The 550,093-nt window shown below is 40.2% G+C and overlaps 3 protein-coding genes, 1 long non-coding RNA gene and 2 other non-coding genes across 11 annotated transcripts; 4 read left to right on the plus strand and 2 right to left on the minus strand.

Annotated features, from left to right (window-relative positions):
* Positions 1-29,927: 29,927 nt before the first annotated feature.
* LOC140491969 (uncharacterized) lies at positions 29,928-35,102 on the minus strand. Its single transcript, XR_011963460.1, has 3 exons — positions 35,001-35,102; positions 34,126-34,279; positions 29,928-31,730 (listed from the first exon to the last, which is right to left on the minus strand). It is a non-coding gene; the product is annotated as an uncharacterized lncRNA (long non-coding RNA).
* Positions 35,103-35,465: 363 nt separating this feature from the next.
* On the plus strand, positions 35,466-189,928 carry LOC140491968 (protein KIBRA-like). Of its 2 annotated transcripts, XM_072590508.1 has the most exons (23): positions 35,466-35,604; positions 78,072-78,181; positions 78,433-78,636; positions 83,072-83,148; positions 89,050-89,129; positions 107,363-107,492; positions 109,616-109,762; positions 112,216-112,289; positions 115,084-115,326; positions 116,295-116,384; positions 116,663-117,345; positions 129,188-129,308; positions 129,395-129,472; positions 129,859-129,945; positions 143,992-144,184; positions 146,404-146,571; positions 150,522-150,622; positions 152,734-152,944; positions 153,792-153,956; positions 163,301-163,393; positions 174,916-175,146; positions 179,420-179,547; positions 180,199-189,928. In XM_072590508.1, the coding sequence occupies exons 1-23, from the start codon at positions 35,471-35,473 to the stop codon at positions 180,263-180,265; spliced, it is 3,615 nt and encodes a 1,204-aa protein (XP_072446609.1). In that variant the 5' UTR covers positions 35,466-35,470; the 3' UTR covers positions 180,266-189,928. The 2 variants fall into 2 exon arrangements, with proteins under 2 accessions (XP_072446609.1, XP_072446610.1); XM_072590509.1 differs by lacking the exons at positions 35,466-35,604; positions 78,072-78,181; positions 78,433-78,636 and adding an exon at positions 79,602-79,799.
* LOC140492330 (U6 spliceosomal RNA) lies at positions 63,780-63,886 on the plus strand. The gene has a single exon (XR_011963532.1). It is a non-coding gene; the product is annotated as a U6 spliceosomal RNA (small nuclear RNA).
* LOC140492333 (U6 spliceosomal RNA) lies at positions 102,000-102,105 on the plus strand. Its single transcript, XR_011963535.1, has one exon. It is a non-coding gene; the product is annotated as a U6 spliceosomal RNA (small nuclear RNA).
* Positions 189,929-201,568: 11,640 nt separating the features above from the next.
* rars1 (arginyl-tRNA synthetase 1) lies at positions 201,569-254,382 on the plus strand. 2 transcript variants are annotated; one of them, XM_072590515.1, is made up of 15 exons: positions 201,588-201,714; positions 207,194-207,328; positions 207,863-208,051; positions 209,528-209,636; positions 216,945-217,045; positions 222,291-222,412; positions 229,105-229,225; positions 233,531-233,660; positions 244,537-244,641; positions 245,031-245,209; positions 247,593-247,702; positions 248,263-248,368; positions 251,555-251,727; positions 252,975-253,222; positions 254,195-254,382. In XM_072590515.1, the coding sequence occupies exons 1-15, from the start codon at positions 201,670-201,672 to the stop codon at positions 254,302-254,304; spliced, it is 1,983 nt and encodes a 660-aa protein (XP_072446616.1). In that variant the 5' UTR covers positions 201,588-201,669; the 3' UTR covers positions 254,305-254,382. The 2 variants fall into 2 exon arrangements, with proteins under 2 accessions (XP_072446618.1, XP_072446616.1); XM_072590517.1 differs by lacking the exon at positions 207,194-207,328 and having other exon boundaries at positions 201,569-201,714.
* A 1,308-nt stretch (positions 254,383-255,690) lies between these two features.
* Positions 255,691-442,127, minus strand: LOC140491970 (rho GTPase-activating protein 7). Of its 4 annotated transcripts, none has more exons than XM_072590511.1 (14): positions 441,860-442,127; positions 298,795-298,866; positions 297,312-297,393; positions 293,719-293,782; positions 289,644-291,055; positions 286,885-287,055; positions 283,572-283,731; positions 282,320-282,518; positions 275,319-275,532; positions 274,458-274,572; positions 270,443-270,658; positions 265,599-265,816; positions 264,475-264,648; positions 255,691-258,694 (listed from the first exon to the last, which is right to left on the minus strand). In XM_072590511.1, the coding sequence occupies exons 1-14, from the start codon at positions 441,972-441,974 to the stop codon at positions 258,577-258,579; spliced, it is 3,330 nt and encodes a 1,109-aa protein (XP_072446612.1). In that variant the 5' UTR covers positions 441,975-442,127; the 3' UTR covers positions 255,691-258,576. The 4 variants fall into 4 exon arrangements, with proteins under 4 accessions (XP_072446612.1, XP_072446613.1, XP_072446615.1 ...); XM_072590512.1 differs by lacking the exon at positions 441,860-442,127 and adding an exon at positions 310,631-310,903; XM_072590514.1 differs by lacking the exon at positions 297,312-297,393 and having other exon boundaries at positions 441,860-441,879.
* Between the last annotated feature and the right edge of the window lie 107,966 nt (positions 442,128-550,093).

Below are 550,093 nucleotides of genomic sequence, written 5' to 3' on the forward strand. Positions count from 1 at the left end.
TGCAACGACAGATATGAGTGCATGTTTCTGTGTTTGCTTTTTACAAGGGCCATTAACATCCAAACCGTAACACCTCATCTGATTCACAATGAAACATGCAAAAACTTTTGAAGGGTGATGATATACAAATAGCCATCCAAATTAATAGTAATAACTTATTAAAAGAATGCCAGTCCATCTAAAATATCTGTTAAAATATATGTTAAATATTACAAAAACATTGCAAGAGAGGGAACTTGGATGTATAATTGCTCCAATGGTCTTACATGTATTGGGGAGCCATCTAGTGTTTAGATTACAATATACAACTTTTAAACATATCAGGTATGAATTTCTCAAATGACCAATTTTGCTCAAATTATTATTATCTGTTTTGTTCAAATTATTTCAATAATAATTCCCAGATTTAATTGGAATATACAGAATCACAACTCTATGAAAGAATAGCACAATCGGTAACATGGTCGAGGAGTTCAGACAGAGTTTAATTTCAAAAATCTATTCCTTTTGTTTAATTCTCATCCTTTATTTTCTTTGTCCCTTGCGTCACATTTTCAAGGAAAGGACAGGCAGGCAATGTACTTCAAGACTATTATCAATGCCTAGCATATTCAGACAACGAACTGCCAAACAATTGGGCCACAAGATAGTAAAACATTGGTTTAGGGTCACAATTCTTGATGCTGTCAGTTACTGGTCAGAGATGGAGAAGTGCAGATTGAGACTGGGGATTTTCCCCAATGAAGACAAAAATGGTGAGTCACTCATAGCTCACATTTTGTAGCCCTTTTAATTCCCAGATAAAGTTTGATATTAGTGATGACTTGGATTATTAGGTTCTCTAAACTTCTAAAACATCCTGAGGTATACAAGGCTATGGCCAAGTGCTGGAAAGTGAGATGACAATAATTTGGTGGTTGTTTTTGACTAATGCAGAGGGGCCACAGTCTCAATGACTACCAATGGGCCATGAGTATTATGGCCTATAGGGTGATTCACCAGCAAAAATAAATAAAATCATCTAACAGTTGAGTTACTCATTGATATCATTTGGTGCTATTTGATGTATGCTCAGGATAACAAACATGCAGTTCACTGTAAAAAATAAAATGATAGTTTATTTTGTGTAGTAGCCTCTACAAGAGTGACATTACTCTGGTCTAGGACAAATAAGTTTATATTACCGTAGGTTTGTAATAACAAAGCTTGTGATAATGACACTCCATTGTATTAACAGAGAAGTTAAAATGTCAGCCTGAATATAAACTAAATGTATCCTTAAACTAGCAATTTGTGCACATCAGGTTTTCTGAACATATAATTATTTGGTATTAGTCTGTCATTGTCAGGTAAGAAGCTATAATTTCCTGAACTAGGATAGTGGTTGTTATTAGTAGTATAAACAGATAATTTTAAGGACAGAACAAAAGAATAGTTAAGAACAGTTAATGAATTCTCAAAGGTAATTATGACATTATAATTTCCATAATTAGTAGAACTTTATTATCTGTGTAATATTTGGTGATCTCTCATTCAATGAGTATTATACAGAATACTTGTATTACCACTTTAATGCTATAAAACTGTTTTGAGGTTTTGTGATGCATAACCACTTTTGTTTCAACTAATATTCGCAAAACATCTCTAAATTTCTTGCAAGCAGTAAAACTAGAATAATTGATATTGTACAGTTTGATGTCCATAGTACCTGTATAATTGTAAAACTTTTCAATGCCCTTCCCAGAAAAGTTATCAAACAACATTTTAAATCTAACCATGCAAAGTGATAGTGGAGGTATCCTGGTCAATGGTTTGAAGGAGGATCTGAAGGGAAGAAGCAGAAGGATTGAAAGCTAGTGGAGAGAAATCTTGAACTTAAAGCATAGAACAGCTATAGGCATGAATGCTAATCAAGGTGCAATTAATCATGACGCACAATTGAACAATTTTAGAGATCTTGGATGATTATATGGTTGGAAGAAGTTGTAGAGATAGAGAAAGTCATGACTCCAAAGATAAAGAGGTCTTTAAAATTGAGACCACAATGAATAGACAATTGGATATTGCATATTTCATACAATGTATAGTATATCTCATGCCATTTCTGACCACTTATCATAATTTCATGATGCCAGCTAGTTTTCAGGCCAAAGAGTTATTCATACATGTATTGGGGTGGCCTCCCTCACCTCCAGGGAGATACCATGACACACTGGTGCATTCCTGGTCAGCTCTAAGCTGTGTTTCCAAGCTTATTTCATCTTACTCCTGCCTCTTTTTGACTATATACATATGACAACTTATTTGGTCTGTAAGTTTCATGCCTTTGTTATCTGCAAATTCAATTGATTTCCTGACCAATTTCCAATCCTTCACTCTTTGTAGATCAAGGGTTCACGGTAGATTGGTGGAAATTCCGAGAACAACAGCTTGGAACTGGGAAAATAAACTATTGCCAAAGATGCTGGATTAGTGGTGCTAGAAGAGCACAGCAGTTCAGGCAGCATCCAAAATCGACGTTTCGGGCAAAAGCCCTTCATCAGGAATAAAGGCAGTGAGCCTGAAGCGTGGAGAGATAAGCTAGAGGAGGATGGGGGTGGGGAGAAAGTAGCATAGAGTACAATGGGTGAGTGGGGGAGAGGATGAAGGTGATAGGTCAAGGAGAAGAGGGTGGAGAGGATAGGTGGAAAAGAAGATAGGCAGGTAGGACAAGTCCGGACAAGTCATGGAGACAGTTACTGAGCTGGAAGTTTAGAAATAGGGTGAGGTGGGGGAAGGGGAAATGAGGAAACTGTTGAAGTCCACATTGATGCCTTGGGGTTGAAGTGTTCCGAGGGGGAAGATGAGGCATTCTTCCTCCAGGCGTCTGGTGGTGAGGGAGCGGCGGTGAAGGAGGCCCAGGACCTCCATGTCCTCGGCAGAGTGGGAGGGGGAGTTGAAATGTTGGGCCACGGGGCGGTGTGGTTGATTGGTGCGGGTGTCCCGGAGATGTTCCCTAAAGCGCTCTGCTAGGAGGTGCCCAGCCTCCCCAATGTAGAGGAGACCGCATCGGGAGCAACGGATACAATAAATGATATTAGTGGATGTGCAAGTAAAACTTTGACAAAGATGTTCTTGATACAATAAGTAAAAATAGAAATGAGTGGTAACAATTAAGCTAAGACATTTGTGGAATGTGGTCATATCTTTTATGAAGAAAGCTGCAGATAAGTTGAGAAGAATGAGTGCAGAGAATGTTCTAGTCACGGCCACATAGAAAGACATTTGTGAGGCTATGATTATGCTCTTACTAGTGCTGTGGGTGGTAAAAACCTGCTGGATGGACTCTGGGATAACGTGTGTGGATCTGGAAGCAACAAACTATTTGTGCACCTTAGAAAGGAAAAGTAAGATTGAAATGTGTGTAAATCCAGACAATGGTTCCTGTGTGAGTCTTTTTGAACAGAGGCTGATGATTATAGTGCTGAAATGTGGTAGAATAGTAACATAGGAAAGAAAAACATAGATCATGCCAGCTAGCATATAAAGCTTAATGTTCACCATTCATTAATTTCCTTAAGTTTAGAATGTGGAACTGTTCTGCATTCTTGAAATTAACATTTTGGTTATTTTTAATCATTTGTGGAATATGGGTATTTGAACATCATCAAGTATAAGATAATAATTTAAAGAATTATATGGATTGTGGTTGTTAAAATCAATTTTAATTGGAATCAGTTTAATTTTAGTTGGAACTGCATCTCTAAAATCCATCTCCTCTCATTGATTTTGAAAGCAATCTTGGATGCAACCCCATTAAATCCTCAGATTTTTCTAAACCCTTGCACAAAAATTCAAAGTTTGGTTCTTTCTTCCTCATTAAATCTTCTTTTCTTTGTAGCACCAAATATTATATTGAAGTTATTCTTATTATTATAACATTACCATTGTTTTAAGCTTAAGTATTGTTTATATGAAAAATAAAACAAATCCAGAAATTTCAAGACACCACTAGGTGGTAATATTGTTTCTAGCTATCAAAGAATATCAGTGGAAACTTAGTTACTCGTTTTGTTTTTGGACATAATTTAAAATTGGAATGCATACAAAATTATGAATTAGGAGCAGGAGTGGGCACTTAGTCCTTTGATCTTGTTCTGTCATTTATACTCTGGCTTCTACTCCATTTTCCGGGTTAACCCTTTGTCAAGAATCTATCTATCTCTACCTTAAAAGTATTTAATGATCTGGCCTGCACTGGTCTCTGGAGAAAAGAAGTTTACAGATTCTCATCTCTGGGAGAAAACAATTTCACCTCATCGCTGTCTTAAAAGGTGATCCCTTAATTTTAAGCTTGTTGCCTCATCCTCAGTCTTTCCAATAAAGTGAAACGTTCTTTCAGCATCCACCCTATACAGTGAACCTTCTCTGGATGCTTCTAATGCAAATAAGTCATTTCTTAAGCAAAAATACCAAAATTATACATAATATACCAGATACAATATCACCAATGCCCTATACAAATAGAGGAAAACATAACCTACTTTTGTGTCCCATTTCCCTTCCAAAAAACATTCCATTTACCTTCCTAATCATTTGTAGTACCTGCATATTAACTTTTTGAGATTCCTGTACCGGGACACCCAGAGTTCTGTCAACTGTCTCCAATTATATAATATGCTGCTTTTCTATTCTTCCTGTCAAAGTGGATAAATTGACACATTTCCAGATTATACTCCAGCTGTTGTGTTATTGCATCAATATTTGTGTGACATGATGATGTGATGTTTTGCATGATGGTACACACCTCATTTTCAGCCAGACTATGAGTACAGTAGAGTCTTCAGTCAATCACTTGGAGTGTATGATAACATCAGTGAACGTAGAATGCAGACTAAGTGTGAGTCCAGAATATAATAGCAATGTAAATAGTTAATGCTGTTCATAAACTCCAAGATATCTGTTTCAACAAGAATTTATTCCTTTTGGTTTATGTAAGCCAATGTAAAAGACAGCACAGTCCAGGCATAGTGGCAACTTTATTTGACCTAAGAAGCCACATCAACATTTCTATGTATATATTGTGATGATGCTGTCACTTTAATAAGGTTATTTTGTCCTTGGGTTTTTTGAGAGAGGTTACAAAGGCAGAGGTTCTCTCAGGTCTAGAAAGAGTCTAGTTTAACATTGGCAGGGGAGTAGCCAATTCTCCCAGTTCAGGGTTTTTCTAATTTGGTTCTAGAATCCAGAAAAGGTTCCAAACTTCAGCAGATGATTCCTGAGTGACTTTTCTCTCTGAAATGAATTTGTTCCCTCCTGCCCGGAAAAATCTGCGTCACAATTTACTTTTTTGCCCACGGGTGTGCTGATGGGATGTTACTGGATTGGAATTTAATTAAGTTGCTGTATTGGGTCAGTTAAGTTTTCCAATAGTGAATTTATTCTAAATACCATTTTCTTTTATTTGTGCTTCAACCATCGTGTTTAAATAAATTATGTTTCTCTTAAAGCTGAATGGTTTGACCAGCTGCATCACCTGGAATATCTACCTCACATCTACCTTTAAAAGAAGAAAAAGTTCAGGCCTAGGCTACCTTCCTAAAATGTTTTGAGGGGGTCTGACCTGGTCTGTAACAGACTGGGGGCTCTTGTTGGGATTGATTCGGTAATTCCAATTTGGGTTTCGGGTTGTTGGACTCAAAGGCTGCAAGTGTATTTTGTTAATGTATTTTGTTCTGGGTGTTGGATTTGGTTGGTTTAGCAAGTGCTTGGTGTCGTAATGACTTTTTCAGTCACTAAGAGTGTTCTGGGGGTGGAAGAAGTTACTTTGGGGGTTTTGCAAAAGGTGAGCAAGGTAAAGCTGCTTGAATTGGTGGACTAGCTGAAGTTGGGGTTACCTTCACCTGTAAGAAAAGGAGAGGAAATTACAGCAATAGTTCAACATTTAAATTTGCTGGAAATGCCATTAGAATCTTTGTAAATGGCTCGAATTGAATTGCAGATGAGGCAGCCTGAACATGAAAACGAATTGAAACAGTTCGAATTATGATTAAAACCTGAGAAAAGTGAAAAAGAACAAATCGCCCTAGCAGAACAAAAAGAAAAGGAGAGGAAGCAGAAGAAAGAGAGAAAGAGAGAGAAGAAAAGGAGGAAGAGAGAGAGGAAAGGGAGAAAGAGAGTTAGTTTGAACTCAGAAATTGGCACTTAGACAGGAAAGTCAGCTTAAAAGGATGGAGGTGAAAGTAGAAGGTAGGCTTAGTGAGGATGAGCAAATCCATTTTAGCTAAAGATCTGGTAGGGATCTGTTTAAATATATCCAATCATTGGTGAAATTTGATGAGAAATATGTAGAAGCCTTTTTCATCTCATTTGAGAAAGGGTTAAACAAATGCAATGGCCAGTAACCATGTGGGATTTGTTGATCCAAACCAAGCTGACAGGTAGAGCTAGTGAGACTTTTGCATCACTATCAGAGGAGGTATCTTGAGAGTATGAGGCGGTGAAGAAAGCCATCTTAAGTCCATATGAGCTTGTGACATAAGCCTACAGACAATGTTTCAGGAATCAAAGGAGGGACCCTGGTCAAACCTACATTGAGTTTGAAAGGATCAAACAAATTAATTTTGATAGGTGAAAAAGGGCATTAAAAATAGAGCAAACTTATGACACTCTTAAAGATGCGATTATTTTGGAGGCGTTCAAAAATTCACTTTCTGAGGTAGTGAGAACTCATGTGGAAGAGCAGAAAGTTAAAACTGCAAGATTAGCAGCTAAAATGGCTGATGATTATGAATTGGTTCATAAATCAAAGTTTGGCTTCTAATATCAATTTCAATCCTGGAGGGATAGAAATTGGGGAAAAGAGAAATCCTCACTGGTAAGGGAAAAGTAGATCTTGGTGAAGATATTAAAAATAGCTTACCACAGAGTAAAAGGAAAACCTATGAAGGGGAAAGAGGAGTGTTTTCATTGCAATAAAGTAGGTCACATGAAGTCACAGTGTTGGTGGTTTAGAAAAAGCACTGAGAAGACGGATGTAGGAACACAGGATAAGCCAGTGAATTTTGTTGGAGTGGAAATGAAGAGCCCAGTGGAGGCTAAAAAGCTACATTAGAATGTACCACCTGGTTGAGGTTGGTTGAGGAGGAAGTACCAGATCTTCTCAAACCATTTACTTGCGAAGGTAATGTTTACTCACATAGATCAGGAGCAGCAGGTAAAGAGGTTGCAGTATTAAGAGATATGGGATCATGTCAATCTTTGATGTTGAGAGTTGAGGATATATGTAACTCAAAAGGACTATTGCCAGAAAAAGTGCCAGTACGTGGAATTCATGGTGAGACAAGAAGGGCTCAATTATGTAGAGTGAGGTTGGAGTGTCCAGTGAAAAGTGAAGAAGTCATGGTAGCAATACTGGAAGAACTCTTGGCTCCAGGATTATAATCTGTCCTTGGTAATGATAGCTAGGAGTGATGCCTAGTGTGGTTAAAAAAACCAGTGAAAATCAGGCAACTGAGGTTTTACAGCAAGTATATCCTGGGAATTTTCTTGGCAGTATGGCAACACGATCACGAAGATACCTATTGAAACGAGAGCAGAAGTCACAGAATACAGTTACGGAAGTTGAGGTGGAATTATCTGAGACCATGTTTGATTGAATGATTGAGATAAGACGGGAAGCAGACAAGAAATCAAAAACTCTCAACTTTGCTAATGGAGATAAAGTGTTAGTGTTACTTCCAGTGATAAGTGAACCTTTAAAAGAAAGGTTTAGTGGACTTTATCAAGTCAAAAGGAGGTTGAGTGAGGTGAACTATTTGAGAAGGACTTAAGACAGAAATAAATCTTAAAGACTGTGTCACGTGAATATGCTCAAAAGGTATTTTGATAGGAAGGAAAGCAAAAGGAAAATGTGTTACTGGTTACAACGTAGAGCCAAATTCAGTGGATTCTGAATTGGACATTCATTAAATTAATTTGAACAATAAGGAAGTTGTCAAAAATTAAAATAAATATTGAGTTACCTTCCGGAGCAAAATCGCAATGACCAGAAAGAGTTATTGCTATCACATGGGGAGATACATGGAAAATAGCTGGGAAGTACTAATCGAATTATGCATGATGAAGACATAGGAAATGCTGTTTCAATTAAGCAACATCCTTATAGACTTAACTCTCTAATGTTAGCACATGTTCAGAAAGTGATTGAACGCATGGCCCAAGACAACATAATCAAAGTGAGTTGCAGTGGCTGGAGCTCACCCATAGTAATGGTGCCAAAACCAGATAGTTTCCATCAGTTATATGTAGACTATTGCAAAGTCACTGCAGTTACAAAGTCTGATTCATATCCAATTCCATGAATGGGACAAGCAACAGATATTTCTAACTTGGACTTACTCAGAGGATACTTGCAGGTACCTTTATCTGAAAGAACAAAGACAATTTCAGTTTTCATAACATCAAATTACCTGTATGAATTTAAACTTATGCCATTTGGTATGAAACATGCACTAGTTACATTTCAAAGATTAACTAATAAAGTCACTTCTGGCTTATCCAATTGTGTGGTATACATTGACGACCTGGTGGTTTTTAGTCACACATAGAAGGAACATTTGCAGAATTTATCGGAATTATTCAATTGACTTCAGGAGGCAGGCTTGGTGATAAACCTGGCTAAGAGTGAATTCAACAAAGGCCAAATCACGTTATTGAACATGGACAGATAGCCCCATGGAATGTGAAAACAAAGGTTATGGGGCAGTTTCCCATACCATCAACAAAGAAAGCAGTACTATGATTCCTTGCATTGCACAGTTTTTATCAGAAATTCGTACTAAGTTTTAGCAGTGCGACTGCTTCACTCACTGAATTACTAAAGAAATGCAGAAAGTTTGAGTGGACTGTCAGAAAGCATTTGACAGTTGTGTTCACTACTGCCCCAATATTAGCCACACCTAAATATGCAAAGCTAATCAGGGTGTTAATCAATGTGAGTGATGTGGGTGTTGGTGCTGTACTCTTACTAGAAGACGAGAAAATACAAAGATCCATCAGATATTTCTCCAGGAAAGTGAACATTCATCAACAGAAATATTCGATAATTGAGAAGGATGTGTTGAGTTTAGTATTGGCATTACAGCATTTCAATGTTTATGTTACCAGTAATGTTTCTGAGACTAATATACTGATCGTAACCCATTAAAGTTTTTGGAGAAATCTAAGGACAAAAATTCCAGGTTGTTTAGATGGAGCTTATTATTGCAGCCATTTAATTTGAAAATTATACATCTGGCAGGACGCGAAAACATAATTGCTGACACATTGTCGAGACTTGGATGATAAAATAGAGGCGTTCATTGGCAGGAGTAAATGGACTGAAATACAATGTAGCAGTAAATGTTTGCCTGGTTATAGTCAATGTAATGTATACGTATTGTAGTATCCTAACAGAGTCAGACTAAGGGGTTTAAAATGAAGCCAGCTTTGTATATTGATGGTTCATTTGATTTAAGGGGGGAGATTAGATTAGATTACTTACAGTGTGGAAACAGGCTCTTCAGCCCAACAAGTCCACACCGACCCGCCAAAGCGCAACCCACCCAGACCCATTCCCCTACATTTACCCAATTTACCATGGCCAATTCACCTAACATGCACATTTTTGGACTGTGGGAGGAAACCGGAGCGCCTGGAGGAAACCCATGCAGACACGGGGAGAATGTGCAAACTCCACACAGTCAATCGCCTGAGGTGGGAATTGAACCCGGGTCTCTGGCGCTGTGAGGCAGCAGTGCTAACCACTGTGCCACCGTGCCACCCACTGTGCCACTGTGCTGGTGCTGTCACTTTAACAAGATTTTTTTGTCCTTGTTTTTTTTAAAGAGAGTTTATAAAGGCAGAGGTACCGTAGGGTCGAGAAAGAGCCTAGTTTAACATTAGCAGGGGAGTAGCCAGTTCTCCCAGTTCAGGGTTTTTCTAGTTTGGTTTAGATGTAGCGGTCAGAAGATGCTAGAGTCCAGAAAAGGTTCCAAGCTTCAGCAGATGATTCCTAAATGATGTTTCTCTCTGAAACCTCTTTTAAACTTGTTCACTCCTGCCTCTCAGAATCTGTGTTGCAATTTCCTTTTTTGCCAAGGGTGTGTGCTTATGGGATGTCACTGGATTGGAACGCCTCCTTAATTACTTGCTGTATCAAGTCAGTTAGGTTTTCTAATAGTCAAGTTATTCTAAATTCTATATTCTTTTATTTGTGTTTCAACTGTAGTTTTTAAAATAAATTCTGTTTTGCTTAAAGCCGAATGGTTTGACCAGCTGCATCACACTTGGAATATCCATTTCTCATCTGCCTTTAAAATAAGAAAAGTTTAGGGTTTAGGCTGCCTTCTTCAAATATTTGGAGGGGGTCTGGCCTGGTCCATAACAATGTATGCTGTGTTTATGTGAAGCTATGCATATCTCTTTGCAGACTCCTTGTGTCTTCTTCAAAACTTATTTTCCTATCTATGTTTGTGTCGTCAGCAAATTTAGCAATGATTCATTTAATCAATTCATCCAAGTCATCGAGATAAATTGTAAATAGTTGAAGCTCCAGCACTTATCTTTATGGCATCTCACTTGTTACATCTTGCAAATTCAAAAATGTCCCTTTTACCTCCTCTCTTCTTCCTGTTAGCTAAACAATCTGGTAAGGATGCTAATATGTCAACTCTAAACAACTTTGATGCAGAAAAGAAATAATTAAAAGAATAAATGGAAAGAATTCTGCAAACCCCTCTGCTCTATAATTAGAATCTCTGGTTCAATTAATAATGAATAACACTGTCTTTTGCCTTTGTTCCATTGATTTCTTTATTTTTTTCACAGTCATAACTTGACATAACCCAAGCAACCTGATACCTCTCCCAACATCGAGAGGGTGGTGCTAGAAAAGAACAGCAGGTCAGGAAGCATTGGAAGAGCAGGAGAATCGACATTTCGAGCTTAAGCCCTTCTGTGCTAGTTTAATGGGAGATTAAGATTAGAAACTCAGTATGCTTGTTCTTATGGTTATATCAGAAGAGAGGTGCTCACATCTTATTACTATGTATTTTCTTCACATTTGACATAGTTTACACAATTCTGATTAAATGCTGTTTTTGGTTCCTTTGAACATTGATTTTTGGACAAAAATGGTTGGTTTAAGTGCCACAATTATGTATCATAGGATAAAGTGGAAATCACAATACAGGTATTCCGAAAAACAAAGGATACAATCAATGAGTATAAAATGAAGTATGTTTTCAACTAATTACTCAGTATGCAATTAATTTAGTGTAGTTTAAATATAACAAAGTCATGTTTATATTCCATCTTTGCTGATTAAAAAGTAATAAGTTAGCTCAGAAAGTGGCGACTACATTGCCCTAAAAAGCATCTTCTTCTATTTGTGCCACACATGGTTTGAGAAACAACAGTAATTGTAACAGGCCAAAAGTTAAACGGTTCACATGACTGTATATCTATTAAGTACTGTTATTCTGGCTGAGATAGCTGGAGACCAAATGGTGGTTATTTTCAGTTTATTATTTTTTCGCTTATGGTTTTTGATGAAGTATACCTTTTATTAAAATAATATTATACTTTATATGAAACTGAAAATGAAATTAATTTAGAACAAGGCTAAAACCCCATTTGATTTACTTATAATTTACAGTAAACAAGTTGGAAAACTTTAGCCAATCATCAGAACTTGTAATATGTAAATGTTGCAAATGTACACAAATTTTATTTATATCCTTTACATAGTACAAGAGCCATAAACCATTATTCAGAACACCTACTTTTTTATATACGAGAGTTATGTTTACTTGCAAAGTTGTACAATAATTGCACTAGAGGCATTCTGGGAATGCTAACATGTTCATCATTGCATGCTGTGAAATGCTGAGCACAAGGGTAAAAGATTTGCAAACTTATACAACAGCTGCTTCAAATTAAAATTCTAGTTCACCACTGAAATAGAATCTGACAAAGAAGCAAGTCATGTCATATTCTTCCCAAGCATGCAATATCAAGATCACTTGAAGAACCCATGAACTGTGAAAGATTTGACTTAAGGCAGTAAAAGATAACTAAACTTTATGATAACTCACTGCAAGGACCTCAGAGTGTAGCCTAGGCAGAGGAATATAAAACCACCCGGGGCAATACCTATCACAACAATGGAGGTTCTATATCTTCAAAAGCATAGCCTTAATACTGGAATTCATCAGTGATGTGTTGAAAACAGATTATAAGCCAAAACTTCCGAAGCCATACAATAATCTTGGACATTGCTCTTAAATTATTACTATGAAAAATTCAAGTGGAACTGAGATCTTACTTATTGTTAAGTCTGTAATGAAATAGATCATGCCAATCAATGTTAAACATCCGATTCCAATGAATGATTTTGGGATTATGTTAATTATATTAACCAGAAGTATTAGTTATAACCAGAAGTATTAGTTAATACATCAGTTTTGGTTTTTAAAGATGTTTAAATGTGAGTTAATTTACAATCAACTCACTCAGGTTGTAAGTTTGCTCACTGAGCTGGTGGATTTGTTCTCAGACGTTCCATCACCGCGCTATGTAACATAATCACTGAGCCTCTGGTGAAGCATTGTTGTTCTGTCCTGCTTGCTATTTATCTGTCTTGTTGTAATGGGTGATATCACTTCCAGTTCTGTTTCTAAGAGGTTGGTAAATGGGATCCAAATCTATATGTTTGTTAATAGAGTCATAGAATCATAGAGCACAAAAACAGACCCTACGATCCAACCAGTCCATGCCGAACAAAAGCCCAAATTAAACTAGTCCCACCTGCCTGCCCTCGACCCATATCCCTCCAAACGTTTCCCATTCATGTATCCATCCAAATATTTTCTAAATGCTGTAATTGTACCTACATCCAATACTTCCTGAGGAAGTCCATCCCACACACAAGCCAACCTCTGTGTAAAAAAAAATTGCCTCTAAGTTCCGGTTTGAATGCCAGGACTCTAGGCATTCCCGTGCATATCTTTGTTTAGCGTGTTCGAGGATAGGTGCATTGTCCCAGTTGAACTGGTGTTCTTCATACAGATTTGGACCCCATTTACCAACCTCTCAGAAACAGAACCCGAGGTGATATCACCTACCACAACAAATCGAGACAGACAAAATAGCAAGCGGGACAGAACACAAATACTTCACGAGAGGCTCACTGATGATGTTACCTAACATGGTGACGAAACATCTGAGAACAAATCCACCAGCTCAGTGAGCAAACTTACATCCTCATCCAAAACCTGAGCTACAGACCTTCTCCCTCACTATTGTGCTGAAATAAATTTGACTTAGTTAACTACTGATATGGTTTGTACCAGGAAAAATCATTGCCATCCAAGGGCAAGCTGGCTCAGGAATTATATGTGAATTTCTTTTTTAACAGATCTGAGTCAAATTTTCTCCCATCTGTCTTGAGAAAAAGTGAAGAGCTGATTGGTACTCCAAATGTAAACTATATATTTGAATTAATATTTTCCTATGAGTTGTGTAGGATTAAACACCTATTTTCTGTGGTAGGTAATACAGCTTTCCATGTTTACAAATATCTGCAATTATAATGACTCTCGTCCATGCAATCATCAAGTCTTCTAACACAGAGGAAGCATATAGTCCAAGATGTCTTTGTGGGCTCCTTGAAAGAACTGTTCAAGTAATCAGACTCCTCCAATCTTGTCCCATAGCCCCACAGCATTTTTTATTTTGTCATTTAGAGAATGTGCACAGCAATTTATTCCAATGGTACCAGCAATGCTTGACTCGTGTAGAGAAAGGAAGACTTGCATTTACATAGTACCTCCAAAGTCATTAGGCATCACAAAATATTGTCACTATTGGTAATGAAGGTAATGTGACAGCACACAGCCAGATCCCACAAACAACAATGTCAATTATGACCATATAATCCACATTTGTGATATTGATTAAGTGAAAAATTGACCAGGACTTTGGGGATAGATAACTGCCCTGATCCTGTAGAGACATTGGATAGTTTACAGCTAAATCAGGTCACAGTTTATTATTTCATCTGAAAGATAACACCCACACTACTGCATTACACCTGCAGTATTACATTTGAGCAGAGGCTAAATTTTATGCTCAAGTCCTGTGGTGGAACTTGAACCAATAGAAAAAAAATCAGCAATCAGATTTCTACTGACTGAACCACAACAGCAGAGGTAAGAGAAGCAGGAGTTGTTCAAAAAGAGAGAATGTGAATGGGACAATTACAAAGAATCACAAGGGGGTGTAATTTTAAATAGGGGTGTTTATCATTGTAGAATGTTTGTTTTTATTCATTCATGGGATTTGGGCAGCATTAAGAGGGCTAGCTCATCCTAATTGCCTTTGGGATAGTGCTGATGAGCAGCCTTTTGAACCACTGCAGTCCAGTAATTTAAGTATACCCACAATGCAAATAAGAAAGGAATGATTTTTATTTAATCATGGAAGTAAGCATCACTAGCAAAGTATGTATTTGTGCACATCCTGAATTGACATGAAAAGGAGGTGGTGAGTTCCTGGGTTTTGGCCATACAGCACTGAAGGAATGGTAGTACAGTTCCAAATCAGGATTTGGAAGATAATTGCAGGACTTATGACTTGGAAGAGAATTTGCAGGTGCTCCTGTTCCAATGAACCTGTTGTCTTTATGTTTCTAAGCAAGAAAAGGTCAGGAATTTTAAATGTACTTTCAAAGAAACCTGCATCTATAGTAACCAGGAAATGAAGATGTAACGCAATCGGAAAAGATCCTGAGGTGATATGAGGAGAATATTTTTATGTGGTGAGTTGTTATGCTCTGGAATACATGGCCTAAATGGATGTAGAAGCAAATTCAAAATATCTTTCAAAGGGAAATTAGATAAATAATCAAAGAGGAAATGTTTGGTGGTTAAATAATCAGAGCAATGGTGTGGAACTGTTAAGACCAGTTTAGGAGCAGTGATCAGATCCGCTCTTCATAACCCATTTCAGCCAGTCACAACAAATATTTTTATTTCTTTTCTTAGCATGTAGCTCTCAAACTTTAATTAAAAAGCAATATAAACACTGCAGAAAAAAGGGACTTGAAGTCAAAGCATTTTGTTGTATGCTCATCAGAACTAGGACACAAGAAAAAAGACTTGAAAAAAAGGCACAGTTTTGTACCAATTGAGAAGAGAGTGCTAAATGATTGGGTCATAATTGGCACCGTGATGTGGCTAGAACAGTTAACTGTCAATCTTCATTCTCAGACCAGGCAAGTAGATTCTGATTGGTCAGCGCATTGTCATGTGGTGCATCAAAATTTGACTGTCTCCCTGACCACATTCTTGCTTAAACAATGGTGCAACGTATGTAAAACAGGATCTTGAGTACTTACGTATGTAGCTTCTCACCTACATGAACGTATCTGACCTGTAGTCCTGGCTGCAGAACTAAAATTGGTTTCTGGTGTAACTTGTACCAAGCCCTAAATTACTTAATAAATGATTTCCAACAGCAGAACTGAACTAATGATGGATATACTTTACTGAGGCTTACAAGCACAAGCAGGCTCCTGCCAACTGCAAATGGGCAACAGGTTGTAAAGCTTGATATGTTCCACAAGTCTTTGGGATGTAGGCCTACATACATGGACGAGAGGACAATAATGGAGAACGGCTGAGGAATAATAATGCATTGAAGGGTGCGGGTTACTGTGGGAGGGATTGACATTGACAGTCACAATCTCCCTGACTTTGATGGGGAGACAATGTAACATGTTGATTGGCATGGCTAAGCTGTAGGTCCAGAGTTCAGTGTGTAATGTTGAGGGATGAAGTCATAATTCAAAGAGGTGTGACAGAATGTGTGGAAGCTCAGTGCTGCTGGTCTGGACAGAGAGTGCAGAGAACAAAGGAGTGGTTCCCTTGATTATGAGACTAAGCCAATAACTTTTTGGGCCAAGCATGACCTGCATTGTCTTCCATATGCACGCGAATAATAATTGTGCAATGGAAATGGACAATGGCTGCATCAACATCTAGACAAGGAGGAATATTTAATTTGGTCTATTTTATTTTATATTATGAGCAACGTGAAGTCCTTCAAGGTGTAATTATAATAATCAGGCATTTACCCAATACAGATTGAAGATAATAAAACAAAGAACTGCAGATTCTGGAGATCTGAAATTTGTATCAGATCACATCCACTTCATCTCAACTCCCCATGGTAAAGTCAGTGCTGTAACCTGGGCAGTAGCCTTTGCCAACATAACTGAACTTCTCTCAGGTTGGCTATTGGGTGGCAATGGCTGCCCTCTGCAATCATGGCTGATGATTCCAATACAATGACTGAGCCTCAGAGGCGAGCATTTCTGCCTCACTGTGTCAAGGACCTGGGTTTGATTGCATCCTCAGGCAATTGTGCGAACTCCACATTGACATTCTCACTTTGTCGGTATGGGTTTCCTCTGGGTGCTCCAGTTTCCTCCCACAGTCCAAATATGTGTAGGTTAAATGGGTTGGCCATAGTAAATTGCCCATAGTGTCCAGGGCTGTGCAGGCTAAGACAATTATCTATGGGAAATGCAGGGCTACAGGGATGGGGTAGGAGTTAGGTCTGAGTGGGATGCTCTTTGGAGAATTGGTGTGGGCTGAATAGCCTGTTTCCACACTGTAGGGATGATTTTATAAAAACAATGCAATATGTTCTTCACCACCTCCATCATGGAGCAAATGATAACCTGAAAACGGGGCTCCAATGTTTGGATTAGTCTAAATAGGCCTTGCAGAAAGTGAGACCTGCAGATGCTGCAGAGTCAGAGTCAATAAAGTATGGCTCTGGAAAAAGCACAACAGGTCAGGTAACATCTGAGGAGCAGGAGAGTTGATGTTTCAGGCAGGACACTTCAACAGGACTTCTGCTTGAAACATCGACTCTCCTGCTCTTGAGATGCTGGCCTGACCTGCTGTGATTTTTCCAGCGCTTTACTGGATAGGCTTTGCAGTATAGTACGGGCAGAGTGTGCCACATAATCCCAACATGTTGTGCATTGTGCAACTGAAGCAGGAGGGGATGTGACAGACTCTGAAGATATCGGAGAGCAACAGCAGATAAGGAAGATTGAGCAGGAAGACAATTGCCTTCTGCATGATAGAGCACTGCATGACAAGAAGCCAGACCTGACACCCAGTTCCAACAGATGTGAGCAATCCAATCTTGTGATCAATCATTGATTGTACGTTTCTTGGTATGCGAAAGGCAAGCAGTCCCTCGCTATTGCTAGGCAAATGTAGCTTCTGTTTGGTTATTGCTTACTTTTGTTGTTGCTAAATGAAATTTAATGTTTGCAAACAGTTTATGGTTTTCCAGTATGTGATGCTTCCACAATAACCAGTGAGAAGATAAAGAAGATAATATGCTACCGTGTGGGTTAGAGAAAGAGTAGCACTCCCTTGGACAAGGTTCTAAAATGAGATGATACCCCCAGAACTGTTTCTTTTTTGACACTTACCTCCACTCTCCCCCCCCCCCAGCTCAAACTATGTGGACTGTGAGCTCAACTCCTGACTGGCAGCATTTAACCTGGTGTATGACAGAGTTTTAAAAATGATGTCACATCAGGAATTCCGAGAGGTCCTGGCAGTGCCAAATACTTGTATCATTACTGAGCAGAAAATAGCTGAAGTGGGGCACCGTAGAAGCATGATATGTAGCTACTGAGGCAAGCTGCATCAAATAGATTGAGAAAACGCATCTGGGCTCATGGAGTGAAACCCACTGAAATTGATACTTTCCAGTGAAATTCAGCCAGTGTCTTTCAATTCTTGCTCACGAATCCATTTCTCCTAGCCTTTGCTTTTCTGTCCTACCCACCTGTTATTATGGGGCTACTTGTACATTCCTGAGTCTGCTCAATGTTTTTCCAAGTCAGCTAACTTATCAACAAACCTTTCATATCCCCAGTATGTGTAATGATCATATTCATGTGAATTAAACAGGACACAAATTTCTTGATGCTGACTAATTTTCTGGTTTCGTTGCCTTTGGATAAAATGGTAATTTCAGTGTCGGAATATTTTGTACATATCACAATAATTTTACAACGTTTGCCTCAATCTGTGATCTGGTGATCACAGCAACCACTTTACATCAGTATATGTCTTTATTAAATGTAATTTTAATCGATTAAGATTTCTGATGTACAAATCAGATGATGGAAGTTGAATATCAATAGCCCATGTTTACCTTTATTATAACAGGAGCAAATTAAATAGCCCTTCAAGGAGACAATGCCAGGCATAATGAATCAAATGTCTTTCTTCTACATTTGAACAATCGTTCAGTTGGCTGGCTAGCTGGTTAGTAATGGTTCAATTCCTGCACTATCTGAGGTTTCCAATGAAGGTCCAGCCTTCTCGACTTCATCCCTTACCAAAAATGTTCTACCACGAGTTGTCCCTCTCTTTCTTTTTCTCTCTCTCTCTAACGAGAGGGCAGTTCTACGGACCTCTGAGACTATGGTGATTTTACAGTACCTTTCTATGATTCACATTTTGCCCACAGTGTTTATGTACTCAAGGTAATGCATAAAGCATGATGTGCATAATCCCAAGAGAAATTGTCATCTTGGTCCTGGGCACAATTCATAAATATAAGAGTTGACACAATACCTGATGACTGAACTGCCAGGTATATATAGAAGAGGCGAGTAAGCTGTCATTTTGTTAGTGTGTGCGTTTGGTGAGGGGACAAGTGAACACTGTAAAGCTAATTTCCTGGGTCCTTCTGTGTTTTCAGTAAACTACCAAGACATTTTTCCAAGAAATCTATCCTCATTATATTTGCCTCTGACTTAACTTATTTGTTATTCTATTTTTTCATAAAGGAGAAAGGCAAACAAAAGCAGTAGTATTTGTTCAAGGAATACATTGTGCATTCCCCTCTCTGCATTTTGTCACACTTCAGAATACCAATTGGTTCTCAGTTATCACCTTTGGAGCGTAAGGCCTCGCTGTCTAAATAGTATGCGCTTACAACCATTTTACATACTGACGCTAGTTTCTACATACTACAAAGGAACAATGCACTACCCCATAACATTTCCCAGCTGCCAAGTCTAGTGTTTTTTCATTTCAAGTATCAGAATGGTCTCATTAAGAAAATGCTCTATTCAATGTGAAATGTGTCACATGATGCACAGTCAGACACAAGGGCTTTCTGTTTAATCCATGATGTATGCAAAGTGCACAACAACATGAGAAGAGGGGCACCCTCTGGGTCACTGACTCTTTAGTCTACTTTCAATTCTTGATAGAATGTGATGCCTTTTGTACATAGCTGACCTCCTGCAGATTCATTACACATCTTATTTTAGCATGTTTGAAAACTGTCACCAGGATGTTCATTAATGGTGACTGCCATAAATTCTGCTACATATAAAGCGGTCCTATTTCAAGGTGTCATCATTTCTGGTGGTATATGGTTGGAAAAGTAAAAGGACAAAGATGAATTAAAATGGTTGGTTATAATGATCAAAGGAATGATAATTAAAACCCAAATGATCATGGGTTAATTCCTGTGATTTGCTATATAGTAAGTTATTGATCTCACACAACATGGCAAGTTCTAAGCCAAATAAATAATTTCTCTTTTTTTTCCTCATCTCGATTCTTTCTCTTTCTGTTTTGCTTCAAATTTCCCTTCCCTTACATTTCTACTTTCTCCCTCCAGTTTTTTATATTGCCTCATCTTCCTTTCCTCATTCTTTTCCTTCTCTCAGCCATTTCACTCCTTCCTTTACGCTTCTCTGAATGGCACCTTTCTCTTTTTGCCCCTCTCTTCTTGCTGGTCCTCCCCCTGCAGTGAGAGTTGACACAGGGCATGCTGACACAGGGCACACACATACAGCATGGCCGCTGAGCCATAAGTTGGTCACTTAGCACACAAGATGATAGCTGAGCCATTACATGGAAAAGTATGGTGAAGCATACACAAGTACTGCTTGAGGCCAACAGGATACTAGCACAATAGACACAGAACACATAATTAGTTTAAAGCAAGCAGGGGAGACAATATACATCAGTAACGTCTAGTGCCTGCCAAAGTGTCTGAGTCCAGACACCACCTTCAATAGAAATGTTAACTACCTTAGACTGCTTGTATAGAAGTGTTAATACCTTAGATTTGCAGTAATGGAAAACGATCTTCCTTCTCAAGAAGAACAATCACGACCAATTACTGCAGCAATGGACTTCTGTGTAGCTGCTGAAACTGACAATGACTTTGTAATATTCTTCTGAAACTGACAATTACGCTGTAATGTTTTCTGTAAACAAACCATGCTTCACAAAGACTCGATATCTGAACCATCATACTATGAAATGCATAGTAGTCATGATTTGGAGATGCCGGTGTTAGACTGGGGTGTACAAAGTTACAAACCACACAACACCAGGTTATAGTCCAACAATTAAACCTGTTGGACTATAACCTGGTATTGTGTGATTTGTAACTATGAAATGTATAAAATATCATGGCATGTGTTCTGAGGGTGAGAGAAGGCTCGCAGCTGTCAGCCATGCTGCTGGACGTCTCTCTCTCTCTCTCTCCCCCCGGAGCTCTGGTTTCTTTGTACAATAAATGCTGTTGTTGAGTCCCAATTCTGAATCCAAGATGGCGATTTTCCCCACAAGAATTGGCGTAGTTGGCAGGATCGCTTATTCCTGATGCTCTGGTCAAAGGCCATGATCGGGGAGCCGAGGTAAGAGACAGATAGAATGGGCAAATGGGAAGAGACAGACTGGGCTAAAGACACAGTTTAAAAGGGTATACCATTATAACATGTAACTTGCACGATAGTACTGGGCTGTGCATAAGTGCTTGCCTGTGGAGTGTAAATGGGAAAGTGTACTAACTCGCATGATAACCAGCTGCTTGTGCTGAAGCAACCAGTAGACAAGGTGGTATCTGCCTCAAAAACCCTGCCCTAAACCAGTTGTTAAGAGGTGTATTCCCCCCCCCCACACACACAATGGTTGGGAATTGAAGTGGGAATTGAGGCACCAAGGGCACTCAGAGTTGTGAAGCACAAGTGGCAAAGTCAGGTAACGTCGGACTCTAGGGGCGAACAACGTGGAGTCCAGTTAGAGCCGAGTCAAAGATTGGGTGCTGTCCGTTATTGTGTTTTAAATTGAAGTGGTGAGGAAAAGGACCTGATCACTCTGACCAAGAGCCAAACTCCAGTAGAGCAGCACGTTACTGAGGTGGTTAGCATGGACACTGTGAGTAACCGTGATACTCGATCAGTCTGTAGTACAACAACAGAGCTTGAATAGTGGCGGTGACCGGAACAGTAAAAAGTCCCTCTGGAAGAGAGCACACCAGGCTAGAGGTAGGTTTCTGAGCATATTGAGCGGTGTTGGAACAGTGGAGATGGCTGAGAGGGTAGAGGAGTTTCGGAAGAGAGCACACCCTACTGAGCCAGCATTTCTAGCCGACTGGTAGGTACCGACTAGTCGTGGTGGTTGAGAGTGTAGAGAAGTCCCACTGGTAGAGAGCACACCTTGCTAGGAGCCTGCGCTACAGCCTTACGGACGGTACTGGGACAGTATTAGTGGCTAGGGTTGGAGAAGCCCCACTGTTAAAAGGACACTTTACAATTGGTGGTATCCGGGGGTACACCATCTGCGAGATGGCAGATCAGGATTTTAAAGAGGATACTGCAGGTTCCTTTATTGAGAAATACAAGTCGGACAGACTAACGTTGACAGAACAGATGAAGAAAGGTGGTTGGGATCCATCCTAGACATTAGTACAGCAGTGGAATTGGATTGACAAAGAAAAACAAAATAAAACTAAAAAGATAGGGGCAATATTATTGTGTACCACTTAGCAGGCCTAATTGAATAAGTAGGTGCCTCCACGAGCAGGTGGAGAAAAGATCAAGAATGAATTGAGAAGTTGGAGGATAGGGTAAAGGAGCTCGAGCAAAGATTAGAAAATGTAGAGGAGGAAAGGAAGACTGACTCTCTCCCCTCCTAAGAAACTGTTCAGCAGGGACCAATTACTCCCTCAGCAGAGCAGGAAGTGCAAGATTGTAATCTAGCGCCAGTCACTAGAGGAGGGACAGAGTTACAGCCAAAAGCAAACTATAAACCCTTTACCCCGGGGGAAAGGCAACAGATCATGGCCTCCCTGGGCAAATTACAGCCCCGAAGTGCAAACGTGAGGTTCTGGGAATAGCTACACAGTATATGGGTAGGGCACCAACTGCACTTGAGGGATATACACCAGCTGGTCTGGGCAGCCTGTCCAGCAGACAAATGGAGACATGGAGCTGGCAGACCCAAAGCCACAGCAGCCTGAGACAATAGGGGAGGATGGTGGATACATCTGTTGCCCTTACAGCTGAGATAGATGCCCAGCAGGCCCCCTTCGCCCATTTTAAAGAAGAGATCCAGCAGGTATTAGGAACTGGAGCAAAATCACGATCACTAAATTACTGAAGGGGAAGGAGTCTCCGAGTATGGAGAATGATTATTTAGAGTATACCAGGAGTGTTCAGGACAAGCAAACCCAGATCATGGGGACTGGGCATTCATTCAGGCTTTTCCAAATGGGAAATCCTGAAAATGGGAGTGATAATGTCCGAAAATTATGATGACCTGGTAGATTGGGCTAGTAGGGTGCAGGAGGCAGAAGCTCCCACAATAAAAACAAAGCCCGACAGAACAACCTACCAGAACAGAGGTGAAGGCAGAACCAAACTATCCTGCCAGAACTGTGGCTAACAGGAACACTTTGCCAGAGACTGTAGGGCCCCACAGGCAGGGAATAGGACAAGGAACAGCGTAAAGTACTGCAGCCACTGCAATGGAGCAGGTCATACAGAGGCAGTGTGCTGGGAAAAGCATGGCGGACCCCCAAACAATACCCGGAACTCCATGGAACAGCTGGATTCCTGAGGTCCACAGAGCCAACAACCAGCTGCCCCTATTCATAAGTGTAAGCGAGAGGGGAGAAGTTACGTGCCCACAGTAGTTGGAGGTAGAACGTGTGAGATGTTGGTAGACACAGGAGTGATTGTATATATCACCAACTTACCCCTACCCCACACAAATAAAATGATCACCTTACCCGGGTAGGATGGAATAAGACATCCACTTGCTTAAGTGAGACTACCCTTGTGGAATTCATATGAGATTTTAAGTGTGCCAAATTAATGAAGGCACATTAATGGGTAACGATCTCATGAAGGAAATGACTGTGCAAAAGGAAAACTGATCTGCCCAAAACAGGACAGTTGAAAGACTGAGATTAGGAAACTTACAAGTCACCTTGAGACTATTAAAGTAACTACAGCCACCAAACTAGAGCCTTCGAAAAAGGGGGATCTGGAGCCATCTGCACTTCTATCCTTGAGGCATGGGCAGAGACAAAGCTAGATACAGGTTTAGTCAGGATAGACCCTAAAATGGTGCCCAGACCAGAGCATAAGCCCCACTGGCAGTACCCAATCAAGCCTGAAGCAGAGAAAGCAGTCGTGGAGTTAGTTAAAGGAACTAGTAAAACAGGGAATCCTGAGAGAAACCATTAGTACAACCAATTCCCCAACATGGTTAGTAATAAAGCCTGATGGGAGCTACAGACTCACCATTGAGTATATGGGGCTGAACAAGGTCACCCCAAATTGCATCCCATTGTAGCAGACCCCTCCACAATTCTAAACAGATTGGCCCCCAAACACAAAATTTTCACAGTATTAGACATAGCCAATGGATTCTCATCCATTCAACTATACCTTGGGTCCCAGAATAAATTCGCCTTCACAGTAAGAGACAGGCAGTACATGTGGCACTGCCATGGGGTTCCACAACAGCCCCACTATTTTTCACAGACTGATGAGCGACATCTTCAACAAAATAGATTTACCAGAAGGAAACACTGCCCAACAATATGTGGACGATATTCCAATTGCTTCGGAGTCCGAATCAGGACATAAGGAAGTTTTATAACTCGTGTTGCACAAGCTGGCAGTCCAGCAAAAGCACAAATTGGACCAGCACAAGTCATATACCTTGGACACCTTATATCCCAGGGACTCAAGGAAATGCCAAGCTACTGAAAGAAGACAACTCAGCAAATGCCACAGCCCGCTGCTGTAAGGGGAATCAGAAAGGTCTTTGGGGCTATTTAACTATAGCCAGAGCTTTATACCAGAGTTCATAAAATTGGCTGAACTGATTCAAAAACGAATCAAAGAGGACAAGCCCTCCTTGGAACCTGTGACCTAGGGATCAGAACAGGAAGAGGCTTACAGTGAGCTAAAAACTCGGTTAATATTGGCCCTCAGGCTAGGGCTGCCAGATCCCAGTAAAGACTTCCACATATAGCGTAATAATGAGGGAGGATTTTACTCCACAGTGGTCACACAGGACCACAGTGGCAAGAGAAGACCCATAAGGTATTACTCTACCATGGAAGAGCCAGTAGTCACCGGACTGCCCAGATGCATAGTGGCCTTAGACTGTGCTGCTTGGGCCGTGAGGGTTAGCGAACCCATAGTAATGGCAGGGAATGTCTTCCTCCGCACCAAAAACACCCTAGTGGAAATGTTAAACACCAGGAAGCTGAGGGCTGTTCCAATATGACAAGGGCAAAGCGGGAGGCAGTTCTCCTACCACCAAGTTAGTCCGTGGGAATAGTTAGGGAGATGGGAGAAAATCCGGCTGAGGGAATTCTGGACACAGGGGAACTGCACGATTGCGGAGACATAGATAGGGATGAAGATAGGGGTAGGGTAAAAGATAGCCCCTAGACACAGCCAAGGAGACCCTCGTTGTGGATGGGTCACGGAAGTATATAGTGGGGTCGTCCCGCACAGGATGGCCTGTGGTAAAAAATAAACTAGAGACCGTTATGACAGAAAGGATTGATGGAAGTCAGTCCGCACAAATAGAGATAGTAACACTAACCAAAGGATTTGAGCTGTCAAATGGGAGAATTGTGAACATTTATGCAGATAACCAATATGCCTTCAGTACATGACTACATGGTTGCATGGGGGAGAAGAGAGTTCACTCCCGCTGGGGGAAACCCACCATTAAGAATCTAAGCACTCCTGAGCATGAGCGAACAGCCAATAGAGGCAGCAGGAATAAAAGTCAAAGCGCACTAAAAGGGGCCAGGGGAGGATCATCCAAGGTAGCTGAAATTTAAAGGGAACCAAGTCGCAGACCAAGTAGCCCAGCAAGCCTTAGAGCAGGAAACCGTTGAGGAGGTTCCAATAGCAACAATTGAACTAGCGGAAGATGCCATTCACATACAGCAGCTGCAGGAGGACACCCCACAGGAAGAGAGAGAGAGAGATGGAAAATGCAGGGAGCACTTACAGGGGAGGACTATGTGTGGAGGCAAGTAGACAAACACCAGTGTGCATACAAAACACCTTTCTCAAGCTGAACCATTGGCTCTCACATACAGACAGGGAAGCTAGGATAGCAAGTCTAAAGAAAGAGTGGTGGTGGAAGGGAATGGGAAGAGATATAGCCAAACACTGTCGCAAATGCGTGGTTTGCACCCACCACAACCCAGGTGGACCCATAAAAGTTAGGATGGGACACCAACCAAGACCAAGGGGACCCCGGGAACACCTCCAAATGGACTTCACAGGGCCACTACCACCTACCTGTGGGAAAGTGTACTGCCTGGTCATCACAGACCAGTTCACCCAGTGGGTAGAGGTATTCCCCACCAAAACCTGTACCGCTACCACTGTAGCCAGGATTCTAGCAGAGGAAGCAATCCCGAGGTGGGGAATTATAGATCGACTCCAATCAAGGGGCACATTTCACAGGCAAAGTTATAAAAACGGTATGCCAGCTACTCGGGGTAAAACAAAAAAATCATATCTCCTATCACCCCCAGAACTCAGAGATAGTAGAATGAACAGAACCCTTAAAAATGTTTTAGCTAAGCCCATACAGACATCAGGGAGGATATGGGCCGAAGTGCTACCAGCCATACTAATGAAATTAAGGGCCACCACAAATCAGACAACTGGACGAACACCCTACGAGTTATTGACCGGGCGAGCAATACAATTGCCAGAGACCATTATAACAGGTGGGGCCGATGTAGGTCCGCTAAAAGAGCTATGTACTGGAATTAAGCACCCGAGTAAAAGGGATGCGTTAATTGGTAACTGTGAGACAAGAGCAAAAGGACAAGGCAGGTGAACTTGAAACCGCCCCTGAGGTCCCAGCAGCTGGGTTAGAGTGGTGCTGGAAAAGCACAGCAGTTCAGGCAGCATCCAAAATCGACGTTTCGGGCAAAAGCCCTTCATCAGGAATACAGGCAGAGTGCCTGAAGGGTGGAGAGATAAATGTTTTGTCCCAGCAGCTGGGAATTACGTCCTCATATGAACCCTGCCTGATAAATCAGCTTTGCCCCAAAATGGAATGGGCAGTACGAAGTTATAATCAGTGGTGACAGACACCTGCGCCTGTATAGACAGAAGGGGAAAAGGCATGTGGAAGCACTGGACCCAACTCAAACTGTATAAGGACTCCTATGAACGAACTAATATGATTGACCATCCCCCAGGCATAGTCAGGAACTGCGAGCAAGACAGTGACTAAGGGAAGAGCATTGATACCGCAACCAAGCAAACCATCCAGCGGCACAGATAAAACTGCTGACATGACACAGAAATCACCTACTGTTGCTGGCTTCTGGGTACCATTGTTAAAAAGAAGTGACACTGACTATTAGACCTAATTTCACTTTAATCATGTACATACTCGAGTATGTATTACTGTTTCTAAATGTTGCAATAGCTGGAAACTGTTGGGTTTTGAGGATAACCTCTTTTACGAAACCCACCTAAATTTACATGGGAACCAAACTGTCTGTTACCCATTGGCACGATCAGTTGAATCTGTATTTGTGGCCATCCTTGTGTGGACCCCTCGTGACTCATACACAATAGATACCTCAGGTGTGCCACCATGGTAGCCCACAAACCCACCAAAACACTAAAACTGCAGCTAATGAACGTGAAAGACCCTATACAGGCAACAAGCAAAACTAATGTCATTTACAAAATATCTTGCAAGAACTGTACCAAACACTACATTGGACAAACAGGCAGAAAGTTAGCCACCAGGATACATGAACATCAACTAGCCACAAAACGACATGACCCACTCTCACTGGTATCCGTACATACAGATGAGGAAGGACATCACTTCAACTGGGACAACACATCCATCCTAGGTCAAGCAAACAGAGACATGCATGAGAATTCCTAGAAGCATGGCATTCCAACCGGAACTCTACCAACAAATACATTGACTTGGATCCCATTTACCACCCTCTGAGAAAAAGAACAGGAAATTACAGCACCATAGGACATAATGTCACCACAGGAAATGACATCACCAACCCTAGGAAACTCAAACATAAAAATAGAAAGCAGGCTACACTATGAGTGCTTCATTTGGTGACAAAACGTCTGAAAACTAACCTTCCAGCTCAATGAGCACACCTATATCCAGAACCTCAACCTGAGCTACAAATGTTTATCCTTTATCTTTAGAGTTTTCTCAAAAGCAGATTCAAATGAACTAATGAGTTCCCTTTAAAATTGCTTTTTGTGTTATTTCAGTTTATCCTTTGACTGATCTCCAAGAGCCTTGGATGTTGTTCAGGAATGAAGAACAATTAGAATAGGCCTATAAAGTCTGGCCATTTGCAACTTTAATTGCATCAAGTATAGTTTTTTTTTGGATACACATGACATTCCCATTAGACATGCCAACTAGCCCTCATAAAGTCTGTCAGTGGAATTATGATTGAGTTACATCACACCACTCAATTTTACTCCACCCACTACCATTGCCACCCCAGCTGAGGTCCAAGGCTATCTGCAAAGTTGCCAGTGAATCCTGGCAATTATGAAATAATATTGAATTTTGTTCATAACAATTTTATGATACAAAAAATACCTAATTTACTTAAATATTTTTAGCTTAGTATTGTATCACATTATACATATCATTGTTATGATCTTTGATTAGCTTCGATTTTTGTTTTGTATTCCAAAGAAGAGCTAAAATTATACTCTTCTGTTTGGCTAATATTGGTCTCATTTACCATAATTTACAACAAACCTTGTCACAATATTATGGTTGCTTAAGACATTTGTTACTTAACCATCTTACTTCCTTTTCCACACCATCTGAGGCTACCATGAAAGAAACTTTTTCTAAACCTCTCCTCTCGCCTGTGGCATGATGACCCTCAGGTTAAGCTACCACCAGATGTATCTCCCTTTAATGAGAGAGCAACCTATTATCCAGTAAGGCGATGGCAACCTTGCCTTTTACCCTTACTTTCTTACAGTTTGTAACAGATGGAAATGGTTGAAAGATTTTTAACAAATTTGATTTGAGAGTCTGCTGATGCACCTAACCGTACCTCCTTCATATAAAACATTCCAGAGGACAGTCATGGATCCATAAAACTGTAATGCGCAAAGATTGTTCTGCTTTTCAAAACTGATTCCATGCTTGCCAGCCATAAATGTAAATCAATTTAATCTTATCAGTACTTTCTATAGTACTGCAATAAATGGTTTATGGTGCAGTCAGACCTTAAACCCAACATAGCTTTTACTTTCAACTGATTCACATTATCCACCTTGCTGGAATTCACAGATTTACAATGGTATTGATAGACTTTTAAACATGAGTGAATTTCATTCCAAGTTTGGTGAACAATAAATTCCTTGAATCATGTGATTGAGAGAACTAGCACTTACATCCTTTCAGAAGTCATCAGTCGAGGTTCCAGGCCCTAGACTAAGCTAGCACACCTAATCTAAATCTCCCTGGACACTATAGTAATTTAGCATGGCCAATCCACCTATCCTGCACGTTTATGGACCAGGGGAGGAAAGTCATGCAAACACAGAGAGAATGTGCAACCCCCACACAGTCACCTGAATGGAATCAAACCTGGGTCCCTGGTGCTGTGAGGTAGCAGTGCTAACCATAGAGCCACCATACCACTCCTATAACAACTGATGTGACTTGGCAGTAGAAGTCATCAATCAGAAAACAAATTCAAACCTCTCTCAAGGATTTCAGCATGATAACCTAAGCTGATCTTCTAATGTCATTTTGAAAAAAACTCTAATTGTTAGAGTCCTGCTTCTTGTTGATATTTAATCATCTCTGTTGCACTGCATATTTTGTGTGGACTAAAACTGGGCTCAAATATGGTACATTCTATAGCAAGAGAGTTTGCTGATGATCATTGATGTGCTCCATATCTTTGTATCACACACATACTGGAACATTGTTAGCATATGTAAACTGTACCACTGTAATGGTCATTTGAGGAATGGGAAATTTATATTTTAATACTTTAACATGTTAACTTTCATGTTCAATACAATGTTTTTTCTCTGAAATTTATGCCTTCATTTTAATAATCCATTTTTCTACATATTCTTCCTTTCTCTTGTGCAAACTTTGATTCTGTGCTGCGATAATTTCTTTTTCTGGGATTTGATGTCATAGGCACTTTCTGTATCAAATGCAACTAGGCTTTCTTCATATGAGTGACTCCACCATCATGGTCATTGCATGACTGATATTTTGGTATTTGACATTGACTTGTAGATAAGTCAGTTACCTCTGTGTATGTATTAGTATTACAATCAGATGAGGGATCCAATAGCTCACCTCTTTTCTCAATACTTTTTTGACTGTAACAGTTTTTTTTTAAAGAATGTACTTGCCAATATGGTGCTTAACTGGTTACAAGCTGTGACTGTAGTAGTCACAGACAAAAATGATCTGTTGATTTTTTTTTAAATGATAGATTTTATTGTATTTAACCTAATCTATGAAAAATAATGAAAAAGCTCCAACTTTAATTCATACACATAGATTATAATGTAGGAAGATATTTTAAGGGAGAACGTTAAAGTCCAATAAAGATTAAAGTGGTACAGTTCTTGCAGGCTGATAACTTTGGTGGATCCAGACTAAATTCAGTTATCCTTCAGGTTTCAGCATCAAGATGTTTGAAAGATCCAGGCAGATGATATATGATCTTCTGAAGACAGCAGTAGCTGGGTTAAATTCTTTAAAATATATTTCTGACAGACTGATTGTAAAATCAGATGGAAAGTAAGGCAGAATCATTCAGAGTTCTTCCATGCTGTTTGTTTCCAGACTGACCTATTTCTCCTCGTGAAACAAAAACATAAATTGCTGGAGAAACTGTTAATATTTCAAGTCCTGTGAGTTTTTTTTTCTCCCTTGTGTTTGGAATAAGTAAATTTGGTTAACTGAAGTCAATTTTGATAATTGAATCACAGATGATTCAGAGTTAGAAGCTATAAGGAATGGATATTGAATTGAATTGAATTTATTGTTACATGCACCGAGGCACAGTGAAAAGCTTTGTCTTGTGAGCAATACAGGCAGATCACAGACTTAAGTAGCATAGTTAGTAAATAATAGGTAAACAGCAGCAAAAACAAAAGCACAGGTACAGGCAAATGTTAAGAATTTGTGAGTCCATTCAGCATTCTAACAACAGTAGGGTAAAAACGATTACGAAACCGGCTGGTGCTTGTGTTCATGCTTCTGCACCTTCTCCCCAATGGTACAGGTTGTAGAAAAACATTGCCATGGTGGGATGGATCTTTAAGAATGCTGCTGGCCTTTCTTTGACAGCAGGCCTGGTAGATGGATTCTATAGATGGGAGGTTGGCCTTTGTGATTGTCCAGACCAAGTTCACCACTCTCTGTATCATCTCTGATCTAGAATGGTACAGTTGCCATACCAGGTAGTGATACATCCAGACAGAATGCTCAATGGCGCATCTATAAAAATTGGCAAGAGTATTTGCCGTCATGCCATATTTCCTCAGCTGCCTGAGAAAGAAGAGACGTTGTTGGGCCTTTGTAACCAGTGCATCCACGTGAAGAGTCCAAGAAAGCTTGTTGTTGATGACCACTCCCAGGAGTTTGACACTCTCCACTTGTACCACCTCTGTGCTGTTAATTTGTAGGGGGCATGAGTAACATCCCACTGAAAGTCAATAATGAGTTCCTTAGTTTTGCCGGCATTGAGAGCTAGGTTGTTCTCAGTGCACTATTTTTCCAGGTCTTCCACCTCCCATCTGTAGTCTGTTTCATCGCCATCTGAGATTTGACCAACTATGGTGGTGTCATCAGCAAACTTGAAAATGGCATTAGTCGGGTATTTGGCGATGCAGTCATGGGTATATAGCTAGTACAGCAGGGGGTTGAGTACGCACCCCTGGGGGGGTTCCAGTACTGAGTGTTAGTGACGATTAAATATTGTCCCCAATATTCACTGATTGTGGCCTGTGGGTCAGGAAACTGAGGATCCAGTTGCAGAGAGTGGGCTTAGTCCGAGATCACTAAGCTGAGTAATCAGTCTGGAGGGGATAATAATGCTAAAGGCTGAACTGGCAATAAGGATATTGGCAATTCACACTTATAGTAATGAACTGGCTTCTTTACCGTTCTCTTTTTTAAGTTTCAAATTCGGACAGTGTGCCTATATCCAGAATTTGTAAATTCAGTCTTTAAAAATGGCTGTTGGCACATCTTATTTCTAGTCGAGGAGGATTAGCAGGACTGCAAGTCTGGCCAGGTAACCTGGGAAAAAATTGAGCAAGTTTTCAATTGCCAAGGCAATCTGGGTAGCACTGCAGCCAAAAATTTGAATAAAATAATAAAATTTTCCTCCAATCCTTACGGTCATTACAGTCCTTTACTGCCCCTCATCTAATCCCCATGTATCATCACATCCAACCCACGCTACCAAAAATCCAGCCCTCATGGTTCTTCAAATGTCCCACACCATTCAATTATTATTCACCCATTCCCATGATCCCTCGCAATTCCATGTCAATTTATGTCTACTTCTATCCATATGTGTTTCCCTTCACCTGTGCCAAATTGAGTTAGTATCCATAAGGACCCATGCAGAGGACCCTCTTGTGACACAGTGGTTGTGTCCTTACCCCGTACTAGGAGGTCTAGGATCAAGTCCTACCTACTTCAGAAGTGTGTAATAACATCTCTGAAAATGGTTAGAAAAAAATAGGTTAAATAAAAAAAGGACCCATGCACACTGGAGAATAAAAGCTCTTTCATGTAGCTTACACTCTATTGAGGGAAGATGTTGTCATTGTGCAAATACATTTTGATTGGTATTATCTATTCTTGACAGGCCAACACTTCTTCCCAAGTCAATACTTCTTGATAGATTGATACTTCTCAATATATCTTCCAAGTTGCACAGTTCCAAGGTGTTCATGCAGCAATTAACAATCATAAAGGATACCTGAGACTCTCACAAAAGGTTCCTGACCTCACTCCATATTCACAGGGAGGTACCTCAGCTGTCCAAAGACATACCCTGGTTCCAGACATCAGGGACTTGAAAAACAGATCGGAGTGTAGGCAGCTAACCAATTAAATGGCCGGCTGCCTCTGTGAAATGTACATGCACAAATGATAGGTTACCATCAATAACACCCCATGAAAGTTAAGAGCTATTATTTCCAATGTTTTTCAATATTTTCACTGTAATGAAAATAAATCACAGCAAAAGTGTGGGCTAGTGATCCTGGGAGTCTATAAATCTTGAGTTATAGTAAGTCCATTGACAAAAAAGGTGTAAATTCCACAGATAGGTTTAATCAGCATATTCATTCAAAGGATGGCACCCCAAGCAGTGTCATTTATTCTTAAACTTCCTGGAGACTTGAGGTAATTGTGTCAGAAGTTGTTTGATTCTTGGGGTCCATCTTAAATGTTTGCTGCTTTAATCTCTTTAAAATTTAGTGAATTCCACCAATCAATACATAAAGTTATTTTTTATGAAGTCTCTTTGTGAGATATGTGGAACATTCAATCCCACAGCTGTTTCTCCAGTACATCAATGACATCATTGGTGCTGCTTCTCGCTCATCCAGAATTGGAAACAAGCATCTTTTTCACTTCTAATTTCCACTCTGCTCTAACCTTCATCTGGTCCTTAACTGACTCCTCCATTCCCTTCCTTGACATCTATGTTTCCATTTGTGGGGATAGGCTGGCCATCAATATCCACTACAACCCAATGACTCCCACATTTGCCTTGACTATACATTCTCACAACTTGCTTCATGTATTCGCTGCTAACAATGTGGTCTCCTCTACAGTGGGGAGATGAAACACAAACTGGACGACTGCTTTGCAAAACACTTACATGCTGAGGTTACCATGAAGGTCCTGCCTTCTCAACCTTGCCTCTTACCTGAGGTGTGGCAACCCTCAGGTTAAACTACCACTAACAAGGCCATAGCATCATCAGAAAGAGAAGCCATTCAGCTCAAAGAGACAGCTCCACCATTTGATCATGGCTGATATGTGTCACAATCCCATTCTGCTGCATTCTACCTGTAATCCTAGACCCCCTTACCAATCAGGAACCTATCACTGTCTTAAATACACTCAATGGTTTGACCTCCACAGACCTCTGCAACAATGAGTTCCAGAGATTATCCACTCTCTAGCTGAAGAAATTCCTCTCATCTCAGTTCTAAAGAGTCATCTCTTCACTCCGAGGCTGTGCTCTCATGTCCTAGTCTCTCCTACTAGTGGGAACATCTCCTTCCCACTCACTCTATCCAGGCCTCTCAGTATTCTGTAAGTTTCAATCAGATCCCCTCATTCTTCTAAACTGCATTGAGTACAGACCCAGAGTTCTCAACCGCTTCTCATGTAACAAGGCCAAAATCCCCAGGATCATTCTTGTAAACCTTGACTGACCCCCTCCAATGCCAGTGCATCCTTCCTTTGATAGAACCCCAAAAATGCAGTTGAACATGTATTTGACAGGAAAAATTTATAGGGTTATGGGGAAAGGAGTAAGGGTGGAAGACCACATTGGAGAACTCTCTCATCAAGAAAGAACAGGGACAATAACTTGAATGTCTCCATTTGGCTGCAAGATTGCATACACCTCTGCATAAACATGAAATGCAGCACATGTTATACTCACGAAGTTCCAATGTACTTTGCAGTCAGTTATGTACTGTTGAAATTTAGTCACTCTTATAACGTAGGAAACATCATTGACAATTTAATTTTCTCTCCACTCCCACTTTTCCATCTTTCAAGCTCCGATAAACAGCCATTTAACAATGACCAATAATCTGTTTGTGAATAAAGGCAAAATACTATGAATACTGGAAAACTGAATTGAACACAGATGCTGGAAATATTCAGTAGGTCTGGCAGCAATGGAGAGATAAAGAGTTTACATTTCACATTCGAAAAAAAGTAATAAGTGAATTGAAATATTAACTCTGTTTTCCGTTCCAGAAATACTGCCAGACTCCAGCATTCTCTATGTTTGTCTTTCTGGCGTGGATTGAGGGATATCAGCCAGGCGGGGTGGGGGGAAGGGATCTTAAAATAGGATGGTTTTAGCCCATGAGCGACAACTCAGGGCATCTATTTCAAACCTGATCCAAAATATGGCATGCCAAGGAGTCCGCATTACCGCACCAAAATGGGACTCGAACCCCTAACCTTTTAGAATCGGGGAATAAGCGCAGTGCTAAGTGAAACAAAGCGAGCATCTGCGTACGGTCACAGTAATTCAATTCCAACCCACCCTTTAACTCAATTTTTAAAGTGGTGGTGGGGAGAGAAGTTTCGAAGAAGGGAACAATAATTTTAAGGACGTGAAAACAGTCAAGACTGCAGATGCTGAAGTCAGAGTCAATTGATGTGGGGCTGGGAAAACACAGCAGGTCAAGCAGCATCCGAGGAGCAGGAGTCACCGTTTCGAGCCGAGAGCCTTCGCCAGGTTTAAGGACATTACGGTGCCAGTGCAGCGCTCCTTTTAGTGTAATTATGGCAGAAAGGTACCTGACTGACAACCTGGATGACGTCATGCAGTAAGCGGAGAGCATTCGGAAGCGGTGCCGCTCAGCCGCCGGGGCAAAGGAATAGGCCAGCGGTTCATCAGCGGGAGGACAACGAGAGATAAACCTTCGCTCTCAAGGCAGGAGTCGGGTCAGAGCGGCAGAGTCTGCAAGCCCGACAGAGTGGAGTAGAACGGCGGCATTTTGGATGGTCGTGCGCGCGTTTCGGTTGGGAGCGCGAGCGGAATCCAAACGGCCGCTCGAGCTTCTCCCTCCAATAAACATGGAGGCGTGAGGAAGAGAGGGGAGGACAGACAATCATCATTTGTTTATCACGGACTTGAAGGGAGAAAAAAAAGAGAGGAATGTTTCAAGGCGAAGCGCCGCCGGCGCGGTGCAGCTACTCGGCGTTTCTCCTTCATCGTTACACTTTCCTATGGAGGAGCTGGAGTTTCTAACAACCTGCCGCTCGCTATGCCCAAGCCCAGCAAAGGCAATGGAGAACTGCCCCTGCCACCCGGTTGGGAAGAGGCGACCGACTACGATGGGAAGCTGTACTACATTGACCATAACACCAAGCAGACGAGCTGGGTCGATCCCCGCGACAGGTGGGTAGGCCCCGGGTAGCAACCCAAACACAGCAGCCACTTGCCAAATAAGGTGCTGTCGTTTGGTGTACTGCGCGTGCGTTATCTCGATCGACTGAGGGAGTTCCCGTTACTGCGCATGTCTGATATTGGGAATGATGGACGGAATAAACCTGGGTCTGTAATGCGCACGCGCGACATTCTAAGGTCCTTCACCTCATTCCTTTTTGCAGAATTCTGAGGTCATTCCAGTTTGATTGCTTTATGTTCCTGGCTTGCTTACCGAGAAAAAAAGCATTGCAACTTAAAGGGCTCATCAAATTTGCAAGCGCTTAAACCTGAGACATTGTAGGCAATCTTTATGAAACGCTGGATCAATTTTAAGCTCCAAAAATTTCTTGTTAACTCTTTTTCAAATGAATGAAACACAATCGGTGTTTGAAGTTGCAATGGGGAGGCAATGGCATTAATCGCATTATTGCTAGACTGTTAATCCAGAGACCCAGGTAATGTTCTGCAGACCAAATCTGGCCAAGGCAGATTGGAGAATTTGAATTCACTAAAAATCTAGACTTAAGAGTCTGATGATAACCATGATATCATTGTCTGGGAAAATAAATCCAGGTCATTTTGTCCTTTATAGGTAGGTTGAGGGTCAGATAGTGTTGAAGAAGTGGGGAGACTGTAGGAGAACCTGGACTGGCTAGGAGAATGGACATGGCAACAATGTTTCCAGTATTGGAAAGATTAGGACTCAAGGGCCCAGCCTCAGAGTGAAGGGAGAAGGGATGACTCTTTAGAATTGAGATGGGGGGGAATTTCTTCAGTGACAAGGTGGTGAATCTGTAGCAGCCATTGCTGCGGAGGACTGGAGGCCAAATCATTGAGTGCATTCAAGACCGAGGTTCTTAATGGTAAGAGGATCAAGGGATATGGGAAGAAGGCAGGAGCTTGGGGTTGAGAAATGTAAAAGCCATGATTGCATAGCAGAGCAGACTCAGTAGGCTGAATGATGTAATTCTTATCCTCTGCGTTGTCATCTTAGGGAAGGAAACTGCTGCCATTACCTTTCTAGCATGTGATTCCAGAGCCACAGCAATGTGGTTGACTCATTGCCTTCTGGGCAAGTAGAAATGGGTGATAAATACTGGTTAGCCAATGATGCCCACATTCATGAATGAATTTGAAAAGAAGGCAACTCACCCACATGAGCAGACCTCAAAAGCCATGTGGAGATGAAGTAATAGTAGACTGAAAACCACAGCTTTCACTTTATACACATTTGGTAATAGGGGAGATAAGGCACCATTTTATAAAATTAATTCAAAGATTTTTAATTTTCTTGAATTCTTATAAAAATAAAGTGCTAAACCTTTAAATGTCTTTAAATTTTAAAGTCAGATGTAGCTTTTGAAATTTAGCTAATTATTCATATTGACGTATAACCCTTGAGGAAACGTCAACAAAGAACTCATTTTGGAATTGCAAGCATCCTGGCTACATTTTTGTTTACTAATCTGAGAAAAATGGCTTGTCAATCAAAGCCATCTAGTGGCTCATCAGAAATCATGAGGACTGGTGCCATATAATTGTTTCCCCAATAATTTTCCCCGCCATCCATAATAACTAATTTTTTTTTGTCTGTCAGTATGTGTATGAAGGGGGTTAATGTTTGAACTAATAGAGTTAAATATCAGCAGTTTGCACTAGTTTACTTGTGGTTAGAGTCTTTTTATTTATAACAAATAGTAGCTCTTGTTTAGTACAGAACCTGGTTTGTGTTTTTGGTTAACCTGAATCTATTAGACAATTAAATTGAAGATTTTGTACTCTTGGACAAAATTTTAAATTTTCGTGACGATTTCAGGAATATTGGGACTTGATTTCAGCATGCTTCACCAGTGAGGCATAGAATAATGTCAATGCTAGGTACAATTGAAATTATATTTGGAGTGTAAAGTAAGCCATTGTGAAGTGGAAATGTATTGTGAACTATTCCAGCAAGCAATTCCATGGATGCTATTCTAAGTTTCTGAAATATACTACACTCAGTATAATTGGTTGAAACATCTCTATGAATGATATCTGGATTTTGACATAGCCTGGTGAGTTATAAGGTGTAGGCTAAGTAATTTTTGGAAATATGCTTTCCATTTTTTTCTGAACTTCCTCTGATGTAAGCATTCTAATTTCTGTCATTCACTGGCATAACTTTTACTTTATTATTTTATTATAGATCTTTTCAGATTTTCATTGGCTCACTGTATTCTATTGTCTCTTTCTCATGTAGTTGTTAAGTCATTTTTCCTGGAACTTTGATGTGCTATGTGATCTGTTTTATTCACTTTTTTTAGGATCAGTATGTTGAAAAAGCATTTGTGATTATTTGTTTTAGTTTTTTTTGACTGACATCTAGATATTGTCATTAAACCATTTGTTTTTGTATGTCTTTTCTATGCTTGGTTCTCACCAATTATTTTGCATAAATGAACAGTTATTTTCTTAGACCCTTTCGGGGAGCCATTGCGTCAAACAAATTTCTTAACTATATTTGGAATTTAGTTTCCTTTCTGTAGCCTCAAGTAAATACTAACAAAGCCATGCAATCAAACTGGGTGAATAGTTTGAGATTTCAATTGTAATCTTATTTTATATGAAGTACATTGTGCTTTTGGGGATATAACAGTCTCTGTCAGAATCACAAAATTTCTTAGTGCTTATTATTCTGCACAATGTGAATTTTATTGCATTATTTGATGTGCAGAATTTAGATATGGTTTTGGTTTCTTGTGTGATAAGGTTAGTAATTCAGATTAACACCAGAAGACTTTGTTCTCAGACCTGATCAAGGTTTGTCCGTGGGCCTCATTTGGAAGAAATCAGTGAGCTGCAGATGTCAGTTTTGAATCCTGGATCAGTGTGCTAATTTATGAATTTTCTCTGCCTCCAATGAGTTACTGACTGTAATAAAAACAAAAACACAATTTCTCGAAATTCTCAACATGTCAGTCAGTATCTGTGGTGAGAAACTGAGTTAATGTTTGATTACGTAGTATCAAAACTGAAGAAAAGTAGAACCAAAACCTTTTAAGCCAGAGGTAAGTGCCAGGTGAAACAAAATGAAGGTCTCTGATAGGATTATGGACAGGATGGATAAGTAACAAAAGATTAAGTGATGCAGAAGCCAAATACAGTAGTAGTGGATATTGTAAAGAGAAATGAAATGAGTCAAGATAGATGTGGTGGTCAGGGCATGCAAACTACACTTCTGTTCTTTGTGGCTGCACAGAAATTAAATTTTAAATGTTCCTTCTCTTTTGTGGTGGGTGACCTTCAATATTTCTTTTAAGGACCACCTGTTAAGCTAAATGAATAATTTGTATCAGTGTCCACTAGTGAGAGGGATGAAGTAGGTATAGAAAACAAGTAAAAGGAGTGTTATAAACTTAATGAAAAATAATATAGACAGAGGTAAGTTTCTGATGAGGTCTGGTGGGCTTAAAAGTATTTAAATCTCCAGGGCCAGATGAAATGTATCCCATGTTGAGTGAAGCAAGGGGTGGAAATAGCAGATTCCTCCCTGGCCACAGGAGTAATGCCAGAGGATAAGAGACGGAAAGATGTTGTGAAACGTGAAAGGGTTCCAAAACGATTTACAAGGGTGTTGCCGGGGTTGGAGGATCTGAGTTACAGGGAGAGGCTGAACAGGCTGGGGCTGTTTTCCCTGGAGCGTCGGAGGCTGAGGGGTGACCTTATAGAGGTTTACAAAATTATGAGGGGCATGGATAGGATAAATAGGCAAAGTCTTTCCCTGGGGTGGGGGAGTCTAGAAGTAGAGGGCATAGGTTTAGGGTGAGAGGGAAAGATATAAAAGAGACCTAAGGGGCAACTTTTTCACGCAGAGGGTGGTACGTGTATGGAATGAGCTGCCAGAGGATGTGGTGGAGGCTGGTACAATTGCAACATTTAAGAGGCATTTGGATGGGTATATGAATAGGAAGGGTTTGGAGGGATATGGGCCGGGTGCTGGCAGGTGGGACTAGATTGGGTTGGGATATCTGGTCGGCATGGACCGGTTGGACCGAAGGGTCTGTTTCCATGCTGTACATCTCTATGACTCTATAACAGCCAGTGTAGAATTGTTATTCAAGAAGGGAGCAAATAAACCACAAATCTGCAGGCCAGTCAGCCAGGTAGGGAAACTATTGGAAACAATTCTGACTAACAGAATTAATCTGTACTTGGAGAGGGAGGGAAAGGAGGGTAGGTATGGACTTGTTGGATCAAATGGCCTATTTCCACACTGTATGGATTCTATTCTATATTCTATTCTATAACAGTCAGTATGGTTATGTCATGTCTGGACAACTTAGTTGAATTTTTCAAAGAGATACCAGGTGTATAGGTGAGGGAAATGTATTTGACATTGTTTTCTTATCTTCAGAAAGCTTTTTGATAAAGTCCCACATGGGAAACTGATACTGAAGTTAAGAGTTCATGTGGTCTGTGGAAGCTTGCCAGATTGGTTCAGAATTTGCTGAGGGCAGGAAGCAGAGAGGAGTGTTGATGTAACTGGAAGCTTTTGTCCAGTGGGGTTCATGGAATAGAATCCTTACAGTGTGGAAGTAGGCCATTCAGCCCATCGAGTCCACACCAACCCTCCATAGAGCATCCCACCCAGATCCACTCTTGTACCCTACCCCTGTAACCCTGCATTTCCCATGGCTAATCTGTCTACCTTGTACGTTGCTGGACATTATGGGCAACTTGGCATGGCCAATTCACCTATGCTGCCCATCTTTTTTGGAAGTTGGAGGAAACTGGAGCACCGGAGGAAACCTACACAAATATCGGGAGAATGTGCAAACTCCACACAGGCAGTTGCCTGAGAGTGGAATTGAACCCAGGTCCCTGGTGCTGTGAGGCAGTAGTGCTAACCACGGAGCCACTGTAAGGATAAGTGTTGGGGCCCTTACTGTTTGTGGTATGCATAAATGATTTATACTTGAATGTACAGGGGTTGATCAGTAAGTTTGTGGATGATACACAGATTGCTGGGATGGTAAATAGTGAGGACCATCTTAGATTACAGGAAAGTACAGATGAGCTGATCAATAGTGAGTGCAATTCAGTTGTGGTCAGGTAAGTGTCAGGTGGTGCACTTGGCTGGGAACAGCAGTTAAAATTGTTCAGAAGGCATTTGGAATACTGCCTTTATTAACTGAGGAATGCAGTTTTAGTGTAGGGAGGTTAGGTAGGAACTGTAAAAGTTAGGCAAGCCACAGCTAATGCATTTTGTGCAGTACTGGAATCCATATTATAAGTGCTTGTAATTACAATAGCAGGGGGTGGGGGAGGGGGGGCAGTGGTTGTAATCTTAGCTCACTGCTTGTCAGGCAGAAGTCCTCACAACATTTAAGTATTTAGATGTACATTTGTGAAGTCGAGGCATACAAGGCTTTTTTCTAGTGCTGGAAAATGAGATTAGAATAGCTGGTTGTTTTTGACTGGTGCAAATTTGACAGGCTGAAGGAATTTTTTCGACGCTGTGTACTATGACTCTGACTCACCTTGCAGTTTTGCAGATGACTTGCTTCTGAAGGACATCAGCAACTGGAAATCTTGTTTTATACTACATTTATTTTTTTCATCTAAATTTTAGGTGGAATGGACAGTCTCTTCCCTTAATATGTCTATGGGTATTAATGCTTTTTTCAGATTGTGTTTTCAGTGTTACTTATTGGTACAGTCACTGAAGCAGAAGGGAAATACCTGTACATTGGAAGTATTGCAACAAAAAGCGACAGATCTGATTCCTTACTGTAAAAGAAAGGATTAGAAAAACTTATACTTGAAGGAAGGCTGATAATGTGAAATTTTGTGGAGGAAAATCAAATATAAAAATAAAAGTAGATGTTTTATTTGTAAGTTTTTTTTAATAAATACACTTGTAAGTAAATGATAAGCCATTTAAGACCTATTGATTTAAATTCCAAAGCCGTGTGGGAATGCCAGTGGAGATTAGATTAGATTACTTACAGTGTGGAAACAGGCCCTTCGGCCCAGCATGTCCACACCGACCCGCCACCCACCTAGACCCATTCCTCTACATTTACCCCTTCACCTAACACTACGGGCAATTTAGCATGGCCAATTCACCTAACCTGCACATTTTTGGATTGTGGGAGGAAACCGGAGCACCCGGAGGAAACCCACGCAGACACTGGAAGAATGTGCAAACTCCACACACAGTCGTCTGAGGCGGGAATTGAACCCGGGTCTCTGGTGCTGTGAGGCAGCAGTGCTAACCACTGTGCCACCAGGCTTTTCTTAACTATTTGATCTCTGGATTTTAGAGCTGAGGCATGTTTGGAAATAATGCAGGAAATAAGAGGAGATGAAAACTTCCTAGATTGCACATTGCAGGATGTGGTTGCTCCATAGAAAGTTTGAGAGGATAGTGAGTGAGTGGCCATCCAGCAAGATAGCATAGAGGAAGACAGTGCAAGAGTCTTGCGGGAGTTTTCATTGTTTAATACTTATGAGAATGACCTCACTGTAAACGTATGCAGTGCAGAAAGTTTACAACACTGTGGGACAGTTTACACTACATTTTGAATCTAAGTATTTTTAACTTAAAAATAGTGGTGTTCTCAATACTCATCTCTCTGAGTCCATGCTCAGCATTTCTCCCAGACTCCTCAGTTGTTGACAGTTCTTCTAACTTGTACTCATTATTTTCTGAAATCTGAAAAGAAAATGGTTGAAATGTTCAGCTGCTCATTCAGTATCTGTGGCAAAAACCTAGATGTTAATGTTCCAGATCAATTATTTTTGTTAGAACTGAAAAAAGTTAAAAAGATATAATCAAGTTTAAGCATGCACTGAGACGAGGACGCTGGGGAGATGGTGAAAGAACAAAATAATTCTGGGACAAGGTGGATGGGGGAAATATTAGATAATGAAAAGATGATGGTGGAATGCAACAACTGATGTTAGTGAAATAAAGAACAAAATATACATCTACAAAAGATCTAAATGTGAGTAGTAGGGTTGCTGCAAAAAATGGGGCTGGGGTTAAAATCTGAAATTGTTCTATTCAGCCCAGAAGGCTACATGTAAAGTGTCTAATGGAAAGACAAGATGCTGTACCTTGAGTGTGCGTTGAACTTCCTTGGAACAGTGTAGAAGGCCAAGTTCACAGTGGGAGGTGAATAAAAAAAATGGACAGGAAGCTCCAAGTTACATTTGCGAATGTAACTGTGGTGTTCTTCTAAGCAGTTGTGTAATCCTCACCAGTCGAGAAGACACTACCTCTTGAACAGAAAGTTCAGGCTACAGTCACTGGGTTGTGAACAGCAAGTCAATTCATACAATGCAGGACAACTTAGACCCCCCCTCACTCCCCCCATGTGAGTAAATCATTATTTCACCTGGAAAGCTCTGACTGATGGGAAGGCAGGAGCTGGAGGTAAAGGAGGGGTATTGCATCTCCTACACTTGTATGGAAAGTTTATGAGTGAAGCCAGGAAGGTGTTAGGGATGATTGGGGTGGACATGGATGCCAAAGAGGGAACTGTCCCTTTGGAATGCTGGGAGGGAAAGGGAAGATTTGACAGGCACCATGCTGGAGGTGACTGAAATGGGCGGTATGGTGACTGAGTGGTTAGGACTGCTGCCTTACAGTGCTCGATTCTAGCCTTGGGTGACTCTCTGTGGAGTTTGCACATTCTCTGTGTCTGTGTGGATTTCTACCGGATATTCAGGGTTCTTCCCACAGTCTAAAGATGTTAAGGTTAGGTGGATTGGCCATGCTAAATTGCCCCAAAGTGTCCAGGGATGTGCAGGCTAGGTGGATTAGTGTAAATGCAGGGATATGAGAAATTTGGTGGGGGGGGCTGGGTCTGGGCTGAGATGGACTTTGGAGAGTCGATGGGCTGAATGGTCTCTTTCTGCACTATAAGGATTCTGTGAGTCTAAGAACTGGTGAAGGATGATCAATTGTGGGGCTTTCTGTGTTTGAAAGTGAGAATGAAGGCAACCATATTGTGGTTCTGATAGAGCAAGAGAGAGAAAAATAGGTGAGAATAGGAGTGTGAAATGGAACTGACATGGGTGTTCAACCAATTATTTCCCTCCACTCTGGTTGATGGACCTGTGATCAATAGACTGTTCCCTTAAGTACCATTAACCTTTTATAATTCTGTGCTGGTTGTCAATTAACATGTATTCTTGAGTGAATATTAACTTTACTCCATTAATGGCATCTAAAAATTTACCTGTTGTAAACATAGCTTTATTAAGTATGAATGTTTTGCCTTGCGGGTTCTTTTTTATTTCACAATTTGCTTTATAAAATACAATCTTTTCTGTAAAAATGAAGCTAGTTACATTTCCTTTCAGAAGAGTTTCCTGAAGTCACCATCAAAAAATATTAGTTAGCAGTATTTTTTGCTGATGGAGATCAAAATAATTGGGAATCAAGAAATTTTAACAAATAACTGGCATAAATGGAAATAGTAAAAAATCTTAACAAACAAATCAAAAGTAAAAGAATAGTTCATGGCCAAGACTAATAGCAAAGAAGAAAACCTTATGGAGATTGAAGGGCTTAGTGGCTACATTAAATGGAAAATTAATCTTTGCATTCACAAAGAAATGATCGAGAAATCTAAGAACACAGGAGGAGGAAGCGGAGCAGACAGATATGATAATTATAGAGAAGGAACTAGTTCTGAAAACAGTATAATGTGAATATGCAAAATATTTGAGTTCTAATGACCTACATCCTAGAATACCGAAGGAAGTCAAGCAAAGAATCACAGAATTGTTGTGGTTTAAAAGTAGGCCAGTCATCCCATTGTGTCTGCACTGGCCTTCTGAGTGTTTTAACTTTGTGCCAATCCCCTGCCATTTCCTGTAACCTTGCACATTGTTTTAATTTAAATAACCATGCAATGCCCTTTTGAATACCTCAATTGAATCTGTCTCCACCATACCACCAGACAGTATATTCTAAATCTTAACTACTCAATGTCACAACATTTTTTCTCACTTCGCATTTACTTCTTTTGCGAAATAAATTAAAACTGGTCCTTAATTCATTTGAGAGTGGGAACAGTTCTCTCTACCCACTCTGTCCAGACTCCACATGGTTTTGTAAACTATCACATCTCCTCTTGACCTTGTCCTTTCCAAGGAAAATAGTCCCAACTTCTTCAGTCTTTCCTCAAAATTTAAGTGTCTGGAGCTATTCTCATAATGCATTCAAGTCATTTCTATATTGTGATACAAGAACTGTACACCGTACTCCAGCTGCAGTCTAACCAATATCTTATCTAAGTTTATCATCATCTCCCTGCACTTGAACTCTCTGCCCTTGTTCAGGAAGCCTAAAATACAGTTTGCTTTATTAACAGCTCTCCACCTGTGCTGTCACTGAACTCTAGCTACAGTATTTCAAATCTCATTGTTGAATCTAGCAGTGTTACAGGGGAAGGAAGAAATAAAATATGTTTAGAAAATCTATTGATTAATAGCACATTGAATATCATACACATCAAATATGTCCTTTATATTGGATGACGTTTCTGAGCAAATGATTATTTTTGACGGAGTCAGTTCATTTTGTATTACTGTTAATAATGATTTGTCTTAAAATATATTTATTGCTAAATATAAGGAATTGTGATAACTAAATAACCTGTTGACACTCCTTTCCGATTATCTAAGTGAGAGTCAGAAATGTGTCTCTGTATGAACAAAGTAATAAACTAGGCATGCAATGCAAGTATGCTTGGAATGCAGAACACCCAAAATGATCTTATGATTAGTATAAGCATATTTGCAGAGCTAGGACAATATAAATAATAGGCTTCATGTTTGTTAAAGCAGTGGAATGCGACGAATGTTGTGTTCCTCTTAAGAGGGTGCCAAAAGTTGAAATTTCAGTGGTGTATTAGTTAACACTTCAGCAATTCATGTTATCTTAGATTATGTATTGTAATTTAAAAGATTACACAACACCAGGTTATAGTCCAACAGGTTTATTTGGAAGCACTGGCTTTCGGAGCACTGCTCCTTCATCAGGTGATTGTGGAGAATACACAAGGCAATAATGGCTGTGGAAGAGGTTTGACCAATTTATTACAGCTATATTCTTTCTCAAACAGCAGCAGCAACACACACACTCCCATCCATCTCCCACAGATCTCACTGAGGGAATGCAATAATTTTCAACCCTCAAAATGAGGTCACAGCAGGAAAACGTTTAGAAAGCACTTCCATAATTGAACTGCAAGGCCTGATAAATGCTTTCTGGTTTCGGCTAATCTGTGGAGGAGGCAATGAACATATACTCTGATGTAATTGGAAATATCAGAATAGGCAGAGAGTGCCAGATGTTTGAAACAAGAGAAAACGAGGAAGGTTCTGAATTGTCATTGTGCTTTTGAAAGTGTAGCTTGAGGATGGGAAAAATTGTGGCTGTAAGAGCTGTTCTCTTTTTGAGGTGTTTTCAGTGTTGGAGCTCATTTCCTCAAGTTCTAGCAGCAGTAATTACTGTTCGAGAAGGTGTTGCATTGTTTTGGAATTTTGGGGAGAAAGAAAGTTAAAACAAGGCACTTTAAAAAAGGAGGAAGACTGACAAAGGTATTGACCACATTGGAAGTTATTCAAATGGAGAAAGAAACCTACACTGATGTCTCATCCAACAATGAATCTGCATAGCTATTGCTTCTGCTGTTCGCTTTCAAGAATGTCTGGACTTTGGAGTTTGACTAAGAAAAATTAACAAACAGCCAAGTTCACAGTTGAACTTGGAGTAGTAACCTGTGGGGAGGAGTTCACAGCAGGGGAGCAGCTAAGTGGCTTTTTAAAGTGTAATTTTACTGTTTATTTTGTAAAGCAACAATAGTGAATAGAGTGGATTCTTTTTTTGATTATAGGTTTTATTGAGATCTATCTCTTAAATAAACTTTACAAATCTAAAGCATAAATACTAAGTTGACCTGGAGGGCTGTTTTTTTAGAGTAGTAAGACTGTGCTGTTTTCTGCATCTGTAGATAGTTAAGGTGCAAAGATGGCCTTCAGTAGAGTGATGTGCTCTTCCTGTCGGGTGTGGGAGATTAGGGAGAATTTCTATGTTACTGATGGTTTCATCTGCAGGAAGTGTGTTTGGTTGTGAATCCTATCGGATTGCAAGGATTGATGTTGAGTGGCAATGAGGAATTTACAGAAGCTAGGAGATTTGATGGATATCTGCTGTAGGAAGGGAGAAAAACAACAGATATAGTTGGATAATGGCAATTCACGAGCGGAGATGGTTACAGAGTGGTGAACTCGGCCTGGACAATCATAAAAGCCAACCTTCCACTTGTAGAATCCATTTAACAGGCCCGCTGTTAAGGAAAGGCTGCCAGCATTCTCAAAGATCCATCTCACCCTAGCAATGTTTTTCTAAAACCTCTACCATCGGGGAGAAGGTACAGAAGCCTGAACACACGCACCAGCGGGTTTTGAAATAGTTTCTACCTTACTATTGTTAGAATGCTGAATGGACTCTCAAACTCTTAACATTCGCGTGTACCGGTGTTTTTGTTTTTTGCTGCTGTTTACCTATTATTTATTTATTTATGCTACTTAACTCTGACCTGCCTGTATTGCTTGCAAGACAAAGCATTTCACTGTGCCTCAGTACACGTGACAATAAATTCAATTCAATTCAGGAAAGATAGGTTACTGCCAGGCAAGATAGGAGAGGGAGGCAGGTCATGCAGGAGTCTCCATTGGCTGTCTCCATCTCAAACATGTATGCCAATTTGGAAAAATGGGGAGTGGGGGAGGGGGGGAGCTGTTAGGTGATGTGCTCTCAGAGGAATGCAGCACAAATAGCCAGGTTTCTAGTATTGAGACTGGCCGTAATGTAATGAAGGGTATGTCAGGTTCTAAGCAGTTGATACTGATAGAGGATTGCCCAGTCAGAGGCACAGAGAGACATTTCTGATCCTGACAGCAAGACATCAGAAACTTGAAAGGGTTCCGAAAAGATCTACAAGGGTGTTGCCAGGGTTGGAGGATCTGAGCTACAGGGAGAGGCTGAACAGGCTGGGGCTGTTTTCCCTGGAGCGTCGGAGGCTGAGGGGTGACCATATAGAGGTTTACAAAATGATGAGGGGCATGGATAGGATAAATAGACAAAGTCTTTTCCTTGGGGTGGGGGAGTCTAGAACTAGAGGGCATAGGTTTAGGGTGAGGGGAAAGATATAAAAGAGACCTAAGGGGCAACGTTTTCATACAGAGGGTGGTACGTGTATGGAATGAGCTGCCAGAGGATGTAGTGGAGGCTGGTACAATTGCAACATTTAAGAGGCATTTGGATGGGTATATGAATAGGAAGGGTTTGGAGGGATATGGGCCGGGTGCTGGCAGGTGGGACTAGATTGGGTTGGGATATCTGGTCGGCATGGATGGGTTGGACCGAAGGGTCTGTTTCCATGCTGTACATCTCTATGATGTGTTGCCTTCCTGGTGCCAGGATCAAGGATATCTTGAAGGAGGTGCAGAATATTCACAAAGGGGAGAGGGACTAGCAGGAGGTGGTTGTACATATCGGAGCTAACAACTTAGAAAGAGAAAAGGATAAGATTCTGAGGAGAGCATATAGTAATTTAGGCAGGAATTTACAAAGGAGGTCCTGAAGGGCATCTGGGTTACTTCCAGTGCCACGAGCTAGTGCGGATAGGAATAGAAGGATGAAGCAGATGAATGTATGGCTGAGGAGCTGGTACAGGGGAAAAGGCTTCACACTTTTGGATCATTGGAATCTCTTCTGGAGTAGAAGTAACCTGTATAGGAAGGACGGAATGCACCTGAATTGGAAAGTGACTAATATACTGGCAGGGAGATTTGCGAGAGCTACTTGGGATGATTTAAATTAGTAAGGAGGGGATGGGACCCAGGAAGATAGTGAAGAAAGAGATCAATCTGAGACTGGTACAGTTGGGAAAGGAGCAAGTCAAACAGTCGGGGCAGGCAGAACAAAGCAGAGACCTAGGTAGGACTGATAAGTTAATCTGCATTTATTTTCAATGCAAGAGGCCTAACAGGTAAAGCAGATGAATTCAGGGCATGGCTGGAAACATGGGACTGAGATATCTTAGCAATTACAGAGACGTGGCTCAGGGATGGACAGGAGTGGCAGCTTAATGTTCCAGGGTACAAATGCTATAGGAAGAATAGAAAGGGGTGGTGCGGCAAGAGAGGAGAGAGAGTAGCATCTTTGAGTGTTAACATTACAGCTGTAATTAGGGAGGATATTCTTGAGAATATGTCCAGGGAAGTTATTTGGGTGAAACTGAGAAATAAGAAAGGGATGATCACCTTTTTGGGATTGTACTGTCGACTCCCCAGTAGTCAGCAGGAAATTGAGAAACAAATTTGTAAGGAGATCTCAGTTATGTGTAAGAATAAAACGGTAGTTACGGTAAGGGATTTTAACTTCCCAAATATAGACTAGGTCAGCTGTGATGAAGAGGAATTTAAGTGTGGACAAGAAAATCTTCTGATTCATTATGTGGATGTACCTACCAGAGAAGGTGCAAAGCCTGACCTATTCTTGGGAAATAAGGCAGGCAGGTGACTGAGGTGTTAGTGGGGTAGCACTTTGGGGCCAGCGACCATTATTCTATTAGTTTTATAATAATGATGGAAAAGAATAGATTCAATCTAAAAGTTAAATTTCTAAATTGGATGAAGGCCAGTTTTGACAGTATTAGGCAAGAACTTTGAAAAATTGATTGGGGTGGATGTTTGTTGGTAAAACGATAGCAGGAAAATGGGAAGTCTTCAAAAATGAGATAGCAAGAGTCCAGGGACAGTATGTTCCTGTTAGGGTGGAAGTGCAAGACTGGTAGATGTAGGGAATGCTGGATGATTAGAACAATTGAGGTTTTGATCAAGAAAAAGAAGGAAGCATATGTCAGGTACAGACAGCAGAGATCAAGTGAATGCATCGAAGAGTATAAAGGCAGTAGGAGAATACTTAAGAGGGAAATCAGAAGGGCAAAAAAGGGACATAAGATAGCTTTGGTAAATAGGATTAAGGAAAATCCACAAGGATTTTATCAATACATTAGGAACAAAAGGGTTACCACTGAGAGAATGGAGCCCCTTAAATATCAACAAGGCCACCTATGTGTGGATCCTCAGAAGATGGGGAAGATACTAAATGAGTATTTTGCATCAGTATTTACTGTGGAGAAGAATATGGAAGATAGAGAATGTGGGAAAATAGATAGCAACATCAACAGAGAGTGGTGGTGGAGGGTTGTTTTTCAGATTGGAGGCCTGTGATCAGTGGAGTGCCACAAGGATCGGTGCTGGGTCAACTACTTTTCATCATTTATATAAATGATTTGGATGGGAACATAAGAGATATAGTTAGTAAGTTTGCAGATGACGCCAAAATTGGAGGTGTAGTGGACAGCAAAGAAGGTTACCTCAGATTACAACGGGATCTTGATCAGATAGGCCAATGGGCTGACAAGTGAAAGATGGATTTAGATAAATGTGAGGTGTTGCATTTTGACAAAGCAAATCTGAGCAGCACTTAAATACTTAATGGTAAGGTCCTTAGGCGTGTTGTTGAAAAAAGAGACCTTGGAGTGCAGGTTCTTAGCTCCTTGAAAGTGGAGTCGCAGGTAGATAGGACAGTGAAGAAAGCGTTTGGTACGCTTTCCTTTATTGGTCAGAATATTGAGTATAGGAGTTGGGAGGTCATGTTGCGACTGTACAGGACATTGGTGACGCCACTGTTGGAATATTGCATGCAATTTTGGTCTCCTTCCTATCGGAAAAATGTTGTGAAACTTGAAAAGGTTCAAGGTTGGAGGAATTTGAGATATAGGGAGAGGTTGAATAGGCTAGGGCTGTTTTCCCTGGAGTGTCGGAGGCTGAGGGATGGCCTTATAGAGGTTTACAAACTCATGGGGGGCATGGATAGAATAAATAGACAAAGCCTTTTCCCTGGATTGGGGGAGTCCAGAACTAGAGGGCATAGGTTTAGGGTTAGAGGGGAAAGATATAAAAGAGACCTACGGGGCAACATTTTCATGCAGAGGGTAATAAGTGTATGGAATGAGCTACCAGAGGAAGTGGTGGAGGCTAGTACAAATGTAACATTTAAAAGGCATCTGGATAGGTATATGAATAGGAAGGGTTTGGAGGGATATGGGCCAGGTGCTGGCAAGTGGGACTAGATTGCGTTGGGATATCTAGTCAGCTTGGACAAGTTGGACCGAAGGGTCTACTTCCGTGCTGTACATCTCTATGACTCTATCTGGAAAAGTGTTCATATTTGGCGTTTGGTATGCTTTCCTTTATTGTTCAGAGTATTGATTATAGAAGTTGGGAGGTCATGTTGTGGCTGTACCGGGTGTTGTTTAAGCCTCTTTTGGAATATTGCGTGCAATTCTGGTCTCCTTCCTATCGGAAGGATGTTGTGAAGCTTGAAAGGGTTCAGAAAAGATTTACAAAGATGCTGACAGACTGAGAATTTGAGCTGTCGGGAAAGGCTGAATAGGCTGGGGTTGTTTTCCCTGGAGTGTCGGAGGCTGAGGGGTGACCTTATAGAATTTTATAAAATCATGAGAGGCATGGATAGAATAAATAGACAAAGTCTTTTCCCTGGGATGGGGGAGTCCAGAACTAGAGGGCATAGGTTTGGGGTGAGGGGAAAGATATAAAAGGGACCTAAGGGGCAACCTTTTCGGGCAGAGTGTAGTGTGTGTAGGTAATGAGATGCCTGAGGAAGTGGTGGAGGCTGGAACAATGACAACATTTAAAAGGCATCTGGATGGGTATGTGATTAGGAAGGGTTTGGAGAGATATGGGCTGGGTGTTGGCAAATGGAGCTAGATTTACTTTGGATATCTCGGCATGGTCAAGTTGGACCAAAAGATCTGTTTCCGTGCTATACATCTCTATGACTGCATATAAAGTGTATATTTTACTTGACAGGTTACTGTTGAATTAATTTTGTTTATACCAGTTGACACCATTTTGGAAAGGTTGAGATAGAAATTATATCTGATGTTTTCTTGCAAAACAGAGGGCACACCTGATTTTCAAAACAAACATTTCCAGCAATCTGACGTGTGACCTCTGGCCAATTTTACTTTCTTATCTGTAAACACCAAGATTAATGAAATGGCCTTGTCACTCTGTTAGATTAATTCTTTCAACACTGATCAAAAATTGAATCTAAAACTTCTATTTAGTGATGTATTATTGTGATGAACTGATATGTTCTAAATATTTTTTAACTATTTTGTGAGCCCATATAAATATATTTAAGTAAAGGACACTTTGCTGTCATACTCCGCTTTTTTTTAGCAACAATATTGCATCTGCATGGAGCAGGGAGTGTGGATGGAATAATTCAGTCTGGCAAATTTGGAGGGAGAGGTAATGTGGCCTATTTTTAATGCTCTCTAAAATCATTGCATTTTTGACCTCCTGATTTGACCTCGTGAAGAGCAACAGCCGATTGCTATCCCATTCTTTGCAATTCTCAGCCAAGTTTGTGAGCTAAACACCTATTGAAAGTTATCTGCTCCAGAAAACACAATTCTGCAGGCTACAGTTGTCCCATGAAGGTACCCCATTGCCAGTAGCTTGTTTGCACAAGAATACCTTTGGAATTAGAATACCATTTGGGACATAATTTAACTTATGATTTTTTATGAATTAATTATTACTTGGCCAAAATACCTTAGAGTTAACATTCTGCAGCATTTTCATTTTTTAAAAATTTCTCCTCAGACTTGCTTGTGTATATAAGTTAGCTTTGTGTATATATGTTTATATAAATGTTAATTATCTTTGCATCTTTACTTGAATAAGTTTGTTTTTGGTAATAAAACAGCTGTTCATTGACTAAAGCTGACTGACTTGTTCTTTGTTAACTTGACAGCCTGAGACAAAGAATTGGCCATATCACTAACTGAGTTAAATTTAAAATTTGTTGTGACCAGTGGAGGAGTGGGACTAGAAATAAAACAGAGCACATCTCCAACTTTGGTGTAACAAAATATCAATGTACTGATCTGTTGATAGAGTATTAAACAAAGTTTTAAATATCATTCTTCCTTCAAATTAGACCAGTTCAAAAGAGATGAGAAAAGTGAACAAAGACAAGATCTTATTGCAGTCATAGTGTTGGGAGGAGATGCAAGTTGGAGCCATTTATGAATTTACAAATAATAAATATGTTCATACAGGAAGTAAAGCTGCCAGTGGACAAAGAACTTCAATGTTCAGCAGGTTTATCGAGAAAATAATTACAACACTTTGGATCAGCATCGAGGTGTTCAATTACTTCCAGACAATGCTGTACAGTTCAATTCTGAGTTTAAGCCAATTGCTTCGCATTCATTAAGCTGACTTAATATTTTAAATTTATGTTTGGAGAAGAATGTGGGAGGCTTGTGTGTGCATAAAAATATAATTTTCTGATGCAACATTTGACTGCTGATGCTCCCTCTAGAATTTATATAGAGTTGACTACTACTGATGTGGCTGTGAAAGTAATTTTGCTGAAGAGATTTCAGATTTTAATGCCATGAAATGAAGCATGTCTGATCTGTCTTAAGAGAACCATGTGAGATTTATTGACTGTATAATGCTGTTCCAATCACCTCTGAGAATCCTATTAATCATACTTTTCTGAGATTGTTCTGTGTTTGTGTGATAGGATAAGCAATCACTTAACCTCCAGGGCTAATAACTCCATTACTATTCATTAAAGTAGATCATTAGAATGCACTTTTATCCATTACAATTAATTTTGAACAGCATGATACTAACATTGAAATGTTAAAACACAAAATGCTTCAAAGTTGTACCATAGATTCAATTTTTTTAATGCTTTTGGATATGGTACTAATATTTCCACTTGTGCATTCGTTTTTATTGAACTATACAAATGGACAAATTTCTTGTTCTAAATTCATTTTGTGAAAAACCATGCATTGTGCACACAAGTTGAATGATAATGAAGAAGATTGTAATGTGCTGAACATTAATTGTTTTTATTTTGTATTTCATCTTCCCTTTTATACAGTGATGCCAAAACTCAGAACTATTATTATTTAAGCAGCTAGTAGTCAAGATGATTGTCTTCATGGATGCTATCTGACCCGCTGTGATTTCCAGCATTTTTTGTTTTCAGTTTAGTTTTTACAGCTTTGATGAAGTATGTTAGTCAGTTGACTTTAATTCTACTGGGGGTTCTCACTTAATAACATCTGAGATGCAAGAGACGCCGGGAGAAGTACTTGTCAGGAACAAGTTGAAGCTTTTGGAAACAGTAGAGTTTGATGACACTGCCAGTTCGCAAGGCGGCCATGTTTGTCAATCAAAAGTTGCCGCAGAAGCAGAGCGGAAGAGTCGGACATCGCACAGAGCCGTGGTAATAGGGGACTCCATCGTGAGAGGAACTGACCGGGCTTTTTGTGGCAGCAGACGGGATTTAAGGATGGTGTGTTGCCTTCCTGGTGCTAGAGTGAAAGACATCGCGGACAGAGTGCAGGACATCCTCAAGGACGAGGGTGAAGAGCCCGAGGTGGTGGTACACGTCGGCACAAATGATGTTGGGAAGAAGAGGAGGAACATACTACAGCGAGACTTCGGAGAACTAGGAAGAAGGCTAAAAAGCAGGACGTCCAAGGTGGTTATCTCCAGTTTGCTTCCAGTTCCTCGGGCTAGTGTGGCCAGAAACCGGGAGATAATGGACTTGAACGTGTGGTTGGGGAACTGGTGCAGGAAGCAAGGTTTCAAGTTCTTGGATCACTGGGGTATATTTTATGGTAACCATAAATTCTACAAGAGAGACGGCTTGCACCTTAATAGAACAGGGATCAGCATTCTGGCAGGCAGGTTTTCTGCTGCAACACCGCTACATTTAAACTAAGTAGCGGGGGGGAGGGGACAAGCTGGATGTTTAAAAAGGAAATTGAAGGGGTAGTTAGAACAAGAGAAGTCAAGAAAGACAACTGTATCAAGGAGGCAGAAAACTGGAAAAGGCATCATGCTGTAAAGTTGAGTGAAATAAGGGTTGAGAGGAAGGGTGAGAGCAGTAACAAATTAAAAATTCTATATATGAATGCACGAAGCATTAGACACAAGGTGGATGAGCTTGAGGCTCTTTTGGAAATTGGCAGATACGATATTGTGGGGATAACTGAGACGTGGCTTCATGGGGACAGGGCCTGGGAAATGAATATTCAAGGCTACACGTGCTATCGTAAGGACAGACTGACGGGCAGAGGGGGTGGGGTGGCCTTGTTGGTTAGGGAGGATATTCAGTCCCTTGCGCGGGGGGACCTAGAGTCAGGGGATGTAGAGTCAGTGTGGATAGAGCTTCGAAACACTAAGGGTAAAAAGACCTTCATGGGAGTCATCTACAGGCCCCCAAACAGTAGTCTGGATGTCGGATGTAAGTTGAATCAGGAGCTGAAATTGGCTTGTCGCAAAGATGTTACTACAGTTGTTATGGGGGATTTTAACATGCAGGTAGACTGGGAGAATCAGGATGGTATCGGGCCTCAAGAAAGAGACTTTGTGGAGTGCCTCAGAGATGGATTTTTAGAGCAGCTGGTGCTAGAGCCGACCAGGGATAAGGCAATTCTGGATCTGGTATTGTGTAACGAACCAGAATTGGTCAGTGACCTCGAAGTGAAGGAGCCATTGGGAAGTAGTGACCATAATACAATAAGCTTCAATCTGCAATTTGAGAGGGAGTGGGTACAATCGGAAGTGACAATATTTCAGTTGAATAAAGGGAAATATGGAGCTATGAGGGAGCAACTGGCCAAAGTTCAATGGTGCAATACCTTAACAGGGAAGACCGTGGAGGAACAATGGCGGATATTTCTGTGTATAATGCAGAAGTTGCAGAATCAGTTCATTCCTAAAAGGAAGAAAGATCCCAGGAGGAGACATGGGCGGCCATGGCTGACGAGGGAAGTAAAGAAACATATAAAGTTAAAAGAGAAAAAGTATAACTTAGCGAAGATAAGTGGGAAAACTGAGGACTGGGAAGCTTTTAAAGAACAACAGAGGATTAGTAAGAAGGAAATACGCAGAGAAAAAATGAGGTACGAAGGTAAACTGGCCAAGAATATAAAGGAGGATAGTAAAAGCTTTTTTTAGGTATGTCCAAGGCAAAAAAATGGTTAGGACAAAAATTGGGCACTTGAAGACAGAAACAGGGGAATATATTACTGGGAACAAAGAAATGGCAGAGGAATTAAATGTGTACTTCAGATTTGTGTTCACTGGGGAAAGCACAAGCAATCTCCCTGAGGTAACAGTGGCTGAAGGACCTGAACTTAAGGGAATTTATATTTGCCAGGATTTGGTGTTGGAGAGACTGTTAGGTCTGAAGGTTGATAAGTCTCCGGGACCTGATGGCTTGCATCCCAGGGTACTGAAGGAGGTGGCTCGGGAAATCGTGGATGCGCTGGTGATTATTTTCCAGCGTTCAAGAGAATCGGGGTCGGTTCCTGAGGATTGGAGGGCAGCAAATGTTGTGCCACTTTTTAAGAAGGGTGGGCGGGAGAAAGCAGGAAATTATAGACCAGTTAGTCTGACCTCAGTGGTGGGAAAGATGCTGGAGTCTATTATAAAGGATGAAATTACGGCACATCTGGATAATAGTAACAGGATAGGACAGAGTCAGCATGGATTTATGAAGGGGAAATCATGCTTGACTAATCTTCTTGAATTTTTTGAGGATGTAACTCGGAAGATGGACGAGGGAGATCCAGTGGATGTAGTGTACCTGGACTTTCAGAAAGCTTTTGATAAAGTTCCACACAAGAGGTTAGTGAGTAAAATTAGGGCGCACGGTATTGGGGGCAAAGTACTAGATTGGATAGAGAATTGGTTGGCTAATAGGAAACAAAAGGTAGTGATTAACGGCTCCATTTTGGAATGGCAGGCAGTGACCAGTGGGGTACCGCAGGCATCCGTGCTGGGACCGCAGCTTTTTACAATATATGTAAATGATATAGAAGATGGTATCAGCAATAACATTAGCAAATTTGCTGATGATACAAAGCTGGGTGGTAGGGTGAAATGTGATGAGGATGTTTGGAGATTACAGGGTGACCTGGACAAGTTAGGTGAGTGGGCAGATGCATGGCAGATGCAGTTTAATGTGGATAAATGTCTGGTTATCCACTTTTGTGGCAAGAACAGGAAGGCAGATTACTACCTCAATGGTATCAAATTAGGTAAAGGGGCTGTTCAGAGAGATCTGGGTGTTCTTGTCCACCAGTCAATGAAGGCAAGCATGAAGGTACAGCAGGTCGTGAAGAAGGCTAATAGCATGCTGGCCTTCATAACAAGAAGAATTGAGTATAGAAGCAAAGAGGTGCTTCTGCAGCTGTACAGGGCCCTGGTGAGACCACACCTGGAGTACTGTGTACAGTTCTGGTCTCCAAATTTGAGGAAAGACATTCTGGCTATTGAGGGAGTGCAGCGTAGGTTCACAAGGTCAATTCCTGGAATGGCAGGATTGCCTTACACGGAAAGACTGAAGCGACTGGGCTTGTATACCCTTGAGTTTAGAAGACTGAGAGGGGTAGACGTTTCTGATTGAAACGTATAGGATTATGAAAGGATTGGACACTCTGGCAGGAGGAAACATATTTCCGCTGATGAGGGAGTGCTGAACCAGAGGACACAACTTAAAAATACGGGGTAGACCATTTAGGACAGAGATGAGGAGAAACTACTTCACCCAGAGAGTGGTGGCTGTGTGGAATGCTCTGCCCCAGAGGGCAGTGGAGGCCCAGTCTCTGGATTCATTTAAGAAAGAATTGGATAGAGCTCTTAAAGATAGTGGAGTCATGGGTTATGGAGATAAGGCTGGAACAGGATACTGATCGGGAATGATCAGCCATGATCATATTGAATGGCGGTGCAGGCTCGAAGGGCTGAATGGCCTACTCCTGCATCTATTGTCTATTGTCGATTGAGATTGGGTGTTTATTTTACATTTTAATTTGCTGTACATATTAGTGCTACTTATAGGTCTACAAGACCCTGGCGAGACCACATTTGGAATATTGTGTCCTGTTCTGGTCACCCTATTATAGGAAAGATACAGTGGCTTTGGACAGGTTGCAAAGAAGGTTTACCAGGATACTGCCTGGACTGGAGGGCTTGTCTTACGAACAGAAGTTGACTAAGCTCAGACTTTTCTTGCTGGAGAGAAGGAGGAAGAGAGGTGACCTGATCGAGGTATACAAGGTAATGAGAGGCATGGATAGAGTAAATGGCCAGAGACTTTTTCCCAGGGCAGGATTGACTGGCATGAGGGGTCATAGCTTTAAGATATTAGGAAGAAGGTATAGAGGAGACGTCAGAGGTAGGTTCTTTACACAGAGTTATGAATGCATGGAATGTGTTGCCAGCGGTGGTGGTAGAAACAGTTATTAGGGACATTTAAGCGACTGCTGGACGTGCACATGAACAGCAATGAATTGAGGGGTGTGTAGGTTAGGTTATTTTATTTCAGATTAGGAATAATCCTCGGGCCGAAGGGCCTGTTCTGTGCTGTACTTTTCTATGTTCTATGTGCTGATCATACAAAAAATGAAATTTTGTACACAGTGGTGCTATTGAAGTGAACTAGAACATTTTACTCATTCTCCTAAAATTGTTTCAGGCAATTAATGAGTCTAACATATTGACATAGTGATGACCTTTTTTAAACATTTTTACAGGATACTATACAAATTTATTGAGGATTTATTTAATTTATGCACTATTGCTAATTTCTCAGTTATTTGAAATTGGAGTTAAAGAACTAGGATGATTAGTAAGGCTAAAGGAAGAACCAAGTGGAAGCAGGCTAAATTACATTGTCAGAAACTTTGAGTGAAAATTGCATCATATATGTGTAGTAAAGACTTTGTTTCTAAGCACTGGATGGAGCAAAGATTACATAGATACAAAGAGAGTATGGCCTGGAACATGAGGGACAGATCATCAGAACTTATACAACTGGCAGAGTTTTAGTACCACTGACATGTTAAGTACATTAATTGAAGAACAATACATGTACAGATTTTGCATTGTTAAGTAAATGTTCTCTGATTTGTCCTGGCTCCTACAAGATTTGCAGCAAAGGAGAAACATCCAGCGAACCTGAAAGAATAAAAGGACAAATGCCCGCTGTACTGATTCTATACACTACACTGCTGGTTGTGTTTTCTCTTTCTTTTTAAAATCAATGATTCCTTGTTCACTCTGACTAATACAGAATATTGAGCCTTATGTGATGATTGGAGATCTCATATCATGTTTGATAGCGCTCCTTTTTCTGAGTCAGAAGCTCTGAGTTTGAGACCCATGTTGGGACTAGTGTCCATGGAAGGTGTGCTTACAATGTGATCAAACAGATTTATTGTCAATGTGTATATCCTTCCAATATGTCTAGCAGGCTGGAAGAATGGAGTTTCTTGGGCAGCCATCCTGAAAGAGATGATGGCAGAGCTCTATATTTACAAATTTTTGGCCAATGTTTTGCAAATCACTAGTGATTTTGTCCTAAATTATGGTCTTTAGAAGTTTCCTTATCAATGACATTAAGTCACTGACTCCCACAAACATAGATCAATCTAATGAATGATTATGACCTAACTTTTGGAAATGTGATGGTCTTCTTTTGAGGGTTACATTGCCTTTCTGTAAAACAGCTGAAGGACTAGGATATATGCAAGGATAATGCAGAATTGTGGCTCAGGTAGTAATCCAGAGATTACCTATGAATTTTTTTCCCTTTTTAGCTCCTAGCTGCTTATACTTTTTCAGAACTTCCTTTCTGGGCCTAGCAATGTTCTTGATAACTATGTAGACCGTTAGAAATGGTTCTTCACCAGTCCAGAGCTGATGTCCTAAACTGTCGCACAGGGCAAGTAACAAGCTTCAGGAATGCTTCAAAATGAACAACCTCAGAAGTCTGATGGCCTCCCTCCTACACTAGTTCTCCAGCCACACATTCAATTGATCAATCCACCTGTTCTTGTGTTCACTCACATGTAATCTCACTTGGAATAATCCCAAGATTACCACTGTTGAGGTCTTGCTTTTTAATTTTCTTTCTAACATCTGAAATCTACTTTCAGGACCTCATCCGTCCTCTTACCTACATTGATAACAATGTGGATCATGACTTCTGGTTAATTGCCTTCTCCGCTAGAAAGATAGCGACATGGTGGCTCAGTGGTTAACACTGTTGCCTCACAGTGCCAGAGACCCAGCTTCAATTCCAGCCTCAGACGACTGTCTGCGTGGAATTTGCATATTCTCCCTATGTTTGTGTGGGTTTCATCTGTGTGCTCCAGTTTCTTCCCGTGGTCCAAAGATGTGCAGGTTAGGTGGATTGGCCATGCTAAGTTGCCCATGGTGTCAAGGGATGTGCAGGTTAGGTGGGTTAACCACGGGAAAATGCAGGGATAGGGTAGGGGATGCATCTGGATGCGATACTGTTTGGTGGGTCGGTATGGACTCATTTGGCTGAATGGCCTGTTTCCATAGTATAGGGATTCTGCACTTCAAAGAATTTCCTGCAGTCCATGGCATCCTTGACAATGGGACCAGGGAGCAACACGTCATCCTGGGGTCATGTTGACTGCCACAGAAATGCTTCCCTTACTATGGAATCCCCTATAGCGAATACTTTCATTTTCTTTCTTTCTTTCTTCCATGTACAGCTGAGTTTCCCACGGTGCAGCGGGCTTGGCTGTGGCTCCACTCTCCTGAGGAACCAGCGCCCTCAGCAATATAGATTAGCAAACATGACAGACTCCGGTAGCTCCTGCACTATCTGTCTAGTTTTCTTAAACTTCATAGTAGCCACCCATACTTATCTGCCTGCATGCTTTTCATTTATTGTGTGACCGCGTACATATACGTGCTGTGCAAGTAGCCCTTTGCCTTTCAGATGCACAACGGTGACTCTGGCCACTGCTCAAGATCCAAAAGTCAGAATTATTATTCATAATGAGCTTGGAACAGATTATTACTTCATTTATGATCCTGGATCAGACTGCCAAATTTGTTATGATCTGGAAAGGGACTAGTCGGCACAGTGGTTAGCACAACTGCCTCACAGCGCCAGAGACCTGGGTTCAATTCCCGCCTCAGGCGACTGACTGTGTGGAGTTTGCACGTTCTCCCCGTGTCTGCGTGGGTTTCCTCCGGGTGCTCCGGTTTCCTCCCACAGTCCAAAGATGTGCAGGTCAGGTGAATTGGCCATGCTAAATTACCCGTAGTGTTAGGTAAGGGGTAGATGTAGCGGTATGGGTGGGTTGCGCTTCGGCGGGTCGGTGTGGACTTGTTGGGCCGAAGGGCCTGTTTCCACACTGTAAAGTAATCTAAAGTAATCAAATCTAATCTAGTCACACTTCCTAAAATTTAAAGTAGACAAAATTTCAAATCCTAAATCCTTGGAATAAAACCACAAGATTCCATGATTTTAAAATGAAAAAAATAAACTTTGTTTACTACACAAAGTCAGAAAACTGTCTTAAAAATATATATCTTATACTTCAATGTCTAGAATTAACAAAAGCAGATTGTGAATTAAGTAAACAAACTGTAGTCAAACATACTGTATTGCATGTTGAATGACAGATGTGCTCAACTCACAGATTTGTCAGCAACCCACAGAGTTGTAAATAATCACCCACTCTTAAAATCTCATTAACATTCTCTTTCCCATTTCAGTTCTTTACAACTGAAGATCCAGTCTCTGACGTTCCCTCAGTAGCTGCTCTGACACAGACGACCTCATCTTCCACTTGTTCAGTCTCTTCACCTGAGACTGTTTTTTCCTGGAATCCAAGGCTGCACTTTGTCACTGATTCTGGGCACACTCCAGGTCTTTAGCCACGTTGAACAGACCACTACCTTTAAAAAGAGTTACCTTTGTCCCAAAGTCCAGTTGCAGAGTCAATGCCTTCCACTTTCTAAGATCCTAAAAATGTCTTCTGAGCCTCAACAGCACCGAATGGTTCCCTGGGCTTTCCTTGAGCCTTGGCTGCACCTGGTATTTTCCAAGCCTTCTCTGAAACCTGACTGTCTAGTGGTGCTGATAGTAGCTGTATTCATTATGGGGATTCTTTGACTAATCGCTTTCATCGTGGTCTTTGTCCTTCTGTGGCACAGGTCTCTCCTTTTTGTAGTGCTATAGTAGGTCCTGTGGTGTTAGTTTACTTAGAGTCAAGCAGGCGTGCACTTTTCCCTTTTAAATGGCCACCTCCTTCAACTATGAATGGAAGCTCAAATGGAGCAAGTCTTTGAATCTTTATTCTACAAGGTGCATACACTTGTATGATTCATCATTAGATTGATTGGCTTTACACTAGTTTTTATAACCTTGCATATTACACGAAAAATTTTATTTCTGTACCTGTGTGTATGAGGGAATCCAGTTTATATTGCAAACTAGCAAAATGCTACAGTACATACTTTCAAAAAGTCAATGATTTTAAAAAAAACTCTACTTCTGAGACAATCTACTTTGATCAAAGGTTTAATGAAGATATGTGTCCATAGCCCATAACAATAATCCAGGACTTGGTACAGAATATTTCCCAGTCTCTATACAGTATCTAGTCTGTTGTTTGTACAGTTAACTTCAGATGCTTTTTAAAAAAAATCATTTCATGCTAGTTTCTTGTCTGAAGCTGAGAGTTTGCAATCTGCCAAGATCCATCATCAACAATAAATTATCTTAGAACATGCCTGATTTTACAATGTATGAGCTTAAATGGAAATGCAAGATTAAATGCAGCATACCTAAGTGGTAGATTGAAACTTTGGGTTTCGATACCTATCCAGATCAACAAGTGTTTTTAATACGATCAGTAGGCTGGGTAACTTGAGGAAGCCTCTTTAGTTTAGGTTCACATACCGTTTATTTGCTGTATTCGTTTGTCAGATACATCTGCTGGCCTGGCCTCGATCGTCCTTATTAACTAACTTTTTTAACAATGTTGATTTCTGTTGATGCAAAAAAAAGACTTTATTTTTTTCTGCTCTGATTTGGGGTAGAATGAAAGTTTGACAGCAATATACAATGGTGCTGGAGCCTGTGTACTGGCTGTTGCCTCTGGTCTGAACTCTGGTGGGAGTTTCAAGGGCAGGGAAAGAGCAGAATGCAGTTGGGAAAATAAAAGCCACCTCATTAATTGGATATATTGAAGTCATTACAAGGTTGTTTCTAACCATTTGAGATCTCCATTTGCGTGGGTGAATGTTAATGGTCTTCAACACATTGCGATTGACAGGTTGATCTTACCAGAAGCTATAGAGCTGGAGAAGACTACATATTCTTAACAAGCTTTGACAGCTTGTTGAACAATGTTTCAGTTTGGTCCAGATGGCCTATTATTGCAGGGTTAAGTAAGTTTTTTTTATGCCAAAAAGTGAGAAATATATTTGGAACTTTGTGTGAAGCCAGCATATTACAATATTGGAAACGTAAGTTATTCTTCATGTCCATGCACATTCTCTGAAAGAGCCGCTTAGCTAGATCTGCTCCTCTGCGCATTTTCTATGGACCTGTAGTTTTTCTTTCTCAGCTGTTTATCTAATCGGTCTGTGCAGGGCGTGGGAAAAGTTACAGGAAAGCTGCTGCACCCCACAACCAATATCTAAGCAACGCAAACTGACAAGAGACCCCAGGGAAAAAAATTAACCACAGACCATGTGACCTCTTTATGTCTCCCCATGTGAAAACAGGCAGCAACATTCTGGATCTTCCAGAGACCGGATCAAGATGTTGACCAGTGCGAATTTACGTCAAGGCCAGAGTGATGCCAAAAACTACAAGGTGAAGCAACAATAATGAGTGATGAACCTGGACCACCTAAAAAGAAAGCAAAAATGTAAAACTTCCTTGGAATGAAGAAATAAATTTCTGCTCACAATTTTAAACAATGACTGTTTGTCTTGTATGTCACAAAAGTATTTTGATAAGCAAGATGAAGAATTTGCAATGGCACCACAGTGTTGCACAGTGAATTCAAAGATGTTATTCAAGAGAAGACTATATTTCAGAGAAAGAGAGCTGACAAGATGAAGGCTATTTTCAAAGCTCAGTAAACAGGCAGCAGGCTGCGCTCGCTTCAGCAGCACATATACTAAAATTGGAACGATACAGAGAAGATTAGCATGGTCCCTGCACAAGGCTGACATGCAAATTCATGAATTGTATTCATTTTTTTTGTCTATTTTTTTCTAAACCAACAGCAAAAGGGAAAGCCAATACTAAAACATCATTTCACCTTTGCCATCTTCTGGTGAAATACAAATCATTCACAGATGGTGAAGTAATTTGAGAAGCAGTGACTCTGTTTAAAGAATTTAAGAACAAAGAAAAGATAATGGCAATTCAGAGCATCTCACTTGTTATTCCACAGTGCGACACAAGTGAATCTTTGTCCAAAGACATCTTTCAACAACAACAGCAGGATCTGAAGGACGACTTTGCACTACAATTCGACGAACCTATTGATTTGGTTGACACAATCCAGCTCATTGCTTTTGTGCGAATGGGTTTCAAGGATGTAACAACTAAAGAAAATCTTCTAACCCTTTTGCCCCTTAATGAGAGAGCAGGGGATGTGGAGATCTATAGCAAATTCAAATGGTACTTGCAAAAAAATTCCAGTGAAGAGATTGGTTTCCATCACAACTTATGGTGCACCAACCATGCTACTTGCAAATGAGAGCTTCGTTACATTTTGCAGAAATGATCCTGATTTCCCCTTTTTGTTTCAACTATCATGGTGTAGTTCCCCAAAAAGCACTAGCGAGTAGAATTGTTGACTTTCTAATGGAATTAAAGTTGTCGCTAAAAATGTAAATTTGATTCAGGCAAGAGCCCTTCAGCACCACTTGTTTAAAGGTTTATTCGATGAACTCACTGCTACCTGTGGTGAACTAATACTCCATGCTGATGTGACGTGCTTGAGCCGAGGGAAGTCCTGCAGAGATTTTAGATATGCCTGAAACCATTACTTTTCTTTAATCGAGGAATGAAGTGTGCACTGAACTGTCACATAATGCATGGTTGTTTGACTTTAGGTTTCTCACAGACATAATGTCAAAACAGATGAATTGTGAACTTCAAAGAAAGGACATATACTTGGCACAAATGATCAGTGCTGTGAATATATTCAAACTGTAACTGTGTCTGTGGTCCTCCCAATTTAAAAAAAAGTGCTGCTTCACCTCCCAAGTCTGAAGGAAATACCTGCGGGGGAAAACAATGAGCAATTAAATGGTTTCACCCAGAAAACCTCTGTGTATACCTGAGGAAGTCAGCAGAGGAATTCAACAGACAATATCAAGAATTGGTTAGAATGGAACAAATCATCACATTTGTCTCCAGTCCATTTCTTCAAGTAGAAATGTGGGTTGGCTACTGAGTTCCATCAGGTGTTTAATTTACAAAACAGTGGAGTTGATGTAGAGATGATTACTACGCACAATAGTACTGAACTGAAAGTCAATCAAAGGACAGCGATTCTGTGGACTCTTAAATAGAGAAAAATATCCATTTCTGCCATCCTATGCTACTGAAGTAAAAGCTCACTTTAGCTCCACACACTTCAGCAAGACAGCACTCTCCCAAATTAAGGTAATCAGCTCCTCTAAGTATGGCAGCTGTTTCAAAGTTACCTATTTGCTGATTATATATGACGAGCAGGTCTCATACCAAACTCTCACTTTAAGGCCTTGGCAGAAAATGTGTTGTCACAGGTGTCACACTTCAACTGTTTTTTCTATATTTTCTTCAGAATAAATCCTGCATTGCACTTAAATTTAAAAATTGATCCTGTGCTTAAAAAAGGGTGGACCACTTATCTAGATGGTAATGGTTCCACATTTGAAAGATGGTGCCTGAGGTGAGTTGTTGCAGTGCATCTTATAGATGATGTAATGCTGCTACTCTGCATTGGTGGTGGAGAGAGTTCAGTGTTTGTGGTTTTGATGTCAATTAAGCTTTACCCTGAATGGTGTCAAAAATGTAGAGTGTTGTTGGAGTTGCACACTTCCAGTCATGTGGGCAGTATTTCTTCACAATCCTGACTTGAGCCTTGTAGATGGTAGGCAGGTCTCGTCGACCCAAACCTGATTAGTGCCCAGATCTTTTTGCAGTTGGACATGGACTGCTTTAGTATCTGAAGAGTTGTGAACAGTGCTGAACATTGGCAATCATTAGCGAACATTCCCATTTCTGACTTTATCATGGAGGGTTGTCCATTGACAACAAAGCAGCTGAAGATGATTGGGCTACGACAGTACCCTAAGAAATTCTCACATTGATGTCCTGGAGCTGCAATGGCTGACCTGCTACAGCCGCATTCACTTTCCTTTGTACTAGGTATGACTTCAACCAGGAAAGATTTCACCCCCTTTGATTCTAATTTTGCTTAGATTTGTTGTTATCACACTCGGTCAAATGTGGCCTTGATGTCAAGGGCAATTGTTCTCACTCCCCTCTGTAGTTCAGACTGAAGCTATCATTTTAAGTTTATTTAATCCATGGAATTAAATATCTTGAGCATTTTTAACTGTTCTCTCTGAAGTACCTCATTTTAGGTTGGAGATGGTTGAATTATTTCCATCTCCCTTGAAACTGACAATCAACCTCACTGCTGCATTATGCTTTGGCGTTCAGATGGTCCATTTCTATGTGCATTATTCCCAGTGTAATTTAATCATTTCCCTTCAAATTGATCCATGAGCATTGCTTTGTTCACTAATACCTCACACTTTTTAACATTGAACAATATAGGTTAGTATGTTTCTGACTCCGAGCAGAGATATCAGATGCATAGATTGTAGTCCTTCAAAGTTCTCTAGGCTCTGGAAAGTCCCATTTGGTTTGGAAATTGTGAATATACTGCTTCCTGTTTCAAGAAAGGAGAGAGAAATAAGGAAACCCCAAGCCCATTAGCCTTGCATATTGTCATCGAGAGAATGCTAGAATCCATTATTTGGAAATAGTAATTAGACATTTAGCATATTTTAATATAATTAAGCAGTCAGTACAGTTCTGTGAAAGGGAAATTATATTTGACATGTATTTAAGGGGATAATAATTAAGATGGATAAAGAGGGGACCGTTTATATATATTTTAATTCATTAAGAAGCCATTTCACAAAGATAGGATGTTGTTGGGTGTATTGTTAGCATAGATGGAAGATTGGTTAATGATCAGGAATCAAGCTCTGTCATTTTCAGATTGGCAAACTCTACCTAGTGAAGTTCCATAGGGATCAACCTTGCGACTTCAACTATTTACTATCTAAGTTAATTACTTGGATGAAGGGACTGTATTGTCAACAAACTTGGCTGCAATATAAAGTTAAGAAGGGTAACAAGTTGTGTGGAGGAACAAAATGCGAAGTGGTATGGATAGTTTCTGAGTTGGCAAAAATTTGGTAGCTGGAATACAGTCGGGGTGGGAGGGAGAGAATGGAAAGTTATCCACTTCAGCAAGAAGTCTAGGAAAACTGGTATTATTTAAATGGTATGACAGTACTGTGTCTTTTATGAGCTGTGTTCTGTCCTATCTCTCTTTTAGAGGGGTTTTATCAGCATTATGCTGAAATGTCTCCTTCAAAAGGCAGGTGGGAAACAGCTTTCGCCATTTCCCTAGGTGTTTATTTTAAAATGAGACAAAAGAATTGTGAGTGGGCAAGATCTGGGCTCATTTAGATGCAGGAAGTCTTTTGGTTTTGCTTTCAGTTAGTTGAGATGGTTTCTGCTTGCTGCTGAAGCCAAAAGCTTGAATCCTCTGCTGCTAGACAACGAGGCCCCCTCTTAAAAAATCAACAGGGGCAGATTGTTTCTTTGTCTTTGGGCTGGAGAGAGACAGCACATGAGAATCATAACTGTTTGCCGTATTGCATTTTTACCAAAGCATGCGTTTACGGAATGCTGCCTATATTGAAACAGTTGATGATTAGTAGTTGAATAATATATAACCTTTTTAAGTACTTCCAACAGAATACAATTATGCCGCTTCTTCTTTTGTATTTTAGCTATGTGGTAAGAATAAAGTCTGTTTTGATTAAAGCTTAATGGTGCACCAATCGAATCATATCTGGAACACAGAGCTTATACTTGCCTTTAAAAATATAGAACAGTTAGGATCTAGGCTATCTCCATAATATTCTTTAGGGATCTGGTCTAGTCCATAACAATGAAGAGAGATTGCAGCATGATCCAGTCCAGAGTAAATCTTCATGTTCTTGCATGTGAATCTCAAACAGTATGCAGGTACAATAATTAATTAGGAAGGCAAATGGATGTAGGCTTTTATTGCAAGGTAAATGTTATTTTAAAGATATCAACTCTTGCTCCAACTGTACAAGGAATTGGTAAGATCACATCTAGTGTTGTGTTTACATTTTAATCCTCTTTATTAAATGAAGAAATGTGGATTTTGAAGGCAGTTCAGAAAGGCTTACTAGGTTGATAATTCTGGGATGAAGGTATTGCCTTTTAGAGTCATAGAGATGTACAACATGGAAACAGACCCTTAGATGCAACTTGTCCATGCTGACCAGGTATCCTAACCTAATCTAGTCCCATTTGCCAGCACTTGGCCCATATCCCTGTAAACCCTTCCTATTGCTATACCCATCCAGAATGCCTTTTAAATGCTGTAATTGTACCACCACTTCCTCTGGCAGCTCATTTCATACATGCACCACCCTCTGTGTAGAAAGGTTGCCCCTTAGGTCCCTTTTATATCTTTCCCCACTTCACCTGAAACCTATGCCCTCTAGTTCTGGACTCTCCCACCCCAGAGAAAATACTTGTTCAATTTATCCTTTCCATGCTCCTTGTGATTTTATAAACCTCTATAAGATCACCCCTCAGCCTCTGACACTCCAGGAATTATAGTCGTGGTCTGTTGAGCCTCTCTCTATAGCTCAAATCCTTCAATCCTGTCAACATCCTTGTAACTCTTTTCTGACCCCTTTCAAGTTTCACAACATGCTTCCAATAGGAAGGAGACCAGAATTGTGCACAATATTTCAAAAGTGGCCTAACCAATGTCCTGTACAGCCCCAACATGACCTCCCAATTCCTATATTCAGTACTCTGACCAATAAAGGATAGCATACCAAACACCATCTTCTCTTTCCTATCTACCTGCAACTTACTTTCAAGGAATTATGAACCTGCACTCCAAGATCTCTTTGTTCAGCAACAATCCCCAGGATCTTACCATTAAGTGTATAAGCCCTGCTCTGATTTTCTTTTCCAAAATGCAGCACTTCTAAATTAAACTCTATCTGCCATTCCTCAACCCATTGACCCATCTGATCAAGATCCCATTGTGCTCTGAGGTAACTTTCTTCGCTGTCCACAACACCTCCAATTTTGGTGTCATCTGCAGACTTACTAACTATACCTCCTATGTTCACTTCCAAATCATTTATATAAATGACAAAAAGTCATGACTCAGCACCGATCCTTGTGGCACACCACTGGTCACAGACGTCCAGTCTGAAAAGCAACCCTTCGCCACCACCCTTTGTCTTCTACCTTTGAGCCAGTTCTGTATCCAAACGCCTGGTTCTCCCTGTATTCCATGAGAACTAACCTTGCTAACCAGTCTACCATTGTCGAATGCCTTACTGAAGTCCATATAGATCATGTTTACCGCTCTGCTGTCATCAATCCTCTTTGTTCCTTAAAAAAACTCAATTAAGTTTGTGAGACATGATTTCTCATGCACAAAGCCATGCTGGCTCTCCCTAATCAGTCCTTGCCTTTCCAAATACATGTAAGTCTTGCCCCTCAGGATTCCCTCCAACAACTTGCCCACCACTGATGTCAAGCTCACCAGTCTTATGAGGAAAGGATGAGCCTGTTTTTATTAGCGTTGAGGGGAATGAGATTACTTCAGCATTTAAGAGTCTTAGGAGCTTAACGGGTTAGATGTTGGGAGGATGTTTCCTCTCATGGAGGAATCTTGAACTTGAGAACTAAGTTTCACAATAAGGGGTCTCTCTTTAAGACTGAGATGTTGAGGAAATTGGTTCCTCTGAGAGGGTTGTTACTCTTTAAAGTTCTCTTTCCTAGATGACATTGAAGGCATTGTGTACATTTATTGCTGAGTTAAATAGTTTTTTGATCTATATAAGGGAGTCAAGTCAAGTATTATGGGAGATGGCATTGAAATGGAGTTAAGATCCAAAATCTTATTAAATTGGCTTAGCAGTCTCAAGGAGCCAAATGATCTACTCTGTTTTTATTTCTTATTTTCTAGATGCGATTTCCTTTAATATCATCTTCTGTTGTACAGCTGTGGTTTCTCTTATTTGGTATCTACAGCTAAACATAACCAGACAATCTGGTAATGCCAACCTTTTCTGTACCCATTTGGCTAATTGAGAGAAGCCTTAAAGGCAAAACACTGGCTGTCCCAGTAACAGGAACAAAATAGCGCAGAAAGTATTTTGTATTAATTTCCTCATCTCAGTATTCAAGTGACATCATCCTCAGGCCATCTGTCATTGACTTGTTAATACCATCAAGTTCTTCCTATTCTACTCTTCCACAAGCTCCTTGTTGTTAGACTATGTTAATTGTTGAGAAGATTGATCTTTGGTTTCCCACTTTATCCTTGTTTGCTTTCCATTTCCCTCTGCTCAGCATCAACTATTTTCCTTCCCTAACACAAGATGTGTTGGAATGACTTTGTCATATGTGCTGAAGAAAGGTAGTTGTTGCTTCTTTTATTCATATTAATCTAGGTTAGTCATGAAACCCTTGCAAATAAAAACTTTTATCACTCTTGCCCCACCATATACCATGTGCAGTGCAACCCCTTTTAATTCATAATTTCTTGTCCTTTAATTCAAATTATCTAGAAAGTCAAATTTGTTTTGAGCACAAAGTGCCTTCTGTGCTTTCTATTACTTCATTCAAATTGCCATAAAAGCTTAAAAAAAGACATTAAAATATGTTTGTCTTAATCTGTTTTACTCAAGTACTTCAAGTCAAATTGCATGAATGTTGTGTTTTTTTTTCAGAAGAAATGTATTTTTTTCAGAAGAAAATATTGTTTTTACTCATCTTATGCTATTTTCGATGCAAATTGCATTCTCAATTCTTGTTCTATGATTGAGTGTGACTCATCCTCTATAACTTCTAGATTAACCACATGTCTACCTGAAATTAAATGGTGATGGTTAAGTGTTATAAAGACACACATCTGAATATTTCTGTGTCAACATATCTTCATATCTGTCTGTCTCTCTGTCCCACCTCCTAAGATTATCAGAATGAAATTCTGTGCTGACACAACTTGAAGTTAGAATGCACTTTTTAATTGTTTTATGGCTTTTTAATGGTTTATCTGTGCTTTAAGTGCTCTTTAAAACTTATTTTGTGTACTCCAGACAAATAGAAGTTATTTCTTAATTAATCATTTCTTTACTAACAGTGTTTAAACCTCTTTTTGAAATCATTTTGCATTAATGCACATGGTAGTAACATTCTCCAGTTTAATGAAACTATTTGTAGTAAATAACTGTGCTTTCCTGAACTGTTTGCACTTACTCATGTTCTACTGTAATAGGATTGATTGGCATCTCTGCACCTTGGCTACCTCTAGCTACCTAAAGCTCTTGAATTTTGCCTTTTTAAGAAATAATAGAGATGTACAGTAACAAAACAGAATGATGATGATGCAGAGATATTTATAAAAGTAATAAATGCTTTACTGAGGATTTAGTGCTATAACTGCTTAACATAGCACCCAATATAAGATGGTGCAATGCCCAAAATGTATTCTACAATTGCCAAGCAATTTTTGTCAAATGAAGAACTTTTTGTTATTAGAAATAACATTTAAATTACATAATTTCTTTTTTTCTGGTTATGTATCTGTCTTTGATGCCTTAAAACAAATGTTTGGCTGGTTCCTTCATGCCTTTATCTGGGTTCATTCTTGAAGGAGCTTGACTAAAATTTAGTTAAATGGTGTACATGTTTGATGTGAGTGTAAATTTATTAATCTAACACCTGAGCCAGATAAATTTGCAGTATTCCAGGGGACTGGCTCATGATGGAAATTTGTAATTGGTAGCCAGGTTTCTTATCCAATTGACTCCAGTTAACCTTGAAGGCCGTATTTCATTAGATTTTATATCAGCAAGAAGTAGAGAACTCTGAAATCTCTTTGATTTTAGCTGGTTAAATTGAATTCATACAATCAGTTTGACTTTTAATAACTTGCATTCAAGCTGTCTGGACTTAAACAAATGAAACATGTGTGTCCTTGGAGAAATAATGCAGTTTATTTTCAGGCAAACAGAAATGCTACCTTAAATTAAAACAGGAATGCTGGTCAGCAGGTCTGGCAACGTCTTGTGGAGAGAGAAGAATAATGCTTCAAGTTTGTGACATTTCATCAGAACTGGAAAAAAATTAGAGCTGTAACAGCTTTTTAAGATACAATGGGCAGGTCAGCAATTGGGAATTCTGTGGTGTTCGGTTCTTTTCCAGGGGTTTCACACACGAGATGCAATTCGTGCACACCAACTTCTGCAAACAGTTAAAGTTTATTAAAGCTTGTCCAAGCTAGGTGACCCCCTTTGATACTCTTCACATGCAAAGTCTAGTCAGAAGAGAGGCCCCGAACAAAGAAAAAACATCCCCTTCATTCAGGTCAGTTGGCAATGCTTTCAGATGCTCTGGCCACTCCCCCACAGTCACATCCCACTCAAGACAACCCCCAGTCACTCCCTCACATGTTACACCAGGTTCAATGGTAGAATGAACATAGAACAATACAGCACAGAACACCTAGCTTAAGCACCTATCCATGTACCTATCCAATTGCCACTTAAAGGTCACCAATGATTCTGACTCTGCCACTCCCACAGGCAGCGCATTCCATGCCCCCACCACTCTCTGGGTAAAGAACCTACCCCTGACATCCCCCTATACCTTCCACCCTTCACCTTAAATTTATGTCCCCTTGTAACACTCTGTTGTACCCGGGGAAAAAGTCTCTTACTGCCTACTCTATCTATTCCCCTGATCATCTTATAAACCTCTATCAAGTCACTCCTCTTCCTTCACCTTTCCAATGAGAAAAGGCGTAGCACTCTCAACCTATCCTCGTACGACCTATTCTCCATTCCAGGCAACATCTTGGTAAATCTCCTCTACACCCTCTCCAAAGCTTCCACATCTTTCCTAAAGCGAGGCAACCAGAACTGCACACAGTACTCCAAATGTGGCCTTACCAAGGTCCTGTACAGCTGCAACATCACCTCACGACTCTTGAATTCAATCCCTCTGCTAATGAATGCTAATACACCATAGGCCTTCTTACAAGCTCTATCCACCTGAGTGGCAACTTTCAAAGAGCTATGAACATAGACCCCAAGATCCCTCTGCTCCTCCACCTTACTAAGAACCCTACTGTTAACCCTGTACTCCGCATTCTTATTTGTCCTTCCAAAATGGACAACCTCAGACTTGACAGGGTTGAACTCCATCTGCCACTCCTCAGCCCAGCTCTGCATCATATCTAAGTCCCTTTGCAGCCGACAACAGCCCTCCTCACTATCCACAACTCCACCAATCTTCGTATCGTCTGCAAATTTACTGACCCCACCCTTCGACTCCCTTTTCCAAGTCATTAATAAAAATTACAAACAGCAGAGGACCCAGAACTGATCCCTGCGGAACTCCACTTGTAACTGGTCTCCAGGCTGAATATTTACCATCTACCACCACTCTCTGACTTCAACCGGTTAGCCAGTTCTCTATCCCACTGGCCAAATTTCCCACTCTTCCCATGCCTTCTGACTTTCCGCATAAGCCTACCATGGGGAACCGTATCAAATGCCTTACTAAAAGCCATGTATACTACATCCACTGCTCTACCCTCATCCACATGCTTAGTCACCTCCTCAAAGAATTCAATAAGACTTGTAAGGCAAGACCTACCCCTCTCAAATCCGATGCTGGCTGTCCCTAATCAAACAGTGTCTTTCCAGATACTCATAAATCCTATCCCTCAGTACCCTTTCCATTACTTTGCCTACCACTGAAGTAAGACTAACTGGCCTGTAATTCCCGGGGTTATCCCTATTCCCTTTTTTGAACAGGGGCACAACATTCGCCACTCTCCAGTGCCCCGGTACCACCCCCATTGACTGTGAAGACGAAAAGATCATTGCCAATGGCTCTGCAATTTCCCCTCTCGCTTCCCACATAATCCTTGGATATATCCCATCAGGCCCGGGGGACTTGTCTATCCTCAAGTTTTTCAAAATGTCCAATACATCTTCCTTCCTAACAAATATCTCCTCTAGCTTACCAGTCCGTTTCATACTCTTCTCTTCAACAATACGGTCCCTCTCATTTGTAAATACTGAAGAAAAGTACTTATTCAAGACCTCTCCTATCTCTTCCGACTCAATACACTGTCTCCTCCTACTGCCCTTGATCAGACCTACCCTTGTTCTTGTCATTCTCATGTTTCTCACATACGCATAAAAGGCCTTGGGGTTATCCTTGATCCTACCCGCCAAAGATTTTTCATGCCCTCTCTTAGCTCTCCTAATCCCTTTCTTCAGCTCCCTCCTGGCTATCCTGTGTCCCTCCAACGCTCAGCCTTATGTAAGTCTCCTTCTTCTTTACTAGATATTCAACCTCCCTCGTCAACCAAGGTTCCCTCACACGACCATATCTTTCCTGCCTGACAGGTACATACATATCAAGGACATCCTATGCTCCCAACTTATGCTCCTCAGATCCTGTCTTGCAGCATCGTATTTACCCTTCCCCCAATTGTAAAACCTACCCTGTTGCATGCACCTATCTCTCTCCATAACCAAGGTGAAAGTCACAGAATTGTGGTCACCATCACCAAAATGCTCACCCACTAACAAGCCTATCACTTGTCCTGGTTCGTTACCGAATACCAAATCCAATATGGCCTCCCCTCTGGTCGGACAATCTACATACTGAGATAGAAAAGCTTCCTGGACACACTGCACAAACACTGCCCCGTCCAATCTACTTGATCTAAAGAGCTTCCAATCTATATTTAGTAAGTTGAAATCGCCCATGACTACTACCCTGTGGCTTCTGCACCTTTCCAAAAACTGTTTCCCAATCTGTTTCTCCACATCTCTGCTGCTATTGGGGGGCCTATAGTAAACACCCAACAAGGTGACTGCTCCTTTCCTGTTTCTGACTTCAGCCCATACTACCTCCAAAGGCAGATCCCTCTCGAACTTCCTTTCTGCAGCCATTATACCATTTCTAATTAGCAACGCCACACCCCCTCCTTTTTTTACCACCCTCCCTAATTTTACTGAAACATCTGTAACCAGGAACCTCCAACAACCATTCCTGTCACTCTTCTATCCACGTTTCCGTGATGGCCACAACATCGTAGTCCCAAGTACCAATCCACGCCTTAAGTTCACCCACCTTATTTCTGATACTCCTTGCGTTGAAGTATACACACTTGAACCCATCTCTGTGTCTGCAAGTATTCCCTGTCAGTGCTACCTTCTCCACAGCCTCCCTACCTTCTTGGACGTCCTGAAAAATAGCTAACCTACTTGCTGGACTACAAGTCCGGATCCCATCCCCCTGCCAAATTAGTTTAAACCCCCCCCGAAGAGTGCTAGCAAACCTACTTCCCAGGATATTGGTGCTCCTCTGGTTCAGGTGCAACCCGTCCTGCTTGTACAGATCCCACCTTCCCCAGAATGCAGTCCAATTGTCCAAATACTGAAGCCCTCCCTCCTACACCATCCTTGCAGCCGCGTGTTCAACTGCACTCTCTCCCTGTTCCTTGCCTCACTGTCACGTGGCACCGGCAACAACCCAGAGATGACGACTCTGTCCGTCTTAGCTTTTAGCTTCCAGCCTAACTTCCTGAGCTCCTGAATGACCTCCCCACCTCTCTTCCTACCTATGTCGTTGGTGCCAATGTGCACTACGACTTCTGGCTGCACACCCTCCCCCTTAAGGATTCTGAAGACACGGTCCGAGACGTCTCAGACCCTGGCACCCGGGAGGCAACAAACCAACCGAGAGTCTCGCCCATGTCCACAGAACTGCCTGTCTGTCCCTCTAACTGTAGAGTCTTCTATAACTAGCGCTCTCCTCTCCCCCTTTCCCTTCTGAGCCTCAGAGCCGGACCTCGTGCCAGAGACCCGGTCACTGCAGCTTACCCCTGCTAGGCCGTTCCCCCCCAACAGTATCCAAAGCGGTATACTTATTGTTGAGGGGAACGACCACAGGGAATCCCTGCACTGCCGGCTTCCTCCCCTTCCCACTTCTAACTGTTACCCAGCTACCTCTGTTCTCTGGCGTAACTATGTCCCTGTAGCTTCCATCTGTCACCCTCTCAGCCTCTTGAATAATTCTCAGTTCATTCAACTCCAGCTCCAGTTCCCTAACGCTGTCTGTGAGGAGCTGGAGCTGGCTGCACTTCCTGCAGGTGAAGTCAGCAGGAGCATCGGTGGTCACCCCTACCTCAAACATCCTGCAGGAGGAACATTCCACTGCCTGCACTGCCATAACTCTACACTTAGTCTCCAAAACAAGAACACCAAATAGCTTACTTTTTTTAGTTTAGAGGAGGAGGGAGGGTGGGAGACATTACACGTGTAATGTCTCTGGTTCCTTCACAATTACTTACCTTCCCGACCACCTTTGCGCTCCGACTTCACTTCCGCCCAGCTGCTGCCGCTCTCTGCTGCAAAAAGACCGTTGGCGTCGAGGTAAGTTCTTAAATAACAATTACTTACCTTCCCGACTGGCTTTGTGCTCCGACTTCACTTCCACCCAGCTGCTGCCGCTCTCTGCTGCAAAAATGAGATCATCCTCAGAGCTAATGTAAATGTAAATGCCTTAATCCTGGGGAGTTGATATAGAAACGATTTCCTGACTTAGTGATTCCCCAAGACAATGCAGGTGTGACATACCTAGCTTCAGGGAATGGCTAGAAAGCATTTCTGAATGGAAGAGATTGAATTATAGTTTAATTTGATAATAGTAGGAGGAGTAGTAGCAAATAACTGTCGAATTAGAGTGAGGGTCATTCGCATTCTTGCCTGACTGTCATCTTCACCTACTTCCAGAATGTCCACTTAGTGTAGTTTGATCCTATATTATTACATTAATGTCCAGAGAAATATTCCCAATTAATCTTTTAACATTACATTGGCAGGTACCTCACCACTTCACTCCCCAAAGCCTGTCCACCATCTACAAGACACAGGTCTGGAGTGATAGAATATTCTTCACTTGCTTGGATGTGTGCATCTCTATTTGAAGTTTGTGGCCATCCAGTTCACTTGCTTGGTATCTCATCCATTACCCTAAATATCAACTCTACCACTAACAGACATCGGTATGAAGTGTGTACCATCAACAGGATGCATTGCAGAGACTCATTAAGGCTTTGATGACAGGATGTTCTGAACCTTCAATCTCTCCACCGAGAAGCACAAGGGTAGTAGATGAACGGGAGCACTGCTCCTTGCAACATTCCTCTCCAAAATTCCACATCATGCTAAGTCAGACCTATATAACTGCTTCTTAACTGTTACTGGTTTAAAATCCTTGAACTTAGATTATGGCAGGTACTTCATTAGATTGTGGCAGGTACCTACCCCATGGACCATAACACTTCAGGAAAGTAGCTCACCACCACTTCCTGAGAACAGCTAGGAATGGACAATAAATGCTGACATTACCAGTGATGCTATGTCCTGAGAACATTTTTTCTTTAAGAAGCCACCAAGAAGGTCCTGCTGCAAGCAAGACAAAATACCACAGAGTTTTGAATGACCCATTGGTTCAGGTTTTCCTCTCACTGGGTTTTTTGTCTGCATCCAATATTTACTTGCTTTTGATGGAAGCCAAACCTTTTTCAATAGGCTGCACCAGGTACAGCATTCCTGGGTGAATTTCTACCAGGACTTGGGCATGATATCAGTCTCCCAAGCAAAGCCTTTTAGCACTTGTGCCTTTGTTGCACTTTGAGGTCTTTACTGTTTGACTTTCATTTTGTGTGCCAGACCTACTCCTTTTGTTTCTAGACTGATGTTGGAACCTAACTGAGGCTATCCTTCTCTTGCTGATTCTTACATGTGTCGTCATCAACACAGACAATCTCTTGAAATTATAGCCTAAGAATAGCCATAGAATTTTGGGCTTCCGACCTGAAATTGTAACTCTGTATAAATACATGTTATTATTCTTCAAGTCGTCCTTAGCTTTTTTGCGTGCATTTCATAAATTTCACAGAAATTGTTATTGTAAGAGGCTGCTCTAAAACTAATGTTAATTAACTGTTGGTAACTCGGAAGCTTTTTTTTCTGTTTTGTAGATGGACCAAACCCCTCTCCTTTGGTGATTGCGTAGGAGATGAGTTGCCTTTGGGTTGGGAAGAAGCATTTGATGCACAAGTCGGAATCTATTACATTGATCACAATACACGTAAGCATTCCAATTACTTAATTATATTACTTCATGTCTAAATGTTCAGTCAATTGAAAACTGAAGATTAAGATTTATTTGTAACTTCAAGAAAACTGAGTTGTGAATTGTTTTATATTACTTCATCAAATTCCATCAGCAGATTGTGGCATAATCAAGTTGCTGAACCATTGAAAACCTTAAACAGATTATCTTCATTTTTGTTTTTAAAAATGGATGTAAATACAATTTTGTGGATTACTACATTTCAGAGACAACACAGGTAGAAGATCCTCGAGCTCAGTGGCGTAGAGAACAGGAGCGCATGTTGAAAGACTATCTAATCATAGCGCAAGATGCACTAACTGCACAGAAGGAAATTTACCAAGTAAAACAACAGAGATTAAAATTGGCCCAACATAAATACAGGCAACTAAACGATGTCTGGAAGGATAAGTCAAGTTCTCAGACCAGCTGTGAGTACTGATAAACTATTGTCTTCGGCTTAGAGAAACATTTGTTAATTTTTAATTGTAGTGTTGTATTAATTGAGAATTTATTTTGCTTTCCTAATTAAAGTATTTATTTTAAAATTTAGGATATAGATGTTCTCTGCTGTGGAACTCATAATTTTCATGGAATTGACCTGCTGTCATTGGTGTGTCTGGCAGGCATGGCATGGGAAACTTGATCATTGCAGCAGTGGGTTTTGCTTTGACTGTTTAGCTCAGCCAGGTATTAGCATCTGCCTTAAAACTTTCTAACCAATTTCAAAATTTGGGTGTGACCACTCACATTTGGCAATGCAAAGGGCTTTATTTAGTGGGATATCACAGGGGATCAGAGTGATTGCATTCTACATTAGCTCTGTCACCTCTGAATGGAAGTATCAACTTGACTTGCTCTTCTTTCACGAGGGTTTTTGGAGGCTGAAAAGATTTGCAAAGAGGTGTTGTTTTTGGTAGAAAGTCTGTAGCCTCGCAGAAAAAACAGTTGATTGGAAATTGCAGATGCAGGAGTGTGGTCCCCAAAACCAGGATTCAATACTGCAACCGGTTCAATTGTATCATAATGGCAGGAAGGTTGAGAGGCATAAAATAGTTTTAGATATCAACCTCTAACTGGCACACTAACTTCTCCAGCATTTTCTTGAGCAGGGGTCATTAGAATATCACATCTGTAAGGTTTCACTCATTCCTTGTTAGTTTTGAGGCCATGACCTGACTGCTATTTCAGAACAGTTCCTTACAACCTTTACAAATGTTATCTTGTCATCCTGTCTAACTATTCTACTTTTTTTCCTCATTTAAGGAGAAGAATGTGTTTAACCTGAAGGAGGAGCAGAGAATTGTTGGTTACCCACAACTTATAACCAGTCAGAGGAAGAGGCTTTTGAGATTGGCAGGGTTTATGAACATGGTGAATGGCTTGGGGTGGGGAAGGTGGAAGATCTTCCACGTATCTGGTGACAGATTTAGATATCCCACTTCTATTTGGTATACAACATTGATTTCTGAGAAATGCTGTCACCACCAGCTGTCATCTTGACTTTGAACCCTTACCTCATTTCAGTTCCAATTCATGTCATAGATCCATCCAGGATGATGTTGGAGTTGAACAGAAGGAAACCAATGAACTGGTGAGAAAAATTATAAAGAAGGCTAAGAGAATGTTAGCCTTTATATCTAAAGGACTGGAGTATAGGGATTCAAACATTATGTTGCAGCTATACAAAACCCTGGTTAGATTCCACCTGGAGTGCTGTGAGCATATCTGGGCAATGTATCTTAGGAAGGATATATTGGAGTACAATGTAAGTTTACAAGAATGATAACTTACCTGGACTTCAGGGCTTATGAGGAGAGATTATACAAATTTGGAAGGTTGAGGGTGTTCTGATTGAAGTCTTTGAGATAGTAACAGGAAAGACAAAAGATAAAGATAAACTATTTCCACGGGTTGGGAAGTCTAGAACTAGGGGGCATAATCTAAAAATTAGGTTCAGACCATTCAGGAGAGTTATTAGGAAGCACCTTACACACAAAAGGGTGGTAGAAGTTTGGAACCCTCTCCCTCAAACGACAAATGGTGTTAGGTCATTTGTTAGTTTTAAATCGGAGAGATTTTTGCAAAGCAAAGGTATTAAGGGATATGGGCTAAGGCAGGTAAAAGGAGCTAGGCGACAGGTCAATCACAATCTCATTAAATTTTCTGGTGGTAACATATTAGTTGTGGCTATCCCTCAAGGTTGAGGATGATGGTCTTCATTCCGTTGGTCTATTTATGGGCTCTCAAGTGGCTTCTGAGTCCAATCTTGACTTTGAAAGTTCTTCTGCATTCAAAACAAGTAGTTCCAGATGGCAGATCGGGCTTTGATTGTTGCTGCCTCGCTTTCCGTTTTCTTCTCTTCGAATTCTGCACATCTGTTGGCTTCGAAAGTTGCTGTTCCTTCTTTAATGATGGTTTACCAGAGTTTCCTGTCCTTGGCATTGGTTTCCCAATTGTTGATGTCGATGCTACAATTTCTTCATGTTGGCTTTTAAAACGTCTTTGAATCTCTTATGTTGTCTGCCTCTTTTACATTTGCCTTCCTTAAGCTAGTAGATGTTGATTCAATTGATAAATATCTAGATAGTCAAATAAGCATGCTATACTCTTGAGGACATTTCAGTAATTAGCTGAATCAGGTGGGATTTCATTACAACCATTATTCTGTACCACCAATATTACAGGTTGAGTTGAGGGCATCTTGACTTTTACATGTGCAGTCTGTGGGAATCCAGCCATTGCATTAAATGCAGGCACCCTCTGGCCTGACTAGACTCAGTAGTATTGATGTCGATATAAATGGCAGAATTGATCTCCATTGGGGAGAGAATTGCGGGCAACAAATTTTAATGTTCTACAGATGTCACTAGCAGATTCCTGGCAGGAACAAAAGTTGAAGAAATTGAAGATGGTCATTGGTAATGCTCACTCAGCCCTCTTCCCAAAGAAACATTAACCTCCTTCCTAAAGGCTGCAGGTGTCAGCAAAGACCTGCTGTGAAAGCAGCTGCAGAGTTGGCAGTTGTTCTTGTTGCTCCTCCTGCTGATGTTTTGGCTATTGGTGCTGCTCTTGTGATGTTGATGTTGATAATTCTGTTCATCTTGTTCCTCATTTAAGGTCTGTGTAATGGCTGCAATGCTTCAATGGTGTGGTGAAGGCTGACAGGAGGGAACTGAGGGATCAAGTTTAAGTTGGACAGTATTCAGGATAGATGAAATGACTTCCAAAATCTGTAAAGCTATGAAGTCATCTTCAAACTCTGTGCGCACCAAACTTTTTACAAAGGCAGGGAAGTTGCTTTGCTGCTTTACTTATTTTAAAGGCTTTCCGGCTGGCAATGTCAATTGAGCAATAAATTAAGTAACAAATCCCCATCCAGGCAGTGAAGCCCACATCACCTGATAAAAGAGAAGTCTCCCTGTTGGGTTTTAGCTTTGTTGACTCGAAGTTAAATTCAGCTTTGGAAACTCTTAATTACTTTAAATAATCTGCTGTGAAATATGTCAGGGGGCGGTGGCACTGGTATCTGGATCTTCTTAATTAGAGATAGGTACACTACCACGTCAACACAAAACTCTCTGGATACTCAAAATTATTTTAATCAACCTGATCAGGTGTTCTTTGACATTCCTCTGGGGCAGGTGAAATGTAAACTTTCTGGCCCAGAAATAGTGACATTATCGCTGTGCAACTAGATCCTCTAGAAACTCAGTATGATATTTTAAATTAAATGTGTTATGGTGAACATTTGGGGCAGGAGAGACTTTAATCTGGACCTTCTCACACAGAGGAAGAGACGCTACCATTGTACCAGAAGGGTCTTCTGGAAACTCAAACACTGGTAAAGCTGCTATGATGGGATAAAAACAGAGCGAAATGGGAAGTTACATGTTTGAATTATGGACTTAACTCCATATGAATTTTCTTCACACCTCGCAAAGCAAACTGCTGGAAGCATTTAAGATCATGTTAGGATTCTGATATATGGAATTTTCAGGTTTTTAACATCCCTAACTCATGCCTCCTTGGCAGTTGAAATTCTTCCCTTACTCTTTGAAGCCAATTTCTGTTTGGTTAATTATTTTGAAGAATTAGAGTCATAGAGTTTTATAACATGGAAACAGCCCCTTTGGTCCAACTTGTTCATGCCAGCCAGATATCCTAAATTTATCTAGTCCCATTTCCCAGCACTTGGTCCATTTCCCTCTAAACCCTTCCTATTCATATCCCCATTCAGATGCCTTTTAAATGTTGTAATTCACCACTGCCTCTGGCAGTTAATTTCCAGACACGCACCACTCTTTGCATGAAACGGTTTCCCCTTAGTTCCCTTTTATATCTTTACCGTCTCACCTTAAACCCGTGCGCTCAAGCTTTGGACTCCCCTACTCTTGGAAAAAGACCTTGTCCATTCACCCTATTCATGCTCCTCATGAATTTATAAACCTCGATAAGGTCACCCCTCAAGTGTCCGATGTTCCAACAAGCCCTAGCCTATTCAGCCTCTCCCTGTAGCTCACACCCTCCAACCCCAGCAATATCCTTGATAATCTTTTCTGCTGTTCCCTGATTCTACTTAATAAACTCCCTCATTGATAATCAGTTCATTTGATCATTTGGAACAAATTCTAACTTTTTAGACACCGATTAATTAAATTATACCATGTTTTAAAACCAAAATTGGTAACTTTTTGTTGAATAATGTTCTGCAGTCTGGAAAGGAACTGATTGCTAGTTTGTACTAACTTAAGCTTCCATGTGTGTTAGTTTGCACATGCATTTATTATTCTATTTATTTGTTTGTTTATGCTGCTTCTAAGAGCCAAACTCTGCATGTTTGAATACTTTTGTGATTCTTTACAGTGTTTTCTGGATCTTCATCTAGTACTAAGTATGACCCTGACATTCTCAAGGCGGAGATTTCAACAACAAAATCTAGGGTAAGAACACGTGCAAGTGTAATTCATAAAATTGTGAATATCAGTTTCTAGGAATCTCTAAAATGATCATAAAGATCTCTTAGAATTTTTGTAGTTTGTAGGTCTGAAATGTTTGTTTATGTTACAAACATTCAAGAGACACCTGGATGAATACACAGATAGGAAGGGAATGGACGATATGGATCCTGCAGGTGAAAGCGGTTTTAGTATGGAAGGACAAAATGCCTCAACATGGGCTTAGAGGGCTAGAGGGCCTGTTCCTGTGTTGTATTGTTCTTTGCTCTTTATTACAGAACTTAAAAGTTTAACTGAAGAATTTAATGAGAACTGGCACTTATAAACTTTGATGGGATGTGGGCATTGCTGGCAAGGGCAGCATTTGTTGCCCATCCCTAATTTCTTTTGAGTTGACTGGCTTGCCAAGTCATTGCAGCGGGCAGTGAAGAGTCAACCAAATTGCTATTGTCTGGAGGTGCATATAGGTCATATTAGGTGGAAATGGTAGATATTAATCAAGTCAGATGGATTTTTACAACAGTCCATGATAGTCATTGTCAATATTAAAGACTAGCTTTTAATTCCATATTTTATTAATTGAATGTAAATTATACCAGCTGCTGTGATTGAAATTGAACCTATGACACAAAAGCATTAGCTGGACCTCTGGATTATTAGTCCAGTGACATTATTGTTACACCACCATCAACCCCCTACTTTGTGGATCATATAATGTGATATGGCCACCTAAAATAAGAATCAGCATTACAACTTGGGTAGTGTGTTGGAAAAAGGAAAGAAAAAGGTCCACACAAATGATAATGTAGAAAGCAATTAGTAAATAGAGTGGAAAATCATGGTCTTAATTCCCCAAGTACAGAGCTTTTGGCAGACTAGTATATTTTAAAAGGTTGTGCATGTTGCCAGTGCCACCACTAGGTGGAGCAATTCATACAGAAACTTGGAATGTTGCTTTGGGTTTGATGTGCAAGTAATGACAATCAATACCTTACAGAATAAAATAGAATCTGGTGAGGTCTGTTATGTACCAGACCAAACCCCCTCAAAACATATTAGGAAGATAGCCTAGATTTACTTATGATGCAATTTGATTAGCAGGATAGATCGTGTGAATCCATAGAAGAGTATAAAGGAAATAGGAGTCTACTTAAGAGGGAAATCAGAAGGGCAAAAAGGGGACATGAGATAGCTTTGGCAAATAGAATTAAGGAGAATCCAAAGAGTTTTTACAAATACATTAAGGACAAAAGGGTAATTTGGGAGAGAATAGGGCCCATCAAAGATCAGCAAGGTGGCCTTTGTGTGGAGCCGCAGAAAATGGGGAAGATACTAAATGAGTATTTTGCATCATTATTTACTGTGGAAAAGGGTATGGAAGATATAGACTGTAGGGAAATAGATGGTGACATCTTACAAAATATCCATATTACAGAGGAGGAAGTGCCTGGATGTCTTGAAATGGTTAAAAGTGGATAAATCCCCAGGACCCGATCAAGTGTACCCTAGAACTCTGTGGGAAGCTAGAGAAATAATTGCTGGGCCTCTTGCTGAGATATTTGTATCATCGATAGTCACAGGTGAGGTGCCGGAAGACTGGAGGTTGTCTAATGTGGTGCCACTGTTTAAGAAGGGTGGTAAGGACAAGCCAGGGAACTGTAGACCAGTGAGCCTGATGTTGATGGTGGGCAAGTTGTTGGAGGGAATCCTGAGAGACTGGATGTACATGTATTTGGAAAGGCAAGGACTGATTAGGGATAGTCATCATGGCTTTGTGCATGGGAAATCCTGTCTCACAAACTTGATTGAGTTTTTTGAAGAAGTAACAAAGAGAATTGATGAGGACAGAGCAGTAGATCTGATCTGTATGGACTTCAGTAAGGCGTTCGACAAGGTTCCCCATGGGAGACTGATTAGCAAGGTTAGATCTCATGGAATACAGGGAGAACAAGCCGTTTGGATACAGAACTGGCTCAAAGGTAGAATACAGAGGGTGGTAGTGGAGGGTTGTTTTTCAGACTGGAGGCCTGTGACCAGCAGAGTGCCACAAGGATCGGTGCTGGGTCCTCTACGTTATGTCATTTATATAAATGATTTGGATGCGAGCATAAGAGGTACAGTTAGTAAGTTTGCAGATGACACCAAAATTGGAGGTGTAGTGGACAGCGAAGAGGATTACCTCAGATTACAACAGGATCTGGACCAGATGAGCCAATGGGCTGAAAAGTGGCAGAAGAAGTTTAATTCAGATAAATGCGAGGTGCTGCATTTTGGGAAAGCAAGTCTTAGCAGGACTTGTACACTTAATGGTAAGATCCTAGGGAGTGTTGCTGAACTAGGAGACCTCGGAGTGCAGGTTCATAGCTTCTTGAAAGTGGAGTCGCAGGTAGATAGGATAGTGAAGAAGGCATTTGGTATGCTTTTGTTTATTTGTCAGAGTATTGAGTACAGGAGTTGGGAGGTCATGTTGCGGCTGTACAGGACATTGGTTAGGCCACTGTTGGAATATTGCGTGTAATTCTGGTCTCCTTCCTATTGGAAAGATGTTGTGAAACTTGAAAGAGTTCAGAAAAGAGTTACAAGGATGTTGCCAGGCTTTGAGAATTTGAGCTATATGGATAGGCTGACCAGGCTGGGGCTGTTTTCCCTGGAGCATCAGAGGCTGAGGGGTGACCTTATTGAGGTTTACAAAACTATGAGGGGCATGGATAGGATAAATAGGCAAAGTCTTTTCCCTGGTGTTGGGGAGTCCAGAACTAGAGGGCAAAGGTTTAGGGTGAGAGGGGAAAGGTATAAATGAGACCTACGGGGCAACTTTTTCACATAGACGTTCGTACATGTATGGATGAGCTGTCAGAGGAAGTGGTGGAGGCTGGTACAATTGCAACATTTAAGAGGCATTTGGATGGGTGTATGAATAAGCAGGGTTTGGAGGGATATGGGCCGGGTACTGGCAGGTGAGACTAGATTGGGTTGGGATATCTGGTCGGCATGGACCGGTTGGACCCTTGGGTCTGTTTCCATGCTGTACATCTCTATGACTCTGAGTCAAACTATCGACTTTAAGCAAAACATGCTTGATTTTTTTACAGTACAATTAAACTGCAGACAAAATAAAATGACAAGAATTGCCTTACCTGTAACTCTATCGAAATGGTTAACAAAATAATAATATATATTAACTACTACTAATTAACTCTTCCAATGTAGTAATCTGTGCTGGGTCCACTGCTTTTCATCATTTATATAAATGATTTGAATGTGAACATAGGAGAATTAGTAAGTTTGAAGATGACACCAAAATTGGAGGTATTGTGGACAGCAAAGAAAGTTACCTCAGAGTACAGTGTGATGTTGATCAGATGGGTGAATGGGCTGAAGAGTGGCAGATGTTGTTTAATTTTGATAAATGTGAGGTCCTGCATTTTGGATAGGCAAATCAGGGTAGGTAAAAACAATGACTGCAGATGCTGGAAACCAGATTCTGGATTAGTGGTGCTGGAAGAACACAGCATTTCAGGCAGCATCCAAGGAGCAGCAAAATCGATGTTTCGGGCAAAAGCCCTTCATCAGGAATAAAGGCAGTGAGCCTGAAGCGTGGAGAGATAAGCTAGAGGAGGGTGGGGGTGGGGAGAAAGTAGCATCGAGTACAATAGGTGAGTGGGGGAGGGAATGAAGGTGATAGGACAGGGAGGAGAGCATGGAGTGGATAGGTGGAAAAGGAGATAGGCAGGTAGGACAAGTCATGGGGACAGTGCTGAGCTGGAAGTTTGGAACTAGGGTGAGGTTAGGGAAGGGGAAATGAGGAAACTGGTGAAGTCCACATTGATGCCCTGGGGTTGAAGTGTTCTGAGGCGGAAGATGAGGCGTTCTTCTTCCAGGTGTCTGGTGGTGAGGGAGGACTTAGATATTTAATGGAAAGATCCTAGGGAATGTTGCTGAACAAAGGGACCTTCAAGTGCAGGTTAATAGTTCCTTGAAAGTGGAGTAACAGGTAGATAGGATAGTGAAGAAAGTGTTTGGTATGCTTTCCTTTATTGGTCAGTGCATTGACTATCAGAGTTGGAAAGTCATGTTGTGGTTGTATAGGACACTGGTTAGGCCACTTTTGGAATATTGTGTGCAATTCTGGTCTCCCTCCTATAGGAAGGATGTTGTGAAACTTGAAAGGGTTCAGAAAAGATTTACAGGGATGTTGCTAGGGTCAGAGTGTTTGAGCTATAGGGAGAGGCTGAATCAGCTGGGGCTGTTTTCCCTGGAGCTGAGTGGTGACGCTTTAGAGGTTTATAAAATCATGAGGTGCATGGATAGGGTAAATAGACATAATTTTTTTCCCTAGGGTGGTCCAGAACGAGAGGGCATAGGTTTCAGGTGAAAGGGGAAACTTTTCACGCAAAGGGTGGTGTGTGTATGGATTGCTAGAGGAAGTGGTGGAGGCTGCTAGAGGAAGTGGTGGAGGCTGCTAGAGGAAGTGGTGGAGGCTTGTACAATTAGAACATTTAAAAGGGTATATAAATAGGAAGGAGGGATGTGGGCCAAATACTGGCAAATGAGACTAGATTAATTTAGGACACCTGGTCAGCATGGACAAGTTAGACTGAAGGGTTTATTTTCGTGCTTTATATCTCTATGACTCTATCCCATAAACACACCCTTAGCAAAGGCAAATTCAATAAAATAGATTGTCTCACATGCTATTCTAGCAGCAGGAAGAGAACCCCAGCTTTTAGTTGCAACAGCGAGAACAATAAGAGCTTCCACATCTAGATTCAAGACCCCAGGGTCTGCAGAAAGCTAAAACCAAAAATCCTGGTTCTTGTGAATACTTGACCCTATTCATGCTGCTTCTGTTGTTCCACAAGCTTTTTACCTTGTTGGCCTTGAGCAGACCACTCTGCATCTCTGTCTCAAACTTTCTTCATTGAAAAAAGTCAGGACAAAATACAGTTAAAGCCATAGTACCATCACACATCCCTCAAGAAAAATGTCTGCTCAGTATTAGCCACTCGCAGCAAAACACTGGCATCCAAAAGCAGCCCAAAGTTCAGAAACAAGAAACAATGAATTTGAGTTTGAGTTATTGTCAAATGTACCAAGATACAGTGACAAGTGTTGTTTTGCATATAGACAGATTGTACCACAGAAAGTGAATCAGGGTTGCAGAACCGAGTGCAGAATATAGTGTTACCGCCACAGACAAGATGCACAGAGAGAGTGAGGGATTGAAATTAACATTTGAGAAGTCCTTTGCAAAGTCTGATAACAGTACGGAAGAAGCTGTTCTTGAATCAATGTATGCTGGACAATGTGTCCATCTCCTTACAGAATTCGCTAAGTTTCACAAAATGCAGATCATAACTCTACATGTTCCTGTCACTTGTTGCTGTATTTGTATTGTGGGTGTATCTGTGCATGTATAGATTATAGTGATCATTTTTAGTGGTGTTATTCTATCAATGCATTAGTGATCCATTCTACTGTTTTCTCAATACTTCCTTTCTCATTATTTGTTGTTATCTGTCTTGGAAAATAATTCACTTATCAGGAAAAGCAAATGTGGCACAATTTTTTTAAAAAAATTGTTAATATCTGAGTTTATGGTTTTCATTAGATGAGCCCAAACCTGATTTTCAGTTTTTTTTTCATTTTAAGCCTCTAACATTTTCTTTCTCCTTTCATCAACAATTATCTCATGGTTAATGAAGATGTAATAGCTTCCATAGTATAAATGATAAATAAATAGTTTTTGGACAGATTTTGGAAAAACAATAGTGATACAGGTATAAAAAAAACAAATATGTAGAGTATGAAAAATTTTCATTTTTTTTTCACTTGTTAGTAAGTATTTCCTTATATGGATAATTATATTATTTTTCACGACTTCAGGTGAATAAATTGAAACGAGAGCTGACTCATATGAGGCAGGAGCTTCAGTACAAAGAACAAGGATTTGAAACTCTAAAAGCGTAAGTACAAGAAAACATTTTCGGGAGGTCATGTGAAACTGTACAGGACATTGGTTAGAACACCTTTACAATATTGTGTGCAATTCTGGTCTCCTTTCTATAGGAAGCATGTTGTGAAACTTGAAAGGGTTCAGAAAAGAGTTACAAGTATGTTACCAGGGTTGGAAGGTTTGAGCAATAGGGAGAGGCTGAATAGGCTGGGGCTATTTTCCCTGGAGTGTCAGAAGCTAAGGGGGGTGATGCTATAGAGGTTTATAACATCATGAGGGATCATGATAGGGTCAATAGATAAGGTTTTTTTCCTGGATTGGGGAAGTCCAGAGCTAGAGGGCATAGGTTTAAGGTGAGGGGGGAAAGATATAAAACGCACCTAAGGGACAACTTTTTCACACAGAGAGTGATGCATGTATCGAATGAGCTACCAGAGGAAGTGGTAGAGGCTGGGACAATTACAACATTTAAAAGACATCTGGATGGGTATGAATGATAAATAAATAGTTTTTGGACAGATTTTGGAAAAACAATAGTGACACAGGTGTTTTAAAAAAAAAACAAAAATGTAGAGTATATATATTTTCATATTTTTTAAGGAAAAGGAAAGGGTTAGAGGGATATGGACCAAGTGCTGGAAAATGGGATTAGATTAATTTAGGATATCTGATTGGCATCTGATCAGATTGGACCGAACAGTACTTCTTCTGATTGGACCGAAGAGTCTGTTTCCATGCTGTACATCTCTGATTCTATTTCCTTCAGATGCTATTGTCTATGCAAGGAATTTTATAGAATCACACAGTACAGAAGAGGTCCTTCGGCCCATCAAGTGTATACCATCAAAAATGCGCTGCTACTTTACACTAGTCCCACTTGCCTGCATTAGGCCCATAGCCTTTAACGATATGACACTTTAAGTGTTCATCCACATACTTTTTTTAAAGGTTGTGAGGTTTGCCATCTCAACTGTACCAGGCAGTGAATTCCAGAACCTCACCGCCTTCTGGGTGAAAAAAAAGTTTTTTTCAAATCTCTAAACCTCCTGCCTTTCAATTTAAGATTAAGCCCCCTTTTCATTCGTTGACAAAAGGAAACAACTGCTTTCTGTTCACCCTGTCAATGCCCCTTGTACACCACTATCAGTTCCCCACCCCCACAAACTTCTCTGTTCTAAAGAAAACAGTCCCGACTTATCCAGCCTCTCCTCTTAGCTGACGTGATCCATCCCAGACAACATCCTGTGAATCGCCTCTGCATTTTGTGTAAGGAAACCAGACATTCATTAGTAGGAAAGATTATCGAACTTTCCATTCATATTCAAAGGTACTTGCTTTCGAAACAGGAATTTAAAGCTCACCAAATATATAAAATAAGGAGTAGAGCCAATTAAGGACCAAGAAAGAATTTTACACGTGGAACTGTGTTATTTTCACAGATAACCATGCCCGGTAACTAGTGATATTTGTCATCTCTACCAGCATATATTACTGCTTAAGGGTTGTTTGAGATCGTTTGCTGCCACACGTCCTTCTTTATCTTTGCTTCTCTTGAGCTTATGCAGTGGTAGAGTATCTACAGAAGAAGTACTGTTCTTAAATAGCAAGGTAGCTTATCACATGATGACCTCTCTTGTTTTTCTAGACTCTTTCACTTGATTTTCTTTAAAGTTACTCATTTTCTGCTTAAATTCTGAGGCCTTTTCACTTCTCAAGTCCAGTTCTGAATTTCTTTTCAGCCTTTACACTATTCCTTGCATCTATGTCTCTTGGAGCCTTAGGTTAATGGTTACAATGCTTAATATGAAAGCTGAGCATATTTCTTTTGTACTCCCTTGCCTTACCTTTCAGTTTTTTGCAATGTTTTTAATCGTCATTACCTTTTCCTTTGGTGATATCAATTTTACTTCCTGGATCCTTTTGTTTTGCTCCCAATAGAACCTCTTTTGCTAAAGCCCCTATATTTTCTCGATTGCTACTCCTATGGCTACTGCTGTCTGTCTCTGTTGGGAGTAGCTTTTTATCTGTTGACTGAGTGTGACTTTTTTAAGTAGCAATGCTTTTAAAGTGGTAAACTTACTTGCCTGAATATTTTTCTTCTGGATTACTGAATTTCATCTGATGGGGTCACACTGCTGCAACTATGTGGTATTGTCCCACATGACCACAACTTGTCTTTCATGGAACTTGCCGTCTCTACCAGAATGTGTAATTGGGTGAGGGTTGTTGAGTTAATTTGTTGCCACATATCATCCTTTTGACTTTGCTTTGTCGAGGGCCTACCTAATGATTGCTGATAAAGGATTTATAGCAAACAGTATCTAAAAATACACTGTTTGGAGATATCAGAAGGTTAATTATATGACAGCAATAAGTACATTTAATCAGCCATTATTATTGGGACCTTAGAGAATTGGTTATAGATGCATTTGCTCCTTCTAATAGCTAGAGTTGAATATTTTGTCTTCACCCACTCTGATGATGTCACATGGTCTGTGAGTGAAGACAATGTAACATGAACAATAGCACCTCAAAAACTATTACTTTTTACATCAGATGCAGAGGGCATACCTGAGGCACTAAACGAGTAATTTAAATCTGTACTTATCAAGGATGCTTTTTCTGTTAATTGTTGGAAAAACGCATCTAGTTCGCTAACGTCTTTCAGGAAAGGAAATCTGCCATCCTAACCTGGTCTGGCTTACACATAACTCCAGACCAACAGCACTGTGGTTCTCTCTCAATTGCCCTCTGAAATGGCCTAGCAAGCAATTCAGTTGTACAAATGATTACAAAGTCTCAAAGAAATGAAACTGGACTGATCACCTGGCATTGACTCAGGCAACATAAAGGACAACATCAGAAACGGCCTGTTATAGAGTCATAGAGATGTACAGTATGGAAATAGACCGTTCGGTCCAACCCGTCCATACCGACCAGATATCCCAATCTAGTCCCACCTGCCAGTACCTGGCCCATAATTTTGTAAACCTCTATAAGGTCACTCCTTAGCCAGGGCAAACAGCCTCAGCCTATTCAGCCTCTTCATGTAGCTCAGATCCTCCCAACCCTGGCAACACCCTTGTAAATCTTTCCTGAACCCTTTCAAGTTTCACAACATCTTTCCGATAGGAAGGAGACCAGAATTGCACACAATATTCCAACAGTGGGCTAACAATGTCCTGTACAGCCGCAACATAACCTCCCAACTCCTGTACTCAATACTCTGACCAATAAAGGAATCCTGCAAAGTGCTCCTTAGTAACATATGGGGGCTAGTACCAACATTGGGAGAGCTGTGTCACAGACTAATCAAGCAAAAGCCTGACATTGTCATACACATCAAATCATACCTTACAGGCAATGTCCCAGATAGCTCCATCACCATATCTAAATATATCCTGTCTCTCCGGCAGCGCAGATTCAGCAGATATGGTGGCACATTCGTTAGAATTGAAAGGGAGTTGTCCTGGGAGTTCTCACCATTGACTCCATACCCCATAAAATCTCATGGCTTCAGGTTAAACATGGGCAAGGAAACTCCTGCTGATTACCATGTACTGTCCTCCTTCAGCTGATGAATAAGTACGTCTCCCATGTTCAACAACAGCTGGAGGAAGTACTGAGGATGGCAAGGGCTCAAAATGTAGTCTGGATGTGGAATTCCAATGCCCATCAGCAAAAGTGGCTCGCAGCAGCACTACTGATTGAGCTGGTCGGGTCCTAAAGGACATAGCTGCTAGATTGGGTCTGCAGCAGGTGGTGAGGGAACCAACAAGAGGGAAAATTTTACTTGACCTCGTCTGCCGGCTGCATCTGTCCATGACTGTATCGGTAAGAGTGACCACTGCGTAGTCCTTTTGGAGACAAAGTCCTGCCTTCGCATTGAGAGTAACCTCCATCGTGTTGTGTGGCACAATCACCGTATTAAATAGGGCAAACTTCAAACAGATCAGCTCAAAACTACTCATCCATAAGGTACTGTGGACCACCATCAACAGCAGAACTGTACTCCAGCACAACCTGTAACCTCATGGCCCAGCATATCCCCTACTCAACTGTTACCATTAAGTCAAGGGATCAATCCTGGTTCAATGGACAGTACAGGAGGACATGCCAAAAGCTGCATCAGGTATATCTGAAAATAAGGTGTCAACTTGGTGAAACTACCAAACAGGACTACTTGCATATCAAACAGCATAAGCTGTAAGTGATGGAGCTAAGCGATCCCACAACCAATAAATCTGATCGAAGCTCTGCAGTCCTGCCACAGCCAGTTGCGAATGGCGGTGGACAATTAAACAACTCGCTGGAGGAGGAGGCTCCACAAATATCCCCACCCTCAATGATGGAAGATCCCATCACATTGGTGTAAAAGATATAGCTGAAGCATTTGTAGCAATCTTCAGCCATAAATACAGAGTGGATGATTAATCTCAGTGGTTTCAATGGTCCCCAGTCTTCAGTCAATTTGATTCAGTCCACATAAGATTAAGAAATGATTGGAGACACTGGATACTGCAAAGGCAATGGGCCATTACAACATTCCAGCAATAATTCTGAAGACTTGTGCTCCAGAGCATGCCACTCCCCTGGCCAAGCACTTCCAGTACGGTAACAACTCTGGTATCTACCTAATAATGTGGAAAATTGCCCAGGTATGTCCTGTACATGAAAAAAAGGGACGCATCCAACCAAATACCACCCCATCAGTCTACTCTCAATCATCAGTAAGTGCTGGACTAAGTCATCAATAGTGCTGTCAAGCAGCACCTGAACAGTAGTTCCCTGCCTGGTGATGCCCAATTGCGTTCTGCCAGGGTCACTCTGCTCCTGACCTCATTACAGCTTTACTTCAAACATAGACAAAGGAGTTGAATTCCGGAGGTGAGGTGAGAATGACAGCCCTTATATCAAAATTGTATTCAGCTGACTGTGGTATCAAAGAGCCATAGCAAAGCTGGAATCAGTGGGTGTCAGGGAGAAAACTCTGCCCTGGTTGGGGTGATACATGGAGCATAGGAATATGGTTGTGATTGTTGGAGGTCAGTCATCTCAGCTTCAGGATATCTCTGCAAGAGTTCCTCAACTTAGTGACTGACCTTCCCTCCATCATCATGTCAGAAATGGGGATGTTTGCTCATGCTTGCACAATGTTCAATACCATTCGTGACTCCTCAGATTCTAAAGCTGTCTGTGTTCAAATGTAACAGTATCCAGGTTGACAAGTGGCAAATAACATTCATACCTCACAAATGCCAGGTTATGACCATCACTAATAACAATCTAACCACCACTCCTTGACATTCAATAGTGTTACCGTCACTGAATTCCCCATTATCAACATCCTGGGGGTTACCATTGACCAGCAACTCAACTGGACTCGCCACACAAATACTGTAGCTACAAGAACAGGTTATAGGCTAAGAATATTGCAGCAAGTAACTCCCCTCCTGACTTCCTAAAGCCTATCCATCATCTATAAGGCACAAATCAGAAGTATGATGGAATACTCCCCACCTAATTGGATACGTGCAGCTCTAATAACACTCAAAAATCTTGACATCATCCAGGACTAAGCAGCCTGCTTGAATAGCATTAGGTACGCAAGCATTCACTTCGTCCATCACTGATGTTAAGTAGCAGCAGTACGTATTACCAACAAGTTGCACTGCAGAAATTCACCAAATATCCTCAGACAGCACTTCTAAACCCATGACCTCTTCCATCTATAAGGACAAGGGCAGTAGATGTATTGGAACGCCACCACCTGCAAGTTCCCCTCCAAGGGGATTCTGGGTAATCCAATATGGAGGACAGGAAACATTTCTGGCTGTAACAGATGCACCTTTTTTGTGATATATTTAAGTATTGGAGGTGATTTCCTCGAATTCCAGGAGCAGCAATTACTGTTTTATATGCTGATGCACTGTTTTGGAACTTTGGAAAAAAAAGTCAAAACAACAGCAGTTTTAAAAGGGAGAAGAACAGACAAAGGAAGCACACAGTGAGGTCAGTGCAAGAGAGAGAGAGAGAGAGAGAAAGAAACCACACCACAATGTACCTGCACAGTTACTGCCTTTACCGTTTTGAATTCATGTATTGCTGTACATTGGAGTGCATCTGGGAAAATTAACAAACAGTGAAATTCACAACTGATCTTGGAGGAACTGTTTGGACAAAGTTCACAGCACAGAACCAAATAAGTAAATTGTTTTAAGTGTGGCCTACAGAGAGCCTGCAGTAGTGAGTAGAGTGGGTTCTTTCTTGATTATATGTTTTTTTTAGATATGTATCTTGATTAAACTTAAAATATAAGCCATAGCTATTAATTTAACATGTGGCAGTGTTTTGTAGAGGAATAAGACTGTTATTTTTTGGGTCTGTAGATTGTGAAGGAGCAAAAATGGCTTTTAGTAGAGTGATATGCGCTTCTTGTCAGATGTGGGACTTTAAAGAGAGTTTAAGGGTTACTGCGGATTATATCTGCAATAAATGCTATTGGTTGCGAATCCTATCAGATCGAATGGATCGGTTGGAGAGACAGAGGCAATGAGGAATTTGCAACAACAACAGCAACAGTATGTGATGAATGCAGTTATAGGAAGGGGGGGAAAGTCTCAGGTGGGTAAGGTATAAGAGGTAGACAGCTAGTGCAGGAGTCTTCTGTGGCTATCCCCATTTCAAACAAGTATGCTGTTTTGGAAAATGTAGGGGTGACCGATTCACGGGAACGTAGCACAAACAGCTAAGTTTCTGGGGAGAGGGGTACCCAGAGAGATAGTGAGGAAAGAGATCAATCTGAGACGAAGCAGCATGCTTGAATGGCATTACGTATGCAAGCATTCACTTCATCCATCACTGATGTTAAGTTGAGAACAGAAGCGAGTCAAACAGTCAGGGCAGGCAGGGACAAGATAGGACTAATAAATTAACTTGCATTTATTTCAATGCAAGGGACCTAACAGGGAAGGCAGATGAATTCAGGGCATGGTTAGGAAGATGGGACTGGGATATCATAGCAATTACAGAAACATGGCTCAGGGCTGGGCAGACTGGCAGCTTAATGTTCCAGGATACAAATGCTACAGGAAGGATAGCGGGAGGAAAGAGAGGAAGGGGAAGTGGCGTTTTTGATAAGGGATAGCATTACAGCTGTACTGAGAGAGGATATTCCTGGAAATACATCCAGGGAGGTTATTTGGGTAGAACTGAGAAATAAGAAAGGAAAGATCACCTTATTGGGATTGTATTATAGACCTCCTAATAGTCAGAGGGAAATTGAGAAACAAACCTGTAAGGAGATCTCAGCTATCTGTAAGAATAATTGGGTGGTTATGGTAGGGGATTTTAACATTCCAAACATAGACTAGGATTGCCATAGTATTAAGGATTTAGATGGAGAGGAATTTGATAAGTGTGTACCAGAAAATTTTCTGATTCAGTATGTGGATGTACCTATTAGAGAAGGTGCAAAACTTGACCTACTCTTGGGAAATAAAGCAGGGGCAGGTGACTGAGGTGTCAGTGGGGGAGCACTTTTGGGCCAGCGACCATAATTCTATTAGATTTTAAATAGTGATGGAAAAGGATAGACCAGATCTAAAGTTGAAGTTGTAAATTGGAGAAAGGCCAATTTTGGCGGTATTAGGCAAGAACTTTCAAAAGCTGATTGGAGCAGATGTTTGCAAGTTAAGGGACGGCTGGAAAATGGGAAGCCTTCAGAAATGAGATAATGAGACTCCAGAGAAAGTATATTCCTGTTCAGGGTGAAAGGAAAGGCTGGTAGGTATAGGGAATGCTGGATGACTAAAGATATTGAGGGTCTGGTTAATAAAAAGAAGGAAGCATATGTCAGGTAGATTGAGTGAATCCTTAGAAGAGTATAAAGGCAGTAGGAATATACTTAAGAGGGAAATCAGGAGGGCAAAAAAGGGGACATGAGATAGCTTTGGCAAATAGAATTAAGGAGAATCGAAAGGGTTTTTACAAGTACATTAAGGACAAAAGGGTAACGAGGGAGAGAATAGGGCCCCTCAAAGATCAGCAAGGCTGCCTTTGTGTGGAGCCGCAGAAAATGGGGGAGATACTAAACAAGTATTTTGCATCAGTATTTATTGTGGAAAAGGATATGGAAGATAGAGAATGTTGGGAAATAGGTAGCAACATCGACAGAGAGTGGTGGAAGAGGGTTGTTTTTCAGACTGGAGGCCTGTGACCAGTGGAGTGCCACAAGAATAGGTGCTGGGTCCTCTACATTTTGTCATTTATATAAATGATTTGGATGCGAGCATAAGAGGTATAGTTAGTAAGTTTGCACATGACACCAAAATTGGAGGTGTAGTGGACAGCGAAGAGGGTTACCTCAGATTACAACAGGATCTTGATCAGATAGGCCCATGGGCTGAGAAGTGGCAGATGGAGTTTAATTCAGATAAACGTGAGGTGCTGCATTTTGGGAAAGCAAATCTTAACAGGACTCATACACTTAATGGTAAGGTCCTAGGGAGTGTTGCTGAACAAAGAGACCTTGAAGTGCAGGTTCATAGCTCCTTGAAGGTGAAGTCACCAGTAGGTAGGATAGTGAAGAAGGCGTTTGGTATGCTTTCTTTCATTGGTCAGAGTATTGAGTACAGGAGTTGGGAGGTCATGTTGCGGCTGTACAGGACATTGGTTAGGCCACTGTTGGAATATTGCATGTAATTCTGGTCTCCTTCCTGTCAGAAAGATGTTGTGAAACTTGAAAGAGTTCAGAAAAGACTTACAAGGATGTTGCCAGGGTTGGAGGATTTGAGCTATACAGATAGGCTGAACAGGCTGGGGCTGTTTTCACTGGACCGTCGGATTCTGAGGGATGACCTTATAGAGATTTGCAAAATTATGAGGAGCATGAATAGGATAAATAGACAATGTCTTTTCCCTAGATTGGGGAGTCCAGAACTACAGGGCATAGGTTTAAGGTGAGAGGGGAAAGCTATCAAACAGACCTAAGGTGCAACCTTTTCACTCAGAGGGTGGTATATGTATGGAATGAGCTGCCAGAGAAAGTAGTGGAGGCTAGTACAATTGCAACATTTAAAAGGCATTTGGACGGGTATATGAATAGGATGGGTTTGGAGGAATATGGGTTGGGTGCTGGCAGGTTGGACTAGATTGCTTTGGGATATCTGGTCGGCATGGACGGGTTGGACCAAAGAGTCTATTTCCATGCTGTACATCTCTGTGACTCTAAGCCACTCCCCATCCTGACTTGGATGTATATCACTGTTCCTTTACTGTTGTTGGGGCAAAATCCTGGAATTACCTATCTAATGGCATTGTGGATCAAACCACAGTAGATGCACTGCAGCAATTCTAGAAGGCAGCTCAACATGACCTTCTTAAGGCTAACTAGGGACCAACAATAAACGCTGACCAGTCAGCAACACCCAAATCCTACAAAAATTACCAAAAAAAGGAAGTAGATGCTGCCAAAGATACAGAATGAGCAGGTATTTCAGATAATGAGGCTAAACATTGATATTAGAAACGCTGAAAATGTGTTGCTGGTAAAGAGCAGCAGGTCAGACAGCATCCAAGGAGCAGGAGAATTGATGTTTCGGGCATGAGCCCTTCTTCAGGAATGAGGAAAGTGTGCCAAGCAGGCTAAGATAAAAGGTAGGGAGGAGGGACTTTGGGGAGGGGCGTTGGAAATGCGATAGGTGGAAGGAGGTTAAGGTGAGGGTGGTAGGCTGGAATGGGGATGGGGCGGAGAGGTCAGGAAGAAGATTGCAGGTTAAGAAGGTGGTGCTGAGTTCGAGGATTGGGACTGAGACAAGGTGGGGGGAGGGGAAATGAGGAAACTGGAGAAATCTGAGTTCATCCCTTGTGGTTGGAGGGTTCCTAGACGGAAGATGAGGCGCTCTTCCTCCAGCCGTCGTGTTGCTATGGTCTGGCGATGGAGGAGTCCAAGGACCTGCATGTCCTTGGTGGAGTGGGAGGGGGAGTTGAAGTGTTGAGCCATGGGGTGGTTGGGTTGGTTGGTACGGGTGTCCCAGAGGTGTTCTCTGAAACGTTCCGTAAGTAGGCGGCCTGTCTCCCCAATATCGAGGAGGCCACATTGGGTGCAGCGGATGCAGCAAATGATGTGTGTGGAGGTGCAGGTGAATTTGTGGCGGATATGGAAGGATCCCTTGGGGCCTTGGAGGGAAGTAAGGGGGGAGGTGTGGGCGCAAGTTTTGCAAATCCTGCGGTTGCAGGGGAAGGTGCCGGGAGCGGAGTTGGGTTGGTGGGGGGTGTGGATCTGATGAGGGAGTCACAGAGGGAATGATCTTTTTGGAATGCTGATAAGGGAGGGGAGGGAAATATATCCCTGGTGGTGGGGTCCGTTTGGAGGTGGCGGAAATGACGACGGATGATACGATGTATCTGGAGGTTGGTGGGGTGGTAGATGAGGACTAGTGGGGTTCTGTCCTGGTGGTGATTGGAGGGGTGGGGCTCAAGGGCGAAGGAATGGGAAGTGGAGGAGATGCGGTGGAGAGCATCGTTGATCACGTCTGGGGGGAAATTGCGGTCTTTGAAGAAGGAGGCCATCTGGGTTGTACGGTATTGGAACTGGTCCTCCTAGGAACAGCTGCGGTGGAGACGAAGGAATTGGGAATATGGGATGGTGTTTTTACAGGGGGCAATGTGAGTCTAGGTAGCTGTGGGAGTCGGTCGGTTTATAGTAAATGTCCGTGTTGATTTGGTCGCCCGAGATAGAAATGGAGAGGTCTAGGAAGGGGAGGGAGGAGTCTGAGACGGTCCAGGTAAATTTAAGGTCGGGGTGGAAGGTGTTAGTAAAGTGGATGAACTGTTCAACCTCCTCGTGGGAACACGAGGCAGCGCCGACACAGTCATCGATGTAGCGGAGGAAAAGGTGGGGGTGGTGCCAGTGTCGCTGCGGAAGATGGACTGTTCCACATATCCTACGAAGAGGCAGGCATAGCTGGGGTCCATGCGGGTGCCCATGGCTACTCCTTTGGTTTGGAGGAATTGGGAGGATTGGAAAGAGAAGTTGTTCAGAGTGAGAACCAGTTCAGTCAGTCGAAGGAGGGTGTCAGTGGAAGGGTACTTCTTGGTACAGCGGGAAAGGAAGAAGCAGAGGGCTTTGAGTCCTTCGTGATGGGGGATGGAGGTGTGCAGGGACTGGATGTCCATGGTTAAGATAAGGTGTCAGGGACCGGGGAAGCGAAAATCATGGAGGAGGTGGAGGGCATGGGTGGTGTCCCAAACGTAGTTCTTGGGGAGTTCTTGGACAGGACTGTGTCGAGGTATGCAGAGATGAGTTTGGTGGGGCAGGAGCAGGCTGAGACAATGGGTCGACCGGGGCAGTCAGTTTTGTGAATTTTGGGCAAGAGGTAGAAACGGGCGGTACGGGGTTGTGGGACTATGAGGTTGGAGGCAGTGGATGGGAGATCCCCTGAGATGATGAGGTTATGGATGGTCTGAGAGATGACACCTCTCCCATTGATATTAGAAAGCCTGGCTGTACTTAACTTTGATAAGTGACTCAGATGAGATGTGTGTGAGGATTTGATGGAAAGTAAGATGGAAAATTGCAGAAGCACTTGCCATAATCTGCCAACTGTCATTTATAGAGCAATCTGAAAACTGGAGAATTGCAAATGTTTTTGAACAAGGCTGTAACAATGTTCAGATAAGCTGAACAGCTATCTTTTTACCTTAAATATGGAAAAGCTTTTAGATATGAAATCTGGAGAGGAATTAGCAGTCACTTGGACAAATGTGGATTAAGTGAAACAAGCCTTATTTTTTGCTGAAGGCCAATCGTGTTTAAATAATTTGATCAAGTCTTTTGACAAAGAAAGCACTTTTTGATAAAGGTATGATGTTGAGATGGTATTCGTAAACTTCCAAAAGCAGTTTGATAAAATGTCATAAAATAGTTGTGAATGTACAATTTAGGGGGCACGGTGGCACAGTGGTTAGCACTGCTGCCTCACAGCGCCAGAGACCCGGGTTCAATTTCCGCCTCAGGCGACTGACTGTGTGGAGTTTGCACATTCTCCCCGTGTCTGCATGGGTTTCCTCCGGGTGCTCCGGTTTCCTCCCACAGTCCAAAGATGTGCAGGTTAGGTGAATTGGCCATGCTAAATTGCCCGTAGTGTTAGGTAAGGGGTAGATGTAGGGGTATGGGTGGGTTGCGCTTCGGCGGGGCGGTGTGGACTTGTTGGGCCGAAGGGCCTGTTTCCATACTGTAAGTAATCTAATCTAATCTAATCTAATCTGTACATGGAATAAAAGGGTCAGTGACAGCATGGATATAAAGTTAGCTGAGTGACAGGGAACAGGCATTGGTGAATGATTGTTTATTGGACAGGAGGAAAACATATGGAGGAAGACAATTCCCTGGCATCAGTCCTTGATCTATTTAGTGACCTAGACTTTAATATGCACAGACAATTTCAAAATTTGCAGATGACATCAACTCCAGAAGTGTTATGAATTGTGTGCATGGTGCTAAGGGGACATAGGCTAGTGGAATGAGCAAACATGTGGCAACTGAAATTTCATGCATTGCAAAATCTGAAATGATATATTTTGGCTGGAGACTTAGGACAGGCAATCAAAAATAAAAAACAATTATACAAAAAGGAGGAATCTTTTGGCACAGAGGTAATGCGACAATCTCTGAGCCAGAAGGTCCGAATTCAAGTTCCACCTGCCCCGCTGGTATGTGATAGCATGTCTGAGGTCAAATGAAACTAAGGAGATCAATTAACTGAAGGATAATTAAGTAAGAATTTTGACCAGATGTGTATAAATGTGGGAACAAGTAATCAATAGATTCAGTTAGTGAAAATTTGCAAAACAACTCTGACTAGAAAAGCTGGACTCTGTGCTTCTTTCAGCATCACATATACTTAAATGGAATGATATAGTGAACATTATCGTGTCCCCTGCATAAGGATGACGCATACATTCATGACGAGTTCCATAGCAGTCTTGTGAAGCTATGGTAATGTCCCTGCCTCTGAGCCTGGAGGCTCAGATTAAATTCCCACCTGCTCCAATGGTGTGTAATAACATCTCTGAATAGGTTGATTCAGGTTGAATAGGTTGAAACAGAGACGAGGCATATAAAATTTATAATCTCTGAATAGGTTGATTATAAGTTTTATGTGCCTCGTCTTTGTTTAACTAATATTTAACCTATGTTGCTTAACAGTCATAGCAGAAGTGGTCAACTGTTTGTGAATCAAAGATTAAATATTAGGTATTATTTTAGCTAGAATGACTTCAATAAAGTTTCAGAAATGTGGATGAACCAAAATTTGAAGTATTTTAGTAAGAGTTCCCATCCCTGTTTTCTGAATGCAAACTTTATGACCAGAGGAAGAATGAATGGCGAAGACATTTTCGCTATACAAAAGCCATTCAAAAATAGAATGAGAAGCAAAGTTTTTCAGAATTGAAGATTGATGATTTGAACATGGATGAGTTTGGAAAAAATTTGACTTTCATAGATAAAATTTACAAAAGATAATTTTATATGAGGTACGTTCAGATTTTGACAAGCTCAGAAGGATTGAAGATAATTCCATAGAAGAGTACATAATGGAATTCACTGTATTTTATCCAAGGTTTCAGAAATTCCATCTGGCATCTCCAATCTGAGTTGACATTTAAGTTCAAAGTTTGCGAAAAGAACTGTAGCTTGGATGCCGGTTGTCATAGTTGCACTTCACAGGAGGCTCTGAAGCACTGAAATTGTCACCAAGATGGGACAAAACATCTGCAAATCTATTTCCCAACTCAGCGAACATACCCATACCCTATGAAGTTTCAGTTATTTGACTGGGCTAAAGTAATATATTTAAAGAGGCTTCTAGTTTTGATGGGAGTTAAATTTGAAGATAAATACACACTGCTCAGACAAATGTTTGAAGTCATTTTGAAAAAAATGATGCCTTGGAAAGCATTGCTTTCTAGCAGCGCTTGTGCTTTAAGTTGGACAATTGACAATGCTACTGAAAATGAAGGACACAATGTTAACAGGTTTGTGAGACTGTCTAGATACAGGTCGCTGGGATCAGTATGAAGAGAAATTTTATCAAAAGTAAGATAAGGCAAGAAATGCTTATGACAAGTTTACGAAATGAAAAACATTTTGAGTCTTTGATTAAAGAATGAACTGCAGAAATGGCCAGGATTGTAGTCAATCGATGTTTCAAATATAATTCAAAGTAACATTGTACTGTGAACTGCCTCATATCGCATAATAGAGTATTCAAAATGAAACTCAAAACAAGATTCAGAAGAAAAAGATGGAGATGTGGATCAAAAAGTGGGCATTGCAGTTGCCACAAGACATTTCAACTCGGTGATGAATATGTTGGTGGCAGAATCTTTCAATTGTGCAGTATTAGAGAGTTGATACACATCTACAGAATATAGAATCAAAGGGATATGCAGCACGGAAACAAGCCCCTTTGATCTAACTCGCCCATGCCTACCAGATATCCTAAATAAATCTAGTTCCACCTGCCAGCATTTGGCCCATATCTCTCTGAACCCTTCCTATTCACATACCCATCCAAATGCCTTTTAAATGTTGCAATTGTACTAGCCCCCACCACTTCCTCTAGCAGCTCATTCCATGCACGTACCACCCTCTGCGTGAAAAAGTTGCCCCTTAGCTCCTTTTTAACTCTTTCCCCCCTCAGCATAATCATATGCCCTCTAGTCCACCCTGGGGAAAATACCTTGTCTATACATCCTATCCATGCCAGTCATGATTTTATAAACCTCTAAGTTCACCCCTGAGCCTTCGATGCTCCAGTGAAAACAGCCCTCACCTATTCAGCCTGTCCCGATAGTTCACATCCTCCAACTCTGGCAACATCCTTGTAAATCTTTTCTGAACCCTTTCAAGTTTCACAACATCCTTTCTATAGGAGGGACACTAGAATTGCACACAGTATTTCAATAGTGGCCTAACCAATATCCTGTACAGTCGCAACATGACATCCCAACTCCTATACTTAATGGACTGACCAATAAAGATAAGCATACCAAATGCAGCCTTCTCTCTCCTATCTACATGTGACTCCACTTTCAAGGAACTATCAACCTGTACTCCAAGGTCTCTTCGTTCAGCAACACTCCCCAGGACTTTACCATTAAGTATGTAAGTCCTACCCTGATTTGCTTTTACAAAATGCGGCACCTCAGATTTATTAAAATTAAACTCCATCTGCCACTCCTCTGTTCTTTGGCCTATCTGATCAAGATCCTGTTGTAATCTGAGGTAACCTTTATCGCTGTCCACTGCACCTCCAATTTTGGTGTCATCTGCAAACTTAGTAATCATATCTCCTATGTTCACATCCAGATCATTTATATTAATGATGTAAAGCAGTGTACCCAGCACCGACCATTGTGGTAGACCACTGGTCACAGGCCTCAGTCTGAAAAGCAACCCTCCACCACCACCATCTGTTTTCTACCTCCAAGTCAATTCTGTCTCCAAATAGCTAGTTCTCCCTTTATTCCATGGAATAGACTGGCTAAAATGCTACCTAGAGATTCTGAATAATAAGGACCAGAACAGAGTTGGGATAATAATACTGCAGTGCAGTTGTCATCCCTTGCAAAGTAGTCAAAATCAAGCATTTTATTATTATGTAGTTTCCATGAAATACTGCTGTTCTTATGTAAGCTGTCGATGAATAAAGCATAAATCAAACTGGATTTGAAAAATGAGAAAGCTATTTGGAAAATCTGTGAATATTCACTTAATCTCAACACTATTGTATTCCTTTAATGAACTACAACGTCCACTAAATGAATAAAAGAAGGATTTATTGTTTTCGGGTAAAAAAAATTTAAAAGATGTAAAGTAAAACTATATAGTTTCGCCCATCCATCTTCAAAAAGATTAAAATTTTAGTAAAATTCAGTAAAGAGGAATGAGAAGTACAATAAGCTTATGGAAGGGATACTTGATTGATGTGAGATTTATATTTTAAAAAAACCAAAGCATAGTGTCATTGCACTTAGTAAGGGATTTCAACGATATGGTGGCTTTGGATTAAATGTGCGGGATAAAGAAAAATATGATGTACAGTTTTTAGATTTTTCAACCACTGTTAGTTGATGATGCATCATAAAGACAGAGAATAATTGTGAATACAGTATTGGAAAGCTGAATAGGGACTGAATTTGCATTACTCGCTGATAATGATGGGGAGATTGGTCACAATTAATTTAAGAGATTTGCGCAAATATGAACATAATAATTATGAATTTGGAACCAGAAAGCCAAATTAGCAACAGCGGGTATGAAAGGATCCATGCAGTCATAGTCAAATGATTCATAAAAGTTTGGCACATGAGCCAAGCTAAATTATTGTCGATGTTACATGGCCTGTCCATCTGAAGAATCTGCTGCAGATGTTCAGAGGATATAGTCCATATCAGATAGAAATCCTAAAGTTCTGTCAGTAGTAAGTAAGTAATCTGCAAGTGGGGAAGAGACCACAATCAGCTAGACTTTTCATGAGTATTTGAATGCACTGTACTCAAGCAGAAAGGCTTTGAATAAAGCCAATGTCTCAAAGACTTTGCGAGTCTTAAGACACAATGTAATGTTATCGGAAACTATTTTCTGTCAGAGAGATATAAAAAAGGGGGGGGCCTTAAGAATGGAGAAACCCAAGAAATGTTATTGATAAGGATGGAAAAGTAATTGTGCAAGTTCGAGTTAGTTTATGGACACTCCTCAGATGCCTGGTGTGAATTATAAATGTGTAGATTCTAAAAGGTTTGTTAAAAAAAAGATAAACCAGGTATTTCTCATAACTGTTGTGTTATAAAACAATGAGTAGTACATAAATAATTTGTTATGGGATAAAGGACATTCAACAAAATGCTTGAATCAGAAAAGATTGAGGATTGATAATGCTGTTTGAAAACAGATACTGGTAAAGAGAGAAATCTCCACATTGAAATGGATGGATAGCAACCATCAGCTATTTAGTTGTTTTACAAAGAAACAAGCAAGCTCTCAAACTTATGAATACTGGGGGGAAAAAAAGGATGTAAACCAAAATAAAAGTGCACAGTGTGTTGTCATTTTGTTGTTTTTTATTTGCTTGTTGTACAAAATTTATAAATGTCATCTGAAGAAAGAGCATCTCTAATCTAGTAAGGTAAATAGGACTAGGTACTGGATAATTGGATGAGAGCTTGACTGGGTGACATAGGGAACAGGTAATCACTGGGGTGAGTTGGAGGTTTGAGAGTTGGAATAAAATTCTGACTGGAAAAACATATGTCTGACTTCTCTAACCAGCATTTAATCTTTCATGTTCAGCAGGGGGACTGGGGGGGATATATTTGCACTAATTATTGAAACTGGCAAGGCATGTTGAGAAAGCAGTTAATAAAACATCTATGGAATCTTGAACTTCAAGGAATTTCCAGGTGTTTGTGTTAGTTGGATGTTCTGCTGATGTGGAATTTTGTGCTATGAAGGTCACAGCTTGACGACAGCCCTATGCTGACGGTAAGAAGACAAAACACAAACACTTTGAGTGCTGGAAGGCAGTCAGCAAGGAAAGGCTATTGGACAAAAAGAATTTCAGCTAATCTGCAAAGCTAAGAATCTTGAAATTGACTGCTTAATTGCCAATGTCAACACTACTGCTATCACCCAACATAATGTTCGTAATGTTTCATTATCTACTCTTCGTAAGCATCACAAAGACAGATTTGTATATCTTTTAGCCTTTTTTTATGGACTTGCTACTCATTTCCACAATGTGTATGCACATTGTGGCATTACTACCTGCCTTGAGTCACTAAAACTCAAGAAAGCTGAGTTAAATTGGCTTCTTTTAAAGGACACATTAATTTCTTCTGAGAGCAAGTATGCACAAGGGAAGGGATCTGTGACCAGCTGAAGTAGTGCATGAATAAAGAAGGGGAGAGCCAGTTTATCCCCCTCTCACTCATAAGCATATCAATTTGGGTGTCTTGTCTGGAACCATAATGAATTGGAAAACTTTGCCCAAGGATTGGTCATAACTATTGTAACCTTTTATTGAAAAAGATATGACTGAAATATTTTTGACCTTTTTAAGAGAGGTTAATATTGAATTTTAGTTAAACATCTTGCAACTAAAATGCACATAAGTAACTGTAGAGAATGGTCAATAACTTTTATGTTTTCATTATTATTGGTTTGTTAAATGACAGAATCGATCTAAAGATGTCAGGAACTCAGGGAGGATACAAACTTGATGAAGCACAGGCTATTATGAACGAAATGAAAACCATCAAAAGGGCTATTAACTCAGGAGAGAAAGAAAAAAGAGACCTCATACAGGTAAAACTTTAATGACGCACAGGTCAAATTTTAAAACTGATTGCTCTGATATTTGAAAAGTTAAGTCTTTTTAAATTTAGGAATTGCTTTTGGGTCAGATAAATGATGTTACAACAGTGCTGATTGGATTCTTTATTTTTAATTTTACGTTATTAGCTTTTACATAATAGATATCTTTTGCTAGATAGCTATTCAATGTATATAGATGTAATTGAATTGTTATTTTGTGACTGTTGTCTTTTTAAGTCATTGCATTTTCTAGAGCAATAAATCAGGGCTGCCTGACTATTTGCAGTTTGGCACTTGTGTAAAATTTGCAGAAGAAGGGGAAGGTTGTGAAAGATATCACTTTTAGCTACCCAGGGTGATGGGGGTTGCTGGACACACTGACCAGGGGATGGAGATAGTGTTGGTGGAAGAGACCATACATCATGGAAGGAGAATGAGTTGGGAGTGGATGGGGAATGTGTATAGTGCACACATCCTGTTGGGGTTAGGGCACATATTGTCCAGGAGGATGTGACAGAGTACATTGTAGTGGAGGGAAGAGCATACATTGTGACAAGGAGAGTGAGAGCCTGTGTCACAGCAGGTGGAGAGACTGTGCGTGTGCATTAGGGTAGGGGAAAATGATAGTGTGCATCATGGCACAGTTTCAATTGTGGTTGGAATAGGAGGTTGTGACTGGCAAAGGGATGTTCAGAAGCATTAATCAAGTTGAATTGAACTAACTTTATTGTCACGTGTACTCTAATGAGTGCAGTGAAAAGTTTACAAGTTGCTACTTACAACACTATCTTAGATACAAAGGTACCTGGGCACAGATTCTTCAGTACAAGTTATTGGGGGGAGAAAATTAGAAAAATAAAAAAATTTGAAAGTCCAGCATTGCAGATTGTGGGAATAAATTAGAAAGTAGCGAAATAAAAATGTTCAGAATGATTCTTTCAACCCAGTCCATGCAGTCACCTAGCCTCCAGTCTGCACTGGGTCTTGACTCCAGACCATGCTGGGCTTCATATCGAAATTCTCGAGGCTGGGAGACCATTCTAGAAACACATTCGAGACCAGAAGCCCGTGCTGAGGTCACGCTGGTTGAGAGACCACCATGCTGGGCTGAGAGGATGCCACACCATGCTAGGAGGCTTCCATGGCAGGCCGAGAGGATGCCACGCTGGGTCTGTCAAGGAAAAAAACGAAATAAATATAAATGGATGGAGTTGATAAGCTCCAGCTGAAGCATCCTACTCTGTTGCCATCTTGGATGAGTTATCGAGAGTGAAGTCATTGTTTCTCCTGGCTTGAAAGGAGTGCGGAGAAAGGCAGGCAGCTTGGGATCCAACAATTCCAGTTTCCTTTCACTGTTAGATTTCCTAACCAATGGAAAACCCATGAAGCAGATGTGAATTTGAATATTCAGATGTCCCGAGAAATGTACCAGTGAATGGTTGTGTACTAAAATGAAGCAAAGGACTACAGATGCTGAAAATCTGAAATAAAAACTGAAGTTGCCAGAGAAACTCAGCAGGTTTGGTAGCATCTGGGCAGAGACAGCAGAGTTAACGTTTCAATGAAAAGTGAGCTAAGAAATGAAAACTTCAGAACTGAAGAAGGGTCACTGGACTTGAAACGTTAGCTCTGTTGTTACTCCACAGATGCTGTCAGACCTGCTGGGTTTTTCCAGCAATTTCTGTCACTTTAAGTTGAAACAGTGCCCTGACCAATCAGAATCCAGTTTTTGAATGTAAAAATTTGAACAAAACTTGACTGTTAACTAAACATCATAATTAAACATTCTTCATTGTTATGCTTCTATCAATTGGAGTTCATTTGCTAACCAATAAGCACTCCGATTACATACAATGTCAATATTGGTTTTCCTCTTAAATTGGTAAATTGTCTTGTTAAGTGCAAGACAAGAAGCTTTGACAAAATGTCTCTTTTTTTTCAACAATACTCAAATTCTGTACTACCAGATGACTATTTATTTCCATTTTATTTTTCCCATAAATAGATATTTTGTTACCCATGGGATTATAACGAATGCAAAATGGTAATTTGTTTAGTTCTGATCCATGTTACTACTTGTATGCGTACTAATTTTTTTTTAAACCCTCTTCTAGAGCTTAGCCACATTGAAAGATGGTTTCCGAATTGAGGCAGGATTTCACTGTGATCTCTGGACGAGTCATACATCATTATTAAGCACAAACCAGCCTGTTAACCCCCATTTCTCAGATGTTGGGTCCCAGACAGATATTTCAGGAGATGTGAGTGTAAAATCTGTTCTGTTTCAGTACAAATACCTATGACTGTAAGAAATACAAACTAACCTCATTGATTCTCAGTTCGTAGTCTTCAGTGCAACTCTGTAGAAATTTTAAATACATAGCCATACTAACAAAAAAAAATCTGAAATGCAATTGATAATGAGCCTTTCAGGTAGCTGATGAGTTCAAGAGAATACTTTGCAAGGGTATTGAGTAAAGTGATCTGATTCAAAGTCAATCATCATTTGAATACTTGCACTGTAGATTTGCAGTCCTTGAAACAGTATGGCCGTTAAATTTTCCTGTGGGATCTGTTTAACTCTTGTTATGTAAAGTAAAAGAGATGCTTCTGAATGCAGTGTGCTGGATAGTGCATTGACTAATGGTTCTCTTAGCATGCTTCAACAAATTAAGTTGAAAAGTGTGGCACTGGAAAAAACAGTAGGTCCAGCAACATATGAGGAGCAAGAATCGACATTTTGGCCATAAGCCCTTCAGGGATGCTCCTCTGATGTTGCCTGACCTGCTGTGCTTTTCTGGCGCCACACTTTTCAACTGATCTCCAGCATCTGCACTCCTCACTTTCTCTGAGTCAACAAATTAAGTGCTAATTATATATACTTTATTGTTAATTGTTGCAACCAGACCTCTCTGTTCCCCAATTTATTATTTTCCAGACTAGTTCTTAAATTGTCAAATTCCTAGGTGAGGAGGGATGTAAAGATGTCCTTTATTCAGTAGCATCCTTGGTTAGTCACAACAAGGTTAATTCAAAACGGATCCCTTTCTTACAGACAAATTGAAGTTTTTAAGGGAGTCAATTTAAACAGGCTCTTCTGAATTAACAAAAGAATGAGTTTACAAGGTTCATTAGAATGATCCCTGGTCTTATGAGCAAATGTTAAACAGATTAGAAGTTTTGTCACTAGAGTTTAGAAGAATGTGAGGTGATTTCATTGAGCCATATTGGATTCTTCAGGGGCTTGACAAGATAAGTGCTTGGAAGATGCTTCCCCTCATGGGAGAGTCTTTGACCAGAGGGCATAGTCTCTGAATAAAGGGTGTCAATTCAAACTGAAATAAAGAGGAATTCCTTATCTCTGAGAGTTGAGAGTCTTTGGAACAGACGCCTTGTGTATATTTAAGGCTGAGGTAGATTCTTGATCTTGATCAGGGAAATCAGGGTTATGGGGAAAAAGGCAGGAAAGTGGATGTGAGTGGGATCAACCATGATCTGATTAAATGGCAGGGTAGACTCAAGCAGCTGAGCATCCTACTTCTTTTCCTATTTCTTATGGTTTATTAGTTGCTAAATGCAAAAAGATATAAAGCCAAAAATACAAACAGATGAGATGTGAGTCTACAAAATATAGAAGTTTAAAAAAGATACAGGGATCAGTCTCTGAGTTCTGTGAACAGTTGACAATGGGACATCGTAGCTGTTATGTTGGGTGATACTGGTAACGTGAATGTTGTTAGGATGGCACTTGATGTTAGGTGCCTTTTGTCCTCCTTGTCAACTGATTTTGCTTGCTTTCTGATTTCAGCAAAGAAATAAACTTTTCTTTTTTCTTTCTTTTGCCTGCAAGTTGGCTCAGCTGTGACTTTCGTAGCACATAACGCTGCCCACTAGTTGACCAGTGTTGAAATTGGCTTTTAACACCTGTTCTTGTGCAGTCCTGAAAAGGAGGAAACACTGACATCTGCAGTTTGGGACAAAATTTAGAGGAGGTGGCTTTCTGCTAAGAGGATAGGGTGCTTAGCCTCTTGTTATCTCTGTAGCCACAGAAAATCATTTGCCCTTCCTCCCTTTTGAAGGGTAGCTGTTTGAAGTTCCACTCGCCCAGTCAGTTGTGACCTTCTAGTGTTCGTATTCAGATAGACATTGAAATTACATCCACAGTTATCTTTTGTCTGTGTTTTTTTTTAAATACATGCAATTAGCAGGTCAGTATGTTCATATGTACTTTGGGGTTCTGCTCCAGTGTTATGACATAATGACATTCATATTTTGTTATTGTTAGGCTGTTTTACATAATTAATGAATTTTTGAATTAATAATAAACTTCACTGGGATATCACGATGGACACCTAAGTGCCACCAGCATCCTGCAAAAAGAACAAATTCAGGAATCAATTGACCTTTCTTGAATCTGCATGTATTAGAACATTAAATGAAGTTAAGGTATTAATCAGTTATAATCCTATAGACTCAGAGGGCTTATTGGTATACTCTTTAACAAGACTTAATGACTTGATTATTTTCTATAGTAGTACATCACAGAAAAATGAGGTACATGCCTTAAAAAGTGAATGTTCAACTTGCTACATCTTTTAAGTTAAATCTAGGCAGTACTTACTCTGAATTGACCACTTACATCAGCCAAAACCAAAAACCACTAGCCTGTAATTTTTGATTGTGCTCTATTTTTACCTTGTCTTGTGTTATTCAGTTTGTTTCTAGCAATAATGCTAAACTGGCTGAGAAGGTGAGACTGAGCCTGCAATATGAAGAAGCAAAGCAAAGGTTAGTGCTAAACTAGCTTTTAGTAATTGTTTCTCAAGCAACCTGATCATGTCAGCAGTAGTTGTTTTAATAGCACGTTCTTTGCTGGACAAAAGATTTTATTTTCCAAGATTCACTTCAGGCAAACAACTCTTGGTTAGCATTTGTTGCAATACGGAGCAAGTATTTCACAGTTATAGGTGCCGTGTCTCCAGTGAGATGTTAAATCAAGACTCTATCCATACTCTCAGATGCATTTAAAAGATCCCATGGTACTTCATGAAAAGGAGGGGAGTTATCTACAATCTCCTGGCCAATATTTAGGCTGCATTAACTGGCACAAGTGCATATGGACTGTGCACTACTTTAAATTGCCAGGGTACATTCAAACAGTTCTGGGACACGTGGCTCTAAATGAAAGAGAGGTTGGGATCAGGGAGAGGAGTGTTAGGCTTTGGATTGGAACCCATGAGAGTCTCTCTCCTCACCTCCCACCTTTCTTCCAGTTCTCTGTTTCCCTTCATTTCTCTGCCCTCTCCCCCAGTTTTGTCTCTTCTCCTTGATCTCCCCTCTGTCCTATTTCTCCCTTGGTCTTGCTGTCTTTTTCAATCTTCCCCTCTATTCCCTCCAATTCTCTCCAGCCTCTGCAGACTCTCTCTCATCCATCTGATCCTCTCCCCTAGCCATCTGATTCTCCCTTCAACTCCCTCCAGATCTGATTCATTCTCCCTACCCATCTGCTTCTCTCCCATCTTTATGATTCTGTCCCTTCCCTCCTGAATTGCACACTTTCCCCTACTGTGCTTCCTCTCCTCACATCCTGACTGTCAGCCACTGAACACTATGGTGGCTCAGTGGTTAGCACTGCTGCCTCATAGCGCCAGGGACCTGGGTTCAATTCCACTCTCAGGCAACTGTCTGCATGGATTCTGCGTATTCTGCACATGTCTGTGTGGGTTTCTATCAGGTGCTCCAGTTCCCTCCCACAGTCCAAAGATTTGCAAGTTCGATGGATTGGCCCTGCTCAATTGCCTGTAGTATTTGGGGACGTATAGGCTAGGTGCATTAGCATGGGAAATGTAGGGTTACAGGAAAAGGATGGGGAGATGTGTCTGGGTGGAATGCTGTTTGGAGAGTTGGTGTGGGCTTGTTGGGCCGAATAGCCTGTTTTCATACTGTAGGGATTCTGTGAAAAGTGTGCATTTTAAGGAACATGCATAATGTGATGCTTGCTTATGACATGATTGTACATGCTACATGATGAAGCAGTGTGCCTATGTGTTTCTGGTTTAGCACACCTCTCACAGGTGCTGGTGTTAGCAAACACTGCCCAATATTTGTCACTCAGTCAACATCACAAAAAAAGTTATCTGACACTTAGCTCTGTGCTGTTTGTGGGAAGTCTCTGAATGCAGTTTGGCTGCTGTTTTCCTGCATTGCAAAGGTTCACTTGCTTCAAAAGTACTTAGTTAAGTATAAGATGCTTTCAAATGCCTGAAACTGTGACAGTGAATAAATACAAATCAATTTTCTGCAGATATAGAGTCAAGACTGATAGATTTTAATAATCTTTCCAAGACGTTATTATTTTTACATTATATTGGAACAAAAATAAATTGTCTTTCCTACCCTTACAAGCAGTGAGTTCCTGACCTCTCAACAAGCAATTAGTGGCTTGTTATGTATGATATGCTGGATTTCCATTGTGTTGGGGAGACTCTGGAGGGATGAAAATGTGATATATTTGTTTTCAAACAAAACTTTAAAAATGAGCCAGTCATTTATTGATAACTTTCCAATTTCTTTAAAAATCCTCCTCTTTGTTTCAGGCCAGTAAATGTATCAAGCATCTACCCCTTTAAAATACCAATAGCAGAAACTGTAAGCCCTGTCGAAACAAACACTATGTAATTGACAGCAGAGATTGCATAATCATTACTTAATTAATGTTTTCTATGGGGTCAGCTGCTTCAAAGACTGGTGATTATCTGGGCCAACAGCCAAGAATATTTTCAGCCAAGAAAGCTTATTTTTATACAAAATCTTGCTATTATAGGGTTCATTAATGCTATGCAGTGTGTAATGGATGAAAGAGCATGGAAATACAAGGCTTCATATTGGTGGTATGGTAGACTATAGGGGGTTAGTGGGAGGTAATACCTTAGCCTGACAGAGGATTGAGGTGGGCAATGAGGCATACTGTTATTGAGTGGTGCACAAGGGTCCAGATGGCGTGGGTGAGAGGCATAACCTATCTTGGAATGGGCATGAGGGGCATGTGGGTGGAATGCATGAGGTAGAATGGATAGTGCACACAGAGAGGGTGAGAACTTGCGAATTTTAAAAATTAAAACTGGGACAAAGTTCCAAAGCACATCTTTGAAGCAGCCAACTTGGCATTCAGCAGCATCTGAGGCTTTACTGAAGTTTCTCTGGGGTAGGCTTTTGCAATTCACGTGAAGGGTAAAAGTCCAGGCCGAGAAGTTTTTTTTTAATAGTTCTGACAAGTCTACAACAATCTGAAACAAAAAAAACTGAAAGAATGTTCTGAAAAAAGCTCACTGGACCCAAAATATTAACTCTTATTTCTCTCTGCAGATGCTGCCAGATTTGCTGAGATTTTCAAACAATTTCTAATTTTGTTCTACAAAGCATTTTACTCAACAATCATAGTTAAATTGTGCCTTATCTGGAAATTCTATGTTCTTTTCCTCTGGTCAAATTTGTGCGGAATGCTTCAGGCCTAATGCCAGAATGATAACCCATCTGAATAGCCACTGTTTTGGTTTTGGTAGTGATTTTATTTTATTGGCAGGATTTCAAATATCAAGATTGAACTGGCTAAACTTACCAGTGAGGCATGGCCTGGAGTATTAGATGCGGAACGGGACAGGCTGATACTGATCAATGAGAAAGAAGAACTTTTGAAAGAGCTGCAGTTTATTAACCCTCGTAAATGGGCACACAGTGAAGTAGAACAGCTGGAGATAGAAAGGAAGCGACTGGCAGATGATCTTCAGGCTGCAAGGGACACACAAAGCAAAGCACTGACAGAAAGGTTTGTGACCAAGCTTCCTGAGATAAGTGCAGCAATATGAAAACATATCTTTTAATTTATGTATTTGCAAGCAAATATTTTTTATTTTCAAAATGCACATGAAAATTGCTGACAAATTGACAAAATTACTTTGATTATCTCAAACTGTATGGAATAATAGAAGATCTGTGAACAGTCAAAACAAGTGAGGACATGTATCTGAATTGCCAAACAACTTGTTTATTCTCCTTTCACAGGATGTGGGCATCACTGATGATGCAATAATTTCTTGCATATCCTAATTGCCCTATGATGCCTCGCACTTGCTGTATTATCCCTCAAAAATAAGGAAATAAAAAGACATTAGTTGAAATTACTTTTCAGGATATGTACATCTCTATGACTCTATGATAGCCATGAAGAAGTCACTTAAATTGAAGCCTGTATATTTTTGGTCAATAAATGATCATTGGTTTGGATTATCTTTAAGATGTGGCACAATAAAGGTGATATTTACATAAGAATGTGTCTGCGCTGTTAAAATAACAGCATTGAGAGATGAAATGTGAAAATATATCTCAAAACCTCATTAGCAAAGAACCTGAAAACTGGGGAGAATTCTATAAGAATACTAGCAAGGACTATGACCCCTAGTTTCCAGACTTCACAAGGAAGAAATCCAGCTCTCAGCAACTACCCTAATAAGTTTCTGAATATATATATATAATTACTGAGATCACCTCTCATTCTTGTAAACTCTAGGAAATATATACATTTAGTTTACTGAATTCTCCCACATCAGGAATCAGTCTAGTGAACAGTCAAGTGAATCTTTGTTGCACTCCTTCAACAGCAAGTGTATATCTTCCTAGCCACAGAGAAGGTTTAATGTTCCAATTCACAGTGGATACTTGAATGCCGGAATAAAATAATTCAAAGGAAAGAGGATTATGACTAATGAGTTGGTGATAATGTTATTTATTCTACAGATTGAAGATGCATAGCAGGAGAAACAACTTGTTGAGGGAGTTAGAAGAAGCAACGCGTTTAGCCTCATCATTGCATTCGCAGCTACAAAGGTAAGCTGTTGCACAGGTTAATGGTTGAAATAATATGTGAATCAATGAATCATGTCAAATAACTGCTGTTTTTAATTCTGTGTTTGGAAAATTATTTTGTAAGCTATGAATGTATGCTACTTTCATACATTTTAGAAACAATTATAACATAATCCACGTCATTTAAAATGAACTAACTAATTGTTTGGCACATACTGTGATTTAATTCTGTAGATTTAGATTTTTGTAATTAAGTCACATTTGCTATATTGATAATTTCATAACATTTTTTGTCTTAGTCTCTCAACCAGCACTTTGTCACTATCATCTGGAAGTAGTAAAGGGTCATTGACGTCCAGCCATGGATCCCTTGCTGCATCAAGCCAAGGATCTTCAAGCTCTGTTAGCTTCACTGACCTCTATTATGATCATCCAGACCACACCGTAGACTCTGACTATCAGTATAAACTAGACATCTTGCTTCAAGAGGGCATTCCAGGCAACAGACCAGCAGGCTGCATAACTACCATTCATGAAAATGAAGTGGTCAGTTCTCGCAATGGTTCCTCTTACATAGATACTTGTGGAGCTTCAAGCAAGATTCAAGCACGGAGGTCTTTGTCTGAGACTCCAAAATCTCTTTCTTCGCTATCACCTAGGTCTTCCTTGTCCTCCTTGTCACCACCTAGCTCTCCCTTGGTAATAGACCCTCATTTTATGGTTCCTTCAGGGGAACCCCTTTTGAACCATGTTGCTACAGATATTGAAGACACAGGACTGCTTGCTGATATTGCTAACTTCGGTTTACACGCTGAAGATGATAATCAGATTTCTTCAAGATCTATACCACCAAATAAGGTTTTGTCACCCTCTTTAAACTTGGAAGCTGAAATTGGATCAGAATCAGGGCTTTGTAGCAATTCATCAAAAGCATTGAGTGAAGAATTTGGAATTGGTATAAAAAGCAATGAAAGAATAGAAGGTAAGATATTCAAATGCTATTTTCATGAAATGGCTATCATGAGTTAATACATGAAGAATTATTTTCTTGGCGTTAAGGCTTGTGAGATGTTGTAAAGTGCAAACTTGTTTTTTCTACTTTAGCTGAATGTGCTGAGCATGTTTGAACATTTCAAAGCCTGAAATAATTGGGTCCATAAAACTTTTTTTTATTATGATAAAGTTAGACAGCAGTTGATACTGTGAACCATTATTGTAAAAAAAAATGAATAAGTCATCCATCATAGAGATATTCTGTGTGGAAACAGACCCTTCGATCCAACTTGTCCATGCTGACCAGACATACTAAATAAATCTAGTCCCATTTGCCAGCATTTGGCCCATATCCCTCTTAACCCTTCCTATTTATGTACCCATCCAGATATCTTTTGAATGTTGTAATTGTACCAGCCTTCACCACTTCTTCTAGCAGCTCATTCTGTACATGCACCAGCCTCTGCGTGAAAAAGTTGTCCCTTAGATCCATTTTAAATCTTGCTTCTCTCACCTTAAACTTAATGCTCTCCAGTTTTGGACTTCCCACCCTGGGGAAAAGACATTGGCTATTTACTCCATCCATGCCCCTCATGATTTTATACACCTTGATAAGGCCACCCCTCAGCTTCAATGCTCCAGGGAAAATAGCCCTAGTCTATACAGCCTCTCCTTTTAGCTCAAACTTTCCCTGGCAATGTCTTTGTGAATCTTTTCTGAACATTTTCAGTGTCACAACATCCTTCCTATAGCAGGGAGAACAGAATGGCATGCAGTATTCAAACAGTGGCCTAACCAATGTCCTGTACAGCTGCAACATGACTTCCCAATTCCTACACTTAAAGGTAAGCATATCAAGCACCTTCTTCACTATCCTATTTACCTGCGACTCCACTTTCATGAAGCTATGAACCTGCACTCCAAGGTCTCTTTGTGCAGTATTATTCCCCAGGACCTTACCATTGAGTGTATAAGTCCTGCTCTGATTTGCCTTTACAAAATGCAGCACCTCATATTTATCTAAATTAAACTCCATCTGCCACTCTTTGGCCCATTGGCCTATCTGACCAAGATCCTTTTGGACACTAACGTAACCTTCGCTGTCCACAACTCCTCCAATTTTGGTGTCATCTGCAAACTTACTAACTACCCCTTTTGTTCGCATCCAAATCATTTGTGTAAATGACAAAAAGAAGCGGACCCAGCACCGATTCTTGTGGCAAACCACTGGTCACAAGCTTCCAGTCTAAAAAGCAACTCTCCACCAACACCCCATGTCTTCTACCCTCGAGCAAGATTCTTTGAATAATGATCCAAATAGCTAGGTCTCCCTCTATTCCACATGATCTAACCTTGCTAACCAGTCTACCATGACGAATTTCCCAGAACGCCTTACTGAACTTCATAAAGATCACATCCACTGCCCTGCCCTCAACAATTCACTTTGTTATTTCTTCAAAATACTCATTCAAGTTCGTGAGACACGATTTCCCAAACACAAAGCCATGTTGACTATCCTTAATCAGTCCTTGCCTTCCTTAATACATGTAAATCCTATCCCTCAGGATTCCCGCCAACAACATGCTCGCCACCAATGCCAGGCTCACCGGTCTATAGTTCCCTGGCTTTTCTTTACTACCTTCCTTAAATAGTGGCACCACGTTAAACAACCTCCAGTCTTCCGGCACCTCACCTGCGGCTATCAATGAAACAAGTATCTTAGCAAGGGGCCTAGCAATCACTTCCCTAGCTTCCCACAGAGTTCTCGGGTACACCTGATCAGTTCCTGGGGATGTATTCAACTTTTTGCATTTTAAGACATCCAGCACCACTTCGACTGTAATATGGACATTGTTCAAAATGTTGCTATTTATTTCAACATGTTCTATACCTTTCATATCCTCCTTCACAGTAAATACTGATGCAAAATACTCGTTTAGTATCTAAATCCATTTCCTGAGCTTTGACATATGGATCCTGTTTGGTCCTATTTCTCAAAGCTATCTCATGTCCCCTTTTTGACCTCCTGATTTCCCTCTTAAGTGTACTCCAACTGCCTTTATACTTTTCTCGGGAATTACTTGATTTCTGCTGTCTATACATGACACATGCTTCCTTCTTATTCTTGACAAAAACCTCAATTTCTCTAGTCATCTAATATTCCCTACACCTATCAGACATGTACTTCCACCCTAATAGGAGCATACTGTCTGTAAACTCTCATTATTGAAGGTTTACCTGTGAACATTCACCCCAATCAACACTTGAAAGTTCTTGCCTAATACAGTCAAAATGAGCTTTCCTCCAATTTAAACTTCAATTCTGAAATCCGGTCTATTCTTTTCCAACACTATCTTAAAGCTAATATAATTATCGTCACTGGCCCCAAAGTGCTCCCCCACTAACACCTCAGCCACCTGCCCCTTCTTTCTCTCAAAGTTGGTCAAGTTGTTTTGAACCTTTCTGCCATTGGCAGTTCACTGCTGAACGCTATCTATTGGCTAACATATGCTGCAAAATCCTAAGGGTTATTATGAACCGCAATGTGTGGAGTTGACACCTAATAGTCTTACCAGTAACCTGATGGGAGGGAAATAGAGCAAGCTAACTGAAATACTAATAGAACTGTACAGATAGTTTCATTAGAACTGATAATATAACATAAGGTGGTTAGAATAAGGATTGATATCTTGAGACACAAGACCCAATCATTTTCAACCATCATTAGGTCAGAAATGGGGATGTTCACCAATGATTGCCCAATGTTCAGCACCATTCGCGATTCCTCAGATACTGAAGCAGTCCATATTCAAATGTAATAAGATCTGGAAAATGTCCATGATTGAGCTGACAAGTGGCAAGTAATATTCATGCCATACAAATGCCAGGCAATGACCATCTCCAATAGGAGACAATCTAACCACTGCCCCTTGACATTCAATGATGTTACCACTATCAATATCCCAAGGTTGCTATTGACAAGAACCTCAACTGGATTCGCCATATAAATACAATGACTACAAAAGCAGGCTAGAGGACAGGAATGTTGCAATGAATAACTTGCCTCTTAACGCCCCAAGCCTGTCCACCATCTACATGTGATAGAATATTGCCCATTTTCCAACAACACTCAAGAAGCATGACACCATCCAAGAAAAACAGTCTACTTGATTGGCACCATATCCACAACTATCCACTCCTTCCACCACTGAAGCTCAGTAGCAGGAGTGTGTACCATCTTCAAGATGCACTGCAGAAATTCACTCAAGATCTTTAGATGCCATCTTTAAAACCCACAGCTACTTCCATCTAGAAGAACAATGGTAGTAGATACATGACGATACCACCACCTGCAAGTTCCCCTTCAAACCATTCAACATCCTGACTTGGAAATACATTGCCGTTCTTCACTGTTGCTGAATCAAAATCCAGGAATTCCTTCCCCAATGTCATTGTGGGTCTACCTACAGCACATGGGCTGCAGCGGTTCAAGAAGGAGGTTCACCACCACCATCTCAAGGGCGGTGAGGGATGGGCAATAAATGTTGGCCAGCCAGTGATGCCCACGTCCCATGAGGAAATAAAGAAAACTCCTTGAAGATTCTTTTAGTTTAGATAGCTGATCTGATACACCATCTTCCTTTTTATCAAGTATGATTACAGTCACCAAATTATTTTCTTTTATCCTCTTCCTTGACTTTTATTTTGTTAAATGCCAGATGCTGTTTTTTAAATATATGTTTAAGTCATGTTTTTTAAATTAATGTTTGTGTGATTGGGGCAATCTCAGCTCTCAGAGGAAGAACTATTTACTAAATGTTGTGAATCGGTTTGGTGTTTGTGAATTGGACTTGAAATTCATGTCACATGAATGCCAGGCAATGACCATTTCCAACAAGAGAGAATCGAGCTGTCACCCCTTGACATTCAATGACACTATCATTGCTGAATCTCCCACTAACAACATCCTTCATTTCTTGCTTATGACATGAATAAAAAAAACATTTTTTTTTGTCTTTACTATTTTCAAGGGATGCATGCATCCAGCCTATGGAGGTGTTGAATTGTCAGAATTGCAGTTTTTCATATGATTTATTACAATACTAAATGGTCCTCTGCAGTGAGTAAAAAATAATCCCTGGTAGTATTTAAGTGGTTGGCTAATGTACAAGATCTGTAAGAGTTTACGATGTGGTTTAGATTCTATCTATTACTGTCAGTTTGTCCTGTGATGTTATGTTATTAAGGTCAGTGCAATTAGGATTGCAAGACTTCTATTTTAATATGAAATATATGTAGAAAACAAAAGGAAAGTCTGCCCTCTGTTGTTGTATAATAGGTCATCAGTCTCATGGCTTATTTTGTATACACTGTTGTGCTTATTGGATGGCACAGTTGCTGGTAATCAGTTTGGTAGACCTTTTGTCTTTGTAACATCAACAACAGAGTTTATTCTGAAGAGGCCAACTCATTTGCTTCTCTAAAATCCTATAGCTTTTTGTAGAGTTGGGCTTAAAAAAACAACAGGAAGTGGGGAAGGGAGGTAATTTGTTGATGGAAATATTTTGCTTTGGAATGATACAATGTTTTAATTGGATTTGAAGCTTTTTCCTAAAGGAGAAAAATTCCACCTGCATTCTAAGTCTGAGAAATTTAAAAAACTTCTGTAGTGTTGCTCTTACACAAAAACTTTTTTTTTATAACAACAACATTATGTTTATTCTGACTTTGTAATTCTGTTCAGTCTTTATTTATATTCTACTGTTTCTCATGATCATTTTTATGTCTCCTATTTTTCCCTCCCTCACTGTCTCTTTTTGCATTTTCGCTCTTTTTTCATAAATCTGCTCTACGTTCTTTATTATTCAATATCTGCAGGACCCTCTGAACTCTTCCTTGAGAAATGTTCTTTCATATCCATCTCTTTTTAAAGTCCAGTATGCACTGTAATATGGTGGCAAGAATTAATGGATAGGGGCAGCGCAATGCCAATGGATATCTAAAATAAAAACACAACTCTGGAGGAACTGAGCGTGTCTGGCAGCATCTGTGGAGAGAGAAACCATTATTGTTTGAATTTGATGTGACTTCTCCAGACCTGACTGGAGGTTCTGAAGAAGAGTCATATCAGACTCAAAATATCAATTCTGATTCTCTCTCCACAGATGCTGCCAGGTCTGATGAGTTTCTCCAGCATTTTCTACTTTATTTACTGACTGGGGTTTAAGTATCAAACTGGAGATGGGAGAGTGTGGTTGGATGAAAAGCGGCAGTTATCATTTAGGTATGGCAAAGCAAGGGCAAAAGATGTCATTGGTATTTGAGGAAACAGTCAGAAGATGCGAGGCTCTGGAAAAGAGATTGGTTGGGTCATAAGGATTGATACCCATCAGCATGAGCAGACTTGAGAAATCTGGATTATGAGCAGTTGCGGGACTGGACAATGTGGTGAGAAGGTGACACTTGTGTGGAGATGAGGGTGATTTAAATGTGGAATGTTAATTTCATAAGAAGTGTGCAATGTCAGTGCTGGAACATAGGGAATATCTTGCTGCAATGCATGGGGTAAGTGGTGGAGTCTGACTTTAGATGACTACTAAGTGCTATTTCTGAAAAAAAAATTTGATTTATAGTGTGTAAAGTAGCCTTTACTCAGCTGTTTACTGATATGAAATGCTATTTGATTTGTTGGCTTTTAATCAATTGGATATTTAAACAAACAAACGTGGTTAACTTGAGATTTCTTGTTTTATTTTATCAATATTTTATTTGAATCAGTTGAAATTTTTACCCCACAGAATCTAAAACTGTATGATCGATGCTTTCTCAAGTGCTCCATATAAATGGTCAATATATAACCTTCCAATGTATTGTTTTTAAAAATGGACTTGCTCTTACCTTACACTATTAGGTAATCTGCACTGAATTATTGTTGCTTGGACAGACTTTCCTTTCTGGAATCTTTAAGCCGGATTAGTTCATCAGGAAATGGAATAATTTTGCAATAGCTCAAGGGACCAAATGCCTGTGTTCTGAAGATGTGGATATACTGTACCTTTAAGAGAGTTAAAAGCAACAGATCTACTTGACAGAACCAAGTGTTCTGAAAAGAAGTATAATGTAACATTTGGTCAAACAACTCGATTAGCTGGTTGCATGGAAATTTCTGTCCATCTATCCCACAAATTATCACACTCTCGGGTAACAGATCAGAAAGAGTGCATATTCGCTCATCTCTTACTATCAGCAACTGGTTAGATCCTGTATCGCTAAAAATTGTAACTTCTTGTCCTTCTCCCCCAGTTCTTTCTGAGTAAACTTCACCCACAGAGGTGAATTCTTTATAGAGGTCAGGTACTAACTCCATACCCAACCCCTGCCTAGGCTGTGCACTCTCCTGCAGCTCTTCAGCTCTTTTTGGGGTCTCTTTTGCTACCTTCACTAATGCCTCTGGCTTAGCTTCTTTAACCACATCTTTTCCCACAGCGCCTTTCTTTAATGACCAGCACTGAGACGTTATGTATCCCACTTTACCACAGTGGAAACACTTGAGGCCTTTCACCTCCTTTCCACCCTCTTGGGCTTCTTTTTTATCTTGTGGTAAATTCTTACCAGTGCTCTCTACTCTTGGTTTCGTAGTGCAGGATCTCCCCTTCTCCCAACTTCTATCCTTCACAGGACAAAGTTCTGGCCGGAAGCTTGTCTTATGCACCAACATGTACTCATCTGCTAATTTTGCTGCCCTTCTCACTTCCTGAACTTTCTGTTCCTCCATGTGAATTCTTACCATGCCTGGAAGTGAGTTTTTAAACTCCTCCAGCAGAATAATCTCTCTTAGAGCTTCAAAGGTCTTATCTATTTTCAAACCATGTACCCATTGATCGAAATGACTATATTTAATTATTTTGAATTCAACATAAGTCTGACCTGGTTCTTTCTTTGTGTTTCTGAACCACCGTCTAAATGCTTTGGTAGCAATACATAAGCACTTAAAATAGCCTGTTTAACCTCTTGATAATCTCTTAACACCTTATCTGAATGTGCAGCAAATACCTCACTAGCTCTGCCTACCAGTTTATTTTGAACTAGCATTACCCATTAATCTCGGACCACTCCATCTGCATAGCCAATTTTTCAAATGAAATAAAGAAGGCTTCAACATTTTTCTCATCAAAATGTGGCGGAGCTTTGACATATTTATATATATCACCACCTCTTTTAATCTCCATTATGTTAAAATTGACTTTGCTGACGAAGTCGCAACTTCTCAAGTTCAAATTCTCTCTCTTTTTGACTCCCTCCTTTTCTTCTCTCTCTCTCGTTGCTCAGTTAAGAAACTTCTCTCTCTCTTTTTCCCCTCTCTCTTTCTCTCTCTCTTTGTTTATCTTCTAACTCCATTTTCCTCAATTGTAATTTAAGTTTTTCTACCTCTACTGCAACTCGTCTGTTTCTCTGATACACCTAAGTGTTTGAGTAATTCCTTTACAATTTCAGCTTTACTTTTGTCCTTGGTTAAACCTAAATCTAACTTATTTGCTAATTTTAAAAGTATGGCCTTTTGTTTTCCTTCTAAACTTTCTTGGCAAATTTGAGAATCAACTTCAAATATCAGAACCTTTTTCACAATTTTAAGAACCATTTCTCTTGCTTTTAATTTAATCAACTATAAGTCACCGAATAATCTGGTGGGAATTTTTGTACCCCAAAATCTATTCAAATATGTCTAAACCAGTTCAAATCATGGACCTGAGCACCCAAACTGTTATAACATTGAATAAACTCTTCTGCTTAATTTAAAACCAGCAACACAGAAAAAATTTATCCCGTGCAATAATCTGTGAAAATTCGATAGGCTAAGAACTACTTAAATTAAAATTAGCAACTTTATTTCTTAAAGTATAACAGAGAATAATTAACTAACAACTATTTACAATTACTAACTCTAACTTGTTACCTTCTCTTCTATAATACTAGCCCAATAAAACTCCAGATTATGATTTACAAAACAAAACTTCTTATCTCAAAATCAGGCAGAGTTCGTTTTCTCTGAACTCTGGTCTTCTTTTCTTCTTCTTGGGGATTTCTGCTTCACTGGTTACTGATCGATAAAGGTACCTTTTAAGAGAGCTATTTTTTGGGCAGTCTTTTTACATGTTGATGTTTGGCAGTTCTCCTCTCAATTGTTCAATTTTCTCCAGTCTTATACCCCCCCCCCCCCCAAAAGCATCGGATTATGTCATTGGCTTCATTGGCTTTAAGATTGTCAATATGCTAAATTCAAACTGGATTGGAGATTGACCGATGTTATGTCCCAAGAACGTCACCTCTGCTTTTGAGAATTCCGTTTTATTAAGTTTATCACCAATTTTGCTTCTTGTAGTCATTCAAAGAGCTCATTTATGGAATGAGCTGCCAGAGGCATCTGGATGGGTACATAAATAAGAAGGGTTTAGAGGGATAGGGGCCAAGTATTGGCAAATGGGACTAGATTAGTTTTGAATGTCTGGTCGGCCAAGTTGGACTGAAGGGTCTGTTTCCGTGTTTGACTTTGATTGTAGCCTTCAAGATTGTCAACTTTTGCGTTTAGTGTTCAGGAGTGTATATATTCAGCATCATCCTTTCACTTCTCTCCGATATTGATGAATGTAGTGTGCCATACAAATTAGGACCATGAATAAGCCACTTAGCCCCTTTAGCTCACTTCACCATTCATTAAGATTGTGTATAATCTGACTACTCGACATTTCCACCTAACCCCAATAACATCCCCTTATTACCTCTGCCTATAAATAATCAATGATGCCTTTGAGGAAGAGGTTTCAAAAGACTGAAGACCATATGGAAAAGTTGTCCTGTGTAGTAATGTACAACTCCTTATTTGTAAATATTGATCTCAATTGCTGGATTCCCCCACAAGAGGACTCATCCTTTCCACATCCACACTGTTAAGATCCTCAGAACCTTGTGTTTCAATTGTCCTATTTCTTATTCATTTAAATACTAGTGGATACAATACTGGATTAGTGGTGCTGGAAGAGCACAGCAGTTCAGGCAGCATCCAACGAGCAGCGAAATCAACGTTTCGGGCAAAAGCCCTTCATCAGGAATAAAGGCAGTGAGCCTGCAGCATGGAGAGATAAGCTAGAGGAGGGTGGGGGTGGGGAGAGAGCAGCATAGAGTACAATGGGTGAGTGGGGGAGGAGATGAAGGTGATAGGTCAAAGAGAAGAGGGTGGAGTGGATAGGTGGAAAAGAAGATAGGCAGGTCGGACAAGTCAAGGAGACAGTAAGTGAGCTGGAAGTTTGAAACTAGGATGAGGTGGGGGAAGGGGAAATGAGGAAGCTGTTGAAGTCCACATTGATGCCCTGGGGTTGAAGTGTTCCGAGGCGGAAGATGAGGCGTTCTTCCTCCAGGCGTCTGGTGGTGAGGGAGCGGCGGTGAAGGAGGCCCAGGACCTCCACGTCCTCGGCAGAGTGGGAGGGGGAGTTGAAATGTTGGGCCACGGGGCGGTTTGGTTGATTGGTGCGGGTGTCTCGGAGATGTTCCCTAAAGCGCTCTGCTAGGAGGCGCCCAGTCTCCCCAATGTAGAGGAGACCACATCGGGAGCAACGGATACAATAAATGATATTGGTGGATGTGCAGGTGAAACTTTGATGGATGTGGAAGGCTCCTTTAGGGCCTTGGATAGAGGTGAGGGAGGAGTGATGTGGAAGGCTCCTTTAGGGCCTTGGATAGAGGTGAGGGAGGAGTGGTCTCCTCTACATTGGGGAGACTGGGCGCCTCCTAGCAGACCGCTTTAGGGAACATCTCCGAGACACCCGCACCAATCAACCAAACCGCCCCGTGGCCCAACATTTCAACTCCCCCTCCCACTCTGCCGAGGACATGGAGGTCCTGGGCCTCCTTCACCGCCGCTCCCTCACCACCAGACGCCTGGAGGAAGAACGCCTCATCTTCCGCCTCGGAACACTTCAACCCCAGGGCATCAATGTGGACTTCAACAGCTTCCTCATTTCCCCTTCCCCCACCTCATCCTAGTTTCAAACTTCCAGCTCACTTACTGTCTCCTTGACTTGTCCGACCTGCCTATCTTCTTTTCCACCCGTCCACTCCACCCTCTTCTCTTTGACCTATCACCTTCATCTCCTCCCCCACTCACCCATTGTACTCTATGCTGCTCTCTCCCCACCCCCACCCTCCTCTAGCTTATCTCTCCATGCTGCAGGCTCACTGCCTTTATTCCTGATGAAGGGCTTTTGCCCGAAACGTTGATTTCGCTGCTCGTTGGATGCTGCCTGAACTGCTGTGCTCTTCCAGCACCACTAATCCAGTATTTGATTTTCAGCATCTGCAGTCATTGTTTTCAACTAGTGGATACAAGCCTAGTTTGTGCATCCTTTTGTTTTAAGACCAACCACCATTTCAGATATTAGTCTAGAAAATTTATGTTTTGCTTCTGCTACGTTTATGTCCTGTTGTGGTTTCACTAATGTCTTGTTAAACTGAAATGTAATTTCCCTACTTTTCTTGGGCGGCACGGTGGCACAGTGGTTAGCACTGCTGCCTCACAGCGCCAGAGACCCGGGTTCAATTCCCGCCTCAGGCGACTGACTGTGTGGAGTTTGCACATTCTCCCCGTGTCTGCGTGGGTTTCCTCCGGGTGCTCCGGTTTCCTCCCACAGTCCAAAGATGTGCAGGGCAGGTGAATTGGCCATGCTAAATTGTCCGTAGCGTTAGGTAAGGGGTAGATGTAGGGGTATGGGTGGGTTGCGCTTCGGCGGGGTGGTGTGGACTTGTTGGGCCGAAGGGCCTGTTTCCACACTGTAAGTAATCTAATCTAATCTATTCCATTCCCCTTTCATCATAAACAATAATATGCTATTAGCTTTCCTAATTATTTGTTGTACCTGTGATTCATGAATAGGACATCAGATCTCTTTCTATCTCAGAGTTCTGCAGTCTCCACCATTGAACTAAGCTGCTTTTCTTATTCTTTCTGCAAAAATGGACAATTTCTCATCTTCCCACATTAAACTCCATTTCCCAGATCTTTGCCACTCACATAACCTATCTATATCCCTTGTAGTCATCTTATGCCGCTTCACAATTTACTTTCCTACCTATTTTATGTCATCAACAAATTTAGTAACCATCCCTTCAGCCCTGAATTGTGTAACACACCACTTGTTACGTCTTGCCTACAAAACAAAATCCGTACTTTCTTTCTCCTATTAGTTGCCTAAACCTCTTTCCATGCTTGTATGGTGTCCCCAAGCCAAGAGTTTTTTTTGTAATTGTTGTCTGAGATGGCACCTTGTCAATGTCTTCTGAAAATTTAAGCAACATACTCCCATTGTTTCTCCTTTTATGCATAGCATATGTTACTTCCTCAAATAACTCAAAAATTTGGTGAAACACGATTCCCCTTTCATAAAACCAAACTGATTTGCCTGATTACCTTGAACTTTAAGAAACTCCCAATATATTGTCTTTAAGAATAGCTTCCCTACGACAGATGTTAAGCTAATTAGCCTGTAGTTTCATGCTTTCTGTGTCTCTCCCTTTCTGAGTAAAGGAGTTACATTCACCGTCTTCCAATCTAATATAAAGTTCCCTGAATCTACGAAAGTTCAGAAATTTAAAACCAATACATCAACTATTTCACTAGCCGATATGTCATTGCAAAGTTTTCTCTCCCTTATTATTTCTGATATTTGCAGTTTTCTCTTTTGCTATTGTAATTATTCTGAGAAATTAAACCAAATCACTGTAATTCTTGTAGAAAAATCAAAATGGTATGGATTAATGATACCTCCACCTTTTCTATTCAGATGCCAGCACTCAAACAGAGATGTTTGGACCAGCAATCCACCGCAAAATTACTGGTGTTTCTGCAGCTGTATCAGATGAGTCAGTGGCAGGTGACAGTGGTGTATATGAAGTGGTCAAAAGGTATATAATACATTCTAAAGTACAAAACACCTTCTTGACTAAAAAGCAGTGCAGTTTGTATTTATCATGTTAAAATCTAACCCTAGATCATGTGAGATAGAAGATGTACTTTCTGATGATGAAACTGATGCACCAGGAGCTGCCAGACTCCAGATTGGAATGAAGTAAGATTTGAGGTTCTTTTATTATTGTCAAACAGATTTTAAATTGTTTGCAGCTTGAACGCAGTAACCTTCTGTTTTTACAAATGAAAATAATATTCTTGTCAAGTACACTTGGAGCATAAGAATTCTGAAAAGTTAACATTAGGGAGTTAGAAAAGAAGAGGTGGCAAATCAACAGAAATAGAATTGATTGAAAAGTTGCAAATATTTGCAACCTTCACTAAACTGGCCAAATTGCATTACTTTTCAGACCACTAGAGTTGAGCTGTTTTGTTTTATACTTCATTTTTCATAATATCTCATTCATCTACATAGTATTTTGATGATTTGACGTTATTCTGCAAAGTTTCATTTTTACTTTAACAGTAAGTGTCTTTTTTTTACAGGTATGATGATAAAAGCAAAAGATTTGCTATTTTTATTATTCAGTTGAGTAATCTAGCAGCACTTTCCTTACCACAGAACCGTACAGTGTAAGTAGAAAAAAATCTTTGATATGACTCTGCAGCTTATTATTGCTTATTAAATATTACAACATCCAATTAAGCTGATGAAAGAATTGATCAAGTCAGCTGTAAGGGAATTGGCTGTGATGACTTTCTGGAAAGTGAATGCTTCTCATTATCCTCACATTCGTTTAGACTGCATATTGTTGAAGACCAACAGATATGTTTGTCAAGCTACGATATAGATATAGAAATAAAAAATACACAGTTAAAGTTTGACAGAAGTAAGTATTGGTTAGGACTCTTCTGGATTTATGGGTCAAAAGTGCGCCTGCTCAAAATGCATCAGTAATAGTCGGTGGAGCAATTATCAGGTTTTAATCAGTTATTATGTGGTAGTGTCTCTAACTCTGGACCAGGTGGTCTGGATTCAAGTTCCATCTGCTCCACAGGCATGTAATGGCATCTCTGAACAGATTGTTTGGAAAAAATCCAACTTCATAATGTTACCAAGAAGATTTGCAGCAACAAATGAAAAGACTGAATCGGTGTACAGGTCGTTCTCCTATAATGCTGCAGTTGCATTCCAGCAAAACCTCACTTAGTAGAATAATGGGGCTTATGGGAAAAGTGGGATTAGGGGCAGACCAGCAAAACTATCACTCATGATTGCTCAAAAATCACCCAAAAGTCTAATACAAAGTATTGCACAGCCTGAGTGAAGGTTGACATCATACTTATTAACGAAACAAAAGTAAATTTAACACAGTACATTTAAAAAATGTGAGAAAGCTGCTTTCTGTACAGTACCTCTCTATTGGCAGCTGACATCGGCGCATGTGCAGAACGGCATGAGGTCCAGCGCTGACATTGCATATATGCAGAACAGCGCAGACTTCAGCGCATGTGCAGGACAGCACAAAAACCGGCGCTAAGATTGCATGTTTGCAGAACAGTGCAGAGACTTTAGCACAGGGTTCAGCGCATGCGAAAAACGGTGCCGAGATTTTGACGCGGCCATCAATGCATGTGCAGAACAAAACACGCAAACCAATCCCCTCTGGAATCATGCTATTGCAAACCGAGGTAACCGTTCTCGAAAATACTGTTCTCTAATTCTTCAGTGACATTATAACCAAATCGCACTGTCGAAATGCGCATTATCCCAGAACTATCTGTACTGAAACAATATTTAGTTTCCAATGTACAATGAAGTCCGCAACTATTGCTTCAATGGAAGCTTAACAAAATTCAACAGTTTATGTACATGAGCAAACAAATTACTTGTCACAGAAAAGTAGTTTAGTTATAACTTTAAAATTGCTCCTCATTGCCTGAAGAAACTGAAAAAAAAGTATGTATTTACATTTTCATTAAGCTTTGTGACTTTACAAATACAGTGTAGTCAAAGATGCATAAAATCAATTCAGTCAGGACAGGTGGGGGTGCTGTGTAAAATCTAGCAGGTGTCCCAGCACAAACGTATGAACAAGGAACAAAAGTAGGCCATTTGCTCCTTTGAGCCTGCTCGGCCATTCAATAAGATCATGATTTTAATCTTAACTCTATATTCTTGCACATCCTTGGTGATCTTTCATCGTCTTGTTAATAGAGAATCTATCTACTTTTGCCTTAAAAATATTTAAAGAATTCTGAAGATTCAAAACCCTCCGAGAAAAGAACTGCACTCTTACTAGTGGCAGATATAGCGTTAAAAACATGAGAATGTAAGAAATAGAAGCAGGAGTAGGCCACTTAGACCCCCAACCTTCCCTGTCATTCAAAAAATCATAGCTTATCTGTTCCAGGTCTTAACTCCTGTTTCATGCCAGCTCATCATAACCATTAACCTGCCAATATTTCAAAAATGGAGAAAGGTCTGGCAGCATTTGTAGAAAGAAGTCAGAGTTAATGTTTCAGGTCCAGTCTAGGAAACTCCGATTTCTCTCTACAAATGCTGCCAGACGTTTCTAGGTTTTGAAATACGGGCGGGTTTCCTAGAAGGATCACAGGACCTGAAACATTAACTCTGATTTCTCTCCACAGAGGCTGCCACACCTGCTGAAATTTTGCAGCAATTTCTGTTTTAGATTTCAAGCATTCACAGTCCTTAAACGTTTTTTTCAAAAATCTATCTATCTTTTAAAAACACTTCTAGCAATCCAGCCTTCACAGCTCTCAGGGGTGGAGAATTCCAGACAATTACTATACTCTGTGAAAATAAATTACTTAGGACAGTCATTTAAAACTGAGATTCAATCATCCTGTAACTATGTTCCCTAATTCAGGATTCTCCCACCAGTGGAGACATCTTATCATCTACCCTGCAAAACCCCTTCACAATCTTTCAAAATCTAAAAACTGATAAATAAGGGCCTAACCTGTTTAGTTATTTTTGTCTATTTAATTTGTGCACTAATTTCTGTACCAACTTCAATCTTCTCTCATCTTGCTACTGTTTACAGTCCCTAGAGTCCCACCCACCCCCTACCAGACTAGTTTAAACCCTCCCAAATAGTCCCAGCCAGGATATTAGACCCCTTAGTTTTAGGTGCAACTTGTCCTTCTTGTACAGGTCACTTCTGCTTCAAGGGGTGTTCTTTTGGCACAGAGATAGTCTCTGGTCCAAGAATGAGGATACTCAGGTTCAAGTTCCACCTGCTTCAGAGATTTAAAATGACATCACCAAACTGACAGGTTAATTAGAAATACTTTTTGAAAATTGTCCCAAAAGAGATCCCAAATGATTAAAAAAAAAAGTCCCTGCACCAGCTCAGACAAAAACTGCAGATGCTGGAATCCAAAGTAGACAGCAGGAGGCTAGAAGAGCGCACAGCAAGCTAAGCAGCATCAAGTGGAGAAGTCGACGTTTCACGTGTAATCTTTTTTGACCAGCTCCTCAGCCATGCATTAATCTGCCCTACCCTCTTATTCCTACTCTCACTAGGATGAGATACCAGGAGAAATCCAGCGATTACTAGCCATGAAGGTCCTCTAATTCCCTATATTCACTATGAAGGAGTTCATCCTTTTTAAAAGGAGTGTGTATAATAATCTCTGGCTGCTCATGCTCCCCTGAGAATTTGTTGCAACTGCTCTGATCATTTATCACATGTAACTGTACACACTCCTACATAAATATCATGGTGTATAAATGCACAGGATGTTTCAGCAGGGATGGAAGAGGCAAAAGGTATGCTGGTACACAAGTGCCTTGTTTTAAGGGACTAAGTAATGGTTGTGCACAAGATAAATTCTGAAAATCAAAACGCTCATGATATTTATGATCTTAAAAAGGTGGACTGCATTTTGAAATATTTTGGCGAATTATATACATACAGGATACTTTTACACATGCCATCTACTTATTCCAACCCTCTGCCTAGGAGTTGAGAATTAAATGGACAAGGGTGCATTGATTAGATTAGATTACTTACAGTGTGGAAACAGGCCCTTCGGACCAACCCACCCAGACCCATTCCCTTACATTTACCCCTTCGCCTAACATTATGGGCAATTTAGCATGGCCAGTTCACCTAATCTGCACATTTTTGGACTTTGGGAGGGAACTGGAGCACCCGGAGGAAAACCACGCAGACATGGGGAGAATGTGCAAACTCGACACAGGCAGTTGCCTGAGGCAGGGATTGAACCCTGGCCCCTCGTGCTGTGAGGTAGCAGTGCTAACCACTGTGCCACCGTGCCACCCAAATTGAATGAAACTGCAATGCATTGATCATACTGCTCCAGTTGCATTTACAGAACCGTGAGAACAATAGTGAGGAAGTGGAAATCTGATTCTCCCCAAGGAGGCCTCTTCAGACATTGGCAAGCATACACTATGCACATATATAAACTTCTACATTCATTGAACAACATTGTGCTGATGACCAGTAGTAAAATGCTGCATGGCTTCAATATGCACACTGCTGCCCTATGAAGCAATTTCTGTGTGACATACAAGAAACTCAATTTACAAAAAAGGTCTGATTACTTAAGGAGATTCCCAGGTATGCTGAGTGCTTTGAACATTTTGCCTGGAGAACCCTGCTACTCCTCCACCATGCTGGGCACAGCAATACTGCAAAAGCTACATCTACTGTGCAATGAAATTTTCTTTTTGAAACCAAATTTTTGATTTTATTTTGAATCTTTTATATAGTCAGGAAACAGACCATAATTTTAAAAAAAACTGAAGTAATAACTTGCATTGAAACCTCATTACATCAAAAGTATCAGGATTGAATGGCGGAAGAATATTTTTCTAACATTACAACAGTTTGTAATAAGAGCATGTGTTGCAAACTAGGTACTTTCATTAAAATTACAGGGAATAGGACAGAATCATTAAATTTGATAATACCCAGGATATTATCTCGTCCAATTCCCGCAAGTGCAGTCTGCAAATAGGAAATGATAGCTCATTGCAGAGTTGTTAATAGTAATTAGCTGTGCCATCTTTGTTGTTTAAAATTCATTTATATTCAGTCATAAAAAGTACTCCACAGCAGTCCAAATTGAAATGGACTCATCTATATTCCCTCAAACTTATGTTTTGATTTTCAGTCTCAAGCCCTTATTGATACTTTGCCATCTTTTTAAAAAAGGTTCCCTACGTTGACATCTATTCTGAGACAGCACTTTAGATGATTTTTTTTAACTTTCAAAAACCAATTTCCATAACATTAGTTCTCCCACACTAAGCTGCATGTGCCTTTTAGATTCTATTTTTGCTTCAGTTGTTGCCTGACTAACTGTTCCTTCATGTGCATACCACTTGCTGATTGTACCTCAGTGAAGACCTCAACTATTTCAGCAAGTAAACAAATGCTTCCTTTATACAGCTGCATGGATAGCTGGAGACTATGCAAGGAGGAAATGAAATTTCAGTGGAAACAGCTCAAAAAAGGAGAACAGATGAGATATTCAAAAGCAGATGGTCTGCCCCAGCAATGTCCATTCTCCCAGAGTTTAAATCATTGATTCTATTAGCTGGACAATTGCACCAAAAAAACGAAAAACAAAGATACGTTTACATAATTACATTTTGCAAAGCATCACACGAAAGTCAAACACACTCACTTCCAGAAGGCTCGCTTAAAATCAGAGCGCACTTGAATGTTAACATTTATTGCAAGGGGTTTGGAATTCCAAAATAATGAAGTGACACTTCAATCATGTACAGAGAGACATGATCAAATTCTATTTGGAATACAGCATCCTGAATTTCAAAAGAGATTTTGTCTTTAAATGTGCACCTTTCTCAGGTCAGGTTGCACAAGTTTGGCTTGTCTAAACTTCAGGGTATATTGGGAAAACCCCATTTAGACATGCCAAGGTACCAAGAGCAGGTGATACTTGAACCCAGCACGACGGGTTCAGAGAGAGGGACACCACCAGACTGCCATTGGACCCTTTCCCCTTAAGTTTAGGACCTGGGGCTGGGTGGTGAATTTAGATACCTAAAGTGATTAAAAAGGTAGTCATTAAAATAACTAGTCTCTTTGGGTAAGGAATTCTGGAAAAGCAGGACAAGATTCAGGGATTGTTACGAGAAAGGTCAAAACAAAAGCAAATTTCAACAAGTTGGGAAAGGCAGATCTGAATAACATCAGGTATAATTTGCAGAGGTGACGGAGCAGTTTTTTTAAATAAGGTAAATCTGTCAGCAGTGGCATGCATTTGGGAGAGTACAGGGATAATGTGTTCCAATTATGATCAAAAACTGGGACCAACAAATCCTCTGCAGCTTTGTTAAGGAATATTTGGGATTCAATAAAGAGAAACAAAAGGGAGGTGGTTTATGGAAGATAGAACTCAAAACCACTGAAGCCTAGGAGTACAAAACATGAAAGAGAAAAACTTGTAAGAGTTGGAGAGCAAAAAGGAGCATGAATGAATAAAGGCAGATAAGAGACAAAAACCTGAAGATATCGTGAATATTAAGGATAACTAAGGAAAGAAGAATATGGCCCAATTAAAGGGCCACAGTGGTAATTTGTGCTTGGAGCTGGAGCATATTGATAGAGTTATAAATGACTAGTGTTCACTAGGGGTGGGGGTGCACAATGTGGTATACACACATCAGGGAGACAGACTATGCTATCCTTAAAGAAATTAGCATAAGTGAGATTTTGCATGGTCTAGCAAGCTTAAAAGTAGATAAACTTCTCAGGCCAGATGAAAGCTATCCCAGGCTGTTGAGTGAGACAAGGGAGAAAATAGGGACAAGGTCCCAGAGGACTGGAGAACAGCCAACATGTTACTATTATTCAAGAAGGGAGCAAAGGATAAACCAGGAATCCACAGGCCAGTTTAAATGCAGTGGTGGGGAAACTATAGGAAGCAATTCAGAGAGACAGAACTAATCTGTACTTAGAGGCAGTGGTTAATCAAGACCAGTGCGTTTTGTGAAGGGAGATTACATCTGACCAATTTGACTGGATTTTTTTGGAAGAAGTGACCAGAAGTGTAGATGTGGCCAATGCATTCAACAACCTACTTTGACTTCAACAATTCCTTTGATATAGTCTTGCACAGGAGACTACAGTTAGAGGTTAGAGCCAATAGAATTGCAAAATTTGACGAATTGGATCCAGAAGTGACTGAGTGACAAGAGGTTGGGAGGGGGGTAAGATACAGGAAGTTTGTGACTGGAGGTCCGTGTCCAGTAAGGTTCTGCAGGGATCATAGAATCTTATAGAGTCATACAAGATGGAAAGAGAACCTTCAGTCCAACTTATCCATTCTGACAGGGTATGCCAAACTTTCGTTTCATTTAACTGCATTTGGTCCCTCAAACCTCTCCTATTCATGTACTTGTCCAAATGTCTTTCAAATATGGCAAAGTCCTACCACTGCTACCTTATTCCATACATGCACCACCCTCTAATAAAAGTTGCCTCTTAGGCTCCTTTTAGTTCGTTCCCATCTCTTAAATCTATGCCCTCTACACTGGGTAAAAGGCATGCCTAGTCACCTTACCTATGCCCCTCATGATTTTTTAAATGTCTAAATGTTCCAGAAAACGAAAAAGGGCACAGCCTAACCAGCCTCTCCCTATAAGTCAAGCCATCTAGTCCTGGTAACATCCTTGCAAATCTTTTCTACACTTTTTCCAATTTAACAGCATCCTTCTTATAGCAGGGCAACCAGGATTGTACACAGCACTCAGTGGTCTCACTGATGTCTTGTATAGCCACATCATTATCCTAACTTCTATACTCTACATTCTGACCAAGGAAAGAAAGCATGCTAAATGCTGTCTTCACCATACCGGTGATGCCACTTCCAAGGAATGTGTACCTGCACCCCTAGGTCTCTTCATGTGGCAACACTCCCCAGGGCCCTACCATTAACCGGACAAATCTTATCTGGTTGTCCTTGCCAAAACTCATTTATCTAAATTAAATTCCATCTGCTATTCCTCAGCTAAATTGGCACACTTGATCATAATCTTTGTATTCTTAGATACCTTCTTAACTGTCCATGATCAACAACAATAATTTTGGTTTCATCTGCAAATTTACTAACCAAGCCCGTCAATGCTCATTCAAGTCATTGCTATCAATGATCAAGAATAGAATTAGTGTTGGGAACCTTGTTTGTGATTAATACAAAGGACTTAGGCTTGAACATAGGAAGGTTGATCAATAAGTTAGTGGATGATGCAAGAAATGGGAGTGGTAAACAGGGAGGATAACATTAGATTTTAAAAAAAGAGGATATCAAGGACTCATCAGTGAGAAATGGAAATCAACTCAGATAAAAAAAAAGCTGATACACATGGGTAGAACACATGGCAAAAGAAAAATCATGATTAACTGTTGGATCCTGGGAAGCACAGACACTCAGTAGGAGCTTGGTGTACGTATCCACCAATCATTTAAAAAAAGTAGCAGGACAGGTAGACAAGTGGTTAAGGCAGCATGTGGGATACTTGCCTTTATTAGCCAAGGCAGAGTTTAAAAGAGCGGGAGGTTGAGTTGGATTTGTTTAGATTTAGATTAGATTCCCTGCAGTATGGAAACAGGCCCTTCAGCCCAACAAGTCCACACCGACCCTCTTGAAAAGTAGTCACCCACCCAGACCCATTAGTATGAAACGTTGGTTAGGCCACAACTAGAGCATTACGTGCAGTTCTGGAATCCATCTTAGAAGAGGGATGCAACAGCACTGGGGAGGATATAGGGGAGATTTACCAAGACGTTGTCTTGGGCTAAAAGTTTTTGTTAAAAAGCGATAGCCTGGGGTTGATTTACTTGGAATAAAGGAGACAAAGTGGGTCATGATATGTATAAAATTGAGGGGCATAGACAGGGTAGTTGGAGTTGACATTCTGCAACACCCAAATGGTCTTTTATTGCAAAAAACCTAATTGAACATTGAGAAAACAGCCACTCTGCGCAATAAAATTACATCTTATTTCTTCACATGACCACCTCTGTATCAACCTTTTGAATCAAAAATCTCTCTACAATCAGCTTTAAAAATATTCAAAGACTCCACTTCTACCATCTTTTGGGGAAAAGATGATCTAAAGACTCACGACTCAAATTCTCATCTGGTCTTAAAATGAGCGACCCCAAAATAGACTCTCAGATTGAGGTTCTCCACCAACAGGGAACATTCTTTCCCCAGTTTCTGTTAAGACCTGATTAGTTTCAATTAAGTCACCTCTTGCATTTCTAAATTCCTGCAGACGAAAGCCTAGGCCATCTAACATTTCTTGAAAGCCAACCAGTTCCAGGAATTAGTACAGTGGACATTCTCTGAATGGCTTTCAATGTAATTACATCCTTCCTTAAATAAGATGACCCATATTATACACTGCACTAGATATAGTCTCAATGCCCTGATTAACTGAAGCAAACCTCTCCTCCTCTTATTCAAATCTGCTCAAAAATAACATTTGCTTTGAGTGATTTGTACTTTTTAAAATTTCATGCATGACAACATCCAAATTCCTTTGCATTTGAAACTTCAATCTCACCTGATAGATAAGGCTTTTTAAAAAATCTCCCACCCAAAATAATTAATTCTTTATCATATAATATTCCATTACCACATCCTTTGAACTAACCCCTCAAGTGTTAATGTTGATCTCGCTGGGCACCTTGGCTGCGGGAGTAGCATTGTATTCTGCACTCTGTTCTGCTATCCTGATGCACTTGTATGGTACAATCTGCCTGTAGCGCATGCAAGTCACTTTTCACTGTCTGCCAGAATGTGGGACAACAATAAGTCAGACACAAACACAGCTTTTCCCACTCACTTAGAAAGATCCATCTCCCTTTGTACACCCCAAGTCCTCTGCACCACTTATTTGTCTACATATTTTGTCAAGAAGACAATTTGAACCACCATACTTCTGGTACTTTCATCCAAGACAAATTTGGTGTGGAGGTGGCAGTGCCTGGTGCAAAGACCAATGGCAACAATAGGCCCGAAGCGGGGACTTGGCAGGTTATCATTTACAGCAATTCTTGGTGGGTTGTCAGCTCCCCTCTGTAGTGGGCTTGAAACACAGACACTCCGAAGCCTGGGACACCTTGCAGAAGCCCTGGGGCTTTATTTGAAGACCCCTTGTATAGAAGATGAACTCTAATTTCTTTTAATTGTTTTTGTAACTCAAAATGGTGCCAGATTGTGGCAACAAAACATTTTCCATTTTATTTTCTAGATATTGTGGCAATAAATAACTCATAATTGAAAACAGTTATGATCCCAGCACTGAGCCCTCAGGCACACCATTTGTTACACACTGCCAAAAAAGAAAATGATATACTTATGCCCATTTTGGAGCCAATCTTCTATTCCTGCCAAATGTTATCCTTGCACCAGGAGCCTTTATTTTCCATAGTCTGTGGCACCTTATCAAAGGCCTTCTGGATATCCAAGTACAAAACATACACAGGTTCCCCTTTATCTACATTATGTTACTTCCTCAAAGTCATCCAATAAATTGGTTAAATAGTCTCTTTGCAAAAATAAAAGTGTTACTGGGCCTGAATTTTTTTTAAAAAGGCAAGAAATGCCATACTATAACAAAGTCATACACAAAAACACAGACCCCTTGGTCCAACCAGTACATGCTGAACATAATCCTAAACTAGTCCCACCTCATGCTCCCAGCCCATATCCCTCCAAACATTTCTTAAATCATGTGCTTATCCAAATGTCTATTAACTGTTGCAACAGTGCCCACATCCTCTACTTCCTCAGGAAGTTCATTCCATACTTGAACCACCCTGTGTAAACAAGTTGTCTTTTTAAAAATCTCTCCTCTCACTTTAAACAATGTGCCCAGTCTTGACATCCCCTATCCTGGGGAAAAGACACCTATCTATACCCATGATTTTATAGACTTCTATAAGGTCACCCCTCAAACTAAGCTCTAGTGAAAAATCTCTTCAAACCTTCCATACTAAGCAACGTTTTGGCAAGTCTCTTTTGAATTATCTTTAGCTTAATATTCTTCTTCTATTGGGAAACCAGTACTGGTCATAATATTGCAGAAGAGTTCTCACCAATGCCCTTTCAACCTCAACATAATAATTGCTTCCAGTATCTTCCCTTTAACAGTATTGACAGTTTTTTTTGAAACACAGGAAGAAAAGGATTTTATTCAGGGCTTTCTATCATAATGGAACCCTTCTCAAAAGGTGAAGGAGATTTGGAAAATTAAAGCCAACGTATCAACTACCACATCAACCACTTCTTTTAGAAGAAGATAAAGCTCATGAGAACCTGGAACTTGTCAGCCTGCAGGTCCAATAGCTTGTTTAGTGTTACAGCCCTGACCATTGTATTTTTCTTGAATTGCTCTCTACATTTACTGATTCACAGCTATTTTTGAAAAGATACTTGTCACTTCTACAGGACTGATCCAAAATAACCATTCAATTCATCGGTCATCTCCTTACAGGAATGTAAGTTTCCCCATACTCACTTTCTACAGGACAAAAACTTTAAACAGTTTTAATGTACCTATAAAAAATACTTCTAGGTAGTGTTTTATTTTCTCTGCATTAAATCATTTAGTCAGTCAATCATTGCTATAATACATACTGTCCAATCTCCTGACCTGCCACTTGTCTTTACACAATTATATGCCTGATAGCATCTTTAACCTTTGTAGTTAAACATAGACGGTGCATCCTCGAAATGTTTTTCCTTTCAGTTGGAACATCTCTGTTCTGATGTATTCGGAAATATCCCTTGACATGTCTACTATTGACCTCTCCCTTAACCTAATTTGTCAGCACACTATGGAATAATCAAGCAGAGCTAGGTAAATTTTCATTATTCAAATTTAAAAACAGTGTTTGACAAAGTTCTCTCTCTCAAGCTGAATAAAATCCAGCCATATTGTGGTCACTATTATTGAGAGATACTTTCACTATGGAGTTGTTAATTAATTCTCTTTCATTACACCAAACCACATCTAGTATGATTCACCACAGAAGTACGTTCAAAGAAACTGTCCTAAAAGCACGTTCTGTGAAAGTCTCTTCTGGGTTACCTTCACTCATTTAATTTTTCAAATCTATATATAGATTGGACCCAAATATTTTTCACATAATCGCATTTTCAGTTTTTCATTCAATTGAGTTTTGGGTTTGCTTTGTCCTACTATAGATTCCTGATGTTGCATTGCCTTTTTAGTTACTTGCTTTTAAAAAAGTGGATTCATAACATGCTCCATAAATTCCCAATAAAACACATTATTTCACGTTGTCATTATCTCTCTTTGGCTTCTGTCTTTCATGTCTTCATTTATACCTCAGGTTTTATAAGCCTTGGGCCAGCCTCTCAAATGTTACACTGCCCCTGGTTACTGTGTTTAGGTCTGCAACTTCTGGCAATGTAGTCACAATTGTTAGTGTCATTTTAAAAAAAATGTAAAATTCATGTTAGCCTCCTTTTCCCCCCTCCCCCCTCCCCCCCCCCAACCCTGTCACTGGCCTGCATACATCTACCCTCAACTATCAAAGACCCAATCCATAGGAAGAAACTGATTACAGAATGAGGTCAGGACACAATCAGTAGCTTGTATCAAATTCCATTTGCAAAAACAGAAGCATAAAGTTTTAAGTGGCAAACATAGAAAGTAGTATTTTAAACTATGCCAGGGGCATTTGTTCACAAGGAAACTTGAAGCATTTAATTTGATAGATCTGAGTTGTGAACGTAAAAAAAAAAATCCTTTTATCTGAAGGGTCCAGTCATTGTACAAAATGGAAAACACTAAAATAAATGCAAACTGGGTACATACACACAGTTATATAGATCAAACACCATACTGGCATTGGGCCTGAAAAGATATAATCTGTACTCGAACTTGGTTAAAAGGCTAAGGAGATCACACAGTGGCACAGTTGTTAGCACTGTTGCCTTACAGCGCCAGAGACCCGGGTTCAATTTCCGCCTCAGGTGACTCCCTGTGTGGAGTTTGCACATTTTCCCTGTGTCTTGTGTAGGTTTCCTCCAGGTGCTCCGGTTTCCTCCCACAATCCAAAAATGTGCAGATTAGGTGAATTTGCCATGCTAAATTGCCTGTCGTGTTAGGTGAAGGGGTAAACGTAGGGGAATGGGTCTGGGTGGGTTGCGCTTCGGTGGGTCAGTGTGGACCTGTTGGGCCGAAGGGCCTGTTTCCACACTGTAAGTAATCTAATCTACACAAAGTGATTCAAAGTTCTCACTTAGAGTTTTACTCTTGACCTACTCCTCAAAGCGTATATTAGTCTCTGTCCCTGTTAGCATCCACTTTACCTAATATTACTTGCTTACTATTTATATTTTAGTGGAGGAATTTTGGGTTTCATTTTGTACGAATTGCTGTTTTATTCTCATACTTTTCCTTTGCCTGTCATCTTAATTTCATTCATCTTATTGTGTTTCGTTTAGTTTCCATTGAAGCACCCTTCTAACAAGATTCTTACACCTTTTTTTGTTTCTTCCTTTTGTCTTTCTCCACTATTTCAAAGAGCCCTGCCTTTGCTTCCCTTAAATATTGCTTTTGGAATGTATCCAGCTTGTATGTGTATTATTTCCTCAATGATAATTCATTGCTCCATTGCAGTTTCTCCTGTAAATAATACATGTTGGTTGTGTATATCTCATTGCTGTACCCTATATTTTATCTAAGTTATCACATTGTTTATCCAACATCCAGTTGTGTACAAGCAGAAGGTTTCTTCTAATGAAATGTCAGAAAGCCCAAAACCATTGTCTTCAGTTCCAGTCCAAGACTATCTTCCCTAAATACTGACTCTATCTTCAGCCTGGTAACGTCCGATTGCACCATCTTATTTGCAGTCTTAGTATGTTAATTCAATCCCGAGATGCCCTTCCAATAAATATCTTTGCTGTTGCCGTTTCTATGTAGTATCAGGTGATTCATTTGACTTGAGTTGTTTATGTAAGAGAATGAAGACCTCAGCAGCACTTCTGCAGCAATTAAGAATTAACAGGTATTTTTGACATAATTCATTTTTCTTTATGGGCTGCATGCCATTTCTGGGGGCAAAAGGAATAGCGTACTTTACCATTAAGTGTGATCCAAAAAAATTCAATGGATTGGAAATGTTACAATATAAGATGATTTTTTAATTAAGTTGTTCATGATAAATAAGGGCCAACTTGAAAGTCTTGTAGTTAGAAGGCATGGTTAAATGGACTTGAGTACAGGAATATTTCAAACCTCATCTTAATCATGAGTTCCACCATAAGCCTACAAGGATAATAGAATCTGACAGCATAAATTTATAATTGTTCCCATTTGCACTGATTTTCCCATCATCTCTCATTCCTCACAAACATTGCAGAAGTGTGCCCTTTTGCCCACTAGGAATAGTTTGAACTAATTAGAAGTCCAGACCTATAACCCCAAACTTATTAACTCTGCTTCCAAGGAATCATGGGCTTTTATGCTTTCTGCTTGGTGTAGTTGTCCATTGGCATTCTATGAAGTTGATGTCAAGCAATTCAGAGTGACGACGCTCAAAAAATGCCTCTTTAAACCAGACTTAATTTTCTTGTGTACTTAACCATTTTTTTAATTTTGTGTAGTTATATCCGGGTGGCTGTACTCCCATGCTCTGAAAATACAAGTTGTCTGTTCCGCACCAAATCATCAGTTGCTGCTGAAAGCCTGACATACAATGAAGTCTTTTGGATCAGCATTTCTTTTTCTGCTTTGCATCAGAAGACTCTGCGAGTTGATGTTTGCTCAGTGGATAAATCTCATCGAGAAGAGTGTTTGGTTGGTGTTTGTCTTGAATATTATAACCCATTGCATCTTCACCACTTAATTGCAAGCTCAAAAAAATGCAGTTTAACCAATTCTGGGTTCTTGTTACAGATCAGCACTAATTTATTTGCAATTCTGAAGTATAGTTGAGGGGTTAACAGCTTTTACCCAACTTCATACGGCATATCAATTAGGCATTTTCTTTTATAATTCTCAACTTTGGTACTGCTTTATTTTATAAATGTTCACTGAACTGTAAGCCATGTATTTCATGAGTGATTTGCTCTCGCCATTACGAGAATTAAAACAATGAATAAAGAGGAATTGGTCAAATGAATGAGTTCACCCATTAATACTGGTCTTTTGTAGGGAGGACGATCAGTAATTTTCTCCTTTCTTATCTACTTTCTGAGAAACGCCTGGTTTCAGTCAGTAGTTTTGAATAATCCTTGTGCATTAATAATTACTATTTGGATTTAACTGGAAGACATGATATAATTAATTTATCAAAGATTTAAAACAGCTGATATTACAATTCCTATACAATGCCCATTTATGTGGAGTTGTAACATTTTTGATGTGCTTCAACAGTGTAAAGGGAACACAGGAAGAATATGAAAGAAAGATTAATTATCTTAATTCCTTAATTCTTTTGCATTTTTTACAACTTGCAAATTCCATCCAGTTTTAAGGGCAGATGACACGCCAGCCTGGAGAGTAATCTTAATCTCCAACCTCTGAAAGATTTTTGGATGCATCTTCTGTTCTTTTAGTCACAGTTAGTTCAAAAGGTAGTAAGCAAAGTTGCACTTTTCACATAATTGTGATCAGAGGTGCTCTCTTACAAGAGAAAAAGCATCTCATAGTTACAGTAGTGATAAATTTTCGAGCCGTTTCAACAGTCCTGAAACAGCAGTAAAGAACAGCACTGGAAAGTAACAATTGGCAGGGTATGTAACCAAGTGGCAAGTCCCAATGTTCACACAAGAGGTGGTAATTCGCTGAAAATAGTCAACAGGCTGTCCTTCTATGTTGCTTATCATTTAAATTAGAAGCATTTCTCCTGTCACTTTCCTGTGTTTTGCCCGTAACCTTTGATTCCCACAGTGATAAAGAATTTATATATCTCTGACCTTAAATTAGAACTAAAAACTAACTTCTCAGTCCCCCTAAGATATGTGATGCTGGTAAGATGCTGTCAGTCTATGTCACCCTCTATAATTATTAAAACAACTCAAAACTTTGTCAAGGGGCTGTTACAAAATTTCTTAACTGAATTTCTGTTGTATGATTTTGAGCTTTTTTCATTATATCATCCTTTTCAGACAAATGGTATGGTATTTAATATTTTAGTTAAACCTCTGACCCTGATATAAGTTGTTCACTCAGGGAAGGTAAGCTGACTGTGTGTAATTATGACAAAATCTACAGTCTGCTGGTTATTCTTTCAGCCATTATACTGTGACTGGAGTGAACAGATATCACATGACAATAATAAAAAGTAAGACAGGCATTTTTTTTTGTTGTGACATTTTGCTATTGTAGACTGGAGGGTTTGCGTTATAAGGAGATGCTGGGCAGGCTTGGACCATTTTCCACTGGAGCATAGGTTACGCGGTCACCTTTCAAAGGTTTATAAAACCACGAAGGATATGGATAAGGTGAATAGCAGGTGTCTTCCCTAGTGTAGGGGATTTCAAGACCGGGGGCATATTTTTAAGGTGAGAAGAAAGCGATTTTAAAAAAGACATGAAGGGCAATTTTTTTTTAACAGTGTGGAATGAACTTGTAGAGGAAGTGATGGATGTAGGTACGGTTATAATGTTTAAAAGACATTTGGATAAGTACATGAAAAAACATTTTGGAGAGATATAGTCCGTGTGCAGATAAGGTGAGGTTAGTTTAATTTGGGATTATGGTCTGCATGGACTGATTGGACCGAAGGGTCTGTATATATCTATATCCAGTACTCTAATCTGAAAAGTTCAAATTTTTTAGAATCAAGCATTCAAACAGGTAACTTCATTAGGTATGGCAGAAATTTCAATGAAGCAATAGATATTAAACATTGAATGGTTTAAGATTCTATTCATAACCTTGGTGCATTGTACAAATGAAGATAGTAACAAATGAAGATAAACAAGTTTTGGTGTCTTATGTCCAGTAGTATTTAAATATATTTTGTGTTGCACTTATGATGCATGAATGACAATTATTTAAATTTTAAACAGGGTGGTGCTCAGATCAGCCTGGCAAATCTGAACAGATGTGCAGAGTGGTCAACACATTGGTACAACCTCCTTGATCTTCACTATCTACAGGAGCAAAGCATGAAGCATAGTGCACAAAACGAAGGTGTTCTTCAATCAGAAACTAAATTCCCCACGGCAGAGAAAAAAGTAGGCAATTAGCTTAAATATTTGGAGAATAACCATGGCTGTATGCTAATGCTGTGAAATTTCAAATCAGCATCAAATTTTAAAACTCATTTCAATTTTCCAATATTTCAGGCATTTTCCAGAAGGAAGTTTTACTAGACTCTGGCAGATAATCAGAATGAGAGAGGCAAAACAGTAAGGTAAAGAGACAGTATAAATAGAGACATTTTGATTGGATTTGAGCCAACTTCTAAACAAGTTAATTGAACAAGCAATACGTCAGCTATCCCTTATCTGCATGTTCGAAAACCTAGAATGTGAAGACCATTTCAAATGTGGAACTGAACAGACTTGTAGGCATGCTGAGTTCAGGCTCTTTGAAAAAAAACTTTGCTTGGCCTGAATGGAAGTCAACTGAAGTCTATTTCCAAAGGATCTAAATGGATCAGAGTGGCGAGCATATCAATTATGTAACTGAATTGTGAAATCCTGTGTGAATTTCTGTGTCACTTCTATTATAAGTGACTAAATAAGACAATGAAAAATAGTCTGTATGCCCCCTTGAGCCTGATCCAACGTTTCTCCTATCCACTTTCCTGTGTTTTGCCTGTAACCTTTGATTCCCTTACTGATAAATAATCTGTCTATCTCAACCTTAAATATACATGCAGTTATAACGGAAGTGGCCTTTACAACTGATCATGCTTTAGTTATGAGCTCAACACATTGATGTCTCAATACACAAAGTGCTGATCAAAGCTATGCATGTTATTTACCTGACAACCGTAAAAACAAGGTTTTCTGATAAGGGATTCCTGACCTTTGATACAAATTAGGGCTATTATTCACATCAATCACCATTTATAGAGCTAGAAGAATGTTAGAGGCTGGGAAATCTAATGGACATCGGTTTCATGGGAAAACAAATCTACCATTTGAAGCAGGCTGGAACTTTATTGTGCTATGGAATTGAGGATAGGGTAGGATGCTTTGCCATATTCCAACCATGGGCATACTTTGGACAGAGTCTCCATCAGGAAATCTGGGAGGAAGCAATGCCTTGAATAAACCGCAGGTAGGTAGGCCTTTCACACTTGGAAGGCAAGTAAATTGGACACTTTAGTATATTTTCGTTTTAGTTCTTTGCTGGCATTTAGATTTTCTTATACTTTTGTGTCCACCTGTTATTACTGACTTGAAAAAGGTTTCAAAAAGAATAAAGACACTGGAAGTCAACAAAAGTTCCCTCTAAGTTCACCATCCTTACTTGCAATTATATCGTCATTCCTTCAAGGTTACTAGGTCAGACTCCTAGAATCCATTCTCTAATGGCATTACGGGTCTATCTATAAATGGACTGCAGCATTTCAAGAAGTCAGCTCACCCCTACCTTTTTAAGGGCAATAAGGATGGGCAGTAAATGCTGGCCCAACCAGCAATGTCCACATTTCATAAATGGTTTTAAAAACTGTGATTTTACAATGAGACCTGGACTGTACATTCAAAAGTCAGAGAAATTCCATTAAGGATCCTTGTTGTTCATTCATTGATCCTCCCATTTAATCCCAAGTATGTGGTGAAGATGTTCATGGAATTTCTCTAGTACTTGCATGATACACAATCCAGGTCTCACTGCAGAACAGAAGTTTTTGCTTAATTGTTTATGGAATGTCGATATTGCTGGTTTGGTCAGCTTTTATTGCCCATCCCGAATTGCTTTTCAGAAACTGATGATGCGTGCTTTCCTGAACTGATACAATCATTTGGTGTAGGTGCAACCACATTGCCTTCAGAGAGAGTTCCAGGATTTTGACCCAGTGACACTGAAGGAATGACAACATAGTTCCACGTTAGAGTAATGAGTGGCTTGGAGGGAACTGTTGTTGACTTGCAGTGGTCTTTTTGTCCAACTCTCGTTGCTGGTAATATTCAGAAAAATGTCCTCAGAATCCTATTTGATGGGCTGGATGCTGTGCCTGAATGACTGAAAAGCTTCAGACTGTTTTCTAACTTTCAAATGGCCAGTATGCTATGCCTGGACAAAGAAAATGCTTTGAAGACGCTCTGAATCTCTCCCTGAAGCATGACAGAAATTACATTCATGACACCTCAAAACTTGTTCAAACTTGTGACAACTGTCTGTCAATGTGATGTACACTTGTGTTTTAATAATGAACAGAACATCAGCTGAGGAAAGAAAAGAAGCAAATCTTGCACTCTGAATCGCACGACTTTGTGGAACATTTTACCTCATATGTTGAAAGGCTTGTGGGTTTGGGTTCAGTCTGTTCAATCACATGGCAGAAACACACAGCATTGAGTAAATGTCACAATCTGAATAAAAGAGCAGCTGATAATGACGATTACTCAGTGATTTTGCTTTGAGATTGGGCCAGCGTTTTCTGCCTGTCCCAACTTGACTTGAGAAGGTGAAAGTGAGCTGCCGTCTTGAATTGCTGCAGTCCGTAGGCGCACAATTCCATTTGGGACGGAATTCCAGGATTTTGACCCAATGATACTGAAAGAACAGCGATTCAAAGTCAGGATGGTGAGTGGCTTGGATGGGAACGAGCTGCCCTTGAACTTCTAAACAGAATGGTTTGCGCTTCGAAAGTACTGTCTCGGGTGCTTTGACCAGTTTCTGAAGTGCATCTTATCATTTGTGCACAATGCTACCATTGAGCATCAGTAGTAGAGGAATCAGATGTTTGTGGATGTGATGCCAATCAAGTGGCCTGCTTTTCTTGGATGATGTCAAGCTTTTTAAATGTTGTTGGAGCTGCAATTATTGAGCAAAGTGGGAATGTTCCATCACACTGCTGAACTGTCTTGTGGAAGATGAACAGGCTATGGGAGTCAGGCAGTGAGTTGCTCATTGCAGGAGTCATAGCCTCTGACCTGTTATAACTACTGTTTTTATATGGCTAGTTCAATTCAATTTCTGGCCAATGATATCCCCCAGGATTTTGTTATTGAGGGATTGAATGGCATTTGTTTTGTTATTGAATGGCAAGGAATGATGGTTAGTTTAGTTGAGTTGATCGTTGCCTGGCATTTGTGTGGTGGGCATGTTACTTGTCATTTTTCAGCCTGAGCCTGAATACCGTCCAGGTCTCGCTGCATTTGGACGTGAACTGCTTCAGTATCTGAGGAGTTGCAAATGGTGATGAATATTGTACAATCATCAGCAAACATCCTCATTTCTGATCTTATGGAAGGGGAAAGGTGATTGATCTCAGAAACTACTTTGACAAACTCCTACAGAAATGTCCTGGAGCTGTGAAGACGAACTTCCAATATCCACAAACATCTATCTATCTATCTTTGTTCCAGGTATGACTCCCAACAAGTGCTGAACTTTTCCCCCTAATTCCCATTGACTTCAGTTTTGTTGGGGCTCTTTGATGCCATTCTCAGTCAAATGTGGTACCTATATTAAGGGCTGTCACTCTCACCTCACCTCTGGAATTCCACTGTTTTGTACATGTTTATAACAAGGCTGTAATGAAGTGAGAGGGTGAGTGGCACTGGCAGAACTCAATTGGCATCAGTAAATAGGTTATTGCTGAGCAGATGTTGCCTGACAACACTATTGATGACACCTTCCATCACTTTACTGATGACTGTGAGTAGACTGATGAAGCAGTAATTGACTGGATTGGATTTGACCTACTTTTTGTGTTGAGGACACACCTGAGCGGTTTTCCACATTGTTGGCTAAATGTCAGTTGTAACTGCTGGAAGAGCTTGGTTCGGGAATTGGCAAGTTCAGGACCGCAGGTCTTCAGTACTATTGACGGTGTTGTCAGGGCTCAGTGCATATAAAGTATTCAGTGAGTCCAACCATTTCTGAATATCACATGGAGTGAGTCAAATTCTCCTTTCTAAGTTTCTGTAACTTAAATTACAGTTGCACCATTGAAAGAAAATGTTCTGATATTATTTTCAACTTATAATTGTGTTTTTTGTAGGATTCTGTGTCTGCGCTCCTAGAACAAACAGTTGCAGAGCTGGAGGCAGTGGAGTGGCGACTAGGAAAGAACAGAAATTTGTTGAGTCCAGAAGAGGAAAGGTATAATACCTGGATTAAAACATTCTGCAAGCAATGTACATGTTTGTTGACTCGTTTATTTTAAATGTATTTTTAAGCATTTTGTTTTCGTGGCAGTTTCCCCTTTGCTCCTCTTCCCATTTCTAAAGGCTTTTGGTTCCATAGGCACCAGCCACCTGCCAGTGCCTCAAGCAAGTAATTATTATTCAATAAATCTCAGTAAACATGACGATATCTTAGTATTTGCATATGCAGTTATAGTAGGATCTGTTCGAAAGTGATCAAGAATGGAATCCTGATTCAGTTTTGTTTCTCTCCCTTTTTCTTGACACTGTTTCTCACTCCCACCCTGGGGCACTAAACATTCGAATACCTATTGTTTGAATTCAACTAACTAACTTGATTTTGGGAGAATCATGACCAGAGTTACCTAATATAGGCAGTTGACAATTTGTTGGAGCAATTTTCGGCTAGTTTATTGAGAAGCTGCAGTTTAGGTATGATACATTTAATTAATTAGGTAAATAAAATAAATGTACAACCCATAACAGATAAGAATACTTTACTGATACAAGCAGTTCTGTAAAATGAAGGTATAGAGGCAGTGCACTTCCATGTTCCAAATATTTTGCAGTCTTTTCTGGTAGCCTTTGATAGCAATTGTCTCTGATCTTGCCTCAGGCTGATGTATGGGAACTCTTAATCTTCATCCAAGAAGGTGGTAGCTTGTCCCCCTTGACCCTTTTGTAACCGTCACTCTCACCTATTCTTGTTGACATCTTATTTTAGGGACTGGCCATCTGTGTCAATCACCTGGCCAAGCTCTCTTGGCCAATATTCATGATGCTAAGCTGACTGTTGTCCTCTTGCTCACCTTCATTGAAGGTTCATTTTAATTCCTTTTAAGAGCAAATCATTATTTTTGAAAACGCTTACAATTGGGAATTGTGGTACTTAATAAAACTTATGTTTGTACTTTTAGATGATAAGTTACTACTGTAACACCATTAAATGAGGTCTCATGACACACTGAAATATTTAAAAGCATACAGTTTTAAATGGGCTCCAATTTCCAACACTGGATGCAGACCAAGGACCAAAGCTAAAATCTGTCTCGATCAAAAAAGAGTGGACAGTGTTTAGCATATTAGTACTGTGGTACTGTGGAGAAATTCTGTACCGTGTCCTGAAAATGTGTTGATGGTCAATTCTGGAAAGTTTATTAGATGAAAATTGCTCCTTCTGCCCCACTGTGACCTTTCCAGAACCCATTCTCTTCCCCCCCCCCCCCCCCCCACACACACACACACACACACCTCCCGACTACATCAACCAACCACTTAGTTGCCCTCTTGAACAGACCTGACTACTGTTCCCCTTCTGACCACCTGACTACAATGTGACCTGATCACCCCTGTCCACCAAGTGGGCCTGAATACTCAATCTAGCTATCCCTCCCAATCAACCCACCTAATGTGACTAAAAAATACCAGAAGAACTGCAGATGCTGTAAATTGGAAACAAAAACAGAAATTACTGGAAAAGCTCCGCAGGTCTGGTGGCATCTGTGAAGAGAAATTAGAACTAACGTTTCAGGTTTGGAGTTATCCAGGTGATAGACAAGTTTTCATCTAATAAACTTGTCTGAGTAACAACCCAAAATTGACCGTATTGTACTTAATGTGACTAATCGCCTAACCCAAATAACTGTTGACCTGATCCTGTACTACATCTCTCTATCCCCACCATCCCTCCACAGTCCCTCTTCGCCCATTCCCATCCCCTCCCTTAAACCCTTAAGTACATACTCTCCAACTTAACAATATCATCCCAACTCCCTGTTTACCCATACTAACAACTAGAATCGACCTAGCGACCCCACCTACTGCTTGTAATTTATTTATATTTGTCCCTTGCATTCGCCACATCCATTTTGAATTTTATTTGACGTAACTAATGGCACTGCCAAGCACAGCCAGAGCACATTCAAAAAGGGATGTGGATGCATATCCCAACCAGGAAATAGATTATTTTTCTATGTGATTGGAAGGAAGAACCAAGGATACAAGAATTGATTCTAAACAGAACAAAGTTATGCTGATTTTTTTTTAAATGAGGTTCCTTGCTTACAGACCAAGTGCACCAGTGAAGGAAGATGACTACAAAGAGAAAGAAGTAAGCAAGGAGCGAGAGCAAGAACAAGAAGACAACGAAGAAAGCAAGGAGGGAGAGCAAGAACAAGAAGACAATGAAGAAATTCTTTGGGAAAATGAAGACTATGTTGAGAATACCAATGAGCCAACTGATAATCAGTCAGTGCTAGGAACACTTGTTGCAGTGAAGGTGAATATTCGTAGCAATTGTCTATTTGGCTAACCCTCCATGAATCATTAAAAATACAATTGCTGCCATTTAGAGAGTGCTACTAGCACAAATATTGTAATGGTAAAAGCATTTCAAATATTGGTCATACCTATTAAAATATATGAATTATTATGGGTCACAGGATTTAGGTTAATAAAATTAGTGAATTTTTGGGGCTAATGGAATGAATTTGTGCAGGGAGAAGTAATGAGAAAATGTAAGAAAAATTTGAGTTCTTTGTTGCTGTAATGCTACTGTTGATTTTTGAATCCCTTCTATGTTGCACATTAGTATTTACTACAGTGTTCCAGTGCACAAGCAAAAAAAAATACAAACCACTTGTGTTCTTGTAGTTGAACATTGCTATGTGTTTTAATTATTATATTGTTATATTGGTGTAAGTTATAGTTTTGAGTATGTAAAATATCTTCAGTATTTCTGCTTGAATTATGAAGTGCAGTAGGTGTAAATTACCTTTTAAACCCGGATGTTGAATCAAGCAATGATTTATCCAGTACGGCACAAGAATTGTTTTTTCAGCCATTAAAGAGCTATCACTAAGCATATGAGCAAGCCCATGTGATGAATTAAGAGGCATGAGACGAGTGAGTGTATTCTCTCAAGTCGCTAATGTGAGCCTAATTAATATCTTGGTCAAAATGTATTTGAAGCAACATATTGGCACGAAGTTGAACTGCATTGCTTTAAACGTGACTTATTTTCCCTATAATATGTGGGCATGAAAATAATTTTAAAAATTGCCAATAACATTGCATATTATCACTTTACAGAAATTAGTTGGATTATGAACTTATTATTTCTGCAGGTTGATAAAGAAACGAACACAGAGGAGACTGTGACAACTACTTTTGTTGTGCGTCCAAAGGATAGAAGAACTCATACTACTCAACAAAGCCCATTCGTGAGAGGCAGTGCAATTATTCGTTCAAAAACCTTCTCTCCGGGTGCACAGAATCCCTATGTATGCAGGGTAAGAAAGCATTTGACTGAATTTTGTTCTTAACATTGTAAGCATTTCTGTTCAATCTACAGCTTACAGGTTCTTCCACTGAATGGATTCCTTCCCTTGTTTTTATTTTTGTTCTCACCTTCCATCTTCTCTCACACACCATTTATCCTCTTAGACCCTGTTCCTGCAGGTATTTATGGTGAACATGGTCAGCACATTCAGCTCCTTTTGTCCTGAAAAGTGCCAGTAATGTGAGCTTCTGCTTTGAAGAAAACACAGGATCCATCATTGACAGTCATTTCTTCACCCTGCATGCAGTGTACTTTTCATTTATGGTAGCCTTCTCTTGATCCTTCTCGTGTTATGCTCCTTTCTTGAACATTGCTAGGTGCATTATTCAGCTAATGTATAACTGTGCTTGTACTTGCAACCGTAATAAGGGGGATTAAGGTTGTTTTTTGTACTGTTATGTTCTGAATCCTGCTTTCTTATGTCAACAGTTGGCAAAAAAAAACAATATTAGAATTTGGCAGCAAGAAATCCTTCCAACAGAAGTAGTCTTGCCATACATTGCATTTGATATTTGTGTCCTTGTGTGAGTTTCTTCCTTATTAGTCTTTTAAAGCAAAGATGACTTTATTTACTTCCTGGGGTGTTCAATAGGATGCCATTGGGTACGTAGATGGCTGCTAATATCGATCCACACCCAAAACATTCTGTTGCAAACAGGATCGGACAAAGCAAACGACCGAGTCCTCAACAAGTTTCCTTGGAGTTTCTCTTCTTAGTGTTTTCTTCTTGCCTATAATAATGTTCTTGCTTTATCAGGGCATTTATTTTATTTGGTTGTGTCATATATAGCAATAATATTTGAGCTGCTTCAAGTACGTGAAGTTGATGTGAAAGCTTTGAAATGTGTGTACCTGTATATCCATGATATGAATAACAGAATTATTACGACACTGAAGGTGGCAATTTGGCTCAATGTGTCTGCGCCAGCTCTCCAAATCGGCATTGTGACTTAGTGATGTTCTCCTACCTTTTCTCCTAACCTTGAACATGTTTTCTATTCAAATAATTGCCTAATGCTTCTTTGATTTTTCCCATTGTGCTTTCACCCAGGCTGATTTTTATCCATTCCTTTGTTAACCCAACTGTTGTTCTCTCTCTGGGCTCCACCTATCCATTAAACCCCTCCCTGAAATGTTAAGTCTGCTTTCTCTCAGCCAGACTTGCTGAGTTTTTCCAGCAATTTCTGATTTTACAGCATCCACCACATTTCTCAGGACGTGTATTTCTGACCCAGATGCTGCTTGTATGAGAAAGATTTTTCAAAACATTTGTACTTCTGTTGATTACTTTAAATCTATACTTCTTCTGAATCCTTCAAGAGAAAAAAAAAATTCTGCTTGCTTACTCTATCCAGACCTGTCATGATTTTGCCATCTTCTATTAGATCTCCTCTTTTCTCCTTATCTTCAAGGAGAACGGTCTCAGTCTTTTTAATCTCAGAACTGAAGTTTCTCATTCCTAAAAACATTTTTGTAAATCTTCTGTGCACTCTTTCCTAATGTGTTCATTTGCTTCCTATTAGTGCCTAGCTCTGTACACAGTGCTCCAACTGAGGTTTAAAGATATCTTGTGTAAGCTCCACATAAACTTGATCTTATAAATTTTGCCCCTGTCATAAAATCCAGGATACCATGTGCTTTATGAACTGCCTTTTCATTGTGACCTGCTCTTTTATTAATGTATAGACATAGACATCAAGGTCTGTCTACTCCTGCACCCCCTGAAGAATTGCACCAATTGTTTTATAGTTTCTGTTCATGTTCTTTCTACCAAACTCTATCCTGTCACATTTATCTATATTGATCATTATCTGCCCACTCCATCAACATGCCATTTAGAATTCTACAGTTTTCTCCCCACAGTGTGCAATGCTTCCAAGTTTCATCTCATCTGCTAAATTTCAAATTGTCCCCTGCACACCAAGATCTAGATTATTAGTATTTGATGAAAAGGTAGGCTCCCAATACAGACTCCTGGGGAACTCCATTACAAATTCTTCTTCCAGCCTAAAAAATGCCCTTTGACCATTACACTCTGTTTTCTATTATTTAGCAACATGAATACAAAAGATTCTGCTCCTTTTTATTTCATGATTAGCAACTTTTCCACAGTCTGTTGTTTGACACTATTGAATGCCTCTTGAAAGCTAATATATGCCACATCAATCTCATTACCCCCGTTAATTCTTTCTGTTACCTCTTCAACGAACTCCCAAATTTATTCCAAATTCTTTACCCTTTTAAAAATTTCATTTACTATTTCATAATCAACACTCCTTTTTCTATGTGGGCTATGATGTGGCAGAATCGCACAAGAAGTCTGGAAAGGCCTAACTCGACATTGGGAACAATTTGCTGCATCTTTAAGCCTAAGTTCTGGATTCTGAGGCGAGGTTCTTGCCGGGTAGTGTAAGTTGCCTATTAGGTCACATAATTGCTTATTATAACCTTATTCGCCACACATCCTGCCTTATTAATATGCAGCTTCCTATCCTAGGTTCTGCCACAAGTAAATTGGATGCTGTAAAAATGGGCACCTGGCAACTTCAGCAAGCCGCTGGCTGTAAAGAGCTTTTATGTTCTCACAACGCAATTGCTTCTCAGAGCACAATCTGTGGACACCAGCTGCACAAACCTCTTGTCTCAGATATTGGCAGCTGATAATTTCCAAGTCTTCAAGATATTCAATGCACCTCTTGAACCACTTGCAGAATGCTTAGGAATTTGAGATTCACATTTCACAGGACTCTGACAGCTAGCATTGAAAGGCAACTTTAAGGATACTTTGCAGACAGGGACAGGCATCCAGCTCATTTAAGTCAAACTTCTCTTTTGCTGTCATAATACTCACTCACTGAGTGCCTATGTGAATGCTCACAGCATCCTTGTTATGCCTATTAATGTAGTCATACAAACAGGCAGTTTGCCTTGACTGTCAACAGCCCTCAGTTAAGAGGTTGTATGTTTTACTGTTTGGCAACATACTAAGTTAATCTCGCATTTGTACAACATGCACAGTTTATTTGGTAGATAAACTGCTTGCAGAAAGCAAACAGCAATGTCTCAAGATCTGAAGGGAGTACTCCTCACTGAAGTTTGCGGAGACTCCCATTAGTCAGGGGGTCCCGGCACAGTAAGTCAAGGGTAGTTTCCAATACCAGTCCAGGGATTGGTCACAGTTAGGCATTTGGTTGGGGTTGGGATGTGACAATTGTAAGTGGGGGATGGGAAAGCTATATTTGTAAGGAAGAGAAACAATAAATCAGAAGTTTATTGACAAAAGAAATGAATATGAAATAGAATAAACCAAACAATCTGCTTAAAGTACCAATTCAGAAGTTCTTAAATGCAGAGTGACAACATAATCCCAATATTTCCAAAACATTCCAGTATAAATTGAAAAGTGGCAAATAGCATTTGTATAATACCCAAAATGCACCCTGGTACAATACCTGAACACAACCTGAATACAGTACCCCTGTCGTAGCCCCTGTATCTAACACACATTAATAGATTTAAGTCACTTGTGACTTCAACTTTTAGACTGCTTAACTGTATTCAGCTTTAAGTTAGCTTTTTTTTGTTCTAGCCCAATATTTCTGATCTGAAACTAACACAAGCACTTCACCCTAAAGTAATCTAGTTCACTATATATCCTTTCCTTTTCAGGAGCACTGTTCTATATTGCTATCCTATCTCAAGAACTTCACAGGACTGCCTACTGAAAGCAAAAACTGAAACACAACAGTCTTCCTCTCTAAGCAATAGATGTTTCCCTTAAGCTTAAAACAACCAAATTCCAGAAGTCTCTAACAAATCTTGAGGCTCCATTGTTTGACGTCCTGGGTCACAGAAAAATCTAACATCAACACATGACAATAGACAATAGGTGCAGGAGTAGGCCATTCTGCCCTTCGAGCCAGCACCACCATTCATTATGATCATGGCTGATCATCCTCAATCAGTATCTTGTTCCTGCCTTATCCTCATAACCCTTGATTCCATTATCCTTAAGAGCTCTATCCAACTCTTTCTTCATGTTCATTAGTGCTGCTCACAAACCTGTTTGCTCTGAAGTCAGGCATCAAAAACTGATGTGAATTAAATCATCATGGCTACAGAATAACTTGCATGCTAATTATTAATTTCAGACCGAAACCCAATTTATAATAATTGATATTAATATATTCAAAATCTCACAGTTTACATCACAGTATATTCATAATATTTTCTTCTGTCTGACCGTGAACATCTAGCAAATCAGCTCCATTTCGCACTTAAATGAATTTCATTGCTGAGCACATTTTATGTTGAATTTTTGTTACTGCATCCACTTGTTTTTCTCTAGAGTATTCTCCATTTCACATGGCAAACCCTTTTACCTATCTCTTGTATTCTCATGGACCCCTCAAGCTAGCCTTTTTCCTCTTTCTAGATCTTTCCATTGAGAATTGTTTGCATCAGATACATGGAATATACTTTCCAGTCCTACTTTGATCATCTCACTCACCACTCTTTCTTTTCCAGTGAGCTAATACTGTGTTATTGCCATTTCCTAATCTCACTCGCATCAGGCCAATTGCATAGAATTTTTCCTTTCAGCTTTCTCTAAAAAGAGAGATCCCAGCCTTTCCAGGCCATTCATGCAATGAAATGTCTTAATTCCTGAAACCATTCATGTTAATTTTGTCTACACATTCTCCAGTGTTTTCACGTTGGTTCTTGTTTTAGAAATAATATTTTATAAAGGTTCACCATAATTTCCTTGAATTTGCTCTATTTACTTTCAGGAATTTGTGCACTACTTTTACATCTCTTTTAGAAATGTATTCTTTATCTTCTGTTGCCTTTCTTCATTCTGCTCGCCAAAATTATTGCATTATATTTAATCTGCTACTTGTCCAGACCACTAGTCTGTGTTCTCTCAAAGTTGATCACTATTCTCACTACAGTCCATCATACTTCTGTGTTTTGTGTTGTCTTCAGATTATGGTATTTTGCCCTGCATATCGAAGTCTAGGGTTATTAATACCTACCAAGGAAAGCAGCAGTCATAATATCAACTGTGGGCAACTGTATACAATCATACTGCCCAAAAAAACAATATTTTTGTCACTAAATTCTGTTCTTAAAGACATAGAGATGTACAGCACAGAAACAGACACTTTGGTCAAACTTGTCCATGCCGTCCACATATCCCAAACTAATCTAGTCCTACTTGCCCGGCTGATCTCCCTCAAAACCCTTCCCGTTCATATACCCATCCAGATTCCTTTTAACTGTTGCAATTGTACTAACCTCCACCACTTCCTCTGGCAGCTCATTCCATACACGTACCACCCTCTGCAAGAAAACGTTGCTCCTTGAGTCTCTTTTACATCTTTCCCCTCTCACCCCAAACCTATGCCCTCTAGGTCTGGATTACCCCACTCCAGGGAAAAGACTTTCTGTAATTATCCTATCCATGCCCCTCATGATTTTATAAATCTCTATAAGGTTCTTGTCATTTAACCAAGCTTGTATCTATGCTGCCTGTTTTTTATTCCATGGGTTTCAACTTTGCTGACAAGCATTTTATGTGGCAATTTATCAAATGCCCTTTTTTTCCCACTACATCAATTTCGTAATTCTCATTCACTTTCTCTGTCACTACAATGAAAACCTCAAAGTAGTTAAACGTTATTTGCCATTAAGAAATCTGTGCTGTCTACATTAATTAATCCATATTTGTCTAGGTGACTGTTAATTGTGCCTGGATTATCATTTCTAGAATCTATCTCACCACATGGAACTGGCAACTGATTGCTGGGTTTATCCTTGCACCTGGTTTTGAAAAAGAGTGCAATATTTGTAACTCCAGCACTGTTGGAAATACATTGGAAGGGAGATTGGAAGACTGTGGGCAAACTTTGTCTGGACACTTGAGTGTTCTAGATTCAACATGAATTTAAAAAGCTGAAATCACAACCTCTGCATCCATTTTCTTTTATTGTCCTTTGATAGTTATTTTTTCTCTCTCCCTTTTTTATTTGCTTTTAGTTGGTAGCTATTCAGGATCTGGATTAGTGGTGCTGGAAGAGCACAGCAGTTCAGGCAGCATCCAATGAGCAGCGAAATCGACGTTTCGGGCAAAAGGAAGGGCTTTTGCCCGAAACGTCGATTTCGCTGCTCGTTGGATGCTGCCTGAACTGCTGTGCTCTTCCAGCACCACTAATCCAGTATTTGGTTTCCAGCATCTGCAGTCATTGTTTTTACATTGTTTTTACCTTAGATATTCAGGATCGTTCATTCACAATCTTCTAGATGCATCTTTTCCTTGATCCATTACTTTTCCTTTCAGCCACGCAGCATGAAACATTATTTAATCTCCTGCCCCAACACTCTAACATTGACCCTTCCATTTGTTTTTCTTCCTACTCTTTCAGATTTTGCAGATAAAAGAAACCTATGATATTTTTAACTTGTTTCACTGAAATGTTGAGATTTTTTTTCTCTCTACTGGTGCCGCAAGACCTGCTAAGTATTTCCAACATTTTTGTTTCTTAATTTTTTTATTTCACTGTAATTGGTTTAGGTTTATAGAAATAACATCAGCTATTAAAATTGTAATTTGTCAGAATTGCTGTTTTGGTGTTTGTACCTTCCTAGAATAACATGTGCACAGGTTCCTGACCTACTCTGAAATCTAACCCTTTGTACAGACAACATGCCTGTTGAGAGGTAAATCTTAGTAGCATCAACCCTGATGAGCGTCTTCATGAATTAAGTTTTCTAATTTATTTTTGTGGTTTTTGCAAGCACTGAACGAGTGTTAGGCCTAGTTATCCTCCCAATGAGCACTCATTGGATGGTTGGGAGCCATAAAATAATGATTGCTCTGAGATTTGGAGGCAATTGGCCCATGCACTTTCACATGTAACCAACGTTTCTGTGCTTACTCCAATAGCACTGATCTTTGAAAAGGTATGCTAATAAATGAATTTGTGATTTGGATTCACCCACAGCTTCCAACCTCATAGTCCAGGAACCCCGCACTGCCTGGTTCTACCTCCTTCCCAAGATCCACAAGCCAGACCACCCTGGCCGACCCATTGTCTCAGCATGCTCCTGCCCCACTGAACTCATCTCTACCTACCTCTACACTGTCCTATCCCCCCTAGTCCAGGAGCTCCCCACATACGTTCGAGACACCACCCACGCCCTCCACCTCCTCCAAGACTTCCGTTTCCCCAGCCCCCAACGCCTCATCTTCACCATGGATATCCAATCCCTCTACACCTCCATCCGCCATGACCAGGGCCTCCAAGCCCTCTGTTTTTTCCTCTCCTCCAGACGTCCCCAGATCGTTTGGCCGAACTGATCCTCACCCTTAACAATTTCTCCTTTGAATCCTCCCACTTCCTCCAGACCAAAGGGGTAGCCATGGGCACACGTATGGGCCCCAGCTATGCCTGTCTCTTTGTTGGCTACGTAGAGCAGTTGATCTTCCATAATTACACCGGCACCACTCCCTACCTCTTCCTCCGCTACATTGATGACTGCATTGGCGCCACCTCGTGCTCCCGCAAGGAGGTTGAGCAATTCATCAACTTCACCAACACATTCCACCCTGACCTTAAATTTACCTGGACCATTTCTGACACCTCCCTCCCCTTTCTGAACCTCTCCATCTCCATTAATGACGACCGACTTGACACTGACATTTTTTACAAACCCACCGACTCCCACAGCTACCTGGATTACACTTCTTCCCACCCTACCTCTTGCAAAAATGCCATCCCATATTCCCAATTCCTCTGCCTCCGCCGTATCTGCTCCCAGGAGGACCAGTTCCACTACAGAACACACCAGATGGCCTCCTTCTTTAGAGACCGCAATTTCCCTTCCCACGTGGTTAAAGATGCCCTCCAACGCATCTCGTCCACATCCCACACCTCCGCCCTCAGACTCCACCCCTCCAACCGTAACAAGGAGAGAACGCCCCTGGTGCTCACCTTCCACCCTACCAACCTTCGCATAAACCAAATCATCCGCCAACATTCCAGCCACCTCCAAACAGACTCCCAGGAATATATTTCCCTCCCCACCCCTTTCCACCTTCCGCAAAGACCGTTCCCTCCGTGACTACCTGGTCAGGTCCACGCCCCCCTACAACCCACCCTCCCATTCTGGCACTTTCCCCTGCCACCGCAGGAACTGTAAAACCTGCGCCCACACCTCCTCCCTCACCTCTATCCAAGGCCCTAAAGGAGCCTTCCACATCCATCAAAGTTTTACTTGCACATCCACTAATATTATTTATTGTATCCATTGCTCCCAATGCGGTCTCCTTTACATTGGGGAGACTGGGCGCCTCCTAGCAGAGCGCTTTAGGGAAGATTTCCGGGACACCCGCATCAATCAACCACACCGCCCCGTAGCCCAACATTTCAATTCCCCCTCCCACTCTGCCGAGGACATGGAGGTCCTGGGCCTCCTTCATCGCCGCTCCCTCACCACCAGATGCCTGGAGGAAGAATGCCTCATCTTCCGCCTCAGAACACTTCAACCCCAGGGCATCAATGTGGACTTCAACAGTTTCCTCATTTCCCCTTCCCCCACCTCACCCTAGTTCCAAACTTCCAGCTCAGCACTGTCCCTATGACTTGTCCGGGCTTGTCCTACCTGCCTGTCTCCTTTTCCACCTATCCACTCCACCCTCTCCTCCCTGACCTATCACCTTCATCCCCTCCCCCACTCACCCATTGTACTCTATGCTACTTTCTCCCCACCCCCACCCTCCTCTAGCTTATCTCTCCACACTTCAGGCTCACTGTCTTTATTCCTGATGAAGGGCTTTTGCCCGAAACGTCGATTTCGAAGCTCCTTGGATGCTGCCTGAACTGCTGTGCTCTTCCAGCACCACTAATCCAGAATCTGTTTTCCAGCATCTCCAGTCATTGTTTTTACCTCTTTGTTTTAAACTGTTGGTAAATTGCAATTCTTAAAATTTAGATTGCTATTTTGTTTGTGCAAAAGTAACTAGAGAGAGCATAGGGTAGAGTTTGGAAAGGGGCTTCCATAGAGTGAGACATTGTTGCTCCTACTGCAGAAAGGTCATCTGTCAAATTTCTATATTTTAAGTGCTGACCATGAAAGAAATATACTAAAATGTTTAGTCCTGTGGAATTCTATATGTAGATCAAGAATGAGTTTGACTGTCCTTTGCCTGCCCTATTTTGGTGGTATGGAGTCTATGAAGATTTATTTGTTGAATGTTGCTAATAATCAAATAACAATTATTTTCTTTTTCAGTTAAATCGAAGTGATAGTGACAGCTCAACATTATCCAAAAGGCAGCCCTTTGTTCGGAATGCGATGGAGCGACGCAGTTTGCGAATGAAAATGGTGAGGGTGATAAAGAAGAGCATAGAGGGAAGAAAGCCATTGCCAATTTTAAACATCTTCAATATGCTCACCAGTTTAACTTCAAAATAGATTCACTGTAGTTAAGGAATTTCATTTTTCATTTCAGTATCATGTATTTGTACATTAAAATAACTGAAATACTGGGCATGTTCATGTTAAGCAACCTGTGCTGAGAAAGGTAGAGTTAGTAGGCACAGTTTAATGGACCAATCACAGGTAGAAAAGCAGAGGGGTTGACCTGTAAATTAGGTCTCGGTGTCATTGGTACTATCCAGTGGCTTGCACTGCACTGCACTGCAGTTTTATGGATCTCGATTAGAGTGGTGCGAAAAAAGCACAACAGGTCAGGCAGCATCCGAGGAGCAGGAAAGTTGACATTTTGGGCAAAAGCCCTTCATCAACGTCAATTTTCCTGCTCCTCGGATACTGCCTGACCTGCTGTGTTTTTCCAGCACCACTCTAATCTAGATTCTGGTTTCCAGCTTCTGCAGTCCTCACTTTTGCCTTCAGTTTTATGTATGGTGGGGGAGACAATAAGTGGACAATTATTTCTCACCCAAGGGCTTCACTCTGTTTCCATTCCAATTTAATGGGTGGTAAGAGAGATCTTTATCCATTGTGCATTCCCAAAAGCCCTATGGCCAATTGGCCACTGAATGTGGAAAGGTCCCTCCATCTTAGGCTCCTTCTAATAGTCAGATGTGCTCCCCAAACAAAAACAGTTTCATCTTCCCCTGACTACCATCACTTTCTTATTCCCACAACTCCCATCACTTCCTGCTGTGTCCAACATGACCCACAACACCCTCACATTGGCCTGCCATCTTGGCCTCTGTGGGATCCTTGTATTTATCTTGAATTTGTTCATTCATGGTTGTTCTTCTTCCCAGAACTCCTGTAATAGCGATAAAGCCCACTGGTAGTGCTTAGCTGTTGACCTATAATTGGGTGAAACTGTATCTGCAGATGTACAAAATCATTCTTTATACTAATTAAAGGGTCTTCTGAACAATTGTAGTCGATTGAGCTGCCTAAATGGAAACACATACAGCACTAACACTTATGCTAGAGTGCAGGCATTCTGATCTCCCATGTGTAGTCAATTGCATTTTTTGCAGTCAATAACCTTTGATCTGAGCCTGGTGCATTTTACACAAAAAACACACACTGTTGCCACTATGTGGCAGCAGCAAACTTAGTGAATGTTTTGTTTGGTGATTTGGGTGCTGATCAAGCATGCTGTTTTGTCCTGGATTTTGTTGGCTTCTTCCTTGAGTGCTGTTTAAAACACCCAGGCATGTAAGAGTATATTCCATCACATAGTTGACTTATGTCCTGTAAATGGACTTTAGAAAATCAAAAAGTGAGTTGTGAGTGCGCTGAGTTCCCAACTTCTGACCTGATTGTCTAGCTGTGGTAGTTACATGGCTGGTCCAGTTAACTTCTTGGCTGCTGGTGATCAATGGTAAAAAGTATTGATGGTTGGAGATTTAGCAATGGTGATGCCATTGAGTATCACTGGGAGATAATTAAGTTCTGTATTTTTAGAGATATTCATTTCCTTGGCACTCAGGTTAATGTGACTTATTTGCCTAAGCTTAAATGCTTATGGTTTTTTGCATATGGGCAACTATTTCTTCAGTAGCTGAAGAGTCACAATTGATACTGCACCCTGTGTAGTCATCAATTGAATATTTACATTTCTGATCTTATGACGAAGGGAAGGTTATTGATGAAGTGGCTGAAGATGGTTTGGACCAGGAAATTACCAAGAGAACATGTATTACAGTGATGTCCTAGGGCTGAGGTGATTGCACTCCAGCAACCACAACTATCTTCTTGGGTATGATTCCAACCATTAGTGAGTGTTCCTGCTGATTCTTATTGATTTCAGTTTTGTTAGGACTTCTTCTGACCCCAAACTTCTGACTGGAGATTTATGACCAATGGTGTTCCTCAGAGATCAATGCTGGGACTCCTGTTGTTTGTAATGTATGAGTGATTTGGAGGAAGACCCAGGTGACCTGATTAATAAGTTTGTAAATGATACAAAGATTGGGAGCTGCGGATAGTGAGGAGGATAGCCAGAAGATAGTGGGAAACGGGCTAGAGACTTGGGCGGAGAAATGGCATATTGTGTTTAATCCAGACAAATGTGAGGTGATGCATTTTGAAAGATCTAATGCAGGGGTGAAGTAAATGGCAGAATCCTTAGTAGCATCAAAATACAGAGAGATCTACGCATACAAGTCCATAGTTCCCTAAATGTGGCAACGCAAGTGAATAAGTTGGTCAAGAAGGCATATAACATGTTTGCCTTCATTGGTCGGGGCATAGAGTATTAAAAATTGGCAAATCATGTTATAGTTATATAGAATTTTTAGTAAAGCCACACTTGGAATATTGTGAACAGTTCTGGTTGCTACAGCACTGAAAGAGTGGAGGTTTTGGAGAGGGCACAGAAATGTTATATCAGGATGTTGTCTGATTTGCAGAGTATTAGCTATGAAGAGAGATTGGACAAATTTGATTTGTTTTCACTTCAATATCAAAAATTGAGGGGAAACTTAAAAGAAGTTTACAAAATTATCAGAAGCATTATGGGTAGTCAGAATCTTTTTCCCAGGTTAGAAATGTCAATTACTAGGTAAAAGGGTTACCTTTAAAGGAGATGTAAGAGGCAAGTTTTTTTACACAAAGGTTGTAAGTACCTGAAGTGCGCTGCTGGAGGAAATGGTGGAGGCAGAACAATAGAAACATTTAAGAGGCATCTTGACAGATATATCAATAGGCAGGGCAAGGAGGGATACAGACTGCATACAGGAAAAGGCATTTGAGTTTAGAAAGGAATCATGCATCCATACAGTCTTAGTGTGCCAAAGGGCCTGTTCCTGTGCTGTACTCGTCTTTGTTCTACTTGGTCCATTAATGCTTGATGTCAAAGGCAGTCATTCAATTCATACTTCACTTAAGTTCAGCTCCTTTGTCCATGTTTGTACCAATGTTGTGATGAGATCTGGAGCTGAGTGGTCCTGGTAGAACCTGAAGTGAGCATTAGTGCACACATAATTGCTATGTAAGTATTGCACCATAGGAAGGTCGGCAACACCTCCTATTGAATAAAAGCATAATATTGTGGATGCTGGAGATCTGAAGGAAAACAAAAAGTGCTGGAGAAATTCAGGAGATCAGGCAACATCTGTAGAGAGAAGAGCAAAGTTAATGTTTTCAATCCAATATGACTATTTCTTTTGGACTTCGTTTCACTCTCCACACATGCTGCCAGACATGCTGAATCTCTCCAGCACTTTGTTTTCATGATGCCTTCTATCATTTTCTTGATTGGAAGTTGATGGATAGGGCAATAATTAGCTGGATTTGATCTGTCATTTCTTTAGACAGGACATAACTGCAATTTTCCACATTGCAGGATGGATGGCAGTGTTGCAGCTGCACTGGAAAAGCTTAGCTGGGCTGTGGTTTGTTCTGAAACTCAAGTCTTCAGTACGACTGGTGGCATGTTGTGCGGACCCAGTGCCTTCAACCATCCGTACGTGGATATACCTACTAGAGAAGGTGCAAAACCTGACCTATTCTTGGGAAATAAGGCAGGGCAGGTGACTGAGGTGTCAATGGGGCCAGCAACCATAATTCTATGAGTTTCAAAATAGTGATGGAAAAGGATAGACTGGATCTAAAAGTCAAAGTTCTAAACTGGAGGAAAGTTCATTTTGATAGCATTAGGCAAGAACTTTCAAAAACTGATTGGGAGCAGATGTTTGCAGGTAAAGTGATGACTGGAAATTGGGAAGTCTTCAAAAATGAGATGAGAGTCCAGAGACAGTATATTCCTATTAAGATGAAAGGAAAAGCTGGTAGGTATAGGGAATGCTGGATGACTAGAGAAATTGAGGTTTTGGTTAAGAAAAAAAGGGAGGATATGACAGATATAGACAGGATAGATTGAGTGAATCCTTTAGAGTATAAAGGCAATAGGAGTATACTTAAGAAAGAAATCAGGAGGGCAAAAAGGGGACATGAGATAGCTTTGGTAAATGGAGTTAAGGAGAATCCAAAGGGCTTTATGAATACCTTAAGGACAAAAGGGTAATTGGGGAGAGAATAGGCCCCCTCAAAGCAAGGCAGCCTATATGTGGAACCACAGGAGATGGGGGAGATACTAAATGAGTATTTTGCATCAGTATTTACTATGGAGAAGGACATGGAAGATATACAAAGTGAGGAAAAAGACATTTGGATGGGTATATGAATAGGAAAGCTTTGGAGCGATATGAGCTGGGTGCTGGCAGGTGGGACAAGATTGGGTTGTGATATCTGGTCTGCATGGACGGGTTGGACCCAAAGGTCTGTTTCCATGCTGTACATCTCTAAGACTCTATAAATAGATGGTGATCTATATGGGGTAATAGACGTGATCTACATGAACTTCAGTAAGGCATTTGACAAGGTTCCTCATGGGAGACTGGTTATCAAGGTTAGATCTCATGGAATACAGGGAGAACTAGCCATTTAGATACAGAACTGACTCGAAGGTAGAAGACAGAGGGTGGTGGGGGAGGGTTGCTTTTCAGACTGGAAGCCTGTGACCAGTGGTATGCCACACGGATTGATGCTGAGTCCACTATTTTTCATCATTTGGATGTGAACATAGGGGCTATCGTTAGTAAGTTTGCAGATGACACCAAAATGGGAGGTATAATCGACAGCAAAGAAGGTTACCTCAAATTACAATGGGATCTTGATCAGATGGGCCAATGTGCTAAGGAATGGCAGATGGAGTTTAATTTAGATAAACACTGCATTTTGGGAAAGCAAACCGGGGCAGGGTTTGCACGCCTAATGGCAAGGTCCTGGGAGTGTTGCTGAACAAAGAGACCTTGGAGGTTCATAGCTCCTTGAAAGTGGAGCCGCAGGTAGATAGGGTAGTGAAGAGGGTGTTTGGTATACTTTCCTTTATTGGTCAGAGTATTGAGTTCAGGAGTTGGGAGGTCATGTTGCGGCTGTACAGGACATTGGTTAGGCCACTGTTGGAATATTACGTGTAATTCTAGACTCCTTCCTATCGGAAAGATGTTGTGAAACTTGAAAGGGTTCAGAAAAGATTTACAAGGATATTGCCAGGGTTGGAGGATCTGAGCTACGGGGAGAGGTTGAACAGGGTGGGGCTGTTTTCCCTGGAACGTCAGAGGCTGAGGGGTGACCTTATGGAAATTTACAAAATTATGAGGGGCATGGATAGGATAAATAGACAAAGTCTTTTCCCTGGGCTGGGGAAATCCAGAACTAGAGGACATAGGTTTAGGATGAGAGGGGAAAGATATTAAAGGGACCTAAGGGACAATTTTTTCATGCAGAGGGTGGTACGTGTATGGAATGAGCTGCCAGAGGAAGTGGTGGAGGCTGGTACAATTGCAACATTTAAAAGGCATTTGGATAGGTACATGAATAAGAAGGGTTTGGAGGGACATGGGCCAGGTGCTGGCAGGTGGGAGTAGATCGGGTTGGGATATCTGGTTGGCGTGGACGGGTTGGACCGAAGGGTCTGTTTTCATGCTGTACATCTCTATGACTTATACACTTAATGGTAAGGTCCTAGGAAGTGTTGCCAAACAAAGAGACCTTGCATAGCTCCTTGAAAGTAGAGTTGCAGGTTGATAGGATAGAGAAGAGTGCGTTTGATATGCTTTCCTTTTTTGGTCAGTGTATTGAGTATAGGAGTTGGGAGGTCATGTTGCGGTTGTACAGGACATTGGTTAGGCCACTTTTGGAATATTGCGTGCAATTCAATTGGAAGGATGTTGTGAAACTTGAGAGGGTTCAGAAAAGATTTACAAGGATATTGCCAGGATTGGCGGATTGGAGCTATAGAGAGAGGCTCAATAGACTGTGAATATTTTCCCTGGAGTGTCAGAGGCTGAGGGGCGATTTATACAGGTTTATACAATCATGTGGGTCATGGATAGGATGAATAGACAAGGTCTCTTCCCCATGGTTGGGAAAACTAGGGGCTTAAGGTGAGAGGGGAAGCATTTAACAGTAATGTAAGAGGCAATCTTTTCACACAGAGGGTGGTGAGTGTATGGAATGAGCTGCCAGAGAATGTGGTGGAGGCTGGTACAATTACAACATTTAAAAGGCATCTGTATGGATATATGAATAGGAAGTGTTTAGAGGGATATGGGCTGGGTGCTGGTAAATGGGACTAGATTAATTCAGGGTATCTGGTCAGCATGGACGAGTTGGACTGAAGGGTCTGTTTCCATGCTGTACATCTCTATGACTCTGTGAACATTGATTACATTTTTTATCAGTCTGATGAATGTCCTGGTAAAGGAAGTGGTGAAGGCTGGTACGATGACATTTAAAGGGCATCTGGATGGGCATATGAATAGGAAGGGTTTAGAAGGGATAGGGCCAAGTGCTGGCAAATGGGACTAGATTTTTTTTAGGCTATCTGGTTGGTACGGATGATTTGGACCTAAAGGTCTGTTTCTCTGCTGTATATCTCTATGACTGTGACTCCATTAATAATGGGCAGATTTGTTCATAGTCAGTAAATTGTGAGGATGATTTCATGCAGGCACTTTCCCCTTGCTTCAAGTCCAATATGACAGGTAACTCTTTCAATTCTCAGCCAACAGTCATATCACTGAGCCACTGTGAGTGTAAGACATTAAAATTCCTACCCTACCAATTAAACATTCTGTATCCTTTCTACTCTCATTATTTCTTTCAAATGGTGTACGACCTCAGAGAGGACAATGGATGACGACTAACAGCCCAGGTATTATTACCCGTGTTAGACCTGATGTCAGATACTTCATGGGATCTGGACACTTGGAAAAACTATCTTTCAACTCTACCGCACCTCTGATAGAACTGTTATATCAGTGGAATGTGCCCTGAGCAGGGATGGCGATGTAGAGCTTTTGAACGTTGACTGAAAGGTCCGAATTGCTGGGATCGTCTGTATCTCACTGTTACTTCCCTGGTCTGCAGGACAGCTATCATAATTTTGGCAGAAGCATTTCCATGTTAGTAAGGAGGATTCTATTTTTTTTTCTTTCTTTTATGTTATGGGGTACACTTGAGTGGTTTATGTAATCATTTCAGAGGACAGTTTAGAGTTAACCAAATTGCTGTGGTCCTGAAGTCACATGTAAGCTACACTGTGTAAGGGAGCCATGTTGTGGAGGTGATAGTGTTGGACCGCGGTGGACAAAATTAGAAGTCTCCAGGTCAAAGTCCAACAGTTTTATTTGAAATCACCAGCTTTTGGAATGCCGCTGACGAAAGAGCAGCACTCCAAACGCTTGTGATTTCACTTCAGTCTGTTGCATTATAACCTGGTGCCGTGTGACTTCTGACTGTGTAAGAAAGCCAGATTTCATTCCTTAGAGGGCACTTGTGAATCAGGTGTGTTTCTATGAAAATGTATGCTAGCTTCATCATCTCTAAAGAATTTCATTAGTTGGTGGAATACAAATTCCATCAGCTGTTATTAAATTCCCATTTGGTAACATTTGAACTCATGTTCCAAATTATTTATTTGGGCCCTGTCAGTTGCTAGTCCTAAAACTGTTACATGACTGTCCCTTTGGGGAAGGTTTAAGTTGGTTTTGCAGGAGGGTGGCACCATAAGATGGAGGAGCTCAGTTTCAAAACTAGTAAAAGGAAGTAGAAGAATAGTAATCAAAAAAATAGAAGACAAACTAGGCTTGGCAAGCATCCAATAGAATCAAAATAGAGAGTAATATTGAAAAGGCTGAACTGAAGACAATGCATATAACACTTGCGAAAAGGTCAATGACTCAAATGTACAAGTTAAGATAAATCGATATGATTTAATTGCCATCACATAGACATGGTTGCAGGGTGACTGAAGTTGGAAATTGAACATGCAAGCATATTCTAGATTTAAAACGAATATACAAGAAGGAGAATGCCTAATAAGGGATGACATCAGGGATACACTACTAAGAGTGAGAATCAGGATGTAGAATCATTTTTGGTAGAACTGGGAAGCAGCAAGGGAAACATATACTGATGGAAATTGTTTAGAGAATGCTTTACTATGGTAGTAGTGTTGAACATTTAAGAAATTAGGAAATTGGGGACTTAATGAAGTAACAGTGAATGACTTTGCATGTAGATTGGGCTAACCAAGTCAGCATTAATACTATGAGGGGTGAATTTCTGTTTATGAGTTGGTTTTGTGGAACAATAAGTTGAGCCAATTAGGGATTGGGTGAATTTGGATCTGGTGTTATGCAATGACAAGACAAATGAATAACTATGTTGTAAAGGAACCATTGGGAAATACGGGTCATTCTGTTATAATGCACATTTCGTTAGTGCAACTTTGCTATAATGCGATTGAAGAATTGGAGACTGTTTTGAAAGTGCGAACTTTTAAAGCGATTCTGGCCCCATTAGTTTAAATGGTTCTGCTATTAAGTAATTTTGTTATAACACAGGGTTGCATGAGAACAGAACTACCATGTTATAGCAGAACCGACGGTAATGGTTATAATATGACTGTGCTTTAACTGACACTTGAATGTGACAGTTCATTCTGGAACTAAGTTGTTAAATCTGAGCAAAGGAACTGAGGATATGAAGGACCGATCAGCTGGGTTGGTTTGGGGAAATACATGAAAAAATCTTAAGGCGGACAGGCTAGTATTTAAAAGAGATGCCAGAGGTTCCACTAGAAATCCGCATGTCTCTAGGGCAGAAGTATTCAAAGAGGGTTATTAATGACCTTTAATGAAGGAAATTAAAGATTGCAAGGAGATGACTTAAAAGTGTACCATCAAAATGATATATTTAAGGATTATGACCTAGGAAAGGAGGACCAAGAAACTGATCTGGAAATAGAAAAGAAGATGTAAATGCGAGGTAACAATAAATATAAAGATGTACTATGAAAGTTTCTATTAATATATGAAAGAAAAAATATTAGCAAGGATAAAAGTGGGCTCATTACAGGTGGGACAGGGAATTTAGCGTGAGGAGCAGGGAAATGGTGCAGGAGCTAATAAGTTACTTTGCATCTGTTTTTAGAGAAGATATTACAGAAAATCTCCCAGAAATATAGGGTAACCAAGATTTGTGAGAAGATTTGTAGCTCGGGTGCTCATTGTTGTGGTTCTGTTTGCCAAGCTGGGAATTTGTGTTGCAGATGTTTCGTCCCCTGTCTCGGTAACATCCTCAGTGCTTGGGAGCCTCCTGTGAAGCGCTTCTGTGATGTTTCCTCTGGCATTTATAGTGGTTTGAATCTGCCGCTTCCGGTTGTCAGTTCCAGCTGTCCATTGTAGTGGTCGGTATATTGGGTCCAGATCGATGTGCTTATTAATTGAATTTGTGGATGAGTGCCATGCCTCTAGGAATTCCCTGGCTGTTCTCTGTTTGGCTTGTCCGATAATAGTAGTGCTGTCCCAGTCAAATTCATGTTGCTTGTCATCTGCGTGTGTGGCTACTAAGGATAGCTGGTCATGTCGTTTCATGGCTAGTTGGTGTTCATGGATGCGGATCGTTAGCTGTCTTCCTGTTTGTCCTATGTAGTGTTTTGTACAGTCCTTGCATGGGATTTTGTACGCTCCGAAAGCTAGTGTGCTTCTAATTAAACCTGTTGGACTATAACCTGGTGTTGTGTGATTTTTAACTTTGTACACCCCAGTCCAACACCGGCATCTCCAAATAGAAGACATCAGTGTGAATATAGAGGTAGTAATTGAAAAATTAGCTGGATTAAGGGTTGGTAAATTTCCTAGACTACATGAACTTTGTTCCATGGTATTATTCCAGGAAGTAACAATAGAGATAGTAGATGCATTGATGGTTATGTTTCATAATTCTATATTTTATAGGAAGGTTTCTACTGGCTGGAAAGTAATTCCACTGTTCAAGAAGACAGGGAGAGAGAGAGAGAGAGAGTGGAGAACCTGTAACTTTAACATCCAAAGCAGGGAAAATGTTAGATTATTTTGTAAAGGACTGTTGACAATATATATAAATGATTTGAATGTGAGGACCAATTATAATATGTCCAATTTTTGTTGATGACACCAAATTGAGAATGCATGCAAGACAGGCTAAATAAATGGAGCAGAAGATTGCATATTGAAAACATTGTTAGTAAGTGTGAAACTATCAGTGAAAGGGGAGTGGCCACTTCTTCCAGCTTGGCTTTCTCTGGTTTGATTTTTAACAGTAGTGTGGAAAAAAGCTGCTGGACCCAAAGAAGCAGGTCCAGCCTGGAACTCTCTCTTTGACTTCTATCCTGTAAGAACTTGATTTTACCTTTTGTGCCCAGGGATGTTTGTGGGGATTGTTGCAAGTATTTGGAACAGCATCATTTTGTTGGGATGATCTGTTGGGTTTTTAGAGAGGTTGAGTTATTCAGTATTCTGTTTTCTGTTGTTTGTGTTTCAATCAATGTTCTCGTAAATAAATTCCGTTTTGTTTAAAAATAAGCGATTTGACCAGAAACATTTCTTATGGAATATCCATGTTACACCTGCTTAAAACAACTAGCAAAGTTAGGGTCCGGGCTACCTTCTTGAAGTATTTTGAGATGTCTGGCCTAGTACATAACAATCGTGTAATGGTAGAGGAGAGGGGAAATGGGGCATCAGCAATGACAGGTGGGTGACTGACCTGGCCATGCTTCTTCCAGATATGTGGTCCCTTGATCAGGAAGTGAGTGTCTGACGATGGACTCCCACCCTCTCTGTGTCTACAAGGATACAATGCCAGGATTTTCAAGCCTCATAAGTGATGCAACCCCTGTCCACCTCTGGTATATACCAGCAGTAGTCAGATGTGATCTTAGGTTGGCATTAATGAGCAGCAAGGTATGATAACAGTGGTCCCAATCGTCATCCTTTTGTCCGATTCTTCATGTCCAAACTTCTGGGAGGAAGGCATTTAAGTTTTCCCTATGTACGTATTAGACCACACAACCATTAATTGAATGTTGATTCAACTTCTGTGAAGTGAATCTGCTTGATATTTTAAGCTGAGAGATTTGAGGTGAAGTGAAATAATATGGAATCATTGGGGTAGTTAGATTTAATTGAAAATAACTATTAGATTGGGTTACACCAACCATCTCCCAGGTTTGGTGGGAAAATAATTCTCAATATTAGGGGGAGTTGTGATTAATTCATACAAATGATCTAATACATAACAACTAAAAGAACTTGGGGTAAAAAGGTGAGAAAATATGAAAAGGAACTGTGAAACTTAAGCATGAGCTAATTACTTATAATACTAGTAAGTTTACATTTAGTTTAATACTTTGTATACCTCAGCATTTCACCTGATATAAACAAATAGTTTAATTCTGTCATTCTTTGACAACACAGAAGGGTATTATTGGATTTGTTGGCTTCCAGTTTATAAGTGCATATAAGTTCTAAGTCATTAGATTTCCCACTCAAATAAATTCATGATGTAAATTTTGTATTTTCCAGCCTTCAATCAGAAGGGTAGGATCAGAAAGGCTGATGCGAACCTCTTTGGATTTGGAATTGGATCTACAGGCATCAAGGACCAGGCAGCGCAGGCTAACACAGGAACTCGATACCTTGAGGGACCTGAGACGACAAATTGATGAGGCCAAAGCCAGAGGAGAGACAGAACTGCCTCAGTGGGTGAAAGAGGATGAGAGGTTTCAAACTTTGTTGAAGCAAGTTGAAAAGCAGGTAGTGTATTAATGTTATTAATTTTCAGTTGTGCATAGTAGTTAGGTGAGAGCAATGACCCAGATGATGCGTACTGCTTAATTTTCTTAACTGAAAGTTAAGAGTTGCAACTACAAACCGCTCATTGATTATGAAGGAATCCTTAACTTTCTTTGGCCTATGAATCAGGAGGTAACAATATTTTGTTGAGTTGGTGCACCAATTGCCTGCAAGATTGCCATAATCATTTTAGAGTCATAGAGTCACAGAGCTGTATAGCATGAAAACAGACCCTTCAGTCCAGTTATCCTAAACTAACCAAGTTCCATTGCTAGCACTTGGCCCATATCCCTCTAAACCCTTCTTATTCACATTCCCATCCAGATGCCTTTTAAATGTAATTCTGCCAGCTTCCAAAACTTCCTCTAGCAGCTCGTTCCATACACGCACTACCCTCTGCGTGAAAATGTTGCCCCTAAGGTCTTTTTTAAATATCTCCCCTCACCATAAACCTATGCCCTCTAGTTTTGGACTCTGCTACCCTGGAGAAAGACGTTGGCTTTTCAACCTATCTGCGCCCTTCATGATTTTATAAACATCTACAAGGTCATTCTCATTTGGGGAAACAACCACAGTCGATTCACCCTCTCCCTGTAGCTCAAACTCTCCAACTCTGGTAACATCCTTGTAACTCTTTTCTGAACTCTTTCAAGTTTCACAATAGCCTTCCTGTAGCAGGGAAACCAGCATTAAACACAGTATTCCAACAGTGGCCCTACCAATATCCTGTATAACCGCAATATGACCTCCCAACTCGTATACTGAATGCACTGACTAATAAAGGCAAGGATACCAAATGCCGCCTTCACTATCCTGTCTGCCTGTCCTTTCAAGGAACTGTGAACGTGCACTCCAAGGTCTCTGTGTTCAGCAGCACTTCCCAGGACTTTACCATTAAGTGTATAAGTCCTGCCCTGATTTGACTTTCCAAAATGCAGCACCTCACTTATCTAAATTAAATTCCATCTGCTACTCCTTGGCCCACCAACCCATCTGATCCTGTTGCATTTTCAGAGCTCAATGACATTTTAGAACATAATCCTTTATCCGCAAAGTTCTTTCTCGGTCATGTAATAGGAAATTACTTGATGACTCTTTTTTAATAATAAGTTTTAGATCATATACAGTGTGGAAACAGGCCATTCAGACCAAAAGGTTCACACTGACCCTCCAAAGAGTAATCCACCCAGACCCATTTCCCTCTGACTAATGGACCTAACACAATGGGCAGTTTAGTGTGGCCAATTCACCCTAACCAAATTGGGTTGGTGTACTTTTCTATTGTGACTTGTGTTCTTTAGCAAGAACACCTATTAGCAGAAATGTGGTATTGCAGAGCCAAAATACTTGCAAGATGGGCGTGGCTTCATTATTTTAGCAATGTAAGATTATAAAGCAGTATTTACTTCAGTTTATTTCATAATAGATGAAAAATATACTGTTTGGTGTTATAAAAAATTTCAAAGTTGCAATTATATTAGATATTTTAAATTTTTCATGTACAATTCTGAAAGTTGTAAGGAGCTCCTTTTCATTGCTATTTCAGAATTGTAATTTTGCATCCCATATCATAGATTTAAATAATTTGTAAAACAAGGCTTTGCTCAGTTTACTTCTTTGCATTTCTTTCATGTGCCTATGTCTGTTCGAATTAATATTGTATGTCCTGACGCCACCATTATGTCATGGGAGTTGTGTATCAGTTCCCTGACAGAGGCAGTTAAGGGATAGAACATATAAATTCTGGGATTAGACCACCATGTACTCTGTAGCAAAAGCAATGGTTTTTAATAGGAGATTTTAACGTACATTTGATTGTGATAAGTTTCTTGAGTATATTTTGGGTAGTTTCCTCAATAACATTCCTAGAACCATCAATGCAAAGCTAATATAATGGATAAAGGTAGCTAAGGATATTGCTGTAATCTTGGGAGACGCTGAAAATATCATATGCCTGGATCCAGCAGAGGTGGAGAGAGGAGAAACAAAGCCATCACTAAATATGCATATTTTCAAATGCAGCTCATCAATACTAATGAATCATGATGTTTCAAAGGCTGTTACTTTATTACCTGGATCTTTTTCAAACTAATGCTCAAGTATGAAACATAAAATAGTCGCTTGCCGAGTAAGGTTTGCTGGGAGAGTGCAGGTGAGTGAATGTTGTGAGCTGGCAATACAGAAAGTGTCCATTTAACATAGTATTACTTGAATTGTTTCCCTTTAAATCATAAATATAGTAATGACAATATATCTATTTAATGTTGCTAGTTCTACTTTATCATTTTTGTCACAGAGTTGCTCCTCTGTGGTCTGTATGTGCACAGGACCTTTCCCTCAATGATTTTGCTTTCACCCTCTATTCTCCATGTCTCCCGGGCTCTGTCCTTACCTTAGTGCCTGGGGTCGTCTTCAGCTGCTCCCTTCTCCTTCCTCTTAACTCCTGAATTTGCGCTGAACTTCTAGGCTGCAACTAATGATAAAAGTACATCAATGCCAATGGTCCTGCAACTTCAAGTCTCCTTGCACTGAACAACTTCTGCCATTATGTGGAACCTGGTCAACCTAAAACAAGGCTCTTCAATCTTGTTGTGTGAGGGATCACATTCAGTTTTTTTCACCCAGTGGATCAGTGAGCATATTTCAGATTTTGTAAGTAAATATAGTTCCTTCTGTAAATGTTCAGCAAAAGAGGGACAGTAAATTTTCAGTATATTTCTTTTAGCTCCTCCCCCACAAACAAAACCCTGCATAGGTAGTTGCTTCATTGAAGCCTGTCTCCAGGCAACCTGTTTCCTGCTTAATCCAACCAGGTGAGGAGGGGTGATTGGCTTCCCTCTTTTTGTTAAATCCCTCCTGGCTGGTCGCAACTAATATTTTATTTGGTTTTTTTTGCATATAGTTATACTTCCATTAAACTTAGTTACCAGATCAAGGAAAGATGACTCCATCATACACTTGAGTGAACAAGAGTAGAATTTTATTACCTATGTATAGAGAAAAAAAGATATTTAATTGCAAACACAGGTAATAAGCTCAAAACAAAGAAGGACAGAGAACAAAGATGCCTATGTCAACAGGAAGGTTTGCATTTTAAAGTTTTCAGGAGTACTTGATGCTGCATGAGTGGAGTCAAAGTCTAATGATGTCTTGTTTCTTCAGGAATGGTGAAGCTTGCAGATAATCTGTCTTTTTGGTGGATGGTAGTTTTTGCAAGCTTTTCACTAGCATTGGTTTCTGAGATTGAGAAATTATGAACTTTCAATGTCATTGTCGTTGTCAGTCTACAATCAACTGGCTTTCTCTCTCCATTGTTCAAAGGCTGTCGTTAATGTGTTGTTGATATGTGTGTAATCGTTTCACTCCAAACTGGTGGTTTTCATCAGACTTTCATCTCAATGTGTGAATTTATCATGCACGTTTGAGTAAAACAAGAGATGCAAATTTTTTAACACCTCATCAGATTTCATTGCCCCTTGATGAAAATGATAATTCCAATACAACCGATTTGTTATATTCCACGTGGTTTCCTTGGGCTTTTAGATTAATAATGTCATTTTTTAAAAGCAGTTTTACTGTATGACAGCCTCATCATGTACAGTATTAAAGTCAACTGATGGAAGTTGAATATTGATAGTACATTATCACAACAATCATCGCCTACTGTAGCCTCTCCCCAGTCTGTTCTTCCCTTGTTCCTGTTCTCCAATGAAGCCATTGTCATGAAACACTCACCTTACCCAGAAAACTCCGTCTGATCACTGCTATTTATATGGGTGCATGCATTGAATTTGGATGCAAGGTCAGTTTGTAGAAAGTATGAGGTTGTCTTTTGGAAATTGATTTTTATTAGCTGTGAGAAAAAGTATATGGTGAAGTCTCAATGGTGACCAGAATTTTAGTGTGTAGAATATAGGTTAATGATTCCTTTAGATATAGTTCTCCCTTAGCATTGTTTTTCATAATTACCAGATAGCCATTTTTAAATTTCAAGAATATATTTATTCCATCCATCTGGAATAATAAGGTTAACAGAAAACATGAAAAATTTCTCCTTACTAAGATTTTCATAAAAATGAATTACAACTATTAGATCTTTGTCATGTGCTTGCTGTCAGAGCGAGACCACTATTTTTAAGAACCTTATTGATGAATGTAGTATTGCTTCCTTGGATATAATGCAACTTAATTTAAGTGAAATAAGTTAGAAAGTGTTATTTTCTCATTGCATCAGGCGGAGCAAACAAAAGAACAACAGAAACAGGAGAGCAAAGTTCAAAGGCTTATGAAGAAAACATCGAAAGAGGTGAACAAGTTGCGAGAAGAGAGTCAAAAAGAGCCCCTAGAGATGCAATCATTCTGGTGAGTTATAACTAGCAGTGGGAATCATTTCACCTGCTGCATTGAACTGCTGTTTTCCTTTTTTTAGATTAATTGCTTTCTTTTCTGCTCCCATATCTTTCCAGGCAACACCTCATCTAGCACTGAAGTTTTGTACTAGTGCTTAAGAGTTGAAGAAGTGTGATTCAGTGGCTAAGTTCCCATTTTTGTTTTTGGTTTCCCCCTCCATCCTCAAGTAGTGCCAAGCCCCGCTTGGTGTGTTTTTCATAACTGCCCAGGAAGGGTTAATAGCTGATAGTTAAATTGTCGGGACAACAACCTGCTCTTCTTAATCCTCTGGAGACATCCGTTTAAATCAACGTTTCGGGCATAAGCCCTTCATCATGAAACGTTGATTCTTCTGCTCCTCGGATGCTGCCTGACCTGCTATGCTTAGACTCTCAACTCTGAGCTCCAACATCTGCAGTCCTCACTTTCTATCTGTTTAAATGCTCCCTGTTTTCTTTAGTCTTTCAAACTCTGCTATACTTTGGACAGTTGCTATTCCTAACTAGTTACATCTACGTTTGCAATTTGCATAAAAATATCAAATGTGTTACCAAACAGACCAGCACAAAGTATTTTTCATAAATTGCCAATATTTTTGATTGTGAATTATCCATGTTCTTACAGGGAGAAGATGGCATTTTTCACAAGAGGAAGGGGAGGTATCCTTCCATTACCAGCTGATGATGTATGATCAGCACAAAGCCTTTTAATTATTTGCAGTATAGTCTCTTACTGCTGATTTTTTTAACATGGTTTAACTGAAGTTACATATTGTGATGGTACAGATATATTTTGTAAATTTAGAGAACTGTTTTTGTAGTCACTGCATTGTTCGAATGTATTAAAACCTACACTTCACCATATGTCGAACTCTTGTAGAGGCAGTGTAGCATAGATTAATGTTAAACTAATTTGTACAGTTTATATTTCAAAGTTTGTAAAAAAAAAACAAAAAAACACATCCAAGAACAAAATCTGTTGAAAATACTTTCAAAAAGAAATATTGCTTTCAGTTTATTGTACAGTAAATAGTTTTATAAATGTTAAGCTGCAATAGATGAGGCACTAATTAGAAGCTGTGATTAAATAACATTCAGTATTGTTTGTGATGTCGTTGTCTTGAGGTACATCAACGGAAGCTCTACATTCTTCTGTCAAGATAGTCTGTTATCGAATATTGTAAACAAAGCCCCCTTCATTTTCTCCAGTATATATTTATAAAAGTTAGGAAAATTTACTTCTGGAAATAATGTTATGTAGTTTTTAAACAATGTGTATTGTATTTGTATGCAAGTTGAATGATCTTTATTTAAGGGAAAAATCTAGTTTTGACACTGAATGATCAGTTTTAGGACCAAGTAAATGACGGTTACTGTTTTTGTAACTAGCTCTGTTTACTTTGTATTCTTCTTGCTGAAGCTGGGAAGAATTGGAAAGTCTTAACAATGTTTGTTCTTGTGAAAGAGCCAATTCCAGCTTGAGTGGCATCAGGTACCTCTCCTGCACTTAGGGTAATGCTATGTGCCAACAGCCATTGGTTATAGGTACAGAAAATTCTGGCATTAATAAACTTTTTTGAGTAATGCTGCTAATAATATTATGTTTGTTAAAATTAAAATGATGCAGATTTATTATGGATTTTTTGTTTGAGCTGATCAGGAAGTGATGCTCACAGGGCATAGGAGAGCTCAGAAACAAAGGAAATTGCTGAAGAAACACATTTTGTTGAAGCTTCTAGTCTTGCACTGATTATTTCTAAAAATTTACAAAAAATACCATTCAGTAGCAACATAAGCTGCCTCAAGCCAAAATGGCATTCTGCACACCACATAAATGAGTAAAATGATATGAGCTTCTGTGCCATTGCAATGCTAGAAATGTAAACAAATGACAGGTGGATCATAACAGGCAGTATATTCCTTCAGCTATCCACAACGTGAAAAGTACTGACTTATAACCAACCAGTCTGCATTTGCAAAATTTATAGCAATATCCAACTTTGGATGTGATTCCATGATTTTGGATAACATTTGCTACATCAATCTGAGTATGCAAAAAAATTATGATGCCAACCAAGTTGAGATGATCAGCCAGGCTCAAGATGTGGCACAGTTACATGTCATGAAAGTTACATTTATTGATGAACGGGGCCCTGTTCTTTGCAGACGGAAAGAATATATTTGCTCATTGCCTCTGTCTCAATTGAACAAAATAGGTGATAGGCATTTTCAGGCAATTCCCTCACAAATCAGTTATCCTGGCCTGTTTAAAATTTGAACAATGGTTGGCAATTAACTGTCAGTCATCATTAACTTCATTGATATGCCTTTACCAATCAGAATCTACTGACAACCAATCAGCACACTTCACATAAAGTATAAATGTTATGTTCCCTTATTTTGTAAATTGGCTTGATGCATTCAAGATGACAATCTTTACCAATATTCAAGTTCTGTACTACCAGTCATTTAAATAATGGAAAGTAAGGCAGCAAGTAAACTATGCATAATGCATTTGTGAGTTCAGTTTAACAGTCTGATCTGATTTGATTTGTATGATTTTATTACTGTCACATGTACCAAGATACAGTGAAAAGCATTGTCTTACATGCTTTACAGCCAGATCATGCTATACAAGTGCATCAGGATAACAGAACAGAGTGCAGCATACAATGCTACAGCTGCTGAGAAGGTGCAGAGAGACAGATCAACATTAACATGGGAGCATGGCTAACAGAAAATTCAATCCCTTGTATGCATGATGTTCTATCCTTGTCAAGCGTTCTATCCTTGTCGAGCATTCTTAACTTGTCAATTTCACACCACATTTTCATTATTTAACTTATATCCTATTCTGGAGCAACTAACTCTGGAAGCTATGGTGTGAGGGAATAATGCATGTTGTGCCTTTATGTAAGTGGGAGATGCTGATGAGTCTTTCAGAGTGAGGGTTTCTCTTGAGAATGAGAGAAGGGGGAGGTGGTGACTGAAATAACTCCATGAAGGCTGATATGCAGTGACCAAGTCACCCTTTATTTACACCTGCATAGTACATGATGCTGACCCAGCTAGCTCAGAGCTGGCTCCTAGAATGAACATAACCCCTGACACTCCTGTTTTTTTTTCTTTCTCTCCACACTATCGCCTAACTGCGGTAGTGCTTATTTATTCCCCCACACCCATGTTGTGTGTGTGCAGGTGTAAACACTCCTTTTTATATCTGTCAGACAGGACTCCCTGATTGGACCAGGTTAACAGCCCCAATCAGGGAACTCCAACTCCATGAGATCCAACTGGCTGACCTCATTCCAATCACCGCTGGTTGTCGGGCTGAAGGTTTTTCATGTCCCTAGTATCTGACTCAACCACATATCCCTTTCAAAGCTGCCTGGACCCTCCTTCCTTCCTTCACCCCAGGCTATTACCTGTGCACAGAAACAAAATAAAACAGAGTGAAATGGCATACCAGAAGCTTAAGCCAGAGAACAAGCAACAAAATTCCAGTATGTCCACGACATTTGGTCATTTGTCACATTCCCAAATGGTTATTTGGACTTGTACACTCTTAATTTATTATTCACAGAATGTGTACATCAGGCTAGACCCACATTGATTGACCATCCCCAATTGCTCTTGGGAAGATGTTGGTAAGTTGCCTTTTTGAACCACTGCAAGTCCATATGATACAGGTGCACTTCTAGTGCTCCTAGAGAGTTCTAGAATTTTGTTTGTGAATTTACTGACCTCATTCGCCACACTTTGTCTGATTAAGGGATTTCAAACTGAACTTACTTATAGCACCAGATTCCATAAATGTTTAGAACTGAAGATACTGGCCTACGTTGTAACAATGTTGAATAAATTGCTGCTTGATTTACTAAGGATCTGACTGCTGAAGCCCTCAAATGTTTGCAATGCACACTTAGTAGTGCTGCAATGGTGTCATGCATGCACAGACCCCAACAGATGATGTCATTTTGTTTGGTGGTATTATGTCATCAGCGCTGGGCATGCACGTCACAAACCAATGACTTCATTACACTATGCAGTGTGACATTACTGGCACTGTGCATATGCACAATGGAAAACATGCTGATTCACCTGAAAATAGAATGCTGCACTATTGTGGGATTCAAAATAATTGCTTTAAGTAGAGAATGTTATGATGTACACACGAAGAAAAAAGTGCAGGCAAATGAGAGTGCAGTTGAAATTGATAACGGCAGAAGTCACACGACACCAGGTTATAGTCCAACATGTTTATTTGAAATCACAAGCTTTCAGAGTATAGACCTTTCATCAGGTGAAGGGCTACACTCTGAAATCTTGTGACTTTGTATAAAGCTGTTGGACTATAATCTGGTGTTTTGTGACTTCTGACTTTGTCCACCCCAGTCCAACACCAGTACCTCCACATCATGAAATTGATAATGATGGCAGTTTCAAGCCTCTTTCTACATCCAAAACATTTTGTTCAGTTTTAGTTGAGAGATGCATAATTTTTGTAACTTCTTTTATGCTGTTTTAAAGCATTGATTAAATATTAATTGATTATTCATTCCTTTTGACCTTCCTTGCTCCCTGATGGGTATGAGTGAACAATTCTGTGCTTCTTTTGGAAAACTGAAGATTGAGACCTTTGATGAACTCACCTCAAAATTGGAGATCTTTTAGCAGGCGGAAGAGAGTTTGCGATGGAGTGTAACACTTTTAACACATCTCCCATAAAACTGACCTTGGTGCCTTCAAGGCTTTCATCCATCGATATCTCAGTCACCACCTCCCCCTCACCCAGTCTGTTCCCTTCCATGCCCCTCTAGTAACAGCCATGATTTGGAGATGCCAGTGTTGCACTGGGGTGTACAAAGTTAAAAATCACTCAACACCAGGTTGTAGTCCAACAGATTTATTTGGAAGCACTAGCTTTCGGAGCACTTCTCCTTCATAAGATTGTAAGACACTTTTGCTGTTAGTTGTGTCTGAAAGCTAGGGCTTCCAAATAAACCTGGTGGACTATTAATTGGTGTGTGATTTTTAAATCAAGTAACACTCCTGGATCCAATATGTCACAACAGTGCAGTAAAGCTTGACTCTAATTCCCATCTGCCACCCTCATCAGGATTTAACCCATTTAAGTGTGCTGATTTGATGCCAACTTTTCTTAACTGGCAGCCCATTTCACAAAAAGTGCAAGTAGAGTTTCAGAGGAAAGTTAACGCGCATGCTGTGTGATGTCAGCATTTCCATATTTGTACTAAATTCTCACATTACAACATTACTTTCTAATCCATTAGTTTTACTGTGTTCGAGCATTGAAACTTTAAACTAATAATTTCCTGACAATAGGAAGCCTAAACCTCAATCCAAATACACCATTAACTGCCTCATTTATAACATCACACAAAAGCACAAATCCCAAGATGATGTTATATTTTGTACTCATTGCTGTGCACAACATTTGAAAATCTGCACCAATTGTATTAAACAGTGTGTGATTTTGACACTTACTGAATTGGACTAAGCATAAGGAAAAAGTAGTTTATGCAAAAATGATGACTAATACATCTTATGGCTGTTGGCACTAGTGTTCACGGTGCAATACAGGCCAAACAGATTTCCTGAATTACTCATTTTAATTGCAGCATCTATATTATTCCAACTGATTACCTAATGAATTCATATTTTAATTGTGACTTAGTTGAATATAAGTAGCCAATTCTAAATTATGCAAATTTTACTTTGTCAAAAAAGTTTTAATTTACAATAAATAAAGAATTTGTGTCAATTCTGAAAGGTAGAAACAGTGATAAGACTACTGAAGAAGGGTAATATTGGACTTGAAATGTTAATGCTTTCTCTCTCCACCGATGCTATCAGACCTGCTGATTTTATCTAGCTCATTCTGTTTTTATACGTGATAAAACCACGTTTGTATAACGACTTTATTGGTGTGCTTTCACTTCAGAGTTTGCATCAAAGAGAGGTACTTGCTGCCATTGTGGGACAGTAATCCCATATTAATACAGGAAGAGAGCTTTCCATAAAAGTAGTTGTGTTTTTGTAGTCTGTTGTTCAATTTATTTTCCAAGTTAGTTTGTGATCATTGAAGTTTAATTCTGTTTTTTCTTTAAGTGATGGTATGATGAAGTTATTAAGGAGAACGCAACCATTTTTTTCCAAAACAAAGGTGTTAAATTTCGACAGTTTACTTCTGTTTTGGACTATATGTTCTGTTTCCACAAAACAGTGATATGCTCACACCAAAAAGGAATCTCCATCCTTTTTGCTTTCACAGTGCGTGTTTTGGACTGACTGATTTACTTCCAAATTAAGACCAAACTCAAACATTTCTAGAGATTTCAATGAGCCCAAGTCCTTAATAAAGCAAAACGCTATACAGTTTTAAATATGTAACTGATCATTCATTTTCTTAAAAGTTGACTAAATATCCTGTGTAACAGTTGTTAAAACTTGGGGATTTTATTGACCTTAACTATGTTTTTCCCCCCCTGTCTAAACTTAGTGTGTCATAATTAGAACCTTTTTGCTACTTTGGGCGTCAGACTGAATAGTTTATCTCGATTAATCTATAGAACGAGTACCTTAGTTTTCTTTTTGCTGGCCTGTTAAATGAAAAATTCAAATTGATGTTGTGTTCTAAGTTCTTGTTCAGGTTAATGAAAATAGATTGAAGCATATCTTAGTGCCACAAATTGATATTTTGTCCAATGTGTTCAAAATTTCATGCAAACATTTACATTTCCAACAAAAGTGAAGCATTTTACTTGAATTTAAAAGAGAGGGAAAGAGTTTTTTTTAAAATAAGGTTGACACAATGTATGTGTTTTTAAATATATACAAATATATTGAAACTGTACTTGTTTATTACTAACTTTGGAACAATTTGAGACTGCTTAGCTGAATAGTGGCACACTGTGTGTGTGCAAGGTCATGTTTCATCATGTCAGTCGATGAGACATGTCAGTGCTATAAAAATAGCTGGATGGACAGTTAGTTAATGAGGTGAGAAATTACCAAAACAAAATCACAGCTTTGTTATAAATTAGCATCCATTCCATACACAATTATTTCTGCTTCATTAAAAATGTATATGTAATGCAATATATTGTGGAAAGAATTAAACAATTGATCAGTTTTCTTTCATATGTTCCACATAAAATCAGAAATTACAAGGATTTGAATTCCCTTTGTAAGGAGGAATCTCAAATATTAAGAATCATGACCAACATTCTTCCCTATTTATCTGCTATCATTTATAGTTGAATGTTTTCCTTCTAAGTTGCTTAGCACAGCATTACCCTGTAGATTCTACAGGGTTTAATCAAAAGTCTCAGTCATGCCAGCAATTTTCCATGTTAGTGTGGCAGAAGCTAGTCTGTAGGATTTACTACGTAGATTTTCATATTATTCTATAATCTTGGATAATTTCACGCCTGTTAATTTTTGACCATTGTGTGAGACAATGGATTTCTGCATGGGACAGCATATGTGTGCAAATCGTGGCACTTGAAAAGATTTGTGCTTGTGAGTTGTCAAAATTTATCACCTTTATTAGAAAAATATTTCCAGTTCTCTCATAATTAAAATATTAAAGGCTGCTATTTTATATTTGTGTCACTTAGCTTTCTGATAATATACACAATAATATTAACAATAGTCAATCGCATTCTTGATTTTCATAGTGGTTATTTGTTAGTTCTTATTTATTGTCCAATATGTGAATTTGATTGGAATTTGATTTTCTTAATGTATGAAGTGGGGCAGAAGGGGCTCGATCGAATTTTATAGTAATTTTTTGTTTCATTATATGCTGGCAGTTACAGTTCATACCACGCAATCAGTTGATAACAGGAAGCACAATTTCCGGTTGGCTGACGTTGAAAAGAAAAATAGTATCCTAAAATAATTTTCATTATTTGACTTCAGAATTCAGTTGAGAATGTTAAATACTAAAATAGGTTGTTAAGTTTAATTTCCTGTTTGTCAGTTCAATACAGTTTGTGTTGTTCTGTGGAAAATCCTTTTCGAACCATTTGTCTGCTGTCTTGATTGTACAAAGCAAATGAAAAATGTGGAGAAAAATTGAAGATTTTTTTTCAGTTCTGAAGAGGTCACTGGATCCAAAACATAAATTCTTTTCCCTCCACAGATGCTACCAAACCTGCTGAGTTTGTCCAGTAATTTCAGTTTGTGTTTCAGATGCCCAGCATCCACAGTTTATTATTTTATTGTGCCTTTCTCCTTCATGTGTTTGTCCAGCATCATCATAAATGCATTTTTGCTATTCATTTCAACTGCTAGTGGGGTTTCATTATAACCACGATGACCAGAACCCACACTGATTTTCTTTTGGACCCATGAATCAATTTTTATACTGTTAATTTGAGGATTCTTGGTCAGAATAATGGGGTACATTGTGCTCTTTAATGCTGTGCAATCTTAAATATTAATTATAGTCATTGTAAAAAGTGGACTGGAAATGTAAATTTGATATTCTTGCATTTGTCCTGATGAGTAAAAGACAAAAACTTCAACAATATCTCTCTCTTCACAGATAGCGGAGTAATAAACTGGACATATTTAACATTTATTATAATACACGTTAGAGCTCCACTAGGTTGTCAACTCTAACTGTCAATACGAGAAGATAGTAAGGCTTAATTCTGAATTCAGCACATTACTTCAATTTCACATACACATAATCTGCCTTGAAATGACTGGAAAACATCTTTTTTTATCTTCAGTTACTCAGTGATCAGTTTTCATGAAATATTGGTCCATAAATTGTGGGGAAATCATTTCATTTACACAGCCTAAACTTTCTTCCTTATTCATTCTCTTTTCTACATGTCTCAAATCTTGTTGCATCCTGTAACAATGAACTTCCTGCCTAATATTGTTCAATTTGCACTGGGATGTAATTGAGATGTAACTACTTCCTTCACAAATAAATCGAGACATCTTTGTGACCAAAGGGTTTAGTTGATTTCCACCAATTTTTCAGGTCTTTTTACTTTGTGTGCATGTGACAACACAAAAGAAAAGCACCTGTTCCAATGTTGGGGCATAAATGTAACACCAGCAGATTACCTGTTCTTATGAACATATCTTTGTGCTATTTCACTTTACACCAAGGCAAAGAGGCAATGTTATTGAAAAATATACTGGTATGTAGCAATAACACACCCTTTTAAACAATCCTGCTTTCACATTTTTCCACCAGTAATACTTTATGTAGAACTATATTTGGTTGAATAGTCAAGTTTTAAAAGTACAAGTTTGAGCTTTAAGTGTTACTATTTTAAAAAATTTACACCTTGGCTTAAAGAGATCTTACTCAAAAGTGACCTAGGAATCTCACCAATGATGAAATATGTTGTGATGTATCACTCTAATTGTAGTATTATAGAGTAAATTTTATTGTGAATAGTGGAACACATTCCAAGTGGCTGTTGCCTGAAATACTGGATCACATTTCCATTACCGCATTTCCTTACTCTGATGTATCAGAAAGCAATTTCCATGGGAAAAGAAATGAGACTGTAAATTCAGCTATGATTTCTGACAAGACAAGCTTGCATTTCTGTTGCTGTATGACTGGTTATATCTATCATCACCAAATGAAGATCCTTATATATAGTTGCTCTTCCTGTGGTGAAGATCATTGCGTTAAAATTGAGGTGAATTTCTTTTGGCAGCTGTTTCCGGTCATAATGAAGAAGTTCCCTTTATCTGTTTCTTTTCTTACCTTTTAGAATATTTCCAACCTCAACTTGTTTCAGATAAAGTTTTTGGTCAGGAATTTTAGTATTCATACTGCACAAAGTTCATGTGTTCATGTACCATTTGGGTTGTGTAAAGAATATGAACTTTGACCTAATTTATCTTGTTTACAATCCTTCAAAGAATGTGGTGACCATATTTTGACATTTTTCTTGTTTGTCCTAACACCAGTCCATAACTTGATTCATAAAATGCAGGTTTGTTGATTTATAGAAATTCCTTCTTATGGAATAAGACGTGAATCCTCATTTTCTGATGCATAATTTCAGAGCTGTCTTTGTGTACGGCTTTATGTTAGAGTCATGGTTTGTTATCAGATTGCAGTTGTAACATTCATCTATCTTCTCATCTACAAGGCCTGACAGTAGTGAACATGCCACACAACCAGCATTGAATGACCAGCATTTTAATCATGATCAGATCTTTAGATCTGTAAATATGTCTAGCTTACCTTACTTGTACATGATGGATTTGGATGCTTTCTGGTGTTTTAAACCTTGTTCTTCATCAGTTCTTTCATTTTTAAATAAATACTTATTTTAGAAAAAAAATCGAATGAGTGATCTATTTTTTGAAGCTTAAGCAAAGCCTGTTAGAAAGTTGATCCAGTCACAACAAAGGAAATATGATGTATTTCCAAGTCAGAATGGTATGTGTTTTTTTTCCTGTCAGTCTATTGCTTTTGTCCTAATAGATAATAGTGATCCCCAGGTTTATCAGAATCTGCCAAGTAAGGCTTGATGGGTTTCTGCAGCACAATTGTAGATGGGTTACACTGCAAACAAGGTGTATAGGTGGTGAAGTGAATTAATTAGATTAGATTAGATTACTTACAGTGTGGAAACAGGCCCTTCCGCCCAACAAGTCCACACCGCACCCACCGAAGCGCAACCCACCCATACCCCTACATCTACCCCTTACCTAACACTACGGGCAATTTAGCATGGCCAATTCACCTGACCTGCACATCTGTGGGAGGAAACCGGAGCACCTGGAGGGAGAACGTGCAAACGCAACACAGAGAGTCGCCTGAGGCGGGAATTGAACCCGGATCTCTGGTGCTGTGAGGCAGCAGTGCTAACCACAGTGCCACCGTGCCGCCCACAAATGTTTCAGTGGATATGGTGCTGATCAAGCAGGCTGCTTTGTTTTAGACTATGTTGAGCTTCTTGATTTGTGCCTTGTAAATGGAGAAAGACTTGTGTAGGTGTGTGGCCATACAGCAATCAGAAATGTCCGTGTAGAGAACAAATTGACTTTGTAACAGTAACAGTAAGCTATTTGAACACGTATCAATCTTAGAAATTGTGCAGTGCAAGAACTTGGCTGTGTGCAGCAAACAAAAGTTAGAACATTGGTCAGAAAGTGAGTCATTCTCCACAATCTGACATGCTTTTATAGTCACAATGTTCATACAGCTAGTTTGATTAGATTTCTGGCAATTTATAACCCATTGAGAGTTGATTGTAGAGGAATTGGTGATGATAATGTTGTTGAATGCTAAGGGGAAGTATTTGACTTTAATTTAAGATGGTCATGCCTGGCACTTAAGTTATATGTGTTGTTTGCCACAGATTAAGTCAAATATGCCTGTGGTCCAGGCTGTATACAGAATGGAATATATTGTTGTTTGAGAGGCTACAAATGGAACTGAATACTGCAATAATCAGCAAACATTCCTCCTCTGACCACATATTGGAGGAGAAACCATTGCTGAAGCAACAGAGAATGGTCACTCTTAGGATACTGACTGAAGGAACCAGTCTGGATGAAACAATTGGCAACTTATAACTACAACATTTGTGAGTCCAGTCAGCATTAAGATTTCCTCCAATTCCCACTTCAGACTAAAGAATCTTAGTAACATTGTTTGGACCAAAACTGTGATGAGATCTGAAGCCATTTGACCAGAAGAAAAATTAGTAGGTTATAAGTATATTCATGACTGAGATAGACAGGTTTTTAATAAATAAGGAAAGGCAATCATTTTTTTAATGGGTAAAAGTCAGGAAAGTGGAGTTGAGGATGATCAGATTGGTGATGGTTTCACTGAATGGTGGAGCAGGTCGACTAAATGGTCTGCTTTTGCTCCTAATGGTCTTCTGGATTTTGAAATGAGATTCACAGAACAACTCACTTAATTTCATCACTCATCTTGCATAGCCCAGTTTGCTCAGGCTGATAAAGTTTCACTCATAACTTTCACTAGCATAATCAGGTTACAGGATGTGTTCAATGATTATAGAGTTTCACACATCCCAGACACATCTCTGATTAGTGCATTATAAAGCTAAACACTGATGCACATGCCTCAGTGCAGATCAATTTGTCTTGCTAATTAACTGCTTCATGGTGTATATTCCAAAACAGTGTCATCCCTTGTGTGTGTTAGGAAATAGTCTTTCTACTAGTCTGGTTCCAATATTAAATCATTGAATTGCAATGTGCACATTCCAGTTGTCCCATCCCCTTGTCAGTATCTGAGCTTTATGACATTTATTTGACTATTAATTTCTGCATCTTCTTGATATAACACTTCACAATACTACCATTGGCAGGAGGTCATATTTCACTTGCCTGGATGAGTGCAGCTCCAACAACACTCAAGATGATTGATATCATCCAGGATGAAGTATTTCACTTGGTTGCCATTCCATCGTTCAACATTCAATCCCTCTAACAGTACACATTGGTAGCACTGTTTACCATCTACACAATGTACTACAATTTCTCATGAAGGATCTTTTCATTCCAAACCTGCATTGCTACCATCTGAAGGGACAAGGGTAGCAGATGCATGTTGTTCTCTTCCATCCTAACTTTGAATAATGCCACTGTACCTTTTGCATTACTAGGTCAAAATCCTAAAACTCCTTTGCTTACAGCACTATGGGTATCTCAACACCTCTACCTGAAGGATTACAGTGCTTCACAAAGGTGACTCACTTCTATCTTCAGGACAATTGAGTATCAGCAATAAATGGCAAAATCCACCTCCAAAAACAAATTTTAAAACTACCAGCTATGGTATTCTGGTTTGGATAGTTCACTTTCACCATGCATCTTTACAGGGAATTGAAGATCTGTCTAATTATCATTAACCATGATGTGGAGGTGCCAGACTGGGGTGTACAAAGTTAAAAATCACTATTACCTGATGAAGGAGCAGCACTCTGAAAGCTTGTACTTCCAAATAAGCCTGTTGAAATATAAGCTGGTGTTTGTGATTTTTAAGAAGATTTATAGTTCGAGTTGAGGTCCTGTTTGTAATTTTGTTCGCTGAGCTGGAAGGTTTGTTTTCAGATGTTTCAGCACCATACTAAGTAACATCAGTAAGCTTCTGATAAAAGCGCTGGTGCCTACTTTCTAGGAATGTCCTACTTTCTATTTATGTGTCTAGGTTTCTTAAAGAGGATTATATCATTTCCAATTCTTTTTCTCAGAGGATGGTAGATGGGGTCCAAATTGATGTGTTTATTGATAGAATTCCAGTTAGAATGCCAGGCCTCTAGGAATTCTCGTGCATGTCTCTGTTTAGCCTCTCCGAGGATGAATGTGTTGTCCCAGTCAAAGTGCTGTCTTCCTTAATCTGTATGTAAGGATACTAGTGATAATGGGTCATGTCTTTTGCTGGCTAGTTGATATTCATGTATCCTGGTGGCTAGTTTTCTGTCTGTTTATCCAATGTCGTGTTTGATGCAGTCCTTGCATGGTATTTTGTAAATGGCATTTATTTTGCTGGTTAATTGTATAGGGTCCTTTAGGTTTATTACCCTATAAGTGTGTTGGTAGGTTTTTGGGCTACCATCGTGCCAAGGGATCTGAGTAGTCTAGATCATTTCAGAGATTTATTTGATGTAAGGTCATGTGGCTAGAGTTTCTGGGCATGTTGTGTCTGCTTGTTTGGGTTTGTTGTTGAGAAATTGGTGGACTGTGTTTATTGGGTACCTGTTCTTCCTGAATACACTGTATAAGTATTTCTCTTCTGCTGTTCGTAGTTCCTGGGCGTTGCAGTATGTTGTGGCTCGTTGAAATAATGTCCTGATGCGGCTCTGTTTGTGGGTGTTGGGATGATTGCTTCTGTAGTTAAGTATGTGGTCTGTGTGTTGTTTTCCTCTAGACTCTGGGTTGAAGTTCTCCATTAACTATTCATTCTACTGTGAAATCTAGGAATGGGAATCTGTTGTCATTCTCCACCTATTTTATGAATTTTATGCCAGTAAGGATATTGTTGATGGTGTTGTAGATTTCCACTAGTTTGTTCTGTTTTGTGATGACAAATATGTCATCCACATAGCAGACCCAAAGTTTGGGTTGTATTGTTGGGAGGAGAGCTGTTTGTTTGTGTCTCTACATTACTGCTTCTACTAAGAACCCTGATATTGGTGATCCCATGGGTGTTCCATTGATTTGTTTGTAGGTCTTGTCATTGAATGTGAAGTGGGTGGTGAGGCACAGGTCCACTAGTTTGAGGATGTTGCCTTTGCTGATGAAGTTGGTGCTGTCCAGTGTTTGGGTCCTTGGTTCCTCTAGTAAAGCAGTCGGTGTTTCTTTGGCCAGTTTGATGTTAATTGATGTGAACAGGGCTGTTACATCAAAGGAGACCATTATTCTGTCCTCTTCTATCTTGGTGTCTTTAATAGTATTCAGGAATTCTTTGGTGGAGTGAATGGAGTGACATGAGTCTTCTACTAGGTTTATCAGTTTTTGGTCGAGTTCCTTGGCTAGTCTGTATGTCGGTGTGCAAATAAGCAGACACAACACTCCCTGACACTCTAGCCCATGTCCTTCTCTCAATCCTGTCAGACCAGGCCTTGTCAACACATGGGTTGCTACCACAACCAACCCAATGTCAGCTGCTATTAGCCCCAATTAGCCGCTATTGATTCCCCCAGGCTGACCATTACTCATTCTTTTTTCTGCCCAACTGTTATTTTCACTCCACTCCATTGCACCTATTGTTTAGTTCCGCCCCGCTCCCCCCCCCCCCCCCCCCCACCCCACGCCAACCATATCTTCAACATACAGTATCCTAGCTACAATCAGTTCTGAAGGGTTACTGAACCTGAAACATTCCAATGACTGTTCTTCAATCATTAGAGGATTTGAGGACTTATACACTTAATGGTAAGGTCCTAGGGAGTGTTGCTGAACAAAGAGACCTTGGAGTGCAGCTTCATAGCCCCTTGAATGTGGGGTCACAGATAGATAGGATAGTGAAGAAGGTGTTTAGTTTGCTTTCCTTTATTGGCCAGAGTATTGAGTACAGGAATTGGGAGGTCATGTTGCGGCTGTACAGGACATCGGTTAGGCCACTGTTGGAATATTGCGTGCAATTCTGGTCTCCTTCCTATCGGAAAGATGTTGTGAAACTTGAAAGGGTTTAGGAAAGATTTACAAGGATGTTGCCAGGGTCAGAGGATTTGAGCTATAGGGAGAGTTTGATTAGGCTAGGGCTGTTTTCCCTGGAGCATCGGAGGCTGAGGGGTGACGTTATAGATGTTTATTAGATCATGAGGGACATAAATAGGATAAATAGGCAGTCTTTTCCCTGGGGTGTGGAGTCCAGAACTAGAGGGCATAGGTTTAGGATGAGAGGGGAAAGATATAAAAGAGATCTACTGGGCAACTTTTTCGTGCAGAGGGTGGTACGCGTATGGAATGAACTGCCAGAGGAAGTGGTGGAGGCTAATACAACTGCAACATTTAAAAGGCATCTGGAGGGGTATATGAAGAGGAAGGATTTAGAGGGATATGGACTGGGTGCTGACAGGTGGGACTAGATTGTGTTGGGATATCTGGTCGGCATGGACAAGTTGGACTGAAGGGTCTGTTTCCTCGCTGTACATCTCTATGACTCTGACTGTGAGGGGATTGTTGTGAGTGGCTGAGGAAGGATTGTGGTTGAGCTGAGTTGCTATTGGTAGATCTTTTTGCTGGCTTAGGCCTAATGCTAACCAGAGCTATTGTCTCAGCAAGTGCCTGCACCCCAGGCCAGTGTGTCTAAAATAGTAACGGTGAGTGTGAAGAAGATATGCCAAATGATCAGGCCTTCTTCATGAAGGGCGTCCTCCTGGATTGCTCTGAATTCCAAGCAGCAGGATGGTCCCAGCACGGAGTATTTTGATATGGTCTTCTGAAGTGTGCAGCAAAGTGAGCATCTCCTGAAGGCATTTGAAGAGGAAGGAGTTGAGGAGCCCACTCTGGTCTGCCTGCACCACTGGTGTTAGTCTTTCCTGCGCAGAGGAACTGACTAGTTACCAATCCACATATATTCCAACACCCTCCCTCTGAAGTCCTGGCAGCAGATGTTCTGATCTTCCTGGGAAGTTGTGTTCAGTTGGAAGGAGGCAGCACTGATGTTGGAAACCAAGCCTTTATCCCCTTCTCTATCTGGACAGATTACCAGAAAGTGCTGGAAATGTGGTTTGGATGGGTTGGAGCACGTGTACAAAATTCAGAGAAGCGTATTGCTAAGGTGACGCAGAAATTGAGCTTACAGGAGCACCTCTCCCTCTTCATTGCAGGTAAAAATCTGTACATCAGGTGTAAAGTACTCTCAGTATTGTTGTATGTGGCACAGCTCATGTTCATTCCCTGATTCTGCACCACTCCTGTCACAGAAAAGATTTTTAAGGATGTTTCCAGGGTCAGAGGTTTTGAACTATAGAGAGAGGCTGAAAAGGCTGGCTCCATTTTCCCTGGAGCATCGGAGGCTGAGGGGTGACTTTTACAGAGGTTTATAAAATCATGAGGAGCACGAATAGGGTGAATAAACAAGGACTTTGCCCCGGAATGGGGGAGTCCAGAAATTGAGGACATAGGTTTAAGGTGAGAAGGGAAAGATTTAAAAGGGACCTAAAGGGTAACTTTTTCACACAGATGGTGGTGCATGTATGAAATCATCTGCCAGAGGAAGTGGTGGAGGCTGGTACAATTACAACATTAAAAAGGCATCTGGATGGGTACATGAATGGGAAGAATCTCCCATATATACACACACACACAAAGATTAGATTTCCTACAGTGTGGAAACAGACCCTTCGACCCAACAAGTCCACACCAACCCTCCAAAGAGTAGCCCACCCCAACTAATGCACCTAACAACTACGGGCAATTTAGCATGGCCAATTCATCTAATCTGCATATTTTTGGAATGCGAGAGGAAACCGGAGTACCTGGAGGAAACCCACGCAGACACTGGGATAATGTGCAAACTCTACCCGAGGCTGGAATTGAACCTGGGACCCTGGTGCTGTGAGGCAGTAGTGCTTAACCACAGCCACCGTTCATCTTCAATAGGAGCAGGCAGAGGCTATTTTAGCCATTTGAGCTTGCGCTGCCATTCATCAAAATCATTGCTGATTGTCCAACTCATTAGCCTAATTTTGCTTTCTCTCCATAACCTTTGATCCCATTCACCCCAAGTAATATATCTAGCCAACCTTTAAATACATTCAATGTTTTGGCATTAACTACTTTCTGCGGTAATGATTTCCACAGGCTCACCATTCTTTAGGTGAAGAAATGTCTCATCTCCGTCCTAAATAGTCCACCCTGAATCCTCAGACTGAGACCCCTGGATCTGGACACACCACCATTGGGAACATTCTCCTTGCATCTACCCTGTCTAGTCCTGTTAGAATTTTATAAGCCTCTATGAGATCCCCCCTCACTTGTCTGAACTCCAGCAAAAACAATTCTAACCTGGTCAACCTCTCCTCGTACATCAGTCTCACCATTCCCCAGAATCAGCCTGGTAAATCTTCACTGAACTTCCCCAAGAGCATTCCTCCTCAGAGAAGGAGACCAAAAGTATAGTATACTTAAGTATAGTAGAATAGACATCAAAGAGTTAACTGAGAATGCTTAAGCAAGGCTTATTTAATTAGAACAATGTGGTCTACTGACTATGTTGAAATGGCCGACACCTCTGACATTTCAAATGGACCACAGCATCATGCACCTTGACTGTTGATGAGATTAGACAGGATGATAGGACAGGAATAGCTGTCAAAGTAGATAGCTGATTAGATAATCAAACTCTGATTAAATTCTCAAACTAAAATGAGTGCACGTGATGTGCTCTGTGGAGTGACCACACTAAAAAGGAAGGGTGGAGACAAATTGTTGATGATTGATAGACAAGTTGTTCATTTTTCTGTATAAAAAGTATGGGAAAGTATTTAATTGGAGGAGGGGAATTAAAATACTATTAGGCAGCAACTGGGACGCCTAAGTTGGGAACAGATGTTCTCAGGGAAATGCATGACAGAAATGTGGAGATTGTTTAGGGAACACTTGCTGATAGTGCTGGATAGGTTTGTCCTGCTGAGGCAAGGAAGGGATGGTAAGGTGAAGGAACCTTGGGTGACAAGGGATGTGGAATATCTAGTCAAGAGAAAGAAGGAAGCTTACTTAAGCTTGAGGAGACAGGGTTCTAGAGGGTTAAAAGGTAGCCAGGAAGGAACTGAAGAATTGACTTAAGAGAGTAAGGAGGGGGCATGAAAAAGCTTTAGCTGGTAGGATTAAGGAAATCCCAAGGTATTCTAAGCTTATGTGAGGAACAAAAAGATGGCCATGGTGAGGGTAGGGCCAATCAGGGATAGTAGAAGGAACTTATGCCTGGAGTTGGCAGAGGTTGGGGAGGTCCTTAATGAATACTTTGCTTCAGTATTCACTACTGAAAGTGGACCTTGACATTTGTAAAGGCAGCGTGAAACAGGTTGATGTCAAGAAGCAAGATCTGCTGAAAATTTTGAAAACCCTAAGGATTGATAAGTCCCCTGGGCCAGATGGGATATACCCAAGGTTGCTTCAGGAAGCGAGGGAAGAAACTACACCTTTGACAATAATCTTTGGATCCTCTGGAGTAGTGCCAGATGATTGGAGGGTGGAAAATCTTATTCCCTTATTCAAGAAAGGGAATAGGGATAATCCTGGGAATTACAGTCCAGTCAGTCTAACGTCTGTGGTGGGCAAGTTATTGGAGAGGATTCTGAGTGATAGAATTTATGATTACTTGGAAAACTGTAGTTTGATTAGAGATAGTCAGCATAGCTTTGTGAGGGGAAGGTCATGCCTGACAATCCTTATTGAATCTTATTGACAAAATACATTGATGAAGGCAGAGCAGTGGATGTGGTATGCATGGATTTTACCAAGACATTTGATAAAGTTTCCTATGGTAGGCTCATTCAGAAAGTAAGGAGGCATGGAATACAGGGGAATTTGGCAGTATGCATACAGAATTGGCTGGCCTGTCGAAGGCAGAGGGTCGTAGTATTCAGCCTAGAGCTTGATGACCAGTGGTGTTCCGCCGGGATCTATTCTGGAACCTCTGCTCTTTGTGATTTTTAGAAATGACTTGGATGAGGAAGTGGAAGGTTTAGTTAGTAAGTTTGCTGATGACACAAAGGTTGGCGGAATGGTGGATAGTGTGGAGGACTGTTGTAGGTTGCAACAGGACATTGAGCAGATGCAGAACTAGGCTGATGGGTGCCAGTTGGAGTTCAGCCTGGAAAGGTGTGAAGTGATTCATTTTGGAAGGTTGAATTTTAGTACAGAATACAGGGTTAAAGACAGGGTTCTTTGCAGTGTAGATCAGCAAGGAGATCTTGTGGTCCAGGTCCATAGATTCTTCAAAGTTTCCACCCAAGTTGTTCAGGTTGTTAAGAAGTCCTATGGTGGGTGGGCTTTCATTAGCAGGGGGATTGAGTTTAAGAGCCGCAAGGTTATGCTGCAGCTCTATAGAGCCCTGGTTAGACCACACTTGGAATATTGTGTTCAGTTCTGGTCACCTCAATATAGGAAGGATGTGGAAGCTTTAGAGAGGGTGCAGTGGAAATTTGCCCTGGACTGGGGGACAAAACTTATGAAGATGGGTTAAGGGAGCTAGAGCTTTTTTCATTGGAGTGAAGGATAAGAGGTGTATCAGATGATGAGAAGAGTGAATAGTCAGAGACTTTTTCCTGTGCAGAAATGGCTATCACAAGTGAGCATAATTTTGAGGAGATTGGAGGAAGGTTTAGGGGAGATGCCAGAGGGAGGCTTTTTGCAGAGAGTGTGGTGGATGCATGGAATGCACTGCCCGTGGTTGGTAGTAAAATCAGAAACATTAGGGACATTTCAGCAACTCTTGGATCGGCACATGGATGACAGTAAAATGAAAGATATTTAGGTTAGTTTGACCTTAGAATAGGATAAAAGGTCGGCACAACATCAAAGGCAGAAAGTCCTGTATTGTTCTGTTTTCTAAAAAAGCTGTAACTCGTGCTCACAAATTAGAGTGAGTCTAGTATTCATGCATGTGTACCTGGAATTCCTCTCCTTGCATTTACCGGTAACTGCTTGTAATAAACTGCTTGATTCGCTTGAACGAACTCCTCTGCCTCCGATTGTCACTACCTCCATGAAGTTCATTCTTACAGTATATGAATAGGAAGGCTTTAGAGGGATATGGGCCAAATGCTGTCAAATGGGACTAGATTAATTTAGGATATTTGGTTGGCATGGATGACTTAAATCAAAGGGTTTGTTTCATGCTGTACTACTCTATGACCTGGAAGTCAAAGATGCACTGTATCCAGAAGGATACAATGTATAAACCTCAGGGTAAAGGAGGGGTGAAGAATGTACCCAACATCACTCTCATCCTGATGTCCACCTTCTTGTGCAGCAGCAGCGTATAGATCCTTGATACACAAACACCAAATACTTATTCCAAGTATTGAGAAAGATGGATCTGGTCTCAATGCCATAGAATTCTCCAATTAGTGGACCATTCTACATTACTTGTCCCTCGTGAAAAAATTTGTAAAGGAAAACACCTTTGACCACAAGTCCATCAGGTAATGGTAGCAATAATTTATTGGAAATCTGTGGGGAAAGGAGAGGATGGATCCTGTCGGGTTGTCCCCTGAACAGAATGTCAAAGTCATTTGGCAGAATGCCTCATTGCCAGAACTTTCCAATAAGTACCAGGATGTAGTTTGGATGGTGATGAGGTCTCTGCCCATCAGATCCTTCATGTATGTCCTGACTGGCTCTGCCACCACATGCTGCACATGAAGTAGCTGTGGAGGTTGGGGGGTTGGGGGAACCAGATTGTTAGACATATCCTTCTGCAATGTGCCTTTGCAAAGAAGATCTGGAGACAGATACTGTTGTTTTAGTTGAAGTTTGTCCTGGGAAACTCTGAGATTCAAGACTCTGTGCTCTACAGTCTGTTCTCTGGGCCGCACACTGAAACAAACATCAACTGTGCCTGGAAGACCACCAGCTTGACGAAAGATGCTCTTTGGTGTGCCCAAAACATCCAGTATAGAGTTGCAAGCACAGTTTGCAAGGTCCTGCACTATGTGCTGAGGAATGGACTAAAGCATGGGGCAGCTGCTCCTTAAACACAGTGGGAAAAGGCCATGTTGAAGGCCTTTCTGCCAAAATACAAGGTACGTTTGGTTATCAGACCCTCTCTTTGCCTCAAAATATATGTAGTGTCCTGCAAGAATAGGAAAGCGCCTTTAGTTTTGGGAACTGCAGGGAATGTCAAATGCCAATGTTTTTTTTCTTTATGTGCAAACAGTATACAGAACTGCTTTAGTATTTCTGTATGTAAATACAGGTAAACAGTATACAGAACTGCTTTAGTATTTCTGTATGTAAATACAGGTTTTTTTCATGAATGAAATATATTATTGCATTAAAAATTGTGCTTTCCCTGCTCAGATGCTGCCAGAACCGCTGAGTTTCTCCAGCAATTTCTGTTTTTGATTCTGAATTCCAAAATCCGCCATTCTTTGTTTTAATTAGATAGAGGATCCTATCGCATTGTTTCCAAATTTATATGATGTGTATGTACGTCGCATTTAGCTGATGATATCCCACATTGTCATAGGAGACTGCAGGCGGCGGCATGAATCCTCCGGCCCAGAGGCGGCGCTGCGGCGGGGCCAGAGCGGAGCTGAGGTGGGATGAGTCGTCCGGGCGAGAGTCAGCGCTGCGGCAGGACGAGTCCTCCGGGCCAGAGGCGGAGCTGCGGTGGGATGAGTCCTCCAGGCCAGAGGCAGAGCTGCGGTGGGTTGAATCCTCCGGGCCAGAGGCCGAGCTGGGGGGTGGGGGTCGTGGGATGAGTCCTCCGGGCCAGAGGCAGAGCTGCGGTGGGATGAGTCCTCCGGGCCAGAGGCCGAGCTGGGGGATGGGGGTCGTGGGATGAGTCCTCCGGGCCAGAGGCGGCGCTGCTGCAGACGGATGTATTTAAGTCAAAACCGTTGTTGCCGCGGGATAGAGAAACATGGCCGTCGCAGTGGGAGAGTATGAAGCTCGCATGGAGCAGCAGGTTAGTCGAGACGGGGATGCTAATCGGAGAATGAAGTTTTTGTTTACCTCGCTGTGCCACTGGAAATGCAGGATTTTGTTTTTTTGCTGGGAGTTTCATTTCCTTTCTCCGTTCTCTCACATCCTTTCCAGTCCCACACAGTGAATCAGTTTTCAGGGGTAAAACCTGTCTGTTCCCCCCCCCCCCCCCTTACCCCCCTCCCCCGGCACAGATTTTGCTCTCAATCCAGTTTTTTCCCTCACATTTTGTGTCTAAGTTTGTTTATGATTCACCTTTTTTCTCAACTTTTGCCATCTTTTCACTTTCACTTTCACTTTCACTTAAGTTTCACATTGAGCGTTCTCTCTGCCCTATTTCTTTGATTCATTTATTTCATTGTCCCGTGTACCTGAGTACAGTGAAAAGTTTCGTTTGTGAGCAGTACAGGCAGATCATAGTAAGCAAAGATGTACAAATCATAGCGTGAAAATAAGAAAGATTTGCCTACTGCCCTTTCAGAAAGATGGGCAAGTGACTTTCAGTTTCGGTTACAATTTGTCAAAGACCACAATGTCTATTGTCCTTGCCCTGTCTTTATTAACTTCCACTTGCAGACGTTTTGCCCTGAAAACCTTGTTATTGAGCTTGAGGATTAGGAGCAAAAATTTAATCTCCAGGCATTCCAATGGCATGCCACCCTGGCACATTGAGCCATTGTGAGCAACGCATTTTATTATGCTGGATGCTGACTATATTTGTTTAAAATGTTAGGCAACCTGGTGCAAAATGTAATTAAATCTAAATTGGAATAGTTTGTGAAAGGACATCTCCCCTAAAGAGCACTGTTAAAGTTGTGTAATCATTTGATTTCATGGATCTTCAAGGTTATGACTGCTTAAGATAAGGATGCTTAAATAATAGGAAAATAGAATTGATTTTTGTCTACAAGTAAAAGCAGACAAAATGAGCAAATGATAATGAATTTCCACTAGATGCTGATTAAAGGAAAGGTGGAAAAATGTATGTAGTTCTTCAAGTCATAGACGTACAGCACGGAAACGGACAACTTGTCCATGCTGACCAGATCTTCTAACCTATTCTAGTCCCATTTGCCAGCACTTGACCCATATCCTTCTAAACCCTTCCTATTCATATACCCATCCAGATGCCTTTTAAATGTTGCAATTGTACCAGCCTCCTCTGGCAACTCATTCCATATTGCACCACCCCCTGCGTGAAAAAGTTGTCCCTTTGATCCCTTTTATATCTTTCCACACTCGCCCTAAACCTTTGCTCTCTAGTTCTGGAGCCCCCATCCCAGTCAGTAGATATGCATGGAAATAATACCAGAAATAATTAGACTGGAGTTGTGCAGTAATATTTCAGCTCATGCTTCTCTTTGTCCACAGCTGTGAAGTTTAGTGCAGCACAGTCCCTATTTGCCATCTTATATTGAACAGGCACATCTGCCCATGGATCTGTTTTCATTTATAATATAATATAAAAGTAAAACAGCCACACTCTCCCCTCATTCCAACCATCTCTTACTGTGACTCATTTGGACTATAGCTCAGATTCTGGCTGTTTACTTTGTCCATTATATACTTGCATTTGCTTTCTATCTGTCAATCACAGTGGTAAACCTCTTCTGTACAGGGTTCAAAATATGCAGGGCTGGCAGGCAACTTCAAATTTCATAAATTGCGCATGAAAAATCAAAGGTGCGGGGGGAAAAAAACAAACTAAAACTCCGAAAGAAAGGTCATTCCTTCTGAATCCAGTAGCACCTGTTGTTTGAAACATTTTTGGCCACCCCTAGGATTCTTGCCCTTGTGATGCGGTAACAAATTTTAGACTCATGAGACCAATGTTAGGAAGATCAAACTTAGCTGAGTTTTTGCTCCGTGTTTTAATCCACATTCAGTGCAGCAGTATCCAGTGTTCAACTCTCTCAGAACCTTTTTACTCCCAAAGCTTGGTGGCTGTACTGCATTGCTTTTCAGAACATAGAACTGTACAGCATAGGAATGGGCAAAGGAACATGATGCCAAATTAAACTAATCCATTCTGCCCACCCACAGTTTATTTCCCTTCATTCCTTGCATTTCATGTGCTTATCTAAAAGTCCCTGAAACACCCCTATCATATCTGCCTCCATTACCATGCCTGGCAGCGCATTCTACACTTGCTGTGTTTTAAAAAAAAATTTGCCCCTCACATCTCCTTTGAAGTTTCCCCCTTTTACCTTTAATGCCTGCCTCCTAATTTAATGTTTCTACTCTCAACAATCTATTCTGACTGTCAACCCTATCCGTCCGTCCGTCCATCCATCCATCCATCCATCCCATAATGTTATGGGAGAACGTGAGGACTGCAGACGCTGGGGAGTTGACATGTAGAGCATGTCGAAATGTCAACCTTTCTGCCTCACGGGCGCTGCCTGACCTGCTGTGCTTTTACCAACGCTATGACCTTTGGCTCATAATTTTATAGACTTCTATCAAGTCTCCCCTCACCCTCCACTGCTCCAGAGAAAACAATCCATGTACTTCTAGCCTCTCCTGTACCCCCTAATCCAGACAGCATCCAAGTAAACCTCTTCTGCCCTTTCTCCAAATGCAACATGACATCCTAACTCTTGTACTGTATTTCCTGATTTTATGTTTTCAATTTTCCCGTATCTTTATGCATTGCCTCCTCCTTCCATCGGTCTAGTTTTTGTCAGATGGGTGTACTGATTTAGTTAACCTTTAGCTGACATGTTTGTGTGTTGTCACATTTCCTGTTTTTACTGATTTTCAAGCCGATTCAATCTAACTATTTCCACCCATTAAGGTTAGATTAACCTATTCTTCAGTCAACAAGAACCATTTTTGATTTGCTTACTCTTTTGAAATGGACGTTGAAAGCAACAGGAGCAGTGAAAAACAATAATTGTTAGAAATTAATTTTAAATATCTTTCAAGTATACATATAAGTAGTGAATATATGGAGGCTATTCAGCCTATTGAATCCACAATGATGCTCCAAAGAGCATCCCACCCAGACCCAGTGTGCTAACCAAACTCATGTTTACCATGGTCAATTCCTAGCCTACTCATTCTTGGACAAAATGAGCAATTTAGCATGGCCAACCCATCTTAGCTATGCATCTCTAAACTCTGGGCGGAGGCTAGAGCACCCAGAGGAAATCCACATAGGCGCATGGAGAGCTCCACGCATCACCAAAGGCTGGAAATGAAGACTGGTTTCTGGTACTGTGAAGCAGCAATGCCAGTCACTGGTATTGTAACTGTAACACTATGCAGAGTAGTGTATTGCCTATCCCATTGCTAACAATGTCAGGGCAAATAATGCTCCAGAACTACATTGATGTGCTTGTGATGGCAGTGTAGTGTACCTAAAGCCCAGCACCTATTTATTTGGTTTTGATTGTGTGCTTGCCTAGAGTACGTACTATTTATTCATTATTTTTCTAGGTATTTGATGTATTAATTTAGTTTGCTACACAGTAAATGCCATGGTGTGTTTTCAGGGCAGTTATGTTTAATGGGACAGACTGGTGGATTCATTTATTTAATTACTGATGCTCTCATGAAACCTAGTGAAATAAATTAGATGTTTGTTTGTTAAATTCCTAATTGATTGCATCATCCAAAATGTAATTCGGGACATTTAGTGCGTTCACTTAGTAAATTGCTGCATGATCCTTTTGTTTATAAATATTTGGGTACACTTATTTTGCTCATTCAAGGTTTACTGTTGACACTTAAGCAATTATTAATTATAATCATAATTAAATTATAGTTTGGGAAAAACTCATCACTTGTGACAGGCCAAAATGAGAAAAAGCATCAATAACTTTGCTGGACATATCAGTTCACATTGGCCTGTGTAGACCAATTCAAAAGCCACTTAACACTAGATCTTGCACTTTTGGTCATAATAGAACTGTTTCTGATTGTCATAATTTATCCGCAGGTCTTTCTAGCTCTCTCAATTGCAAGCTTTTCATTAATCTTGAGTTAAAGTCTTTGGAGGTACACATGAAATTTCATTTTTGCTGAAAGACTTCATCCTTTTAAAAGGATGATTTTATCTTTTAAACACTGTGGCGTTGCTATATTTTTCCAGGATGAGTTGGAAATGGAGCAGAACCTCTACTAAAATGCAACCCTGTTAATTTGTTAGTGAGCTTTTGCGATGAAAATGGATTTTTTTTAAATTACTGTTTGCTGCTTAACAACTCATGAAAAGAAACTAATCTTGTATCAAACAGAAAGTTTAGCAATATGTTTCCTGTTAGAACTAGGTCTTGTGGGAAACATGCCAACGTCTGTCTGATCCTCAAAGGCTTTTAGTTTTTCTTGTGAAAGAAAACAAAAAAAATAGAAATTACTGTTAATTATGTTCCAAAGCAGGTTGTCACGTGGGTGTTCCGCTGCAAATTATTGTTTTAGATGGAATGTATTTCCATAATATTACAATTTGCCATTTTAGCAGAGAAAGATTTGCAGATAAATTATGACACTCGGAAACATTTCTATCATGACCAAAAGTCTTGAACAAATAAATCGATGCAATCTACTAGTGTGCAAGCCTAATTTAACCCCCTAGTAGTAAATCAACAAAGAACCTATTTCCTCTTCGGAAGTTTGCAGTCCTGTTCACAAGTTAGCTGCGTTTTTCTAATGCAGAAGCATTAATTTACATTATTTCCTGTCTGTCCACCCATGCCTCTCATGCTGATGCTTCATTAACAGGGATTTTAATATTTGCAACAGGCTTTTAATTCCCTCGCGGGACATTAGCATTGATGTCTGGCTAGCATTTGCCTGTCCCTAGTTGCCCTTGAGAAGGTGGTGGTGGACTGTTTATTACAGCACTTTTATTAAATAGAAATGCACTAACCTTTCCATAACAACGACTGAATTTAGTAAACAGTGACCATTTACAACTTAAATAATAATCAGCAAAATTTGAGCCTTTTTGTTAATTTTTAGAAAAAGATTTATAACTAGTTTTCAGATCAAGTTTGTTTGAGCAGTGAATAGTTTTAATAACTATGTAATTTTAGTTAAAGTTGTGACCACGCTGGGAAAGTAATTCATTGGGTTTGAAGTATGTAAGTATTTAAATGTGGTGCATGATGTAATTGTATAGTTTTCTCTCAGTGTATTATCTTTTGAAAGTTATATTAATAATTGTTAGAAAATAATTACTGAATTGATCAATAAAACCTACCTGATGGGGGCATCTTAGGATGCCTGGGGAAGAAGAACTGAAGTAGATTTTCAACTTGCTGCCCAGGTAAGAAAGTCTATGCTTTGGATCATCCCCACTATGAAACTAGCTTTGCAGTGTCCATTGTAGAAAAGATTAATGTGTTCCTTGAACAGAGGACCCTTTTTAACACCTGGGCACAAGCTGGAAATCTAATCCCACTATTTATGTACCATCATCATGTCTCAATTTATTTTCTATTAACTTGTTTGTCTAGGAGAAAGAAATCAAGTCCCTTATTGCTGAAATTGAGAATTTAAAAAACCCTGTGATACTAGATTATTCCTTGGGACTGGGCGAGATGTTAGAGGAAAACACCAAACTCAACTACCGTTTAAACGTTCTCAAGCGGGTGAGCAGTGTTTTAATATGAAGTCTTCTGACTAATTTGGAAAGCAGGCTAGTTGAATCAGAGGAACAGATTTGGCAAGGAAGAAAGGAAAAAAATAAAAGATGTTACACCCTGGAGAATATCTGAGAGAATTGTTATTGGTAGAACATTGCAGTTCAATACATGTGAACAGTCAGCGTGTTACTGAGCTCAAGAAAAGCAAGAGTTTTCAATTCGCCTGTTGTCCTTCATTCCATATTAGAATATAACATTCATCATTGATTACGGTGAGTTCTGCTTTTCAGCCTTTTTTTTTTGCATCTGTTGCATGTTGTTAATATTTCTGCATATCGAGAGTTCAAGCACAAACAGTAAAGTTTGGCCCTCCCTTGAAAGTACTAACTGTTAATTGAAGATCCACCCAATTGTGAAAAAATGATTCCTGTTGAACTAAACTTATCAACACCAGTTAAACACTTCCACCTTCTAGTCATATAATTGACAGAAATATTCTTCTGTCTCAAAGAAGCGAGTTTTTCTTTTACTTTATTTCAGAGTCTTCAAGAAGAGGAGGGCAAAATAGGATCAAGTATGATCAATATTAATCAGCGTCTACAGAACATTTTCAGTGTTGCCATCAAACTTGCCTATCCACATTTTGAAAACCCACCATTAGCAGTCACACCAAGCCAGCATGCCAAATTTGGAGATTATCAATGCAACAGTGCCATGGCAATGTCTCAGGTATGGAAAATTGTGAATGAGAGAACAAAATAACTTGGAGAGGATGGGACTAAAGTATATTTGAAGTTAAGTTTGATTTTGAGAAATGCTTTATGAATAATTAAGAAAATTATGCACTTGAAGGGAGTCAGATGAAATAGCAGTTTCTGTACTGCAGCTGAGAACGCCTTCACTCACTCATCCATATCGTGCAGATTAGCAGTATTGCAAGAACATGTCATGAAGAATGCTGTGTAGCAAAAGGTTTTTTTCTCAATGCCAGAAACAAATTGGATCAATATATTGCTTTGAAACATTATTGAAGAGTTGTTCAAAGTGAAACCTCAGGCATGTACTAAATCTATGCATTGCCATTATCTAACGTTACATTCGTAACAGATTCCCGTTTAATTTTTTTTTAGAAAGGCAGTTTCACCTCAGTAGTTTGCAAGGAAAGCTGTAGAGAATGATGTTGAATTTTTAAATTGATAAGTGGACTATTCAGGAAACTCCAAAGGTACTCCAGAGCAGATTTTAAAAAGTATGTCTTTGCTTTGTCACAAACCATGGTAATGGAAACTTTTTGACCTTTTAAATGATTTGCTTTGATCCATTGGAGGACTGAAAATGCTTTTTTTTGTTGTTCATGTAAAGTCTGATTACTATTTACCCATAATTACTAAAGGGGCTCACTAATTTGTATTTCCCAGGTATTCTTTCTTTTTTAACGGCTGTATCTGGCAATGCAATCTACAACAATTTTTCTGCATTTAACACCCCTAGGCAGTTACTAACTGCATGCTGTAGACTACCTGCAATCTAAGAAACTTAACACAGTATTAATTTCATCCAAGGTTATTTTAAGTCCACAATATGTGAAAAAGAAATTACTCTTAACTTTTATTTTGTAACCTAAGATATTGGCATATTACATAATGCTTCAATTGTGATAGGAAATAAATCAACATTACCTGAAATCGTATTATAACATGAGATTTTATTAGCAAACTAAATACTTTGTGCTGCCATCTAAATATTTTGGAGTGAAAAATTTTAAAATGGAATTTAAATTTTGTCTGAAAGGAATAATTTTCACAATTTGGTTGAAAGCTGTACATGTAGCTCATTACCTTTTTCTCCATGTTCATTCTACACCCAATTATGCAAAACTGTATGGTAGTACAGATAGGAAACTTTAAAACAACAAAACACAGGTCAAACAACCAAGTGCATTAAACAGTTCAGCGTAAAGTCATGTCCTCCATACATTTGAGCAAAGCTTGGTGAAGCTGAAGTTTGCAAGCAGAAGCATTTGAGCATTATAATTATATTTTCTGCCCAATCTTACTTTCTATTAGAATAGGTATAAAGGAATAGTGCAAGTGTGTCTTTAAATGAACAACTGGAGATCAGAAGCAAATTCATGTGTTAAAGTTCATTACAATGTTCTATAGAACAAGGATGTATACCATTTCTTGTTTGTGCACTGTTTTACAGCAATTGAAAGCCAAAGGGGAGAAAGTTAATCCTGTGGAGATTGCCAAGCAAATTATCAATAACATTCCTAAAAATGATGTCATTGAAAAAGTAGAGATTGCTGGACCTGGTAAGTGTTTTTTGATTGGATTTGTCTCTTGCAGCTCACCACCTCCTAATTGCTACCATGTGAGAATTTTTTTTTACTAATTGGATAAATTAGAGTGGAAAAAGCCCTTCACTGTAGTTTAATCTCATCATTCAGAACCCAACCTAAGTCCCTGTTTACTTTTCTAACAACTAACTGGAAAGTGAAACAAAATGCCAGATTAATGTTCTAATTGAATAAATTAAAATGAATTAAAAGCATCTCGAGCAGGGCACTCCTGTTGATGTCACCACTCGTGTGTCAGTCTGGAATATGTGTTCAAATATGATTTGATGTGGAAGCTGTAGTATTTGATTTCCGAGCTAAGAGTGCAGCAAAACAAAAAGCTGATTTGATGCTGCTTTAATGTATCTTGGGTCATGTAGCATACCCAGCTAACAGTATTTTGTAAAAGAGCTCCAGTTAGTCATTAAAATTACCTAAGGTGGGCTCATGTCAACATCAAAAATGTTAAATAGTGAAGAGAGTCACAATGCACTACATGTGCTGCTTTTCACATTTGCTGCTAATCATGTTTCCAGTAATTGTTCAATCAATCCCCTTAGACCCTCAAACTTTGAACATTGCCTTTCCCAATGCTTCTGCCACCTCCACTGCTATTAATGCATGTGATTACCCAGCAGGTCTCAAGTGACGGTTACTGTCAGAAGAAGTCTGCACAGCATTATCTGATAACACTCTTATGCTGGAGAGTCTTCCAGTTGTGATTTACTTTTGGGGAAATCTAAAATGCTAGTTGGTGGAGCATTTGAATTTGAGAGTTGCTAGAATCTTCAAACTCTTCTGAAAGTGGCTATTACAAGTTGGATTTTACCTAACATTTTTGCCTAATGTTCTTGGGGTTACCTTTTTATGCAGATGGACAGACGTTTGGACAGTAACAACTATGTGCTATGTATATATTAAAGTAACTGCAGTTAGCCTGAGTTCTGGATAAAATGATTGGTGGTATGAGACTCTTCCTACCAAAGTTTTCAATGTTTGCTGAGATGCAGGATATATTGTATTAAGTGTACATTAACTCATGAGATATTTCCAGGTTGAGACAGAAGCCAAATTAAAATGTGATTCTTAATTTGCAGAATAATTCAAAACTTTGAAGTTAAAATCCCTCCAGAAGTGATCAGTTCCTTTTCTTTAAGTGCATAATAATGTGATATTCTTACTAGTGAAACAGCCTTCCATAAGAATTTCGAATGCAATGATAACAGGTCTATTGATGTAGATTTCCTGCTTATCAATAAAGTTCACATATTTAACCAGTCTAAAATAAAAAAAACTACAATACTGTTTAAAAATTGATAAATCTCCTGGTTCAGATGGGCTACATCCTAGAGTTTTGAGGGAGGTGGCTGAAGAAATAGCAGAGACATTGGTTGTGATCTTGCAAAAAATCACTGGAGTCGGGGGAAGTCCCAGATGATTGGACAATCGCTGTTGTAACCCCTTTGTTCAAGAAAGGATCAAGACAAAAGAAGGAAAATTATAGGCCATTTGCCTAACCTCGGTTATAGGTAAAATTCTAGAATTCATTAAGGATGAGATTTCTAACTTATTGGAAGTGCAGGGTCTGATTAGAACGGCGGCACAGTGGTTAGCACTGCTGCCTTGCAGTTCTAGAGACCCGGGTTCAATTCCCACCTCTGGCAACTGTCTGTGTGGTTTGCACGTTCTCCCCGTTTCTGTGTGGGTTTCCTCCCACAGTCCAAAAATGTGCAGGTTAGGTGAATTGGCCATACTATATTGCCCTTACTGTTAGGTGAAGGGGTAAATGTAGTGGAATGGGTCTGGGTGGGTTGCTGTTCGGAGGGTTGGTGTGGACTTGTTGGGCTGAAGGGCCTGTTTCCACACTAATCTAATCTAAAGTCAGCATGGACTTACTAAGGGGAGGTCATGCCTGACAAACCTGTTGGGCGGCATGGTGGCACAGTGGTTAGCACTGCTGCCTCACAGCGCCAGAGACCCGGGTTCAATTCCCGCCTCAGGCGACTGTCTGTGTGGAGTTTGCATATTCTCCCCGTGTCTGTGTGGGTTTCCTCCGGGTGCTCCGGTTTCCTCCCACACTCCAAAGATGTGCAGGTCAGGTGAATTGGCCATACTAAATTGCCCGTAGGGTTAGGTTAGGGGTAGATGTAGGGGTATGGGTGGGTTGCGCTTCGGCGGGGCGGTGTGGACTTGTTGGGCCGAAGGGCCTGTTTCCACACTGAAGTAATCTAATCTAATGTAGGTTAGACCAGGGAAACCCAATAGATGTTATCTACCTAGATGTCCAAAAGGCCTTTGATAAGGTGCCTCACGAGAGGCTGCTGAGTAAGGTGATGGCCGTGGTGTTCGAGGTGAGTTACTTGCATAGGTTGAGGATTGGCCCTAGTTGGGATAAAAGATATTTCTTTTTGGAATGGCAGCTAGTGAAAAGTGGTGTCCCGCAGGGTTTAGCATTGGGGCCACAGCTGGTCACTTTATATATTATTGATCTGGATGAAGGAACTGGGGGCATTCTGAAGTTTGCTGATGATACGAAGTTAGGCAGACAGGCAAGTAGTTCTGAGGAAGTGGGCAGGCTGCAGAAAGATTTACAGGTTAGGAAATGGCTGATGAAATTCAATGCGAGCAAATGCAAGGTCTTGCACTTTGGGGGAAAAAAAATACAGGTATGGTCTATTTTCTAAACGGTGAGTAAATTCATAAAGTCAAAATACAAAGGGATCTGGGAATGCCAGTCCAGGATTCTCAAAAGGTTGACTTGCAGGTTGAGTCCATGGTTAAGAAAGCAAATGTAATGTTATCATTTATCTCTAGGGTTGGAATATAAAAGCAGCAATGTGCTATTGAGACTTTATAAAGCTCTAGTTAGGCCCCATGTAGAATACTGTGTCCAATTTTGGGCCCCACACCTCAGGAAAGACATACTGGCACTGGAGCGTGTCCAGCAGAGAATCACACCCATGATCCCTGGAATGGTACGATGAACAGCTGAGGATCCTGGGATTGTATTCATTAGAGTTTAGAAGGTTAAGGGGCGATCGAATAGAAACTTACCTGATATGCATGGCTGAGAAAGGGTGGACGCTGGGAAGTTGTTTCCATTAAGTGGGGATACTAGGACCCGTGGGCACAGCCTTAGAATTAGAGAGTGTCAGTTTAGAATGGAAATGAGGAGACATTTCTTTGGCCAAAGAGTGGTGGGCCTGTGGAATTCATTGCAGTGGAGGCGAGGGCATTCAATGTCTTCAAGACAGAGAGTGATAAATCAGCCATGATCAAATGGTGGAGTAGACTCGATGGGCTGAATGGCCTTACTTCCACTTCTATGTTTTATCGTCTAATCTAGAACTCCTCAAGCCATACCTTTGTCAATCATTTGTGTTATGAAGAAACGAGATTTATTGTACAGCTTATTAATAAGCAGGTATTCACAGAATCCCTACACAGTGGAAGGATGCTATTTAGCCCATTGAGTCCAAACCGACCCTTTTGAAGAGCAACCCACCTCCCTCTGCTATCCCTCTAACTCTGGTTTGCCATGGCTAATCCACCTAGTTTGCACATCCCTGGATGCTATGGGCAATTTAGCATTGCCAATCCACCTAACCAGTACATCTTTGGATTGTGGGAGGAAACTGGAGCATCCAGAGGAAATCAACACTGACGTGGAAAGATTGTGCAAACTCCACACAGACGGTGGAATCGAACCCAGGTCCCTGGCCCTGTAAGACAGCAGTGCTAGCCACTGAGATTTGATTTGTACTCATAATAACAGATTGACCTTGTATAATTTGCAAGATAAAAACTCAGCGTATAGCTTAATTTAAAAACTAGTAAGCTGGTGATGATTCTGTATCTGCAGTTATTTACAACTTATCTGCATCTCTTTACCCTGTATACACTCCTGAAACTCCCTCATGGTAAAACCATGCCAGCAAGGGATTATCCATATGATGTAGGAGTAAGAGTTGACCCTTGCTCCATCAAGTCTGTTTACTGATTGATAAGATCATAGCTGACCTGATTACTCCATTTTCTCGCTTGTGATTGATCACCTTTCAGCCCTTATCATTATCAAGAATCTATCTACCTTTGGCTTAAAAACATTTCAAGACTGTGCTTCTAGTGCTCTTGAGGATGAGCATGATCCAAAGACTCATGATCCTTTTGAGAGAAAAGGCTACAATCTGTGGTATCCCCTTATTTTTAAACAAGAACCCCTAGATCTAGATTCTCTGAAAGAGGGAGCATGTTCTTTGTGTCATCCAGTCAAGACCACAGGATCTTAGATGTTTCTAAGTTGACCTCTATTCTTGTAAACGCCAGTTGACACAAGCCCAGCCTATCCAGCTTTTCCTCATAAGACAAGATTCTCATACACAATATTAGTCTGATAATCCTTTGAACATCTTTCAATGCATTTACATCCATCCTTAAATAAGCAGACTAATGCTTTCCACAGTAGGCAGATAGTGGCATTGTGGTAATGTTGCTAATACCCACAACTCGAAGTTAATGTTCTGGGGACAAGGATTCATAGAATTTTAGAGATGTACAGCAACATGGAAGCAGACTCTTTGGTCCAACTCACCCATGCTATTCTGAATCACATCATGACAAGTGCTGGAATTTGAATTTGAATAAAAATCTGGAATAAAAAGACAGCCAATGACTACCATGTGACTATTGTCAATTTTGTGAAAGTGAGGGCTGCAGCTGCTGGAGATTAGAGTCAAGATTAGAGTGGAGCTGGAAAAGCACAGCCAGTCAGGCAGCATCCGAGCGGCAGGAAAACAAATCTACGTTTCGGGCAAAAGTCTCTCTCTTGCGCTCTCTCTCTGTTATTTAGTGATAGGTAGCCTTACCTGACCAAGCTGCCATAAAACAGTTGACTCTGGACTGCCCTCGAGGCAATCTTGAATAAGCAATAAATGCTGGCGTGGCCACCAATGCCAACATGGTGAATGAATTTTTTAAAAAGTCATCCAGATGTAGTCTCAACAGTGCTGCATATCCCTGATGCATAACCTCCCTATTTTTGTATTTGATTTCCTGTCTCCTTTTTTCTTTAAAGAAAACTTTTCCTAGTAATTTCTTCTACACCATGATGGTTGTATTCTTGTGTGACCCTGTGCTATATAAAAATCACACAATAAAAATAGCACTTAGCCAACATATGTTTTAAAAGTTCACACTTTGATAGCAGTGTCCCCTGTTCGTCAATTGTATTGCAGCCAATTAGTGTTGATGAAACATGCCTTACAGCAGAGCAACCTGTACTTACGTGCATCACAAAGGTGCCTGTATGAGGAAACCAAGATCCCTCTACATGTCAAGAGTTCCATTTAGCGAATTTGCTAGATCTTTGTCAGCTCATTCAACCTATCTGTATCCCTTTGTAGGATCTTTATGTCCTCTTCACAACTTGCTATCTTCAGCACATTAGCAACTATGCACTTTGTCCTGTGGGACACTACTTGTGACATCCTGCCAAAAAGTAACTTATCCATTTATCCTTACTCTTTCCTGTGAGAATTCATCTATATCCATGCAAAGTATTAACCTTTACCTTGATTCTTTTTATTTTCCCCACTAATCTTCAATGTGGCACCTTATCACATTCCTTCTGAAAATTTTAAGTACACTTCTCTACCCAATAGTACAGATTGCCTTGATCTGCCAAAATTTACCTACCCTCTCATTAGGTCCATGCTAGATGTCACCTCTCTGGCCCTATACTTATCCTTGGAACATCTGAATAACAAGGACACTGATGTCAGAATCCTATTTCGTTGACTTTAGTTACACCTTCAACACCATAATTCCAACAAAACCATCTCCAAACTCAAAGGTTGAGGACTCTGTTCTTCTCTCTGTAACTGGATCCTTGATTTCCTGTACAGCAGACATGAATCAGTAAGGATAGGTGAGAATACCTCCTGCAAAATCATCAACACAGTTGCCCCAAACAGCTATGTAGTCGGTCCCTTACCATACTGCTTATAAACTCACTACAAATCAGTTCTAACTCTACTGTAGTTTCATCAGCAAATTTTTAAGTAGTGGATTGGATCTCTCAACGATGAGATAGAACACAGGAAGGAGATAGACAGTTTAGTGGCATGATATAAAGAACCAATCCTTCCCTCAATGTCAGCAAAATGAAGGAGCTGGTCATCCACTTCAAGACGTGGAGTGGAAGATACACCCTCTCTATCAATGCTGCTGAAGTGGAGGTGGTTGAGAGCTCCAAGTTTCTCTGAGCAAATATCACCAGCAATCTATCCTAGTCCATCCACATCAATGCTAAAGTCAAGAAAGTGCACCATCACCTCTCTTGCCTCAGAAGTCAAAATAAATTCCACATGTTCACAACAATTCAACAGTTTTTATAGAATGCACCACAGAAAGCATCCTGTCTGGATGCATCGCAACTTCATGTGGCAACTGATTTGCCAAGACCACAAGAAATTACACATCTGTGAATATCACCTAATCCATCACAAAAACCAGTCTTCCATTGACTTCATCCATACTTCCCACTGCCTCAGGAAAGTAGCCAACATAATTAAAGACTCCTCCCACCCTGGTCATACTTGCTTCCAACATCTTCCATTGGGCAGAAGGTAGAAAAGTTTGAAAACATACCAACAGATTTAAGAACAGCTGATCTCCTGCTGTCATCAGACTTATGAACAGACTTCTCAAATATTACATTTGATCTTTCTGTTCCCTGATGTGCTTGTGTGGTTCGCATGTCATTTAATACTTTTCGCTGTATCTTAGTACCCTAGACAATAATAAATCACAACAAATCCAGTGTGTTACTACTGCAAAGATCTTTAACAAATTGGTTAAATGTTATCTCCCATTAACAAAACCAAAATGAATCTGCCTGCTTTGGTTGAACGTCTCTTAGGTTTTTCAGAAGTCTTTAATAATAGTTTATAACATTTTCTCTATGATAGCTGTAACAGGGCTGTAGTTTCCTGCTTTCTATCTCCCTTTTTGAACAAGAGTTGCATTCATTATTTCCCAATCTAATGTAACCTGGACTTGACAGCTTGCAACTCCTACAATAAGTAACATAATAAATTAGCTAAAATGAGCATTAAAAAGCTGTTAAACAATGTGCAGCCTGGAAATCCCCTCAGTGATCTTTAAACATTTACAAAGAATGCCTGAGAAATCCTCAACTAAGATGCCTTTAAAACTATTTACCATGTTTTTGAGTTTATTTTGCAAGTGGATGCTCTTACATTAATTTTAATTTCTCGTGTATAGGTTTTGTCAATGTTCACCTCAACAAAGAATTTATCTCCAAGCTGTTGACTGACCTCCTTGTAAATGGAGTTCGACCTCCCCCAGTAGGACCAAAGAAGAAGGTACGCAATTTACAACTAGGATATCTCTCTTTCATTTTAATTTCTTTTTTGTGAGCCTTTCTTAAGGCAGCCATTATTTAAAATGTTTCTGTGGTGTGTGACCAGTTTTTAAAAAAAAATTATGGTGTCTTTGAATGTCCTTGTGTGTCTGTGAAGCTCTGTATTTCCTATGCAGCAAAACCCTGCTATGTGCAAGTTGGTGACTGTATTTCATACTTTCTATCAGTGACCTTTTTCTTTTTATAATGGTGGATATTTCAACAAACATTTTAATAGAAAAGAACAGCTTGCTTTTAGATCCTCCGCTTCATAGCCTCAGGACCTTGCAAAAGACTTTGCAGCTACTGAAGTACTATAGTCAATGTTATAAAGCAATAAATGATATGACCAATTTACGTGCACCGTATTCCCTGAAACAACAATGTAACAATCATTCAAACTGTTCTAATAACATTTGTTGAATGATAAATATTGGCCAGTTTTTGTTGTTTGTCTAGTGCCCTGTAATTATTTATGCTCAAGTGGGAGGACATCTAGGGTTATGATTTAATTTTACAGCCAAATAACTCTCCACCTAAGGTGCAACATTCCCCCACTACTTCCCTGAAACATTGACCAACACTTTGCACTCAAGGCTCTGGAATAGAACTAAAAACTTTTGTTTAAAAGAATAAGTTATGTTATTGACCTAAGGTTGAGATATTTTCATTATTTTAGAATAATTTGAGTGACAATCCATTCTTATTATACTGACTGCTGGAAATTTTATTCATTTTGGAGTGTTGTGTTCGGTGAAACCTAGCTTGAATTTTCTAGAAATCATCAAAAAGTATCTTTTTTTTTAAACTAATATTTGCCTAAATATTTCAAAGATGGATCTTTACCAGCTTCTCTCAATCAACATATTACATACTTGAAATTATAAAACTGCTGCTTAAAGGCAACATGGGAACAGATCTTTTATATCATGTCAGTAGCAAAGATGGGGAGTGATGTAGTGTTTTAGTTTGCAATCAGTTATTTTCTGATTTTTAAGATTTTCTAATTATACTCGATGCTCTGACCAATGAAGGCAAGCATACCAAATGCCGCCTTCACGATCCTGTCTACCTGCAACTCCACTTTCAAGGAACTATGATCCTGTGTTCCAGGGTCTCTTTTTCAGCAGCACTTCCCAGTGTCTTACCATTAAGCATATAAGTCCTACCCTGATTTGCCTTTCCAAAATGCAGCACCTCCCATTTATCAAAATTAAACTCCATCTGCCTCTTCTCAGTCCAATGGCCCATCTGATCAAGATCCCGTTGAACTCTGAGGAAACCTTATTTGTGGTCCACTATGTCCCCAAATTTGGCGTCCTCAGCAAACATACTAACTATGCCTTCTATGTTCACATCCAAATCATTTATATAAATGACAAGAAGCAGTGGACCCAGCACCGATCCTTGTGGCACACCACTGGCTACAGGCCTCCAGTATGAAAAACAGCCCTTCACCACTACCCTCTGTCTTCTACCTTTGAGCCAATTCTCTATCCACATGACTAGTTTTCCCTTTATTCCATTTGAACTAACCTTGCTAACCAGTCTATTGTGAAGGACTTGTTGAACACTTCTTTTAGAGTGGAGATATAAATTCCAACTCCAGCCTGAACAGTAGACCCTAACAGAAATCCTAATTTTGCTCACTGTGTTGTATATTTGCTGCAGCTTGTGTTCAGGATTCTGCTCAGTCTTTTAGATATTGGAAAAGTCCAGGGTCTTGTCCAGAACAAATTGTGGTAGGGATTTTTGCTCGATTCTACAATGATAATTCCAAATCCTGGTATTACAGAAGATATTGTGATAGTACATCAAAGAGAATTCCATGCAAAATAGTTGTTCCAGAATCTCAAACTTGTTATAGAACAGAAGGACACCATTCAGTCCATTGTGTCTGCACTGGCTTTCCAAATGAGTCATAGTATTTCACTTATTCTCCTTCTTCCTTTTCAAGTAACAACCAATTCTCTTTTGAATACCTCAACTCAACGTGCTTCCATCACACACTTGGACAGTGCATTTCCGAGACAGTGTGTTAAACATGGGCAGGGAAGGAGTCCAAGATTAGAAACTTGGGGAAGGGGACAGAAGACTTGGGGGAAGGGAAAGATAAGACTCTGGTATTGGGTTTTGTTACCATTGTCCTGTTTGTCAGGTGCCTAGTGAGGATCAGAAGAAAATAAGACTGCTATCTTTCTTCGTTCTCATTGAATTATTTTTAATTTGAAGGAATAACGGATTGTATTTGTCACAAGAAGCTTCAGCTCAATGATTGATAGATTGCTAACAGAGACTGTCTAATGCACAGTTGGCAGTGGACAGTGTGTATGGGACAGTGACTGGCTTCGTGCCACCTCGACTCTAAATAATAAGGATTGGAGCAAAGTTTTTTTTTAAAAAACTAAATTTCACCAATTACAGATTTGGGGATGATAACGCACAAAATCTTTGAAAAGGGTGGTCATTCCTTGTAAAACAGCCTGAACCAGTTGTTTATTAGCATGGATATAGTGATGCTTTAGTGCAGGCTTTAACTTGTAGCGCTGGCTTAAGAAAAGGAAACAGCCTTCAGTTTGTCAGTTTGATGTTTATGAAGCATGCTGTTCAAGGGAAAACTATCCTTATATTTACTATAATTCAGGGGTATCTTGGATGGCTTGCATTGCTTGGGTATTGGATATCAGGTGTGATAATGTTCCCCATAATTTTTCCTCTGTCCTACACTGTGTTTGCTAAGCAGCTGAAGAAATGAAAAGTGCAGGTTTACAGATAGTGGACAGAGGAGCAGGACCATCTAAGCTGCTCTTGCAGAACGTCCACATGGGCATGATTGATGAATTATTCTAGTATGGTAATATATTGACTTCACACGTAAGTTCTTAGTTTATTTCTTATTCGTTGGTTTGTGTTGCCACCACAATATACCAAACTGAAAATATTGCAACAAACTGGCAAAGCCTTTTAAGAGCATGTGATCTTCCCTAGCTGTGTGACTTCTGGAATTGGAAGTCATGCAGCGGCACAATGATAGACTTGTGCATGGCACCGTAATGTGAACTGACACAGTGATTAACAGTCAGAGACACTCTGTGAGTGCTCACAGACAGACTGTAAAAATGGTCAGAGACACCGAACTGTTGAATAGTAAGATTATCTATCTGAAACTCTGCAATAGACAATTGATTGCAATCTATATTGGAGATCACATTTATTGCGCTTTTCATCAGAATTAGGAATAGAACATTCAACTCTTTCAGGCCAGTCTGCCTGTCAATGAGCTCACGACTGACTTTCTGCTTCCTTTTTTTTGTTGCACTGTTATCAATATGTAGAAATCTATAAATCTCAAACTGACAGCTTTGACAGCCCTCTAGAACAAAATTTCAAATGTTATCCTTTCATGAGACATGGACAAGACAATGCCAGTTTCTTCAATAAACGTGAAATTCTTTATTTATTTTTAAATTAAACTTGTTACACTGTTGTAGACGTAGTAAATGCTCAGTTTATGATAGAAATATGTAAATATTTATCCCCTTAAATAGCATCCACTCAAAAAAATATTTGCTGAGATTCACATTGCAGCACAAAACATTTCACTCAAAAACAAAAGTCTTGGACCCCACACAGTTTTCAATTTTAAAACTTACTTTATTTTGATTAAGTGAGTGAGTGATCAATACTCTATAATCCAGAGTATCAATCAAGATATCCCTGGATGAACTAATGATTGAGATCTGATTTTTAGCAAAAAGACAGCATGTTTTATAGCTCTTATGTGCGTAACAATTTTGTATGTTTCAGTTCCGCACAATGTAATGTTTTTATCTCTAATTGTTCTCATAATTAAAATGAGATGATTAATATATTTTAATCTTATTCATATCGAAACAAAGCTATTGATTTAAATATTTCTACATCTGGTGCCATTGTCTTACGTCAAAGCAGATAAAGCTAAACATTTATCAGTATATTATTCATTGGAGGTGTGTGCGAAAGTACAGCTACAAGATTATGCCAGGAGTCTTACATTCTCATGGTCACTGTGACTGCCATTTTAAACTTGAAACAAATTATTATTGCAAGATGGAGACTTAAAGTGGAGGCTTTTAATCATTGATTCCCCAATACTTTATCAATGGTTAGTACTTGCAGGAAAGAAAGGATGAAGGTTGGCAGATGGCTGTCAATCTAGCATGCCTAGATAGGTCACTCGACATTTGTAGTCGTCTCTGACATCTTGGTTGCTGCAGCTTGCTTAGGAATACAGTATTGAGAAGTCTTCCAGACATACTTTACAAGGACGGTCTGATTTCACACTAGTTCGCAACAAGGCTGTATCAGAAACAGGAGAGATATGAACTAAGCATCCTTTCCTCATTCAGCTTCATTCCCAATTGAAAGCCAAACAATCTCCAAGCAAAATATTTCAAACATAATGGCTATAAAACCCAGGCAGATAGTTTCTTAAAAAGTGAGTCCCAGCAATTCACTCTAATCATGTGATTTCCCACAAGTATCTTTATGAAATAATTTTCCAATTTGTCCTTCCATTGACCCATTTTAAAATAAAAAAAATCCAGGTTTTCACCACAGAACTTGAATCAATTTTTTCCACAATCATTTAAAACTCAAGTCCTCCAAAAAAGTTAATTTGAAACCTCTTAACACACAGCCACCAAATCAATATAAAATCAAGAGAGTTAAATATAGAGTGGACCCTAAAGTGAGCAGGCTAAACAGAATGGCCTCACTAGTATGAGTGAGTGTATTGATAAAAAGCAGGGAATTTCCTGACCAAGAATGAAAGTGTGTACATACGATGGCATCCCACACAGTCAGAAATTGCAAGGGCAGACTTAAGTTCACTGACGTCACCAGCATGCCGGACGATAGATTTTAAAGTTGAGTTTTTACAATATTTTCGTTAAAGTTTCCACTCCATTTTTCTTTGTCACATGTGTTGTATGCTCAATATTGCTGTCACCTATCTGTTAATGAGATGTACAAAAGCATCCTGATGATGATGCTTTATAATAGTATTGTTGTGCTACTGCCTATTTTTGCATTCATCTACTTGATTTGTATTACATAAATTCCCTAATGGAGGTTTGAGACTCGCTGAGGTCCCCTCATTAAGAGCAAGCCTCAAAGCTTGCTATTAATACAGCATAAAAACTCATTTGAATATATTTTCATTGTAGGTGGTGGTTGATTTCTCTTCTCCAAATATTGCCAAAGAGATGCACGTGGGCCATCTGCGATCGACCATCATTGGAGACAGCATGTGCCGCTTGTTTGAGTTTGTGGGTTATGACGTTTTGAGGTCAGTGAAAGTGACTAATTACATGGATGTTTGATTTCCACTTCACTTGCAGGCAAGTTAGTAACAAAGGGTCAGTTAGACTCTAAACGTCAACTCTTTTCTCTCCTTACAGATGCTGCCAGACCTGCTGAGATTTTCTCGCATTTTCTCTTTTTTGGTTTCAGATTCCGCAGTAATTTACTATCTAGTTGCATGTAAAAGTTTGAATATTGATATTAAAACAAATGCTATTGATACTGGGAATCTTAAATAAAAGTGGGAAATGTTTAGCAGATCTGATAGCAACAGTTGAGAGAAAAACAACTAAACATTTCAGGTCTGATCTTTTGACACAACCGAGGAAAGTTTAAAGATGTTGATTTGAACAAGTAATTGGACAGAAATGTAGAGGGAAAGAAGAACAGAAAAGAAGGAATGTTCCCTGCTTTAAAAACCAAAAGAAGTGGTAATAGTAAAGAAACAGTGAGTTGTGATAAATTGTTAATTGTTATTGAGGATGTTAGTGGTATTGCCCAAGAAAAGTATCAATGTTAGGACTGCTTTATTGATACGTGAGTTGGATATTGGAATTCATGGTGAAATTTCAAAATTTACTTGTGATAGTAACTTGGTGATATGGCAAATACAGCAGTGTCTGATTTATCAATGTCCAACTTGTGAGTGCTTGTACTTAGGAGATCCTGAAAAGGAGTGTGGTAATATTAATTTTGGAGATCCAATGGGTAAATGATTCTATGTACTTACAAATGATTGTTTTATAGTGTTTTCTCTTGTGTTCTGACTTACGAGCATATTCGAGAATGGAACCTGTTCATAACCTGGAGACTGCCTATAGAGAAGGTTACTGTAATCGATTGCAACAGAACATAAGCTAACAGAGTGGGCAGATCCATGATACAGATTTGCTCTATCAGTATAGAGAAGTGTGAGGTAGTGCATATTGGTAGAAGGAATAGGGACAGGCAATATGACAAAGTTTAAAATTACAGAGGTATTGCGAATTTATGTAAACAGATCTTTGAAAGTAATAAAGCAAGTTGAGGAAGTTACAAGCAAAATATATGAAGCTTAGGCTTTGTAAATAAACATATTGAGTATAAAAACAGCAGTTATGCTGACTTCCATGAAGTTCTGCTTAGGCCATATTTGAATATTGCATCCGGTTATGATTATATATTAGGGGTCTTTGAGAGGGTGTAAACGATACTTAGGGGATTGATTCCTGGACAAATTCTAAGATTAGGTTTGAGAAGCTGAGGTTGTTTGTTTTCCTTGGATCAAAGGAGATTTGACACACTTATTCAAGAAAAGTTTATTTAAGGTAGATTTGAGAAAAGCCTTTTGCATTAGCTGATCATACAAGGACTAGGAGAAGTACATTTTAGATTTGGCAGGAGATGTAACTTTGAGATGTACAAGATATTGAGATGCACAGATAGAGTGGTTAGACAGAGACTTTTTCCCATGAAAATATCTATCATGAGGGGGCATAATTTTAAGATAATTGGAGGGAGGTTCAGGGGAGATGTCAGAGGTTGGTTTTTTACACAGTGGTGGATGCGTGGAATGCCCTGCCAGCAGTGGTGGTGGAGTCAGATACATTAGGGATATTTAAGCGATTCTTGCATAGGCACATAGACGTTAATACAATGAAAGGCATGTATGTTACTCTGATCTTAGAGTAGGATTAAAAGACTGAACACTGAGGGCTGAAAGGCTTGTGCTGTGCTGTACTGTTGTATGTTCTATATAGGGGGCTTGATGAGGAAGAATTTTATTTTACAGTTGAGTTGTATGACCTGGAACGTGCTGCCTACGAGGGCGGTGAAAGTGGAGACAGTCAATAATTTTTAAAAATATTCAATGGGCTTTTGAGGGAAACAAACTTGCAGTAACATAGGGAGCGTGAATGGAAATGGAACAGATCCTGTTGGCAAGGCCTCAGTGAGCCAAATTACCTCCCTTGACATGATAGTCTTGTGCACAATGTTGATTATTGTTAAACTTAAGATTTCCAGTGTGTACTACCTAGTTTCACAAATGAATTGTAAGTTACAGCATATGAATTGAAGTTATTTGGGTATGAAACATGCAACAGTTAGCTGTGTAATTTCTAAATTCAGAGTAGAATCAAGTATGACTTACTAACTTACCTTTCTTAAACTATCAGTCCTGAGCGTATATCCTTTCATACAAGCTTAAATAGAGTACATGTGTGTATAAGCCCATCGTTTGCTTATGTTACTGTAATGCTGACTTATTTGCCTCATATGAAGGATTATTTCTTGTTTTTCAATTTCAATACTGAAGTAGCTGGTTGCCTGGAAATGACGAGAAACCAATTCGAATTGGGCCAATCAGTTTGAATTATTCCCTGATAAAATACCAAATTCCAATCAAGTTTGAATTGAGTATATTGATAATCTTAAAAGCCAATGACACAATCTGATGCTCTGGCATTATGACCGGGGGGAAATTGACCAGTTGGGAGGAGTACTACCAACCCCCAGTGGATAAAAGATTGCCTGAAAAATAGCTCTTTTAAAAGTAACTTTTTCGATTAGTAACCTATGAAGCAGAATCCCTAAGGAAAAGAAGACACGTAGAAGAACTGAAAGCTGCTTGGCTTTGAGATAAGAAGTGTTGTTTTGTAAATCTTAATTGGGAGTTTTATCAGACTAGTATTATAGAAGGGAAGGTAAAAGATAGGTTAGAGTAAGGACTTGTACATGGTTGTCAGTTAATTATTCTCTGTTATATTTAAAGTTGTTAATGTTTACTTTAAATAGTTCTTGGTCACTTGAACTTTTACAGATTGCTGCATGGGATAAATCTTTTCTGTGTTGCTGGTTTTAAATTAAGCAGGAGGGTTTACCCCATGTTGAAACATAGTTAAGATGTCAATTCCATCCTGTTAGCCCATAATCCTGAATCCCTTGTCTATGAAACCAATTATTTAACAGAGCCATAAATGAATTCACTGTCATAGTGAATGCTTTGTGAAGAAGAAAATTCTCAATGTGTTCCATTTTTTTCCCTTGGTGTGTGGACTCCCAAGGTTTGTGTATGACATTGACTTCCAAAACTGGAAGTAACTGTGCCAGTACGCCAATCAGCGTAAAACCTTGGAGGAACTACAGACTGGCTAAATGGCGCAGAGCTGAGAGTGAACGTTAGTAACTGTCTGAAACAAAATGTTTTTATTTCTGCCTTAAGAGTCAATTTTTGTTTATTTTAAACTGCATTCTCCAGTTCTAATTTGATTTGATTTGTTGTTGTCACATGTACCTGAGTACAGTGAAGAGTTTTGTGAGCAGTGCAGACAGATTATAACATAAGAGGACATTCAAATCATGTTTAGACAGAGTTACGGCTACATGGGAGGTGCACAAAAGCAAGATCAACATTAGATTTGAAATTAGTGCGGTCCATTCAGCAGTCTGATAACAGCAGGGAAGAAGTTGTTCTTGAACCTGTTGGTACATGTGGTCAAGCTTCTGTATCCTCTGTCTGATGGAAGAGGTTAAAGAGAATATTACCAGTGTGGGAGGGGTCTTTGATGTTGGCAGCCTTCCTGCCACAATGAGAAGTGTAGATGGATCTTTCCAGAATCCACCATGTTAAGGTCCCCTTTAGTTTTCATATGTTCCGTAATCTCACCTCTTCTAAACTTCAGTAGGCATAGATCCAATTTATTTAACCTTCACAAGTTAAGCCCTTCAACCCACAAGTGAGTTGAGTGAATCTTATCTGAACTGATTCTAACAGAAGAATCCTTTTTAAATAAGATCATTAGAACTGTACTCTAGATCTGCTTTAACCATGGCCCAGTCTAGTAGCAGAAGATCTCTCTGGTTTTTATATTCCATTTCCCCTTGCATTAAATACAAATAGATTAGAGTGGTGCTGGAAAAGCACAGCAGGTCAGGCAGCATCCGAGGAGCAGGAAAATCGACGTTTCAGGAATTAAATACAAATATTCCATTTGACTTTCTAATCGCTGCATACTGACGTTTTTGTGATTCATGTACCCAAGTCATCCAGATCTGTCTGTACTACAGAGTTCTGCAGTCTCTTTAATTGTATATCATTCTTCTGTTTCCTGTCCAAGTAGATGAGTTCACATTTTCCCATATTAAACTTCCACCTGTCAATTTTGTTTTCCCTTTTGCCCCAACTTATTCTTCCATCAACAATGGGACAATCACATCTCTGCTCTTGATCACACTAAGCATCAAAATGAACAAACATAATAAATTCTGCTACCTTTGGTCCATGTCATATACCACATACTGGCATGGAAAGAACAGCTACTGTCGGTCACCTCATGAAAATGCTAGTTGCTGAAGCCAGTCTTCTTAGGGTCTTGTAAGTGAGTGATTTAAAGCTATCTTGAAAGAAAGCACAACAGTTTTCATCATTTACACCATTACCACACTTCCTTGGAAAGCTAAGAAAATTCAAAATGTACATAATGACTCTTACCAGTTTACAGATGCACCAGAGAAAGCATCCTGTCCAGTTGCAACACAGCTTGGTATCGCAACTACTGTGCCCAAGACTGCAAGAAATTATGGAGTCATGAGCACAGCCCAGTCCATCACAAAAACCAGCCTTCCTTTGTTGACTCTGTCTGTACTTCCTGCTGTCTTGGGAAAGCAGCCAACGTCATTAGAGATCCCTCCAAACCCCATTATACTGTCTTTCACCCCTTTCCATTGGGCAGAAAACACATACCAACAGATTTCAGAATAGCTTCTTCCCTTATGAACGGACCTCACATAGAGTTGATTTTCCTCTGCAGCTGTAACACTATATTCTGCATTCTGTTCTATTACCTTGTACTTACGAAAGGTATGATTTGTCAGGATAGCATGCCATGCAATACTTTTCACTGTATCTTGGTACATGTGACAATAATAAATCAAATCAAATCTTCCATGTATTGCAAATGTGGAAAATTTGATAAAGAAGCAAGTCAACAAAAAGTAACACAGAATGCATCAGAGACATAGGTTGTGATCTAAATGTATTCAAGTGTACATTGAGAACCGAGGGTGTGTCAAAGTGAAAGAAATAGTTCTGTGTCTTAAGCTTCATTGAAAGTCACAGCAGGTCCTGGACAGAGGTCAAAAGGGAAACAAGATAGAAAATTAAAATAACAAATGACAGGGAGCTTGGGGTCATGCATAGCCTGTGCAGAGGTATGCTTCAAAAGATAACCCATTCTATGTTTAATCTTACCACAGTAGAGGAGGCCACATTGTAAACAGTGAATGCAATATAGTACGTTGAAAGAAGCGAGAGTAAACTGCTGCTTGGAAGGAGTATTTTATAGCCTTGGAAAGTGAGATTAGAGAAGCTGAAAGGGCCAGTGTTGCATATGCACAAGAAGGTGCCACAGGAACGGGAGGTAATATTAGGGGTGACAGCAATAGACCAGTGTGTCACAGAGGGAATGGTGAAAAAGGAGGGCAGTAGAATGTATAAAAGCAAATTACTGTGGATGCTGGAATCTGAAACCTAAAGAGAACATGCTGGAAGATCTCAGCAGGTCTGGCAGCATCTGTAAGGAGAGAAAAGAGCTGACGTTTAGAGTCTAACTGACCCTTTGTCAAAGGGTCAGTTAGACTTGAAACATCAGCTCTTTTCCCTCCTTACAGATGCTGCCGGGCAGTAGAATGTGTTTGCTAGTGGTACCTCGCTGGACCTGCTAAAAATGGCAGGGGAAGATCCATTGATTACAGAGGCTGGTGGAGAGAGCCTGTGTCATGGTTCTTGGAGACTAGGAAAGAGAGCAGGGGTGTGGGAAATGAATTGGAGTTGGTGGAGGACCTTGTTAGCTATGCTGGGTGGACATCCTTGGTTAAGCCCAAGAAGTTATGGAAGCTTGCACCATTAGAATATTTGGACAGAGATGTTAAAACTTAGAGTGGCATGCAGTCCTTACAGGTTGTGGGAGTATGTAGGTTTATAATAAGTTAGTAGCCTATTTGCAGAAATGGAGATAGAGAAGTTGAGGAAGGAAAAACAACAGAGATGGACCAGCTGATGGTGAAAGGGGGAACTGAAATTTGAAAAAAAGGTTAGTGAAATCTTTCATGATGAAAGCAGAAGTTGACTCTGATTCTGACCAGAGTATGCTGGAAAATTAGATGAGAGAGAGGTCACCAGTAGTACTGGGATAATGAATTTTCCACAAAAAGGGTAGAATAATAAATGTTTTGCATAGCTAGGACCCATTTAAGTACCTGTAGTAGCATCTTTTATTTGGAGAAAGCTTGAGTGTTTTGGCATTCATCAGGCAAAACAACTTTGCAGGCTCACGTAAGATAGATGTCACATACTTATGGAAGTTGTAACACTGATTATTACACCTGGGAAATGCGTGGTGATGACAGTAGAAAATGGTGATCTACATGCTCTACAACCTGTGGCAGAACCTGTGTCTCATAGATTGGTCTCATCAACTATCAGCAAAAGTGCAGGATATGATGCTACCGCATTTCCAGTGTAATTATGAAAGGTTGTTAGCCACGCCTAAATTAATATAGTGCTCTGTCATCTATGACCCAGCTCACTGTAGCCAAGGATACGAAATGCATCATGATAGAAAGCAAGATTTTGTCACACTTTTGTAATGCAGTTTCATTTTACAATGCTTTTTATATTGCATCTTTTGTTAATTTCAGGCTAAATCATGTTGGTGACTGGGGGACACAATTTGGTATGTTGATTGCACACTTGCAGGATAAGTTTCCAGATTACCTGGTTGTTTCCCCTCCGATTGGAGATCTTCAGGCCTTCTACAAAGTAAGTTGCATCTGATGTTGCTCAGGCTGCTTACTCTGCTTGCCCATTTATACACCTCAGCTTGACAAAGTAATGTTACAATAGTTGACCAGCCATGCCATTGTTCAGGTATAGAAATGAAATAAAGTTTTATTTTCTTCTCTTTCTATTTGCTTTTTCCATGCAAGGCTTCCATTTTCTGATATTACTTCTTTGACTTTCTTGGCATAAGGAGTGCTTATATTGACACAATATTTTAAATTGCAATGTTTAAACTGCTTCAGCCTTTTGCTTTCCCTTGCCGTATTCCTTGTACTTTGATCTTTTAAATCATCGAGACATGATACTCTAGCAAAGCCATTGTTTATTTCGAATCCTGATCTGTCTTTGAGAAGCTGTTGGTGAGACGATGGCTTGAAATGTTACATGCCATATGGTGAAACTGCTGCCATAATATTATTGGGTAGGGAGTTTCAGACTTTTGATCCAGTGATAGTGAAGGATCTGTATTAGATGTCCAAAAATAAAATATGTGGATTAGAGGAGAACCTGGAGGATGATATTCCTGTGCATCAATTGTGCTTTTATTTCCAGGTGTTTGAGCATGTAGATTTAGAAGGGAGGATATCAATAATACTGTACAGCTGACATTTCGAAGAGGAGCATTAAATCAAGAAGTGCAGCTTTCAATGCTCTAGAAATTGATTTGAAGTCGGTGTTGTTTTGAGACTTGTAACGTCTAATAAATAATGACTTGTGGGTTAATTAGATTTAAGCATAAGTCTGAACGAGGCAAAACATGCAGACGAAAATGTGATTTGGCTTGATAGACCTGTATGATGCTTATAAGTTATAGATGGTACTAGATCAAGACCTTGAGAGACTCGTTAATTGCCTATTGTTCCACCCAAAAGGTTTACAAGAATCCTCTGGGGATGGAGGTAAGGGTGACTGTTGGGTTCCTAAGAAATGAGGAACAAGTTTGTGATCTTTTCAAATATCTGGTTTCATTTCTTATATGTAGGTTACACAGTTGCAAGTTGAGAGCTGTGCAGCAACAGCTTTAATCATGCTTTTTACATATTTTTACTTGATCCTCCCCGAAATTGCAAATAATAGTCAGGACATTCTATTAATCTATTTCACATTATCTTCCTGTAACATACTTGCAAACTGTTCCCCACACCACACCGACAATGTCTAGGCAACAGTTTGTTTGGCACGTACTTCCATTTCTGCTTCGAGCACATCTCCTTATTCTCGACCACATCTGCAAGTTAGCTTTTTACAATAGCCTTTGTAAGCTTAACTCTTGCTTAATCACACAATTTTCAATGTACTTCACAGTGACCTTCCTCAGTATCCCTCCCACAATGTCCTAACTTAGGTCATCATCTCTTTATCAAGGCCAGTAAAGGGTGGCGACCAATGCTGGCCCAAGCTAGCGACAGTAAAGAAAATAGAAACTTGCCATGTGTCAGTCAGAATAACTTATTACACTTGTCTTTCTGGCGTGATGTGCTGAGTAGGAACCCAATGAGAGGAAAAAAGTCAATTTTATGACAGAATGAGTGGTTAGAATGTCACAAAAATGTTACAGTATAGAAGGAGGCTGCTTGACCCATCATGTCTGCATCAACTGTCCGTATAAACATTATTTATTTCATACCATTCTCCCCCACTTTTCTCCATACTCTTGTTTCTCTTTAAGTAATCACCTTGTACTGCCTTGAATGCCTTAATTGAATCTGTCTTTAACCACATGTCCAAAGAGTGCATATCAGGCCCGTATTGTATCCCAAAGCAAATGTAGACCTTTTAAAGTATTCAACAGTTAATTAATTTAAATTTTATCTGCAATGAAGCATTTTGCTCCATCAAGCCATCGTTTAGTTACATTAAAGCAGATAGTCTTACATTTTAAATGGACAGTGATGATTGTGTTCAATTCATTATATAAAAGTAAGCTCACTCGGGTGACCATAATCTGGGAAACAGTTTATGATTGAAATTATAGGATGAGATTTCAATTGTGTCCCTGTCACTCACTCATTATATAAAGCAGTCTAATGTGTCTGTATAAATGTTATACCTGTTCATTTTAAGCTGAGTGGAACATATCTCTTTGTGACGATTACCAAGATATTGCTGAGCTAGAATGCTCCATTGAAATGTTGGATTTTGCTGTCTTTGCTGAAAGATTGTTAGTTATATGCTGACTGCAGATTACTGGAAGTTAATCTTTTATTATTGGGACATAATACTGCCTTACATTCATAAAATTACATTGCATAGAATGTGCAACACAGCAATAGGCTATTTTTACTATTTATGAATCTCCTTCCACCCCTCCTAAATTAAACTTGTCAGCATAGTCTGTTCCTTTGTCCCCTACAAGTTTATCTAGCTCTTGCCACACTTTGTCATCACATATTCCACATTCTAACCGCTTGCTCTGTCAAGAGGTTTTTTTCTGAATCCTGTATTGTATTTATATTGAGCTATCTCATAATTATGTCCCTTGGTTTTGGTCTTGCCTGTAAATAGAAACTTCTCTGTTCAAAGTTTGTGAGAAGATTTGTAGCTCGAGTGCTCGTTGTTGTGGTTCTGTTCGCCGAGCTGGGAATTTGTGTTGCAGACATTTTGTCCCCTCTCTCGGTGACATCCTCAATGTTTGGGAGCCTCCTGTGAAGCGCTTCTGTGATGTTTCCTCCGGCATTTATAGTGGTTTGTCTCTGCCGCTTCCGGTTGTCAGTTCCAGCTGTCCGTTGTAGTGGTCAGTATATTGGGTCCAGATCGATGTGCTTATTGATTGAATCTGTGGATGAATGCCATGCCTCTAGGAATTCCCTAGCTATTCTCTGTTTGGTTTGTCCTAGAATAGTAGAGTTGTCCCAGTCGAACTCATGTCGCTTGTCATCTGAGTTTGTGGCTACTAAGGTTAGCTGGTCGTGTCATTTTGTGGCTAGTTGGTGTTCATGGATGCGGACCATTAGCTGTCTTCCTGTTTGTCCTATGTAGTGTTTTGCGCAGTCCTTGCATGGGATTTTATACACTACATTGGTTTTGCTCATGCTGGGTATCGGGTCCTTCGTCCTGGTGTGTTGTCTGAGAGTGGCTGTTGGTTTGTGTGCTGTTATGAGTCCTAGTGGTCGCAATAGTCTGGCTGTCAGTTCAGAAATGTTCTTTATGTATGGTAACGTGGCTAGTCCTTTGCGTTGTGACATGTCCTCATTCCGTTGTCTTTCCCTTAGGCATCTGTTGATGAAATTGCAGGGGTATCCATTTTTGGCGAATACGTTGTAGAGGTGTTCTTCTTCCTCTTTTGCAGTTCTGGTGTGCTGCAGTTGTGTTGTGGCCCTTTTGAACAGTATCTTGATGCAACTTCTTTTGTGTGTGTTGGGGTGGTTGCTGGAACTGACAACTGGAAGCGGCAGAGACAAACCGCTATAAATGCCGGAGGAAACATCACAGAAGCGCTTCACAGGAGGCTCCCAAGCTCTGAGGATGTCACCTAGACTGGGGACGAAACGTTTGCAACACACATTCCCAGCTCGGCGAACAGAACCACAACAAACTTCTCTGCCGATCCTATGCAGCCCTCCCATGATCTTAAATATCTTTGTATTGCAACCTGTTCAGTATTTCCTGATCGATCTAAGTTCTCAATTTTAGGCTCATTCTGGTAAATGGTACTCCAGTGGCACTAACATTTATGTAGTCCATATGTAGCAATACTTTGGGTGGAATTTAACAACAGTTCTGTGCAAGGTTACAAAACCTGAGCTTGTCATAAAACTTGACTGCTTTTCAGTCCTATTCCACCAGTTATCCTCCACTTAATTCAATGTCAGTTTTCTTTTAAAGAAAGGCTCTTGCTTTATTATACCCACTATTTGAGTGTTGCATTAAACGAGCATGCAAACTAAAAAGTAGGGTCAGATCATAGCTTTCCAGTTTGTGTTTTGAATTTTACATTCCTGTCTTTCCCCTGATTACCTTAGATGCTTGTAGACAATGGAATCAATTTACCTGTGCCTCAAAAAATATTCAGTGATTCTTCCCCCCACCATCTGACGCAAAATTCCAAATTGGCATAACCCTCCGAAGAAAATTCATTTCTACAGCCAGCTTGTCAATCCATTCAGAATCTTATATGTTTCAAACAATTCATCACTTAATCTTCTGAATACTGTGGAAGCAAGCAGAGACTGTCCACCCTTTCCTCATAAGGCAACCTGTTCAACCCAGGTTTCAATCCACTAACTCTCTTCTATGCCCTGTTTACTATGTTTGAACTTTTCAACAATTGTCCTATGTTTACAGGAATCCAAAAAGAGATTTGATGAAGAGGAGGACTTTAAGAAGCGGGCGTATGTGTGTGTGGTACAACTGCAGAGCCACAATCAAGAAATTATTAAGGCTTGGAATCTGATCTGTGATGTTTCTCGGAAGGGTAAGTTAGAAATTGAGAATCAAGAAAGGAAAAGATTAGCCTGGATTTGACAAAAAAAATGCAAAACTCGAACCTTTGTGGAACATTAGAGGAAATTTTTAGATTGACAATTGAAACTTTTTAAGCCATAGTTCTTTACAGCTTGGAGGTATCAAAGCATCTGGATCGGAGATCCTGATAAATATAGATTAGGTACAAATCAGCCATAATTTAGCTTAATGATGAGGTTAGAAGTGACATGACACCCGGTTATAGTCCAACAGGTTTATTTAAAATCACAAGCTTTTGGAGCATTGCTCAGATTTCACTTGATGAAGCAGCAACACTCTGAAAGCTTGTGATTTCAAATAAAGCTGTTGGACTATAACCTGGTGTTTTGTGACTTCTGACCTTGTCCACCCCAATCCAACACTGGCACCTCCACATCACAGCTTAATGATGGAAAAGGCTTGAAGGGCTGAATGACTTCTTTCTTTTCCTATATCCCTGAAGTAGCATTTGTCAAAAACAGTGCCTGTCTCCTAGTGTTGTTTCTGTTTTTGTGAAAAATCCATTTTTCAAGAGAGCATATCTGATTAAATTATCATGAAATTACTCACATGGTACTTACAAAACAATGCATTGATTTGTTAAAGGAGTAATAAATCTTTTCCTCTCACCTTAAACCTAGGCCCTCTAATTTTGGACTCCTCCTACCCTAGGAAAAAGCCTTTGGCTATTCATCCTATCCATACCACTCATGATTTTATACATCTCATGTGCTCACCTGTCAGTCTCCGACGCTCCAGAAAAAAAAGCCCCAGCCTGTTCAACCTCTTCCTATGATGCAAACCCTCCAGTCAAGGCTATATCTCTGTAAATCTTTTCTGCACCCTCTCAAGTTTAACACCATCCTTCCTGTAGAAGGCTGACCAGAATTATACACAGTGTTTGAAAAGCCTCACCAATGTCCTGTACAGCTGTGACATGATATTCCAACTCCTGTGCTCAGTGTGTTGACCAATGAAGGCAAGCATGCCAAACATCTTTTCATCACCCTGTCTGCTTGCGGCTTCACTTCCAAGGAACTGTGCACGCCTCAGGGCTTCCCATTAAGCGTATAAGTCCTGCTCTGGTTTGTCTTACCAAAGTACAACATCCCACATTTATCGAAATTAAACTCCATTTGCCACTCCTTGGCTTGTTGACTGATAAAGGTGGTTTTGTACTTTGAGATACCTTCAGTGTCTGTTATACCACCTATTTTGGGGTCATCTGCAAAATTGCCAACCAGACCTCCTATATTCACATCCAAATAATCCATGTAAATGAGGAAAAGCTGTGGACCCAGCACTGATCCCTGTGGCTCACCTCTGATCACAGGCCTCCAGTGAAAAGCAACCTTCTACCATCACCCTCTCTCTCCTATCTTCAAGCCAATTTTGTATCCAGTTGGCGAGCTCCACTTGGATCCCATGTGGTCTAACCTTACTAAGCAGTCTACCATGCAGAACCTTGACGAATGCTTTGCTGAAATACATTTAGACAATGTCTACCACTCTGCCTTCATCAATCTTCTTTGTCACCTCTTCAAAAACTCAATAAAGTTAGCGAGATACAATTTCACATGTACAAAGTCATGCTGACTCTCCCTAGTCAGTCCTTGCCTTTCTTAATACATGTCAATCCTGTCCCTCAGAATTCCCTCCAACAACTTGCCCACCACTCACCGGTCTATAGTTCCCTGGCTTTTTCTGACAGCCTTTCTTGAATAGTGGCAACATAATAACCAACGTCCCAGTCTTCACCTCACCCATGGCTGTCAACGATACAAATATCTCAGCAAGGGAACCCAGCAATCTCTTCCTTAGCTTCTCACAAATTTCTGGGAAACACCTGATCAAATTCTGGGGGTTTATTTAACTTTGTGTTTTAAGACCTCCAGCATCTCAGCTTCGGTAATATGTACTCCTTTCAAGACATCTCTATTTATTTCTCCAAGCTCCTGAGCTTCAATGTCCTTCCAATACCAATACAAAATATTTGTTTAGTATCTCGCCCATCTCCTATGGTTCTACACATAGATGACCACGTTAATCTTTCAGGGGCCCTGTGCTCTCCCCAGTTACTCATCTGTCCTTAATGTACTTACAGAATCTCTTTGGATTCTCTTTAAAGAGATTCTATAGAGAGATTAAGGGCAAGAGTGTTCTGCTTTTTATAATTTTTGTGTCTCATGGACATGGAGGTGGGATCTTAGGAAGTCATCTACTATGGAGCATTGGGAAAGACTTGATAATTTGTGGTTTCATAGAACCATTGAAAAGATGCAGCTTAGAGTAAGGCCATTTAGTCTATCGTGATTGTAAATAAACTAACCACCTATTCTTATCCCAACACCTAGTTTGTACTCTTGCAGATTACAGTATTTCAGGTGTAGATCCAAGTTCCCTTTAAATGAGTTGAGGATTTTTTTTTACGTCACACACCAAACCTGTCAGCAAACTCCATATACACCACTCTCTGATGGAAATGTTTCTCCTCATGCTCTCTCATCTTTCAACAATCACTTTCAATCTGTGCCCATGGTAATTGAGCTCTCCACTAGGGAAAGCAAGTCTTACTTGTCCACTCTAACTAAATAACTCATTATTTTGTACACTTCAAAGTTACCCCAAAACTGCCTCTGTACTAAGGAAAACAACACTGTCCATCGAATATTTCCTTAAATTGGCAATTTTCAAGACCACCACATTCTTATAAATGTCTCTGTAGAGCAATTATGTCATTTTTAAAATAAAACCAAGACAGAGGAATTGAAGTAGACCATTAAGCATATTGGAGGAGAAAGTGAGGACTGCAGATGCTGGAGATCAGAGCTGAAAATGTGTTACTGGAAGAGCGCAGCAGGTCAGGCAACATCCAAGGAACAGGAGAATCGACGTTTCGGGCATCAGCCCTTCTTCCTGAAGAAGGGCTGATGCCCGAAACGTCGATTCTCCTGTTCCTTGGATGCTGCCTGACCTGCTGTGCTCTTCCAGCAACATATTTTCAGCATTAAGCATATTGACCTAGCTCTGCCATATATTGAGATCATGTCTGCTCTGACAACCCTCAACTGCATTTTTCTGCCCTTCATGACTGTTAATCTCCCTACTGATTAAAATCATTCTCTCAGCTTATTGAATATACCTTACAGCCCCCTGTGATGAAGAATTCCTTAGATTGACCACCTTTTTGGAGGGAAAAAAAGCCTGCTCATCTCTCCCTCAACTTGGTGACCCCAATCTGAAATGACGCTTTCTAGTCAAAGAACATAGAATACTTCAGCACAATACAGGCCCTTCAGCCCATAATGTTGTGCCAAGCATTTATCTTCATCTAAGATCAAGCTAACCTTTTCACCCCTCAATTTACTGTCATCCATCTGCTTGCCCAGCAGTCGCTTAAATATCCCTAATGTCTCTGACTCGATTACTATCACTGGCAGTGCATTCCATGACCCACCACACTCTGCATAAAGAACCTACCTCTGACATCTCCCCTACACCTTCCTTCAATCACCTTAGAATTATGACCCCGTGTGATAGCCATTTCTGCCCTGGGGGAAAAGTCTCTGGCTATCTACTCTGTGTCTCGTTACCTTGTACACCCCTATCAAGTCACCTCTCTTCCTCATTCTCTCCAGTGTGAAAAGCCCTAGCTCACTCAGCCTCTCTTTATAAGACAAGCCCTCCAATCCAGGCAGCTTCCTGGTAAATCTCCTCTGCACCCACTAAAGCATCTACATCCTTCGTATAATGAGGAGACCAGAACTGGACACAGTATTCCAAGTGAGATCTAAGCAGGATTTATACAGCTGCAGTAAAACCTAACAGCTCTTAAACTCAGTCTCCCTGTTAATTAAAGGCAACACACCATGTGCCTTCTTAACAACCCTATCAACTTGGGTGGCAATTTTGAGGGATCTATGTACGTGGACCCCAAGCTTCTGCAGTTCCTCTACACAGAATCCTGTCTTTAGCCCTGTATTTAGCTTTCAAATTCAAACTTCTAAAATGAATCACTTTGCATTTATCCAGGTTCTAGATTCTTCCAAAATAGCAACAACTCTTCACAACAAGCCTGTCAAATCTTATAAGAATCTCATTTTAATAAGGTTTCCTCATATTTCTGAACTTAATTTCTTTTGGGCCCAAACTACTGAACACTCAATCTCTCCATACCTGGGGTCAAGCTGGTCTACCTTTTTCTGGACAGCCTCCAATGCCAGTATATCTCCTTTTAAATAAGGGACCCCATGATGTGGAAGTGCTGGTGTTGGAATGGGTTGGACAAGGTCAAAGGTCACATGACACCAGGTTATCATCCAGTCAGGTGACTTCACCTGATGAAGCGCGGCATTCTGAAACCTTGTGATTTCAAATGAACCTATTGGGCTATGACCTGGTGTCATGTGACATGAGGGGAACAAATTGACTGCAATATTCCAGGTGTGATCTGTCTAAAGCCTTGTGTAATTTTTAGCAAGACTTCCTTGTTTTTCTACACTGTTCCATTTGAACTAAATCTCAATCTTCCATTTGTCTACTCTGTTATCTCTGGACACTGGATGATGTTTTTATTTTGTAGTTTATGCATGAGGATCCCCAAATCCATCTGTGCAGGACTTTTCTGCAGTCTTCCTAACTTTAAATAATATTCAACTCTTCTAGTCATGCTGAATGTGGTGACCAGAACTGTATGCAAAATTCCAGTTATGGTCTAACCATACTTCTTATTTTTTTTAATTCATTCATGGGATGAGGGTGTTGCTGACTAGGCTGCATTTATTGCCTGTCTCTAATTGTCCAGAGGGTAGTTAAGAGTCAACAACGTTTTTGTGGGTCTGGAGTCGCATTTTACATGTAGGCCAGATCAAGGAAAGGATGGCAGTTTCCTTCCCTAAAGGACATCAGTGAACCAGATGGGTTTTTCCAATAATCAACAATGAATTCGTGGTCATCATTAGATTCTGTTATGGGCCAGGCAAGCCTCCTTGAAAAATTTCGAGAGTAACCCAGACCCTAACTTCATTAGTTGTTTTAAGCAAGTGTTTTCAGGATATTTCAGGAGTAATGCAGCTGGTCAAACCACTTAGTTTTAAACAAAACAATTTATTTACAAGGTTACTGAAAAAGACACAAACAAAAGAGAACAGAATATAGAATAACTGAACCTATCCGAAAACCCAATTGATTATCCCAGTTTAATGATGCTGTGCCAAATACTTGCAACAATCCCCATAAATACCCCTTGGCACAAAAGATAAAATAAACACAGGGTCTTACAGGAGAGATCTGAGAGAGGGAGGATCAGCGTGGGTCTGTTTCTTTGGATCCAACAGCTTCACAATGACTGCTTGCTCAAACCAAACCAAACCAAACCAGAGAAAAGCTGATGCATGTTTCATACCAAATGGCATGACTTTATACTGATACAGTCCAACTGGTGTTGCAAAAGCTAAAATTGTCTTCGCTGTTTCAGACAAAGGTACCTGCCAATATCCTTTGAGCATGCCCAACTTAGAAATGCAAGTTGCTTGGCTGACCTTTTCAATACAGGCTTCCAAACGTGGAATTAGAATTTTCAGTCTTTGTAATGGTATTGACTATTGGGTACCATTTGGTTTTGACACCATTACTATGGGTGAGCTCCAGTCACTGTAACTCACTTTGATTATGTCGTCTTGGAGCATGCATTTAATCTCCATTTGAACCTGTGCCAACTTTAGAGGGTTATGCCTATCAGGATGTTGCTTAATGGGAACAGCATTTCCTATATTTACATCACGCATAATTAGGTTAGTATTTCCCAGCTTATTTCCACATATCTCTCCAAGCAATAGTCATAACTCTTCAGGTCATTTGGAATTTCGTCTGGAAGGTAACTCAATTTATCCCAATTTTTGACAACCTCCTCCTTGTCCAGTTTAATTTGAGGAATGTCCAATTCAGAATCCTGTAAACTTGGTTCTTCACTCTGTATTGTAACCAATAATAGTCTCCTTTGGCTTTCCCTCCCTTCAAAATATCTTTTGAACACATTCACATGACATATTCTTAGAGATTTATTTCTGTCTGGAGTCCTTTGTCAAATAGTTCATCTCACTCAATCTTCTTTCGACTTGATAAGTTACACTAAATTTTGCTTTTAAAGGTTCACATATCACTTGAAGTAACACTAACACCTTATCTCCGAGAGCAAAATAGCAAATTTTTGATTTGTTGTCTGCTTCCTGTTTCATTGTATGCTGTGATACTTTTAAATGCTGCCTAGCCAACTCCCTGGTTCTATTTAATCATTCTCCAAAATTTGACCCATGGTCAACATATGTGGTCTCCGAATTCTGACTTACCAATTTTTTCTCGATCAATTTTAGCGGTCCTCTCACTTTCATGCCCAAAAACTAATTCAAATGGACTGAATTTGGTCAATTCATTTGGTGCATCTCTGATCGCAAAAAGTACAAATGCAATTCCCTTATCCCAATTGTCTGGATAGGCTTTACTGTAAGCCCTCAACTCGATCTTTAATGTCTGATGTACTGATTACCACTTTTTATTTGAGGTAGAGATCCTACACAATCAATTCAGACTCTTGCAAAAGGTTTCTCAAATGCAGGAATAGGTATTAAAGGTGTGGGTTTTATTACTGCCTGTGGTTTTTCAATCACGTAACATATATGACATGTTTGGCAAAATTCAATTATATCTTTGTGCAGTCTTAGCCAGTAAACCAAAATGTTTTTGTATTTCAGCTTGTTTTTCTCACTCCTAAATGATCCCGTAGTGGTAGCTCGTGTGCTACCTGCAACACCTTTCTATAACCCACTGGCTATACAACTTGATGAACTTCTGCCCGTTTCTCATTTGACCGAATATTTGATGGTCTCCATTAAGATATGTTTAAGATAGTAACATTCAGGGATAAATTCAGATTATATTTCTGTGTATGCCTTTTGATACAATTGCTTTAAATTTTCATCTTTCCACTCTGATCTCTCTCCTGTTTCAACTGGTTACTCTATGACCTCATTACCACTCAGTCCGGACAAATCCCAGGATATGTGTCCTGTCATAGTTCACTTGCCTGAGTTTCCACTGGCTTTTGAACGATAGTATGCAGCACTTCTACCTGTGGACCATCTATATCGTTAGCAAGGGCATATTGTATTCCTGGAGCTGAGAATTTGTCCAGTACTCCTACCATGATTTCTCCATTCATCACTGGACACTCTAACCTCACTCTACATAATTGAGCACTTCTGGTCTCACCATGAGTTCGCATTACTAACATCTTTTCTGGCATAAGCCCTTCTGAGTTACATACCTCCTCATCTTTCAACATCAAAGATTGAAACGATCCTTTATCTCTTAATATTGTAACCTTTTTACCTGCTGCTCCTGGCCAATGCGAGTAAACTTTACCTTCACAGGTATATGATCTAAGAAGGTCTGGCACTTCTTCCTTAAGCAATCTCTGACTAGTTGTACATTCTGATGCAGCTTTCTAGCCTCCACTGTGGTTTCCATTACCACTCCAACAAAATTGACTGGCTTATCATGTTTCCTACATCAGGCTTCCCAGTGCTTTTCCTAACCCCCCCACCCCCCAACACAGTGATTTCATGTGGCCTACTTTATTGCAGTGAAAACATCAGAGCTTTTTAATTTCTCTTTCCCCTTCAAGGATTTCTTTTTTCCCCTGTGGTAAGTTATCCTTATGATCTTCTTCGAAAGCTACCTTTCCGTTTCCACTTGAGGATTTTCCTTTTTTCCCAATTTCTATCTCTCGTGAATTGAGATTTGATTTTGGAAGCCAAACTTTGATTTATGGACCAGCTCATAATCGTCAGCCATTTAAACTGCTAGTCTTGCCATTTAACTCTATAATCTTCCACATGAATTCTCACTACTTCAGGAAGTGAATTTTTGAACTCATCGAAAATAATTGACAGAGGTTAACTCTATTTTTAATGCCCTTATCCACCTATCAAAATTACTTTGATCCCTTCAAACTCTGTGTAGGTTTGACCAGGTTCCCTTAGATTGCTGAAATATTATAGGCTTTTGGCACAAGTTCATACCCACTTCAGATGGCTTTCTTCACCACCTCATATGCCCCAGATACCACCCCTAATAGTGATGCAAATACCTCACTAGCTCTACCTACAAGTTTTGTTTGGATCAACAAAACTCACATGGCCACCGGCCACCACATTTGTTTCGACACCTTTTCAGATGAGATGACAAAGGCTTCCACATTCTTTTCATCAAATTTAGGCAATGCTTAAATGTATTTAAAGTTTCTCACCAGGTTTTTGGCTACCATGGGTTTGCTCTTCCTAACTCTCTTCCTCAATATGCTTACCTTAAGCATTCATCTCCATCATTTTAAGCTGACTTTCTTGTCTCAGTGCCAATTTCTGAAGTTCAGTCTCTCTCTCATCCTTTCCTTTCTCTCCTTTTCTCTCTACTTTTAATTGTAATTGAAATCATTTCATTCCTGTTGTCTTTTCCTTGTCTTTTCCCTCTAACTCAAGCTGTTTTATCTTCAATTGAACTGTAGCCATCTCTAAAGATTCTGATGGTGTTTCCAGCAAATTTGAATGCTGAGCTATTGCTGTAATTATCTCTCCCTTCCTCACAGAAGGAAGCAGCTCCAACTCCAGCTTGTCTGCTAATTCCAGCAGCTTGGCCATAATCACCTTTTGCAAAATACCAATGTCACTTCTTCCACCCCCAGAAAACTCTTGGTGACTGAAAGAGCCGTTGCTATCCCAAGCAGTGTTTAAACCAACCGAAATCAACACCTGGAACGAAAGACAGTAACACTTACACTCGCTGCTTTCGAGTCCAGTAACCTTAATCCCAGTTTGGAACTATAGAACAAATCCTACAAAAAGCCCCCAATCTGTTATGGACCAAGCCAGCCCCCTCGAAAAATTTCAAGAAAGTAGCCCAGACCCTAACTTTGCTAGTTGTTTTAAACAGGTGTTGAGTGGATATTCCAGGAGTGATGTAGATGCTCAAACCACTTAGTTTTAAACAAAATAAAATTTGTTTACAAGATTACTGATTTTTTCTAAAACTTGAAAGCCTTTTTTTCTGAGGCAGTATCTGTTTGCTATAATCAAATTGGCCCTAAAGTCCTTCAAACCTAGATCTTACGGAATGACTGCTTTTATGACCTCTCTGGGGGAAACAAAAGTGCCAAGGACAGCATAACCTTGTTAAAGGAACAGTATTGTCACAATTCTTAATTCCAGATGTTTGTTGAATTCAAATTCAATTGCCATGATGGGATTTGAACTCTGGTGCCCAGAATGTTATCTGGATCTCTGGATTAAAAGTCCAGTGATAATACCACCAGGCTATCGCCTCCCACTTTCTGCTCTTGTATTCAGTACCCTGCCCAATACAGAGGAACCCCGATTATCTGAACGAGACGGGTGGACAGGATTTTGTTTGGATAATTGATTCAGTGCCTCTCTTCTGGGATTCTTGAGTTTTCTGAAGTTTGCTTTTTCCTTGCTCTGTCTGCCTTCCTCCCTCTGTCTGTCTTGGGGTTTGTTTTTGAGCAGGCACACACTTCAACATTGCTGAAGCCCCCCCCCCCTGCTGCTGCTTCACTTCAATGGGCTTGACAGAGTGAGCACTTGCTATGTCTGCACCCCATTCAGGAGACTAGGTAGTAGCACACCACGCAACACTGCATCCTCCAACCCCCCAGCCCCCCCAATGGAGACGGCAGCTGGACTGGATACCAACAGCAAAACTGTTGCTGCCACTAGCGCGCGCACAAAAAGCCAACATGTTTTGACAAGTTCCCACTCTCTGCCCTGGAAGGATAATGTTGGAGAGATTATCTGGGTCAAGGGTTTTAGGGTACGCCCCTGTGTAGAACTCTTGGGAGAGTGTGGGGAGAGGGAGACAGGACGGAAGGTCAATCATTTGGAGATGGTTCCTGGGCTCTCATCGACGTCCAGGACTGTTTTCGGCAGCATTCCAGTAAGCCGACTTCACTTCAAATAATTGTATACGAAAGACACGATCAGTTTTGACAACACCTCTTTGATGTAATATTTCTATCGGGACCTTGAGATCTTCTTCAGATAATCCGATATTCAGATAATCGAAGTTCCTCTGTATAAGAGTGAATCCCAAATTTTGCCACATTATCCACTTGTCCTGCCATCTTCAAGAATGTGTCTCCAAGGTCTTGACATACTTCTACCCCTTTCAATATCTTTCTACCTGTTGCTTACCCACTTGCTTTGTCTGCCCTCCTCAAATGCATAATGTTACACTTCTGTAGATTGAATTCCATTTGCCAATTTTTCAACCATTCAACTGAATGTACATCTTCCTGAAGTTCTCATAGGTATTGCTTATAAGGTCCCATAGGGTGAGTTGAGTTATTTTTTGTGCATTAGTATGATCAAGTCTCATCTTGAAAGTTCTTTAATTGCATTTGTGGTGGGGATTATAGTCTTGTTAAGTAGGAGGAGCTTGTAGATCTCATGGCATCCAAGTCTTCTTAGACTAAAGTTTTGTTTATTACCATATGGATCCCCTTGGCTAAAATGGTGTAGTTCCTCAAGTGTGTTGTGAAAGAGGAAAGGTTACAGTTGTCGAGATGCTTACTTTGAGCGAATCTGGGCTCTGAGGTATTTAGTAAAGCATAAAAGTTGACAGATCTATTTATTTCCCTGGGATACTTTGTTTTTCTCACTGATATGGGTGTTCTATTCTACACTTTGTGTTATTGGTTTACAGCACTTGTTTTCCAAGTTTGAGTGATTTTCAGCAACAGCTGCCAACGCTTTGTTCTAAATTTGTAAATTGTTTCCCAGAATTCCAGAAAATTTATGACTATCTGGATATAAAACTGATTGAAAGGGGAGAATCGTACTATCAAGACATGATGGTTGACGTTGTAAAAATGTTTGAGGAGAAAGGTAATCGTGAGACTGGAATGTGGTAATGCTGGAGCTCCTATTAAATAAAATTATTTTGAAATGTTTCTCTCAATTTTTACATTTTGCACACAACTTTCTAAATCTATAACTGCTTTTCAGAGTTTGATTTTTACGGTCCAAATGTTACTCGTTCGCATTAATTGAAATTTGCTGTTCTATTTATCTGAAATCTTTGTTTTATATATTAATTAAAAAAACAATGTAAAATAAGGTGGAATGTAATGAAATCTAGCTATAATGATAGGAGTAATGAACCATTCCACGTTTAACTATTTTACAATTATGTGAGGAAATATAACCCGCTGAGCTTTGTTTTGTATTATTGTCATACTGAAGACAAAAACCAGGTTTCATCATTTTTCTGACAGGTCTGGTCCAACTCGACGAAGGCCGAAAAATTGTTTTTCCACCAGGATGCTCATTGCCTCTGACAATAGAAAAATCCGATGGAGGCTACACATATGACACCTCTGACTTAGCAGCTCTGCGACAGAGGATTTTTGATGAGAAGGCTGATATGATCATCTATGTTGTGGATAGCGGGCAGGTAAGTTTGATTCTCAGGCACACTGCTACACTTTCATCTACTCATTTGGGATTTCAACTTTGTTACTTCGAAAGTAAACTTGCAGATTGCTGGATTGCTCAGTGAGCTGAAGATTAGAAGCAGTCATAGGCCATTTGGCCCATTTCATCTGTTGCCTATCTTTGAAGTCAAGACTGATCTAATAATCCTCAACTCAACTTTCCTGCCTTTTCCTCATAAGCTAACTATTGATTAAAAATCTGTCCATTTCAGCATCAAATGTTCTTAATGACCCAGCATGCACAGCCCTTTTTGGAAATGCAACGCAATCTGGACAATTTCTAGTTTTGGCTGACAGATGGCAAGTAACATTCATGCCACACAAATGCCAGGCAATGATTATCTCTAATCAGAGATAATCTAATCATTTCCCTTTGAAATTCAATCGTGATGCCATCTCCAACTATCAACATCCTTAGGACTGCCATTGACCAGAAACTTGCCATTGTGTACAATCTACAAGATTGCACTGTAGAAGTTCACCAAAGATCCATAGTACCTTCCAAGCTCAAAGGACAAAGGCAGCAGATACTTGGGAACACCACACCTGCAAGTTCCTCCCTCAAGGCCACTCTTCCTGACCTGGAACAATATTGCTGTAGATCTGTGTCACTGGATCAATATCTTGGCTGTCCTCCCGAAGGGCATCGAGGGTCAACTGGCAGCGTGTGAACTACAGCAGTTCAAGAAGGCTGCTCATCATCACCTTCTCAAAGGCAACTAGGGACCAGCATCCCAGAGTGAATTTAAATAAAAGTATTCCATACCCTAATTAATCACTGAGTGAAAATGTTTTTTTTTGCATAACACTTGCTTCTTTTGCATGTCTTTTCAGATCTATGCCTACTCCTTATTCCTTTTATAAATGGGAACAGCCTCTTTCAATGTACTGTATTCAGCCCACTCATGATGTTGGAAACCTCTATCAAATCTCCTCTCAGTCACTTTCTCTCTTCGAAGAACAATCCCAACTTCTATCTGAAGATGAAGTTTCCCATTGCTAGAACAAGTATTTTGAATTGCTTCTGCACTCTCTTCATGTATTCACATCTTTTCCATAATGTGGCACCAACAACAATACTCCAGCTGACGGTGAACAAGTTCACTATCACCTCCTTGTTATACTCTACGTCCGTAATAATAAAGTTGATGATGCTGTATGCTTTATAAACTGCTCTCTTCACTTGCTGTGCCACTGTTTAGTGATCTGTACACATATGCACCCAGGTTCTTCTGCTTCTGTACCAAAACATATAGATTTCTTAAGGGCAAATTCCCAACTCAGCAAAGTCCAGGACCAGAGCGTATAGTTTCAAAAAGAAAGGGGTGCCAATTTAAGGCTGTAATAAGGAGGAATTTCTTCACCGAGTCTTTGGAATTCCTTGCCACAGAAAGTTGTGGGGCCTGAGTACTTGCTAAAATCAATAGATTCTTGATCAGCAGCAGAATCAAGGGTTACGGAGAAAAGGCAGGAAAATGGATGTGAGGAGCGTTGAATCAACCATGATCCTATTGAATGGTGGAATCATTGTCCCTTGAAAGAGCAAACAGCCTATGCCTATTCTATTTCTTACTGTCTTTTTGTTTAATTCTTTATTTTGTATTGTCTTTCTACCATATTTTGTGTTGTCTTTCTACCATATTTTGTATTATCTTCCTACCATAGGCAGCACGGTGGCTCAGTGGTTAGCACTGCTGCCTCACAGCAGCAGGGTCCCAGTTTCGATTCTAGCCTCAGGTGATTGGCTGTGTGGAGTTTGCACATTCTCCCTGTGTCTGCATGGGTTTCCTCTGGGTGCTTCAGTTTCTACCCACAGTCCAAAGATGTGCAGATCAGGTGAATTGGCCATGGTACAATTGCCCATAGTGTTAGGTGCATTAGTCAGATGGAAATGGGTCTGGATGGATTACTCTTCAGAGGGTCGGTGTGGACTGGTTGGGCCGAAGTGCTTGTTCCCACACTGTAGGGAACCTAATTTAATCTAATCCAATCTAATCAAACTGTATCACCTCACACTTCTCTGCACTGAACCTCATCTGCCAGCTCTCAACCCACTTCACCAACTTGTCAATATCTATTTGGATTTCCACACTGTTCTTCTCAGTGTACAATTCTGCCAAGTTTTGTGAAATGAAGGTAAATCGTAGTGCATCAAGTAATTGGAGAGTATCAAATTTCTAGTCAACTAAGCAAGTAGCTCCGCCAATAACACGATTATTCTAATATCTATATCATAACTTTCATTCTGCTGTGTGTGAATTTGGAAAACTGAGCTTTAGAATGATCATTCTTGGCAACAATCTTATTAATTTTAAAAAGTGCTTGTTTTTACTTCCACTCCAGAGTGTCCATTTCCAGACATTCTTTGCAGCAGCCCAGATGATTGGCTGGTATGATCCCAAAAAGATCAGAGTGGAACACACTGGATTTGGTGTGGTCTTAGGTGAAGATAAGTAAGTGCTCTTAATTCTTATTTTCATGGTTTTCCGGCACATAATCCTTTTAAATATTGAATTATGATTTTCCTCTGAAAACAGTGGATCTTTCTGACATTGTGTTTTTGCACTTTTTGAAGAAATTGTGCTGAGGTAACACACTCCTTTCATTTCTCAATGAGGTTAAATTCTTCTGGGCTAAAGGGTTTGATGAGGAGTGGATTTAGCCCCTTGCAAACCTGGGCCCACAGAGCAAAATTTAAGGCAAATGGGTTAAATTCAGAAATCATTCCGCTATAGAAAAAGTTGTGTTTTGAAAATTGAGTGGCACTGTTGGGCTTTAGGGAGAACTCACATGACAGAATTAGGAAAGCGTTTAAATCTCTAAAGCATGGCTACCAAAAATTCACTGCTATCCCTTCCCAACAGCAACCCATAACATATTTATTAGGTTCTCACAGACTTCTTGGAGTAAAGAAAGTTTGAAAAATGATTTGGGTGATCTGGAATTTGATCAACAACAAATGAATACTTGAGAATTTTTATACATCAGCTTTCATTTTGACGTTTGTTTATAGAAAGAAGTTCAAGACAAGGTCAGGTGAAACTGTACGATTGATTGACCTACTGGATGAGGGTCTGAAAAGATCAATGGAAAAGCTGTTGGCGAAGGAACGAGACAAGGTAATGACTTTTAGTTGTAATAAAGTCTTTGCTACTCATTTCTTCTTCATTTTTCTTCACCTTAAAAGAAAAAAACATGTGGAAAGCTGGTGAGAATGGATGTATTCATAGAGGTAGTGGAGTATTTTTTCCAATTATCTTAAAAGAACAAAAAGGAAGGATAGGATAAATCATATTTAAAGCTTGTCATGAAAAATACTCCTCAGATCACAACATTTGATATTTATACATTATCTTCATTGTAGAAAAATGTCTCAAGGCATTGCAGAGACAAAATTTTACATTGAACCAAAATGGTGGAAATTAGGATAGGTGACCCAAAACTTGCTTAACACCCACCTCTTTAAGGTGTGTCTTAAAGAAACAGAAAAGGATGTTGCATGAAGGGGTTTAAAGAAAAGTTCTAGAGCTCAGGATCTAGGCAGTTATTGTCATGACTGCCAGAGGCAAGGGGAAGGAAATGTGGATTGATGTTCAAATGTGGGACAGTTGCAGAGACGGGGGAAAAGCAAAACCATATAGAGGCTTTATCTTAAATAAACTGAAAATATTTCTAAGTCCTGAATCCCGTCCGCATCTGTGGAAAGGATGATCAAGGTAGTGTTTCAACTCTTTCATCAGAATAGGAAGAAACGAAAGCTGAGCAGTAATAAGAAATGAAAAACAAATGCAGTGGAGCAGAAAAGCAGTGCGGAAAAGAAACACATACATGACTATAGTAGTAGAATGTCCAGTGAAGTACTTAAAGAAGTGAGTAATTAGTTGAAATTGTAAGTGTGATAAAATTATACTTTTATTCATTCTTGGACATCATTGGCTGGTCAGCATTTGATGCTTGTCCCATTTGTCGTTGAGAAGGTGGTAGTGAGCTTGCTCCTTGAAGCACGGCAGTCCTTGTGATGTAGGTTCAGCCACAATGCTCTTAGAAAATTCCAGGATTTGGGCCCAGCGATACAAAATGCAGCAAACAATAATATATTTCAAAGTTGGGATGGTGAGTGGCTTGGAGGGGAACTTGTAGGTGGTGGTTTTCTCACATATCTGCTGCTGCCCTTGTCCTTTTGAGGTTGAAGTCTTTGTGGGTTTGGAAGGTGCTTTCTAAGGATCTGTGGCAAATTTCTGCAGTGCATCTTGTAGATAGTACACACACTTGCTACTGAGCTTTGATGGTGGTGGGATTGGCTGCTTGTGGATATTTGTGGAACCATAGTCATCCAGAAAATGGAGAGTACAGCATTATACTCAAGACCTGTCTTGTAGACGTTGGATGGGCTTTGGAGAGTCAGAGGATGAGTTGCACGCCACAGTATTCCTAGCCTATGACCTGCACTAATGGCTACTGTGTTTACATGGTGAGTCGAGGTGACCTTCTGGTCAATGGTAAACCCAGCAATGTTGATAGTGGGAGATGGCGATACCATTGAATTTCAAGGGGCAGTGTTGTCTCTTAGTGGAGATGTTCATTTTCTGACATTTACATGACCCGAATGTTGCTTGCTGCATGTTACATTTGAACACTTTTTCTGCTGAAAGGGACTGTAGAGGTTGGGTAGTTTAAGTATATTTGAGGCTTATATAGACAGAATTTTAATAAGCAAGGGCATCAACAGTTAGGTAATCAGGAACAAGCAGGATAGTGAGGTTGAGAATGTTATTTGCCACTTGTTGCATTTAAACATGGATGGCTTCATTATCTGAAAAGTTGTGAGTGGTCCTGAACATTGTGCAATCATTGACCATCCTCAGTTCTGACCTTAAGATGGAGGGAAGGTCATTGATGAGGTAGCTGAAAATAATTGGGCCTAGGACACAGCCCTTAGGAACTCTTGCAGAAATTTCCTGGATCTGTGACACTTTACTTCCAACAACCTCACCCATCTTCTAGTCTGCCAGGTATTACTCTAACCACTGGAGACTTTTTCTCTTCTCTTCCCCCCCCCCCCCCCGATATCATTTGATTCCAAGTTTCCCAGGGCTTCTTGATGCCACACTTCATTGAATGCAGCCATGATGTTGAGGGTTGTCATTTTCAACTCGCCTCTGGGATTCCGTTCTTTTGTCCACGTTTGAGCTCATGTTTCAGTGAGGTCAAGATCTAGGTAGGCCTGGCGGAGCCCAAACTGGCTGTCAGTGAGCAGGTTATTGCTGAACAGGTACTGCTTGATAATGCTATGGATGACATTTTCCAATATTTCACTGATGATTGAGAGTAGAATAATGGGCAGTATGTGGATGGATTTGATTTGACCTAATTCTTGTGTAGAAGACAAGCTTGGGCAATTTCCCACATTGTTGGGTTGATGTTAGTGTTGGAATTATACTGGAAGAGCTTGGCTTGGGGATCAGCTTCAGTACTATTGCTGAAATGTTGGTAGGGCCCATAGCCTGTCAATAACCAATACCTCCAACCGTATTACGTGGAATAAACAGCCCCTTATGGATGCCTAGTTTTGTTTTGCTCGACCCATTTGGCATGACAGTAGTGTCACACAGCATGATGGAGGGTATTCGCAATATGAAGGTGGGACTTTGTCTCTATAAAAATTGTGCAGTGGTCACTCTTATCGATCCTGTCATCTCATCTTGCTGGTTCCATGACCACTTATCACCAGACCAAGTCCAGCATTTATGCCCTATAGGATCTGACCAGCTCGATCAGTAGTACTACTGTCAAATCACTTAATTGCGGATATTAAAATGTCTATGTTTTGCACCCTTGCCATCCTCACTGCTGCATCCAAGTATTATTCTATAGGGAAGATAATACATGGTAAACAACAATTATGTTTAATCTGAGGCCATGAGACCACGTGGGATCTGGAGTCAAAGTTGAGGACTTCCAGTGCAACTGATTCCTGACTTTATATCACTGTCCTGCCAGTGGAATGGTAGTGTCTAGCACATGGAGGCATATGTTGCATCAAAGACTTCACCTCCATTTAAAATTTAAATTAAGGTATGATTCTGAAAATATGACTATGTGGAGTTGTTGTTTACCTAGTCTGTAAGACAACACTCCCAATTTTGGGAGTAGCCCCTGGATATTAGTAAGGACAACTTTGCAGTGTTGACAGGGCTGTTTCTGGTGCCTGGGTTGAAACATTATATTTCAGTCTGTCAGTTCTTCTGTCCCTGCTTTCTGTGATCTGAAGTACCCACAACTTTTTTTTCCCCTCCCTCTTATAGGTATTGACATCTGATGAGCTTAAGGCAGCACAGGAAGCTGTTGCATATGGCTGCATCAAATATGCTGACCTTTCTCATAATCGGACCAATGATTATATCTTCTCCTTTGATAAAATGTTGGATGACAGGGGAAACACAGCAGCCTATTTGCTGTATGCCTTCACTAGAATCAGGTGAGACACCTTTGAAGACATGTTACTCTTCATAGGATACGGTCAGTATTATGCATATCACCACTGGTGTGGCAAAGAAGTGTCACATTAGACTCAAAACATTAACTTTCTCTCTGCACAATTATTGCCAAACTGGAGGGGTTTTTTCTAGCATTTGTTTTTATTTATATGAGGTGTCAGTATCAAATTTGTACCACTAGAGGTGCTCAGAGAGCTGTAAAAGCAGCTTCTCAATGTTATTTCATAGTGATATGTTTACTGTGAAGATACATTTTTGAAAAATGTTTATTCCCAAAAGTTCACTTAACTGCAGAAACTTTGTTCTTTATAACCAACCAGTCAGTCTTCAGATAAATGGAGTAATAAACAGAAACCCAAATTTATAAACAACTTTCAATGAGCGCTCCCACTCCAAGGGTTCACATATATTGAAAATGAGCATGCCAGCTTATCCAGCCACCACCAAGTATCAGCCTTGAAGGTCCTCATGGGACTTAAATTGATATTCCATTTAATTTCTAACAGTTCTCCAGTCATTACAATATAACATATTCAACTTTTCAACCACTTCAATCTTTAGAATATCTTGTCTTTGACAGTACAGTGAGAGCCACTAATGCATGTAAACAATATTCTCATTTTACTGTCAGTGGCTAGGATATCCAGGAGGCCTTATAAAATTGAAGTGACAATGCTCAAGCTTGGGCTATAAAATGGAAAGTGATGTGCTACACAAGTGTAGGCAACAGTACCATTTCAAGCAAGAGAGAATTTAATCACCTCTTGACATTCAATAGCAGTACCATCATCAAATTTGTACTTTCATTAATCAAACTCAGCTGGATAATTCTGTGGCTCAAGAGCATGTGACAGGTAGGGTATTCTGCAGCAAGTGAATCACTTTTGACTCCTGTAAGCCTTTCCACCAACTGCAAGGTAGAAATCAACAATATGATCTGATACTTACCTGCTCTACTAACACATGAGCCTGAAACTAGAACAAGGTACTGTTAAGATTGGGATCCCATCCAGCAGTGTAAACCTTCAGTCACTCCACACTTTGTCCCAGATTTAACAATAGCACTCCTTTTATCAATTCTTATCTGGAATGTGTTTAGATGTTCTATATCGATGGTGTAGAGCATCACGGAAAAAGAAAATCATATGGGTTTCTCAGTATGCAGGGGATTAACAAAGATGACAAAGTGTAGTCGCAATCATAGTTTTTCATGTGAAATCTTTTCCAGATCCATTACCCGGCTTGCAAACATTGATGATGCAACACTGCGGAAAGCAGCTACAGAAACAACCATCCTTCTCAGTCATGAGAAAGAGTGGAAGTTGGGTAAATGCATTCTGCGATTCCCAGAAATCATCAACAAAATCCTGGATGACCTATACCTGCATACTCTCTGCGACTACCTCTTTGAACTGGCCACAACCTTCACAGAGTTCTATGATAACTGTTACTGTGTGGAGAAGGACAGGCAAACTGGTAAGTTAAACTATATTTTTGCACCTTGGGTAGTTTTAGATTGACTGTGTAAAAGCGGTGAAGAGATTCAACTCCTCTCAATAACACGGAAAATTGAAATGGTCATTTAACATTTTAATTGGGGTTGTCACAGCTTAACTGGGAAACGTGCACCACTAATCACACTCCAGTTTCACAAGCTGTCACATTGTCCTTTGTAGCAGTCAAGCAAAGTGGCAAAAAGGAATTCACATCAGGTTTTTTTTCATTAACAAAAAAAAGCCTTATTCTTACACTTACACAAAAATTGAGTGAAAATGATTTCAATTTATGCATCTTAAACTATAACTTTTGAAATTCCAAACATGCACAGAAAACACGAATGATTATGACAGACAAAAACAAACTGTTCAACAATATACTATAACTGGAAAAGAATATACAGGGTAAACAAAACACCAAGGATAAATTGTCCAGACTCAAGGTGGAAAGTTATGTTGACCTCTTATTTTTGCGTTGATACAATGCTTCTGTGGGGTCACTTTAGTTTCATGGTTAATGAGGTGAACTTTTATGAATTACTACTTTTAAATCTTCATGGTTTGCCTTTTCCTCTGCCCTCCCAGAGATATTCTTTGTCTCCAACCTCTGCATATTTTCCACTCTCTGCTGCCTCTTGGATCTTGCAGGTTTTTTAAAAAAAATGTTAATCACTCACAGTGCCTAGCAGAATTTGCTGATCTCAAAGATGCTTGATGTAGTTTACTCTCATTCGGTCTTGTTGTTTCAAACAGATGAAAATTGTCTGTTGAAAGATAATGTTTAAACATTTTGTAGTGCCTACAACCCCAGTGACAATAATGTGCACTGGTTAAATGCAGATTAGTGGGCTATTTTAGAATCTAAATACATGTAAAGCTAATTCTAAAGTGCAGTATTTGATATTCCAACCTGTTCCTAATCCATTACACGATGTGTTTCTTTTTTACTCAGGTGAGGTTGTAAAAGTGAACATGTGGAGGATGCTTTTGTGTGATGCTACTGCTTCTGTCATGGCAGAGAGTTTTGCTATCCTGGGAATTAAGCCTGTTGAGAAGATGTAATTTTGCTACAGTAACAATTGCTTTCATAATCTTTTGATGCAGTTACATATCTTGATTAAAATGCTACAGTAAAAAAAAGTTTGTGTCTAGCTCCACTATGTTCCAACATTGAATATGATTCTTTTCATCTCAAATTTTGACAAAAAGTACCAAAATGCACCATGTCCCCTCAAAGAAGATAATAGCTTTGTGGCAATGTTACTAGACCAGTTACTCCAAGATCATCAGTCTGGATTAGAGTTCAGATCAATCCCTGGCAATTAGTGGAATTTAACTTCAGCTGTCAAGTTAATATAAAGTAAAGTATTATGAATTATAGTCTAGTCAGGGTCACCATTACTAAAAGTGGCATAAAAATCCACCCAGGTTCACTAGTACCAATCATCCTTCCCTCTCTATGGCTTCAGACCTCAACCACCCTTTGAAATGAATATAGTCTCTTACCAGGCCAACGAAAATTAGGGATGGACAACAATTCCAGGCAGCACGGTGGCAAGCACTGATGCCTCTCAGCACCAGGGTCTCAATTCCAGTCTTCAGTGACTGTGTGGAGTTTGCACATTCTCCCCATGTCTGTATGGGTTTCCTCCGGATGCTCTGGTTTCCTCCCACAGTTCAAAAATGTGCAGGTCAGGTGGATTGGCTATGCTAAAATTGTCCATGGTGTTTGGTGCATTAGTCAGAGGGTCGATGTTGGGCCGCAGGGCCTGTTTCCACAAGCCCACACTGTAGGGAATCAAATTTAATCAAAATGCTGGTCTTGTCCAAGATAGCCATGTGTCAAGAATGGATAATGCAGTGACCAAGATGAACTTTCACCTAGTATTCCTTGCTATCTGAGGAAAATTGTACCTGTATCAGACTTCACATGCTCTCAAGCATCTCATGTATTTTTGTTACAAACTTGCCATGGTTGGAGGTTGCAATGGAATATAGCAGGAAAGCTAACAGCAGTCCTTATTTCAGATGAATAATTCTTTCATGACCCAATCTAAAGTGAAACAAACTGCAGATAGAGATCTGAAACAACAGCAAATTGCTGGCAAAACTCAGCAGGTTTGGCAGTATCCGCAGGAAGAAAGCAGTTCACGTCTCTTCAGAACTGAACTAAAAAGCAATTTTGTGAATCGGGTATTTGTTCACAAAAGTTCCTGAAGTGATCTCAACTGTTGTACAACCCTAGTTCCCATTTGCAGTAAAACACAATCCTATGATTAGGTGCTGAGAAAAGTGCAATTCCATCTTGAAAGTAAGTTGATTGCTGGCCTTTTATTCTTAAATGTTGTATGGCACAAATAAACTGTAGAGACAGGGGAAATGTGAAATTTGTGCTTGTAATCTTACTCTGACAGACACAAGAGACCAAGAGAGATGATTTATAAACAATTGCTTTCATCATTACATATTTAGTAATTAGATTGAGTTTATGATGCACTAAATATATTTACATAATGAAAATACAAAATGTATTTATGCACATAAATAGATAAAAATGTAATTTGATTTCCTTAATTATGGTATTGTAATAAAATCAAATGTTACGTAACATAAATAGCTGCAGTTTTTTTTAAAAACAGGAATCCAGCATGTTGAATGACAGGTCTTATACCAAATGAAAGTGATCAACAGCTCAGGTATCCTTGAAGTTACCAACTGGAGTAGTATCTGTACACCTTTAATAAATGATACCACAATGTAAAATTGTTATACTTGTTACAAGAAATAGGAATGGAATCAATACTTGTGCAGAATATTTGTTTAGTTTACAATTGGTCCTACTTGGCATTCAGCATCATTGAGAGAAAGGTTGGAAAGAACAATAATCATTTGTTTAGTTCATTGATGTACAGTTTGAAATTATATGGGCCACTCATTTGCTGTTTTTTTTAAACTGAAGCAGGGATCAATGGGGTTAATCTTAACTCTGTAAAATGGGCACTGCAGTCCTTACAATGACTACAAATGTAATTTGAATAGTAAATACCAACATGAACCAGGGTAGTCACAGTTGGCTAAAAAAAAAGTTTTACAAAAATCAGTTAACCCTTTGATAAGTAAACTGGTGATAGCTTGCCTGAATGGTGTAGCTCAAGTTACAAATTCCTCAATTACTTCGTATTGCTAAAATGGAGGAAAGATCGATCATCATCTCCATCGCTCAAAGAATTTCTTGTCAAAGAGTCAGCACAAGATCTCGCAAAGGTCATATAATATACAAGCTTAAAAATACCATTTAAGAAATTTTGTTTCAGTAAAAGCAAATAAAAAGTGTTCCGTGAAATAGTAAAATTCTCAATTTAGCTCAACTTCCACAACACAAATTAAATCTCTATTTTTTACTCAATTGTCAACTGACAAATTCCTATTCATAATAAAGGTTTTATACCATTTGCAACACTTCTGATCGCTTTGATCATTATTTCTGATGTAGTTTGCCAAGACATGGAGATTGTCACCCTTTTCATAGCAGAGGGTTGGAGAGAAGTGGAGGAGTTGCATTACAAAATTAGAATTAGTTTTGAAAGTTTAATATTGCAAATGCTGGAAATTCAGAATTGGTAGCACTGGGAGATAAACAAAATGACTGTTTCAGATAGTCAAAGAAAGGCAAGACTTGAAACATTAGGCTAGATTTTAATGGGAAAGTGTGGCCCTGTCACTCTGGCTAAAAACGTTGGAGAGAGATCACTCATTGTATCAATTACTGCCCAAACGTAATTTCTTGGACTAGTGTTAATGGCTTTAAAAGGAGAAACTGCCATTTTTTGGGAGAGAGAAAGTCCAGTCCTACAGAGCTGCCATCCAAATCATGAATAAGGCCTTGAAGGCGTATTCAAATAGGAGGTACTCCACCCCTTGCCTAATAACAGTTCATGAGTTACCTGCAGTGTGGATCTACCCTGGATAATGTCATGGGTAAAAGACTGATGATGGGATGAGACTTTTAAAGTTGTCATTAGTCACTTAAAGGGCTTACATAGACCCAGAAGGTCATGGTCACCCAACACCTCCCCTGCCAATCTCACCAAACATCAACACCACCCCCCCCCAAAAAACAATTGGTGCACTAGAGACAGTTCGATAAGCAGCAGGAAAGCAAAATACTGGCTTTCATGTGCTGCATTGTACCCTCTCTCCATCTCTCACACAAACTAACAGGTGTTTAAAAAAAAAGCCCACTCACCTCTCGGATACTGCTAGAAATACTCAGCACGTCCAGCATTTTTTTTCTTTTTTGTTTAAAATCAGTCATATGAAAATTCTGTGCCCACACAAATTAAGCAGCCAATGAGAGGGAAATCTTTTGAAGTTAATCAATTGGGCTATGAACACCTAATATCCGTTAAAACAAAGTAGTAAAACAACAAAATGAGTTGTTAGGATTAATTGACTGCACTCGCGGTCATTGTCTCTATACAGAATGAAAGAAGGATTTGCATCATTAACCAGTTGGGAGCATTATGACAATCAGGTGACCATGCACAGATCTTTTCTATTGAAGAGGCACATACTTAGATGATCATTTTGCAAGTAGAGGCAGAGAGCTTTTGCTTTTCGGTGTTTTGTTGACCTACAGTGCCAGGGCTTTAAAAGAAAAATTGCTTTAAATTCTTTTTAAAGTACTCTTGTTAAAGATCTGTTAAGAAACCAGCAACCCTGAAATGTGAAATTAGTCAAAAAAATTCTTTGCATGAGTAGATCAGTGTTTCTATGGATGTCTGCCATTACAGATGTCTCACTTTCCCCATTACTGAGGTGTTAATGAACCCAGTACTGACATGTTGCCATGCTGTTGTCACCCACAGCAACTGTCCAGCTGCTTGTTACACCTGTTTGCAGCATAACCGCTTGCTGTGGATGTTGTTTCCAGCCAGTCTACAGCCTCCTTTGCAGAAGCCAAAACAATGCTTACATATCAAAAAGACACTGAAGAAATGCTTATAATTAGGAAGCAAACCTTATAGGTATTTGACCAAACTACAATTTCAATAGCAAAATTTATGACCTAAAACTCCCATTATTAGTGATGTGCATTAGTACTTTTTCAAAGCCCACCTTTCTTTCCCAAATTAAACACATTCAACCTCCCACCCCCGTGAAATCAGGAGCAGAGAGTGTTTGCTTTGGGTGTTTTCGCTTTCCCATTGTCCCCCACTTCCATCTGTCATTACCATTGCAGTTGTTGGCTTGATATCCCAGTTGTGGATGAATGGCACTTAAAGTATTGTTGAGTTGATGAAAACACTTATACAACAGAACAGCATAATTGTTTCAAATTTTTGTTTCCCGTGGTTCAGCATCAGGTACTGTGAAGGAGTCTCTAATCTTGAGGAGTTCAGCAGCGCAGTGATAGCCAAATACTTTGTTGTACCATTCTGGAGTTCGTCCTCTGCAAGAAACCAGGATAAGGTGAACGTGAAAAGCTTTGAATTTTGGCTTGCATCATAATTTCTAGTTATCTAAAACAACTATTTGCATTTATTATCACATCTTGTGGTAAAATGTTTAAGAGTCTTCAACGGATTAGAACAAACCTTATACGCTGCAAAGCCTGGTTTGTGCACATGTCCATTTATAAACAAAATCAGATGAAACAGTTACTGATAGACTAAACTAGTATTGTATTCAAGGATGATGTTTAGGCTGCAAAATCAGTGGATTGTGATGATTGAAAATAGGAGTTGCCAGTATGTTTATGGGCATTCATGATTTTGAAATATGAAAATAAAATCATTGGTAATTTAAATGACCTTTTCCCAGGAGCTTAAACTGTTTGGGGTATCTCACTTGGGAACCTCAAATGAGGATTGGTCATAACACTCTCTATCCAATGAAGTAAACATCCTGCATTTTTCTGAATCATCTGATGATCGTTTTTGCTAGCAAGTTTTGAGAAGGTTTGTAACTCAGGCTGTAGGTTTGCTCGCTGAGTTGGAAGATTCATTTTCAGATGTTTTGTCACCGTACTAAATAACATCCTCAGTGAGCCTCCGGACAAAGCATTGTTGGTGTTTCCTGCTTTCTATATAATGTTTGTGTTTCCTTGGGTTGGTGATGTCATTTCCTGTTGTGATGTAACTTCCTGTTCTTTTTCTCAGAGGGTGGTAAATGGGATACAAGTCAGTGTGTTTGTTGATAGAGTTCCAATTAGATTGCCATGCTTCTAGGAATTCTTGTGCGGGTGTCTGTTCAGCTTGTCCTAGGATGGTTGTGTTGTCCCAGTCAAAGTAGTGTCCTTCCTTATCTGTATGTAAGGATTGTTTTTGCACTAAGCATCCTACAATTTGATATTTCATTATCATACAAAGTCGAACACCTTTCCACTCGGAGGAAACTTCCTCTGTCAATCATCCATCTATTGCATTCAGTCTGAACATGATCCTTTAACGAATTGTTGAGACACTCATCTAAAAAGGTTGATCCAGCAATGTTCGACCTCTCAATATTACTGCAATGAGTGTTTTTGTGCAGAGTTCTTGATTATTGATACTTTTGACAGGACTTAATGGGTACTCATGTCTCCCAGTGTCCTATGAACCACTAGGATTTGGTTTGGCATGGAGGCAATTTCTTGGTAATCTTGGAACAATGTTACTCTTAACACAAGACTAGCTTTGTTCGAAACCTAGCTACCTCGAATAGCTATTGCCCTGAAAATCTGCTGGATTTAGAGTTTGATTTGGCCCAGTTAAGCACACCTTGGATTTTTGATGACAATATAGCCGTTTGTATGATTTTCAAGGACCCATCGAGATGTGCATTTCTCAAGATAGGCTCGTGACTGGTCTTGTTCTGATGGTGCATTTGGTCATTAGCATTTTCTCTAGGCCAGATTCTTCCTTCTATCCTTGGACCAATTTTGTACTTACTAGCAAATGATTCCATCACTGGAGTACAAGTTAACAAATGTTATGATTTTTAAACTTGAAAAAAGTATTGTACCAAGTTCTTTATTGCTGGGCCACAGATTTCATGTTCAGTCACTTGCACTGCCATGGGGAATCTGTGTTGTCACGCCTAAAATTCCTGCATATATTCTTCACAGCACAACTCATCCTACCTGCTTGGTCTCATACAAACACAAAATAGGAGAAGTAAACCATTTAACTCCTTGAACTCAATCCACCATTCAATAAGGTCACACTGATCGTGTGTGGTGCGTTTCAAATTCTACATCTCCATCACACCTTAAAAACCTTCACATCCCCTTTCTAAGGGCAATCTATGCACTCCTGCCTTAAAAATATTTAATGAGCTCATTTCAGAAGCAGAGAATCCTAAAGTTGCACAACCCTCAGAAAAACTCTCATCTCCTCTAAAGACACTAATTTTAACAGTGCCCCTGCTAACACTGAGAATGAAACATCTTTTTCAACTCCACTTTATCAAGATGGTTCAGGATCTTATACACTTCAATCAGGTCATCCCTCACCTGTTCTAAACAGAAGTGAAAAGAAGACTAGTCTGACTAACCTATCCTCAAATTAATCCATTCATCCAGATATATAATAAACATACTCTGAACCACCTTCAATGCATTTTATATTCTTCCTTAAGTTAGGAAATTAAAACTGCACAGAATATTTGGGAATATGGCCTCAGTGGCCTGCATAAGTGAAGCATAACATAACATATTAAATTTATATCATAATAAAACATAGCTTTGCATTACCTTTGTTTTGTATCTACATGCTTTTGGTAACTCATGCAGTAGAACTCCTGAATCCCTCTACACCTCTAAATTCTGCAGTCAGTCAGTCAGTATTCATTTAACTAATTCTTTATGATTTCACTCTTCCTAAAGTGAAGAACTTCACATTTTCCCACATGATATTCCATCCATTAATTTCATGCCCACTGAATGCATCTTCATCCACCTGTAACCTAGGAATACTTTACAGCATATTTTCCAACCCATCTTAGTCAATTGTGAATTTAGCTACCCTGTCTTTACTCCTCTCATTAAGTCATTGGTGCAAATCACAAAAAGGTAAGGCCTAGACACAGATCCTGTCAATCAGATAAACACTCAATAATGCATATGGTTTTCAGCCAATCTCCCATCCATTCTAAATGTCACCTCCTATACTTTGTGCTTTTATTTTCTACAATAACCTTTAACATGGTACTTTGTTATCCTCTTCTTGGATTTCCTGAAGATCCTTCTGCAGGTTTCCCTTTAATCGACATCTCATGTTACTCCTTCAAAGAACTCCACTAACATTGGTTACAGATCAATTCCCCTTTGAGACCTTTTGACTCCCAATTACATCAAGTTTCTCGAAGTGCACAGCTGTAATCTCCAATCAGAGATTCTAACACCTTCGCCATGACAAACATCAAGCTAAATGGCCTGCAGTTTCATGCATCCCTCTCTCCTTGAATAGAAAGGTTTATATTTGCTACTTTCCAGTCTGATGGAACCTTTGCTGAATTTGGAGAATTTTGAGAAGTTAACACCAATGCATGTACCATCGCATCAATAACCTCTCATACCCCAAGCTGAAGTCCACCTGGACCTAGAGACTTGTCAGTCTGCAGTTCAACAGTTTGTTCAGTTCTCCTTCCCATGTCATAGAGATGTACAGCTCGGAAACTTCCTCTGGGAGCTCATTCCATATACATACCACCCTCTGCGTGAAATAGTTGCCCCTTTAGGTCTCTTTTATATCTTGCCTCTCTCACCCTAAGCCTATGCCCTCTAGTTCTGGACTCAATTTCACTAGGTTTATCTCTCCTTACCCCATCCTTATTTATAGCTAATACTGAAATAATGTTTATACCCTCTCAAGTGAAAGCAGAAGCAAAATTCTTATTTGTTTAAATCTGCCATTTCATACTTACTATCAACTCCCCATTTTCACTTTCAAAAAGGGCCAACACTCACTTCATGTATGCTTCTCCTTTTTAAGTCATCACAGAAACCTTTGCCATCTGTTTCTACATTCCTAGCCAGATTCCATGGATGGTGGGTCATCCCTTTAGATTTCTTTGACAGCAGACTAGTACTTATTCTAAAATCCCTCTAAAATGCCTGCCACTGTACATCCGTTGAGTTCACCCTAACCTAGAAAAGTCAAATTTACTTCAATTAGCTCAGTCTATGTATTCACACGGTTACCCTTCGAGTTAAATGACTAGTCTTGAACCTAATATTCACCCTTTCATTCTGGATATAACAAGTAAATCAGGTGAAAGCAAGGATTGCAGATGCTGGAGATTAGAGTCGAGAGTGTGATGCTGGAAAACCACAGCAGGTCAGGCAGCATCTGAGGAGCCAGGTGAGTCAATGTTTCAGGCAAAAGCCCTTCATCAGGAATCCCAAAATAATCAAATCATATTGCAGTCACCGTCACCCAAGGCAGCCTCGGAGGTTAATTAAACACTATACCGTATCAAATCTAATATTACCTGCTCTTAAAAGCATTCATTGAACTCCTTATCCAGGCTATTACTGCCAATTGGATTCTCCAGTTTATATGCAATTAAAGTCACCCATAATTATTGTCATCGCTATAACAAACACCCAAGATTTATTGTTGCATACTTTGTCCCACATTGTAGCTATTCCCAGCACTGCCCTCTTTCTCTTACTACTATCTTTCATCATCTCTAAAGCAATTCTTCATCTGATCTGCTGTGGCAAGGTGTTCTCTAACTATTGCACAAATGCCATATTTGATTATCAGTGCTCTCTCTCCATTAGGCAGAATAGCTCCGAAAGGTTGCATGAATACCTTGGTCCAATGGTATCCCCTAGTGTCTTTTTGACTGTCTAATCTCCTCAGTTGCAACAAAAGAACACATATACAATTGAAAATTGATTTCATATAAGCAGCACAACATTATGTGTAATGATTTTTCGAGAATGGTTTTGTGCAGGGAAGGTCATGTCTTACCAACCTAATAGAATTCTTTGAGGAAGTGACAAGTTGATTGATGAGGGAAAGGCTATAGATGTCATATACATGGATTTCAGTAAGGTGTTTGAGAAGGTTCCCTGTGGTAGGCTGATGGAGAAAGTGAAGTTGCATGGTGTCCAGGGTGTACGAGCTAGATGGATAGAGTACTGGCTTGGCAACAGGAGACAGAGTAGTAGTGGAAGGGAGTTTCTCAAAATGGCGAATTGTAACCAGTGGTGTTCTACAGGGATCCATGCTGGGACCACTCTTGTCTGTGATTTTCATATTTGATCTGGAGGAAGGTATAGGTGCTCTGATTAGCAAGTTTGCAGATGACACTAAGATTGGTGGAATAGCAAATAGTGAAGGGGACTGTCAGACCATGCAGCAGAATTATTAGATTGGAGAGTTGGGCAAAGAAATGACAGATGGAAAATAAGAGGTGATGCATTTTGGAAGGTCCAATTCTAGAGCTACTTCTACAGTAAATGGAAAAGCCCTGGGTAAAATTGACAGAGATCTGGGTGTTTGGTTCCATCGTACCCCAAGGTGGCAATGCAGATCGATAGAGTGGTCAAGAAGGCATAAGGCATGCTTCCCTTCATCAGATGGGGCATCAAGTACAAGAGTTAGCACATTGGACTTTGGTTTGGCCACATTTGGAATACTGCATACAGTTCTGGTTGCCACGTTACCAAAAAAAAAGGAGATGGGTGCTTTGGAGAAGGTATAGAGGTGGTTCACCAGGATGTTGCTTGGTATGGAGGTTGAGTAGAGTAGGTTTATTTCCATTAGAAAGACAGAGGTTGAGGGAGAACCTAATTAAAGGTCTATAAAATCATGAGGGGCAGAGGCAGAGACAGAGTGGATAGCAAGAAGTTTCTTCTTCTCTCTCCCTCTCCCTCCCCTTCCCCTCACCCCCAAAGGGTCACAAGTTCAAAAGGTGAGAGGGGGAAAATTTAAGGGAAATATGCATGGGTACCTGGAATGCATTGCCAGCAGAGGTGGTGGTGGTGGTGAACATGATAGCAATGTTTAAGGTATCTAGACAGATACGTGAATGGATATGGGAGCAGAGGGATACAGATCCTTAGAAAATAGGTGAAGGTTTAGATAGAGTATCTGGATTGGTGCAGAATTGGAGGGCCGAAGGGCCTGTTCTTGTGCTGTAATTTACTTTGTTCAATTGAAGAAAAAGAACACCCTTAGAATCTCTAAAGAACTTACTGGCACCCAAGTCAACTCCCTTTGAATCCTTTCCACTTACCTCGTATCTATTCGACAGACATAAGAAAGCTTGGATTTTGTTGCTCCAATTGGCTCAATGAGATGTTGGGATGTGATCACATTTGCTCGGACTCCAATTAAAGGAGCTTCTTTAATATCCACACTAGTGGCAGCTAAAAGACACATTCCTGTTTGAGTGTCTGTCTGCCACGTCCTGGAATTAAATAAAAATATAGAGTGAGATACAGAATAGAAACAGGCCCTTTGGCCCAACTCATCTATGTCTGTTTGCTGAACTGAACTAGTGATTCTCCTGCCTTTGGCCCATATCAAATTAGAGTACTGTTTAAAACTTTCACAGTATATCAAAAATTCATCGGCACTCAAAACATTATGCACAATTTTATGAATTAATTTGTATGCTAATTTATACATCAATATATTTTGAGTAGGATCAGGACAACAGCACAAATATTTATATTTAAGTCAATTTTAAAAATGAACATTCCTGTCTTAACATCAAGGTTCTGGAACTCCCATCCTGACAACAGATTGTACCTACAACAGATGGATCACAGTGGTTCAAGACAGTATCTCAGCATCACCCTGTCAAAGGCAATTACTGATGGATACAATTACTGGCCTAGCCAGCAACACCTACATTCCATAAAAGAATTTTTTAAAAAATCATGCTAAAGGGATCTTATTAAATGGAAATTTTTGTTGAGGTACATCACATCATGTGACTGTACAGTGTAAAATTAGGAGCATTTTTCCTGTAACCACGTCACCTGAAAATTGTTTATGAGTCTACAATTTAGCATTTTACAGATTTCACATCCTACGCAGGGAATCCAAGTTTGCCATGACCAGTATTTCTGTCTGTGCACCACAGATATTCTTATGTAGACTTGGTTATCACTTCTGAACCCAAATGGTCGCAGGATGTGGCGGCCTGTGAAAAGACCACGGGCCCATTCCATTGTAATGCTGCAGTAAATTCTGCAGACGTTTTTGTGAACTGTTAAGCAGAAATTACAAATCAGGTTTCTCATGGCAACAGCACCTTTAGCTCTGAAGTCTGAGCAAATAATTTATAACCTAAAATGTAATTTTTAATATAGGATCATATATACATTCTGAAATTAAATCATTGGAGCTCACCTCAATACAGTGTAATCTCTCGCTGGATGAGAGAATTCACTACGGATGGTGTAATGATATATCTCAGTCTCATCATCCAGATTCTCAATGACCTTTGACTGAACAAGGTCTTTCTCCCAAAGATGATGCTCCCTAAGCAAATGCTTCAAAATCTCCTCTGGTGTCTTGTCCACCTCAGTAGATACTTTCCATACCCTCAATGGATGGTTGTCATCAATCTGAAAATATGGATCAATACAGACTTCAGGTACAGAATAATGTGCCGTCAATGCCAAATGTCACCATTAAATCTCTAATGCTGACTTAAGGCTCAACTCTGAATTATACGAGGCATCAGAATCACCCTTCCCACCAGCTAAACATCAAAAGGGAGAACACAGCAAGGGATAAGTCGGTCATCCCAAAGCAGTTTAACCACAGCCTGATTGGTCAGTGGCCACTCACCAACTATTTGGAATAGACTCCAGTGGCACTGGATCAGGATTTGGGTACAGGGCCTAGAAGGGACAGGAGGGGATTGGGATTCAAGAGATCATGGAGTGGGGCCAGCTGTTGGCAGATGGGAATGGCAACCTTAAGTGAGCTAAAGCCTCGCAAAACCCTCTGGGTGACCCGAGGACCAATTCAGGAGGGACACTGCCCTGCCTGGCATTAGTCCCTGCAGAGAAAAAAAAAAATTGGTCAGAGTAGCTATATGGCACTTTGTCTTCTGACAATTAACCACTTAAGGCCGTCACATTTGAACCTCATGGATGCAGATTTCCCCACACCAATGGTGTAATGGGGTGTCAGGTAGAGTCTGGATTAAATGAATGCCTCACTTCAAACAAATTGGCAGGGAAGCATTAAATCTAGCCCTTCCTTTCCGGAATCCCAAATACTGCAGGATTCATTAGTCTCAATCCAGTGGCATATATTTACAACATCCCTGGATTAAAAGGGGAAAAAAAAACACAGACTTTCTAATTGCAACAGGAATTAATTTTTGTGTATCAATTAGAAAAGCCAATGTGGCAAGTGGGGAGAAAGTAGGAACAAGATTGGATGATCAGCGTCAATCAATCATACTGAAGGGCCGATTGGCCTATTCCTGTTCTTTCTTTCTAGGTTTGTATAATTATCACCTAAAATGTACATTTTTAATATAGGATCACATATACATTCTGAAATTAAATCATTGGAGCTCACCTCAATACAGTGTAATCTCTCACTGGATGAGAGAATTCACTACAGATGGTGTAATGATATATCTCAGTCTCATCATCCAGATTCTCAATGACCTTTGACTGATCGGATTGTATAATTTGTATTTTCACATTAAGAAATGGGTGCTGCTGGCAAGGACAACAATTGCTGCCCATTTCAGACTGCCTTTGGACCGAGTGGCTGCTAGACTATTTCAGAGAGGGCAGTTAAGGGTGAAATATATTCTTGTGGGTCTGAAGTTACTTGTAGACCAGACCTGACATTCCCCCCAAAAAGAAAATGAGAGTCAGAATGGGCTTTGTTTACTTTTATACAGCAGCTCATGGTCACCATTACTAAGACTAGCCATAGATTTCAGATTCATTCATTGATTTTAAGTACCACCAGTTGCCATGATGTGATTTAATCCCATGACCCCAGAACATTCATGTGCATCTCTGAATTGCTAGTCTAGTGTCCTTACCACTATGCCATCCTCACTCAGAAGAAAACATGGAGCTCAGCTCAGCACATCATCCCAACCGAATCAGATCTGATCTGCGATTGATTCCATTCAAGCCTGACACTAAGTCTATTGGTGTCAAAGTGAAAATGACATTCTTGAACAAATTCATAGTATAAAATTGGATAGTCTGTATAGTTTGTCATCTTGTGCCAGAAGACCACAAGAATGGTCTGCTGTGGGATTTAAATTTTTAAAAAAACTGATTAAGTACCACTTGAAACAGGAGTTAGATTAAGCCAACATTAGACAGACAATCAGAACGCTGTTTTAAACTCCAGACCTGGCATTATTCAAGGTTGGCTTGAGGAGGATAGAATTTCACTTATTGTATTTTTTATATATAATCTAAAGCAAAACAATGTCATTAGCATGAATAATGTTTTCCCAAAAAAGTATAATGTACTTAGGATCTTTTTGGGTAATATGAAGTTTAAAGTATTAAATATTTCAGTGAAAGTTAATATCAGAATTAGTCTGTGCATTCTAACCCAGACCCTCATTCATTCGGATAGTGGATCATATTACCACCTGGCAGCTGTGATCGAATTCCAACATTGCAAAAATTGATATTTTTATTTAAAAATTTCAACAAAATGAGGCCTGATGCTATGTTAAATGACTTGTGAAATAATCAATCCAAACACTCAAGTGTACATATAAAAAGAGAATTTTTTGCAACATGTGGAATTAATCAGGCCATCATGTGTTATTGCAAAGAGGTACCAGATGACAAGTGCCTTCACATGTGAGACTACCCAGGAAATGTCACAATTATTCACATGTACCTTTCAATCATTCTACAAATGGAATGGTTTGTTGTGTGACTTGCTATCTGCTACTCAACATTTATTCCATTGTCTCTTTGATGGCTTTTACCAACTATGGCTGCATTCCTCCCTACCTTAATAACCTCCTGCAAACATAACATTCCCCTCCAAAAATACTTTCTAATCCTTTGACTCCTTTGGCCCAGTATATTTATCAGTCTCATTGCATTTGGTAGTCACACCTTTAGCTCCATTTTCTGGCATTCCCTCAAAACAAAACTACTTCCTGTATTTTTATTCTCATCCTGCAAAATCCGTCACAAAAATAAAACCCCACAACTATTCACATTATGTATGAGCGATCTGGATGAAGGAACGGAGGACATTGTTGTTAAGTTTGCAAATGACACAAAGATAGGTGGAGGGACAGATAGTGTTGAGGAAGGAGGGTGGGGGGGGAGGGGAAGAGAAGGGATGGCTGCACAAGGATTTGGACAGGCTCAGCGAGTGGGCAAAGTAGTGGCAGATGGCATGCAATATGGAAAAGTCGGAGGCTATACACTTCATGCTTCAGATTTCCAAAGCTTTTCTCCAGTTAGAAACTAGACGATGCCTCTATTCTTCGTACCAAAGAGACTTGGGTGTTCTAGTTTAGGAATCTTGAAGGTTAACTTGCACGTTCAGTTGGCAATTAGGAAGATAAATGCAACGTTAGTATTCACAGAGTCATAGAGATGTACAGCATGGAAGCAGATCCTTTGGTCAGCATGGCTGAGTTGGACCAGATGTCCTAGATTAATTTAGTCCCATTTACCAGCACTTGGCCCATATCCCTGTAAATCCTTCCTATTTATATACTAATCCAGATGCCTTTTAAAAGTTGTAACTGTACTAGCCTCCACCACCTGCTGTAGCCGTTCACTCCATACACGCACCACCTTCTGCGTGAAGTTATTGCCCCTTAAGTTCCTTTTAGTTCTTTCCCCTCTCACCCCAAACCTATGACCTCTAGCTTTGGACTCACCCACCCCAGGAAAAAGACATTATTTATCCTATCTATGCCCCACACGATTTTATAAATCTCTATAAAAGGTCACCCTTCAGCCTCCGACACTCCAGGGAAAACAGCCCCAGCCCATTCAGCCTCTCCCTGTAGCTCAAACACTTCCAACTCTGGCAGCATCCTTCTAAGTCTTTTTTGACCCCTTTCAAATTTCACAACATCCTTACTGTAGCAGGAAAGCCAGAATTGAATGCATTATTCCAAAAATAGCCTAACCAATGTCCTGTACAGTTACAACAGAACCTCCCACTCCTATAATCAATGCACTGCAACTCACTTTGACCCAAAAAAAAAAAAGGAGCACTAGAATACAAGAGCAGAGTTGTTGCCATGGCTTTATAAAGCTCTGGTCAGGCTGCATTTGGAATATTGAGGTGGTTTCGGGCCCAACATCTAAATGGAGAACGTGCTGGCATTGGTGGGGATCCAGAAGAGGTTTACAGGAATGATCCCGGGATAAGGGGCTTGTCAGATAAGGAGTGGTTGAGAAGTCTGGTCTGTACTTGATGGAGTTTAGGAGGATCTGATTGAAATCTGCAAAATACTGAGTGGCCTGGATAGAGTAGAGTTGCAGAACATGTTTCCCCAGTAGGAGAGGCTAGGTCCCAAGAGCGCACAGTCTCAGAGGGAAGGGATGATCCCTTACGATAGAGATGAAGAAGTTGTTCTTCAGTAGGAGGCTAGTGAATCTGTGGAACTCATTGCCACAGAGGGCTCAGGAGGCCAAGTCATCGAATGTATTGAAATCAAAGATAGATAGGTTTGTGATGGATAAATGGATCAAGGAATATGAGAAGGCAGGAAAATGGGGCTAAGAAACATACCAGCCATGATCAAATGGCAGAGCAGACCCGATTCGCTGAATGACCTAATTCTGTTCCTATATTTTAATGATCTTTGACTAAATATTTTGGTCATCTTGCTCTAACATCTCCTCTTCTGACCTTGCCTCTATTTTCTGATTACTACTCTGAATTGCATTTATAATAACATAATAAATCCCTCCAGTCTGCTTCACCATTCAATAAGTTCTGGGATTAAAGCTGCACACCATCAACACATCCATGGATGCTTTTAGTATCCAAATTTCTATCAAATCTTAAAAAATACTCAATAAGCATCCACAATTCCAAAAGGTTCATAATCTCAATGGCTGACTCCTTATTGTGAGTATAATGACCCCAGACTCTTCTGCCAGGGGATGTATATCATCAGAATCCTCTTCTATACAGTACCTTAAGAATTTTATATATTCCAATAAAAAACACTTTTTGAACAGACTCACATTCTTATTATTACTCACCTTTTTGTACATGATTTCCACATGTTCTACACTGGAGCAGCTGATCCAACCTTTAAATTTCTCTTTCCCCTCCTTCAGCATGTTCTGTAAAGAACCCTGCAATGTAGCCTTGATATTAAGATACCAGTCAGAGTTGTTTGGACTATCGTCACACTCAGTCTGGAAATCCTGGTTGATGGGCAAGCTTTGGCACTGCTCTACCCATTGCTCAGGAACCTGAGAAAGGAAATAAAAATTGCAGTTACCTCAAAATACATCATAAAAGCTAAATTATGGAGATCCAGGACAGGAAAGGGTTGCAAATAAATAGAAATGGATATAAGTAGAAAGTTGCGAAGTACATACAGTTAAGTTTAAAAAAGCAAGTAAATTGGGAATGCATCAAGGATGGAGGAAAGGGAGTTAAAAATTCCATAACTAGTTCACTGGGATATTACCAGGAACAGAGAGAGAGAGAGAGAGAGAGAGAGAGAGAGGGAGAGAGAGAGAGAGAGAGAGGGAGAGAGAGTTGAAAGGAAAGGCTGGATAAGGTGGGACTTTTTTCCTCACTGGAGTGTAGGAGGTTGAGAGGTAACCTTATATAGGAGGTTTATAAAATCAGGATGAGTATAAATAAGGTGAATGGCAGGCGACTTTCCCCTAGGGTGGGGTTTTCAAGATTAGGGGACGTATTTTTAAAAAAGGGAGGGGAGAAAGATTTTTAAAATAGATTTGAGAGACAATTCTTAACTCGAATTGGTTTATGTGTGGAATGAACTTCCAGGGGAATTGGTGAATTCAACATTTAAAAGATATTTGGATAATTGCATGAATAAGAAATATGTGGAGGGATATGGGCCAAGAGCAGTGGGACTAGTTTAGTTTGGGATTATGGATTGGATAGACCAAAAGGTCTGTTTCCATGCTATGGGACTCTATGACACTTCCTCCCTTTTAGGGATCCAAAAAGAAAGTGCTGCATGTACATTAAATCTTTCAGTCTGAAAACTAATCATGCTTTAACTGATCATTATGTGCACAGCCATAAAAGCAGAATATCAGCTGGGATGGGGGTTGGAATTATTTACTATGCTCCAGGGATCAGATGATTTATGTTTTTTTAAAATCATCCAAGGGGAAAAGATTCTTTGCAGTTTGAGGGAGTTTTTTTTTGCAATGAGATCTTGCTGTATATTGACTGATACCTTTGTGTAAAAGATGCAACAGTACAGCACAGAAACGGGCCCTTCAGCCCACATTGCTGTGCCAAATTAAACTCATTCCTTCTGCCTGCCCTTCGTCCATATCCCTCCATTCTTTATATATTCATGTGCTTATGTAAAAGTCCTATAAACACCTTTAGTGTATCTGCCTTGATCACCCCAGCAGTGCATTCCAGACTGCTACTACTGCATTAAAAAAACTTGCCCCTCCCATTTCCTTTGAGCTCCACCCCCCACCTCACTTTAAAGAATTCCCCCTTGTTTTAGAATTTGATTTTCCTTCAATTTCCTTGTTGTGAAGTGTACAGAAGTAGTCTTGTCAGATGTACAGTTTGGAAACAGACCCTTCGGTCCAACCCGTCCATGCTGACCACATATACCAACCTAATCTAGTCCCAACTGCCAGCACACGGCACATATCCAAACCCTTCCTATTCATATACCCATCCAAATGCCTCTTAAATGTTGCAATTGTACCAGCCTCCACCACTTCCTCTGGCAGCTCATTCCATACATGTACTACTCGGAAAAAGTTGCCCCCGAGGTCTCTTTTATATCTTTCCTCTCTCACCCTAAACCTACACCCTCTAGTTTTGGACTCCCCAACCCCAGGGAAAAGACTTTGCCTATTTACCCTACCCATGCCCCTCATAATTTTGTAAACCTCTATTACGTCACCCCCTCAGCCTCCGATGCTCCAGAGAAAACAGCCCCAGCCTGTTCAGCCTCTCCCTACAGCTCAAATCCTCCAACCCTGGCAACATCTTTGTAAATCTTTTCTGAACCCTTTCAAGTTTCACAACATCTTTCCGATAGGAAGGAGACCAGAATTGCATGCAATATTCCAACAGTGGCCTAACCAATGTCCTGTACAGCCGCAACATGACCTCCCAACTCCTGTACTCAGTACTCTGACCAATAAAAGAAAGCATTTCAAACGCCTTCTTCATTATCCTATTTACCTGCGACTCCACTTTCAAGGAGCTATGAACCTGCACTCCAACGTCTCTTTGTTCAGCAACACTCCCTAGGACCTTACCATTTAAGTGTATACGTCCTGCTAAGATTTGCTTTCCCAAAATGCAGCACCTCACATTTATCTGAATTAAGCTCCATCTGCCACTTCTCAGCCCATTGGCCCATCTGGTCAAGATCCTGTTGTAATCGGAGGTAACCCTCTTCACTGTCCACTACACCTCCAATTTTGGTGTCATCTGCAAACTTACTAACTGTACCTAATTATGCTCACATCCAAATCATTTATGTAAACGACAAAAAAGGTAGAGGACCCAGCGCCGATCCTTGTGGCACTCCAGTGGTCACAGGTATCCAGTCTGAAAAACAACCCTCCACCACCACGCTCTGTCTTCTATCTTTGAGCCAGTTCTGTATCCAAATGGCTAGTTCTCCCTGTATTCAGTGAGATCTAACGTTGCTAATCAGTCTTCCACGGGGAACTTGTCAAATACCTTACTGAAGTCCATATAGATCACATCTACTGCTCTGCCCTCATCAATCTTCATTACTTTTTCAAAAAACTCAATCAAGTTTGCGAGACATGATTTCTCCTGCAAAAAAAAGTTGACTATCCTTAATTGTCCTTTCCTTTCCAAATACATGTACATCCTGTGCCTTAGAATTTCCTCCAACAACTTGCCCACCACCGACGTCAGACTCACTGGTCTATAGTTCCCTGGCTTGTCCTTTCCACCCTTCTTAAACAGTGGCACCACGTTAGCCAACCTCCAGTCTTCCGGCACCTCACCTGTGACTATCGATGATACAAATATCCCAGCAAGAAGCCCAGCAATCACTTCTCTAGCTTCCCATTGATTTCTAGGGTACACCTGATCAGGTCCTCGGGGTTTTATCCACCTTACCCATTTCAAGACTTCTAGCACTTCCCCCTCTGTAATTTGGACATTTTGCAAGGTGTCATTGTCTATTTCCCTACAGTCTATATCTTCCAGATCCTTTTCCACAGTAAATACTGATGCAAAATACTCATTAAGTCTCTCCCCCATTTTCTGTGGCTCCACACAAAGACGGCCTTGCTGATCTTTGAGGGGCCCTATTTTCTCCCTAGTTACCCTTTTGTCCTTAATATATTTGTAAAAACCCTTTGGATTCTCCTTAATTCTATTTGCCAAAGCTATCGCATGTCCCCTTTTTGCCGTCCTGATTTTCCTCTTAAGTATTCTCCTACTTCCATTATACTCTAAGGATTCACTCGATCTATCCTGTCTATACCTTACATATGCTTCCTTCTTTTTCTAAACTAAATCCTCAATTTCTTTAGTCATCCAGCATTCCCTATACCTACCAGCCTTTCCTTTCACCTTAACAGGAATACACTTTCTCTGGATTCTCGTTACCTCATTTCTGAAGGCTTCCCATTTTCCAGCCATCCCTTTACCTGCGAACATCTGCCCCCAATCAGCTTTCAAAAGTTCTTGCCTAATACCATCAAAATTGGCCTTCCTCCAGTTTAGAACTTCAAATTTTAGATCTGGTCTATCCTTTTCCATCACTATTTTAAAACTAAAAGAATTATGGTCGCTGGCCCCAAAGTGCTCTCCCACTGACACCTCAGTCACTTGCCCTGCCTTATCTCCCAAGAGTAGGTCAAGTTTTGCACCTTCTCTAATAGGTACATCCATATACTGAAGCAGAAAACTTTCTTCATGTACACACTTAAAATTCTAAACATTCCATTCACAACAGGCTTTAGTAGAAACAGAAATTGAAAATTAATTTTTGTTAATCAGCACTCATTAGCCAAAGAGGAACAGTTTGCAGGAGGTGGTTATTACCAGGAAGAGATTTGTACACTCAGCAATCATGTGGGACAATCCCTGGGCAGCAGCAAGGTTTTCACTCAGATCCCTCTGATCAGGCTTCCCGAGACTGTACTTCCTCTGGCTCACCCTAGGCAGAAGAGGGAAAAAAAAACCAGACTTTAAGTTGCTATCTAGTTAGCCAGTGTTGTTTAGAGCACAAACTGTGGAACATCTATTCCAGGGATATCAACTGTCAACATTCCTCCACTCCAGCACAGAATCATGGTTATCAGGAGAAGATAAGCAGCCAGCTAACAGCCTGGCTTTGAAGATTTAAAGCTAAGCTCGAGAAATAAAAGAACAGCTTTATCTGTAATTATAAATTCAAAGCTGCCCCTCTTGACTGGAGATAAAACGAACATTCTCTCAAGAGGGAGAGCATTCAGTTTGCATTACAGAATGGAACTCAATCAGGCCTGTGTCAGCACATGAGCACAGTTCATTGTACAATCCAGTTAGTTGCTGTAATCTTGAGCCAATTAAATCATAGAATAATCCTGACTCTATGCACTGACGTAATGGGAGATGACCTGGTATGGTGTCTGTATGTATTTTACAGTGCACCCATTCACATCCCCACTGATATTACAGTATTTCACAAAGCCTCCTAAAAGGAAGTGAGTCTGAAGCTCCTACCACTGCTGCCCCTTCAGCAGTAATTAACTTGATTGTGGCCAAAGAGAGGGATAAAAATCAACCTCATGCACATTAATCAATTGTCTACCCGTAACCCATTGTATGCCTTTTAAAGGGTGTACAGACATGGAGATTCCTCTTACTTTCACATCTCCAAGGGAGTTAAAAGTCCTACTTTATAAAAGATCACAAACCTACCGTGAGGTAGTGCTTTCCCTTCTCAGGGTGTTGAGGTGGAAGAGGGATGGAGCCAGGCAGACTGCAAGGTTTGTAGGTGTCATTTGGTTCTCATTGACACAAGCCACGACATCACAGAGAAAGAAGAGAAGGGTCTGCAGAGCTTCGCGATTTTCGTCTGGAAGCAGCAGAATGGCTGACTGCACAGCTGGAAGCTGTTGGTCTATTGGCAGAACTGTAGACACAGAGATAAAAGTCAAAAGGAGGATCACCAAACGGGGACATGCAGCAACTATTCCTTGCACTCCGGGAGGGGCGGGGGTGGGTGGAAGAGAGAGAAAGTCAACTTCACGAAACATAACTGACCTAAAAAAACAGGATTCACATCCTATGTCAGAAAAAGATCATCCAGCACATCAGACTTGTGCTAGCTCCCTGTCTGAGGAATGCAGTGACATACTTAGTTCCAATTTCCCAGTTTTCAGCTACTTTTCTGACAAAAACTCTTAACGATATAGGTTTCCTCTGCCACTTCTAGTAAGGTCCTATAAATTGCATTAAAATAATTAGTCTTTACAAAAATAACACTAACCTTCTTAAACCATAAAATATCCAACTGCAATGTGCACATTCATCTTTTTATAGTATTGTTAATAAGAAAGCACAATTAGCTTAAGAAACCGGCCCATTCTAAAACCAATCAGGCTACATTAATACTTTCATATCTGCCCAAGATTCCCAACTTGCAGAATCCGAAAGATTCCCTTCCGGCATAAAAGGATCATTAAGTACAAGGCATCAAGGGAAATGGAGAAAAGAGCAGCTAAACTGAACTGTTCAGATGTGGCCTTAGAGACAGAATTGGCTCAAAGGACTTAATGGCTCACTGCTGCTTCTTTGGTAAATTAAATCCTTAACACTGCCCATGTGTTTGATCACCCAAGATCTTACAGAATTTGGAATGGAGGATCTGCATCACCCCATCTGCTCTCTCATAAAACAGCCATTTGGCACACATTTAAAAACAGTTAAGTGTCCTTTTGGTACAAAAGCCAGGGAGAAAACTGGATGCACTTATCCATTTGAACAGAAGGATAAAGATTACCTCATTGGCTTTAAATTCTGAAATGAAAGGAGATCTGGCAATTCAAATCCCTTCAATAGCGAGAAGAAACGAAACAGTGGTTTGAATCAAACTGCTTTTGGCTAAGTGCAAGTTACATTGAGTTCTTTTGGAGGGATTTTTGCTGCAAGACTTATGTTTTGTATCTTACCAAATGTGTCTCATCAACTACTTATCCAGCCATCATGCCACCCTTCACATCCAATTCTAGGCACTCCTTACCACACGCTGTTCCAATAATAACTTGGTCTTTTGGCAGATATCTACAGAGTATCATCATTTATTGTGCCCACGCCATCTTTGAAAAGCAGCTGTCACCACGTGTCTGTGTGCACAGCCTGGCATTGCCCCTCACTGATGGCATACAGACAGCATCCACAAAGCCATGCCACACAGCTGGCATGGCTGACAGCCCCTCACACAAAACTCTATTCTCTCACCCTGGTTACCGTTTAACCACCAAGAGATTCCTGGTGAATGGTTTTTGCTCAAAACGTTGATTTTCCTGCTCTTCGGAAGTTGCCTGACCTGCTGTGCTTTTCCAGCACCACACTCAACTCTGATCTGTAGCATCTGCCGTCCTCACTTTCGCACATTACCTACGATCAGGTACATCCTGCATTAATACCCTCTGAATCCCTGCTCCTCTTACCCCAGAGCTCAGCATCACCCACAGAGTCATTGACAAGTAGCAGAACCTCACATACAGGCAGATCTTCAGACAAGTCCAACCATGAGGTTTTATTGGCAGCTAGTAAAAGGGATCCCCAAAAGGAACAAATGCAGGCTGAGGTTTGCCCCCACAATGTGAAATAAATGCTGCTATTGTATCCATGGTGGTGTTCTGCATCTGGCTAGCTTCAGTTGGTCATGTCCTGCCTGCCTTGTAGGGCCCAATGCAGCCACCTCTGGTCATCCACAAGCGCAGCTCCCTCCATCTCAACGTCCTCAAACTTCTCCCCGGTCAACTGCTCCCATTATCCTGGTTCGTCAGCATCTATTCACCTCATCTCACTGCCCTATTTTTCCCCCTCATTCATTCAAGTGAGGAGGGCATCGCTGGCTAGGGTGCATTTGTTGCCCATTCCTAATTGCCCAGAGGGCAGTAAAGAGTCAACCACATTGCTGAGAGTCTGGAGTGACATGTAGGCCAGACCAGGTAAAGATGGCAGTTTCCTTCCCGAAAGGACATTAGTGAACCAGATGGGCTTTTCCAACAAGCAATGGGGTCATGGTAAATAGATTCTTAATCCCAGATATTTTACAGAATTCAAATTTCACCATCTGCTGTGGTGGGATTCGAACCCATGACCCCAGAACATTACCTCGGTCTCTGGGTTAACAGTCCAGGGATAATTCTACTTGGCCATTGCCTGGTTCAATTATGCAGAGCATAGCATGCGAGGTTAACCCAGTGAGGGTGCTCCCAGCTTGCTCTGAGCTGCAGAGCCAGCCTTTCAGCAACCCTGTTACCTGATCCATCATGGTAGGCCCTGGTAGGATTGTACACCAATATGGTGAAGGTGCTTTGTCACCTGAGTGATCAGCAAAAAACACCAGAAACTAAGTGCTTGTTGTGCTCTCGCAGCCCCACTGCCCCAAACTTCCCATCCTTGGCCCACCTCAAATCATTCCATTTCCTAATGCCTTCATTAGAGTCCACCGTCACACTTCCATGACAAATAATGCAGCAATATTCTCCTTAGCCCTCAACACCTTTAGAAGTTTCACAAACGATGGGGCATTTTTGTCCAGCATTCACCTACTTTTAATTTACTGCTGCTAACTTCAGCAATGCTAAGGTTACAATGTCAGTTTAGTCAGCACCAATGAGATAGTGCAAACTGCCTTTGACAAACATTTGATATATTAGCATTTTCACTCCATATGCCCTGCATGGGATCAATGAAGTGTTTGCAAATGATATGTAATGGAGTTTGCAAGCTTTTCCTTCACGTCTTTGCCCCTTCAATATCCTCACCTCCAACAGACTTGGATTCTAGGCTAGGAGCTAAATTACTACAGATGCTAAAATCTGCACTAAAAACAACAAATGCTGGAGATCACAGCGGGTAATACAGCATCTACAGAGAGAGAGAGCACACTAACATTTCCAGTCTAGATAACATCAGCTCTGTTGAAGAGTCATGTGTAGAGAGAATAACATTTATGCTATGTTTTGTTTTGGCGGGGGGGGGGGGGGGGGGGGGTGGGGGGGTGTGGAAAAAGGGGAGAAGAGGAGAGGGGTCAGGTTGTGCAGGTAATGGGTATGGGATACTGATGGAGAAAGAGGTCGGTAGTTCAGATTAGTGATTGAAAATGTGAGAATGGTGTCTCTCCTGCCAGACCGGAAAAGGACAGTAAGTGGAATTGAGGGGTTGTGGCGATGATGGGTTGGGGGAGGACATGATAACAAGCTAGAAGAAAAAGAAAAAAATGGGAGCTAGTTCACAATTTTAAAACAAGTGTTGAACTCAATATTGTTCCTCTAATTTGCATTGTGATTCACTGAACTCTGCAGCATGGTAGGCTTCTAGGAATTAGGCTGTTGCCCATCAAAAGTGACGCTGACTCTGCCCACAGTTGTTCAAGCCATTTGGCTTCCGGAGAGCAGCAAGTGATTTCAGGGAGCTCTATAAGCACTCTGTCTGGTCACAAGGCTCTCCTCCTGCAATTTCCCAGAATCTCCATGCTCCCTTTTACCTAGCATTATCCCGACTGCCCATTTCCACCCATTCCCCAAAGTAGAGAGCTTCCTAGTACCCCCTGAACTCCAACATCATATCTTAAGGATGCTCACCCTAGTTCTTTATGCTCCTTTTGTGGAGGTCACTACCAATAATTAACCCTCCAGGAGACCCTTTGATGTTATTCTGCATGTCCCATTATATACAGAAATCCACCCCATCCTGTTACCATTTTGTTTTCAACCCCCTCCCAATGCCTCTGCTACCCACCCACCTGCCCACACCAGTCTCACCCCTTTTGCCAATGTCCCCACTGCCCTGACAGACTATCCCTTGCACTGTCCTCAACAATTGATGGACAGACCCTCAGGCTTGTATTCACCCCAAACCCCTGAAAAACTTTGATGAGCTGACCCTATATAAATGACTGATCAGACCTCAATTGCTGCCTTTGCATCTCCGCAACACCCTCAGTCTGTTGCTTGTGGCCCTACTGGCCAGACCTTTGCCCCTTCCCTGGGCTGTAGTCACACAGATCCTTGTATACACGTCCCAAGTGGACGAGTGGCTGTGCCAAGACATTAGACTGCATGCTGACTATGCCCCTAACTGCCTGTACTGGGGCCTCTGGACCACTCAGAATCCCTGGCATGAACTGAGGACCAGCCCCCACCCAGTTTTCCAATATGGCTGTTTTGGTGAATACACTTGCACTGCATTTGCTGCTCAGGCAGCTGGCACATGCTGATGTTAAACTGAAGTTTTGGTATGCTGCACATCAAAAGGTTTTGTTGCTCCCCATTCAACTAGTTTCCCACCAACTAGGCTTTCTGCGTATAACACATCAATACAGTAGCACTAATAGCCTTTGCCGATGTTTTATGTGCCTTGCACTAATATGCACAGCAAGGCAGGGATACGGTGAGAATGCAGGCTAAGTGTACAAGCTTCAAGAGCGCAAGTGAGCAGCCCTGAAACGCAGCCTGGAGCAGTCCATAATCCAGGCGCTTGTCCCTGAAGCTTCCTTTGTTGCCTGGCCCTTCAACCAGAGTTGCTGCTGCAACCTGAAACGCAAGTCTGAGCCTGATCAGTGAATTGGGGAGGTGCCATGATGGTCCTTGGGAGCTGGCAAATTCCAGATGCCAACATCCATGGACAAGCCATGTGCACGTCAGAGCCCGTGAATCATGGCTCGAGATGCTGATCGGCACCAAACGTGGAAACTCTTTGCAGCCCAGTGATGAGCTGAAGTTGACAGGTACTCACTTTGATTTCCTGGTCAAGATTTCTAGATATCTGGGTTGCTTTGAGAGTTGGGTAAGATAGGAAACTGAATATTAATAAGGCGAGTTGAGCTATTAATAAAACTTTTTGTTTTATTCATTCACCAGATGTGGGTGTCACTGGCTAGACCAGCATTTATTACCCATCCCTAATCACCCAGAGGACAGTTAAGGGTCAACCACATTGTTGTGGGTCTGGAATCACATGCATGCCTGACCAGGTAAGGACCATAGTAGTTCCTTCCCTAAAGGACATGAACGAACTAGATGGCTTTTCTCCCTGACAATTGACACAGATTCACAGTCATCATTAAACTCTTATGGAATTTGAATTCTAACATCTGCTGCGGCCAGATTCGAACCCAGGTCCCCAGAACATTACCTGGGTCTCTGAATTAAAGACCATCAAGCCATTGCCTAGTAATCTCTATTCCACCTTAATAAGCAGCTTGCTGATGCCCAGTGTGAAATTGGCTGTGCTAAAGCTTTTACCAAAACAGAAACATCTTCAGGTTGCAAGTTTGTTCGCTGAGCTGGTAGATTTGTTCTCAGAAATTTAGTCACCATGCTAGTTAACATCATCAGTGAGTCTCCGGTGAAGTGCTGGTGTTGGGTCCGGCTTTCTATTTAAGTGCCTTGGTCTTTTAACTTGGGTGATATAAGTTGGGTAGCACGATGGCTCAGTGGTTAGCACTGCTGCCTTGCAGCACCAGGGACCCGGGTTCGATTCCAGCCTTGGGCAACTGTCTGTGTAGGGTTTGCACCTTCTCTGTGCCTGCGTGGGTTTCCTCTGTGTGCTCCGGTTTCCTCCCACAGTCCAAAGATGTACAATTCAGGTGAATTGGTCATGATAAATTGCCCAGAGAGTTAGGTGCATTAGTTAGGGGGAATTGGTCTGGGTGGGGTTACTCTTTGGAGGGTCGGTGTGGACTAGTTGGACTGAAGGGCCTGTTTCCACACTGTAGGGAATCTAATCTAATTTCCAGGTTTTCTTCTCAGAGTTTGGGAAATGGGGTCCAAACTAACATGTTTATTGATGGAGTTCTGGTTTGAATGCAAGGCTTCTAGGAATTCCTGTGTGTTTCTCTGTTTAGATCAGAGTGGTTCTAGAAATACACAGTAGGTCAGGCAGCATCAGAGGAGCAGGAAAATCAATGTTTCAGGCAAAAGCTCTTAATCAGGAATAGAAACAGGAAGCCTCCAGGGTGGACAGATAAATGGAGGTGGGGTGGGGGTGGGGGGGGTGGGTGGAAAGAGAAAGAAGAAAGAGGCAGCACTGAGAAGGTACCAAAAAGTACAAATTGGTGAATAGGGGCGAGGATGGAGGTGATAGGTTAGACAGGAGGGTGGAGCAGATAGTGGGAAGGGAGATTGGCAGGTAGGACAGGTCATGAGGACAGTGCTGAGCTGGAAGGTTGGAACTGGGGTAAGGTGAATTAGAGGCTCCCTGTCTCTATTCCTGATGAAGGGCTTTTGCCTGAAACATCAATTTCCCTGCTCCTTGGATGCTGCCTGACCTGCTGTGCTTTTCCAGCACCACTCTGATCTAAACTCTGGTTTCCAGCGTCTGCAGTCCTCACCTTTGCCTCGTTTCTCTGTTCAGCCTGTCCTAGGATGGATGTATTGTCCCAGTCAAAGTGGTGTCCTTTGTCTGTGTTAGGATACTAGTGATGGCTAGCCATGTCAAACACATCTTACTAGACCTCAACTGACCTCTCACCTGATTCTGCCACAGCCTACATCACTCTGGCCCTTGTAAGAGTCTGCCTGGTGTTTGGAAATAAGTTCTCTCTTGCTCAGTAGGAATAAGCATCTTTTAATGGGAGGGACTATGTTTATATTGAAAGAAACAACATCTAAATATCAGTGTCAGAGTCGATAAAAACCAGAGAGAGAGGAATTAAATGACTGAAATAAGAGTACTCTTACACTGATAAATATGGAGGAACGACTCGCAGAGCTTGGTAGTCAACAAGGGTTCAGGCAGATCCCGGAAATACTGTTTTACCATGTCTGCTACATCGAATGCAGATTGGCCTTCATAGCTGACTCCATCTGGGCAGCTCTCATTCATTTCACGTAGTGCCTGGATCCTTGACTTTACTCCAGATTTTCTGAATAATCCAACCTAATATGATGAACATGAAACAGACGATTAAATATCATGACATTAGATTAGATTACACTACATTACATTACAGTGTGGAAACAGGCCCTTCGGCCCAACAAGCCCACACCGACCCGCCGAAGCGCAACCCACCATACCCCTACATTTACCCCTTACCTAACACTACGGGCAATTTAGCATGGCCAACTCACCTGACCCAGCACATCTTTGGACTGTGGGAGGAAACCGGACCACCCAGAGGAAACCCACGCAGACACGGGGAGAACGTGCAAACTCCACACAGTCAGTCGCCTGAGGCGGGAATTGAACCCAGGTCTCTAGCGCTGAGAGGCAGCAGTGCTAACCACTGTGCCGCCCATTAAAAGTAAACAAACTTTTAAAAATCATTTTAAGAAACATATTATCCCAGCTTTATCATCAGTTACTGGAATAAAAGTCAAAGTCATCCTAAAATCAAAAATATAACCTAATGCTTCATTGAAACCTTTATACAAGTGTACTGTAAATGGAACCAAATTTAACAAAGTATAGTCAGGTGATTCTTTTTAATATAAAGCCTTTAAATAAACACTTGTTAAATTTGTTTACACTGTTTTACATTGTCTTATTAACAAACACACCAGGGGCAATGTCAATGGAAATAAAATCTGGGAGAGAGACACCATGAACTGTCTTGTATGGTCCCAAGATCCAAAATCTACCAGATTTTTAAATTCAGGTCACAAAGATGTGCAAATTTCCTTTTGCTACAAATTATAAGGAATCCCAAGTCTGAAGTATTCTTGCTTAGCAAGCATGAGTTAATCAAGAAAATAAAAGTTGCCATAAATTGGCACTAAACTACCTGTTTCACTCAGAGGCATTAACTGATTGATTAAAGCAGAGTCCGAATACTTAGAGTGAAGCTGGGGGTTAAGACACAAATAGGTCCATTTTATATTTGACCAGGACATGCCAGCCAATGGTTTCACTGAGCTAAAAGAAATTGGAAGTTCTTAGTTTTCATTGAGCATAAACATGGATCAAAATAATTTTTAAAAAGTTTACACAAACCTGATCAAGGCAATGGCTCCTGAGGAAATACATAGCCTGCAGAATACCCTTTGGTAACAGATGCCCTGTACGCTGCATGTTTAGCAACAATGGAACGCCAAACACTACTTGATCTTTGTAATCAGGTGCTTTCATCTTCCTGATAAACTTTGGAACTGTCCTATAGAATAGGAAATTCAATAGCTAATAAGATTTTATATACAACTATTGTGGCAACTTTTGGACTGAAGAGAACACACAACAGATTGGACTGCATTTTACAGTCAGCCACTCAGGAAAGCTGAGATGCATTCTTAGTTGATCTGTAATAAAACTGCCCAGAAAGATTCAGCAAGCTCTAGATTTACTCTGACATTGATTTGAATTTTAAGCTGCAAAAACGATGCAGGCAGTAAACAGACTGGTCAGCCAATAAGACAGGAGGATTCGCATAAACAGCAGAGCAGGAAATTTAAAAGTAGGGTTTAGAATACACATTTTAACATGCATAATATTTTAAAAAGGGGAAAACTAAAATATAATGCAATTATTTTCTTTTTAAAGTTGATTTTAACAGTGAAGTTTATAAATTGAAGGAATAAAACTGTATACATGTTAGAGAGCTATTTAGCAAGAATTACAGCTTAAAATTTAATTTTCAAAGCAGGAATGGTACAGACCTGGTCAATTTCCCATTCATTCAGAGGCTGTATTAGTTGCATTTGCAAAGCCTGAAACAATTTATGTTTGGGGGAAAATCAGGGCATCAGTCATAGTAGCTTTCAGATTGCAATAAGTGACTGCCAATTCTAATAGATGCGTAATCAGCTTTACACAGTAACAGTGGCCAGTTCTGACAGTTTCATTACAATCCAGCTGTTAACTATATTATTAAATTGAGAGTGAGAGTACTACAAGTCCCCTTTGAGGCTAGATAATAAAAATTAAATGACTGTCACTTTAAGACAGTTATTCTGTGCTGAATTACAGGACCTCCTAGAAGCCAGATTAAAAAAAAGAGAGTTCACAAAATCTAGGCACAATGCCCTATAAACTACACCAACTGCTTATATATCTGTCCCTGCAGAAATTTTCACTGCAGCCTGACTCTCACACCTCCTGAGTCCCCAACTGCAAGGCAGAAATCAGCGATGTGACAGAATACTCCTCACTTGCCTGGTTGAGTGCACCTTCAATGACACCCAAGATGCTGGACACCATCTAGGATAGAAATGCCCTCTTGATTGGCACCCCATCCACTCCCTCCACTACTGTTGCACAGCAGTTGTAGTGTGTAGCATTTACAAAGAATACCACAGAAGTTCAACAAGGCTCCTTAGACAGCACCTTTCAAACCTCACATTCACTAACATTTAGAAGGCCAAGAGCAACACAGAGGCAATGGGACACAACTGTCTGCAAGTTCCCCTCAAAGCAACTCACTATCCTGACTCAAATATATCTGTATCACAGGGTCAAAATTCTGGAACTCTATCTAATGGGATGGCACGGTGGCTCAGTGGTTAGCACTGCTGCCTCAGCACCAGGGACCTGGGTTTGATTCCAACCTCTGGTGACTGTGTAAACTCCACACAGATGGACATTCTCCCAGTGTCTGCATGAGTTTCCTCCAGTTTGCTCCCACAATCCAAAATTGCCCAGTGTTAGGTGCATTAGTCAGGGGTAAGCGTAGGGGAATGGGTCTGGGTGAGTTACTCTTCGGAGGATCGTTGTGAACTTGTTGGCCCTGAAGGGCCTGTTTCCATACCTGTAGGGAATTTAATCTAATGGCATTTTGGGTCGGTTGACGCCAAATGAGCTAAGGCAGTTCAAAGCCACAGCTCAACACCATGTTCTCAAAAGGTAGCTATGGTTTGAAACTAAATACTGTCCCAGCCAGTAATGACAATACCCATGATTAAATAAAAACTATGTTATCAGCAGAGAGGCCCTTAGGTGGACATAAGGGCATCAATATTAGCACTACTCAGATTTAACTAGTAGAGGGAGGGGCCTAGATTGTGCGAGAAACCCAGGAGCTTTCACTACGTGGACGAGCGACAAGGAATGGGAGGAGGAGTCCACCTTAACAAGCTTCCTGGATTCATCAATGCTTTCCAAGCGTTCTGTCCTGCTCCCCTCTACTTCTGGTTAGTCCACTTCATCCCACTAAACCCCTCACCAGGTGCCTAACCCCACAGTAAAAGTGGAAGTGAAGACTACAGATGCTGGAGATTTGAGTTGAACGCGTGGTGCAGTAAAAGCACAGCAGGTCAGGCAGCATCCAAGGAGCAGGAAAATAGATGTTTCAGGCAAAAGCCCTTCATCAGGAATGTTTTTCCCGAAACTTAGATTTTCCTGCTCCTTGGATGCTGCTTGACCTACTATGCTTTTCCAGCACCACATTCTCGACTCACAATAAAAGCCATTACCTCACCTACATTTACCCCAGCACTTATTAGGTTTAACTCCAGCTCCTTGCTCTTCAGAGCTGGGAATAGCCCCAGCAGTGTTCATCACTCCCAATGGTACTGCTGGGACCAGAGAGTTACAGACTATTTAATTAGCATAGACAGAGTTCGCGTTTAAAAAAAAACAAATGGCCAAGAAGCCACTAAACTGCTATGGGGGAAGGCCAGAAAATCCAGGGCAGGGCATCCAATCCCCACACCAATTGGTATGCCAGACTCTCATGGTCCCTCTTACACCGTAAAATCTAGCACAAACTATTCAGGAGCAACTAGAAAAGGCACATGCCATGGCATAATCAGTAAACATCCAAACACTAAAAAAAAGTTTTAGTGCTGTCAGGTATCACATCATAAGAGAAAGGATGAATATACATTAACTAAAAATATAAATGATCTGCAGTCGTGTTGAAATCATACATGACATATAGTTATAAAGAATTGTCTGGATCAAAAGGTGCCATGGGCAATCTGTAAATTGATACAATGAAAAGAAAAATATAATCCTTATGTAACAGATAACATTTTATTTCAGCTAATATTTTAATACTATAAAATGCAACATGAAAGAATGTTGCTTTGATCTTCAAAGAGACATTAATCATTAATAATTTTACAAAAATAGTTTCTTACAACCTTCAATCCATGTAATTTTAACATTCTTTTTAAATTAATCCCTTGGGGTTGGCACAATTTTAGTCAGGTCGTTTTATATATACACATGTAAAAAGTGATGAATGGGAAAGACCAACTAACCAGGTTGCATTTAATTTGAGGGATACAGAGGACATCAATAAAACATTTGAATTGTGTTTGTGAATTATAATATTTCACAAATCAAGTTTAAATTATATCCAACAGCCTACCAATTCCAGCCTTGCTTGCTGGAGGGGGAGTATTTGTCCATCAGGGTGGTGAGCTTCAGGAGCGCCAATTTCTGTAAGAGATTGAGCTGAGCTGCAGACTGGCTATCAATCTGGAGATGTAAATTCTGAGGATTCAAGTTCAGTTCACCCTGCCAGCATAACCTCTGTTGCCTGCAATATAAAAACAACATTAGTCTGGCAATACCTTTCTACCAGAGAGGTGGAGGAGTTCTATTCTTCCCAAAATAAAAAGGAGGTGTCAAAAGAAGATCCTGTGATTTTAAACTCGAATGAGTGTGTTTAGATTAGAGTTGAAGTTCTTATTGTATTAAAATAAGAAGAAAAAAAAAGGTAAATTTTCAAGGAACCAGTACAATTGGCTGGTGTAAAAGAACAGTTTTCTCTTTGCATTAATAATCCCTATGGGGATATTTACAAAGGGGAACCTAATACAGCTTTATTAATACACTGAAAATGACTTTAATCACAAAAAAACATTAAGTATGTCTAGCTCTCCGTGTGAGTAAACCTGTTTGAAATCTGAAAACTTAAAATAAATCAGTTTCATTTGTGCAAATTAATTAGTTTTGGTAAAAAAAAAACATTCGCGTTGGAACTTTTAAAAATGTGCCTACTAGTGGCCGTGTCCAAATGAAAGCGAGCTCAAGTGTACAAGGTTCATCTTCAGTGTCATGATTTGGAGATGCCGGTGTTGGACTGGGGTGTACAAAGTTAAAAATCACACAACCCCAGGTTATAGACCAACAGGTTTAATTGGAAGCTCACTAGCTTTCGGAGTGTCACTCCTTCATCAGGTGATAGTGGAGGGCTCAATCCGAACACAGAATTTATAGCAAAAATTTAGTGTGATGTAACTGAAATTATACATTGAAAAAATTGATTGTTAAGTCTTTCATCTGTTAGAATACCATGATAGTTTCACTTCTTTCATGTGTAAATCACAAAACTTTTTTTGAAAAAAAAAGGTTGCATTCTCGGGTTAGCTGTTAACAATGGTGATAGCTAGACAATATGTTGAAGGTGTTAGCCCCCTGTGTTCTCTGTCTATGCCATGATGTTTAGATTGATTCCAATCTAAAAAGTGAGATAAGGGAGTTTTACATGAACTCACGCAGTTTTTGAGCAAAGTACAATGTAACCCTCCATCTTCAGTGTGTAATAGTGTGAGAGGTTAGAAATGCGGTTTCTGCAGGTTGTGGGGTGGCGCGAGGTGGGGGGGGGGGGGGTGATGGTGGTGTTGTTGGGGTGGGACATTATACAAACGGTCGTGGAATTCTTGTAGCATGTAGCATAATTAAGGCTAAAACTTTAATGAATATAGAGGGTCTTTTAAAAGAAAAATATAGTTTTAAGCTAGGAAATAACTTTAAAGTCTTGCAGTTGACCACAAAAAGCAACAGCCAGGGCATTTCACAATAAAGCTTATAGCATAAGAGAAACTGGATAAAAGAACAAGCTGTAACAAACAAGGAACAAAGAATGTAGACATACAAGGACAGCAGGATGGCCAGATAAGAAAATAACGAGAGAAAAAAAAAGTGAGGCTTATATAGGATGGGAAAAAGGGAGGAGGAGGAGTGATTCCGCAACTTGTAAACTGAAGAAGAATGCTAACATGCTCTGTTTTCACGCACATTTCTGCTTGATTGCAGAAGCGTCTGGTACTTGCAAGGCTGTAATAAATTGTTCTTGTTTCCAAGGCTTTGTCTTAGGCTGATTCGAGAGTGTTCAGTTTCCCACAATAGTAAGACTCAGATTTTCTGAAAACTACTGATTATCTTCCTCACAAAGCCAAATTTAAAAAAAAAATCAACATTGTTCATATACTTTTGCAAGTTCATCTGACTTTTCTTTGAATCTCACCATCGCAATGGGATGCTTTAGGTCACATTATTAAAATCTTAAAATTAACTTCCAGAGTCCGCTACAAAATTTACACAAGTTTCTAATGAACTGAATTCCTTCTCAAATCTGAAACTGACATGCATCACAAAACCTATATTATTCTAAACCAGTATGTTACATGGCCTGGATTACATACATAAGATGAGACAAAGTAATGGTGGAGAGGGGACCACATTCTATTACCCAGGTTAGAAACAGTGACAGACTGGACAGCTCAAGAACTAGGGAAGTTGAACCAGGGAATTTATGATCAATGGTTAGTTAACAATCATTATGTCAAGGGGTTAGTACAATATAGCATACTATAAATCACAATAATCAGTTAAAATAATTAATGTTTTATAAAAAATAGATTTTGCACTTCCAATATACTTCGAAGAGTAAAGGTTCCGAAGTGTTGTTACCCATGGGAACTTGAGTTGATTATATTATTTGCATTTGCACTAACCCAAGTCACTTTGTTTGATTATATTTAAAAAAGGCACATGACTGTAATATCATATCATGACAGTAGTTCTCAATATTTAATCTGGGAATATAAATGGGAATTAGAAAAGTTAAGTGTAATTAAGAGCCTTATTTTAGATAAGGCATATGGTACAATTCATAATATAAACTATTTTATTTGCATATGTAGTGTGCATTGGCTAACAGCTGATCACAGACTACAAACGTTCAACAGCACATGTTTTTGAAAGTGATCACAGTAATTGATTCATTTAACACAATAGATGATGGTTACACCAAATACTTCCTATAATATTGCAAATATAAACGTAAAAACCTCTAGCCCGTGCAGTTCTACATCAAAGAAAAAGATCAGTAGCCAATACCTGTTACTGTGCGTCAACGATGAGCCAACTCCAGAGTCCCTCTTGTAGTGCATAACTGACTGGTCCAAATCACTGACAGACTTTTCTGTAACATCCAAGTTACTAGCTTGCGTTTCCTCATTAACACACCCAAGATGTTTTTCTATCTCCAAATGAATGTCCTTCGGAGAGGATGGATAAGGAGATGCTGAGTCATTTGCAGAATCAGATTCTCCTTCATCAGAAAACTTTTCTGACCATTTGTTCACGAGTCTTTGAAGTCCATTCACATGCTCCATGACATCATCCAGTTCTGCAAACACGTCATCATCAGCTGCATCTGCTACCTCTCCATTGTTCAGGTGAACAAGGGCCCCTGGAATGTTATCATATATACTCATGCGATTATCTAAGTCATCATGGGAGTCATGCCTACAGTCAATCTCCTTTGAACTGCTTACCCTACTGTCTCTGCCAAATCTACTTCGACGATAACCATGGAAACTGCCAGTTCTCCAGTTTACTGAAGTGTCTATTGGTGAGACAATACCATGCTGAAGTGCTTTTGGAAATGTTCCTGGTTTGTGGCCTTGCGGAATCTGAAAAAGAAGATGGTCATGCTGGCACTTCTCATTTATAAAGTTCTGTTGGCTAATACTCCTGCAGGGTGGTTGTGCTGAATCAAAACTTCCCATATACATCCCATCTCGATTTCGACTTAAGGTTTGACTCCGTGTTCGAAGGACAGGGCTTGGTGTGCTTACTGTACTACTGTTCTCGGACTGACTGCTACTACTGCAGGTTTGGGAGGAGTAGGACGGGTTCTGTCTCAGAAAGGTCTCATCAAGTTCAGCAACGTCAACACAATTGAGATTTCTCATCTTTTCTTCATCAAATCCTTCTTGAAGTACAGGCGCACTGATAAATGGCCTACATTTTTGTTGATTGTTCCTTTTCTGACTAGAACTTCTTAATCGAAGCCTTTCCATTTTCTTTAACAAACCCTTTCCCCTGGTCTTTGAGAACTTTTGAGTGACCTTTTCATCAGTTCCAAAACTGGAGAGCTCACTTGGAGATGGTGGGCCACTGAAGGAGGTGTCCGCAGACGGCAACTTAATTGAGGAACATCTTGAGGAACTTCGACTCGTCTCAAAATCTGTAATGTGCATTTCAGAACTTTTTGGCAAGCTGATACTATCACTGCCCGCACTGCTGCTACTGCTGCTGTGAACGGATGAAACTTCCTGCTTCTCTTCCAGCTCTGGGAATATATCATCACAGTCAACGGTCTTCAAACATGGGCTACTGGGTAAGCAAAGATTTTCCGGATGGAAAAGTTCTAATGCCTCGACACGAGACCACTGCTTGCTGTGCCTTTGAAAAGTCCATTTGCTACTGATGGCACAAGGATCTTCATCTTCAGAATCATCGCTCTGAAAACAGAAGATAAACATAAGCACTGATTGATTGCAAACACTGATGAACAGATATCACCATCACTGATGGGGCATGAATCTTTGGTAGTGAACTTTTTTTTTTGGTATTCAGGCATCAAGTCACAATCAAGTCTGACAGTGAATGGCAAACTTTACTCAAGCTTTTGTGTTTGAGGAAACTCAAACAGAATTTTGTTTATGATCAAAATCAACAATATATTGTTTGTAAACTTGGACACTTTCAAACAAGGAGCATATGCAGTGTCAAGGAGAGAAATGGGAGGGGCTAGAATGCCATTTATACAGCATGGCTGTAAAGAATGGTTTGGAAAATGATGGGAAGAAGGAAAGAAGAAGAGAAAAAAAAAGAGTGCAATAGAGAAAAAGACAGTATACAAGGTAGAGAGGGAGGGAGAGAGAGCAAGAAAAATGAGAAAAAAAAAGTGCACAAGAGAGCGAGCATGAGAGAAAAAGAAAGGAAGAGAACAATGCGAGAGAGGGTTGGGGTGAACTGGGGTTTGAGGGTTAAAGAGGGAGAGAGATAGAGAAAAGAAAAATGGATAGGACTGAGTAGTGTTTGCCAGAGTGAGGAGTAGTGGCAAATCTCAGCTGCTGGTGGTGAAAAAGGAAGAGTGGTGAATGATAAGAAATTGTGTTAATGGAATGGACAAAGCAGGCTAGTATGAGGCAAGGTGATGTCGTGGAGAAATTTGAAACAAGAAGAATTCTGAAATCAATAAGCTGAGACATCAACTACCAGAACAAGGCAGAAGAAGTGAGGATGAAGTACAACGTTATAAAGCTGGCAAAAATGGTTTGTGACTTCTTAGATGAGTTGCGACATTCACAGTGCGGAGGTAAGGAGGCGGCCAATGACAGGGTTGGACCACTTGAATAATGAAAGCATGGCTTTTGGAAATGGGAGGTGAGCATTATAAAATTAGAAGTAAATCAACCATGGTAATGTAACTGGTGCAAATGGATTTAGAGCTCAACCTATATAGAGTACAATATTTCACAAATCCAGACAGGTTGGAATGGATCAGTATCTTCAATAAGCCATGTACAATGAGGAATATATAGCTAATCACTTCTTAACTACTACTCCAGTTGTGAGATTAAGGGATTTTCTCAACCATCTTCTGTAGTAACGTACATACATTTTAAATACTTATTTAGTATTAGTTTTACTTAGATCCTTGCAAAAATGTTACAGGATTAGTAGATCACAAAAAAAATGAATATTTAATCATGCCTTTGCAGAGTTTTTTCAGAACACCTCAAAAAAAAAAGGAAGGACAGACTTACCAGAGGGAAATCACTGAAGGTACATTGATGGTTTCATTAAAAGCAAATTGATTTGCAGTTAGGGTGCATTTTGCTTGCAAGTAAATTGTTCTTACTTGGAGATCAATTATATTGGCAAGCCTAATTTGTCCATGTATTGAAAAAGGAACATTTATTACTTTCAACTTACCTGTACACAACTATCATAGAACATAGAACAATACAGCACAGAACAGGCCCTTTGGCCCATGATGTTGTGCCGAACATTTGTCCTAGCTTAAGCACCCATCCATGTACCTATCCAATTGCCTCTTAAAGGTCACCAATGATTCTGACTCTGCCGCTCCCACAGGCAGCGCATTCCATGCCCCCACCACTCTCTGGGTAAAGAACCTACCCCTGACATCCCCCTATACCTTCCACCCTTCACCTTAAATTTATGTCCCCTTGTAACACTCTGTTGTACCGGGGAAAAAAGTCTCTGACTGTCTACTCTATCTATTCCTCTGATCATCTTATAAACCTCTATCAAGTAAAATTCACAGCTTCATATGTATTTGGGGAAATTTGTAGGTGTTTCTCTAATGTTTGCAAAAACCAAAAAGCCAAATACACAGCAGAGGTGTTAAAATTGAACAAACAGGGTTTTATGCTCCAAAGAATGTTCTTTCTATTTAGGAAGCTGCAGGAAAAAGGGTCAGTAATTGTTACTGTGCAATTTAGCAATATTAACTTCTATTACTAAAAACATCTATTTTTGATACCTGTAATGCAATAATTTGGTAGTAGTTCTTAATATTAGTTCTGAATAAGTGAAAACGCACAAATAATTTAACCAAAATGTTAAGAAAATGAACATGAATAAGAATTTTGTGCAAGGAGAGTTTTCTGGCATCCCTACCATTGTACAATTTCACTGATTATTGGAAATGTTTTAAATGTTCATTCTTGAATTAATCAAGTTTGAATCTTCAAAGTAGAACAACATCAGATTTGTACATTTGCTTACGAAGTAAAATGCATTTCCTTTCTTTTCCAATCATTCCGCTTCCCCCCCGCCCCCAAGCACCCATTCTCTGTTCGCAAGAATAACCTATGAACTTTGGCCAGGTCAATGATGTACTTCTTTTGAAATATAGAAGTATGATGTTATTTCACCTTCTGATCTTCCTTCCTCTGAAAAGTCTGATTCAAATTGGGAACTCAATGGCAAACTATTTCAGCTTACAAATGTATTGATAAATCAATGATACATTCTTGAACCTTCAACAGCTTTACTTTCTCAAACAGACCACGCATATTAAGAAATTGAATTCTGTATTTTAAACTCCAATCCAATGGTGAAAAGTAAAGTGCCAATAAATTGAACTCACCTTTCTTCTCTCTCTACCAATTTCCAATTTCATCATTGCACATTTGTTCAGTGTTTTCAATCGCCTGGAAGAAATAAGTATCCAAATTAAGAGTGTCACAGACAGAATGTGTGCTTCTTTTTAAAAAAAAACAAACACTTAGTGATCAAAAAAATTGTGCAAGGTGTGCATTTTTTTTGTCAGTGCAATTGTTCCAATCTATTTGTTACCAGCAACAAGTTATATTGAATTTTAAAATAAAGAGGGTATTTATTATGCTACATTTTCTCCAGAGGTTTAAAAGAATATGACGTACCCCTCACTTGATTCACACAGACCATCACACACAAAATTAGATAGAGGTGAAAAATAAAACATATTGGAGTTACTTCAGTCTCTTTCTTACAGAAGTTTTTGTTTTAGCTATAGTGAAGCAGTTGATTCTCATTACACCATGTGGCTTCTTATAGTCGAGTTAGCAGAAGTTTGGCTTTCAAGGCGAGTTTGAAATTACAGACACCAGTCTAGTTCCCACTGTTAAAAGGTACAATTTTTTTTAATTATCCTGGGTGCATACCTGTCCTGCACGTGGTTGGATAGCTTTCAATTGGCATTCATCTACACTGCTGCTTTTTCTGGTTTTAAAGCAGAAAATAACATAACTGATTCACCCATGTGAAATTGAGAATCCTTTTCCAAATAATGTGATATACTAAACCAATAAGCATCCTGTTGTATAGTTTTTCGCACCATGAGAGTTTGAGACAGCCCATGTCAGTGTCTGGATGAGGGATCTACACAATACAATGAATGGTTCATGGGATTCACTCCACTTTCTTCTAACACCTCTCTGGTTCATTACAATATTGCAAAACTATATTGTCTATAGGATTTTTGGTCCATCATTAAACGGAGATGTCTGAACTTCAGAAAAGACTGTAGTTTCTTCAGTTTTCAGATTTAATTAGGTATTAGACCAGCAAGTGTGTGGCTACAGTGTCAAAATTCACATGGCATGCTATTTTAAGAGCTTGCGTGTTAACTTTTTAAAAAAATTATATAGCATTAAAATTTGTAATCTCCTCATACCTGTACTGAATATGATAACAGCCAATAACATTTAACAACAACTTCTCTCTTTCCCCCGCCCTCTCCCAATCTCCATAGCATTTTGACACAAATACACATCTCAGGTAATTGTAATTAACTAACTTATATTGATCTGCCAAGGTTACTTAGAAACAAAAACAAATCAGTGGATGTTGGAAACCTGAAAAGATGGCAAAACGCTGGAGAAGCAGTGGTTCTGGCAGTTTCTGCAGGGAGACATGGAGTTAACCTTATAGAGCTGAAATTCTGAAGGAGGGTTGTATTGGATTCAATACGTTAATCCTGCTTTTTTCTCCACAGTTGTTGCCAGAGTCACTAATTTCACCAGCAGTTTTTGTGTTTATGACCATTGGATAAGTTATGGACTGAATGATGAATGTGGATGAGGAAAGCTATTCAGTTCACTCAAATGTAGAAAACCTGACCTATCCCAGCATGTCTCCTTTCGGGATAAACAAAATTATGACGCTCATACAAAAATCTTGCAACTCAGCAAAACAGAGGAAAATATAGCAGAGTTTATGCAAATCCACACAGAAACAAGGCTGTGCAGATTAATTGTTCAAAATTTGAATTATTGACAGCCACAAGCAAGGTGCTGAAAGACTGGAGGGTGGATAATGTTGTGCTATTATTTACAAAAGGCTGTAAGGAAAAGCCAGGGAATTATAGATCAGTGAATCTGACATCACTGGTGGGTAAGCTGTTGGACAGAATTCTGAGAGAAAGGATTTATGTGCATTCAGAAAGGCAAAGGCTGATTAGGAACATTCAGCATGGCTTTGACGTTGTCTGGATGGACTTCAACAAGGCCTTCAACAAGGTTTTGCACAGTAATTGGATAGTAAGGTTAGATCTCATGGGCTAGCTCTCCCAGGATACAAATGGATATAAAATTGGCTTGATGCTGGGAGACAGAGGGTGGTGGAAGAAGGCTGTTGTTCAGACTGGAGGCATGTGACCCAAGGATCAGTGCTGGGTCCACTGTTATTTGTCATTTATATTTTTAGATCTAGATTAGATTCCCTACAGGGTGGAAACAGGCCCTTTGGCCCAACAAATCCACACCGACCCTCCGAAGAGTAACCCACCCAGACCCATCTCCCTCTGACTAATGCACCTAGCACTATGGGCAATTTAGCATTGCCAACTCACCTGACCTACACATCTTTGGACTGTGGGAGGAAACCGGAGCACCTGGAGGAAATCCACGCTGACACAGGGAGAATGTGCAAACTCCAAACAGACAGTCACCAGAGGCTGGAATTGAACCTGGAACCCTGGTGCTGTGAGGCAGCAGTGCTAACCGGATGAGAATATAGGAGGCTTGCTTAGTAATTTTGCAGATGACACCAAAATTGGTAGTATAATGGACAGTGAAGGTTATCTAAGAGTACGAGATGTTGATCAGCTAGGCCAATGGGCCGAGGAGTGGCAGATGGAATTTAATTTCAATAAATGCAAGATGTTACATTTTGGTTAGACAAACCAGGACAGGACTTTTACAGTTAGTGGTAGGGTCCTAGAGATTGTTGTTGAACAAAGAAAGCAGAGGGTGCAGGTAAATAGCTCCTGGAAAGTGGAGCCATACGTAGACAGGGTGGTAAAGGCAGCATGTGGCACATTTACCTTGATTGGTCAGTGCATTGAGTGTAGAAGTTGGGACGTCATATTGCAGCTGTACAAGAGTGGTGAGGCTACATTTGCAGTACTGTATACAATTCTGGTTGCCCTGCTCCAGGAAGGATGTTATTAAACTGGAAAGCTGTAGAAAAGATTTACAAGGATGCTATGGAGACTGGAGGGTTTGAGGCTGGATAGCTTAGGCTTTTTTTGTTGGAACATAAGAGGCCGAGGGGTGACATTATGGAGGTTTATAAAAATTATTAAAGACATAAATAAGGTGAATAGCCAAGGTCTTTTCCCAAAAAGGTAGGGGAGTCCAAAAAATGAGGGTATAGGTTTAAGCTGAGAGGAGAAAAGGTTTAAACGGGGCCTAAGGTGCAACTTTATCTCCATTTGCCACTTCGTCCCACAATCCAAAAATGTGCAGGTTAGGTGAATTGGCCACGCTAAATTGCCCATAGTGTTAGATGTAGGGGTAAATGTAGGGGAAGGGGTATGGGTGGGTGCGCTTCGGCGGGTCGGTGTGGACTTGTTGGGCCGAAGGGCCTGTTTCCACTCGAAGTAATCTTATCTAATCTAATCTAGTAAATTTAAATTGCATATCTTGAAATAATTTTTTCATAAGCTTGCCCAGTCTGCATGTAGAACAGCAAAAACACATCCTCCCAATGCCCAAATCCATACCCCTCTGTTGGAGAAAATCAATAATTCCTAAATGGGCAAGCTTGGATCACTCCCTGCATGTGTGTAGGGAGAAAGGAAATTAACCTCAAAATAGCCCACTTTTATTAAGCTCATTGCCATGCTCCATACGGACTTGTTGCACAAGTATAATGGCTTTGTCTACACAGATTTACATTTCTAGAACAAGATCCTACCTGCACAAAGACTCTGTGGCATCCTGGTCTAAAAACTCATGATCATTTTTCACAACTTCAATATCAATAGGAAACAGGGAGGCTGTGAAGAATGAAATGGGAGTGGTTAAATTCTGTGAAGTTCTCATATCAAAGAAACGTTATGATAAATCACTTCGAGGCTTTGAAGCCACAATTTGCTCCAGAGGAGTTTTAGCATCTAGTCATGAGTCCATAATGGATAGTGATCAGAATAAGGAAATGTTCAACGAAACTTGTAATTTCATTTTAGGTTACTTTATCCTCCATGTGTACTCAAACCTTTAGACAGTAGAGTGAGAAATAATAGTGCTGAAATAGCATAACTAATTTGCTTTTGCAAGTGCTTATTATAGCCATTTAGGGCTGATATTACAGTAACAGGACTACTCTGACAATTTAGTAGATTTCGGTGTCAGTTGTAGAACACAGAACAGAGCAGGCCCTTTGGCCCTCAATGTTACGCCAACCTGTGAGAGCTAATTTAAGCCCATCCCCCTACACTATCCCAAAATCATCCATGTGCTTATCCAAGGATTGTTTAAATCTCCCTAACGTGGCTGAATTAACTACATTGTATTCCACACCTTTACCACTGAGTAAAGAACCTGCCTCTGACATTTGTCTTAAATCGATCACCCTCAATTTGTAACTATGCTCCTTCGTACAAGCTGACGTTATCATCTTTAGGGAAAAAAAAGGGCTTTCACTGTCTACACTATCTAATCCTCCGATCATCTTGTATGTCTCTATCAAATCCCCTCTTGGCCACCTTCTCTCTAATGAGAACAGACTCCAGTCTCTCAGCCTTTCCTCAAAAGATCTTCCCTCCAGACCAGGCAAATCTCCTCTGCACCGTTTCCAATGCTTTCACAGCCTTCCTGTAACAAAGCGACCAGAACTGTACACAATATTCCAAGTGCAGCTGCACTAGCATTCTGAATAGTTGCAGCATGACATTACAGCTCCAGAACTCAATCCCTCTACCAATAAAACCTAACACACCATATGCCTTCTGAACAGCACTATCCACCTGGGTGCCAACTTTCAGGCATCTATATGGATTCCAAGATCCCTCTGCACATCCACGCTACCAAGAATCTTTCCATTGACCCGGTATTCTGCCTTCCCTGTTATTCTTCCCAAAGAGAAACACCTCACATTTATCTCCATTTGCCACTTCTCAGCCCAATTCTGCATTTTATCAACATCCCCCGCAACCTGCAACATTCTTCCACACTGTCCACCACTCCGACTTTAGTGTCATCTGCAAACTTACTAACCCATCCACCTATGCCTGTGTCTAAGCCATTTATTAAAATGACAAACAGCAGAGGTCCCAAAACAGATCCTTGTGTGAACTGAAACATAAATGGAGGAAAATGGTCACAACCCCAGACACAGAGATCCCAGAGCCTATTGACAATTATCTAAGAATAGGAAACTTAAAAATCAAATAGCTTACCTTCAAATAGCTGGGAGTACTGTGGAAATCCAGCAGCTTTCAACCAGTCACAAGCATCCTTTGCTTCAATTTCTGAGGAAGAGACAAAGATAGGAAATCAACATTTGTTGCATATAGTCCAGCAATAAATTATGGCAGTGCACACTGGAAACAAAAAAAAACAAATTTCCAATCCAGTCATTAGGTGTGCAAGTTGTTTTATCACTAAAACAGAAATGCACACATTTCCAAACAAAACACAACTTGGCAAAGGTGGATCAAGAGGACTTATTTTGAATTTCAAAGCATGTTATTATAATAGAACACATACAGCAAAAGCATGAATTGTGCAGCCCAAGCATTTCTGTACATTAATGTCCAAAGCCATTTTATCTTTGTGAATGGTGGGCATGCAGAGTTTCAGTGTCAACCTGGGTATCCCAATTAAGTCACGTTTTTAAAAAAAAACTGCTCTGAGACTAATTACTAACTGGAATCTGAAAGCAATATCAAAATTTGGGCTTCCTGGTCTGCCTCAAATTTGAATATCAAGCAATTGTTTGTCCCTGTGTACTTCTACTTTGTAAAAAGAGAATACAGTTTCTATATTTCGTCATTTCTACCGAATGCTGCTTAACGGTAGAAAGTATAAACATTACTAAAAAGAGACAAAGTCAAAGTATGAATACAAGATGGAAAAAAAGACTGACATGCAAGAAACCAAACTTAGAAAAAGAGAGAGCAGAAATTTATACAGTATGAGAAGAGGGTGCTGATTGGTTAACAGCTCCTCTGCTCCTCCATGTTGGAATCAGTCATCTCAGTTATCAGAGAAAAGATCCTCCTGCTCCTCTGATGCTGCCTGAACTGCTGTGCTTTTCCAGCACCACTCTAATCTAGAATCTGGAAAAAATACTCTGACCAGGCAGGTGGACTCTGATTGGACAGGAGTTCTGTCATGGGGACATGGAACTGTGATTGACCATTTCCATAATCCTTTAGTCAATTAAAAATATGGATATACTTATTTTGTTTACGTAGAACTAGGCCCTGTACTGGATCCTTTTGGACATCTAATATTGGATACAGGATCCTGAGGGTTTCAAGCAGACAGTATGCTGATTGTGCTCAGTCAACTAATGCATACAAAGCTCAAAATACCATCTCCACATTAGATGTGATCCTGCTATTGGACCAGGTTTACGAAATCATTCTGACTGTGTTAAGAATTACACCACAAGCCATTATAAGCTCACCAGTTAGGCTCACAATGTGATGAATTTGTGCATGGTAGAGCCACCTATCAACATACATTACCTTGTTCTATGTAGGCACAAGAAACTCAGCCATGTGTTGCTGATTCTTCAATGGAGGATAGAGCCATGGAGACTGCCAACACCTGCTGCATCTTCCATGACAACATGAGACCAATTAATCTGAACGCTGTTGAGGACAGTACTTATTAATGATCCCCAATACCCTTGAAAAGGCTTTTTAACAGCCATGCCTGATGCTGCTATCATGATGCACTATATTCCTCAACCAATAAGCCACCTTCTGGAACCTCTGGCATGCTGTAGGTATAGCCACAGTGCTATTAGGGCAAGAGGTCTAGGATTTTGACACAGCAATGAAGCAAAGGCAACATTGCTCCAGGTCCAGATAATTTGCGGCTTAGAAAAACCCACAGGTCCTTTTGTTTGTATCACATGCTGGCCTTATTTTTCCAGGCTAAACTTGGTTAAAAGTGCCTTTGTCTGGTCTTCTTCACTTATATTGTACTTTGACACCAGAGGATGGGAATGCTCATCTAACCTCTTCCTTACCTTATTTTGCAACTGACACTATCATTCACAGCTGAATGAGACAGTACTATCCAGATTTAATGCAGTAGGTCCATTGACTGCTTTGCACAATTTATAGCACACGGATTCTATTATTTAAAAAGAAAGTTGTCCAGTGCTGTAGCTTCACCAGACTGGCTTTTATTTTTAAAAAAGGCCATGCCTTACACTGCTCCTATCATGATCTCCTATACTCCTCGACCAAAGCTGGTCCCCTGACTCAAATGGTAAATGACAGGAGATGTGGGCTCTGGGAGGTTACAGATAATGATGATGAATACAATATTGCTGACAATAGTCCCTAAGCCCTCATTGATGTTCAGTTTAAGGTGATACATCTATTCTGAATATTGCCATACAGGTTAGACTGTGCAATGGGCATTTGTAGTATTACTATTATGGACAGATGCATCTGCAAATGTCGATTGGCAAGGATAAAATCAATTAGATATTTTTTCCCCACTCTCACCACCTGTTGCCCAGGAGGAGATAGGTCCTTGAAGACTTGGTCAGTATCCATGCTACTGAGCCACTGTTAGTGATTGTTTATGAAACTGCTCACTGGTTCTCTAGTTCTGCACACTTACTGTCCCCAATGTTACTTCCAAGTGGTGTTCAATATGCAGGAGCAGTAATTAAATCAATCAGTTAAGGGAGGACTGTAGCTGACAGTCAAAGAGGCTTCACAATGGCAAACAACACCTCCACTTCCTCAGCATGTTTTGTTTTACCAATTTTCTATTATTTAGATCTTGCGATTCAAGATGTAATGCTTTAAACAGTATAACAAGACAATCTACTTCAATCCTATTAGGGACATATCCACATACAAATTAAATCAGCAGATTTTAAACCAGCCTTTTTAATCTTACACATTATTTATTACAAGTCCTTTTCTTCCCCACTTGTGGAGAAAGGGAAATACACCAATCATTTTTTATATAGGTACTGAACGGGTGCGAAAGGAGTCAGTCAGTCATAAGATCAGATCACAAAGTTGAAGCCTGGACCTACAGAGCTCCAGGTAAGATTGGTAAAACAAACAAGGGCTAGACCTATACAATTAAATGTAGGGTTTTGGGTAGTGTTGTAAAACAGAGACACCTCAGGTTTCAGGTACAAGATTCTTTGAAGAACGTGTCACACATAGGCAGGGCAATTAAAACATTTAGCACACTTGCCTTCATTGCTCAGGCCTTTGAGTATAGGAGTTGGGACATCATGTTGAGGTTGTACAGTATATTTGTGACACCTCTTCTGGAGTACTGTGTCCAGTTCTAGTTGCCCTGTTTATAGGAAGGATATGAAGCTGGAGAGCATTTAGAAAAGATTTAGCAGGCTGTTGCTGGGAACAGAGGATTTGAGTTATAAGGAGAGGCTGGATAGGCTGGGATATTTTTCACTGGAGTGTAGGAAGTTGAGGGCTGACCTTATAGAGGTTTGTAAAATCTTAAGGTCATAGATAAGGTGAATGGCAGGTGGCTTTTCCCTAGGCTGGGGGATTTCAAGACCAGAAGCATATCTCCAAGGTGAGAGGAGAAAGACTTAAAGACTCTTTCTGGGTTAATAACAGAGTGTTTCATGTGTGGAATGAATCTTCTGATGAAACGGTGGATGCAGATGCAGTTACAGCATTTAAAAGACACTTTGATAAGTACATGAATGACAAATGTTTGGAGGGATATAGACCAGGAGCAAGCAGGTGGGACTAATTTAATTTGGGATTATGGAAGCCGGTTTCTGTTCACTCACATTACTACCCACACAATTTTACAGAAAAAATATAAATGACTAGCTTTAAAATCAAAGCTTAGTGTTACTTTTCTAGCCTATGGTGAATATTTCACTGTTTATATATAGACTCAGTCACAAACAAGTTTTCAGGAAAGTATCTTTGTTATGCAAGCTTTACTTCTCCCACCCCTCCCCACACCCCACACCACCCACACCCCCCCTTCGAGTGTCAGAGTGCTGCGTTGAATAATTCTAAGTCTTTCCTGTGCCCAGAAAACAAAAAACTAGTGGATAGCAAATGAGTTAAACTGGTGAATATATTTTGTGAAGTTTATGGAGATGTGGCAGGTGTTTTCTAGTCACATGAACTTGCCTGTCACCTACCAGCTGAATGTAGCTCTGCAGTAGCTGGTGGCATTGCCAATCACCTGTTACTTGGGACCTTACCAGTCATCTGTCATTAGAATACAAGAGGTCACATGGACAAATATTGAACTAGAAAAACTAGATGGCATCAATTTCTGCATTCTTTCAGTGGAAGCAAAATTCTCTAATGATCAAAAAGGGCTTTCCCCAACAAAAAAAGATTATTTATAAGAATAATAGAATAGGTTATAAAGTAAAGGCACAATTAAGAAAGCAAAATACTTCATAATTGGCTTAAATAAGTTTTCAATTGCATAACTAAACTTAAACCTACTTAAATACAGTCTTCAAAAGAAAGAAGGGTTCTACTGAAAATCAAATAGGGATTTTGACGAGTAATCACACAGCACTACATTTTACAGCGAAGAAAGCTTCTGAGTTCAAAACATTGCCCATGTTAAATGACAAAATGCAATTCTGACAATGATAAAGTGTTTTGATTACACTGTGTTCATAACGCTGTGAATGGCAGGGAAAAAGGAGTCAATAATCCCATGTTTGAACGTGGCTCAGCAATCCTTTCATAAGTGGACACCAAATAACAATAGATTTGAATGCCACTATAATAGCAATTAAATAAATCATTAACACCTTACCAGCCACATGAGTGGTCTGGGATGAATAATGCAAAATAGATTTGGACCAAAGAAACTCAACTCCAGTTCATAGACAGGAATTAGATGGTCCCCTATTTGTTGCCTACCCAAAAAATTTTATATGGAAAATTTCTCACCTTCGGTCAAATTGGTAGCAGTTTCTAAAACATCTCTCCAAATAATTAGCAAGAAACACGGAGAACAGAACAAACTGCTTGGTCTTATAGAACCTGGAATTTTTCAAAGAAACAGTCAGGTGGGTTCATCAACAAACAGACAATGGTGGATAATAGTCCACTGGATCCTCCTTATGCAATACATACTTGTCACTACATGGGGCAGAACCCTAAAGTACTTTGGGCATTTTGGAATGATACTTGAAAAAAAAAAAAGTACTTTTTTTTAAAAAAAAAAAAGAGGGTTGAAGCAACTAAGAGTGACTGATGTAGACTACGTGGCCAGCTGGAAGGAGAAACTATCACAGAATGTCACACCTACAGCCGAGAAGGAGAAGCAAAATTACAGCCCTGTAAAGTTAGGGTGGAGGAAAGTAGGGTGGGGAAAGAGGCAAGTCAAGCAGACTGGGCTATGATCTTTTGTGGCTAATAAAAGATGTTGATGACCTGCTCATAGAATCCCTTCAGGCCCTCCAGCCCAACAAGTCCACACTGACCCTCCGAAGACTAACCCACCCAGACTCATTCCTCAACACTTACCCATGACTAATGCATCTAACCTACACATCTCTGAACACTATGGGCAAGTTCACATGGCCAATTCACCTAACCTGCACATCTTTGGAATGTAGGGGGGAACTGGAGCAGCCGGAGGAAACCCACGCTGACATGGGGAGAATGTGCAAACTCCACACAGTCGCCCAAGGCTGGAATCAAACCTGGGTCCCTGGCACAATGATGCAACAGTGCTAACCACTAAGCCACCATGCTACCCCCTGAATAGTACATTGCAAACTGCAAATACATTATATATTCTTCAAAATGAAACACAAACACACTGGGGTGAAAAAACCCATTTCAACTACTAGAACATTCCAGTGTGACATTAGGCGCTCATGCATATCAGTCTAGGCTGAAGTGTTAATGGACTGTGACGGTCACAACCAAAGAACTATCCCTAGTTACCCCTGTGCTGCAGGTAAAGACCATCTCTCACTAAGTGTCAGAAGTTAGCTAGCAACAGCCAGGGAACAAGATTATAACAAAAAGGACATACTCATCCTGAATACTGGAATTCAATTATGGTCAAAAAAAGGAATTAGAACTGCAGAATCTCAACTAAATCAGCAAAACGGAGGATCGTGAAACCGACTGTTTAACAACCAATGTCTATGTTACCAGGAATCCCAATTGCAACTGAGTCAACTTAGACTCATCCATGGTTAAAAATCACAACACCAGGTTATAGTCCAACAGGTTTAATTGGAAGCACACTCCGAAAGCTAGTGTGCTTCCAATTAAACCTGTTGGACGATAACCTGGTGTTGTGTGATTTTTAACTTTGTACACCCCAGTCCAACACTGGCATCTCCAAATCAAGACTCATCCATGTGTGTTTTGGTTTAATTTATCTTCTTGTACTCTTCTCCTATTTCTAAGAATAAATTTTGTTAATTCAAGTAAGCCTGGCTAAACTGGCTCCTTTTTAAAAAAGGAGAAGCTCATTTGGGTCCATGAAGATGATTTCCATAAATGGAAGGGATCCTTTCTAAAAGTAACCATTTGCAACCAAAGAGGTAGAGGAGTTTAAAAGAAGGAACCAGATAATCCCTCCTCACTCAGGGATCAATAGTTTGCTTACCTTGTCTAAAACCATAAAGAATTGGGGAACCTTGCTTGGGGTCCTATCAGAACAGAAAATGTGTTGTTGGAAGAGCGCAGCAGGTCAGGCAGCATCCAAGGTACAGGAGAATCGACGCTTTGGGCATCATCCCTGATTCCTGAAGAAGGGCTGATGCCCGAAACGTCGATTCTCCGGTCCCTTGGATGCTGCCTGACCTGCTGCGCTTTTCCAGCAACACATTTTCAACTCTGATCTCCAGCATATGCAGTCCTCACTTTGTCCTATCAGAACACACAATAGGGTGGTCAAAGAGCTGTACTTTGCATGGCCCAAAAATTCATAAGTTTAAAAATAACACTGAAAAACGACTCCTATGTTAAATGTTGAGCTATCATTACATTGTTAGTACTGCACAGCTGAAAACAATGCTGCGACTTCAAGTACTGCACTGCTAAATATTCTCAATTCTTTAAAACTCAAAACAAAACAACCTGAAATTAAGATTTAAAATTATGAATTTAGAGGGTCTAAATACAGAGCAATTAAGCTCATTTTGGCAAATACAAAGGAGCAGGAAGTCCAGCCCTTTGAGCCCCGGTTCAATTTAGTCTAATGGATGCTTTTGGCTTAATGTTTGTTGGACAATCTGTCTCCTCCCAAAAGTAATCAGGAAACCTGGCAGCCTTTGAAAACTTGGCAGTGCTGACGTTGGCTCCATCTATGATACATGTAGATCCAAATCATTCTTATCTAGTATCTACTGGAGTCTTGGATTGCTTGATTAAGCATAACCGTCTCCAGAACACAGTAGCTTACCACACGCAGACGCACGTAGACACCAGCTGCCAGTGTTCCCAAGCACAATGCTTTCCCTGTATTGGCCAGGGATTTTTTACATTCTTGCAGCAGATTCCTTTGACATACATTCTATATAGTACAGTGTAAGTAGTGTGCTCTGGAACACATCAGGACACACCACCCGTGTGCTTTGCCTTTGGGGCAGATTTGAATTAGTCATACCCAAAGTAATGCCCTAATTTCCGCTCGAACTATATTTTGAATTACTCATCATCATCCATTGCACACCAGGATCCATTTTGATATCCCTCACTCACACTAACATCTTCAATAGAAAATTTAACTGAGCATCTATTTTCCTTAACTTTAAATCTCAAATAGTCTAAGTGGATGATATTTTCAGATCCTAAAGTCTGGTTTTCAACTCTTGACAAAACCTAAAAACAGTATGGATTCAAGACGGTTGGAAAGTAAAAGCCTCAAAAAGTGCAAACATCTTAATGACACAGATTCTGTGAGGTAAAGAACAATGGAATTGGCTCAATTTAGAGAAGACAGGAATTCCTCTTTGGTTCCAGTTCACACAGTTGTGGTTCAAGAGATGTTTCCTCAACAATCAGCATTTTATTTTAATCTTTTTTGTGGCATGTAGGTATCATTGCCAAGGTGAGCATTTGATGCCCATTCCGAATTGCCCTGGAACAGAGTCAAACTAGGCCATTACAGAGGGAAGTGAAGAGTTGGCAACATTGCTGCGTACCTGCAGTTTCATGTAGGCCACGCCAGGTAAGAACACCACATTAGCAAATGGTGTTGGGGAAAACTGTGTCAATGAGATGCACCTGAACAAATCAATCATGAGACTTCAGATTCTTCACCAACCAGTTGCCAAAATTTGCACAATCCTCTGTGGATTCTAGAAGGAAAATACAAAGTAGGCATGCAAATGCCTTGATATCTCAATCTTTAAAAAGAAAATCAACATATGTGTCACTCTTCAGAAACTATGGTGTGAGTCAGCCACTGTCAGAATTCTCCATCCAGCACCACCCCATTCCAAATCTCAAAGACCAAAGCATCATTCCAAAGGCAGCGGACACATTGCCATTTAAGGAGGTTGCACGATTCCTCATGGGTTGATGGAAGGCAGGACAGGGTTTCACCAGTAGAATATGCTGTTCTTTCCAAGATCATTCTGACCACAACATATACCAGTTTCTAATTAGCAGTGTGAAGCCATTCTGGCCAAATATATTTCCAATTTTTAGAAATTTAGTTTTAAATGAAAGATATATACGTAATGGTAATTAACAATACACTAGATTCACAACTACTTTTGAAATGAGTCTTTAGTGTGTTTAACAAGATGACATCATATAAAAAAATGTAAGAACATGGACAGCTTTAAAGGGAAAGACTCAGCTAGGCCCTGGGAAACCGAAGGCACAGCCACCAATGATGCAGTGACGACAATTAGAGACCCATAAATGTCCAGAATTCAAGAAGTGTAGAGCTGGAGGAGATTACAGAGGCACATGGAAGAGTTTGAAAACAGATATAGAGTTTTAAATTCAAAACATTGCCGAACCATCAATTGCAGTAGGTCAGGGGTGCAAAAGTGATGGTGAATCGGAGGTTATGCAAGTTAGGATGAAAACAGCAAAATTTCAAATGAGCTCAACGTCATTAAAAAAAAGGTTCTAGTAGGAAGTAGAGCCAGGTATTAATTGTAGAGAAAAATATTAAGTATGTGAGTCTGTGAACATTTGTGTCAGTGCTTCCCAAACTTATTCCCACTGGGATCTCAACATGTTGCTGAAGATGAGCTCCCTTGAGAGAGTTGAGGTAGGGAGTTGCGCGAAGAGGGGATAAAGATCTGAGGGTGTAGGTTGGCAAGTGTGTTCAGTTTAGACTCTGAACTAAAGAAAATTTACTTTTTTGCATTGTTTACATATCTACCTCTCCACAGGGCTTTTCAACATAGCATTCAAACCTCCAGATTTAATTAGGTTACACCCACTTTAAAGACAATCTTGGCGATTTAGAAAAGGACCACATAGCTTTTCGCACTGTTAAAGCTCCACAGCAGTCCTTGCTGCCTGGGAGCTTGTAATGCCAAAATTAGTGCTCAATCTCTCCTATTTGGAAAGCCATGTTTTATGACCTCTAAGAATGAGGTATCTTGGAACGTATCCCCCTTGGATTTGAATTAAATAAGCTTTCCCACCCAGTTAGAGACAGGCGCCACACAGACCTGGTACAACAGAAAGTGTCAAAAGACTGTAGAGGAAACAATGTGTAAATTCCAAGTTTAGAATTACATAATTTCCATTTCCCAAACTATTCAGCCACATGGCATTATACAGTAAAAAAGTGCCATTTACAATATGTACAATGATTGCATTGTGGTGTAACATTATGTTCACAGAGAGCCAGCATAACTCAGTTCAACTGAAAAATTCAGAGTTAATGGAGCAGTCCCTTAACTGTGCTGTTCTTAAAATTATATTCAATTATTTTCAAAACTTAAATTTTTGAAGTAATTCCTGAATTTATTATTGTCAATGCTGGAATTTAATTTTTTAACAATGCTAAAGAGATTTCCTTATGACAAGGCTAGTTCAATAAGAATAAAATTTTTAATGTTGTGATGCTCGAGAGAGATTTTCTGCTTTCTCATTTTTAAGAATGAAATCTCTGCCCCATGACTGCGCTGTTAAGCAATTTAATTCCTGGTCCACTTAAGCTCTGCACCCTAATTATTTCCCCAATGTTATGACATTACTACATGCACAATGTAATCAATTGGGCATCAAAGTTCACAGAGCCATACAGCAAACTATGACTTTGTTTTCACTAGATAACATTTATTCTTAACAGCTTTGAAAAATCATTTGCCAAAAAGAGGGAATGTATCCAGGCAAATTACTTCCAGGCTTTGACCAAGTTATTTTAGAAAAGAAGCAAAGGACTTACTTAGTTCTCTCATAGAATCTGAAGAAGGGTAATACAGTCCCTTTTCATTAGATCAAAACTTTACGGAAATAAAGATTCACCATGAATGTTCCAGTGCATAAAATACTGCCCATCACTCAAAACGTTACTCAACCTGGGAAAGACATATTTTCTCAATATGTATGTGACTATAATGTAGTGTCGTTTAGTCACTTAGAATCCAAAATTCGCCAATAGTCATGTGGCAAATGAACCTTGAAGAGAGGAGGTCTTAAGTTTGGGAAATCTTCAGACCCCATGCCTGGTCCGTTGTAAGTGAGCTGATTTCAACTAGAAAACAACTTACCATGGTGCTCAAACTAGAGAAGGCATAAATCAGCAAGGATTTCTGCTTTCCAACATTGGGTACCATGTAAAAGGTGTATCACTATGGATTTCAAGAGGAGGAGAATGGAATTGGTCTATAAATGAACAAATACTGGCAGTGCCTGAAATAGTATCTTAGCAGGAAAATAGGCATGAAATACTAGAAAAACAAGTTATGGAGATCTCCCAAGACCACACGAGAGAGACAAAAGATTGATCTGCTCTTGGCTAATGATGGTGGCGATCTCCCTCAACAGAATATTTCTTGCATAACTCACATTTTTTAAATCACCATGAATCACCCCTTGGAGAAGCCGATAATCCTACATCTTTCTCTGCAATAGCATTAATTTAGAAATTAAGTTTACAACAAAACCAGGACAGCAGAACTTCTACACCATTTCTTTAGATTTGGAGAAGCAGTGTTGGACTGGGGTGATCAAAGTTAAAAAATCACAACACCAGGTTAAGTCCAACAGATTTATTTAGAAGCACTAACTTTACTAGCGCTGCTCCTTCCAACCACCTGATAAAAGGAGCAGTGCTGTTAAAGATAGTGCTTCCAAATAAACCTGTTGGACTATAACCCAGGTCTTAAGAGATTTTTAACTTTGCCATTTCTATAGACATACAGCTCATTATTTAATAAAGCATATTGTTGATAGCTCAGCTCAAACACTTCTAAACAGCAGCTCTTTTTGCACTGTTTATCTAAACTTCACTAGTACAAAATCAAAAACCTAATACTTTCCATTGCTTGATAAACAGTCGCTTTCCCAAATACAGACAGATCGTAATAAATATTTAACCATTTCAAAAGTGGCATATTTTCAAAAGCACAGTAAATGTTTATCAGCTTAGTAAATATGTCATACAAGTTTCAGTCTGAATGGAAGGGAAGATGTGAGCATCTTTAGTCTCCAGTCCATGCCTCATATAAAGGGAATGGATTCCACTGCCGATCATCCTCTCCTCATTCACCTAAACTATTAACAGGCAAAGTAATAACCTCTCTGATTCAGAAAAACATTAAAAATTAAAAAGATTTTGGTAACTAACTATAAAATGCATTATACACGCTTGAAAAACTAAAGATTTTTCAAAATTTTTCATATTTATTTGTTCCTTTATTAAAAACTACTCAAGCTGGCGAGAAGTTAATAAAACTAGATACCTTAAAATCAGAAATTTATCTTATTTTAATGAATTAACTTGTTTGTTCTAACAGCAGTTCAGTGAAAGTCAAACAAATTACATTTCAAGACCAGGAATCTCATAACATAATACTTATACATTAGTTCAATAAAACTAGATAATCAACATTCAGTAGTTACTCACGTTTTACAATCATCTTACTAAGAGGGTTCACAGCATTTAGTCTTGCAGAGATCCAACTTGCTCAACAATTAAACAGAGATCTTATATAGCACAGAAGTCAAATGTTGATTTCTTTGTAGCTCGGAGCCACGTTGAAGTTTTAAAATTCAAACGTCTTGCTTAAGTGACCTTACTTCCTTTCAACAAAAGTAAAAGTTGTTTTTGCTTTACACAACCCAACTCCTTGCAAAGACATTACTTTGCAACACACTCCTGCAAATTCCCTTCACAGCTGGTGTATGTATCACTTCAAGCTCCAGCATTGGTATGAGCACTTACTGGAATCTTCCATTCACAAACTAGGGGTAATGAGCTGTCAAATGTAAGTGGGTATTCTCAGACTTCTTACACCATTTCAAAGTTAAAGTAAACCACATCCAATTCCTAGCTGAAATCTAGAGAACCCTTCCCCTTTATTTCAGAGATACTGTGTGTGGCGTTGAAAGGAACATAGAAACAGCATTTCCGTTCCTGTGTCGCCCTATTCTACAGTGGAACACTCCATGAGAAATAAGTTATTGCCTGCAGAGTGGAAGGGAACAGTCATCCAGATGACCAGCACTGAAAGAGACTACCTCCAGGGCGAATGGATTGTATTCAGGCACAGTTCAAATGGTTGCACTTAACTGAAGAATCTCCTTCATAATAAGAGAATGTGTCACAGTATTGTGAATCCAAGTAATGTTAAAAATCTGCACTTTAATAGATTCACCAATATTTGCCCTCCAGAAAATATTCTTGCTCTACAAGACTTAGAAATCAATCACATATCAAAATTCAGAGCAGACAAATGATTCTTCTAAATAATTTGTTTAAATAATGAAACTCATAGGAATAAGCTGCCAGAGGATGTAGTGGAGGCTGGTACATTTGCAACATTTAAGAGGCATTTGGATGGGTATATGAATAGGAAGGGTTTGGAGGGATATGGGCCGGGTGCTGGCAGGTGGGACTAGATTGGGTTGGGATATCTGGTCGGTATGGACGGGTTGGACCGAAGGGTCTGTTTCCATGCTGTACATCTCTATGACTCTATATGAGAGAATGGCTCCAGGAGCGAGATTTAATAAGCTGGATACATTTAAATGTTGGTACCAGTGTACTCACATAATTGAAAAAAAAAGTACTCTAGCTGCTATGAAAGCTGCTTGGGTGGAATCCACTTCTCTTGGCCAGAGGTCAGCTAGGAAGCTGGAAGGGCATTTTAAATAAGGCAGGATGGTTTCATACTTGAATCCCACAGCATCTCCTCCTCCACCAGAATTAAGATCTGTGTGGGACAGTCCATGGTTTACCTTCCGGCCTCATTTCCATTTGAAACTCTTTAGAGGTGAATCAATGACCATTTAAACACCACGGACCACCACCACTAGTTTTGACTTGTGGTTGGGCATGTTGTCATGCATGCAGCACCTCAGACTGTCCAACCACCTTTGCATCTCTAGGGACTCCCTTTAATAAAGGCTGCCAGTGCCCAGTTGAGGGGCTGGACATTGCAGTGGCTCTGCAGCAGCCCTTCTTCCCAGCTCTCTCTCCAGGTCTCCTTCCTTGCAGAAGGCCAAAACCTCCCATTATTTAGTTGTGACCAAGGTTGCTCGATAATCCTTGGACATGTGCAATTGTTTTCCCGGAAATAGCCACCACCTGCCTTTGTGGCCTGCTGAGCACAAGCTGCCATTATCTGGCCCCCAACTTTTAGTATTTACCTTCCCGTGGGGAGGTCCACACCTCATCAGATCCCCACTGGCCTAGTGTTCAGCAGACAATCCTTAAGTGGGAGAGCATGTCATGTTCAGACCAGACTCTCCAGCTGGTAGACGAAACTCTGGGATACCTCAGCAAGATTGGGCCTTTATGTCAGGCCATTAGATGTTGGAGCAAAAACAGGTTATTCAGTTCACTGAGTCCATGTTCACCATTCGGTTAGATCATGGCTGATCTGATTATCCTCATCTCACTTTTCTCCCTCACTCTAGATTCTGTCACTGATTTAAAAAATTTGTCTGTCTATCTCCACCTTGAATATACTTCGAGTCAGAGATGTACAGCATGGAAACAGACCCTTCGGTACGACCCATCTGTGCCAACCAGCTATCCCAATCCTATCTAGTCCCACATGCCAGCACCCGGCCCATATCCCTCCAAACTCTTCCTAGTCATATACTCATCCAAATGCCTCTGAAATGTTGCAATTGTACTAGCCTCCACTACTTCCTCTGGCAGCTCATTCCATACATGTAATACTTATGATTCAGCCTCTACAACTCTCTGCAATAAAGAATTCCACAAAATCACGACCATCAGGGAAGAAAGTCTTCCTCATACCTGTTGGGAAAAAGGGACTGCAGTAGAAAATCACTTATTTTTCATTTATGGGACAATACAAGAGCAAAATACAAGTGCAAAAAAAAAAGCTAACATTCAAATTCTTCCACCCTTCTCCAGGCATGATTTCAGCAGGGAGAACAGATGTGCAGAGGGGAAAGCCCACATCTATGCATCCCCCCCATATGATGGCAAGTGATCAGGTGCCAAAATCACCAGCCTGCTCAACTTAAACTGTTTATGTAAATATAATTTCCAGTTGAGCTCGTTACTAAGTTAATTGACATTACCCATTCCACAACACAGTAGAGGTACAGTGATAGTTTGCCTACCTCGGGGCCAGAAAAACTCAGTTCCAGTCCCATCTTCCCCAGATATGTTTCATCTGAATGGTCGACTAGAAAAATCTAGAGAAGTGGGCAGGTTAAAAAGGGTGGGTGGGTCGTCAATTTTAGACAAAAATAAGAAGGAACTTCTCTAAAAGAGCCATTAATTCTTGGAATTGTCTTTCCCAGCAAGCAGCAGAGGCTTAGTTCATGAAAATATTCAAGGCTAATGGACAGATTTTTAATTGACCAGGAAATCAAGGGCTTTAAGGGCCAGAGAGGAAAGCTGGGTTAAAAATAATTGAATAAAGTCCAATTTGTGTGGTGCCTATCAACTCCATTTCAACATGTAAAGTTTCTATCACACTTGAATTCCTAGAAATAGGATTCAGATCAAGGGATATTTGAATAAGTAGTTGACAGGTGCTCCAGTGAACAGTACATACAGAAACAATATATAACAACAAAAATGCATCATTTCAATGTGCTAAGGTACTTCATAGCAGAGTTAACAACTTCAAAAATATGTCGCATAATAGGAAGCTAGAATAGTTTACAAAATATTGGTCAAAAATTTTGATGAATGTTGTAGCAGCAATGAGAGAAATAGAAACAAAAAGGTTCAGGGAGAAAATTTCAGTGCTTAAGTCTTAGGAGGCTGAAGGTACAGTAGTTATGGTAGAACAATTCAAGTCTCATGTGTCTTTAAATGTGAGGAGCACAGAGATCTCAGAGCGTTGCAGAAAGTGACAGGAAAAAAAAAAGGCTGAGAAGATGGAGGAATTTGAAGACGTGGATGAGAATTTTAAAATTGAAGCCTTTCCAGAACAAAGGTAACTGGTGAATGGCACTTCCTGCAACTTGGGTTAGAATAGTACAAAACACTCAAACTATTGTAGGCAACTGTAAGGGGGACTGTAAGTGATACAAAAGCGTACAAGTAGATTACACAAATTGATGTTGAATTAAACTTACTCAAATGAGAACTTTGGAAGAACGCCTAAAGATGACTAAGGAAGTACTAAGAAGGATTTAAAAATTCAGATATACAAATCATTATAAATGAAGGGCAGGTTTATAAAAGCTATTCAAAGTAGTACGAGATGCTGGATTTTTTAATTGAACCATGGAGTACAAAGGCAATCGGAGAACACTCAACCCAATTATGAGTTAAGCCAGTTATTTAATATGCCCTGTCTGAATGTCCTAGTTGAGAAGAAGTCAAGGTACTCAATATTTTAAAAGCTTTATATAAGAAACGGCATTAAGTAAACTGGGATTATATGAATTAGTATGGAGATGGAAAACAATTGATAGCTTTGAACACAAGTGAAAAGATAATTTTCCCTCTGTTGGTAATGGACAGGAGTGCGTTAAAAGATCAAACTCATAAAGAATGAGGTTGGGAAATAGTTTAAGTAAAGGTTGTGAATTTCTTATCAAAAGATTGTGGATATTAATCTAAAATAGCTTTTAAAAGATGCAAGTAGATAAATAGTTCAAAGAAAATATTAGAAAAGGGCAAGAAAAAGGGCATGGGAACAGGATGAAAATGGCTAAAATCGGAGAAATGGCATGGGGCATAGAATTTTACAGCACAAAAAGATCCTATGACGTTAAATGAGCTTTGAAGCCTGGTAACATTTTCATGCATGTGACCAAATCTCTAAAATTCTTAAACAATTTCTTATTCACAAAATCTGGACATTAGAAAATAAATGACATATTTAAGTTATCATAGATCAGTCAGACTGGTCAATAAAATCCAACTGGCTCACTGATGTCCTTTTGGTGAACAAAGTGTATCATCCTTATTTGGTTCAAGTTAAAGGTCTCATGCTGATATGGTTGCATCTTAACTGCCCTCTCTGGCTACCCCCCAGCAATGTCAAAATGACCTGCTCTTGATTCAAGCACACTATTGCTATCTTTTTAAGGGCAAAGTTAAAAATCACACAACACTAGGTTATAGTTCAACAGATTTATTTGGAACCACTAGCTTTCGGAGCACTGCTCCTTTATCAGATGGCTGTGGAGAATAAGTTAGTGCTTTCAAATAAAGCTGTTGGACTTAACCTGGTGTTGTGATTTTTAGACTTTGTCCACCCAGTTCAACACTGGCACCTCCAAGTCATTTTTAAGGGCAGCTATAGATTTCTCTCGAACAGAACTTTTACATTTGTATTGATGTAATTTTCATAAATTTATTACATAATTTACAGTGTTTGACAACAGAGGGAGACAGAAGGAGAACAGGTGATTTCCCAAAGGAACAGTAAGATTTTAGTGGTGAAAAGTGGGCTCGATCTTTTAAAATTAAAAAAAAATCAAAAAACAGGGATTGTGACAATTTTGATTCTCACTCCCTTGATTTCAGTTATTAAAAGAGTTATCTGTACTGGAGGAGTTTTTTCTTCCTGTAAGTAGTATTGATCGGAATGAATAAGTTTCCATAAGTGGCATGTGATTTTTTGGGGGAAAAAAGACTGCAAGTAGCAGTCACTCAGCAAATCAAGGTTTAGTGCCATGACTCCGTAAAAGGGTCAACTAAAAGCTAGTGTCACAATACAGCTTGCAATGCAACTCAAATTCAACCATAGCGAATTCGGTTTATACACGGAGCTACAGCATTGTAATCTAACCTTTGCACAAAAAAAATGTGACACAGCTGCCCAACGTACTTTGCATTGTTCATTATCGGCTAAGCTTCCTAGCGTTAATCTCTATGGATCCAGAAGGCAAACTGGCCAGATGCGTAACTGGCTGACATCATGTTCATCCATCCATCAGTAAATATTCTATGGGACACCTGCTGTCTCTGGGGACTGATTTGACTATTGATTTTCCTCATTGTTAGTCAGCAGGGACATGATACACAGCACCACTTGTGGGTGTTTGACTTTTAAAAGTTTCAATACATTTGACCTTTAAAATATTTCAGTATTTTCCCCACCTAAGTGTAAATCTGATCATGGTGAAAGCTTCAGCAAACAGCTGTTTAGGATTAAGCAAAGAGAAAGAATGGCTTCGTGATTCACATTGGACGTGTAACAAGTCGAAAATAAAGCTTGTTTTTTGTCACCTTATATTATGCAATGACAGGATGTAAAGTCCTCGCTACATGCTTCTAATGAGTTACTGATTAAACAGGTTTTATTCAAAAGAAAGGATTGGTCCTGGAAATTGATTTGTCTAACTTCACTTTTCTGGTAATTTTATAATTGGTTTTGACAAACTGGGTAGGGACAGGACGTGAATTATGTAAATTGGTGAGTAAACTCTTACCTGCTGGTCAATAATAAAGTTAATACAGTCTAAACAAAGATGGACTTGAACAATCCGACAGTTCTTACTATATGCAACAGCATAAATATCAGTTGGAATTTTATCTTTTTTAAAAAACAGGACATCATTGTAGATTAAAAATCCCTATTTATGTGCCCCATAACTTTTACCAGCATTGAGTGGTTCATTCACATGTGAACCAGTTGAGGCCACTTAAGGCAGACTTCCCACTGTTGCTGTGATGTTACCCATGTTAGGGAGGCTAACATCAGTGTGGAGCCACCAGCGAAATTTTTTAATTGGAGTTCTTTTGTTTGAGATTGTCTCCTGCAATTCTGGTAGTGGTGGCCAGAAACAGTGCTACTGGAGGGTTGAAAGATACCATCATTTGATTGGCTAGCAGCTCTCAGGTGCAAAGATTCCTCCCTAGTGGAGGCTGAAGGCCCATATTGAGCCAATTAATTACCCAAAAGGTGTGAAGTCGCTCAAGAAAGCCAATCACATAGTCATGGCTCACCACAAACCTTTTATTTAGGGGTGGAAAGTCCACCTCAGCCCTTAAAATGCAACACAAGATGCAAAATTTCAACTCTTGTTGAAAAAGAGGGCACAGGAATGTCAAAGTGGGAAATGAAATATTGCACTATAATGCTACCATCAGTTGTGCTATAGTTGAATTAAAACACTTTCTTGGAACACTAGAGAGAAGTTATCAGGGGGAGCATCATAGTCAAAGGTTCTCAGAAGGCGAGAGGGGGGGAGACAGGTGAAATTATCAAAATCTCCAGAAGAGCTGCAGACAATGGGAGGGTCGATGTCCAGGAGAATCCCCAGGAGGTGAACAGCCAGAAAGCCTCACTCATTGCTTCAAAAGTCTCCAAGATAATCTTGTGGTCCAGAGTCCACACCGTGGAGCAGGATGAGATGTGCTCACATTTCTTTTTCCAGAAGGTGCACAGGGAGAGCTCAGTGCTCAGTAATCTGAAGGAAAGTGGCAGTTCAGTAACATACTCCCAGTTTGACATCTTGAGGATCAGCAAATCCTTTTATGTCACACTCATGATACACAGCCTCCCAGTTGTTCCTGTCATCTATCATGGAGGTCTTAGATTTGACATGTGGGTGAGGCTGAATAGCCGTTATTGGTTGTTGAGCTGACCGTGGCTCTCAAGTCCTTTGAAAAGAATAAAACTCCCAGAAGAGATGGCTTACTGGCAGAGCTGTATTCTTTAGTTCTGGATTGTCCGGGACCTGCTAGAGGCATACGACATCATGCTTCTGGCAGTAGCATATGTGAACCCATGAGGAAAGGTATTACCACCCTCATTAACAAGCAGAAAGGGGAAGAGGGAGGAAATTAGAAAATCAGCGACAAATTTCACGACTGAATGCCAGGTTACAAATTCCTGTCTAAAGCCATCACCAACCAGATCAGGTCTGCTCTGGGATTGATGATGATTCACCCCGACCAAACCTGTGCTGTGTCGGGCAGGACAATCATGGAGAGCCTCATCTCCTCAGGGATACGATTGCCTATGTGCTGGACAGGGAGGTGGAAGCTTGCCTTCTCAGCCTGGACCAGAAGGCAGCCTTTGACAGGATATCACACACCTACATGTGGAATGTGCTCTCCAAAATGGGCTTTGGAGGAAGGATTTCAAAATTGGATCTGACTGTTCCACACCAACATCGTTAATGTGATCTCAATCAATGGTTGGGAATCAGAAAGCTTTCTGATCAGATATGGAGTCAGGCAGGGCTGCTCACTCTCTCATCTTGTTTAAGATATCATATATAGTGTTTTTCTGAGTCCATCAGAAAGGATGCAAACAAGAGAGGGGCAACTATTCCAGGCAGCAGGGGCCTGCAGATCAATGTCTCCCAGTACATGGATGATGCCACCATTTTTTGCACAGATCCACTGTCAGTTTACAGACTCATGAGCATATGGAATTTGTTCAAACTGGCCTTGGGAGCCAAGGTAAAGAACGAGGCCACTTCTTTGGGAACTGGGACAACTGATCCTTTCTACCCTTTACCAGCAGGACAGGTTATCTGAAGGTGATGGGAATATGGTTTGGAGACCAGAGCATGTCCAAAGACCTGGGGAGGAGAGTGTTGCTGATATGAGGCAGAAACTGGGCAGATGGGAACACTGCCCCTTTTCCATTGCAAGTAAAATCCTGGTCATCAAATGTTTTGTACATGGCGCTGTGCCAGTGTAGTCACTCAAGCCATCGTCCACTTCATCTGGAGTCAAGCTCTGGATGGGGAGGGAGCATATCTAATGCCACCCTCAACAAGTGGTGTCTGGACCCTCAATATATAAACACCAAGTATGACTAGTTTCGGACGTGCTACCTGTTCCTGATGTTAAAAAGGACAGACGTGGTCTCCAAGTAGTTGCATCGTTCCAAATCACCAGTCCTTCATGGGAACACATGCAAATAAAAAACACTTCTGGTCACAACTCCATATACACAGCCCTGAGACCCCAGAAACATGGCTCAGGGATGGGCAGGAATGGCAGCTTAATGTTCCAGGATAAAAATTTACAGGAAGGATAGAAAGGGAAGCAAGAAGGGAAGGGAGTCACATTTTTGTTAATTACAGCTGTGCTGAGGGAAGTTATTTGGGTGGAATTGAGAAATAAGAAAGGGATGGTAACCATATTGGGATTATATTATAGATCCCCTAATAGTCAGAGGGAAATTGAGAAGCAAACTTGTAAGGAGACCTCAGCTATCTGCAAGAATAATAGGGTGGTTATGGTAGGGGATTTTAACTCTCCAAACATAGACAACTGGGACTGTCATAATGTTAAGGGTTGAGATGGAGAGGAATTTGTTAAGGTGTGTACAAGACAGTTTTCTGATTCAGTATGTGGATGTACCTACTGGAGAAGGTGCAAAACTTGACCTACTGTTGGGAAATAAAGGCAGGGCAGGTGACTGAGCTGTCAGTGGGGGGAGCACTTTGGGGGCAGCGACCATAATTCTATTTGATTTAAAATAAATGATGGAAAAGGATAGACCAGATCTAGAAGTTGAAGTTCTAAATTGGAGGAAGGCTAATTTTGACAGCATTAGGCAAGAACTTTCAAAAGCTGATTGCAGGCAGATGTTTGCAGGTAAAGGGACGGCTGGAAAATGGGAAGCCTTCATAAATGAGATAAGAATCCAGAGAAAGTATATTCCTGTCAGGGTAAAAGGGAAGGCTGGTAGGTATAGGGAATGCTGGATGACTAAAGAAATTGAGGGTTTGGTTAAGAAAAAGAAGGAAGCATATTTAAGATCTAGACAGGATAGATCGAGTGAATCCTTAGAAGAGTATAAAGGAAGTAAGAGTAAACTTGAGAGGGAAATCAGGGGGGCAAAACAGGGACATGTGATAGCTTTGGAAAATAGCATTAAGGAGAATCCAAAGGGTTTTTACAAATACATTAAGGACAAAAGAATAACTAGGGAGAGAATAGGACCCATCAAAAGATCAGCAAGGCAGCCTTTGTGTGGAGCCGCAGAAAATGGGGGAAAATACTAAATGAGTGTTTTGCATCAGTTTTTACTGTGGAAAAGGATATGGAAGATATAGACTGTAGGGAAATAGATGGTGACATCTTGCAAAGTGTCCAGATTACAGAGGAGGAAGTGCTGGAAGTCTTGAAACAAAAGGTAGATAAATCCCAAGGACCTGATCAGGTGTAACTTAGAGAAGTGATTGTTGTGCCTCTTGCTGAGATACTTGTATTATCAATAGTCACAGGTGAGTTGCCAGAATCTGGAGGTTGGCTAATGTGGTGCCACGGTTTAAGAAGCGTGGTAAAGACAAGCCAGGGAACTATAGACCAGCGAGCCTGACGTTAGTGGTGGGAAAGTTGCTGGAGAGAATCCTGAGGGACAGGGTGTACATGCATTTGGAAAGGCAGGGACTGATTCGGGATAGTCAACATGGTTTTGTGTGGGAAATCATGTCTCAAACTTGATTGAGTGTTTTGAAGAAGCAACAAAGGATTGATGAGGGCAGAGCAGTAGATGGGATTTATTTGGACTTCAGTAAGGTGTTTGACAAGGTTCCCCATAGGAGACTGATTTGCAAAGTTAGATCTCACTGAATACAGGGAGAACTAGCCATTTGGATACAGAACTGGCTCAAAGGTAGAAGACAGAGGGTGGTGGTGGAGGGTTGTTTTTCAGACTGGAGGCCTGTGACCAGTGGAGTGCCACAAGGATCGGTGCTGGGTCCTCTACTTTTTGTCATTTACATAAATAATTTGGATGCGAGCACAAGAGTTACAGTTAGTAAGTTTGCAGATGACACCAAAGTTGGAGGTGTAGTGGACAGCGAAGAGGGTTACCTCCGATTACAACAGGATCTTGACCAGATGGGCCAATGGGCTGAGAAGTGGCAGATGGAGTTTAATTCAGATAAATGGGAGGTGCTGCATTTTGGGAAAGCAAATCTTAGCAGGACGTATACACTTAATGGTAAGGTCCTAGGGAGTGTCGCTGAACAAAGAGACCTTGGAGTGTATATTCATAGCTCCTTGAAAGTAGAGTCACAGGTAGATAGGATAGTGAAGAAGGTGTTTGGTATACTTTCCTTTATTGGTCAGAGTATTGAGTACAGGAGTTGGGTGGTCATGTTGCGGCTGTACAGGACATTGGTTAAGCCACTGTTGGAATATTGCATGCAGTTCTGGTCTCCTTCCTATCGGAAATATGTTGTGAAACTTGAAAGGGTTTAGAAAAGATTTACAAGGGTGTTGCCAGGGTTGGCGGATCTGAGCTACAGGGAGAGGCTGAACAGGCTGGGACTGTTTACCCTGGAGCGTCAGATGCTGAGGGGTGACCTTATAGAGGTTTACAAAATTATGAGTGGCATGCATATGGTAAATAGTCAAAGTCTTTTCCCTTGGGTCAGGAGTCCAGAACTAGAGGGCATAGGTTTAGGGCGAGGGGGAAAAATAATAAAAGAGACCTATGGGGCAATCTTTTCACAGAGGGTGGTACATGTATGGAACGAGCTGCCAGAGGTGGTGGTGGAGGCTGGTACAATTGCAACATTTAAGAGGCATTTGGATGGGTATATGAATAGGAACAGTTTGGAGGGATATGGGCCAGGTGCTGGTAGATGGGACTAGATTGGGTTGGGATATCTGGTCAGCATGGACAGGTTGGACTGAAGGGTCTGTTTCCATGCTGTACATGTATGACTCTGACTATATTGGGTTGTTCTCTGAGCAGGCTATCAAAGTCATTTGCAGAATGCCTTATTTCTACAACTTTCCAACAAGCTAGGCTTGTGCTGAGAATAGCACAATCTGTCAGATTCTTCACAAAGATGCAGACTCACTCAGTCACCACACACTGCTCTCAAAGCAGTTGCAGAGGGGCAGAGAGAGACTGAGTGTTAGACATCTCCTTCCGGAATGTGTCTTTACGAAGAAGATCTGGAGAGAAGTGCAGGTGTTTTTGTTGAGGTTCATCCATAGCAGCTCTGGGACACAGGACTCTATGCTCTCCAGACTGTGGGATTCACACAGACAAATATTAACTAAGGCTAGAAGAGAATACCTCATGTTGAATGAACTGCCAGAGGAAGTGAGAGATGCAGGTACAGTTACAATATTTAAAAAGCATTTTGACAGGTACATGAATAGGATATGGGCAAATACAGGCAAAGGAGACCAGTTTAATTTGGGAAAACAGGTCTCCATGAACAAGTTGGACTGAAGGGTCTGTTTCTATGTTGTTGTCGAGTCATAGAAAAATGTTCTTTGGTCTTCCAGTGTAAAGAGTTGGCCTTGACTGTGTTGCAGACTTGCACTTTCCTAGGTGTGGGAAGATGCGCTCAGGGATGTATTAAAGCTCAGGGCAGTGCCACCAAGGCACAGTGGGAAAGATCAGTGTCTAGGGGCTTTCTGCCAAAGTTATCAGACCCTCTTTGTGCATCTAAATAACAAAATGTTTTCTGTAGAAGTCGAAAATGCCTTTATTTGCAATTGTAGAGAAGCTCTGAGAAATATCAAAGCTCCAAAAGGTTTTTTTTAAAACCTCCAGAAAGACTATAGAGATAGGATTTAGAACATTTGTATGTACTCAAAGTATATTTTGAATTTTATAAAACATTTCTGGAATTTGTAGAGGATGCAGCTGATGTGTTACAGACAAAAAAAGGAATAAGTTGTACAGTCAACTGCAAATACCAAATATCAGAAGTTCTTTACTGTCACTTGATTAAAGTCCTTCAGGATTATGGAGAGCACCTGCACCAGATGAACTGCAGCAATCATGACAGTAGCTCATCAGCACCTTCTCAAGGGCAATCAAGGACAGGCAACAAAAACTGGCCTTGCTAAAAAATGTCCACATCCCATGAAAGTATTTTTTTAAATTAAAATAGATAAAAGCAAATGAATGCCATAAAATATATACATTAAATGTCTTGTAGCAAGGCTGGTGCAATTTGTTGCTTTTCAATGAAATTAAACCTCAAGATTTAAAATTAATAATTCTGATAAATATTTTAGTAACTTTTCAGAAAATCTTGAAACATTACAAGCAATTTTGGTCAAGGCGTCATTTAAAAAAAAAAGTAGTGATTTCTGAATCTTCAGAGATCTTGCAAAGACAGAGAAGATTGATGCCAAAACAACTACAGAATTGTGAAGGAGAGTTAGAGAAATTGGATTCAGAGACAAGGAGATTAACAAGAAAGATGATCTAGATATTTAAAATGTTGACAGGCATTCCTAGTCTTAGCTAAAACAATCTTGCTAAAAATGTATACCAACTAAAACTTGATACAAATACAAAATCAGCTAGCTAGGCTCGGGGCTATACATGAAAAAAGGTCACCAGATTGTTATGCTCAGGGAGTAGATGCCCAGTAAGACTACTTATTATAATGTCTATTAGCTTCTTTGAAAATGAGTTAGTGAGCCACCTGGCCAGGAAGTGCAAGTTAAAGTTGAGGGATGGTAATAGAGAGTGATTATATTAAAAAAAGTGCAGAGAAAATTTTAAATTACAGATAGGTCATTTGTGGAATGCAATGACAGACCATTTAATTTTCAAAGAAAAAGCCCATTTTAAGACGTTCCTGTCTTCCTAAAGACAGAATACTCAAGAGATACTCCAGCTTACTTTGCGTTATTAATTTCCTGAAAGATGCAAGTTTAATTGAGTCGATGAAGAAATTAGTTTAATATAGGCTTGGTAGACAAAAACAGCCTCCCTGCATTCTAGGTTATGCCCTTTTAATTAAGTAACACAGCTAGGGGCAACAGGTACTTTAGGTTTAATGCTTTTGTTCTCCCCAATCCAAACATGTCCCTTCCAGCAAGAATCCAGAGATGGGAAAGTGTGTATGATAGTTGAAGCAGGAGGAGTTTCTCACCAGAAGCCAATTGCAATGAATTGGAAAGCTGCCTGCAAGCAGGGGAAGGAAATGGAAATGCTAAAGCTGCAAAATCTACTTTCCAAAGCTCACTACAGCAAGGAGGCCACACAATCAGTTCCCTTCCTTTTCTCCAAACATTCCTTTAGCTAGTAAATCTGGAGGACAAAGTATAAGGAGGCCACTTGACAACAGCAGTCATCCCTTGGGGACCCGAACTCTCTCAAATGCCCAGTGCTGTCATCTCCGCCTTACCAATATTCTAAAATGTTTATCAATTTAAATCATTGAGAAAATCAAAGTCTGACTGATGGCTTTTGGAATATATTACCATCTAATATGCTCAACTCATGGGAAACTGGTTGTTAGCAAGGTTAGATCTTATGGAATATAGGGAAAACTAGCAATTTGGATACAGAACTGGCTCAAAAAGGTAGAAGACAAATGGTGGTGGTGGTGGAGGGTTCTTTTTCATACTGGAGGCCTGTGACCAGTGGATGCCACAAGGATTGGTGCTGGGTCCTCTACTTTTCATCATTTATAGAAAATGATTTGGATGGGAGCATAAGAGGTAAAGCTCAAAAGTTTGCAGATGACACCAAAATTGGAAGTGTAGTGGTGAGCAAAGAAGGTTACCTCAGATTACAACAGGATCTTGACCAGATGGGCCAATGGGCTGAGTGGTGGCAGATTGAGTTTGATTTAGATAAATGAGAGGTGCTGCATTTTGGGAAAGCAAATCTTATCAGGACTTATACACTTAATGATAAGGTCCTAGAGTGGTGCTGATAGAGACACCTTGGTGTGCAGGTTCATAGCTCCTTGAAAATGGAGTTGCAGGTAGATAGGATAGTGAAGGTGGTGTTTGGTATGCTTTCCTTTATTGGTCAGATTATGGAGTACAGGAGTTGGGAGGTCATGTTGCAGCTGTACAAGATATTGGTTAGGCCACTGTTGGAATATTGTGCACAAATCTGGTCTGCTTATCGGAAAGATGTTGTGAAACTTGAAAGGGTTCAGAAAAGATTTACAAGGATGTTGCCAGGGTTGGGGGATTTGAGCTATAGGGAAAGGCTGAACAGGCTGGGGCTGGTTTCTCTGGAGCTTCAGAGGCTGAGGAGTGACCTTATAGAAGTTTATAAAATCATGAAGGGCATGGATAGGATAAATAGACAAAGTTTTTTCCCTAGGGTCGAGAGTCCAGAACTAGAGGGCATAGGTTTAGGGTGAGGGTGGGAAAAAAATATATAAAAAAAAAAAGAGACTGAAGGGACAACATTTTCATGCAGAGGGTGGTAAGTGTATGGAATGAGCTGCCAGAGGTGGTGGTGGAGGCTGGTACAATTGTAACATTTAAGGAGGCATTTGGATGGGTATCGGAATAGGAAGGGCTTTGAGAGGTATGGGCCGGGTGCTGGTAGGTGGACTAAATTGGGTTGGGATATCTGGTCGGCATGGATGGGTTGGACAGAAGGGTCTATTTCCATGATGTACATCTCTATAACTAACTTTTATGGATTAGTTAACATATTTCAAGATCAAATTCAAGAGCAATTAAATTTTTACTTATTCAAACAAAATCAGTGAGGTTATTTGATTAATAATGAAAAATCACAGGTCAGAAAGTGTCTTACTTTTGAAGGGTACATAGGGCAATTTACACATGCATGCAACACCCTCTCCTTGTCTTTTAAAGAAATTACAAATACCTCTAGGCATGAGCAGAGTCATTCCACTATGAAAACTTTACATTTTGAGAAACTGGGTTTGTTAATAATTCACCACCTCCATATAACCTGACATATACAGTGTAAGGCTCTTTTAAACAAGTTGAATGAGGCCCATTAAATATCAGGCCTCAGTGTTGTATAGGCCTAAAAGCACTACTAGCTACGAGAGAGCAGAAAATGCAAACTCTTAGTCTGAACATCTGGCATGTTAACTATTTTTATATAAACACTGAACAAATTCCCACCAGGAAGCATTCCAGTTCTTTCCTCACACAAACAATTATCCCACTGAAACCACCACAACATACATTTCTTAATCCAGTCATTAGGTCTTTGGATTGGTATTTCCCGTGCATCACCAAAATTTGCAATTCATCCCAGTGCCTTTTATCTCAAGGAGAAAAAAAAATCTCCAAAATTATATTTACACAGATTTGGTTGCGTTCACAATTTTTCAAAACAGGCCAGTTATTCAGAATTGCTTTATTTTAAAGGTCCAGTTAGGATTGACTGGTGAGGAAATTCCTATTATTATACTATTTACTTGACAGAAACTGATGAACCCCTCCCCACCTTCACCAAATATCCTTCAAATGATCAATTACAAAATAAAGGATTGCAGAACTTTACCAGATTTGGGCAAGCTTAGAACATAGAACATAGAACAATACAGCACAGAACAGGCCCTTCGGCCCACGATGTTGTGCCGAACTTCTATCCTAGATTAAGCACCCATCCATGTACCTATCCAAATGCCGCTTAAAAGGTCGCCAATGAATCTGACTCTACCACTCCCTCGGGCAGCGCATTCCATGCCCCCACCACTCTCTGGGTAAAGAACCCACCCCTGACATCTCCCCTATACCTTCCACCCTTCACCTTAAATTTATGTCCCCTTGTAACACTCTGTTGTACCCGGGGAAAAAGTTTCTGACTGTCTACTCTATCTATTCCTCTGATCATCTTATAAACCTCGATCAAGTCACCCCTCATCCTTCACCGTTCCAACGAGAAAAGGCAGAGAACTCTCAACCTATCCTCGTACGACCTACTCTCCATTCCAGGCAACATCCTGGTAAATCTTCTCTGCACCCTCTCCAAAGCTTCCACATCTTTCCTAAAGTGAGGCGACCAGAACTGCACACAGTACTCCAAATGTGGCCTAACCAAAGTCCTGTACAGCTGCAACATCACCTCACGACTCTTGAATTCAATCCCTCTGCTAATGAACGATAATACTCCATAGGCCTTCTTACAAACTCTATCCACCTGAGTGGCAACCTTCAAACATCTATGTACATAGACCCCAAGATCCCTCTGTTCCTCCACCTGACCAAGAACCCTACCATTAACCCTGTATTCCGCATTCTTATTTGTTCTTCCAAAATGGACAACCTCACACTTGGCAGGGTTGAACTCCATCTGCCACTCCTCAGCCCAGCTCTGCATCATATCGAAGTCCCTCTGCAGCCGACAACAGCCCTCCTCACTGTCCACAACTCCACCTATCTTTGTATCATCTGCAAATTTACTGACCCACCCTTCGACTCCCTCCTCTAAGTCATTAATAAAAATTACAAACAGCAGAGGACCCAGAACTGATCCCTGCGGAACTCCACTTGTAACTGGACTCCATGCTGAATATTTACCATCTACCACCACTCTCTGACTTCGACCGGTTAGCCAGTTTTCTATCCAATTGGCCAAATTTCCCTCTATCCCACGATGGGTTTCTTGAAGAAGCCTAATGGAACATTAGTGTCATAAGCTCACCTCAGTAGCTATGCACCATGCTCCGAACATTACTGCTCATATTGTCAAACTCACTACAGACAGGATTACTCTCTACTAGGATATCCCAGAATGCTTGGCATAAGCCGGTAAAGAATTGGCAGTGCTGAGTTGTTCATTATCATAAACTTTGTGGGACCACCAAACAACATAGCATAGGACATATAGGTGGCACAACTGATACTTCATGATGCAATCTCATGTTTATTGCTTTATAAGAACCAAACCACACTGCTTACCCATCCTGGACCTCACCTCCATCTAAAATCGATACTACTTGAGCCCCAACCCCCAGTGTAGCTCAAATTCTGGTCATTGATCAACATGCAGCCATCACATACAGGATAGATTTCAAATGGTTCAAGGCATTCACTTTTATTCAGAATCAGTAAAAAGTAAGAGAAAACTGAACAAAAGCTGCATCTGCCTTTTGGAGAGAAATTATTGTACTCAAAAGGAGAGTGGTACAAGTTTACAAATAGTCAAATGAGTGACCACTGCACTCTCAATTATCAACTGGAACTGGATGTCATCTCATCTGCTCTGGCTCATTGGGTCTGATACAGAAGGAAAAACACGCTGAATCTGTTGTTCCACTCACTCAATGCAATCACCTTCAGAAGATAGAACAGTTCAGCACAATACAGGCTCTTCAGCCCATGATGTTGTGCCAAGCATTTACGTTAATCTAGGATCAACCTAACCTACATGCCCCTCAAATTTACTGCCATCCGTGCGCTTGTCCAGCAGTTACTTAAAATATCCCTAATGCCTGTGTCTGTACTACCCACTGCTGGTAGTGCACTCCATGACTCACTATGTAAAGAACCTACCTCTGCCATCTCCCCTACACCTTCCTCCAATCTCCTTAAAATGTTGACCCCTGGTGACAGCCATTTCTGCCCCAGGGGGAAAAAAGTTTCTGGCTTTCTACTCTATTTATGCCCCTCATTACCTTGTACACCTCTATCAAGTCACCTCTCTTCCCTCTTCACTCCAGTGCGAAAAGCCCAAAGTCACTCAACCTCTCCATCAGACGAGCCCTCCAATCCAGGCAGCATCCTGGTAGGTCTCCTCTGCACCCTCTCTAAAGCATCTAATTCCTTCCTATAATGAGGTGACCAGAATTGGATACAATATTCCAAGTGTGATCTAGCCATGGTTTTGCTGATGCTCTTCTAGCTATACACCTCCCCTCGTTGCTTGCTCCAGTTGTGCTGAATGCAGCATGCTAAAATACTGCAGCAGAGTTTGGAGTCTCACCTTTCATAGGGTGGGGAGTGGGGGAAGGACAGGGGAGTGGGAAGAGGCAAAGGAGAGGGGAGAGCAAATAGACGGGGTGGGGAAGAGGAGTGGAGGGGAAGGGGGCGGAGTTAGAGAGGGGATCAGACAGACTGGGGTTGTTTTACTTCGGGCAGAGCAGACTGAATGTGTACATGATTGACATATATACAATTATGATGTGCACAGAGTTTAGACAGCAAGAAAGTTTTCACTTTGTGGAAGGACCAGTGCCCAGTGGATGTACATTGAGATTAAAGGGGTAGATTATTTTCCTTGCATCTCCTTAAAACAGTTTAATCCAGGTGGTAATGGGAAATCAGGAACTTACTGCCTGCAAAAGGTTAGAAGCATAACATTTTTAAAAAGTATTGAGCTGTGTACTAGCAATGTTACGACATACAAGACTATGGACCAAGTACTGGAAACTGGGACTAGAATAGGTGCCGGTTGTTTGAGTGGCACACACAGACTCGATGGGCTGAAGGATCTCTTTCTGTGCTGTAAAGATGCTGGACTCAATACTCTGCTTTAGGTCAGGGGCTTGTGTAACAAGTCATCAGCAACAGCTGCTGAGGGTAGCCTTCAACTCTCTGTAACAAATCCTTAAAAGGAAACAGGAACAGTTCAAGGCTGTAAGTATCATAGTCAGTGCCAGATAACCTGGTAGCTGCCAAGTTAAGGTAGTTTCTCTTCTCACCCCAGTTCATTCATGAAGTGTAAGGGTCACTGGCAGGGCCGTTGTTTATTGCTTATTTCCAAATACACACAAGATGATCGTGAGCTGCCTTCTTGAACCACTGTAGCCCATTTGCGGTAAGTAGACCTATAGTGCTGTCAACTAGGGAGTTCCAGGGTTTTCTTCTAGTGATATTGAAGGATCCTAGGAAACTCCAGATTGTGGCAAGTATGACCACTTCTGGCGAGTGAAGAATATAGCAAGCAGGATGCCTTTAGCAGCATGGTGCATATGGAAGGAAGCAAGTTTAGAATGGTATTGCAAAAAAAAAAACAAACTTGCAAGGTCTTGCAGAGAAAAACCCCACATACAAGTCACTAAAAATTACTCATGGCTAATTTTTTAGGTAAGATTCAGCCCTTAAAAGTTTTGCAATTAAATCATCGAGAGGAACAGGAATTCTCACATGGTTTGTTGCCACCTGTTCTGCTTGGTCTATATTGTGTCAGTGGTAGAGAATAGATGACTACAAGTCTGCTAGTATTTCCAACATCTCTCCCCAAGCATTTTCCCCACAGTTAACCATTATGCATTCATTTATAACTGCGTTAAATTTACCACGACCCTGTCTCTCTCTCACACACACAAAGTCTTTAAACTCAAATGAAAGGGGTATGAATTTTTCACAAATCATTCCAAACATTCAGACTTGGGAAACAAAGGCCTTCTATCTACAGATTATTAACCTTGGTTCTATCGGATTATTTCTCTACTGGATGATATTTTGGAGGTCCTTCAGAGGATGTTGATAGATGTTATTGTTGGCCAATACCTTTCCTGGAAGGCTTGTAACCTCCTGAATTCCCTTGGTTTTGCTTTTGCTTGCTAACTCAGTTAATTGCCCTAAATCACCACAACTTTCCGATTCGTGAACGTCCATCTCTAAAGATAGCTGATCAATTGAATAAAAAATTTCTTCCATGCAGTATTTTGGATTTCTGGACTAGGAAACAACTTCCTCATTAAAACAGACCTTTTTTTTGCATCAACCCAGTGCCTGGTCTTGGTGATGACCTGCATTTGTGGAAACTGGTCTTGCTCCCATGGAGTCAGATGCAACTTACCTTCCTAAAAATGTGAGAATCAGATTGAGCCTCAGTGACTGTTTGACTGGTGAAAACAGTTTTCCCCATATTCAGCCAAGTCATAGGTAGATTGCTACTGAATCAGCAGTCACGGCCATTGGCAGTTTGACTTTACAAAACATAAGATTGAACATTTGGCACCTGCAACATTCAGGAATTCCTTTATATTCACAAAATGAAAAAGAATTCTCTTATGCTATCAAAGAATTCAGTGGGATTATTTCTCCTGTTGGGTCCCATGGAGTCTACAAAGCTCAAAATTATTCTACTGGTTGCTTTGGACTAGTTGATCAGTGTGTTCTAGGACCAACATTCTAACAGCTGCCAGTTTAGATGAATTGATCTCTGAGTGGTAATGGAATTCCTTGAACTCTAATTGAAGGGGTCATGTCAAGTGTACAGGATCCAAATTTAAGGTTTTTGATTGGAAATAACATACATTTCCAACTTGTTATTTAGAGCACTCTTATGCTCTTGACAGTCATTCCACTATGCCATGTGGTCTTGTCTTAGCATGGCTGAAGAAGCCATGCTCTAACTACACTGTAAGCTTAGCTACGCTTGCTAATAGGAGGTTAATTGACAGACAAGTTCTAGGTATTCTTGTTTATCTGGATCATTTAGCTCCCCTTAGACTCCTCAGTTATTTTTTCCAATGCACTAGTCTTGAGTGCATATCATTCCTAATGGTGCTCAGTACTCTACTGTGTAGACTTCTCTGCATTTGTGACCACCAAATATTTCCACTGTCCTGAAATTCATTCTATTTCTGAACATCTAGGATTGACCTACACATTTACAAATGCAACATTTCCTTTGTCATTGTTGGACATGGTCTATGCCAGTGAGGTATTGACGCTCCACAGTTCTTAGCATTTGATATTTGGTTTCTTCTGTGTTGCCTTAACACATGTCCTTTAAAATGCCCCTACGTTTTAAAAAAAAGTGAATACCCTATGCCGCTCTCCTGAGGTAAGCTTTTCCTTGTCTCAGGATTGCTCGGTGTGTTATTTTGTTTCCAGTTTCAACAGGATTGGAATTACTGCAGCAACTGAAAGTAGAGTCACTGGTGGATAGGATAGTGAAGGCGGCATTTAGTCTGCGGTCCTTCCCAGAGGTAATGCAGGAGGCTGGTACAACTACACAGTGTTTAAAAAGCATCTGGATGGGTATATGAATAGGAAGGGTATAAGAGGGATATGGGCTAAGTGCTGGCAAATGGGACTAGATTAGTTTGGGATATCTGGTTGGCATGGACAAGTTGGACTAAAAAGTTCTGTTTCCGTGCTGTCCATGACTCCATAACTACTTCCATTGGGAAATCAGATCGCGACGTTCCATTGTCAGTTTTCCACTAATCTAGAGAGATCATTACTAAAATTACAATCATGGAATCAGAATCCCTACAGTGTGGAAGAAGGCCTTTCAGCCTATCAAGGCCATACCAACCCTCCAAAGAGCATCCAACACTACCCATGTAACCCTGCATTTCTCATGGCCAATCCACCTAATCTTTGTCTTTAGATTGTGGGAGGAAACCAGAGCATCTAGAGGAAAGCCACACAGATACAGTGAGAATGTGCAAATTCCAGACAGACAGACACTCAAGACTAGAATCAAACCCCAGTCCCTGTGCTGAGGGGCACCAGTGTTAATCACGGAGCCACCATGCACCTTGTTGCTGCTTTAAAATGGTCTACGGATTCTCTTGGAAACTGAACTCTTCATTAAAACTTGCTTGTTCAAGAATTTTATTTGTTCTCAGATTGAAGTAATTAGCAAAAGCTTTTAGGACATCTTCCAAACCATCTGCCTTCAGATATCCTGTTAATTAAGAACACCATCCACAAATCAGACCCACTGAATAATGTACAAACTCCCTAATTTTCAACAATAGCATTTAGAATCTGAAGAACTGTAAACTCCACACTGTTCAAGCTAAGTTCTGTAGAATTCTTCTCAAACTTTAAACTATTAAGTATTCTAGTGTTATTAATTCTTGTTGCTGCAAGGCTGCTTTAGATCAATGTTTGTAATTGGTTCTTGCTCATGTTGTTATTCAAAAGTGCTGTTTTAACTTCAATTATGACAGAGCTTGCTAGATTCTGTACAGTACTTTACTAGTCCTTTTTAAACTTAGTCATGCAGCTGTAAAGCAACAGCCTTCATAGTTTACTGCTTTTAAAACTCTGTTTACAAGGATTTCCCACATTAACCAGGGTTTCCCTACTGTTTGTAACAGCACAAAATGGTGACTTCCCATCTATTCAGAGTTTTCAAATCTGCAGCTAAAATGGGAGATTTCCCACCTCTCCCCAAACAAAAAAAAAGGATTAATTTTCCCCACTGTCACAGCCCAAAACCAATATTTTTTAAAAAGCAGTTGGCGGTGGCTTTTTTAAAATCAGAGCTCAAGTTTTTAAATTAGAAAAATACCAATCTATTTATTTCCAGTCTTTTCTTTTTCTGCTAAAAAAACTTTTTCCACTAGATTTGTCAAAGTTTATTTTTCTTCAGACTTCAATAAATTCTGAGACCTTCCCAGTTGTGGAGGGTCAGTGAAAACTAGACCTGTGTGCCATTCACTGTGCCTTGTCTGTCATAACCTACTTGTTGAGAAGTAGTGACAATTTTTTTTTTAAAAAAACACACCCTTTTTGGTCATGGCGTTATTTACAGAAAACTATTCCCTTTTGGGATAACCAATGTTACTTCCAGAGCCTTCTCAGAATCCCCTTTGCTGAAATGTGGGTCTCTTTCTCTCGCCACTACTCCCAAAAGGGGTAGTTTTTTTTTAAAATCCCTTTTCCCTAGCTCAACCTTCTGCTGGCACCTCCTTCTGGTGAAGATTTGCCTTTGCTCTGATGCTGCTTCCATTTAACAAAAGTCTTTTTAAAAAACAAAGGGACAATGCATACTTAAAAACGTAAAATACATTTTTTGAAGAAAAAGGTTTTTTTGGTCTAAAATTTTCTCATTAATACAGGGGTGCCTGCATAGAATTGAATCCATAGCATCACTATTGTGTAATTATTTGCCAGCACTAAGTGTACATGGTACTAAAAAAGGTAAAGGTCACCATTGTCTTACCAGACCACAGGGCCGCTCTCTCTAGAGGGCTGGTGGTGATTTAACCGAAGGATCAACATGCTTCAGGTGAATGAAAGGTGGGGAAAGGAGAGTCAGATGTACAGATTGGAAACAAACCCTTCAGTCCAACTAGTCCATGCTGACCAGATATCCTAACCTAATCTAGTTCCATTTGCCAGCACTTGGCCCATATCCCTCTAAACCCTTCCTATTCATATACCCATCCAGATGCCTTTTAAATATTGCCATTGTACCAGCCTCCACTACCTCCTTTGGCAGCTCATTCCATACTCATACCAACCTCTAATTGAAAATGATGCCCCTTAAGTTCCTTTTAAAATTTTTTACCCTATCACCCTAAACCTATGCCCTCTAGTTCTGGACTCCGCAAACCAGAGGAAAGACCTTTGTGGTAACATCTGCTTGGTTGAGGAATTGAACCCACTTGTCATCACTCTGCATTGTCAAACAGCCATGCAGTCAACTGAACTAACTGACCCTCCTATAATGGTACGGTTTAGAGGCAATTGATATAGTTCAGTCAGCAATTCTCCTTAGCCAACCTTAAGCATGATTTAGGCAAATCAATAATGGTAAAGGACATATCACAGGTTAGTCTAAAGAGAAGAGCACTTGACCCAGTTAACATTATACAAGATTGCTATCAGGCAATAAGCTATATATAGCTTACACTATTAATCAGGCAAATTACACTTGATAGTTGTATGGAATACATCCTCTGTCTATAAAGACTAGTGTCAAACTCAACTGTCTCAACCCAAACACTGACATCACAGGATTGGGTGCAGTTGACACATTATTCATTCTGAGAGAGTTAATGCTGAATTGTCTACTTTATAGAACATTACAGTTCAGTACAGGCCAGTCGGCCCTCAATGTTGCACCGACTTTATACAAAAATAATCAGATGCTGTCTCAATTTAGAAAAAAAATCAGAGTAGAGAATGGATCCTTACAAGTAAAGATGGAAAGGGGTGGGGAGGGTGAGAAATGCTTACTAATATGAAAGGATAGTGGAGGAACATGCTTGTGTAGAAAGAGAGGCAGTATTTTTATGGATTATTTTCAGTGACTACGATGAGCATGCTAAAAACCTAGTTAAAATGCTGTATTGATGGTGGGTTTGTACCTTTCTATTATCCAAGCAAAGAAATTTATTCCACTTTGTTCTTTACTTACATTTAAGACTGAGATAAATAGGTTATTGAGTACCAAGGGGGTAAAAAGGTTAAGGGAGAATGCGAGAGATTGGAGTTGAGAAACTTGTCAGCTATGATTAAATGGGCACAGCAGACTTGATGGGCTGAATGGCCTAACTTTTTGCTCCACTGTCGTATGGACTTATTAAATGAGATACTACGACTTTTAAAAATGAAAGTTTTTAAAAATTTGTATTGTTAGGAAGAGAGAAACACTTCACAAATTTGAAAATCTGCCTGCTATGCTTTATTAACTGTCAATTTGCAATTATATTACAGATAATTAGTTTTCATTGTTATACTGATCATTTATATTGCAAATAAAGTGCAACAACTGTTGTTCTGTGGATAACTGGCCTCTTATGTTGAATTTTGTGCATTTAAACAGCCAAAATTATTTGAGAAGTACTGTTGTTGGCAATTAGTTAGCGGCTGATCATTTTCCCAATAATTATTTTCATTCAAATTAAACTGGAAAATTTTCCAGTCAATAACAGAAAATAAACCATCATTTGTATAATATCCTAGTGCTTCTTTCCACAACCACTTGCTAACAGTGCACAACTAAAAACAAAGATCTAGATACATTGATCGTCATGAGCTAAATATGCACAATGCGCTCTTGTCACCTACGATTGCAATTATCTTTCGCTGGTAACTTGCCAAGTTTGACAAATTGTTTCGCCTAGTGAAGATAAACCAGTGATGAGTGACAGCAGTGAAAATGAAAACAGGAGCAAGACTTCTGGCTTACTGGCCAAGCACAAAAATCTCTACTTTCTCCCATTATCAGACCTGAAAATATACAGAACATTTACCCCAGTTTATCAGGGACTGTTTATATAACAAAGTGCCCTTACATTGCCAATTGCACTTAAAACTCATGAATTTCTTGAGGAATAACAAACTAGTTAATGGTCAGCATAAAATATAACAACTGGGAAAAGAATCACATGGATTTGCTACAGAGGGATGAGGAAATGATTACCTTTGAGGGATCTTGGAAATTAGATTCTTTTTGATGTTGAGTGAAGGGGCGAATTATCCTTTTTTCAATCCCCAAATCTCAACACAATCTGGAGTAGAGATCACAATCTTAGAAACTCATTCGCCATAATGAGTAGAACATCAAGTTTTTTTGGAGTAGAGATTGGATCTGATCACAGAATTTAAAGTAATGAAATAATAGCAATAACTGTCAAAAAAAAAAGTGTTAATACTCATCCACATTAGCTCCCATTATCAGATTGATGAATGGATTCTCTAACTTCAAATAATGTTGATCTTGTTAATGTTGACCTTGCTTTGTGCCTCTCCCATGCAGTGTCCTTGTTTGCTATAATTTGTTTGAACTGCTTGCAAACAAAGCTTTCCACTGTACTTAGGAACATGGGACTACAGTAAATCAAATAAAAAAAAAACAAAAACTGACTGACTACAGAAAGTGATGGACAAAGGAGGTGAATAAATTCCATCAACGGATAATGCTGGAATAATAAAAAAAAGGATATTGACAAATGAATCTGAGATTTGATAATGGATTTGGAGAATTATGGATATGCAAATCAGATGGCTGTCTTGAGTTTTCAATGTGGCGGTGAGTAAAAGGGGAAATTGCAACAATATGAATCAAGAATGATATTTCATTGGTTAGGATAAGACAGGAAGACTGAAACTAACCAACCTTGGAAGGGAAAAAGGATTGCTCCTGTGACTATTCAGAGACATGAAAGACATGGGGTGAGGGTTTGGGAAAAGGTGGAAAGAGGAAAGAGGCACCAACATAGTTGCACAATAAGTGGAAGGAGGGAGAAATAGAATATAGTGCCACATAATTGATGGACTGCAAATATAACTGGTTATAAAACTAAGCCAATGACCCTCCTCCAACTTATCTATTCATGCTTCAGGCTCACTGCCTTTATTCCTGATGAAGGGCTTTTGCCCGAAACGTCGATTTCGCTGCTCGTTGGATGCTGCCTGAACTGCTGTGCTCTTCCAGCACCACTAATCCAGTAAACCATACAGTTAGCTCATCCATGGCGATAATTGAGCAAGACCAGAAAAGACCAAGTACGTAAAATCAGTTTTGATTTCTAAAACATCATGCCTAACCAACCTTACTGAATCCTCTAAAGAAACAAAATAGACTTGGGCAAAGGGGATGGGGTCTAAATGGGAATATGACAAAATGCGCCATGAAGGTCAATGCAAATGTAGAGGGACCAAGCAACAGGAAAGGATTGAAAATATGGTTACAGTATAGCTAGAGAGTGGAAGGGGGAAGCAGGAGATTAAAGATAAAACAGAAATTGCTGAGAAAAAAAGCTCAGCAGGTCCAGCAGCATTTGTGGAGAGAAAACAGGGTTAACATTTCAAGTCCAGTGACCCTATTTCAGAACTTTCCATTATGAAGAAAGGTCACTGGACCCAAAACATTAACTCTGCTTTTTCTCCACACATTGTGCCAGATCTGTTGGGTTTTTCCAGCCATGTGTTTTTGTTTCTGTATTGAGCATCTGCAGTTGTTTGGGTTTATTTTTGTTTAGAAATTAAAACAAAGTTGCACACAAGGTCAGAAGGTAGAAAATTGTATACATGGTGGGACCAGTCATCTGGTGATATTTTTGATCTATAAAATCATTGCTAATACTAATAAATAATTGATTAAATTAGTTCTATTCTGTCTTGTGGAACAGAATTTTACTGATCTGAATAGAGTTGTAAAGCAATTGTAAAGCTCATGTTTTACTGTAATTCTGTATTCCAGGAGGACTAAAAAAAAGAGTCATCTTACAGGATATGCTATCGTAGTAACACTACCTAAAGTAGTATTGTTTTAATGATTGAGAGCTGCATCAGACAGGCCAACAAGATTCGGTCCTTAACATGAGAACTATTTTGTGCCTCTAGTCGGTTTCATTTGAGTTGATTTATTTGATTATATTGGACATACTTTCCAAACTAGCAGCCTGTAATCAAGCCAGTGTTTGGGTTCCCAGCTGTCAGTATTCTTCTGGTATGCACTCAGTTCATTGTGAAATATGTTGATTAATTTCACAGTTGACAATCAATCATACTAACGTCACAAAACACTCAAACCGGCTATCAGATTTCTCACAAGCGTGACCTTGAAGCAAATTCCCATTCTAAAATCACAATGGATACAGCATTTTATGCTTGTATTAAATTATATAATTTTCAAGTCTCTGAACCTTGTGTCTGTTGGAAAGCTTATGTTATTCCCTCAGTCAATAAACAAACAATTTCACTGAAGGTCGAATTTTGAATGTGGAATCCACCTGAATCTAGACAAGAGTTTGCTTTTCTGACTTTCTGCATGGCAACTCACCTGATCACCCATCTACAGAATTCAACTCAAGTGAAGTCCATAATTGCCCACTTTTAGGGCTCAATTATCATCCCAGTGGGAAGACTGCACAACCCTTACTACTTTGGATGTAATTTGACAGAGTGGAGAAGGCACTTTCTCCCCAGCTAGAATCCTTCTCAGTTAAATACCTTTCATCCCCAAACTCAGATTGGCACATTTGTCAACACCAGGCCTTAAATTCTATCGGACATCAATTGCGGGTGGTGGGGTAAGAGGAGATTGGCAGGAAATAGAAAAGTGTTTTGACCACAACAAAATTAGCCATAGTCGATTTATCAAATTGTACTCCTTGTTTATGTTCTTCAAAGCTTTTAGGGAATTTATTATTGCTTGAAAAGGATTTTGAAAAAGAGTTTAATTAAAAAAAATTGTAGTTTTATTGAGTGATAAGAAATATTGGTGCATGTGACCTAGCAAAACTTTATCCTAATCTACCTGCTTCCAGGTAGTGAAGGCAGCGTTTGGTAAGCTTTCCTTTATTGGTCAGAGTATTGAGTACAGGAGTTGGGAGGTCATCTTGCGGCTGTACAGGACATTGGTTAGGCCACTGTTGGAATATTGCATGCAATTCTGGTGTCCTTCCTATCGGAAAGATGTTGTGAAACTTGAAAGGGTTCAGGAAAGATTTACAAGGATGTTGCCAGGGTTGGAGGATTTGAGCTATAGGGAAAGGCTGAACAGGCTGGAGCTGTTTTCCCTGGAGCTAAGGGGAGACCTCAGATTTACAAAATTATGAGGGGCATGGATAGGATAAATAGACAAAAGTCTTTACCCTGGGATCGGGGAGTCCAGAACTAGGGAGGGTATAGGTTTAGGGTGAGAGGGGAAAGATATGAGAGACACCTAAGGGGCAACCTTTTCACGCAGAGGGTGGTATGTATATGGAATGAGCTGCCAGAGGATGTGGTGGAGGCTGGTACAATTGCAACATTCAAGAGGCATTTGGATGGGTATATGAATAGGAAGGGTTTGGAGGGATATGGGCCGGGTGCTAGCAGGTGGCATCAGATTGGGTTGGGATATCTGGTCGGTGTGGACAGGTTGGACTGAAGGGTCGTTTCCATGCTGTACATCTCTATGACTCTAATAGGAAGAGAGAGAGAGTTGACATATGAAAGTAGTATGGCCAGCAAAAACAAAAGCATAGAATACACACAGACAAACCAAAAAGCTGGAGGTTGAAGGTGATCAGTACTTCGATACTGACAAAAAAAAAGAAAGCAGGCCAAAAAAGAGAAAGCAAACCAAATGGATTCCTGAGAGAAGAGGTCAGTTCGGAAGAGTGTTTTTTTATTTGGCAAGAAACAAGATGGGAACTCTTGGAGGTAATGTGTAAATTGGCTAAAAACAAATGTAAAACCTATGAAAAAAAAAATTGTTAGTAGCCCAAGACATTAAAAAGCTGGATATTTTTCTGGAAATGGCCAACCGTGATCTAGGGTGTTATTGACGAGTAATTTAAAAAAAGTATCAATGCAAGGCTACATTATCAGGATTTAATTGTGACCAGAGGGAGACAGGTACATTGCTCAAGACAATCAAACATCTGAAACTCAAAAAAAAAGGTGAAAGTTGTCATCAGGTAAGACTAGTGACTCACCCTGCTCGAATAAAAGAAAACCACATTGTGGAACAGTATTGGTATGAATGGCCATATGTGCAATTGATGTGAATTTGAGATTATATATAAATGCATATGTATTGCATCAACTATTTCAAGTGAAATTCTAAAAAAACACTTACTTGAAGTGTCTTTTGCTTGTTGATGAATTTGAACAATGGATGTTTAAATATGCAAGTTAAAAAGGAAAAGCTTAAAGGAATCCTGTTGGTAAAATTCTTCATTTGGGAACCAGCCAGTATATTTAGTTTTTTTAGGTTTACAGTTTCCCCTACAGGGATCGTTTTATACACCTAAAACGTATCACAGGTAACACACAAAATCTTTACTGGAAGTTGTCCATGTAGGAATCAAAGAGATTCTCAGGCTGAAAAATCTTTCCATCATGATTCAAAAGTACGCAAATTTTTTTTTGTATTAAAACTTGACTGCAGTGTCCAGATGAAGACTTTGATGGACTCAGACAATTGGTTGGTGAAGTCACTGGGAGCTGGATTCTCTCGCATGAGCCAACTGGGCTAATGTTTGGGGAGAGACAGACAGACAAGCAACTCCAAAGATTTCAAAAGAAAACAGCAGGGCAAGATTAGTTCAGTTAACCTCCTCAAATGTTCCTAGGTAAGATCATATGCCCAATTTCTGTGTGTTTAGATGAGGAGAGAGATCCATTCAAGAAAATTTCACATCAGGCAAAAATAAATTCATTGCATTTCCAAAATTGTTTGGCTAAGAAAACACAATTATAGTTACAATTTGTGCCAGGTGCTTGGCTAATCAAAAATTAGATTAGATTAGATTTTATAGATTAGATTACTTACAGTGTGGAAACAGGCCGTTCGGCCCAACAAGTCCACACCGCCCCGCCAAAGTGCAACCCACCCATACCCCTACATCTACCCCTTACCTAACACTACGGGCAATTTAGCATGGCCAATTCACCTAACCTGCACATCTTTGGACTGTGGGAGGAAACCGGAGCACCCGGAGGAAACCCACGCAGACACAGGGAGAATGTGCAAACTCCACACAGTCAGTTGCCTGAGTATCAATTGTTTTATTGGATTCAGTTGCCAGTAGCAGTTACTAACACCAATCATCTTCCACCAACCACAGGAGTCCTAATGTGAAATACTACAGTAGATAGGAAACAGCAATTGTCATTCTAGTTCAACTCTTCACACAGTTTGCTGCATTGCTCCTATGCAGTGCTGTAACATCCCTATTAACACAAAGCAAGATGCTTTATTTCAGAAAATGAATCCTCAGCAGGTGGCCTTACTTAATGAGAAAAGCCACTTTGGCCATTTTTTGTATTCAAAAGGTAGGATTCTTTAACTTCTGCAACAGAATGAATTCTGAGAATTCACTTCAAATATCATGTGGCCCAAACTGCAAAACAATATTCCCAAAATGCAAGACGTTTGATCAGCTCCAAAAAGAAAGAGTACAGGAGAGCAGCTGATTCTCGGAGTATTTGGGCTTCAGTCTATATGTGCAAGTGTGTCTCTGCCTCTTTAGCTTCAAGGCACATCAGTAAAATGCTCAAGCCTTATTTGCATCTCAGGAGATGCATCACTTACAATAGGGGGAGGACAGGCAAAGAAACCAAGGCTGAAAGAGGTTGCAAAATGAGTTAAGACTTTGTACAGTTTTGAAAAGGAGCACAAAAGTGTTATAAAATTGTTACTGTCAGGACTCAAAATGGATCAACAAAAACTAAGTTAATGCATAAGAAACATGACTGATAGGATCATGGGCTTGCTATAAACAGCTTCGAATTGGGTGAAATCTTAAGAAACTGCAAGGTTTGAGCTATGTAACCTTGCAACCAGTAATTAAAGTTTACCAAACAAGGCATCATTTATCTGATTAATGGAAACACATGACTGCTGCTACTAATCACTCGAGGCAGTCTGGAATGAATGATTGATTACAAAGTAGTTCAAAACTGCAATGATTTTGACTGAATAGTCAAAAGGTTGCTTTCGCTATCAACTCCAGGTCTTATTACAGAGACCACACTAAGAGATGAAGTCTCAGAGGCATATTGTTGCAGGACAATAATCTCTGTTGGGAAGAGAAGCAAGCTTCCTTCCTTTTGTTCTTATACCTAAAGCATTTTGCTGCTTTCCTGCTGCTGTTTCAATCCTCTTTCCTCATCTTCAGTTATGGGGGAACCACTATAAGAGGGCATCACCCTGATAGTTTGTAATCATTTATATGTGCCTTCAGTCATAAAATAAGAATTAGACTAAGATAGAGAGTTCTCTGCCCAAAGATCCAAGTATTTGTGCAAATGTGCCTTCAGGAGATCAGAGGGATGTGGGAAAAATTGAATTGTGGGGAAAAAAAAACAGATGCATTATTTCAAGAATCTTTACCAACACCAAAATATGTCTGCTCACTTGGCATAGGTAATCACAAGGGGGGCGTTCTGCTCTGGGAGATGCAAGTGATATTTTTCCGACAAATATTTGATAAGAAAGTTTGCAAATATACCCCACTGCGACAGGGATGTGGAAGCTACTTAGTTCGTGAAGGGTGTGCAAATTTACTCAAAATGTAGCGGTATGCACTCAGCACTTTTCACACGCAGAGAGATTACATCAATTTTAAAAGGAAAATGAAGCATCATATTCTATTCAAAGAGCCAATGGCATTATTATTAGAGGAATTGAAGATGCCATTGGTGTGAATGATATCTCTGGTGCCTACTAGGTTGCTCCCTACATAGACTTTCTATTTCCATTTAGTTGAGAAGTGTAAGTGTAATCACAAATGAAAATCAACTCTACTCTGCTTAAATAGTTTGAGGCTGCCTTATGGATTTTCACTTCCATGCCAACTGGAACACTGGAATCCTGATGGTTAGATGAAAGACATACTGAAATAAGCAAGCTTCTACTGAGAAAGGGTTCCCCCACAGGATGTAGCCATGTGAATCAAACAAGATTTATTATCAGATCCCAGACTTGGCAGCAAATAAACTTGACTAAACAAGTCATATTTCTTTGCCTTTTAAGGGCTGTGGTCAGCCAGTTAGACACAAATGACCAAAGAATCCTGAACTTTGCATTACTTTGTTTTGTTGGCAAAGTTACTAAGTTCCAATACTCTGTTTTAGTGAGAGATAACTACGCAAGCTGGACCAGATCATGAATTTGGCTCGACTTCTTACTCATATAAAAAGAATGTGGAGATGTTAACTTTTACCATCTGTTGTAAAAAGGCAAAAGTAACTTCACTACGAAGAAGATAATAAAATACAACATTTGAATGCAAGATTATACTTCAAAAAGAACAGAAATATTGCTACTAAGCCTAAAGAAATGACTAATTTTTAGAACAGACTAGATTTGGGTTTGTGTCTATTATCCCAAACTTAGAAACAGGAAGAGATCAATTAACCGTTCAAGCTAGTTCTGTTAGTCAATAAATTCATGGCTTATGCTAAACCAGATTTCATGCATCTCAAGGCATCAAGGGATATCAGTAACAATTAGATTGAAAAAATTAATTAATTATTGTGAACCAGGTGTAGAATAGACGGATGTCCTGTGCACATGATTTCACCAAAAAATTTTTTAATATTCTCTAGTCCTAGATTCTTCAAAACTGACATTTCTCTCCATCTATTCATCTTAATATACCAAACTTCAATCAAGCCATCATGTAATCAAAGGAATGCATCCCTAATTTGGTTATTCACTCATTGTAATTTCGCAATTGAAGTCCAGTATCATTCTAGTGGTTCGACACTGCACTTCTTCGATGTTAATATTGTCCTCAAGTATGAAGCTGGAGTTTCTGTTGAAATTGCAATAGTTGGATCAAGTGTTGGTCTCAGTCATGCAGCATCAGGAATAGTAACCCAATGAGTTTTGATGAGCTTGCCAGAAGGCATACCTTGCCAAAAGGCACACCTTGCAAGTGGATAATCATTCCTATCCCAATCTTCCAAAAGATAGTTCTGGGATAGCATTATGCTCACAAAATTCCAAATGGAATTGCCACTTCTTAAAAGATTCAGACCTTTATGTTCACACATAAGCATCCAGAATACCCTCAGTCACTATTGCACTCCAGCAAAAGGTACTGAACATCAATGCATCAGTCCACAGCAAGCTCTGTAAAATACACTTAAGTCATGCTGGAGCTTACTTAAAATTTTCAAACTTTTCAGCACGATGATAACACTATAGGTACCAAGTCATATGTCTATGATATCTATTCACCATGGTTTGCAGCATTACTGTAGAATCTAAATTTGCTCAATCCTACTTCCCCCTCCACTCACCCGGAACATGTCCATTTACATAAAAAAAAGGCCTTAAAATACTGCCTATCCCTAAATGAACGCAGTTAGCAAGGACGTGCTATGGCTGATCTTGATACCAGATTAGGCAAATTACTGCCCCCTTCACCTTCCTTTTTAAAATCGCTCCTTATGGCTTCCTTTTCTTTTCTCACCTGATGTTTCCTTTTCTAATCACAGTTAGTCAGATTCATACAGCATGGAAACAGATCTTTTGGTCCAACTTGTCCATGCTGACTAGTCATATTTGCCAGCATTTGGCCAATTTCCCTCTAAAGACTTCCTATTGCATACCAATGCAAGTGCCTTTTAAAAAAGTTGTAACTGTACCAGCTTCCATAATTTCTTCTGACAGCTTGTTCCATAGATATACCATCCTGTGAAAAAAAATGACCAGAGGTTCTTTTTGAATCTTTTACCTCACCTCAGACCTACGCGCTCTAGTTTTGGACTAGTCCATCCTCAGAAAAAGACCTACCCATGCCCCTTATGATTTTATAAACCTTTACAAGGTCACCCCGCAGCCTGAGGCTCCAGGGAAGAAAGTCCCAGCCTATGCAGCCTCTCCCTCGAACTCAAGGCCTCCAGTACTGGCACCATCTTTGTAAATCTTTTCTGCACACTGAAGTTTAATATTCTTCATATAGAAGGAAGGGTGATCAGAATTGAATGCAGTGTTCTAAAAGTGGCCTCACCAATGTCCTCTACAGTCACAACATGACATTCCGATTCCTGTACTCCCCTCATTGTTCTGACCAATGAAGGCAAGTGTGAAAAATATCTTCACTGCCCAATCTGTGACTCCACTTTCAAGAATCTACACACCTGCATGACTTGGTTTCCTTGTTCGGCAACACTCACCAGGGTCCTACTATCAACTATGCAGGCCCCAATTAGCTTTACTGAAATGCAACTCCTCACATTTAATCTAAATTTAACTCCATCTGCCACTGCTCAGCCTAAAGGCCCATCTGATCAAGGTCCAATTGTACTCTGATGTAACCTTTGTCACTATCTACATTACCTACTTTGGTGTCATCTGCAAACTTACTAAATATCTTCTGTATTCACATCCAAATTATTTATACAAAATGACAAAAAGCAATGGATACAGCACCAATCGTCACAGGTCTCCAGTCCAAACAGCAACACTACCATTACACTCTGCTACTTTCAAGGCAATTTTGTATCCAGTTGGCAAGCTCCCCCTAGATTCCATGCAATCTACCTTTACTAACCAGTCTAGCATGGAGATCTTAAATGCTTTGCTGAAGTCTGTATGCACATCTACTGCTTGGTTTTCATCAATCTGGTGTTGTCTTTAAAAAACCTCAACCAAGTTAGTGAGACACTATTTCCAATGCACAAAGCCACGCTGACTATCCCTAATCAGTCTGTGCCTTTCCAAAGACATCTAGATCCTATCCTTCTGAATCCCCTCCAACGTCACCACAGGACACAAGGCTGACTGGTCTATAGTTCCCTGGCCTTTCCTTACAGCCTCTTAAATAATGGCACCATATTAGTCAACCTCCAGTCTTCCAGCACCTCACCTCAGTAAGTGGCCCAACAATTTCTTCTGGTTTCTCTGGCCCTCCCAAAACATGTTCTTCTGCTCCTCACTTGTCCATTCTACTATCCAGCCTTCAAAATGTCAAATCATACCTGCTCATGGATAGCCAGTGTACATTCCACTTCTTTTTCTTCCTCCACCTCCTGTGGCCTAGCTAGAAGCACATACCTCCTCCAAACTGCAGAAAACAAATCACCACCAAAAATAGCAAATCCTTCTTGGCCAAGATCCAGATGTCCGATTACCCTGGACTGCCCAATTTTCTATTCCACCTCCTGTTTCAAATACCCTCAAGAGTGAATTTATATTCCAAACCAGAGCTAACAAGTTGATTTTAAAGTTTTTTAAAAATATATCTACCCAAAGATGATTGCAAAGCATCAGAACTTTAATACTGTTTGCTTCTAAGATAATCTTCAGCAGAAGTAGTTCCTGCACAACCATGCAGATGTCTTGAGAACCTAATCCATTGAGAGAGAAATGAAAGATCCTGCATGCTGGAGGGCAAGTTGGAAATACTGACATTCTACATGATGCTAGATTTCCACAAATGCCTGTAATTTGATGAAATAGTCTTTGTATCTGCTATTGTAGCTCATATTGACTAATTTGCTTGTTAATTCTTGTTGAATTTACATGGATTGCTGTTTTTAATCATTTATTTGTGGGATGTGGGAGTCACTGACTGGTCAGCATTTATTGCCCGTCCCTGCTTGCCCTGGAGAGATGTGGTGAGCTATCTTTTTGAACCATTCTAGACAGAATGCCAACAGAAAGGAATTCCAGGATTTTAACCCAATGTGTCTTAAATGTACAAAAAAACAAAATTTCACTTTTTGCAATCATCTAATTTGGGAGTTGTTTGGTAAATTTGGGTTATGGTTCCCTCATGTGATCATATTCTATGTATACGGACACACCTATACTTTCAAAAGTTGATTTTTACTTTTAATTAGAATATGAAAGTGAACATACTTTGAAATAATAGGAAAGAAAACTTTGGTCACGAAAACGTGCATTGAATAACCCTCATTAACTCAAGACTGCCAAAAATGTGCTGAAAACACCCATCCAGCATGCAGTTAAGCTCCTGCAGTTATTAAATAGACAATTGCACAACATAATAGGCCACAGCATATGAAAGAATGTGAAGCTGTTGGATATAGTTAAGATAAATAAAGACAGAATATTGCATCAGTGCTTTTAAACCCAGATGTGTGACATGGAGTTATTTACTTGGTGATGGAGAAAAAAAACACTGTCTGCTGACTGTCTCAGTTGTGCTGAACTTCGTTCTTTATCTTAACTCGGTAATGGGAAGAGGACTGAAGGAGTCTGATGTCCTGAGTGTGAGTCATGCACCAAGTCTAGCCTCAACGACCTTTGCCTCACACAGATCATGTGTAGTATTAATATGGTCAAAAGAATAAAAGTTTAACAGGGGTGCACAGATTTAAAAATCTGCCATGCAAAAAACTTAATGTGTAATTAAAAGTCACAACAGGCAGTTTCATTCTCACCTGAACACTCAGCAAGATCACAACTTTTCAGCTCTTATTTGTAGTAATGTGCCATATCAGTGAACTTTCCAAGTTCAAGGTCAGTGATCCCTGAGCAACTTTCTTCCATTCGTTCCTTGAATATTCTCACTATCTCTTGGCTAATGCACAGACAGAATTAACTGCACTGCTGTGGAATACAACTGCTGACAAAGGGCACAAAAAAGGAAGTAGCTAAAGGCTAGCTCTCCAAGACGACTGGGAAAAATAATGCCATAATCATTCTTTATTATTTGGTTGAAATCAGATTATGGAATAGCATCAGTTTTGTCTTTCTTTTAAAAGTAGCACCGCTGATATGAAGGATTTCTGTGCAGATAGATAAGTTAATATTCTAAATGCAGGCAAAAAATTAAGACAATTACAACAGTGCTTTTGAGAACTTAAGTATTGTGGATGCTGGAAGTTGGAGAAACTCAACAGGTAGAGGGGGAATAGAGTGAAAAGGTTTCAAGTCCAAAAGTACTCTTTAGTACTATTCAAAATTCATTATGAAATGAGGGACATCCCACATGTTTTAATCCATATCTCAACTACTTATGGAATGTAATTACACAATGACCTGAATCACTCCAAAGCAATTACTGCATAATACAGTCAGCAACTAATTTTTCCTTTTCGGCAGCAGTGCACAGTTGTTTCCACTCTGAGCAGGGTGGATTCTGCAGTGAATCATCCAATCCTGGCAACAGAGAGACTCCGCTCCACATATGCTAAGGGGTGATGAGACACAGTACTCCTTCTGCACCTTGCCTCCATGTACCCTACCCAGTGACACACCAAGTGGTTGGCACCTTTGCAGATGCTTCTTCTCCAGTTTGTGGATTCCAGGGCAAGTGAGTCCGACCTGTTGGTGTGGATGTTGCAATTGTTTAAGGAGGCTTAAAAAGGTTTCTTTTAAGCATTTCGTCTGCCCCACTAGTGATTGCTTACCATCGTGGAGCTCAGAGTAGAGCACCTGTTTTAGGTCATCTTAAAGTTGGGCAGGTGGATGACGTGGCTCACTCATCACAGCTGGTCTGGGAGAGGAAGTTCACACGGGTATTAACTCTTCAGGGATGTGCAGTATCTACTATACATGGTACACATTCCTGGTGCAAACAGGAGGGAGGAGACCACAGTTGCTTAGACCATAAGCTTAATACAAAGTTGAAAGTCTCAGACTTTAAACAGACCATTCTTCAGGGAGAAGGTATTGGGGTGGCACTGGAATAAATATTTGATTTCCTCATCAATGGCTGCTCACACCAACAGGAGGCTCCCAAGGTACAGGAAGTGATTCATATTGTCCAAGGGCTCCCTGTGGATCTTGATGGTTGGCAAGTATTGTGTGGCAGGACGGGTCTGGTAGGTAACCCTTTGATTTATAGATGTTTAGTCTGACCCAGATTCTCTTTCACCCCTCAGAATACACTGACAATGGTTTATAGCTTGGATTGTGTGTGTGTGTACTCAAGTCATCGAACTGCAGTATGCAGATAATGATGGAAAATGAGGTAGTCTTGGTTCTGGCCTGGAGGGGTAAAGGTTGACAGTTTGTCATTCATCTTGAAGTTAACTCCATTGTGGCAGGAGCTTCGTGGAGATGGGCTACAATGTTGCAGCAAGGAAGACAGATGAAAGGGTTGGTGCAATGACACTGTTTACCTGACCCCAGTTTGCATTCATATTGGGTCTGTAGTGGACCCGATAGAGAGGATCGTGGCTTGGTTGTCACTGTGAAGCAGATGCAGAATGGTGAGGAAAGTGGAATTTGAGGAGAATATTCCACAACCCCTCATGGTTGACAGTTAAAAAGGCTTTTGTGAGATCAAGAAGGCAATGTATAAACACAATTTTCTAATATATATGTTTATTCTAAAATCAGACCTGGAGTGTGAACCATTCATCTCATGACTAAAATTAAAGTATTGTTTATTGGGTACCTGTTCAAGGCGTCGGTCGGTCAGTCAGGTCCCATTGGCAATTTTAAGTTTAGGCTAATTTTTATAAAAGACGGACAGGGAAAGCCTAACAAACGCATGTCAAATCAGTACACATGCTGCTTTTTGACACTGGGAGAACTGATAACACCACCTCCACCATTTGCTCAGTTAAGTTGCTTGTTCTCACGGTTCTGGAAGGAATATTTAGAATGTACAGTTTTCTTTCTAAGTATTGAAACTTAGTTAAAACTACACATGGAAGATTTGGGCGTTATTTCTGACTCCAAGTACATTTTCTGAAGAGAGTTATATACGACAGGGGTGGGGTAGCGGTCAACCAAAAAAAAAAGGGGCACAATTTTGTGATGAAAAAGGCAGGTGGTTTAGGAGAAGTTGTTTCCACCAGAGTGTGGTCAGGAATCTGGAATGCATTGCCCAAGAGGGTGATGGAAAAGCTCAACCTTTAAAAAAGTACTTGCATGAGCACTGAAAGTCATCGCATTTAAGGCTCCAGGCAAAATGCTGGTGAGCAGAACCAGTGTAGATTTACAGTACATTTGTTTTCTTGTCAGTGCTGACTTGATGGGCCTCTTCTATACCGTATGATTCTGTGAAAGCAGGATTTTAATACATAACCATTTCAATCATGTAAAATTCAAATATTGAACACTTCCTCCACAATTTAAATAAGAGGTTGAAAGCAGAAACAATGAACAGCAAAACAGGACATTTTGTTGAAAATTAGCCTTAGATATTGCATGATACATAAGTACTGTACCATACCGAGGGAGTAAGAATTCACTAGAATTTTACAGGTCAAGAATGCTTCAATTTGTATGACACATTCAATTTTAAACAAACCTCATGTTACTGTTTATATGCTGTAGTTTGTAAAGAACATTCAAATTAATACCGGAGTGATTGAGTGAGAAAATTTAACTTGCAACTTCCTTTATTCAGTTAAAAATCAGCAGAAATTGAACATTGCAGTTACTTCTGCTGTGTTTGCACAATAAAATGCAAGTTTCTCACTAGACGAATTGTTCTCTAACATCTAAAAGCTGCTAACAGGCACGTACCAACCAAACTGCTCCTTCATCACCATTGAATTGCCTCCTTCAGACTTTTAGGAAAGTGTTAGAACGCCCATTAAGGCGTAAAACTACATGCTGCTGCTTCCGGCTTGTGTTCGCATTTCTGCTGCTCTGGGAAAGACATTAACACTAGTTCCTTATCATTACTCCATCAAAACCCACAAGGCTGCAGCATCTAACAAATCTATTGACAAGCTATTATTAAAGGCATTTCCTGTTGAAAGTCCACATCTCAACCTCAGAGTTCTACAGTGTTTGGGTGAAAAATCACCCTCGCTGAGTTTCCCACCACACCAAAACAGAAATAACAAACTGGACAGTGTCATCGAGCTGTACAGCTCAGAAACAGATGCTTTGGTCCATCGCATCCATGCCAGCCAGATATCCGAAATTAATCTAGCCCCATATCCCTCTAAAGATTTCCTATTCATGCACCCAGCCAGATGCCTTTTAAATGTAATCATACCAACCTCCAGCACCTCATTCCATACATGCACTAACCTCTGAAAAGGTTGCCTCGTGGATCCTTTTTAAAATCTTTCCCTCTCACCTTAAACTAATGGCCTCTAGTTTTGGACTCTGCTGTTCTAGGGAAAGACATAGGGTGAATAACCAATCTATACCCCTCATGACTTTATTGACTTCTATAAAAAGGTCACCCCTGAGCCTCCAATGCTCTATGGAAAATATGCCCAGCCTATATAGCCTGTCCCTATAGCTCAAACCCTCCAGTCCTGACAACATCCTCGTAAATCTTTTCTGAACCCTTTCAAGTTTCACAATATCCTTCCTATAGCAGGGAGACCAGAATTGAACGTAGTATTCCAAAACTGGCCAAACCAATGACCTATACAACCGCAACGTCCTGTATGACATCCCAACTCCTATACTCAATGCATTGACCAATAGAGGCAAGCATACCAAACATGTTCTTCACTACCTGCAAGTCTAATTTCAAGGAATTATGAGCCTGCATTCCTAGGTCTCTTTGTTCAGCAACACTCCCCAGGTCCTTACCATTAATTGTATAAGCCCTGCCCTGGTTTGCCTTTCCAAAATGCAGTATTTCACCTTTGCCCAAATTAAAATCCATCGGTCCACAGCCTGTCTGGTCAAGGTCCGGCTGTGTTCAGAGGCAACCTTCTTCACTGCCCACTACACCTCGGATCTGGGTGTCATCTGTAAACATACTAACTATACCTATGTTCACATCCAAATCATTTACATACAAGTGACAAAAAGCCTTGTGGTAGACCACTCGTCACAGCTCTCCAGTCTGAACAGCAACCCCCCACCAACCTGTCTACCTTCAAGCCAGTTCTATATCCAAATGGCTAGTTCTCCCTGTATTCCTTATGACCTAGCCTTTCTAACTAGTCTACCAAGCGGAACCTGCCATATGGGTTTCTCCATGGATGTTAAAGCAAATCAATTCTGGAGTGCAGGCTTACTAAGACATATCCCATTAAGATGACCAAAGCAATAATGTAACATGAGCTATGAAGGTTTTTAATTCACAGATTCATATGTAATTTAGACAAAACAAAATCAACACACTCCATAATAGATATATTAGTTATCACAGTCAATTGAATCACAGCATTCAAAATTGGATTCCCACTCTGACTACCATTTTTCACACTTATCATTCCTTGCATCGGTGTACAGCAGTGTGTTTATTTCTACAGCAACATTGTCAGAGGATTTGGAACAGGCCACTTACTGTGAAGAGAAGTAAAATTTCTACATTTGCACACCATTCCACATAGAATACAAGGGCCCTTAAGAAATCCCGCCTCAGGTGACTGACTGTGTGGAGTTTGCACATTATCCCAGTGTCTGCGTGGGTTTCCTCCGGGTGCTCCAGTTTCCTCCCACAGTCCAAAGATGTGCAGGTCAGGTGAATTGGCCATGCTAAATTGCCTGTAGTGTTAGGTAAGGGGTAAATGTAGGGGTATGGGTGGGGTTGCGCTTCGGCAGTACAGTGTGGACTTGTTGGGCCGAAGGGCCTGTTTCCACACTGTAATGTAATGTAATCTAAAATCAGATACTGTTCATTGAAAATAAAACAACATTTGCAAGTGTTAGAGCAGGATTGGGATCAAATTATGTATTCACATTAGGATGGGGTGGGGGAGATAGCATAGTGGAGAAATGGAATACTTTCTCACTTTTGCCAACAATTTCAACGGAAGTATAGCACAAGCTGGATTCAGTGCAAGCCTCTCTCTCTCTCTCTCTCTCACTCACACATACTAGGGAAGCTGACATTCGTTTCTCACATATATTCAAGCATTTGTGTTTGCATGGTTTCTAATTTACCACAAAAATACAGCCAGTTTTGTTCTACTGGCTCTTATTCACAGCTGCTTTTGAAACTATGAATTGGAGAGAAAAATAAAAGGGAAAGGATTCTTTTAATTTCATGTATCATACTAGTCATTATACAGTGCAGAGCTAAACAGAGATATCAAACACACATTTGGCAGAATGTTCAGGGCATGAATAAGTAATTTCCAATAGTATCATCATTTTAATTCTTCACCGCACTCAGATCTTGGCCACCTATACTGTTCTAATGAGACTTAACGAACAATAACCGATAGCTCAAACTTTCAGCTGGGCACTTTACAACCTTCTAGTGCAAAACTCAAAACTTCAGAAAATAAACAAATCAACAGTTAGGCCAGGAGGCAATAGTGGTTGGTCACTATTCTATTGATCCTCTTTGCAACTGCTAAAGACTCAAAAAAAAAAACTTGTTCCACTACTACCTCCTATTATTTTGCCCCATCATACTTTTTTTTTCCCCTTTTGCCACCTAGGCAGGTGTTTTTTTTTCAGGTTTGCTCCTTCCCCAGTCTCTACAGATTTTAAGTAATGTTGCCAGTGTTGATAAGCAGAGACGGAGTTGGTGCAGCAGCTTCAGTCTCAAGATTTTGACTAACATACTTAGAATTTCCAGCATCAGCATTTTTTTTGTACTGAAAGAATCCTAGCAGTACCTATTATGTAGTGAAATCCCTAAAGAGATAAACTCAGCAAGACAATTTGTCTACCACTTAGATCATCTCCTTAATGTGCAGCATTGTTTGCATCTCTCCACAAGTGCATAATGCTGAAGTCTAAATCAATGGAAGTTGTGGTCTTTTCCCAGATGACTGTGGTATTTGCCACCTCTGTCAGTGGGAAATATTGGATAAGAGTTGCTTGAAGTTGTTCACTGACACCAGCCTTCTATCTTGCACCCAGTGGGAGATGATAAACTACAGTAGAGTATCTGTAGAAGGAGAGAGACTGCCCTTAGATAACAAAGAGATTCATTGCATGATATCAATGAGTGTAACTTCATTGGTCAGGCATAATTACTCAGACCTTCGGGAGGTGGTACATCTGCTTCCTCTGAAAACTAGAGTAGAACTTTTTGTCCCACAGTCTGTGTTTAGGAACATCAGTAGAACGAGTGGAAATGTAAGAACAAGAGTAGGCCATTCAGTCCCTTGAACCTATTCTGCTATTCAATGAAATCATGGCTGAACTGTAGCCTACCTCCTCCTACCTACTTTTGGCCCATATCCCTGAATAGGTTTGCATAATACAACTATCCCAGTTATGAAAAAAAGTTAGTAAATAATGGGGTCAATGTAACAATGAACATTTACTCCTTCAGAATCATGAACTTTATACAGACGTTATCCGCAATGAACTGTCCTGAATTTGTTCATCAGGGATTCCAGTTGCCATGATAGTTCAAACCATGCTAGATGGTAGATGGGGCTTGTCACAAGGAACTGATTAAGGAATGGGCAACCTGGGGAGTCATTAAAAAGTGTCTGCTGGTAAATTTTGATCGAAAATAGTTGTTGTGTGGGTTGAGATGGAAGTCAAGCATGGGGTAAATTGAATAGATCACCACAAAGTGAAGGGGAACAATGGATGTGAAACAAACAAAAAAACAACCTGCTGGAGAAACACAGCAGGTCTGGCAGCATGAGGAAAGAAAACAGTTAGTCCAGTGACCCTTCTTCAGAAGGCATCTGTATTGCCATTGTGCACCTTGTCAATACCACACTCCCATGGAGAAGTAAAGCTACTCGCACGCTGAATCTTTAAAGAGAGTCAGAGTAACTTACTGAATTCTATGAATGCCCCCTTGCAAAACCTCAGACTCAGCAGAATGGGCAGTCTTAACTCTGATTAGACCTCTGTACCTTTAATGACAATAAGATATTCACCCAAACTTACAATGACGTATGAATTAAGAGCAGGAATAGACTATATTCACCTCCTATCTGCCACTGGCAACTTTTGACTAGTTTTAACTTTTGTTAGTCTGAACCAATCACAGTTTTAAAACTGCACAATAACCTTGCCTCCAGTAGATTCTGGAGAAAAAGGGTTCCAAAGAGTCAGCAATACTCAGAAAACCTAACTTTTATTTCAAAGGCGAGACCCCTTTAAAATATTTACTACCTAACGCTGATAGCTTTTCAGCTATTAAAATCTTTCAATACACTAACAGTACAGAGTCAGGGAGCTATGCCCAGCTACTAATGGCATCACATGCCTTTGACAGCAAGATAACATTTCCTTTCCTTTCTTGGTTTCTCACAAGACTGCAACAGGTCACACATGGCAAACAAAATTAACTTAGAAGCTTGTAAAAATGTTAGATCCTTTCCTGTTGGCTCACACTTCTTTACCATTTAGAAGCACAGGTGTTGGATATCTTCCATACTTTAGAACTCTGAATGGGTTGACATTTGAAAAACTACTAGTGGTGGTTTAGAATTGCAACATTATTAATTCCACGTTAGTTCATTTTTTTTAAAAAAAAAGGTTCCCTACAGTGTGGGAGCAGGCCCTTCGGCCCAACCAGTCCACACCAACCCTCCAAAAAGAGCAACCCACCCAGACCCATTTCCCTCTGACTAATGCACCCAACACTATGGACAACTTAGCATGGCCAATTCACCCGACCTGTGGGAGGAAACCAGAGCACCCGGAGGAAACCCACGCAGACACTGGGAGAAATGTGCAAACTCCACACAGACAGTTACCAGAGGCAGGAAACAAACCTGGGACCTTGGTGCTGTGAGGCAGCTGGACTAACCACTGAGACACTGCTGCTCCAGCCACCTTGCTGTGCCATGATTTTGTTTTTTCCCCCTTATGCTTTCAGCAATACATGACATGACATCTTTCGTGAAAAAGCTACCCAGCAGCTATAAAATATTAAATCTGAACACACTGCTCAACATAGAAATTTCATTGCTATATTCAGAAAAATAACTGGCTCATTGCAAAAAGGCAAAAGACAAAAACAACATTATGTATTTTCATTTCATTCAGTGCAGAAACAGACCACTCAGCTGATCTGAAAAACCAGTCTTCCTCCCACCCACTTCATCCAACCTCATTAACATATCCTTTTCTTTTGCCCAAGTACTTTATTTATTTTCACTATTCCATGCTCTAGCACGATTCATATTTTGACCAGTTTCAGGGCAATGCCTGGCAAATCTTACCATGGAAAGCTACACCTTCAGATAGAGGTCCTGGATGGTCAAATCAGGAAGTCAGCTTTCAGGAATTCCAGCTTTTTTTTGGTATTTACATGCAATTGGTCATCTCACTACACATTTAGCTCAGGTTGAAAATCTCACCAAAGCCTTTACTAAACAAACGTCCTCCATCAGGACACAGATTTTCATAATAGGTACGATCCAACCAACCGACGAGTCTCTTAGCCATAACAATCAATGAGGTCCCATTCAAAATCAAACAGCAGCATTTTAACCAATTTCTGCACAAAATGGTACTCACTTTGAACCTAAGAAAGAAGGCGCATACTGCAACTGCATAAATTAAGTCTCATTGCCAGATTCAATGTCAAAATTTCCACTTGTTGGAATTGGTCACATTTGCTAAGAGTATCAATAGAGTTGGTAAAAATGTATTCATGGGATGTGGGCATCATTTATTACCCAGCCCTTGGATGTGATGGTGGTCAGCCTCGAACTATAGTAGTTCATATACCATAGGATGGGAAGCAAAGTCAAGGATATGGACAATGTGTGGTGCAGACGTATGAAAAGCACTTTAAAACACAATTGGCATGTTTATTTTGTGAATGGGAACATGAGGTGAAGGAGGGAATTCTCCTCGATTGATACTAGTGGTTATCAGCCTTCAGCCTCTGTTTGGAAGAACCCATGTAAAGGCCAAGAGTCAAGTTTACAAATTAACGTTCCCTGCCATTTTAAAGCTAGGAGCTACTGAACCATCAATAAGGGCTTCTGATCCCATGCAGTTGCATCACAACTTCTAAATTTTACTACCTCTCCTTAGATTTTCAGCATTTGCTACAATTGAGGAAATAAATAAATAAATTCAGGTCACAAATGAGATAATTAACTAATGTTGCTTAAATTTTATACAAGTGATGCTAGACAAGGGATAACTATTGTCAAAAGACACTGTGGGAAATTTCCATACTATTCTTCAAGTGAGTGTCATGGGATCTTTTACATCAAGCTCAGGGCAGATGGGAATTTATTTTAACATTTCATCTGAAAGATAGGATCTCAGACAGTGGTGCAATCACTCCAGTTCTGGCACAGGAATGTCAGTCTAGATTTTTAACGTTCAAGTCCCTGGAGTGTGACTTCAACCCACGATTGACTGATATCAAGACAGGAGTGTTCTTACAGCTGGCTAGGAGGGAGCAAGTGAGCTAAATTTGTTCTAATTGGATTAAATAATTATATTGTCTCAAAATTTCATTTGTACGCTTAAAAAAGAACCTCTCCAAAATCAGGCAAATGAAGTAGATGCAGCCTTGCTTGAAACCTTGATTCTATAACAGAGACTGACTCAAATATGAACTCAATAAATTGAGACAGGAGGAATGGAACAATAACAAGGTGGTCTTTATCTACCAATTTAAAGCAAGTTAAAAGTGGATAGTATTTCCATTCCTACAGTTCCTCTCCTATTGTTAACTTGTAGCTTCTGGTAGCTTTGGAGAGGAATGATTTATTTCTAACAGCAGAACCACGAGATAAAACAAAAGAGAAAATTAGCACGCCTATTCAATACACAGAATCGCCTCCCTCATAAATCTATATTACAAGGGATTGGGTTGACAAGTTTTAGATTGATCACTCAGATGCTGTCCAGAGGAAGTCTATGATTGTAAAACAATGTTCCACCAATTAATTTGCAAATAATTCTGTCATAACTGGCCAATTTGGCTTTCACAAAAAGTAGTAAAAAAAAGGGCAATAGGGAGAGCGCTGGGTGGTATGATTGCTGTTGGTTTGCTTTTGTGCAGAACTGACAGACATGATGCACAGCTTCCTCCCATGCCAGAGACATTACTGATTTTACAGGATCCTTCTAACAGATTGTGTATCGGCAATCCTCCTTTAGTTTCTCTGTATAACAAGACATCACAAACGTACAAAAAAGGACAGTTTCCTAAATTTCCTGTTTCTTGTGAATTTTTTTTTAAAAGTCACAATTATAGGTGTGAAATATTTTGACAGAGATAGCAATCACAGGATATCATCCAGTTATTTAGAGAGTCACTAACTATAGGAAATCTTCCCAAGCTGTTGGTTACCTAGGTTACCCAAAGGCTTTTAAGATTTGATGTGCTTTAATATTAGATTAGATTACTTACAGGCCCTTCGGCCCAACATGTCCACACCAAACTGCCGAAGCGCAACCCACCCAGACCCATTCCCCTACACCTAACATGATGGGCAATTTAGCATGGCCAACTCACCTAACCTGCACATTTTTGGATTGTGGGAGGAAACCGGAGCACCTGGAGGAAAACCACGCAGACATGGGGTAAGTTAATAGTTTACTTATTGCGGATTGCTACAAAAAGCATTTAAAAAGTCTGGGACTATATTCCAATTAACTGTGAAATGTGCAGCACCACACTGATGGGAGTTATTTGAATAAGTAGTAAAATGCTTTGAAGGAACCATGCAGTTTTATTGAGATAACAGACTGCATTGGAATGATCGCAATTTGAAAATTTCTAATAACTGCACCCTCTGGTGTCTATTTATAAAATAGAGACCTTAATAGTAAGAACTGGTTCATTTGACTATAGCAGTGTTTCAACAATCTTCAACTTCATCAGCATTTCAATAAATAAGCAACAAGTACACACGCACTATGAGCAAGAGTTGAGAGATAGAAATTAGATATTGCTATATCTTTGCTTGCAATTCCACTTATTGCAAATAATTTTGCTAGGGTTCAGCAACAAGTAGTAAACCATTTCCTGACTACCTCTCCCACTTCTTCCAAGTGGTATTAAAGAACTCAGCCTTGCTTTGTTGTTAAAAAAACCTTAAGGAAAAGAAAAGCTTCTCCACCATGAAAGCATCGACATGTTTGCAGTTGTAAATTTTAACAATTGTACAAACAAACAAACAAGCAAAACAAACAAACCAACCATTCTTGAAATAGATGAATACGAAAGAAAAAAAATTGCTAAGTTTATAGGGGAAAAAATAGAGAATAGATTAAACATTTCTGTAAATTTACTCTCACACTGTCCTGCCCTGCTTTAATAATGTGAAGTTTAAATCATTCAGCAGTCTTTGTCACACCACTCTACCTCTCATTCAATTAACTCCTCCCTAACGCATTCAGTCTTAAAACTGGATTTAAACTCCTGGGAAAGAAAACTGAAAGAACTGCGGATGCTATAAATCAAAAAAAGAAATTGCTGGAAGAACTCAGCAGGTCTGGCAGCATCTCTGAAGAGAAATCAGAGTTAATGTTTCGGGTCTGGTGACAGTTCCTCAGAACTCCTGGGATCTTTGATCACAGCCAATGTCATTTCGCTTCTCAGAGGTACTGTAGTTTAACACAGGAAGATGGATGTTCAGGAGACCATGGGTTCTAGGTATGAAAATATCAATTTTCATTAGATTGCTCAGGCATTAGTTTGCATCAGGTGCCTCACAATAAAAATTCCGTTTGCGAATGAGGATTAGATCTCAAATGAAAGTATGGAACAGTAGCAATAATGACTGCAAAATAACAAGCTTAAAAAAAATTAGAAGTTATAAAATACAAAGTTTTAAACAAAGCTGAGGAAATTTACCTGAAGCTAGGTTTCAGTGAAAATATTGGCTTATTCAATTTAATTACATCTTGCATTGGACAATCCGGCCTAAAAAAAATCAATCTCTTGGCTTCTACACATCAAAAGACTTGTTTATAAAACTTGTCCTGAATCTGGAATTTTGACCATGACAAATGTTGTGATTCTTTCGATAAAGTGTTATATCACGAGTTGACATCAGAGTATGGTTGTGGGCTGAGGGAGGGAGAAATAACTCATTCATCCTGATCTACCATTGGTAACTCATAAGACATGTAGCTGGGAAAGAGGGTTTGTGGGTAATGCTGCAGGATGTCTAAACCCAGAATTTAGAAGAAACCCCCCATTGCATGGAACTTGCAAAAACACATTCAAGGAATCTTTTCATTAGATGTGCAACTTTGACATTTGTACAAATTCTACCAAATCTGTAATCCAAGTTGCATGCTAATGCTTCACACTTGAAAATTAAATAAACTGGTTGCCTTAAAAAGTTTTAAACAAGTCCATTCTGCTGCAAAATATTTAACATTGTATGACATGGAAAGGTTAATCATCATGAAAATATTTGATACTGCACTGACAATCTGCACATAAAAAGTTATGCATTACAGCGATGCCAAAATAGCATTAAAATGTTGCTAACCTATGTCAGTTTGTACAAAGGGGAATGCAATTCCAGAAATAAATGACAATCTATAAAAATGATCAGCACAAATAATGAAATAAAAAAGTTTAAAAAGATAGACTTGCATTTATAGTGTCTTTCACAAATCACTTCCCAAAAGTGCCTTACAGTCAGTGAATAAGTGTAGTTATGGTTTTAAAATGTAGAAAATATGGTAGCCAATTTGGGTGCACCAAGCTTACAAAGATAGCAAAATGTAATAAAGACCTGATGAGAAATTGGTTAGCTCAACTGATTAGACAGTGTTTGTGCAGATCATATTAATACCAAGAGTGTGGGGCTGTTCAAACCTCATTCAAGCTGAGGTGACCTCATTCTAAACAAAAAGGAAAAAGAAATGAAAAGGTACTATGTTTTGGGGGTGGAGGTGTTTTTAAAAAAAAACGCCAAATGATCTGAACTCAAGAAGGAATACCAAATCTGCTTTTCTGGAGATGTTGGTGGAGGGATAAATAAAGGTAGGCTACTATAGATAATTCCTCTGATCTTCAAATGGTGCAAGGATATTGCTAAATTATATTTTTAAAAGTGTAATGTTTCCAGTATTTCACAGGATATCTCTTTCTGTCTTTGTAAAATCAAGACAGTTACACTTAAAAGGATCATTGGTTTATAATGAAACAGTGAAAGTTGAAAATTAGTTTCTGCTAAAGCACAGATAATAACTTAGTGATATTTGAACAGCCTTTTGACAGCTACAGGCAAATTGTGAAAAATTCTTATTGCTTGCCAAGGTGGCTAGATTTTACAGTTATGCATTGATGTTAGTTTTTCTAAGATTTGATGTCAACAGTTGGATTATTGTCATCAAGCTCAGAGCTATACACTATTGCATGGGTGACCACAGAAGAAAAACAGGCTCATACTTTACCAAAGGCACAAGACAGACGGACAGTTTCATATTTTTTTCTGAAATGAAATTAAGATATGTTGACTCAAAACAGTAATTTAGCTAAAGTAATTACATCTTAAAACATCTGGTAAAATTGGGTTTTGGAGGGATGAAATTTCATATACTAAGAGCTAAAAGAGGAGGCAGGAGATTTGAGAACATTCGTCAGTAGATGGCATATTCTTCCATAAGATTTTGAAGATGAAAACAAAAAAGGTTCAAAACCTAGCAGTGTAGCATGATTGAAGATTATTTCTACTTGGATATATGAGCAGAGATTAACTGACACTTCCATTTGTGTGTGTATCTTGTGAATGACAGTTACTTTTTATGATCAAATAACCAGTAAGTCTATGAAGCAAGACTAATGAGTACAGCACACTATCCCAAAACAAATCCCAGCAACTTGCAGTTCAAATGTTCTAGCAGCAATGATAACGTTGTTTTAAATGATAGCTCCACCAATAACACTGAAAAGACCATGTAGATTTCTGAAACCCATTGCTGAAGTTCTCAACTTAACTGTTCAGTTTCATTTTTAATTTAGATCCATAGATCTGAGCATTTAATTTTCACATTTGCACAAGTTTCATTCACCATCCACAACTGCAGGGAAGGATGGGCAGAGAGATACTAGCATCCTTTTGGTTAAGAAAGGATGAATGTAAACAGGATACAACTGAATGCAGATTGCTTCCAAACAAACAGAGAAAAGTCTACAAGACTGTCAGGAAGCTCCACAAGACTAATTGAGCAGATTATGGAATGGCATGGTGGCTCAGTGGTTAGCACAGCACCAGGGACCTGGGTTCAATTCCCACCTCGGGCAACTGTCTGTGTAGAATTGGCACATTCTCCCAATGTATGTGTGTGTTTGCTCCGGTTTCCTCCCACAGTCCAAAGATGTGGGGGTTAGGTGAATTGGCTTGTAGTGTTAGGTGCATTAGTCCTGGGTAAACGTAGAGGAACGGCTCTGGGTGGGTTGCTCTTCGGAGGGTCAGTGTGGACTTGTTGGGCCGAAGGGCCTGTTTCCATACCGTAGAGAATCTACGTGGTCTAAATCATGTGGAAATTGTTCAAAATATTCAGTAGAAATAAATGGATTTAGTCACCAGAAATTGAAAACAGAAGTATGGTCAGCTTCAGTGTGGCATAAAACCATTATGTTCTTGCATTATGATATGCTCTGTACATGAAGTGGGAGATTAGGTTGATAAAGAAAGAGAGTCATATAGCATAAAACAAGACCCTTCAATCCAATTCATCCACACCAACCAGGTATCCTGATACGAGCTAATTTCATTTGCCAGCACTTGGCCCATATCCCTCTAAACCTTACCTATTCTTATTCCCATCCAGATGCCTATTAAAATGTTGCAATTGTACCTGCCTCCACCACTTCCTCTGGCAGCTCATTCCACAAACACACCAGCCACTGCATGGAAACGTTGCCCCTTTTAAATCTTTCCTCTCTCAATCTAAACCTATTTACTTTAGTTTTAGTCTCCTCTACGGTTGGTGGTGGTGGTGGGAAGACCTTGGCTATTCACTTCCTTTCCATTCCCCTCAATTTAATAAATCTCTACAAGGTTACCCTTCAGCCTCCAGCGAAAAGAGCCAGCTTGTTCAGCCTCTCCCTATAAATCAAACGCTCCAATCCCAACAACCTCCATTATAATCATTTCTGCACAAGTTTAATAACATCCTTCTTGTAGCAGGGAGACCAGAATTGAACATGGTATGCTAAAAGTGGCTTCACCAATGTCCTATACAATCACAGCATGACATCCCAACTCCCATACACCATGCATTGACTGATAAAGGCAAGCATGCCAAACACCTTCCTCACTATCCTGTTCACTTGCAACTCCACTTCAAGGAACTGTGCACCTGCACCCTTGGCTGTTTGTTCAGCAACACTCCCCATGGCCCTACTGTTAACTGTACAAGTCCTGCCCTGGTTTACCTTACCAAAATTCAACATCTCACATTTATCTAAATTAAATTCCGTCTGCCACACCACTGCCCATTGGCCCATCTGATCAGGGTCCCGTTGTATTGTGATATAAAACCTCCTTCACTACACAAAAATTGGTTGTGTAATAGCTAATGTGCAAACTTACTAACCATACCTCCTAAATTCACATTTATATAAAAGAAAGGCAGAGGTTCTAGAGCCAATCCATGAGGCACACCACAGGTTAAAGACCTGCAGTCCAACAAACAACCTTTTACAATCTCACTCGGTCTCCTATCATCAAGCCAATTTTGGATATAATAATAGGCTAGCTACCCTGGATTCCGTGTGATCTATGTTACTAACCAATCTGCTATGTGGAACTTTGTTGAACACCTTCAAGTCCATATAAAAAACGTCTACCACTCGGCCTTCAACCTTTGTCAGCTCTTCAAAGAGCTCATTAGTGAGACATGATTTCTCATGGACAAAGCCATGTTGACTATCTCTAAATCAGTTCTTGCTTTTCCAAATGCATGTAAATCCTGTACCTCAGAAATCCCCTCCAACAACTTTATCACTGATATCAGGCTCACTGGTCTGTAGTTCCCTGGCTTTTCCTTATTACCTCTCAAATAACGGGACCACATTTGTCGCTCCCCGGCACCTCACCAAAGGCTTTAGACGATACAATTATCTCGACAAGAGGCCCAGAAATCTCTTCCCTGGCTTCCTATGTTCATGGTATATCTGACCAGGTCTCTGGGGATTAGTTTATCTTTGTGCATTCTCAGACCTCCAGCACCTTCCTCTTCTGTAGCATGGAGGCTTTAAGACATCACAACTTATTTCCCCAGCTTTCATCTTTCTCTACAGTAAATACTGCTACAAAATATTTGTTTAGTATCTCACCCACCTCCTGTGGTTCCACACACAGATGGCCTTGTTGATCTTTCAGGGGCTCTATTCTCTCCATAGTCATTTTCTTTTTGCCCTTAAAATGTATTTGTAGAAGTTCTTTGGAGGTTTCTTGTTAGCTCGATTAGTTTCGGCCATATGCAACACATTCTCTCAGCACTGGTTGGATATTATTAACTGGTCATGAGACTTCATTTTAGTGAATGCACATCCAACAAATTTCACCTGACCCAGAGACATACTAACATATCTGAACAGTCAGATTAAAAATATCCAGACCTTAAAGTGAGGGCTGTTGTAGCAATGGTAGTGTTCCTACCTTTGTGCCAGAAGCTTAAGGTCCAAGTGCCACAGAAGTGCGTCATAACATGTCTGAGCAGGTTGATTAAACTAACTATACCTGGGCAAGGTTTCCCCTAATTGGGTGATGCCTGTGGTAAGAGGGACTTTTCTGGCTCCTAGTTGAGCCAGAAGCCCCAGGGTCACATCTCACTGCTCCAGGTGGTGTGTAATTATCTCTGAACAGGTCAATTTTAAAAAAAAGTATATTAGGATATACAAGGGGACAACTTTATATGCGTTGAGGACATGGGTACAAATCCCACCTTGACACCTGGTGAAATTTGAATTCAGTTAACAAATGGAGTATAAACTTGGTGCCAGCAATGGTGGGCACACCAACTGTAAAGGGGCTCTTGTGGGCCAGTGGTAGTTTCCACACACCAGAGATCAGTCTGAGCAGGTTGACTAGAAAATATTTGGACAGTAAAAACAGCATCCTTAACGCTGGGTCAGAAGGGTCACCTGCCCCAGACGCAGGTCATAGCATCTTGGAACAGCTTGTTCAAAAATATATAAAAGTGATGAAATCAAATACTTGGTGTACTACTGCTATCTAGAAAATACAGTAGCCAAACCTCACTTTGCAACTTCCTTCAAAGATACTGAAATACATTAATAGATGGGTCTTTAAATTGAAGAGTCAACATTGGCCGGAACAGTAAGGCATCTCTTCCACCACCACCAGCCCTCCCAACCTTCTTCAAATAGTACCATGGAATCTTCTATACCTCACTTGAAGGGAAAGCAGTTTAACACCTCAGTTTAGCACTCCATCAGCAATACACTGGAGTGTTACTATACACAGTGTGCTAAAAAAGGTATGAAGTGATGCCGAAACCACAAATTTGATTTGGAGAATACTACTGCTGAACCAACAGCTCTGAAGCCTCCATAATAAGATTGTCTTTATTGAGTGGCCACCCATTACAGAGGTGTGAATAGTACTAGAATGGTGATTTGCTCTCAGTTTGTTACGTGCAAAAGGTCTGTTTTGTCATCGAATGGAAATAGGACTCTAAAGTCAGCAACCACCTCATTTGTACCACTCCCCAGACTTTACGGAAAGTCAAAAATGCAAATACCAAAATTTTATTTCTTAAACTCAAGCACCACAATTAGAGAGAGATGTTGAAATTAAAAAAAACATTGCAAAGGAGAAGAGTATAATTCTTGTAATTAGCATTTCACGGTCCTAATATCACCTCGAGCTGTGTACTTGGAAATATGTTAAATAGAAGAGACACACATATCGAAGAGATTCTGACCTCACCTCAAGTAGGCTGTGAAATAGATTGAGCATTATCCAAGCAAGAGCCAATACGGATTTGGAGATAATCGAAACAAAATAATCAAGGATCAGTGGTGTTCAGGCAATGTGGCACAGTGGTAGTGCAATTACCCCTAGATCAGGAGGTCCAGGTTCAAGTCCCATCTGCTCTAGAGGCGTGTAATGACATCTGAGCAGATGGATTAGGCAAAATAGGTTAAATTACATGAAAAAAACAAGTATCCTTGCTTCTTTGCTAGGTTAGACAAGGACACAGATAGGAACTAGCATTTGGGACAAATCAGTAACAGTCATAAAAGTAGAACAGTCGTGGAAGACGGTAACTGGTGCAGTTGAGTGAGTAGAAACGCTTAAACAAAACAATTGTCAGGTTGCATAACCATGGATTAACTGCAGGAATCATATCTACCACTTAATAATGACCCTCAAAAGTAATGGAATGGTTAAGTAATGCTTGGAAAAATTAGCATCTTTTACACAACGTTCAAATGACCATGCTCCACTCAACCTTGCATGCTATTAACACAACTGACAATGCATGGGATAAGCAATTGCATGTCACTGAGACCATATTTATTATGCCTGAATGTGACAGGCAAGTTTTACTGCAGTTCATGACAATCAAAACTAATCTTCACTCTTTGCATTTTTTTTAAAAAATATGCGAGAACCGTAATAGAGCCTAAACATTAATTTCTTCCTCAAGGAGCTCAACAGGTCTGGTAGCACCTGTGAAGAGAAAACAGAGTTAATGTTTCGAGTCGAGTGATCCTTCAGTCAGTGAACTTGAAACGTTAACACTGTCTTCTCTCCATAGATGCAGCCAGACCTGCTGAGTTTCCCAGCAATTTCTCATTTTGTTTGTTTCAGATCTCCAGCATCCAGTTTTATGTTCTAATTTGCATTCATTTCATCGTACAAATGCCAGAAGGTAGGATATTAATTGAATTTATGTGGAATTTAGGGGGATAAAAAAAAGAAAGCGACCATAAAACCATGGTCAATGGTCATTAAAGAAAGATTCATCTGGTGCACTAATGACCTTTTCCAAAGGGAAAGAAGTCTGCCATCTTCACCTGGTCTGACATACCTACAATGGCAGCAATCTAAACTGCCCTAAATATTCTCAAAACATATTCTACCAAACCAGTCAGTCAGTCAGTCAAAGGGAGATTAAGGACAGACAATAAAATTGTTGGTCTGACCAACAATGTCCAAATCTGTGATTTACATCAAGAACTAATACAGAATAAAAAAATAACTCCAAGGGAGGTTAGAGACTGTGGAGCTTGTTTATAGGGAATTGGAGTGAAGCCAACAGCTGCAAGTTTGTAAAGAGTCATTGCAGTGCCCTGCATTACTTCGGTTATAATCAACGCGCCCCTTAAATCACACACTTCTGCTGAAGGAGGGTGAATTTCCCTTTTGGAAACCCATCTCCATGGATATGCATTATAAACAATACTCTCACAGGGTGATTTGCTCATGTCTTTGCAGGGAATGCAGCATAAACAAGGATAAGTACGATTCACATAGGATTGGGAAGAGAAAACATTGAAGAAAACGAAAAAGATTCTGCTGGGGTTGGACTAAAAGAAAATACAGCCAGATTTCATATATTCACACAAATACATGGAATATGGTAAAGGGTAATGAATTATTGGTGCAAACAATCACCTGGAAATACAACTTTGATAATGGAGACTAACTCACCAGAATGGCAGTAGTGGATATTAAATATTCTTGAATAAAGGATGTTAAGTAAAGAAGGGCTTGGGGGTGGGAAGAACATGGGAGCAAGGATTTTAAATCAACTAGTAACAACTTTTGGGACAGAAAGTGCAAGCAAACTTGCAGCAGTACCACAAAGTAAATAGCACCGATGCTTCTTGCCTGCATACTTTGGAAGGAACACTGACAAATAGGTGTCTTGAACTGCTGCAATGGTTTTAGCAAGTTGGTCTCCATCTGTAGCTACTATTTTTCTTCCAGGGAAGAAATAGGAAAGCTACTGTGCATTATCTGAAAATGGTGAAATACCACCATTTTAGGGCATGTTAATAAATGTATGACAATGGGGCTTGCAGCAGAAAAACAAACTTTTCCCACTGCACAGCAACTCTCTCACTTTACCACTTTCTGTGAGAACAACAAGACTCTTCGACCTTGGTGAAATTCAGAAATTAAATTTGGAGGAATGAATCCTTTTTCTCACATCTAAAAACTGTAGCAACTGCATGTATTATAGGAGAGAGTTAAATAAAGTATTTGAAATTTCTCAATCTAAAATTTAAATATTCTTAGATCTTTGCTTATGGTGACAAGGGCTGTGTTCAGTCTAGTTTGGAATGGTCTGCGAGTCCTCTCATCCTGATGACAATCAGATGCTTCGTTAGGCAATTCATCTGTTGAATGCTTTCTCTTGAAATAAACAATTGAGTATGACTGAATCAACATGACAGTACAAAAGAAAACCCACATTTTATTGGCCAAGAGAGTTGGTACTTAAATAAGTTTACAATAGACGTGTTCTCCAAAGGACTGCTTTGATAATTTGTCTTTTGATCAATTCCTATGCTCTTGCCAAGGCACAAGATGTCTTGCGCTGCTGAAATATTCACTTTGAACTTTTAGAAGTGAGCTGAACATCACAAATATGATCCTTTCCATTAAATACCAGTTATTGATTCTCAGCTGTTATTATAATTCTGACCTGGGAACTCTGCAACCATTTACTTAACTTCTCTAGGAAGTCAGTCCTATTAATAAAAAAAAGGTACAGAGAAATCTATAGAAGTCGTAACATGGAAATATGTTATTCAGCCCAAACAGCCAACAATGTTCACGTGGAGCAGAAACATAGTTCTAATTGCAGATGCCCAATGTGTTGCATTATCTGGTCAACTTCTTTTCCTTCATCCACATGTCCAATAGGACCTGGAAACCTGAGTTTACTTTCAAACACCAATTCAAGAATTGAATTCTATAGACTCAACTTTCTGGGCTCACCTGCATCACTAAACTTTGAGGAAATGACCATTGTATATTTTGCTTCCTAAATAAGAGACTTATATTGTACACAGTACAGACATGACTAGACAGTGGAACAGTGGGTAACATCATTGGACAAGTAATCCAGATTACGTTCTGGATCCTGTACTCAAATCCTACTATAGCAAAACGATGGAATTTGAAAATTACAGATTTAAAAAAACATTAGCAATCATCTTAATGAGATTAAGAACAACTCAGCTGGTTCACTGATGTCTCTTAGGAAGAAAATCTGCCATTCTTACCTGGTCAGGTCTACATACAACCCCAGACACACCGCAACATGGTTGACGCTTAACTGGCCTCAGATGACCTCGCAAGTCCCTGAAATTGTACCACGAATTATAAAAAGAAAAAAAATGTTTAAAAACTGCATGGGCATCTGGCATCAAACAAGGCACCAGAAATGACAAATGGCAAACAAATTCTGCAAAGTCTCCCTTAACATCAGGGACATGGTGCCAACATTGGAGAGCTGTCCCACAGACTAGTCAAGCAGTAGCCAAACATTGTACATTCATGATTTTGCATGGAATCATATATATGTCCCAGACACCACCATCCATAGGCATGCCCTGCCCACTGCAGATCAAATCTGCAAAAAGACAAGGCTGCCCTTGGAATCCTGAGCAATGTATCCTGTCTCCATAAAGTCTCCCAGCATCATGTCACACGTGGGCAAGGAAACCTCCTACTGATAGTTTAACAAACTGGACATTTGAGGGAAGCACTAGCACAGAATGTACTCTGGGTAGGGGACTTCAATGTTAGAGCAGTACTACTGGCTGACTGAGCTGGTCAAATCCTAAAGGGCATTGTTGTTAGACACAGTCTGTGGCAAGTGGTGAAGGAACCAACACATTGAATTTAACCTCAATAAATTTGCCTACCACACAGATGTATATGTCCATGACAGTAATTGGTAAAGGTGACCACTGCACAGTCCTTGTGGAGACCAAGTCTTGATTTCACATTGAGGATTCCTTCTGCCATTTGTGTTACACAATCACCATGCAAAGTGGAGTAGACTTTGAAGAGATCTAATAAAATTAGGTCTTCATGAGGCACTGTAGACCATCAGCAGCAGAATTGCACACCAACACAAATTGCAAACTCACATATTCCTCCCTCTACAATTGCCATTAAACCAAAAGATCAACCCTGGTTCAAAGGATATATGCCAGGAATGGCACCAGATAACACTAAAAATTAGGGTCAAATTGGTGAAGCTACACCATAGAAATACTTGCATGCCAAACAACATAAGCAACATGCAATAAACAAGACTAAGTAATCACACATCAGATCTAATCTGAGCTCTGCAGCCCTCCTACTTCCAGGCAATGGACAATTGAACTGCGGTAGAGACTTCACAAACATCCCAAAACTCAAGCACCGATCTCTCAAAGCGTGAAAGGCCCTTAACATACAATGGTAATATCATGGTCGAATCCCCCATTAAAAGATCTTGATGTTTACCATTCATTAGAAACTAAATTGGAATCATATACGAGTACTGGGGCATTAACAGCAGAACACAAGCTAGAAATCCTGCAGCAAGCAACTCCTTGCCCAACTCCCCAAAGCCTGTTGATCATCTGCAATGCATAAAACAGGACCTTGATGGAGTACTCACTTGTCTCGTTGTGCTCAGCAGCAATACTGTAAGGAGATTGATATCATCCACAGCAAAACAGTTCACTCACATCTACGAAGAAACATTCACTCCCTCCACTATTGACATTCAGTAGCAAAAGCATGTACCAAGATGCGCTGCAGTAATTCCTTAAATAGTATATTCTAAAACCACTGTCCCTACCGTCTGGAAGGACAAGGGATGTATAAAACAGAAGGTCATCATCGCCTGCAAGTTCCTTTCCAAATCACTCACCATCTTGACTTGGAAATAGGTCACTATCTGCAGTACCAATGGGTCAATATCATGGAAACCTATCCTCAGCAGCACAGTGGATGCACCCACATGTCAGACTGTAGCGGTTTAAGAGGCAGCTCACCCCCAACTTCACAGGCAACTAGAGATGGGCAATAAATACTGGCCCAGCCAACAATGCCCACATCCTATGAGTGAACATAAACATATCTCTGCACATCAAGAATTTTTGTAAACATGGCTTGGGTTAATTCTGTATTGCTGGGAGCAGTTATATTTTAGGATTGCATCCCTGTTTGCTATGTTCGTCATTGCCATGCCTAATTGTTCTGTCTTTAATTGCATACAAGTCTGTTTATTATTGATAATCATTATGCAAACCTAGCATTGGCTTGTACAAAGGTAAACAAAGCTTTGGAAAGATCTAGAAGATAGAGATGAAGCATGCAGACATTTTAAATTTTGAATGTTTAAATCAGTGCTTTAACAGTAAAATGTTTTAATCTCAAGTGTCCTACCGCTATCACTACAAATATTCATTTTTTAAAAATAAAGATTCCCTACAGGCCCTTCGGCCCAACAAGTCTACACCGACCTGACAAAGTAACCCACCCAAACCCATTTCCCTCCGACTAATGCACCTAACATTATGAGCATCTAGCATGGCCAATTCACCCGATCTTTGGATTGTGGGAGGAAACTGGAGCACCCGGAGGAAACCCATGCAGACGGGGAGAATGTGCAAACTCCACACAGACAGTAGTTCGATGCAGGAATCAAACCCGGGTCCCTGGCGCTGAGGCAGCAGTGCTAACCACTGAGCCACCATTCTGGAGACATTTCAAATTGCTGTCAATGAGGTGCTAACTGGGAAACTTATAAGCCATATTTCAGTATGTACATTTATACACCATATTGAGACTTGCAAAAAAAAGATTTGCTAAGTCCAAACTGTCAATATTTGAGTGTTAGCTACTTCTCTCACCTTATTTTCCTAAGTTCACCCCATTAATTGCCTACCATGTCCCTATGACATGCCTCATGTCTGATTTCTACCCCATCTTACAATGGGCCGTTGCTAGAATGATTCACCATTCAGCTAACCTGGACGGGCTTTTGGAGGTGGCCTTGCATTTGTTGCGCAAGGAACTCCTGAGAGGAGGCAATTGCTTTTACTAAGCAGAAACCTGTTGAGAACTATGACAAGCTTTTTTGGTTTTGTGTCTGCAATAGATGGCAGGGCAAGACAGCAGTAATAGGAGTCTAGTATCTTTGACCGAAGGGCTAACGTGCAAATATGAAAACAAAAGGGGAGGCAGATCAGGGATTCTGCTACTTTTTCCTTAAGACAGTTACTCTTTTCATTTTCTACAGTTAAAGCCATACAAGGCATTGGTTATTCAAGAAATTAAAATTTCAGTTCTTCTTTTGAAATCTGCAACTTATGCTGGAGTATAATTATCTGACAATAACTATGCTTTAAAAATTGACCTGGTTGACCATCCTTCACACATTTGTCCAGGAGGGACATATTACTGTGCTATTCATCCCAGTTTAGAGTTTTGTCTTTATTGAAAAATTAATATACACTCTAGCATCGGTTACTGCATGCTGATTTTTTTCATGCGGAAGTGTGTTAGTGATGGCTGACTGACTGATATCTTCAACTTTCAGGCCTTAAGTTCACCTCAAACAGAGCAGGAATGAAACCTGCACAGTAGCTGTTACTTTGAAACACAAACTAGTCAAAGCAAAACCAGCCTCTCCATTTAAAAGTACACACACACACAGAAAAAAAAAAGAGCAACAATGGTAAGTCAGATTGATTTTCATTCAGGGTGCAGTGGTTGAGGCAGAATCTGAGCTAGCAACCCAGTCTAACGATCAGGGTATGCACTCATCTACAGAAGTACCTGTATCTTGACACTCATTTCACTACTTCTAGGGATGATATGGAGGTGCCGGTATTGGTCTGGGGTAGACAAAGTCAGAGGTCACATGACACCAGGTTATAGTCCAACAGGTTTATTTGACAGCTGTCTGCTTGGATGCTGGTCTTTTGATGACACCTTTGGACAGAGTAGCTAATTCCTGCCGACTGAATAAATGAAATTATGGACAATTTGAAAAATGCTTAATATAATTATTTGAACAACAAAAATCAATCTTGAGTAAATAAATTGGACTAAAGTTTCAAATTGTAAATGTGCAGTTATTTTATCCCAAGGATTTAGTATTTTGATGAAAAGACAAGTCTTTCGAAATAGAAAATTAAAATGCACACCATTTACCCAGTTAACCACTTTATTTCCCTCTCTAGTTGTTTTCAGGGATCTGTGAATAGCACACAGAGTCCTTGTGACTTCATAGAAATTTCATAAAATCCTTAGTGTGGAAACAGGCCATTCAGCCCAACAAGTCCACATTGAAGAGCATCCCACCCAGTCTTATGTCCCAACCCCATGGCTAATCCACCTAATCTACATATTTCTGGATACTATGGAAAATTTAACATGGCCAAATCAACCTAATCTGCACATGTTGCATTGGACTAGGGGAGGAACTCAAAATATCCAGAGGAAGTCCACACAGACACTGGGAGAAATGTGCGAAGTCCAGACAGATGGTTACCCAAGGGTGGAATTGAACACAGGTCCCTGACACAATGAGGCAACAGTGCTAACCACCGAGCCACCACCTTTCAGATCTTTGAGGTCCTATCATTTAGTGTAATCCAAATCTCTAAGCGCACCCACCCCCCCGGAAATGCATTAGCCTCACTTACCCACGTTGAATTCCATTCGCCATCACTCTTACCAACTGGCCAGGTTGTTTATACCATCCTGCTATTTTAGATTAGATTTTCATAATTAGATTAGATTCCTAGTGTGGAAACAGGCTCTTCAGTCCAACAAGTCTACACCAACCCTATAGAAAGTAACCCACCCAGACCCATTTCCCTCTGACTAATGCACCTCATGATGGGCAATTTAGCACGGCCAATTCACCTAACCTGCACACCTTTGGAATGTGGGAGGAAACCGGTGCAGCCAGAGGAAACCCATAGACACTGGAAGAATATGCAAACTCCTCACAGACAGTTGCCAAGGCTGGAATTGAATCAGGGTTCCTGGCGCTGTGAGGTAGCAGTGCTAACCACTGAGCCACCGTGCCACCCTGAAGATTTATGGCTTTCTACCAGTTTGTGTCGTCATGTGACCTTCATGATCATACAGGCAATGTTAGATTCACTTATTCCTCTAGAATGTAAACAATTTTTAAAAATGTGAACTAAATATTTTATATTTAAAGAAAAATAACTTAAATCCAAAAATTGTCCTGATCAAAAGGAAGGGGCTGAGCAGGCTGAGCAATATTTGCATAACCATAATTAAAATATAACTCTATAAAAAGTTTAAACAGTTGCATAGCAAACTATCCTTTTGTTCTGGGATGGAGGTTTAAATCTAATTCAGAACAATGGCACGAGAGTCTTTTTTTCCCCTGAAGCGTGTTTTAAGCCGCTCAATGCTTAAACTAGCAGTGTTGGAAAATAACCAGATAGTTCAAATCAATGCTTTTAATTTGCCACATTAGTACTAAATACAGACAAATCTCAAAAGATTCAGATTATCTTTATGTATGCAATATAATTCTTAGACTAAAAACAAAAACAAAAACACTCTTGAATACAATGAGCCAGATCATCCAAGTTGTGTTCATCGCAGTCCATTTCCCTTCCATTTCTAGTTACTTAGCCTCCTCTGGTGCCCAGTATGAAAAAGTGAAAAAATACACTTTAAAATGTGGGTGGGACATGTGCATTTCAAAGTACACAAGTCAAGTCAGACTTATATACACCCTTTAGAAGTTTTACTGATTTTTTTTTCCCTACTGGGTTGCACGACCGTCTGTTTCGGGCATTTAAAAATATGGAGGGTAACCACTCAGGAAATCTGCCAAGGCAGCACAGGATCAGCTCTGGATGTAGACACTCTCGTTTAAAGCAGTAATCAAAACATTCCGAGATTTAAGCACACCCCAAAAGGCAGTTGTACAGACTAAGAGAAGGCCAGACTCCCCGCTACGTGAGAGGATAGAATGGCTGTCACAGAGTGATTGTTGTGGGGAATGATGGGGTGGGTGGGAGGTGGTGTGATCAGTTTTATACTTACCTCAGTTGGTGCAGATTTTAATGACTAACTTTTCCTGGGTGATGCTTCAGGACATGAACGTGGGGACATTTTTGGCAGATTTTGGACGCAAGATCACCAGTAGTTTTAAACTTCTCATGCGATTATCGTAGTCAGTGCACAAGGACTCTATGGGATGGTGTAGCAAATCTGCCAGGGTATGTCTGCTTTCTGACTGACTATCTGGAACCCAGGAGATCTGGGCCAAAATATACAGAAAGTGCTGGAAATATTGAGTATGTCTGGAAGCAGTGGGGAGATAAAAAAAAAAAGAATTAACCTTGCAAGTGGAGTGTGATTCTTTCTTCAATGCTGTTCCAAATAATGTGTGTAACTTCTGACTCATATTTGTGGGTGGCACAGTGATTAGCACTGCTGCCTCACAGCTCCAGAGACCCGGGTTCAATTCCTGCCTCAGGCAACTGTGTGGAGTTTGCACCTTCTCCCAGTGTCTGCGTGGGTTTCCTCCGGGTGCTCCGGCTTCCTCCCACATTCCAAAGATGTGCAGGTCAGGTGAATTGGCCATGCTAAATTGCCCGTAGTGTTAGGCAAGGGGTAGATGTAGGGGTATGGGTGGGTTGCACTTCGGCGGGGCGGTGTGGACTTGTTGGGCCGAAGGGCCTGTTTCCACACTGTAAGTAATCTAATCTAGTCTAAAACTTGAAACATTAACATTTAAACCACTGAATTATCAGCTTATTGTTAATAGAGTTTATTTTTTATCATTTATTTTATAGCCTGAAATGTTCTCTCCATCTGCACCTTTTCAAAATTCTACGATTTGAACATTTAAGTCATGATTTAAAATACATGATAAATACATACAGGATAAATACATGACTGGAGATTCTTTTCCTTTGAAACATTAATGTGCGATTTTCTGACCATTAAAATAAAAAAAAGAGGGAAAAATCTGAACTAAGACCACAAAAATGCAATGAATTCAAAATTTCACAAACAAAAATAAAAAGCAAGAATTCACTTTTACATAGCATTCTTCATAATCTCACCACACTTCATGGCTTGCATTGTCTGTTTTGCATTGTAACGTTGGCAAGAACAAATGTCAACTGTGTAAGATTCCACTGAACAATGTGATAATGATCAGTTAATGAGGGTCAAATCTTGGCCAGTATGCTTGGGAAACCTCACTTGCTTTTAATTGAATTGAATTTTGTGTGGGCATCGGAGGCAACAGATAAGTCCTCAATTTAATGCCTCATTTGAAATGAAACACTCCAGACAACGCAGCACTCCCTCAATATTTTGCAGAAGTGTCAGTGTATCATTTGTGAAGTGTTTGAACAAAATCATTGGTCCATAGGTGACACAGAGTTGGATTTTCATTAAGGGTGGGTAGCAGAATGCAGGGGAAAAAATAGGTGTGTGCACCTGTCTGGGGGGAAAAAACAGCTCTAGAGCCAGTATCATCTGCACCAATGGCCAGGTGCCATCTGAATTTGGGCTAATGGACTCCAGAAAGAGTGGAGGGCCAGATACAAGTGTTGCCTGGTGATGAGGTGGCCTGTTTAAAACAGTCTGTCTTGGTGCTGAAGCACCTGCAGCACTCACACCAATTATCCCCATGTGCCATCCATGCTACCACATACCTTCAAACTCAAACTCAATGGCCTCTTCCCTTCTCCAGTCTTGTATTCCATTATTTCCTCCTAACTATGCCCCATGCATACCTCGCACCCAAACTCACATGGTCCCTCATATGCATGCCAAGGCAGGACATTTCCAAGCCATACCTTTTATAGAAGCAATGACCCTTATAGTGGGATTTGAACAGGAAACAAAAACATTTGAATAAACTTTTTAAGGTTTAAGTGTTTCAAGTTAAATGTTGCCATTCACCACAGGGGCAATATACAAATAAACATCCAGAACCTTTAAATTTCCAATACCTGAAACCACAGAAGTTCTTGTAAACATATATTGTGAAAACAGAGATTAGACAGCCAGAGCGGTCTATCATGAATGGGCTCAAGTTTCAATTCTCCTATGGTTACCTCAGCTAAACATATAAATAGGCTTGTCAGAGATAGGATGAGGGTCAGATCTTAGCCATTGGGTGTTGCGAGGAGGATTTGTTTTTGGTTCTGATCTCAAAAAAAAAGTTTTCTTCATGGTGACAACAGTTCATTGAGCTACAACCTTTTCAAGCCTGAAAATTGCAGAAGGGTAGACCATGCCAGTCTCCACAATGGAACCAGCCTGGTCACAAGCACTGGGTCTCTGTTCCCAACCCAAACTAGCTACTTGGTTGAAATCCATTTCAAAAAAATGCTCAGCAGAACTTCCCCAGGAAGTATGAACAATGTAATTTTACTGCATTTGTTTTAACAGAAGTTCCAATGATGTGAAGAAAACTTGTCTTTTCATTGCGCCACATTCTTTGAAATCCAATGGGTCAATCACATTACAAGGATGACTATTCAGCCTATAATGCCTGTGCTAGCTCTTAAACAATTATTCTCCAATTCCTTCCTTTCTTCCCCCCCTCCATAACCTTGCTAGTTTTGCTTTCAAATACTTATTAAACTCTTTTTTGAAGTGAAGATCAAATTTGTTGTTTCTACTATCCATCTAAGCAGAACATTCAAAACTCAACAGGAGTTGTGCAAAAGTGGAAAAAAAACCTCCTTTCTTCAGGGGTTCTTTTGGAAATTGTTAAATCTGTGGCTTTTGTTTATAGATCCTCCAGCTAGTGAAAAACATTTGCTCTTCCATTTTGTTGAAACCCCCTCTGAATTTTCAAAACTTTGTGGCTTTGAAAAGTTGCTAATCATAGCTCTTGTAACTTTACAAAAATAAAATTATATTCTATTTCCTCACTACATGCTGGTCCCATTTCAGCCAGTGGAGTACTACATTACGGAATTAATATCATTATTCAAGAAAATTGGGAAAAACAGAAGCAGGAAACTACAGGCTAATTAATCCAAAATGTGCAACTGGAAAAATGCTAGGATTCATTTAAGAAGATAGTAGCAGGATACTTAAAATTGGGCAGCATCAATATAAAATTGATTTCACTTTCACAAAACTGAGAAATATATGACATGTAATGAATAGTGTGGCTAAAAGGGGAACCTATAGTCTCGAAGCAGGCTGGACAGGATAAATTCCAGGCAGATGTTGTCTCTCGCGGGGAAAAAAAAACTAGAACTGGGGACACAGTACACCAATTTAAAAAAAAGATGTCTCCCAGTTCAGAAGGAGGAGAGAAAGAATCTCTGTTCAAGAAATTGTTAGTGTCCTGAAGTCTCTTCCATAGACAGCAATGGAGGCTGGTTCAAGGCATAGTTCAACAGATTGACCCTTGTCAATTAACATCGGGGCAAGGCAGGAAATTTGCATTAAGGTGAAAATCAGATCAACTATGATCTTATTGAATATGGGATAGTCTGCTTAGTTTTGAAAAGAAAAGCTATTACTTGGAAGAGAACATATTGGTCATGCTGCAGTTTGACTCTGAGGTATACAAGGTAATTTGAATCTGTATGGGTCATCTGCAGGTTTTCCTGGCTTTATGATATTTGTAATAAGACACCCATCTTTGGGCTTCTATTTTTGTTGCTTTTAGAACAAAAAAAAAGTAGATTGATACATTAACTTTTCTTTTCCATTATGATTCTAAAAAATTGTTTGCCTCCAAATCAACACTATGCCAGGAGGAGGGGTCCAGTCAGAATTGGGTTATTAAAAAAAGATTACATTTCTGATTTTTAATTAATTCCACATTGTGGTTCAAAAGGTGCTTTATTTTTTCAGTCTAAACTTTTATTGCGGTCAGAAATGATGACAATATCTTAATGTTAGAAAAATGAGCATCAAGCTCAAACACTCTACTCCTACAAAATCTGCTCTGATGTTCGAAGTTGAAGTTGAAGTTGAAGGCTTGATCCCTCAGACTGAGGGTACAGCTAAAGGAAAGAGTCTTCAGGAGGACTTTTGGTATTAACCGGACAATAAATGCTACCATTCCTGCTCTAAGATAACGGTTTTCATCATCTTGCCACAAGAGCATAAACAACTAGCAAAGATCTGGTGCTGTTAAGACAATCAGTCACTTGTGGCTTTTAATCCAGAATTAAAAAGTGGCATTACAAATTGCAGAGACATTTCTATGGAACCATGATGCAGCTGAAATGTATCAAGAGAGGGTGGGACCCAAGCAGATTAAAATGTCAGAGGACAATTGGTGCTGGAAAGAAACTTGCAGGAGAACATGGTGTTCAGTAGGACCTTCCCACAGCATAGTCGACAACACATGAAATCATTCTGCCATAGTTTTGTTAACTGCTTGTCTGTAAGAGCGTTGTCAGCTGGCAAACAGGAAGTAGGCTCCCGTTATGTACAAAAGTTCAATAAGCAGAAGCCTTTTTGATCCTCCGTATAGAAAGGATTGAAATACTTTCCATTTGTGTGGACCACAGGAATTAATTCTACTCTTCTTGGTGTCAAAGCTGTTAGAAATTGACACTGTACAGAACTGAACATTGGCAGCAGCTTCAAAAGAATACTTTACATCACTAGGATAAAAAAAAAATGCTGAACTTTTAATTTACTGCATGTTAAATTATCAAAGATTAATCCTCATAATCAAATGATGCCACCTTAAGAGTTCACCTTTTTAGGTCATTAAATGAAACTTATTTCATAGTCAAAAAGTGTGGCACTGGAAGAGCACAGGAGGTCAGGCAGCTTCCAGGGAGCAGAAGAATGAAGGTATAAGGCATAAACCCTTCAGCAGGAGTGTTGGGGGAGGGAGCTGAGAGATATAGAGGCTAGGGATGGGGCTAGGGAGATAGCTGAGAAGGTTATAGGTAGATGGAGATGGGAGTGATAGTTATTAGGTCAGAAAGGAGTAGAGTGGCTAGGTGGGAAAGAAGTTGGATAGGTAGGACAGTTCAAGGGGGGTGGTGTCAAGTTGGAAGGTTGGATCTGGAGGAGGTGGGGAGAAGGGGAGATTAAGAAACTTATGAAATCGATCTTGATGCAGCGTGGTTAGTGGGTCCAAAAGGCAGAAGATGAGGCGTTCTTCCTCAAGGCGTTAGGTGACTAGGATTTGGTAGTGGAGGTGGCCAGGACTTGCATGTCCTTGGCAGAGTGGGAGAGGGAGTTGAAGTGGTTGGCCACAGGGCAGTGGGGTTGTTTGCTGCATGTGTTCCAGAGATGTTCCCTGAAATGTTCCTCAAGTTGGCATCCTGTCTCCCCAGTGTAGAGGGGACTATGTCAAGAGTAATGGACACAGTGGATGAAGTGTTTGGGCATGCAGGAAAATCTCTGCCAGATGTGGAAGCATTTTCATTTAATAAACAAGCATGGAGAAACAGTTTATATCACATCAGAAGTACAGACAGATGTTTTCCAATCCTTTCAAGAGATACTAGGTGTTAATTCTCCCTAAACCTCCACCCTTGCTCAAAATTGAGTGAAACATTGGCATGGAAGAATCATGGGCTCCTCATCAAATCAGAGATAAATCTCAATAATTACACCAATGCTATAGTAGTATCTTTGGACAGAGTTAAAAAGCAATATTTATATGGAGCGGAAATGGATTTCCCCCAGTATCTGCAAAGCTGGCAAGAACCCTGTATTATTTCTTCAAAACTAGGTCTGCTGAATTAACTGCCAGTTAGGGACTTATTTAGAAACCAGCAGACCTTACCTTGGAACCACTACCTCTAGTGTCAACCTGTTGACCCAAAACTGTTGGCCAAACAGAGGCCATTAGGTCTCCTGAGGAGCTTTGGCTGCTTCTGGTATTACAGTCACCCAAGGCCTAGTACAGTTGCTGATTAGACCATAAGACAAAGGAGCAGAAATCAGGCCATTCAGCCCATTGAATGGTGGAGCAGACTCAAATCATGGCTGATAAGTTTCTCAACCCCATTCTACCACTTTCTCCCCATAACCCTTGACAATCAAGGAACACATCTATCTCAGTCTTAAATACAATCAATGATGTGGTCTCCACAGCCTTCTAGATTAGATTAGATTACTTACAGTGTGGAAACAGGCCCTTCGGCCCAACAAGTCCACACCGCCCCACTGAAGCGCAACCCACCCATACCCCTACAATCTACCCCTTACCTAACACTACGGGCAATTTAACATGGCCAAGTCACCTGACCTGCACATCTTTGGACTGTGGGAGGAAACCGGAGCACCCGGAGGAAACCCACGCAGACACGGGGAGAATGTGCAAACTCCACACAGTCAGTCGCCTGAGGCGGGAATTGAATCCAGGTCTCTGGCGCTGTGAGGCAGCAGTGCTAACCACTGTGCCACCGTGCTGCCCTTCTGTGGCAATGTATTCTACAGATTTACCACACTCTGGCTGAAGAGGTTGCTTGTCACTGTTCTAAAACAAAAGGTCTTCCCTTTATAAGGGTGTGCCCTTGGATCCTATCAATGAAAACATCTTTTCAACATCTACTTTGTCCAAGCCATTCAGTATTCTGCATGTTTCAATTAGACCTCCCCTCATCCTTCTAAACTTCATTGAGTAGAGACCCAGAGTCCTCAAACACTCCTTGTATGTTAAGCTTTTCATTCATGTGACCATTCTTACAAACCTTCTCTGAAGGTGGTCTAGGGCCAGTATATCCTTCCGGAGACATGGGGCCAAAACTGTGCATGATACTCCAAATGTGGTCTGACCACAGCCATATAGAGCCTCAGAAGAACATCCCTGTTTTTATATTCAAGTCATCTCAAAATAAGTGCTGAAAATGTGTTGCTGGAAAATCACAGCAGGTCAGGCAGCATCGACATTTTGGGCATGAGCCCTTCTTCAGGAGGGCTTTATCTCAAACTAAGTGCCAACATTGTATTTGCCTTCCTAACTACTGACTCAACCTGCAAGTTTACCTTGAGAATATCCTGGAGCAGAACTCCCAAGTCTCTTTGCACTTCAGATTTCTGAATTTTCTCCCCATTTAGAAAACAGTCCATGCTTCTATTCCTCCTACCAAAGGGCATAACCTCACACTTTCCCATGTGGCAGGTGGAATGCAACTTCTTTGCCCAACCTCCTAACTTGTTCAAATCCTTCTGCAGCCTCCCTAATACTACCTGTCTTTATATTTTCTGCAAACTTAGCCAGAATGCCCTCAGCTCCTTCATCTAGATCATTAAACGTACAAGGTGGAAAAAAAAAGGTATGGGTGTGTAATAGCAGGATGGGGTGGAAAGGGAAAACAAAAAGGGAGAGCACGGCAGGGACAGGCGTGACACTCAGGGAACGCCCTATCCAACGCAAATCCCTCAAAATCAGGAACAGAGTATCTCCCCAACCTACAAACAACCCTATGCTTTTCCCAGTTGCTGCCTGGAAAATCCCCCACCCATCCATGGCTTAATATCAGAGGCAACCAAAATAACGGTTACATGTGGCATTAATTACCCATTCGTGGGGATCATTTGACAGCAAGGTGTAAAAGCTTGTGTGTAGGCCTTCTTGCTAAAATTTAATTGGAGTGGAGGCAGGATCTCCACTCACCATTGCCTCACAATTAATATGCACTCTTGCCGTTGACCAGTCTACAGGGAGCAAAAAATTTAAACTGGAAACATAGCACTAAACAAAATTTTATAGGACAACAATTCTCCAAAAGCTTTTTCCTTCCCTCCCTTAAGGGATTTTCACCTTGATAAACACGGCCACTGGAGTGATAGTATGCTGGGGTGGGGGGTGGCGACAGGGGTATGCTTTAAGATGCGAGGATCAAACTCAAAAAGGTCCAGTGATCACAGCAGAACGTGTGCCAGAACAAATAATAGGTGCTGTAGGGATGGCAAGGGAGCCAACAAAGATTGCAGATGGACCCTGGACCCAGAAACATCCTGCTTTATTGGCAGGAAGTCCCACAGAAAGTGACAAGTTACCACCTTGGGGATGCCCCAATGTAGGCAGACACTCCCCCTCCCAAAAAGGATTCCCAACTTTTAAAAGTTGGGTTTTCTTTTTTTTTAAAAAAAAGTGGCCTCTAGCCCCAACTACCTACTTCCATCAGATGTAATTTGGTTTGGTCTTCTGGGTCAATTGCTCATTAAGTTATGTAAAAATTAGTAGGAAGGCTGCCAATTCAGAATCCACCCACATACTGTTTCAATGGTGACAGGATTGTGGAGCAGGCAGGAAGATAAATGGACTAGCCACCAGACATTTATGCCCCCACATCCAGAGGGAAATATGCAAAACAAATGTGGTCACCAAACCTTTTCTTCTGTCCTTCCGATCCCCACTAATCTGGGGATATCTGTCCATCATGAAGTTTGTTGTTGTGGATGGTAATGGAAGCAACAAAGAGGAGAAAAAGTATACCAGACAATAAAAAAAGAAGTGTTTAATCAAATGTGATTTAAAGTTTTGAATTGGTAAGATCAGCTTTTAATATTTCATTTCCTTTTTCCTGAACAACGCCACTCCATACAGATTGAAGGTACAACTTCAAATCAATCAATCAATCAATCTCAAATCAATGAACTCTATCCAATGTCAGAGATTGCTCCAAAGTTTGAATTAAATGCTAGCAATCGCATATTGATCCCATTCCAGGACAAATCCTGATGCTCAATTCACATGTCCAAAAGTTTAGTGTTAGTAGTTGATTTTCCAGTAACACTAATCTGTACATGAAATTTCATTTACTTCATATTGATTCTAATCTAGAGACTTGCCAAATTACTAAAATTTGCCATAACCATTTCAATTCAGCTTATTCCTTCACAGGATAGTAACTTTACACTGATATTCAAAATATAGCATGCTCAAAATAATAAAGATTATTAATACATTCTTTTAACGGCCTTCGAGCGTCTGTATGTCTGTATGTCAATGATGTGCACCCACTGGTGAAACATAGAAGTGGGGTAGCCAACTTACACACTGCAAAGCACAACAAACAACGGTATAGTATTTGATGCCTGTTGAGGGATAATGTGCTGTCAGGGCACCAGGGAACTGGAATAGTACACTATATTTATATTTCACTTAAGACAGGCACAAACTTAGTTTAAAATTTCATCCAATAATATATATGGACCCCCCCACCCCCAAGTACCAAAACAATTCAACTATCAATTCAGCATCATTATTTAAAGAGTTCTCCAAGACCAGTCAAAGCATGTTTCCACAAGCAATGACTTCTGGCTGGGATATGAAGAAAATCTTTGTAGGCTACTCTTAAAATCTTTCATTGCTTCCCATGAACTTAAGAGTATAATGACCCAATAAATAGGACAAGCAGGCGGTTTGGGTCCCAAAAATCAGGAGGTCAGAGTTAAACTCCAACAACTTTGTTCCTTCACTTTATTCCCATACTTCTTGATCTTCCAAGAATCTATCAACCTCAATCTTGAATATGCTTAATGAGTAAAGCATGTTCAACTTTCTGGGATATGGAATTTCAAAAAAAAAAGGTTCACTATAAAGTCAAGGACAATAGTGGGAGAAATGTTAACCTCTCACTGGCCTCATTAAGAGATGGTCTGAGATTAGGAATTGAAAAATTATTCTTCCAGAATTTAAAAAACCCTTTATTCTAACAGTTTGGCCCTTACAAATTTAGCTTTTTACTCCTGACAATCTACAATATGACACTCATTAGCATGGTCTCCAACTAGCAATTTGAGAAGATTTGTAGTTCAGGTTGATGATAAATATGCAAGTTAGCTCACTGAGCTGTTTTCAGACGTTTCATGCTTGTCTGATGTTTTTTTTTAGAAAGCAGTTCTTGCATGGTAGTTTGTAAATGATGTTAGTTTTGCTAGTATCCAATGGATACTATCAGCAAAACTAATATAATTTACAAAATGCCATGCATGAACTGTGAAAAAAACACTACATCAGATAAACAAGCCGGAAACTTGCCAGCAGGATACACAAACACCAACTAGCCACCAAAAGACGTGGCCCACTATCACTAGTTTCCATAATACAAAAAGGAGGACAGCACTTTGATTGGGACAACATACACATCCTAGGACAGCAAAACAAAAAAAAACACGCATGAGAATTGAAAGGCATGGCATTCTCACCAGACCTCCATCAATAAACACAGACTTAGATGTCATCTACCTTCCCTTGAACAAAATAAAACAAAATGACATCACCCACCTTAAGAAACAAAGGCCTATAAATAGGAAGTGGAACATACCACCAATGCTTCACCGGAGATTCTTACTGATGTTACCTAGTCATAGAGATGACATGTTTGAAGACAAAACTTTCAGCTCTGAGCTAACTTACATACTTATGGTTTTTTTAAAAAACTGTGTGCGGAGTATTTTCACAAAAGTTTCACAATAAAATTTTGTAGTTTTGTAATGTTTCTTTAATTAGAAAAGAAAAGAAAAAAATTGTTACTCTATAGTTCAGTCCTTTAGGTTGGCCAGAAGAAAATGTTTACAAGCATAATGTGGAGCAAAAGTTTGTGCAATAATGGCCTCTTACAAAAATATGAAAAAGGACAAAAATACACAGTGTTAATACTCAGTGTTAAAATACTTAGCATTACCTCAACAGGTCTTCGGCTGTGTACTTAAACTTCTGTATTAATCCAAGCTAAACAGCTTACTATTCAACTACAAAACTCTAAATGGCCAAGCAACAATGTATTATGATTGGTATGTTTTGCTTTGCAATGGCAGGGTTATAACATCTAGTAAATCCTCGATATTGGAGGTGGAGATGAAGGGGAAAATGGAGATGGAACTCCAATTCCAGTGGGCTGCCTGGGAAGAAAAATAGCTCTTCTCACCATTGGGAAAATTGTTTTCAGCATGTATGGCAACAAATTTAAATTTGAACACCTTCAAATACAAGCAATTACTAAAATATTTCCAGCCTTTTACTGAATTGTCAGGATAAACATTGTGATGTATAGGCAAATAGCACAACTAAAATTTTTCTTGGGAAAAACTGCAAGGTGCTGGTCGATTACTGAACAAAGAAATATATCACAGTCAAACCTACAGTCAGCCCTTATCTGGTGGCTGCTCAAAGAATTGTTGGTTGATGATCTGGTTTGTTTCATTACTGCAGAATATTCCAAAATATGTTGGATGTCATGGATGCAATGTCAGAGACCAGGTTTAAAAAAAAAAAGCAGCACCTGGCAAAATGACATTTCACTTTAGGAATTAGATTCTTCTGAAGGAGAACTAAGAAAGGAGCAAGTCATTTTCTCTGAATGGGAAGGGGTCATCCCAACTGACAAAGGCAGCTTGGACAGAAGTGATGGTAGGGTCCAGCATTTGAGAGTTATTCAAGAAAACTTGCCTCTAGTGACACATGACAATGATCTGCTCTGCCAGCGTACCTACCACAGTCTACTCAATGCTTCATTCACTGATCCAGGAGTTACCATCATAACATTGCCACTGTAAAAGGACTGTCAAACCAGAGATCGTTTGCCAGGCATTTCTATCAGATATCGATTGCACGTGATATACTTCTATTACTTCATTGCAGCTACCAATGTAGCACTAATGGCACTGGATCTTTGAGATGCCAGGACTTACACATAAAAACCAAAGAACTATGCTATTCAGCAGCTCATGCGCCATCAGCAGACAGACCTTTTGTCACAACTAGCTCAAATGTACACTTTTCTACAAAAGGTATGCATGGAACAGGAACAAACAAGTAATGCCTTTTTTTGTCCGATTTTAGTTTAGCTCACTTGTTTGCCTCAGTCAAGTTTGTGGACATCAGCAAGTATGGCTGCCTTGCATAGGCAGGTGGATTAGCGCAGTCAGGATTCACCCCCAACATGACATGTTCATGTGAGAAAACAATGATTGCAAAGCAGCCAAGTAACTGAAGAATTTGTACTCACCAGAGCTTGGAGGAAGTGTCTACTCTAGGTATGTGCTCCAGGATATATTAATTGAATTTGTGAACACATTTCTCATTTTTGGCTAATAAGATTGTGTACATGAATATAACTTGCAGCAGGCTGGCTTTAAGAAATTGCAATATGTTAACGAATGCAAGCCAACAAGCCTGAAGTAAAATTTTAAACCAGCATTGGGAAACTGAATTTTTACCTCCCACCAAATTGAAATCACAGGACTGCCTTTCTAAAATCTCCAGACTGGCCCAGAAAATTCCACATAATTAAATACTTCCTCCACCTACCACCCACATGGAGTGTAGACATCATTGCAACATTGGATATATCAACCTTACAAGAAATTGTTTATTGACTCATGGGATCTCTGTTCGGTATGGACGAGTTGGACCGATGGGTCCATTCCCATGCTGTGCATTTCTATGACTATGACTTCAACTGAAAACAACATTAGATATTGCATTGAAAATTCTTCATGTTAAAGGAGAAAAGGAAAAATAGAATGTGTCAAAACTAACAGGGGTAGGACATTAGGTTTATCCATGGTATATAGTTTACCATGCATTCATCTTTTGCTCATTTTGGAAGCCCTTTGGGCCAACTATTGAGCTAAAAATAATCAAATGAGAAGTTAAACAAACGCAGGAAAATCAACCACAGTGTGACACTGAACACAAAATCACCTTAGAATATATTCTACCAGACAACACCAGATGATGTCCTTTCAGTAGCAATGATTTGTCAAAGATGACTTTGCTCACCCATACAGGGATTTGTCAGGCACATTTGATTAAATTCTCAATTCTATCCAAACACAAAATGGAGTTCTTTAAAAGAGTTCTTCCCCAGTCTATTCAATGGATTGAAACTAAGATTAATAGTGGCACTGCACCTAGAGAAAAGACCTACAAGTGTTATAACAAAAATGGGAAAATGTTCACCATTTTAAAAAATAAATCTGCAGAAGGAAGCCAACAAAATTGAATGCCTGGATAAATCAGGTTTCATGTATATGGCTTCTTACAGCATCCCTCTATAACAGGCTTCAGTTTTTGTCTATTCCATTAGAGATGACGTATTTCCAAAAGCCTTGCCAATAAATGCACTTCTGATCTTCAAGAACTGAGCTTTGTTTTAATCTTTCCCTTCCCCTGAGAGTTGTTTGTTTAAATATAAAAATTGACAACATGTGGTAAACATTTTAAAAAAAAACCATGAACAAATTAAGACTAATCAACAAATTAAAAATAGCAAAGTGTCACTTTATAATAGCCAAGTCACAATGTAAACCTCAATTGGTAGTTATTAGAGGTTCCAAATCAAAGCAGATTTCAGACCCCTTCATATTTAATTAGAAATTATAATTAGTGTCATGTTTAAAAATGTTTTCATTAAAAAAAAGCACAGCTTGGATAACACTCTAGAGACCTTCAATGGAATTCACAATCTCTTAAAAAGTACCAATTGGCAAGATGCCACTTTAAATATTCAAGCTTTTTAAAACTAAACAAGATAGTTATTTTTGCTCCAGCCTCTGGATGGTATTTGCACACTTTCTCATTCAGGTCAGAAGAGAGAATCTCCAAAGCTTTCATCTTTCCTATTTGTGAAACTGGATGTTTTATATATATTTAAAAAACACACTCGTTTGGGAGCAAAGAACATTGGGAGTTTGGTTATTTTGGTCTCCTTTCATGCTTTTTATACTGGTGGTGTTATCAAGATCAAGACCATTTCATGGTCGAGAATTTGCAGATGCAATCCTACACCGTGATGTGCTGCATACCCAAACCATCAATACAGATTAGATGAAAAGGTCAGGCCATCACAATCTTTAGCAGACTTCTGAAATAGAAACATAGATGCAATTTGGAATGAAACTTACCAGATCACACATTTTCTATAAAATTTATTCAATTTGGATGATTTAGTTTATTACATTAGATTCCCTACAGTGTGGAAACAGGCCCTTCGGCCCAATCAGTCCACACCGACCCTCTGAAGAGCAACCCACCCAGAACCATTTCCCTCTGACTAATGCACCTAACACTATGGGCAATTTACATGACCAATTCACCTAACCTGCACATCTTTGGACTGTGGGAGGAAACCAGAGCACCTGGAGGAAACCCACACAGACACTGGGATAATGTGCAAATTACGCAAACACACACACACACACACACACACACACACACACACAGGCTGGAATCAAACCCAGGTCCCTGGTGCCACCCCTTTAGTAGTAAAGGTTTGATACCAGCTTCGTTCAAAAATTATACTGTTAGAGCCAAAATTCTTAATGTATTCCACAAATCTCCGTAAAGTCAGGACTCCGTGCTTTAGGAACAGGTATAGGTCATCCAGCCCCTCAAGCCTCCTCTGCTGTTCTACATTACAGAAACGAGGTGTAGGAGTAGGCCATTCAGCCCTTCAAGCCTGCTCTGCCATCCAATAGGATCATTGCTAATTCTCTATCTCAAAAGCATTTCCCACACCTTTCAAATCTAAAATCTCTTGAATTGAGTGACCTGGCTTCCACAGCCTATGTTAGAGAATTTCATAGGTTCACCACTGTGTGTGCAGAAAACCTTCCTCATCTCTGGCCTGAATGGTTTATCATTATCTGAAGACTGTATCCAAAGGCTGCAGACTTAGCAAGTAAAAACAGGCCCAGTCTAACCAATCTCTTATAGAATAACCCTACCATCCCTGATATCAGCCTAGTGAATTGCCTTGCATGGTGACTGGTCAGCTAACTCCACCCTTCATTCCCATGATGTCATCATTGCTATTGGAGGTTGCATTTTACGAGTCAGGTTTGTGCATCATAGCAGCAAAACCTTAAATAGATCAAAATAATGAATAGTAAAAACCTAACAATGCCTCAAATGAAAATATAGGTGGAGAAAAAGGATTTAAATTTTTAAAAAAGGCTGCATATGGAGAATGCACAGAAATAAAAGCAGGCGAGTGCACACAGTTTAAATTTAATTCAATGGTTGACATCAGCAGATACCAGATTAGTGGTGCTGGAAGAGCACAGCAGTTCAGGCAGCATCCAATGAGCAGCTAAATCGACGTTTCAGGCAAAAGCCCTTCATCAGGAATAAAGGCAGTGAGCCTGAAGCGTGGAGAGATAAGCTAGCTTATCTCTCCACGCTTCAGGCTCACTGCCTTTATTCCTGATGAAGGGCTTTTGCCTGAAACGTCGATTTTGCTGCTCGTTGGATGCTGCCTGAACTGCTGTGCTCTTCCAGCACCACTAATCCAGTATTTGGTTTCAGCACCTGCAATCATTGTTTTTACCATCAGCAGATACCAAACTAGATACCAATCAGTCTGCCCTTCAGCTTAATGACCGACTTTCCACCACCACCAGGACAGAGAATTCCAAAGTTATTTACCATCCTCTTAGTGAAGAACTTCATTCTAATCTCAGTCCTAAAGTGCCTTCTATTCAATGATTGTATCCTCAGTTCAACACCCAATAACGAGGGATTTTCTTCATCTACCTGTTTAGCCCTGCACAAATTTGCAAGTTTCGGAGATTGCCTTTAGATAATCCAGGTCTCAATATCTCCTCATAAAAGGAGACTATCCCATAATCCCAGTGATCAGCATGGCGAACCTTTGCTGTACTCACTCTCTGCCAAGTATATCCTTTCTTAGGCAAGGCACTAGAACTGCATATGGTAATTCAGGTGCAGTCTCAACAAATGACCAAAAAAGCTTTGGGATCACAACAGGTCAGGAAGCATCCATGTACAGAAATCTAGCTAACATTTTGAGTCTAGATGGCTCTTCAAAGCTCTGAAGTCACCTAGACTCTATGTGATAGCTTGCTTTTGTTCCATGAATGCTGTCTAACCCACCGATCTCCAGCATTTTTTCATTTTCAGTACCAAATTCTAGCATCTGAGGTAATCTGCTCCTGCAGTCTCAACAAATGTTCTACACAATTGAAATAAGGTTTCTCGTCTCCTGTACTCAATCCTTGTGCCCTAAAAAAAAACTAAAATATTATTTGCCTGGAAGCAAACTGCTGCCTGCACCTGTATGTTAGGATGTTTTTAAACAGTCATGGAAAGCGGTTTCTTTGGATATCAGTTTCCAATATTTCCGTATTTAAAAGATATACTCTGCACTTTTATTCCTTTTAGCAAAGTGGATAACCCTCTTATTTATCTGCATTATAGTCTGCCTGCCAAAGTCTTGCCCACAGATTGAACTGGTATAAAACCTCTAGAGCATTCATGCATCATTGCCATCGAGTTTTGTATGATCCGCAAACTTGGAAAGGATATATTTCTCTCCCAGATCCAGATCTTTGATATAGATTGTTGATAGCTGTGGTTCAAGCACAGATCATTGCACATAACCTGAGAAAACCTATTTATTCCTCCTTCTGTTTGTTAAGCAATTCTCAATCAATGTTGATGTATTATCTCCATTCTATATAATGAAGCCCTACATCGATTTTAAACAAATTTTTAAAAAAAATCTCCTGAAAATTTAATTCCAACACATTCACTGTGCACCCTTGGACTCAATTAATCCTTCACGAATCCATATTGATCAGTTATTTTCTAAAATGTCCAATAATCACATCCTGTATAATAGACTCCTGACTGACTCAGGCTAATTGATCTGTGCTTCGCTTTATTTCCTCTCCACCATTTTAAAAACAAAGTTGCATTTGCCATTGCCAAAAATGATCCTGGAATCTGGAAGTGCCACCCCAAACCTGACAGCCAAGATCAGAGGTGGGAGGCTTTCCGTATCCTGCATAGTCCGAGGAATAGGCAGTGTGAAGAGTGGGGAGAGCTCAGTGTGTGCATATGCATGCAGGAGATATGCTGCACCTATTTCTAGAAGAGTAGGCCTGACACCTGTTAGGATTGGAATAAGCTGAGATAGGCACACAGAGTTGAAAATGGATGGTATTGGTAACATTGCAGATGTGTGCTTGGAAGTACAGAGATGTCTGGTTGGATAGTCTACTTTATATTTTAAAACCAGTGATCTGATTCAACCTTCAACCAGCTGTCAGGGAGAAGATGAAGTCAGTGGCTGAATACTGTGGACCATACGCAATGACTTTGATTAAACAGTGGAGCAATGAGAGAGAGTGTCTACTCAACAATGCCTGGACATTAAGCAAGCACTTTGATGGCTTAAAGGAAAACAGTGGTAGTCAAAACGGTGGTGAAGAGGTAAAAATGGGTTTTGGTCAGTGGGTATGGAAACTGGTCTATGTTGCTGCCAAGGAGCATCACTTCAAGTCAAAGTTAGATTTATACTACATAGAAACACAACACAGAACTACTAATCCCATTTTACCTGCAGTTGGCTCATAGCCTATGTCTTGGCATTTTAAATGCTCATCCAGATGCTTCTTAAAATGTTGCAAAGGATACCTGGGCCAACCAGGCCCTCAAGTCACGAGTTCCATCAATCTACCAGTCTATGGGAGAACGAAGCTTTTCCATCTGCTCTCCTAAATCACATGCTGCTTATCCCTTTATCCTCTGGCCTTGGATGCATTTGCTATGGGGGAAAAAAAAAAAGATTCTCACCCCCACCCACCCACTTCTGCTTTAAGACAATAAACCCAGCCTATCCAGTCTCTCTTCATAACAGACTTTTCATCCCAGGCAACATTCTCATTAATCTCCTCTATACCCTCGTCAGTGCAACCACAAATGGAAAATAAAGGGAAAGAGCACTCCAGAGTTGATGATATTTGCCTACACCTTACAAAACAAATAAGCAATCATCATATATTAGACTTGATGACAAGTGATTTAAGTCAATAACCTATTGACATGTAGAACCATCAAGACTCATAGCCCTTAATTTCTATGCCAATTCAGATTTCTCTAAGAGATCTTTACGCAGAGAGTTGTGAATGCATGGAATGCGTTGCCAGTTGAGGTGGTGGAAGCGAAGTCATTGGGGACATTTAGGCAGCTGCTGGACATTCACATGGATAGCAGTGAATTGAGGGGTGCGTAGGTTAAGTTACTATGTTTTACATTAGGATTAAGTCTCGGCACAACATAGTGGGCCTAAGGGCCTGTTCTGTGCTGTACTTTTCTATGTTTTAATGTTCAAGAGGAGATCTATCCCTTGGGAAAGCAGCAAAAAAGTGTCAGGCCAACATAAGAGCCATGACTTAAGTTCCCAGATTTACAAAATTGTGAAGGAGTTCCACAGGTGTATAGAATAAGAAATTCACATTTCATAAAATTAATCACCAGACTAAATGTTATAGATATTGCATTCATCACATTACACATTTAAATTCAGTGGAGGATAAATTGGAGTTTGAAATGGTCTTATTGGAGAGAAATGGGCTGACAGGAGGTTTAATAGAAATTTTTGAATGCATGAGTGGGCTGTATAGAGTAGAGGGGGGAAAACTTATTTGTGTTCCTTTTGCATGGGAGCAAGAGGGCATGTAAATTGAAAATGTGCAAAAGAAGCAAGCGTGATAAAAGAAACATTTTTCACTGAGTAGTGAGAGTATGGAAATCACTGCCTGGAAGAATGGAGGAGGCTAATTAATTTGGGGGATTCAAGAAGGCATTAAATAATTATTTGGGATAGGAAGAAGTGTGTGCAAGGGTAAGGAAGGGCAGGAGACTGGCACTACGTGATGTTCATTTGAAGAGCAGGTGCAGGCGTGAAAAGGCTGAACAATCTCCTTCTACACTAACAATTCTGCAATATACAAGGGGCCATAAAATTTGTTGATCATAATGATCTGTTACAAAAGTTATGAAATAACCACAAAGCAGAATGTCAAATGGTTTATGGGGGCATAAAAGCAAAAATTAAAAAGATTACAACTCTGTTGTAATCTATTGTATGAATGCAGGTTGGAACAGGAGATGCAGGGTGGATGTGAAAGTAGCCTCTTTCTCTTCTCTTGTTTTGTACATTTTAAACTTAAATTGAGAATTACAATGGCAACAGTGGATAAACAAATCTCCAGCTCAAACAAATATTCAGAGTGCCCTTCATTTCTAGGATAATGATATTTCAGCTTTGAAACTTAAAACAACGAGGCCATCTAGAATCCTCATGGTTCTATTTTCTGAAATGGGATATTGTTCACTCCCTCATTTAATAAGCTAAATTGGAAATTGGTGAAAATCAATTACAATTACAAAGACATAAGAGAAAGAGAGTGAGTGGCACTATGACCCAAATGATCAAAACTAGTTTTCGTCCTCAACCAGCCTAATCAGATTAAAGCAAGATTTCAATATTTTAAAAATATTAACCAAATTCTCAAGGTACACTTATTCAGTACACAAGTACAATCAATAAAAAAAAACATGAAAAATGAAAGAAACTCATGACAGAAACAAAATTCAATTTGAACTAAATTTCTTGTCTATTTTATTCCATGGGATTTTCCTTCAGAGTATTTTATCTGGTATGGCAATGTTGGTTTCATTATGGGAGAAAACCACAAGTGTGGATATAGTGGTATTAAAAGAATCCAAAAGGACAGTTATTACAACTAACTACTTTATCCAGAAAATGCATTTCAGGCTCAGTATCTGAACCAAAGTTAAACTAGTAAGATTATCAGAACAGCTTGTAGTGGGTCATGCTTCAAATAAAACCTCGACAATATGGAGTATAAGTGATGATATTGTGAGCATATCACCTAACACAACACCACGTTTATCTTTTGGAAATTTATCCCAGATATATGGTTGCATACAGGCAGGTGTCGTCAAGTTTAAACTTCTTTACTGGTTTGAAAAATGTGTAAGATTGAGAGGGCAGAGAGGACTGCAGTAAGTGATTTTCCACATGATTGGAGAGTTGTAAATTCATCTGGCTTCTATTCCTCCTCAAATGTCATGCCATGATCAGCAATGACTTTGTGATCGGAGCTAATTGTATTTTTCAAAACTTTTGCTAATATCCAAGTATTTTGATTTCTGTCTCACTTCTTACCCAGTGCACTGTTTGTAGCTCACTTCCTGGTCATACATCTTCTTCATTCTCCTTTCACTTTGGAGAATGTCCTATGTCTCAATGATTAGCGATTGGTTGCTGTCAAGGGCCACTTGCAAAGATGATAACACGTATTTCATTCCATTGCAGCTTTGTGAAATGCCAAACACCTTGCACTGTTGCTCAGCAGGGAATGGGGCAACTGTGCTGTTGTTACTCCTCACTGACTAGATCTTAGAACAGTTTGCCCGAATAGTGATGCATGTATCATGGAACAGCTAGTCATTGAATATTCTGCTTTTCCCTAATATCTTTCTTGGGATCAGGGTGTCACTGCCAGGATCATTATTTAAAATTTGCCCAGGGAACAGTCAAGAGTCAACCACATGGATTTACAAGTGACTCCAGACTCTCAGCAAACCAGCTAAAGATTTCCTGAAGGATATTAGTGAACCAGGTGGCTTTTTAATGCTAGGTTGACAGTGATTACAGGGTCACTGTTAAACCAATTAACTTAAACTTTGAATTCAGATATCTGCCACACAACATTAACCCGAAAACTTGGAATATTAGTTGACTGCATTGCTGGAAAAGCACAGCAGGTCAGGCAGCATCCGAGGAGCAGAGAGAGAGAAAAAAAAAAACGACATTTCAGGTCGACACCCTGATCCCAAGAAAGATCCCAAGAAAGAATCCTGAAGGGCTTTGGCCCGAAACAGATTCTTCCTGCTCCTCGGATGCTGCCTGACCTGTTGTGCTTTTCCAGCAACACAGTCAACTCTGATCTTCAACATCTATAGACCTCACGGTCTCCTAGACTGGAATATTACTCCAGTGTCATTACTGTTATATTACTGCCTTTCCATTCATTCCTAGCTGGTTCACAGATTCACATGCTAGCCATCTTGTGCATCCAGTATGCTGATGTCCCCGATTAAACAATATCTGGAGTAATGCTTTGTTATCAGGACTTGTTCACACTCGAGAAACATCTAGGCATAGCAACAAACTGGATATACTATAGCCAAAATTTAAGTCACTGGAAACACTAATCAGGCCATCCCTGGATGATAGCTTTTTCAACATTTGTAGTTGCTGATCTTCAACTGTAGTCAATTGCAACTGTTCTCAGAGGCTCTGGTCAGAGTGTTATTCTCAAAGCTGATCTATATCTTTAGCTCCATAGTGAAGAGCACCACTGCTTAGATCAAGAGGAATCTTCGTCTTTATGGTGTTTGGGTAATCTGCTCGGTTTATTCTCTTGCAGGACATGGCTGTTGTTGGCATTTATTGTTTATCACTAAATTGCCCTTGGAGATGGTGGTGGTGGTGAACTGCCTTCTTAACTGTTGCTGTCCATGTGTAGTAGGTAGCCCCATATTACTATTAGGGAGGGAATTCCAGGATTTTGATCCAGTGACAATGAAAGAATGGCAACATATTACCAAATAAGGATGGGGAGTGGCTTGAAGGAGAATTTGCAAGCGATGGTACTTCCACATATCTGTTGTCCTCAATCTTTTAGGTGGAAATGGTTTTGGTTTGGAAGGTGTTGTCTAAGAATCTTTGGTGAATTCCCAGTGCATTTTGCAGATGGAAGCTTCAGTGTGTATGGAGTGATAGTTGTAGAGGGAATAGATGCTTGTGGATGTGATGCTAATCAAATGGGCTGCTTTTTCCTCTGAGTCAAGCTTCTTAGAACTACACTCAGCTAGGCAAGTGGGGAGTATTCTATCACACTCCTGACTAATGTCTCTAGGTGGTGGACATACTTGAGTTAGGAGGTCAGTTACATGCTGCAGCATTCCTAGCCTCTAACCCACTATCTTTATATGATGAGTCCAGTAGAGCTTCTGTTCAAATGACGACACCCAGGATGTTGATAGTGGAGAATTCAGTGATCGTAACATTGTTATTGGTTATGTTCATAGCCTGGCATTTAAGACATGAAATGTTTCTTGCCACTTGTCAGTCCAAGCCTGGATATTGTCCAGATAATGTTTAAATGTAACACTAACTGCTTAAAAAAAAGTCTGGAGTCATCGTGAATGGTGCTGAACATTGCATTGAATCAGCAAACATTGAAACGTCTGACCTTTAGCTGGAGGGGAAGGTCACTGATTGAGCAGCTGAAGATGAGTGGGCCTAGGATACTAGCCTGAGGAACTTCAGTAGAGATGTCCTGAAGTTGAGATGGTTGACCAACAACTACAACCATATTCCCACATGACAGGCAGAGCAGTTTGCCTGATTTCCATTTTCCTAGGGCTTCCTGATGCAAAACTTGGTCAAATGTGGACTTCATGTCAAGGGCTGTCATTCCCCTCTAGAATTCAATGCTTTTGCCCACGTTTGAACCAAGGCTATAATTTGGTCAAGAGTCAGGTGGTCTTAGTGGAACCCAGGCATCATGAGCAGGTTGCTGCTAAGTGCTGCTTGCTAGCACTGTTAATAGTATATTCCATCACTATGCTGAGCAGATCAGATCAGATGGAAATCATACTTGCACCAGGCTTATATCTCACTTCAAAAATGTCAAATCCTTGTCCCTTGATATTAGTTCTTTAAAAATTTGGCGATGTAGTGGTCAGTGGTCTGCAACAGATCTCATAATGAACTTCAGACATTGTTGACAGAACCAGAGACCAAAAATAGGAAAATGATATTAATCGGTGGCTGTCTTACCACAGATGGGGGACATCCTTCTGGTTATGCCTTGCCTGTAAAGTTGGAAACACACTGAGAGGAAATCAGAAAGTCCAAGGCAATTTTGCAGATCCTCATTATCCTGTAGGGCTGGCCTTTAAGAATTTCAAAATTGATTGGGACAGACTCCATGGTGTCGTAAATGGGCCCTAAAAAAAAAAATTGATGGACAACTTTGACTGATGTCTGCTGTTGAATACCAGCCATGATCATCTGTAGGTGAAAACTGGAATCATATTCTAGCTGTGGCTTATCCACAGCCACATTTTAAATTGCTGATTTAATATCTCAGAGGTAAATTTCCAGTACTTTTAGCCATGATATGCCCCAGCAGCACAGATAAGAGTCCAGAAAAAAGGTAAAAAGTAACTTTTGGAAAGCATACCGTCAAATATTGGTTTTTCAGTCATGTGTTATCAGTATCACTAACTGGGCCATAATGTATGCACATTTATAGATGCCCTTGAAGTAATGGAGGGGAGCTGCCTCCTTGAACCACAGCAGTCTGTTTAGTGTGGGTAGACCCACAATACTGTCAGGGAGGGAATTCTAGGATTCTGACTATGACAAAATGATAATGTATTTCCAGTATGGCAATTAGCTTGAAGGAGAACTCACAATTGGAGGCATTCCAGGCATCTGCTGCATCTGTATTGCTAGGTAATGTTTCTTCTAAGGTTCCAAGGAGGTTTGCGAATTGTCTCCAATGGTTCTTGTAGCTGAACATTGGTAGGAGAGGGAGTGAATGTTTGGGAATAAAAAGGTGCCAATGAAGCAGCTATCATAGATGGTGTCAAGCTTCTTCAGTGTTGCTGGAACATTCCATCTCAACATTCATTTCCACCTTGCAAATGGTGAACAGGCTTTAGGGTGGGGATTTAAGGTGTGAATAAAATTATTTACTGCAGGATTTAGAATTTCTGACATGATTTTGAAGCCACAGATTAAACCAAACAAGACACGTACTTCTTTGGTCAGTGGCAATTCCTTGGATGTTCATTATGGGGAATTCTGTGATGAGTGTACCATTGACGATCCAAAAAAAAAAGTGATGGCTATGTTCTCTCTTGTTGGAGATGGCCATTATCTGGCACAAAATAGGATTTGCCATTTGTCAACCCAGCTTCCATATTGACCAGCACTTTTGATGACAGAAATGTGTTCTTAAAAAAGTGCTGGAGAAGCTCAGCAGGTCTGACAGCATGTAGAGAGTGCAACATTTCTTGCAGCACATACACGTACATTGTTTCAACAACGGAGTGGTGAGTTTTATTTTAAATTAGTTTGTGGGATGTAAGTGTTGCTGGCTAGGCCAACATTTATTCCCCATCCCTAATTGCCTAGAGGACAGTAAAGAGAGTTAACATTGCTGTGGGTCTGGAATCACACGTAGGCCAGACTAGGCAAGATGGCAGTTTCCCCTCTTTTAAAAAAAAGGACAATAGTGAACCAGATAGATTTTTATAATGATTGTTAGACTCTGAATTCCATTTTTGTTGAACAGAAATTCCACTTACTGCTGTGGCAGGTTTTGAGTCCAGTCCCAGAAAATTACTTGGGTCTCTAGACCCAAGTGATTTTCTGTCCAGCAATCCAACAGTCCAGCAATAATATCACTAGGCTATTGCCTCCACCTTATAGTGAGCTTTATGTAAAAGCAGTAAGCATCCACTAACTATAATGGAGGAAAGGTTATTGATGAAACAGTTTAAGATTGTACCTAGAGCATTCCTTGAGGAATTGATGCATGTGGCATAATGGTAGTCTCCCTACACTTGGGCCAAAAAGGAAGTCCCAGTTGCTCCAGAGGTGTGTAACAATCACTGAACAAGTTGATTAGATTTATCTTTATTTTCCCTAAAGTTAGTTAGGGAGCTTAAAAATAATATGCTGAGAAACTTCTACAGGAGGTATGTACTAGAGCTGAGAGGACAACCAAAGCCAACTTAAATTTGTGCTAAAAAGTATGGCATCCAAACTGGGCAGTGAGTGAATTATTACTGAGCAATTACTGCTTGATAGCACTGTTAATGATACCTTCCATCACTTTACTCATGATTGAGGCAGAACAATAAAAAAGGTAGCAGCTGCATGGGTTGGATTTGCCCTGCTTTCAGGCCAGAACTTGCCTGGGTATGTGAATGGCAGCATTGTAGTTATACTAGAACATCAGCTAGAGACACAAGTAGTTCTGGATAGCAAATGGTCAGTATTATTCCTGGAATGTTGTCAGGACCAAAATGATTTCTTGGTATCATGCAGAGTGAAGCAAACTGGCTGAAGTCTAGCACTTGTGTTGTTGAGGCCACTCAAGGAATCAAAGTTCGATCATTCACTTGCCTGCAAGTGCTTCAGCTTAATTGTTTGCAGTGATGTGCTGGGCTCTCCCATTACGGAGGATGGAGATAATTTTCATTTCTTCACCTCCAATGACTTGTTTCATTGCCCACTAGCATTCATGACTGGATAGGACAGGACTAGAGAGTTTAGATTGGATTCATTGTTTGTGAAATCACTTAACCCGGTCTATCAATTGTTGCTTACATTGGTTGGCACACAAATAGTCCGCTGGTGTAGTTTCATCAGATTGTCCCCTCATTTTTAGGTTTGTGTTGCTGCTTCTGACACACCCTTTTGTACTGTTTATCAAACCAAGGTTGATCCCATGACTTGATTACCCTCGCACATCTCCCACTCCTGTTATAATGAGGTTGAATAAGATTTTGCTGCTGATGGCATCTCAGATATCCAGTCAATAATTATCTGTTTGATGTTGTAGTGCCACTCAATACATTGAGTGTTCTCCAAAGGAGGACTTTGTCTACACAATGATTATGTGATGGTCACATTTATTTGTACTATTGTTATGGACAGATGCATCTGCAGAAGGCAGATTGGAGGGGGTCCAACATGCATTTCCTTTGTTGGTCCATAGACATGGTCTAACTGCCATATCCGTTAAGGCTTGACTGGAGTGGTGCTGCTCTGTCACACTTTGTGGAATATTGAGATCTGCCAGCTAGAGTATCCTTGTCATGCCTTTGCCATCAAGGTGTTAAAACAGCATGAGTGGTACTAGTTCATCAGCCAAGACGGTGCAATAAACGTTAAAAATCAGGAGGGAGATTTCCTTGACCATGCTTACCATGAGACATTGAGTAAATGTTGGAGATTCCAAGGGCAACCTTCTCCTGCTTATGTACTACCATGTAGCATTACCTCTATAGGGTGTCTGGTCAGTGGGACAGAATATACCCATGGAGGGTGGATTTATTGACTGAGACATTGTGACCAAGGTAGGATTGAGTGTATGACTGCCATGTTGTTGCTCAATTATTAATTTCAAACAGTTGATACAACTGAATGGTTTCATATAAACTAAACAAGGTAATGAACACAGTTTTCCATCCCTAAATGACATGAGAATACCAAATGACGAGGAAATCTAATCAAATGACTTAAGTTTTCTTCACTAGCAGTCATGTTAGGATTCAAACCTGGATTTCCACAACATTACTAACTTGATAGGAAACCACTTATGCTATCACCCCTCTTAAATGGCATCCTAACTGTTGCAAGTCTCTGAAGTGACTAGTTCAGTTTTGAATGTAGCTTCAAAAAGAATCACATTCTAGAAAACTTAGGATTTGATTCTTCCAGTGATATTGTATGTACATACTTTAAAAGAGTTTAAGATGTATTCATATGGTGCTATCTTTCTTTAAAGACATGCAGTGGAGATGCACCAATCTATGGTGATCATTCCACTCCATCTCATTCAGCTCTGCTTGAATTTGCATACCACATTTCTTGGACGTTTGATAAATAGAGGTGCAACATTAAGATTGATACTGCATGACCCTTTGTTTTCAATAGCGATAAAAACATATGGGTGCAGGCATTTAAGATTGTTCACATTTGTTGATTGTCAAATTGACAGTGTGGTCTATCCCAACCCACTGGGTATGGTTCAAATCATGACTATGAGGGTCTGTGTATACTGGCAGTCCATCCAATGCTGGACCACTGGTATCTCCTATGATAGTGTTCTTCCCTATGTACGGGCACTGCAGGACGTCTTTGCTAATATTATTGGTAATCCATTATATAATGGGAGATGGTCTCAGACTGCATCAAGTAGAGTGTCATTGCTGAGCCAAGTTTTTCAGGATATTAGCACAGACAACTGCTGACTCAGCCTTTAAACACGTTTACCTGCCTTTTCAGGGTACGGGAATTGATGGGTTGCAAAAAAAAAAAAAAAACCCCAATGGTCTTACACCAAATTGACATTGTATATGAAGTTAATAATAGGGAAAGCTTGGTGGTCTACTGGCTATAGAGCTTCATTAGTGTCCTGGAGAGCTTTAGAACTTGCCTCGCTGCCAGCATTGTGGTGTTAGACCCTCTTAAAATGGACACTTGTTTTGTTCATGGCCTTTTGGAACCAGATTTTCTGCATTTATGCAGAGAGTGATCTTTAGCATGTGCATGGATGTTAATTCTACACAGGTTCCTCCTTATCAATGATAAGATTTGGACAGATAAAATTTTAGTAGGGGTGTCTTCGAATGCTGCCCAGTTCTTAATTGCTAGGCTTTTCTGCCCAATCATTAGAGAAATGGAAAGCAAAGACCCAAATTGCATAGTGCTTGTTAATTCACTGGCAATGGGCTATTTAAAACGGTTGCTTTACGAACTATAGTTTGGGATTTAAAATATGCCAGCAACACCTATGGGTGGCATATACACCCAATAATAAAAATACGTTGTAATGTTGGCTGCCTTTAACGTCAAGCTGATTTGAAGAAAATTGCTGAAAGACAGGTTCAGCTATCGAAATTTTATTTTTAAAAAAAAAGAAAAAGCTTGATCCACTGTAGGAAAACATGCTGTCAGGAAAGCGCAAGGATCATTAAAAAAACCCACCAGAAATTTTGGATAACCTTTAGTAATTGTAAATTCAGCCTGTTGACTGAAGTGAAATTACTCCATTCACTTATCTTGAAGGAGCTTTGATTTCAATGATCAAAAAGAAAATGGTCTTCAGGTTAATTAATACCCTATGTATAGATCTGTATGTTTGCCAGTAGCCATAGAAGCGGAAACTACTGGTCATTGCAATTCTGATATCCAAACTGTCGACAGTTGGCCTTTAGTTTTTGAAAAATCTAGACCTTAGATTTTCTGAAAAATAATCACCATGGGGTTTTGCCTTCAGCAGTGGTATCTGGTGCAGTGATGCTTATTGGTTCTCTCTCATAACTAGAGTTATAAATACCATGGTGCTTAAAAGCGTGTGCGTAGGTGCCAGTGTTGGCCAGGAGTGGACAAGGTCAGAAGTCACATGTTTATTTTGAGGAAAAAGAAAAGATTCAATATTTGAATACTTTGTACAATGACAGCTAATAATTCTACAAAGCTCCTTCTTATTGATGGTAAGGAGGGGTCTAGTCCTGTATAATCTATTGCTGTGTAGCAATGCTATGCCTCCAGAGCATTAGCTAATAAGCTGTTGCTGCATGTCTTTTATGGCAATCTATGCATGAAGGAATTTTTACAATGCAGGGATGATTTTATTTAGGAAAAAGTTGAAGTTATCTTTTGAAATTTAGACCGACCTTCCAAATTTCTTCACAAGTCACTAACAGAATGGTAGGGACCAATTAATGGCAGCTCAAGAGAAAAAGCATAATAGATAGTTCCTAAGCTCTCACAAATATGCTGTGGAAATGTAACTTCGCCAATGCAATCGAATGCTAGACAATGAAAAAGATAACCACTTCCCACTATGGGTGGTTCCCGATCAACTTCAGCAACACTAATGAACACCAATGCTTGCTTATGTTACTTTTAGTCAAGAGCTTTGCTTTCTTGAGGAAGTGGATATTTCTGCTGCTATCTTCAAAACTGCATCCTCCTACTGGTCTGCAGGGGTGGTTAATTCCCATTTGTCTGGAGTAACATTTTTCACATACTTCAACCATCACATCTGGAGTTCATTTGGAAAAGCATTCCAGCAAATGCTCTGATCACATTTAACATTACATCTTACATCAGAGTCTTAAAGCGATACAAGATGGAAACAGATCCTTCAACCCAACTAATCCCCGCTGACCAGGCTTCCTAAACTGAACTTGTGCCATTTGCCTTTATTTGATCATTCTAAACCTTTCCTGTCCATCTCCACATCTTTTAAAAAATGTAATTGTACTCACTTCTAACACTTACTCTGGTGTGCTCATTTCATATATGCACAACCCTTCATGAAAAAAGTCACCCCTCAGGTCCTTTTTAAAATCTTTTCCCTCTCACCTTAAACCTCTGCTCTGTAGTTGTGGACACCTCTACCCTGGTGAAAGAGATCTTATCTATGCCCTTCATAATTTTATAAATCCCCATAAAAAGTCACCTCTGCTTTGGGGAAGAAGTCCTAGACTATTTCACCTCTCATTATAACTTGAATGTCCAGCCTCAGTAACATCTAAAATTTTTTGCACCCTTTCCAGTTTAATAACATCCATCCTATAGGAGGGTGACCAGAATGTATGTAGCACAATGTGGCATTCAGGCCTCGTACAGCCTCAACATGACACCCCAACTCGTACTTGATGAAAGCAAGCATGCCAAATCTCTTCACCACCTGCCTACCTCAAATATCACTTTCAAGGAACTATATACCTAAAGCCTTGGATTTCTGTTCAACAAGACTCCTCAGAGCCCTACCATTAGGTACATAGGTCTGGTCATGGTTTGTCTTACCAAAATGTAAGACCTCACATTTATCTAATTAAATTTCATCTGTCTTTCCTCAGCCAACTGATCATGATCTTGTTATACTCTTAACCTTCTTCACTGTACCACTTTGTCACCATCTGCAAACCTACTGACCATGCATCCTATATGTTCATCCAAATGATTGATATAAATGACAAAGTGGACCCAGTACAGATCCTTGTGGCACACAGCTGGTCACAGGCCTCTAGTCTGAACAACCTTCTACCACCACTCTGCCTCCTACCATCAAGCCGATTTTGCATCCAACTGGTTACCTCTTCCTGGATCCCAAGTGATCTAACCTCACTAAACTAGTCTACCATGTGGAATCTTGTCAAAAGGCCTTACTAGAATTCATGTAGACAAAGATCAATCCCTGTCTTCTTGATCACATCAAAACAAAAACTAGAGAGTTAGACAGCATTGCTTTGTACATGGGCAAATTCTAAGTCCTTGCCTTTCCAAATGCATGTAGATCCTGTCTCAGAATCCCCCTCCAACAACTTACCCACCACTGACATTAGTCTCACTTATCTGTAGTTTCCTTGCAGCCTTTCCTAAATAATGGCCCATATTAGCCACCCTCTAGTCTTCAGACTCCTCACTCATGACTGTAGATGATACAAATCTCTGTTAGGACACCCACAAGATCTTTCCTAGATTCCCAGTGTCCTGGGATACATTTGATCAAGTCCCAGGGACATATCTACCTTTGTGTTTGAAGACTTCTAGTATCTTCACTTTGTAAGATGGATTATTTTCAAGACATCACTATTTATTTCAAAAGTTCCCTAGCTCAGTGTCAGTATTTATTGTGGGAAAAAAATAAATTAATGTGTGTTTAGGATCTCACCCATCTCGTGGTTCCACACAGATGGCTTTGTTGATCTTTAAAGGGGCTCTATTCTCTCCCTAGTTGATCTTTTGCCCTTAAAATATACTTGAAGAATCTTAGGATTCTCCTTAACCTGCTTTGCCAAAGTATGGTCCGGATTTCCCCCTTTGGTGTACTTCTGCTCCCCCATACTCCAGAGGATTCATTGGACCCCAGCTGTCAGTATCTGATTGTCTTTTTCTTTCCCGGAGCCTCAATAGCACTAGTCATCCATTGTTCCCTACTCCTGCCAGATTTTTCTCATTTTTGAAAGCCTGCCACTTGCCAGATCTGCTTACCTGAAAATAGACTCCCTCAATCAACTTCACTAAGTTTTAGTTGAATACCATAAAATCAGCCTTTCCCCAAATTTCAAACTAACTTTTGACCAGGTCTTTCTCACTCATAATTCAATTGCTTTTAAAATAGTTACAGTCCATGCCAAAGAGCTCCCTCATTAGTACCTCAGTCATTTGCCCTACCTTATTTCCCAAAAGGCAATTGAGATTTGCCCCTTCTCAATTAGGACCATTGACATATCAGTTCAGAAATTTTCTTAAATACACAAAATTCTCCCTATCCAAGCCCTAACACTACAACAGCCCCAGTCTATGTTTGGAAAGTTAAAACTCCCTATTATTACAACTTTATTCTTGTCCCTACATATTAGCTCCTCAACGTCCCACTGGTTATTGGGGGGCTCAGAACAATCTTAAAAAAGATTTTGAGCGGGAGCAGCGTCGAAGTAAAAGAGAACCCGGGAGACTACAGCAAAGGTAATACAGTTTGTTTTAAAATTGCTTACCTGTAGCGGGCAGCGGTGTTTTTTTTTCCCCCTCTCTCCACAGAAAGGGCGGGAGCTGCAGAGGAAGTGACGGCGAGCAGAGGGGCAGCCGGGACGGAAAAGTGAGTATATAAGTCCGGAAGGCGGCTAAACCCGAGATTCTACACCTGTAGTATCTCCCACCCGCCCTCCTCCTCTAACCTTCTTAACTACTCTGCTTTTTCTTTTAAGGTAAGGATTTTTATTTCTTTACTGGGGACTAGTTAAAAAATTTACTTCGTGTTTTTTTTTGTGTGTATACATCAAGTCCTTACGTAGGGTAAAAAAAACTATAGCAGAGAGGTATCAGAAGGTATTCTAACTCATACTTGTACTAAGTAAGTAATTAACTAACTAAGCAGAGATGGCTGGGCAGGTGATGTGCTGTTGCTGTATGATGTGGGAGCTGGCTGATCCCATTGTGAACGGCAGTGACCACATCTGCAGCAAGTGTTGGTTGCTGGAAGAACTCCGGATCAGAGTTGATGATCTGGAATCTGAGCTTCAAACACTGCGGCATATCCGGGAGGGGGAGAGTTACCTGGACGCTTTGTTTCAGGAGGCAGTCACACCTGGGAGATTAATTAATTCCCACTCAGCTAGTGATCAGGCACAAAAGAGTGTGACTGTAAGTGAGGCAGGTAGGGGGACCCAGAGTTCAGGAGTGGAGGAGCCTCAGCCCTTGACCTTGTCCAACAGGTACGAGATTCTTGCTCCCTGTTCGGATGAGGAAAAGGGCTCTGGACAGGATGAGCCAACTGACCAAGGCACCATGGTGCAGAAGGCCATTCAAGAGGGGGGAGCTAATAGACAGGTAGTGGTTATAGGGGATTCTATAATTAGGGGGACAGATAGTATCCTTTGCAAGCCGGATCGGGAGTCTCGCATGGTGTGTTGCCTGCCCGGTGCCAGGGTGCGAGACATCTCTGACCGGCTTGAAAAGATATTGGAGCGGGAGGGGGAGGATCCAGTTGTTGTGGTCCACGTTGGTACCAACAACATAGGCAAGACTAGGGTGGAGGACCTGTTTGGGCATTACGAAGCACTAGGCAGGAAATTGAAGCACAGGTCCTCAAGGGTCATAATCTCCGGATTACTGCCCGAGCCACGTGCCAATTGGCATAGGGACAAGAAAATTAGGCAAGTAAACACGTGGCTAAGGGATTAGTGTGGGAAAGAGGGATTCCACTTCATGGGGCACTGGCATCAGTTTTGGAACAGGGGGGATCTGTACCGTTGGGACGGTCTCCACCTGAACCGATCAGGTACCAATGTTCTGGCGAAGAGGATAAATAGGGTGGTCAGTAGGACTTTAAACTTCTGAGTTGGGGGGGGGGGGAAGGGAAAGTGAAAGCAACAGGGAGTATGGAGGTAAATGGAAAGATAAGCAGCAGGATAGCATGTTTCCAGGCGGATTTAAAATTGAGGCAGACTGAGAATGCAGAAAAAAGCAAGGATAACTTAGGACATATGACTTACAACATCTCTAATAAGGAAGTTAGCATTAAGGCACTTTACCTGAATGCTCGTAGCATTCATAACAAAGCCGATGAATTAATGGCACAGATAATAGTGAATGATTATGATGTAGTAGGCATCAGAGACTTGGTTACAGGGGGGTCAGGACTGGCAGTTAAACCTCCATGGTTTTTCGACTTATCGAAAAGACAGAGAGGTGGGCAGAGGGGGTGGAGTTGCCTTGTTAGTTAAGAACAAAATTAAATCTATGGTATTGAATGACATAGCGTCGGATGATGTGGAGTCTGTGTGGGTGGAATTGAGGAACCACAAAGGCAAAAAAACCATAATTGGAGTTGTGTACAGACCTCCTAACAGTGGTCAGGACCAGGGACGCAACATGTACCGGGAAATAGAGAAGGCATGTCAGAAAGGCAAGGTTACATTGATCATGGGTGACTTCAATATGCAGGTGGACTGGGTAAATAATGTTGCTAGTGGATCTAAAGAAAGGGAATTCATGGAATGCTTACAGGATGGCTTTTTGGAACAGCTAGTCATGGAGCCCACAAGAGAGCAGGCTATTCTGGACCTAGTGCTTTGCAATGAACCAGACTCTATAAAAGATCTTAAAGTAAGGGAACCCTTAGGAAGTAGCGACCATAATATGGTAGAGTTCAGTCTGGAGTTTGAAAGGGAGAAGGCGAAATCTGATGTAATGGTGTTACAGTTGAATAAAGGTAATTATGAGGGCATGAGAGAGGAACTGACTAAAATAGACTGGAAGCAGAGGCTAACCGGGAAGACACTAGAGCAAAAATGGCAGGAGTTTGTAGGTATAATTGAGGACACTGTACAGAGGTTCATTCCCAAGAAATGAAAGATTAACCGGGGAGGGATTAGACAACCTTGGCTGACAAAGGAAGTCAGGAAATGTATTAAAGAAAAAGAGAGATCCTATAAAGTGGCTAAGAACAGTGGGAAATCAGAAGATTGGGAAGGATACAAAAGCAAACAGAGGATAACAAAGAGTGTAATAAGAAATGAGAGGATCAAATATGAAGGTAGGCTAGCCAGTAATATTAGAAATAATAGTAAAAGTTTCTTTCAGTACATAAGAAACAAACGACAGGCAAAAGTAGACATTGGGCCACTTCAAACTGATGCAGGGAGCCTAGTGATGGGAGATAAGGAAATAGCAGGAGAACTTAACAAGTACTTTGCGTCAGTTTTCACAGTGGAAGACAGGAGTAATATCCCAAAAATTAAAGGGTGTCACCGGGCTGAGTTGAGTATGGTTGCCATTATGAAAGAGATAGTGCTAGAAAAGTTAAAAAGTCTTAAAATTGATAAATCTCCTGGCCCCGATGGGATACACCCTAGAGTTCTGAGAGAGGTTGCTGAGGAAATAGCAGAGGCATTGGTTGAGATCTTTCAAGAGTCACTGGAGTCAGGAAAGGTCCCGGACGATTGGAAGATGGCTGTAGTAACCCCCTTGTTCAAGAAAGGATCAAGGCAAAAGATGGAAAATTATAGGCCAATCAGCTTAACCTCGGTTGTTGGTAAAATTCTAGAATCCATCATTAAGGATGAGGTTTCTAAATTCTTGGAAGAGCAGAGTCTGATTAGAACAAGTCAACATGGATTTAGTAAAGGGAGGTCATGCCTGACAAACCTGTTGGAATTTTTTGAAGAGGTAACAAGTAGGTTAGACCAGGGGAACCCAGTGGATGTGGTCTATCTGGACTTTCAAAAGGCCTTTGATAAGGTGCCACACGGGAGACTGCTGAGCAAGGTGAGGGCCCATGGTGTTCGAGGTGAGCTGCTGGGATGGATTGAGGATTGGCTATCTAACAGAAGGCAGAGAGTTGGGATAAAAGGTTCTTTTTCAGAATGGCAGCCGGTGACGAGCGGTGTCCCGCAGGGTTCGGTGCTGGGGCCACAGCTGTTCGCATTATATATTAATGATTTGGATGAGGGAACCGGGGGCATTCTAGCGAAGTTTGCCGATGATACAAAGTTAGGTAGACAGGCAGGTAGTACTGAGGAAGTGGGGAGACTACAGAAGGATCTAGACAGGTTGGGAGTGTGGTCCAGGAAATGGCTGATGGAATTTAACGTGAGCAAGTGCGAGGTCTTGCACTTTGGCAAAAAGAATATAGGAATGGACTACTTTCTAGATGGTGAGAAACTTAATAAAGCCAAAGCACAAAGGGATCTGGGAGTGCTAGTCGAGGATTCTCTAAAGGTAAACATGCAGGTTGAGTCTGTGATTAAGAAAGCGAATGCAATGTTGTCTCTTATCTCAAGAGGGTTGGAATATAAAAGCAGAGATGTACTACTAAGACTTTATAAAGCTCTGGTTAGGCCCCATTTGGAGTACTGTGTCCAGTTTTGGTCCCCACACCTCAGGAAGGACATACTGGCACTGGAACGTGTCCAGCGGAGATTCACACGGATGATCCCTGGAATGACAGGTCTAGCATATGAGGAACGGCTGAGGATACTGGGGTTGTATTCGTTGGAGTTTAGAAGATTAAGGGGAGATCTAATAGAGACGTACAAAATAATACATGGCTTTGAAAAGGTGGATGCTAGAAAATTGTTTCTGTTAGGCGAGGAGACTAGGACCCGTGGACACAGCCTTAGAATTAGAGGGGGTCATTTCAGAACGGAAATGCGGAGACATTTCTTCAGCCAGAGAGTGGTGGGCCTGTGGAATTCATTGCCACGGAGTGCAGTGGAAGCCGGGACGCTAAATGTCTTCAAGGCAGAGATTGATAGGTTCTTGTTGTCTAGAGGAATTAAGGGCTACGGGGAGAACGCTGGCAAGTGGAGCTGAAATGCGCATCAGCCATGATTGAATGGCGGAGTGGACTCGATGGGCCGAATGGCCTTACTTCCACTCCTATGTCTTATGGTCTTAACAATCACACTCTTATTTCTCAGTTCCACCCATATGGCTTCACTGGATGAGTCCCCACAAATATTTAAATGCTGCCATAATGTTTTTTTTGATCAAAAACACCATTTCCCCTCATCAGCTCCTTTTCTAACCTTCCTATAGGATTGACACCCCAGAACACTGAGTTGCCAGTACAGTCCCTCCCTCAACCTACTTTTTTGTAATAGCAATGATATCCCAGTCTTATGTTCCCATCCATGCCTTGAGTTCATTGCCTTACCCATCAGGCCTCTTGACTAGAAATAAATGCAATTCAGTCTTCTTGGTCTCTGCCACATTCCTGCCTGCCTCATTTATTTAATTTGCTCACTAATTTCTGTACCAACTTCAATCTTCTCTTATCTCATCTTGCTACGGTTTACGGTCCCTAGGGTCCCACCCACCCACCCCCTACCAGGCGAGTCGAAACCCTCCCAAATAGTCCTAGCCAGGATATTAGACCCCTTCATTTCAGATGCAACTTGTCCCTCTTGTACAGGTCATTTCTGCTTCAAGGGGTGTTCTTTTGGCACAGAGATAGTCTCTGGTCCAAGAATGAGGATACGCTGGTTCAAGTTCCACCTGCTTCAGAGATTTGAAATGACATCACCAAACTGACAGGTTAATTAGAAAGATTTTTTAAAAATTGCCTCAGTAGAGATCCCAAATAATTAAAAAGTCCCTGCACCAGCTCAGACAGAAACTACAGATGCTGGAATCCAAAGTAGACAGCAGGAGGCTGGAAGAGCGCACAGCAAGCTAAGCAGCAAGTGGAGAAGTTGACGTTTCAAGTGTAATTTTTTTGACCAGCTCCTCAATCATGCATTAATCTGCCCTACCCTCTTATTCCTACTCTCACTAGGATGAGATACCAGGAGAAATCCAGCGATTACTAGCCATGAAGGTCCTCTAATTCCCTATATTCACTATGAAGGAGTTCATCCTTTTTAAAAGGAGTGTGTATAATCATCTCTGGCTGCTCATGCTCCCCTGAGCATTTGTTGTAATAAATGATCAGTGCAGTTGCAAGTAACTATACACACCCCTACATAAATATCATGGTGTATAAATGTACAGGATGTTTCAGTAGGTGTGGAAGAGGCAAAGGTATGCTGGTACACAAGTGTCTTGTTTTATGGGACCAAATAATGGTTGTGCACAAGAAATTCTGAAAAATCAAAACACTCATGATATTTATGATCTTAAAAAGTGGACTGCATTTTAAAATATTTTGGTGAATTATAAACATACAGGATACTTTTACACATGCCATCTGCTTATTCCAACCTTCTGCCCAGGAGTTGAGAATTAAAATGGACAAGGGTGCATGGATTTGTTTAGATTAGATTACTTACAGTGTGGAAACAGGCCCTTCAGCCCAACAAGTCCACACTGACCCTCTGAGGATCAACCCACTCAGACCCATTCCCTTACATTTACCCCTTCACCTAACACTACAGGCAATTTAGCATGGCCAATTCACCTAACTTGCACATTTTTGGACTGTGGGAGGAAACCGGAGCACCTGGAAGAAACCCACGCAGACATGGGGAGAAAGGCAACGGTCTGTGTGGAGTTTGCACAGAGGCAGGAATTGAACCCTGGCCTCTGGCGCTGAGTCAGCAGTGCTAACCACTGCCACCGTGCCACCCAAATTGAATGAAACTGCAATGCATTGATCATACTGCTCCAGTTGCATTTACAGAACCGTGAGAACAATAATGAGGAAGTGGAAATCTGATTCTCCCCAAGGAGGCCTCTTCAGACATTGGCAAGCATACACTATGCACATATATAAACTTCTACATTCATTGAACAACATTGTGCTGATGACCAGTAGTAAAATGCTGCATGGCTTCAATATGCACACTGTTGCCCTATGAAGCAATTTCTGTGTGACATACAAGAAACTCAATTTACAAAAAAAAGGTCTGATTACTTAAGGAGATTTCCAGGTATGCTGAGTGCTTTGAACATCTTGCATGGAGAACCCTGCTACTCCACCACCATGCCGAGCACAGCAGTACTTCAAAAGCTACATCTGCTGTGCAATGAAGTATTCTTTTTGAAACTAAATTTTTGATTTTATTTTGAATCTTTTATATAGTCAGGAAACAGACCATAATTTAAAAAACTGAAGTAATAACTTGTATTGAAAAATCATTACAACAAATGACATCAAAAAGTATCAGGATTGAACGGTGGAAGAATATTTTTCTAACGTTACAACAGTTTGTTATAAGAGCATGTGTTGCAAACTAGGTACCTTCATTAAAATTACAGGGAATAGGACAGAATCATTAAACTTGATAATACCCAGGATATGATCTCGTCCAATTCCCGCAAGTGCAGTCTGCAAATAGGAAATGATAGCTCATTGCAGAATTGTTAATAGTAATTAGCTGTGCCATCTTTGTTGTTTAAAATTCATTTATATTCAGTCATTAAAAAGTACTCCACAGCAGTCCAAATTGAAATGGACTCATCTGTATTCCCTCAAACTTTGATTTTCAGTCTCAAGCCCTTATTGATACTTTGTCATCTTTAAAGATGAAAAAAGGTTCCCTATGTTGACATTTATTCTGAGACAGCACTTTCGATGATTTTTTAAAACTTTCAAAAACCAAATTTCCATAACATTAGTTCTCCCACACGAAGCTGCATGTGCCTTTTAGATTCTATTTTTGCTTCAGTTGTTGCCTGACTAACGGTTCCTTCATGTGCATACCACTTGCTGATTGTACCTCAGTGAAGACCTCAACTATTTCAGCAAGTAAACAAATGCTTCCTTTATACAGCTGCATGGATAGCTGGAGACTATGCAAGGAGGAAATGAAATTTCAGTGGAAACAGCTCAAAAAAAAAGAGGAGAACAGATGAGATATTCAAAAGCAGATGGTCTGCCCCAGCAATGTCCATTCTCCCAGAGTTTAAATCATTGATTCTATTAGCTGGACAATTGCACCAAAGATACATTTACATAAATTAAATTGTGCAAAGCATCACACAAAAGTCAAACACACACACATCCAAAAGGCTTGCTTAAAAATCAGAGCGCACTTGAATGTTAACATTTATTGCAAGGGGTTTAGAATTCCAAAATAATGAAGTGACACTTCAATCATGTACAGAGAGACATGATCAAATTCTATTTGGAATACAGCATCCTGAATTTCAAAAGAGATTTTGTCTTTAAATGTGCACCTTTCTCAGGTCAGGTTGCACAAGTTTGGCTTGTCTAAACTTCAGGGTATATTGGGAAAACCCCATTTAGACATGCCAAGGTACCAAGAGCAGGTGGTACTTGAACCCAGCACTACGGGTTCAGAGAGAGGGACACCACCAGACTGCCATTGGACCCTTTCCCCTCAAGTTTAGGGCCTGGGGCTGGGTGATGAATTTTGATACCTAAAGCGATTAAAAAAAGGTAGTCATTAAAATAACTAGTCTCTTTGGGTAAGGAATTATTGAAAAGCAGGACAAGATTCAGGGATTGTTATGAGAAAGGTTAAAGCAAAAGCAAATTTCAACAAGTTGTGATAGGCAGATCTGAATAGCATCAGGTATAATTTGCAGAGGAGACAGGAAGCAGTTTTTTTTAAATAAGGTAAATCTGTCAGAAGTGGGATGCATTTGGGAGAGTACAGGGATAATGTGTTCCAATAATGATCAAAAACTGGGACCAACAAATCCTCTGAAGCCTTGGTAAGGAATATTTGGGATTCAATAAAGAGAAATAAAAGGGGAGGTGGTTTATGGAAGATAGAACTCAAAACCACTGAAACCTAGGAGTACAAAACAAGAAAAACTTGTAAGAGTTGGAGAGCAAAAAAAAGGGAGCATGAATGAATAAAGGCAGATAAGAGACAAAAACCTGAAGATATCGTGAATATTAAGGAGAACTAAGGAAAGAAAGATACGGCCCAATTAAAGGGCCACAGTGGTAATTTGTGCTTGGAGCTGGAGGATATTGATATAGTTATAACTAACTAGTGTTCACTAGGGGTGGGGGTGCACAATGTGGTATATACACATCAGGGAGACAGACTATGCTAATTTCTTTAAGTATAGCATAAGTGAGATTTTGCATGGTCTAGCAAGCTTAAAAGTAGATAAACTTCTCAGGCCAGATGAAAGCTATCCCAGGCTGTTGAGTAAGACAAGGGAGAAAATAGGGACGAGATCCCAGAGGACTGGAGAACAGCCAACATGTTACTATTATTCAAGAAGGGAGCAAGGGATAAACCAGGAATCTACAGGCCAGTTTAAATGTAGTGGTGGGGAAAACGATAGGAAGCAGTCCAGAGACATTGAACTAATCTGTACTTAGAGGCAGCGGTTAATCAAGACCAGTGCATTTTGTGAAGGGAGATTAGATCTGACCAACTTGACTGGCTTTTTTTTGGAAGAAGTGACCAGAAGTGTAGATGTGGCCAATGCATTCAACAGCCTACTTGGACTTCAACAATGCCTTTGATATAGTCTTGCACAGGAGACTACAGTTAGAGGTTAGAGCCAATAGAATTGCAAAATTTGACGAATTGGATCCAGAAGTGACTGTGTAAGGTGGGGAGTTAAGCAGAGTTTGTGACTGGAGGTCCGTGTCCAGTAAGGTTCTGCAGGGATCATAGAATCTGATAAAGTCATACAAGATGGAAAGAGAACCTTCAGTCCAACTTATCCATTCTGACAGGGTATGCCAAACTTTAGTTTCATTTAACTGCATTTGGTCCCTCAAACCTCTCCTATTCATGTACTTGTCCAAATGTCTTTCAAATATGGCAAAGTCCTACCACTGCTACCTTATTCCATACATGCACCACCCTCTAATAAAAGTTGCCTCTTAGGCTCCTTTTAGATCGTTCCCATCTCTTAAATCTATGCCCTCTACACTGGGTAAAAGGCATGCCTAGTCACCTTACCTATGCCCCTCATGATTTTTTTTAATCAATGCTAACAATAAAAGTCACCCTCAGCCTCAAATGTTCCAGAAAACAAAAGGGCACAGCCTAAATCAGCCTCTCCCCATAACTCAAGCCATCTAGTCCTGGGAACATCCTTGCAAATCTTTTCTACACTTTTTCCAGTTTAACAGCATCCTTCATTTAGCAGGGTGACCAGGATTGTACACAGCACTCAGTGGTCTCACTGATGTCTTGTATAGCCACATCATTATCCTAACTTCTATACTCTACATTCTGACCAAGGAAAGAAAGCATGCTAAATGCTGTCTTCACCATACCGGTGATGCCACTTCCAAGAAATGTGTACCTGCACCCCTAGGTCTCTTCATGTGGCAACACTCCCCAGGGCCCTACCATTAACCGGACAAATCCTATCTGGTTGTCCTTGCCAAAACTCATTTATCTAAATTAAATTCCATCTGCTATTCCTTAGCTAAATTGGCACACTTGATCATAATCTTTGTATTCTTAGATACCTTAACTGTCCACGATCAACAATAATTTTGATTTCATCTGCAAATTTACTAACCAAGCCCCTCAATGCTCATTCAAATCATTGCTATCAATGATCAAGAATAGAATTAGTGTTGGGAACCTTGTTTGTGATTATTACAAACGACTTAGGCTTGAACATAGGAAGGTTGATCAATAAGTTAGTGGATGATGCAAGAAATGGGAGTGGTCAACAGGGAGGATAACATTAGATTTTAAAAAAAAAAGAGGATATCAAGGACTGATCAGTGAAAAATGGAAATCAACTAAAAAAAAAAGCTGATACACATGGGCAGAACACATGGCAAAATAAAACATGATTAACTGTTGGATCCTGGGAAGCACAGACACTCAGTAGGAGCTTGGTGTACGTATCCACCAATCAATCGTTTAAAAAAAGTAGCAGGACAGGTAGTCGAGTGGTTAAGGCAGCATGTGGGATACTTGCCTTTATTAGCCAAGGCAGAGTTTAAAAGAGCATGAGGTTAAGTTGGATTTTAGATTTAGATTAGATTCCCTGCAGTATGGAAACAGGCCCTTCAGCCCAACAAGTCCACACCGACCCTCCGAAAAAGTAGTCACCCACCCAGACCCATTAGTATGAAACGTTGGTTAGGCCACAACTAGAGCATTACGTGCAGTTCTGGAATCCATCTTAGAAGAGGGATGCAACAGCACTGGGGAGGATATAGGGAAGATTTACCAAGATGTTGTCTTGGGCTAAAAGTTTTCATTTAAAAGCGATAGCCTGGGGTTGATTTACTTGGAACAAAAGGAGACAAAGTGGGACATGATATGTATAAAATTGAGGGGCATAGACAGGGTAGTTGGAGTTGACATTCTGCAACACCCAAATGGTCTTTTATTGCAAAAAAAAACCTAATTGAACATTGAGAAAACAGCCACTCTGCGCAATAAAATTACATCTTATTTCTTCTCCTGACCACCTATGTATCAAAAATCTGTCTACAATCAGCCTTAAAAATACTCAGACTCCACTTCTACCATCTTTTGGGGAAATGATCTAAAGACTCACGACTCAAATGCTCATCTGGTCTTAAAATGAGCGACCCCAAAATAGACTCTCAGATTGAGGTTCTCCACCAACAGGGAACATTCTTTCCCCAGTTTCTGTCAAGACCTGATTAGTTTCAATTAAGTCACCTCTTGCATTTCTAAATTCCTGCAGACGAAAGCCTCGGCCATCTAACATTTCTTGAAAGCCAACCAGTTCCAGGAATTAGTACAGTGGACATTCTCTGAATGGCTTTCAATGTAATTACATCCTTCCTTAAATAAGATGACCCATATTATACACTGCACTCGATATAGTCTCAATGCCCTGATTAACTGAAGCAAACCTCTCCTCCTCTTGTATTCAAATCGGCTCAAAAACATTTGCTTTGAGTGATTTGTATTTTTTAATAATTCATACATGACAACATCGAAATTCCTTAGCATTTGAAACTTTAGCAATCTCACCTGATAGATAAGGCTTTAAAAAAAATCTCTCAAAATCATTCTTTATCATAATATTCCATTACCACATCCTTTGAACTAACCCCTCAAGTGTTAATGTTGATCTCGCTGGGCACCTTGGTTGAGGGAGTAGCATTGTATTCTGCACTCTGTTCTACTATCCTGATGCACTTGTATGGTACAATCTGCCTGTAGCGCATGCAAGTCACTTTTCACTGTCTGCCGGAATGTGGGACAACAAGAAGTCAGACACAAACACAGCTTTTCCCACTCACTTAGAAAGATCCATCTCCCTTTGTACACCCCAAGTCCTCTGCACCACTTATTTGTCTACCTATCTTGTCAAGAAGACAATTTGAACCACCATACTTCTGGTACTTTCATCCAAGACAAATTTGGTGTGGAGGTGGCAGTGCCTGGTGCAAAGACCAATGGCAACAATAGGCCCGAAGCGGGGACTTGGATGCTGCCTGAACTGCTGTGCTCTTCCAACACCACTAATCCAGAATCTGGTTTCCAGAATCTGCAGTCATTGTTTTTACCAGGTTGTTATCATTTACAGCAATTCTTGGTGGGTTGTCAGCTCCCCTCTGTAGTGGGCTTGAAACAGACACTCCGAAGCCTGGGACACCTTACAGAAGCCCTGGGGCTTTATTTGAAGACCCCTTGTATAGAAGATGAACTCTAATTTCTTTTAATTGTTTTTGTAACTCAAAATGGTGCCAGATTGTGGCAACAAAACATTTTCCATTTTATTTTCTAGATATTGTGGCAATAAATAACTCATGATTGAAAACAGTTATGATCCCAGCACTGAGCCCTCAGGCACACCATTTGTTACACACTGCCAAAAAAGAAAATGATATACTTATGCCCATTTTGGAGCCAATCTTCTATTCCTGCCAAATGTTATCCTTGCACCAGGAGCCTTTATTTTCCATAGCCTGTGGCACCTTATCAAAGGCCTTCTGGATATCCAAGTACAAAACATACACAGGTTCCCCTTTATCTACATTATGTTACTTCCTCAAAGTCATCCAATAAATTGGTTAAATAGTCTCTTTGCAAAAATGTGTTACTGGGCCTGATTTTTTTTTGAAAAAGCAAGAAATGCCATACTATAACAAAGTCATACACAAAAACACAGACCCCTTAGTCCAACCAGTACATGCTGAACATAATTCTAAACTAGTCCCACCTCGTGCTCCCAGCCCATATCCCTCCAAACATTTCTTAAATCATGTGCCTATCCAAATGTCTATTAACTGTTGCAACAGTGCCCACATCCTCCACTTCCTCAGGAAGTTCATTCCATACTTGAACCACCCTGTGTAAACAAGTTGTCTTTTTAAAAGTCTCTCCTCTCACTTTAAAACAGTGTGCCCAGTCTTGACATCCCCTATCCTGGGGAAAAGACACCTATCTATACCCATGATTTTATAGACTTCTATAAGGTCACCCCTCAAACTCAGCTCTAGTGAAAAATCTCTTCAAACCTTCCGTACTAAGCAACGTTTTGGCAAGTCTCTTTTGAATTCTCTTTAGCTTAATATTCTTCTAATATTGGGAAACCAGTACTGGTCATAATATTGCAGAAGAGTTCTCACCAATGCCCTTTCAACCTCAACATAATAATGGCTTCCAATATCTTCCCTTTAACAGTATTGACAGTTTTTTTTTGAAACACAGGAAGAAAAGGATTTTATTCAGGGCTTTCTATCATAATGGAACCCTTCTCAAAAGGTGAAGGAGATTTGGAAAATTAAAGCCAACGTATCAACTAACACATCAACCACTTCTTTTAGAAGAAGATAAAGCTCATGAGAACCTGGAACTTGTCAGCCTGCAGGTCCAATAACTTGTTTAGTGTTACAGCCCTGACCATTGTATTTTTCTTGAATTGCTCTCTACATTTACTGATTCACAGCTATTTTTGAAAAGCTACTTGTCACTTCTACAGGACTGATCCAAAATAACCATTCAATTCATCGGTCATCTCCTTACAGGAATGTAAGTTTCCCCATACTCACTTTCTACAGGACAAAAACTTTAAACAGTTTTAATGTACCTATAAAAAATACTTCTAGGTAGTGTTTTATTTTCTCTGCATTAAATCATTTAGTCAGTCAATCATTGCTATAATGCATACTGTCCAATCTCCTGACCTGCCACTTGTCTTTACACAATTATATGCCTGATAGCATCTTCAACCATTGTAGTTAAACATAGACGGTGCATCCTCGAAATGTTTTTCCTTTCAGTTGGAACATCTCTGTTCTGATGTATTCGGAAATATCCCTTGATATGTCTACTATTGACCTCTCCCTTAACCTAATTTGTCAGCACACTATGGAATAATCAAGCAGAGCTAGGTAAATTTTCATTATTCAAAATTTAAAACAGTGTTTGACAAAGTCCTGTCTCTCAAGCGGAATAAAATCCAGCCATATTGTGGTCACTATTATTGAGAGATACTTTCACTATGGAGTTGTTAATTAATTCTCTTTCATTACACCAAACCACATCTAGTATGATTCACCACAGAAGTACGTTCAAAGAAACTGTCCTAAAAGCACGTTCTGTGAAAGTCTCTTCTAGGTTACCTTCACTCATTTAATTTTTCAAATCTATATACAGATTGGACCCAAATATTTTTCACATAATCAAATATCACAACACAGATGGAAAAAGTGTGTTGAAACTCACTATTTAGGTGCAGTTGAATCTGCTGCACATTTTTAGTTTTTCATTCAATTGAGTTTTGGGTTTGCTTTGTCCTACTATAGATTCCTGCTGTTGCATTGCCTTTTTAGTTACTTGATTTTAAAAAAGTGGATTCATAACATGCTCCATAAATTCCCAATAAAACACATTATTTCACGTTGTCATTATCTCTCTTTGGCTTCTGTCTTTCATGTCTTCATTTATACCTCAGGTTTTATAAGCCTTGGGCCAGCCTCTCAAATGTTACACTGCCCCTGGTTACTGTGTTTAGGTCTGCAACATCTGGCAATGTAGTCACAATTGTTAGTGTCATTTAAAAAAAAAAAGAGTAAAATTCATGTTAACCTCCTTCTTCTCCTTCCCCCCCCCCCCTCCCCCAATCACTGGCCTGCATACACCTACCCTCAACTATCATAGACCCAATCCATAGGAAGAAACTGATTACAGAATGAGGTCAGGACACAATCAGTAGCTTGTATCAAATTCCATTTGCAAAAACAAAAAGCATAAAGTTTTAAGTGGCAAACACAAAGTAGTATTTTAAACTATGCCAGGGGCATTTGTTCACAAGGGAACTTGAAGCATTTAATTTGATAGATCTCAGTTGCGAACGCAAAAATAAATCCTTTTAACTGAAGGCTTCAGTCGTTCTATAAAATGGAAAAAACAACACTAAAATAAATGCAAACTGGGTACATACAGTTATATAGATCAAACACCATACGGACATTGGGCCGGAAAAGATATAGGAGAAAGTGAGGACTGCAGACACTAGAGATCAGAGCTGAAAAATGTGTTGCTGGGAAAGCGCAGGTCAGGCAGCATACAAGGAGCAGGGGAAAATTGACGTTTTGGGCATAAGCCCTTCTTCAGGAATGAGGAAGCTGTGCCAAGCAGGCAATGATAAAAAAGGTAGGGAGGAGCGTTGGGAATGTCTGCCACGGGGCGGTTGGGTTGGTTGGTGCAGGTGTCCTCCAAAATGTTCCACAAGTAGGCACCCTGTCTCCCCAACATAGAGGTGGCCTTCTCTACACTGGGGAGACAGGCTGCCGACTTGTGGCACATCCCAGATAACATCTCTGGGACACCTGCACCAACCAACCCAACCGCCCTGTGGCTGACATTCCCAATGCCCCTCCCCCAAGTTCCTCCTCCCTACCTTTTATCGTTGCCTACTTGGCACAGCTTCCTCATTCCTGAAGGGCTTATGTCCAAAACGTCGATTCTCCTGCTCCTTGGATGCTGCCTGACCCGCTGCACTTTTCCTGAAAAGATATAATCTGTACTCCAACTTGGTTAAAAGGCTAAGGAGATCACAGTGGCACAGTTGCCTCACAGCGCCAGAGACCCAGGTTCAATTCCCACCTCAGGCGACTGTGTGGAGTTTGCACATTCTGTCGGTGTGGGTTTCCTCCAGGTGCTCTGGTTTCCTCCCACAATCCAAAAGTGTGCAGGTCAGGTGAATTGGTCATGCTAAATTGCCCGCAGTGTTAGGTGAAGGGGTAAACATAGGGGAATGGGTCTGGGTGGGTTGTGCTTCAGCAAGTCAGTGTGGACTTGTTGGTCCAAAGGGCCTGTTTCCACGCTGCAAGTAATCTAATCCTTGTGTAAAGAAGAGCATATAGCCACAGAAACAACCTGTGAAAATCTGTGATACAGTTTTACTTTAGGCAATTCAAACAACATTAGGATAACTTTGAGGAAGAAAGTTGAAAAAGCAGATGTTACATTTCTACCAAGTCTTTGTTAGCCCACATGGAGTTCTCCTCCATCTTATAAAAAGGATGTAGAGCCACTCGAGAAGATTAAGTGATTTCAAGAGATAAAACCAGTGCCAAGAGCTTATAATCATCATCAGGAAGAAAAACTCTGGCATTTTTCTCTGCAAAATGAAACCAAACTCATGGGTGTGTTGATAGAGATTAAGGCTAAGAGAGTGTGTCTCTCCCCCCCACCTCCATCCACAAAATCGCAAACAACCTGCCCTGGTCATCACAAAGGATCTCAAAAGTAGCAATATTCACTTCAGTGACAGCAAATTGGGTAGAGAATGTGGAATCCAAACCAACCTCTTCACTAAAGGTCAATGGAGCATAGAAGTCATACACCATAATAAATAGTAACAGAATTAGGCTATTTAATAGGATCATGGCTTATCTGATATTCCTCATGTCAACTTTCTTGCATTTTCCCTGCAACCCTCAATTTCCCTATGAGAATTTCACTCAGCCTTAAATAAACTAGGAGACTATTTGGGAAGCCTCCAATTAGAATTGGAGTCAGGCTTGTTAGAATGCTTAGCTCAGATCACTGGGATTTTGTCCAGTGTTGCAGTTAGGATCAGAGAACCCTGTAACCCTCCAACTAATCCTCCCTTGATATGCCAGATTAGCCAGCATCTACCTTGTACCAAGCTCAGGAGCCAAGTTGAGATTAAACTAAGAGTTTTAAATTCTAAAGTTGATTTTTCCCATACAGACTTCACAGTTCAAGTATTCCATTTGTGAAAATCAAGTTATATCTCAAGTCCTTTCAGATTGCCACAAGAGTTCTTTATTAGTCTCCTTAAGAGGTCGAACTGGGACAACAGATCATCGTATCTTTTGGAAGAGTTTAAAACGAGTAAAGGGCTGAGTGAAATATGAAAAAAAAAACTTTAAACATTCACTGATACCTTTCTTAAAACTGTCCCATAGAGTTTCAAAAGTCTGGAGAATTAAGTAACTACAGCATAACAGCTGTATGCACTTGTCAATTTTTCAAAGACCCAATACATCACCTCCATAAACTTGTGGGATCTACATTATGGGTCTAATGCCTTGGAACACCCAGAGTGGGTCCCTGAACTCAGCATGGAATTCGAGTAACTCCATAAGAATTCAGGCCTGATAAGGTTTCATAGAGAATGGACAGAGTGTTTTCACATGAGGTAGACCGAAACCCAAAAGGTCATACATGTAACAAATACATTAAAAAAAACAACTACTTCACACAAAAAAAGTGTGTAAGAAAAGCAAATAACATGAAAAAAATTTAAATCTAAAATATGCCAATAATGGTCAACAAAATTGAGCATAAATATAGTGACATTGAGCTATTGGACTGAATGAATTATTTGATGCAACAAAAATTTCAAATGGTGGAAACACATTCAGCTTCTGCAATTCTGCCATTGGTTAAATGTATTCTCATGAAGCAGACAGCTTTCATCCCATATTCAAATTCCTCAGTGACTCATCTCACCTTTCATCTTACAAATTCTAGTGTAAATCCAGATTATTAACAGTTCCTCACCATTACATAGTGACAGAGTCTTCTGCTCTTCAAAGTAGCAAGCTTGAAAACAGGAAGGACACTTCAAAAAGGATGGTGGTGACATCAAAACCAAATCACCTTTGTCTCCAAAAATATATTCCAGGACAGGATATTCATTGTTGATCTTCCCACCTGCTGACCAACTGTGGCTTGAAAGGGGCAAAAAAAAAAGCTTGATAGAGGGCCTGGATATCAGGTTATTGGAGCTTTAATCACTACCTTGCTTGTATTTACCCCAAATGAAAGAACACCCCTTCCCAAAAGTCATTTTTCTTTGTTCTTGTGTGCAATCGTCATATCTTCCTCCAGGATGCCAAGCACAAGATTTATTCACCTCAGGTTGTCTGGTAGCTCTCACTGGGTAACGCTGCCACTTCCAGTGGCTTGATTTCAGGGAAGGCTAAACAGATGAACTTGCCACTGCCTGATTTGCTGGTGTTTCAGTAGGCCTTCCTTAAAAGGCCAGTATAGGTCTCTTGCCAACTCTTCAGACAGTTAATTGAGGTTCTGCCCTCAATCATTCCAGAAATCAAAAAGAGACCAAGAAAAACTTTGCCTGACAAACATACTCAAAGCCACATAAGCAAGCAACAGGGAAATGTATTGTCAAATTAAATAAAAACAGGTTATCCTGAAATTAACTAATTTTACTGCCCATTGATACTACCATGTTGTATTTTTACAATATTGGTTTCATTTCATTTTTCCTAGCAGTATTTTGGTTTTCTTCAGAGTGTGATTTGGCTAACAGGGTAACATTTAATTTAAAAGTGAGTTTAATGATGGAGATAAACAAATCAGCAGAAGGTCCACATTAGTCATCACACCTGCATGGCAGTACCATGACTTTGTAGTATACCAATAAATTCTCTTTATATTAAAAAAAAAGTACACATTTTACAGATAAATTACCTTATTGGTGCCTAATTTGAGCTACATGTTACACTAAAATAGAACTTAACCCAAACCAAGTAGAATGACCAGGTTTTAAAAATATATGTATCATTACAGTACCTCAATTTTTAAGAGAAGACACATTCTACATATTTAGTGCTACAAAACTAAGTTTCTCTTCAAGTTGTGGAAAGAGAGACAACATGGTCAATATCTTACAATTTAGAAAGCCAATACATATGTAAATACCTTCATGAATAGCTATATCTGCTTGTGCCTTGGGAAAGGGAGAGTTTAATACATGACGCATCATTTTAGCTGTCAATAGAACTCACCTTGTGGTGACCTTGCTTGTCAACTCATGAAAAATGATTATGATTACACATACATTCAAAGAACTCAGCACACATTAACCCTTACAGGTCAAAATATAAGGAATTGGGAAGTGACTGATTGTCACATTTGATTGACAAATTAAAAGGCAGTCCAAAAATTGAGATTAAATAGCTTCTTAAACTAGGAGGTAAACTGTAGAATAGAAGGCCTGTTACAAAAGTACTATCCACACAGCACAGTATAATATAATATAATATAATATAAACCTTAAACTCATTCACATATGAAAGCCCAGAACACTGTTTATACTTACACCAGCAATTACCCAAGAGCTATTTCAATTATAGGCACATCTTTCAAAAACTCCATTTCTACAACTTCACATGTTACAAGAAGCTGCTATTATGCAGCTATTACCTGCAGAGGCATTGAAATCACTGACATTAGTCCTTAATATGGTCAATTTTCATTTAACCCAATCACCTGTTTCAGCTTCAGTAAACAAAAAGTCATCAAGTAGGTCACAGCACAGTTCCAAGTAAATGAGCCAAACCCCTTCACATTTACTCTACATATATAGAATTACAATAAGTAACAACTTCCTGTTCACCTCATGTACAATTCTGATTTAAATAAAATGTGTTCCTAATAATTCTTACTTAATACTGTCTGTTAAAATGAGTAAGCACACTTGGACTTAATCTGTAGATTATAAAACCCCAGAAATTTTATCTCATTGTGTATATACTTGTTCTTGTTGAGTTGATCTTTAATTTGTTGACTGAATAATTCAATGAGCTGTGAGACATTGATCAGTCAATTGGATCATTTTTAATTGCATTTTATAGCAATCTTATTCCAAGCAGAATTCCAATAAAGCATAACATTTTGTGAGATACCAGCCACTTGTCATCAATTTTTAACTTAGATGTGTGTCAGCTGCAGAATCATTTAACTTGGTCATTTAAACTAAATTAAGACAATTTGCCACTTAATTAAGTCAAAAGAAAACACTGTGGATGCTTAATTTAACAAAAGTCTGGAATAAAAAGCTAGTCTGATGGCTGCTATATCAGTTGTTGTAAAAACCCATCTAGTTTATCAAACCCCAATCAGAGATGAAAATAAATGTTGGGGTCTTATAGCAAAGTAACAATATTTCTACTTCTGAGTAAGAGGGCTTGAGTTAAAGTCCTATTTGTTCTAGAGGTGTGTGTTAACATCTCTGAATCAGTTGATTAGAAAGTAATAATGCAATGGATGCTGGAAATCTGAAATGTGCTCCAATTTGAAATGTGATATTTTTCTCTCTATGGTTGCTGTAATTCCAGCATTTTCTGTTTTTATGCCCCCATCAGCCATGAAATGCCATCAGCCATGATTGAATGGCGGAGTGGACTTGATGGGCCAAATGGCCTTCCTTCCACTCTTATGGTCTTAAGGTCTTACTTAAGAATGAATTAGCTTTATTTTCACGGTCCATAGCTTTTTCTTTATAAAGACAAGGGAGCTTCCATTTGTATCCCATTGTCCACTAGTTGCTAGTTAATATTGAGAAAATATTTTCCCTTCTCACCAACGTAAGCTATATAGGAACAAAAACTAGAATGTTATTATTCAGGGAATTGTGGTATTAGGAAGATAAGAAGGAATAATTAGATAGGGCTTCCTCACTTTTAATCATTATGCTGTAAACCTCAATGTATTAAATGGATTTCTGATAGCAATGAAAACATATAATGTCTTTAATGTTAATGAGATGTTACAAGGTGCTTTACTGAAGTAATGCAATGGTTGATAAAGAATGTTGGGTCTATGAGTGTAGATGTTCAAATGAAGGTTTTAAGCAGACTCAGGCTTGACCTGCTGCCAGGAAAAAAAAGGGGTGGATTTGATTGCTAAGGAATGGAGTTAATGGTTTAGGCCTTCCCAATATTAGTATACATTGCTCCTTTTGATAAGCATCTAATAATTCAGCAAAAGCAGATATTCGAGAGGGGAGGTGGTGAAGTAGAACAGTGTTGTCAACATACTTTGTTTTTTATTCATTCCAGTGAATGTATTACATCACCGGCAAAGCCAACATTTCTTACCTAAGGCAAAGTGATGGTAAGTGGTTGAATTAGTTAGGATTATATTTGCTTGTGTTCACATAAAATGAGGGGGATCTCATAGAAACTTATAACATCTTAATAGGACTAGACAGGGTAGATGCAGAAAGAACACTTCTGGTTACAAGGGAGTCCAGAAACAGGGACCATGGTCTAAGGATATGGTGCAGATCGTTTAGGACTGGGATGAGGAGAAAGGTCTTCACCTAGAGAGTTATGAGCCTGTGGCATTCACTGCCATAGAATGCAGTTGAGATCAAAATGTTGTATGATTTCAAGGATTGGATATAGCATTTGAACTGCAGGGAGCAAAAGATAAGGGGGAAATGCAGGAACAGGCTACCGACTTGGATGATGATCCAAGATCATAAATAGTAGAGCAGTTTTAAGGGATAAATGGCCTACTCCTGCTCCTATTTTCTATATTTCTATTTGCCAGATTGTTGCCCACGTAATTAATCTATTTATGTTCTGTTGTAGGCTCCTTGTGTCCTATTCGCAACTCACTTTCCGGTGATCTTTGTATCATCAGCAAATTTAGTTCATTCCTTTGGTCCCTTCATTCAAATCACTTCAATAAATTGTAAAAAGTTGAGCCCCAGCACTAAACCCTGTAGGACTCCACTTATGGTAACCTGCTAACCAGGGTGATGATGGTATAGTGGTGAGCATAGCTGCCTTCCAAGCAGTTGACCTGGGTTTGATTCCTGGCCATTGCAGCATTGTGGTTTGTAAACAGCCTTTTAAAGGAAAGGCACTGGGATAAATTGAGGAAATAAATCTATGCATTGGTTGGCTAGCTCAGCTGGTTAGAGCATGGTATTAATAGCACCAAGATCATGGGTTCAATCCTCACACTGACCAAGTGTAGGGCTGAGGTGGGGCCAGCTGGTGACGTTTGCACTGCTGTGTCAGGGTTGGCAATTGGTTTAAAAGGGTGGCATGGTGGCTCAGTGTTAGCACTGCTGCCTCGCAGCGCCAGGGACCCAGGTTCAATTCCTGCCTCGGGCAACTGTCTGTGTGTACGTTCTCCCCAAGTCTGCATGGATTTCCTCCAGGTGCTCCGGTTTCCTCCCACAGTCCAAAGACGTGCGGGTTAGATGAATTGGCCATGCTGACTCGTCCACAGTGTTAGGTGTAGGGGAATGGGTTTGTTTGAGTAGCTCGTCAGAGGGTTGGTGTGGACCTGTTGTTTCCACACTGTAGGGAACCTAACCTAATCAAAAAACCATTAACTCTTTGTGGGCGGCATGGTGACACAGTGGTTAGCACTGCTGCCGCACAGCGCCAGAGACCTGGGTTCAATTCCCGCCTCAGGCAACTGTCTGTGTGGAGTTTGCACATTCCCCACGCGTCTGTGTGGGTTTTGTCTGGGTGCTCCAGTTTCCTCCCACAGTCCAAAAATGTGCAGGTTAGGTGAATTGGCCAGGCTAAATTGCCCGTGGTGTTAGGTGAAGGGGTAAATGTAGGGGAATGGGTCTAGGTGGGTTGCTCTTCACACTATAAGTAATCTAACCTAATCTGAAAAATACCATTTATTTCTATTCTGCTTTCTGGTGGTCAAGCCAATCTTCTATCCACACCAATACTTTACCTCTCCACCATATGCTATTAATTTCTACAGTAATATTTTACCATACGTCTTTTGGAAACTGAAATACAATATGTCTACTGATTTACCTTTAACCACAGCATGAGTTAATTCTTCAAAGGACTCCAATAAATGAGTCATTCATGATTTCCCTTTGACAAAACTACATTGGCTCTGCCTGATTGCCTTGAATTTATCTAAGTGTCTTTTCATATCTGTTATAGCTTCTAATGTTTTCCATAGGATAGATGTTAAGCTAACTGGTCTCCTTTCTGCTCCTTTTTTTAAATTAAAGGAGTTACATGAGTTATTCTCCAAACTAAAGGCATCTTCCTTGAATCTAGTGATTTTTTGGAAAGTGAAAACCAATGCTACTTTAAGATCCTAAGATGAAATCCATCAGGACCTGGGGACTTGATCTGATAATCATCAACTTCACTGGCACTTCTAGTTAAAGATGAATGCAAATACTCAACCTTATCTTGTACTGGGTCGCTCGTCATTGAGGATGGCGATATTTGTGGAAATTGCACCTCATGTTAGTTATTTAATTGTCCACAACCATTCATGATTGTATATGGCAGCGTTACAGAGTTTAGTTGTAATTCTTTGGTTGTGGAATCATTTAGCAGGGTTTATTGTATGCTTCTTCCATTTTTTTCACATGCTTTAGAACTTCAGCAGATTGACTCATTTTTAGGCCTGCCCGATTATGACTCCTAGCATTCAATCCTCCATTCTTCATTGAATTAGTGTTCATCTTCTAGCCTTAATTATTCAAACTTCTTTACAATCTAAAACACCCTTAATGTTGGCAAACTTCCCAAGGAAAAGAAACACCTTGTCATTGAAGGTCATTATTGAAATGTACCTGAGAAATGCATTTATTTCAGTGCAAAGTATAATGCAGAAATGTACTATGATAACTGAAAAAAACTGCAGATGCTGTAAATCAGAAACAAAACCAGAAATTGCTGGAAAAGCTCAGCAGGTTTGGCAGCATCTGTGGAGACAAGTCAGAGTTAACGTTTTGGGTCGAATGACCCTTCACTGGACCGGAAACATTAACTCTTTCTCTCCACGGATGCTGCCAGACCTGCTGAGCTTTTCCAGCAATTTCTGTTTTTTATTCCAAATATACAGTGGCTGAGTTTCTGACCTTTAGAAGAATTTTGAAAGTTACCATATTAACAGAAATGGCAATGGATGTTTTATCTGACACGTGGTAAATGTTTTATAGTAACATGAAATTGGTTATTTTTAATGCAATTTTTTAAATTCCATTGGAATAGTGCAACAATGTTGTGCACACTTACTATGAGAAAGGATAGATTATGGTGTTTGAGCTTGTGATTATTCATCAGGCCAGTTCAACAAAGGGTTATTCATACAAAATATCATAATGTATCTTTTCTTATTATGGAGCTGACTAACTTGTTTCTCCTTCCCCAATATTTTCTGGTTATGTTCTTGATTTCCAGCAATGGCAGTTTATTTTGTTACTGAAAGGTCCACTTAAGGCTTGCTCAGACCATTGTGGCAGTCATTATGAATGTTATCACTATAATGAATGTCCTGTTAACAAGTGACATCAGATCCTCACCAACCTTCCAACAAATTATCTTTCCTTTCAAAGTAGAGCATTTGAAACTACACAACCATTCATTTCTGTGCTCAAATCAATGCAGACTAATGCATCAGTCCAAAAAAAGTACAAACAGATCATGGTCAATGTGGGCAGATTCTCGATGAAACATTTAGCTATTAAGGATCCAATTGAATATTTAGAGGTTTTTGATGAGAATGAGTGAAGGAGAACAGCAACAGCACTCAGAATGCAAATGAAAATTGCCAGGTGAAGCAAGGCAGTTCACAGGGGCACGACCTTCATAAACCATTCTTACTTTGTTTGCAAAGTGACAGATTCTGATGCGAACTGTCTGCTCTCATTGCAAAAATTACCCAACTGTTTGCCTGTAGCTTGGAAATAATGATGCTTTCTTGTCTAACTGATCTCTCACTCACCAAATAAATTGCTTTTTTAATGCTGGCTGTGCTAAAGCAGCAGGCAGCACTGTGAAGAAAAAATAATCTGACAAATTCAGGGAACTAGTAAAATTCTGGAACATTTGGAAGGAATCTTGAAATTTGTGCATTGAGTACTTGTAGGGTGTTTAGGAGTTGAATTCTGTTTTATATCTTCTGAATCCATAATTTATCCTTGATTTATTATTGAGTTATCATTAATGCTCCACCCAGGACGTAGCTTCCAACAACAATCATTACAAGATAATTTAATATGAATTTTCCATGACTGAACCATATGCTTTTGGAACATTCATTTTTAAAAACAAAAATTAAAACAGAGAAAGTCAGAAACTACTTCATTGGAATAATGACCATATCATCACTCTTGCATCAGCCCTAAGATCAAAAATCCCAAAACAAATAAATGAATAGAGGATGTTGTTTCACACCCCCTGTCTTGTCCTGGCTATGTTTAACTTTGGGACATTCCCAACCATCTGGAAATCATTGAATGTGACCTTTTTCTGCATTAGGAGAGCCAACATACTGAAGCTTAAATTTGAACAAAAATCTTTTCTGTATTAGCATTCAGCAAGATCACATCCCATATAAGTTGGGGGCAACATTTCTAGCTGTTGAAATCTTCCCAGAACTACCTCCTCTCCAATTCACCTGAAAAAACTGGAAATGGATAAAAGCTCCATCGGTAGATGTGAATTTTTTTAAAGAAGACATTGGCATGTGGCTTTTGTTGAAATTGGTCAAATTCTCGGGAATCGTTTGAGAGAGACAAGAGAAGGGGACAAACTCTCAGTCTCTGACACATTTGGCATACCTCCAGTGGAAGACACATTCTGGAAAATTGACACTAGTAGTCCTTGTGTCTCTTTTTGTAGTGTTTCTGTGATTTTTCTGCCAAAGTTATGGAAAACCAGTTGGAAAGCCTATATGAAAACAGAACCTTCCCAACCCCCAAAATTAACGTGTGGCTTTTCCTTAAAAATGAGATGAAGCTGGAATTGTTCAATGGGTCTGGCAGCATATTTCCCATTCCCCAGGGAAACATTGGTGTTGAGTCCACTAACTCGGTTTCCATCTGCCCTGCAGTGATGATACTCTGAGAGCAGTCTCAACTGAGACAGAGAGGGAGCTCCATCTCATCCGGGCGGCACGGTGGCACAGTGGTTAGCACTGCTGCCTCGCAGCGCCGGAGACCCGGGTTCAATTCCCGCCTCAGGCGACTGACTGTGTGGAGTTTGCACGTTCTCCCCGTGTCTGCGTGGGTTTCCTCCGGGTGCTCCGGTTTCCTCCCACAGTCCAAAAATGTGCAGGTCAGGTGAATTGGCCATGCTAAATTGCCCGTAGTGTTAGGTAAGGGGTAGATGTAGATGTAGGGGTATGGGTGGGTTACGCTTCGGCGGGGCGGTGTGGACTTGTTGGGCCGAAGGGCCTGTTTCCACACTGTAAGTAATCTAAATCTAAATCTAAATCTGGGAGAAAGTCCTGCCATTGAGAGAAACTGGCCATCCAAATTGTCCAAGAGGAAGACTATCTGTAAAAGAAGGATGACTTTGTGATGGGATACCGGCCTCTGTGGAGTTAGTTCAGTGGTGGCGAGAGAAAAGCACGCTCCTGAAAAAATTTGCTCGCAGCAGTGGTCTTTGAATTGTGTGTAAGCATTTTTGACATCATACTGTTATTTGGGAAGCTTGACTCATTCAGTCCTGAAGTTGAAGATTGGGCCTAGTTTATGGAAAAAATGCATTATTGGTTTCTGGGCAAATGGCATGGGGGCAGATGAATAACAACAACAACAACAACAAGTAATTCTCCTGACAACTTGTGGACTCTCTGCTTTTTTGGTTATTAAGAACCTAACATTTCCTGAGGCACCAGATACTAAAACCTTTCAAGAGTTGACAGATTTTGTTAAGAAATGTTACAAACCCAAACCTCCTCTACTTCTGAGACGCTATCAGTTTTACTCGACAGTTCGAGAAACAGGGGAATCCGTATCGAGATTTTTGACTAGGCGAAGATGACTAGCAGAGGAATGTGACTTTGGTTTAACCCTTAATGAGATGCTGAAAGACAGTTTGGGATTTGGGATTAATCATGTAATCATGCTAAAGCACCTAGTACCTGAAGCCCAACCAGACTTCAAACAGATACTACGACTGGCTTGATCAATGAAAAATGCAGCAGATGAGGTATGTGAGTTGCAGGATATTCTGATGGAAATGGACACCCTCGCAACTCTGACCTAGCCTGGGGATCACCAGTTGAGTGAAGACAATTACATAGCAACAGTCAGGACATGTCCTAAATAGAGAGACTCTTGGATAGCCCACAGCAAAACCCCAATATAAAGTCAAGCCTCAGCCACAGAAACAGAAATAGCTGGAAAAGCTCAGCAGCTCTGGCAGCATCTGTGAAAAGAAATCCGTTCAGTTAACCTTTTTGGGTCCGGTGACCCTTCCTCGGCCAAACGATTAACATTTTCCCCAAGATCTGAGCTGGCAAGCCACTGTTGTTGTTGCTGTTATGTGGACTCAAGACAGCAAAATAGTCCCACTAGACCTAAATGGAGTAAGAGAACTCCTAGATTGATATCCAGGAGAGTGCACACCCTGGAAAGTCCACCTACTTCTGGTTTGGAACAGTTAAATTACTTAGCAACATCCAAATCATAACCAATTAAAATAAATGTCTGGTTAAATGATCACCTGGTTCCAATAGAGATTTCAGTGATCACAGAACCAGTACTACAGAGATTATAAGACTGGGTTGCATCTGTTGAAGGATAAAGTGAGAGTAGTCAAAGGTGCCCATGCCCCCATGTCTGTACTGGAGTTTCAATCTTTCCTTGGGTTGGTGAATTATTATACAGCGTTCATACACATGGCCTGGTTTTTATCCTGGCACTTTTGAATCAACTTAAAAAAGGTCAGCCTTGGAAATGGTTGTGTCGCCACGCCATAGCTTTCAGAGAAGTAAGGAAATAGCTATGATCGTCAAGTGAAATCTGGTTTTGACATGTGATGCCTCCCTATATGGCATCGGGGTAGTATTAGCCCATTGGTGGTCCAACAGAGAGGAATGCCCAATAGTGCAGCCATGACTTTGACTATTGCAAAGTGTAAATACGCCCAGATAGAGAAGGAAGGTTTGGTGGTCATATTTGGAATCAGAAAGTTGCGCCAATATCTTTACAGACATGAATTTGTAATAGTAATGGACCACAAACCCCTGTTAGGTCTACTTAATGTGGACAAGTCAAAACCACCCAAAGCTTCAGGGCGCATTCATGGTGAGTTCTAATTCTAAGGGCATATAAATTACAAGTTGGAATACCTTATGGGAGACCAAATAGCAAATGTGGATGCACTGAGCCACCTCCCACTTACAGATACACCACTGATGGTACTGACACTACAACAGTATGTAATGGTTTTAAATTTTCTGGACACACTACCAGTCACAGCTGATGTTATCAGACTCTGGACGCAGGAAGATCCGGTCCTAGCAAAACTGAAACTGGTGGTGGTACTGGGGGAATCAAAAGACCGTCACAACCAGGATTTAACCCTTTTTGCATCTGGACAGACCAGATCACAGTAGAGAATGGCATTGTATTAAGGGGAACAAGAATGATTGTCTTGAACAAAGGTTGCCGCTAGATTCTGGCTGAAATCCGCCAGGGTCATTCAAAATGAAGATGTTAATGAGAGGTTATATCTGGTAGTCAGAATTGGGTGCAGACATAGCTGTGTTGGTGGGGCAGTGCCCGAAACATCAACAAGGACAAACATTACTGGCAACAGCTCCCCCACACTCGTGGATGGCCGGGTAACCTCTGGACTCAGTTACATGTTGACTATTCAGGTCCTCTTGTGGGCTCAATCTTCTTAGTCACTATGGACATCCACTCAAAGTGACTGGGCATGCATAGAGTTTATTTTTCAAACACGGGAATGACAATAAAAAAACTGCATGCATCTTTGGCAACACACAGACTCCCAGAAGTATTGGTCATGGACAATGGGACATCATTTGCTATCCGGGAATTTGAGTATTTCTTAAAGTCAAATAGTATTCATCATATAAGGACAGCTCTATACCATCCATCATCCAATGGTCTGGCAGAAAGAGCAGTCTAAACTTTGAAGGTAGGCTTAAAGATACAGCCTACAGCTTCACTAGATACCAAACTGTCTTGGTTCATATTTCCTTAGAGAACGACTCATGAAATTACAGGGATAGCTGTAGCTCCAGCAGCGTTGATAATGGGTCGAAGACTCCATGCCAGGTTAAATCTGATCTTCCTGGTTCGGAGGGGTCAGTTGGGGGTGGAGGACAGAGAAGGGTGAAATGGCATTAGGAACGCCAATACTGGATATGTGACTCTGCTAAGTGAGAGAGACTGTTGATCTCAGGGGATGAAGTTTTGCGTAGGAACCATGGAAATAGCCCCACATGGTTACAAGGTTGACATGAGCTCAGGTCCAGTGATGTATAAAGTTCGAATAGGTGTGATAGTCCTGAACAAGCAAGTGGACCATAGGAAAGGTGCAAACTTGTAAACAGTGTGGGAGCAAAACATACTTGGCTCCCCTGCAGCCTTTTCAACTGTTCTGGAATCGATGGGTTCTCCCTTTCTGTTAAGCGTTGAGGACACTTTGGAATCTGAGATGGACACAATGATGTCGCCGCCTCGATACCTTTGCTACCTGAAGAAGAGAATGAATTTCTTCTGATACAATCCGGATGCAAGAGATAAACTTCTACGTGTCACATGCTGCCCGTATCAGAGACAGAGTTGGAGGAACCTAACCCGGTGCTAAAACACACCAGAAGAAGCTCCAAGAAAAAGGACTGGCCTATGTTCTTGGACTCAGTGGGGGAGGGCCGTAGTGATTGTCATGAGGTCAACCAGGTGGATCTCACAGAATGTGAGTTTCCTGAATGTGTTTGTTAATCTGTTCCAATCAGAGAGTCCTAGCTGATAGATAAGAACAGGAGTGTCAGACATCTGTTCACTCTGAGAGCTGGCTCTGAGGAAGCGAGATCAGTGTCAAGGACTCTCTACATGTAAATAAAGGGTGACTTAGTGACAGGATACTGGCCTCTGTGCAGTTATTTCACCAGCCATTTTGCCTCTTCCCTTCTCTGTTACATATAATATATGGCGGAGGCAGAATGAGGTTTATTGCCAAGGGTGAGTGACTGCCTGATAACCTCCCCAGTCACTATAATATGGAACACAGGTCAGGGATGGTTGAAGGCAGTGAGACCAATAGTTGTTATCCAATAAATTTGAGGAGTGACTGTGATCTGGAGTTACTGAACTCTGTATTTAGTGCTTTATTGAAAAAGTGCCTTATTATAAGTTGAGGTGGCTTCTGTTGAACTTAATTTGAACTGTGTAGTAAGAGATCAGAGTGGGAGTCAGTCACAGAATTAAAGTGACAAAGTTTGAAGTTCATACTTGCTAATGTAATAAAAGTCATTGAACTGAAATATTATCTCAATTTCTCAGACTGCAGTTGCTCTCTGACTTGCTGAGTACTGCCTCCATTTTCTGTTTTTATTTTTATTTCAACTGCAATGTTATGTGTGGAAAGGGGAGATTATTCATTTTATAAGGAAGAATAGAAATGCATTGTATGGTGAGAAACCGAGAAGCTGTCTTTCAGAGTGACTTGGCTGTCCTCATAAAGAATTACAAAAAGTTAACATAGAGGTGCACCAAGCAGTTAGGAAGGCAGATGGCATATTGGCCTTCAGGGCAATGGTATTAAAATATCAGAGTAAATACATCTTGCTGCAATTGTACCAAACTTTTGTAAGATCACTTCTGGAATAATGTGCATAATTTAAACATCCCTCATCCAAGGAAAGATATGCTTGACTTGGAGGCAGTACAGTGAAGATTGATCTAATGACAGTATTTGAATCTATAATTTGTGGACGTTTTAGAGAAATGAGATGTGATCTCATCGCAACTCAACAGTTTCCAATGGATTTGACAGGGTAGCTGCTGCAAGTTTCTTTTTCCAAGCTGAAGAGTATGAAACTCAGGGACACAGTCTCGGGATAGGGGATTAATCATTAAAGACTGAGATTATAACAATTTTTTTTCATTCAGAGCATTGAGGATCTTTTATTCTTCTACACACAAGAGGTTATTGGATGTTCAATTGTCAAGTATATTCAAGGCTGAGGTAGACAGACTTTTGAACTGTACAAGAGTCAAAGGGTATGGAGATCAGGGGTAAACTAGAATTGTGATCAAAGAAAACCCATAGTTTTATTGAATATTGGGGAAGATTTGAAGAGCCATATGGCCACATGCATCTTGTGATATTAGCACTGCTGGATATGCAAACTGTGGTCATTGGCTACACGAACAAGCAAACCACATTTTTGTACTGTTTCCACTGACAGTTAATTTCAAAATACAACAGCTGTGGGCAGACTGTGGGAAACAAAAAAAACAAATAAAATTGAAATTTGCAGGCATTTTAGGCTGTACATTTTCTTCATAAAATGATTCAAATTTTGAATATTCTACTCAATCCAAAATGGGAGTGAACATCTTTAGTTGAAGTGTGGCTGCACTAGGCTAGAAAATAGGTGTGTGATTCAATTCTCATTAATCAAATCAGATATAACATAATTCTATGCTTTAGTATTAGAAATAATTCCAAATGTAAAACGATGTGAGATGTTGTATAGTAGAGCTGGTAAGCCTGCAAGGGTGTGAATTCTTTCTCCCTGTGGACATGAGAATAATTGCAAATGTTATGAGTTAATTAGATGAGACTTCAAATGTCATATTCTTTTAACAGAGATAAACTTCCTCAATTGAGTTCTTCCTCCTAAAATGGCAAGTGTATTTTCTTGAGATATCATGAAGATCATTCATGGTCACTCTGGCTTTGATCTAAGAGAGTGCAGGATCAGTAGTATCATCAACACCTTGATAGTCAGGGCACCTGGTTTAAATGGGTACATTAATGGTGATGTAAAGGGGGTAAATCGAAAAAGAAAGAGGATGAAGGATTACTGCGGCCAGAGGAAATTTAACTAAACCATAATGTGGTTTCTTGGGGAGACACAGACAGATAATGTAAGTTATTATATTGAACACAAAGTCTAAACCTCACCATATTGATGCTAAAATCAACTGTGCAAAAATGCTTAGATATCAACAAAGCCATGTGGGAGGAATATGTACCTTTTTTTGAAAAGGGGCTGAGTTCAGCTTTGGAATGTGAAGCCTCCTAAAGGCTATGCCAGTTATTATGAATCCAGTGATTACACAATGCTGTCTATCTATCTTAGTGAAGTCATGATGTGGAGGTGCCAATGTTGGACAAGGACAAAAATCACACAACACCAAGTTATAGTCCAATGGGTTTACTTGAAAACACTAGCTTTTGGACTGCCACTCCTTAGGAACAGTGCTCCAAAAGCTAGTATTTTCAAATAAACCTGTTGAACTATAACCTGGTGTCATGTGATTTTTGGCCTTAGTGAGGTCATGTTTAAGCATAACGACAACATTTCTAAGGCCATCCAATTTTGACCTCATCTCATCATGGACTGATTGAGAGTACATTATGCCCCAGCAGAGGAGGTCAATAAGAGTCAATGGAGCAAAGCACATTCAATAGAAACCTCATCTCCACTTTTGGTCAAGGCGCACAATCTCAAACTATAAACCATAACACTGCAGCTGCTTAATCTTCACACACTAGACAAATGCTATAAGGACCAATATCTTGTGGTAGGTGTGTGTGGTGAGGGCAGTGTGCTGGGGGAAGGCTTCTAGCAACTGCTTCATTTGAAAGTCACATTTCTTCGACTACCTTATGAGATTAGTATTACTACTGTGTATGAGAAGGGACATTGATAAAGGTTTCCATCATCCTTGGAGGTTGGTGCAAGGAGTATTCATCTCAAGAAACTTAACATTGCAGAATTAAATAAAGTGCATGCCTCCTGGGGCCTGGGCAGGTGTAGCACTGCTCTCTGTAAGGTGTTTTGTTTGGAAGGATATCAGGGGTGAGGTATCCCTTTAAGACTGTGTGTATTCTCTCTGACTGAGACTGTTCTCACAGATCTGCTGTAAGCTGGGGAAGCATGGCTCATGTCAATCTCGCAGACCTTCTTGCTATTCTGCAATCGTAAAGGAACTGCTGCAGAAGAACAGCAACAATTGCAACCACTATCAGCTGCTGCACAGCCTTAGGGGGAAAAGCAGCAGGATAACAGCCACAGAAATTGCTGAGGAAGCTCAGCTGGTCTGGCAGCTTCTGTGGAGAGAAAGCAGAGTTAACTATTCAGATCCAGTGATCCTTCTTCAGCATTAACTCCTCTTCCACAATTTATAACATTTAAAATCCTTGTCACCATGTATAATTTTATAAATTGTCTCACATGCCAATGTAAGACGCATCAGCCTTAAATGTTATCTGATGTCCTTCAGTACTCTCACTCTGACAATCTGTGCATTCCACTCTCTATTTCCACTCTACTCAGTGGCAGAAACTTCAGGTGCCTCTGCCTTCATCTTTCCAACTCCCTCTTCAAATTCCTCTGTCTTTCTATCTCCTGTCTCCTTTGAAAACTTCTCAAAATGCATGACTTTGATCAAGTCTTCAGTCATGTCTCCTAATCCATCTGCAAAGGCTCAGTGTCTGACGTTTTTTCTTTAAGCACCATGAGATGTTTTACTACTTCAAAGGCTTTATATAAATATAGATTGTCTCCTTCCCTCTGTGAAGAAAGAAACTCCTGACCTCTGTTTGGCACCTTCCCACAACAGCATGATGAAGATTGATATCTGACTGAGGGAATTTACGCATCTGGGCCTGAGTACAGTTCACATGTGGCATTGCTCCAACATACTATGTAACTGCACTAAGCTAGAAAGTAATCACACATACGAAATGTATTTCTGACATAAAATATTGCTGTAATTAACTGTTTAAAAACTGAAATAAAACACTGCTGGTCTTTCTGTATAGTGTCCTGAATCACAAAGATGTACTTTCAAACTCAAAAATGAGATATCTGTCTGAATCTGAAAAGATATGCAGCTTTGCCAGGAACTGAAGGCAGCAATCTAATTTAAAAGACTCCGAGAATGACCATACATCCCTCCTGCACTGTTTCCATAGTTTATAATATTATTTGAGCACTGTAATTAGATTAGAGCCTGTTACTTACTCCTACATACACATCATTATACACAAAAATGATCTGAATCTCTCAATTAGGCAGCAGTATGCTCAGTTCTGGGTAACATTTTTTAAAATACGTAAACAGACTGAATATCTTGGTTGGACTACAGCCTGTAATTCATTCCCAGATATTGATTTATACTTTCTATAACTTCCAGGACAGATTTTGGCTTATAACCTAAGCTTACATTTCAGTCCTTTACAAAGGGACTGTTGCAATGCTGGAGGTACCAGCATTTTGGTGAGTCTTTCAGCCTCTCTGTGTGCACTGGTGGATGTATGACAGTATTTAAAGAAGAGTGAAGATTTACATGAATCCTGGCCAACAAGCCTCCATTTTCTCACACCATCAAAAATAGGTTATCTGGTGGTTTAATTTGTTTTCTAATTGCGGAATCTTTCTGTGTGGGTATTAACATTCTGTTCACTATGTGGGTATTAATACAACATTCATAAGGCATTCACTCTTGCAGTAGGTTTCACTGGCACCTTTCTGTAGTGATTATTCTTAATGGGGGAGCTTTGACAGTATAGGTCAGCTTTCTATTGGGTCCTGGGCATTATCAGACCCAAGTCTGATCCTTTCCTCACCCGATGACCATATATGTATTTCTATCAGGTATTACTGCATAGAAAACTTAAAGGCATTGAGGCAGTTATAATGATCCTACTCTCATCTGATTGAGATCAGCTAATTTTGTACAGATTTTAAATTCAGAGTCAAAATGTGTGCAGCGGGAAAAGTACAGCAAATCAGGCAGCATCCGAGGAGCAAGACAGTTGACGTTTCGAGTATAAGCTATTCATCAGAAATGTTCCCTAACAAACTTCAGTTTGTTATATCCACCTCCCCCTCCTATATCTCCCTCAGGTAGAATCCCAACAGTGTGGAAACAGGCCATTTGGCCCATCTAGTCCACACTGACCCTCTGAACAGCATCCCACCCAGACCTAAACCCCTAACCTATCCCTGTAACCCCATGTTTCCTATGGCTTATCCACCTAGCCATCCCTGAATGCTATGGGAAAGTTAGCATGGCCAATCCACCTAACCTGCACATCTTTGGACTATGGGAGGAAAACCATACAGCCATATAGGAGAATATGCAAACTCCACACAGACGGTCACCTGAGGGGGGAATCAAAGCAGGGTCCCTGGTGCTGTGAGGGAACAGTGCTAACTACTGAGCCACCATGCTGTCTCACCTTTGATGGTTTGAATTGCTCTTACTGGGCTTTATTTTTTGTTATCAGCACTTACCCATTAGAGAGAGAGAACTGATGGCGGTTTAACCTGAGGGTCACCATGCCTCAGGTGAGGGAGAGGTTTGAGAAGGAGAATCCTTTATAGTAATGTCAGCTAGTGCAGGAATTGATCCCACATTGTTGGCATCACTCTGCATTGCAAACCAGCTGTCCAGTCAACTCAGCTAACCAACCCTCTTAACAGGTTTTGCAATTAAGTTATTCAATTGAAAACAATGATGATTTACTGGCAGTAGTTAATAGATGAAAGAAGATACAATAGATGGTTTGGCAATGGGGAATAAAAATCATTTAGCTGTGTGTAAGAGCACTTCTGGATATAAAAACAATCTTGAATTGAACTTGAAATGTTCTTGTTCTATACTCATTGGATAAACTCACTGAATCATTCTTACTATAGTAAAATATCATAGGAATGGATAATGCTTTTATTGAAATACAAATATTGTGAAATTTATGCTGTATTGATTTTAGTCTTGTCCACATTCAGATAACAGTACTCATAGTTAAAAACTAGTGGAGTGACAATTTCTCAGAAATGAGGTTTCGAATAATTAAAAGTCCAGTTTATAAAGGGGTAAAAAGAAAAGCTGTACAACATCTGCCATGGGTACCAGAAGCATTTTTATTTATAGGAGGAAGAGAGGAAACGTGAAGGTGCTGAATCTGTAATCATCCACACATTCTGAACATTTAACATTTAACTTGTGGAGGTGAGCAAGCCTTCATGTGCAGGTTAGCAAACTAACAAGTTTAGACTTTACCTTTTCCTTTCACTCTTTCTTGTGGTTATCAAAATCAGCTGACATTGTGCTTGAACATACAGATGCAGCAATGTCACCTGAAGGTTGACTGCACGTCATGAGCTCTCAGTGTTTGACTCATGTATATCTCGTGACTTGACTATCCCTTGGTATTCAATAATACAAGAGAAAGGCTTAGGTAAGATTTCTTTGCAGGTTATTTTCTCAGTGGAGCTTTCAATACATTGAAAGGCACCAATGACAAAGTGGGGAAGTAGCTACTGAGCTAACATGCTCACTCTATTTTCTCAGTTAAGTCAATGTTAGGAAGTGAGCTGAGACTTGAACATAATACAGTCTGTCATATAATCAATATTACTGTTAGATAGTGAACAATGAGCTTATAGATCAGGCATAGATCACTAGAAATAGTACAAAAAGATGCACTGACCTGAAAGTCTTTTCTCCCTTGTATTTTTCCAGATTATATTCCATGCTTTGTTGGTAGAATCTTTAATATGTTCGCTGAAGGAGCGTCTTAACGGAGATTTGGAATGATGAGCCATTCCCTCCTAGTCACACAGCTGAATTCTCCCCACTCAGAAAGTGTTTCTGTTCCATTAAAGGTCTGGATGATACAGAGCGAAAGAAACTCCACTAGAGACACCACCAGATACAGAATCTGCAGCCTGCAAAAAAGAGCCAGTTTGGAACAAACAGCCTGGGTCAAACCATTTCCTGATGTGGAAAGAAGTTGTTAGTAATCTGCTGACACCCTTCTGCAGAAACCTCCCCTCCAGTGCCTTGGGGTCAGGCCAGACTGGAAAGGAAACAGCAATCCATTGGGGTGCCCCCTCCTCTCCTCGCACAACCAAACACAATCTTGCAACACAGCTGCCACTTACTATACACTTGCATTTCAAAAAGAAAAGTTACAAAAGACAAACATTTACACAAGCAGATTTTAATAAGTCTTAAAATGATTTCAAACAGTTTTTCATAAAGTATTACATTGACATAGGACAGGAGTTCTGCTTTTTGCATAGCTAACCCATTTTAGTGTTTTTTTAAATACAAAGATGAGTTCATACTTACCATAATTTCTGGAGTAGAAGCAGCATTATTCTGAAGTACTGATGTTGGAGGACACAGTCAAATACCATTCTGCTTTGCAACTTAATTTTCTTCTAAAGAGTTTATTTTTGCCAATGTAATTTCTAGAAACTTTGCAAAGTTTGTGTTAAAAGAAAAACATATATTAAATGGCACCTTTCATAGCCTCGTGGTGTGCTAAAAATCTTTGCAGCAAGCAAAATACTTTTAAAATGTAGGAATTGTGGCAAGCAAATTGTACACAGCAGGCTCCCACAAGCACTAATAATATAATATTCAAGTAACTTATTTCAGTTGTCAAATATACTGGGCAAAGTATGAGGAGAGCTCCACTATTCATCTTCAGAATCATCACTTGGGATTTTATACTTCCACTTGAGAGGGCAAAAAAGAATTCTGAAGAAGAGCCAAATTGAACTCAAAATGTTAACTCTGTTTCTCTCTCCACAGATACTGCCTGACTTGCTGCGTTTCTGCAGCACTTTCTGTTTTTATTTCACATTTTCAGCAATTGCAGCATTTTGCTTTTATGAAATGGCAGACAGGTGACCTAGTTTGTCATGTTTAAATGATGGTATCTCTGTCAGTCCAAAATTTGTGACTGAGTACAAATGGGGTAGGGCTTAATTTTTTGGAAAGCATCACATGATAAGGAACATGGCCAATTGGGTTCTATAAAGCAATAAACCGTATATGAATGAATTCCCCTGATAATTTCACCTCCCCAAGAACCTCCCCTAGCTGCCCTCAGTAAGAGCAAAGGAAGAACTCAAAGCCACACTCTTGAGAGGTTTTAAAACAGGAACATTCCAAAAATAAACTATGGACCCCAGTGGTTTAGGAATCCTGAGGTGACCAGCATGACCATGATTTTCAAAGCTCTTTCCTGCCAAACCTCGCATGTTGTGATCTGTGTTTTCGAAGGAACAAATTATAATTCATGGTGCTTTGTAGGAGGGTGCACAAATCCTCTTATTGATAGAAGCTTGCAAAATGCAAAAGAAAGGAAGTAAACTAGGTGTCTCTGTTTCCCTGGAGAAAGTATCCCATGCAATACAAGTCATAAAGGGTAATAATACCTTGGACAGATATGTGCATCAAGGAATTTTATAAAATGCTAGCTGCCACCTCTCAAGTGCTGGATTTTCTCATTCCTGAGTGTCCAGTGTCTGTGATGCCTCCTGGTAAGTGTTCTGCTGTCTGCAGCCACTCTCTGGCTGTAAAATACTGGCATTGATGCCCAATGTCTGGTTCTCATAACATTGACAGATGTGTATTAACTGTTGTTTACTAGAATTTAGTAAATTTCATTGATGTTTTGAAGTCTCATGCCAGCTAATTTTCTCTCCTTTTTTTCAATGTAAATTTCTCCTGGTTTTGTTAGTCTCTGGCATAGTGTGCAAATAAGGCAGCTTTTTCTCAGTGTTTTCACTCTAAGGAGCCTAATCCTAAACAGCTGGTCTAAGAAGAAATCAATGGACTAACCACTTGATAATTAATGTATCATATGATACTAGCTGACAGGTAGAATTCCATTATAGGCAGCTCCACAACTTGATTTGCCATTGTGAAGAATGCACTAATTGAAGTTCAGATAGTCATGTCTTAGACTGGAAGGAATGGAAAAAGTGGAATCTAATAAGGAAAGCCACACAACCTATTGTTGCACACCTTGTAATTCCAAGTTGCAGTGGGATTTGCAGAGGCCTGGAAAAGATAGAAGAAAAATCCCTACAGTGTGGGAACAGGCCCTTCGGCCCAACAAGTCCACACCGACTCTCCGAACAGTAACCCACCCAGACCCATTCCCCTACATTTACCCCTGACTAATGCAACTAACCTACACATCGCTGAACACTATGTGCAACTTAGCATGGCCAAATCACCTAGCCTGCACATCTTTGGATTGTGGGAGGAAACCGGAGCACCCAAAGGAAACCCACACAGACAGTCTCCCAAGGCTGGAATTGAAGTCAGGTCCCTGGTGTAATGAGGCAGCAGTGCTAACCACTGTGCCACTCTGCCACCCCTTTGTTCAAAGATTGTTCTTTCTTTCAGGGAATGGTTCTGGGGTATGGTCATATTTAAAAGATGAAAGAGCAAATATTGGGAATTGAGGAAGAAATTAAATAAAACAGAACAAGATATTTCATGATATAAGCAACAAAGGATAGACCCACTTGCTTGATCAATGCCATTGCCATGAGTCTTCTCCCTCTCCACCACCAGCATGCTGAGGCTGTAATGTGTATGAGCTGCAGCTTTTACTCCAATAAACCTGGAGTTTCACGTTGCACCCAAACTGGAATGGGTCCAATATCTTGCCGGAAGATTTGCTTGTGCAGTCGGGGAGGTTTGTAATTGATCTAATAGGGGAATGGGCACAGGGTAGGTGCAAAGTTGGGAGCAAGGTCCAATCAGATGTAAGAGAAACACTAGGACAGTCCAGTAGGTGGAGAAGACATGGGCAGAATAAGCCAGAGGGGAGATCAAGAAAGATATCTTAATGCAAGGAGCTTTGACCGATAATGCATTTGAACTTAGACCATTGATCTTGTAGGAATATGATATTGTTGCAACCACTGAGACATGATTAAAGGAAGGACAGGACTGGCACCTCAGCATTTCAGAATATAGAAGGTTCAGGTATAATGAGAAATAGGAGAGGTGGGGACATTGTACTATTGGTATGGGAAGCCATCACTGCAGTTATGAGGCAGGACATCATAGTAGAGTCTTCAAATCAAGCCATCTGGGTTGATCTCAGAAATAAAAAAAGCTGCAATTATGCACTGGGATTGTACCATCAGCCCCTTAGCAATCACAGGGAAGAGAGGAGCAGATATGTTGGCAAATCACAGAAAGAAGTGAAAGAAACAGGGTTACAGTTGTTGAGGACTTCAGTTTTGCTAACATTAATTGGGATTAGATAGGGTGGAATTTTTAAAGGATATCCAGGAGATCTTTTTGAGCCAGTATGTAGATATCCTATTAGAGGTGAGGCAGTGCTTAATCTAACCTTAGAGAATGAAACTGGGCAGGTGGTTGAAGTTTCAGTGGACAAGCATTTTGGGGATACTGACCATAATTCTAAGTTTCAAAGTCGTTGTGGAAAGGGATAAGGATAATGCAGAAGTTAAGCATGTAAACCAGGGGAAGGCCATTTCAATATAATTACACAGGATCTGGCAATCATAAACTGGGAGCAGCTACTTGCAGATACGTCTACATTTGGAACATGGAAGTCTTTTAAAAATAGTATAATTGCGGTCGTAATAATAGTGTAATGGCCCTGAGAATTCAATGTCAGTGTGTTCCTGTTCAGGGCAATGGCAGTAAGTCTAGAGATCCCTGGATGTGAAGGGATATTGAGAATTTGATTAAAAAAAAGGAAGCTTATGCCAGGTATAATGCATTAAAAACAGGGAAGTATAGAGAATGTAGGACGTTGCTTAAAAATAAAAGTTGGAGGGCAATGAGGAACCAAGAGATTTCTTTGGCTGATGAGATCAAGGAAAACCCCAAAGCTTTTTATAAGTATATTTATAGTAAGTGGGAAAGAGTTGAACCCATTAGAGACCAAAGAGTCAATGTGTGCATGGAGCCAGTGGATGTGGATAAGGTCATCAATGAATACATTTCATCTGTATTCACATAGGAGAAACTAGGGATTTCAGTTGGATCTAGAACTTGTTAAGATTAATAAGGAGGAGGTATGAGATGTTTTAATGGGCATACAGGTACATAAATCCACAAGGCCTGATGAGATGTATCCCAAGCTGCTATGAGAGGCAAGGGAAGAGATTGCTGGGTCCCAGAATATTTAATACTTCGCTGGTCATAGATGAAATATGAAATGATTGGAGGATAGCTAATGTGGTTCTGTTATTCAAGTAAGACAGCAAGGATAGACCAGATGATTTAGTATGATATCAGTGGGAGGGAAGTATTTGAAAAAAATCTAAAGGACAGCATTAATCAATATTTGGAAAAGGAAGAATTGACCAGGGATAGTCAGCACAGATTTATCAGAGGGAGATTCTGTGTGACTAATTCAACTGTGTTTTGAAAAGATGACTAAATATATTGATGAGGTGGTGCAGTTGATATGGTTTCTATGGTTTATAAGGCCTTTGAGAAGATCCCACATGGAAGGCTGTTGAAGGCAAGTTGGCAAACTGGATCCAAAACTGTCTTATAAATAGGATGCAAACGGTGATGGTTGGGGTTGTTTTTGTGATTGGAAGCCTGTGACCAGAAGTATGCTCCGGGAATTGGTGCCGGGACCTTTGCACTTTGTTATGTCCATTAATGACTTGGATGTGAATGTAGAAGTTATAGCTAGTAAGTTTGCAGATGACATGCAAATTATTGATGTTGTTGATGGGAAGGAGATGCATTTTGGGAGATCTGGGAAACACAGTTACAATAAATGGTGTGTCCTTAGGTAGTGTTAAGGATCAAAAGCACCTTGATCTACATTTTCACAGATCCCTGAAGATGTTAGGACAGGTAGACAGGGTGGTGAAGAAGGCCTACAGGATGCTTGCCTTTAAGAGTCAGGGTGTGAAATATAGGAGCAAGGAACTCTTGTGACAATTTTAAGAAATATTCATTCACAGGTGGAATACCATGTGCAGTTCTGACTGTCAGATTACAAAAAGTGATTGCACTGGAGACGGGTGCTGAGGAGATCCACCAAGATGTTGCCTGGGATAGAAAGTTTCAGTTATGAGGAGAGGCTGGAAAAGCTGCGTTTATTTTCCTTGGAGCAGAGAATGCTGAGGGGAGATTTGATTGAGGTATGTAAAATTACGAAAGGTATGTAAAATTACATTCAGGTTGAGGTATGTAAAATTACAATCGCAGCAGAGAGCGGCGGGAGCTGGGCGGAAGTTCAGACGGAGCGGAAAGCCGGTCGGGAAGGTAAGTGATTGTTATTAGAGTGGGTGTGTTCTAAACCCCAGGTCCTACAAAGTAGGGTCTCCCTCCCTCTCTCCTCCTCTAACCTTAATTAAGAGTCCACAGACTTGCCATAGGAAGAGGGTCTAAGGAAGTTTAGATCGAAGAGTGAGGCTTCAGCTCAGGAATTTTGATAAGGAGGTTGAGTAAAGAGATTACGCCACAGTTGAAGAGGGTGAAGACTTGACTGCTCAGCTGGTTCAGTGCGCTACGTGTTTGATGTGGCAGGTCAACGACTCTGGTGTGTCTGGCTCGTATATGTGTGGAAAGTGTGCGCAGATTCAGCAATTGACCGAGCATATTGCAGCACTGACGAAAGAACTCGAAGACCGTAGGCTCATCCGAGAGAACGAGATCTTTCTGGACAAGACCTTCAGTGATGTTATGACACCAATCATGCCAGAAGAGAGCAGAAGAGTGCAGACGATGAGGAAGGCAGAGAGGAGACAGGTGCAAGAGACGCCGGGAGAAGTACCTGTCAGGAACAAGTTGAAGCTTTTGGAAACAGTAGAGTCTGATGACACTGCCAGTTCGCAAGGCGGCCATGTTTGTCAATCAAAAGTTGCCGCAGAAGCAGAGCGGAAGAGTCGGACATCGCACAGAGCCGTGGTAATAGGGGACTCCATTGTGAGAGGAACTGACCGGGCTTTTTGTGGCAGCAGACGGGATTTAAGGATGATGTGTTGCCTTCCTGGTGCTAGAGTGAAAGACATCGCGGACAGAGTGCAGGACATCCTCAAGGACGAGGGTGAAGAGCCCGAGGTGGTGGTACACGTCGGCACAAATGATGTCGGGAAGAAGAGGAGGAACATACTACAGCGAGACTTCGGAGAACTAGGAAGAAGGCTAAAAAGCAGGACGTCCAAGGTGGTTATCTCTAGTTTGCTTCCAGTTCCTCGGGCTAGTGTGGCCAGAAACCGGGAGATAATGGACTTGAACGTGTGGTTGGGGAACTGGTGCAGGAAGCAAGGTTTCAAGTTCTTGGATCACTGGGGTATATTTTATGATAACCATAAATTCTACAAGAGAGACGGCTTGCACCTTAATAGAACAGGGATCAGCATTCTGGCAGGCAGGTTTTCTGCTGCAACACCGCTACATTTAAACTAAGTAGCAGGGGGGAGGGGACAAGCTGGATGTTTAAAAAGGAAATTGAAGGGGTAGTTAGAACAAGAGAAGTCAAGAAAGACAACTGTATCAAGGAGGCAGAAAACTGGAAAAGGCATCATGCTGTAAAGTTGAGTGAAATAAGGGTTGAGGGGAAGGGTGAGAGCAGTAACAAATTAAAAATTCTATATATGAATGCACGAAGCATTAGACACAAGGTGGATGAGCTTGAGGCTCTTTTGGAAATTGGCAGATACGATATTGTGGGGATAACTGAGACGTGGCTTCATGGGGACAGGGCCTGGGAAATGAATATTCAAGGCTACACGTGCTATCGTAAGGACAGACTGACGGGCAGAGGGGGTGGGGTGGCCTTGTTGGTAAGGGAGGATATTCAGTCCCTTGCGCGGGGGGACCTAGAGTCAGGGGATGTAGAGTCAGTGTGGATAGAGCTTCGAAACACTAAGGGTAAAAAGACCCTCATGGGAGTCATCTACAGGCCCCCAACAGTAGTCTGGATGTCGGATGTAAGTTGAATCAGGAGCTGAAATTGGCTTGTCGCAAAGATGTTACTACAGTTGTTATGGGGGATTTTAACATGCAGGTAGACTGGGAGAATCAGGATGGTATCGGGCCTCAAGAAAGAGACTTTGTGGAGTGCCTCAGAGATGGATTTTTAGAGCAGCTGGTGCTGGAGCCGACCAGGGATAAGGCGATTCTGGATCTGGTATTGTGTAACGAACCAGAATTGGTCAGTGACCTCGAAGTGAAGGAGCCATTGGGAAGTAGTGACCATAATACAATAAGCTTCAATCTGCAATTTGAGAGGGAGTGGGTACAATCGGAAGTGACAATATTTCAGTTGAATAAAGGGAAATATGGAGCTATGAGGGAGCAACTGGCCAAAGTTCAATGGTGCAATACCTTAACAGGGAAGACCGTGGAGGAACAATGGCGGATATTTCTGTGTATAATGCAGAAGTTGCAGGATCAGTTCATTCCTAAAAGGAAGAAAGATCCCAGGAGGAGACATGGGCGGCCGTGGCTGACGAGGGAAGTAAAGAAACATATAAAGTTAAAAGAGAAAAAGTATAACTTAGCGAAGATAAGTGGGAAAACTGAGGACTGGGAAGCTTTTAAAGAACAACAGAGGATTAGTAAGAAGGAAATACGCAGAGAAAAAATGAGGTACGAAGGTAAATTGGCTAAGAATATAAAGGAGGATAGTAAAAGCTTTTTTAGGTATGTCCAAGGCAAAAAAATGGTTAGGACAAAAATTGGGCCCTTGAAGACAGAAACAGGGGAATATATTACTGGGAACAAAGAAATGGCAGAGGAATTAAATGGGTGCTTCAGATCTGTGTTCACTGGGGAAGACACAAGCAATCTCCCTGAGGTAACAGTGGCTGAAGGACCTGAACTTAAGGGAATTTATATTTGCCAGGATTTGGTGTTGGAGAGACTGTTAGGTCTGAAGGTTGATAAGTCTCCGGGACCTGATGGCCTGCATCCCAGGGTACTGAAGGAGGTGGCTCGGGAAATCGTGGATGCGCTGGTGATTATTTTCCAGAGTTCAATAGAATCGAGGTCGGTTCCTGAGGATTGGAGGGCGGCTAATGTTGTGTCACTTTTTAAGAAGGGTGGGCAGGAGAAAGCAGGAAATTATAGACCAGTTAGTCTGACCTCAGTGGTGGGAAAGATGCTGGAGTCTATTATAAAGGATGAAATTACGGCACATCTGGATAATAGTAACAGGATAGTACAGAGTCAGCATGGATTTATGAAGGGGAAATCATGCTTGACTAATCTTCTTGAATTTTTTGAGGATGTAACTCGAAAGATGGACGAGGGAGATCCAGTGGATGTAGTGTACCTGGACTTTCAGAAAGCTTTTGATAAAGTTCCACACAAGAGGTTAGTGAGTAAAATTAGGGCGCACGGTATTGGGGGCAAAGTACTAGATTGGATAGAGAATTGGTTGGCTAATAGGAAACAAAGGGTAGTGATTAACGGCTCCATTTCGGAATGGCAGGCAGTGACCAGTGGGGTACCGCAGGGATCCGTGCTGGGACCGCAGCTTTTTACAATATATGTAAATGATATAGGAGATGGTATCAGCAATAACATTCGCAAATTTGCTGATGATACAAAGCTGGGTGATAGGGTGAAATGTGATGAGGATGTTAGGAGATTACAGGGTGACCTGGACAAGTTAGGTGAGTGGGCAGATGCATGGCAGATGCAGTTTAATGTGGTAAATGTCTGGTTATCCACTTTGGTGGCAAGAACAGGAAGGCAGATTACTACCTCAATGGAATCAAATTAGGTAAAGGGGCTGTTCAGAGAGATCTGGGTGTTCTTGTCCACCAGTCAATGAAGGCAAGCATGCAGGTACAGCACATCGTGAAGAAGTCTAATAGCATGCTGGCCTTCATAACAAGAGGAATTGAGTATAGAAGCAAAGAGGTGCTTCTGCAGCTGTACAGGGCCCTGGTGAGACCACACCTGGAGTACTGTGTACAGTTCTGGTCTCCAAATTTGAGGAAAGACATTCTGGCTATTGAGGGAGTGCAGCGTAGGTTCACGAGGTCAATTCCTGGAATGGCAGGATTGCCTTACACGGAAAGACTGAAGCGACTGGGCTTGTATACCCTTGAGTTTAGAAGACTGACAGGGGATCTGATTGAAACGTATAGGATTATGAAAGGATTGGACACTCTGGCAGGAGGAAACATATTTCCGCTGATGGGGGAGTGCCGAACCAGAGGACACAACTTAAAAATACGGGGTAGACCATTTAGGACAGAGATGAGGAGAAACTACTTCACCCAGAGAGTGGTGGCTGTGTGGAATGCTCTGCCCCAGAGGGCAGTGGAGGCCCAGTCTCTGGATTCATTTAAGAAAGAATTGGATAGAGCTCTTAAAGATAGTGGAGTCAAGCGTTATGGAGATAAGGCTGGAACAGGATACTGATTGGGAATGATCAGCCATGATCATATTGAATGGCGGTGCAGGCTCGAAGGGCTGAATGGCCTACTCCTGCATCTATTGTCTATTGTCTATTGGATAGATAGAGTTGATTGCAAAAATCTCTTCCCCATGGCAGACCTGTCTCAGACCAGAGAGTATAAGACTGCAATGAGGAGTAAGTGTATTTACAGGAGATCTGAGGAAAATGTTTTTCACTGGGGGTGTTAGGTATATGGGATGGGTTGCCTGAGAAGGTTGTGGAAGCAAACACACTTACAACATTTAATCAACATCTGGATAAGTACTTAAAAGGCCAATACATAATTAGCTGTGGACCGAGTGCAGGTGAATGGGATTAGTGTAGTTTGGTCTTTGTTGGTTGTCATAGACATGGTGGGCTGAAGGGCCTGCTTCTACGAATGACTCTATGACTAAACCACCACGAATATGCAGGCAACACCTCCTTCCCATGCAATCTCTCTTATCAAGGAGGGCAAAGCTGCAACGTTGTGTAATCACTGGCATTGTAAATTTACCTGTAACTTACCATGCTGGTATGGACAATTATCAATGCCATTCATCTATCATTTTTGGGTTGATTTTGTAGAATTATGGTGCAGCAGTAATGGCTCTACCTCTGAGCTAAGAGGCCCAGGTTCAAGTCCCACCTGCTCCCATTGTGTGTAATAACATGTCCGAGCAGTTTGACTAGGAAATGTCTGTTGATCTAAGCCTTTAATAAGCTCAGTAATTGAATATTTACAGCTGTACAGAGTAAACAATTCCAAATATTCACAAGCTTTTGGGTGTATTACAGCTCCCCATCTCAATCACAAATGGCTAGCCCCTTAGACTGTGACTGTGTGGTTTTGATTCCCCAGCCAGGTGTAACATTTTCTCAACATCTAGCCTGTTAAGCCAGTCAAGAATTTTAAATGTTTCAATTAGGTCGCTTCTCATCTTTTCTAGCCTTCAGGATATGTAAACGTAGTCTGCACAGTGCTTTCAAGAAAGAAAGTGAACAAGTTCTTGGATCATTTCGTGAACTTGTTGCTTGTTGCCACAACCTGAGACTGACTAAAACAAGAGACAATTATATCAATTGAACCAAGCTGATACGCTGAGTAATGGAAATCCAGATAACTAGACAAATATCACCAGAAGTACATTATCTCACTCATGTTAATTTGTTATTTTCATAGTGCTGATTTTCCTGCCTCTATCATTGGCAATAAGTCCTACAAGAGGGGTGTTCCCTTTACTGGGCTTATTCCCAGGATACTTAAATGCTCAGGGACAAGAAATCCAGGCAAATTGACATGGTACATCGACCAGTAGGAAAAATAAAGGCCATATGTTATCCTGACTGTAACTCTGTCCCTGCTCCCTCACCACTGTTGGATAAAAATCCCAGAATTCCTTTCCTAACAACACAAAGGATGTCCATACACCCCACAGACTGCAGCAATCCAGAAAGGTGGCTCAAATGCAGCTTCTCAGCTGTTAGTGTCAGCCATAAATGCGGGCCTAGCCAATTACTTCAGAACAGAAAGAAGATACTTTTAAAAATGTTCAGCATCTTAATTGGTATCTCTTATGATCATAATTGAATGAGGAATGGTGGCACATTGAATTCTCTGTTCTTTCAAGTTATGCTGGAGGACCTGACATCAGTTCAGATTCTTTCTCTTTAAATCACATTTGGTGAATACTAGTCTTGCACAAAATCTTGCTGAGGAAAGTAAATTGTAACAATCACAATGTGTCTGAATTATGGATTTATTATATAGCAAATGTTTTCTATATGGGTTGGATTTAGTCTAGTCTATTGTGATGGAGACATGGCAACCTGGCCTGTTCATTATATAAGTAGTCCTATATCAGTTTTCTGAGAATATAATAAAGTCTTTGCCAATTAAACTCATTAATGAGCAAATTAATACAATTCCACGGTGACTCAGTGACACAAAAGATAAAATTGCTGGAGAAACTTAGCAGATCTGGCAGCACATGTGGAGAGAACGCAGAGTTAATATTTCTTGAGCAGTTGTGAAGAAGACTTTGGAGCAGGTTCACAGACTTGAAATGTTAAGTCTGCTTTCTATCCACAGATGCTGCAAGACCTGCTGAATTTCTTCAGCAATTTCTGTTTTTGTTTCAGTTTTTACCATCCACACTTCAGTGCTTAAAATTAAGTGGGGGCATATGTTTTTCTGCTATCCCTAGTACATTTGTCAGCAATCTAACAATGTGTGTTTCGTACCTTTGTATTCTGGGACCTCGATCGAGGAACCTGGAATTTGGAAAAGGGCTAGCCAGAGTACCACATCCATGCCGTTGTTGCTGACTCCCTGACCCCCCTCTCTCATAAACCCCATACCTTGGCCCTCAGCCTGCCATCACTCACCCATGGTCCAGAGTTTTATGATGATCCTGGCACTCTGGTTAGTGCATTGTTAAGAGCTGCCATTGTTTCCACTGACATCTGATTAACTGGCAATTCCCATTCAGTGGGGCTTCTGCTGTTGAGGCCTCTACTCATGAGGGAAGCCCAATGAGTGACCATTGGAGAAACCAATCAGGTTAACCAATGTCCTTTAGGGAAGGAAGGAAGCTGTTGTCCTTACCTGGTTTGGCCTACATTTGACTTCAGACCCACAGCAATGTGGTTGACTCTTAATTACAATTAGAAATGGGCAATAAATGCTGGCCTAGCCAACGCACCCACAGCCTGAGAATTAATTTAAAAAAGCACAGAAAAGATCCCACCTATATGTATCGTTAGCAGACAGGATTTTAACTTTTCATTCAGTTCAGTACTCAGAGAGCTGGCCCACAAACACTTGTTGGTTGCCCCCACTTTAGTACCAAAGCCACCTTCCATGATCTTAGGCTTTGTTCTTGGCCAAAACTACTTTTTTTCTGTTATGTCTTTCCCAAACTTATTCTGGTGGCCTTTCTGGAGTACGAAACCACAACTGAGGATTTTCATGGAGGGGGCAGGAAAGTTGAGTCAAGATAATCCTTGATCCACTAGACTAGTCACTTTTAAAGTGGCCACTGCCTGCTATATGACTTATGTATGTGTGCATGTGTGTGTGTGTATGTTCACATTCTTTCAAGCAGATACCCACAACCCTCTGGATGAGAAATGTTTTTCCTCAAATCTCCTCTAAACCTCCTGCTTCCAACCTTCGACATGTGTCCCTTGGTTAATTACCCATCTAATAAAAGGAAAGGTTTCTCGCTTTCTACCCTATCTAGCCTCTCAGAACTTGTACACCTCAATAAGATTTCCCCTCGCATTTTCTGCTATAAAGAAAACAATCTTTGCCTATGTAGTCTCTGTGTGTGTGTGTGTGTGTGTGTCTCTCTCTCTCTCTCTCTCTCTATCTCCATAGCTGAATCGCTCCAGCCCGAGCACCATACCGGCGAATCTCTTCTGGCCCCTCTCTAGTTCAATCACATCATTCCTATTGTGTGGTGACCAGAATTGTGCACAGTATGCTCTTGTATTCAATGTCTTGCCTAATATGTGGATGCTCCTGCGAGAGAAGGTCCTTGTTTGGGCAATAAGGCAGGGCAGGTGATTAAAGTAAAAGTGGGGGAACACTTTGGGTCTAATGATCAGAATTCTATTAGTTTCAAAATGCCTTCTTAATCACCTTACCTACCTGTCCTACTTCTTTTGAGGATCAATGGACATACACACCATTGTCCCTCTAATGCCATGCCACCTCCATACCCAAATACCCCATGCCACATGTGTTTTGAAAACCCCCACCAGCCATGCCCCACCACGATTGAGCCACATGTTCTCTTTCATTTCTGTACCAGACAGGAATGAATGGTTGGTGTAATTCAGGCACATGGAGGGGGTGGTGTGGAGGTTGGGGAGTGGGTAATATCGTTAATTATATCTTTCAAGATTCAACGTTGCCTATCCACGGTTAACTCTTTCAGTAAGGTTCCCTAATCTGTCCTTGCCAATTCATACATTATATTCAATTAGCTCCTTTTTTTTAGATTCAGGACCCTAGTTTGAGATTTGACTGCTTCACTCCCCATCTTAACGAAGAACACTATTGTAATAACCTCTTAAGAACAATTTTTATTTCAAAGCCTGGAAATGAAATAATTCCAAGAGCAGGGGAAGGCTTCCTATGTGTTTCCCCACTTGCAACTGGCATTCCCCATGGTCTGTGACTCTCCAGATTTTGGGAATTACATACCTAGTTTCATGAAAATAGTGAAGGGTCCACACCCCACAATGGAATATGCTGAATGCGGACTTGTTACCTACACTCTTACCCTGTGGTCATAAAAATCCCACATGAAATTTTCTTCATTAATATGTAGATGCTCCTGCTAGAAAAGGTCTTCATTTGGGCAATAAGGCAGGGGAGGTGACTGAAGTAAAAGTGGGGGATCTCTTTGGGTCTAGCGATCAGAATTCTATTAGTTTCAAAATGGTTATGGAAAAGGAGAAGCCTGCCATAAAAGTTAAAGCTTTAATTTGAGAAAGGCAAATTTTAATGGTATGAGACAAGAACTTTCAAAAGTTGATTGGGGTCAACTGTTCACAAGTAAAAAGATGTCTGACAAGTGGGAGGCGTTCAAGAGTGTAATGACAAGTGTTCAGGGGTGGCACGGTGGCTCAGTGGTCAGCACTGCTGTCTCACAGCACTAGGGTCCCAGGTTTGATTCCAGCTTCGGATGGAGTTTGCACATTCTCCCCGTGTCTGTGTGGGTTTCCCCAAGGTGCTCCGGTTTCCTCCCACAGTTCAAAGATGTGCAGGTCAGGTAAATTGGCCATAGTAAATTGCCCATAGTGTTAGGTGCATTAGTTAGAGGGGAATGGGTCTGGGTGGGTTACTCTTCTGAGGGTTGGTGTGGACTTGTTGGGCTGAAGGGCCTATTTCCACACTCTAAGTAATTTAATCTAATCTAATTATGTTCCCTGTTAGAGTGAAGGGTAAGGCTGGTAAAATTAAGGAATAGTGGATGACTAAAGATATTGAGGTCCTAGTCAAGAATGAAAGAGAATCTTATTTTAAACATAGACAACTTGGTTCAATTGAATCTTTTAATCAATATAAAAAGTATAGGGGCATTTTTAAGAAAGCAATCAGGAAGGCAAAGAGTTGATGTGAGATAGAATTGGCAGATAAGGTGAAGGATAATCCGAAGAGATTCTACAAATACATTAAGAGCAAGAGGTAACTAGAGAGAGAGTGCCTTTTAACGGACAAGGAGGTCATCTTTGTGTTGAACCCCAGGAGATGGGTGAAATATTAAATGAATATTTTACTGTGGAGAAATAAATGGAGTCTAGAGAATGCAGTGAAATAACTTTGATGTTTCAAAAACAGTTCACATTATAGAAAAAAGTTCAGGAGGTCTTAAAGAATATGAAAGTAGATAAATCTCCAGGACCGGATCTAATGTGTCCCAGAACATTATGAGAAAGGGGAGGAAATTGTGAGACACTGTGCAGAAATATTTGCATCAACTATAACTACGGCTGAGGTGCCTGATGACTGGAGGTTGGCTAATATTGTACCTTTGTTTAAGAAAAGTTGTAAGGAGAATCCAGGGCACTATAGACTGTGAGTCTGATTTCAATTGTGGGTAACTTGTTAGGGATGATGATAAAAGATAGGACTTATGGACATTTAGAGAGGCAAGGAAAATCATGTTTCACAAACTTGATTGAGTTTTGAGGAAGTTGCCTAAAAGATTAATGAGAGTAGTGGAAGAGATGTTGTTTATTTAGATTTTTAAAAGCCTTTGACAAGAATCTGCATGGTTGACTAATTAGTATAGCTAGATCACATGGCATTCAGGACGAAATTGCCAATTGGATATATAATTGGCTTAATGGCAGGAGATAGACAGTAATGGTGGAGGGTTGCTTTTCGGACTGGAGACCTGTGACTAGCAGTGTTCCACAGAGATCAATTCTGGGTCCTCTTTGCTTGTCATTTATATAAATGATTTGGATGAGAATATAGAAGAATATAGCAAGTTTGTGGATGATAGCACAACTGGTGGCATAGTAGACAGTGAAGCAGGTTTTCAAAAATTACGAAGGGATCTTGATCAAATGAGTCAGTGGACTGAAAATGGCAGATGGACTTCAATGTCGATAAAAGCATTTTGGTAAAACAAACAAGGGTGGGGCTTAATGATAGGGCTTTGGGTATTATTGTAGAACAGAGTGACCAAAGGGGTAAGGTACATAGCTCTTTGAAGTTTGCGTCACATATAGACAGGACTGTTAAAGAGGTGTTTATCATGCTTCCCTTCATTGCTCAGTCCTTTGAGGACAGGAGTTGGGAAGTTATGTTGAGGTTGTACAGGACATAACTGAGGCCTCTTCTAGAATACTGTGTCCAGTTCTGGTCACCCAGTTATATGAAGAATATCATCAAATTGGAGAGGTTTGCCATGATGTTGCCAGATATGGAAGGTTTGAGTTATAAAGAAAGGTTGAACAGGCTTGGACTTTCTTCACTGGAATGTAGGAGGTTGAGGTGCCACCTGACAGAAGTTTATAAAATAATGAGGGATTTAGACAGAATTAATGGTGGATTGCCTTTTCCCTAGGATGGAGGATTTCAAGACTAGGGAGCACACTTTTAAAGTGAGAGGAGATAGATTTAAAAAAGACATTTGAAGCAACCTGTTTTTACACAGAGGGTGGTTCGCATGTGGAATGAACTTCCTGAGGAAGTGGTGGATGTGGGTCCAATTACAATGTTTGAAAGACATTTGAAGAGGCCCATGAATAGGAAAGGTTTGGAGGGATATGGGCCAAGAGCAGGCAGGTGGGACTAGTTTAGATTGGGATTATGTTTGGCATGGACTGGTTGGACTGAATTTCTGTTGCTGTGTTGTATGACTCTGTGACTCTATGACAGGAATGAATGTGCGAAAGCCAATGCCAGATCCCTCTTCCTCTTGTAAGTCCCATTCCAATATAAATAGAAGTATGAAAATCTATTCCTGAAATTATAAAACATAGGCACACCTTTGTTTATATGCTTTTCATCCATTGCCTGGTAAATATAATATTTACAACCATTATGGAGTTAGAACACAAAAGTCAGCTGCTTGAAATCTGACCGCACAGAACAGCAACTCAGATTCCATTGATTCTATGTCTCATTTTTCTTTCTATATCCATCTAAAACACATTGTTCATGTTGTTAATATGCAGTTCTCCTTGATGATATGGCACTCTGCTGTTGTTGTGAACACAGTAAAGTAGTTAGAAGAAGTAAGGGCTGCCTGCTTTGTCTCAATATGACAACTGAATATCTCTCCAATAGATAATGCAAAGATACACTCACATGAAATAAAAGCTGAACACATGTCTGCTTTTCTTCTTCATAGATAGATTTACAGATGATGAAAATGTTTTACCTTAGAAGACAGTCTGGTCTAGGTTTATCTCTACTAACATAGACTTTTTGTTTCGGAACATTGCAAGATTATACACCTGTTGGGGACAAATCATTCAGAAACCCTTATGCTAACCTTGGAGGTCCTGGCAGTCTGGATGGCCATATGTGCAGAAGAGCTGGAACAACTCAAGCTTCAGGTTTGGAGCTCAGTGCATTCATGAGGCTGAGAGGTTTGAGGATATTTCAGGATGTGGTCACCGTGCAGCTTAAGGAAGTGCAGGCTGGGAGGGAATGGGTGACCACCAGGCAGATAAGGGGAACAGGCAGTTGAAGAGAAAATCTTCCCTGAGTGCATTGTTATAGACCAGGCCAGGTCCCCTCAAAACGCTGCAAGAAAGTAGCCCAAACACTACCTTTGCTAAGTGTTTTAAGTAGGTGTAAAGTGAACATTCCAGGAGAGAACCAGCTGGTCAAACAATTTAGTTTTAAACAAAACAGAATTTATTTACAAGATTACTGAATGAACCACAAACAACAGAAAACAGAATACTGAATAACTTAACGTCTCCAAAAGCCCAACAGATCATCCCAAATACTTGCAACAATCTTCATAAGGACCCCTTGCCACAAAAGATAAAATCAAACACAAGTTCTTACAGGATAGAAGTCAGAGAAATGGAGTACCAGGCTGGAATGCTTTTGGGTCCAGCAGCTTTTCAGAGAAAAGCTGAGCTGGGAGATCTGGCCACACCCCTTTCATTGTACAAGTATTTATTTCTTAAAACTTGAAAGCCCCTTCCTGAGGCGGTATCTGTTAGCTACTATCAACTTGGCCCTAAAACCCTTCAACCTCTAGACCTTTTGGAATCTATGTCATTTATGACCTGTCTTAAAACAAACAAGGTTAACACAACTTAGTTAAAGGAGCAGCTTCATCACATCATCTTGCTTGCAACCTATTTATTAGCCTTGGAAAACAGTGCAAGTGGTGGTACCTTTATGGAGGCCAGCCAGAGCCATGGCACTGAGGTTGGTTTTGCTGCTGGGGGTGGGGGGGGGGGGCGTGGAATGAAGAATTGTGGAAGACTAGTAAGTGGGGGTTCATTAGTGAGGGGATTAGACACGTTTATACAGCCTCAGATATGTATATCCAGGATGGTTTGTTGCCTCTCCAGGGCATTCTGTCGGGGGATGATAAACCGCCAGAGACTGTGGTCCATCTTGGGACCAACGAAATAGGAAGAAAGAGAAATAAGTTCCCTCAAGCTGACGTTATAGAGTTATATAGGAAATTGAAAAACAGGACTTCACAGGTAGTAATCCCTGGATAACCCCGAGTGCCATGCTGTAGTCAGTATAGGAATATGAGAAGATGAAAAGTAAAGCGAGTGTGCATTATTAATGTTCTTGATATATTTTCATGCTTGCCCTCACTGATCAACTAGTGAGCGTCTGATGGACAGCAATGCCATTTGTACTGTCAGTGGATTTAGCCATAGGATATTGAGTAGTTTATAAACATCTTTATATTTAATAGCAAGCCCTAACAATGGCAGAATGAGAGGTTTATACCCTACAATCAAATATCCATTACAGAAAATAGCATATTTGCAAATCACTTCTCCTTGTGATTTAGCTGATATGTCTGCTGCTTTGCCTGGTAAATTGAGCCATTCAACAAAAAGAAATAGCAATATGCATTATTGTCCCTTTGATCAAAGAAGCAGCACAAAGCCTTTCAAGAAGTAACATTGGATTTTAACAGTAGGGGAAAATGGGACAGAAACTGAAAACATGGCAAAAATGATTTGTGTGAGTTTTAAATGGTGAGAAAAATGGTCACAAGCAGACAGTGGGAATATTGCAGCGAGTAGGGCTGAATGAAGAAGATAAAAACTTTGCTAAATGGGTAGGCTATTTAGAACAGAGTTGAGGAGAAACTTCCTCACCCAGAGAGCGGTGGATATATGGAATGCTCTGCCCCAGAAGCCGGTGGAGGCCAAGTCTCTGGATACTTTCATGAAAGAGTTGGATAGAGCTCTTAAAGATTGTAGAATCAAGGGTTATGGGGATAAGGCAGGAACAGGATACTGATTGTGGATGATCGGCCATAATCATAATGAACGGTGGTGCTGGCTCGAAGGGCCGAATGCATTACTCCTGCACCTATTGTGTATTTTCTATTGTCACAAATCTATGAGCTGTGTAAAACAGGCATAAAGATTGGGAAGGAGGCCCTTGTCATGTAGTGGTAGTGTCTATACCTCTGAACTGGGAAGACTGCATTCAATCCCTTCTGTTTCAGGGCTGTGTAATGATGTTTTTGAACAGGTTGGTTAGAAAATACCTAAAGATCAGGGATCTGATGAGTTTTGTGCTGGGATGTGAATCTGTAGGAAGTTGAAAACAGATATAACCTGTAAATGAAGACAACAACTTTGAACAAATATTTGCCTTGTTTTGGGGAGGGTGTAGGCGCACAAGTGCAGTAACGAATGGAGGTTTTAAGTATGGTCTTTACTGTCCCCATATTTGCTGATTTCTTGCCAGCTTCTGTGTTAGTAGGGTCCATGACATATAGGCTCAAGTGCATGCTGGAAACAGGTGGGTACCTCACTATTCTCTGCAAATTGTTCCACATCCAGAACATCTCGGGAGATCTGGGAGTCCTCGCATCCAAGTTCAGAGGGAAATAGGGAAGGCAAATGGAATAAAGTATAAAAGTATAAAACTATGAACAGTTTGGTTGCAGTGTATTATTCTCTTCTTGCCCAGCCTTGCACCCATGGCTAGAATTTTGGAATGAAGAACTGAACATCCACTACATTCTGCTGGTGCTGCCAGGAAGTTTCCACCCACATGCCCAGGATCTGGCTGCGCATCTGTGATGTGTTCAGCACGTTATGACACCAATCTAGAGCATGCATCCGCCAAAGTGAATCCACTTTTGCTGATGGAGGCTACAGATCCATTCCTTAATGTTCCATCCTCATAGGATTCTCTGTCATCATCCTTTGATATGGTGCTCAAGGTGGAGTGGGAGCTGGGACGAGAGGTGGAGCTAGAGATAGGCTGCTCTGCAGCTTGTCTGATCACCGTCTGCACTGGTGCACTTATACTGCCTGATGCCCTGATATGCGTCATTTTGCTGAACTTACATAATGCTACTTATCAGCAGATTGTTCATCCAGTAGCAGCACTGGACCAAATGGCCACAATGACATTGACTTGCGTTGCTACCTCTGAGTGGGACAGCTTGTCTGACAGGAGGACTATCCCTGGGTAATAGGACATTCCTGAACGGCCTGAAGGAAAACCTGGAGCAAGGCTTTGCTGAATCATGAGGTCACTCATTGTCTATGCTGAAACATAGCCAGTGATCGTGTTGAATGGATGGCGAGAATTGGAACAGTTGCAGGTTCTAAATGCACCTCAGACAGTGAGAATGATGCTCTTTTTTCAAAAATATTAGCCCATACAGACATGTTATGACATATCTGTGGAGCAGATGGGACATGAACCCAAGCCTTTTGACTCAAAGGGCACTACCACTGCATTACAAAAGCTGATAAACTGATAACAACAGATCCAATACAATCCTGTACAAGATCTATACAATTGTCACAGGAATTTCTAGACAACATCAAAAACATAAACATTGACAAGGACGAAGCATTGGTCTCACTTGATGTGATGGTGCTGTTCACTTCAAGTGATAAAACTCCAGCCAGAGAAACAATTGCCAACCTGCTAGACAACAGAATGGATGACACAGCAAGGAACCTATCAACAAAGATGACATGCTCAAGCTATTGGACCTGTCCTTGATGACATGTTTCACATTCAACAACCAAATATATGAACAGATCAATGGAATACCTATGGGCTCACCCATTTCTGGGCCCTTAGAAGAATCATTGATGCAAAGACTGGAACAAAAAGTCCTCCCACAAATCCAACCCAAACTCTGGATCAGTTACGTGGACGACATTTTTGTTTTTATCAAGAGGACAGAAATCGAGAACACACACTAGATTATCAACACTATGATCATGGGGATCAGATTTATGAGAGTGGAGGAAACCAACAATCAACTCCCATTCCTGGATATGATCATTGAAAGAACACAGAATGGTGAAATGCACCACAAAAGTGTACAGAAAAGCCACACACACTAACCAGATCCTGAACTATAACAGCAACCACTCAAACACACACAAGAGAAGCTGCATTAGGGCTCTGTACAAAAGGGTTACAACAATCTGCAACACTCTCAGACAACAACCCAAAGGTACGCTCAAGCAACAACCCACAGGCACGCTCAAGCAACAACCCACAGGCACGCTCAGACAACAATCCACAACCACGCTCAGACAACAATCCACAACCACGCTCAGACAACAATCCACAGCCATGCTCAGACAACAACCCATAGCCACGCTCAGACAACAACTCACAGGCACGCTCAGATACAACCTACAGCCACACTCAGACAACAATCCACAGCCATGCTCAGACAACAACCGAAGGCACGCTCAGACAACAATCCACAGACACGCTCAGACAACAACCACAGGCACACTCAGACAGCAAACCACAGGCACACTCAGATGACAACCCACAGGCACACTCAGACAACGGCCATAGGCACACTCAGACAACAACCACAGGCACACTGAGACAACAACCCACAGGCACGGTCAGCCAACAACCCACAAGCCCACTCAGCCAACAACCCACAGGCACACTCAGACAATGACCACAGGCACACTCAGACAACAACCCACAGGCACACTCAGACGACAACCCACAGGCACGGTCAGACAATAACCCACAGGCACGCTCAGCCAACAACCCACAGGCACACTCAGACAATGACCACAGGCACACCCAGACAACAACCCACAGGCACGGTCAGACAATAACCCGCAGGCACACTCAGGCAACACGACAACAACCAGAGAATGTCTAGAGGCATGGCACTCATCCACAGACACCATCAACAAACACATTGACCTAAACCCAATATACTGGCCACTACAACGAGAAAACGAAACCGGCAATTGGAACCAAATAAATTCCAGAAGATACAATAGGCTCCAAAGCACTGAACATGTCACCTAAATTTGGGATGAAATGTCTGCAAATCAACTTCCCAGCTTGGTAAACATACCCACAACTATGACAGAGCTACAAATCTTTATGCAAAACTGAGCAGAATACACTTGATCTGAGTTAAAATAGCGAGAAGTGAAAAGAATGGTGCTCCTGGCCTGCAGCCTAATTTGTGCCCTTCAAACAGGACTTTAAGATCATTATTTAGTGGTAGGGTTAATGGTTACCTACCTGCTTCCACTGTATGATTTACTACACTCCTCGTAAATAAATACATAATGTATGACGAGAGATTGTCTAGGTTAGGATTGTTTCAGCTGGAGTTCAGATGAATGAAGGGGGAATTTCATAGAGACTTATAAAATTTAACAGGACTAGACAGGGTAGATGCAGGGACGATGTTCCTGATGATGAGTGTGTCCAGAACCAGGGGTCACAGTCTGAGGATTCAGGATAGACCATTTAGGACAGAGATGAGGAGGCATTTCTTCACCCAAAGAATGGTGGGCCTGTGGAATTCATTATGGCAGGAAGTAGTTGATGCCAAAATGCTGAGTGTATTCAAGGAGCAGCTAGATATAGCACTTGGAGGAATGGGGTCAAAGGTTATGGAGAGAAAGTAGGATTAGGCTATTGAGTTGGATGATCAGCCATGATCGTGATGAATGGCAGAGCAGGCTCGAAGGGCTGAATGGCCTCCTCCTGCTCTTATCTTCTATGTTTCTATGTTTCTGTGTAACTGTCTGCTGTCCATGTGATTGTGTATGGCCAAACACACCGTCCCCACCAAACACACTACCTGAATGGCAGTGTCACTCACTTCTAGTCCTGCTACTGATAACCCTACTGCAAATGGATGATTCTGCCTTTAGCCTCGTCAGATAGAAAATGTGGCAGCCAATTTGTGAATAGCAAGCTCCCACAAACAGCAACTTTAATGTGAGCAAGTGAGCTTTTTTGTGATAACTTTGCTGTTTTTTAGTGTTGTATGATCTTTCATGCTGAGAATAAGATGGGGGTCATCTCAGCTGAGAGACAGAACCTTTGACACTGCACCATATGCTTAGTATTATATTAGAGTTTAGCCTTGATTTTTGCATAGTCCTGGAGTGGGACTTGAATACACAACTTTTTGGACTGAGAATTGGGAATGTTATCAATTGGACCATGACTGATACTTAATTAAATGTTTTCTTGTCAACTCTGCAAAATGCATTGGGGTCAATGACACCACCTAGTGAAGATGATCTTAAAGTAACTGTGCTCTGTGAATTTTTGAGGGCTCACTCTCCGAGTTCACAATTACTGAATGATAACTGAGTAAGCTGACAGATTGTAATAGGTTTCTGTGGAATCATACTGCAACACAAAGCTGTGCCTTTAAGCAAGAACAGGCAGAAAATAAAGTCAGACAGCACTTAAAGAAATAAACTATTCTGATATTGCAGTTTGATCATGGAAAGAATTTACAGTTCTTGATGTCTGTGACCATGAAGCAGATTAGTTGATGTGTACTTCTGTTATTTGTCTTTAAAATGATAAATCGTTCTACTCCTCATCCCATAAAACAATCATGCACTCAGGAAAATGCTGAAGTTCTGGAGAAGCCTCTTTATCCTGGGCCAAAGCTTGTGCTACAGGCTGTGTAGTTGACAATTTAATTCAGATTTGAACATTAATTGTTATTATAAGAATGTATGGTTATGGAGTGCTGGAGCAAGGAAGTGAACTCATACATTCTGAAGCTATCCTTTCAAACAAACTCACGTTATTTTACCATTTGTTTTATTACTTTGATAGCCTCATCACACTGCTGGAGGTTTGCTCATGAAGTGACGGGATTAATAAATGATTGTGTGGTGCTATAGTTCACAAACGATGAAGCATATCTTGACATGGGAATGAAAGTGGAGAGAATGAAGACTCAAACATAGAATTTAAAAATGCAGCTGCCCTTTGAAACCTCAGAGTACAACGAGACCACAATTAGATGGGACAAACAGGCAAGGAGTGACAGATGAAGTTTAATTTAGATAAATACGAGGTTTTGCATTTTGGGAAGGCAAATCAGGGCAGAAATTATACACTTAATTGAAAGGTCCTGGGGATTGTTGTGGAACAAAGGGACCTAGGACTGCAGGTGCATTGTTCCTTGAAAGTGGAGTCACAGGTAGACAGAGTGGCACAGAACACAATAGGCACATTTCCCTTAATCAGTCAGAGCGTTGAGTATAGGAGTTGTGGTGGCATGTTGCATCTATGCAGGATGTTGGTGAGGCCGCTTTAAGAATACTGCGTATAACTCGGTTGTCTGCTGAAAAGATTTACATGGATGTCCCAGGACTGGAAGTTTGAGCTATAGGGAGAGCCTGATTAGCTTGAGGTGTTTTCCCCGGAGTGTCAGAGGCTGAGGGGTAACATTATAGAGGTTTATAAAATCATCAGGGGCATGGATAGTCTAAACAGCCACGTTCTGCTCTCCAGGATAGGGGAGTCCAGAATAAGAGGGCATAAGTTGAAGGCAAGAGAGTGAATGATTTAGAAGGGACCACTCTGTGCATGGATATAATAAAGTTGTGATCATCTTTTATGAAGATGCTTTATTTGACTGAGAGATCAGTTTCTTTTATTTAGTACAATCTGTACTACTGTCATGCAAAATTGAATTTTTTTGTAGGATTAACATGGTTAAAAATAAATCCATGCAAGATAATAGTTTATATAGAAGTTTATAAGATTGTGAATGACATGGAGAGAATGGAAGGTACGATGCTTCTTTCCCAGGGTCCAAGTGTCAATTATTAGAGGACACAGGTTCAAGGTGCGGGGTGTGGGGGGAAGGAGAGGTGGGGGGGTATGTTTAAAAGAGATGTGCCAGGCATGTTTTTCAAACAAAAGGTGAAGAGTGCCCAGAGCACACTGCCAAGGGGTACTGGTGGAAGTAAACACAATAACAGTTGTCAAGAAACACCTGGACAAATAGAGGGGAATGGATCCTGTGAGTGAAGACAGTTTGAATATGGAAGGGAAAAATGTGTCAGTGCAATCTTGGGGGGCCAAAGGGTTTGTTCCTGTGCTGTGTTGTTCTTTGTTCACACTGCCCAAACAAGTTTGTTACTTGCCAATTCTTGATTAGTCAATTGATGAGCTTTTTTGCTACACATTTACAGGTGATCTCAGTAAGTCAACTGCTTTCAGGAGAAGCAAGCTAAATGGATGTCTGTCTGATTTTGTTCATACTGTATACAAAATCTTGACACATACACTTCTATTTTACATTAATGAAGCTAAGTGTTAGCTCCACTGATGAAAGCAAATTACAGGGGGATTCATCATGCTGTCTTGTATTTGTGGATATGTAATGTTTGAGAAAACACTTGGAGGTTTTCAAACAGAAGAGAAGGTTGAATTTGCCATCCCCTGGAGCATTAAGATATTGTAGCTAATGAGTAGTTCAGAGGAGATAAGATTTCAAGATAAGACCTTGCAATAACTTTGTCTTTAAGTATTTTTGCATGTGATCTTCCCTGCCCATACTTTAGAACTGCCTCACTGTACAGTACAAGCAAATCTGCTCCATTCTTGCACAGATCTGAGAGAGGTTATCATTTTGCTGTGTAATGTCATTTCTCAGACTTGGTCGCATATTTACATAAACATCTAATTCTTTGCAACCAAGATATAATTTGGAGCTGTAGCCATGGAGAAAAAAAAACAAAACTGGATTGCTAACCTAAATACTTGTTAAGAAAGTAAAGAAAATCTCAGCTTTTAAATAGTCTTTTTGAAAACAAATAGATTATAGGCAAGTGGAAGCGATTGGGGTTGTCTAAAATCATCGCAGGCATTGACCTCAGATTAGGAAATTGCAAGAGAGGACTCCACAAGGATGTCATCCTTTAGGTCATTGAATTTCTATAAGATTTAATGTCTTGACTTTGGTGAATTAGTTGATCTGACTTATATCACTCCCAGATTGAATAGCGTGTAAAATGAGTTCCCATTTTCAATCACTAGCCAGAAACCCAGACTGAATATAATTTTTTTTAAAAACAGAAATATGTGCAATCATAATTTTAATAGGTAAAGACATAGAAAGCAGAAATGAAAGTTAATGAGATGAAAAAATGGTGAATCTACAACTTGTAATTTTCACTCAGTTTGGACACTTTTGTACAATGTGACAGCCACAAATAATTTAAGGGTACAAAAGACAAAGGCTTTAACTCTGAGGAATGGCAAGAGAGGAAGTCAGCAAGCAATTTGAGAGAGACATTCAAAATTCAGTGCGATTTTAATAACATAAATTATAAAATAATTTCCACTGATTGGTGAGTTGGTAACAAGAGATCATTAATTTAAGATTACCAGAAAAATAGATTGGGAGGTTGATTTTTAATTTTTGTTTATGTGTGTGTGTATATAATGTTGTTAGATCATTGATGTTCTACCAAACATAGAGATCAAAGTTAAAAATCACACAACACCAGGTTATAGTCTAACAGGTAATTTAAAAGCACTAGCTTTTGAAGTGCTGCTCCCTCATCAGGTGGATCTGGAGCAAGATCATAAGAAACAGAATTTATGGCAAAAGATCACAGTGTCATGTATGCAACTGATAGGATATATTGAACAAACCTAGATTGTTGTTAGAATCCTTTAGAATCCCTAGCCTTCAGGACATCAATGACCACCATACCACACAAACCTGTCAGGGCAACTACTGCAAGACGTGTCAGAGTTTCGACATGGATACCACAATTACATGTGGGGACACTAACCACCGTGTACATGACAGGCACTCATATGGCCAATGTTGTCTATCTCAGGCAAGGTTGCCCCAAGGCATGGTACATTGGCAAGACCAAACAGACATTATGACAACAGATGCATGGACACCGCACAACAATTGCCAGACAGGAATGTTCCCTCCCTGTTGGGGAACACTTCAGTGGTCAGGGACATTCAGCCTTGGATCTTTGGGTGATCATCCTCCAAGGTGGGCTTCGAGATATGTAATAACACAGAGTGGCTGAGCAAAAGCTGATAACTAAGTTTGGTACACATGAGGATGGCATCAATCAGGGCCTTTGGTTCAAGTCACACTACAGGTGAGCCCACTACACTATACAGTCTCTGTCTCTCTCTCTCTCTCAGACACACACACACACACAAGCGCACACACACATATATAAATATACTTTTACATACTCACACTCGCGCAGACATTCTCTCATACATACTGTCTCTATCAGACACACAGACCCACACACATACACCTCTGAGAGGCGCACACACAAAGACACATTCTCACTCATACGCACACACTCACATTCTCCATTTCTCTCTCTCACACACACCCACACACACACACAATCTCTCTCTCTCTCTCTCTCTTTTTCCCTCACATGCATGCACACACATATATAAGTCCAAGTGGTGAATTTGCATTTGCAGAAACATTCTATTTTGCTTGAAAAGGACACAATTTGCAGGCAATCAATGCAGGCAGTGAATCCATGCAACATTTTATAAATTCCTACTTTGGAAATAGAACCAGTCTGACTCAAGATTGTGATACAGCCAGACTCTAACCATTAATGCATTGTCTGAGCTGAGATGTCACCTTTTTTAAATAAAAGCTTAAGTAATTTGGAGAGTGTGATTTGAATGAAGTACTTAGATTTACATATTAATGAACCAAATCCTGCAACCTATTCTAAAAGATGAATGACTGAACAGCAATCTAGGATTGTTCAATAAATAGTATCATACATGACACTGAGATTTTTTGCCATAAATTCTGAGTCTTATCAGGTTGGTAGATGTCACTGGTTTGGAAAATGTTGCTGAAGGATCCTTGGGGAGCTGCTGCACTGAATCTTGCAGGTAGTTCATACTGTAGCCAGTGTGTATCAATGACGAATGTAATTAACCTTCATAGTGGGGTGCCAATCAATGAGCTTCTTTCTCCTGGATAATGTTGAGTTTCTACATTGTTGTGACATTTGCACTTATTCAGGCAAGTGGGGATTTGCATCGCAGTTCTGACTTGTGCCTTGAGAGGAGAGACACTCCACCCAATATCCAGACTCTGACTTGCATTTGCAGCTGCAGTATTTATAGAGGCATAGAGTCATAGAAATATACAGCACAGAAACAGACCCTTCGGTCCAACCTGTCCATGCCAACGAGATATCCCAACCCAATCTAGTCCCACCTGCCAGCACCCAGTCCATATCCCTCCAAACCCTTCCTATTCATATAACCATCCAGATGCCTTTTAAATGTTGCAATTGTACAAGCCTCCACCATTTCCTCTAGCAGCTCATTCCATACATGTACCGTCCTCTGCATGAAAAAGTTGCCCCTTAGGTCTCTTTTATATCTTTCCCCTCTCATCCTAAACCTATGGCGTTTAGTTCTGGACTCCCCACCCCATTCATCTGTGGGATGTGGGCTGTGTTGGCTGGGCCAGCATTTATTGCCAATTCCTAGTTGCCCTTGAGAAGGTGGTGGTGAGCTGCCTTCTTGAACCGCTGCAGTTCACTTGCTATGGGTTGACCAACAATGTCATTAGGAAAGGAATTCCAGGATTTTGACCCAGTAGTCATGAAGGAATAGTGATATATTTCCAAGTCAGGGCGGCGAGTGGCTTGAAGGGGAACTTGAAATTGGTGATGTTTCCACGTATCTGTTTCCCTTGACCTTTTAGATGGAAATGATTGTGTATTTGGAAGGTGCTGTCTGAGGATCTTTTGGTGAATTTCTACAGTGCATCTTGTAGACAGTACACAGTGCTCATACTGAAGGAGTGGATGTTTGTGGTTGTAGTGGCAAACAAGCAAGCTGCTTTAGCCTGGTTGGCATCAAGCTTCTTGAATATTCTTGAGATGCACCCATCCAGCCAAGTGGGGAGTATTCCATCACACTCCTAGTGGTGCCTTGTAGATGGTGAACAGACTTTGGGGAGTCAGATGGCGAGTTACTTGCTGCAGTGTTCATAGTCTCTGACCTGCGCTTAGGTAAAAACAATGACTGCAGATGCTGGAAACCAGATTCTGGATTACTGGTGCTGGAAAAGCACAGCAATTCAGGCAGCATCTGAGGAGTTTACTGCTCCGTGGATGCTGCCTGAACTGCTGTGCTTTTCCAGCACCACTAATCCAGAATCTGACCGGCTCTTGTAGCTACAGTGTTTATGTGGTGAGACCAGTTGAGTTTCTCGTCAATGATAACCCCCAGGATGTTGATAGTGGGGGATTTAGTGATGGTAACACCATTTAATGTTAGGGGTCAGTGATTAGACCGTCTGTTATTGTTGTTGGTCATAGCCTGGCATTTGTGTGGTGTGAAAGTTATTTGCCACTTTTCAATCTAAGTCTGGATTTTGTCCAGATCTTGTTGCATTTGAATGCGGACTGCTTCAGTATCAGGAGTTATGAATGATGTTGAACATTACACAATCATCAACGAACATTCCCACTTCTGACCTTCTGATGGAGGGAAGGTCATTGATGAGGCAGCTGAAGATGGTTGGGCCTAGGACACTACCCTGAGAAACTCCTGTGGAGATGTCTTGAAGCTGAGATGACTGACTTCCAACAACCTGATCATCTCCTTATGTGTCAGTATAACTCCAATCAGCAGAGAGTTTACCTCCTGATTTAATTGAGTTCAGTTTTGCTTGGGCTCCTTGATGCCACACTCGATTGAATGCAGTCTTGATGTCAAGGACAGTAACTCTCACTTCACCTCTGGAATTCAGTTCTTCCATCCATGTTTGAACCATGGCTGTGATGAGGTCAGCAGCTGAGTGGCCCTGGCAGAACCCAAACTGGGTATCACTGAGCAGGTTAGTGCTGAGTTGATGCTGCTTGATAACACCATTGTTGATACCTTTTATCACTTTACTGATAATCTGGAGTCCTGCTTTTTATGTTGAGGACATACCTGGGCCATTTTCTACATTGTCGGGTAGATATCAGTGTTGTAACTGTCTTCAAAGAGCTTGGCTAAGGGAGCAAGAAGTTCTGGAGCACAGGTCTTCAGTACTTTTGCCAGAATGTTTTCAAGGCCCATAGACATTGCAGTTTCCAGTATCTCCAACTTTTTGATATCATGTGGAGTGAATCAAATTGGCTGAAGACTGGTACCTGTGATGCTGAGGACCACTGGAAGAGGCTGAGATGACTCATTTACTTATCATTTCTGGCTGAAGATTGCTGTAAGTGCTTCAGCCTTAACTTTTGCACTGATGTGCTGGGCTTTTCCATCACTGGGGATGGGGATATTTGTGGAGCCTGCTCCTTCAGTGGGTTGTTTAATTGTTTGCCACCATTCACGACTGCATGTAGTAGGACTGCAGAACTTGGATCTGATCCGTTGGTTGTGGGATCAGTTAGCTCTGTCAATCACTTGCTGTTTATGCTGTTTGGCTTGCATATAGTCCTGTTTGGTAGCTTCACCAGGCTGACACCTCATGGCCTGTCATGCCTTCATGAACCAAGACTGATCCCCTGGTTTGATGGAAATAGTTGTTTGGAGGATATGCTGGGCTATGAGGTTACAGATTGTACTGGGGTACAATCCTACTGCTGTTAATGGCCCCTAGCACCTAATCGATGCCCAGTCCCGAGTTTCTAGATATGGTTGAAGTCTGTCCCATTGAGCATGGTGATAGTGCCACACAACAGGATGAAGAATATTCTCAATGTGAAGCAGGACTTAAACTCCACAAGTGCTGTGCAATGGTCACTCTCACTGACCCTGTCATGCCAACTGGTACAGATGAAGTTAAGTATGTTGTTCCCTCTTGTTGGTTCCCTCACCACCTGTTGCAGATCCAGTCTAGTAGCTATGTCCTTTAGGATCCGACCAGCTCAATCAGTAGTGCTGCTGCTGAGCCACTATGGGTGATAGGCATTGAAATCCCACAACCAAAGTAAGTTTTGTGCCCTTGCCACCCTCAGTGATGCCTCTAAGTGTTGTCCAACATGGAGGTGTGCCAAGTCATCAACTGAGGGAGGATGGTACATGATAATCAGCAGGAACATTCCTTGCCCATGTTTAACTGGAGGCCATGAACTGCCAGAGTCAATGTTGAGGACTCCCAGGATGACTGTCTTCCTATTGTATACCACAAAGCTGCCACTTCTGCTCGTTCTGTCCTGCTGGTAGGATGATACATATCCAGAGATTGTATTGGTAGTGTCTGGAATATTTTCTGTAAGGTTTGATTCTGTGAGTATGACAATGTCAGGCTGTTGCCTGACTAGTCTGTGCCTCAGTTCTCCCAGTTTTGGCACTAGGTCTCAGATGTTAGTAATTCTTTGCAGAATTGATGGGGTTGCTTCTGCTGTTGTGTCTTCTGATGGCTAGGTCGATGGCAGGCGGTCCATTCAGTTTCTCTTCTTTGAGACTTTGTAGTGATTGATACAACAGAATGGCTTGCTTGGCCATTTCAGAATCAAACACATTGTTGTGGATCTAGTGTCACATAGAGGCTAGACGAGCTGAGAAGGGAAATTTCCTTCTATGAAAGATATTAGTGAACCAGTTGGGTTTTTCCAATAGTCAACAATATTTTCATGGTCATCAGTAGATTCTTAGTTCTAGATTTTTAAAATTTTCATTGGATTCAAATTCCATCATCTGCTGTGGTGGGATTCAAAACCAGATCCTTAGAACCTGGGATGAGTTTCTGGATTAATAGTCTAGTGATATTATCACTAGATCATCATTGATCTGGTTGCTTGGTTGGTCCAATTAAGTCTATGGTGAATGGTGGCATCCCCATGGCTACCACCCTGCATGGTAGAGGATTCACTTGCTTAATGTTGAATGTAAAGGGAGTTGGTTCATTTATTGAAGTTGATTATTTATTATTTGGCAACTGGTTAAAACAAAGTCAAAGAGTGTGGTACTGGAAAAACACAGCCATTCAGGCAGCATCCGAGGAGCAGCAAAGTTTCGAGCATAAGCCCTTCATCAGGAATGTGGGGTGTTATGAAGATGTGGGTGTCCTGTATCTTTAAGAGAGTTAAAAGCAACAGAACTACCTGACAGAACCATTTGTTCTGAAAAGAAATATACTGTAACATTTGGTTGAACAACTCGTTTAGCTGGTTTGAATTTGGCCAATCAGTTTAAATTATGCCCTGAAAAAAATACCACACTCCAATCCAGTTTGAATTTAGTATATTGACAATCTTTAAAGCCAATGACACAATACAATGCTTTGGGGGGGAAGGTATAAAACCAGGGAAAATTGAACAGTTGAGAGGAGAACTGCCAAGCCCCACTATGTAGAGACTGCCTGAAAAATAGCTCTCTTAAAAGGTACCTTTATTGATCAATGACCTGTGAAGCAGAAATCCCTAAGAAGTAGAAAAGAAGACTGGAATTCAGAGAAAATGCAAGCTGCCTGGTTTTGAGACAAGAAGTTTTGTTTTATAAATCGTAATAAGGAGTTTTATTGGAATTGTATTGTAGAAGGGAAGGTAACAGGTGGGTAAATAGTTGTTAGTTAATTATTCTCTGTTATACTTTAAGAAATAAAATTAATAATTTTTACTTTAATTAGTTCTTGGCCTATTGAGTTTTTGCAGATTACTGCTCGGGATAAATCTTTTCTGTGTTGCTGGTTTTAAATTAAACAGGAGAGCTTATCTCATGTTGTAATGGGAGGTAGGGGCAAGGGGCATGGGGGCTGAGAGATAAATGAGAGGGAGATGGGGCTGGGAGGGTGGTAGCTGAGCATGCAATCAGTAGATGAAGGTGGAGGATGATGGTGATAGGTCGGAATGGAGGCTGAAGTATACAGGTAGGAAAGAGGATGGACAGGTAGGACAGTTCAAGAGGGCGGTGCTGAGTTGGAGGGTTGGATCTAGGGGAGGGGAGATGAGGAAACCGGTGAAATTGACATTGACCCTATGTGGTTGGAGAGTCCCAAGGCGGAAGATGAGGTATTCTTCCTCCAGTCATTAGTTGGCTAAAATTTGATGGTGAAGGAGGCCCAGGACTTGCAAGTCCTTGGCAGAGTGGGAAGGGGAGTTGAAGTGTTCAGCCACAGAGCAGTGGGGTTGTTTAGTGAGTGTGTCCCAGAGATGTTCTCTGAAACGATTCACAAGTTGGCATTCTTTCTCCTCAATGTAGAGGAGACCGCACTGAGAGCAACGGACGCAATAGAGGTGTGCGCAAGTGCAGGAAAATCTCTGTCAGATGTGAGAGGATCCTTTGGAGTCTTGGATGGAGGTGAGGGGGAGATGAAAATCTTGCCACTGCAAGAGGTGTAAAACCTGCACCCACACCACCACACCATCTACTGTGTCCATTGCTCTCGATGTCATCTCCTCTAAATTGAGGAGACAGGACACCAACTTGTGGAACATTTCAAAGAACATCTTTGGGACATACACACCACAGTTTTTGACTCTAATCGCCAGCATCTGCGGTCCTCACTTTCTCCCATTTGTTTAGAACAAATGTTTCTTGCCATTTCACAGCTCAAGTCTGAATGTAGTCCATGCATGTAGTCATTGCTTCATTACCTGAGGAATTACAAGTAAATATTTGAACGAAAAGGTTTTGAAGGTCATGTTGAAAGACTAGAAGAATGGAAATAAATAAATCACTCTGTGTGAGAACCTGAGCAGCTGTAATGGGCTGAATCATTTTCCCTTGTGTTATAAAATCCACTGTTCTGTGTGAATGTCAAGTAAGCCCAGAATTAGCCTCAACAGTGCAACACTGGATCATTAATGAATAATGGCCTCTTGGATCATGGACTTATAGCTGGGAAGGATCAGGGATGAAGACAGCAAAATTGACTAATTTGTTAACTGTTCCCTGTTCAAGATTAAAACAAATGAAATAGCCTTGTATGTTTTAATGGATTTAAAACTCTGTGCGGAGTGCAGGAAGTGCCAAATTTTTTACCTTTGAATCTCCATAAAATATTAATTTTCAAGTATAAAGTGGAGAAGAATAAATCAATTACAAATATCAAATTGTCTGTGATGCCATTCATCATCACTTATCAAAGCTGAAACAATCTTTCCTCGCAAATATTGAAGTTTTCAGGATCAAAACCAAATTCTTTATAGATGGGGTTAGGTTTGTTCTGAAACATGAGGCTGAGTATTGAAATGGCAAACTAAAGCTTCCAGCTTTCATTATTAATTTCATTGGAAGGATCCAACACAATTAAATGGGATGGTCTTCAAGTAGGTTGGGGAGCTCAAAGCACATTTAATTCACACTTATTGATTGTAATGCAGTAAGCAAATCAAATTCACGCTGCTCGCTCAATATTATGATCTTTGTGGCCAGCCAACATTGAGCACAATGTTTATTGACTGAAGAGAGGGGGCAATATCACAAGTGACTAGCTCCATTTAAGCTAAGCTGGACTGCTGGAGAAACTCAGCAAGCCTGGCAAGGTTCCATGTGAAGAAAGCAGAGTGAATGTTTCGAGTCCAGTGACTCTTCATCAGAATTGTTATCAGCCAGCAAACACTGGGATTTCTGCTGAAGCTGAAGGTATGTGGGTGAGGTGGGGTGGTGACTAGGGAGAGTGGATAGGTGGAGATGGAGCCCAGAGAGAGAGGGAAATGAAAGGGGTAGGTGAACAAGGAGATTATGGACAGCAGACCAGGACAGAAGAATAGTTGAATAAGTGATAATAAGAGCAAAGAGTAGGAGAAAATGGGTGAGCTTTACTGCATGCCACCCAGATAATATGATAATGGGCCTAGGAGTACCCGAGGACCAGGTGTGGGATATGTAAACATTATTGAAATTTTTGAACACAATGTGGAGTCTGGAGGCTGTAGCATCCACAAGCAGAAGATGAGATGTTGTTCTTCAAGCTTGAGGCTCGCTGGAACCTTCAGTTGTGGGCCTCAATGAAGGCTTTATAACTTCTCTCAGGATACTGGTGTTGCGCCTGCTACACTGTGTGTTTTAACTGTTGTATCTAGCAAAGAAACTGTGAGTCAACTCTTAATAGAAATAAATGATAATATTTATTTATTTAACACAATTAATATCATAGTAACAAAATACACTACAAACTAACACTATAAATGTAATCAACTATCTTGTGCATGTACTTAACTCTGAATGATCGTATACTATCCTGATCTTGGCCTTGATCAGGAAATCTAAACTGAAAATTTAGATTGTGGAATTCCAGCTTCGGCAAAAACTGACAAGTGGTGGCCATAAGTAACATGTGTGATATTAATGGACCCAAAACTAACAAATCTTCATTGCCATGGTCACCTTCACAGCCACTGGCAATGTCCTACTCTAATTTTGCAATTGTGTCCATAACAGGTGGACATTTCTGCAAGGCGAAAGTACAGACATAATAGACATTGTTCCCTGGTGGTGTTCACAAAAAAAGTTAGTCCCTGAGCATCCTGGATGGCTGAAGCCTTCCAATGAGAACCCTTCTCCTTCTCCCTCTTCTCCAAGCCTGACTTGCTCTGTATGGCTTCTATTCTTTTTCCCAGTTATGCTGTATTCCAAGGTTCATGCATATTTATGCACTCATGTCTAGAAGCAACTGATATGTGCTGGAGCCTTGAATCTGGCAAACTGACCTTCAGCATCTAGCACACCCCTCCATCATCAGTTGATCATTAAACATTATCAGTCAGCAATAACTGTCAATAGTTAATGGTCTTTTCAATAGTGTTGGTTAGAGAATAAATGGTGGGGGAGTGGGGTGCATCAATCTTCCTGCTTAAGTGTGTGTTCACTTATGCAAGATAGTAAAATGGGATTGGCTGCAGTATTGGCCCATAGCAGCTCTCATTGACATCATAATCTCCTGCTCCACATTCTCTCAGCTGATGTTCATGGCATATACACTAAAATCTGCCAATTCAGAGCTCCGAGGACACTCATTGCATTCAAAAAACAAGCACATATGAGCACAATGTCCCGCTCCTAGTCTCTAAATTAACTGCAGAAAAGACAGATTAAGAAGGTTGTGCAATTAAATCTATGGATGTCCAGGATTAATTGATACTCATTGCTGATATTATGCAACATCTTCTTTGAAAGTAAACTTCAAAGTCAAATCTACATTTGGAATGATTCCCAATTCATCAGAGAGTAGAAAGTGTGAGGCAGTAAAATAAAACTCATCTGAAGGGGTTCTGATCACAGAGGTATATAATTGGAGATGACATTGATGGATGAATGTTTCCTAAATTTCTAAGTTTCAATCTAAAGGAAACGTTTTGAAATTTCTATGTCTGAATTTAAGTTGGATTTTACACAGTATTTCTACAAATTATCAAGAGGTCCTAGCGTTGAGAAAGTTCATTTGATGAGCTGAATGGTCTTTTCTGGTTTCATGCCTTCTCTTGCTCCTCATCTCTCCATTAATCTTCAGCCTCTAGCTTACTTCCAGGTTTTTCATGATCATTTATAAGTCAATCTGAACATTCAATTTAACAGGACTCTTGTGGCGCAGTGGTAGTGTTCCTACTTCTGAGCCAGCTGACACCGGTTCATGTCCTACCCAGTCCAGGAAGTGTTTAATAACATCTCTGAACAGATTGAGTAGGAAAGTATTTGAACATTCCATTAAAATACAGCTTATAACCTACTGATGTATCTCCGGTATGTTCTTCCACCTCAGGCTGGAAGTAAAATAAAAATTCTATTTCATTTATACATGAAATTTTAAACTGAGCAGCTTTGGATTTAAACGCAGACTACATTTATGACATTATTAAGTTCTCATGGAAGAGATCATTTAAAATGGTGACTATTTTTCAAACGTTGGTTACAAAATGCTTTGAGATGCCTGAGACCACGAAAGGTGTTACGTAAAATCAATTTTTTTTTCCTGATGTGACTGGCAATTAACTGACATGTCATTAAATGCTTCGTATCAAGATTGTTAATAATGACTACTTATCCCAAATTACTTTCTCTTTTAATTTTGTTTCATTAAACAGAATAAACTTTAGATTAGATTAGATTACTTACAGTGTGGAAACAGGCCCTTCGGCCCAACAAGTCCACACCGCCCCGCCGAAGCGCAACCCACCCATACCCCTTACCTAACACTACGGGCAATTTAGTGTTCAGATTGACTTATAAATGATCATGAAAAACCTGGAAGTAAGCTAGAGGCTTACAAGGAGCATCCCTGACTGATGCTAGCTAACTCTCTTGATGAAATTAGACGAGACCTTTGACTGACTGTGATAGTATCCCCGATTGAGTGTGTTCTCCTTTGACTCTATTAAGGACTGCATCTCTTTCGCTGTTGGACATGGCCATTTGTTTGAAATACGTGTTTGCCTTATAAGCTGCTAGCTGCACAACAGCGAGAATGTTGATGTATTATGCTGCGATGTAACAAAATGGCCACCCCCTTGACTGTCAGTGCTCTTAATCATGACAAGCTGCCTGCATCACCCTCTGCATCAAAGAGCAATGGTACCTTCAGAAACTGGTAGACTCCAAGTGAACACAAAGGGAGTAAGTGCTAAGAAGTGAAGCTAACAGCCATGAGATGCATCCTATTTAGATACCTAAGTATCCATGTGCACAAAGAGATCTGGCCAAGAAATACAAACTGTAGGTTACCTTGAGCTCCATAGTCCATATGCGAGTTGGACTGAACACAGGCATGATGACATGATGAGGCTGCTGTTTGCTGATGCTGACTTACATGAATGAAGAGAAGAGCAGAATGGCGTCCAAGGAACGGGCAGGAATGTTGCGCTGAAGATACAATAGGTTAAGACAGGGACAAACATCAGTGAGCTGCAACCATTAGGCCATCACTTTGACTTTCATGTCAGGATTTTGCATTGTCCAGCTTCTTGAGAAAAGAGAGGAGAATTGGAATTGGCAGAGAAAAGAGGTGAATTGGCCTAATAATGTGACACAAATGCATGGGAATAAGGTGAACAGTGAGAATCTGAAGTTGAAAAATAGGGAATATTTTTAATCCTTCTGATGTTTTTATTTTTCCAACCTTCTTAAAATTCCTTACATTGCTGCAGTGAAGAGCAAATTGCACTCATAGAGGTTTCTGAGGATACTTGACATTTTAGATGCTGAGAGGATGCTCCCCTTGGTGGGGAAATCTAGAAGACATTAATTCCATGTAAGGGGTCTTTAATCTACATTGGAGATGCAGAGGAATTTCTTCTCTTTGAGGATTGTTAATCTTTGGAACTGCCTTTCAATATGATTGAAATTGAAACATTTAAGGGTAGCATGGAGAGATTATTATCTGAAAGTGAGTCAATGGTGTGGTGCTAAGGTCACAATCCGATCCTTTCCTTTCAATGGACACCATGTATTGCTCTTTCCTTCGCAACTAACTCACTTGCAAGGTTATTTAAGAGGGATATTAAGAGAGAGATTGCATTACCTGGTGTTGTTTCCATTTGAGCAGAGGGGATGGGGGGGGGGGCTGCAGAACACATGGTGTATGAGTGAGATGTATAAAACCATGAAGGATATCGACAAGGTAGACAGAAAGAAACCTTTCCGTTTAGTGGAGGGATCAATGACCAGGGACCATAGATTTAAGGTAAGGTACAGGATGTTTAGAGGGGATATGAGGAAAAGAAAATAACTCTGAGCCTGGTGGGAATCTGGAACCCTCTGCTTGTAAGGTGGTACAGGCAAAAATCCTCATAATATTTAGGAAATATTTAGATGTATACTTGTGATACAAGGGCAAACAAGGCTACAGGCCACGTGATGGAAAATGTGATTAGTACTGTAGTTAGGTGGTTATTTTAGACTGGCACAGATGTGATGGGCTGAAGGGTCTTTTTTCTGTGTTGTAGACCTGTATAACTCTCCAGTAGCCGAATTGTGGCTCTGGACCAGATAAGGTATGGATAGCAAATTCCCTTCCCTTAAGGTCATTAATGAACCAATTCTTCTTTAACATGGCAAGACAATTACTTTATGATCCTCATTACTGACACTAGCTTTTTAGTTCAAATTTATTTAATCACTCCAGCTGCTGTGGTGGGATTTGAGCTCTTAATTCCAGCTCAATCATCCAGGCCTAAACAGTAGAAATCCACTAACAAAACCACTGCACCCCTGCACATCATATTCGCACATTTCCACAGAACACACTGAGATATTATGAGGAACAGTCAGAAAAAGATAACAATAAAAACAAATAACCTCATTATGATGTATGGAGATGGTTCAGACTTCAGCGACTGGTTGAGCATTTGTTTAGACCTTGATACAAAGCAGTTTTATTTTTCTGGTTTCTCTTTAAAGAAAACAATATTTTTGAAGGATAAAAGAGACAGTATAAAGCATATGATGAAGACATAAGCAATGTGCCATGCATCCGTGAAGGACAAATTTGAACTCAGTGATCATACAATCATAGAGTTGTTACAGAACAAAGGCTGTCATTCGGCCTATTGTGTCCATGCTGGTATTCAAACATCTATGTATTCATTTCCCATCTATTGGCCCATAGTCTTTTATGCTATGACATTTCAAATACTCATCTAAATACTTCTTGTAAGTACTCCTGGTCTGATTCTTTGATAATTTAAACAGAAATACTAAATATGATCAGTTTAGCTCTCTTTATATTCAAGACATATTTGCAGTTTAATCTTTGTAAATATTATTCCAGTTTGTTATTTTGTCATTTCTATTTAACTGCATTTTTATGAGATCATGCAAGTTTGTAGGGAAGCCAGATGTATTGTCATACATGAGCTTGATATAAGACAAGAATATACAGAAACCCAAAATCATGGTTTCTGTGACAAGTTTTATACTTGTAAGAAGAATACTTAATTTGCCATACCCAATAATAATTTCTGCCAAAGAAAATCCCCTTTCCTAACAATCTTCTGAGTCTTTCTCCACAATATTACTTGGTAATCTATTGCATAGATCTATTAACCTCTGTGTAAAGTAATTAACCATATCTTCTCTTTTTAAGTTTCAATCTGTACTTCTGGGTTCATGGTTTGTGATCTTGTCAAAAAGGTTGATTAGATTACTTACAGTGTGGAAACAGGCCCTTCGGCCCAACAAGTCCACACCGACCCGCCAAAGCGTAACCCACCCATTCCTGTACATTTACCCCTTTACCTAACATTAAGGGCAATTTAGCATGGCCAATTCACCTGACGTGCACATCTTTGGACTGTGGGAGGAAACCGGAGCACCCGGAGGAAACCCACGCAGACACGGGGAGAATGTGCAAACTCCACACAGTCAGTTGCCTGAGGTGGGAATTGAACCCAGGTCTCTGGCGCTGTGAGGCAGCAGTGCTAACCACTGTGCCACTGTGCCGCCTTACTTGCATTGTATCAAATAAGTTTAAATAAAACAGAGTCTAAAAACAATTGCTAAAATGACCTGAAAAATCACAATATCAATTTGTTATTATCATTCTTATTGTGGACCATTGATAGAACTGATTGTACTCCAAAACCAGTTTTGCTGCAAAAATCAACTGTTTTAATAAAATCCCTGAAACAAGGATCAATATTTATCATTATCATTATATATTAATTATTTACTTCATGAAATCAGCTTTTCTTTGTTGCATTAATGATATAGAAATGTTACATATAACAGAATGCACTAAGTACGAGCAGGATTAAAGTATATGGCTGAGCAACTTTGCTCTGCTGTACAATATGATCAACACTAGTCTTTGGCTTCAACTCTACTTTTCTGCCGACTCCTCAAATCCCTTAAAAAAGAACGGCAAGAAATTGCAGGTGAAACTCAGCAGTTCTGGCAGTATCTGTGGGGAGAAAGCAAAGTTAACATTTCAGTTTAGTGACTCTTATTCTAGTTCTGAAGAAGGCCTACTGAACCCAAAATGTTAACTCTGCTTTCCCGACACAGATGCTGCCAGACCTGCTGAGTTTCTCCAGCATTTCAGGCTTTATTTCTGATTTCCAACATATGCAGATTTTTTTAGTTTGTTTAGATGTTTGAGGGAGTTTGTTGCCATCAATCCTCTTTTGATTTTGACTTGATTTGGCCCTGAAATGTTTACTGGTAAAGGATACACCACCATAAAATATCTACAGAAGTCATACTGTTCTTAGGTAGCAAGAAGATTTATTGTACAATAGTGATAAGTACAGCTGCACTTGATCAAGCATAATTGCTAGAACCTTGGGGAACTGGTACAGAAAGCTAATAAAATGATAAGACATAAGCACTTACATAGACCATTTAGCCCATTGACTCTGTTCCACCATTCTTGAGACCATGGCTGTTCTGTTAATCCTCAACTCCACTTTCCAGCCTTTTCCTGAAAACCCATGATTCCCTTACTGACTGAACATCTGTCTATCTCAGCCTTGAATATATGTAGGAGAAAGTGAGAACTGCAGATGCTGGAGATCAGAGCTGAAAAATGTGTTGCTGGAAAAGCGCAGTGGGTCAGGCAGCATCCAAGGAGCAGGAGAATCGACGTTTCGGGCATAAGCTCTTCTTCAGGATTCCTGAAGAAGGGCTTATGCCCGAAATGTCGATTCTCCTGCTCCTTGGATGTTGCCTGACCTGCTGCGCTTTTTCAGCAACACATTTTTCAGCTTGAATATATGTAGTCAAACAGCCTCAATGACCCTCTGTGTTAAAGGGTGTCACAGATTTACAAACCTCTGAAAGAAGAAAGTCCTCATTTCTGTTTTAAATGTGTGACCCTTTATTTTGAGATTATGCTTTCTGGTCCTAGATTGCCCTGCAAGGGGAAACTATCCTTTTACATCTATCTTGTCAAATCATCTGAGAATCTCAAATATTTCAATAAGGTCATCTCTCATTCTTCAACATTCAAGAAAACATGGGTTCAATCTACTCAACTTCTCCTTGTAAGACCATCCTACCATATCTGGTATTAGCCTAGTGAAGCTCCTCTGACTGCCTTCAATGTCAGGAAGCCTACATAGAACATAGAAAAGTACAGCACAGAACAGGCCCTTTGGCCCACATTGTTGTGCAGAGATTTAATCCTAATGTAAAATATAGTAACTTAACCTACACATCCCTCAACTCACTGCTATCCATGTGCATGTCCAGCAGTTGCTTAAATGTCCCCAATGACTCTGCTTCCACCACCACAGCTGGCAACACATTCCAGGCATTCACAACTCTCTGTGTAAAGAACCTACCTCTGACGTCTCCTTTATACCTTCCTCCAAATATCTTCAAACTATAACTTCTCATATCAGTCATATAGCCCTGGGGAAAAGTCTCTGGCTATTGACTCTAACTATTCCTCTCATTATTTTGTACACCTCGATCAGGTCTCCTCTCTTCCTCCTTCACTCCCGAGAGAAAAGTCCGAGCTTATTCAACCTTTCTTCATAAGGCAAGCCCTCCAGTCCAGGCAGCATCATGGTAAACCTTCTATGCACCCTCTCCAAAGCCTCTGTAGGGCAACCAGAACTGGATACAATATTCCAAGTGTGGTCTCACCAGGGACTTGTAGAGCTGCAGCAAAACCTCATGGCTCTTAAACTTGATCCCCCTGTTAATGAAAGCCAAAACACCATATGCTTTCTTAATAACCCTATCCACTTGAGTGGCAACTTTGAGGGATCTATGTACTTGCACACCCAGAATCCTCTGTTCCTCCACACTGCCAAGAATCCTGTCTTTAATTCTATATTCAGCATTTGAGTTCAACCTTCCAAAATGCATCACTTCGCATTTATGCAGGTTCAACTCCATCTGCTATTTCTCAGCCCAGTTCTGCATCCTGTCTGTGTTGTACTGCAGCCTACAGTAGCCCTCTATACCATTGATGACACCTCCAACCTTTGTGTCATCTGCAAATTTACTAACCCATCCCTTAACCTCTTACTCAGCAGAATGCCTTAGATAAGAAGCCCAAAGCTGTTCACAATGATTCCAGTGTGGACTGACTAGTGTTTTGTACAGTTTTAGCAAAACATCCTTACTTTGAGACTCCATTCTCTTTGAAGTAAAGGTTGACACTTATTTTGCCTTCCCTCTTACTCACAGAACTTGGATAATAGCTTTTTGTGAGGACTCTCAAATCACTCCATTCTGTAGCTTTTCACAGTCTTTCTCCATTTAAACAATATTCAGCTCCATTGTTTTTTTCCAACCAATGTGCATAATGTTGCTTTTCCCCACATTAAATGCCATCTGTTTTTGCACACTCATTTAAACTGTTTATATTCCTCTCCAGCCTCTCACACTTGCCTTCCTAGCTATTTTTGTGTCACCTGCAAACTTGGCTATAGTAGATTCATTATCTTCATCCAAGTCATTTATATACTGATCAGTACTGTCAACACTGATTCCTGTGGTGAATCACTAGTTACAGGTTGTCATCCTGAAATTGTCTCCCTTATCCTAACTCCCTATCTTCTACTAGTTAGCCAATTCTCCATCCATGCTAATATACTACCACCAACACCATGAGCTCTTATCTTATTAAGTAACCTAATGTGTGGTGCCTTTTCTAATAACTTTTGAAAATCCAAAAGTGTTACATCCATTGCTTCCACTTTACCCATTCTGCTGATTATCTCTTGAAAGACCCCCAGGAAATTTATCAGGCATGATTTTCCCTTCATGAGCCATGCTTATTTTGCATGATCGTAATATGCATTTCTAAACGCTCTGCTATTATATCCTTTATAATAGACTCTAACATTTTCACAATAATAGACATTAAGCCAACCTATTTTTTGTCTCCTCCCTTTTTAAAAAAATTATCAGTATTCAAATCTTCTGGGACCTTTCAAGAAACTAACAATTCCTGGAAATTTATGACCTGTGCATCCATTATCCCTGAAGCTGCTTCTGTTAATAGACTAGGATGTATCCCATCAGGTCAGTCTTTATTTTCACTCTTCCTTTTACCAGTTGTATATTGAGTAATGCTGGGATGCTTTTAGAAACATCAAGTTGCTCTGAAAGCTATAGTAGAACTCCTTGCATCTGCCCACAGACCATGGGCTACATTATTAGAATGGGTAGAGCCAACGTAACAGGAACATTAATTTCTTTAGAACATTATACCTTGTCTCCCCCAAGGCTTTATTATCCTGAAATTTAACCTATTATACAATTAGGAATATAATTACATAACCTTTACCAGTTCCTCTGTTCCTCTGAGTCACTGAATTTATAAATGCAAGAGGCTGGACATGCTACATTTTCCTCAGGACAACATCTCGTTGGGATTGTAAGAATGATAAGTCTGTTGCTTGAGGATAGTTGAACCTGGTTCTAATCTTTGATTCATTTCTCAACCAAACAATTTTTTACATCTTGTGGAGGATGACATTTTTGTAGAAATTGTGGTCTGTTATCTATGCTACGATCGAGGTTGGTGGAGTGAATTGTTTCCTTTGATAGTCCCACTGATCACAACAAGTTTTAATTTTCTCAGTTTAGTGATATGGCCATTTATATCAGTTCAGTCTGTGTCAAGTTCAGTATCAGAAACAAGTCAATCAGGTTTCTTTCACCAACAATAAATATCTGGTTTATTATCAAAACATACTGACACATGCAGTTTGAATGATACAAATATTTAACTATGCTTTAAAAATAAACTAACATACAGACTCATCAGAAGATAAACAAAAAATGAGAACTCTGCAGTGTTAACCTTAAAGTTTTGTGGCTAAGTAATTAAACTCATGAAGAAAGATTAGGTCATGGTATTCTGTTTCCAAAGTTATCCTGCACACACAAGTTGTTGCTCCAGGGTCTTTAGCTGCTGTTATGATCCCAGCTTAAGTTACTATATGACAAGTCAAATCTGGTCTGATAGATAAGAATGTATTTTTAGTTAACATGGTGGGCATTCACTGATAAGGCCATATTTTAAGACATTTTGGCTAAGTGTCAATTTTGCTGAATTTCATGGAAGGTTGCTCTGTTAGGCCTGGTGAGCTTTCTCACTGCATTGTCCTCAACTTGTCTCATTATCTACCAACTGCATCCTTCTCATTTGATGATAGTTAGCTTCTATCATCTTGCTATAGCTGGAATAATTCACCACTTACTGGATATTCTGCTATAGACTGGCTTTCCTGATGCTTGCACTATATTAAATACACCAGTGCCCACCAGGATGAGAACTGGCATTCTGGACCTGCTCTGCACGGTTCCTGATATTTTTCCCCGACATGGCAGGGACCTAGATGTACTGGCAGATGGGCTGATGTAGAGATGGAGATCCTCAAAGAAGACCATGATATCAGACCTTGTCTATCTGGTCTGCTGTTGTTTCCTTGGGTTGGTGCTGTTTCAACTATCTAAAGGAATGACCAGCAATGATACAAGGAGGTCAATAACATTCTCCATTCTGCTAGGGTAACATAGCTACATAGAAGATAGTAGAATGAGTTGGCCATTCAACTCTTCAGGTCTTCTCTGCCATTCAATACGATCATGGCTGATCACTATCCTCAATACCCTAATTCTGCTTCCTGCACTTCCCGCCCTCTCCATATCCCTTGATTCCTTTAGCCACAAGAGCTATATCCACCTACTTCTTGAAAACACATGCTTTGGCCTCCATCACTTTCTATGGCGATGAATTGCACAGACCCACCATTCTCTGGGTGAAGAAGTATTGATTCACCTCAGTCATAAATGGTTTACTCCTATAACCCCCTCTCCCAGGTCCTGGACTCTGCTACCATCAGGAACATCCTTCCTGCATCTATCTTTATGTGACTCCAGACCCACAGCAAATTGGCTGACTCTTAATTGGCCTCGGGGCAATTAGAGGTGAATAATAAATGCTGGCCAGCAATGTCTACATCCTTACTGTAGTGTGTCTCAATATCTTTATTTGTTTGCCTCCTTGATTTGAAGAGTTGAAAAACATAACCTCTTGAGATAAATTATTCAGAGCCTCCTGTGGCCTAATTCTCTTTATCAATTTCCAAGAAGATTGTCTGGGCTCAACCTTTCCTTCTTTGTACATTATAATGAAACATGCTCTCTTTGTACAACCACTACAGTATTAATACCTGCATCATTCTCTGAACCAGTCCTGACGAAGGATTTCGACCTGAAATGTTGACCCTCCTGCTTCTCGGATGCTGTCTGACCTGCTGTGCTCTTCCCGCTTCACATCTATTGACTCATTTCTGGTGACCCGTTTCTGAATATTCCTTACCTATCCTTGCTACTGCAGTCAGTCTCTCATTTCAGTTGGATTTCATTCAATGGAAGCATGTTATTTTACTTATATTACTTTTTATTTTAACACTTCTCTCTTTTTCCTTTTCCTTTTCCTTTCTCCTCTCTGTTTTTCCAGGAAACCTCTTTCATCTGCAGATTTTCCATTCTTCCAATTACTTGGTGGATCTCCATGTGACTGCCTCCTCACTTGTAACTCCCTGTGTGAAGTATCATAGGAACTTGTGAAAATTACTGTTTCTCCAGTCTCTGAGATTTTATGTTCATTTATGTAAGTTTTTAACTTTGCAGGATTGCAATTTCTGAATTCTTCAGATGTCACAATTTCCTTTACATTTTTCAAACTTCAAGGACTGAAATCACTGATCCTACAGAATTCTATTTTTGCTCGTCTACAAATGCTTAAGTAGCTTTCTTATGATTCTTAATTTTAAATAATAAGCTACAGGGACTAGCTCATATGCACAGAATATTTATTTTTAAATATGTTTGTAATTTGTGGGCTGTTCGTCTGACAAATTTGCATTGTTTGTAGGGCTTGTTGCTGATCCCTAATCTTATCTGGAGCGCCCTTAATCTCCTGAATTTCCTGTACAGAAGATTTCTTGTCTGCTAACTCAGATAGTTGCTTCTTCACATCTTTTAATTTTCCAAAGTGGAAGATGGCTATTCTGTTGAAATAAAATATGTTCTTTCTGCTGTTTCCTGGATTCCTGGATTATTGGAATTGGTACTGTCTTTTCTTCAATATCCAGGATGCTAAAACAGATATTTTCTTCTTCCTCACCATGATTCAGATCCATAGATATGGAAACATGTGATTTTCTTTACATTTTTTTTGGTTCCAATGGAGTCATATGCTGCTTATCTCCCCAAAGTTGTTGAATTAGGATAGACATTTTCAGTTGCCAATTGTAGCTGCTTGAGTGCTGAAGGAAATACTTTCAGAGTCTCAGTGATGTCCATAGAGTTGTACAGCATTGAAACAGGCCCAACTCATCCATGCCAATCAGATATTCTAAATTAACCTAGTCCCATTTGCTGAAAGGTTGCTCCATGTTTGTCATTATTTCTGCCTGACACTGACTGTTCTGTTTTAGAACACAGAGCTTGAATGTTTCTAACAGTGCTGTGAAGTCCGTGACTTCTTCTATGTTGATAATGTTAAACAGATGTAGTCTGTTGGGTTTTGTCAGGACAATGGGAAGCCCAGTGAAACCTTCTACTAATTTCCATTGACCGGTTTGTCAATAGCCGTTTGTTCATGAGCCAGCTGTTTGTTTCTGGACCAGTTGTTCACTGGGAGGTTGCCAACCTCCTCTAATTCTTCTAACAAAATTGAGGTCAAGAGTGATGTTGGTTGATTGGAAATGAAGTATAAATTTTCAACTTTTTTTTTGTCTGTTACATTGTAATTGAATATGTAGCATTTTTAATCTTCTTAACCCGTTAGGCCGCAACTTCTGCTTCTTTAGCCATGTGAACTTTCCTATGTCAAGCATAAAATCAATAATTCTTTCTCTTCTGGATCAAATGTTGCCTTTTGGGTGCTGAGTTTGCCCTTTTGCTGTAAACATGTGGTGTTTCCCAGATAATAATTGTTGGTACTTTATAGTATTTGACACCTCTACCAGTACATGGTACTGGGAAAGAGCTGTTTGGGCTGGTTCACTGTCACTTTTGTCTTTGTTTATTTTGGATCTATCTAGTGATTAGTGGACAAGGAAACTATAGAGTATCTACAGAAGTAGAAGTAGAAGTAGAAGTAGAAGTAGAAGTAGAAGTAGAAGTAATGGGCGGCACGGTGGCACAGTGGTTAGCACTGCTGCCTCACAGCGCCAGAGACCCGGGTTCAATTCCCGCCTCAGGCGACTGACTGTGGAGTTTGCACATTCTCCCTGTGTCTGAGTGGGTTTCCTCCAGGTGTTCCGGTTTCTTCCCACAGTCCAAAAATGTGCAGGTTAGGTGAATTGGCCATGCTAAATTGCCCGCAGTGTTAGGGGCAGGGGTGAATGTAGGGGAATGGGTCTGGGTGGGTTGTGCTTCAGCGGGTCTGTGTGGACTTATTGGGCCGAAGGGCCTGTTTCCACACTGTAAGTCATCTAATCATCTAATCTAAAGTCACACTGCTCTAAACAACATGAAGGTTTATTGTATGATAACATCTGTGCAACTACTTGTGGTCAAGCATAATTACAAGGACCTTACTGAAATGGTACAGATTCACTTACTCTATCTGAAAGTTGGATTGGAACTCCCCTTTTCTCCACCCACAAAGTATGCATGACATCAGGAAACTAAGTTGAACCAATGTAACATGTTGTGTTACCTTACACAACACTCTTCACAGTTCCAAATGATCAGTTGCCTCTCCTGAGACTTTGCCCTTACAACTTAGATTTGCTGACCAAAGGAAACAAGCTATCAACAAACACCTGATGAAGGATCAGCACTCCAAAAGCTAGTACTTCCAAATAAACCTGTTGAACTATAACCTGGTGTTGTGTGATTTTTAACTATCAGCATCTACACTATGATGTCTCTTCATATTGTTGTAGGTTTGCTTTCCCTTCTTCTAAACGTCAAAGGATATAAACCCAATTCAGTCCACCTCTCATTGTTCTTTACCTGAGGGATCAATTTAGAACACTTTCAGTGTCCTGCATTAATATAGGTTTGTTAATTTCTTAAAAGCATAGACCAAAATTGTGCACAATATTTGAGATGAGGTCTCACAAAAACACCATAAATTGTAGCAAGACGTTTTTATTCCTCAACAGAATTATTTAATCTTGTATGAAAATAATGTAGGTTAATATTCAAGAACCTGACTCAATTACCTTTTAAGGTTAGGAGAAACATTAAACTATCACCCTCAGGCACTTAGATAAGTTCAATAAAGTCTCTGATAGAACAAATTGTAAAAGATTGTAGAACAATAGACTTGTTGGATCAAAGAGCTTTTATTTCTCTATGTTTGTGTTACCACCTCAATCAGGACAGAACTGGATTCTCAACTCTGCAGACACCAGTAAAATTAGCTATGTTATCTACTTTTATTTTTCATGCATATATGGAACCAGAACGTTTACTACACTGTTAAGTAAGCCACATAATTAAATAAACACATGTATTTTCCAGATTGTAACACCCTATCAAAGGGGAGAAATAGCTTGTTATGGTCAGCTAAATGGGGCAATTTATCCGTTTACACACCAATTGGCAATCTTGATATCTTCACTGCACACTTGGTATGACAGTGGTGAGGCCTGAGCTATTTTTTAGGGCTGGGTCTCATTTGCAATCAGCCGGTGAGCTGTATGTGCCAAACTCTCACTCTGGTGTAGGAAAATAGAAAATTTTACTGGAGCCCTTATATAGTCAGACTATGGTCTGGAGCTGCCAAGAAATAAAAGATAATGACTTCTAATAACGAATTCTGAGTGACATCCTTTTTTTAAAAAAGATGTCATTTTAATAAGTATTGGTTAGGCTGTTCAACATCAAAACAAAGGGACATAGTATGCTTTGTCATTTGTGCTTCAAAACTGCATTTAGGATCGTTAACATGCAATTGGATTACTCTTCATGTTAAAGTTTGCTTTCTGCCAGAAACTAGAAGTCACTCTTCTCAGGACCCTACTCAACATGTCTGCAACTGAAGCACCGATGAAATTAGATGGTGATTGTCCCAACACCATTTTCATATTGCTAGATCATCATTGGCACAAAGCAGTATTGCTTTCGGTCCATGTCCATCGATCCCTCAAAGTTGCTACCCCAGTTGATAGGATTATTAAGAAGGCAAATGATGTGTTGGCTTCCATTAGCAGCGAGATTGAGTTGAAGAGCTGCAATGATATGTTGCAGCTATATAAAGCCCTAGTTAGATCACACTTGAAATACTGTGTTAAGTTCTGGTCATCTCATTATAAGAAGGATGTGGAAGCTTTAGACAGGTGTAGAGGAGATTTACCAGGATGCTGCCTGGACTGGAGGGCATGTCTTATGAAGAGAGGTTGAGGGAACTAGGGCTTTTCTCATTGGAGTGAAGAAGGATGAGAGGTGACGTGATAGAGGCGCGTAAGATAATGAGAGGTATAGATGGAGTAATAGCCAGAGACATTTTCCCAGGGCAGAAATGGCTATCATGAGGGTTCATAATTTTAAGGTTATTGGAGGAAGGTTTAAGGGAGATGTCAGAGGTAGGTTCTTTACACGAAGAGCATGGGTGCGTGGAATGCACTGCCAGCAATGGTAGTAGAGTCAGAAACATTAGGGACATTTAAGTGATTTTTGGGTAGACATATGGATGATAATAAAATGAAGGGTATGTAGGTTAGTTTGATCTTAGAGTAGGATAAAAGGTCAGCACAACATCAAAGGCTGAAGTGCCTGTATGTTCGATGTTCTATGTTTTAAATCTCAGATAGGCACTGTTAAAATAGCTGGATGATGTCATGACATGTGAAGCTTTAGCATAAGAGCTCTCTGTATCCTACTCTCTGTGTATTTTCTTCAATAGTCAGGCAAGTATTCAGTCATAATAGCACAGAATAGTAGGGGAGGATAAGTAAACATAGCCCCCTTACTATATGCATAAGCCTCAAGTGCCTTGTTAGTTCACATAGTTAGTTATCAATGAACTTCCAGATATTTGTCTCAACAAGTTTTTGAAAATCTCTGTGGTATATGTTAAGTGGCCTAAATATAGGAAATCACATCACATCAGGTAGAGGCAGTTAAAATTAGCCCATCTATATTTTGATGCTGACTGAGCTGTCTGTAGCAGGTGATTCTGTTTCAGGCAAAGTGGTGATTGTTAACACAGGTAAACAACTCAGTGGAACATACTAAACTTAAACAAAGAACTGTGGATGCTGGAGATGTGAAACAAAAAGAGAACTTGCTGGCAAAACTCGGCAGCTTTCTCAAAATGCTTCAAGTCCCTGGACTTGAAACTTTAACTTGATATCTCCCCATAGATGCTGCCAAACCTACAGAGTTTCACCAGCAATTTCTGCTTTTGTTTCAGTGGAACAAATATGATGGGAAAGACCACAGTCTGGGCAATAGGTAGAGTATATAGTGTAAAGCTTTGTAATCTGGAGAGTGGGAAAGCAAATATGTGAGATACAATAATTTGAGAAATAGGATTGGTTAGTAGCTGACAGACACAAATCTTGATGATAAGGTAAGCCATGTGTTGGGAAACAAAATGATATGAACGAAGGAAAAATAGAACATAGAACATAGAACATAGAACAATACAGCACAGAACAGGCCCTTCGGCCCACGATGTTGTGCCGAACTTCTAACCTAGATTAAGCACCCATCCATGTACCTATCCAAATGCCGCTTAAAGGTCGCCAATGATTCTGACTCTACCACTCCCACGGGAAGCGCATTCCATGCCCCCACCACTCTCTGGGTAAAGAACCCACCCCTGACATCTCCCCTGTACCTTCCACCCTTCACCTTAAATTTATGTCCCCTTGTAACACTCTGTTGTACCCGGGGAAAAAGTTTCTGACTGTCTACTCTATCTATTCCTCTGATCATCTTATAAACCTCTATCAAGTCACCCCTCATCCTTCGCCGTTCCAACGAGAATAGGCCAAGAACTCTCAACCTATCCTCGTACGACCTACTCTCCATTCCAGGCAACATCCTGGTAAATCTTCTCTGCACCCTCTCCAAAGCTTCCACATCTTTCCTAAAGTGAGGCGACCAGAACTGCACACAGTACTCCAACTGTGGCCTAACCAAAGTCCTGTACAGCTGCAACATCACTTCATGACTCTTGAATTCAATCCCTCTGCTAATGAACGATAATACTCCATAGGCCTTCTTACAAACTCTATCCACCTGAGTGGCAACCTTCAAAGATCTATGTACATAGACCCCAAGATCCCTCTGTTCCTCCACCTGACTAAGAACCCTACCATTAACCCTGTATTCCGCATTCTTATTTGTTCTTCCAAAATGAAATACTGTAGGTATCCAAAATAAACACTGGGTACGTTCAGCATTTTCTGCTGTTTTTGCTGTAACCTTGGTAGTGGGTTAAGTGTTTGGGGATAATACAGGAGAATGCAATTTGAAACTTTTCATGGATCGAATTAATTCATGTTAAAAATATGTTGTGAAGGTATTGTATGTGGATTGACAAGTAACAAGTCACTGCTTTCAGGTTTCTAGTGCCTCATATAAGGAAGTTAAGTTGGTGCCATCTGAAAACTGAAAGGAGAGCCAGAGCTTTCACTCCTGTCCAGAAAAACGGCTGAACAGTGACTGAATCATGGTCTTTAAATTTCTGAAATGTTTAGCTAGCAAGGAAGTAGAGAGAATTGTTCCTCTTGTAGAGAGGCCATCAAAGTAAGGCAGTCACCAAGAAATCTCACAGAAGGTACTTCTTCACCAAAATCCTGGTGAGAATGTAGAATTTGATCTCTCAAAGTGTGATTGGAGAGAATGGTTGCAATTAATTTAAGATGAAACGAGACAGACATTAATATAAAAAGGGGGATTGATAGATTTGGATGAGAAAAGACAGGAGCAGACTCAGTGAAGCTTGAACACGGGTATGGGCCGATTGGACTGAAGGACCTGTTTCTGTGCTGCTATTCTATGTAACCTTATAGGGCGTGAATACTGCTGGAAAAGGTGACACATTGCTAAAACTTCACCTTGCATTCATTAGGGCAAACATAAGACTTTTGAGTTTCAAGCAATCACAACATTTTATACTGTCAAAGAAAAGGGTGTTGATTGTTTGACAGTTTGACACTGAATAGGGAAGGCATTGCTGTAGAGAACTAGAGGCCCCCCAGTTTGATGGGTAATTCAGAAAGTTGCAAGTGTCTAACAAATTCCTTGTCTTTGCAGAGAACAGGTCCCTGCATCTGAAAGTATGTTCTCTCCAGTGAATATAAAGAAGCTGCATTATGAATTTGTCTGGTTATCTTGAATTTGCCATTAGTGTAGCTATTTGTGCACCCAGGTTTGTTTTGTAAGAACTACCCAATTGTCGAACCACATTTAAAATTTTGTCTTGAGTTTTGCACATGCAGGTAGGCTGGGTATGATCTTTATTCTAATATTATATCCATCTAGAGGAACATATTGTTCAATTTCATTAAGCCAATTATTGTGACATTTGGTGTAATCCCTTAGAAATCTATGAATCAGTCAAACTTCGATCATGCATTTGTTCTGAGGATCGTAACATCCCAAGTCATGCTAGTTGTGGGTGAAGCCATCAGCGCTGTCTATGGGTTCTTAAATGAAACTCAAACAATTTATATCTCTGCAGCAGAGAGTAGTGGTGATAGATAGCATGAAACGCAAGAACATCCTGACAGAAACAGATTTGATATAATAATAAAAGCATTGTTGGTTTTTAAATGCATGTTTGAATAATAGTTATTACCTGACAAGGTAGAATTACATGGAAAGCTGCACTCAGTGGTGCAGTTAACCTTGTCACTGAATGTAATGGAAGAGAGAAATGATTCCTGTTACCCTTGGTTGAAAACTAAGCCCCAAACCTTTCCTCTACTTCACTCTATTCCTCAGGGTGCCACAAAACTTCAGTAACAGTTGGCGCAGACACACTGTACTTGGCATAATAATGCAAGTGTTGACTGACAAATGCCTGTGGTTTGCATTTCTGTTCATCAGTGCCCAGATATTGTCATACTAAGTTGACCATACCAGCTGGTATTTTGTAAAGATATCAAGTTATATAATATTCTTGCATAAACTTGAAAATTACTGATTTATGACTTTTTCTCTCTTTGTCTGACTGAATACAGCTTTAATTAAAATTAAGTATACAAATTTAGATTCAGGTAATGAAAACAACTGACTGGAAAAATTGAATTTCTGCACAAATTTACAGCTCTCAGTATTGGCTTGCAAATGAATTTTCAAACTCCCTAGCCTCAGTTAGTCATGGAGACAAAAACAAATTTATTCAAATTCATAACATCTCAAATTTAATGAATTCATATTTCCTCTAAAATAGCCTGTGTATTGTTCATTGCTTCATAGAAATATATAAAACAACTTTCATTGTAACAAATTCAGAGCAACAAAGTATACTAACAATGCCATGGGAGCTGATTAAGAGACAGAATTTCGTGTTTATAGTAGTTTATTGCTATTACAATCATTGTGTAAGTTTTGTCTTCATAGCAAATGGACTGACAAGGTAATCACAACATAGAACCTTTTCAGAAGCAATTTGTTTTCTACAATTGTTTGCTGTTTATTGTCCTTCTCCAGTGAATAACCTTGAACAACAATATAGCAAACATTGCTTATCATTCTTTAGCAAATGGGGAAATCACTTTAAAATTGTCTTTATAATAAACATCTCGTTATTAGAACCTTACAGACCACAACATCTGGCATTATCCACGCTAATGCTTCACTGTTTAGTGGAAAGAGCATGAAAGTATGCTCTCTGAAAACATTCTGCTTTATGTCATGAATTGAGATTATGGAGGAAGCAGTAGGCAGTTGCAACTGATAATTCCACAGGTGGGGTTGGATGGATAACTTGTATTTGAACACTATGCATAAGCATGATCACTTTCACAAGCAGAAATTTTGATTTTGCTTGACTAGTCACCATAGATACGTGGCATGGATACAACTGTTTTAACTGGAAGGAATGAATAAATGCTTTAATATTATTTTTGGAAAAAAAAGTCCAAGGTCATTCTTTTATAATGTCAAACAACATGGAACAATAATTGTTGGAATTAAATAGCAGACAGGCCATGTGCATTAATTATATGTGCTCACTGTCCAAACAATAATGCATAATGGTGATTTTCAAATATCTTTTATTACTGTCACTGAGTTTGGTGATTTAACGGATATTAGATACAATCATACCAAATAAACCGTTTGAAAACTGAAAACAAACTATTCAACTTCGTAATATTCTGCTCTGTCCGTTCTTAAAGAAAAGTGGATTTTAGCAAAATGGAAGTTATAGTTCAAAGTGTACAAACTATATATTTAAAGAAGTTAAATGAAAAATGATGTCTTGAAAATCTAATCCCCGATGAGTCAAGGTCAAAATACAATGATTAAAGTTAATCTCCAAAGTTTGCAAATTATTGATTTCAGAAGGAAGGCAAGGTTAAATGAAGCTCATAGAATTGAGCCAGAGAGACATACAGCCTTAAGCATGCAAACAGACTATTCGGTCCAACTAGTCCACAACAACCATGTTCCCAAACTAGACTAGTCCCACCTCAGCAGTTTAAGTTGGTTTGCACTTGTAAAAAAATGAATTCCATATAAAATGAGAAAAGTGAGGATAGCTAAGTTACATAGTGCCTTCGATTTTTTACATTTCTCTTTGAACCACATATTATGTAGTGCCATATCACTTCTTCAGGATATTCCTAAGCACTTTACATGCCTTTTGAGGAGAAGTCATTGTTTAATCAACAATTCAACAGCTAGTTTGCACTGAAGTGCCAACTGGGTAATCCAAGATGGAGGATGGAAAAAATTTCTGGCTGTAACAGCTGATCTTTTTTTGATGTATTTTGGATGTTGGAGGTGATTTCCTCAAATTCCAGGAGCAGCAATTGCTGTTTTGTGTGCTGTTGCATTGTTTTGGAACTTCAGAGAGAAAAAAAGATAAAATAACAGCACTTTTGAAAGGGAGAGGAACAGACAAAAGAAGTACGTGGTGAGGTCAGTGCAGGAAAGAGAAAGAAACCCACATTGCTAACTGACAGAGCAATGAACCTGCACAGTTACTGCCTTTGCTGTTTGAATTCATGTATCGCTGGACGTCAGAGTGCGTCTGGGAAATTCACAACTAATTATGGAGGAACCTGTTTGGGAGAGGTCACAGCACAGAAACAGAGAAGTGGATATCTTAAGCGTGGCCTTACAGTAAATCTGCAGTAGTGAATAGAGTGGGTTCTTTCTTGAATTATATGTTTTATTGAGATATGTCTCTTGAATAAACTTATAATGTAAGCCATAAGTATTAATTTAACCTGGAGCAAGGTTTTGTAGAGGAATAGGACAGTGCTATATTCTGGGGTTGTAGATTGAAAGAAGCAAAAATGGTCTTGAGTAGAGTGATATGCTCTTCTTGTCAGATGTGGGAGTGTAGGGACAGTTTACGGGTTACTGAGGATTACATCTGCAATAAATGCCGTTGATTGTAAATCCTATCAGATCGAATGGATTGATTGGGGAGACAGTAAAAGGGAATGAGGAATTTACTAGACCAAGGGGATATGATGGATGACAGTTATCGGAAGGGGAGAAGTCGCAGATACAGTCACATAGATGGGTTAACTCCAGGAAAGGTAGGCAGATAGTGCAGGAGTATTCTGTGGCTATCCCCATTTCAAACAAGTATGCTGTTTTGGAAAATGTAGAGGGTGATGGATTCTCAGGGGAACGTAGCACGAATAGCCAAGTTTCTGGTATCGAGACTGGCTCTAATGCAATGAGGGGTACATTGGGTTCCAAGAGATTGTTTGTGTTAGGGAAGTCTCTAGTCCGAGGTACAGACAGTTGTTTCTGTGGCCAGCAGCGACAAATCAGAATGGTGTATTGCTTTCCTGGTGCCAGGATCAGGGATGTCTTAGAGAGGGTGCAGAATGTTCTCAAGGTGAAGAGAGCCCAGCAGGAGGTCATTGTACACATTTAACCAATAACATATGAAGGGAAAAGGTTGAGATTCTGAAGGGAGATTACAGAGAGTTAGGCAGGAACTTAAAAAGAAAGTCCTCGAGAGTAGTAGTATCTGGATTACTCGTGGTGCTACGAGGTAGTGAGGGCAAAAATAGGAGGTTAGAGCAGATGAATGCATGGTTGAGGAGCTGATGTATGGTAGAAGGAGTCACATCTTTGGATTATTGGAAGCTCTTTTGGGGCAGAAGTGACTTGTACAAGAAGGACAGATTGCACTTAAATTGGAAGGGGACTAATATACTGGCAGGGAGATTTGCTAGAGCTGCTCGGGAGGATTTAAACTAGTAAATCCTGGGAGATAGTGATGAAAGATTTAAAACTGAGACTGGTACAATTGTGGGATTAAATTGCAATTTAATTTATCAGCCCTACCTTTTTCTCTGCTTTGTCCAAGGTAGGGCTGATAAATTAAATTAAATTGCATTTATTTCAATGCAAGACCCAAATAGGAAAGGCAGATGAACCCAGGGCATGATTAGGAATGTGGATTGCGGTATTATAGTAATTACAGAAACATGGCACAGGGATGGACAGGGCTGACAGCTTAATGTTCCAGGATACAAATGCTACAGGAAGGACAGAAATGGAGGCAAGAGAGGAGGGGGAGTGGCGTTTTTGATATGGGATAGCATTACAGCTGTGCTGAGGGAGGATATTCCTGGAAATACACCAGGGAAGTTATTTGGATGGAATTGAGAAATAAAAAAGGGATGAACACCTTATTGGGATTGCATTATAGAATCCCCAAAAAGTCAGAGGGAAATTGAGATGCAAATTTGTATGGAGATCTCAGTTATCTGTAAGAATAATAGGGTGGTTATGGGAAGGGAGTTAACTTTCCAAACATAGACTGGGACTGCCATAGTGTTAAGGGTTTAGATAGAGGGGAATCTGTTAGGTGTGTACAAGAAAATTTTCTGATGCAATATGTAGATGTACCTATTAGAGAAGGTGCAAAACTTGACCTACTCTTGGGAAATAAGGCAGGTCAGGTGACTGAGGTGTCAGTGGGGGAGCACTTTGGGTCCAGCGAACATAATTCTATTTGTTTTAAAATTGTGATGGAAAAGGATAGACCAGATCTAAAAGTTGAGGCTCTAAAATGGAGAAAGGCCAATTTTGATGGTATTAGGCAAGAACTTTTGAAAGCTGATTGGAGGCAGCTGTTCGCAGGTAAAGGGACGGCTGGAAAATGGGAAGCCTTCAGAACTGAGATAACGAGAATCCAGAGAAAATATTTTCCTGCTAGGGTGAAAGGAAAGGCTGGTAGGTATAGGGAATGCTGGATGACTAAAGAAATTGAGGGTTTGGTTAAGAAAAAGAAGGAAGCATGTGTCAGGTATAGACAGGATAGATTAAGTGAATCCTCAGAAGAGTATAAAGGCAGTAGGAGAATACTTAAGAAAGAAATCAGGAGGGCAAATAGGGGACATGAGATAGCTTTGGCAAATAGAATAAGGAGAATCCAAAGTGTTTTTACAAATACATTAAGGAAAAAAGGATAACTAAGGAGAGAATAGGGCTCCTCAAAGATAGGCAAGGTGGTCTTTGTGCGGAGCTGCAGATGCGGGAGATACTAAATGAGTATTTTGCATCAGTATTTACTGTGGAAAAGGACCTGGAAGATATAAACTGTAGGGGGAGAGACGGTGATATCTTGGAAAATGTCCATATTACAGAGGAGGAAGTGCTGGATGTATTGAAATGTATAGAAGTGGATAAATCCCCAGGACCTGATCAGGTGTACCCTAGAACTCTGTGGGAAGCTAGAGAAGTGATTGCTGGGACTCTTACTGAGATATTTGTATCATTGATAGTCACAGGTGAGGTACCGGATGATTGGAGGTTGGCAAACGTGGTGCCACTATTTAAGAAGGGTGGTAAGGACACACCAGGGAACTAGACTGGTGAGTCTGATGTCGGTGGTGGGCAAGTTGTTGGAGGGAATCCTGAGGGACAGAATGTACATGTATTTGGAAAGGCAAGGACTGATTAGGCATAGTCAACATTGCTTTGTGCGTGGGAAATTATGGCTCACAAACTTGATTGAGCCTTTTGAAGAAGTAACAAAGAAGATTGATGAGGGCAGAGCAGTAGATGTGATCTATTTGGACTTCAGTGAGACTGTGACAAGGTTCCCCATGGGAGACTGGTTAGTAAGATTAGATCTCATGGAATACAGGGAGAACTAGTCATTTGGATACAGAAATGGCTCAAAGGTAGAAGACAGAGGGTTATTTTTCAGACTGGAGGCTTGTGACCAAGGATCACAAGGATCGGTGCTGGATCCTCTACTTTTCATCATTGAAATAAATGATTTGGATGTGAGTATAAGAGGTATAGTTAGTAAGTTTGCAGATGACACCAAAATTGGAGTTGTAGTGGACAATGAAGAACCTTACCTCAGATTACAGAGGGATATTGATCAGATGGGCCAATGGGCTGAGAAGTGGCAATGGAATTTAATTTAGATAAATGTGAGGTGCTGCATTTTGAGAAAGCAAATCTTAGCAGGACTTATACACTTAATGGTAAGGTCCTAGAGAGTGTTGCTGACAAAAGAGACCTTGGAGTGCAGGTTCATAGCTCCTTGAATGTGGAGTTGCAGGTAGATAGGATAGTGAAGAAGATGTTTGGTTTGCTTTCCTTTATTGGTCAGAGTATTGAGTACAGGAATTGGGAGGTCTTGTTGCGGCTGTACAGGACATTGGTTAGCCCATTGATGGAATATTGCATGCAATTTTGGTCTCCTTCCTATCAGAAAGATGTTGTGAAATTTGAAAGGGTTCAGAAAAGATTTACAAGGATGTTGCCAGGGTTGGAGGATTTGAGCTATAGGCAGAGGTTGAATAGGCTAGGGTTGTTTTCCCTGGAGCTTTGGAGGCTAAGAGGTGACCTTATAGAGGCTTCTAAAACCATGAGGGGCATGGATAGGATAAATAGACAAAGTCTTTTCCCTGGGATGGGGGAGTCCAGAACTAGAGGGCATAGGTTTACAGTGAGAGGGGAAAGATATAGAAGAGACCTAAGGGGCAACTTTTTCATGCAGAGGGTGGTACGTGTGTGGAATGAGCTGCCAGAGTAAGTGGTGGAGGCTGGTACAATTGCAACATTTAAGAGGCATTTGGATGTGTATATGAATAGGAAGGGTTTGGAGGGATATGGGCTGGGTGCTGGCAGATGGGGCTAGATTGGGTTGGGATACCTGGTCGGCATGGACAGATTGGATCGAAGGATCTGTTTCCGTGTTGTACATCTTTATGACTCTATGACTCTATCTATTACAAGCCAAATAATGTTTTTGGTGTGAAGAACAGATATTATTCAGAACTCACTGTTCTTTTTCACATTATGCCATGAAATCTTTTGTGGGCATCTAAACATGTCAATGTGGCCCATAGCTTAATATATCACCATTTGACAACACCTTTGACAACACAGCTCCCTCAGAAATGCACTGAAGTAGTAGCTTACATTTTGTCGACACAATCTATGGCTCAAAGGCAAGTGCTACCACCTGGACAAAGCTGACATCTTATCATTTTCAAATCAGTTATTAAATATAAATGTAATTACATGGATTATAGGATAATGCAATGTGACAGCAATTCGCAATACTTGCACTTTAGATGACATTCATCAGCAAATTTTAATAAATTCCATGAAGTTTCAGCAAAGATACAATTTAATTCCCCATGTAAATAGTGGTCTTTAAAAATAAGTCCACCTGAAGTCATATATTCATGGACCAAAATTTCAAAAATGATTCATCCTCATTAAATCTGCATTTAATTGTAGGTAGAAAATCCTATTGCCTTGTTTGGGGAGCAGGTGGATAGCAAAGGAAGTGAACAGTGGGAACATCATGGAAAATGTGGAAATTCATCCACCACCCAGAGATTATTTGCTTCCACTGTAACAAAGGAAACATGAAAAATAATTGTTTATGTTCATATGCAATATTGTCCAAATGGATACTTCTCTTTATTGAAAACTATGAAGAGGCAAATTAGCAAAAAATATGAAAATTTAATTTGCCTGTGACAAATAATGTCATGATTGTTGGCAGAATGATAGATTTGACAGGAAGTGACTATAGAGGCACAATACAATTTATAATTGCCATTGTTATTTATTCAGTATTGATCAGCCAGATTGGTTCAGGAAATCCTCATTTGTTGTTATTGGAGGGTTGCAGAATCCTACAGAGATAGGGAAGTATGAAACCATGGTGGAATTTGAACAAGAAAAAACTGGGTTGTGCTGGATCAAGAGTTAACATCGGCCAGGGCACAAGGATCTTGTATTAAGGGGACCTGTGTGAATTAGGATACCATAATGAAAGGTGTGTGATTTATATATGTTAATATCAATTTTATTAGTGTTTAGATTTCAAACTAGTGGCTATGTCTGTTGATCTGTTTTTGTGAAGAGTTGAAAATAATATGGGTCAGTCTTTCTGAAACCATGATATAAAGTCGCATGTGCAAAGTGAACATGACTGCAAAGCATCCTGGAATATTAATGGAAATTTGTTTATGTGATGGGTATTTACAATAAGGACAGAAGATCCAGAAGCAGAATCTAGGATGACCAGGACTTTAGTAATTTAGTTCAATATCTTTTGGATTCCAATCAAATTAAACCTGATTGTGGTGAGAAGCAAGTATGGTCACTCCTGGAAAAGAAGATTTTTCAGAACAGTTAAGTTAATAAGTTACTTCAGTGAAAAGTTTAGTTCACAAAACTTCTGGACCAGGCAAGTTTGCTTGGAGTATTAAAAAGTTGAGAAAGCCTAAGGTTTCAGTTGTGTCTGTATTGGAGGTAAAGAAGTCACAGCTCATAGGACTGGAACTGAGAAGAAGCAGTGGACTCGATGACTAAGGAATGTGTGGTGGTGTCTCAAGATAATGGCTTCATTTTTCCTAAGTTTAATTGGAGAACACTTTTGCTCATCTAACTGCAGTTTAGGGAACAGAGAGAGCAGAAGAGATGATGGTGTATTCGAGCTGGGTGTTGTCAGCATACATATGAAAGTTGATATTGACATTTTACCTTTAGATAATATTGCCAAGGGCAGCATGTAGCTGGGAGGGGTATGATAATATGAGGATAAATAGTACATTGCAGAAGGTGCTTTACTTGTGTAAAAAAAACAAACTTTTGTGACCACAGTAGAAAGAAAGTGGACATTTCTAGTCTAACAAAGATGTTTTTCAATTGGTCCCATGGCACATTTCCAATATTCCCCAAAACCACAACATGTTCACTGAAGTTGATTCATTAGGATACAGCTCTTAGTCAACCACAATATATTATTGGGCACGGTATAAGGCCCACAACCATTAGTTCTTAACTTGTGGTTGGAAGCTATTGTTAAAACTGGTAGATGGTATGAGGTAACTAGCCAAAATACACATTCCTTTTAACAGGCCGCAGAATGTAAAGCATAAGTTAGAATATTTATTCAGTTAAAATAACTTTAATATGGAGGCAATTACTATAAATGGTAAATGCTTACCTAAGGAATGATTCCAAGTACTTCATTTTTTCGCCAAACATTTTTCTTTCCTAAATGTTCCAACTTACTAAGTTCCTCATTGAAGCCATGATTCCATCTTTTTTGATTGCTAAACAGCTTGAGATCCCACTGGGCGTTGGCAGAGAGTCAATACAACATGCCTGCAATTTGTGCCTCAAGAAGATGATCAAGCTGTAGTAAGAGGCAGCCACTCTCAGCTGGCATTAGAAAAATACACTGTCTAATTTGTTGCAGGCAGTGAAAATGGAGTCCATTTCAAACTCAGTCTATACTAGCTGTAAGTTAATAAACTCAACTTATTCATCTCCATTGGAACGTGGTTTAAAAGAACTGATATCAACAAAGGAAAGTGAATGATTTATTGCTCTGAGTTATTGTTGCTCAAAATAAAAGATTTGTGTTCTGGTGCTGTGCGGAGGATGGAAATGTTATCTTTCATGTAGCACTTACAGGAATATTGCAGGTGAATTTGCTATAAATCACTTTTGTTTGCTACAAAGCTAACACTGAAGACATTGAGCAAGATGTTTCTGAGTGGGATATTTTCTGAGCCACAACATGAAGATCACAACAGGTCAGCAGCCATTTAACATTCCAGGCAGTGTAGATTATCTGAAGATTGGACATCTGCTCCTCACTCATGAGGTGGCAGGCAGAGGTTCACCTCAGACAGCCTATATGTCACATGATTGATATGATTGCAGCTTTAATTCCCGTTCATTGCCTGTTCCTGTTTAAGCTTGACAGCCTTAAAGATCAAAAAATCTGTCTCACCTGGCCTTGAATGTATTCCATGAATTAGTCTCTACTGGTCTCTTGAACAAAGTCATTGAGGGCCAAAACCATTAAAGGAGAGGTCATGTGTATCGAACTGCGATTATATTTGGTGCCACTTTTGTTTAGGAAGTGATGCAAGTGTTTAAACTATATAATGTATCTATAGTATTTACGATATCAAATATTTCGAGTAAAATTTACCTTTTTTGAAATATTCTTCAGCATTATTTAATGTTTGAATTGTCATGATTTTTGTTCATTTGTTACAGTAAAGGTTTTTGAAAGTGAAATTCTGTCCATCAATTACTTTCTGTTGGTATTTTGATAATTCCTTTCTTTTTAGAGCAGTGCAGGGAAGCAGCCGCAGAGGAGGGAGTGGGGAAGCAGTTCTGGAGCAAGGGAGTGGGGAAACAGAACCGGGGCAGGGAGTAGGGAAACAGAACCGGGGCAGGGAGTAGGGAAACAGCCCCGGAGCAGGGAGTGGGGAAGCCCCGGAGCAGGGAGTGGGGAAGCAGCCTTGGAGCAGGGAGTGGGGATGCAGCCTGGGGCAGGGAGTGGGGAAACAGCCCCGGAGCAGGGAGTGGGGAAACAGCCCTGGAGCAGGGAGTGGGGGAACAGCCCTGGAGCAGGGAGTGGGGGAACAGCCCTGGAGCAGGGAGTGGGGAAACAGCCTTGGAGCAGGGAGTGGGGATGCATCCTGGGGCAGGGAGTGGGGAAACAGCCCTGGAGCAGGGAGTGGGGGAACAGCCCTGGAGCAGGGAGTGGGGAAACAGCCCCTGAGCAGGGAGTGGGGAAACAGCCTTGGGGCAGGGAGTGGGGAAACAGCCCTGGAGCAGGGAGTGGGGAAACAGCCCCGGAGCAGGGAGTGGGGAAACAGCCTTGGGGCAGGGAGTGGGGAAACAGCCCCCAGGGAATGGGGAAACAGCCCTGGAACAGGATGTGGGGAAACAGCCCTTGGGGAGGAAGTGGGGAAACAGCCCCCAGGGAATGGGGAAAGAGCCCTGGAGCAGGATATGGGGAAACAGCCCTTGGGCAGGAAGTGGGGAAGCAAAGTACTGAGGATCCTGGAAATTTGAAATAAAATCAGAAAATGTTGGAGAAACTCAGCAGATCTGGCTGTTATCTGTGGAGAGATAAACAGCATTATGTTTTGAATTCAGTCTGCCTCTTCTTCAGACAATTCAGTAGAAGAGATCCTTTTGGACCTGTCTCAAGCTGGACATTTCAAAATTCAAAATACTGCACACAAGCACGTCTGGTACAGAAGTGGAGACACACCCACAAAAGCTAGACTCTCCAGAACACAACTGAATTAGTTTTGATCAGCAATTCTCACTTCTGGACATAACAGTAGAAAACAATTAGAGATATGTCACAGTGAAAATTGTGATTAAACCAGGTGAGTAAAATAGAAACACTTGAGTAAATCATTAGAGCTAAAGAACAAGTTAGAGCAAATAAGTACTCTCTCAATAAACATATGGAATAAAAGGAAGCAATTGAACTAATTACATATGACAATTCATCTTGGAAGGTATGTCCTAAAAGGAATAGTGGTGTTATGGTACTGTCACTGGATGAGTAGACTAGAAACCCAATGTCTGGAGTCATGGATTTAAATTCGACCGCTGCATCTGGTGGAATTTAAATTCAATTACAAAATCTGGAATTGAACACTCATCTCAGTAATTGTAATTGAAAACTAATAGCAATGATCAAGAAACCCAGCTAATAGCCTTTAAGAAAGGAAATCTGAAGCAACTCTAGAAAATGCTGGAGAAACTCAGCAGCAAGGGAGAGAGAAACAAAGTTACCGTTTCGAGCCTGGGATGACTCCCCTTCACAATATACCTTTAGAACAAAAAAAGAATTCAACAAATAATTTAAGAAGAGAAATAGACTTCTGAGCAGATTTTTGATTTATTGTTGTCACATGTACCGAGATACAGTGAAAAGTGTTTTGCATGTTATACAGGCAAATCATACCACGCAAATTGCATCAGGATAGCAGAGCAGAGTTTAGAATACATTGTTACAGCTGCAGAGAGAGAGAAAAAGAGAGAGAAAGAGAAATGAATATTAACATTTAGAATTCATGGATGAAAACAGACACTGGATACAAATTTGCCTGAATGACAGGAAGTAAAGTTAATGGATGTTTCTCTGGTGGTGGGTGAGAGGTTTGTCATGAAGTTCCCCAAGGGTCTGTGTTGACAGCCTTGCTTTACCAGATATATATTATTGATATAGACCTTGGTGTAAAGGACACAGTTTGCATTGTAAACAGTGAGGAGGATGGTGTGAACTTAATAAAGACATAGTTTGATGGAGTGGGTGAATGAGTAGCAGATGGTGTTCAATGCGGAAAGGTATAAGGTGATACGTTTTAGTAAGAAGAACCTGGACAGACAATATAAAACAAAGCATACGTGTAATCAGATGGACCTGGGTGAATATGAGGATAAGCTGTTAAAAGTGCAGAAGTGTTTGAGAGAATGGCTTTATTGATAGTGGGATAAAGTACAACGATGAGTAGCTTATGTTAAACTTGTATAAGACACTAGTGTAGTCTCATCTGGAATATTTTGTCCAGCTTTATGCAACTCCACTTTAGGAAGGATCAGTAGGAATTGGAGAGAGTGCTAAAGAGGTTTAGGAGGGAAGATAGATTGGAGAAGTTGTGACTGTTCTCCTGGGAAAAAGGAAGGCTGAGAGGCAATCTAATTGAAATGTACAAAATCATAAGAGGTGTGGATGGAGTATTAACCAGAAAAAATGTTTCAATTTGTGAAGTGATTGAGAATGAAAAGATAAAGATTTAAGATAGTTCTTAAAGGAAACAAACCCTTTTTCATGCAGTGAGTGAATAGGGTTTGGAATTCACTACCTGATTGAATGACAGAGGTGTGTTCAATTACGGTATTCAAAAGATGGCTATTTGAAAAGTAACAATATGCGGAATTATGGAGAGGAGACCAGAAAATGTTGCTATGTAAGCTTACCATGTAGCCAAGCATTAGTGTGCAAGAAAGTGGTGAGTTTCTCGAGCAATTTATGCTTTTTATTTCAGATCTCCTACAAGTTTTTACTTTCATTTAAATGTATTGCTTTTGATTATAATTATTCTTGGGAAGTCATTTATTATTGATTTTTAAAAATTTTCAAATTATTCCAATTGCTTTCAGTGGACACTATTATCTATAATTTAAGTTTTTTTAGGAACCTAAGATGATAGACACAATTCCTGAAACAGAGATATTGTTTCCAATTCAGGTTGTTCACAGAATCATCTTTCAGTATTCCAACAATAAGGTTAGAGCCTGCTATATTTCAGAACACCATATATTTATTTCATCCCATATATAACAGTGTTATAAAGATGGCCAAGCCCAAGTACAATTCTTGACATTGCCTTTTGCTCAACCTGTCTGTCTGTATAGAAACCCATGATGAAGCATCAAGAATACTGAAAATCATGTGAAAGGATGTCATGCAAAATGACTCAGAACTATCTGATTTTAATGGCCAAACAGGAAACCAAAGAGAACAAATTCCAGAATTTGCTTGATTTTAACAGATAGGTAGTCAGATGTCAGACAGAATGTATTTCCTGTCTGTCTGGACTGACAGAAAAAGGAACCAAAACCTATTCTTCTGCTTTACAACTGGCAATGTGGACGCATCTTTCCAAAAGTGCCCCTTTTATGAGAATTTGGTTTGTGAGCCTAAAATTGCTCCAAATAGATATTGCCATTCCAGGAGTTGCAACTTTCCTCTTGCTATTCTAAATTAAAGCCACCAACTTCCACTAAAAATAATTTGAAATTTCTATATTTTATTTATGAATGTCTTTCCAAGATGAATCATAAAACTTTATTTTGTCAGTAAATGTGATATTTGAATAAAAATACAATACTGGAAATATGAAATGAAAACAAAGTGTTGGAGAAATTTGGTATGTATGTAGTTGGGGATGCTGCCCTTTGAAGAGATGGTCATGTGACCCAGAAGGGCAGAACTTGTTCCAGTCCATAATCTGCTGTAGAAATATGACCATTATCAATAAAGTGTTCCTGTTCAAATTTACTAATTGTCAAGATGTGGTTCTGGAAAAACAAAGCAGGTCAGGCAGCATCCAAGGAGCAGGAGAATTGACATTTCAGGCAAAGGCCTTCATCAGGAATGGTGCTGCTAGACCTGCTGTGTTTTTCTGCTATGTTTCTGCTATACTCTCTGTTTTGATGTGATTTACTTTATCCTTTAAACCCTCATGTTAGGGACAGTATCAGGAGAGAAACCAAAACTATTAGATTTCTTTCCTTTGCTATCCATAGTCAATATGTCTTTTAACAAGGAAATTGTATGCGTTCCTTAGCCACCTGAGTGAACGTGGTCAAATTAAAATGATAGCAACAAACTTTCATGGTTTAAAGTAGAGAAGATAATTTATTCACATAATCACCCAGAAAATCTTAATTGTTACTTGCACACACTTAAAAATATATTTCATGAAAATAGTACACTTTTACTAAGTATAAACAAAAGAACAGTTCTTATGAGTCCATTAAAAATGCTATTTCTCTTTGAGGATTAGTCTAGGAAGATGTAGGTTGCTGGAGTTATAAATCAGAGTTGTTGCAGGATTCCTTCAAAGAAACAAATGTTCACGAAGCTAGTGTCTTGCAGTTTTCATATCAGAGGGATCATGTTTCCTTACAGGTTGGCTTGGAATAAGAATCAGTTTGGAAGGCCGTTTGGATTTGATAACCTTCAGGTTTTGCTTTAAAACAAAACAAAAGGTTTTTCTAAATACCTTGTTCTAAACCTGGTCTTCTACAGCTTTTCTAGGCTACTTGTGGAATTTGACCAGTTTCCCTCTAGTTCTTGGGATAACAAGGCTTGTTATCTAAAGACAATGTCAGTGACATGATCAACCGTTCTCACCTACTTCGAATGATTTAAAGCTCACAGTCCTTTCTATGTTAAAAATCACGCAACACCAGGTTATAGTCCAACAGGTTTAATTGGAAGCACACTAGCTTTCAGAGCGACGCTCCTTCATCAGGTGGTAGTGGAGGGCTCAATCCTAACACACAGAATTTATAGCAACAATTTACAGTGTGATGTAACTGAAATTATACATTGAAAAATTGATTGTCTGTTAAGCCTTTCATCTGTTAGAATACCGTGATAGTTTCACTTCTTTCATGTATAAATCAAAAAACCTTTTTTAAAAAAAAAGTTGCATTCTCAGCTGTTAACAATGGGTGATAGCTAGACAATATGTTGAAGGTGTTGGCCCCCCGTGTTCTCTGTCTATGCCATGATGTTTAGATTGATTCTAATCTAAAAAGTGAGATAACGGAGTTTTACATGAATTCATGCAGTTATTGAGTTCGGAGTTCTACATGAATGCATGCAGTTTTTGAACAAAGTACAAACAGACATGTACACAGACACCCACACACACCCTTACAGACACACACTCCCACACTCACACATGCACCCCCTCACAGACTTAAGACACTGCACTCACTACACACACACATACACTTTCTCACACTCACAACCCCCAACCCAGACAGACACACACACACACACACACACAGACAGACAAATGCCCACATGCACACATATATTTTGTGGGGTGAATTTGTACTTTCAGGGTTACTTTGTACTTTGCTCAAAAACTGCATGTATTCATGTAGAACTCTGAACTCAATAACTGCATGAGTTCATGTAAAACTCTGTTATCTCATTTTTTAGATTGGAATCAATCTAAACATCATTGATTTTTTAGATTGGAATCAATCTAAACAACAGACAGAGAACACAGGGGGCTAACACCTTCAACATATTGTCTAGCTATCACCATTGTTAACAGCTAACCCGAGAATGCAACCTTTTTTAAAAAAGGTTTTGTGATTTACACATGAAAGAAGTGAAACTATCACAGTATTCTAACAGATGAAATGCTTAACAGACAATCAATGTTTCAATGTTTAATTTCAGTTGCATCACACTGTAAATTTTTGCTATAAATTCTGTGTGTTAGGATTGAGCCGTCCACTACCACCTGATGAAGGAACGTCGCTCTGAAAACTAGTGCACTTCCAATTAAACCTGTTGGACTATAACCTGATGTTGTGTGATTTTTAACTTTGTACACCCCAGTCCAACACCGTCATCTCCAAATCAGTCCTTTCTATAGAATACAGAATGGATGCGGTCGAATCACATCCATTAATGACAATGCAGATTCACTGTCAAATTTCAAACTTGGAAAAGTGAAGTATTGATCTTCATTGATTTTAATTTTTGGATATATCGTAAGCATTGTTAAAGTATAAATTTGCAGATGAGTCCTACTTGGGGATATTCATTCAAGGAGGCAGGTTCCATCCACAGACATTCAATAGGAATTTTCTGGTGGCTTGCAGTGCTTCTCTGTCAATATAGAAATTTCTAAAATTACCTATCCATTGGCAGCCATCTTAACCATCTTATCAGTGCCCATCTGGAAACTTATATATTGACTGCAGTCCATGTTTAAAGATATGAATATGGCATTCCTTCACTGTGCATGGCACCCAATTATAGGAAAGTAGCATTTAAATTAAAAAATTCTTCAACACTACAAGTTCAAAACTTATAGGGTAATATGTAATAAATTCATGCTTTCAGTATAAAAGAAACATACATAGGAATTAAAGCATCTGTTAATTGTATTGCTTAATGTTATTTTTAACAATGGTTTCTTAATCCAAGGGGATGCAAATAACCACAGAAAAGCCTCAACAAGAAAGAATAATCCTTCATGAAGTCACCGATGACCCTAGAAAATAATTGAGAGAAAGATTCAGGATTTTGTATTCTATACAATTGTGCAGGAAAAGGCACAGAAAAATGCTATTTGATCCATTCTAGAACTAATGCTCCAGTTCAGCCCCGTCCCATATTAATGAAGTAAAATGATCACATAATCTCTTCCTTACACCAGGTACAAAGCACATCTGACTTGCCGGTTGTTCTTAACAGGAATGATTTTCAACTTGGAGTGCTTGATCCAAGGGAACTGCGGTTCAAAGTGGGATGTAATTCAGCAGGTCTTCTCTATAATGGGCAAAGTGGGTCCAGCTGGAGGGTAAGATTCCCCTTGCTTACATTAATTTCCATCCCTTCACTTTTCAGGTAGTTGCTGAGCTCCCTATTCCTTCCATGAAAATGTACAACCTCACATTTATTTGTGTTGAATTTCATTTGCCAATTATTTTAAAATTCTCTAAATGTATTAATGTCCTTCTGCAAACTGTCACAGTGCTCCTCCATATTGAGTATACCCCTCCTCCAATTTAGTGTCATCGCGACATAGCCTGTCCCTGATAATCTTTATTATTCCATTCCATTCTGGACCAGCATACCAAAGTGGTCAGCAGCAACAGTGCTCAATAAAAACTGTGATTATTGGCACTTGCTGGTTTTTAAAAAGCTTTTGTATCAGCATAACATCTAAATAAGAAACAGGCAATCTGGAAAAAATACATTCCATAAAGGGATCAGAAAAATATGTAGCATATAACAAATTATTGCTTAAACTGGATCAATTAGAAGCAGATCTTGTACTCAAAGTACAGAAGCTTTTACTATTAACTTTGCATGTACCCATCTGCCCTCTTAAATTTAATTACAGCTATTGCTATTGACCTAAGAGGAAAGAATAATACAAAAAGGGAGATGCACCCTGTAGTTTTCTTCCTTAGAACTTTTAAAGAAGATATCAGGTCACTTTGACCAAGGAATAGCATGTATTAAAGCTAGGGGGAAATAAATTTTCTCATAAATGTATCTTAAGAGAATTTTTTCTCAACTCTCAGTTGTGTCTTTTTATACAAACACAAAAACATTAACTTACACAATTTGAAGACATTTTCCTTCCTTCGATTTCTTGTTGTCACATGTACCAAGATACAGAGCAAGGTATTGTTTTGTGTGTTATCCAGACAAATCATATCTTACATAGATACATCAGGAAATAGAACAGATTTCAGAATTACAGTCTTATTGCTACAGTAAAGGTGCAGAGAAATATCAACTCTAAGATATGACAAGTGGGTTCATAATTCAGATAACAATAGGGAAGAAGCTGTTCTTGAATTTGTCGGTGACAGTTTTTAAATTTTTATATCTTCTGCCCAATGGAAAGTGATGAAAGAGAGTATAATCAGGGTGGAAGCGGTCTTTGATTATGTTAGCCGCTTTCCGGAGGCAGCAGGAAATGTAGACGAAGCAAGAATAATTTGCGTGATGGACTGTACTGTGTTCACACCTCTCTGTAATATCTTGAAGTCCTGGGCAGACCAGGTGCCACACCAAGCTGGATAGGATGCACCTGGATAGGATGCTTTCTTTGATGCATCTATAAAAATTGTTACGAGTCATTGTGGACATGTGGAATTTCCTTAGCCTTTTGGAAAGTAGAGGCAATGGTATGCTTTCTTGACTGTAGCATCTCTAATAGACAAGACCAAACTCCCTCAAAACCCCTAGACCCAAACACTTTCCTTTTTTAAAGACATGTGCCAGGTGTTGCTTTCTGGATGCAATTTGATTGGTCAAACTTGAAACAAAACATACTTTATTCATTTATTATATTTAAAGTCCAACACAAGAAAACATATTAGAATAACAAGTTTATTGGAAAACTTAACAGAATAATAGATTACTTAACTACTAATGAGCAACTGTTCCAATGTAGTAACATTCCATAAGCACACCATTGGCAAAGGCAAATTCAGTAAAATAGATTGTCTCACATGCAATTCTAGCAGCAGGAAGAGAACCCCAGTTTTTAGCTGTAACAGAGAGAGGGATAAGGGCTTCCACATCCAGCTTCAAGATCCCAGCAACTGCCGAAAGCTAAAACAGAAAATCCTAGTTCTGTGAGAGTTTGACCCCACCCATTCAGGCTGCTTCTATTATTCCAACATTAACGAAATAAAAAGGTCTGACAAGCTGTTTACTTTGTCACTGTTCAACCTTTTTTCATTAAAAAACACAAAATACACCTCTTAAAGCCATAGTATTATCACACACCAATGTGCATGGATCAGGACAGATTGTTGGTGATATTCAGTCCTGGGGAGGTGAAACTTTTGACCGCCTCCACCTCAGCAACATTGATGCAAACAGGAATCTGTCCTCCACTTCCTGAATTTGATGCTATAATTTGCGATCATTGCTTGCCATGATTGAGCCACATAACACATTCAATTTGAAAGACCAGCCTAATGAATTACTCCTAAACCATTGTTCATTGAATTATGTGAGGGCATGGGAAATCATGGAAAAGGTGTAAAGAGCATTGGGGAAAAGACGACTCTATGAGAAAGAGGCAAGATCCTTGGTGAGCTAGATAGGTTAAGGACAGAATAAAATTCAAGAAAAGATATACAATGCAGCCAAGATCTACAACAGATGAAAAGATTGAAACATTTTAGCAACCAATACAGGAGGACTAAAAAAAAGAGGGAAATTAGAACATGAGGGTAAATTAGCAAGAAATATAAAAATATAATTATAGTAAGAACTTTTGCAAATATATGAAAATGAACAGTGTAGTTAAAGGAGACATTGGTCTCTGGGAAGATGGCACTGAGGAATTAACAATAGGAAATAAATAACTTACAGAGCTGTTGAAAAGGTATTTTGAATCGAGCTTCATTGCACAAACACAGACAAAATCCCAAGAATAGCAGAAAACAAAGGTATAAAATGGAAGGAGAAACTTAACAATCACACGAGAAAAAGTAGGGGAGAAACTGATTTAAGTAACTCCACAACAGCTGGGATCATCCTTTATTTACACACGGACAGTCCTCAACACTGTTCTACCTCCCTCAGAGCTAGTTCTCAGAGTGATCAGAACCTCTGACACTCCTGTTTACATTTCAGCCAGGGCTCCCTGATCAGACCAGGTTAATAGTCCCAATCAGGGAACTCATATTCTATGAGGTCCACCTGGCTAAACTCATTAACATCACTATATCCCTCCCCTGAGTTTGAGGACTTATGCCAATTTGTTTCTCGTAGCTCCTCCTGACATGTTTTAGCACTGGGTCAGGTTCCTCCAACTCTGCCTTGGATATGGGCAATATGTAACACACAGTAGCTCTCCACTTGCATCCAGAGCAGCATGGAAAGAGTTCATTCTCTCCATCAGGTGGCAAAACCATCGCGATGACAACATCTATTGTGACATCAGATTCACTGTTTGATGGGGAGGGAGAATGCATGGGTTCCAGAACTGTCACAAAGCCTGTCGGAGAGCAGGGCACATTTTGCTCCCGCACAGTGTGTGAGCTTGCAGCTTTCACGTGGTCCATGTGCCTGTTCAGGACTGCTGCTCCTACCCAAACTTTATACATTACTGGGCCTGACCTCAGGTCGAACATGCCTCAGGACCATTCCCATGCTTCCTGTACCAAACTTCATCCCCTGAAGTAAACTCTCTCGCTTAACAGAGTCTTGTGTTTGACACTGGCATTCCTGATGCCATTTCACCCTCCCCTCCAGGTCCATAAACTTCAGATTTAAGCTGTGTTTTCTCCCTGTTAACAACTCAGCTGGAGCTATCCCTGTAGTTGCACAAGGTGTGGTCTTATAATCAAATAGGAACTGGGACAGTTTGGTATCTAGTGAAGCTGTAGGCATTTTATTTAAGCCTGCCTTCAATGTTTGGACTGATCTTTCAGCCTAATGAATTATTCCTAAACCATTATTCATTGAATTATGTGAGAACATGGGAAATCATGGAGCTGTCCTTGTAAATCAAGTGCCATTTAGCTTTAGGAAACACTCAAATTCCCTGCAGGTGGGTGGCACGGTGGCACAGTGGTTAGCACTGCTGCCTCACAGCGCCAGAGACTTGGGTTCAATTCCCGCCTCAGGCAACTGACTGTGTGGAGTTTGCACATTCTCCCTGTGTCTATGTGGGTTTTCTCCAGGTGCTCTGGTTTCCTCCCACAATTCAAAAATGTGCAGGTTAGGTGAATTGGCTATGCTAAATTGTCCATAGTGTTAGGCAAAGGGGTAAGTGTAGGGGAATGGGTCTGGGTGGGTTGCACTTCGGCGGGTTGGTATGGACTTGTTGGGCCAAAGGGCCTGTTTCCACACTAAGTAATCTAATCTAATCTAAACGATGGCACATTATCTGTGACCAACACTTCTGGGAGTCTGCATATTGCAAAAGGTGCGCATAGTTTTTTCTGTCATCGTCCCAGTGTTTGACGAATGGACTTGATACACATCCACCCACTTTGAGTTGGACTCCAAAATGACTAAAAAGATTGAGCCCATGAAAGAATCTGCATAGTCAGCATGTAACTGAGTTGTGATTGCCCTTTGGTTTCCCTCATCACCGCCAGATGTTACAGTTTTGCCAGGACCAGCTCTTTCTGCACCCAAACTGATATTGTCAGCTGTGACAGGAATTGTATCCAAAAAATATAAAACCATTATGGCCTCTTCCAGTGGCGGTACCAGCGTTGGTGTATCTGACAGCAGGTGGCAGCCCAATGTATCCATATTTGTTACTTGGCCTCCCCAACAGTGTTCCAACTTATAATTAAATGCAGTTAGTGTTAGAGGTTATCAGTGAATTCAACCTGAAGCTATGGACAGCACTGCCTTGTGCTTTTTAAGTAGACTTAAAAGGGGTTCGTGGTCCGCTATTATTATAAATTTATGTTCATACAAGTATTGGAGTTTTCTGACTGCAAATATGACTGCCAAACCTTCTTTCTTTATCTGAGCATATTTACGCTTTGCATTAGCCAAAGGATGCATGCACAATCAGCTGTTCCTCTCCATTGTGCCACATGTGAGCTAGTACTATTCTGATGTCATACAGGGAGGCATCGCATGGCAATACCAGATCTCGCTTGCGATCATAGTGTGCCATTACTTTCGAGGATGACAGCTGTTTCTTCACTTCTTTGAAAGCTATTGTTTGGCCACACGAGGCTGACCCTTTCTCTTTCGAGTTGACCATTTCCATGGCTGACCCTTTCTCTTAGGAGTTGATGCAAAGGCGTCAAGCTGGAGGCCAGGATATGAATGATATTTCCATAATAATTCACCAAACCAAGGAAAGACCTAAGCTCTGATACAGATGTGGGAGCCAGGTAGCATTGATCACCCTCACTTCATGTTTCAACAGGCTGTGACCAGCTCTTGTCAACTCTGTAGCCCAAGTAAGTCACTTGGGTGTTTGGAATACATGTTTGTTCCATTTCTAAGATCATGCACCCACTTGTGAGAAATGCCTAAGGAATATGTCCAAGTTCTCTAAGTGATTCTTATTGGTCTTCCCTGTTATTAGCGCATCTTGCAGATAATTGAAAATTTGCACCGGATCACAATACCCTTAATGGTAGTCCCGTTTATTAGTACAAATCCTTATGTGTGGTGATTGTAGCATACTGCTGTGAATCCTCACCTAATCGCGATTTCAAGTATATATGGCTCATGCCATAGGCTGACCTGGAATCCCTCTGTTTAGGATATGTCCTGAGTGAGGGGATGCAATTGCCTGCACTCAAATGGTGTCCACTTCCTTTGGAATATGCTGCAACTCCTATGCTCCACTTGCTGTATTTTCTAATGACAAAGCCAGTTGTAGAGCCTGTTTGAAGTCCAGTTGGGCTTCAGCCAGCAGGTTCTTTTGCGTGATTACATCATTAATCTCACATACCAAGTGGTCTCTCAGCAGCTCATCAAGGGTTAGACCAAAGTCACATGCACATGCCAGTCATCTTAATCTCATGAAAAATCCCAATACGGATTCCCCTGGTTCCTGAATTGCTGAGTAAAAATGATAGTGTCTCAGAAGTAGAGGAGGCCTGGGGTCATAATACTCCTTAAGCACATCCATCACGTCTTGAAAGGTTTTTATATCTGGTGCCTCAGGGAATGTTAGGCTCTTAATAACTTAAAAAGCTTGGACCCACAAGCTGTCAGGAGAATGACTTGTTGTTTTCATCTGCACCAATGTCATTTTCCCAGATAAATTAACGCATTCTCTCCACATACTGGGCCCAGTCTTCAATGGCAGCGTCGAACAAGTCAAGCTTCCCAAATAACGGCATGATGCCCAGAAATGCTTACCCTAACTCAAAGACAACTGTTGTGAATGAGTTTCTTCAGGGCTTGCTTTACTCTCATTACCATTGAAATAACTCCACAGAGGCTGATATCCTGTCACCAAGACACCTTTGTTTACACTTGGAAAGTCCTTGTCACTGATCCAGATCCTTCAGAGACAGCTGTCAGAGTACCAGATGTCTGACACTCCTGTTTTTAATCTGTCAGCCAGGGTTCCCAGTCAGGAACTCATATTCTATGAGGTCTACCTGGCTGACCTCGTTACAATCACTACAATGATGAATCACAGAATCAAAGAGTTGTATCACCGAAGGAGGCCATGCAGACAATCATACCTGCATCAGCTTATCCAACGAGCATCATTTCCTAGTGCTAATCTCCTGCTTTTGCTCATATCCTTGTACGTTATTTCCATCCAAGTAATCATCCAATGCCCTCTTGAATTGAACCAGGCACCATCACATTTCATTGCAGTGTATTCCACACCCTAACTACTCACTGTGTGAAAAGGCTTTTTTTTTTCCCTCACATCACCCTTGTCTCTTCTGCATATCACTTTAAATCTATGTCCTCTCATACTTTTTCCTTTTACAAACAGTAACGGCTTCTCCCAATCCACCGTATCCACTGGATTAGCACTGGGATCGAACAGCCAGCCAGTCCCCTGAGTGAACATTCTGCTCCAGTACATGACACAGTTTGGTGATAGTGACTTGGGACAACCTTATTCTGTCTGCATTGTCTTTCTTAGAATTTTAGAAAATGACAGTGAGGCCTATATTTGCAGAGTCACATCACTCTGCTCTGTGATTTTCACTCACTCCCTCTCCCTCCAGTGCATCAGCCACTGGAGCTTGCTAATCTTCTTTGGCTTGCTAACGACATTGTAGTTGCACTCTTGTTTGTCATTCTCTTTGCATTTGAAGCAAAATCACAATGTCTCTAGCAACAACTGTATCGATGTAAAATGTGAGAATAGATAATCTATTGGAGAATATCAGAAAGAGAACAGTATTTCACTAACAATACTCCTGAGACCACACAATAATGACAATGAAGTGTTACGTTGTGTACAATGTGACATGCTATGCAAGGAGGTCAATGTCATGCCCCTATAAGAAGCTTTGAGTTATTCAACTTTTTTCGAATGCATGTTGCACAGCCAAATTGTACATTGGTGGTGTGGAATTCTGGCAGTAAGTCACTGTAACAGACACCTATCCCCATTCTGAAATTGAGGGCACCTTTGCACATCTCTGACCATGTCTTTAGATACTTAAAGCTCAGGTTATGTAAGTAGTAGCTCCAAAATTCTGTCTTCCAGTAATTGTTATGGAATAAGTTTCAGAAATGCCAAGCTGAGGTAATGTTTTTAAGCTCATGTCTAATTACATTTGCTAAGCTGATATGACAAGGAGACAATTAGTACGAATAATGCAATGGACATGATTGCTTAAAGTCATAGTTTGTATTATTCATTCTTGGACAATTAATAATATGCAGATAAAATGAAATTCAGTGTCAAATAGGGGACAGTACTGAATCAGTGAATGCATAACTAATGCATTTGCCCCTAACAGGGTCTCACATTAAAACAATTTTCCATTACCCCTGAAGATAAAAGCAGTAGTTGACTCTGCCCCCTCTGTACGAGGTGACAGCTGTTTTGTATCATTATTGCATAGTTGACTTTGGATAAAAGTTCGCAAGGTTTTACCTTTGTAGTTTTTTTGAGTGATTTGCAGGCTCTACCTGAGACACAAGATGATTCCCTGTCATTCACTTTCCCTTTTGTGTTTCTGCCCCAGTGGCCGTGGTGACTTGTCATCTTCCCCTCATTTCTATTCAGCCTCACTATATAATGGTCAATGTCACCAGTTTGATGCTGAAGCCCATAACTTTGCAAATTTTCATGCCCTTGCTGGTCACACACTCTCCCCATGTAGAGGCTGGAGTGATAGTGGCCTTGAAAACAACCTCGTGGATTTCATTATTCCCCTCCTGTGCTCTATGAGATCCCACCCTTATATCTTGCCTTGTTCTCTTTCACTGTAATCTCTCCCCCTCAATCACTCAGTCCAATGTAACGCACAATCAAACATGAGTTTCTTACATTCCCCTGCGTTTTATGGACTTCTGTCTGAAAAGCCCTTTCACCATTATTGAGCACATCCCTCAGGAATGACCAGGCTGCACTCCCACACTGACTTTGAAAGACAGCTCTGACTAAGAACTGCCCACCCTTAGGACTGACATTCCACCGCACCTCAAATGACATGCCTGTAATCCCTCAAACTGTTTGAACTTGACCTGCAGGATTGAGCAGTGTCTAATCCCTGCAACAGCATGGATCCTTGACTCTGGTTGGACTAAGTCCCTGACTGATGCTAGCTAACTCTCTTGATGAAATTAGACGAGACCTTTGACTGACTGTGATAGTATCCCCGATTGAGTGTGTTCTCCTTTGACTCTATTAAGGACTGCATCTCTTTCGCTGTTGGACATGGCCATTTGTTTGAAATACGTGTTTGCCTTATAAGCTGCTAGCTGCACAACAGCGAGAACGTTGATGTATTATGCTGCGATGTAACAAAATGGCCACCCCCTTGACTGTCAGTGCTCTTAATCATGACAAGCTGCCTGCATCACCCTCTGCATCAAAGAGCAATGGTACCTTCAGAAACTGGTAGACTCCAAGTGAACACAAAGGGAGTAAGTGCTAAGAAGTGAAGCTAACAGCCATGAGATGCATCCTATTTAGATACCTAAGTATCCATGTGCACAAAGAGATCTGGCCAAGAAATACAAACTGTAGGTTACCTTGAGCTCCATAGTCCATATGCGAGTTGGACTGAACACAGGCATGATGACATGATGAGGCTGCTGTTTGCTGATGCTGACTTACATGAATGAAGAGAAGAGCAGAATGGCGTCCAAGGAACGGGCAGGAATGTTGCGCTGAAGATACAATAGGTTAAGACAGGGACAAACATCAGTGAGCTGCAACCATTAGGCCATCACTTTGACTTTCATGTCAGGATTTTGCATTGTCCAGCTTCTTGAGAAAAGAGAGGAGAATTGGAATTGGCAGAGAAAAGAGGTGAATTGGCCTAATAATGTGACACAAATGCATGGGAATAAGGTGAACAGTGAGAATCTGAAGTTGAAAAATAGGGAATATTTTTAATCCTTCTGATGTTTTTATTTTTCCAACCTTCTTAAAATTCCTTACATTGCTGCAGTGAAGAGCAAATTGCACTCATAGAGGTTTCTGAGGATACTTGACATTTTAGATGCTGAGAGGATGCTCCCCTTGGTGGGGAAATCTAGAAGACATTAATTCCATGTAAGGGGTCTTTAATCTACATTGGAGATGCAGAGGAATTTCTTCTCTTTGAGGATTGTTAATCTTTGGAACTGCCTTTCAATATGATTGAAATTGAAACATTTAAGGGTAGCATGGAGAGATTATTATCTGAAAGTGAGTCAATGGTGTGGTGCTAAGGTCACAATCCGATCCTTTCCTTTCAATGGACACCATGTATTGCTCTTTCCTTCGCAACTAACTCACTTGCAAGGTTATTTAAGAGGGATATTAAGAGAGAGATTGCATTACCTGGTGTTGTTTCCATTTGAGCAGAGGGGATGGGGGGGGGGGCTGCAGAACACATGGTGTATGAGTGAGATGTATAAAACCATGAAGGATATCGACAAGGTAGACAGAAAGAAACCTTTCCGTTTAGTGGAGGGATCAATGACCAGGGACCATAGATTTAAGGTAAGGTACAGGATGTTTAGAGGGGATATGAGGAAAAGAAAATAACTCTGAGCCTGGTGGGAATCTGGAACCCTCTGCTTGTAAGGTGGTACAGGCAAAAATCCTCATAATATTTAGGAAATATTTAGATGTATACTTGTGATACAAGGGCAAACAAGGCTACAGGCCACGTGATGGAAAATGTGATTAGTACTGTAGTTAGGTGGTTATTTTAGACTGGCACAGATGTGATGGGCTGAAGGGTCTTTTTTCTGTGTTGTAGACCTGTATAACTCTCCAGTAGCCGAATTGTGGCTCTGGACCAGATAAGGTATGGATAGCAAATTCCCTTCCCTTAAGGTCATTAATGAACCAATTCTTCTTTAACATGGCAAGACAATTACTTTATGATCCTCATTACTGACACTAGCTTTTTAGTTCAAATTTATTTAATCACTCCAGCTGCTGTGGTGGGATTTGAGCTCTTAATTCCAGCTCAATCATCCAGGCCTAAACAGTAGAAATCCACTAACAAAACCACTGCACCCCTGCACATCATATTCGCACATTTCCACAGAACACACTGAGATATTATGAGGAACAGTCAGAAAAAGATAACAATAAAAACAAATAACCTCATTATGATGTATGGAGATGGTTCAGACTTCAGCGACTGGTTGAGCATTTGTTTAGACCTTGATACAAAGCAGTTTTATTTTTCTGGTTTCTCTTTAAAGAAAACAATATTTTTGAAGGATAAAAGAGACAGTATAAAGCATATGATGAAGACATAAGCAATGTGCCATGCATCCGTGAAGGACAAATTTGAACTCAGTGATCATACAATCATAGAGTTGTTACAGAACAAAGGCTGTCATTCGGCCTATTGTGTCCATGCTGGTATTCAAACATCTATGTATTCATTTCCCATCTATTGGCCCATAGTCTTTTATGCTATGACATTTCAAATACTCATCTAAATACTTCTTGTAAGTACTCCTGGTCTGATTCTTTGATAATTTAAACAGAAATACTAAATATGATCAGTTTAGCTCTCTTTATATTCAAGACATATTTGCAGTTTAATCTTTGTAAATATTATTCCAGTTTGTTATTTTGTCATTTCTATTTAACTGCATTTTTATGAGATCATGCAAGTTTGTAGGGAAGCCAGATGTATTGTCATACATGAGCTTGATATAAGACAAGAATATACAGAAACCCAAAATCATGGTTTCTGTGACAAGTTTTATACTTGTAAGAAGAATACTTAATTTGCCATACCCAATAATAATTTCTGCCAAAGAAAATCCCCTTTCCTAACAATCTTCTGAGTCTTTCTCCACAATATTACTTGGTAATCTATTGCATAGATCTATTAACCTCTGTGTAAAGTAATTAACCATATCTTCTCTTTTTAAGTTTCAATCTGTACTTCTGGGTTCATGGTTTGTGATCTTGTCAAAAAGGTTGATGAGTTTTGATTAGATTACTTACAGTGTGGAAACAGGCCCTTCGGCCCAACAAGTCCACACCGACCCGCCAAAGCGTAACCCACCCATTCCTGTACATTTACCCCTTTACCTAACATTAAGGGCAATTTAGCATGGCCAATTCACCTGACGTGCACATCTTTGGACTGTGGGAGGAAACCGGAGCACCCGGAGGAAACCCACGCAGACACGGGGAGAATGTGCAAACTCCACACAGTCAGTCGCCTGAGTCGGGAATTGAACCCGAGTCTCTGGCGCTGTGAGGCAGCAGTGCTAACCACTGTGCCACCGTGCCGCCCACAACCTTCAATTTTGGTTCACCTAGAACCTTACAATACTGAAAACTCTAATAAAATCTCCCTTAAATCACATTCTCTAGTCTAATCTCATAATTCTGGTTCCATATCTCTGGCATTAGTTCTGATACTACCTCTCTCATATCTCTCTAAGGTTGCATATTCCCACTGCAGTATGGTGATACTGTACTGTACTCCTCCAGATAGACAAATTATGGTCTGCACAAAATGACTATTGTTCATGAAACTTGTGTTGAATCTCTCTATTATACAATAAGAAAATCTTGATTATCCTCAGAATTGCAGTCAATACGTTGCTGATAAATCCAAAAAGATGTTCACCAGCACCCCCATTTTCCTCATGTTGTTATTTGTAAGCTATTGCTAATTTCCCAATTGTTGACATTCCAATCCCATGTCATAATCCTTTTCTTTATCCACCTAAAATTGTAAATGCTACTTTTGGCCAACTTTCAAATCCCGACCTTTCAGAATTCGCTCTCCCTTAGTGGGGAGTGGAACAACTTTAGTCCACAACTTTAGATTATTTAAGGCATTATAACCTCACCACTGTACCCTCGAACTCTGTGGGAAGCTAGAGAAGTGATTGCTGGGCCTCTTGCTGAGATATTTGTATCATCGATAGTCACAGGTGAGGTGCCGGAAGACTGGAGGTTGGCTAACATGGTGCCACTGTTTAAGAAGGATGGTAAGGACAAGCCAGGGAACTATAGACCAGTGAGCCTGACCTCGGTGGTGGGCAAGTTGTTGGAGGGAATCCTGAGGGATAGGATGTACATGTATTTGGAAAGGCAAGGACTGATTAGGGATAGTCAACATGGCTTAGTACATGGGAAATCATGTCTTACAAACTTGAATGAGTATTTTGATGAAGTAACAAAGAAGATTGATGAGGGCAGAGCAGTAGATGTGATCTATATGGACTTCAGTATGGCGTTCGACAAGGTTCCCCATGGGAGACTGATTAGCAAGGTTAGATCTCATGGAATACAGGGAGAATAGCCATTTGGATACAGAACTGGCTCAAAGGTAGAAGACAGAGGGTGGAGGTGGAGGGTTGTTTTTCAGACTGGAGGCCTTTGACCAGTGGAGTGCCACAAGGATCGGTGTTGGGCCCTCTACTTTTTGTCATTTACATAAATGATTTGGATGTGAGCATAAGAGGTACAGTTAGTAAGTTTGCAGATGACACCAAAATTGGAGGTGTAGTGGACAGTGAAGACGGTTACCTCAGATTACTACAGGATCTGGACCAGATGGGCCAATGGGCTGAGAAGTGGCAGATGGAGTTTAATTCAGATAAATGCAAGGTGCTGCATTTTGGGAAAGCAAATCTTAGCAGGACGTATACACTTAATGGTAAGGTCATAGGGAGTGTTGTTGAACAAAGAGACCTTGGAGTGCAGGTTCTTGGCTCCTTGAAAGTGGAGTCGCAGGTCGATAGGATAGTGAAGAAGGCGTTTGGTATGCTTTCATTTATTGGACAGAGTATAGAGTATAGGAGTTGGGAGGTCATGTTGCGGCTGTACAGGACATTAATTAGGCCACTGTTGGAATATTGCTTGCAATTCTGGTCTCCTTCCTATCGGAAAGATGTTGTGAAACTTGAAAGGGTTCAGAAAAGATTTACAAGGATGTTGCCAGGGTTGGAGGATCTGAGCTACAGGGAGAGGCTGAACAGGCTGGGGCTGTTTTCCCTGGAGCGTTGGAGGCTGAGGGGTGACTTTATAGAGGTTTGCTAAATTATGAGGGGTATGTATAGGATAAATAGGCAAAGTCTGTTTCCAGGAGTCGGGGAGTCCAGAACTAGAGGGCATAGGTTTAGGGTGAGAGGGGAAAGATATAAAAGACACCTAAGGGGCAACTTTTTCACGCAAAGGGTGGTACGTGTATGGAATGAGCTGCCAGACGATGTGGTGGAGGCTGGTACAATTGCAACATTTAAGAGGCATTTGGATGGGTATATGAATAGGAAGGATTTGGAGGGATAAGGGCCGGGTGCTGGCAGGTAGGTCTAGATTGGGTTAGGATACCTGGTTGGCATAGACGGGTTGGGCCGAAGGGTCCGTTTCCATGCTGTACATCTCTATGACTCTATGACATTGACTCCTTCAGCATTCCAACAGCCTCATTCTATTCAGCCATAACTACCCTTTATTTTGTCTGATCAAGCTGATTTGTGTTTCACACCAGATGTGGATCCCATTCTCAATTCTTACCTTCCAACTTTGTGAATGAAACTTGTTGCTCTTAAAGTCAAAATACACTTGTTATATTCTCCCTAGCTACTGTATAAGTCATATTCTACAGGGTCCAATGTAATTGTCAAATATGACTTATCTCCCATTAAGATATACTGACTCTTTCTTATAAATTCACATTCCCCAAGATCTTTACTATTGTATTCATCCCATGGATGTTTTATCCAATAGGTGAAAGTGAGGACTGCAGATGCTGGAAACCAGAGTTTAGATCAGAGTGGTGCTGGAAAAGCACAGGAGGTCAGGCAGCATCCAAGGATCAGGAAAATTGACATTTCGGGCAAAAGCCCTTCATCAGGAATATAGGCAGGAAGCCTCCAGAGTGGAGAGATAAATGGGGGTGGGGGAGTTGGAGCTGGGGAGAAAGTAGCAAAGAGTACAATAGGTGAATGGGAGTGGGGATAGTACTCTTTGCTATCTTCCCCCACCCTCTCTGACCTATCACCTCCATCCCCACCCCCATTCACCTATTTTACTCTTTGCTACTTTCTCCCCAGCCCCACCCACTTCACTCCCCCCCCCCCACCCCATTTATCTCTCCACTCTGGAGGCTTCCTGCCTTTATTCCTGATGAAGGGCTTTTGCCCGAAATGTCGATTTTCCTGCTCCTCGGATGCTGCCTGACCTGCTGTGCTTTTCCACTCTGATCTAAACTCTGTTTTATCCAATGCACTATTTATAGTTCACCAAACCATAGTTATGTCCCACTTGTAAACTGACATTCTCCAACACTGTTATTCTATTGCCTAAGAATCCCCAAAAATGCAAAGCAGAATGTGACTCAATTTGGTAGTTATTTTTAACATGTTATATGGATTTGATGTCATGTCCTCTTTCTGCTCTCAGTTTGCCTGTACTTCCTTCTTTGCAATTTCTATTTCAATGAAAATGTGTCTTGTGACATCAAGTCAAAAAATAATTGCAATCTTTAGATGTTTTACAATAAGGGAACTAAAACAAAGAAGGCACTTCACGTTTTGGCTTTGTAAATATTCTGAACTGGATGTGCAGAACTTTGCACATTTACGCTGTTTGACAGTTGAGTCATAGGAATCATATTCCCCTCCCCCATGCTTTCCTGAACCCTCTTAAGCAGCTGTTGGAGGTTTTGTAGGTGTAATTGGAAGTAGGAAAAATTTCTTCAGCTTCAGAGTTCATGTGGACTTAGACACCATGAGCACTGGGAGTTCCTTTGTATTTCCACAGTGGTATTTGGAGCAGATGATAATAGTGAACAGTAATCTTCGCATTGAGTAAGCTCCTTTAAATACATGTCATCATTTCCTGAAAACCCAGAGTATGTGAATACAAACATAGATCCCTTACAGTTCGAATGAGGTGAATTCATAATGGACAACAAAGAGATGGCAGACCAGTTGAATGAATACTTTAGATCTGTCTTCACTAAGGATGACACAAATAATCTTCCGGAAATGCAAGGAGTCAGAGGTCAAGAATTAAGGAGGAACTGAAGAAAATCCTTATTAGTCAGGAAATGGTACTGGGAAAATTGATGGGATTAAAACCCAGGGCCTGATGCTCTGCATCGTAGAGTACTCAATAAATAGTGGATGCATTCTTGATAACTTTCCAGCACTCTATAGACTCTGGAATGGACTGGAGGAGAGCTAATGTAACCCCACTTTTTGAAATAGTTGGGAGAGAGAAAACAGAAAATTATAGGCTGGTTTGACTGACATTGATGGTGGGGAAAATGCTGGAGTCAATTATTAAGGCTGTCATAACTGAGCATTTGGGAAGTGGTGACAGTATTGGTCCAAGTCAGCATGGCTTCATTAATGCAGAAGACACACAAGTCTTCTGGAATATTTTGAGAATGTGACCAGTCAAGTGAACAAGGGTGAATCAGTGGATATTATGTATCTGAACTTTCAAAAGGCTTTTGACCGGGTCCCACAGAAGAGAACTTATGATATCAGAGGTAATGTATTGACGTGGGTCAGGAACTGGTTGGCAAACAGGAAGTAGAGAGTTGGAATGAACAGGTCCTTTTCAGAGTGGCAGGCAGTGAGGAATGGGATACCACAGGGTTCAGTGCTGGGACCCCAGCTGTTCATAATATACATTAATGATTTGGATGAAGGAATTGAATGTCATTTCTCCAAAATTGCAGGTGATACTATGCTGGGTGGCAGTGTGTGCTGTGAGGAGGATGATAAGTGGCTGCCGGCTGACTTGGACAGGCTGACTGAATGGGTAAATACTTGGCATATGCAATATAATGTGGATAAACGAGAGGTTATCCACTTTGATGGCAAAAACAGGAAGGCAGATTATTATTTGAATAGTGGACATTTAGGGAAAGATGAGGTGCAACGAGACCTGGGTGTCATGGTGAAACAGTCGCTGAAGGTCAGTATACAGGTACAGCAGACAGGGAGCAAAGTTAATGGGCATGCTCTCCTTCATAGTGAGAGGATTTGAGTATTGGAATAAGGATGTCTTGTTGCGGCTGGTGAGGCCACAATCGAGAGTAGCGTGCTGGAAAAGCACAGCAGGTCAGGCAGCATCCAAGGAGCAAGAGAATCGATGTTTTGGGCAAAAGCCCTTCATCAGGAATTAGGCTTGTGAGCCGAGGGGGTGGAAAGTTAAATGAGAGCGGGTGGGGCTGGGGGAAAGCTAGCTGAGAGTGCGATAGGTAGATGAATGTGGGGATATTGGTGATAGGTCAGACAGGAGGGTGGAACAGATAGATGGAAAGGAAGAAGGGCAGGTAGGACAGTTAGATAAAGGGCTCTTGCCCAAAACGTCGACTCTCCTGCTCCTTGGATGCTTCCTGACCTGCTGTGCTTTTCTAGCACCCTACTCTCAATTGTGGCCTCACCAAGGCCCCATATAACTGCAACAAGACATCCTTATTCCGATACTCAAATCTCTCACTATGAAGGAGAGCATGCTATTAACTTTGCTCCCTGCCTGCTGTACCTGTATACTGACCGTCAACGACTGTTTCACCATGATACCCAGGTCTCATTGCACCTCACCTTTTCCTAAACGTCAACCATTCAGATAATAATCTGCCTTTCTGTTTTTGCCATCAAAGTGGATAACCTCTCATTTATCCACATTATAACACATCTACTAAGTATTTAACCATTCAGTCAGCCTGTCCAAGTCAGCCTGCAGCCACTTATCATCCTCCTCACAGCACACACTGCCACCCAGCATAGTATCACCTGCAACTTTGGAGAAATGGCATTCAATTCCTTCATCCAAATCATGACGGCAGTGCCAGGTTAGAAAGTTGGAACTGGGATAAGGTGGGAGGGAGGGGAAATGAGGAGACTGGTGAAAACCACATTGATGCCCTGGGGTTGAAGTGTTCCGAGGCGGAAGATGAGGCGTTCTTCCTCCAGGCATCTGGTGGTGAGGGAGTGGCGGTGAAGGAGGCCCAGGACCTGCATGTCCTCGGCAGAGTGGGAGGGGGAGTTGAAGTGTTCAGCCATGGGGCAGTGGGGTTGGATGGTGTGGGTGTACCGGAGATGTTCTCCGAAGTGCTCTGCAAGTAGGCATCCTGTCTTCCCAATGTAGCGGAGACCACATCGGGAGCAATGGATACAGTAAAGGACATGTGTGGAAGTGCAGATAAAACTCTGATGGATGTGGAAGGCTCCTTTGGGGCCTTGGACGGAGGTGAGGGGGGACATGTGGGCACAGGTTTTGCAATTCCTGTGCTGGCAGGAAAAGGTGCCAGGAAGGGAGGGTGGGTTGCTGGGGGGCGTTGACCTGACAAGAGAGTCGCGGAGTCTGCAAGTTTACTAACCTATCCAGGTCATTTATAAAAATGACAAACAGAAATGGACCCAAAACAGATCCTTGCGGTACACCACTAGTATGTGAACTCCAGATGGACATTTCCCATCACACCACCCTCTGTCTTCTTTCAGCTAGCCAATTTCTGATCCAAATTGCTAAATCACTCTCAATCCCATGCCTCCATATTTTGTAGCCTACTATGGGGAACCTTATCAAACACTTTACTGAAATCCATATACACCACATCAACGGCTTTACCCCCATCCACGTGTTTGGTCACCTTCTCAAAGAACTCATAAGGTTTGTGAGGCATGACCTACCCTTCAAAAAGCCGTGCTGACTATCACTAATCAACTTATTACTATCAAGATGATTATAAATCCTACGTTTTATAATCTTTGCCAACACTTTACCCACAACCGAAGTAAGGCTCACTGAATTATAATTTCCAGAGTTGTCTCTACACCCCTTCTTGAACAAGGGAACAACATTTACTCTCCTCTAATCTTCTGGTACTATTTCTGTAGACTTCCCAGAGAATCCTAGGATAAATCCCATCCAGCTCAGGAGGCTTATCTATTTTCACACTTTCCAAAATTTCTAACTTCTCCTCCTTGTGAACCTCAATCCCATTTAACCTAGTAGTCTGTTTCTCAGTATTCTCCTTGATAACATAGTCTTTTTCCAGTATGAATACTGATGGAAACTATTCATTTAGCACTTCCCCTATCTCCTATGCTAAACTTCCCACTACTATCCTTGATTGGCCCTAATCCTACTCTCGCCAATCTTTTATCCCTTATACACCCATAGAAAGCTTTAGAGTTTTCCTGATCCAATCCACTAACAAATTCTCATGTCCCCTCCTCACTCACCTTCGCTCTCAATCGCCCTAACTGAGCCTTCACATCTCATCCTAACATAAGACATTTTCTTCCTCTTGACAAGAGATTTAACTTCCTTAGTAAACCACGGCTCCTGCTTTCAACAACTTCCTCCCTGTCTGACAGATGCATACTTATCAAGGACACACAGTAGCTGTTCCTTGAATAAGCTCCACATTTCTATTGTGCCCGTCCCCTGCATTTTCCTTCCTCAACCTATGCATCCTAACTCTTTTCTAATTGCATCATAATTGCCTTTGCCCCAGCTGTAGCTCTTGTCCTCCAATGTATATCTATCCCTTTCCATCGCTAAAGTAAACATAACTGAATTGTGGTCACTATCACCAACCTCCAAATCTAACACCTGGCTGGATTCATTACTCAATACCAAATCTAATGTAGCCCTTGCTCCTTGTTGGCCTGTCTACATATTGTGTCAGAAAGCTCTCCTGCACACAATGGACAAAAAACTGACCCATCTAAAGTACTCAAACTATAGTATTCCCAGTCAATATTTGGGAAGTTGAAGTTCCCCATAACAACTACCTTGACATTCTCACTCCTATGGAGAATCATCTTTGTTATCCTTTCAGCATAGGAGACAGGGGAAGTGCTAAATGAATAGTTTCCATCAGTATTCAATCTGAAACTATTCGGAGGCCTATAGATAACTTCCAACAGGGTGACCTCTCATTTCCTGTTTCTAAACCCAGCCCATACTACCTCAGTAGACGAGTCCTCAAATGTCCTTTCTGCCACTGTAATACTGTCTTTAACTAACAATGCCACATCCCCACCTCTTTTACCATCTTCTCTGTTCTTACTGAAACATGTAAATCCCAGAACCTGCAACAACCATTCCTTTCCCTGTTCTACCCATGTCTTTGAAATAGCCGCAACATCGAAATCCCAGGTACCAACCAATGCTGCAAATTCACCCATCTTATTCTGGATGCTCCTGGTGTTAAAGTAGATATGCTTCCAACCAACTTTTTGGTTGCCGGTGCCCTCTTGCGACCCTGAAACCTTATTTTGTACCTCCCTACTCTCAAACTCCTCTGTACTCAAACTACAATTCAGGGATTGTGTCTCCTTTCTGAGTTTTCTGAGACTTTCTATTTTTCTTTGTCAACCTTTTCCACCCAAGGTGAACTTCATCCCTGTTCTATATATGAAGTTTTACAGCAATTGAATATTGAAATAATACATTAACTAATGTTAATTAGTCACTGACAGAATGCACCAAAATGGAGAATGTTAGAAATATAGTCTAAGGGCCTTTTTGGTTCTGACTGGAAAGGTCAAAGAGGAGAGGTGGTGATTTCAGGTTTGAGGGGAAATATAGGAGGTACACAATGCCGAGAGGTAAATCAAAAACCTGTGGGTGTTGGAGATCTGAAACCAACAAAAAATGAAACACCTGCCAGGCATGCTGAGTTTCTCCAGGACATTCTGACATTGAAGAGAGAGTCTGTTTACCATCCAGATCAACAGAATCAATTGAAGCATTTTCAGTCTGCAAAATCTAAAGGAAGTAAAATTTTTAATTTATTTCAACATCCAAAGGGAATTAAAATAATGCATGTGTTTGAAACTTGTAAACTACACAGTGTCAGCAAAATAGATGAACAGATAACGATCTGAAAAAAGGAAATATAAAGGAATGTACTTTGTACGGTGTGTGTAAAATGCACAAAACACTATCGTCTTGCATTGGAACCTGGCCATGTTCCTGAATGTGTTTTGGATAAATGGTACCCTGATAATGCATTAAGTTTTTAAAACCAAAAGGATTTATCAGTTTTCAAACATTCAAAAGCATGTTCATTCCTCATACAGTCATACAGTAGGAGAGAGGTTGAAGGCACCAGTCAGTCTGGCTTTTGCTTTAACTTATATTAAGTGGCTTATTTCAGAGATGATCAGTAATTTGTGACTGAGCAGAATTATTTATTTGCATGGCACTAATATTCAAAATAACAGGTTTTCATTAGATTTAGAAAATGAAGGTGTTTGGGTATTTTTGGTATCATAATTTATCATTTTCACCCCTTGTCTCCCTGTTATCTTTGTATCCGCATTACAATATGTAGTTAAATCAGTAAAGTGAATAACATCAAGCATTGACCAATAATTCTGTACACCTCCTGAGATAGTGTGCAAGGAAATAACCTTGAAGGCAAATGGGAGCTTTTCTCTCTATGGCTTTTCTTCCTAACCTACGAGTGGATGATTGGTCTCTGATTATTGGTAACTACCTTAAGGTGAGAAAATGCTATGCATGAAACTGAATCTGTTGTCAAGGTCGCTTATTATGAGTCCATATGCACACGCATCAACATTTTTGTAAACTTAAGCCAGGAGTGACAATTAGCAATTGTACCATCTGACTCCTTCTCACTAATATTTTAACGAAGACAAGAGTCAATTTGGGTTAATGCCTAATTTAGAGTAGAGGAAAGGAATTTGATAAATGTGCATTAGACGTTGAAATAATAACATGGTTGCCAAAAATTTCCAAGTCCTTATTTCATCTTTCTTTTCATCCTTCTTGGGTTCCATATTGCTCTCTTTGTGCTTCTAAATATGTCGATTTGCAGAAGTCCATCATTTATGAAGGAAAGTTTGTCCTTTTTTTCTGTTCTAATTCTGACTTTTACGGGGCTGCATTGAATAAAAGTGACATAAAGCTCACCATTCTGCTGAGGAACCAATGATACGCTCGTTGTAGTGTGGTATCTATTTAGGACCAACCAGGCCTGGACCATTTAGACAGCTTATTGACATCACATTATGTAGTATTGCAGTATAAAGATACCTGCTTCACCTTCAGTCACACTCTCTGTGTCATGGAGTCACCGGAACATGTTCAGTTGGTCTGCAATGTGTGCATTACATAGAATAACATCAATAAACACAAACTCAGTCTACATGTGTATGTCTCTGATATTGTAATCATTTAAATAGTTAGTGTTGTTAATAAACTTCATGACAGCAACAAGAATCTGACTGCAAGACTGATCATGTAAAAAAACCACAATGTGCATTAAGCCGCATGTAGCTTCTTTTTGGGGAGGCCTACCAAATTGAATGCAAATTGGGCACTTAAGTAAATGGAGGTGGGTCAGGATCTAGGAAACCAAGGGCTGAAGTCCAGCTTGTGGGGAACTGCTGGCCGGTCAGAGGCTGGCATCTTTTTATTGCACTCAGCTTTGCCCACTGGGGAGGTGGCATCTACAGCCAGTGCAATACCTACCCAAAGCCTTAGATCATCAAGTGACCAGGGCAACAGGTGAGTGATGGTAGGAGGGGTCTGTGGAGTGAGGGTCATGGTGTAGGAAATGAATTTGGACACAAAGTTTGGAGAATGTCTCTCGGTGGGGACCACATTCCAACCCTCTCAATGCCTGGTTCCTTTATTAGGCACAGAACGCATTTGAACAAGGGCCTTTTTAAAGCACAGCCATGGATTTCATTGTCACAGAGACAGGAATGCAGTGGGGTGCTCAGCAGACTCAACTATTCCCTAGTAGGGGGAGGTGATGGCTGAGTGGTATTATTGTTAGACTGTTAATCTGGAGGTTCGGGGGACCTGGGATCAAATAGTACCACGGCAGATGTTAGAATTTGAATTCAATAAAAATCTGAAATCAAAAGTCTAATGATGACCATGGAATTATTACCGATTGTCAAGAAAAGCCCATCTGATTCTCTAATGTTCTTTAGGGAAGGTAACTGCCATCTAACCTGGTCAGTCCTATTCTTTAAAAAGCTCCTTGTTCAAATGCACTCTAGACACACAGCAAGGTAGTTGACTGTTAACTGCCCTCTGGGCAATTAGGGACAGCTAATAAATGCTGGCCTAGCCAATGACTCCCACATCCTCTGAATGAATAAAAAAAAATAAATCCCATCTTGCTAGCAACACACCGTGGATGAAGAAATATATTTCAAATTTGTACTGGAATTATAGGCAGTGTTGGATACAGCTGTAAATTTGTGACCAACTATCAGCTTCCTATCTTCCTATCTTTAGTTGAGAAGCTTGTAGATATTGCCAGTGACTCCCCTGCTGCATCTGTGAGCAGGGATATTTGTGATAGTGAATAACAACAACAACGTATACTCAGATAGTGCCTTTGTAAAGACCACATCTTTTCATTTATTTTATTTTGGACTATGAACCGAAGAAAGGAAGCTACTGCTTTAAACCGAGGAGACTGTACAATAAGATATCTCCAATTTTGAAAATCACATTTACCTTATGCACGTTATGAGTTGTATGCAATGTTGCACTTTTCCTAGAAAATCAAACACAGACACCACAGAAACAGTGGGTTCTAACCTAAAGGAAAACTACTTGACAACAACATTCTGATTGTCTCTTGACCAGGTTATCATGGTTTGTGTGTAGTGAGTGCAGCAGAAAACATCTTATTCTGCAAAAAAAAGCATTAAAAAATCCAGCACAGCAGTGAATGCAGTAGATTGGATTGTGAGAAGTGCAGGTCAAGTGCTGCTTCCCCTGCAACTGCTGAAAGTATGACAGCTGCCCATTTCCCTCCTCCCTCCTCAGTATCTAAGGGCTCAAACATACCTTCCAAGTGAAGCAGCATTTCACCTGCTCTTCTCACATCTAGTCTACTGCATTCACTGCTCACAATGTGGCTTACTCCATATTAGGGAAACAAAGCATATACCGGGTGCCTGCTTCACAGAACATCTATGTTCTGCCTGTAAAAAAGACTCGGAGCTTCCAATTGCCTACCACTTTAACACACCATCCTGTTCCCTGGCCAACATCTCTGTCTCAGGCTTTCTGCAGTGCTCCAGCAAAGCTCAGCGCAAGCTGGAAGAACAGCACCTCATTTTCCACTTGGGGACCCTGCAGCCCTCCAGACTCAATATCAAATTCAATAATTTTAGTCTGCTGATACACACTATTGTTAGCCACTAACAATCTCGATTAACAGCTCCCAGCCAGATTGTTATCAACTCCTTTGTCAGTCCAACTGTTCTTTTCTCTCTTTGGTCTCTATCCCTACCTATCATTTACTCCTCAACCCCGTTCCCCACCCTATCTTTTGCATATAAATTGACACTTTTTTAGATACCATCAGTTCTGGGGAAGGGTCACTGGACTGGAAACGTTAACTCTAATTCTTCACAGATGCCGCCAGACCTGCTGAGCTTTTCCAGCAGCTTCTGTTTTTGTTTCTGATTCACAGCATCCGCCTTTCTTTTGGTTTTTTCTTCTTTTCCGCCTGGGCTCGGTCTTCTCCTGTTTGCTCCCTCCTTCTCCACCTCCCCTACCAACTCCCTGCCATCAGCATTTTTACTACTCGGCTTTTGTATCAAAATGGGCTGGGCCATTCCTGTTAGTGAGGCTTTTATACCTTATTTACTCTCACCTTAAAAATATGCCCCCTCATTTTGAAATCCCCCACTGGCACATTTCACTTCAAATCTGCTGATGTGATAGGCTTAGTGGAATTCTGCCGATTACAACTTTAACAAACCTCACAATGAATGCCACTGAGAGCCCAGAAGCAGCTGAAGAAATGCCGACTTATTTCTCTTTCAGCAGGAATTCAAGTTAGTAGTTTGGTTTAAACCCAAGAAGGTTAGTTCTGTTGGTGTATCTTGGTGCTACTCCAATTTGCTCATCAGAAAAGCATGGGTAACATGAATATACCTATTCCAATTATTTTAATTATCTTCTTTCAATCATTTCATATGGTTTGTGTAGCTGTAAATGGCCAAACTTTCTATTCTGCTGGTGCAGCGTGCCTACAAAATATTTGTATGCCAATATTTATATTCTTTAGTCTTTTGTATCAAAATGGGCTGGGCCATTCCTGTGAGTGAGGCTTTTATACCTTATTTACTGAGATAGAAGAACAGAATCCTGTGCCAAGGGGTGCCATAGAGAAAAATAGCCTTATCACAAATGATTCACAAATGACACTAAATAAGCATGTGAAATAGGAGCAAAAGTAGACCATCTGGCCCTTCAAGTCTGTTTCACCATTCATTAGGATTAAGTCTGATCAAATTCCCATCTACCCCACTAACGCTTAATTCCCTTACCTAACAATAATCTATTCACCATTGCCTTAAATATTTTCAATGCTGCACCTCCACTGCCATCTAAGGCAGAGGATTTCAAAGTCACATAACCTTTGAGAGCAAAAAGAATTCTCCTCATCTCTGTCCTGCAAAAGTGACCCTCAGTTTTAAATCATGGCCCTTAGTTTGACTGACCCACTAGGGAAATATCCTTTCCATGTTCAAATATAAAATTGGGACAACAGCATAAGGATGAGACTATCCCAGCACAAAACCACTGAAGTGAAACTTAGGTATGAAGCAAGAACGAATATAAGGAAACATGTTTAACTTTATCAACCTTAGCAATGTGTGAAAAGTGACTGTGTACCTATTGATGGAAAGAACATAAACAGCATAGGAACCATTTTGTATCAAAAAGGGTTGGATTCATCTGTTATCTCAGGGTTCAAAAGTCACTGAGTTCAAAGGTCAATTTGACCTCGGGTTTAAACTTCATCCTTATTGAATAATAATTCAAAACTGTAGCAGTAAGTGTCGGAGCCCATGTTTCACTTTTCATAAACTTTCCTATAAGCATCATGAGCTCAGCAAGCAACTTTCCATTGTCAGGCTGGAGCCTGTCTGTATAGAGACTTGATTACATATCATTAATTTTACCTACAAGTGATAATTCACAACAATTAATGTAAAATTATTGCTTTTCATTTCGATTAATGTGCTGCTTGTGTGCTGCACAATCTCACTCTCATTTATTCACAAACACTCACTCTCAAAAGTAACCAACCTGTACTCACTACACTGTGAGTGCATATTTGATAACTTTAACATACATGTTACTCAGTAAAAATTTAACTGCCTCATATGCATTTATTGCTATGGATTCCAGTACACTAGCAATTACTTCTCCTGTAAAATCTAATGGTAGCTGTGGAACAAGCAACAGCTGGTAATATATCTACTTCATTTCTTGACAGATTCCATGTGAGGGCATTTATGTGAAGGATATTTTTTTTCTTCTCTCTGGGTTCTATAGTTACCCTGGGATTTACCTGCAACAGCAGATCTCTTAATAACAGTTTGGCAAGCACACTGCTAATTCCAGAACGGTTGATCGCCACGGAACAGGGAATTGTAGCAGTGCTGAATCTCCATAGCAACAAAACAAGGAAACTTTGGCCAGGGGATCCATGACAACATCTCATCCTTTTAACAATATTGAAAAACAAAGAAGGATGATTTAAACTTCTTGCGCAGCTACATCTTAAAAAGTTTGTTCTTTATAAAAATATTGCAACTGTGAATAATATTTCATTCAAGTAAAAAACGTCTGTTTGAGCAGGGACATTTATAAGATGTGCCACCAGTAAACTGTTGATTATTTTTGAACTGAAATCACTTAAATGATTATTGAAGGGCAGGAGAAATATCCAACTAACGTAGACAAGTCTACCATCTTAGGATATTTAAAATCTTTTTATATTCAATGTTTTAGATCAGATTTTTACTTTTTTTATTGCAGCCAAAGGTCATTAAATGATTAAGTTTTAATCCTCTTTTGAAGGACAGAATATAACTTTACATTCCAAAAGTTGGAAGCTTATACCTTACTGGCAGGTTTTTAATAACGATGTGTGACAAATCAATTCTAACAAAGCAGAGCTATGAATGGACACTTGGGACAGTGTTGCAATTGCATGATCTGTGCAAAGGAAATAAATTACGTTCCTTTGGGTACAAGCAAGGACAACTTGAGCAAAAGTAAGTAATGAGAGCTGGACGTTAGACAACACGTGACACAAACTTCCACAAACTGCTCTATCAAGCAGGGTTAATAGGAAAAGGAGAAAAATGATCCAGAACTAAAAGATGACTGAAACACAGCCATTTGGTGGGAAAGTCATAAAGCGGCTTAAGTTCCTTGGGGTTCAGCTAACAAATGTGTGATTAGTAACAGGATAACTGATCACCACAGAGCAGGGGTAATCCTTTCAGTTGCATAAATAGTCCTTATCACCCTAACTCGAAGCATGGCTATTTCTCCCATCACCAGTTGTTCTTCTGAAAACTCCAACACCCTACCCTGCAACCGCTCCCCTAAGTGAACCTTCCCTTTCCAAAATAAACCATGGATCCTGAAGCTGGATTTTCCCTCTGCATCTGCTATCTCTGACATCTTTCCCTCTGAATTTTGAGCAGGGATAGAGTATTATAGCTCATTGATGTCCGTGAGTTAAAATGGCTCAGGCTTCATATTGAAGAACTTATGGTGATTCCTGCCTGTGCTGAACCCTGCCAGCTCTGGTTAAAATCAGAGCTCCACTTAACTGATTTAACTTGTATCCAGCAAGGTAGATGAAGAGTGGGTAATTGTAATACTAATTACAATAGTGTGGAAGAAAAATGATACAAGTTTATTACAATCTTTAATATAAAAAGTGCTATCATGCCACTTTTTCAGAAAGATTTGCTACATAATTTTATGGCATTATTGTTCTGTTAGATGCCTAACCAATCACTTTTAACTTTTTTTCTAGACACTGCAGCACTGCCCTCCAACTCAAAAATTCATGTAATGTCCTGAAACCTATTTGTGCTGGCCAGTGTTCCACTGCTAAAAGGCCAAGAATTACAACGATAAATCCATATAAGTGAATGTCCATATAAAACGTATAGACAACCCAATTACTGTGATGTATGCTACTACAAACTAATTATCTCAGAAAAAGCATTATCTATGTTGGAGAAAACTTTGGCCGTATAAGCTTGCATTAAAATAAATTAGAACTCAAAATTGGTGCTTGTTTGATCATACCTAAATATGATAACCAATACCTAACTAGTACAAATTGCACTCATTCTAAATGTATTAAATATTGCTGTGAAAGATCTAGGACAACATGTTTTCTTGAAATAAGATACTAATGTAAAATATTTATGTACATTGAGACTCTCCAACCAGTATTGGCCTCCATCTTTCTAAACAGCCCTTTCTTGTTACCAATAGTATGCCTAGTAGTGCTCCTGGCATGCCATCCTGCATTCTCTATTGAATCAGCGTTGACCCCCTCGCTTGAAGATAATGGCAGAATGGGGGATATGCGGGGTATGAGATTGTAGGTTATGGTTGAGTTCAATTCTGCTGCTGATATCGGCCCACAGTTCTTCATGGATACCCAATCTGGAGTAGCTAAGTCTATCTGAAGTCTATCCCATTGAACATGATGGGAATACTACATGGCAGCACGGTGGCTCAGTGGTTAGCACTGCTACCTCGCAGCACCAGGAACCCAGGTACGATTCCAGCCCTGGGCAACTGCCTGTGTGGACTTTGCATATTCTCCCCATATGTGCGTGGGTTTCCTCCGGGTGCTCCAGTTTCCTTCCATAGTCCAAAGATGTGCATGTTAGGTGAATTGGCCATGCTAAGTTGTCCATAGTATTAGGTGCATTAATCAGAGGGAAATGGGTCTGTGTGAGTTACTCTTCGGAGGGTTGGTGTGGACTGGTTGGGCCGAAGGGCCTGTTTCCACACTGTAGGGAATCTAACCTAATCTAATGTAATAAAGGCTATCCTCAGTGTGAAGCTGAGATTTTGTATCCACAAGGGCTGAGTGGTGGTTAGTCCTGGTGAAACTATCAGATACATCTGAAACAGGAAAATTAGTGGAGGCCTTTGGGAGGAATTATGTTATGTGAGTTAACAAATAGGACAGCACTCAAAGTCTATTGTACTGGCAGTCGTGTTTGACCCAAGAACACACATCATGGTGGCATGTTGAAATTTACTTAATGCTCCATTAAGCCTGTCCTGACTTGAATTCTGTTCACTCAGTCTTTATCCTTCTTTAAAAAGTCAACTTCATACTAATTCTGTTCTCTTCATTTACAAAACAACATTTAATCTCTCATTTCTCTGTAAAATTCAAGGACATATTACTGCCATATTATTTCATGACCACTTCTCAATTCAATGAAATTAGCTGGCTTTGCTAAAAAAAAGAGACAGGCAATCTACTCTACTCAGTTATTGCTGCAGGGCAAAATGAAAGTCTACCTTATTTGATGAAAATCATAAAGGGGCTGAAAAATGCTGGGGTAGGAATAATTCGCAATATTAATGTGCATGCTTCTGAATTGATGGATTCAGTTATACTGTCAGATCAAACTGTGCAGAAGAAACAGTGCAGCTTAGCAGCACAGCATGGAATTTTCATCCATATACAGTAAATGCCGTTTGGAAACTGGTTCTCACTGGATTCAGCAGCACATTGATCAGTGATAAATTCAACTCCGCGAGGCATACTTTATTTCAAAAACTGAACCATTCAGAACAAACGTCTAATGATTTGCCACAAGCATTTTTACTGAACTGAATGAAGCACTCATTATGTTTGTGGTGGTCAATTGGACACACAGAGATTGGAAAGTAAGGGTGATAAATAATCTAGTGATTATTTTAGGTGTAGCAATTGTCTATGAAACCTAAAAGAATGACAAAGACCACAAGGGACACAGAACATCAAGGTTGTGCATTATGTAGAGTTGTTTGCAAACTCTACATTCACATGTTACTCTCGGTAAAATTGAACTCATCTAAAACTCTGCTGCTGAAAAATGTGATGCTGGAAAAACACAGCAGGCCAGGCAGCATCCGAGAAGCAGAAGAATCGACATTTTGGGCATAAGCCCTTCTTCAGGTGAATGCTGATATACTCTGGCTTCCAGACAAGCAACAGTTTGATTTTAAACTTCTCATCTTTATTTTCAAATTCCTTGTGGCTCCTTTATATCTCTGTCATATCCTCCAGCCTTGCATGTCTCTAAGATATTTGCACACCTCCAACATTCTATACATTATATCTCTTATACATTCTAAACTATAATTACACCATAAAAACTCTCCTAAGTTTTGTAAACATCTCCCCACACATCTCCAAAACTCTATCTCACGTTCCACCTTAAGAGATTTCTTAAAACCTGTATATCTGCCATCATTCTGAAAAAGAAATCAGATAATTTAAACTCCAAATAGTAAATCTTATTCAAATTAAATTGCTTCAGCCAGTCATTAGTAAAATCCATGCTGATAACTTAGCTCAGTTGTTGGCATATTAGTCAACCGTGGAAACCTTGAAAACCTCTTCAAAAATTGACATGTATCTTAAGAATAAAAGTGAACTGCCTATTTGGGTATGGATGTAACTGATCAGTGTGCAAAATATAATTTGTGATGTCAAAATTTGTAGCTGGTTACTAATGCAACTATGGCTCTTTTGGCTTATATATCATGTATTTATAAAAAATGTAATCTTGAGGGACAAAAATATTGGGTTGTCTTATATTCCAGGACAATTTATATGCCACAACCCATAATATAAGGTAGATAAGCAGGCGTTTGGAAGAACACAATAAGCCAGGCAGCACCAGGAGGTGGAGAAGTCAACGTCTCGAGTGTAACCCTTCTTCAGGATTGGGGGTGGGTGTAAGGGGAATGAGGCTGGCTCGTTTGCTGTCTTCTTCCAGCCTCCTGCTTGTCTATTTTGGATCCCAGCATCTGCCATTTTTTTGTCTCTGTCCGCAATCCATAATATAGACATCCACTGTTCAAACAGCGTTTTAAAAAAATGCGCAGGGAATAAACAAAAAAAAACTGTTAATGATAAATCATAGATTTTTTCATATATTTTATGTAAAATAACTTTGTGGCTGTCTTCTTTATTTGTTAGATGGCAGCTATCTATATTGATGGATTTCCTATTTTAAATTGACATTGGATGATAAGGCTGACTTTTAAAGGATGGCAGAAATCCAGTCACCAGGGCTAAAAGCAAGAGATCATTCTGGTTTTCCTAGCAGTAAGACCAATGAGGTTTTTTGCCAATGGTGGTCACTAATATGGCTGCTGTTAAGGCCACTTTATTGATAGAGTCATGGAGTGGCTCATCCCTGACAGCTGCCAGTTCAATCAGGTATTCAGCAGTTTGGAAGTCTCAGCAGTCCTACCACTGGCCTGTCTAAGTCTGTAATTGCATTGAGATAGAATCTCAGTGACAGCACACCCTCAATAAAGGCCATGTGAGGTTTGAGAATGTTGAGACCAAGCAAGTGGACCTCAGAAATTGGGAGAGGAGTAATTAAAGATCGAGAACATAGCGACGACCATTGCTACCCCCAAGAGGGTGGTGGATTTCTCCATAGGCTATAGAATTCCCAAAAAAAAAGGAAGAGCCCAAATCTGTAGACCCCACTGTGACACCATTCAGGTTTACTAGACAGTTTCCCCTTTACAGAAAGGGGTTCCTCAGCTGCAACCAAATTTCCAAGACAAGGAAAGTAGTCCATATTTGGCCACTCGATTCAATGCTAGGTGGACAGCCAATCTTTCGACTTTTCCACCTTTGTCAAAATGGCACCACCTCCTTTCTCTGATGTATTTTCCCCCATCTTTCCATATTTCCCACTTACTAGTCTGTGCCCAAAGGGCTGCTAAGATTCAGTGCATACGCTAATCTGCATTAGTCTCCTGTTATAATAAAGCTGTAGCCAACAAAAGATCAAGCTTTTATGTACTTACCTATGACTGTATGTTGGCAAAAAAAGGAAGCCAATTTACATCCCTTTCCTCATTTTGCACAAAATGAGGTACTCTGTATGTATTGTAAATCATCCTCAGCAATTTAGTGGATAAACCAAACATGGTTTGGATCACATAAAAAGCTTTATCTCAATTTCCCAATATTCAACCTGACCATTCAACTTACCACAAATGCAGATTAGGTGCCTGGTTTGTGGACCACCTCCACATTGATGGGAGGAATGACCCTGACCTCCCAGTTGCTTGACATTTCAATAACCCACCTTAATGTCATGCTAATATTTCTACCCTGGGCATGCTGCAGTGTTCCAATGAAGGATGATGCAAACTCGGGAGACAACACTCATTTTCCACCTTATACCTTCAGGGTCTCAATACTGAATTCCATAATTTCAGAAACTAACCACATGATATTAGTTTTCCATTTTCCTTACATTCCACCCCAACCCCAACCCCAACCCCACAGCCTTTTGTTTGTGTCTTGTTTACTCTCTGGAGTGAGGGCTCACTCTCTCCTTTTCACTCCTGAACTTACACCTATTTTGCATCTTGTTTTCTCTCTCACAACCATTAACAACCTTGTTGTCTTTTGCAGCGGGTCTCAACAACATCTGTTCTCTTCAACTGCAACCCCCCAGCACCCCTCCCCCGCCTCTGTCATAAGTATAAATAATCACTTTTTCAAAAATCTTTCAATTTTCAAGAAGAGCCTTACTGGACACAACTCTGTGTCTATCTTCATAGATGCTGCCAGACCTGCTACGTTTCTGTAGCCTTCTCTGTATTTGTTCCATTTCTTCACAAATGAATGGGTTCCAATATGATCTGCCATCTTCCTGGCTTCTTGAAATTCATTTGAACTTAACACTTTTTTGTTGAGGTGATTCAAAATGGGGATTAACATTCATCTGTAATTGGGTTCAGAGTCACTGAACATTTCTCCATTCACTGCTTACAGCTGTTATAGCAAGAGGTTTTTTTTTAAATCAAAGCAATCCCACTTGAGTCAAATCCAAAATCTTAGTCATAAAAGGACAACCTGTTAACCACTGTGCAACCTGCTACACTACAATATGCCAATATCATTAACAAAACAGGCAACGCTTTGGGACATTTTCCCTTTATCTGCAATGATGAATCAATTACAACCCTTTTGTAGTACCTGTATTTAAATAACAAAGCCAAATAGAAATAAAACGCGATTTGTGATCTGGCTTCCAAGATAAGCTTAGATATGAAGATGATTATATATCAGCCATTCAGCAAATGTTAACTGTTAGAATTCCTGCAAACTCTGATGATCTTTGAAATAAGACTGCAAATAAGGAAAATGTATAATTTCTTGACATTGTCTGCGGAATCTGTAATTTTACTTAGAGTGAGGGTTAAGATTTGAATGTTTGGAAATGACTTTTAAAAGTTTGCTTCAATCAAAAATGAATCATTTGGAAGTTTTAAGACAATAGAAATATTGTTCAATGTGTCCTGAAAACATTTGATGTGGAAGCAGTACCAGCAGAAAGAAAGTTAGGAGCCACGAGGCTGACATATACAAATAAAAGCAACAAGTTGAAGAGATGGCGGGTAAAAGCAATCAGTGCATTTATGCAGATACCAAGAGAAAGCAGGCAGTCACAGAACCAGGAAGATGAAGAATTATTGTGAGGAAAAGAAGCCAATCAGTTTCTGGAAGAAGTCAGATTTTCTGTTTTGCTGAAAAAGAAACAGGAGGCCATGGGAGGTGTAAGTTGGCTAAAATGGATTAAAATCTGGAAAGCTGTGACAATCGTTTGAAGCTGCTAAAGAACTGTTTGCTTTCCCAGAAGTAGACAACCATACACTGAGGTGTAATTGGTTAGTCAGTTGAAAAGGAATTCTGAAATATAAAGCATCAGGATTTTAGTGCTCGAAAGGAGAGATGATTTGGAGTATGATGCCTTGCTGATGATAATTGTACCCATGAAATTCAAAGGTGAAAACTGTTGTCAGATTCAATTCCTCACTTACTTCTTGTATAAAGAGTGACATATTGTAGTACAATGTAGCCACATAGTGCTACATTTCAATGTGAAATAGCTTAGGTGCTTAAGTTTGTGTAAGGTATATCTTGTTGCACTCAAGGTTAGAGTGGTGCTGGAAAAGCACAGCAGTCAGGCAGCATCCAAGGAGCAGGAAAATAAATGTTTCAGGCAAAAGCCCTTCATCAGGAATGACTCATTCCTGTCAAAGGGTTTCTGCCCGAACCACGATTTTCCTCGGATGCTGCCTGACCTGCTGTGCTTTTCCAGGACCACTTTAATCTTGACTCTAATCTCCAGCATCTGCAGTACCCACTTGTGCCTTATATCTTATTACATTGACTATTGAAGGCACAATTTAACATTTTTATTTGAAGTTTTACCTATTTGTTAGTTCATGTTCAGTTTTGGTTGATTCTGATTCATATTAAAGAAGAAACAATGCATGGAAACTTCTTCATTTGGGGGTCTTTCAGTACATTTGGTTATTATGGTTTGTGGTTAGCCTACAGGGATTGTAAGTGGATATGGGGTAGAGTTTCTGCTGTATTCATGATCTATGTGCAAATTAGTGCCTCAATTATGTCCATTTTGAAAAGCGATTTTCTTCTTGCTTATATGTTGCTGAACTCAAAGTCTGTTGTGAACCAGCACAAATGCTTTAAAGAATATTTTTTAGTGTATTTAAGATTAGTAACTTGGTATAATTTGCTTTGTGCAGTTCACAATGGGATTGACACTAAAAGTCAATCCCATTGACTAACCTAACCCTAAATTCTGAAAAGTCCTTTAACTAGTTAGATTGGAGTGACAGCCCAGTGATGAAAAGAGATAGGGTGGAGTGGAGAAATAATATGATTTGGAGTGTGGAGCATTTTGAAGAAACAAAAGATGTCACTGCTATGGAAAGGAAGCTGTGCATGTCCACATTTAGTTCTCATTTTCTCAAAATTTTTTTTAAAAAGAGAGATGATGTCATTGACACATATACATTTTATTATGGAAATGACAGTGAAGATAATAATAAAATGTTTTTCTTAACAGAAGTATCCAGAACACAGGTCCCAGTCTCCGAATAAAGGGTTGGCATTTAAGATTAAGTTGTGGAGAATACTCTTCATTCCAAGGGCTGTTAATCATTGGAATTCTGTACTTTAGAGCAGGGCTTGAGACCCCAGGATTTAAGGGACTTACTGTACTCAGGTCAGGGGAGGGTAAATCTTTGTACCAGCATGGGGGCACTAGGCTTGGGTCAGGTGTGGGGCAGTTACTCTCAGGTCTTGGTGGACCCTATGGTTTCAAGGATGATGCATTTGGGCCCAGAAACCGTAGCAGGACCTGTAAGTTTTGCCCTGGCCCTGTCCTTAAGAATGCTGGATGCTCAGTGATTAATATATTCAAGAAAGAAGTCAAACAGTATTTGGTACAATAGGAATTAATATAAGACCACGGGAACATAAGAACAAGGAGCAGGAGTTGGCAATTGAGCCGTTTGAGCCTGTTGGCCCTTTTAATAAGATCATGACGGATCGCATCTCAGCCTCAACTCCACGTCGCCGCCTGCTCCCCATAATCTTTCAACTCGTTACAAAGTAAAAATCTTCAATTTATTCAGTGTCCCAGCATCTACCACCTTGGAGATAGTGAATTCCAAACTTTCACAACCCTTTGAGAGAAGTAATTTCTCCTCATCTCTGACTTAAATCTGTCACTCCTTCGCCTAAAATTGTGAGTGGTGAGTTTTGTACCAGCAGCTGTGGCACGGCCATGGGACCTTGTGCCACAGTCCATGATGGAGCACTTAACAAGAAGAACAGTAAAGTTTGACAGTTTCTTGATTTCTTCATTTTTCTGCCTTTATATTCTATGTTTTGGTTTGTTTTCCGTCTTTTAAGATGGCGCCAGACAGTGGTGACACTACAGTACACTTTTCACTGTTTTTTGTAACAAGATACACACGATGATAATCAATCAATCAATCTTCTGTTATAGATTGCCCCACAAAGGGAATCATCTGCTCAATGTCTACTTTATTTATGCCATTTCGCATTTTATCAGCCTCAATTTGATCTCCTCCCATTCTTCTAGACTCCAGTAAGTATTGGCCCAATTGCTCAATCTCTCCTCACAAAACAAGCCTTTCATCTCGGGAATTAATCTAGTGAACCTTCTCTGAACTACCTCTAATTGAATTACGTCCTTCCTCAAGTAAGAGGACCAAAATTGTATGGATTACTTCAGATGCAATCTCACCAATGCCTTGTACAGTTGAAACACCATTTTGTTACTTTTATGCTCTATTCCCTTCACAATAAATGCCAAAATTCCATTTGCCTCCTTATTACCTGCAGTACTTGCATACTAGCTTTCTGCCATTCATGCACAAGGATATCTTGATCCTTCTGCACTAAAACACTTTGAAGTTTCTCTCGATTTAGATAATACATTGCTTTTCATTGCTCTGACCAGAGTGGGTAACCTCACACCTATCCGTGAAAAACTCCATCTGTCACATTTTGGCCCGGACACCTAACCTGTCCATATCCATTTGTATACTTCTTACATCTTCATCGCAAATCACTATGCCATCTATTTTAGTGTCAGTAAAGGATCAGGATAAGAGAGGAAGTTAGGGTTGAGGTAGGAGATCAGCCATGATTTTGATGAAAGGTGGTGGGGTAGGTTTGTAAGGCCAAATGACCCACTCAGCTTCTTTTTACAGTCAGTTCTGCTATAACACAGTAGTTCTCATGCAATCCTGTGTTGTAAAAAAAATTGCAAAATAGCAGCCCCACTTGAACTAGTGGGGCTGGAATCGTGTTATGATCACTACACGCTTTAAATGTTTGTGCTATAGAAACGGTGTTCCCAATTCGTCAATCGCATTCTAGGGAATTTGTGTTAACAAAATGCACCTTATAGCAGAACCACCTGTATTGTGCTTTACATATAGCTTTGCGTGCAGGAAACCATCATAGGACAGTCAGCACAGCAATTTAAAAAATAAGGCAATTGATTGAATATTTAACCTTTTATTCTGTTTTTAATAGCTAACTTGCCAGAGTCCACAAAGCTAGAGAAAACCAGGGATGGATGAGGCTGTAAAATTGTCAAGCTGCAAAGCTATGCACTGCTAACCCAAGACCATTGCTTCTTTGACTAAGAAAAGGGCTTTAGTTCCCAGGTTTCATTCTGCGAATCTGCTTTCATGAGTCTTACAGATGATTCTGAAATTTGGATGTAATTTCTGCAAACTCCATCATTTTGATTTTGATGTACTCTCACAAGGACAGTTTATGTATCTTTACTTTGCACATCTAATGAGAAATAAGAGGAACAGCAAAAGTGATACTGTTAGCAGAGGGGACAAAACCAGCATCAGCAAGAGCAGTCAGAGAACATAGGAGTTGATCACAGAGCTCCAGTTCACAAGAGACAATGCTCCAGGAAATAGATAACAATGGAACAGCCTATTGGATGGTTGCTTTGTTGTCTCTGTTTTTCATGACCCATCATTGCTGACATCTGCAACATTATGGAACTAAATCTTCTTTCCAGTGGGTCACGTAGACGTACATTGCCAGTGGTAGTCAAGATCACCAATGCCCTGAATTTCTTCACAAGCACTCCTTCCAGAATTTGCTGATAACATCTTCAGAGTTTCACAAATTGTTGCAAGTGCATGTATCTTCCTAGTGAATGATGTCCTAATTGATGGGGCAACCATGCACTTTACTGGTGACTGATATCCTTACTGATGCGGCAACCAATTGCATGTACTTTACGATTGATGAATTTTGAAATAGTATGGGCCTGAAAAAGTTATAATTCAAATGACATTCGCTCTACCCATTCTAGTGAGGACTACAGACGCAGGAGATCAGCGTTGAGAGTGTGGTGCTGGAAAAGCACATCAGGTCAGGCAGCATCTGAGGAGCAGAAGACTCAATGTTTAGGTCATAAGCCCTTCATCAGGAATAAGGGCTAATGCCTGAAACATCAATTCTCCTACTCCTTGGATGCTGCCTGGCTTACTGTGCTTTTCCAGACCACACTCTCGACCCCATTCTATTGATGTCACACACACTCTGTGGGTGGAGGCAAGACATTCTAGTGTAGAGTATAGAGGGAGCAGATGTATATGTACCAGTTCCCAAAGGTCCTACTAATTGTGCCTTACCAATTACAGTTGTACGCATTGCTATCATACAACAAACTTTTGTGTTTATTTAAGAGTAGTGTCTCTTCTGTAGGTATTCTACAATGGTGTATTCTCTATCACTAATCACTAGATACATTCAAGATAAATTAATAATCAAAAGACAATTGGTGGCAACAAACTTCAACATTCAACCCTTACCCCGCACCCTATAGAAGTGGCAAATACCATGTTACCAGCAGTGTTCATGCA

This window comes from Chiloscyllium punctatum, chromosome 20 (genome assembly GCF_047496795.1).
Source record: "Chiloscyllium punctatum isolate Juve2018m chromosome 20, sChiPun1.3, whole genome shotgun sequence".
Lineage (NCBI taxonomy): Eukaryota > Metazoa > Chordata > Chondrichthyes > Orectolobiformes > Hemiscylliidae > Chiloscyllium > Chiloscyllium punctatum.

Coding starts and splice junctions, on each gene's coding strand:
- LOC140491968 (XM_072590508.1), top strand. CDS start 35,471: ATGCCCAAGCCCAGCAAAGGCAATGGAGAACTGCCCCTGCCACCCGGT. Junction 109,763..112,215: donor AGACAGATATTTCAGGAGAT/GTGAGTGTAAAA, acceptor TGTGTTATTCAG/TTTGTTTCTAGCAATAATGC. Junction 179,548..180,198: donor CTAGAGATGCAATCATTCTG/GTGAGTTATAAC, acceptor ATGTTCTTACAG/GGAGAAGATGGCATTTTTCA.
- rars1 (XM_072590515.1), top strand. CDS start 201,670: ATGGCCGTCGCAGTGGGAGAGTATGAAGCTCGCATGGAGCAGCAG. Junction 207,329..207,862: donor GTTTAAACGTTCTCAAGCGG/GTGAGCAGTGTT, acceptor ACTTTATTTCAG/AGTCTTCAAGAAGAGGAGGG. Junction 245,210..247,592: donor ATGTTGTGGATAGCGGGCAG/GTAAGTTTGATT, acceptor CTTCCACTCCAG/AGTGTCCATTTCCAGACATT.
- LOC140491970 (XM_072590511.1), bottom strand. CDS start 441,974: ATGGCTCATCATTCCAAATCTCCGTTAAGACGCTCCTTCAGCGAACAT. Junction 297,394..298,794: donor GTACTCCCAGCTATTTGAAG/GTAAGCTATTTG, acceptor CATTCTTCACAG/CCTCCCTGTTTCCTATTGAT. Junction 282,519..283,571: donor GGAGCCATTGCCTTGATCAG/GTTTGTGTAAAC, acceptor TCATCATATTAG/GTTGGATTATTCAGAAAATC.